At 45.0% G+C, this 576,716-nt stretch overlaps 6 protein-coding genes across 10 annotated transcripts; 5 read left to right on the top strand and 1 right to left on the bottom strand.

Annotated features, from left to right (window-relative positions):
- The first annotated feature begins 215 nt into the window (after nucleotides 1–215).
- On the top strand, nucleotides 216–41,468 carry CEP97 (centrosomal protein 97). The gene is made up of 11 exons (XM_066578528.1): nucleotides 216–326; nucleotides 4,955–5,088; nucleotides 5,611–5,769; nucleotides 7,997–8,098; nucleotides 9,513–9,626; nucleotides 18,302–18,468; nucleotides 26,573–26,737; nucleotides 27,094–27,221; nucleotides 28,669–29,341; nucleotides 35,364–35,439; nucleotides 37,234–41,468. Exons 1-11 carry the CDS (start codon nucleotides 275–277, stop codon nucleotides 37,885–37,887), a joined length of 2,424 nt encoding a protein of 807 aa, XP_066434625.1. The 5' UTR covers nucleotides 216–274; the 3' UTR covers nucleotides 37,888–41,468.
- A 24,648-nt stretch (nucleotides 41,469–66,116) lies between these two features.
- MYO19 (myosin XIX) lies at nucleotides 66,117–409,869 on the top strand. 2 transcript variants are annotated; one of them, XM_066578554.1, is made up of 24 exons: nucleotides 66,118–66,261; nucleotides 89,225–89,339; nucleotides 98,983–99,131; nucleotides 101,705–101,818; nucleotides 121,726–121,858; nucleotides 132,319–132,388; nucleotides 151,251–151,353; nucleotides 205,134–205,230; nucleotides 231,414–231,490; nucleotides 236,420–236,510; nucleotides 251,158–251,323; nucleotides 258,482–258,555; nucleotides 276,197–276,318; nucleotides 277,682–277,795; nucleotides 338,616–338,792; nucleotides 341,118–341,264; nucleotides 350,584–350,691; nucleotides 355,274–355,344; nucleotides 360,965–361,071; nucleotides 377,383–377,522; nucleotides 378,140–378,269; nucleotides 378,361–378,446; nucleotides 403,915–404,247; nucleotides 409,621–409,869. In XM_066578554.1, exons 1-24 carry the CDS (start codon nucleotides 66,214–66,216, stop codon nucleotides 409,732–409,734), a joined length of 2,886 nt encoding a protein of 961 aa, XP_066434651.1. In that variant the 5' UTR covers nucleotides 66,118–66,213; the 3' UTR covers nucleotides 409,735–409,869. The 2 variants fall into 2 exon arrangements, 1 of the variants encoding a protein (XP_066434651.1); XR_010786633.1 differs by lacking the exons at nucleotides 403,915–404,247; nucleotides 409,621–409,869 and having other exon boundaries at nucleotides 66,117–66,261; nucleotides 378,144–378,269.
- A 32,932-nt stretch (nucleotides 409,870–442,801) lies between these two features.
- Nucleotides 442,802–447,449, bottom strand: ZNHIT3 (zinc finger HIT-type containing 3). Of its 4 annotated transcripts, none has more exons than XM_066578595.1 (5): nucleotides 447,297–447,449; nucleotides 447,157–447,188; nucleotides 445,343–445,414; nucleotides 444,475–444,537; nucleotides 442,802–443,482 (listed from the first exon to the last, which is right to left on the bottom strand). In XM_066578595.1, exons 1-5 carry the CDS (start codon nucleotides 447,368–447,370, stop codon nucleotides 443,295–443,297), a joined length of 429 nt encoding a protein of 142 aa, XP_066434692.1. In that variant the 5' UTR covers nucleotides 447,371–447,449; the 3' UTR covers nucleotides 442,802–443,294. The 4 variants fall into 4 exon arrangements, with proteins under 4 accessions (XP_066434692.1, XP_066434685.1, XP_066434676.1 ...); XM_066578588.1 differs by having other exon boundaries at nucleotides 445,337–445,414; XM_066578579.1 differs by having other exon boundaries at nucleotides 445,343–445,435.
- Nucleotides 447,450–447,850: 401 nt separating this feature from the next.
- Nucleotides 447,851–457,884, top strand: RPL24 (ribosomal protein L24). The gene is made up of 6 exons (XM_066578607.1): nucleotides 447,851–447,933; nucleotides 448,078–448,153; nucleotides 449,173–449,283; nucleotides 452,421–452,557; nucleotides 453,247–453,304; nucleotides 457,756–457,884. The coding sequence occupies exons 1-6, from the start codon at nucleotides 447,929–447,931 to the stop codon at nucleotides 457,834–457,836; spliced, it is 468 nt and encodes a 155-aa protein (XP_066434704.1). The 5' UTR covers nucleotides 447,851–447,928; the 3' UTR covers nucleotides 457,837–457,884.
- A 5,593-nt stretch (nucleotides 457,885–463,477) lies between these two features.
- Nucleotides 463,478–479,994, top strand: NXPE3 (neurexophilin and PC-esterase domain family member 3). Its single transcript, XM_066578618.1, has 6 exons — nucleotides 463,478–463,610; nucleotides 466,108–466,306; nucleotides 467,224–467,978; nucleotides 469,655–469,728; nucleotides 473,992–474,189; nucleotides 478,577–479,994. The coding sequence occupies exons 2-6, from the start codon at nucleotides 466,193–466,195 to the stop codon at nucleotides 479,119–479,121; spliced, it is 1,686 nt and encodes a 561-aa protein (XP_066434715.1). The 5' UTR covers nucleotides 463,478–463,610; nucleotides 466,108–466,192; the 3' UTR covers nucleotides 479,122–479,994.
- A 49,006-nt stretch (nucleotides 479,995–529,000) lies between these two features.
- Nucleotides 529,001–538,710, top strand: NFKBIZ (NFKB inhibitor zeta). The gene is made up of 12 exons (XM_066578630.1): nucleotides 529,001–529,287; nucleotides 531,411–531,538; nucleotides 531,801–531,828; nucleotides 532,799–532,896; nucleotides 532,981–533,645; nucleotides 533,845–533,950; nucleotides 534,486–534,632; nucleotides 534,997–535,060; nucleotides 535,186–535,343; nucleotides 536,176–536,286; nucleotides 536,477–536,644; nucleotides 537,913–538,710. Exons 1-12 carry the CDS (start codon nucleotides 529,080–529,082, stop codon nucleotides 537,961–537,963), a joined length of 1,932 nt encoding a protein of 643 aa, XP_066434727.1. The 5' UTR covers nucleotides 529,001–529,079; the 3' UTR covers nucleotides 537,964–538,710.
- Nucleotides 538,711–576,716: the final 38,006 nt, after the last annotated feature.

A 576,716-nucleotide genomic window follows, 5' to 3' on the forward strand; every position in this document is an offset into this window, starting at 1 on the left:
AAGCAGCCCCTGCAGTAACAAGAGAGTGGGACACAGGAGTCCCATTCTGGAGATCTCAGCAGTGTGTCCCCCGTTGATCAGCAAGTTATCCCCTATCCTGTGGGGTAAAACCGATATGTGATTCTGCAGCACTAACAAAGTAATATGCAATTCCATGCTAGTCCACAAGATGGTAGTGTTGGCTAGTAAGAGTACAACGCGCAGGCGCAGCTTGTGGCACGGAAGTGAGGCAGTGACTTTTCGGTTGCCGGGGCGCTGAGAAGCTGCGTCTACTATGGCTGGGGAGGAGGTGACCTCGTCTCCGGCAGAGCCCACTAACGGGTTAGGTAAATACAATGCACTCAGACATGTTGCCCCACTATAGAAGATGTGTGCCGGCTGCTGCTCTGCGCTATACTGACGGTAATCACTAGTGTTTTGACGCGGGGACAATAGCGGGCTCAGTGCTGTCGCGAGGGCTCTTGGGAGTTGTAGTTCTTTCAGTCGCACAGTAGGATGTGACTGCTGTGACAGGACTACGTTTCCCGTCATTCACGCTCTGTATTAGCGTGACGGTTAAACTGTCAGAGACAATGCAGTTGTCATCAAATCACAAATCCCCCGTACATATATGTTACATACATACTGGCTGTGCACTGAACACCACACGGGCCTCTTACAATGTAGTCTTCAGGGACCTGTCACATGCCTTACAGGCTTATGCTATCACCATGGTAACTACTACATGTGCAAAACCTCCAACATGTCTGATTCAGGCCAATCCTGATGTCCTCGTATCAGTGATGGAAATAAGGCTGACATGTAAACTGACATCGGGTGCCCTGCATGGTGCGCTGGCATCACCTACGGATCTCTGCCCATTGGCACTGGATCCTTCGGGATGGATCTCATCATAGACGAATAGCGCAGCATGCAGCTCAGTGGGCTCCAGCATTCGAAGGGTCCGTCATGGCGTTGGTTACAAAGCGGAAGCAGTAGTAGTTATAACACCCAGATGTACCCTGTGGTGCCGCATTGTGTTGCGTCCTCTCTGAAGGGCCGCTGTTAACCCTATACCGTCCTGCTAACAGTATTACCCTTAATGTTGGAAGCTCGTACACCAGAAGCCATGTAATCAGTTAGATCAGGCCACGTATAGCGGACACCACAATCTCTAGCATAGTATGCACTGTGTATTTCGGGGAGGTGCAGTCGTGCACCAAAATCCACATCAGAATCTGGACCATTTGATGCACATTTTAGCAGTTTTTTTGACGCAGATCCGCAGCAGATGTTACGCTTTTAGCTGAAGGGGTGATGTCCGCTGCGGATCTGCATCTAAATCCGTGTCACAATCCGCGCCGACAGTACAGATATTGATGCGGTTTGTAGGGGATGTTGTTCACCTGGCAGATACAGATGTGGGATTTTCTGGACAGAATGTGTAAAACCGCTTCTGTAATCCGTGGCTATTTTGCCTCAGATCTGCATGCTGCTTTAGTCCTACGTTCGCACATAGCGGTACTGACAGGGCTCGGTCTGTGTGCGCACCTGCAGATTTCTGCCACGGTCTGCAGGTGGATTCTGTGTGCAGTCTGCCGGCGGATTTTACATTGTGGAGAATCTGCGCCAATTCGGCTACATGTGAACGTGCCCTACAGAGGTTTTCTGGGGTTGTGTAATCTCTTCACAAATATGGAAGTATGTATCGTTCATGGTGCGCCTCCTACCGGGACCCGTCCACACAACATTAACCTGCCGGCAGCAGTGAATTGTGGGGAATGTCTCCAATTCTATCCGTGACTGAATTCTTGCCAGTACCCCTGTCTTTGGGTGTGATCGGGGGGCTCCCAGTTTGACCATGGCCATTGGACAAGCAAAACCTACATAGAAATAAAACCCAGTAATGTTCCCCCAGTGCCGGACCTGGCATCATAAGCTGGCCATACCCTTTCATAACTGTTTGCCAACAGCTAGATGGCTGGCAGTTATCTCCTAGACTCCCTCATATATGTGTTCGCTGTCATAGGGCAAGGGAGATAAGTGGCCGCCAGGCTGGGGTCTGTCGCGCAGGACCCCAACAGATCAGCTGAGTGGGCGAATGCTGTCAGTGCCGCAAATATACAGCGGTCACAGCAGAAGCCTTTGCACCGACCTCTGTGTAGTGGCCGGCGCTTGTAACTGCAGGCTGGGTTCTCATTTAAATCAACTTGAGCCGTGCCTGCAGTTACAAGCGCCGGCCACTACACCAAGGTCGGCGGGTCCCAAACGATGGACCCCAGCCAATGACCTACTGATGACCTATCCTGGGGATAGGTCATCAGTAATATTCTCCCTGGAAAACCCCTTTAAGGTTTAGCCTACATTAAAAATCATCGGTGGCTACCTCACTGAGTGCTGAATGAAACGTGAACAATTCTCAACCATTATCTGCCTGTCTGAACAGGCTGCACAAGCGCGAACAACTGGAAAGGAAATGTCGTGATGTCACTCGTTCAAGCGAGAATCGGGTCGTGTAAATGGGGCATTACTCCCTGTGGGATCAAAGGGTGCCAACATGAATTAGGATAAAGTCGATTGAAATGGACGTTTTCAACGTAAACAGTTGTGCACCCGGTAACATTTAGCATTCATCGATGGTTTCAGCTGCGTGATGACAGGCGGTCAGCGTCCGGTTGGGGCTTGAATTTTTTTTGTCTGACAGGTAGTCGAAAGAGTGTCCTCGGAAAGATGTGTCACCCACCGCCCGGGGTCGTCGCACATGTAGGGCCAGTGTGCACAACTTTACACTGACGGGGACTAAAACATGCCTGAGTCTGAGAAACCAGTGTGCTGGGAGACCACATGTTCCATCCTACTGTACTTCACACCTACCTAGTAATCTGTGCTAAACCATTTACTTGCTGCTGTTCTCATCCCTTCATACATGCGCAGTCGCCCATGGACAGGATGCAAGTTATTAGGAATGGGGGGCCAGCATGCTGCTGGAAGGAAGCAAAGGTGCATGTGATATAGATTGCAGGAGGAAGCTTTGGATGGGGTGGAATACTCCTCTGACCTATGTAAAGTTTCCAAGGTTTTACTGTTAAAGGGGTTGTCTGCGGCTTTTACTATTGATGCCAATAGTCATTAATAGTTGATCAGCAGGGCTCTGCTGCTGGGGATCGCTGCCGATCGCCAGGTCCGCTCTCAGTGCTGGAAGCAGATAGCGCTGTCAACATTAGGTTGGTACCTCAAACAAGGCTCCCATCAATGCTATTATACAGACAGCACTATCTGCTGCCAGAGGTGTCTGCAGTGATAGTTGGTCTGGGGATCAGCAAGAATCCAGAGCGGTGGAACCCCACTGATCAACGGTTGATTATCTATCCGGAGGGATAGCTCATCAATAGAAAAAGTCCTGGAGAACTCCTTTAACCCCTTAGTGACCAAGCTTTTTTTTTTTTCTTCTATTTTGGTTCCCCCCCCCCCCCCCCCATCCCTTCTAAAAAATCGTAACTCCTTTACTTACCCATCGATCTAGCTGTATGTTTTTTGCAAGACAAGTTGACTGAAAAACCTTTTAAAAATTCTAAGTGGAGAGAAATGGGAAAAAAACTAAATTCTGCCATCTTTCGGTGCGTCTTGTTTTTACGGCGTACAAACTGCAACAAAAATGATAACTTTATTTTATGGGTCAGTACGATTACTACTAGAGATGAGCGAACGTACTCGGATAAGCACTACTCGTCCGAGTAATGTGCCTTATCCGAGTACCTCCCCGCTCGTCCTGAAAGATTCGGGACGCACTGCGGAGCGGGGAGCTGCAGGGGAGAGCGGGGAGGAACGGAGGGGAGATCTTTCTCTCCTTCTCTCCCGCCCGCTCTGCCCCGCTCCCCACTGCGACTCACCTGTCAGCAGCGGAGCGCCCCGAATCTTTCAGGACGAGCACAGCGATACTCGGATAAAGCACATTACTCGGACGAGTAGTGCTTATCCGAGTACGTTCGCTCATCTCTAATTACTACCATGCCAAACATGCATACTTTTTTTTTTTTTGCTGCACTACTTGTATTTTTTGTTAAAAATATTTAGATTTTAAAAATTATTTTTTGTCTCCATCTGCTGCGCACAATAACTTTTTTTTATTTTTCCGTTGACATAGTTGTGCAATGGCTCATTTTGTGCGGTTCGTCCTGTAGTTTCTGTTGGTACATGCGATGCTTTGATCGCTCCAGCAGTATTATGTAATGTCATAGCATTACATCATATTACAATCTGACAGGCAGTCTATCAAGCCACCCTACGGGAATGGTTTGATAGGCATACTGCCAAGACAGCCCTGGGGCCTTTCAGAAGGCCCCCCAGCTGCCATGACACCCGTGCGGCTCCCTGCGATCTCATCCATATGGATTTACATGCCGCTGTCAGAATTGACAGCGGCATTTAAAAGGTTTACAGCCCCAATTGGCCACGTGGCTTCTCAGGGCTGTTGCCCATGGCTGACACCTGCGATATATGGAAGCAGCTCGCAGCACAGGACGTAAAAACACTATAGGGGCGGTCACTAAGCGGTTAAAGAGGACCTGTTGGCTCCGCTGACATGTCTGCTATGGTAAATACTTGCATTCCCCATAATATAGGAATTGCATGTTTTCTTAGAACTGTACCTTGTGCTGCTACTCCTAGAAATGCATGAATAATTTGACATCTGGATGTTACTTTTAGGGGGCGTACCTACACGGTCTGACACTGACCAATCTGGGCTGAAAGCCTCACTGTGTAGAGGGACGCTCCTCTGACAACTTAGAATGAAATACCCAGGTATCAATGTATTCATTATTATTCAGTAGGAATATCAGATTAATGCAGAGCTCCAAGATGCTCCAGAACTGTCACTACATGGGATACACGTATGTACTAAGACTGCCATGTCCGGAGTAATGATTGGTTCTCTCTAAAGCATGTGGATTTTCTTTTCTTCCTCTCGCTGTAGTGGATCTGTCCGGACAAGGTCTGCAGAAGCTGAGCCCCTCGTTACCATGCGGTGCGGACACTCGAACACTCATTTTGGACAAGAATCAGATCATCAAACTGGAACACCTAGAGAAATGCAAAAATCTTACTCAGGTTTGTGAATACGGGCGGGCTCACACGAGCGTAATTTCACCGCGTATTACGTATGCAATGTACACTCGCGCAATACACGGTGAATGGAATCAATGAAAGTAGGTTGATTTTATTGAGCACTCACACTAGTGTTTTTTTTATTGCATATAATGCACGCGTAAAAAAGGACGCATGTTCTATTTTACCGAGCATTACGCGCGATAGTCCTATTGTCTCTATGGGTGCCTAATAAACGCTGTACATGCGCAATTACATTACATATGTGTGGTGTTTATACACAATGTGTCTGTGGGAAACTGGAAAAAAAAACAAGCAAACAAGTCAGACTGCTTTGAGAGCGTGCGTGAGATACCCGGTCATGCGCATGCAAAATCAAGCCTACCCGTACCCCGGAACGATTACCTCAAATAGCCGCCATGTCTGGTCTCTTCACCCGTGTTTTAGCGATCCTCACTCAGGATCTGGAGATAAGGCAGTCTTGCTGTTGCTCATCATCCATCTTTTGTCTCCGCCTTGTTTCAGCTCTCCGTAGCCAATAACCGTCTTGTTCGGATGATGGGGGTCTCAAAATTGGTCTATTTGCGAGTACTAAATCTACCTCACAACAGTATTGGATATGTGGAAGGACTCAAGGACTTGGTGCATTTGGAGTGGCTTAATCTTGCAGGAAACAATCTAAAGGTATATGTGTAATAACGCTCTTCTAATGTGACGTCTGACTAGGGAAGTGGCTAACATACATGTTTCTGAGCTACTATTAGACTATTTTATATCAGATTCAGTGGTTGTTGTTCAGTGACTTTACTTCAAGATCATTTTTATCGTTCTTTCGTCTTACTGCTTCTGTCTTGAATGGTCTTGTGTTATCTGGGTTGTAATTATAATATAGAATATTGCTACATTATGTAAATTAATGAAGCATCTATCGTTGCTTGGTAAGAGCTGGAAAAACATTTTTATGTTCCCATGTAGCGGAAAATGGTTTGGGTTGTCAGCAATGGGTAATCCACACCAAATTTTGCTTTAAAACCGCAAAAAATCTGTGCCACTGGTTTAGATTTTATTGCAGATCCCTGTCAAAATCCGCACCAGTGGCTGGATTTTGTCTCATTCTCAGTTGTGATTTTGATGCTGAATTTGGTGCAGATTTTCCACACCATTTTCCGCTATGTGAGAACATACCCTAAAGGGTTTTTCTAAGCAGTTTCTATTGATGACCTATCCCATGCCTGCAATAACCAACATCGGCCATTACATAGGTGTCAGAGCTATCTGTTTCCGCTCTGTATACTATGTTGTGGCACTGATAGTAGGTGATCGAACAGCTGATTGACCAATCAGCTACCCTGTCTCACCGAAAATAAGATATTTCCTGAAAATAAGTCCTACCCTCATTTTTCAGAGGCTTGAAATATAAGCCCTACCCCAAATAAGCCCTTTCTGCACTGCATAAAAAAAGGAGAAAAAAAAAAGGAATACGTTACCTAGCAGGCTCAGTCCATGTTCTCCCGCTGCTCTCCAGATCTTCGCCGCCCATCCTGCTGTCCTCGGCTGCCCACAAAAGATCACTTCCTGGTATGGGATTCATAAATCCCACCTATAGGAAGTGATGGCTCTGATTGGTTCTCGAGCGCTGCTCAGCCAATCAATGCAGCGCTTGGTGAACCAATGCGATGACTGTGTTTGGTTCATTGAGCGCTGCATTGATTGGCTGAGTAGCGGGATTTATGAATTGGCCAATCAATGCCACGGCTCAGCCAATTCATAAATCCCGCCTCCACAACATGACGGCTGTGATTGGTTGTTCGACTGCTGCTCAGCCAATCAAAACACAAGGAAGTGATCTTCTGTGGGCAGCCGAGGACTGCGAGAAGCGTGTCGCAGCTCCGAAGAGCAGCTGGAGGGACCTGGACTGAGCCTGCTAGGTTAATATAATAAGATATCCCCTGAAAATAAAAACCAGCGCTTCTTTTGGGGCAAAAAATTAATATAAGACAGGGTCTTATTTTGGGGGGAAACTCGGTATCGGGATAGGTCATCAATAGAAATTGCCCAGAAAGCCCCTTTAAGACTAAAAACACACATGGAATTTTTTGAGCCAGAAGTGGATCCAGCAAGAAGTAGAATTCCTACCGTTGTGTTTTCTATCCTCTTAGAATCCACTTCTGGTTTTGCCTAAGGCCTCCAGCATATGACGCAGTCGGAGCTGGCAAGCGGGATCCCGTATCCCCCCGGTGACCTAGCCCCCCCCCCCCTCGGGCACTGTGGAAGTGCCAACGGGTGCGCATGCGCAGTACGGATTATGGCGCAAAGACGCTAGGCGACTTTTCTACAATGATTGCGGCAGGACCGCGGGATGGTAGCCGTCCAGGTGGAAAGCCGCACAGAATGGAGCATGCTGTGATTTTTCTGCAGCAAGTGGAAATTTCTGCTCGTGGGCAGGAAGCAGAGGTTCTGCATCGGAGATTATGGGCGGTATTTGCTGCGGAATCTGGGAGTAGCTGCCGACCCTGGATTCCGCAAATATAATCTGCCCATGTGCAGGCCCCTAACAAAAACTGCACGTGTGACTCCAGCCTAATAATAAAGCCGCCCTTAGTAGCTGTTATGTCGCCGTGCTATGGTAGTAAACCCACTACCCTCTGTAACTGGAAACAGGTAATGATCCAGAACTTAAGGACTAAAACTTGCAAATAGAATAGAAGGGGAGTCGGGAGTTCTTGTAATCCTGTCTGTTCTTTCTCTGTCTCAATCCAACCTCCTGACACTTCTGAGAAATCACCGTGAAGTATACTGATAAAGTGACAGTTTGCCTTCTGTAGAATGTGAAAAATCTGCGGATCTGTGCTGCGTACTCTGTTCTCTGCAAGCTTCTATCCTAATGTGTGCTGTTGTTATCTTCCTCCAGGCTATCGATCAGATAAATAATTGCACTTCCCTGCAGCATCTGGATTTATCGGACAATAACATATCTCAGATTGGTGATCTCTCAAAGTTGTCGTGTCTCAAGGTAATGTAAGCTGCTTATTTTTTGTGTAGTAAAAAATAATTTGAACTCCTTTTTATATGTTCTATTATAGAAAAATGACATTAAAGGAACACTGTGCCTGGGGCAACCGTCTATTATGCAGTGTGGAGAGCCATGGGAAAGAATGGCTCCTGCTCTGAAGGACTTGTACTGTATGGTTGTTCATTCATTAGAATTGAACAATCCTTAGCAGCATCATTTCATTTAGTGTTGGAGGATTTTATAATCCACTAAAATAATTGCTTTCAGTTTGGTGACCGAACAATGGAAAACTGTTCTCATTTATGAGACTTGCTCTTCAGGGCTCCAGACAACAAAAAAAAATACATGGGAACTATTGATTCCTAAGCTGAAATATTTAGGAACCAAGTAGACTTTTTTTGCCAAACATCTTTTTTATTTTAAACTTTTGCAAATATTTTTCCAAGTAGACTTTTTAGTTGCCGAATTTAAAGGTCTATATAACTTTATATATTAAGAAAAAAAGTTACTGTACTATAAATTAGATATACACATCCAGAGTGCTGCTCCCCTCATCATGATCTATACAGATCATCCATAGGTCGCCTCCCAGTAATGAGCTACACATCCAGCGAGGTGCCCACTGAGTATAATATGCTGTGTCTTAGTATTCGCACCTAGAGCTCCTCCCCCTGCAGTATAGTTACGCCCAGAGATCCCCCCTCTTAGTATAGTCCCATCCAGAGCTTCTCTTCATAGTATAATTACATGGCTGCAAATAATGAAGTTCAATGTAGCTGCCAACATTCACATGGCTGCAGTGCTATATGAGTGTAGTGATCACCTCTTATGAGCAGGTCTTTGCAGGGCTCAGTGAATGGGTTCTGTGGCTTTGTCTTTAGGATGATGATCCTCGCTGTGATCACATAGTTCCTGCTTTCCTCATGCCAGCTGATCCAGGCCAGCAGCCCTTCATCTCCCTCAGGGCAGGACAGCAGCATTCCCACAATCTACCCCTCCCCCTCCATATCCCCACTATTGCACAGAAACCATCCGACAACAGTCGTCATCCCACACACACACATCCTTACTTGTTCTGGCACCCCTGAGGTACAGTATGTGTGTACACAGAAGTGCCTAGCAATAGCTTCACCACCACAGTAGGATAGTTACAAATGGCGAGTGAAAAATCTTGTTGTCATTTGCAAAATCTTGGTTGCTCTCTGGAGCTCTGATTTACACACAAAAAATAATTTCTCAGGAATGCACAGAGGTATATCATTCACTCGCCAGGTGTAATTAAACAATGTCAGCAATCGCCATGTCAATGGGTTCTACGTTAATGGTTGTGTTCACTGAGGAACATCAATGGTTTTGTGACAATTGTTTCAGACTGCAGTTTAGTAAGTCATGTGAATGCTTCCTTCTTCTACAGACCTTTCTCCTCCATGGCAACAATATCACCTCTTTGCGCACAGCGTCCACCAGCCTTCCGCAGAATTTGTCCATATTGTCACTAGCAGAGAATGAAATCAGAGACCTAAATGAGGTAAGTCTTACTATTTTAAGTAGAAAAAAATAGGGTAGAGTCCTTCTCTGTGACTCTGGAGCTTCTGTTTCCACTAAGAACAGTAGCTTGTTTCTTAAAGTTTCACTCTGGCCGTTTTCATGCTAACTATGTAAATAATGGTAAAAATGCCAATATATTTGCCACTGCACTTGAGCACAGCAGCATTAATGTTTATGGCAACTGCAGGGGTAAATCTAATGGCACCTTTTCAGTGATAGTCATTTACATGGACAGTGTGGAAATGCTTAAAGGGGTTGTCTCGCGAAAGCAAGTGGGGTTAAGCACTTCTGTATGGCCATATTAATGCACTTTGTAATATACATCGTGCATTAAATATGAGCCATACAGAAGTTATTCACTTACCTTCCCTGCGCTGGCGTCCCCGTCTCCATGGCTCCGTCTAACTTCAGCGTCTAATTGCCCGATTAGACGTGCTTGCGCAGAAGGGTCTTCTGCCTTCGGGTCTGTCCGGCAGCAGCCCCGTTTTGGCTCCGCCCCTTCTACGCATTATCGCGTAGCTCCGCCCCGTCCCGTGTGCCGATTCCAGCCAATCAGAAGGCTGGAATCGGCAGACGGGGCGGAGCTGCGCGATGATGCGTAGAAGGGGCGGAGCCAAAACGGGGCTGCTGCCGGACAGACCCGAAGGCAGAAGACCCTTCTGCGCAAGCACGTCTAATCGGGCAATTAGACGCTGAAGTTAGACGGAGCCATGGAGACGGGGACGCCAGCGCAGGGAAGGTAAGTGAATAACTTCTGTATGGCTCATATTTAATGCACGATGTATATTACAAAGTGCATTAATATGGCCATACAGAAGTGCTTAACCCCACTTGCTTTCGCGAGACAACCCCTTTAACTTATTAAGGACCTAGCACCGTAAATCTATGTCGCTTTATCTAGGCTTTAATCCTACGCCATTATAAAATTGACTAAAAAAATCCTACAATCGAGCAGGAGTAGGTCCTGTCTCTGCTGTCCATATGCCTGACAAAGATCACAGCGGATGATCGAAACGTCGCGGTTCTATGTGTGGATTATGAATAAAAGCCTTTTTATGAACATTTTCTGGTAAGAAGATCTATTCTAGTGTGCTGCCTCTCCTATACCACCTGTCTCTGCTGTCCATCAGCCGAGGACCATAAAGAGAAGGCAGCTGTTTTTAACCGCTACTGTCTTCTTTTTCCCCGGCTATATAGTGCTCATTGAACGCTATGCAGAAAGCAGCAGAGCTGTTTCCTGCATGCAACCTGGCGATCACATGATCGCCGGCCACCCCCGGCATGGAAGTGCTGCAGGGTCTTTGCAGACCCTAGCTCGGCTCTGTAATGTCACTATAGGGTGATGTTTTCCCCTGTAACTGGGGCTTCTATGAATGAATGCCCCATTTACAGGGCAAAAGTGTGAAATTAAAAAGAAAAAATGACATTGGTGAATGCCCCCAAGAAGTCTTATATGACGTCATGGAGGACATGGATGTTAAAAGTTACAAAAATAAGTGTAAAAAATTACAGAATTATGTTTAATATGCTTTTATTAGGACTTTTGTAGAAATTCTTTACATAAAAATAAACAATACAGACATAACAAGTAGCTAGTCTCGCAGGACTGCTCCATTAAACTAAGAGCTATAAAACTGTTCGATCATACCAAAGTCTATTGAAACTCACATATACTTGGTGCCTAGCTGGCGCCCCATCAGTAGTTATACATTTGACGTGGGTCTTTCCATAACCGGACCCGCCAATGTGCTTAGCCCTTGTAAACAAAAGAAAAAACAAAAAAACAAAAAAAAAAAGGAAAACAAAGACAAAACACCACAGATTGAGTAGTTAAGACCACAAAAAAAAAAAGGAAGAAAAAGCACCAAAAAGAAAAAACACAGGAGCGTACAGACCTAGAATACAAGCAGATGGGAAGGGAGATAGTATGAGGGATAAGGGGGAAAGAGGAAAGAGAAAAAAACATTAATAAATAATGATAAAAATAAAAGGGGGGTGGGGGGAGTTACCAAGGGTAGGTAACCAAACAAGCAGGGAGGTGGCCCTTACGTGGCATGCAGGATAAATGTATGACCGCTCTAATCCAATCAGCTGTCAATCCAGGAACCGTGTTTGCGGCCTGACTTCGTGGGAGCCCTGGGGAGGCTTGTCTCCTCACCACCCTGTGATATTCTGAAACTCCGCTGAGTCGCGAAATTCGTTCCATATTGACCAGGCCCGCCTGCCTGGGCTCTCGACACCAGAGCCCTCATCTCCCAATTCCTCCATGTACATTAGCTGATTCAGCTCTTGTATAAATTCCAGAATCGAGGGGGTGATGCCGCTTCGCCAATGGCGTGGAATAACGGCCCTGGCTGCAGTGAGGAAATGACGTAGGAGACCCTTCTTGATCGTAGCAAAGGGACCAGGAATAACAGAGAGCAGCGCCAGTTGTGGGGTGACCTCCACCGTGCTGTGGGACACCCCCTCAAACAGTTCAAAAACGGTCCTCCAAAAGGACTGGATGGGCGGGCACTCCCACCAGATGTGCAGCATGGTTCCACGCGCGAACCCGCATCTCCAGCAAGTGTCTGGCACTGATGGGAATATGCGATGGAGCAGATCTGGGCATCTATACCACCTGGAGAGTAGCTTGAAGTTTTTCTCTTGCGCCACACAGGCCAGGGGTAGTTTGTGAGCAAACGTGAATGCTCTCTCCCAATCAGAGCCCCGCAGCTCCAGTGACAGGTCCCTCTCCCACCCCTTGGTGTATTGGGGAAGACCCTGGGTGAGCTTCCCTAGTATAATGCCGTGGATCCTTGAGAGAGCACGGGTGGGGGGGGTGGTTTGTAGAAACAATTTTTCAATGGGTTCCATGGGATCCCGGAGGCGACACGACCCCATCCGAGTCCTCCAGAAGGAGGACAACTGGAGGTATTCCAACCATCGTAATTTTGTGTCAGGTCGGGACGCCTGTAGATCATTAAATGATGGGAGGCCCTCTGGTCCCATTATCTGACAGCACCGTGTGTCCTCTTCCTCTCTCCAGCAAAGGAAGCTCTGCTTGTCCTGCCCTGGGGGGAATGCGGGATTGTGGAACAGGGGGGTCATTGCTCCTCTACGGATCACAACATCTCCTCTTGCTGTCAGTCTATCCCATACGTCAAGGCAGTTCATGGTCAGGGGTGTATGAGGAAGAGCCATGGGCCTGTCCTCTGAGGAGATCCATGGCAGCAGGTGTATGTGTGGCCATACCATCGCTTTTTCTAGGTCCACCCATTGTTTCGCACCGGCGTGGTAATGCCAGTCCAGTAATCTAGTAAGAACTGCGGCTGAGTAGTAAATTTTAAGGTCGGGTAAGCCCACTCCCCCCCTCGCCTTTGGGCGAGACATGGTCCGATAGCTGATACGACTATTCGGGCCCCCCCACACAAATCTGCGAAACACACGTTGAACCAGTTTGAAAAACTGTGCCGGGAGTTTAATTGGCAGAGCCTGGAAGAGGTATAAAAATTTGGGGGCCACGTCCATCTTCAAGACGTTAACTCGTCCGAACCAACTCAATTGCTTGGCAGCATAGCCATCCAGCTCACGTGTCACTTTCTCCAATAAGGGAACATAGTTAAGGTGGTATAAAGAAGAGATATCTGCCGCAATATGTGCCCCTAAATATTTGATGGAGGTTGCTCGCCATTTGAATTCGAATTGGTCAGCTAGATGGGCTACCTCAGTAGCCGGGAGGGATACATTCATGGCTTCAGATTTGTGGAAATTTACTTTAAAATTACTTAAACGCCCAAATTTAGAAAACTCCTGAAGGATCGCCGGGAATGAGACGCGTGGCTGGGAGACAAACAATAAGAGGTCATCTGCGTACAGAGCCGTCTTACAAGTCTGGGTCCCAACCTGCAAGCCGTGTATGTTGGGGTTGTCTCGCAGTGCCACAGCCAAGTGCTCCATAACGATGGCGTAGAGAAGGGGGGACAGCGGGCATCCCTGTCTCGTTCCGTTCCTAATAGGAACGGGATCGGACAGGAGGCCATTCACACGAATCTTTGCCGACGGGTTCCGGTACAATGCGAACACCCTGTTCAGGAACTTAGGCCCCAACCCCGTCAGTGAGGAACGTAAGAAGTCCCAACTAACGCGGTCGAAGGCCCTCTCCGCGTCCACCGAGAGGAGGCAAAACGGCTGTGATAGTTGTTTGGCCTGACTAATCAGCAGGAGAGTCTTATTGGTGTTGTCTCTTGCTTCCCGACCTTTTATGAAACCCACTTGATCGTTATGTATATGGGCTGGCAAGATTGGAGTCAGCCTATTCGCCAGAATTTTGGAAAACAACTTAATGTCTAGATTAATGAGCGAGATAGGGCGGTAACTGGGGCATAGCCCCGGATCTTTGCCCGGTTTGGGAAGCACGGTAATATGGGCTGTGAGTGATTGTGCAGGGAATGGGGTCGACGGAGAAATTTGGTTGAATGTATCTCTCAGAATAGGAGTTAAGATTTCCCGAAACTGCTTAAAAAAACGGGAGGTAAACCCATCCGGCCCAGGGGCCTTCCCCGATGGCGAGGTCTTTATGGCTTCACTAATCTCCTCCGCGGTAAAGTCTGTCTCTAAAGCTTCCCTGTCCTCTTCTAATATGCTTGGTAGGGCCGTCTCGACGATGTATTCGTCGATCTTATTTTCCCGGTTGTTATGGGCCATATCCGCCAAGTGACCTCTTATATTGTAGAGCCCGTGATAGTAATCCCGGAATGCCTCTGTAATCTCTTTGGGGTCGTGTTTCTTGTGGCCTGTACTGTCTAGGATGTGGGGGATGTATGTGTGATTCGACCTGCCGCGAAGATATCGCGCCAGGGAACGTCCACATTTGTTGGCATGTTCGTACGAGTACCGTTTCAAACAGTCACGAAATCGCAGGTATTTCTGGTCAAGGATATGCCTCAACTCTTCTCTGGCATTTAACAGCTCGTTTTGAATGGCTGCTGTGTTCGAACGGCGGAATGTCGTCTCTAGGGACTCGATCTTGGCCAGCAGGGAGACCACCTTGGCGGCCCTCTCGCGTTTAAGGCGCGCCCCGTGTTTTATAAGGACCCCTCTCAGGACGCACTTTAGGGGCTCCCACTGGATTGGTCTGGGTGTGGAGTCCGCAGCATGGTCTTTGAGGAAATTGTCTATGGTGCTGCGCAGGTCATCACAACACACAGAGTCCTTCAGGAGATTATCGTTCAGTCTCCAGGACCCAGACCTCTCCGGGGCCCCTGGGACAGATAATGTGAGGAGGACAGGGGCGTGGTCCGACTATATTGCTGACCCAATGGAGGCAATCGGGTCCCACATTAGGGCATGGTGGCTAGTAAGGATCAGGTCAATACGGCTATGTGTGTGGTGGGCGGGGGAGAAGTAAGAATAGTCCCGGTCTGCTGGGTGAATCACCCTCCAGACGTCCACCAGTTGTAACTGTCTGAGAGCCTTGTGGAACCTACGTAGCTGTGTGGCTGAGACTGTCGCCCGCCTCGACGTACTATCCTTTTCAGGGTCCAAAGGGAAATTGAAATCGCCCCCTAGTACTACCACCCCCTCTGCGAAGTCCGCCAGCTTACCGAGCAAAACTCTACCCATCTGTGCAGGGCTCTGATTGGGGAGGTACCACGCCGCAAGGGTGAAAAGTTTGCCCCACATTCTGACCTTTACGAAGACAAAGCGTCCCTCCGGCTCGATCACTGTACCCAAGACCTCATGAGGTACTGTTCGGTGAATGGCGATCGACACTCCTCTGGATTTAGTTGTCGGGTTTGTACTGTGAAACCATGCCGCATAATGCCTATCCCTTATGGTCGGAACGTGACCCGCTCGGAAGTGTGTCTCCTGGAGAAATAAAACATGAGCTTTTAATTTGTGCATTTGGTATAGAACCTGGCTCCTCTTTTGTGCCACATTTAGACCCCGCACATTATGGGTGCAGAAGATTAGTTTAGCCTTGTTGGGTGACATCCTTAGCACAGTATGTGCCACCAGAGGTTTCGGGGAGAGTAAGAAGGGAGAGCCAAAAATGGAAGAGGGGGGCAGAAAGGGGGAGGAAAGAAAGAGAGAAAAAAAAAAAAACACGAGGAAGGGGGGTGGGGTGGTGGGTAGGCAGAACACACAAAAAGAAGGAAGAGACCAGTGGAAGAAGAGAACGACCAGAGAAAAGAGAAAACAGCAAAAAGAATGAAAAGAAAAAGAAAATAATAATAAATAAATAAATAAAAAAAAAATATATATATAAAATAAAGTAAAACACAACAGTTAATGCAATAAGCAAACGATTACTTAGTTGTATCAAAAACCAAAGCAGCAACTAACAGCCAAAACGGCGGAAGCCGCTACTTAACTTGGGCGCACCCGCCCTCCTCCGGAAATGAGGGGGACGCCTGCGCCCATATAGAAAAAAAGGGGGGTAGTAAATCTACCAAAAAAGAACAGCCCGCGGAGTGACCAAGAAGCCAAACCCGAGCCCCCCCGGTCTGGGACGCGCTTTCCAGAGGCGGAGTGTCTCCCCCCGAAGAGCGCCCCCCAGCCCGCCACATATCAATAACAGCCACTTTATGCAGTCTACTCAGAAAAACCCACCAATAGGCATGGTAAACATAGTGTTAATAACAGCAGCATTACAAGCGTTGAAGAGGAGTGAAAGGGCAGAGTTCCTCAAACCTGAGCCGATCAAGCACGTGGAGAGTCAGGTGGGGACCGTGCAGCCTCTCTGGCCTCTCGGCGGCGACGTCTTCTTCTGGGCCCCCTGCGTGGCATCTGGGGGTGGTCGTTGGCGGGTAAAGTGGGTAGGATGGGCCAATCAACGATGTCGACCATAGGGAGACCCAGCGCGTTGCAAAAGTCTGGGACCTCACCGGGGTGTCGCAGCTCCCTCGTGGCCCCTCCATGACGGACTTGTAAACGGAAGGGGAAACCCCAGCTGTAGGCCACATCCCGGCGGCGGAGTTCTTCCAGCAGCGGGCGAAGAGCTCTCCTCTTGGCCAGTGTGAGTCTGGAAAGATCAGGTAAAATCTGCAGCTGTGACCCTTTGTACTGTATTGCCCGCCGCTCGCGTGCTCCCTTCATGATGGCTTCCTTGAGCTGGAATCGATGGACCCTACAGATCACGTCGCGTGGGTGTTCCCGTTCTCTGGAGCGAGGGCCGAGGGCTCTGTGACATCTATCAAATTCCAGGGGAGCGTCTGGGGCCGCCCCCTGCAGGTCATTGAAGATGTGGCGCACAGTTTCTACTAAGCGGGGGGGTTCAATATCTTCAGCGAGGCCTCTGATACGGATATTGTTCCTGCGCCCCCGATTCTCCACGTCGTCAATGGAATCCATCATATACTGTAATTGGCGGGACATGGTGATCAGAGCGGATTCATGGTGTTCCACCTTATCAGCGAGAGACAAGACAGCACCCTCAGTCGCCGCGGTCCTCTCATCAAGGCGGTGGACGTCTTGGCGAACGGAGCAGATTTCTGATTTATATGCAGACTCTAGACGTAAGATATATGCCTCCATGTCTTCTCTAGTGGGAATTGACCGTAGCTGCTCTCGTAGTTCGCGGAACTCCGCCATTGTGCGGTCTTGATCCCTTTGCTGAGGTGTTGGAAGGGGCGAATCTGGCAGCCTGTTTGGTGGCTGTGCCTCTTGTCTTCGGTCACTCAGTGTGGAATTGCCCGGGTGAGGGGCAGCTGCGCGGGGGCTGGATCTCTCGCCCTTGTTTTGGAGTGCCTGTGTCTGCCTCTAGGGAGGGTGAGGCGAGCTCCTGGTTTCTTCGGGTAGCCTGCGTGTGGGCAGCCAGACTGTCCTCAGGCGCAGCATGAAAAAATTACAGAATTAAATAAAAATTTTATATATATAAAAAAAGAAAACCTAACGACCCATCTCCCACGCTAACATAATCCGTCGCCATATCCACCCCATAGTCCGAGACTATACAGATTTGTCAAACGAAATGGCAAACTCATTCTTGTATTTTATTTTAAAAATTAAATGTAATAATTTTAACAATAACTTATATTTTTTGTACATATTACCCCTAAAAATAGCCCCATATGTCGTGTCATGAAAAAAAACACAGTAAAAATAATTTTGACAACCCAAGAAAAAAACTAGGGCCATAAAACTAGAGCATGCATAAAATTGCTGAAAACTGTCTGGTGCTTTAGGATGGAAGGAATCTGATCTTTAAGGGGTTAAAGCTGTGCCCTTAGCGGGAGTCGGAGCCCCATAGAGACCGAGGTGCAGGCTGCTTATTACTGCTGTGTGTCCCTGCGACAGATTCTCTTCATGCTTCCATTTGTACAATTTGGTGCTAACATTAATAGTCTGGATTGGGAGCAGAACTGGTTATACAGGAATATTACCGTACTGATGCAGAACAGAGGTGGCTGCCTGTTGTAAGAACATTGGATTAGAATTGGTATTTCCTGTGTGCAGGCGGATGGATGACATTATCAATTCAATTCCTTGAATGTTGCGTAACGTATTTACCTATATGGATTCTGCATCTTTTCAAACTTGAGAACAGTAATAAAGTCCTATTTATCCATAATGTACCATGTAAAATAAATGTAAACAGATAATGCAGCACCTACAAGCTGCTTGGGATCACATGCTGAAGTTACCATTTCCGATTCTTCTGCTCTTTGCTAGGTGTCGTTCCTTGCCGGCCTTGCTGATCTGGAACAACTGTCAATCATGAACAACCCCTGTGTGATGGCCACTCCATCCATTCCTGGGTTTGACTACAGGCCATATATTGTCAGCTGGTGCTTAAACCTTAAAGTTTTAGATGGATATATAGTTTCTCAAAAAGAAAGGTAAAGTTCTACATACATTACATAACTGACCCCTGTAGAAATGAAGCACAGCGAGTAAAAAAAAATTTTTTTTTTGTTGCTGAGAATGTAAATGTATACGGCCACTCTGACACAGGCGTGTTTTTTTTTTGTTTTTTTTACAGCATTTAATGGGTGTTTGAAACACCCGCTAAAAACGCTGTACTGAGTTCCATTCACTTTAATGGGACTTCTCAGACGAGCGTTTTAGCGAAACTTTTCTAATGTGCTAAAACTAATGCTGCATGTTGTTTTTTTGTGCTTTTAGCGCGTTTTTGATGCTCCACATCATCCATTGCAATGATGGGGTGCGTTAAAAACATTGTTAAATGGAGGGGGCGTGGCTTGGCCAGCGGCGGGAAGAGAGCGCACTTTGGTAGCTCCAGATCGGCGGTACTTTTACAGCGGCTTCCCGTGGATCCACGGACCTATACCGTCCGCTAAACACCACCGCTGGCACCGCGGCACTGCGAGGAGCAGTTTGAGACCCTCCGCGGGTCTCTAGGCGGAAGGAAAGCAGCGCGGCCTACTCAGGGAGGCACATCCCCGGCCTAAAGTTGCGGGCATAGCCAGCCGCCGGAAGCGCTGGACGAGCGGCAAGACTCAAAAACACAGCACACAAGCGCGGCCGCTGTGCGGCCCCCAAGACCCCCGCAGGAACCACCGAGGCCACAAGAACGCCAGGAGAAGCAGGAGCAGGAGACAGAGCGCTCCGGCCCGACCGGAGGCTGCGGGACACCAGACCTGGTGAGTCACCCACACACACTTCACTGAAGGGGTGAGGAGGAGTAACAGAGGGACAGGGGACCCTGCAAAACGGCCAAGAGTGTCCATAATAGACACATACAGAGCAACAGCTCACACATACAGAGGGACAACCGCTGCCCCGAAAAACAGTGTGCACACAACTGCCCTCCCCCCAGAATCACCCCACTCACCATTAGGGGAAGCAGCCAAGGGAGGTGAAGCCCCGGAGACAGCACGTGCAGCAGAGAGGGGACTCCCGGGGGTCGCCCCCCCCCTCCTCCTCCAACAGAGAAGCACGAACTGAAGGCAGAGGAGAGAGCTGAAGGCTTGCTGAGAAAGCAAAGGCAGCCGTGCAATCAATAAAACCCTGCTGCCACCTAGTGGTCACCCAAAGAATAGCACTCTACAAAAGTATAAACTCTCCTCTCTGAAAAGGGAATTAACCCCTTAGAGGAACATAAAAACACGTTCCATAGACAAGAAAGCAGGACCCCGCGTCTTTTCAGTGCCTTACTACCTAAAGTAGAGAAACAAAACGCAGACCCTCTTCGCCTTAACGGCCAACTGGCCCAGCGCCAAATCCGCATTAACACCCTCTCACTGCAGTGCAAACTGAGAGACCCTGCGGAGAAGGACCCCTCCATTCCAAAGATGGCACAACACGACTGAGTGATGTAGTCCTTACCGCCAAACGCGGCTCTAAAACAGCTCAAAGCAAGGCTGCCTAGCGCCAATGAACACTCAAAATTACTCTAACTAACTTGACTACGTCTCCCGCGGCTCTACATAAAAACCACCCCTCCTGGTGAAACGGTCGGAACATTAAAAGACTCTCTCAACGCATACCTTCAGATCCTATCTACACACACAATGGTTAAACGACGCACCAAAACGATTGCCCCAAGAAGACTCTCGGAGTTCTTCCCCCCCCCGGTCCACGGAGCGGTAGAAACAAACCGGCAACCCCCCACCCGAAGAACCCCGAAACAGCAGAAACAACCATCTCTCAAAGCCCTGCTGCCCCATCACAAAACTCCTCCCCGGGCTCCTTATCTCCTTCCCCGGGCAGCCCCACATCTCCCCCGAAAAATGGAGGCAAGAGGAATGCTCAAGAATCCCCTTCAACCTCGCTCCCACCCAAGGGCCCCGCAGCGAAAAAGACCCAAAACAACAAACTGCACGAAGCTCCACAGCAACCAGATAATACGAACAACCTCCAAGCCTACCCAGACTCCGAGAGCCCTTTAACCATAAACGCCTTGAAGAACATGCTAATATCGCTTCAAAAAGACATTTCCAACGACATACAAAACCTTTCCGGACAACTCCAATCCAATATAGACCACTTAGCCACACGAACAGACCACATCGAACAAAAACTCGGAGAATTCACCAAAGCCCACAACGAGATGGTGGACGCTCACGGCAATCTAGAAGACGAAGTGGCCCAGCTACGAGAGAAGGTCATTGATTTAGAAGACCGTTCCAGAAGGAACAATCTTAAGTTCAGGGGAATCCCGGAGGCCGTGCCTCCTTCAGATATACCACAGTATCTACTCAAAATGCTACAAGCGCTCCTCCCGGATCTCCCCGAATTAGAATATGCGATAGATAGAGCCCATAGGATTCCAAAAGTGCGCTCCGTCCCTGAATCAGCGCCGAGAGATGTCCTGGCAAGGATTCATTTTTACAAAATAAAAGAAGAAATCCTATCAGTGGGAAGACGTAGGGGTACATTGCCGGCCCCATACGAGAATATCCAAATATTCCCTGATCTTTCAGCGGCCACCCTACAGTCACGCAGACTCTTTACAGCAATTACATCAGCTCTTAGAGAGGCTCACATCAAATATAGATGGGGATTCCCAACCAAGCTTCTGATTTCCAGAAATAAAAACTCTTCATGTTGCGACTACAGTAGAGGAAGGCGCCTCCCTCCTACAACAATGGGAAATTCCTACACTCCAGAAACCCCCGAGGACGGCGGGGGGCCCTACTTCCAGAGTCGAAAAAGACTGGTCGGTCGCGGATAAGCGAGGCAAACACTTGTAATTGGTGCTTGGAAAAGGCCTAGACCCATTTTAGTCCTCCACAGTCGAGCCCGAAGTGGATGGCCTGAAAATTCTATCCCCCCCTAAAGCTCATTCATCCAGTGCATACCAGCACTGGGTGAACAATGTTTTGATTATGTTTATAATTGTTGTTTATTTTTCTGTTGTATTCAGGTATAACAATGTTTCTAGGAGGTCTTCCCCCCCCCCCATTCCGCCCTCCCTGATAGACTAAGACGCCACGTCAGTTCAGCCTACAACCTTCTTAACAGTCATGCCAGTTAACTTTTCCTCCCTAAATGTAAAAGGTCTAAACAGCCCCTTTAAACGCAGTATGCTCTGGAGGCAGGCCATCAAATCCCACTCCGATGTTTTCTTTGCTCAAGAGACCCATTTCATAAGGGACAAACACCCCCCCCTGCAAACACCCTAAATTTCCACACATCTTCTTGGCTTCCAGCGAGGGAAAAAAGAAAAGAGGAGTAATGATAGCAATAAGCCAAAACGCATCATTCTCCCAAAGAAACCTAATTGCGGATCCAGCGGGCCGCTACCTAATATTGGTATGCGAGATAAACAATATCACCTATACCTTGGTAAATGTCTACTTCCCCCCCAATAAACAAGCTAAATTCTTTAAAAAAGTCATGTCAGAAATGGCCAAAATTCGGGAAGGAAACCTAATCATTGGAGGAGATCTGAACTCTGTACTGGATCCCGAGCTAGACTCCACGGCAAGCAACAGAGGCATATCTCCTATCGCTCAAATTATCCATGCAGAGGGGCTTTACGACGTATGGAGATGCCTTAACGGGTCCGAAAAAGATTACACCTTCCTCTCTGCCCCACACGCATCTTACTCCAGGATCGATGTATTCCTGCTGCCGCAGAAGGGCCTAGAAAACACCCTTCAGGCCGAAATCGGAACAATCTCATGGTCCGATCACGCCCCCATATCTTTGTCACTCAGAGAGTCATCCAACTTCACCCCATCATCTCCATGGAGATTGAATGAGTATACTTTAAATCTCCCGAACACGAATCATCTCTTAAAGAGGAGCTAGAGGGCTTTTTCGTAAACAATATAGGTTCGGTCCCGAACATGTCCACCGTGTGGAACACTCACAAAGCCTTCATGCGGGGCATGTTCATAAAAATCGGAGCCAGAGCAAAACGAAAAAGAAATGAGGAATTCAATCGCCTGATGGACCAAATTAAATCCCTAGACTCCTTAAATAAAAAAGACCCATCCACACAAAAGACAGCAGATCTGTTCAACCTAAGAGCAAAGCTCCAAAACTTATTAGTGACCAAGCACGACATATCATTTCTAAAACTTAAAATGCAATTCTACGCACACGATAACAGGACAGGGGCTCTGCTAGCGAAACAACTTAAAGACGTTAGAGCAAAAGAAAGAATCAGACACCTATTTGACCCCCAAGGCAGGAAAATTTTCCACCCCCAAGGAATTGTCAACGCGTTTGCGGCATATTATTCTTCCCTATACAACTTAAAAGACAACCCAAACATTCACCATCCCCATAGCGAAGAAATACAAAATTTCCTACAAAACATAAATCTCCCCTGCCTTTCTCCAGAGCAACTAGACTCCCTCTCTGCGCCAATCTCCACACAGGAAGTATTGGACACAATCAAATTATTAAAACCCCATAAGACCCCTGGCCCTGACGGCTTCTCAAACGGCTACTACAAAAAATTCGCCCCAACACTAGCCCCCCATCTGGCATCTGTGTTCAATGGAGCAATGAGGAGCGGTTCCTTCCCACCTGAAATGTTGGAAGCTCTGATCGTCACCATACCTAAACCCGGGAAGGACAACACATCTCCGGCTAACTTTCGCCCCATTTCCCTCCTGAACACAGATGTTAAAATATACGCAAAACTTCTCAGCATAAGACTTCTCTCGATCCTCCCCCGTCTGGTGGCAACAGACCAGGTTGGATTCGTCCCCCAAAGACAGGCCCCCGACGGTACCCGACGATTCCTAAATCTTGTCAGGGTGGCAGAAAGGAACAGAACCCCAGCCCTGCTCTTGGCGCTAGACGCTGAGAAAGCGTTCGATCGCATACATTGGGGATTCCTGGAAGCCACCCTGGGAAGGTTCGGTTTTTCGGGACCCATCAAGTCTGCCATCTTGTCTCTGTACTCGGCACCGTCCGCAAGGGTCCTCTCTTCAGGATGCCTCTCCTCACCGTTTGCTATTTCCAACGGCACTAGGCAAGGGTGTCCATTGTCGCCCCTAATATTCGCCCTGATCATGGAACCATTAGCGGAAACGGTCAGAGCTAACCAAAATATCCAGGGTATCAAAGTAGCCTCACAGGAACATAAAATTGGATTATACGCGGACGACGTTATCCTTGCCATCACAAATCCTGTAGCCTCCCTGAGACAAGCCCAAACTGCTCTAACCAAATTTGGCAAGGTGTCATACTATAAGATCAACGACACCAAATCTCAAATGTTAAACCTAGGCTTGGACGCTAAAACTACGCAGTCTATCTCAGAATCCCTTCCCTTTTCCTGGTGTAAGGGCTCCCTACCATATTTAGGTATTAATATAACATTCCCTAGCTCCTTAACCTTCTCCCAAAATTACACACCACTCCTACACCGCATCCCGAGCATTTTAAGTAAATTTCGCAAACCCTTCATTTCATGGGCTGGCAGAATAGCTGCGGCTAAAATGATGATTCTCCCGCGTATATTATACGTTTTCAGAACGGTTACTATCCCGATCCCCACTCACTTCCTATCAAAACTTCAAGCTCTCATCAACCAATTTATCTGGGGAGGAGCACACGCCAGAATTAAATTCTCGACTCTGGCAAAACCATATGAGCAAGGAGGTATGCAAGCCCCTGACATTAAGAGATACTTTGCCGCAGCTACACTGGATCAAATTAAACATTGGTGGATCCCTGCATCCCCCAAGAAATGGGTGAACATAGAAGCAGCAACTTTGGGAGCCCCCCTAATCTCCCTTCTAGGAGCTACCCCCTCCCCCCTCCCGCCCCATACCCTACCAAGCATTCAAGCGTCAGTCCACATATGGAATCAATTAGTTTCCTCAACCCCGGAAAAGGTGCCGGCCTCTCTCCTTCCACTGAGATTTCTATCTTCCACCCTCCCGGATTTTGAATACGGGACCTGGGAGAAATTCAGAGTTAAAAAGATTGGAGACCTTTATAAGGAGGGGTCCACTATGGACTTCCCCACAATAGGTAGGATACATAAACTCCCCAATAAACTAGGTTTTTCGCACCTAAGACTAAGGTACGCACTACAATCCATAGATGCCCACAAGCCCATATTCCCCAAAGTGGCCTTCACATTCTTTTCACTATCAACAGAGGTCTCGGGAGGTATATCCACCTTTTATGAATCGTCATTCTCCCTGATCGCCCAAAATAAATCAACCTACATGACTCTATGGGAGCTTGACTTCAAACAAACCTTTAGTCTGGAGGAGTGGAGCCGGGCGCTTTCATGGACCAAGAAGATCTCACATGGCATCTCTCACTGGGAATCCTCCCAGAAGATATTTCTCCGCTGGTATCTCACCCCGGCAAGAATAGCCAGAATGAACCCTTCAACCTCGGAGGCTTGCTGGAGAGAGTGCGGTGCAAAAGGTACATACTTTCACATGTGGTGGCTATGCCCCACCATTCGGTCTTTTTGGAACCTAGTATTTAATTTAATACACTCCGTTACAAACCAGCACGTCCCCCCGGACCCTACCCTGGCTCTATGCTTCTTAAAAACAGATAAATTATCCCCTTTCTATTCAGCCATCACCTCACACATTATCCTAGCAGCACGCCTAGCAATAGCTAAACATTGGAAATCAAAAGAAGCTCCCTCTATATCAGAGGTTAGAAATTCGGTGGAACTCACCTTCCACCTAGAGGAAGCCTACTCGCGTAGATTTGTCTCCCAACACCCCCGTACATCCTTTTGGGCAACTTGGATAGACTACACAACCAAGAACCCCTCATAGAGAGGATGGGAATCAAGCAATAAATGAAAAGGAGGACCTATCCTAAACACAGCTCTCAAACCCCGAACTCACCAGAACGTAATGACTGGTAAATAGAACCCTGAAACAATCACCCCCTTAAACATGGAAATGAACCTCCGTTGTTGTGTTGTTTTGTTTTTTGGTTTTGCTATGTCCTTATAACATATGTTTTTGTTTATGTTCATGTTTGAATCTCAATTCTGCTATGATTATTTCTCACCTATTAAGGTGCCTCTTTAAAACTGTAAAATGTTGTTTATTTTGAAAAAATGTCAATAAAAATTCAATTATTAAAAAAAAACAAAACATTGTTAAATGCTGTCAAAGACGCTGCGTTTAAAACCGCCTGTGTAAGTGTACTTAAGAAAGAATATGCCTGGCAGGTGGCGTCCTTCTCCCCATTATTATTGCAGTGAGGACCACATATTTGGGTACTATCCTTTGAAATTAATGGGAAGTATGGAGATTTCTGTCTTGAAGAGAACCTGTCCCTTTTATTGACTTTAAGTTAATGTTAGTGTAATGCCTACATAGTTATTCTAATGAGCGTAATTGTGTCCACTCAATGGCCACCAAAGTGGGTTGTACCAAACGTATAATACAGGGCTCAGGGGGAATAGTGGTAGCCCAGGGTCTCACTCTCTACGCCTCTGACAATCCAAAGGTTTTGCCTGGGTAAGAAGCAGCCTGCTACTTTTCGGAATCCAACCCGGCCGTGTGCATTTGGCCTTACTAAAGAGTAACTTTTCTCTTGCGCTGCTTACCACTTGACAATTCTGCCTGCATTTAACAGTCCGATTAGGTGGTTCACTTTTTTTATTATTTTATTTTGGACAGTTGATTTATTGAAGTGGTTTTCCGGGACTTTAATATTTGATAAGGATAACTTGCCCTCAGGATAGGCCATGAATATGAGATCAGTGGAGCCTGAATCCTGGCATCCCCACTTTCCTCTTATTTAAGGGGCTGCAATGCAAACACAGCAGTCTCTTCATTGATTAGGAGGCACAGTTTCATACCTTGGTACTGCAGCTTAGTTCCATTCATTTGAATACGTATGAGCTGCAGTACCAGCTGCAGCCACTTCAAACTGTACAGAGCTGTGCCTGGTAATCATTGAAAAGGTTGCAGTGCTTTGTGGCCCTGTCAATCAGTTGAAGTTGGACTCCACTGATCTGATATTAAAGGCTTATTCTAAGTCCTGCAAAAAAACCTTTAATGCCTTTTCTCACTGTCATTGTAGCTTGAAAGCAGAATGGCTTTACAGTCAAGGCAAAGGAAGATCATACCGGCCAGGTCAACATGTTCCACTGGTGCAGTATTTAGCATCTGTATGCCCCTTGACATCTGCACAGGGTCTGCAAACGGATGAGGATGCCAAGTTGGAGAAAATATTAAGTAAACAAAGGTATAAACAATGTGTCTTGTAATAATCAATAAATGTCTTATATGTATCAGTCTGAGGTATTACTGTCCCCGACCAACCCTTCCCCTCCCCAGGAAAAGTTAGAAATAGTTATTTGTTGCAATACAGTTATTCATTTTTGTTTGTGCCATTGCTTCCTATTACGTCGTCTGAAGTATATATTCATTTTGGGCCATGGTGTAATATTTAGTTCACTGGCCACCTATTCATTAATCATCATCTCATTACAGTGGCGATCTCATTTGGAGGTGTTGTCTTCAATTAATCGTTTTCATCGGCATTAAGATTTTATGTGATTGTTTACAGATGATATTCTTAAAATACATGTCTTTGGTTAGGTTACATCAGAGGCAATTAATGCACCAGATCTTTAGTGAGACCCATCTCTCCTCCACTCCCAATAAAAGATCCTACACTTCTGCAGAGCAGCAGAGCCCAACTAGACTTCTCCACCGACCTAGTAGTGGTAAGTAGGCACACAACTTTCATTTTTGTGTAAAGACTATCAAATGTAAATTCTATAGCTTTCATATTTGTCCATATAGGTATAACTTACTATTTATATCAACTGCTTCCACGATGACACTTGAGAAGAGCGCGTACATGAAATTTCCCTACATACAAATGAGAATTATTTGGACTGTGGGAAATATTATGCATTTAAATCACCCTTTTTTAACACCTTAAGGTGACCTTGCTATAAATGTATGCTATTACTACTGGGACCGAAATTAGTGACACTGCTACTACCTGGGGCAACCGATATAGGGGGTCAGTATTACTACACAGGGCGGATTTGCTGTGGAATTTACAGTAGCTATAGGAGCAAAGTGGGTGAGGTTTTGAAAATCTCATTCATACACTATGGAAAAAATCTGTACAAAACCTGTGTGGATATTGACATATTCACCGGGATTTAATTCCGCAGCATGTCCATTTTTAAATATAATGTATATTAATAGCCCATCCGGTGCTCCAGCATTTCTCCCTGTTTTTCTTTAAATAGCCCTGACCTTTATATAACGATGGAGGTAAAATCATGTCGTGATAAGCCACGCCCCTAACCCCTCCCCTGACCGCACCTTGGGGCCCCATGAGAAACTTTTCTTTTAAGAAAAAGTTTGGGAACCACTGCAATAGACAGCCAATAGTTGTGAACGATAACTGTTAGGTTTCTCACCTTTACCTGCTTTTACAGTATCTGTAATGATGTGTGGTTGATGACAGCAGTGTGCAGTTCTAATATATAAATGCTGAAGAAGAGTAAGGGGGCGCTAACATAGTGGGTTCCACACGGGGTGCAGCTCTTTCTCCCTTGTTCTTATGATAAGAACATTATATGTGAACAATCCTAATTTTGCAAAAGGGGAGTGAAAGGCTTAGGAAACAGAGACTGGTCCTACCAGTATACTAAACCGGAACGGTCACATTCTCGGCTGTGATCAGAAATAAACTTCTTTTCTTCTCTGATGTATAGTATTCTTGTTCGATATGAATGGAGAAATGGAGGATGTGTGTTCTTCCTAACTGTGGAGAGGGTTTGTTGCTACGAGGAAACATAAGCTGCAGCTTTTGTTGGTAGGCACCTTGGGCGATCAGTTCTCTACTATGCAGGAAGTATTGGCGTAGCCTCTAAAAGGCGGAGCAGAGAAGCTGCAGAATTAAAATGTCACACACCTTTCCTGCTTCCCACCCGCACCAGAAGCGGTTTAGGACAGCAGTTATATTGCTATAATCGATCAAACAAAGCAAATAAACCAGAGTTCACATTAAGCATTTTGCCAAGTATTGGTTACACTAAGAAATTGATTGCACAAAGACTAATGGAATGAACTTATAAGGTGTCCATGTTTGAGGTGATTAAATGCAATACAGACGTATTTTCTCATTAATATACAATTTACTTTTCCTAGAACCAGTCGTCAAGGTTGACACCTGGCTTGGTACAAGTAATTCGGAAGACCATTCCTACGCATCTAGAAATGCTTCCTCCAGTCCTGGCCAATCTGGACCATCACACTATAACAACCTTTATCTTGAAGATATCCAAACTGATGAAGACAAACTGAATAGTAGCCTTCTGTCCTCTGAGTCCACATTCATGCCTGTTGCTTTGGGTTTATCCCCTGATTCTCCCACTGTGGAGCTTAGGGTACCTGGGATAACAGGTGAATTAAGTGCCAATAACACTGGCACAGGAATGAGCAAAGGGATTTCTGAGAATATAGTAAAGCACGAAAAAGTGAAAGCGGCTGAAGCTGGCACAACGGTTGGCAGCTGTACCAGTCCTGTGACGTCTACTAAGCGGCTGGAACAACGGGACAATTCTCAATCCTCTTGTGACAGTGTTATGGAGTGCAGCCAGCAATACAGTTCTTCATCTTCTCACAGTGATGAAGTGCTGCCGTTGCAGAATAAAGACACGGACCGCCTAAGTTGTATGAATAAAGCGGCAACAAAACTGCAGTCTTGTTGGAGAGGCTTTTATGCAAGAAAGTATAACCCCAAAGTGAAAGAAGTTCACTATGAAATCCGACTAAGCAGAATGCAGGAGCACATTGTCTTCCTCAGTCACCAAGTTTGCAGGTATGTCTGTTTATCTACTGAATCAAGCAGCTTAGTTCACTACTCCTTAGAACTAGTTGTGTTGCTCGGATCACACTCTTTTTAGTTCTTTCCATTCTATTTTCATTGCTTTTTCACAGCCAATAAAACCAAATGGAAAGATCCTATATCTGCCAATGGGATTTATCAGGATCCCTTACAAGGCATTGTCGCATACCATCATGGTGTCTTTAAAAAGAGGAGTCATGGCTCCCGTATGAACAAAACCGTAGTCATGAGAAAAACTAAGTACACCCCCTTTGAATTCTACAGCTTTATGTATCGGGACATAATTTAAAAAAAAGAAACAAAAACCTGGACCTTCGAAGGTCTTATAATTAGGTAATACAATCTCCGATGAACACCACCACATGACAGACTACACCATGTGCTTATTAACAAAAAAACTAGGTCAAAATGCAGAAGCAGTGTGCGAAACAATAAGGCCCAATGTCAACGGGCGCATTTGATTTGCGGAATCCACACTTAAAGCCGCCCATAGGGAAGTATGGGCGTCTGCACTTCAATTTACACATGCAGATTTGTTTTCTGGATTCCACATGCAGAAGACCAATTGCAGCATGCTCCATCTTAGTGCGGTTCCCATACAGACGGCTTCCATTGAAAGTAGGAGTTTGATAGGTCATCAATAGTATTTATGCCTGGAAAACCTCTTTACATTATAGATATGGTGCTGAAAGGAAACCGGTCAGCAGAAAAATCATTTGAAAACTCTTGCCATAGTGTTATGCAGCATGACCGCAGCAGGGCCCACGTAGTTGGAGACAAAAGGAGTCTTTTAGCTTCACCAGAAATTCTTGCTTTGAAGGTTGCGCACCTAGTATGCAAATGGACCGTCTTGAATCAAAGAGAGCATTCCTCGAACGTACCGGAGATTTCAGTGCTACTGCCGCTGATGTCTGTTCTAGTTATTTGCTTGATTTGCTTTACCTTTCTGATATATTTTTTTTCTTTCAAAATATGTTTATTGGTTTTCAAAACAGCATTACAGTATTGGGTACGGTTGTGAATATGGGACGGTATAACATGTTGCTAAGCATGCTGCGGACGTAGGCGACCACAAGGGGGACCCCCTCCTCAGATTCTAGAAACATAAACTCCAAAAATCAGTTGTGATTGGACTAAGGTCATCTGGAGACTCCGTTCCCAGGGAGGTGCGGCCTGCTCGACTCCAGGCCGCCTCATCCCCGTTCTCTACTGGTTATTGACCCCCTGTCGGCCACCATTAGATTAATTATTACGGGGGGCCCCGGTAACCCCCACGCCCCAGAGGACATTAAATGGAAACTTTTCGTTTACTCCCAAGGTGTTGGAGAGATGCAATGCAGACATTTTTATATATAACAATTAAACACAAATAGTAACAATGACAACAATAGAATGAGTAGGAAGAAGTGGTATAAGAGGGAGAGCTAGGGAGAAGGGGTAAAAGGAAAGCATAAAAGAAGGGAAGGAGAAGGCAGGGGGAGAGAAGGGAGGGAGGAAAAAGGGGGGGGGGGAGGGTTTGGCCATCATCTACCTCCGTATTGCAGTTCTGCTTGTTGAGACAAAATGAGACAAGGCAGAGGGACGGTAGGTGGCACATACAGGCTCTCGTTGCCGCCCCCTGTTTCCACCTACAGTGATCCATCAGCCAGCCATGTATGGAAGGATGAAGAACCCTTAAAGGGGTTCTGTCACTAAAAAAGAAAAATGCTATACTTATTTATTCCTCCCCCATCCATCTACTTACCAGATCTTCACCTCCCCTATCTTCTCCTGTCTCCTGCAGTCCAGGGGGTCACATCACCTCCAGCTGCCCGATTCTTCTCCTTCCTGTGAGGTTACGTACATTTGGTTGGCAGTCTTCCAATGTACGTTATGTCACCGCTCACAGGCCAGCAGGAGGACTGCCGATCTTCTTCAGAGATTGCTCATGCGAGCTGTCTCTGAAATAGATTACAATTCCTTCCTAGGCAGTGAAGCTACAGCACAGGGATGTGACCTTCACTGACCCAGCCGGAAGAAATTTGTGATAAGCATCCCTCATAACAAGCTGCGCCCAGCCTGCAGTGAGCTGACCTGGGGCACTGGAGGAGCTCAGCTAGGAGAAGATGTGATAAGGAGACAGACCGGGAAGGAATAGGTAAGTTTAGATAGTTTTTCTTTTAATGACAAAACCCCTTTAAAGTCTACCCAGGCCACCCAAGTGTCGCCGACATCCGCCAGAGACCTTTTGGGTTCTGAGTCGGAGCTCCGAAGTTCCACCATGTATTTGATATATTCCACGGTCGCTCCCCTTTGTCTCCAATGCTGTGAGAGGACTAGGTGCATAGTCACAATGAGGTATCTTAGGAGCCCCTCTTTGGCCCGAGGTACCTTTCTTATATATTTATATATATATATACATATATATATATATATATATATATATATATATATATATATATATATATATATATATATATTTTTTTTTTTTTTTTTTGGGATTCTTTGCTAGTTTTCCATAGTTATGCTCTCAAGTTCCAATAGTTTTGATCGTTACGGAACCAATTAATATTGTAACTTGAAGAACCACTGTAATTTTAATATCCAAAGGTGCTGAAATGGTTAACTTGCCTTCTGAGTTTTGCTGGAAAAACATTAATGGCTATAAGATTGGTGGTCTAAGTTAAGTTACTTTGAATCTCCCCGGTGGTCTACTGTTTTGAAGGTGTTATTTGCATCATGACTGGTACCCAGTGGGTTACCCATCTGCCCCAAGTTTTAGTCATGGAGGACTTAAAGGGGTTTTCAGTTACTTTGCAGATTTTTTTTTTCCATTGACCTTCAGGATAGGTCATCAATACATAATTGGCAGGGGTCTGCTGCTCGAGTTCCTTGTCGATCAACTGTTCCAAGCACTGCTGTCACTACGGACAGTGCAGGAAGCATATTGTGCCATTCGTACAAAATTACAGCAAATTGGTGCAACTTTATCACAATTTTGTTCAATTTCACCAAAAGGAAAAAAAACCTCGCCCTCACTAATGTTATTAGTAGCTGTTATAGGTTAACTAGACTTTCTTGCATTTGCCACTGCCTGTACTCAGACATTAGAACATGCGTCCTGCTCACCTCTTTTCAGTAACAGGTTTATTAGTTGCCTTTGGCAGTCAGTCATGATAAGGCTACTCTTACACGCACGATAAATGGCTGCCACTAGCGCTTGTGTTTTCCCAACAACTGCTGGAAGAACCTGTAATTGCAGCTTCAGCACAGCAATTAGCGCTATTACATGAGTTTAATCTGTTTAGCACCCTTAGAAGAATCTAGCCTGACATGGATTATCTCAAAGTGAGTAAACAATTTCTATTTTAAGTCTGAATGCTATATATAGAACTAATGTACACACTAGGCGGCTATTTTTAGCAAATTCAACATTCTATAAGTCACTGCCTTAAGTGATTGCTAATGATTGCTATGCAGTTACTTACTGATCAATGAAGGTCTAACTGCCTGAACCTCCTCGTTAGATGGAAGGAGCTGCAGATATAAAGTGGTTATCCATGGATCACTTGCTGTCAGTGCCAGGATACACTGGAGTCAGAGCAGAAGTTGCTGCTCCAACCCCTGTGTAGTGGCCGGTGCTCGTAATTGCAGGCTGGGGTCCTACTGTTTTCAGTGAGAGCTGCACCTGCAATTATGAGTGCCTGCCTCTATGCAAATGTCAGTGCAGTGCTTCGACCCGGACCCTGGTGTATCCTGGCACCAACAGCGGGCTCTGCATGGAACGCTCCTATAAGTGTTGTGGGCCCTACACTAATTCTCTCTACACTGTAGCGCCTCCAGCTGTGCAGGGAGCTACAACACAGCCGCTATTACTTCCATGGAGCTGTGTTGCAGGTCCCCTGCATATTGGGTGGCTAGTACTTCTCTCTCAGAATCCAACTTCCACCAATCATAACGATATTACATATTCTAGCAATATGCCATAGAACACCCCTCAGATATTAGATGAGACAATACATGGTGGTTACTTAATTCTGATGGAAATGTAAAATTATATAAAGGTATATTTTTAAATAAATGTGACACGGTCTTGTGAAAAAATGCAGTCATCAAAAGTTTGGTTATACTAAATGCTTGTGGTGCGGGCTTACTTGATATGCCTGTCATGAGGACGTGAAACTACAGCTGCAGTGCCGGCATGTGCCACTAGCAGGCAGTGTTGGACTATACAAATTCTCAGAGACTCCTGGTAAAGTTTCATACAAACATATGGCCACTGGCGTAACTATAGAGGGTGCAGAGGATGCGGTTGCACCCGGGCCCACGGACATTAGGGGGCCCATAAGGCCTCTCTTATGCATATAGGGAGCCCAGTACTATGAATAAAGCATTATAGTTCGGAGGTCTGTTAAAGGCTTTGCATTGGGGTCCAGGAGCTTCAAGTTATGCCTCTGTGTTAAGGGGTTAAGAAAAGTTGGGGGGCCCCAAGATAAACTTTTGCTCTTGGGCCCATGAGCCTTTAGCTACGCCCCTGCATATGGCCACATTTTTGCATCTGTAATACGGATGTGTGTCCTGACCCAACCATAGAGGTTTACTAACTGAAAGTTGGAGCATCACTGGGATCTATGATGCCCAGAGTTGGGGTGGGTAGAATCCACGGTTGGAGCAGGACAAAAAGCCATATTACGGACATAGAAATGCGGCCATAATACATTTGTGTGAAATTATAGGGCTGGACAAAATGTTGCTGCTATCGGTGACAATTTTGTATAGATGTTGTGTTTTCATTCTTGACTCAATTTCCCATAATGTTACCATTGGAGCACATAATTTGTGTCCCTCCGGTAATAACCTTCTGCATCCTGCTAGTGGCTGTCTCAAAAGTTATGACGTTACTATCGAAGGGTTTTCATTTTCTATGTGCGTGATATCATCCAAATCAAAGATCCACAAACATGTATGCAGATCTCGGAATAAAGCTAGAGAAAGCCTGTCGTGTGTAAAAGTCCTCGCTAGAACACATGAATGCCCCATGCTTACTAAAGCAAAAGCATCTAAGTAATCTGATTAACACAGAGTATAAATGGGTTTAATTGTAGGAGTTATCAAATGAGTTTGCCACGTTCTAATTTGCATAAAATATGAAGTTGTGCAATTTACTAAGTGATCACTTTCCATCTGTCACCATTTTTACAAATGAAAAAACTGCGGCTCCCTAAGTAAAACATGAAGCCTTGACTTGTCCACAGTGAGGAGCAGCGTACCTTCATTCATAACCATAATTTAGGAAGTGAAATAATTCTGTACTTTATGTACTTTTGGCAGCAAGTGGTCAACTCCTTTAACCCCTTTAGTGGCACGCCTGGAAAATCTCTGGGGCTTGCTGCACTGACCATGCAGTTAAACCCTGGAAGACTTCCGTGGACAGCTCCAGTGCTGAAATGTGCAGAGCACTGAGCTGTCATATGAAATCTTCTGGGGTTTTAATTGCATTGTTGACTCATTTAAAAAAACCTACCCTGTGAGGCATAACATGGTGGTGATAAACCTGCCACTGAAGGGGTTCAAAGTGTTCAAGAACTGGTCAGACAAACAGCCATTCCCAGCAGGACACCACTATCTATGCACTGAAGGTATATAGGTATATTAAGAAATTGATCATTTCTAGATGGCCACATTTTTCTTTATTTCATATAGTAAGAATGAGCTTAAAATAAGCCAGAACACCAAAAACATTACTGAATTCAATGGCCAATTCTAATTAAAGGTAAGGTTCTACTTTCCATGAAAACTGTTGTAGATCTGCCTTGTTGGTTGGGGACCCCTATGTAGCTATGGGCAATGCTTGTGTTTTTACTTAATACGGGCTGTTATATCAAATAGGAATGTACATTTTTTCGCTTTTATCAAAAATTTATTAATAAGCCTGAAGCTGTTCTACGTCCGTCTTCCTGTTTATATGCCTATTGACACAACACATAATAATGATGGCCTTTTCCCTGCGCTCTAGATTGAAGAAAGATAGAGATGAGGAGCGGATGCAGAGGCTTGTACAAGAACAAGCTCTCCAATACTTATGGAACCAGGTACTTTATTCTAGAGAACCCAGTGAAACCGAAAAACTAACTTTACTAACTGTCATTGACGGAAAGGAACAAAAAATACATCATGCAGAACATAATGTTTAGCTGTCACCAACAGTAGTAAAGCGGCACGTAATCTATATGCACAATTATCGGAAGATTAAAAGAAAGGTCAATTACATACAGAATACTGCACTATTCTCATCCCGTGAAGTTAAGGCCATTTTATTATTTATTTGGATATAGACAGGTTGGGACATTTTATAGCCAATAGGTTATTACTAGAGATGAGTGAGCGTACTCGGAAAAGCACTACTCGCTCGAGTAATTTGCTTTATCCGAGTATCGCTGTGCTCGTCCCTGAAGATTCGGGTGCCGCTGCGGCTGACAGGTGAGTCGCAGGGGAGAACGGGCGGGAGAGAGGGAGAGAAAGATCTTACCTCCGTTCCTCCCCGCTCTCCCCTGCAGCTCCCCGCTCCGTGCCGGCACCCGAATCTTCAGGGACGAGCACAGCGATACTCGGATAAAGCAAATTACTCGAGCGAGTAGTGCTTATCTGAGTACGCTTGCTCATCTCTAGTTATTACATATTTTTTAAACAAATGTTATTGAAAAGTTTGGTTACAAAGGTCCTGTAGATTACATGCAAGTCACATAGTAAACTATCCAAAAACCTTCTGTGTTGTCTTACATTTTAATAATAGATGAGCATATAAAAGAATAGCGAGTCAATAGTCTCACCCGCATTTAACACTGGCCAATTAGCAATGGAAACCATGTACATTAAACAGAGTGGAAGGAGAGGAAGACCAAGAGCTCCGTATCTTCAGACATTTATCTGGACACTGTCTGCTATTATAAACCACATTATGGAATCGTTGATTAGATGCTTCCAAGGGAAAGGGATCTTGAGGCCATCCATCAGATAGCAATAGCCTTCCAACCCTACAACAAAGGTTCTCTAAGGGTGACTACCCACTACAGTTTTTTTTCACTGCGAAATTCGCAGCGTTTCTTTTCCTGCAGGGGTCTATGGGACTTGTAATGTTAAAATCGTGATCGCGGTAAATTGCGATTTTGCGCGATTGCGATTTTAACTTTACAAGTCCAATAGACCCCTGCAGGAAAAGAAACGCTGCGAATTTCGAAGTGAAAAAAAATGGTAGTGGGTAGTCACCCTAAGAAAGATTTTTTTCATAATGTGGCCATTCATCCCCCTCAAGAATCCCAAGAAGACACAGAGCTGGATCGGGAGGAGATTATTACATTTTTATTACTAATACACTAATGTGGAAACACGTTAGCGAATAATTATCATTTAGCCTATCTTCACATCTGCATCAGAGGTTCTGTTCAGATGCAGATTCGGCATGAGATTTAAGATGAAATGGCACAGCATGCTGTACTAATTCATCCTGGATGGACCCCATTATGGTTACTGACATCGTCCAGGTCCGGCATAGTCCCAATCCAGCACTTGCAGTTTTTCTGTTTTTGAGCTACTAGGACGGAGCTGACTAACAGAACAACTTTGCCCATTACAACTAAGCATTATCACACAAACCAGAATGTTATTTTGCTAATTATATTCATGACACACAATTGGCCTAATATTTGAGATATGATTATGCAGTGGTTGCAGTTTCCAAAACCTATTCCTTCTCGTCTTTTTTTTTTCTTTCTGGTCTTGATTTGTGAGTGTCTTTCCACCTTTGATTTGTAGACTTTATTTTGATTAGTAAATACACAATACAAGAGCACAACTTTATTGCGTATTTGTGAATTGTGTCTACTCAGGTCCGGTCCCTTCAAGAATGGCAAAACACAGTAAGTGGTCAAATTGATAGTGTTCCGAGGTCTGACGTCTGTCGATCTGAAGCTTTAGCAGAGCAACCATCTTCAAAGGAATCTGCTCCCGAAACTGCAAGCAGGAAAACCACCCCTGACATCCCAGACTCTGGTTTCCACTCCATTGATATAGGGCAAATGTCTCATCAGGAAATAGGCGGTTCTGAGAAGAGTTCCACCGAGGAAAGTGCATCTTCTGAGAAATCCTTGGAAACAGTAAAACAGTATCAACAGCCATTACCTGATTTCATCGAGGATCACGAGGCAACAGCCCAAGACCACAGTGAAAGTAGCAAGGATGACTCCAGCCTAGAACAAGACAGCAGTCTTCTGCAGCAATATCTACAGAAGGTAGAGCAACTTGAGGAAGCGGAGGACAACACAAGCCTTAGTGATGTGACTGAGCCAAGTAGACCTGAAATAGTCAACAGTTCAGTGAACTCTGATGTGCTCTCCAGTAGCTTTAGTCATGATTGTGAGGATGGGAAGAAGGAAGAGCTGGGAACGCCTGAAGACATTTGTCAATCCTCTGATGATGCACAAGGCTTACTAGCCTCACAGGAGACTAGTACTGAGGCGGCAGGAGAATTGCTGCAGTCATGAGAAGTTTGTCCTGCTGGATCCTTGGCTCTACCCATGTGCTGTAATGGGCATCAATCATTGCTACTAATGTAGACTACTCCGTGAAATGGACAGCAGATGGAAGCAGAAACAGAGTTTGGTGCTCCTACAGTAACAGGCCAACATCAGGGGTTATGGCGAGTGATCAGCAAGTTTTGGCCAGATAGGACTAAGAGTAGGAAAGTTCACCATTTGTCCATCAAAATAAAATTGCTTTCCAATGACACACCTTGTGAAGGTTCACCAACTGTGTACATTCGTAAGCTGTGCAACACCATGTACATGGCATATTATTATTACACAATCCATAGTCGGGCGGATAGTAAGACATCTTGTTCCTCATCTAACAGAAAAGTGTGCATCAGGTCTCTATTGTTTGACTTGTGTTTCATGAGAGGTTCAACATGTGGCATATATTGTAGCACTGAAGCAAAATTCCATCATTTGTCATTTTCTCGAAAAGATGCTGGTTTGTCAAAAATTACGATAGCAGCTGAAACATTTTTAAATAGTAGTAGTGGGTATTCTAGTCTGCACATCACCCTATTCTAAGCCAGCCATATACCTGATACTGCTTCATCAATGGTTGGTCAACTATATTCTAGTCGTTTTAAAATAGAGCTGCAGCTGGAGTTACAGGGGACCAATCCTTCCCATTTCTCTAACAGAAAAGGATCACTTAAAGAGTTTTCTCATCTGAGACAACTGCTTTCAAAGTATGGCTGCAGGGGCGATCAGCTGATTGCCCTCCTCCCAGTACTCCTGTCAAGCAGCAGATTGTACAGGGTGAAGCCATGTCTCGTCAGATGAATGACTGACCATGTAATAGAGAGCAACTCTATTTTTTGGCTGATAGGAGTGTTTAAAGCCCAATGTCCACAGGCAGATCTGATTGGCAGAATCCACGTTGGTGACCCGCAAATAAACGCCCGTAGGGATACATGGGTGTCCGCAAGTGAAATAAAGCATGCAAATTTGATTTTCGGACTTTTTGGTCCAAAAAACAAATTGCCTCATGCTCCATTTCACTGCGGATCCTGCACGGACGACTTCAATTGAAGCAATTGAATCGCAGACGAGCTGCGGATTCCGCGGGAAAGCAGGAGTTTTAAAGAAAAAAAAAAAAGAAACTCCACTGCACATGTGCAACAGCGTGCTGTCGCTTTCGCACTTGTCCGCAGTGAAGACCCAGACAGGTAAGTAAAGTCCCGCAGTGTCCTCGGCCACAGGCAGAGTCGGTTTGCTCAGCAGTCTCCCGCATACGGAATCTGACCCGCCCGTGGACATGAGGCATAAGGCCCTTGTAGAGCTTATAGTGGTTGTCTTTATGAGACAAACTCTTTAATCTCTAAGAGCTTGTGTAATGTTTTACATTGTCTTTACAGTATTGAGCTCTTTATACATTCAGCAGTTGACTTCACCACATACACTTCGCAGTTACCAAGTTCTAAATATCACTTTCTAAAGCCCCTGTAACAAGATTAGATTTTCTTTTTTATATTTTGGCTGCAGCTCCCACTAGTTGCCTTTAATTTACTTTATAGCATGAAACATCTTTGATTGAATTCTTGGTTGCCTTCACTGAACTATAATCTAAAAAAACAAAAAAAAACCTACTTTTTGATACGTCCTATTGATGTCATTAGTGGGAGTCCGAGTCCTAAGACCCCGACCGATCACTAAACCGAGCACTGTGCCCATTTTGCTCTTTTCATGCCTGCTGGGAACAGTGTATGGGCTTTCTGTGGTCCAAGATGTCTCAGCACCCTACTTGACTTTCACTAATCAAAACTTCTGATGTCCCTATGACATACCAAAAGTTTTGAAAGTCTATTTACGCTTTACGCTGGTATGGTGCAGTGTTTGCCCCCCGATCAGTGCCCTGTTACATAACTTGTTGGGAACTCTCCCAATGGTTGTGTGATTCTTTCTTTCATAGAAAATGGAAGGAGGAAACGATTTCTATGTGGACACTGTCGGCTCATTAGGAGGTTTAAGATGTCGTATAGACAAGTGTTACTATGAGACATCTGGTCGTTCACTAGATTTCTCTTGGCTATCCTGTTGAATGCAGCATTGATTTCAGGAAATTGCACCAAATTTGAAATCTTTTTGTCTTCAATGTGCCACAAATGTTTTGAACAGAGCCCTTGTTGTAAGACACAGCCCTACAACATGAAGGCACAATTTGGGTATATTAAACATAATCTCTATTAGTTTGTCCTCTTTGCTTTACATATTGTCTGCCCTTGCATGTGCTGCTGTGATCAGATTGTACTCGTATTATGTATCTTTAAAGCATCTATTTATATTCCTGTATTTGTGCAGTTCTCATTTCTGGGTAATCTTTTGGTTTGTATTTTGTATTATACTGTAAATCTGAGCACTAATGTATATCTGTGTACACTAGTGGTGAAGCTGCAGCTCCCAGCTTACTGGTTGCCAGGCCATGCTAGGAGTTAGGCTGGTTTCACATCTGCGTCATAACCTCCGGTCGGAGGTTCCATCACGGATCCTGGCTGAAAATACCGGACGAAAAAGTGCTGCAATAAGCCGGACAGTTGGGCAGAAAGCGGAGGGAGCCCATTGTCAGTTCCGTCCATAGATGGATCCGTTGCCCACAGAGATTCCTCTTTCCTGCTCACCAAACAGGAAAGTAGAATCCCCCATGCACGTGTAAAACCACCCGTACTTCTTTCTAACAGCTAGAAGTCTACCCGAGTCATACCACTGGCCCGCACTACACAATGATTCCCAATCATACCATAACTATGAGAATGTATATTACTGGTCAATATTAGGCTCGGCTCACACTTGTGCTAAAAGCCACTATTCGAGAATCAGTTGATGTTTTCCAATGTCAAAAATAGCGCAGCATGCAGTCCATTGACTATGTGGGTCGGTATTTGCATCTGTCAATCTAAGGCTGGGTTCACACAGGACAAATTTGCCACAAAAATGCTGTGTGGAATTTCTGTACAGCAAATCCGCCCGCGGCTCCCAATCCCTTAGCCAGCCATGTGGACTGATTTTGCAAAAACCTCGTCCACACGGGGCGGCAAAGCTGGGTAAAATCAATGATGTGGCGCAGAATTGCCAGCCGGATCATGTCAATTCTTTTTTTTTTTTTTTTCCCGTGGCGGCCCCAGTCCTCTCTATGAGGAGAGCAAGCCGCAATGACATGCCGCTGTTTTTGAAGCAGCACTTAGCCCGTGGAAACTTGCAGCTTTTTGGTGCGATCTAGCCGCCAGATGTCCGTCCCATGGGAACCCAGCCTAAATGAAAGCTATGTCTAATGTGAACAGAGCCTAAGTAGTTTGTGGGCTGCTCAGAGTACTATTTATTGGAGGGGAAGAAAAAGCATAATATTTTAATGCATTCAATTCTAAAAATGAATATTTTGTAAGTAATTGCTGAGACAAGTGTGCGATGAGTGCATGTATTATTTATAACCTTATTTTATCACATATAGTGTGTATTTTTTTAGTGTGCGAATCAGTTTTTCATTTTAAACTGTGAATAAAGCGTCCGACAAGCAAATGATTAAAGGTATTTTTGTAATATGCACATTTTCTCGTCTTTTTTTTAACAGACTTCTTGTTCAGTTTGAAGTTTAGATGTAACATCCAGACTCTTGTTACATGCTGTATATTTAGGCTGGGTTCACACGGGTGGAATTGCCATAGAATTTCCATGCAGACTCCTCCGCACGTAAATTCTGCATGCATTCTTAAGGCTGAGACTCAGCAGCAAAATGGATGAGATTTGCAAAAATCTCGTCGACACGCTGTGTACAAGCCGTGCGGAAACTGACATGTGGCACGAAATTCCAATTTGCAACATGCCAATTGTATCGCCTTTCTACAGAGGGTTCAGCAGCGAAATAAAGCTGCTTCAAAACCCACACCAAATGCAAAGACTCGCAGAATTTCCATGCGGTCCCGCTGCAGACATTCTGCTGGATTTCTGTCCCGTGGGAACCCATCCTTAACCCTTTGCAATCCAATTTTGGATTCAGGGTTTACTAGGGGCTTTCTCTTTCTGCCATTATACAATGTTGCTATCTGCTGGCTAGAGCCAGTACTGCGGTGTGGGAGATACTGGAGAGCACCCCCCCCCCCACCCACCCCCCGGCAACAGAGCGGCCAGTAATCTACAGTAAGAATACCTTCCGACATCGGAGCTGTACAGCCTTCAATCAGAATGTCTTTAGACGTCAGACAGTGGATTGGAAAGGGTTAACCTGCTCTGATATCTGTTATAAACAATATGAAAGGCCATAATCAAATATGGCCAATCGTGTTCTGTATAGGACGGGGCCACAATATGACGTAAGGGTATAAGCACATTACAGAAAAGTCACAGCGCAACTAGTTCTCCCCTAGGGTGGGAATTTTGTGATGGTCTGTTTTACACCTATAATATAAATGAGGGTGCCAGTTGGCCGTTCTCATACAACTCCAGCCAGAAGAGTCCCAATACATCCTTGTTTAGACTTCCACTTTATTTCAGCCATCATCTGTGACGTAAAACAATTACTATTTCCCTGTACAATTGTAAACCGAGTATGAAGCAACAGATTTACGTCACCACTTGTGTAATACCTGTGGAACACATTAGTCAGGGTTTCTCAGTCATCACAATCACGTCTTCCCTACTAAATATATTTCCATATAGCCCATATTATAATTATAAGGTATAGTTCAAAGTGAAGTGACTCGCACTACACAGCTTATATTAGCATACAAATGACACTGATTCATTATCCGGAAACCACCAAGTTGTTAATCAGGCCTCCTGCTGTAATGGGAACCCATCGTCACCCCAAGGTTGATGTATGACAAGGGGAGCCCACTCCCCCTATCGCCTGCTTACATACCACGATCACTATGGATTGCCGCATGTAAGGGGTTGTGACCACAGGTCTCTCTACTCCCGGCCAAGAGCTCAGCTGTCCGGACAGCCAAGCCCTGCCTCTTGCCGACACTGGACTCCCGTGATGGTCTAAGGCTCCTTAACCCTTTGCAATCCAGTGACATAGAGATTTTCCTGCCTAGCTCCCATTTCTAACACTACGAAGAGAGGTCTGACGTCAGAGCTCTCGTCTCCATAGTGTAATATAATTTAATTTTCAAAAACAAGCTGTGTTTTATGTATGAGGTATTAATTTTTTTTTTTTGTCTTTATTTTTAGGTTGCACCGTTTTATAGATTTTAATCATTTCACACAAGTGTTTGCGTCGGTTTTTCCATCAACACATTCATGTGTTCATCTTTTTTCCCCTCAAGCTTCATTCTATTTAGAGATGAGCGAGCGTACTCGGAAAAGCACTACTCGCTCGAGTAATTTGCTTTATCCGAGTATCGCTGTGCTCGGGTCTGAAGATTCGGGTGCCGCTGCGGCTGACAGGTGAGTCGCAGCGGGGAGCAGGGGAGAGCGGGCGGGAGAGAGGGAGAGAAAGATCTCCCCTCCGTTCCTCCCCGCTCTCCCCTGCAGCTCCCCGCTCCGTGCCGGCACCCGAATCTTCAGGGACGAGCAGGGAGATACTCGGATAAAGCAAATTACTCGAGCGAGTAGTGCTTTTCCGAATACGCTCGCTCATCTCTAATTCTATTATAATGTCACTGTAATATTTGTTCTTTTTTACATTATATAGGCAAAAGTATGTAGTCACCTGACCATTACACCCAGAGTATAGCTGCTTGTTCTATATCGCATTCCAAAAGCTTGGGCGTAAATATGGAGTTTGGAGTGTTTCTTGGGAATTTATGCCCATTCACTTAAAGGGGTTGTCCCGCGCCGAAACGGGGTTTTTTTTTTTTTTCAACCCCCCCCCCCCCCGTTCCGCGTGAGACAACCCCGTTGCAGGGGTTAAAAAAGAAAACCGGAGAGTGCTTACCTGAATCCCCGCGCTCCGGTGACTTCTTACTTACCTGCTGAAGATGGCCGCCGGGATCTTCTCTCTCGGTGGACCGCAGGGCTTCTGTGCGGTCCATTGCCGATTCCAGCCTCCTGATTGGCTGGAATCGGCACGTGACGGGGCGGAGCTACACGGAGCCGCTCTCCGGCACGAGCGACCCCATTCATAAAAGAAGAAGACCCGGACTGCACAAGCGCGTCTAATCTAGCGATTAGACGCTGAAAATTAGACGGCACCATGGAGACGAGGACGCTAGCAACGGAACAGGTAAGTGAATAATTTCTGATAACTTCTGTATGGCTCATAATTAATGCACAATGTACATTACAAAGTGCATTAATATGGCCATACAGAAGTGTATAGACCCACTTGCTTTCGCGGGACAACCCCTTTAAGAGGTTAGGCTCTGATGTTGGATAAGAAGGTCTGGCTTTCTAATTGGCAATCAAATTCATATCAAAGGCGTTTGATGGGGTTAAGGTCAGAGCATTGTGCAGACCACTCAAGTTCCTCCACGCTAAACTCCTCAAACTACATGTTTATGGTCCCTGCTTTGTACACATGGATAGAATCATGCTGGAACAGGGGAGGGCTTCCCTCCAACAATTGCCACAAAGTTGAAACATTCAATTCCCCGAAAAGGTTTTTATTAGGGCTGATAAATCGTTCGGAGACCCACATCAACGGGAATCTGAATGATTAGCGCTCAGTGTAAATGCATGCCCCAACTGAACGACTAATGATGATCACTTGTTTATGTATACAAAAAACTGAACGATGGATCAGCCTGCTTACTGTGAATTGAGGTAGGTTGGCTGGAATGATCCCCACCTGCTCCACCTCCATTCACTAGCACAAATATGAACTTCATTCTTTTGAATTAGTTCATACACATGAGCGGTTTTTTTTTCTTACCATATTGCGGCATGACCTACCTTTTAGGCGTTCCCTTGGAATGCCTCGCATCTCCCATCATTTTTAATGGTGCCGGCATAGCATCGCACAGTGTATGAGGTGCACGCGAGTGTGATGCGATGCAAGGTTTACCCATTGAAAACAATGGGAAAAACCTCTGCGATCCGCCACCGTGGCTAAAAGCATCACATCGCTACTTCCCTAATTGTGATGCGAGTTGGTTTTAACACAAAAACGCCTCACATCCACATCGTGTGGGGACATTGCATTGGCAAATGTGATATCGGGCAGAGTTTCACGGCCCGATATAAACTCACACAGGTGAAATTAGCCTTAGGGTGGATTCAGACAACCGTATATCGGCTCGGTTTTCAGGCCGAGCCAATATACGGTGTCCTTATCTGCAGGGGGAAGGATGGAAGAGCCAGGAGCAGGAACTGAGCTCCCGCCCCTCTGCGGGAAAGGTGGTGGGATGGGGGTGGGGCTAAGTGCTGAGAATTAGCCCCGCCCCCATCCTGCCTCTCCCCATTGCAAATAGTGCAGAGGGGCGGGGAGGAGGCAGAGAGACAGCAGGAGCTCAGTTCCTGCTCCTGGCTCTTCCTCCCCCCCCCCCCTCTCCTGCAGATGAGGACAACGTATATCGGCTCGGCATGAAAACCGAGCCGATATACGGTCGTCTTAATTCACCCTTAGGCCGTGTTCATGTTTTTTGTTGCATTTTTGAACCACAATTACAATCGCATCAAAAAACTGCATGCAGTTTTAAAAACCGCATGTGGATTCAAACAATACATGCGGTTTTTGTTTTCTTTTACATTGCATGCAGGTTTCTGATGTGTTTTTTTAGTTGTGTGTAAAGTGTGCAATCATATACAATATATACCCAGGTTATACCAACATGTTTCATTTGACTATATACAGGCAGAAGTATATACATTTCCTGTATGTAGTCATATCGACCATGCTGGTGTAAAGGTGGTTTCGTATCTCCGTTGAAACCTCTACACAAAGGTTCTTTCACAGATCCGGCACCAAATACTGTCAAAAGCCGGGCAGAAAGCAGACAGACCACCTAAGGCTTCATACCCATGGATGGACCGGGATACGCCTGCGGATTTCAGTGTTTAAAAATGCGTAATTCCGGTGAATTAGAATATACCGTGATTTTTTTCCTGCGGCAGAAATCCGCGTCAGAATCACGCCACCGATTTACGCCGCGAGAACTGTGGTGAAAATCCATTCATGGGCATTAGCCCTAATAGTCAATGAACTCCGTCCAGCGCTGTTCAGTTCCGTCTAGCGACGAATCAGTTCAGCCGTGGGAATTCTCCTTTTCTGCTCCCCAAATGGAACAGGAATGCGGAATCCTCCAGTGCAGGTGTGAAACCACCCAAAACGGGGTATCTTCTGTATAAAATTATGCGTGTACAGCTGATATAAGCTATACATTTTATATATATAGTGATATCAACCATGCTGATGTAAACTGGGCCACGTTACACCAGCATGGTCTATAGCAATACATACAGGATGTATAAGTTACACCAGCTGTACATATATACCCTGTTTCCCCGAAAATAAGACGCGTCTTATATGAATTTTTGCTCCTAAATATGCACTATGTCTTATTTTCAGGGGGTGTCTTATTTTTCAATGAAGAAGAATTCACATTTATTGTTTAACAAAAAAAATGAACATTTATTACCGTATATACTGCACAGTACCGTAGTTGTCACCACAAACCAATATAGCTAGACAAACTGTGAAAACAAAGCAAAAATTACTCAATGACAGTCATGTCCTCATCTTCTGGCACATCATCATAAACATCTGAACCCGGAATCTCCTGCTGAATTTCTTGGCACTCCATTTCTTGTAAAATCTTCGGGCCAAAGCAGGAAGGTTTTTGCCCCAAGAATCTTCCACGATTCCTTTCTTGTACTCAACGGAATAGCTCTTTCTTTTTGCGCTCATGTTTAGGGGTAAAAATATACGGTAGCAACATTGTTTATTTCTTGTACTTTTGACTCTTCAGCAAAAAAGCAGACACCCCCTATTGAATCAAAATGACACACTGTTTACCTGGCTCCCACACACTGTCTGGAGACTGTAATGCTCACCCCCTAAGGCTGGAAATACACTCTGTGAGAACCCAGCCTTAAGAATCACACATATGGTTGCCTGACTCACACACAGAGCCATAAAAAAAAGTAACGTACCTGCAGACAGAAGTTTCTGTACCACTTGTAAGCAGGGATGGTATTGCAGCTTCCGGCCACCAGAGGGAGCTCATCACAGCAGACGTGTGCAGCAGCAACAGGATGATCCTATGGAGTTTTCCAGCCAGCAAGGGGAGCTTACAACAACAGTACAATCGTACAGCACAGGAGGAGGTAGGAGACAACGGGGATGGCAGCAGGGGACAGGCCTCTCTACTTGCCTGCACACTTTAGTATGCCTTATTATCGGGATGTGTCTTATATTAGCGATTTCTGCAAATTTTTTTACTGTGTCTTATTTTCGGGGGTGCCTTATTTTTGGGGAAACACGGTAATTATATACAGCAGATCTCCAGGTTACACCAGCATGCTCCATATCACTATATACAGTAGATATACATCCCTCCTGTATATAATTATATATGTACAGCTGGTATAACTTCTACCAGCTATACATATTTAAGTACGGTACTCTCCCTGCTCCTCTCACCTATGGAGCTATGTCTGGAAAACCTGTAAATGAAAGTCCAGGACCTTTGGTCAGCATAGCAACGCAAATCACATGACTGGAGTTGGCTCATGTGATCCACGTTGCTATGCCAACCACTGGTCCTCCTGGACTTTCATTTACAGGCTGTCTGGATACTGCTACAGGGGTGAGTGGAGTGGGGACCTAGACGCCCCGCCAAAGGCCCTGGTAATTGCTGGCCGGCAGTGCACTGATAGCCTGCAGTTCTGACCACTCACAACTGCAGTCTCTCAGTGGGAGGGCCGTGGAAGTCTTCAGCCTGTAATTGGCTGCTGGCTCCCCAGGTAACAGTCATGCCCTCTCTTAGTGTCGGCTTGCGGCGCTGCCTCCCAGCCTTTTCTCTCCCTCTCTTCTCGTCCCACAACCACACACTGTCAGCCGCACCAATCATGCGGCCAAAAGTGTGACCAGCCACTAATGCACTCAATGTGCATTTTGTATATGGCGGGGCCTCTGGGCCCCTTCAGCATAATGGCCCGGTCGCAATTGCGACCCCTGTTGGTACGCCACTGTCTGCACCCCAGAGAAAGTTTCCATTGCTGTAAAGTCCAGTAATATTGTATCTCACATCATTCTAGTTGACATTTGGCATTGTGATCTTAGCCTTGTGTGCAGCTGGTCGACCGTCGAAATCCTATGGTTATATTCAGTATTTTCAGGTAGAGATCTTTCTAACCCCTTAATAATTAATAGAGATGAGCGAGTAGTGCCTTAGCCGAGTATCTTCCCCTCGTCTCTAAAGATTCGGCTGCCGGCGCGGGTGACAGGTGAGTTGCGGCGGGGAGAGAGATCTCCCCTCCGTTCCTCCCCGCCCTCCGAATCTATAGAGACGAGCGGGGAGATACTGGGCTAAGGCACTACTCGCTTGAGTAATGTGCCTTAGCGAGTATACTCGCTCATCTCTAATAATTAACCTATTTGGGGCTTTAATAACGAACCAGTTTTTTTTTTCTGTATCATTGTCACTTACCAATATCATAACCTTTATATTTTTCTGTTGACATAGCTATATTAGGGCTTTTTCTTAAACCCTTAGTGACAAAGCCTTAATAACTAATTTCAGTCGCATTCCAGGAGCCATAACTTTGATTTTTCTGTTGACAAAGGCATATGAGGGCTTGTTTTTTGCAAGACGGGTCGTATTTTTTAATGGCATCATTTTTGGGTACATACAATGTACTATGTAACTTTTATTAATTTTTTAGGGGGATTTGGGGAAAAAAAGAAATTGTGCTATTTGTTTTTTGGATATGATTTTTACAGCATTCAGTGTGCTAAATAATTAATGTGATAACGTCTCTGGGTCAGTACGATTCCGGTGACGACAAATTTATACAGTTTTCTAATGTTTTGCTATTTTTTGTGCACAAAAAAAATTCTTTTTTTTAAGATTTGCTTTTGTGTTACCGCATTCAATTCCCAGTGATTGTTACAAGGTTTGTATAAAGAGGCTAACATTGACTTGCAGGAATGCTGCCTTCCAATAGGTGGCGCTGCAGGAGTATTGCTCCATTTTCCTTATTTGCATATTACCCAGAGGAGCACAAATGGCCTTATAAGTTTACTCACTCATCTTCTAGGTGCTCTCCCTAAGGAGAAAAGATAGCGTTTCTGACCCACATTCCAAGAACCATAGCACATTTCATTTTTCATCGACAGAGCTCTATGAGGGCTTGTGTTTTGCGCCATGAACTCTAGTTTTCATTTATCCAACTGTTAACATATAACATTTTGATTGTTTTAATTCTTTTTTTTTTCTAGAGACAAGAATAACAAAATCTGCAATTCTGGCATGTTTTTTTTATTTTTAGCGGCATTCACCATGCAGTATAAATAATCTCACTTCACTAACTCCCCTCTCCCGCTCTCGGACCATAATCTCTTCTCCGTCAATCTCCCCAGACCCTCCTACCCACCGTACATACAGGAAGCTTCAGGCTGTTCACACCCAAAACTTTCCTGAGACCCTACAGTCTTCTCGGTCACTTCTCTCCTGCCCCAAACTGGCTGCTGTACACTGCAACACCGTTCTCAATCATGCCCTGGATGAAGCGGCCCTCTGTGACTCAAGCCATCTGATGCAGACTGCGGCAACCTTGGCTTATAACTCAAACGCGCCTTATCCGTCGGTGCTCTAGGTGGGCAGAAAGGCTGTGGGGAAAGTCACAATTGTTTTTTTTAAAGTAGTGTTCACCCTGCAGGTAAAACAATGTGATAACTTTTCTATTGGGGTCGCTACAAGCACAGCAGTATTGGTTGTGTGGGGTGTTTTATAAGAGACCTTTCACACGGGTGGGGTCTTCTGCATTCTGCACCACAAGTGGCAGGAAATTCTGCACTCAAATCTGTACATCTCCATGTGGATTTAGATGGTGTAACCCTTTCCAATCCGGATTTCCCTGCACAGATGTCTGGCGAGCTCAACATATGTACTGCGCTCTGATGTTGGAGGCTGCCCAGCCCGATGACATGATGTATGACGGAATTGCGTCTTCTCATAAATTCCCACACTTCTGTTTGAAAATTCAGGCTACTGAAAATCCACAAGGCACTTTCCCACCCAAAATAAATAAGAGCTGTGGAGTGCGCAGGTGGCAGGGAATTGGATTGGAAAGGGTTAAATCTGCCTGCAGATCCGCAGTAAGGCCGGTCTCACATGACCAGATTTGAATTGTGGATTCTGTAATTGGGGGTCGAGCTGTGGTAAACCACAGGCATTGAAAAAACTGTATTTTCTACATTTTCCATCACATTTGTGGATATGAATATTTTGGGAGTGGAAGAAAATTCACAGCAAGCCCTATTTTATGGCGGAATCCATGCGGACGCCCTACAGTGATGTCAATGGAGGCGTGTGACCCGCAGCCCATACGCCATTAACACGGTGTACAGGCTGTGGGGCCCGTGTCATCACTAAGCAGCGCTGTGGGAAATACAAACAGAAAGCCCGCAGTACAGTTCTGTGCGATAGGCAAGGTCACCGGCCGGAATCAGTTATGGGCCTCCCACTTGTATGAGCGGTCTTAGGCCTCATGTCCACGGGCAAAATATGATTTAAGATCCGCAGCGGATCTCCCGCATGCGGATCCGCACCCCATAGGGATGCATTGACCACCCGCGGGTAGATAAATACCCGCGGATGGTCAATAAAAGGGATTTTAAAAAAAATGGAGCATGAAAAAATCTGGACCATGCTCCATTTTCGTGCGGGTCTCCCGCGGGGACGGCTCCCGCGGGCTTCTATTGAAGCCTATGGAAGCCGTCCGGATCCGCGGGAGACCTAAAATAGGAATTTAAAAGTATTTACCCATCCGGAGCGGTCGGGAAGGTCTTCTGTTCCTCACGGCCGCATCTTTCTTGCTTCGGCTCGGCGGATGTGCCCGGCGCATGCGCGCGGCACGTCGGCGACGTGCCGCCGGCGTGACGAATTCATCCGCCGGCCGAAAAAGAAGATCCGGCCGTGAGGAACAGCAGACCTTCCCCGCCCGCTACGAATAGGTAAATTCTTTTAAATTCTTATTTTCAGCCTTCATGTCCGCGGGTCAGGAGGGACCCGCTGCAGATTCTACATGTAGAATCCGTAGCGGGCCTGATTTTCCCCGTGGACATGAGGCCTTAGGCCGCATGCACATGGGCGGATATTTCCTGCGGAATGTGGGGTCGGTGCCTGCACCGCGAATCCACAGCAAATACTGATGGTACTTCTTATGGAGATCCACTGCTTCCTAGGGGAAAATGCAGCATGCTCCACCTTCACGCGGGTATCACACGAACAGCTTCCATTGTAGTCAACAGAAGCTGTCTGACCTGCGGCCGCCTGCAATAAAAATTGCAGACTCTGCGCCATCGCCTAGCAACAGTGCAGGGGCAAAATTTCTACTGCACATGTGTGACGGCGAGCCGGTGTGAGAGGCCCTAGTGCTCCTTTTCTACGCACGCATGTTCTTCTGCAGGACACAGCGGAAGCCGCCATGACAGAAACCTGTGTGTCTCCATGTGGCTATAGCGGTGGAATCACTGGCAGAATTCTGCACCAAACCCCGCATGTGTCCGGCGGCAGGTGTTGCAGTGTGGGCCGCATGGACACCGCCACTAGCCACACTCGCCATAGCTGCATGCTCTCACAGATGTTGCCCCGACACTTGTTATCTAGATGCCTGCACTACCGACGGCATATTAACATCTTCCAGCGGGTCGCATATTTCTGTTTTCAGCCGCACTTAAGCAGCGCTGCTGATTAGAGCCACCTGATTGGCTCTTCGGCACCATGTGACTACAAAGCGTGCAGGCGGATTGCCTTCAGCAGCCGTGTGCACTACACACTACAGTTAAGCAGACGTGCACTACACACTACACTTAAGCAGCACGGGGTTAGGTTTAGGGTTACCTAAACCTAACCCTAAACACTGACCCTAACCCTATACCTAACCCTAAAACTAACCCTAACCCCGTGCTGCTTAAGGGTCGGATTCTGCGCGTGAAGCCTCCAATACAAGTGAATGGGTGTGTTTTTTTACACAGTACATCCGCAGTGCAGCTGCGGATGGAGTCACTGGTTGCTATGACTACAGGAAGTAGGCATGGTAGGAGGCGTCCCAACACACAGCACAGAGCTTCACAGGCAAATTTCAGCAGCAGCACTGTCCTTCCAGTCACCTCATCCACCAGACAGCAGCCACCAGCCTGCAGCCACCAGGCGTAACAAATAATGATCGACATGGGCAAACTTGTCGCAATGATGCAGGACTTCCCTAGCATATGGGACAGTAACTACCCAGAGTACTTAAACAAGAATCGTAAGGAACAATCCTGGCTTCAACTCTCCGCTCAGGTTTATGGGGATGCCTGGACGAACGCAAAACGAAGCGGAAAAGAAGAACTTGCGTGAGTATTATTCGCTATTGCGTCAAATGTCCTTTTTTTTCATTTTAACCCCTTAGTGGCCAAGCAGTTTTACTTTTGTTTTTATTGTGCTTTTTTCCATCCCCACTTTTAACCCCTTAGTGACGGAGCTTTTTTGCTGTTTTCCTTTTTTCCCCCCTACTCCCTAAAAAAATCGTAGTTCCTTTATTTATCCATCGACGTCGCTGTATAAGGGCTTGTTTTTTTGCGGGACGAGTTGTATTTTGCAATGGCACTATTTATTGTACCATATAATTTACTGAAAAACCTTTAAAAAATTGTAATCGGAGAGAAAAAAAAAAAGACATTCCACCATTAGAGATGAGCGAACGTACTCGGATAAGCACTACTCGTCCGAGTAATGTGCTTTATCCGAGTATCGCTGTGCTCGTCCTGAAAGATTCGGGGCGCTCCGCTGCTGACAGGTGAGTCGCAGCGGGGAGCAGGGGAGAGCGGGCGGGAGAGAAGGAGAGAAAGATCTCCCCTCCGTTCCTCCCCGCTCTCCCCTGCAGCTCCCCGCTCCGCAGCGCGTCCCGAATCTTTCAGGACGAGCGGGGAGGTACTCGGATAAAGCACATTACTCGGACGAGTAGTGCCTATCCGAGTACGTTCGCTCATCTCTATCCACCATCTTTCGGTGCGTCCTGTTTCTGCAGCGCGCAAAGTGCAACAAAAACGACCTGATATTTTTATTCTATGGGTCAGTACGATTACTACGATATCACACTTATATAGTATATTTTTTGCTGTAGTACTTGTATTTTTTTTTTTTAAGATATTTAATTTTTTAAAATTATTTTCTGTGTCCATTTTCTGCGTGCAATAACTTTTTTATTTCTTTGGCGACATAGTTGTGTGAGGGCTCATTTTGTGCGGTATGTCCTGACGTTTCTGTTGGTACCATTTTCGCATACAGTTGACTTTTTGATCGCCTTTTATTACATTTTTTCTCGGAAATAGGGTGACCGAAAAAGTGCATTTCGGGCGTAATTTCTTTATTTTTTTTGACCGCATTCACCGTGCAGGGTAAATCATACATTACTTTGATAGATCAGACTTTTACGGATGCAGCGATACCAAAACGGTCACACTGCAGGACGGGCGACTCTCCGCAACGCTGGCAGAAAAGAGCACATGACCGGCTCCATTGCCGGACTTGTGTTCTTTCCTCCAACTCTGTGGAAAGACGTCCATCCTGCATTGTGGCCGTCTTGTGCAGGAAGACGGGTGCATCAGCCACCAGGATGCACCCAAGTTACTAAGCCCTCCCTGTTTGTTTTTTGCGGGAACAGTTGTATTTTCCACTGGTGCCAGTGAAACGGCATTTAATGGGTTAATAGCCTTGTTCAGCAGACACCCGCAATGTGTAGAGGGAGATAGGTAGTATTTCTTGCCAATGCAGGATGTAAGAATGCAAAATCTGTAGTAATGAATTCCTCTTGTGAATTTTTTTGCAGTGACTGAAATAAAGTCACGCTGGAGAAGTGCCTGAAAAAAGTTACATGGATCAACCATGCCCACAAAGACATCTGCTCACCGGGTGAAAGCATGTTGCCAGAATAATTTAACGGTGCTCGCACAAGCAAGAGGGACAAAACGGAGTCTGGGTGTTGGTTTTTAAGCTGTTTTCCAAGGAATGGGCAGTTCTCTAGGGGTTGGGTTTACAATAAGGGGTGTCTGCTGGTTTTTCTGCACGTTTTTTTCCGCAACACATCCGCGTATATCCGTGCGTGATTTTTCACGCATCCGCACCTATCCGCAAGCACATTTAGGTACCATACGCGCGTGAAAATCTGCTAGCGGAATCCGGAACACTCGTGTGCAGGCGGCCTTAGGCCTTATGTCCACGGGGAAAATCAGGCCCGCTACGGATTCTCCATGGAGAATCCGTAGCGGGTCCCTCCTGCCCCGCGGACATGAGCGCTGAAAATAATAAATAAGAATAAACTTACCTCCCGCCCGCTCCGGATACTTCCTTCGCTGCGGCGCCATCTTCTCTGCGTCGCGGCCGGATCTTCTTTCTTCGGCCCGGCAGGTGCGCATGATGACGTCGGTGACGTGCCCCGCGCTTGCGCCTGCCCGAAGAAAAAAGATCCGGCCGCGACGGAGAGAAGATGGCGCCGCGGCGAAGAGAAGAACCGGAGCGTGTAAGTAAAATCTGATTTTTGTCTCCCGCGGATCCGGACTGCTTCCATAGGCTTCAATAGAAGCCCGAGGGAGCTGTCCCCGCGGGAGACCCGCACGAAAATGGAGCATGGTCCGGATTTTTTCATGCTCCATTTTTTTTTAAATCACTTTTATTGACGATCCGCGGGTATTTATCTACCCGCGGGTGGTCAATGCATCCCTATGGGATGCGGATCCGCGGGCAGGAGAAGAGTTAAAATCTGCTGCGGATTTTAATTCTTCTTTTGCCCGTGGACATGAGCCCTTAGTCTTCTTCATATAAATGTAAGAAAGTTATACCCCACTCACATCTGTGGGGGCTTTTAAGCATACAAGGGTTAAAAATGCAGAAAATGTTGCGCTGTTAGAAGCGCTTAGCAGGTTTTCTTTTCTATGTGTTTAACTATTCATATCCTCAGAGAAATATACCTCTTGTCATTACTAATGATTAATGCTGTTTAAAGTCTGAATGTTCTGGCTGCTTATTAATATCTTAGTTATTGTTCTGTTTCATAGAGAGGTAAAATTCAGGGTCATAGTGAGAGGGACAAATGCTGATGAAATAAGAAACTTGCAATGAATTACGTGAATTATACGGTCTTAAAAATAGAGAACATAGGGATTTTAAGGTATATTTTTTTCGCTTTTTTTTGTAAATGTCAGTTCTGTGATTGGTTGGACGTCTGTATCACTGCTAAATGCTGTTAGTACTGTACTGTCGCTGAAAGAATGTTCTGTAGGAGAAACACGCAAACGACCAGTATCGAAGGGGTGGAGCTAGATGATGTAAAAGTACGTAATGTTTCATCCTTCTCTTTTCCGAAAGGGGGGGGGGGAGGAGCTTGGGCAGTTAGGAAAAGTTTCTTTTCTTCTCAAATTTGATGAGACATTGCAGGCAGGATCAGATTAATAATGAATTTGCTTAAAGAATATAATATTCCAATGTGGTTAGATATTTGTGGATTATTCTGCCTTGTTGTAATTCATGTCTCTGTTATTTGTACTGATATCTTACAAGCCTTATCTGCATCCATCAAATTCTCACCGGATGGATCGGTACAGGTTGAGACCTCAGGTGACAGTTCAGAAGAGGTTTGTAAACTAACTGCTCTCTCGGTGGATCTGGCTCATGTATTTGTCTTGACAGCTACTGCAGAAACTCAGCTTTCCGCAGGTCCTGACAAATAGTAAGCCACCTCCAAGACAAACTCCAATTCTGCAAAACAAAGGTTGTTCTCCTGGGTCATTGCTTAGCCCAAGGAACTGGACATCTGACATAGGTGATCTAGGTATTGCAGGTCAGTAATTTTTAAATTTTTAATTTTTAAATTTTTTTTTTTTGCAACAAGGTTCTGATTAGAGATGAGCGAACGTACTCGGATAAGCACTACTCGTCCCGAGTAATGTGCTTTATCCGAGTACCTCCCCGCTCGTCCTGAAAGATTCGGGAAGCGCTGCGGAGCGGGGAGCTGCAGGGGAGAGCGGGGAGGAACGGAGGGGAGATCTTTCTCTCCTTCTCTCCCGCCCGCTCTCCCCTGCTCCCCGCTGCGACTCACCTGTCAGCAGCGGAGCGCCCCGAATCTTTCAGGACGAGCGGCGAGATACTCGGATAAAGCACATTACTCGGACGAGTAGTGCTTATCCGAGTACGTTCGCTCATCTCTAGTTCTGATCTATTTTAAATAGAATACCAGCCTGATTGTCTAGCAGTAATCGGTGCAAGGGGTTTCAGGAGTGCCGATTCAGCTGGCAGAACTGAACAGCTAGAGGTAATGTTTAAAGGGTCATGATGCCTCACGTGCTTCCTTGTGCTGGAAAGTCCTGAAAGCATATTCGGAACCGATGTGATGGGATCCTTGGGATGTTGTATCGAACTTCACCCGTCCAGTGAGGCTCGTATACACCCCTGTTCTGAAAGTCACCCGACCTTCTGTCGGATGGCAGCAGACATAACGACACCTCTCCCTGTCTTCACTCTTACGCACGCAGAGGAACAAGTTCTTGGTGTCGTTCCTTTGAGCCTTTGGGCTACTAGTCAGACGGACCTCGACAGACTGTCAGTATTTGTTTGCATTTACTTTCAGAGGAAAGCAGTACTGTTGGACAGTGCTGCCACAAGGGGCTCAGAATAGCCCAAAACCAGTTCACCAGATGCATGAAGTTGGTATTAGACGCCTGGCCAATTCCCGAGGGCACCGCTCTCTTGTAATATGTTGATGATTTACTTTTTATGTACTCCTGACACAAATAGTTGCCTCAATGCATCACTAAGCCTTTTAAGTTTCCTCCATCAGAGTAGAATGGCTGCAAAGCCAGCAAAGAGAAACTTCAGTTCTGCAAATCTCACGTAGTGTTCCTGGGCCACTGCCTAGGTTCAGGTACCAAACACCTGACGCCGGAACGCACGAAGGTGGTAAGTGACATGCAACTTCCCACCTCCCATGCCCAGTTGCGTACCTTCTTGGGACTGGTTTCATACTGTCGGCCATGGATACGCAATGACCATGCAGCCTCTGTACGACTGTTTGGGTTCACGGCCATTTGCCCTGACCCCGCAGGCCGAGTCAGCCTTCCATCAGCTGAAAGTACAGATAACCAGTGCACCCGCGCTGGGGCTGCCAGACTATGACAAACCTTTCCAAATGTACGTCACTGAGATGGCGGGACACGCAACCGCTGTACTGACACAAATGCATGGTGACAAAAAGCGACTTGTAGCATACTACAGTGCCCATCTTGATGCGGTGGCTAGAGGGTCTCCATTATGCGTCCAAGCGATTCTAGCAGTTCAGGCGCTACTGGACAAAAGTTCTGACGTTGTCTTAGATCACACCATGCTGATCTACACCCCACATGACATACATGGTATCCTGACACAGGTAAGCCGTAGACATCTGTCCCTTGCTAGACAGATCAAAATGGAACTTTCAGTACACTCTTCATCCAATGTCTCATTTCAACGTTGCACCACTTTGAATCCGGCCACCTTATTACCATTAGGTGACATTGATTCAAATGGGGGAGTAAGTACAGGGGACCAGCTTTTTGCAAATTCTCTGACTGATGAGGAGGAGGCCTTTGACGCCGAACACCAGCATGATTGTGCAGCGCTCATCGAGCAGGAGACAGCTGGGTTCGCACATGTCACTGACAAACCCCTCCTAAACCCCCACCTTGAAATGTTTGTGGATGGATCTAGATACCTGAATGAGAAGGGCAGTTTTGTCACAGGTTATGCCTTAGTCACTCTGCATGAGGTACTGATAAGTAAACCACTGCCTCCACATATGTCAGCACAGGAGGCCGAGTTGTGCGCTTTGACTGAAGCCTGTAAACTAGTTGAAGGTGTAACTGCCAACATCTACACAGATTCCAGGTATGTGTTTGGTGTGGTACACGACTATGGGCCTATTTGGCAAGCACGGAGCTTCCTCACAGCTCAAGGCAAGCCAATAAAGAATGGTAAAGCTCATTGATGAAGGCTATCATGTTGCCAGAACAGGTGGCCATAGTGAAGGTTAAAGCACACACCCAGGGTCAGTCCATGGAAAGTAAGGGCAACGAGAAGGCCGATAGAGCAGCTAAGGCTGCAGCCCTACTGGACAGGAAGGACCATGTGTGCAACAAGGTAAAGACTCGGTCGGCCCCTCACCCTGATACGGAAGTGGGAACCTCTGAGGAGGGTGCGGACACACCGACGGGGACCACTTCTCCGACCAATGTGGTACTTAAACCTACCAAGATGGAGGAGGAGGGATGGGCCCTAGCAGGAGGAAAGAAGGTAGAGAACGTTTGGATGATGTTTTCCGGCTGCTGCCTACCCCAGTCTAGTGTCACTGGCCAATGGAAAGGTACATGCCTCGCGCAATGCTATGGTTTAAATGGTAGACAAGGTTTGGTATGCCCCAGGATTTGACAGGATGGCAAAAGCATATGTCAAGGCATGTGAAGTGTGTTTGTGTTACACAATCCTGGTCAGGTGGTGAAGACCCCTCGAAAATGCTCACCCCGACCATTGTACCCCTTCCAGAGGCTACAGATCGACTACATCCAGCTTCCCAACTCAGGCAGGTATGAGTACGTCCTTGTGTGCGTGGACCTGTCCAAAGCCACCGCACAATGTACAGCGACTAAACTTGTGTCAGAACTTGTATGTAGATTTGTGGTACTAGAGACAATTGAGAGTGACAGAGGTACACATTGTACAGGTGAAGTGATGCGAGAGGTGATGTCAGCCCTTGGGGTGGAACAAGCGTTTCACACTCCATACCACCCGCAGAGTTTAGACAAAGTTGAAAGAACTAAAATGGTATGCTTAAGTTAAAAGAAGTGTTGTTTGGCTCTATGCCAAGATTAGGCCTGTACCATTCACAGGCCCTGCAGCAGGGGTGTGATAAGGTTATTGAATATGTACAAGAACTATGTCGTAAACTGAAAATAACACACGATCTAGTATTTTCCCCAATTCCAGACCCTGACAACCTAGAGGGGACTCACTCCTTGCAGCCTGGAGACTGGTTGGTTGTAAAAAGACACGTAGGAAAGGCCTTGGACCCAAGGTTTGACGGACCATACCAAGTTCTGTTGACAATGCCCACTTCGGTAAGAGTAGAAGGGAGAGCTACCTGGATACACGCCTCCCACTGCAAGAAAGTTCCCAGCCAGAGGAAAAGTGATGGGTGGGATCCCGGCGTTGTTTGGGAGGGGGGGGGTACTGGGCATTTTGACTTTGACATCTGCATTTTGTCTTATTGGACTATCCTCTTATTGGGAAACACCACTACAAACAATCCACATTGAGAAGCGATGGACTGGATGGGCAGGAGTGGAGAGGACATTTTGTGAACTTGTCTATTATCCGTCCCCACTCCTGTAGAGACTCTTCGAGACATATACTCAATAGTACACAATGATAGTGATGTAGTAGATGACAATGTTGTTCAGGAAAACACCTTCCTTAATATATATAAATATTGTCCCCATTGCGATACCGTTGAACATACACATTGGAGGAATATGACTTGGTTTTAGGTGAGAAATGTTGCGTTGGCTGAAGTATGTTACAATTTTACTTGTGACCCTAATGAAATTGGGAAATGCCAACAAATTAAGGCAACAGAAGTAACAGCTACTAAAGATTTTCATATACTCTGCAATTGTCCAACTAGTATAATCTTATGTGTATATATTGCAATTAAGGTAATAATTTCATGTGTAGCTAAATGTACTGAATGCCGATTTTCTGCACCCATTTAAATGTCTTTGATACCCTAGATGGACATAGAGTGCACCATTCCTATCTGGGGACCCGGCTAAACCGGCACCAACGTGTGACAGAACCAGGAGAAAATGGTGGCTCTGATGTCCAAATGGGGGATTATGTTAGGGGTTAGTCCTATTTTTTAAATAACCCAGCATAAGAATGATAAGGAAACAGTGTAATAAATGTAACATTAGTTATTTGGTTGTATAATGTTATGTATTATGGAAATGAAAAATATGTAAAACATTCTGGAAGTTGCTAATAGAACTTGGATATAGAATCATATGTAAGAAGGTATATTCAAGCGTCTATTTGGATGACGATTTTAAAATACTAAATGTATTATTTCATTCAGCCATCTTGAATACAAGTCTGAACCTTTGACCAGAATGTACTGAATATACTAAGTAGGTGCTTAAACCAGTTTTATGTGCAAATTGTTGAACTTAACATGATGGACTTTTAAGATTACATTCTGGTCTGGGAAGAGGTGTAATTAAGTTTGTACTCAGACAGTGTGGAGTCAATCTTTATGATCGTATACAACTGTTTGATGTCCACTTCACACAGTTTTGCTGATACCTTTTGTTTAGAAGGCTTTGATTTACAGCCATATTGCAATCTGTTGGAATGAGGACTTGGTCAGCAATATCAGAAGTAAAGTATTTTGAAACTTAGTATCAGGTTACATTTGGATACGCCTTCTTTTCATCTTGCATACAAACTAGCAATGTTCAACAATAAAGTAGAATTCATTCTGATTCACTAGACTGTGTGTGTAGTGGCTTATTATGGTTCTCCTCTGAGTACTCATTATAACTTTCCTTTGAATTTGGACTCAGGCAACATCCGCACTGGTCTCCGTTGACAGACCCCCAACAGTTGCTATTGGCACCAAAAATTACAGGGGAAGTCGGTGAGTTTTTAATTTTTAATTACGTCAGTATAACACAGACCTCCTGCTCCTCAGATAATATCTTACACAGACAACTTCCTCCTCCTCAAATACTAAGATTACACAGACGACCTCCACCTCATATACTAATATATTACACAGATGACCTCTCCCTCCTCATATACTAATATATTAAATCAGTACACATATATACACACACATTTAAATTCTTTTTGTGTTTAAAAATAAAATACATGGGCAACGCTGGGTAATCAGCTAGTATTTATTAAAAGCGCCAAAGTTGGGAAAATTTTGAAAAAATGTGTTTTTTCCCCCCACATTTTAACTGCAATATCTCAAATATGTGCAAACATAATGTAAAAATTTTGAAGAGATATATATTTCCATCTGTTTACTCTATTCTGGACGCATATAGGAAAAACATCATTTTTTTAAACCATTTAGGAGATGTAGAAATTTAACATTACTTATCAACATTTTAAGGAACGTTTTGTTTTCCTGCACTAAGCCAAGATTGCAAAGGCTCGTAGGTGTCAGAATAATAGATACCCCCACAAATTACCCCATTAAAAAAAATACACATTTGAATGTATTCACTGAGGGCGTCAGGAGTATTTTGACCGCACAGTTTCTTTTCAGGAAATAATGCAATTTAGAGGAGAAAAAATAAAATTTCATATTTTCGCAAATATGTCATTTAAAAGACAGGATTTTTTTCTGTAGTGTACGTGCAAATGAGGATTTGCACCCAAAATGGATACCCGTTTGTCCAGTGTTCAGAAACATACCCGTTGTGGCCCTAATCTTATGTCCGTATGCACAAGGGGGCCCAAACCGAAAGGAACAGCCAGTGGCTTTCAGAACAGACATTTTGCTTGAAGGTGTTTTAGGCCCCATTACATACTTGTAGAGCCCTTGAGAGGCCAAAACTATTGAAGACATCCACAAGTGACACCATTTTGAAAACTAGACCGCTTAACGAATTCTTCTGGCAGTGTATGGCATATTTTGAACCCCCATTTCTTGAATGAATCTAAGTAAAGCAGAAGGAAAAAAAATTATGATTAGTTTTTGGCAATTAAGTCATTTTAAAAACAGTTTGTTTTGTACAACACACATATGAATGAAGTCTTACACCCCAAAATGGATCCCCCTGTTTGTCCTGTGTTCAGAAACATACCAGTTGTGCCCCTAATCTTTTGTCTGCATGCACAATGGGGCTCTAACCGAAAGGAGCAATCGGTGGTTTTCAGAACAGACGTTTTGCTTAAACACGATTTAGGCCCCACTGCACACTAGTAGAGCCCTTGAGCGGCCAAAACTATGGAGAACCCCCACGATTGACCCCATTTTCAAAACTAGACTCCTTATTGCACTCATCTAGGGGTGTACTGCGTATTTTTACCCTACAGTTTTGAATGAATCTGAGCAAACCAGAATGAATAAATTATGATTTTCATTTCTTTGGCAATTGTGTCATTTTAAAAACAGTTTTTATTGTACAGCACACATATTAATGAAGACTTTCACCCGAAAATGGATACTCCTATTTGTCCCGTGTTCAGAGACTTACGCATTATTGCCCTAAAATTATGTCCGTATGCACAACAGGGCTCAAACTGAAAGGAGCATTAAACTTTAACTATATTTTAACTTTTACATAATCGCGATTATCCATTGGATAACAACAATCACGTGACCAGGGACCGCTCACTATGGCCCTCAGTCACTGCTCCAGGCTCTCGGCTACCTTTAAATTTCCAGGGCCCTCCCTAGCTACGGTACTTGCGTCCACCATTTTGCAGATGGGCGCATGCGTCATCGTTGGGGAAAGGTCCGCGGATAAATATCCTGTCGGATGCGTGATGGGAGGTCAAAACTAACTTTTTTTTACTTTTACGTGTTCGCAGTTTTCTATTGGAATATGGTGATCAGGTGTCCAGGGACCGCGTACCGTGCCCCACCATCAGGGCAGCTGAATCTTTAACTTTTATTCACTTTTAATTGACTTTCATATCATAGCCAGTATTTGGTAAATGCTGGCGATCATGTGATCTGGGATGGGGTTGGGGGTTCCGCGGCCCAGAATGACAGCTCCAGGTTGTCGGCTACCTCCGGTAACTGACAGCATGGAGCTGTCATGTTCACAGCTTGCAGGGTTTTAATCCCTGCAGGGAGCATGTTTTTACATCCCTGGGTATTAAAGCCCAGCAAGCCAGGACATAAAAACCCTATGAGGTGGTCACTAAGGTGTTAAGACAGATAATAGGCTCCTGACTAAAGGGTTAGATGGGTGTGGGGAGCTGTGCAATGCTGTTGGGGAGCACAGGAGGCATAATATGAGTTTCTGGTAATGGGGGTTGAATTGAGATGCACATTGGGGAATTGTGAAGTGGGTAGCCGGTAAAAGTGGGTCTGACATTGGTTATGGCGTTGCACTGTGTTGTATAGGGAGGGTGCAGGGAACAGTAGGTGGGTTCAGGCGCTGTCACGGAATATGTAGTGTACTGCACACTTTGTTTGAAGGGTCTGAATGATTTACAGAGCGGCAGGTTTAGGGGGCAGGGGGGATTAAGGGGGGTCCAGGGGAATCATCTTTGAGCTGGGATCTCAGCGATGTACTGTATAGCGGGTTTAGGGGTCTCAGCGATGTACTGTATGGCTGTTTTGGAGGGTTTGTATAGTAATGTTTGTGCAGCATGTTTTGAGGGAGGGGGGTCCAGGAGGCCACCCTATCTATAGTGCAGTATTTTTGTTAAAGGGGATCATGAAGTGTTGCCTATATGTGTGAGGAATAGGATGCATGGGGGTGCGGAGTGTAACAGGTGGGAGGTCAAGGCGTGCAGCCTGTATGTGAAGAGAGGGGGTGCATAGGGATGTAACCCTTGTCATTTGCACTGTGTGTGGGAGGAAGTGGTGCAGCGTGCCACCTGTGTTAAGAATGCAGTGCAGGGTGCAACTTGTGTGAGTGGGCTGTACCCTGGATATGAGAGGAAGGGCTGCATGGTGGTGCGGGGTACAAACTGTGCAAGAGTTGGGGGGGTTCCTGCAGGGACATTAAAAGAAGAAGAAAAAAAAAAAACAACCTTAACTAACTTTTCCCTTTCTTTACATGGGTGTGAAAGCAGCCTCCCCTGAATTCAACCTAATGCAGGTGTGAAAGCAGCCTCACCTGAACTGATCCTAACGCTAGTGTGAGAGCAGTCTCAGGGGAACTAACCCTAACACAAGTGTGAAAGCAGCCACATGGAAACGGAACCTAATGCAGGGGTGAAAGCAGCCTCACCTGCACTGAGCCTAACACAGTTGTGAAAGCAGCCTCACCTGAACGGACCCTAATGCAGGTGTGAAAGCAGCCTCACCTGAACGGACCCTAATGCAGTTGTGAAAGCAGCCACATGGAAACGGAACCTAATGCAGGTGTGAAAGCAGCCTCACCTGCACTGAGCCTAACACAGTTGTGAAAGCAGCCTCACCTGAACTGACCCTAATGCAGGTGTGAAAGCAGCCTCACCTGAACTGACCCTAATGCAGGTGTGAAAGCAGCCTCACCTGAACTGACCCTAATGCAGGTGTGAAAGCAGCCACATGGAAACGGAACCTAATGCAGGGGTGAAAGCAGCCTCACCTGCACTGAGCCTAACACAGTTGTAAAAGCAGCCTCACCTGCACTGAGCCTAACGCAGTTGTAAAAGCAGCCTCACCTGAACTGACCCTAATGCAGGTGTGAAAGCAGCCTCACCTGAACTGACCCTAATGCAGGTGTGAAAGCAGCCTCACCTGAACTGACCCTAATGCAGTTGTGAAAGCAGCCTCACCTGAACTGACCCTAATGCAGTTGTGAAAGCAGCCTCACCTGAACTGACCCTAACGCTGGACTTTCCTGCGATGCGAGAGTGAGTGAGTGAAAATGCATGATTATGAAACCCATAATTTTCAATGGTTTTATTCCCATTTCCGATGTCTTCACTCAAGGCTTGCAGCGCTAAGAAAAATCGGAGCTATCGCCCATTGCTTTCAATAGGGCCGGCGACAGCAGCGTCGGCCACATTGAAAACATAGGGAGTACACTGCATGAAGACAATCGCAAAAGAAACCATTGAAAATCATTGGTTTCATAATCATGCATTTTCACTCACTCTCGAGATGCAGGAAAGTCAATCCCCAGTAGGTACAGGCCCTAATCGTGATAAAAAGCACCTGTGTAAGAGAGGCCTAAGGGCTCATGTCCACGGGCAAAATATGATTTAGGATCCGCAGCGGATCTCCCGCGTGCGGATCCGCATCCCATAGGGATGCATTGACCACCCGCGGGTAGATAAATACCCGCGGATCGTCAATAAAAGGGATTTAAAAAAAAATGGAGCATGGAAAAATCCGGACCATGCTCCATTTTCGTGCGGGTCTCCCGCGGGGACGGCTCCCGCGGGCTTCTATTGAAGCCTATGGAAGCCGTCCGGATCCGCGGGAGACCTAAAATAGGAATTTAAAGTATTTACCATCCGGCGCGGGCGGGGAAGGTCAGCTGTTCCTCACGGCCGCATCTTCCTTGCTTCGGCTCGGCGGATGTGCCCGGCGCATGCGCGCGGCACGTCGGCGACGTGCCGGCGACGTGCCGCCGGCGTCAGGAATTCATCCGCCGGCCGAAAATGAAGATCCGGCCGTGAGGAACAGCTGATGTTCTCCGCCCGCGCCGGATGGTAAATACTTTTAAATTCTTATTTTCGGCGCTCATGTCCGCGGGGCAGGAGGGACCCGCTGCAGATTCTACATGGAGAATCTGCAGCGGATCTGATTTTCCCCGTGGACATGAGGCCTAAGGCTTCCTGTCCACCGGCGGGTTTTCATTGCGTTCCCCACAGCGATAATCCGGCCGCGGGGAACGCAGTGAAAGCTCTCCATAGCGTTGCTATGGAGAGTGCTTTCCCTGTCCACGAGCAGAGAATCATTGCGATTTTCGCTCGCGGCCGTCAAATCGCAGCATGCTGTGATTTGCCACAATTCTTATAGGCTGACAGGCGGAGATCCGTCTGCCGGCTCCTGCTCCCGGGCGGCAGCTCCCGTGGTGGAGATCCACCTCGGGATACCGCAACGCCCATGGACAGGCAGCAGATCTTAACCCATGAGGCGAATCGTCATCAGAAGCTCCATCCTCACCTGCTCTGCAGCTCCTGCTTCTTCCTTCCTGGCCCACTGGACGCAGAGCCTCCAGAGGAAGGGAGGGTGTCAGCAGGCAGGGTGGAGGCTCAAATTGAGCTCCGCTGTCATCCATTATGCTGGGACTTGTTTGCTTTCAATTCTTCACTTGTTCTGTTTATTACACTCTTTGCGGCAGTTTACGTGACCCAGGAGCTCCTTCTACCAACGGTGGGGCGGAGCTCCATTCCAGCACGAGGGAGGGCCTCCGACGGCATACTTCAGTCTAGCCCCAACCATGTGACCTCCCGCGTCCTTCAGGTGTGCGCCGGCATCTGGATCATGAGCACCGTGAGTTCTGCCGGCCGCGAGAGCCGGGACGAGCAGCGGGTGAGACAGGCGCACATGTGCTTCATAGCATTCCGTCAGAGTGTTCTCATGAACCTTCCTTCTTCCTTCACCAGACTTTTTCTTCTAACTTTTCCAGACCCTTCCTTCTTCCTTTTCCAGACCCCTTCTTCTTCCTTTTCTAGACCCTTCCTTCTTTCTTCTCCAGACCTTTCATTCTTTCTTCTCCAGACCTTTCATTCTTTCTTCTCCAGACCTTTCATTCTTTCTTCTCCAGACCTTTCATTCTTTCTTCTCCAGACCTTTCATTCTTTCTTCTCCAGACCTTTCATTCTTTCTTCTCCAGACCTTTCATTCTTTCTTCTCCAGACCTTTCATTCTTTCTTCTCCAGAGCGTTCATTCTTTCTTCTCCAGAGCGTTCATTCTTTCTTCTCCAGAGCGTTCATTCTTTCTTCTCCAGAGCGTTCATTCTTTCTTCTCCAGAGCGTTCATTCTTTCTTCTCCAGAGCGTTCATTCTTTCTTCTCCAGAGCGTTCATTCTTTCTTCTCCAGAGCGTTCATTCTTTCTTCTCCAGAGCGTTCATTCTTTCTTCTCCAGAGCGTTCATTCTTTCTTCAACAAACCTTTTATTCTTCCTTCTCAAGACCCTCCCATGTCCTTTCTCCAGACCCTTCCATGTCCTTTCTTCAGACTCTTCCTTCTTCCTTCTCCAGGTCTCTTCCCTCTTCCTTCTCCAGGTCTCTTCCCTCTTCCTTCTCCAGGTCTCTTCCCTCTTCCTTCTCCAGGTCTCTTCCCTCATCCTTCTCCAGCTCTCTTCCCTTCTTCCTTCTCCAGCTCTCTTCCCTTCTTCCTTCTCCAGCTCTCTTCCCTTCTTCCTTCTCCAGCTCTCTTCCCTTCTTCCTTCTCCAGCTCTCTTCCCTTCTTCCTTCTCCAGCTCTCTTCCCTTCTTCCTTCTCCAGCTCTCTTCCCTTCTTCCTTCTCCAGCTCTCTTCCCTTCTTCCTTCTCCAGCTCTCTTCCCTTCTTCCTTCTCCAGCTCTCTTCCCTTCTTCCTTCTCCAGCTCTCTTCCCTTCTTCCTTCTCCAGCTCTCTTCCCTTCTTCCTTCTCCAGCTCTCTTCCCTTCTTCCTTCTCCAGCTCTCTTCCCTTCTCCAGGCCTCTTTCCTTCTCCAGGCCTCTTTCCTTCTCCAGGCCTCTTTCCTTCTCCAGGCCTCTTTCCTTCTCCAGGCCTCTTTCCTTCTCCAGGCCTCTTTCCTTCTCCAGGCCTCTTTCCTTCTCCAGGCCTCTTTCCTTCTCCAGGCCTCTTTCCTTCTCCAGGCCTCTTTCCTTCTCCAGGCCTCTTTCCTTCTCCAGGCCTCTTTCCTTCTCCAGGCCTCTTTCCTTCTCCAGGCCTCTTCCCTTCTCCAGGCCTCTTCCCTTCTCCAGGCCTCTTCCCTTCTCCAGGCCTCTTCCCTTCTCCAGGCCTCTTCCCTTCTCCAGGCCTCTTCCCTTCTCCAGGCCTCTTCCCTTCTCCAGGCCTCTTCCCTTCTCCAGGCCTCTTCCCTTCTCCAGGCCTCTTCCCTTCTCCAGCTCTCTTCCCTTCTTCCCTTCTCCAGCTCTCTTCCCTTCTTCCTTCTCCAGGCCACTTCCCTTCTTCCTTCTCCAGGCCTCTTCCCTTCTTCCTTCTCCAGGCCTCTTCCCTTCTTCCTTCTCCAGGCCTCTTCCCTTCTTCCTTCTCCAGGCCTCTTCCCTTCTTCCTTCTCCAGGCCTCTTCCCTTCTTCCTTCTCTAGGCCTCTTCCCTTCTCTAGGCCTCTTCCCTTCTCTAGGCCTCTTCCCTTCTCTAGGCCTCTTCCCTTCTTCCTTCTCCAGGCCACTTCCCTTCTTCCTTCTCCAGGCCACTTCCCTTCTTCCTTCTCCAGGCCTCTTCCCTTCTTCCTTCTCCAGGCCTCTTCCCTTCTCCAGGCCTCTTCCCTTCTTCCTTCTCCAGGTCTCTTCCCTTCTTCCTTCTCTAGGCCTCTTCCCTTCTCTAGGCCTCTTCCCTTCTCTAGGCCTCTTCCCTTCTCTAGGCCTCTTCCCTTCTCTAGGCCTCTTCCCTTCTCCAGGCCTCTTCCCTTCTCCAGGCCTCTTCCCTTCTCCAGGCCTCTTCCCTTCTCCAGGCCTCTTCCCTTCTTCCTTCTCCAGGCCTCTTCCCTTCTTCCTTCTCCAGGCCTCTTCCCTTCTTCCTTCTCCAGGCCTCTTCCCTTCTTCCTTCTCCAGGCCTCTCCCCTTCTTCCTTCTCCAGGCCTCTCCCCTTCTTCCTTCTCCAGGCCTCTCCCCTTCTTCCTTCTCCAGGCCTCTCCCCTTCTTCCTTCTCCAGGCCTCTCCCCTTCTTCCTTCTCCAGGCCTCTCCCCTTCTTCCTTCTCCAGGCCTCTCCCCTTCTTCCTTCTCCAGGCCTCTCCCCTTCTTCCTTCTCCAGGCCTCTCCCCTTCTTCCTTCTCCAGGCCTCTCCCCTTCTTCCTTCTCCAGGCCTCTCCCCTTCTTCCTTCTCCAGGCCTCTCCCCTTCTTCCTTCTCCAGGCCTCTCCCCTTCTTCCTTCTCCAGGTCTCTCCCCTTCTTCCTTCTCCAGGTCTCTCCCCTTCTTCCTTCTCCAGGTCTCTCCCCTTCTTCCTTCTCCAGGTCTCTCCCCTTCTTCCTTCTCCAGGTCTCTCCCCTTCTTCCTTCTCCAGGTCTCTCCCCTTCTTCCTTCTCCAGGTCTCTCCCCTTCTTCCTTCTCCAGGTCTCTCCCCTTCTTCCTTCTCCAGGTCTCTCCCCTTCTTCCTTCTCCAGGTCTCTCCCCTTCTTCCTTCTCCAGGTCTCTCCCCTTCTTCCTTCTCCAGGTCTCTCCCCTTCTTCCTTCTCCAGGTCTCTCCCCTTCTTCCTTCTCCAGGTCCCTCCCCTTCTTCCTTCTCCAGGTCCCTTCCCTTCTTCCTTCTCCAGGTCCCTTCCCTTCTTCCTTCTCCAGGTCCCTTCCCTTCTTCCTTCTCCAGGTCCCTTCCCTTCTTCCGTCCCCAGGTTTTTCTTATAGCTGCGAGCCTTGAGTGAAGACATCGCAAATGGGAATGAAACCATTGAAAATCATTGGTTTCATAATCATGCATTTTCACTCACTCTCGCATTGCACGAAAGTCTATCACCAGTCCTAATCGGGATAAAAAGCACCTGTGTAAGAGAGGCCTAACGCAGATGTGAACCCATGGGGTGAATCGGACTCTTCCTTCTCCCTTCCCCAGACCCTTCATTTTCCCTCCCCCAGACAATTGATTCCCCCTTCCGCAGACCCTTCCATGTCTCTTCTCCAGGCCCTTCATTATTTCTTTTCCAGACCCTTTATTCTTTCTTCCCCAAACCCTTTATTCTCTCTTCCCCAGACCCTTCATTCTCTAGACCCTTCCTTCTCCAGACCATTTCCTGTCCCTTCCCCAGATCCTGCCTTCCTTCTTCTCCAGACCCTTCCTTCTTTCTTCTACAGACCCTTCCTTCTCCCTTCCCCAGACCCTTCATTCTCCCTTCCCCAGACCCTTCATTCTCCCTTCCCCAGATCCTCAGTCTCCAGACCCTTCCATGTCCCTTCTTCAGACTCTTGCTTCTTCAGGTCCCTTCCTTCTTTCTTCTCCTGGTTCCTCCCTTCTTTCTTCTTCTGGTTCCTCCCTTCTTTCTTCTCCAGGTCTCTTCCCTTCTTCCTTCTCCAGGTCTCTTCCCTTCTTCCTTCTCCAGGTCTCTTCCCTTCTTCCTTCTCCAGGTCTCTTCCCTCTTCCTTCTCCAGGTCCCTTTCTTTTTCCTTCTCCAGGTCCCTTTCTTTTTCCTTCTCCAGGTCCCTTTCTTTTTCCTTCTCCAGGTCCCTTTCTTTTTCCTTCTCCAGGTCCCTCCCTTCTTCTTTTTCCAGGTCCCTTTCTTTTTCCTTCTCCAGGTCCCTTCCTTTTTCCTTCTCCAGGTCTCTTCCCTCTTCCTACTCCAGGTCCCTTCCTTCTTCCGCCCCAAGGTTTTTCTTACAGCTGCGAGCCTTGAGTGAAGACATCGCAAATGGGAATGAAACCATTGAAAATCATTGGTTTCATAATCATGCATTTTCACTCACTCTCGCATTGCAGGAAAGTCTATCGCCAGTGGGTACAGGCCCTAATCGCGATAAAAAGCACCTGTGTAAGAGAGGCCTAACGCAGATGTGAACCCAGGTGGCAAATCGGACTCTTCTTTCTCCCTTCCCCAGACCCTTCATTTTCCCTTCCTCAGAAATTCATTATCCCTTCCGCAGACCCTTCCATGTCCCTTCTCCAGGCCCTTCATCCTTTCTTTTCCAGGCCCTTTATTCTTTATTCCCCAGACCCTTCATTCTCTTCTCCAGACCCTTCATTCTCCCTTCCCCAGATCCTCAGTCTCCAGACCCTGCCTTCTTTCTTCTCCAGACCCTTCCATGTCCCTTCTTCAGACTCTTGCTTCTTCAGGTCCCTTCCTTCTTTCTTCTCCTGGTTCCTCCCTTCTTTCTTCTTCTGGTTCCTCCCTTCTTTCTTCTCCAGGTCTCTTCCCTTCTTCCTTCTCCAGGTCTCTTCCCTTCTTCCTTCTCCAGGTCCCTTCCCTCTTCCTTCTCCAGGTCCCTTTCTTTTTCCTTCTCCAGGTCCCTTTCTTTTTCCTTCTCCAGGTCCCTTTCTTTTTCCTTCTCCAGGTCCCTTTCTTTTTCCTTCTCCAGGTCCCTCCCTTCTTCTTTTTCCAGGTCCCTTTCTTTTTCCTTCTCCAGGTCCCTTCCTTTTTCCTTCTCCAGGTCTCTTCCCTCTTCCTACTCCAGGTCCCTTCCTTCTTCCGCCCCAAGGTTTTTCTTACAGCTGCGAGCCTTGAGTGAAGACATCGCAAATGGGAATGAAACCATTGAAAATCATTGGTTTCATAATCATGCATTTTCACTCACTCTCGCATTGCAGGAAAGTCTATCGCCAGTGGGTACAGGCCCTAATCGCGATAAAAAGCACCTGTGTGAGAGAGGCCTAACGCAGATGTGAACCCAGGTGGCAAATCGGACTCTTCTTTCTCCCTTCCCCAGACCCTTCATTTTCCCTTCCTCAGAAATTCATTATCCCTTCCGCAGACCCTTCCATGTCCCTTCTCCAGGCCCTTCATCCTTTCTTTTCCAGGCCCTTTATTATTTATTCCCCAGACCCTTCCTTCTTCTTCAGGCCCTGCCTTCCTTCTTCTTCAGGCCCTGCCTTCCTTCTTCTTCAGGCCCTGCCTTCCTTCTTCTTCAGGCCCTGCCTTCCTTCTTCTTCAGGCCCTGCCTTCCTTCTTCTTCAGGCCCTGCCTTCCTTCTTCTTCAGGCCCTGCCTTCCTTCTTCTTCAGGCCCTGCCTTCCTTCTTCTTCAGGCCCTGCCTTCCTTCTTCTTCAGGCCCTGCCTTCCTTCTTCTTCAGACCCTGCCTTCCTTCTTCTTCAGACCCTGCCTTCCTTCTTCTTCAGGCCCTGCCTTCCTTCTTCTTCAGGCCCTGCCTTCCTTCTTCTTCAGGCCCTGCCTTCCTTCTTCTTCAGGCCCTGCCTTCCTTCTTCTTCAGGCCCTGCCTTCCTTCTTCTTCAGACCCTGCCTTCCTTCTTCTTCAGACCCTGCCTTCCTTCTTCCTCAGACCCTGCCTTCCTTCTTCCTCAGACCCTGCCTTCCCTCTTCCCCAGACCCTGCCTTCCCTCTTCCCCAGACCCTTCCTTCTCCCTTCCCCAGACCCTTCCTTCTCCCTTCCCCAGACCCTTCCTTCTCCCTTCCCCAGACCCTTCCTTCTCCCTTCCCCAGACCCTTCCTTCTCCCTTCCCCAGACCCTGAGTTCTCCCCTTCCCCAGACCCTGAGTTCTCCCCTTCCCCAGACCCTGAGTTCCCCCCTTCCCCAGACCCTGAGTTCCCCCCTTCCCCAGACCCTGAGTTCCCCCCTTCCCCAGACCCTGAGTTCCCCCCTTCCCCAGACCCTGAGTTCCCCCCCTTCCCCAGACCCTGAGTTCCCCCCCTTCCCCAGACCCTGAGTTCCCCCCCTTCCCCAGACCCTGAGTTCCCCCCCTTCCCCAGACCCTGAGTTCCCCCCCTTCCCCAGACCCTGAGTTCCCCCCCTTCCCCAGACCCTGAGTTCCCCCCCTTCCCCAGACCCTGAGTTCCCCCCCTTCCCCAGACCCTGAGTTCCCCCCCTTCCCCAGACCCTGAGTTCCCCCCCTTCCCCAGACCCTGAGTTCCCCCCCTTCCCCAGACCCTGAGTTCCCCCCCTTCCCCAGACCCTGAGTTCCCCCCCTTCCCCAGACCCTGAGTTCCCCCCCTTCCCCAGACCCTGAGTTCCCCCCCTTCCCCAGACCCTGAGTTCCCCCCCTTCCCCAGACCCTGAGTTCCCCCCCTTCCCCAGACCCTGAGTTCCCCCCCTTCCCCAGACCCTGAGTTCCCCCCCTTCCCCAGACCCTGAGTTCCCCCCCTTCCCCAGACCCTGAGTTCCCCCCCTTCCCCAGACCCTGAGTTCCCCCCCTTCCCCAGACCCTGAGTTCCCCCCCTTCCCCAGACCCTGAGTTCCCCCCCTTCCCCAGACCCTGAGTTCCCCCCCTTCCCCAGACCCTGAGTTCCCCCCCTTCCCCAGACCCTGAGTTCCCCCCCTTCCCCAGACCCTGAGTTCCCCCCCTTCCCCAGACCCTGAGTTCCCCCCCTTCCCCAGACCCTGAGTTCCCCCCCTTCCCCAGACCCTGAGTTCCCCCCCTTCCCCAGACCCTGAGTTCCCCCCCTTCCCCAGACCCTGAGTTCCCCCCCTTCCCCAGACCCTGAGTTCCCCCCCTTCCCCAGACCCTGAGTTCCCCCCCTTCCCCAGACCCTGAGTTCCCCCCCTTCCCCAGACCCTGAGTTCCCCCCCTTCCCCAGACCCTGAGTTCCCCCCCTTCCCCAGACCCTGAGTTCCCCCCCTTCCCCAGACCCTGAGTTCCCCCCCTTCCCCAGACCCTGAGTTCCCCCCCTTCCCCAGACCCTGAGTTCCCCCCCTTCCCCAGACCCTGAGTTCCCCCCCTTCCCCAGACCCTGAGTTCCCCCCCTTCCCCAGACCCTGAGTTCCCCCCCTTCCCCAGACCCTGAGTTCCCCCCCTTCCCCAGACCCTGAGTTCCCCCCCTTCCCCAGACCCTGAGTTCCCCCCCTTCCCCAGACCCTGAGTTCCCCCCCTTCCCCAGACCCTGAGTTCCCCCCCTTCCCCAGACCCTGAGTTCCCCCCCTTCCCCAGACCCTGAGTTCCCCCCCTTCCCCAGACCCTGAGTTCCCCCCCTTCCCCAGACCCTGAGTTCCCCCCCTTCCCCAGACCCTGAGTTCCCCCCCTTCCCCAGACCCTGAGTTCCCCCCCTTCCCCAGACCCTGAGTTCCCCCCCTTCCCCAGACCCTGAGTTCCCCCCCTTCCCCAGACCCTGAGTTCCCCCCCTTCCCCAGACCCTGAGTTCCCCCCCTTCCCCAGACCCTGAGTTCCCCCCCTTCCCCAGACCCTGAGTTCCCCCCCTTCCCCAGACCCTGAGTTCCCCCCCTTCCCCAGACCCTGAGTTCCCCCCCTTCCCCAGACCCTGAGTTCCCCCCCTTCCCCAGACCCTGAGTTCCCCCCCTTCCCCAGACCCTGAGTTCCCCCCCTTCCCCAGACCCTGAGTTCCCCCCCTTCCCCAGACCCTGAGTTCCCCCCCTTCCCCAGACCCTGAGTTCCCCCCCTTCCCCAGACCCTGAGTTCCCCCCCTTCCCCAGACCCTGAGTTCCCCCCCTTCCCCAGACCCTGAGTTCCCCCCCTTCCCCAGACCCTGAGTTCCCCCCCTTCCCCAGACCCTGAGTTCCCCCCCTTCCCCAGACCCTGAGTTCCCCCCCTTCCCCAGACCCTGAGTTCCCCCCCTTCCCCAGACCCTGAGTTCCCCCCCTTCCCCAGACCCTGAGTTCCCCCCCTTCCCCAGACCCTGAGTTCCCCCCCTTCCCCAGACCCTGAGTTCCCCCCCTTCCCCAGACCCTGAGTTCCCCCCCTTCCCCAGACCCTGAGTTCCCCCCCTTCCCCAGACCCTGAGTTCCCCCCCTTCCCCAGACCCTGAGTTCCCCCCCTTCCCCAGACCCTGAGTTCCCCCCCTTCCCCAGACCCTGAGTTCCCCCCCTTCCCCAGACCCTGAGTTCCCCCCCTTCCCCAGACCCTGAGTTCCCCCCCTTCCCCAGACCCTGAGTTCCCCCCCTTCCCCAGACCCTGAGTTCCCCCCCTTCCCCAGACCCTGAGTTCCCCCCTTCCCCAGACCCTGAGTTCCCCCCTTCCCCAGACCCTTTATTCTCCAGACCCTGCCTTCTTTCTTCTCCAGTCCCTTCCATGTCCTTTCTTCAGACTCTTCCTTCTCCAGGTCCCTTCCCTCTTCCTTCTCCAGATCCCTTCCCTTCTTCCTTCTCCAGATCCCTTCCCTTCTTCCTTCTCCAGATCCCTTCCCTTCTTCCTTCTCCAGATCCCTTCCCTTCTTTCTTCTCCAGATCCCTTCCCTTCTTTCTTCTCCAGATCCCTTCCCTTCTTTCTTCTCCAGATCCCTTCCCTTCTTTCTTCTCCAGATCCCTTCCCTTCTTTCTTCTCCAGATCCCTTCCCTTCTTTCTTCTCCAGATCCCTTCCCTTCTTTCTTCTCCAGATCCCTTCCCTTCTTTCTTCTCCAGATCCCTTCCCTTCTTTCTTCTCCAGATCCCTTCCCTTCTTTCTTCTCCAGATCCCTTCCCTTCTTTCTTCTCCAGATCCCTTCCCTTCTTTCTTCTCCAGATCCCTTCCCTTCTTTCTTCTCCAGATCCCTTCCCTTCTTTCTTCTCCAGATCCCTTCCCTTCTTTCTTCTCCAGATCCCTTCCCTTCTTTCTTCTCCAGATCCCTTCCCTTCTTTCTTCTCCAGATCCCTTCCCTTCTTTCTTCTCCAGATCCCTTCCCTTCTTTCTTCTCCAGATCCCTTCCCTTCTTTCTTCTCCAGATCCCTTCCCTTCTTTCTTCTCCAGATCCCTTCCCTTCTTTCTTCTCCAGATCCCTTCCCTTCTTTCTTCTCCAGATCCCTTCCCTTCTTTCTTCTCCAGATCCCTTCCCTTCTTTCTTCTCCAGGTCTCTTCCCTTCTTCCTTCTCCAGGTCTCTTCCCTTCTTTCTTCTCCAGGTCTCTTCCCTTCTTTCTTCTCCAGGTCTCTTCCCTTCTTTCTTCTCCAGGTCTCTTCCCTTCTTCCATCCCCAGGTTTTTCTTATAGCTGCGAGCCTTGAGTGAAGACATCGCAAATGGGAATGAAACCATTGAAAATCATTGGTTTCATAATCATGCATTTTCACTCACTCTCGCATTGCACGAAAGTCTATCACCAGTCCTAATCACGATAAAAATCACCTGTGTAATAGAGGCCTAACGCAGATGTGAACCCATGGGGCGAATGGGACTCTTCCTTCTCCCTTCCCCAGATCCTTCATTTTCCCTCCCCCAGGCAATTCATTCTCCCTTCTGCAGACCCTTCCATGTCACTTCTCCAGGCCCTTCATTTTTTCTTTTCCAGACCCTTTATTCTTTCTTCCCCAAACCCTTTATTCTCTCTTCCCCAGACCCTTCATTCTCTAGACCCTTCCTTCTCCAGATCATTTCCTGTCCCTTCCCCAGACCATGCCTTCCTTCATCTCCAGACCCTTCCTTCTCCCTTCCCCAGACCCTTCCGTCTCCCTTCCCCAGACCCTTCCGTCTCCCTTCCCCAGACCCTTCCGTCTCCCTTCCCCAGACCCTTCCGTCTCCCTTCCCCAGACCCTTCCGTCTCCCTTCCCCAGACCCTTCCGTCTCCCTTCCCCAGACCCTTCCTTCTCCCTTCCCCAGACCCTTCCTTCTCCCTTCCCCAGACCCTTCCTTCTCCCTTCCCCAGACCCTTCCTTCTCCCTTCCACAGACCCTTCCTTCTCCCTTCCACAGACCCTTCCTTCTCCCTTCCACAGACCCTTCCTTCTCCCTTCCCCAGACCCTTCCTTCTCCCTTCCCCAGACCCTTCCTTCTCCCTTCCCCAGACCCTTCCTTCTCCCTTCCCCAGACCCTTCCTTCTCCCTTCCCCAGACCCTTCCTTCTCCCTTCCCCAGACCCTTCCTTCTCCCTTCCCCAGACCCTTCCTTCTCCCTTCCCCAGATCCTTCAGTCTCCAGACCTTGCCTTCTTTTTTCTCCAGACCCTTCCATGTCCCTTCTTCAGACTCTTCCTTCTCCAGATTCCTTCCTTCTTCCTTCTCCAGATTCCTTCCTTCTTCCTTCTCCAGATTCCTTCCTTCTTCCTTCTCCAGATTCCTTCCTTCTTCCTTCTCCAGGTCCCTTCCTTCTTCCTTCTCCAGGTCCCTTCCTTCTTCCTTCTCCAGGTCCGTTCCTTCTTCCTTCTCCAGGTCCCTTCCTTCTTCCTTCACCAGGTCCCTTACTTCTTCCTTCTCCAGGTCCTTTCCTTCTTTCTTCTCCAGGTCCCTCCCTTCTTCCTTCTCCAGGTCCCTCCCTTTTCCCTTCTCCAGGTCCCTTCCTTTTCCCTACTCCAGGTCCCTTCCTTTTCCCTTCTCCAGGTCCCTTTCTTTTCCCTTCTCCAGGTCCCTTTCTTTTCCCTTCTCCAGGTCCCTTCCTTTTCCCTTCTCCAGGTCCCTTCCTTTTCCCTTCTCCAGGTCCCTTCCTTTTCCCTTCTCCAGGTCCCTTCCTTTTCCCTTCTCCAGGTCCCTTCCTTTTCCCTTCTCCAGGTCCCTTCCTTTTGCCTTCTCCAGGTCCCTTCCTTGTCCCTTCCTTTTGCCTTCTCCAGGTCCCTTCCTTTTGCCTTCTCCAGGTCCCTTCCTTTTGCCTTCTCCAGGTCCCTTCCTTTTGCCTTCTCCAGGTCCCTTCCTTTTGCCTTCTCCAGGTCCCTTCCTTTTGCCTTCTCCAGGTCCCTTCCTTTTGCCTTCTCCAGGTCCCTTCTTTTTGCCTTCTCCAGGTCCCTTCCTTTTGCCTTCTCCAGGTCCCTTCCTTTTGCCTTCTCCAGGTCCCTTCCTTTTCCCTTCTCCAGGTCCCTTCCTTTTCCCTTCTCCAGGTCCCTTCCTTTTCCCTTCTCCAGGTCCCTTCCTTGTCCCTTCCTTTTGCCTTCTCCAGGTCCCTTCCTTTTGCCTTCTCCAGGTCCCTTCCTTTTGCCTTCTCCAGGTCCCTTCCTTTTGCCTTCTCCAGGTCCCTTCCTTTTGCCTTCTCCAGGTCCCTTCCTTTTGCCTTCTCCAGGTCCCTTCTTTTTGCCTTCTCCAGGTCCCTTCCTTTTGCCTTCTCCAGGTCCCTTCCTTTTCCCTTCCCCAGGTCCCTTCCTTGTCCCTCTCCAGGTCCCTTTCTTTTTCCCTCTCCAGGTCCCTTTCTTTTTCTTTCTCCTGAGCCTTTCTTCCTCCTTTCTCCAGACTCTTCCTTCTTCCATCTCCAGACTCTTCCTTCTTCCATCTCCAGACTCTTCCTTCTTCCATCTCCAGACTCTTCCTCCTTTTATTTCAGTTTATTTGAAACCGTTTATATGAAACAGTGGAACATACTATTGCACACAGATTTTGACATTTAATGAAAGATTGCACAGCAGTCCTGTAGATGGGAGGCAGATCACTCAAATTCAGATTGAATGGAGCAATGGATTAGTGGAATATACCTGTTGGTGAGAGAGAGAAGTTAGATGAGTATTAATATTAGTAACTGCGCTGTATAACTGCAGAATTCGACTGCATAAGATGCTGGTTTCCAGAAGCTTAGTACTGGACACCCATGCAAGGCAGCCACATGACTGGCAATGGTGCTACTTACCTGAGATTTGCATATGCTTGTTGATGTTGAGGTGTGAAGTATTCATGCGTGTACTTACCTCCCACGCTGCATGTACTTGTATCAGTGCTGTGTTGAAGTACAGACTATCTATTTTAATCCATATTAATAAATGTTAAATTTCAATTCCAATCTTATTACCCATTTTGTATCACCCTGAGGGCTGCCACACACTTGCGTTTTTTTTAACACTGCGTTTTTTAAAATGCGATTGTCAATGGTACTTTCTAATGTTAAAAATGCATTGCAAGTTTTTGCTTTGCGATTTTTGTGCGATGTGTTTTTAACATTAGAAAGTCCCATTGCCAATCGCGTTAAAAAAAACGCAAGTGTGTGGGAGCCCTTACCACTACAAAAAGAGCTGAGAATAAGCCAGGAAGCCTATTATAAATAACACGGCCTAAGGGACCTTTTTACACATGGCGGACTATTCTACAACAGTTTTACGTAATATTCAGTCCCAAAATCATGCTAACGTGGAGATTTTGGGTCAAAATTGGAAATAGCAGAAGTTTCCCCTCAATTCTTCATCAAAATCCGCATTAGACGTGTGGAATACAGGGATGGCAGATTCCACAATGCTGTTGGGGAATATTTTGCCCATGTGAAAGTCACCATAGGCTGTTAATACCACATTATACATGGCAGCATCTCTGCCCTGCAAAATACAAGTGGAGAACTGCTGATTACAGCTGGCAGCGAGGCTCCTCATAGTGATGGAACTGCCCAGGTGCTGCCATGTTCAGCGTTTCTCCGCCTGTGTTTTGCAGCAAAGAGGTGCTGCATGTAATAGTAGCCTAAAGCCCTATTTATATGAGAGGACTGTCGGCTAAACGACTGCACGAGTGAGTGATGTTGATGCTAGTTGGCACATGTGCAGAGCATTTAGACAGGCAGAACACCGCTGGCTTCTCGCTGACTTGTTGCAGGGAGCGTTTAGACGCAGCAAGAAGTCAGTAATCCAGCAATGATTTTTATACTGATTGAAAGTGAGCAGCAAACGAATAGTAAACAATGTTTTAGCATTTAGATGTAACGATTATCGTGCACTTTCGTTAGTTTGAACGGATTTTGTGCGATCATCGTCCCATGTAAATGGGTAAAATTAGTGAGAAGAACAGTGTTGTCCTCTGGAGGTAGGCGAGCAATTGTCATGCAGAAACAGCTGCGCAAGCTATCTGCAGCGCGCTCTACGTGGATTGCACCCGCCGTTCTAGAGACATTTTAAGAATATGTTGTTGTATGTACTTGAGTGATATCTGGATTTCTGACACGTATAACCCACTGCGTGAATTAATCAGATTCTCCCATTGCTTTTGTAAGGCTTCCTACACACTGCGAGTGCGATATCTATCTGTAAAAACCGGATGGATATCGCACTTGTAAGAGCTTTGATTTTTGTGATTATTTTTTTAAAGTATTTTGAAGAAAAAGTTTTGTCTGTTCTTCTAGTGCCTGTGTACGCTTGCTGGGGGTGGGGTGGGGGTGCATGGGACCTCCACAATCAGCTATTTATTCCCCATCCTCGAACCTGGTACAGCCCCTCTAAAAGGGCGATCATTGTACAAGCCCCCAAAAAATTAGCTTTCACAGAAGTGCACCATTTCCCTGTTTGGTGCGTTTTCCAGGAAAAAGGCATTGTACTTGTATTGCAGCACTTACCATTGTCACGTGTGACAAACACGCAGGAAAATTGCCCATTATTCACTATAAGAGGAAAAAAAAATCTTGCACTCGCATGAAATGTACATGTCCATGTAAGAGCAATGTTATTTAGTTATTTGCTCCCATCAGGAATAAAAGGCGATATTACCCCCAAATAGTACATGTTGCAATTTTTCTCTCGCATTGCTTCCTCTTGCAGCACTAAACATAATTGTGCATGTAAATGCTACCATTAAAATCATCGCATTCTATCCCAGATGACTTTTGCGCATTTCGCAAAAGCACAGAAATCGTGCGGAAAAATCACCCCTGTAAATGCATCCTAACACATCTCCTTTGTGGCTCCTTACTTTCTGAATGCCCCCCCTTTGATTACCCAAATCCTGGTACAGTCAGAGCTGCGTTAGGCCAAGGGGAATCGGCTGTGGTCAGGAGTCAGCTCAGCAGTGGTAAGTGAGAAAATAAAAAGCTGCACTGTGATTTGTTGCTATTCCTTATGGTGCTGAGGTAACATGAAAGCTGTGCTGTAATTTGGTTGTATTTCTTATACTGCTATGGTATACTGAAACCTGGGCTGTGATTGGTTGCTATATATTATGTTGCTGAAGGAACATGAAAGCTGCGCTGTAATTTGGTTGTATTTCTTATACTGCTGAGGTAACATGAAAGCTGCGCTGTGATTGGTTGTTATATATTATACTGCTGAGGTAATATGAAAGCTGTGCTGTGATTGGTTGCTACTTCTTATACTAATGAGGTTACATGAAAGCTGCGCTGTGATTGGTTGCTATTTCTTATACCGCTGAGGTAACATGAAAGCTGCGCTGTAATTGGTTGCTATTCCCTATACTGCTGAGGTAACATAAAAGCTGTGCTGTGATTGGTTGTATTTCTTATACTGCTGAGGTAACATGAAAGCTGCGCTGTGATTGGTTGCTGTATATTATACTGCTGATGTAACATGAAAGCTGCACTGTGATTGGTTGTTATTTCTTATACTGCTGAGGTAAAATAAAAGCTGCACTGTGATTGGTTGCTATTTCGTATACCGCTGAGGTAAAATGAAAGCTTCTCTGTGATTGGTTGCTATTCCCTATACTGCTGAGGTAACATGAAAGCTGCGCTGTGATTGGTTGTATTTCTTATACTGCTGAGGTAACATGAAACCTGTGCTGTGATTGGTTGCTATATATTATACAGCTGAGGTAAAATGAATGCTTCGCTGTGATTGGTTGCTATTTCCTATATTGCTGAGGCAGAATAAAAGCTGCGCTGTGATTGGTTGCTATTTCTTACACTGCTGAGGTAACATGAAAGCTGTGCTGTGATTGGTATATGTTATACTGTTGAGGTAACATGAAAGCTGGGCTGTGATTGGTCTCTATATATTATACTGAGGTAACATGAAAGCTGCGCTGTGATTGGTGGTTATATATTATACTGCTGAGGTAACATGAAAGCTGCGATGTGATTGGTTGCTATTTCTTATACTGCTGAGATAACATGAAAGCTGTGCTGTGATTGGTGGTTATATTTTATACTGCTGAGATAACATGAAAGTTGCGCTGTGATTGGTTGTTATATATTATACTGCTGAGGTAACATAAAAGCTGCGCTGTGACTGGTTACTATTTCTTATACTGCTGAGATAACATGAAAGCTGCGCTGTAATTGGTTGCTATTACTTATATTGCTGAGGTAAGATGAAAGCTGCACTGTGATTGGTTGTTATATGTTATACCGCTGAGGTAACATGAAAGCTGCGCTGTGATTGGGTATTATATATTATAAAGCTGAGGTAACATGTAAGCTGCGCTGCAAATGGTTGTTCTATATAATACCGCTGAGGTAACATGAAAGCGGCGCTGTGATTGTGTTATCTAAATATATATAAACGAATGTATGTCTGTCTGTCCGTCTTCGCAGCAACGCGTGACGAGTAAGCTAGTATATACATAAAATCGTATTTTTACACATGAGCACATATTCTGGGTAGTATGTATATAGACCTGTACCTGATGCTCCACATCTTGTACACATATATGGAAAGACTTGCATAAACAGACTCAACCTTTGTGTACAATTGTATTGATCCCTCTAGGCTGAAGTTCTGCAGCAACCTTGCGGAGGCAATTAGTCAATGCAATGGAAACTCAAATCAATTCATTAAAAGTGAGCCTCTGTTGCAAGTTGTGGGCTGTGTTCACACACAGTGTTTTTGCTGTCTTTGTGAACTACAGCAAAAAAACACAATCAGAAACTGCAAGCGTGTTTTAAAAACCACATTTATTTGTGGTTCAAATAAGGAAGATGGAACAGTACCTCTGCAGCGCCACCTCTTGGATGGCAGCATTTCTGCAAATCAAAGTCTGACCCTTTATACAGGTCTTAGATTGGGAGAGACAGTAACTAGAGATGAGCGAACGTACTCGTAATGAGTACTTACGCACCCGAGTACCGCCATTTTCGAGTACTTCAGTACTCGCGCGTAAAGATTCGGGGGGCGCCGGGGGGGCGGGGAGAGGTGCGGGGGGTAGCAGCGGGGAACAGGGGGGAGCCCTCTCTCTCTCCCTCTCCCCCCCACTCCCCGCTGCAACCCCCCGCGCCGCCACGGCGCCTCCCGAATTTTTTCACCCGAGTACGGAAGTACTCGAAAATCGCGGTATTCGGGCGAAAAAGGGGGCGGGGCCGAGCACGTTCGCTCATCTCTAACAGTAACCCTTCCAACTGTTGCAGTTCACAAACACAAAAAAATGTGGCTTCCGCCTTATGGGTGAGGAGCATAGGCGTAGCGTCAGGGGGTGCTGGGGTCGCCATGGCGACCCGGCCCGTGAGCTCAGGGGGCCCTGGGGCCGCCCTCCGCCATACCCCCATGCACCTTCAGTGCATTAATGGCTGGTCGTTCTTTCCCCCGCATGATGCGGCAGTCAGAACAGCCAGCCTGAGAGGAAAAGCAGGGAGGTACTCACATGGGCCGGCAGGGAAGGAGGTCACATGGGCCCGGCAGGGGAGGAGGGAGGAGGTCACATGGGACGGCAGGGGAGGAGGTCACATGGGACGGCAGGGCACAATGATCATGTGATCATGTGCTGCCCCCCCCTGCTTCCTGCTGAACGGGGAAGCTACTGAGTTTACCTCTCCTGCTGCTGCTGTCACATGGAGGAGAAGTGGACCGAGCCCTGGGGTAAGTGTATATGTGTGTGTGTGTATCTGTCTGTCTGTCTCCCTCCTCTACCTATCTCATATCTATCTATCTCATATCTATCTATCTATCTAAGGGTGAAGTCACACGAACATATAATGGCTCGGTTTTCACGCCGAGCCGATATACGTTGTCCTCCTGTGCAGTGGGGGGAGGATGGAAGAGCCAGGAGCAGGAACTGAGCTCCCGCCCCCCTCTCTGCCTCCTCTCCGCCTCTCTGCACTATTTGCAATGGGGAGAGGCGGGGCGGGGCTAAGTTCCGCGAATTAGCCCCGCCCCGTCCCACCTCCAACCTCCCCCCCCCCCCCCCTGCACACGAGGACAACGTATGTCGGCTCGGCATGAAAACCGAGCCGTTATTGTGTTCGTGTGGCTTCACCCTAATATCTATCTATCTATCTATCTATCTATCTATCTATCTATCTATCTATCTATCTATCTATCTATCTATCTATCTATCTATCTATCTATTTATCTCATATCTATCACATCTCTCTCTGGTATAAGTTACACATCTCCATGGATTTACTGTATTTATTTGCACTCTTTACACGCGATTAAAAAACGCATCAAAACCGCATATGGTTATTAATTGTGTCTGCTGCTCCTTTAGGGTGATCGCCCACTACAGTTTTTTTTCACAGCAATATTTGCAGCGTTTATTTTTTCTGCATGGGTCTATGGGACTTGTAATGTTAAAATAGCGCAATTTACCGCGAAATCGCGTTTTGCGTGATCGTGATTTTAACATTACAAGTCCCATAGACCCCTGCAAAAAAAAAACAAAACGCTGTGAAGTTCGCCGTGAAAAAAAACTCTAGTGGGTAGTCACCCTAATACCCTACGCGGTCTTTAAATACTGCATGCAGGTTTTTTATGTGTCTTAATTGTGGTTCTAAAGTGCAACCAACACATGACCCCCCTAAGGCCGCTCTCACACACGTGTTCAGAAAACGCAGCTCAAAATCGTGGCATTTTTACCAGAATTTCGAGCAGCGTTTTTGAACACAGGTTACAGCGTCTGACAGCGCTCTTCAATGCACCCCATCATTGTGATGGGTGGTGAGATGTGTTAAAAACCACAAAAATGCAGGAACAGAACAGACAGCTCTCGAAAATCACAGTGTTAGAAACACCATGTTCGAGCACAAACTTGAGTAACCTCATTAAAATCTATGGGAGTGTTGTGCGGTGGTCAGGGCGCTGTGCTAATAGCGGTAAAAAGCGGTGTGTGTGAGAGTGGCCTGCGGGGCTACAAACAAATCTTCATGTACTGCAGGAAATGCATCATGTTTGGAAAGATTACGCCAAGGGACAGATCATGTATGCAGCATGATCTAGGTATGAGTATGGGGGAGTGTGGGGTGGAGGCCCGGGGTGGGGGGGCCCCGAGCTGAACTTTTGCACCCGGGCCCCTGAGCCTTTAGGTACACCCCTGGTGAGGAGTAATATTATCTGGTGCCCTACATTTGAGCAGCATTGGCCAGTTTGACTCTGAGTTCTGCATGAAGTGTCTCGTTGCGCATCAGTAGTCTGAGACGCACCACAGCTAATTTAGAAGACAAAATTGGCAAAGGGGAACAAATGGAAAACATCAGGTATTTTTACTCCTTTTTTTCCCCACTATTGTCCCTAAAGTGGGCGACGAGCACTGGTACACGACGTCTGCAGCCTGCTAGCAACATGTACTGACACTTAGGACGATAAGCCTCCTCTTCCAGTGGTGATATAATAATAATAATAATAATAATAATAATAATAATCATCATCTTTTTTTGTATAGCGCCAACATAGATCTGGGGGGAATACAGAAAGACAAAAATTACAGAACCACGGTTACATAGTAATCAGTTGATGGAAACAGTAGGGTTGAGGGTCCTGCTCCAACGTGCTTACATACTACAAGTAATGGGATGATACAGAAGGTAAAGGGCTAGAGATGTGCACAGTATGGTGAGTGAGGGATGCTATACACAGACAATGGTCAGACATTTAGGAGCAGTTTATGATGGTTAGCAGAGATTGCAGTCAATAGGTCAGGGAGCAATGTTATCAGGCGGCAGACAAAGGAGTTTGTTTAGGGTATGCGGTATGCTTCCCTGAAGAGGTGCGTTTTTAGAGCACGCCTGAAGTTCTGCGAGTCCTTGATTGTCCAGGTAGCCTTTGGTAGTGCATTCCAGAGGACCGGCGCTGCTCTGGAGAAGTCTTGGAGGTGGGAATGAGAAGTCCGAATTAGAGGGGTGCACAGTCTAGTTTCGTTAGCAGAGCGGAGAGCCCGGGCTGGGTGATGGATTGAATGAGGGAGGCAATATAGGGGGGCGCTGTGCTGTGGAGGGATTTGTGAATGAAGGTAGTAAGTTTAAATTGAATTCTGTATTTAACGGGCAGCCAGTGCAGTGACGGGCACTGGGCAGAGGCGTCCGAGTAGCAGCTAGACAGAAAGATGAGCCTGGCTGCCGCATTCAGGATGGATTGGAGAGGGTAGAGTCTGGTGCAGGGGAGGCCGATCAGCAACAAGTTGCAATAATAGAGCCGTGAAGCGTATTTAGCGTGTCTACAGTGAGAAAAGAGCGGATTCTTGCGATATTCTTGAGGTGTAGCTGACACGTTTGGGCAAGAAATTGGATGTAGGGGGTAAATGATGGATCAGAGTCGAATATGACCCCAAGGCAGCGGGCATGCTGTCTGGGAATTATGATGGCGCCACACACTGAGATAGAGATGTCAGGATGAGGTCCGTTAGTGGAGGGTGAAAATACCAATAAATCAGTTTTAGAGAAGCTTAGTTTTAGGTAGACAGAGGACATGGTGTTAGAGACAGCGGACAGTCGGTGATGTTTTGGAGAAAAGGTGCAGAGATGTCAAAGGAAGAGGTGTATATCTGGGTGTCATCAGCGTAGAGGTGGTATTGGAGGCCAAATCTCCTCATAGTTTATTCAATAGGGGCTGTGTAGATAGAGAAAAGGAGGGGGCCGAGGACCGAGCCCTGGGGAAGCCCAACAGCAAGGGGAAGAAGGGGGAAGGTAGAGCCAGGAAAAGAAACACTGAATGAGTGGTCAGATGGGTAGGAGAAAAAACCAAGAGAGAGCAGTGTTCTTTAGGCAAATGTAGCAAAGCATACTGAGGAGGAGTTTGTGGTCAACAGTGCCAAATGCTGTTGAGAGATCGAGGAGGATCAATAGAGAGTTGAGGTCGTTTGACAACTTTGTAAGGGCGGTTTCTGGAGACTCTGAAAGAGCGATTAGACAGGTAGGAGGAGAACCAGGAGAGAGCAGTGTCTTTTAGGCCGATGGAGCGAAGCATACTGAGGAGGAGTTTGTGGTCAACAGTGTCAAATGCTACGTAGAGGTCGAGAAGGATCAGTAGGGAGTAATCGTCACTCGATTTGGCTGTCAGTAGGTCATTGGATACCCTTGTAAGGGCAGTTTCTGTTGAGTGTTGGGGTCGGAAGCCAGACTGTAGGGGGTCGAGGCGAGAGTTCTCTGATAGATAGCTTACAAGGCGGGAGTAAACTAGGCGTTCTAGTAGCTTGGAGATGAAGCGGAGATTAGAGATGGGTCAGTCGTTGGCAGCATCAGTCGTGTCAAGAGTCGGCTTCTTTAGCAGTGGGGATATGATGGCGTATTTGAAAGGAGAGGGAAAGAAGCCAGAGGTCAGAGAGAGGTTGAATATAGTGGTGAGATGGGAGATGACCACTGGGGAGAGGGATCGGAGGAGGTGTGACGGGAGAGGGTCGCTAGTGCAGGTGGTGGGAGAGCAGAGCAATTTGGAGACTTCTTCCTCTGTCGTTGGTCAGAGTACAGACAGTGAGCAGGAGCTAGATGCAGTGCTGACAAGACTAGGGTCAGGGCTAGTCTGGGATTGGAAAGTTATTTCCTGACGGATGTAATCAATTTTCTTTTTGAAGTAGGCAGCCAGCTCTTCAGCACTGAGATCCGTCTCAGGGGACTGCGATTTAGGGCTGAGAAGGGAGTGAAAAGTATCAAAGAGTCGTTTAGGGTTGTGCGATAGTGAGGAGACGAGAGAGGTGAAGTAGACTTGTTTGGCATGGTGGTAGGCGAGGTTGTAGGTTCTGAGCATGAATTTGTAGAGGAGAAAGTCCACGGACATTTGCGACTTCCTCTACAGCTGTGTAGCACTTCTAGAGCACTGCCGGATGAAGCGCGTTTGAGGCGTGAGCCAGGGTTGCCGCGTTCTACATCAAATGGCTTGGGTCATGGGGGGGGGGGGCGCCGCTTCATCCAGGGCATGTTTGAGAGCGGTGTTGTAGTGAGAAGCAGCCAGGTTTGGGCAGGCGAGGAGAGAGATAGGGGACAGAGAGGACTGTAGGGATTCAGCAAAGTCCTGGGTGTGAATGGCCTTAAGGTTCCTGTAGGTACGGTACGTAGGTGGGTCTGGAGAGATGTTAGGGAGCGTGACAGAGAAAGAGACAGGAGGTTATGATCCGAGAGCGGGAGAGGGGGATTAGTGAAGTTGGAAGCAGAGCAGAGACGGAGGAAGACCAGATCAAGAGTGTTGCCATCCCTGTGAGTGGGAAAGGCTGTAAGAGACCAAGGGAGGAGGTGAGCGAAAGAAGCTTAGAGGCAGATGGGGAGATAGGGTCATTAGTGAGGATGTTAAAATTACCTAAGATGAGGGTTGGAATTTCAAAGGATAGGAAGTGGGGGAGCTAGGCAGCAAAGTGGTCCAAAAACAGGCAAGGAGCACCTGAGGGGCGGTAGATAACTGCTACTCGCATGGACAGCGGGCGGAAAAGCCGTAGCGAATGTACCTCAAATGAGGGAAAAGTGAGTGAGGGTACAGGGGGGATGACCTGGTAGGTGCGTTTCGGGGAGAGAAGTGCACCTACTCCTCCACCATGCCTGTCATCTGGTCTCGGGGTATGGGACATTTGCAGGCCATTGTAAGACAGTGCAGCAGACTGTCAGACTGCTGTATCCACGTTTCTGTGAGAGCGAGCAGATCTAAAGATTTAGCAGTAAAAAAAAGTCGTGGATGGTGGGGAGTTTTTTACATGCTGAGTGGCAGTTCCAGAGCGCACATTTAAAGGAGTCAGGGGAGGGTATGCATGGGCTAGCAGTTGGGCTTGGAGATTTTATTAGTGAGTCAGGTAGGGGGTGATAGGTAGGAGCAGTGGAGGGTGGGCCAGGATTGGGAGAGATATCCCCAGATGCTAGTAGGAGCAAGATAGCAAGGGTGAGCAGATGGTTAGGAGATTTATGAGGGCGACTATTATGTTTGTTAGTGGCATTAGGGGGTTTGAGGCTAAGCAAGAAGGTAAAGAGTGCATGCGAGCTCTGAATAGGTGAGGACAGGAGAGAGGGGCTAATGTGAATAGAGTCCCATTGTGGTCACAGGCCCGCGGTGGGAGGCGTGGTCACCCAGTGCCGCTGCCCTGTGGGACTCTGCAAGAAGGAAATGTTTTAACATGTTGAAGTTAAATGCCCCGTTATACTTACTTAATAGGAGGGCTTATGAAAAAGATTAAAAATCTTCATCAACCCATTGAAAACCACTTGATGCCTCTTCTTATTGCTTTGTGAAGACAATTGAGGGGTTCACAGCTTATTAAAATTTTTCAGTTATTAGAATAAAAAATTCTATACTTACCTATTCCTCCCCAGGCTGTCTACTTACTGCCTCTTCTCCTCAACGATCTTCTCCTGGCTCCTCCAGTTCCCCGGGTCACATCACCCCCAGACGACCGGCTCCTCTTCTTCCTGTTATGGAGCGTACATTCTCGGCAGTCTCCTTCCTGCAGGTCAGTGTAGTTACGTAGGGTTCATTGCCTAACAGGGAATGACGATTCCCCAACCGCCTGTTTTAGCGTGCAGGTTAAAATCTAGTAAATGAACACTTGCAGCGAGAATCCTGCTGGCTGCAGGAGAGGTGACCCGGCAGACTGGAGGTGCCAGGAGAAGATCTGGTAAGAAGATGGCCTGGGGAGGAATAGGTAAGTGTATAATTTTTTTTTTCTCATGACAGAACCCCTTTGAGGCCCCCTGCACATGGGCGGAAATTCCACGGCGAGATTTCCCACAGAATTTCTGCCCGTGCCCTCCTGCATAGGATTGCATTAGATAACGCAATTCTAGGCAGACGGCCGTGATTTGTCCGCGTGAAAACACACGTGGACGACAAATCGCGGCATGTTCTATTTCTGTGCGGGTCTCGTAGAGGCCCGCACAGAAATGTCAGTGGTGACGGGCCAGCTTCTCCCCGTGCATGCGGCGGTAGCCGGCGCATAATAAAGAATGAAGATGCCGGTAGCGGGTAAGCCGCAGGCCTCTGCAGGGGCACGGGACCGCATCCCGCTGCGAGAATTCTGCAGTCGGTCTAACTTTGAACAGTGATATTTTAATTAATTGTGCTTTTGTTTTTCAGCTGAATGGATTTAGGAAAAATTCTGTTGAAGAGGTACATGCCTTCCTGATCGATGAAGAACATCTTCATTTGTATGACGATCTCACCAAAGTGAACCCTGTGGTGCCTGAAATTGGTAATTGCATTGTGTTTATTTTATATTCTATAGTAATTCATTTTTTGTGTATTGCAACCTTTTTTTTAAAATTGCAATCTATATATTGCAATAGAAATATACTGATGTTGCATGTTAACAAGATTTTTGTACTTACAATAAAATCTCTCTCTTGTTGCCTTCATTGGGGGGACATAGCTTTGACTGTAGGTATACCTACTGCCACTAGGAAGCAGACCAGTTTGTATGCAAGCAGTAGGAGCAGCCAAGTAGGATATGCAAGAAAAAAAACACAGTTAATATAATGAAATTTAAGAGCAGTCCCCTGAGGTGGGAAGATAAATCAGGACTCATGCGGACAGCATATAACCATTTGCAAAACTCTCTGCCCAAGGGAGGTATTCTCGCAAACCTATGCACCCGGTGTGCAGTGAGGACCATGTAGTGGCCTTACACACCTGCGTAGCCAAGGCCCCATTATGAACTGCCTCTGAATGTGCCATATTGTAGAATGGAGGTGTCCTGTCCTAAACACAACAGGCCTCTACCACCGCAGATCATATCCAGCACAAAATTACTACCTTGAAAGCCGTAAGGCCAGGTCTCAGACCATCCAGGATTATGAATAGGGAATGAGGGTGTCTAAAAGGGGCCATGTGAGATAGATAAGTCTGCAAGGCTCGCACTAGATCCACTTAGTGAAGTGCATGTTCTCTTGGATGAACTGTGTTGGGACAAAAGGAAGTCAGAAGAATATCCTCATTAAGGTGGGAAGATAAGATAGATAATGCAGATACTTGACCTTTCAGAGAACTAAAGACTCATTTAGATGGGCCGAGTGTCAGGCAAATGATGCCCGACACTCATCCCCGTACATACTAACCCCCGTGCACCTGCTCGGGAGCTAGTATCGTTGGCTTGCAGCGGAGAGGCTGCAGGAGATTTCTCTCCTTGCGCTCCCCCTCCCCTCTCCATTAACATAACATAGCGGCCGTTCAGTACTGAAGGCTGCTATTTACATTGAGCGATTAGCTCATTATCCATCGTTTATGCTGCATGGGCTAGTATTTGCGGAGACAAGTGTTGGGCATCATTTGCCTGACACTCGTCCTTTCTAAATGGGCCCTTAGGCTCAAGCCCATATTCAGACCCTCTTGTAAAAATTACAGGAGGTGGAATAAGGAAAAACACATAGGGTGAAAACTGAACAGTTTACACCGAATAAAGAAACTCTTCCAAATGCAATGATAGACCTGAGAGGAGGAAGGTTTCCTAGCTTTGGGCATGGTTTAAATGGCTGGCTCTGCAAAGCCTCGGGTACTCAAGCCCGCAGCTTCAATCGCCACGCTGTTAAATGAATTGTCGACAAACTCGGGTGGAAGAGGGGTTTCTGTAAAATAACATCTTCTCAAAGAGATAGGTGCCACAGAGAGTCGATTAGCAGGTAAACGAGATTTGCATACCATGCTCAGCAGGGCCAATTTGAGGCCATGAGAATTACAGGTAGATCTTCTACCTTGTCCTTCTGGAAAAAGTGTGGAATTAGTCGGAAGGGGGAAAAGACATACGGGAACTGAAAACCCATCCACCGAATTACGAATTTGTGTACTACTGGAGCTTAAAGGGGTTGTCCCGCGGCAGCAAGTGGGTCTATACACTTCTGTATGGCCATATTAATGCACTTTGTAATGTACATTGTGCATTAATTATGAGCCATACAGAGGTTATCAAAAGTTTTATACTTACCTGCTCCGCTGCTGGCGTCCTCGTCTCCATGGAGGCCGTCTAATTTTCGCCGTCTAATGGCCAAATTAGACGCGCTTGCGCAGTCCGGGTCTTCTGCTGTCTTCAATGGGGCCGCTCGTGCAGAATGCCGACTCCGTGTAGCTCCGCCCCGTCACGTGCCGATTCCAGCCAATCAGGAGGCTGGAATCGGCAATGGACCGCACAGAAGCCCTGCAGTCCACAGGGAGAGAGGATCCCGGCGGCCATCTTCAGCAGGTGAGTATGAAGACGCCGGACCGCCGGGATTCGGGTAAGTACTACCCGGTTTGTTTTTTTAACCCCTGCATCGGGGTTGTCTCGCGCCGAACGGGGGGGGGGGGGGGGGGGGGGGGTTAAAAAAAAACAAAAAAAAAACGTTTCGGCGCGGGACAACCCCTTTAAGGGTCCCGGATGACCTCACCCTTAAGAAATTGTCTGAAAGACTTTGTGATATAGCTCCCATTCTCCCAGGTTGACTGTCTCTTGGCTGAGGAAGTTGGCTATCCAGTTTTCTACTCTCTGTATGTGCACTGTTAAGAGTAACGGATTAAGATTTTTGTCACTTCGCCATAACTCTCCTACTGTGGGTTCTGCCTTAGTGGTTCATGTACGCAACGGCCATTGCATTGTTGGTTAGCACCTAAACTGAGTGACCCGTCAGCAGGGGTGCGAAATGATGAAGCGACTGGAGAATGGCCCAACACATTTATCAGCAGAACGGATTTCTGTTCAACTGAAGTACCTTGTACTGTGAGACTGCCGTGTGCCTCCCCAGCCAGAGAGGCTGGCATTCGAGGTGAGTACCTGCCATTGAAGGGAGAAAAAGGAAAGCCCTAAGCTGGATCTGTGGAAGTCCATTCACCAACGAAGTGAGAGCTGTGTTTGCAGATGTACTTGTATATTTCGATTTAAGGAGCTCACGGACCTGTCCTATTTCGAGAGAACTGACTGCTAAAAAGGCCGAACATGAAATTGACCTACAGAACCACCTCTAAGGTAAAAACCATCAGTCACAGCACCATCATGAAATGGTGAATGGACACAGGATTCTGTGTTTGTAGAGAGCATACCTCCTTCTGGAGTTGAGGCAACTTCTTTGGTGGCGTCAGCACCCATGCCTGAAAAGTGTTAAAGGAGAGGCACAGAAAATCTAGACGTTGTGAGTGCAAAAGGAACGACTTGGGATGGTTGATGATCCATCCAAATCTGGGCAGATTGCCCAGGGTAATATGGAGACTTTCCAGGTTGACTGCCCGGGTCGCAGCCTTTATCAGAATGCCATCGAGATAAGGCTTGGCTACTATCCCCTTGGCATGGAGATGAGCCATGACTGATGCCAAAACCCTTGTAAGCACTCGGGAGGCCCTGTCCATCTTGAATGGAAGGGCCATAAATTTATAGTGATCTGAGTGTACGGCAAATCAGTGAAAATGTTGGTGCGCTTGATGAATGGGAATATAAAGTAGGCATCCCTTGAAAAAGGCCCATTGTGGGTTGAAACGTTGCTACTGGCACCTGGACCATGGGCTAAATAAAGGTTGTTTTATTCCTATATATATGTGCACTTCCTCTGGTGCTGCCTTTCATATATTACTTTCTAGGCATCCTTGATGTCGATGGATGCAAGAAACTCCTCTGGTTCCATGGATGCAATGACTGATCTCACTGACTCCATGCAGAAATGTCGGTCTTTTACGTACTGATTCAAATTCTTCAAGTCCAGGATGGGTCTGACGGACCCAATCCTTGAGTGTTACGAATAGGTTGGAATAGAAACCTGTGAAATGTTGAGAAGTGGGAACGAGAATGATGACGCCTTGTGCAGAAAGATTGTGTATTGCCTGAACCAAGGCTCTGGCCCTTGAAATTTTTGAGCTCAAGAAATGCTCAGAGGGTTGGCAAAATTCTATAGTGTAGCCAGAGGACACGAACCCTGGCGTCTGAGATGTGGGTGGGCCTCGTTCTCCTGAACAGGGAAAGATGTCCCCCCACCCACCCTGGACATATCAGGTGGGGGCTGCCCATAAAGTGGAGGATTTAGTGGAGGATGACTTGGAGTGTTGGGGCCGTAGACGCCAGGAAGCTCTCAGCCTAAAGGAGGGCCTTTGCCTGTGATCTTGCACTGCATTTTTACCCTTTGAGGTCCAGGGACTGGAGCAGCGAAAGGAACAAAATTGAGACCTTTTCCTCTGTGTGGTTCTTGTGAAACTCAGTCTGTTTTGTACAAGATGGGAACTTTTTCCACCAGTGGCATCAGCAATGATCTTGTCTAGTTTGGTGCCGAAAAGCCTAGCGCTACCAAAGGAGGTTTAATAAAGCATTTTTAGCGGATGCATCTGCATGTGCCACCGAAGCTGTTGCGCATACCAAGAGCCTGGCCGTGTCCCGGGAAGCCTCGCAGGTAAATTTTCCTTCCTGGTCTAAATGATGATCAGTATCCACTAATTCTTCTGCTGAAGACCCAGAACTGATACCCCTGTGCAACTGCTTGGCCCATGCAGTGGTATCCTTGCTGTCCCAGGTAGAGGTGAAAACTGGCCTGAGAGCCAAAGCCACTTCCTCAAAAGAGGTTTCAGCTAGGGATTCAATCTTCCTGTCACACACGTCTTGAAATGACAAAATGTCTGCCACAGGAAGTGTGGTACATTTCACCAAGCGGGACACTGGTGCCTCCACTACAGTTGAAGCCTATCATTTCTTCACTAATTCCTCCAGAAAGTGCTATATAAGGTCTAAGTGCTTAGACATAGTGAAGCGCTTGTTAGGAATATTTCATTCCCTGGTGAACACATCATAAAAATCCTCATGAGGAGGAAAGGTTTTTGGAGAGAACTTCTTGGTTGTCTGAAGAAAACTGTCACCCCAGACGTAGTTCGCATCTGATGCAATACTTACAGAGTATCCACTACGGCAGCTATTGGGCTATCCACCAGACTTTGGAGGCCTGTTCCTCATCTATTTCAGAATAAGGTGGTGATTCAGACAACTTGCTCTCTGAGCGACTATTATGTCTAGAGTAAGCTTCCGAGTGCGCTTCGGTAGGACAATATGGGGGACCTGGATGATGCTCTTGACCATAAAGGCCTAAACCTCTTTTGTGGTCTACCACGTGAGGAGCCCTGCAAAATAGAGTCATTGACGCAATATACATTCTGTCTATGTGGACTGGACATATAGTCCAACCTGACAAGAATTTCAGTGGACACCTTGGTAAGGTCTGAAACTGCCAGCGACAAGGAGCGTGCCCATTCCGGCTCAGCAATCTGGTGATGCTGAACAGGAGGGGTGCAAGTAGTGGGATCTATGGCTGCCTGCCGTGATGGTATACAGTTAGGACAAGATGGTTCCAACTGTCCACATGTAAACTTTGTTTTACAGTGAGAGCACGCATAGTATGTGACTCTGACTGACCCCTGCCTAGAGTCTTCTGCTCTGCTGTCAGACATATCGCTAAACCAAAGCCGCAAACAGTAACGGTACTGCAGGAGGGGTTACAAGGAGGAGAGCTGGACTTGAGGCAGAGCTTACCCAAAGTGGATTCACTCTGTGGAGCAAAAGCAGCTGCTGGGTTCTAAGTTGATCCTAGTTGTCCCAAATCTTCCTATGTGACGCCACAAATGCCAGCACACCAAGCTGAGGATAACACCAAAGAGCAGGAAGTGGGAGTAGGCCATTGTGAGAGTGATGCTGGGAGCAACAAGTGCACTTTAAAAACAGGTGTGCTGAACATTGGTAAAATGAGAAGTAGAGACCCTCCTTCCAGTGCACTGGAGAGCTAACCACAATCCATGGGAGTGGCCATTGGAAGACCTGAAGCTAGGGCCTAAAGGCCTATTTAGACACCGATTATCGCTCAAAATTCGCTCAAAAGCCATGTTTTGAGCGATAATTGTGTGTAAAAGTGCCCATCTTTCACTTTTCTGCTAAACGATGAATTTCAGTTCAGCATGAAATCTATCTTTTGGCAGAGCAGCTGATAAGAAGGACTGCACACTGTGTTCTACCCGGGGAGCGCAGATTACATTATCTCAGCTGTCAGCCCTGTGACAGAACAAGGGGAATTTATTCAGAGAACAGTGGGTTGTCTCTTCTCTGAATACAGTTCCTAGCGGCTCACACGCTACTAATTTGTACTAATAGGCATTAGTACCAAGTAGTAGTTTAAGCAAAAATGATCACTCAAAAGCCATCTTTTGAAGTTAGAACTGTCAGATGTTCCGTCAGCACAAACCTTTTCCAGGTGCAAGCGCATTGCGGGAACTCGGCTGCCGTCTGCCTCTGCTGCGCTCCTGGGAATATGCAGCCTCTCCAGCGCAGCAAGACTGGGTGCCCAGTTGGACATACAGAATGGGTCTCTACCACTACACAGCAAATGGGCCCTGAAAATCCAGGCGTCCAAAGACAGAGGGGAGCCATGGTAGAGGTAAGGGGAATGAACCACTCGGCAGTCAGGACACCAGAGTGCGGCACCAATACCATCCCCACCAACATTGTCTGACCTTGAGAGCACAGCTGCAGATCTCAAGTTTCAGGCCTGGGAAGCACTCACCCTGTGCCTGCCTAAGGGAATAGTGGTGGGTAGCGACCAGTAGGACAGGGGCTCACTCTCGATCTGGACAATTACTTACCCTAGTGGTATGTGGAAAGTCCCGTGAGTAAAATACTAATCTATTCTAAGGAAAGGCCCCACAAACCCAGGTGTCCATCGGCGGAATGCGCCATGGTGCCAGCAGTGCCCACCCCCCAGCTCTCGCCTGCCTTTAACTAGGAAGGGAGTGCTCCGGTGAGTAGAAGGAGGAGGCACTATGGCTGGTGGACAGTGTTTAGGCTAATGCTTGAACGTGCCTGCTTTTCTTCGGAGGCAACAGGGCAGTTAATTCCCCTCTGTTCGCCCTCTTCAGTGGAGTAACGGGAGAGTCCAGCCTCCCAATGTTTCCTGAATCTAAATGGTACATGAAGACTGACGATGAAGAGGTCTGCCTTCTTTGTGATGTAATCAAGACCACTGTATCAGTTGAAATGCATCATCTGTAAAGCCCTATGCCAGCTGTTTTAAAGAATAAAGTTTTTTAACACGTAAGAGCCGACACTTTGTATCATTGTACAGTATGTTCATAAGTACCAGTTGGACTGTCGGCTTGTTTTTTCCGCTGAAGAGGAGGTGAGTGAGAATACTATTGATGATCAATCCTCAGGATAGGACATGGTCCCTCACTCAGGACCCTGACTGATCAGCTGATTGTGTCCCCGCAGACAGTGCTGCAAATACGCATAGGTTGGAGCGGAAGCAGTGGAAGTCTCTACTCCAACCTCAGTGAAGTGGTCAGTGTTTGTAAATGCAGACACGGCACGCGTTGATCTCGAAGAGAGCCACGCTTGCAGTTACAAGCGCCGGCCACTACAGAGAGGTCGGAGCAGAGACTTCCGCTCCGATCTCTGTGTAATTGTGCGCCCACTGACATCACTGCAATCAGCTGATCAATTGGGTCCAGTGCGACGGACCCCAGTCAGTCATATTGATGACCTATCTTTTAACCCCTTAAGGACATGGCCCTTTTTTCCATTTTCGTTTTTTCCTCCCTCCCCCCCTTTAAAAAATCATAACTCTTGGATTTATTCATCGATGTTGCTGCCTGTGGGTTGTTTTTTGTGGGACAAGTTGTACTTTTCAATCGTACTATTTAATGTACCATATAATGTACCATACAATGTACTGAAAAACTTTAAAGAAATTCTATGTGGAGTAAAATGAAAGTCTTGTTTCTACTGTGCATAAACTGCAGCAAAAGGACATGACCACTTTAATCTATGGTCGGTACGATTACGATACCAAACTTATATAGGTTATTTTTTTTTTTTTATGTACTACTTTTATTTTTTTTCAAAGATATTCAATTTTTTAAGATCATTTTCTGCCGCCATCTACTTACATATATAACTTTTTTAGTTTTCCATCAACATAGTTTTGCAAAGGCTCAATTTGCGTTGGTACCGTTTTGATAGCTTTTTAATGCATTTTTTCTTGGAGACACGGTGACCAAAAAAGCGCATTTCTGGTGTTCTTTATTTTCTTTTCTTCTGACATTCACCGGGGTAAATAATGCATTACTTTGATAAATGGGATTGTTACAGATGCAGCGATAACAAATATGTATTTTTGTTTTATTATTTAGATTGTTTTATTTAAAACATGGCAAAAAGTTTTTGTTTTGTTTTTTTTAAACAATTATTACTTTTTTTTAATAATAAGTAAAACTTTATATTAATTTTATTTTTCCTTTTTTCCTTAGTCCCAAGAGGGGACAGCAGCTTGTGATGCTTTGATTGCTCCTGTAGTATGCTGTAATGCCATAGTAATTACATCATACTGCGATCGTGCAGGCATTCTATCAAGCCACCCACAGGGATGGCTTGAGAGGCATCCTGCCATGGCAGCCTTGCGGCCTTTCACAAGGCCCCCAGCTGCCATGACACCCACATGACTCCCTGCGATCTAATCGCTGTCAGAATTGATAGCGGCATTTAAAGAGTTAACCGCTCTGATGAGCGGCGCGGCTTATCAGAGCTGTTGCGGGCGAGTGCTGGCTGTAAGAAACAGCTGGCGCACGCTTGTATGGAGGGAGATCGCCACGTGATCTCTCTTCACACATACCTCGACGCTGTAGGACTTAACTGTACGTCCTATATTGGTAAGGGGTTAAGTACCAGCCATTTATGGTGCTTTTATTTTTGCATCCTTTGGCTTTCCATAGCTATAACTTTGTCTTACATCGACAGAGCAGTATGAGGACTTGTTTTTTGCATGACGAGTTGTATTTTTTCGTACTATTTAATGCATCATATAATATATTGGAAAATTTTTAAAAACTTTTAGGTGGGGTGAAAAGGAAAAAAATGCACAGTAAAATATCAATATTTGCAGACGAAAAAAAATTATACAAAGTAATTAATACAACGGAGGACAATGTGCGGCTACAAAAGGTCATCGATAAGCTGGGGGCTTGGGTAGAAAAATGGCAAATGAAGTTCAATGTTGATAAATGTAAGGTTATGCACATGGGCAGGAGAAACGGATGTCACCAATATTCACTAAATGGGGTACTGCTAGGGAAAAGTGAGTTGGAAAAAGACCTGGGGGTACTAGTTGACTGTAGACTTAACTGGAGCAATCAATGCCAGTGAGCTGCAGCAAAAGCAAATAAAGTCTTGGGGTGCATTAAAAGAGGTATAGGGGTGAGGGACAAGAACATGATTCTTCCACTATCAGGCCCCACATGGAATACTGTGTACAGTTCTGGACACCGGTGCTCAGGAAAGATGTTGCAGTGCTTGAGGGGCTTCAAAGAAAGGCAACTAAATTAATAAACGGGATGAGAATACTGGAATACCCAGGGAGACTATCAAAATTGGGATTATTCACCCTGGAAAAAAGATGGCTAAGGTGCAACCAAATAGATGTGCATAAATACATTAGGGGACAATACAAGGATCTCTCCCGTGACCTGTTTATTCCCAGGACTGCGACGGTAACAAGAGGACATCCTCTACGGTTAGAGGAAAGAATGTTTCATCGCCAACATAGAAGGGGGTTCTTTACAGTAAGAGCAGTGAGACTGTGGAACTCTCTGCCTGACGATGTGGTGATGGAAAAATTGATAGAGGAGTTTAAGAGGGGACTATTCTTATCTAGATCCAATAGTACTATTCAAGTACTATTCTTGCAAAAAGAAGCAGGTACAGGGTGTCAGGCCACATGGTACATGTAGTGCAGCATGGCCAAAATATTAATCAATACCTCGTATTTATCAGTAACATGCTGTGCGACTTTGAACGATTGATGTGTATTATATTCTTTCTCATTGTGATCTTTTCACGTTCACGGTAATCTGTTTCGTTGTAGTTTTGAAGTGTCTTCAAGCAAGATACTCAGCAGATATTTTCTACACAAATGCTGGATGCACTGTAGTTGCAGTTAATCCATTTCAGCTAGTTACTAAATTATACAGCTTTGAGGTGATGAAGGAGTATCACGCTGCAACTCATCCTCAGGTAACTGGAAATATGACTCATATTTGACATTTATACATGGAAATGTGTTAACCAGTTCAGTGCTGGAAGGAGATCTGTCACCAAATTTGTTGCCCTCTCAGAATAAACTAGCAACAGAAGCCTTCATTGCAGCACTGTTTCACTTGAATTCAAAAACGCAGCTCAAAATTGCAGTAAAAGGTCGCGCTTTCGAATGCCATGTTTTGTGAATGTATGTGTGAAAGAAGCCTAAGTGTGGTGACAGATTCCCTTTAACCCCTTAACGAACGCCCATACACCTTTTTATGGTGGTCAGTAAGGGCTTATGTGTCTCCCTTGTGCCCCTTCTGACAATGCTTGGAAACTGCTGATGCATTAACTGCAGTGTGAACACTCTCTGATGTCCGACCCTGCAGGGGACATGCTGTGCCCCCAGATATTGTATCTTACATATCCCTCATGTGATAAACAACAAATATGGTATTACAATTACTGTAAGATGTTATTTTATGTGTCTCCCCATCACTGCAGGATGAAGAAGTGTCAGTCTTTACTTCATGCCACACACTTTACACACTTTATGTCCTCACTTACAGCATCTTTTCACCAATAACCATTGTAGCAGCAGGTGATTAGTCACCTTGCAGGATTGTCACCTTTCCTCCACCTAGGTGGTCCACCACACTTCAGAAACCCATATCCAGACCAGAGTACGTGGTAAAATTCAGGAAGTCTATTTTATTTTGGCAGTAAATAATGGATACAAAGGTAACAACTCTTCGCACTGTTACTTAATCACAGCGCACACTTACATCAACAACCAAAATCCTAGCCATCTGGCGCTAACTCACGCAGGTGCATGAAGTTAATGCATCAGCAGTTTCCAAGCATTGTCAGGAGGGACACAAGGTGGACACATCAACTTGCCAAGTAATTGGTGTAGAAAGGGTGAAATCACCAGCGAGAGGTGAGGTAGAAGAAGACTTAATGAATCCAGAGGGTTGGCTTAAATCAAAGCTGTGATCCGTCCTATCAGAACAACTATTAGATTTCAGGCTGCATTCAGACGAACGTATATCGGCTGGGGAGAGGCGGGGCGGGGCTAATTCTCAGAATTTAGCCCCGCCCCGCCTCCTTTCATTGCAAATAGTGCAGAGGGGCGGACAGGAGGCAGAGAGGGGGTGGGAGCTCAGTTCCTGCTCCTGGCTCTTCCATCCCCCACTGCAGATGAAGAGGACCTTTATCAGCTCGGCGTGAAAACCGAGCCGATAAACGTTCGTGGGAATGCAGCCTCAGGGATGTGCTGTAATTAGTGTCATTCTGTTGTTGGTGGTGACTGCTGTTCCCTCATTGGCTCTTCCTTGCATTCAAGTAATGGTCATTCCTTTAGGACTACTTCCCACTTCCTTTTTTTTTTAATGCGATATTGCTGCGGTTTTTTAACGCAAATGTCAGTGGGACTTTCTTATGTTAAAAACACATCGCGAGTTTGTGCTTTGCGATTTTTGTGTGATGCGTTTTTAACATTAGAAAGTCCCATTGGCAATCGCGTTTAAAAAAAATGCTGCGATAAAGCGCAAGTGGGTAGGAGGCCTTAGGCTAGGGTCACACAGGGCGGATTTGCCGCGGTTTTGCCGCAGCAGATCCGCCCACGGCAAAACCGCCCGCGGCCGCTAATCCCGGGATTAGCCAGCCATGTGGATGAGATTTCTCAGAAATCTCGTCCACACGGGACGGCTAATCCACTGCGGTAAATCCGGTTGAAGCTGCGGCCGCTGCAGCCGCGGCCGCTGCAGCCGCGGTTTCAAAAGAAGCAGCATGTCCATTCTTCGCTGCGGCCGCGCTCTCCTCTATGGGAGCGCCGGCCGCAGCGCGGCCGGGCCGCTTCAAAGCCGCCGCGGCTTAAACCGCGGCGGTTCTCCCGGCGGAAATCTTGCGGTTTTTGCTGCGGCCAAACCCCAAGATTTCCGACGAAAATCCGCCCTGTGTGACCCTAGCCTAAATGGTGATCTGTCCATGCAGCCGGTGGGAAGTGTATCTGTGCGGTCAGATACTGTTCATGATGTACCTGCCCGTGACCCCGGGGGGAAGTGTATCTGTCTGTGTGGTCAGCTGCTGTTTATGGTCTATCTGTCTATGCAGCTGGAGGGAAGTGTATCCGTGCGGGTAGCTGCTGTTCATGGTTTGTGTCTGTGCAGCCGTCGAAGTGTATTCCTGCGATCAGCTGCTGTTCATGGAATAGTTGCCCGTGTAGGTGGCGGGAAGTGTATCCGTGGGGTCAGCTGCTGTTCATGGAGTATCTGTCCGTGCAGCTGTCGGGAAGTATTTTTGTACACCCAAGGGGAAGTATATCTGTGGGGTCAGCTGCTGTTCATGGTCTATCTATCCGTGCACCCGGCAGGAAGTGTATCCATGCAGTCAGCTGCTGTGGATGGTGCATCTGTCCGTGCAGCCGGAGGGAAGTGTAACGGTTAGCTGCTGTTCGGAGTTGCATTTAATGCTGCTGTAATACTACATTTATATTGCATTTAGCTAAAACGTTTTGCTTTAAATTTCTACTTTTGAACCATTAAATATTCCTGGTTTTTTTTCAGAACTGTAAACCGCACATCTTTACTGTTGCAGAAGAAGCTTATCGAAATGTCCAAAATCTGATTTATCCTGTGAACCAATCTATAATTGTTACTGGGGAAAGTGGAGCAGGAAAGGTAAAGTAGCAACCAACACCAGCAACATACCAAGCAAGCCCTTTACTAAATAACACTGGAGCAATTTTTTTTTCATCTTCTATTGCATGAGGTTTTAGAACTATTTCTATTTTTCTGCATCACTGATTCCAAATCTGAAATCTTTTTTTTTTTTTGAGCATGTTCTAGTTTCCATGCAATACTAATTTCTTTTTGTTACAGTTAATGGCACTTATTGGTTTTTAAATTGGAGTTAAAGGGCAACGACGCTTAGATTGAATATAACTACATCACTTTTACATAATTGTGGTTTTTAAATGTAAAAAATTATTATCTGATAAAAACACCGTTATTTTTTTGTTGTTGTTTTAGATTGAATCATGGCTTCTTTTAGTAGGTGTAAATGTAAGAATAGTTCTGACACCTTCTGTTATATATGTGGCTGCTACACATTTCAATGTCAAAGGCGCACTATTTCATCATTTGTGACGTGTGCATATATTACCTATTTTCAAGTTCCCCTTTACGATCAAGACAAGAATTGGGCTCTATATATAGTGTGTCATAATTGTGAGGAAATGCTTTGTGACTGGGCAAAAGAAAAACGTGAAGACATGCCTTTTGGTATTGACATAGTGTGGCGTGAATCTAAGGACCACAGCAATCACTGTTATTTCTGCTTGACCAATACATAGGGCATCAGCAAGAAAAAACTGCATATGATCACATATCCTAATATTCCTTCAGCCATACAACCTATCCCACACTCTGAGACACCCCTGGTTCCAGTTTTCAATAGTTTTGTCTCCTCTATGGACGAAGAAAGTGAACATGGTGATCAAGGGGATTTTGATAAGATGCTTGAGGAAATGGTTGTAGAATCTGAAGGATCTTCTGATGCCAAGTAGTCATTAACCCCTCAGCAGTTTAGCCAACTGGAATTGAATGATTTGGTAAGGGATTTGGGCTCATCAAAGAAAGCAGCTGAGTTATTAGCCTCCAGTCCTCAAGAGGATGTACTTAACCGGTCAGCTAAATTATCCCATTTCAGGAAGCGTGAACAAATTTTTTATGAACTTCTTTTCCGAAGACAAACACTTTGTTTACTGTCAAGATATCAGTCGTCTTCTCAGCCAGTTAGGTGTTACCACTTACAATCCAACAAAAATGGCGGCTATTTCTTAGCTCAAAACAGAGTCTGAGATGTGTTCTCTTACACAATGGGAATGTTTATGCAGCGGTTCCAATTTTTCAATCAGTTCATCTGTGAGAAGTTTATAATGGCTTAAAAATTGTTCTCGACTTACTGAAGTATCAGAAGCATAACTGGATCATTTGTGTGGATCTTAAAATGGGAAATTTCCTCCTTTGACAACAGAGAGGATTCACAAAGTATCCTTGCTTTCTGTGTTTGTGGGACAGCCGAGCTCAGGAGAAACACTGGACACAGAAAGAGTGGCCGAAATGTGAAGCTCTGTAAGTAGGGATGTAAAATATTGTGAATTAACCTATAGTTAGGCCTCCCTCAGTCAAGTGTTTTTCAATTCTGCATTTACTGCATTTTCAGCAGTGTTGGCATGTGTTTCGACAGCGTTTCGGCTGCGTTTTTAACACAGCTTAAAACATAGCCAAGGAAGCTGGAAACTTTTTTCAGACTTGCTTGCATAGCAACCTGCATTTACCGCTATAAAAACGCTGTACAAAATTGTGCCGCGTTTTCAGCAGTGCTGAAAACGTAGCCCATTCATTTAGATGGGAGACACACCTGAAAATGGCCAAGAATAGAAATACAGCATTGGAAACACAGCATTTGCAGCTTTGTATGAGCAGGCCCATTGAAATGAATGGGAGTGTTGTACAATATTTAGCGCAGTGCTGAAAACGCAGCGCTGAACGCTGTACAAAAACGCCTGTGTGAGGGAGGCCTTAGTCGATACAGGATCATTTTCCCCCTCTTCACATCAAACTTGGCTTAATGAAGCAGTTTGTTAAGGCTTTGAATAGAGAAAGTGAGTGCTTTCAACATATTGTTTCTGCTTTTCCTGCCTTGTCTTTCGAGAAGATAAAAGCAGGTGTGTTCGATGGACCTCAAATTTGAACCCTCATACATGATGAAGAATTTGGCAGGAAGATGAATAAGGAGGAGAAAGCAGCATGTCTGTCTTTTGTGGCACTTCCTTGGTAACAAAAAAGCAGAAAACTCTGAACTTCTGGTTCAAAGGATGCTGTTTGTTTTCCGTGACATTGAATGTAACATGAGCGTTTAGATTCACTTCCTGAACAGTCACCTTGATAAGTTTCTCGAAAACTTTGACGTTGTTAGTGATGAGCAGGGAGAACGCTTTCATCAAGATCTGAAGACGATGAAAGAGCGTTATCAGGGGCAATTGGACAGGAATAGGATGGCAAACTACTGCTGGAGCATCAAATGAGATTAGCTCTTGCATGTGTACTTGCTGAGGACACAAACCCAAATCCTTGCCTGAATAGAATTTAAATGAGTTTTGCGCAAATTTTATGCTTCAAATAAGTGTTTTTAATTTGTTTTATTTTAAAATTGTAGACAAATTCTGATGCAATCATTTGTTTTAGTGTAATTACTGTATTATATAAATTATTATATTCTTAGCAGGATGATGCCCAAGAAGACATTCTACTTCATTATGTTAAACTAAATGTTGAAAATTTTACATTAACCCTTTCCAATCCAATTTGTATCCTGGTTTTCCTAGGGGGCTTACTTTTTTTCTACCATTATACAATGGTGCTATCTGCTGGCTAAAGCCAGTACTGCATGAGGTGTCACGTTGGATAGGCTTCAACAGCATAGAGGCTGGCAATATACAGTAAGAGAACCCCGACAGATGTCTTCCAACATCGGTGCTGTACAGCCTTAAATCATAATGTCTTCAGAGGTCAACCAGTGGATTGGAAAGGGTTAAGATGAAAACCTAAATCTTGAATTGCAAAAAAACTGTAGTTTACAGAGAAAAACTAATTTCAGATTTGAGATCAGCACATTCAATAATTTGAGTAAGAACAAGTGTTTTTATGGATGAAACAACAATTTTGTTCCCCAGTGTAATCTTAGTTGAAATCTAGATGTGAAATCCAGCATGAAGAATTCAGTTTTGTGCAATAGAGCAAAAAGTTGTTGATGAAAAAATATTGCAGTCATGTACAAGTGATTTTGTAGCATCAGTGATGCTTTTTCTTGTGAAAAATCTCGCACCACGTTGTTGCTACCCTCTATTTTTTTTTTATTCCCCCCCCCCCCAAGAAGGTTAATAAAAGTTTTTATGACAAATGTGTCGCATGAAAATTGCACGTTCATGCTATGCAATGCGATAAAGAAGGAGGGTCCATACGGAACATGGGCTACAAAAAAAAGCACATCGCAGAAAGAGAGCATGCTGTGTCTTTTAAAATTTATTAGCATCATCACATCAGTGAAAATATCGCTAATGGGAAGGAAACCATTGGAAAGTATGGGTTTCACAAACGTGCATTTTGTAGCGCTGTTGCAAATTTTTTTAGCCCATGTGAAAGCTGCCTTAAAGGGGTTGTCCCGCGGCAGCAAGTGGGTCTATACACTTCTGTATGGCCATATTAATGCACTTTGTAATGTACATTGTGCATTAATTATGAGCCATACAGAAGTTATAAGAAGTTTTTCACTTACCTGCTCCGTTGCTAGCGTCCTCGTTCCCATGGAGCCGACTAATTTTCGGCGTCTAATGGCCAAATTAGCCACGCTTGCGCAGTCCGGGTCTTCTTCTTTTCTCAATGGGGCTCCGTGTAGCTCCGCCCCGTCACGTGCCGATTCCAGCCAATCAGGAGGCTGGAATCGGCAATGGACCGCACAGAAGCCCTGCGGTCCACAGAGTAGAAGATCCCCGCGGCCATCTTCATCAGGTAAGTAAGAAGTCACCGGAGCGCGGGGATTCAGGTAAGCGCTCTCCGGTGTTCTTTTTTAACCCCTGCATCGGGGTTGTCTCGCGCCGAACGGGGGGGGGGGGGGGGGGTTGAAAAAAAAAAAAAAACCCGTTTCGGCGCGGGACAACCCCTTTAACCCCTTGAGTGGCAGGTTTCCTACCACCCTGTCGTGCCCACCAGGGCAGGTTTTTTAAAATGGTCTAATCATTGAATTTCAACTAGTTTTGCAGTTGCGTCTCAAGAGCCATAACTTTTTCATTTTTCCATTGACATGGCCATATGAGGGCTTGTTTTTTGCGGGACAAGTTGTGATTTTTTAAACAGGGGGGAGGAAAAAAAGAAATGGGGAAAAAAGAAAAAAAGGGGCCATGTCATTAAGGGGTTAAATAATGTATTAACTTCCTTCTCTGGGTCATTACGACGCACACGGATACCACATGTGTGATTGTATTTTTGATTTTTTACAAAGTAAAGGGAGACAAGTGTTTTTTTAATTTTTTAAATAATTTTTTAACTTTTTTTTTTTTAAATTTTTTTTAAATTTTGTTTTTTTTTTGTCCCTTTAGGGGACTTCCACAGGGACCCATTAGGACCCCTGACCACATTCCGGGGGTCCAATGGTGACAGCCCTTTACATGCTGCAGTGACAGCCCTTTACATGCTGCAGTCACATAGACTGCAGCATGTAAAGGGTTAACACAGCAGAGATCGGAGGTTTTCTCTGATCTCTGCTGTAAGAGCTAGTACCTAGCTGTCCTCTGACAGCTAACAACCAGTTCTCCCTGCCACAGAGACCATCGGCTTGCTTCTGACAAGCCGATGGTCTCTATGGCAACCTGTAAACAAAGCAGGACATTGCCGACATGTCGGCAATATCTTCTGCTGGTTTTTCAAAGCCCTTGCACTGCTCTGTGTGGGTCTGTGCAGGCAGAGCACACTGTCACAGCTTGTGGCATTGTGCTCTGCAGCTCCCATAGTGATACATAGCCCGGAAATCTTCCGGGCTATGTTGCTATGAGCAGTGGAGCTCGTCACGGAAATTTTCCGGGCGTGCCACTCAAGGGGTTAAGTGCATTTTTAACCAATTAGTGACATAACTAATTTTAGCCTAAGGATACGTTCACACGCCACACCACTGGTCAGAGGATGCGCCAGTGACATACGGATATGCAGCTGAGTTTGAAAATTCGCAGAGATGGTGTGGATTGTGACTTTCTCTTGCGGAAATGTTGCAGATTTTGCAGTGGAATTTTCCACAATAGCAAATCTGCCTCATCTCCGCTATGTATGAACACACCCTTAAGAACTAATAAATTATTTCTCCTTTTGTGTTCCAGTGGTCAAAACTTAATTTTTTTGTCAATGTATGACACCTTTTTGTATTTTGCAAAACATGAAGACAAAAACGGAGGATCGGCATAAGTATTTATGTGGAAAGAACATGGAAGTATGGAGACAGAGGTGGCTGCTCTCCTAGTAACATTGCGGAGCCAGATTAGTGTGTGTGCGTGCGTGCACATGCATGTGTATATTGTGACGCTCCAGGGGGTTTAAACACCAGGCAAACGACTAAAGTCCGTTTGTGTTTGTTTATTCACACGAGAGGTTATAACATAAACAGCTGGTATCCCAGTAAAAGGGGAAGAAATCAAAAGTCCTTGAAGTTCAATGCAGAAAGTACTAGTCCATAGCAATAAACAATATCACAGTGGTAGTTCTTTTTCATGCAGCTTTTACCAGCTTGAAGTGGAGCCTGCTTGGTAGCAACCTCTTAGTAGACTTGTGAGTAGCTTCCTATAGTCAGTAGTAGCAGGGACAGGGATCTCATCAGCCTCCTGGGAAGTCAAACTCCTGTTTTAGTCTTTCACAGTGCACATGTCTGAAGCTCGCTCACAGACAGACAGACAGACAGAGACACACACACACACCCTACTCTGTAGACTGACTCATTTTATATCTAGCAGGTGCCTGAGCTCCACTTGGTTCCCTGGTTCAGGTGAAAACCTGTGCTGGAGAGAGGATGCGAGGCCTACATCACCGAGTTAAGCAACCTCTGCGACACATATCTTACATCCCTGACTTCTCCTCTCACCCTGCTACATACCCTCCCCTCTCTGCCCCAAGCCGGGGGGCTGGGCACCAACTGCCACTGAACAATGGACCCTTGAAAGGGCATCTGCATTGCCATGTAGTTTTCCTGGCCTATGTTCTACATCAAACTCAAACTCCTGTAAGGCCAAAAACCACCTTGTAATTCTTGCATTGTTACCTTTTCTCTTACTCAACCATTTCAAGGGGGCATGGTCAGATACTAACTTAAATTTCCTCCCTAGGAGATAATACTTCAGTGAGTCCAGCTCCCACTTTACAGCTAATCCCTCTTTCTCAATGATGGCATAACGTTTCTCAGAGGGAGACAGTTTCCGGCTTAAAAACATCACTGGATGCTCTTCTCTATTCACTTCCTGCGACATGACTGCCCCTAGTCCTACATCTGATGCATCAGTCTGCACTATAAATTCTTTTGTGAAATCTGGTGCTACCAAAACGGGCTGCTGACACAGCATACGTTTTAGGGTTTGGAAAGCCTGTTCTGCCTCTGATGACCACTGAGCCATCACTGACTGTTTTCCTTTGGTTAGCTCTGTTAAGGGGGCTGCTATTGTGGCAAAATTAGGAACAAAGCACCTGTAATATCCCACTATCCCCAAGAATGCTCTCACTTGCTTTTTTAACGGACAGGGCCAATCTTGTATGGCTTCCACTTTGTTGATTTGAGGTTTGATCAATCCCCTTCCCACTATGTAGCCGAGGTATTTGACTTCCTCCATTCCAATGGCACATTTTTGGGGGTTAATTGTAAACCCAGCCCTTCTAAGGAAATCTAGTACACCCTGTACTTTCCCTAGGTGACTCTCCCAATCTTGACTAAATATGACAATATCGTCAAGGTATGCCGCTGCATACTTCCTGTGGGGATGTAATATTCTGTCTATTGCCCTCTGAAATGCCGCTTGAGCGCCTTTTAACCCGAAAGGCATCCTTACATATTGGAAACAGCCTTCAGGAGTGGAAAAAGTTGCTTTTTCCCTTGCCTCGGCTGACAGGGGGATTTGCCAGTACCCTTTTGTTAAATCCAGGGTAGTTATGTATCTGGCTGGCCCTAGCCTCTCGATCAGCTCATCTACTCTTGGCATCGGGTAGGCATCTGATTTTGAGACTTTATTTAATTTTCTATAGTCATTACAGAACCTCCATTCTCCTGAGGGTTTTGACACTAGCACAATTGGACTTGACCACCCACTTTTTGACTCCTCGATTACCCCCAGGTCCAGCATTTTCTTAACTTCCTAGGATACTATCACTCTGCGGGCCTCTGGAATCCTATAAGGTTTTACATTGACTATTTTGTGGGGGTCTGTAATAATTTCATGTTTAATTATGTTAGTGTGTCCAGGTAAATCTGTAAACAGATCCGTATTCCGCTGTAGGAACGCTCTACACTGCTGTTTTTGGGGTTTTGACAGGGTTTCTGCTACTGTCACGTCATGGATGCTACTGCTTGTTTCCAACACCAGGCAAGGCGAGGTCAGGGAGTCTCGCTCTTTCCAGGATTTTAATAAATTCACCTGATACAACTGTATGGGCTTTCTTTTTTTCTGGCTGGTGGACTTTGTAGTTTACTTCCCCAACCTTTTCCACAATCTCATACGGACCTTACCACTTGGCGAGGAACTTGCGCTCTACTGTGGGCACCAGAACTAACACCCTGTCCCCTGGACTGAACTGTCTGATTTTTGCTGACCTGTTTATACACCCTGGCTTGTCTTTCTTGTGCCCTGAGGAGGTGTTCTCTCACCAGCAGCAATACGTTGGCTATCCTTTCCTGCATTTTTACCAGATGCTCAATGACACTTCTATGTGGCGTAACTTCATTCTCCCAGGTTTCCTTGGCGATGTCATGCAATCCACGGGGTTGCCGGGCATATAGTAACTTAAAGGGCGAGAACCCCGTGGAGGCTTGAGGTACTTCTCTAATAGAGAACATCAGGTAGGGCAAGAAACAGTCCCAATCGCGACCATCCTACTCTACTACTTTTTTAAACATGTTTTTTTAAAGTTTTGTTGAATCTTTCTACCAGCCCATTGGTCTGTGGGTGGTAGACAGAAGTACGCAATTGCTTCATCTGCTAGAGTTTACACAGTTCCTTCATAATCTTGGACATAAAAGGTGTTCCCTGATCAGTCAATATATCTTTAGGAAGACCAACCTGGGAAAACATGTGGAACAATTCTTTTTTCAATGCTTTTGGATGAGGTGTTTCATAGCAGAACCGCCTCTGGATATCTGGTTGCGTAATCTACAATTACCAGTATATACTGATGACCCCTAGCACTTTTTACTAGGGGCCCCACAATATCCATTGCAATCTGTTCAAAGGGTACTTCAACTATCGGCAAAGGTACCAATGGGCTTTTAAATTGAGGAACAGGTGCGGTCACCTGGCAAACAGGACAGGACTGGCAAAACGACGTTATCTCACGAATGCATCCTCGCCAAAAGAACCTTTTGTAGGATGCGCTCCTGTGTCTTATCTGCTTCCAGGTGACCCCCCCCCCCAATATATGTGTGTGAGCCATATCCAAAACTCTGCGTCTATAGCAACGAGGTACCAGCAGTTGTTTCACTACCTCACCTCGTACTTGTGTTACTCGGTACAATAATATATTATACATTTGAAAGCGGGGGAAGCGCCCCTCAGCCCCCACATTTTGGGGAGTACCATTTACCACCGAAACATTTTCAAATGCATTTTTCAATGTGGGATCAGTGATTTGGGCCGACCGAAAGTCACTCGGAGCCACCTCCAGATCAAGCACCTGTGGTTCTGGGACTTCGTCATTACCCACAGTCATACCTGCAAAGGAAAAGTTATTGGTACCAGCAGAATTGACCATCAGAGAGTCCAATGTACCATTATTGAGTCCTGTAGTATCCACACGATTTCCCGGGTTTTACATCTTCATCCACAGGTCCCAAAACAAGGGAAAGTCTCTCCCAATAATCACAGGGTGGAGAAATTTTCCCATCACCCCAACCTGTTGCTGACAAGTCCCAGAGTCTGTGGTTATCGATACCTGGGCCACTGGGGTACTCTCTGGTATCCTCATGGATGCACACCACCCCCAACCTCTCTTCAGGGGTGAGCACGTGCAGTAGGGAAGCACCTATCATGGGAGGAGGCAGGACTGGGCAGCGCTTAGCTTCACCCCCTCCCATTGCAAAGAGCGAGCAGGGAGAAGAGCGGAGGGAGGGGGTTTAGCAGCCAGACTGCTAACTCCCCCGCACCTCCGTCCGCTGTCATGGGCTCCCATAGGAGTCCATGTAGCGGCCGACATATTTTGGCCCAAAAGATAGTTCCAGGACTATCTTTTGGGCCTTACGTTAAAGCACCTGGTGCTATATTGGCCGGCGGGGCGCTTTTGCATCAGGAGAATATGGCCATGTGATCTGATGCATTGGAATCCAATACATCAGATCACTGCGTATATCAGCCTGCCGTGAAAACGGATGTCCGATATATGCTCGGTGGAAAGAAGCCTTAGGGCCCATTTACACTGAAAGAGCAGGATACTGCAGATAGTTCCGAGAGCAGCAGCTGCTTTGTATATGCAAACAGCTGCTTTGTTCTCTGAGTTTTCAGCTGGTATGTGATATGAGGGTGTATATATATATGTGTGTGTGTGTGTGTGTGTGTGTGTGTGTGTGTGTGTGTGTGTGTGTGTATATGGCAAACTGATATACACAGTGATCTGTTGTATTGGATTCCAATACGTGTGTGTGTGCGCGCGCGTGTATATATGTGTGTGTGATATATACACTAGCTGATATACCCGGCTTCGCCCGAGTTAATTTGGTACTGGTGTTTATGTGGTGTTCACACAGAAAATCTTATGAAGTCGTGGTTACTTTAGAGATACCGGAAAAACATATGTTCACCATTTTGCATAGTTCTCTGCGTTACCCAGGAAACAACATGTGGAGGCAACCATGCGACGCTTCCTTTATATAAAATGACATCAGGAAGTGAGAGAATTAGATTCCGTACGTAAAATTTGGACGCTAATTCTTTTGCGCGTAGAATTGAATAATCGAGTTGGGACCTATGAAGTTTTTCTATTTATGACATATTCAATTCTCGTGCCAAATTTCACGTTTCTATGACACCGGAAAGTGAGAAAATTGCATTACGTACGTAAAATTTGGACGCTAGTTCTTTTGCGCATAGAATTAAATAATTGAGTAGGGACCCATTAGCTTTTCCTACTTATGACGTAATCAATGCTCGTGCCAAATTTCACGTTTCTATGACACCAAAAAGTGAGAAAATTACATTCCGTACGTAAAATTTGGACGCTAATTCTTTTGTGCATAGAATTGAATAATCGAGTTGGGACCCATTAGCTTTTCCTATTCATGACATAATCAATGCTCGTGCCAAATTTTAAGTTTCTATGACATTGGGAAGCGAGAGAATTAGATTATGTACATAAAATTTCGACGCCAATTCTTTTGCGCTAGAATTGAATAATCGAGTTGGGACCCAATTACTTTTCCTATTTTGGACATAATCTATGCTTGTGCCAAATTTCATGTTTCTACGACATCGAGAAGTTGGAGAACTTTTGGCGAGTCAGTCAGTGAGTCAGTCAGTCAGTCAGTGAATGTGTCAGTGAGAGCTTTCGTCTTTATATATATACACACACACACACACACACACACTCATTGTCCGTAACATCCTCCCCTAGTGGGAGTGTGTGTGTGTTTAAAAAACGTCAGATATACGCTCGTTAGGGCCCATTTACACTGAAAGATGATCACTCAAACGACACTTAGTGACTGTTTTAAGTGATCATCTTTGCATAACACATAAGTAGCTAATTAGCTACTTAAAGAATTACATGCAGGCTGAGCAGGATACCACAGATAGCTCCAAGAACAGCAGTTGCTTTGTGTATGCAAACAGCTGCTTTTATCTCGGAGCTTTCAGCTGGTATTCCGCTGAGCTGATGGCTCCGACAACAGCAGGAGCCCTGACAGCTGCTTTGTTCTCAGAGCTTTCAACACGTATCCTGCTGAGAAGTCCCAGCGGGATTCCAGCTCAAAGAATGCTAACAGCGCCGCCCGCTGAGAAAATCAGTGTGCGGCGATGACAAGAGTCATCGCTGATTTTTAGCTTGCTAGAAATCAGCGATGAACGAATAGTGCGCGAACAGCGCACGATGCCCCCGCATTTAGACACAACAATTATTGCTTAAAAGATGGCTTTCAAGTGAATTTTGAGTGATAATTGTTGTGTCTAAAGCGGTCTTTACATGTTTTTTACAGCTTATATAGAGAAATGATTGTGCTTATAAAAGTATGCTGTCAGTGTGCATCAGGAAGCATCGCCGAGCAGAGGGGTTGTGCTGACTGCAAAGAGGAGGTAAGCATATGCTTTGAGGGGTCTTTAATTACTGGGGCTACTGAGGAAGTTATTATTACTGAGGGGGTTAATATTACTGTGGGGTTAATATTACTGAGGGGGTTAATATTACTGGGGCTAATATTACTGATAGGGTTAATATTACTGAGGCTAAAATTGCTACTGAGGGAGTTAATACTACTGGGGCTAATATTCGTACTGGGGGTTAATATTACTGGGGCTAATATTACTGATAGGGTTAATATTACTGAGGCTAAAATTGCTACTGAGGGAGTTAATACTACTGGGGCTAATATTCGTACTGGGGGTTAATACTACTGGGCCTAATGAGGGGGTAATACTGCTGGGGCCTAATATTGCTACTGAGTTGGTATATACTACTGGGGCTGCACTAGGGGTCACCTATTACTACTGGGGCTAGAATAGGGGTCAGCTTTTACCACTGGGGCCAATATAGGGGTAACTTATTACTACTGGTGCCAATATAGGGGTCACCTATAACTACTGGGGCCACAATAGGGGTCACTGTTACTACTGGGGCCACCAATATATGCGATCAGTATTACTACTGGGGCCAATATAGGGGTCACCTATTACTACTGGGGCCAATATAGGGGTCACCTAATACTACTGGGGCCACAATATGGGGTCGCTATTACTATTGGGCCCAATATAGGAGAAACGCTTACTACTGGGGCCACCAATATAGGGGGTCACTATTACTACTGGGGCCACTATAGGAGTAACTATTTCTACACGTGGCAGATTTGCTGCAGAATTTATAGTAGCTGTAGCAGCAAAGTGGCTGAGATTTTAAAAATCATCCACACGCTGTGGAAAAAATCCACAAAACCCGTGTGGATATTTACATGTGGTGTGGGATTTAATTCTGCAGGATATTAATTTTAAATATAATGTATATCAATAGCCTATCCAGTGCTCCGGCATTCCTCCCTGTATTTTTTTTAAGCGGCCCTTTCTTTTTTATAACGATGAAAGAAAAAATATGTTGTGATAAGCCAAGCCCCTAACCCCTCCCCTGACCACACCTTGGGGCTCCACGAGAAACTTTTGCTTCAAAAAGGGCTTCATGGCTGAACAAGTTTGGGAACCACTGCTTTAGAGGAACCGAGGAATAAAATATGTATACACATAGAGGAGCATTAGATTCTCCTCAGGCTGCATGTACCAATGTCCATCTGCAGAATGTGCCACCCCTCCCACTCTCCTCACTTAGGAGCTAAAGAGGGCTCGTGTAAAATTTCACACTTGTAAAATTCCAGGAAGTTACATTACATATGGGTGCACTTTTTTTTGCAATTAGCATTGAATAACTGAGTTGTGACCCCTTTACTTTTACTGTTTAGGACCTAAAGAATGATCGTGCCAAATTTTATGCATGTACAACATTGGGAAGTTACATTACATAGGGGTGCACTTACTTTTGCAATTAGCATTGAATTATCGAGTTAGATTAGATTATGTACATTACATAGGGGTGCCAATACTTTTGCACTTAGCATTGAATAATCATTGTGACCCCTTTACTTTTCCTTTGTAGGATCTAAAGAATGATTGTGCCGCATTTCATGTTTGTACGACACCGTGAAGTTAGAGAATTAGATTACATTATATAGGTGGGCCAATACTTTTGCAATTAGCAGTGAGTAGCGGAGTTGTGACCCATTTACTTTTTCTATATAGGATCTAAATAATAATTGTGCCAAATTTAATGTTTGTATGACATCGGTAAGTTAGAGAATTAGATTAAGTACATTACAAGTACAGGTATAGGTACCCACAATTTCTTTTTACTTCGTCCTCTCCATGAGTGCATATACATACCTATTCTAATTGAATTTCACTCCCATCATGGAGGGGGGGGGGGGCTTGTTTTCTGTTGTACATGCTGCTCTCCATCATCGGTGGATTGCAAGAGGATTTAAGAAAAACTACTAGAAATCCAATCAAGGCGCTGCTCTTATTTATTTGAAAGTAGAGAATTAGATTGGGTACGTTACATAGGGGTGCCAATACTTTTGCAATTAGCATTGAATAATTAAGTTGTGTGACCACTTTACTTTTCGTATTTAGGACCTAAAAATTGGTTATGCCAAATTAATGTTTGTACGACATCGGAAAGTTAAAGAATTGGATTAGGTACATTATATAGGTGTGCCAATACTTAACAATTATCAGAGAATAATGGAGTTGTGACCCCTTTAGTTTTACGATATAGGACCTACATAATAGTCGTGCAAAATTTCATGTTTGTACGACATCGGGAAGTTAGTGAATTACATTAAATACATTACATAGGGGTGCCAATACTTTTGCAATTAGCATTGATTAATCGACTTGTGACCCCTTTACTTTATTTAGGACCTATGTGGTAACTGGTTGAGTCAGACGTTGAGGGCTTTCACCTGTATGTGTGTGTATAATATTATATATATATATATATATATACACAGACTCATTGCCTATATATACTTCTTCTAAGGTAGGGATGTTACTGACTACTGACTATATATACTTCTATGGGGATGTTACTGATAATGACTGTATATGACGCACATATACAGTCATTGTCAGTAACATCCCTCCCCTAGAAGGAGTATATACGAGCAATGCGTGTGTAATATATATATATATATATATATATATACTAGCTGATATACCCGCCTTCGCCTGAGTTAATTTGGTACTGGTGTTTATCTGGTGTTCACACGGAAAATCTAATGAAGTCGTGGTTACTTTAGAGATACTGGAAAAACATATGTTCACCATTTTGCATGGTTCTTTGCGTTACCCAGGAAACACCACGTAGAGGTAACCATGCGACGTTTCCTTTATATAAAATGACATCAGGAAGTGAGAAAATTAGATTACGTACGTACAATTTGGGCGCAAATTCTTTTACACTTAGAATTGAATAATCAAGTTGGAACCCATTAACTTTTCCTATTTATAACATAATCAATGCTCTTGCCAAATTTCAAGTTTCTGACATCAGAAGGTGAGTAAATTATATTACGTCCGTAAAATTTGGATGCTAATTCTTTTGCGCTTAGAATTGAATAATACAGTTGGGACCCCTTTACTTTTCCTATTTTAGACATAATCAATTCTCGTGCCAAATTTCATGTTTCTATGACATCGGGAAGTGAGAGAATTCGATTCCGCACAGAAAATTTGGACGCAAATTCTTTTGCACTTAGAATTCAATAATCGAGCTGGGACCTATTAACGTTTCCTATTTATAACATAATCAATGCTCTTGCCAAATTTCAAGTTTCTATGACATCGGGAAGTGAGAAAATTAGATTACATATGTAAAATTTGGACGCTAATTCTTTTGCGCTTAGAATTGAATAATCGAGTTGGGACCCATTAACTTTTCCTATTTATGACATAATCAATGCTCGTGCCAAATTTCAAGTGAGAGAATTAGATTACGTACGTAAAATTCAGACGCTAATTTTTTTGCACTTAGAATTGAATAATCGATTTAGGACCCATTAAATTTTCCTAGTTATGACATAATCAATGCTCATGCCAAATTTCAAGTTTCTATGACATCGGGAAGTGAAAGAATTAGATTACATACGTAAAACTTGGACGCTAATTCTTTTGCGCTAGAATTGAATAATTGAGTTGGGCCCCTTTACTTTTCGTACTTTGGACATAATCAATGCTCGTGCCAAATTTCATGTTTCTATGATACAGGGAAGTGAGAGAATTTTATTCCGTCCAGAAAATTTGCACGCAAATTCTTTTGCTCTTAGAATTGAATAATCGAGTTGGGACCCATTAACTTTTCCTATTTATGACATATTCTATGCTCGTGCCAAATTTCAACTTTCTATGACATCGGGAAGCGAGAGAATTAGATTCTGTATGTAAAATTTGAACGCTATTTCTTTTGCGCTAGAATTAAATAATCGAGTTGGGACCCCTTTACCTTTCCTATTTTGGAGATAATCTATGCTTTTGCCAAATTTTATTTTTCTATGACATCGGGAAGTGAGAGAATTAGATTACGTAGTAAAATTTGGACGCTAGTTCTTTTGCGTGAGAATTGAATAATCGAGTTGGGACCTCTATACTTTTCCTGTTTTGGACATAATCTATGCTTGTGCCATATTTCATGTTTTTACGCCAAATTTCAAGTTTTTATGACATCGGGAAGTGAGAGAATTAAATTCTGTACGTAAAATTTGGACGCTAGTTCTTTTGCGCTAGAATTGAATAAACGAGGTCGGACCTCTTTACTTTTCCTATTTTGGACATAATCTATGCTTTTGCCATATTTCATGTTTCTACGACATTGGGAAGTTGGAGAATTAGTGGAGAGTCAGTCAGTGAGTGAGTCAGTGAGGGCTTTCGTCTTTAGATAGATAGATAGATAGAAAAACAACCACACACTCATTGCCAGTACCATCATCCCCCTAGAAGTCGTCAGAGGGATGAAGCGTCCTATATATGATATATATACAAGATATGATTCGGGCGGGCATGGAGGCCCTGGTGCCCTGTTGTATTGCCTCTAGTTTAGATACAAGATGTGATACAAGTGGGCATGGAGGCTCTAGTACCCTGTTGTACGCCTCTATCTTGATACAAGATGTGATATGGGTTGGCATGGAGGATCTAGTACCCTGTGGTACGCCACTATCTTGGATACAAGATGTGATACGGGTGGAAATGGAGGCTGTAGTACCCTGTTGTACGCCTCTAGCTTGGATACAAGATGTAACACTGGTGGGCATGGAGGCTCTAATACCCTGTTGTACCGCCTCTAGCTTGGATGCAGTATGTGATTCAGGTGGGCATTGAGGCTGTAGTACCCTGTTGTACACCTCTATCTTGGATACAAGATGTGATACGGGTGGGCACGGAGGCTCTAGCACCCTGTTGTACCACGACTAGCCTGGATACAAGATGTGCTACAGGTGGCCATGGAGGATCTACTACTCTGCTGTACCGCCTCTAGCTTGGGTTGGCATGGAGGCTCTAGTAGCCTGTTGCACTGCCTTTAGCTTGAATACAAGATGTGATACAGAAGGGTATGCAGTCCCTAGTACCCTGTTGTACCGCCACTAGCTTGGATACAAGATGTCCTATAGGCAGGCATGGAGGCTCTAGTACCGTGTTGTACGGCCTCTAGCTTGGATACAAGATGTGATACCGAAGGGCATACAGTCTCTACTACCCTGTTGTACCACCACTAGCTTGGATACAAGATGTGATACAAGTGGGCATGGAGGCTCTAATACAATGTTGTACCACCTCTAGCTTGGATACAAGATGTGACACCAGGTGGGCATGGAGGCTATAGTACCCTGTTGTACGCCTCTAGCTTGGATACAAGATGTGACATGGGTGGGCATGGAGACTCTAGTACCCTGTTGTACCTCCTCTAGCTTGGATATAAGATATGATACGGGCAAGCATGGAGGCTCTAGTACCCTGTTGTACCACCTTCAACTTGGATACAAGATGTGACATGGGTTGGCATATAGGCTCTAGTACCCTGTAGTACCGCCTTTAGCTTCGATAAAAGATGTGATACAGGCAGGCATTGAGGCTCTAGTAACCTGTTATATGCCTATATCTTGGATACAAGATGTGATACGGCTGGGCATGCAGGCTCTCCACATTTGCTATAACTAGGCCTCTAGATTATGCAAACTCAACTTTCAAAATTGGCAACCCAGATATTCCCATGCATGTTCTATTGGTTATAGAGGCAAAACATGTGACAGCAGGATGACTTATACCGACCATCAAATGAGATAGACCCCCAGACATCACACCAGCAGTCGGGGCAGGATTGGCACACTCATCCCGAGGTCATAGAAATCATAGAAATGTAGAGTTGGAAGGGACCTCCAGGGTCATCGGGTCCAACCCCCTGCTCAATGCAGGATTTACTAAATCATCCCAGGTCTCCAGACACAAACACGGCTGTGGTTAGTGGCAAAACTAAACCTGGAATTGTCAATACAGACAACCCAGTTCCACTCCGTAGCATTCAGTTTCATCGTTCTCGACACCACTGCAAACGGAGGCGATGATGAATGGGTGTCAGGGCAGTACCAAAGAGACTAAATGTCCTTTAGTCAAGCACCTGGAAATGGTTCTGACAAAGAGGGCCTGTAATGAAGGCACCATCTGTTTCTGGATGGCGGACCACAAAACAGTTGAAGCTGCTCGTGCTTGTCGGACAATCAAATGATTATCTCTACTAGTGGTCTGTGGAGGGCGACCTGAGCCTAATTGCCTTATGTCTGTGCCCTAACACATCTACTGGTCCCAACACCTCCTAACAGTCTGGTCAGAACAGTCCAGGGGGTGGACAATTTATCGATGCGACCATCCAGCTTCTCACATTCCAAAGAACAATAAGAAGGACAGATCAAGAGAAATGGATGAGGAGGGTTTATGTGACAGAAACATAAGGAAAAAGAGAAACACAAAATGGGGGGTTGAGAGGACATGAGAAAGCCAATAAACCAATTCCCCACTATCTTTAAAATTTATCCAACAGCCCCAGCCATCTCAGATATTCATGAAATTTAGTAGGTTGGAAGACCACATTAAGTGACTAACAGATGTAAATAATAATAATAATCATAATCTTTATTTGTATAGCGCCAACTTATTCCGCAGCGCTTAAAACTTTAGGCCTCAGTGATACATGGTCTTCATATAGCTGGGTTGAGCAAAAATGTGAAATTTAGTCTTACCCAATTGACAAAAAATAAACTGTGCTTCCTCTTATGGTAGTATTTAATCTTGGCCTGTTCTAAAGCTAATGGAGAACACTTTTCATTAAAAACTGCTTTATAATTGAATATTACATTCTTCATTTGACCTTGAATATAAAAGAGTGCACTTTCATTTTTGTGCATGGAGGTAGGTTAGTGGAATAAAACATGTAATACAGGTAAATGCAATATCCCCTTAGTGCAAGTCTCATTTTCTGATGGCTTTGGGAACAGGAGTAAGAAAAAAAGTAGTTTTCCCATCATATAGATATACTTCACAACCAACATGCCCTTCCTGGTTGATGCTTACCAATCTATGTGACTGCTGCAGCCAAGCAATGGCTGTAGAATGTCACTGCTATGGGACAACCATGGTAATTTAAACTTAAAAAAACCAAAAACTTGCATCTGGCAAGTTCAGACTTGTCTGATAGTCTCTCTCTTTTCAGTCTGCCTGAAGTTTTCTTGTTGTGACATAGTGGCACCAGGAACTAGCACCTGGCCAGATGCAAACAGTGATAATGCTATAAAGTGTGTGACAATGGGGAAAGAAGTATATTAACCCTTTCCAATCCACTGTCTGACCTGTAAAGACATTATGATTTAAGGATGTAGAGCTCCAATGTTGGAAGACATCTGTCGGGGGTTCTCTTACTGTATATTGCCAGCCTCTCTGCTGTCGGAGCCTATCCAGCGTGTCACCTCATGCAGTACTGGCTTTAGTCAGCATATAGCGCTGTTGTATAACAGCAGAAAAAGAGTAAGCCCCCTAGGAAAACCAGGATACAAATTGGATTGGAAAGGGTTAGACTCATCACTGCAACCCATTTTATTAACATTTTTATTTTTTTTTTAAATTGTGGTCCATTAACTTCAAAACGCACCTAAGATGAAAGTTTTGTCATAACTAGAAGCATAGTTATGATTTTTTTTTTACTGTGTAAACATAAGTTTTAAATTTTTTCTCAAGTTAGCAATCTTGCTGTATGAATGCCGTGTACCACTGAGGGCTGAAATGTTAGGGAATTCCGTATTCCTGCACCATTCATGAACCAGGGAGCCCCTGGCCGAACCGCGCCACATTTACTATAATGGGGGTCTGTTCAATTCCCGGTGAGCAGACCAGCATTGTGCTGGAATTTATAGGACGAAATAGCACTGAAAAGTCATCCACAAACTAAAGCCATCACTTTGGTGCATATACTTCAACTAACCATGAAGTGCATGTATTTTATCTCTACTTTTACTGTAGTAAAATATAACTTTAAAAAGATAGGGTATTAGAAGATTGTTCAATCTTGAGAAAGATGATTTATTCTATTTCTTTGTGACGTGTGAATAAGCAGTGCGTATGGGAAGACGTGTAACAAGCAGTTGACTCGTGCTACATCATGAGGTACTAGGAAGTAAGGAGAGGGAAAGAAAGAATATTATGAAGAGTTCTTTGGAGAGCCCAAATTGTGACATGTCCAGTAAACTATATGAGAAGAGTTGTCTGTGTAATATAGCAATGAACTTGATACAGAGATCTAGCAAGGCAAATAGGTGAAAAACTAAAATGATGCAACTGACAGAAATACGCAGTTATTTGTGGTTCTTTTAAGCATGCTTAATTGCACTTTTCTTTGTTTTTCCTGGAATATGCCTTTAAATGTAATAGCTACCTTTTGAAGTTTGTTTTAAGACTATTATGAAGTGAAATTTCTGCAATGTTCCTATTTTCTTTTAATAGACCTGGACAACTCGGTGCTTAATGAACTTTTATGCGGCAATTGCACCTGCTACCATGTTACAAGGATCCAACAAGACTGTGGAAAGCATAGAGCGTAGAGTCCTTGACTCAAATCCTGTTTTGGAGGCATTCGGTAAACAAAAACTTCCATTTATGTTGAATGTGTATTCAAATTTTACAGGATATCAAGTAAGAATGATTATGGATAGTAATAATATACTGGGGTGTTACTCCAGATAAGTAAAAAATAGAGGGTCTGCTCAACATATGGTGGTGAAAAATCTAGTTCCCAGACAACCTAAAAACATTGCAAATAAGAAACCAGCTTAAAAAATTCCACGTAAGAGACGTGTTTCAGCTAAAATAGCCTTTATCCAAGCTCATTGAACAGCAAACAAACAGGGTTTAAAAAGCATGTAAAACACTCGCATGATAAAAACGTCACTTCCTTCCTCCAAATTAGCAAGAGGAATGCCTTGCAGCTGATATGAGAGAGACACACAGTTTGATTTAACTTGCAGATCATACCTTCAATGCTACTGATACCTATTGGTAAATATTAGAGATGAGCGAACGTACTCGTCCGAGCTTGATGCTCGGGCGAATATTAGGGTGTTCGGGATGTTCGTTATTCGTAACGAACACCACACGATGTTCGGATGTTCGGGTTACTTTAACTTTCTTCCCTGAGAAATCATTTCTATATGCGCTCAATGGGGCCGGCGGCAGCAGCGCCAACCCCATTGAGAACATATAGAAGACAAATCCTTCTTCTCTGCCACAGCTGTAACAGCTGTGACAGAGAAGAACGATGTTTGCCCATTGAATTCAATGGAACCGGCAATACAGCCGACTCCACTGAATGCAATGGGCTGCCGGCGATCGCGGGATGAATTGTCGGAAAGGGGTTAAATATATAAGCCCTTTCCTGCAATTCATCCAGAAATGTGTAAAAATAAAAAATATATATATACTCACCTGGTGCCGACAGACGGAGTTCAGCGCGGCAGGCTGCAGTTCTCCTGAACTGCTCTGAACAGCTGTTAGTAGTATTCAAGTATTCAGCAGCCGGGGATTTAAAATCCCCGCCTGCTGAATAAGATGCCTCTGAATGGTCACAGCCTGACCAATCAGAGGCCAGCCCTCACTCACACCCATTCATGAATTCATGAATGGGTGAGTGAGGGCTGCCTCTGATTGGCTCAGGGGCAGGAGAGCTGCCCCTGAGCCAATCAGAGGCAGCCCTCACTCACCCATTCATGAATTCATGAATGGGTGTGTGAGGGCTGGCCTCTGATTGGTCAGGCTGTGACCATTCAGAGGCATCTTATTCAGCAGGCGGGGATTTTAAATCCCCGGCTGCTGAATACTACTCACAGCTGTTCAGAGCAGTTCAGGAGAACTGCAGCCTGCCGCGCTGAACTCCGTCTGTCGGCACCAGGTGAGTATATATATATTTTTTATTTTTACACATTTCTGGATGAATTGCAGGAAAGGGCTTATATATTTAACCCCTTTCCGACAATTCATCCCGCGATCGCCGGCAGCCCATTGCATTCAGTGGAGTCGGCTGTATTGACGGCTCCATTGAATTCAATGGGCTAACATCGTTCTTCTCTGCCACAGCTGTTACAGCTGTGGCAGAGGAGAACTTGCTGTGTCCTTCCCATCATTTTATTGAATTGCCAAGATTTTCACACATGAAAACCTTAGCGAGCATCGGCGAAATACAAAAATGTTCCGGTCGCCCATTGACTTCAATGGGGTTCGTTATTCGAAACGAACACCCGAACATCGCGGGAAGTTCGTTTCGAATAACGCGAACCCGAACATTTTGGTGTTCGCTCATCTTTAGTAAATATTCCTCCATCTGCCTAAGTTGATGTGTCGCTAGAGAACAATTCATTTGTGGAGTAGATATAGCCTGCATTTGTGTATTACTTTATGTATACAGTGATGGAAAGCAAATGCATCAATAAGCAGAATACTTAGCAACTACATGCATTATATATGGAAAATTAAAAAAAACAGACAAAAAACAAGCATAACATGCACCACGAGTCTGTATAGGTACCTAAATATACCCAAATTTTGACAGACTGACAAGATAGCTTGTGACTGAATGTATGTTATATTATTCAGCAATCCACTTATGTAATAAAGGGGAAAAAAAAGAATATATAATATTTACAAAAAGCATAAACTAATGAATATACATCAAATCCAATCGATAATTGAGACCTTCAGGAAACCGAGTGCCCAATTCCAGAATCCAAAATGCCTCGGTCGCATTATTTATTTTTAATCTACCATACCGCCTCTTTTTTTTAAAAAAAATCGTTTTATTTATTGGTAGACAATTTGTGAAATACAGAATGAAGAGAAGTTTTGTTCGGTACATGGTAATGTGGATATGATCAAAGTTATAATCAGGTTAATACAAATTTTTTTGTTACTGTATTTCTTGAGTTACTTGGTTATTCATTTGTAACAATAAACTTTTAAACTTTTTTAAAAACAATAAAATACTGTTCTTCCTTATTCTGAATCCTGATGAGAGAAAGTTACAAGTTTTCAAGCGCTTGTCAGTGGGAGGGGTGAGTGCAAGGGGGTGAGGAGAGAGAGGAGGGGGTTGGTGTGAATTAGGCTTAGGGTTCAATCGATAAGCAGAGTAGAGTGGGAGTCCATCCAAGCCCCCCATACCTTTTGGAATTTTTCGGGCAGCCTCTATTTTGATATGATTTTTTCATATGAGGCTACAGTATTTACAGTTTGGATCCAGTGTGGGACTGAGGGGGGTTCTGTCGCCATCCATTTTATGGCTATCTCTTTACGGACCAGAAATAGCGTCTTTTCAAGAAAGACGCGAGTGTAGTATGGCCACACCTCCTCCTCCAGTAGGCCAAACAGCGCCACTTTAGGGTCCAAGTCGATGGATAGTGGGGGCCGTAAAAGTGAGTTCATGAGGTCCGTCACTTTTGACCAAAACTCATTAACGAGAGGGCATTCCCAAATTAAGTGCCAGAAATCTGCCTCTCTGGCAGGAATCTGAGGAGGTATTATGCATTTTACGTAGACGGTTGGGAGTAAGGTAGGCTTGATGTATAATGTATAGTTGAGTTAATTTATTGTTTACGGCCGGTGACACTGACAGATGGGATTCAGAGATGTCTTGTCACTCTTCAGGTGTGAGGGATGGGATGGCAAGTTTCCATTTGTCAAATGTTGGGAGTGGATTGAGATCTATTTTAGCTGAAAGGAGGTGTGTGTATAGGGCCGATATTAGGCCTTTGGGCCCTTGGGGTTTGAGGATGCCAATTGTGGGGAATTTGGATATACGGATCGAGGTGGGTGGGAATTGAGAGTTCAGTGCGTGTCTTAGTTGGAAAAATCTAAATAGTTAGAGGTGCGGGGCCTGCAGGTTATCGCGCAGTTGCGTGAATGTGGGGAGTGTTTCGTCTATGTATATATCTTTTAGTGTGTGTGATAGAGGGTGATGGAGTCGCCAGAGATCAACCCATCCGACTCTTTCGATTAGCTGTCTCAAAGGGGAGTTTAAGGTGGGAGTGGCTTTAAGGGATACATGGAATTTGTCTTTAGTGGGGTCCATTACCATATTGAACCATACCGCCTCTTTTTATTAACAACTTTCTGCATGCCACAGAACATAAAAGAATCCAACACACCCTCATGGACGTCCACAAAATGCTTAGTTGTGCCTAAAGATCCTGAGTTACCTAAGTTTGTATTTCTTACATGTTTCCCTACTCTGACCTTCAATTTTCTGGATGTGCAGCCTACATACATTGGCTCACAGTGCATGCATACTACCACATACACCACATTTTTGGTGTTGCAATTGATGTAACTCTGAATCTCCTAGGTCTTCTTAACTATGTACCTGTAAGAAACAACCGGTACCCGACATTCAGGGGCCCTTACAGTGTCCCGCGATAAGATCGCAGAACGCTGTGCAGTTGCTAGGCAGCCGGGAGCCTTCTGAAAGGCCCCAGGGCTGCCAATGCAGAGTGCCTATCAAGCGCATGGCTTGATAGGCGCTCTGCATAGGCAGCCCTATGGCCTTTCCGAAGGCCCTCAGTTGCCTAGCAACCACACAGTGTCCCGTAATCTGACCGGACACTCTTCGGTCAGGCTTGATAAAAGCCTGCCCGGTCCCTGCACAGTATGATGTAACGCCGTAGCATTGCATCATAATGTGCAGAACAGATTGTTTGCATCTTGCGAAGTTCGTAACTCAAACTTTCACAAGTTGGGGACTATCTGTATATTCATTAGTTTATGCTTTTTGTAAATATATATATATCCCCCCCCCCCTCCCTTCATTACACAAGTAGATTGCTGAATAATATCACATACATGCAGTTACAGCTATCTTGTCAGTCTGTCTAAATTTGGTGATTCACATTTAGGTACCTATACAGACTGGAGGTGCAGGTTATGCAGTTTTTTTTGTTTTGTTTTTCCATATATAATGCGTGTAGTTGCTAAGTATTCTGCTTATTAATGCATTTGCTTTCCATCACTGTATACATAAAGTAATATACGAATGCAGGCTATATCTACTGCAAAAATTAATTGTTTTCTAGGAAAACACCAACCTAGGCAGATGAAGGAATATTCACCACTAGGTGTCAGTACTATTGAAGGTATGATCTGCAAGTTCAATCAAACTGTGTGTCTCTCTGATATCAGCTGCAAGGCATTCCTCTTGCTAATTTGGAGGAAGGAAGTGATGTTTTTATCATGCTAGTGTTTTAGATGCTTTTTAAACCCTGTTTGCTGTTCAATGAGCTTGGATAAAGGCTCTTTTTAGCTGAAACCCATTGCTTGCATGGAATTTTTAAATCTGGTTTCTTATTTGCAATGTTTTTAAGTTGTCTGTACACCTTCACGTGCTTTTGAATAAATTTGAACTAGATTTTTTTTCACCAGCATACGTTGAGCAGACCTTCTATTTTTCAATTGCCTTATTTAATGTTGGGCTGAAGGAGTGCCGGCCAGATGGGACCTCTGTTTGCTGTGGATACATTTTAATCAGAAGTCTTGCTGGAGCTAGTGAGTTGCTTTCTTGGTTTTGTTACTCCAGATAGTAGCCAATTTTCCTCAATTTGGAGGGAAAAAAATTATTTCAAACTCCTAATACAGCACTGCTTGCTATAATTCAGTTTGTTGTCCAATAATATCATTACATGAGTATTCTGGACACAGACTGACATCTTAAAATCTAATGTACATCATCACTATAAGCCATACTGTAATTGATTTCCTGTACCTGGTCTAACTACTTTCTTCATTTTCTATGTCATGTGACCCTCAATCTGAAAAATATCGCCACTTCCTCTGACATCTTGTACACATTTTACCACTTGCTCTCCTGAAATCAATCATTGAAATCAATGGGAGCTGTGCCTGCAGTTACAAGCACTGGCCACTACACGGAGGTCGGCGCGGAGGCTTTCACTCCAACCTCTGTGTTATTACTGCACTGACAGCATGCGCCTGCACAGCTGATCGCTCAGGGTCCCGAGTGACGGATCCCAGATGATCAATTATTGATGACCTATCCTGATAGGTCAACAATAGTATTTTCCTGGAAACCCCTTTAACTCATCCATGGAAGAAATGGGAGGCAGAATAACCATCTAGAAAACAAAATGGGTGAAATGACGAGCTCACATAATGACCTGATAGATGATTACTACAGGCTAGTGGAGAAGCTTGAGGCAGTAAAAAGTCAAATGGCTGATTTAGAAGACCAAAATCACTGCAACAACATTAAAATAGGAGGAATAACTGGGACGGTGCAACCAACAGCACTCAAATATTATGTGCAACATCTAATCAAAGCCCTACTTCTTGAAACCTCACAGGAGGAACGCATTGTGGATAGAGTGCATAGGCTGCTACGATCGAAGGCGATTGCAGAAAACTTCCCTAGGAACATGATGGTGTGCATTAATTTTTACCACACAAAGTACATTTTAATGTATACGTCCAAAAAGCTGAAAGCTCTCCCACACCCTTATGAGAACGTCAAGCTATTTTAGTATAACAAGTGGGGCACGTCAAGACTACCTACTGTCACCTAGTTTATTCATTCTGACATTGGAACCCTATATAAGAACCCATAGTCATATAAGAGGAATACCGGTGTCCTGTAGGCAGCATAAAATAAGATTATTTGCGGATGACCTTAAGTCATGCACTCGACTCTTTAAGAGAAGTATCCACCTTATTAGACAACTTCGGAAGGGTCTCCTATTATAAGGTAAACTCCAATAAATCTCAAATCCTAGCAATTAATACACCCAAAAGCCTTAAAGAGATTATTAAGCAGGAGTTTCCTTTATGTGGGATGACTTTGGGATCCCATATTTGGGGATAAAACTTTCTTGTTCGCTGGCAAAGTGCCAGATTGGAACCTAGACCCACTAATCATCTCCATACAAAAAGAGCTGAGAAGTTCTATGAACACAGAACCTTCCTGGTTAGGCAGAATTGTTTTGTACAAGATGATACTACCCAAAATTCTCTATATCTATTGTACAAAGATAGTTCCCATTCTCTCAAAATTAATAACTTTACTCCAGAAACAGTTACTAAATTTTATTTGGAATGGTAGACCGCTAAGGGTTGCAGCAAAAATTATATGCCCCAAGAAGGAGAGGAGGTATGGGAGTGCCAAATATTTTAGCAAATTATACCTAGAGATGAGCGAGCATACTCGCTAAGGACAATTACTTGATCAAGCATTGTCCTTAGCGAGTATCTTCCCGCTCGGAAGAAAAGGTTCGGCTGCCGGTGCGGGTGACAGGTGAGTTGCGGCCATGAGCAGGGGGGCGGGGGGGGGGGGGGGGGAGAGAGGGACAGAGAGATCTCCTCTCCGTTCCACCCCACCCGCCGCTCCCCGCCCGCCACCAGCAGCCGAATCCTTGCTCCCGAGCGGGAAGGTACTCGCTAAGGACAATGCTCGATCGAGCAATTGCCCTTAGCGAGTATGCTCGCTCATCTCTAATTATAACGCCATTCTAATTTAACAAGCCAAGTACTAGAATTCATACCTGAAAGATATCAGCTGCCCAAACTTGGAACAACAACTTGCAGGAGGTGCACCCTTTACAAGCATTGCTTCTGACGTACACTTGGTCCCCATTACTTTCTTTACTAGAAAACCTTACAATAAAGCCTTGGTTTTGGCTTGGCTCCAACTCTTGTGACTCGTTTAGGATTCTCTCCCAAAAAAAGAGGTCCACCTACCACCTACCAATTGAGAACCTGGAGGTTATCATTAGCGACTTGAAACTCTGACCCTGGAGAAGTAGAGGGATTAGATACATCAAGGATATGATTTCCGTAAATAACATTAAAAGTTTAGAAAATCTAAGAGAAGAGTGTGATATTCCAAGCTCAGACGTGTTCCAATATCTGGGAATAAAAAGCTTCATGGTTTGCCACACTTTATTTGAAGCCTCAATGCCAACCGCCTTATATACCTTTATATTTAATTCCCTTCCTATCAAAACACCCCTGAAATTTATTTATGATCTATATTTTGGAGGGAACAAGGAGGAAGAAAAGAAATACAAAAAAAGCTCATATATTAAATTGTGAAAGGGATCTTAAACGAAAATTCACCCTGATCCAATGGACAAAAGCTTTTTTAGGAGCCCAAAGAGACTAATCTTGTGCCAACTTATTGGAAGTCTACTTTAAGGTGGTCACAATATAGTATTCTCCCAATAGACTGACGAGACTCTTTCCCAGAACTAAAGAGACATGTTGGAGGGACTGTAATGCACCTGGCTCCCTAATGCATATTTTCTGGGAATGTAAGGAAATTACCCCTTTATGGCAAGGGGTCTCTCTCTCCAGCGCTTGCGTCTCTCTCTTTCTCGGCGGCGCTTGCGTCTCTCTCTTTCTCGGCGGCGCTTGCGTCTCTCTCTCTCTCGCCGGCGCTTGCGTCTCTCTCTCTCTCGCCGGCGCTTGCGTCTCTCTCTCTCTCGCCGGCGCTTGCGTCTCTCTCTTGCCGGCGCTTGCGTCTCTCTCTCTCGCCGGCGCTTGCGTCTCTCTCTCTCGCCGGCGCTTGCGTCTCTCTCTCTCGCCGGCGCTTGCGTCTCTCTCTCTCTCTCTCGCTGGCGCTTGCGTCTCTCTCTCGCCGGCGCTTGCGTCTCTCTCTCGCCGGCGCTTGCGTCTCTCTCTCGCCGGCGCTTGCGTCTCTCTCTCGCCGGCGCTTGCGTCTCTCTCTCGCCGGCGCTTGCGTCTCTCTCTCGCCGGCGCTTGTGTCTCTCTCTCTCTCTCTCGCCGGCGCTTGTGTCTCTCTCTCTCTCTCTCGCCGGCGCTTGTGTCTCTCTCTCTCTCTCGCCGGCGCTTGCGTCTCTCTCTCTCTCTCTCTCGCTGGCGCTTGCGTCTCTCTCTCTGGCACTTCAGCCACCAGGAACATTCATAGTCTCACAACATTGTCCAATGGGTCACTCAATGTACCTACCTCAAATTGTAGGATTTTATGGCAGTGGGGAGAGTCTAAGGAATCGAATGACACCAAAACCATCCTCCTAAGGTGAGAAAACGTGCTCTAAGAGTGATGCAAGAAAGAGCATGTAGGCGTATTTATATTAAATTATATGGGTACGGGGGTTTAGTATTAGTATGTTATTTTGTTATTTAGAATTTATTTGTACATGTCTAAAAAGTGTGAAAAGTGTCTTGGGTAACAAAGGGGCAAGATGTGTTAAAGTCAGCAATATCTTTGTAAGGCTGATTTCAGATGAACTTATAAAAACATGTCTAATATGGATCCAAATTATGGTCGCGTTTCAAAAGAGATTACGTTTGTATGTCCTCAATCTTTCATCCATATTTTCCGCCATGTTTTAATTATTTACTATTGGACAAATTCTGATCTGTATTTGTCCAATGGAAAAGAATACAAAATCGAAGCAAATGTGCCAAAAAATATAGCAGCATTTTAAAATAATGTCTGCTAAAAATATGGCCATGTGATCAGTATATAGATTTACATTAGCTTCGTATTATGCTCCCCTTAAGGGCTCAGTCACAGGGGCGTTTTTCTGCACGTAAAAAAGATCGCACTAAATAGAACCAATGCTTTTCAATGGCAGCGGTCATATGTGTGAATTTTACATGCGGTAACATGTCTGCGGTGAAAATTATAGGACACTGTTTTTGAAATCGCAGGTAACTACAGCATCAGTGTTTTTTGATTGTGAAACTCCTGGATGCTGTCACATCCAGGGTTTTCACCTTGTGCTCAATGGGGCAGTGGCAGCAGCGCTGACCCATAGGGAACAGCTGTCATTCAATAGCTGAGAGCTGCCTCTGATTGGTCACAGTGCTCAGCCAATCAGTGGCAGCCCTTTCAGATTCAATCAATTTTATTGAATTTTCAAAAAAAACAATCTCGATGCAGTACATCAAACAGGAAGACATATTGCTGTCCAATTTGGAAAATTAACCATCACATTGGCATAGCATCTAGAACTAGCAAATATATAATTTTCTGCATCTCGAGTAATGCAAAAGTGAATATAAACAAGAATAGCTAACTAGGTAGGAAGGGAAGGGGAGGAAAGAGTAGGGAAGCTGGGTTTAGGGATGGGGGGATCTAGGGAAATGAGGTGAGCTCGCCAAATGTCGTTGACCTCTTATGAATCAAGTTGACCTGACTCCAACCAAGATTTGAAAGGGTCCGAAGCTCTCATCAAGATCTAAGGGCTCCACAGGTCGTGGACGCCAAGTCGCTCCTGTTTGTTCTTGGCTCCCTCTTCCTCATATCTCATGAGCATATCCTATTTCTCCGTTCATAATATTCTTGAAGTAGGCGATGTAGTGAGGCGGCCCTTTCAGCAGGCGGGGATTTTAAATCCCGGCCTGCTGAAAGCTCTTCATTACAGTGCAAGAGAAGACATGGTTGGACATGTCTGTGCCCCAGCAGCTGCAGAGAGGTGAGTATATATATATTTTTTATTTTTCACACATTTTAGGGATGATTTTCAGGGAAGGGCTTCTATTTGAATGGGAAAGAATTTCTTTATCTCCGCAGGAAGTTCCATTGTTACTGGACACTGTACAAGTGTTCAAGGACAAGGAGACTCTCCGCAGAGATGAAGAAATCCGCTACTACAGCTGTGGCAAAGGATCGCAATGTTCTCTGTATGTCAATGGGGCCGCCGCTGCTGCCGCTGGTCCCATTGACCAAAGGTGAAACCCCCGGATGTGACAGCATCCAGAGGTTTCACATCCAAGGAATGTGAAAGCTGCAGCAGGGGATAGCGGGCAGCGCTCTTTTTGAGCGGAAAAACGCGTCCAGGTCTGGTTTTTCCTGTGTGCCGCCTGCTTCGGTCCCGCAAATTTTTGAACGCAATTTTTCGAACAAAAATTTGCGCGTCAAAACGCCAGTGTGACTGAGCCCTAACATGGGCCTAATACAGAGAAAAAATACGCTCATCTGAAAGCGGCCTAATAATTACATTTCATAAAATGTCCTACTGGTCATAAGATTCTGTAGCCATGAAAAGTTTATTACTCACGACTGTAAAACTTCCTTCCATCAAGGTAATGCCTGCACTTTAAGGAACAATAATAGCAGCCGATTTGGAAAATATATTCAGCTTCAGCTAAACAGGTAAATCAACCACCTATGTCACAAGTCGAACTACTGATCCACAGGACATGATGTAAAAAGGATCATTTTAGACTTTAGGATTTTTTTACATCTCATTTTCATTCCCCGTCTATTTCACGGTCTGCACAGGCATAAGCCAAATATGTTCTTTTTCTTTTTAAATGCTGTTCATCCAATTATAGAGTATACATTTATTCTTGCAGCTTCGTAGATGCATGAAAACCGGTTTTGTAAAGTTGAGGGTTATTTATGACATTTTAAAGGGTATTTAAGAGATATCTATATTGTGGGGAATATACCAAAATGTGAAAATTTATTTACTGTTGCTTATAGTGCTACTAGCTTGTTACCAACAACTTCGTCCACATGGAATTTGTATTTTTTTATCTAATCTATGTTTTGCTGTATATTGAAACATAAAAAGTTGACATAGTGAATGGAATGTAACTGCAATCAACTATGTAAGCACAGTTCTGTATGTTTTTGGTCTTGCCATCCTTTGCTAGGATATAAAGGTTTTGTGGGCTGTATACATGTGAGCGCGCCACATACAGTTCTCCTTGAGAAAAACATGTTTTTTCTAAATGTACACCTGCTACCATAAAAGCTCCTGCTCACGGCCAGATATTTGCTGCGGAATCTGCAGTTGGCGTCCGCACCACGAATTTGCAGCAAATACTACCCATTGCTTACTATGGAGATCCGCTGCTTCCTCCACATGAGCGGAAATCGGTTGCAATTTCTGTCCACGGAGGAAACATTGCAGCATCCTCCATTTTTGTGTGAATTTTGCACGGATGGCTTCCATTGAAGTCAATGGAAGCCATCCGATCCACGGCCCATCTACAATGAACATTGTGGAAAGGTCGCAGATTCCACGTCGTCACCTAGCGACGGCACTGGAGAGAAAAAAATCTGTACTGTGCATGTCCATCCGGGTCCATCCACAGTACAGATTCTCCGGCAACAGAGCAGGTATGCGTGGACCCCGCTGCTGGCATAGTTGGATTCTGCATGGGGAATCCATCTCTGCAGTGTACAGGGAGCCTAAGTGTTTGACCCTGAGCCTTATTGATCATCTTTGCAAATGCTATTTTTACAGGGAATAGCAGCCTTTTTAATTGAAAAGGCAAATCTATCGGTATTATCGGAATGTGTAGAATTAAAATATTGCTGAGGTAAAATAAAAGCAGTGTTGTGATTGGTTACTATGGGCAACACATTTTTTTACATTTTTTTTTTAATCTCAATCCATGTAATGTGTGTTTTTCATTCAAGTTTTAATCCTTGTTAGCTTAACAATCGCATATGTGCCGCAATAACGTCTGCCGGCTTGGGGAGGCCTAGCTAATGATGTGCACCCCCTTCCTCTCTGCCTCAACGGCGGAGCAGAGGTGCACCTGCACTTCACCAAATAAATCTGTCTTGTCACGCTCCCTAGAGAACGCTATACATTTTCAGGATAAAACGTAGCCTATGTCCTTCCTCAGGATGCAAGCTATCTCTCTGCCAAATTTCATCGAAAGCACTTCAGTGGTTATCCGTGAAAAGGTAATAAACAGATAGTTACTTTTGCATTTATAATTAGTATGGCTACAGCTAATGTGCTGTGTAGAGATTTTCACCATTCTCAGGACACCCTGTGCCCAATTGGGTTCTTAGGCCTGATGTTCACGGCATAAATTGTTTTTCAAAATCCCCGCCCCATAGGTAATCATTGGGCACCCGCAGGTAATTACGCACACACGGGAAAAAAACTGCAGCATGCTCCATTTTTCTGCGGTTTTCCCACAAGGACAGCGTCCGGATCCATGGCACGTTCGCAGCTGTCACTGTGTCCGTGCTGCGGACCCCGGGAAAGCAGGAGTTAAAAGAAAAAGGAAGGCATGGCGCATGCGCGCTGCATGCCACTAGTGTCCCGAGTGCATCCGCCGTGCAGAAGAAAGAAGATCCGGCCGCGATGGAGGAGAGTTCCACAGCGTCTGGACAGGTGAGTAAAATGAATTTTTTGGCCTCATGTCTGTGGGCCAGGTGGAATCCATTGCGTGAATCTGCACGGGGAAACCATACGGGCCCTGCGCACTGGGACCTGTGTTGTAGAAGGCTGTGCATGTGGGAGGAACCTGCAATACCTTTTCACAAGTAAACGTCAGTTATGTGTGTATGTTAACAATGACAAATAATGTTTTAAAAGAATTTTCAGCATTTTCTACAGCAAAAAAAAGCCACAACGAATTTGCACCAAACTCTGAGTAAAAATTTGTGCATTCACTGCGGAATTCATTCCTTTAGTTGAAGCTGAATTCCACGATGAATCCATACCAGAATCCACATCACACATCTACACCCAAAGGTGCACATTTTATCAGAGATCTATTTTCCAATGAGCAGAGGACCTCCACATAGATGCAGACACTCAGGAAGATCTTCCCAAATATCTTGGTTTTCTAGATGACTAGTCTCGATGGAGTGAAAATTTCCATAGGGGTGCAAATAGATGTCAGGCAAAGAACTACTAGGAGAAGCATGACACAAGAAGTATTGTAGAAAAGGCTTGGGACTTAGGGGTAGCCTTTCCACATCTACCAGTAGGTGACCCTCTCTTTCTACTGGAATGGAAAAAGAGTATTCCATATCCCTGGGTTCTGAGCATCATTTGCTAAAGCTACTCAATATTTTTAGAGCTTTATGCAGGTTCGCAGCACCAAAGCAACAAGGTAATGTAGGCTGATTATATTGATTTCCATGTTTTCAACCAGTTTATCAACAAGAAAAAGCTTTAGAATGCAGACAGACATAATCATTGCATTCTGGAACAAGGGGACTTTATGGCCTCCCTCGTTCTAAAAGACACCTACATTGATGCCCACATTCATCCTCTTCACAGGAAATACCTGTGAATAGCAATATACTACATAAGGGAGCATAAACATCTCCAGTTTACTGTGCACCACTTTTGGATCTCTTTAGTCTGTCACACCTTTTAAAAGCTGGTGGAAGCTGACTCTTGACACGATTGATGCTGCCAACTACGACCCATCTCTAACAGAAACCACTCGACAGAAACTGCCCTTACAAGGGTGTCAAACGACCTGCTGACAGCCTAAAGAACACTGCTCTCTCCTGGTTCTCCTCCTACCTATCTGACCTCTCCTTCAGCGTCTCTTTTGCTGGCTGTACCTCCCCCTCTCTTTCCCTTGCTGTTGGGGTCCCCCAGGGCCTGCTCCTCGGCCCCCTCCTTTTCTTTATATACGCAGCCCCTATTGGACAAACCATCAGGAGATTTGGCCTCCAATACCACCTCTATGCTGACAACACCCAGCTATACACCTCTTCCCTTAACATCTCTGCATCTTTCCTCCAAAACATCACTGACTCTGTCCGCTGTCTCTAATACTATGTCCTCTCTCTACCTAAAACTAAACCTCTCTAAAACTGACCTACTCGTTTTTCTGCCTTCTACTAACTGACCTCATCCTGACATTTCTATCTCAGTGTGTGGCGCCACCATAACTCCCAGGCAGCATGCCCTCTGCCTTGGGGTCATATTCGATGCCGATCTCTCTTTACCCCCTACATCCAATCTCAGCTGCACCTCAAGAACATCGCAAGAATTTGCTCTTTTCTCACTGTGGACACTCTAAAAACGCTCACTGTTGCCCTCATCCACTCCTGCCTAGAACTTTGCAACTCGTTGCTGATCAGCCTCCCCCCGTGCCAGACTCTACCCTCTCCAATCCATCCTGAATGCGGCAGCCAGGCTCATCTCTCTATCCAGCCGCTACTCAGATGCCTCTGCCCTAGGCCGGTCACTGCACTGGCTGCCCATTAAATACAGAATTCAATATAAACTCACTACCCTCATCCATAAAGCCCTCCATAGCTCATTGCTCCCTCATCTCAATCCATCACCCAGCCCGGGCTCTCTGGTCAGCTAACAAAACCAGGCTGAGCGCCCTTTTAATTCAAACCTCTCGTTCCTGCCTACAAGACTTCTACAGAGCAGCACCAGTCCTCTGGAATGCTTTACCAAAGGCTATCCGGGCAATCCAGGACTTACAAAACTTCAGGCGTGCTCTAAAAACGTACCTCTTCAGGGAGGCATACCACATCCCCTAAACCAAACTCCTCCGTACACCGCCTGATAATATAATCCCTGCTTGTCACCATCAACTGCCCCTGCAGTCATACCGATTCTGCCATCACGCAGCTGAACGTCTGACCATTGTTTATGTGTATAGCATCCCTCACTCTCCACCTCGTCATACCGTGCACATCTCAAGCCCCTTTACTTTCTGTATCACCCCAATACGTGTAATATGTAATCTCGTTGGAACAGGACCCTCACCCCTATTGTTTCCATCAGCTGATTACTATATGTAACCATGTTTCTGTAATTTTTGTACTTTTGTCTTTCTGTATCCCCCGTCTTTGTAAGCGGAATATGTTGGCACTATACAAATAAAGATGATTATTATTAGTGACACTGGCGGCCAGCTTGAGGAATCTCTATCATCCCATACCTTGATGACTGAGAAATAAAAGCTACCTTGATTGAATTACTGCAGCCCCATCTACATATCATTTGTGAATGTCTTCCAACATCTAGGCTGGATAATAAATTGAAAGAAATACGATATAGTCCAGAATTCAGTTTCTATGGTTTATCTTAGACTTCTAAACTATGACCTTCTCTCGCAAGGTGAGAAAATTGTAGCTATAGCGAATTTCATTTAGGTACCAAAAATGGTCACTGTTGAGGCAGTAATAAAAGTTCTGGGCCTTATGTTAGCATTTATGTATGCACTCTCTTGAACTCTGTGGCACTTGAGGCCTCTGCAGTGGGAAGTCTTATCTCTGTGGAATCGCAAACTGTTCATATTGAACAAGCAGTGCACTATGTATAAATATATCACGGGTCAGTACAGAGATCTCTCCCATCATCTATTATACCCAGGACTGTAGCAAGGTAGCACTCTAATAACTATGTACAGATACATCCCGGGTCAGTACAGAGATCTTTCTCATCATCTATTTATACCCAGGACTGTGAATGTAACAAGGGGGTGTTCTCTACATCTACAGGAAAGAAGGTTTCTACAGAACATAGAATGGGGTACTTTACTGTAAGAGTAGTTAGACTATTGAACTCTCTCCTGAGGATGTGGTGATGGCAAACTCGATAAAAAAATTATAAGAGGGGCATCAATGAGCAATACAATATTACGTGTTATATCACTGATTACTCCGAAGGGTTGGTGATCCGAGATAATTTTGATTGCCAGATTAGAGTAGGGAAGGAGTTTTTTCCCTTAAATGGAAAAATTGCCTCTACCTCATTGTTTTTTTTATCCTTCCCTCTGGATTAACATTGGGGGTTAATAGGATGAACTGGATGGACATATGTCTTTTTTCAGCCTTACATACTATGTTACTATTGCAGCATGACATGGTGTAACGTTGTGCTCCTGGGACCTGTGGTGCTCATAGAATCATAGAATGGTATAGTTGGAAAGGACTTCCAGGGTCATCTGGTCCAACCCCCTGCAGAGTGCAAGATTCACTAAATAATTCCAGACAGATATTTGTCCAGCCTTTGTTTGAACACTTCCATTGAAGGAAAACGCACCACCTCCCATGGTAACCAGTTCCACTCATTGATCACCCTCACTTTCAGAAAGGTTTTTTTTTCTGATATCTAATTTGTGTCTCCTCCCTTTCAGTTTCATCCCATTGCTTTTTTTTTTTCAAATCAAGTTTTTATTGTGGTTTTAACAAATTGTACAGGGGTATCACAATACAGACAAGTATCAAAGGCCTATTGGTCCAGAGAGTACAAACGCCCAAACATAGGCTGCCGAAGAACACACGTAACGGTCTCCGGTTGACATAGCCTGCTCCGTCTATTGCTGTACAGAAAGCGTAAAACTGTGCAACCTCGATTCAGATTCTTCTCAGCAGTCTTCTTTTCATTACACAGTCAAAAGGCCAAGTAAAATCAACTAGGATACCAACATTAGGGGGGGGAGGAGGGAACCGGGACGGGAAAGAGGGGAAAGGGTAGGAGGTAAAGTGTGATGAGCCTGCCGTCGAGAGGAAGGGAGATAGGAACCACGTCTCACTCGTCCCACACCGCCGTAAGTCTCACTTCACGCCACGGTGCCGAGGTTAAGATGAACTTATCATAGGTGTTATTTGACCAGCTGTGTAATTCTTCTAATGAGTATAGATTGTCAACTCTCTCCCTCGACTGACCCAGCGTTGGGGCGGTATTTTGTAGCCAAAGGCGGGGGATCAGGGATTTGGCTGTGTCCAGTAGTAGAGCAATCAACTTATTTCTTATGGGATGGAAGTGCTTAAGCAGCCTCCAAAGGAGGACCAGGTCTGGGGAGATGGAGATATTTGGCGCGATGTTTTGTATGATTTTTCCAACCCCCTTCCAGAAAGGGACCACAACCGGGCAAGACCACCATATGTGTAGTGTGAGGGATTAGCGTTTAGGATCGGTAGCAACCTGGGCATAAGCAGTCAGAGACAGTGACACTTGCGATAAAGTCTTTAGTCCAGGCTTGGCCTGGGTTTATTTCCAAGCAAAACAAAGGAAAATACAGGCCTTAACATCAGGCAAACATAAAGGAAATCCTGCTCGTCTGAGCACTTACTAAACATGTAGCGTTCCTGTCTACACACTGGTAATCAAAATGGCTCCTGCACACAGCCAGCCAGGACTCTCAGACCTGCAGAGGTCTCAGCTCTCCCTCTCAGGCCCTGTAGGTCCAGGCTTTATATGGCCTGGTACCAGCCCCACCTGGTACGTGGGAGTGACCATCCCACCCTTCGCTTTGGTCACTCCAGGAAAAGCCGGCCCGGATTATGCGGCTTGGAGCCACTTACTTACTACACCATGTCAGTAACTTAGTGTTACTGACACCATACTGCCGGCTTCCTCCACCGAGCCCAGGCTGCTCGGTGGCACGTATCTGCCCAAGCGCTCCCCAAGGCAGCATAGGAGAGCATCCTAGGCGATATATACCTGCCCTCCAGCACCTTGCCGGTCACCGTCTCACAGTAGGTATGAACCTACATCATTTTTACATCTCCAGCAGATTTCCTGGAGGGAGAGCTTATGTTCATGTAGCCATTGGGGGGTCCGATACTACCTGACTAACAGTTTGTAGTGTGCCTCCTGGGCCAAAACGCATGGAGTTAGGCCGAAAGAGGTATTCAAGATCGATTTAGTCTCCTCGGCTGTAAGCCAGATGTCCTGCTCCCCCTCCCAGGAAGTAAGGAATGCTGGTTTATAGGGCTGGTGGGGGGAAATGAAGTTCTTGTGTAAGAAGGAGATTTTTTTGTGGGAGGGCTTGTTTTCTGACCAAGCCTTCTCGAATGGGGTCAGTGGTCTGGTAGATTTGTATGATCTGAAAAACTCTTTAAAGATGCCCGACACTTGGGCTAACTCTAGGAAGGAGAAGTTCTCTGAAGGTAGTAGCTTTTGGAGGATCGAAGGAGGAGCAAGGTGAGCGAGAGACTGTATATTGGCTATAGAGAGCGATTTGAATTTCCTCCAGACCGAGGCCAAGTTTTGGCTTAGCTGAGGATTCAGGATCTTAGGAATGGTGGACAGAGGAAGTATGGGGGAGGGAACTGGGGCAAGTTGCACTTTAAGCTTGTCCCATATCTCGCACGGGCCTCTGAGGAGTGGGTTATAGGTCTTGGACCGGTAGTGGGAGCTCACAGGGAACCAAAGGGCCTCAATCAAGGGGGACTTACTATAGCCCTCCACCACTTTTGTAAGTAGCTTATCACTCTCAGACTGAGAGAGATCCCACCAGTATCGGAGTTGGGACGCGCAATAATAATCGTAAAGGTTGGGGAGGTCTATGCCTTCCTCAGTGCTCCTTCTAATCATTAAACTGTGTGCCAGTCTTGGTCTCCTCCGCCTCCACACGAAGGCCGAGAAGGCCGCTCGTAGCAATTTGAAGAACTTGGTAGGGAGGTGAATAGGGAGCATTCTGATCTTGTATAATATAATAGATAGGATATACGTTTTTATAATGTTTTTCCTCTCGAACCAAGACACGCAAGGGATGTCGTAGGATTAAAGAAGTTGTTTGACCGGTCGATAAGAGGAGTGAAGTTAGTGTTATATAAGTCTTCGGCCCTTTTGGTCAGTCTAATACCTAGGTACTCCAGGTAGGAGGATGACCAGGAGAAGGGTGAGTTGATTCTCAACATATCATATTGTTTTGACGGTATGGAGATGTTCAATGCTGTTGATTTCGCAAAATTAATCTTAAAATTCGAGATCACGCCAAACTCCTCGAGTAACTCTGAGAGTCTGGGTAGGCTCTTCAGGGGTTCGGTAATTAGGAATGCGATGTCATGGGCAAAAGCTGCAGCTGATAGCTGCTGGTCTCCAATACAGAGTCCCCTCACTCCCGGGTCCTGCCTAACCATCAGAAGCAGGGGTTCCAAAGACAGGATAAAAAGAGAGGGAGAGAGGGGAAATCCCTGCCGAGTGCCATTTCTTATGAGGAAGGGAGGAGAGAGGATCTCGTTTATTTTAAGTCTTGCGTGGGGGCAAGCATAAAGCGAAAAAATTGCATGAGTGATCTGCGCTGGTAGGTTAAAGTGGCGCAGAACTAGTGGTGCATGTAGAGCCAGTTAACCCTATCAAAAGCCTTTTCGGCATCCGTACCTACTAAGGCAAGGGGTATCCTGTGGTGTTGAGCGTATCTAGCCGCATGGAGAAGTCTGAGGCAATTATCTCTCCCCTCCCTTCCTCTGACAAAACCAGCCTGCTCCACATTGATCAAAGTGGGCATAAAAGGTTCTAATCTTTTCACTAACAGCTTGGCCCAAAGTTTCATATCTAGGTTGATTAGAGATATGGGGCGGTAGCTCCCGCACAGGTCCGGGTCCTTGTTATCCTTATGGATCAAAGTAATGTGGGCTTCCTGAGATTGCCTCGGCAGGGATGCCCCCCCCCCCATTAGGTCGTTAAACAGATCTGTTGATTTTGGTTTTAGTATTGGGAGAAAGACTTTATAGTACCGTACAGGGAGTCCATCTGGCCCCGGGCTTTTGTTAGGGGGGCTGGAGACTATCAGTGCCTCTACCTCATACTGTGTAACCTGCGTGACCAGGGAGGAGGCCTCTATCGGGTCCAGACTCGGCATATCAAGCCGGCAGAGGAACTCGTCAATTTGGGCGGTGGGGTTCTCCGAAGGGGGAGGATTCTGGGCATTTTGGAGGTTATATAGACTCGCGTAAAACTTCTGGAACTCCTCTGCTATGTCTTTCGAAGTGGTCAGAGTCTCACCCGTGGGGGATTTAATAGCCCTGATCTGGTTTTTGCCCGAGCTTTTTTAATTAGTGCGGACATGAGCCTACTGCCCCTGTTGCTCTGAGCGTATATCTTGTGCTTAAAGTGAAGCTGTTTTTTATTGAATTTAGAGTTGACCAAAAGCTTCAGATCTGCTCTAACTACCGTAAGTTTAGCAAGGTTTTGTTTTGCTTGTGAGAGTTTCACTGTCAGTTCTAATTTGGCAATCTGTGAAAGCTTCTTGTCAATAGCTTTTTGTGTGCGTTTTTTAATGCGTGAGCCCAGGGCTATCAGTAGGCCGCGCATATAAGCCTTATGGGCCTCCCAAACCATCGGGGACTCCGACCCCTCCGTTGAATTGAGGCAGAAGTATTCTTCTAATAGTTTTGCTAAGTGTTCTCTGTCCTCCACTTGGTCGAGGAGTGATGTATTGAGTGACCATCTCCACTCCTTAGAGAGCGGTTGAGGTGACCGTAGAGTCACATGTACAGGGGCATGATCGGAGATTGTCATTATATCGATGTCCGCTCCGATCAGGGACGTGAGGAGGGCGGAGGAGACCAAGACATAATCCAACCTCTGAAATGTGGAGTGTACTGAGAAATATGAGAAATCTTTTGTGGTAGGATGTAGAGAGCGCCATGCATCCACCAAATCAAGATCCCGCAGCCGCTTGCTCAGTTTTTTCAATTTACTTTGGGAAATTTGAGATCGGCCCGAGGAGGAGTCTAGAGTGGGATTGAAAGTGGCATTGAAATCCCCTGCCAGGATTACCTGGCCCTCTTTAAAGTGTTTCAGGATTTCCAGTTGTTTTAGCAACCAGGGTATCTGCTCTGTGTTGGGCGCATAAATATTAGCTAAGGTCAGTTTTGTGGTGTTCAGAATACCTTTTATATAAAGGACTCTACCCTCGTCGTCCCTAAACTGCGCCTCTTCAACTAAATTGATCGTTTTATGAAAGAATATGGAGACCCTTTTCGAGACCGACGAGGGGTGAGTGCTGTGGAATGCTTTGGGAAAAAGCTTCCCTGGTAGGGAAAAGAATTTGTTTCCCTTAAAGTGGGTTTCTTGGAGGAAGAGAATTTTAGAATCATACCTCTTCAGAAGCAGCTCAAGATTGTGTCCTTTTGAAGGCGAGTTAAGGCCCTTGACGTTAAAGGACGTGAGACGTAGTCCACTCATGACGGGGTTCCTGTGCTAAGGATGAGAACGGATAAGCGTAAGAATAAAGCAAAATGACAAGCAATTGAGTTAAAGGGGGTCGCCCCTGTTGGCGTCCTCCCAAAAGGCTCTTAAACTTGGATAGGGAAGGGTTGGGTATATGGAGGGGGAGGTAAGGCTGGGAAGGAAGGAAAGGATGGAGAGGGCGGTAGGGACAAACACGAATCCTATTAGCAAAGAAAAGCAAGGATTCAGTTCAGCAGAGGACTCTGCTGGTGAGAAATATACTTATTTGTGTGCACCCGAAGGGGTCCGATGATTCCCCACTTTGAGTCCACCCGGTGGGCGGTCTACTGAGATCCCCCAGAGCCACAGACTCTGTCGGGAGGTCAGAGTATTAGTTACGGCCTGGACAGTACAGGCACCCACCATGTCCTCCAAAAGAGAAAGTAAGGGCTAAACGCCCAAGATACGCATGTTCATAATGGTAAACATTCAACGAAACGTACAGTGTGATCGGCAGTGTTAATTATAGGCCGGCAATGGTCAGAATGTTGTAAATAACATGTCACCAGTCGCAGGTAGTTGTGCCGGAGGTTGGAGAGAATTCGGTTCTTCAGGCTCCCTTAAGGAGCTCTCAGGGATCTTCGGTCTAAAGTTCTCCATATTCACACTGTTCCGAACTGCAAGAAAGAAGGTTAAGATGGGAAAAGAGGCAAATGGAGATGAAAATGAAAACGGGCCCCCTAGGAGAGCCGGTAGCGTAAAAGGTGTAAAAGCTGCCCGGGGGGCCCATTCCATCAAGGAAAGTCAAAATACAGGAGATGTAAACTCCGTGATGTCCGGTCTTCACAGGTCCTGCCTGGGCTTCTTCTTTTTAATCTTCCACTCTGTGCCCCAGCTGTTTAAATTCATCTTTTATCTCTGCCAAGTCAGAGCTGATGGGACGCAGGGCTTGCGAGATTAAATTCTTCATGAATCCCCTAGAAACGGACTCCCTATCCTCCCCCTCTGAGAGCAGCTCCTCTTCCTCCACCTGGTTCCGTGCAGGGGCGAGCTCTCGTGACGACGCCATCTTAGACAGGGGCCGCGGGGAACGAGTGGAGCGTTCCCTGAAGAAACGCTGCACATCTACTTGCATTTTAGCCGGTCGGGGGGTTCCCTGCAGGTCCGTGCCCTTTTCTTTAACTGTCTTTCCCATCTTCTTAGGAGTTTACCGCTACTGTGAGGCTCCGTGGGTGCCTGTTAGTAGGAGCGCAGTTCCCAAGCAGCCATTCCGCTCGGCGTCCAGGCTCCGCCCCATCATCCCATTGCTTTTAGTCTTTCCTTGTGCAAATAAAAATAGGGCTGATCCCTCTGCACTGTGACAGCCCTTCAGATATTTGCAGACAGCTATTAAGTCTCCCCTCAGCCTTGTTTTTTTGAAAGCTAAACATTCCCAGATCCTTTAACCGTTCCTCATAGGACACGATCGGCAGACCACTCACCATCTTGGTAACTCTGGGTGCCCAGAACTGGACACAGTATTCCAGATGAGGTCTGACTACGGAAGAGTAGAGGGGGATAATTACCTCACGTGATCTAGACTTTATGCTTGTCTTAATACATCCCAGAATAGTGTTTGCCTTTTTGGCTGCTGCCTCACATTGTTGACTCATGCTCAGTCTATGATCTCTTAGTATACCGAAGCCTTTTTCACATGTGCTGCTGCTTAGCCCAATTCCTCCCATTCTGTATGTGCTTTTTTCATTTTTCTTGCCCAGATGTAGGACTTTGCATTTCTCCTTGTTAAATACCATCCTCTTAGTCGCCGCCCAGTGTTCAAGATTTTCTAGATCTCTTTGAATACTCTCTCTCTTCTCTAGTGTTAGCTATCCCTCTTAGCTTTGTGTCATTAGCAAATTTGATCAGTGTCCCCTCAATTCCCTCCTCCAGATCATTTATAAAAATGTTGAACAACACTGGGCCTAGGACAGAGCCTTGTGGTACCCCACTTGTTACATTCTTCCACTTGGATGTGCAGCCATTTATGACCACTCTTTGAGTACGATCACTCAGCTAATTGTGAATCCATCTAACAGTTGCCTTGTCAATCCCATATTTTGTCACTTTTTCAATAAGTATGGTCTGACATACTTTGTCAAATGCTTTACTAAAGTCAAGATATACAATATCTACCGCATTTCCCAGTCAGTGATTTTGTCACAACCCAGTCAGTGATTCTGTCATAGAAGGAAATTAGATTCCTCTGGCGTTACTTGTTTGTTGCAAACTCATGCTGGCTCTGGTTAATGACTTAATTTTTATTCAAGTACTTGCATACATGATATTTAATAGAAATAGCAGGAAAGACATATATCAGCACCTCATCTTGAAAGAAATAGTCCTCCACAATAGTACCAATAGAAAATTAATGGCACTCATCTGGTGCTGAGCAGACCACCCTGTGTGGATATCTGCCGGCACCTAGTGCCCATGTTAGCCTCTCATCCTCCTTATCCTTGTTCCTCAATATTGCGGATAGCAGCTCGGGAAGGAAACCTCACTGGATAACCAGGGCTTTACAGAGAAAATACCACAAAGAAATGCAAAAAATCTTCCCCGCGCTCCAAGGGTTAAAATGAATACAGACCTCCGGTCCATAATAAATATACCTGTTTTATTGCTATACGTTTCGGCGATCAAAATGCGCCTTTCTCAAGCAAAATATACATACACATTACACCTAAAAACCTTCTTATATACACATACATGTAAAGCTTTACTCACATGTGTAATGTGTATGTATATTTTGCTTGAGAAAAGCCTTTTTTTAATCGCCGAAACGCATAGCAATAAAACAGGTATATTTATTACGGACCAGAGGTCTGTATTCATTTTAACCCTTTGAGCACGGGGAAGATTTTTTGCATTTCTTTGTGGTATTATACATGATATTTAATAATATGTTCAAGGATCTTTCCCGGTATAGAAGCCAGGCTCACAGGCCTGTATTTTCCTGGATCCACCTTCTTCCCTTTTTTGAAGATGGGGACATTTGCCCTTTTCCAATCTTCTGGGTCTTCTGTTCTTCAGGAATTTTCAAAGATTATGGTGAGTGGTTCAGCAATTACCTCTGCTGCTTCCTTTAGTATCGTAGGATGTAATTTATCTGCACCAAGAGACTTGAATTAATTTAAGTTAACTGTGTGTTCCCCCACCATCTCTCTGCTTATTGATAGTCTGCATTGTTTTTGTCCCCCCAATAACACAGGGAAGATCAGTTGATGTTCCATCTACTTTCTTAGAGAAAACAGATACAAAATAGGAATTTAAAAGTTCGGCCTACTCAACATCATTCTTAACCAATTCACCATTTTCATCTTGTAAGCATCCAATAGCATCTTTTACTTTTCTTTTGCTTTTATTGTTCAATAGTTTTTATTGAATTTTTTAAGCATAACAGGTTTGATTACATAGCAATAATCATGCATGCATTACATGTATTGAGATATTAACAAGTTGTAGACTTGAGCATGAAAGTTTGCTTAAGAAAAATTATACAATTCGTTTGTGGTATCTATAGGAAAACTGGGTTGAGGGGGGGGGGGAGTTGTTAAGGGGTTGGGGAGGGAAGGATTAGCGTAACGATTCACTGGTATCTGTATCTGTTTCACGACATATTTATGACACAGTTAGCTTATAACACATGCAATTAATCTTTTATGAGATTAACCTGGTGTTCATGTGGTGCAGTTGAAAATGGATAATCCAAGGGGTCCATTGATCTTTAAAACTGGCAGTTCTGTCCTGTCTCAGGGCAAAAATGTTCTTCATTATCATGTGGTCAGTTAGTAAATGGGTTATGTCCAACAACATTGAAGCATAGCCCTTCACCACTATCTTCACGTCTTCTGATATCATGTCATCTCAAGTACTAATGCCGCCAACACCAGTCAAGCCTTCATCTAATCGTGAACCGTTGTCCAGTGTTAAAACTAACAGTCGCTGTAGTGCAAACATGTCACCACAGAGGATTCAATGCTGCCTGTGAAGCTAATGCAGGTTACATGATACAGTGACGAGCTACGATTTCGCTTCAGCCACCAGCTGAAATTTGTAAGTCTTGTGCAGAAGATATTGCAAAAGCTACAAGTGAACATGTATCCTCAGTGAGCAGCTGAAGTTCATTAATCACGTGCAGCTTATATGTGAAAGCAATGTAGCAGAGCTGTTTGTATGATGTTTATGTAACAGAGCTGTGTGTGTGTGACGCGCACATAACAGAGCTGTGTGTGTGGGACGTGCATGTAGCAAAGCTGTGTGGCACATTGCGCCACCAGAAACACTGGTACTATAATTTCCTAATATTTACTAGTGCTTAAATAGAGTGTTCTTTTGTTGATTTCCGAGCGATATATGCTGTGTAACTCCTTCCCCCTCACTTTTTTTTCTGCTTTTATAGAAGTGTATGGTAGCTTCCTGCATATCTTTTGAAACGGCGTATAAAATCAGCGACCAAAAAAGCTGCTTCAACTGGAGGAAGGCTGACAATCACAGTCACTCAGTTTCTAAGCCCATGCCATCCATAAAGTGTAAATTTATGTCCATTTATGGGAACACCTGCCCAGCCAGGTCATAAACTTACATCCTGTAGTGGGATTAAAGCAAACAACTCTCATCATTCGCTTGTTCACTCATTTGAATGATTTTTCGCTGAGCCTGTACGAACAATAGGACGTAGATATATGCCCATTCATAGAAACTGCTTCCCAGACAAGTTGTACATTTATGTTTTAGTGTGGTGAGAGGGTTAAAACCACATGAAAAAAAATCTGGTGCAAACCATGTAAGACTGTTAATGTATGGGCTTGTCCTGTTGTGTTCCTTTAAGTCCCTTCCTTGCTTATTGAGGTTCTTATATTTCCAGTGCAATTTGGTGAATTAAGTGCAGGAAGAGGGGAGAGCGCAGGTGACAGGAACAGAATGACATTGCTTCCTATAAGCCATTATTTTGATAGATTGTGTCCTCTACTTTCAGAAATGATATTTCTCCTGGGGGTTATGAAAATATGCAAAGCGTCAGGGGTGTGGGCGTCTGAGTTGCCTGCACATATTTACCCATTTACTCCAAGCCCTTGTGAAGCTGAACATTTTCATCAGCTGGTGTATGTATGTATGTATATGTGTGTGTGTATATATATGTGTGTGTATATATAGGCAGTTAAACGGTGAAGTTGTGAATAGAGTATATCTCCCTCCCAGGCTCTTAGTCTGGACAGGGTGGAGATCCAGTCCATAGCTTCACCCTGGTTCTCAACGCAGCTGTAGGCACTGACCCCGTTACTGGGGCATAAAAGGCTGCAGGTCTTTGGGCTTAGTGTCTGACAGCCTGAGGAGGAAACCCTCTGAGCACCCTGCGTGGTGCAGCACTTCATCTGTGACATTGCATGGACCTGAGCACCCTGCGTGGTGCATCTGCTCTTTTTGAAAGGACTTTTCTGTTTTGCTGTGCTTGAAAAAAAAATATATATATATATATATATATATATATATATATATATATATATATATAGGTTTTGTGCAATTACACTCACTGAGATCAGAAGTTTAGTGTCAAAGACGTTTCTGCAAATAAGATGTCAGAAATGTTAACCCCTTCACGACCAATGACGTACCGGTACGTCATGTGGCCGCGGGGTATGTATGAAAAGAGGTTGCGATGCAACCTCTCTTCATACAGTGCGGGCGTCAGCTGTTTATAACAGCTGACACCCGCGGGCAATAGCCGCGAGCGGCTATTAACCATTTAAATGCCGCTGTCAATTCTGACAGCGGCATTTAAATCGCCTGTACGGGGGAGCCGTGCAGGTGTCATGGCATCCGGGGGCCTAATGAAAGGCCCCATGGCTGTCTTAACAGACTGCCTATCAAGCCATCCACACAGGGTGGCTTGATAGACTGCCTGTCAAAAAGCAGTATGACGTAATGCTATAGCATTACGTCATACTGCAGGAGCGATCAAAGCATCGCATCTTAAAGTCCCCCAGGGGACTTCAAAGTAATGTAAAAAAAATTTAATAAAGTTTTTTTAATTGAGAAAAAAAAAAAAACAGTTGTAAAAGTTTAAATCACCCCCTTTTTGCCATATCTATTATTAAAAAATCTAAATAATAAATTAAAAATCTGTATTTGGTATCACCGCGTCCGTAAAAGTCCGAACTATTAAAGTAGCGCATTATTTTTCCTGCACGGTGAACGTCGTCCGAAAAAAAAAAGAAGAACGCCAGAAATGCACTTTTTTACTTACCCTGTCTCCCAGAAAAAACGCAATAAAAAGCGATCAAAAAGCCGTATGTATTCCAAAATGATACTATCAGAAACTACAGGACACCCTGCAAAAAATGAGACCTTGCTCAACTACGTCGACGGAAAAATAAAAAAGTTATCACGCGCACAAAATGACGGCAGAAAATAATTGAAAAACATTTGTGTTTTTTTAAAAAAAGAGGAGTATAGTAAAAAAAAAAACTTTACAAGTTTGGTATCGTAGTAATCGTACCGACCCGTAGAATAAAGTTATCATGTCGTTTTTGTTGCCGTTTGTGCGCCGTAAAAGCAAGACGCACTAAAAGATGGCAAAATGTCGTTTTTTTTTTCATTTTACTCCACTTAGAATTTTTTAAAAGTTTTTCAGTACATTATATGGTACTTTAAATAGCACCATTGAAAAATACAACTCGTCCCGCAAAAAACAAGCCCTCATACAGCGACGTCGATGGATAAATAAAGGAGTTACGATTTTTTTAAAGGGGGGAGGAAAAAACGAAAATGGAAGAAAAAAAATGGCCGCGTCATTAAGGGGTTAATGAGACACGCATCTTCAGTGTTGAGCAAAGGGCAGGATACGAGGAGGCATGTATTAAATTCTACACTTAAGGGAGCATCTTACAGTATATAATTACAGATAGACTAGAAAAAGATTGATGGAACTATTACTCAGGCCTCCCTCACACAGGCGTTAGCAGAAATGCAGCATTGTGTAATGCAGTTTACTGCAGTTTCAGCAGCGTTTTGACTGCGCTGAAAATGCAGCCAAGGAAGCTGAATAAAAAAAGCAATACTCGCCTAGCAGGTGCTGTCTGGGTCCCCGACACTACTCTCCGGAGCTCCGGGCAGGCTACCAGGCACTTATTAACACTGATAGACCATCTATTGCTGGTAATGGGAATTTAAATATCTGCCTCCAGCAAAAGATGGCTCTGATTGGCTGAGTTGGCACTCCTGAACCAATAAGAGATGATGCTCGATAAACCAATCCCAGCCATTCAATGATGTCATTCAAATTAATGGCTGTGATTGGTGCATCGAGCACCAGCTCTGATTGGTTGAGTCAGCGCTCCTGGACCAATCAGAGCAATCTCTTGCTGGAGGTGGGGATTACTAAGTAATTACGGCCACGTCATCACAGGTCCTAAGACAGCAGCCGTGTGCTTAGAACTCCAATCCCCTTCACTATATTAGTAAGCGGCGTATTGCACCACCAGAAACAGTGGTACAATAATTGCCTAATAATTACTAGTTATATCCTATAGCTGGCAGGATGTCACTGTTAGCTATCCGTCACCCATAGGATATATAATGCTAGCTATTAAAAAGCTCATCACATACATGTTAAATGGTTTCATCTGTCACTCATTTATAGAACTCCACACAATACAATAGTGTAATCTACTACACTTCAAAGGAATGCTGCCATCCTTCTTATTTGCATAAATTAGCCAGAGGAGCATGTATGGCCTTATAAGTCTACTCACTCACCTCTGAGGCATCTATACACACCTTCTGGGTGCTCTCCTTAAGGGGAAGTGATACCCCCCTTTCCCCTTCCTGACCCACTCACCCCCTAGGTGTCTCCACACACTTTCTGAATGCTTTCCTTAAGGAGAGATGACCCTCTTGACCAGTATAACTATTTAACACATTGTTTTATTGCAGCATACCAATGTATACAGGCCAGAATAAAGCCACTCTTTTGGCCTCTTTCTGACTAATGGAGTCCTACAGACACATGTAACATGTTTGCCAGGAGCTATCTAGATGTACACCTTAAACAAATAAATGAGCTATGAACAAATGATTAAATAAAGATGTGAAGTTGATGTTTAAATCACCCCCAGTGAAATAAAGGAACCATGCAGAGCACTAAACATAAAACATGCAAAACAGTAGTGCAAATGAAATTATTAATCAATTCATGAATAAAGTATTGGGTATTTTATTCTTTATGTCAAATTAATATATTTTTTTGCTTTAAACTTGCTTTTTGATGAGTTCCTATCCTCCCAACACATCCCATGCATTGGTGAATAATCAATTTGTTTTCTCTGCTCTTAGCCATCAACAAATTACTGGAGCCACAATCCAAACGTACCTCTTAGAGAGCACGCGGGTCACTCATCAGAACCACTCAGAAAGGAACTTTCATATCTTTTACCAGGTTTGTGTATTTTTTTAAACTTCTAGTCGATTGTATCTTTAAACGAGCATCCCCAATAAGTATGGAGGAGATAAAGCCTTAGCAGTGAGGATCGTTCAGGATTTTCTGCAGGTTTTATCCTAAAATCGTTCAGAATTTTATGCAGCCTAAACGTTGGACGATGATATGACTGATGATTGTTCAGTGTAAACAGCAGCCGTTTAGTACTGAATGGCCGCTATGTTAAGTGAATGGAGAGGGGCGGGGAGAGCAAAGAGTAAAATCTCCTCCAGACGCCCCACTGTGAGCCAACGATACTCGCTCCTGTGCAACAGCACGGGAGCAAGTAAATGCGGCGACAAGTCTCGGGCATCGTTTGCCTAACTGTCGTCCCATGTAAATGGGGCTTAAGTCCCCATGGCGGCCTTGAATTAGTGATTAGCTCTTATCTTTCCTCTCCAGAATGTTCTTATCAGTTAAAGGGGTTGTCCCGCGGCAGCAAGTGGGTCTATACACTTCTGTATGGCCATATTAATGCACTTTGTAATGTACATTGTGCATTAATTATGAGCCATACAGAAGTTATCAAAAGTTTTTCACTTACCTGTTCCGTTGCTGGCGTCCTCGTCTCCATGGTTGCCGTCTAATTTTCGCCGTGTAATGGCCAAATTAGACGCGCTTGCGCAGTCCGGGTCTTCTGCTTTTCTCAATGGGGCTCCGTGTAGCTCCGCCCCGTCACGTGCTGATTCCAGCCAATCAGGAGGCTGGAATCGGCAATGGACCGCACAGAAGCCCTGCGGTCCACCGAGGGAGAAGATGCCGGCGGCCATCTTCACCGGGTAAGTAAGAAGTCACCGGAGCGCGGGGATTAAGGTAAGCGCTGTCCGGTGTTCTTTTTCAACCCCTGCATCGGGGTTGTCTCGCGCCGGACGGGGGGGGGGTTGAAAAAAAAAACAACCTGTTTCGGCGCGGGACAACCCCTTTAATTTTGTGGTTAAGAAAATAGCTGATAAAAACTGCAAGTGAGGAGAAAAAATGGCTGAAAACTAAGGGCCCTTTTACACAAGATGCTTGTTGGGTGCTAATGGTCCAGGACAACTTTCGGGCTCATAACTGCCAGACAGCCACCCAGTGATTATCACTCTGGATGTCTGGAAGTAATAGTTGTTTTGTGAATGGAGGTGAAGCTAACTGAAGATCTCTTCCCACCTCCACTCATGGAAATCAGTCAGTAGCTCAAAAGATTCAGTGACTCCTGTTTAAACGGGCCGAAAATCGCTTGGTCAGCCAGCAGACACTTGTACATGTGTGAATGTTGCCTGAATTTTCTGTTTCCAATGATAATGCGGGCGATAATCGCCCTCTATCAATGACCTGATAGAGGGACTGCACAGTAAAATATCAATATTTGCAGATGATACAAAATTATACAAGACAAATAATACAATGGAGGACAATGTGCAGCTACAAAAGGGACCTAGATGAAATGGGGGTTTGGGTAGAAGAATGGCAAATGAAGTTCAATATTGATAAATGTAAGGTTATGCTCATGGGCAGGAGAAACAGATGTCACCAATATACACTAAATGGGGTACTGCTAGGGAAAAATTATATGGAAAAAGACCTGAGGGTACTAGTGGACTGTAGACTTAACTGGAGCAATCAATGCCAGTCAGCTGCTGCAAAAGCAAATAAATCTTGGAATGCATTAACCCCTTCAGTGGCACGCCCGGAAATTTTCCGTGACTAGCTCCACTGCTCAATGTGATATAGCCCGAAAGATTTCCGGGCTATGTTACACCATTGTGTTCTGCCTGCACAGTCCCACAGAACAGTGCAGGACTTTAAAAAAAGAATCAGAAAGATATAACCGAATTGCCAGCAACTTCCTGCTTCTTTTTTTAAACTCCTGCACTGCTTTGTTTACAGGTTCCCACGGAGACCATTGGCTTGTCAGAAGCCAGCCGATGGTCCCCGTGGCAGGGAGAGAGCTGGTGATTGGTCAGAGGATAGTCCGACCGCAGCATGTAAGGGGCTGACGGAGGGTGGGGGCTCCCTCTGCCAGAGGATAGCCAGGCACCAGCTCTTACACTGCAGAGATTGGAGAAAACCTCCAATCTCTACTGTTTAACCCTTTACATGCTGCGGTCTTTGCGACTGCAGCATGTAAAGGACTGACACCATCGGACCCCCACAATGTGATCAGGGGGTCCTGATGGGTCTCTGTGGAAGTCGCCTAAAGAGACAAAAATTTTATAAATGTAAAAAAAAATAAGTGATAAAAAAAAATTATAAAAAAATAAAAATAGAAACACCTTTCTCCTATTACTTTGTAAAAAATTGAAGACAAAATTATATATGTGGTATCCCTGCGTTCGTAATGACCCAGAGAAGGAAGTTAGTAGATTATTTAACCCCCGCAGCCCCTTTTTTTCCCCCTTTTTCATTTTTTCCTCACCCCTTCTAAAAAAACATAACTCCTTTATTTATTCATCGATGTCGCTGCATGAGGGCTTGTTTTTTGCGGAGTGAGTTGTATTTTTCAATGAAGCTTTTTAAAGTACCATATAATGTACTGAAAAACCTTTACAAAATTCTAAGTGGAGTAAAATGAAAAAAAAAATGACATTCCACCATCTTTCAGTGCATTTTGTTTCTACGGCACACAAACATAATGACAGAAATGACATGATCACTTTATTCTATGGGTCATTACGATTACTCTGATATCAAACTTTTTTTTTTGCTGTAGTACTCGTATTTTTTTCAAAGACACTTACTTTTGAAAAATTATTTTCTGTTGCATCTTTTGCGCGCAATAACTTTTTTAATTTTCCATCGACGTAGTTGAGCGAGGGCTCATTTTTTGCAAGATGTCCTGTTGTTTACGTTAGTACCAATTCGAAATACATACAACTTCTTGATCGCTTTTTATTGCATTTTTTGTGGGATACATTGACTGTAAAAGTGCATTTCTGGCATTCTTTTTTTTTTTTTTTTCGGACTACGTTCACCGTGTTAGGTACATAATGCACTACTTTGATAGATCAGACTTTTATGGACGCGGGGATACCAAATATGTATTTTTCTTTTATGATTTAGATTTTTTTATTATAGATATGGCAAGAGGAGGAGGATTTTAACTTTTATTACATTTTTTTTTTACAATAAAAAAAATTATAAAACTTTATTGATCTTATTTTTACTTTCTTATTTTTAAGCCCTACTGGGGGACCACAACTAGCGATGCTTTGATCGCTCCTGCAGTATGACGTACTGCTGTACGATTGCAGTTATTGCCCGCTGGTGTCAGATGTAATAAACAGCTGACGCCCGTGCTGTATGAAGAGAGGTTGCGCTGCGATCTCTCTTCATACATTCCCCGACGCTGCAAGATGTAAATATACGTTCTAGTGCGGGAAGAGGTTAATCTTCAGGGTGCACAGCATGGAAAAGAAAGAAATTTAACCCCTTACTGACGAAGCCTGTTTGCGCCTTAGTGACGGAGCCAAATTTTGGAAATCTGACATGCGTCGTTTAACGTAGCATAACTCCGTAAAGGCTTTACATAACCAAGTGATTCTGACATTGTTTTTTCGCCACATGTTGTACTTCATTTTGGTTGTAAAAGGAGACAGATATAATTTGTGCATATGTATTAAAAGTACCAATATTGGAAAAATTTTGAAAAAATTATCATGAGTATTTTGACCCCACCAGTTTTTTTCAGGAATTAATTCAATTTAGAGGAGAAAAAATAAAATTTCATACTTTTGCAAATATGTCATTTTAAAGACATATTTTTTTCCTATAGTGCCCATGAAAATGAGGATTTACACCCCAAAATGGATACCCCCGTTTCTCCCGTGTTCAGAAACATACCATTGTGGCCCTAATCTTATGTCTGGATGCACAACGGGACCCAAAATGAAAGGAGTAGTCGGTGGTTTTCAGAACATAAATTTTCCTTGAAGGCGTTTTAGGCCCCATAGCACATTTGTAGAGCTCTTGAGCAGCCAAAACCAAAGAGAACCCCCACAAGTGACCCGATTTTGAAAACTAGACCCCTTAACGAATTTATCTAGGGGTGTACTGCCCATTTTGACCCCACAGTTTTTGAATGAATTCAAGCAAAGCAAAAGGAAAAAAGTGTGATTTTCGCTTTTTTGGCAATTCTGTCATTTTAAAAACTGCTTTTTTTGTACAGCACACACATGAATGAAGACTTGCACCCCAAAATAGATACCCCTGTTTGTCTCGTGTTCAGAGACATACCCATTGTGGCCCTAATCTTATGTGTGGATGCACAACGGGGCCCAAAATGAAAGGAGTAGTCGGTGGCTTTCAGAACAGAAATTTAGCATGAAGGTGATTTAGGCCCCATTCCCCACTTGTAGAGCCCTTGAGCGGCCAAAACGACAGAGAACCCCCAAAAATGACCCCATTTTGAAAACTAGACCCCTTAACGCATTCATCTAGGGGTGTAATGTGTATTTTTACCCTACAATTTTTGAATAAATCTAAGCAAAGCAGTAGGAAAAAAATTACAATTTTCATTCTTTTGGCAGTTGTATCAATTTAAAAACTTTTTTTGTACAGAACAAATGGAAATGAAGACTTTCACCCCAAAATGGATACCCCTGTTTGTCCCGTGTTCAGAACCATACCCCTTGTGGCCCTAATCTACTTAAAGGACACATGGCTAGGCCTATAATGGAAGGAGCACCCATTGGATTTCAGGGTACAACGGAATAAATTCCAGGCCCCATTGAGCGTCCAAAATGATAAAGAACCCCCTCAAATGACCCCATTTTAAAAACTAGACCCCTTAATGAATTCATCTAGGGGTGTATTGCGTATTTTGACCCCACAGTATTTGAATAAATCTAAGCAAAGCAGAAGGGAAAAATTACGATTTTCATTTTTTTGGCAATTTTGTCAATTTAAAAACAGGTTTTTTTTTGTACAGCGTACATAGGAATGAAAACTTTCACCCCAAAACGGATACCCCCGTTTGTGCCATGTTCAAAAACATACCCATTGTGGCCCTAATCTACTTAAAGGAGACATGGCAAGGCCTATAATGGAGGGAACACCCGTTGGATTGCAGGGCACAACTGAATAAATCCCAGCCCCATTGTTCATTTGTACGGAATAAAAATTGACTCCCTAAAAATATCCCCCCTGCCCCCACACACACTTCGCGCCCTTTTCGGCATTCCCCAAATCTTAGATAAAAGTAATAATGTGAACTGTGTGGTATTTCCGAAGACAGGGGTAATTACGGAGGCTGGTTGGGATGGGTACATGGGGCAATAAAGCCGGGTATCCCCCCTCCTCTCATGCTTTTTGGGGGTATTTCGTGACCTCAGTAGCATTTATGGGGTGTAAAAAGGGGCGCTCTGTGAGTCTCCATAAGCTTGATGAGGTGAGGCGGTCTCACACAGAAGACGCTTAACAAGCTGCTCCTGGAACTGCAGGAAGGCAAACGTTCCCGGGGCTTCTTGTAAATTGCGTATTACAGGTAACGGTCTGAATAACGCCGGACTCACGCAGCCGTAGGTGGAATCTGCTTGCGGAGGCCCGCAGCGGATCCCAGCTGTGAGCCGTCCGTGACCCTGCGTACGGCCGCGTAATGTACTGCGCATAACTGCCTACTTACACAGGCGGTCATGCGCAGTACATTTTTTTTTTGTTTGTATTTTCCGCACCATCGCTTAGCGATGACGCAGGTACCTGAAGCCCGTATACAAGGTAGTTGCGTATGGGCTGCGGGTATATCCGCGACCATGGAGCACAATGGGCTCTATGTTGTGAATATCTGCGGTAAAATAGAACACGCTGCGTTCTCTTTTCTGCGAGTGGATTACACAATTCCGACCCGCTAATGTGAGCGGAATTGTGTAATCCAATGCGATTGATCTGCGTATTACCGCGGATCAGACGCATGCAGAATCCGTAATTCCTATCCGGTCATGTGAGACCGGCCAAAGGTAGATCGCTACCTTTTTTTTACGTGAACGGCGATCGCTCAACAAGGTCACTGCTCCAGGCTCTTGGCGACCGTTGGTCGCTGGGAGCAAGGTGATTTTAAATTTCCTCGGCTCCCCGACTCCTGCGCGTGTGTCCGGTGTTTTGCCGGCGGTTGCATGTGCAGAATCCGGGAAAGTTCACGGAGGAAGATCGCGTCGGGGTGCAAATACGGAGGCCTCCTGTAAAAAGTTTTATCTCCTCTCACCGATCACATCGGTGAGGGGAGATGAACCTTCACCTTTTTTTACTTTTACGTGATCGCCATTATCCATTGGATAACGGCAAACACGTGATCAGGAATCGCTCATCGCGGCCCCCCATGAAATCTCCAGGCTCTCGGCTAAGTTTTGTAGCCAGGAGCAGAGAGATTTTAAATTATCCTGGCAATCCACGGCTTTTGCGCATGCGCCTGCCAAGCTGGGGTAAGGTCCGCGTATAAATCCGTGGGCCTTAGGTACGTCATTTCATCCTCCCTCACGGATATGATCTGTGGGGGGAGATGAAACGCAAGTAGAGATGAGCGAACCTACTCGGCCACGCCCCTTTTTCACCCGAGCGCCGCGATTTTCGAGTACTTCCATACTCAGGTGAAAAGATTGGGGGGGGGGCGCCGTGGGTGAGTTGGGGGTGCAGCGGGGAGTGGGGGGGAGAGGGAGAGAGAGGGCTCCCCCCTGTTCCCCGCTGCTACCCCCCGCTCTGCCACACCGCCCCCCAGCGCCCCCCGAATCTTTTCACCCGAGTACGGAAATACTCGAAAATCGCGGTGCTCGATCGAGTAATTACTCGAAACGAATATATTCGCTCATCTCTAAACGCAAGCTTTTTGAACTTTTTTTAAACTTTTTTTTGACTTTTACCCTTTTTTTTTACTTTTTCCTTTTTTTTTTTTTTTTACTTTTTACACTTTTTTTTAACTTTACACGATCACTGTCATCCATTGGATGGCAGTGATCATGTCCCCGGTATAATCTCTCTGCTCCTGGCTACACATGGCAGCCAGGAGCAGAGGGATTTTGAATTTCCCGGGGCTCGAGCCCCTCTGTGCACGTGCCCGATGTCAATCATCCGGCGTGCATGCGCAGAGGGCGACTTCGGGTCCCGGAACACCGGGGACATCGGCGGACTTGAGGTGAGTATTTTCACCTCCCCTCATGGATCTGATCCATGAAGGGAGGTGAAACTGACCGTTTATTTTTTTACTTTTGCAACTTTTTCGCGATCGCCGCTATCCAATGGATAGCGGCGATCACGTTCCCGTGGATCGCTCACCGTGGTACCCGGTAACACCTCCTGGTTCCTGGCTACCTTCAGGAGCTGGGAGCCAGGAGATTTCAAATTTCCCGGAGGCTACCGGGCTTCTGCGCATGCTCCTGACGTCATCGTCTGGCGCGCATGCGCAGAAGGCTGGCGGCGGGTCCCGGAGGACCCGATCTTCGGGGGACGCCGCTGACAAGCCGGGTGAGTATTTTCAGCTGCCCTGATGGATCCGATCCATGAGGGCAGCTGAATAACTAACTTTTTTGCCAGTTTTTTTTACTTTTTTGCGATCGCCGCTATCCATTGGTTAGCACCGATCGCAATACCGGGGGGGACTGCCCGCATCCTGGGATGACAGCTCCATGCTGTCGGCTACCTGCAGGCACCGACAGCATGGAGCTGTCACGTCCTCAGGCAAGTGGGCATTAATCCAAAGAGGATGCATAAAACTACGTCCTCTAGGATTAAAGCCCACTTTCTGAGGACGTAGTTTCCCGATGGGGCAGTCGTTAAGGGGTTAAACGTGGCAAAGATAGCTAATTTAGCCTATCTCACCGTACAATAAACGGAATAGAAAGTGATCAAAATTCTGCACAGATCAATAAATGGTACTAATAAAAAGTACAACTCATCCCGCAAAATAAAAACCCTTACACAGCTCCGTTGATAAAAAAAAAGAATGAAACGCTAGGGGTCTTTAAATGCAGCGATTAAAAAAAAAAATCTTTTTTTTAAACTGTGAAAAAGTAGCGAAAAAGAAAAAAAACTATTACAATTTGGTATTGGCATAATCATACTGGCTTGTAGAATGATTTTAATATATTATTTATACTGCTTGGAGAATGCAGTGAAAAATAAAAATGAAAAACATACCAGAATTACAGATTTTGTTAATCTTGCCCCTAGAAGAAATGGAATAAAAAGCGAACAAAATTTTACATGTTCCTAAAAATTAGATAAATGAAGACTAGAGTTCATCCTGCAAAAAACAAGGCCTTCTAGAGCTCTGGCAATGGAAAAAAAAATTATACGACTCTTGGAATGTGCCAACACAAAAGCAAACCTTTAAGAAAAAGGAAAAGTTTTAAATGTACAAAAATAGCAAAACATAGAAAAACTGTATAAACTTGGTATTGCCAGAATCGTGTTGACTCAGAGAATAATGTTATCACAAAGAAGGCTGGACTAGCTGGACAGTGTCTTTATTCAGCCTATCATACTATGTAAAGAACCTTTAAAGGGGTTGTCCCGTGAAAGCAAGTTGGGGTATACACTTCTGTATGGCCATATTAATGCACTTTGTAATATACATCGTGCATTAAATATGAGCCATACAGAAGTTATTCACTTACCTGTTCCGTTGCTAGCGTCCTCGTCTCCATGGTGCCGTCTAATTTCAGCGTCTAATCGCCCGATTAGACGCGCTTGCGCAGTCCGGTCTTCTCCCTGGTGAATGGGGCCGCTCGTGCCGGAGAGCTGCTCCTCGTAGCTCTGCCCCGTCACGTGTGCCGATTCCAGCCAATCAGGAGGCTGGAATCGGCAATGGAACGCACAGAGCCCACGGTGCACCATGGGAGAAAACCTGCGGTCCACCGTGGGTGAAGATCCCGGAGGCCATCTTAGCAAGGTAAGGAAGAAGTCGCCGCAGCGCGGGGATTCGGGTAAGTACTATCCGTTTTGTTTTTTTTAACACATGCATCGGGTTTGTCTCGCGCCGAACGAGGGGCCTATTGAATTAAAAAAAAACACGTTTCGGCGCGGGACAACCCCTTTAAATACCCGACGCTCATCCCAATTGTAGTATCCTAGAACAGTCATTACATAGTGTAAACTCCTACTCTCTTTTGCTAGAACTGAATTATGTGTGCTAAAATGGTTTTATACACTGTAATATTTTAATTTCCTGTTATAAAGGCTGTATTACTGTATAGACAAAATTTGGTCATTGGAAGATAAAGCAGCCCCAGTGAATCAGCTTTTTCTAGCCTCCTCTCAGCCAATTAGCTTTAGGCCTCATTCACATGGGCAACAAAGTAGAACGATTTTGTTGCGTCACTACAAATTGCATGTATGTGAAATCCATGCTTTCCTATGGGTTAATTCACATGTGCAATGTTTTGTAGCATGTGACATCCCGACACAAAAACCTCGTAGGTCCCGCGATATGCACGCGACTCATGAGGTTTTGTAGCCCATTTTTCCCTATGGAGCCTTCACATCGCTTCGCACAAAAACGCGATTTTTGTGCGGTGGGATGCAACTTTGACAGTATGAAATCCTACTGGCAAAGCCATAACCTATAACCTAGCTGCAAGAAAAAAAACCCCCACATACATCACCTTAGAAGCGCGCTCTGGCTTCACTGCATCTTCTTCCTGTTAGTCAACACTATTTTTCTTCTTCTGTTCTGGCCGGGGATTGAAAAATTCTTGCCTCCTGGAAGCACTGCCTCTGATTGGTTGACGCTTAGCCAATCACAGCCAGTGCTCGATGAACAAATCACAACCATTCATCAAGCGCTGGCTGTGATTGGCTAAGTGTCAGCCAATCATAACCACTGCTTCCAGGAGGCTAGGATTTTTCAATCCCCAGGCAGACGAGATGAAAAAGAATAGTAGGAGCCTCGGACAGCGTTTCTAAGCTGATGTACATTTGTTTTTTTCTGCAGCTACAGCTTATTTTTCAAGCGCCCCCCATGCGACTTTGATTTGCTACAAAATCGTGGTATCACGGGGAGAAACTGTAGCGATATCACACTACCAGTGATGCAATATCGCTTCGATTTTATTTTTTTTTTGTGGCTATGCTGTGTCGCCTGTGTTAAGGAAGCCTTAAAGGGGTTGTCCCGCGCCGAAACGGGGTTTTTTTTTTTTTTTCAACCCCCTCCCCCCCCCCCCCCCCCCCGTTCGGCGCGAGACAACCCCGATGCAGGGGTTAAAAAAGAACACTGGACAGCGCTTACCTTAATCCCCGCGCTCCGGTGACTTCTTACTTACCTGCTGAAGATGGCCGCCGGCATCTTCTCCCTCGGTGGACCGCAGGGCTTCTGTGCGGTCCATTGCCGATTCCAGCCTCCTGATTGGCTGGAATCGGCATGTGACGGGGCGGAGCTACACCGAGCCCCATTGAGAAGAGCAGAAGACCCGGACTGCGCAAGCGCCTCTAATTTGGCCATTAGACGGCGAAAATTAGACGGCAACCATGGAGACGAGGACGCCAGCAACGGAGCAGGTAAGTGAAAAACTTTTGATAACTTCTGTATGGCTCATAATTAATGCACAATGTACATTACAAAGTGCATTAATATGGCCATACAAAAGTGTATAGACCCACTTGCTGCCGCTGGACAACCCCTTTAAGCTTTGAGAGATTTAGCTAGAATTTTCTAGAAAAGGAGGAACCTCAGTTATGCCGGGCTCACAAGAGCAGGTCGGAATCCGCATGTGGGAGGCCTGCAGCTGATTCCGACTGTAAACCCGGCCGGTGACCCTGGGTACAGCACATCACTGTATTGCGTTTGACCACGGAGACTTGCAGACGGTCATGCACAGATCAGATTTTTTTTTTGTTTGTATTTCCTGCACCATTGCTTAGAGATGACACAGATACCCGTAACCCATACGTAATGTTAATTGCATATGAGCTGTGGGTTGCTCGCCTCCATTGACATCAATAGAGGCCGTCTGCATGGATTCCATGGTAAAACAGAGCATGCTGCCATTTTTAGTTTGCTCACGGTATATGCACTTTGTACCCGCAAGTGTGAAGGAAAAATCGAAAATGCATGACTTTCAATGCCTGCTCTTTACCCTGCATCGTCCATGTGGATGTCGAATGTGGAACAGGTCGTATGAGATCTGCTTTCTATAAGTTATTGTGTAGTCCCTGACATTTCAATGCAGGAAAAGAAAGAAGATTAGATTTGACAAATGCAAATACTGCTTGTTCAAGAAACAGACCTTTTTACAGATTTCATAAAGGATAGAAGGAGAAATGTGCTTAGTATAGCTTGCATGATTGTCCCAAGAATTACAGGATTTTACAGAAGGGCAGCAGTACTTCCAGACACCACCTTCACACTGGAAAAATGACTGTGTGGACATTGTTCACCTTGTCCAAAAAAGAATAAAATAGGTCAGCAGTACCAAATAGAAATATATAGGTGCACGTTAAACCATGGCTGCAACATACAATAGAAGCAGAAACCAAAATTGGCAACAGCATGCAAAATAAACCTACTATCAGAGATGCATATATACCTATAATCAGTACTCTAACCACATTCAATAATATATAGGTGCACATTAAGCATGGTTTCTGCTTCTATTATTCACCTTGTCATCACCTGAATTGCAAAATAAATGGTATGGATTACGTTGCCTGACTCGTTGGACTCTTTTCCACTGTACTATGCCAGAACATCATACCAGGGATCAGGGGTCAGCTTGTAATATCAATTCCACAACCTTTACCACAGTGAGACTATCCTCCCACTTTGGAATACTAGACGAATATTATTATTAGCAACAATTGTTTAGTGAAAGGAAGCAGAACGGCCCAGAGATCACTTCCGGATGCCCACAGTATACAGGCAGATGTTCCTAGATGAACCATTGCCCATTTAGATGGGCCAATTGTCATTCGGTTTTTATGCCTGCATAAACTGAAAGATTAGTGAACAAATTTACATTTGTCCAGTTACTGGCAGTTCTTACACTGAAACATTATTGTTCAGTTTTTCATGATCCAGTGATAGACTAAGCAATAATGTAAAAGGGCCTTAAGCTTTCAGCCTGCACACTGATGGATCTCCTATTGAGTCTTAAGGTCCTTTTACACGGCAAGACTAATCTTCCTAATAATCATTAGAACTAGTGCTTTGCGCGATAACTGTTAGATGTAAATATGTGCAGCAACCAAACGATCAGCAGTAAATCATGTTTTATTACTGATCAAGATTATCACTGATTGACACTTTACCGCAGACCTAAAAATCATCAGTTGTCTGCTGCAAATCCTTTGGTGTAAATAGCCGTCCTAATGATTTGGGTTGACTAGAGGCATGGCTATGATCCAATAAATGATTAAAACTACCCTGATTATTGTTCAATATAAAGGCACACCAAGCAAACAATCGCATGCTCATTCCAATTTATCTTGCAGTGTAAAAGGGTCTTTAGACTGCAGTATCTAAAAAACAGTGATAAGTGGAAGCTGCAGAAGACAAATGGTGCAAAACTTTAAATTAAACCACATAGCAAAAATGATCATCAGCCCAAAATACAGACATTTAAGTGAAAAAAAGAAATCACCCCCCAAGAGTATTCTTAGTCTTTGTTGCTTGTTTCCGCTGTCCTGTTCCTTAGTACCCCCATGATGCTACAGTGTACAAAGTCAGGAAAGCGCCAAAGATAGAGTAACAAAATGTAGTTATTCTCACCTGGTGTAGACAGCTTTGTACCCTAGGGTACCAGCTGTCTTACCTGCGAAATGTGCCGGTGTTGTCCTATGCCTGATGGCATCCAGTGAACCAGGGGAGAGCTGCAGGGATTACAGGGGTCCTCACAAAGGAGGATACCCCCGTACAAAGAAAGAAATAAACTTGATTAAAAAAAGATCCTGCGCTCATAGGATCCACCCCTTGATGGTATATGAAAATAACAGAAAATTCTCTCAAGTAGTAAAGAGTTACTCTGGAGGAGGGGGGTATGATGTCCACAAAACCCCCTCCTATTCTTTGTTGTCTCAAAAGATGTTGGTATCAGCCAAACGAATTAGAATATCTTCTTCTTTATTCACAATTAAAATGTAGGGCCACGCGTTCCGGTGCTTCAAGCACCCTTTTCAAGCCATACTCTCATGTACACATTGTCTGTATATATACAGTCTTACCTCATCCCAGAGGGGGCATTGTCACATGCACGTCATCACGTGTTTGTCTGACGTAATCACATGATGTGATTGTTCTCAGTGAGAGAAACCAAGTAATCTTGTTGATATGATACCTTTTAATGGCTAACAAAAATACAGGATGTTACAGCAAGCTTTTGGGGATATATTGCCCCCTTTGTAAGGCTAATGAATGAAACTAGTTTTGATGGCACATAATTATTACATACAGATTCAGAGGGGAGGGAAACACATTCCCCTTCATCTAAATAAATGTTCACACACAGAAATTTGAGACAGTTTTGCACTCAAAACCTAAAACAACAGACAAACTGAGCTAAACCATAAATTGTAAATAAGTCCACTGAGCTCAGGACAGTTTTACGATGTGTCTTATATCTCCTTCAACCTGCACATGGAAGGAGATGCAGCACCGCCTGAAACAGCACCACCAAGTCAAGTTCAGAATTTTTATGAAGTTTTAAAGAAAAAAAGAAAGAATTCTGATTGGGAAGAGGACCTTTTCATATTTTACACTTATGCAAGAATCCCCGGCTGAGGTTAATTCCATTCTTGAGGGTATCAAACATGGCCATACATTTGTATTCCCAAATTCTTCTGTGATGCTGCAACTTGAAATTGCCCTTCAGTATAAAAACTCTCATCTGATCTATGCTGTGTCCCTGACCACAAAAATGTTTTGCAACAGGTAGTTCAGTCTTTCCCTCCCTAATTGAGTGGCGATGAGATCTCATCCTGGCTCTCAGTTTTTGTCCTTTTTCCCTGATATAAAGCCCCCCAACAGGACATTTACTGCACCAGATCAGGTACACAACATTGGACGTGGAACATGTGAATGTCCCAGGGATCTTATAGTCCTGCTGTGTGTCCACAGTCAGTATATGTGAGCAGGTCTTGCAGCTCCTTACCTTACAGGGATAATTTCCTTTTTGTGTGTCAGAGGCCTCCTGATTATACAGTTCCTCAAATTAGAAGGTTGCCTGTAACACAGAAGGGGAGGGTCCGGGAATATGATTTTTAGACGGTCATCCTTGTGTAGGGTATGATGGAGTTTCTTTGCAGTCTTCCTTAGTACCTCTAGCTGTGATTGTAGGTCACTACTAGAGGTACACAGCCTTTTTTCTCTTCTCCTTGTATTGGACTAATTGATTTCTGGATATCCTGGTGGCTCTGTTGATTTAGTTATCAATTGAGGTAGGATGGTAGCCCTGAAAAAATGTTTTTTTGAAATTGTGTAAATGTTCCTCTCTGTGGGTTGGGTTGGAGCAGATCTGGTTGTATCTGATGGCCTGGCTGTAGACTATGGACTTTTAGATGTGTTTAGGATGGGAACTGTCCCATCTGAGGTATGTGGGTCAATCAATCGGTTTCTGGTATAGGGATGTCTGTATTGAGTTGTTCAAAATGTTTATAGTGGTGTCCAAAATGTTGATTTCTGTATACGAATAGCTTAATGTCAGGTGTAAGGTGCGGGAAAATGCTTTGAATCTCTCATGGAATTTTATTTGTTCTTGTTCGATGTTAGTCCAGATGATTATGATGTCATCTATGTAGCGGAAGTAGGACAATATGCCAACCTTTTCATAGAAAAACTGGGGAGTGACTTTTTGTCCACCTGCCCCAACAAACCATTTGCCTACTTCCACCAACCATTTAGGAGACGTACAAATTTAACATTGCTTATCAACATTTTGAGGAACGCTTTGTTTCCCAGGTCATCTCCACGACAGCACCACCTGAGATCGCCTTCCTCCTGATAGGACAGGAACACACCGAGAGGTTAAAATCTCCCCCCCATCCTCACGGCCCCCCTTCCTCAGTGTTTTCCTGTCCTGCCAGGAGGCGGGATCACCGAGAGGGGCTGGTGGAGACGCCAGCCTGAAGGTCTTACCGGCGGATTGGAGGGCAGTGGTCCAGCCTGCCCTCCCTTCCTGCAGAATGACTCCCGGGATGCCACATGGGGTGGTTCCCCCGGGCCAGGTTCCTCCCACGGCGGCCCATGGGGGTTCAAAGCGGGGCTCCAGCTCTCCTCAGACGCCGGCTTAGGACCGAGCACGGCGCTTCCTGCTTCCCCTTAACGAGCACGGAGGGGAGCGGGGCGCTGCATCACGTAACTAGTGCGATGACGTCAAAAATTAAAAGGAACCTGAGAGAAGAGGGCGCCGAGCAACTAAAAGCCACTCAGCGAGTATATGGCTTACTGCCCCAAGAGTGTCTGCAGCATCAGTAATAAGACATGAGTTCTCCAGCACCAGAGGTTGCGGAATGTTCAGCCGCAGCAACCATAAGTAGCCAGTGGGGCAAAACAAGTCATGCATATTCGTGTATGTTATTTGTGAATGTTGCATCCTTACATGCAAAAATGTTTTTTTATCTGCCAGGGGGATAAAAATGATGCCCCTCCCAGATCTAAGGCGAAAAAATGTGCAGAATGCGGCGCCAGACTACCGACTTCGCATGTGAGGTCATTATGCAAAACATGCATAGCCAAACTAGTCAAGGAGGAATCGGGGGGATTCCTCGAGGACGTTAGGAAGCTTGTCCGAGAGGAAGTACGGTCAGCCCTGGCGACTCCAAAAACGCCACTAGTGGGGGCATCAGGGGCGAAACGCCGGAGAAAGGCGTATAGCCCAGAGGAGCACTCAGACTCTGAAGAGAGTTCGGGATCAGAACCAGAAGAGCTGGTGCTCGAGGAGTCCTCAGAAGAAGAGGACTATAAAAAATATCTCTTCCACAGAGAAGACCTAACGGAACTTATCAAATCTGTTAGAGCCACGCTAAAGATGGAAGAACCCAAGGAACCCCGCACCATACAAGACGAGGTCTTTGGGGGATTGGGGGAGAGGCGGAAGCATACCTTCCCGGTCCACAACAATATATCCAAACTAATACACAATGAGTGGAAGAAACCCGACACGGGATCCTTCTCCTCCAGGAGGGTTAAGAGACGGTACCCGTTTGAGGATGGGGTATGCTCGAGTTGGGAAGAAATACCCAGAGTGGACGTCCCAGTGGCTAAGGTGGCTAAAAGGACAACCTTGCCCTTTGAAGACGCCACACAACTGAGAGATCCAATGGATCGGAAGGCAGAGGGCTTATTAAGAAGATCCTGGGAGGCAGTCGCCAGTACGCTCAGACCAGGGATCGCAGCCACGTGTGTCGCTAGAACCCTGGGGGTATGGCTAGAACAGCTGGAGCTGCATATCTCAAACAAAACACAGAGGGAACAAATTATAGATTCCCTCCCTATACTGAAAATGGCCACCAATTTTTTGGCAGACGCAGCGGCGGAGTCTGTGAAACTCTCGGCGAAAACAACGGCCCTAACCAACTCTGCCAGAAGAGTTCTGTGGCTGAAGTCATGGTCAGGCGACCCGGCATCAAAAAATAAATTATGCTCGCTCCCTTTTCATGGCCAGTTTCTCTTTGGTCCGGATCTGGACAAGATCCTAAAAAAGGCATCAGACAAAAGGAGAGGATTCCCGGAAGAGAAACAGTATAAAGGGAAGACGTTCTTCCGGGCCCCAGCACAGCAGCCAGAACCATATAGAGGCAAGGGCAAGACGGGCCGCTGGAGTTACCCCAAGGGGGGCAGAGGGAGGAATTTCCTCTTTAACCCTCACCAGGGGGATCCAGCCAAGCAGAAGCCCTGACGCCATCCCAGTGGGGGCGAGGCTGCAGAGCTTCGTGGATCGATGGGCCTCAGTGTGCAGGAGCCCATGGATCCCAGAGATCCTGCAGCAGGGATACCAAATCGAACTGGTGTCCCTCCCCAGGAGAAGATATGTCACTACCAGAGGTCCAGCGCAACAACTGCACCCGCTCCAGCAGGCGGTTCGGGACTTACAATGTCTAAAAGCAGTGTCCTTTGTGCCACAGAGAGAAGAGACCTGGGGGCATTACTCTAGACTCTTCCTAATAGAAAAACCAGGGGGGGTGGGGGGGGCTCACGCATGATAATAAATCTAAAACCCCTGAACATCTTTGTCAAATACCGAAAGTTCAGGATGGAATCGATCACTTCAGCAGTGAGGTTGATCTCCAAGGGAGCCTACATGGCATCGATCGACTTGAAGGACACCTATTTTCATGTACCAATCCACAAGGACTCACGAAAATACCTAAGGTTCGCACTAGAGATGGGCAAAAGGACAAGACATCTCCAATTCAGATGCCTGCCCTTCGGAATCTCCTCGGCCCCCCGCATTTTCACGAAAATCATGGCGGAGGTCGCAGCCTACCTGAGGCAGAGGTCGATTCTCATAGTCCCCTATCTGGATGACATCTTAATTATAGCCGAGTCCAGAGAACTCCTAGCAGAAAACCTGGCAACGGTGCTCAACCTACTACAATTTTTAGGATGGATAATAAATTGGGAGAAGTCCAGCCTAGACCCCAGCAGGAAGAAGGTGTTTTTAGGCATAACACTCGATTCAGAAGCTCAATGCTCCTTCCTCCCCGAGTCAAAAGCGCAGAAGATCCGACAGATGGTAGAATCCTTCCTTCAAAGACGGTCATGCTAAATCCGGGAGGCTATGTCCCTCCTGGAAAGCCTAACATCATGCATCCCGGGGATAGCATAGGCTCAGGCGCATACCAGATCTCTGCAAGCAGCAGTTCTCTCGGCATGGGACGGCAAGCAATCCTCGTTAGAAAGGAGAATGCAGATAAGGAACTCAGTGAAGGTATCCTTACGCTGGTGGACTTCCCCAGGGAATCTGCGAAGGGGGGACCACTGGATGCAGAATCCGGCCATGCAGGTCACGACCGACGCAAGCTCCTTGGGATGGGGGGCGCACGTCGGAGACAAGCTCCTACAGGGTCCATGGCCGCAGGGGATGAAACACCAGTCCTCAAACTACAGAGAGTTGCAGGCGATCTGGAAGGCCCTCTAGCACCTGGGGGACGCGGTAAAAAACCAGCACATAAGAGTGCTATCAGACAATATCACGCCAGTCGCCCATATTCGGCATCAGGGGGGCACGAGGTCACCAGCTCTACAAAGCATCTCACAAAGAATCTTTCGCTGGGCAGAGGGCCGCATCCTCTCATTATCAGCAGTACACTTGAAGGGATCCCTGAATCAGAGAGCAGACTTCCTCAGCTGAAAGCGTATAGACCCAGGGGAATGGTCTCTATCCCAAGAGGCATTCCGGATCATGACGGACAGGTGGGCTCTCCCACAACTGGACCTGTTGGCATCCAGACAAAACGCCAAAGTAGAGAACTTCTTCTCCCTCAGACCGGAGGACCGGCCAACAGCAGTGGACGCCCTGAGCCGCCAGGATTGGGGAGGAGAACTGGTGTACGCTTTCCCCCAATTCCACTAATCCCAAGGGTACTGCAGCACTTCAGGTCACAGGCATGCACCCTGATCCTAGTGGCTCCCTTTTGGCCAAGGAGGAGCTGGTTCAGCCTTCTAAAGAACCTGAGCATCCAGGAGCCTGTCACCCTTCCTGCTCACGCGAGTCTTCTAACACAGGGGCCTCTGAACCATCCCGATATAAGCTCTTAGCGCCCTATTCGACACTAACCTAGCGGGAGATAGGTGGATCAGTAGATTTTTGACGGCGGCAGATAAGTTGCGACCTAGACCTACTAATATATGTCCAGACTGGAACCTGAATTTGGTCTTGGGGGCTATGTCGGCAGAACCCTTCGAACCAATTGAGGGGCATTCAATAAGAGCGCTCACAATTAAAACAATTTTCCTAGTGGCCATTTCCTCAGCTAGACGGGTTAGCGAGCTACAAGCCCTATCCATCCGCCACCCGCTCCTCAAAATAACAGACACCAAATTAGTCTTCAAAACGGACCCGACCTTCTTGCCTAAAGTAGTGTCTCCATTCCATAGGGCCCAGAACATAGTAATCCCCTCGTTCTTTAATAACCCAAAGAACGAGAGAGAGAGCCCTAAATTGCTTAGACGTCAGGAGAGCGGTCCTGAAGTATATCGATGCCACAGGTCCATGGAGGCAGGACGACAACCTGTTCGTCCAATTCTCAGGCCCTAACAAGGAAAAAAAGCAGCTAAAAGCTCTATAGCCCGGTGGATCAGCCTGGCCATTGGCGAATCATATAGGACCCTGGAGAAAGAGGCCCCCGCGGCTCTTAAAGCCCACTCCACGAGGGCAGTAGCAACTTCCTAGGCCGAGCATAGCTTGGCATCCATGGAACAAATATGCAAGGCAGCAGTGTGGAAGAAGCCACACACTTTTGTCAGACATTATAGGGTAAAAGTGCAACTTGATGAGGACATGACCTTCGGTCGTAAAGTCCTCTCGGCGGCAATCCCACCCTAAAAATAGCTTTAGTTGGTACGTCTCAGGTGGTGCTTTTGTGGAGACGACCTGGGAAAAGGGTGATTATACCTACCCGATAATCGGGTTTCCAGGAGTCTCCACGACAGCACCCGTACATTCCCTCCCGAAAAATAAAATAAAATAAAAAAGTTATAGGTATCCAAAAAAAAAATACATTTTTACATGTACCTTATAGGTAAAAAAATTTAAGTTAGCTCCTACCCTGGCAGTTTCGTTATAATACACTGACAAAGTGGGGACGGGAGGATGGGGGGGGGGGGGGGGGAGATTTTAACCTCTCGGTGTGTTCCTGTCCTATCGGGAGGAAGGTGATCTCAGGTGGTGCTCTCGTGGAGACTCCTGGAAAACCGATTATCGGGTAGGTATAATCACCCTTTTTCCTACACCAAGCCAAGATTGCAAAGGCTCACAGGTGTCAGAATGGTAGATGACCCCACAAATTACCCCATTTTAAAAACTACACCACTTAATGTATTCACTTAATCTTGTTTGCCTTGTGCTGAGAAACATACCGATTGTGGCCCTAATCTTATATCCATATGCACAACCGAAAGGAGCAGCAGGAGGCTTTCAGCACAGAAATTTTGCTTGAAGGTGATTTAGGACCCATTGCACACTTGTAGAGCACTTGAGAAGCCAAAACAACAGATAAGCCCCACAAATGACCCCATTTTGAAAACTCCCCGTGGCCACCAGTCACTGCTCCAGGCTCTTTGCTACCTTTAGTAGCCAGGAGCAAGGAGATTTTAAATTTTAGATTTTTTCCCCAAAGTTGGGGAAAGGTCTGCGGATAAAGATCCCATCAGGGAACATCACCGGAGGCCTTAGGAAAGTAATTTCACCTCCCCTCATAGATCTTCTCTGTAACAGGAGGTGAAATTTTACCTTCTTTTTACTTTTAGATGATAACCGTTATTCATGTGATAGCGGCGATCACGTTACCAGGGGCTGCATACCACAGCAAGCTGTTTGGTAGCCTGGAGAAGGGGGATTTTAAATTACTCCGGAAGTCTGCGGCTTTTGCGCATGAGTCTGCCATTTTGTCAAAGGACGTGTGCGCAGAAGCTGGGGTAACATCCGCGGATAAATCTAGGGGCCATACATAGGTATGTAATTTCATCCTCCCTCACGGATATGATCTGTGAGGGAAGATGAAACTTAAAGTTTTAAAAAATTTTTAACATTTTTTTAACTTTTTTTTTTTTTACTTTGCATGAACACTATTAGGCATTGGATAACAGTGATCATGTGACCAGGAACCACATATCCCCGGTGATATCTTTGTGCCCCTGGCTACACATGCTGGCCGAGAGCAGAGGGATTTTACATTTCCTGGGGCTCAAGCCCTTCGTCGGGCGCACATGCGCAGGAAATGACGTAAGGTCCTGGAAGGACCAGATCGCCGCGGGACATCACGGAGGATGGGGGTGAGTATTTTCACCGCCCCTCATGGATCCAATCCATGAGGGGAGGTGAAACTTTTAGTTTATTTTACTTTTTTTAGCTTATCCGTGATCGCCGTTACCCGTTGGATAGCAGTGATCATGGGCCTGGGGACCAGTCACCGAGGTCCCTGGTGACATCTCCTGTTTCCCGGCAACTGCCAGGATATTTCAAATGTCCCGCGACAATCCGGTCTTCTGCGCATGCATCACCATTTTTCCTTTGACGCGAACACGCAGAAGACAACCGGAGATGCTTTTCAGACTAGATCGTAGTGGAACATTGCAGAGGGCAGGGGTGAGTAGTTTCAGCGACCCTCATGGATGCAATCCGTGACGGTAGCTGAAACTAACTTTTTTTCCATTTTCTTTTTACTTTTTTGTGATCGGCATTATCCATTGTATAGCGCCGATCACATGACTGAGGAGTCTTCCTGCCGGCGGCCATGACCGCTCCAGGTTGTTGGCTACCTTAGGGAACCGACAGTATGGAGCTGTCACGTCCCCAGCCCACGTTACTTTAATCCTCAGAGGAAGCATGTTTTTGTGTCTTTAAGTATTAAAGCCCACTTAGCTAGGACGTAAATAGGCAATGGGGCCGTCACTAAGGGGTTAATGGCTAACAAAAATACATGATGTTACAGCGAGCTTTCAGACCTCTCAGGGTACTTCCTCAGGTACAATGAAATAAATCCGAAAAGGCATAAATATATCTATACTAGCTGATATACCCGGCTTCGCCCGAGTTAATTTGGTACTGGTGTTTATCTGGTGTTCACACGGAAAATCTTATGAAGTCGTGCTTACTTTAGAGATACCGGAAAAACATATGTTCACCATTTTGCATAATTCTCTGCGTTACCCAGGAAACACCACGTGGAGGTAACCATGTGATGTTTACTTTATATAAAATGACATCAGGAAGTGAGAGAATTAGATTACGTACATAAAATTTGGACACTAATTCTTTTGCGCATAGAATTGAATTATCAAGTTGAGACCCATTAACTTTTCCTATTTATGACATAATCAATGCTTGTGCCAAATTTCCCGTTTCTATGACACCGGAAAGTGAAAGAATTACATTCCGCACGTAAAATTTGGATGCTAATTCTTTTGCGCTAGAATTGAATAATCGAGTTGGGTCCTATGAACTTTTCCTAATTATGACATAATCAATGCTCGTGCCAAATTTCACGTTTCTATGACACCCGAAAATGAGAAAATTAGATTCCGTACGTAAAATTTTGGACGCTAATTCTTTTGCGCATAGAATTGAATAATCGAGTTGGGACACATTAACTTTTCCTATTTATGACATAATCAATGCCCGTGCCAAATTTCATGTTTCTATTACATTGGGAAGTGAGAGATTTAGATTATGTACGTAAAATTTGGACGCTAATTCTTTTGTGCATAGAATTGAATAATGTAGTTGGGACCCATTAGCGTTTCCTATTTGTGACATAATCAATGCTCCTGCCAAATTTCCCGTTTCTATGACAGCGGAAAGTGAAAAAATTACATTCCGCACGTAAAATTTCGACGCCAATTCTTTTGCGCTAGAATTGAATAATCGAGTTGGGACCCATTAGCTTTTCCTCATTATGACATAATCAATGCTCGTGCCAAATTTCACGTTTCTATGACACTGGAAAGTGAAAGAATTACATTCCGCACGTAAAATTTGGATGCTAATTCTTTTGCGCTAGAATTGAATAATCGAGTTGGGACCCATTAACTTTTCCTATTTATGACATAATCAATGCTCGTGCCAAATTTCCTGTTTCTATGACACCGGAAAGTGAAGAAATTACATTCCGTACGTAAAATTTGGACGCTAATTCTTTTGCGCATAGAATTGAATAATGGAGTTGGGACCCATTAGCTTTTCCTATTTATGACATAATCAATGCTCGTGCCAAATTTCACGTTTCTATGACACCGGAAAGTGAAAGAATTACATTCCGCACGTAAAATTTGGATGCTAATTCTTTTGCGCTAGAATTGAATAATCGAGTTGGGTCCTATGAACTTTTCCTAATTATGACATAATCAATGCTCGTGCCAAATTTCCTGTTTCTATGACACCGGAAAGTGAAGAAATTACATTCCGTACGTAAAATTTGGACGCTAATTCTTTTGCGCATAGAATTGAATAATGTAGTTGGGACCCATTAGCTTTTCCTATTTATGACATAATCAATGCTCGTGCCAAATTTCACGTTTCTATGACACCGGAAAGTGAGATAATTAGATTCCGTACGTAAAATTTGGACGCTAATTCTTTTGCACATAGAAGTGAATAATCGAGTTGGGACCCATTAACTTTTCCTATTTATGACATAATCAATGCTCCTGCCAAATTTTAAGTTTCTATAACACCGGGAAGTGAGAGAATTAGATTCCGTACGTAAAATTTGGACGCTAATTCTTTTGCGCATAGAATTGAATAATCGTGTTGGGACCCATTAACTTTTCCCATTTATGACATAATCAATGCTTGTGCCAAATTTCACGTTTTTATGACAACGGAAAGTGAAAAAATTACATTCCGTACGTAAAATTTGGACGCTAATTCTTTTGCGCATAGAATTGAATAATGGAGTTGGGACCCATTAGCTTTTTCTATTTGTGACATAATCAATGCTCGTGCCAAATTTCCTGTTTCTATGACACCGGAAAGTGAAGAAATTACATTCCGTACGTAAAATTTGGACGCTAATTCTTTTGCGCATAGAATTGAATAATGGAGTTGGGACCCATTAGCTTTTCCTATTTATGACATAATCAATGCTCGTGCCAAATTTCCTGTTTCTATGACACCGGAAAGTGAAGAAATTACATTCCGTACGTAAAATTTGGACGCTAATTCTTTTGCGCATAGAATTGAATAATGGAGTTGGGACCCATTAGCTTTTCCTATTTATTACATAATCAATGCTCCTGCCAAATTTTACGTTTCTATGACACCGGAAAGTGAGATAATTAGATTCCGTACGTAAAATTTCGACGCCAATTCTTTTGCGCTTAGAATTGAATAATCGAGTTGGGACCCATTAGCTTTTCCTATTTATGACATGATCAATGCTCGTGCCAAATTTCCTGTTTCTATGACACCGGAAAGTGAAGAAATTACATTCCGTAAGTAAAATTTGGACGCTAATTCTTTTGCGCATAGAATTGAATAATCAAGTTGAGACCCATTAACTTTTCCTATTTATGACATAATCAATGCTCGTGCCAAATTTCCCGTTTCTATGACACCGGAAAGTGAAAGAATTAATTTCCGCACGTAAAATTTGGATGCTAATTCTTTTGCGCTAGAATTGAATAATCGAGTTGGGTCCTATGAACTTTTCCTAATTATGACATAATCAATGCTCGTGCCAAATTTCACGTTTCTATGACACCCGAAAGAGAAAATTAGATTCCGTACGTAAAATTTTGGACGCTAATTCTTTTGCGCATAGAATTGAATAATCGAGTTGGGACCCATTAGTTTTTCCAATTTATGACATAATCAATGCTCGTGCCAAATTTCCTGTTTCTATGACACCGGAAAGTGAAGAAATTACATTCCGTACGTAAAATTTGGACGCTAATTCTTTTGCGCATAGAATTGAATAATGGAGTTGGGAACCATTAGCTTTTCCTATTTATGACATAATCAATGCTCGTGCCAAATTTCACGTTTCTATGACACCGGAAAGTGAGATAATTAGATTCCGTACGTAAAATTTGGACGCTAATTCTTTTGCACATAGAAGTCAATAATCGAGTTGGGACCCATTAACTTTTCCTATTTATGACATAATCAATGCTCCTGCCAAATTTTGAGTTTCTATAACACCGGGAAGTGAGAGAATTAGATTCCATACGTAAAATTTGGACGCTAATTCTTTTGCGCATAGAATTGAATAATCGTGTTGGGACCCATTAACTTTTCCCATTTATGACATAATCAATGCTTGTGCCAAATTTCACGTTTTTATGACAACGGAAAGTGAAAAAATTACATTCCGTACGTAAAATTTGGACGCTAATTCTTTTGCGCATAGAATTGAATAATGGAGTTGGGACCCATTAGCTTTTTCTATTTGTGACATAATCAATGCTCGTGCCAAATTTCCTGTTTCTATGACACCGGAAAGTGAAGAAATTACATTCCGTACGTAAAATTTGGACGCTAATTCTTTTGCGCATAGAATTGAATAATGGAGTTGGGAACCATTAGCTTTTCCTATTTATGACATAATCAATGCTCGTGCCAAATTTCACGTTTCTATGACACCGGAAAGTGAGATAATTAGATTCCGTACGTAAAATTTGGACGCTAATTCTTTTGCACATAGAAGTCAATAATCGAGTTGGGACCCATTAGCTTTTCCTATTTATGACATAATGCTCGTGCCAAATTTCCCGTTTCTATGACACCGGAAAGTGAAAGAATTACATTCCGCACGTAAAATTTGGATGCTAATTCTTTTGCGCTAGAATTGAATAATCGAGTTGGGTCCTATGAAGTTTTCCTAATTATGACATAATCAATGCTCGTGCCAAATTTCACGTTTCTATGACACCCGAAAGTGAGAAAATTAGATTCCGTACGTAAAATTTTCGACGCTAATTCTTTTGCGCATAGAATTGAATAATCGAGTTGGGACACATTAACTTTTCCTATTTATGACATAATCAATGCCCGTGTCAAATTTCATGCTTCTATTACATTGGGAAGTGAGAGATTTAGATTATGTACGTAAAATTTGGACGCTAATTCTTTTGCGCATAGAATTGAATAATCGAGTTGGGACCCATTAGCTTTTCCTCATTATGACATAATCAATGCTCCTGCCAAATTTCACGTTTCTATGACACCGGAAAGTGAGAAAATTAGATTCCGTACGTAAAATTTCGACGCCAATTCTTTTGCGCTTAGAATTGAATAATGGAGTTGGGACCCATTAGCTTTTCCTCATTATGACATAATCAATGCTCCTGCCAAATTTCACGTTTCTATGACACCGGAAAGTGAGAAAATTAGATTCCGTACGTAAAATTTCGACGCCAATTCTTTTGCGCTTAGAATTGAATAATGGAGTTGGGACCCATTAGCTTTTCCTATCTATGACATAATCAATGCCCGTGTCAAATTTCATGCTTCTATTACATTGGGAAGTGAGAGATTTAGATTATGTACGTAAAATTTGGACGCTAATTCTTTTGCGCATAGAATTGAATAATCGAGTTGGGACCCATTAGCTTTTCCTCATTATGACATAATCAATGCTCCTGCCAAATTTCACGTTTCTATGACACCGGAAAGTGAGAAAATTAGATTCCGTACGTAAAATTTCGACGCCAATTCTTTTGCGCTTAGAATTGAATAATGGAGTTGGGACCCATTAGCTTTTCCTATCTATGACATAATCAATGCTCCTGCCAAATTTCACGTTTCTATGACACCGGAAAGTGAGAAAATTAGATTCCGTACGTAAAATTTGGACGCTAATTCTTTTGCACATAGAAGTGAATAATCGAGTTGGGACCCATTAACTTTTCCTATTTATGACATAATCAATGCTCCTGCCAAATTTTGAGTTTCTATAACACCGGGAAGTGAGAGAATTAGATTCCGTACGTAAAATTTTGACGCTAATTCTTTTGCGCATAGAATTAATTAATCGTGTTGGGACCCATTAACTTTTCCCATTTATGACATAATCAATGCTTTGTGCCAAAGTTCACGTTTTTATGACACCGGAAAGTGCAAAAATTACATTCCGCACGTAAAATTTCGACGCCAATTCTTTTGCGCTAGAATTGAATAATCGAGTAGGGACCCATTAGCTTTTCCTATTGATGACATAATCATTGCTTGTGCCAAATTTCACGTTTCTATGACACCGGAAAGTGAAAAAATTACATTCTGCACGTAAAATTTCGACGCCAATTCTTTTGTGCTAGAATTTAATAATCGAGTTGGGACCCATTAGCTTTTCCTATTTATGACATTATCAATGCTTGTGCCAAATTTCACGTTTTTATGACACCGGAAAGTGAAAAAATTACATTCCGCACGTAAAATTTGAATGCTAATTCTTTTGCGCATAAAATTGAATAATGGAGTTAGGACCCATTAGCTTTTCATATTTATGACATAATCAATGTACGTGCCAAATTTCCTGTTTTTATGACACCGGAAAGTGAAAAAATTACCTTCCGCACGTAAAATTTTGACGCCAATTCTTTTGCGCTAGAATTGAATAATCGAGTTGGGACCCATTAGCTTTTCCTATTGATGACATAATCAATGCTCGCGCCAAATTTCACGTTTCTATGACACCAGAAAGTGAAAAAATTTCATTCCGTACGTAAAATTTCGACGCCAATTCTTTTGCGCTAGAATTGAATAATTAAGTTGGGACCCATTAGCTTTTCCTATTTATGACATAATCAATGCTCGTGCCAAATTTCACGTTTCTATGACACCGGAAAGTGAGAAAATTAGATTCCGTACGTAAAATTTCGACGCCAATTCTTTTGCGCTTAGAATTGAATAATCGAGTTGGGACCCATTAGCTTTTCCTATTTATGACATAATCAATGCTCGTGCCAAATTTCCTGTTTCTATGACACCGGAAAGTGAAGAAATTACATTCCGTACGTAAAATTTGGACGCTAATTCTTTTGCGCATAGAATTGAATAATCAAGTTGAGACCCATTAACTTTTCCTATTTATGACATAATCAATGCTCGTGCTAAATTTCCCGTTTCTATGACACCGGAAAGTGAAAGAATTACATTCCACACGTAAAATTTGGATGCTAATTCTTTTGCGCTAGAATTGAATAATCGAGTTGGGTCCTATGAAGTTTTCCTAATTATGACATAATCAATGCTCGTGCCAAATTTCACGTTTCTATGACACCCGAAAGTGAGAAAATTAGATTCCGTACGTAAAATTTCGACGCCAATTCTTTTGCGCTAGAATTGAATAATCGAGTAGGGACCCATTAGCTTTTCCTATTGATGACATAATCAATGCTTGTGCCAAATTTCACGTTTCTATGACACCGGAAAGTGAAAAAATTACATTCTGCACGTAAAATTTCGACGCCAATTCTTTTGTGCTAGAATTTAATAATCGAGTTGGGACCCATTAGCTTTTCCTATTTATGACATTATCAATGCTTGTGCCAAATTTCACGTTTTTATGACACCGGAAAGTGAAAAAATTACATTCCGCACGTAAAATTTGAATGCTAATTCTTTTGCGCATAAAATTGAATAATGGAGTTAGGACCCATTAGCTTTTCATATTTATGACATAATCAATGTACGTGCCAAATTTCCTGTTTTTATGACACCGGAAAGTGAAAACATTACCTTCCGCACGTAAAATTTTGACGCCAATTCTTTTGCGCTAGAATTGAATAATCGAGTTGGGACCCATTAGCTTTTCCTATTTATGACATAATCAATGCTCGTGCCAAATTTCCTGTTTCTATGACACCGGAAAGTGAAGAAATTACATTCCGTACGTAAAATTTGGACGCTAATTCTTTTGCGCATAGAATTGAATAATCAAGTTGAGACCCATTAACTTTTCCTATTTATGACATAATCAATGCTCGTGCCAAATTTCCCGTTTCTATGACACCGGAAAGTGAAAGAATTACATTCCGCACGTAAAATTTGGATGCTAATTCTTTTGCGCTAGAATTGAATAATCGAGTTGGGTCCTATGAACTTTTCCTAATTATGACATAATCAATGCTCGTGCCAAATTTCACGTTTCTATGACACCCGAAAGTGAGAAAATTAGATTCCGTACGTAAAATTTTGGACGCTAATTCTTTTGCGCATAGAATTGAATAATCGAGTTGGGACACATTAACTTTTCCTATTTATGACATAATCAATGCCCGTGCCAAATTTCATGTTTCTATTACATTGGGAAGTGAGAGATTTAGATTATGTACGTAAAATTTGGACGCTAATTCTTTTGCGCATAGAATTGAATAATGGAGTTGGGACCCATTAGCGTTTCCTATTTGTGACATAATCAATGCTCCTGCCAAATTTCCCGTTTCCATGACAACGGAAAGTGAAAAAATTACATTCCGCACGTAAAATTTCGACGCCAATTCTTTTGTGCTAGAATTGAATAATCGAGTTGGGACCCATTAGCTTTTCCTATTTATGACATAATCAATGCTCGTGCCAAATTTCCTGTTTCTATGACACCGGAAAGTGAAGAAATTACATTCCGTACGTAAAATTTGGACGCTAATTCTTTTGCGCATAGAATTAAATAATGTAGTTGGGACCCATTAGCTTTTCCTATTTATGACATAATCAATGCTCGTGCCAAATTTCACGTTTCTATGACACCGGAAAGTGAAAAAATTACATTCCGCACGTAAAATTTCGACGCCAATTCTTTTGCACATAGAAGTGAATAATCGAGTTGGGACCCATTAGCTTTTCCTCATTATGACATAATTAATGCTCCTGCCAAATTTCACGTTTCTATGACACCGGAAAGTGAGAAAATTAGATTCCGTACGTAAAATTTCGACGCCAATTCTTTTGCGCTTAGAATTGAATAATCGAGTTGGGACCCATTAGCTTTTCCTATTTATGACATAATCAATGCTCGTGCCAAATTTCCTGTTTCTATGACACCGGAAAGTGAAGAAATTACATTCCGTACGTAAAATTTGGATGCTAATTCTTTTGCGCATAGAATTGAATAATGGAGTTGGGACCCATTAGCTTTTCCTATTTATGACATAATCAATGCTCGTGCCAAATTTCATGTTTCTATGACACCGGAAAGTGAGATAATTAGATTCTGTACGTAAAATTTGGACGCTAATTCTTTTGTGCATAGAATTGAATAATCGTGTTGGGACCCATTAACTTTTCCCATTTATGACATAATCAATGCTTGTGCCAAATTTCACGTTTTTATGACACCGGAAAGTGAAAAAATTACATTCCGTACGTAAAATTTGGACGCTAATTCTTTTGCGCATAGAATTGAATAATGGAGTTGGGACCCATTAGCTTTTTCTATTTGTGACATAATCAATGCTCGTGCCAAATTTCCTGTTTCTATGACACCGGAAAGTGCAAAAATTACATTCCGCACGTAAAATTTCGACGCCAATTCTTTTGCGCTAGAATTGAATAATCGAGTTGGGACCCATTAGCTTTTCCTATTGATGACATAATCAATGCTTGTGCCAAATTTCACGTTTCTATGACACCGGAAAGTGAAAAAATTACATTCTGCACGTGAAATTTCGACGCCAATTCTTTTGTGCTAGAATTTAATAATCGAGTTGGGACCCATTAGCTTTTCCTATTTATGACATTATCAATGCTCGTGCCAAATTTCACGTTTTTATGACAACGGAAAGTGAAAAAATTACATTCCGTACGTAAAATTTGGACGCTAATTCTTTTGCGCATAGAATTGAATAATGGAGTTGGGACCCATTAGCTTTTCCTATTTATGACATAATCAATGCTCGTGCCAAATTTCCTGTTTCTATGACACCGGAAAGTGCAAAAATTACATTCCGCACGTAAAATTTCGACGCCAATTCTTTTGCGCTAGAATTTAATAATCGAGTTGGGACCCATTAGCTTTTCCTATTGATGACATAATCAATGCTCGTGATAAATTTCACGTTTGTATAACACCGAAAAGTGAAAAAATTACATTCCGTACGTAAACTTTCGACGCCAATTCTTTTGCGCTAGAATTAAATAATTGAGTTGGGACCCATTAGCTTTTCCTATTTATGACATAATCAATGCTCGTGCCAAATTACCCGTTTCTATGACACCGGAAAGTGAAAAAATTACATTCCGCACGTAAAATTTGAATGCTAATTCTTTTGCGCATAAAATTGAATAATGGAGTTGGGACCCATTAGCTTTTCATATTTATGACATAATCAATGTACGTGCCAAATTTCCTGTTTCTTAACACCGGAAAGTGAAAAAATTACCTTCCGCACGTAAAATTTCGACGCCCATTTTTTTTGCGCTAGAATTGAATAATCGAGTTGGGACCCATTAGCTTTTCCTATTGATGACATAATCAATGCTCGTGCCAAATTTCACGTTTCTATGACACCGGAAAGTGAAAAAATTTCATTCCGTACGTAAAATTTGGACGCCAATTCTTTTGCGCTAGAATTGAATAATTGAGTTGGGACCTATTAGCTTTTCCTATTTATGACATAATCAATGCTCGTGCCAAATTTCCCGTTTCTATGACACCGGAAAGTGAAAGAATTACATTCCGCACGTAAAATTTGGATGCTAATTCTTTTGCGCTAGAATTTAATAATCGAGTTGGGACCCATTAGCTTTTACTATTGATGACATAATCAATGCTCGTGCTAAATTTCACGTTTGTATGACACCGAAAAGTGAAAAAATTACATTCCGTACGTAAACTTTCGACGCCAATTCTTTTGCGCTAGAATTGAATAATTGAGTTGGGACCCATTAGCTTTTCCTATTTATGACATAATCAATGCTCGTGCCAAATTACCCGTTTCTATGACACCGGAAAGTGAAAAAATTACATTCCGCACGTAAAATTTGAATGCTAATTCTTTTGCGCATAAAATTGAATAATGGAGTTGGGACCCATTAGCTTTTCATATTTATGACATAATCAATGTACGTGCCAAATTTCCTGTTTCTATGACACCGGAAAGTGAAAAAATTACCTTCCGCACGTAAAATTTCGACGCCCATTTTTTTTGCGCTAGAATTGAATAATCGAGTTGGGACCCATTAGCTTTTCCTATTGATGACATAATCAATGCTCGTGCCAAATTTCACGTTTCTATGACACCGGAAAGTGAAAAAATTTCATTCCGTACGTAAAATTTGGACGCCAATTCTTTTATGCTAGAATTGAATAATTGAGTTGGGACCCATTAGCTTTTCCTATTTATGACATAATCAATGCTCGTGCCAAATTACCCGTTTCTATGACACCGGAAAGTGAAAAAATTACATTCCGCACGTAAAATTTGAATGCTAATTCTTTTGCGCATAAAATTGAATAATGGAGTTGGGACCCATTAGCTTTTTTATATTTATGACATAATCAATGTACGTGCCAAATTTCCTGTTTCTATGACACCGGAAAGTGAAAAAATTACCTTCCGCACGTAAAATTTCGACGCCCATTTTTTTTGCGCTAGAATTGAATAATTGAGTTGGGACCCATTAGCTTTTCCTATTGATGACATAATCAATGCTCGTGCCAAATTTCACGTTTCTATGACACCAGAAAGTGAAAAAATTTCATTCCGTACGTAAAATTTGGACGCCAATTATTTTGCGCTAGAATTGAATAATTGAGTTGGGACCCATTAGCTTTTCCTATTTATGACATAATCAATGCTCGTGCCAAATTTCCCGTTTCTATGACACCGGAAAGTGAAAGAATTCCATTCCGCACGTAAAATTTGGATGCTAATTCTTTTGCGCTAGAATTGAATAATCGAGTTGGGTCCTATGAACTTTTCCTAATTATGACATAATCAATGCTCGTGCCAAATTTCACGTTTCTATGACACCCGAAAGTGAGAAAATTAGATTCCGCACGTAAAATTTTGGACGCTAATTCTTTTGCGCATAGAATTGAATAATAGAGTTGGTACACATTAACTTTTCCTATTTATGACATAATCAATGCCCCTGCGAAATTTCATGTTTCTATTACATTGGGAAGTGAGAGATTTAGATTATGTACGTAAAATTTGGACGCCAATTATTTTGCGCTAGAATTGAATAATCGAGTTGGGACCCATTAGCTTTTCCTATTGATGACATAATCAATGCTCCTACCAAATTTCCCGTTTCTATGACAGCGGAAAGTGAAAAAATTACATTCCGCACGTAAAATTTCGACGCCAATTCTTTTGCGCTAGAATTGAATAATCGAGTTGGGACCCATTAGCTTTTCCTCATTATGACATAATCAATGCTCCTGCCAAATTTCCCGTTTCTATGACAGCGGAAAGTGAAAAAATTACATTCCGTACGTAAAATTTCGACGCCAATTCTTTTGCGCTTAGAATTGAATAATCGAGTTGGGACCCATTAGCTTTTCCTCATTATGACATAATCAATGCTCGTGCCAAATTTCCTGTTTCTATGACACCGGAAAGTGAAGAAATTACATTCCGTACGTAAAATTTGGACGCTAATTCTTTTGCGCATAGAATTGAATAATGGAGTTGAGACCCATTAGCTTTTCCTATTTATGACATAATCAATGCTCGTGCCAAATTTCACGTTTCTATGACACCGGAAAGTGAGATAATTAGATTCCGTACGTAAAATTTGGACGCTAATTCTTTTGCACATAGAAGTGAATAATCGAGTTGGGACCCATTAACTTTTCCTATTTATGACATAATCAATGCTCCTGCCAAATTTTGAGTTTCTATGACACCGGGAAGTGAGAGAATTAGATTCCGTACGTAAAATTTGGACGCTAATTCTTTTGCGTATAGAATTGAATAATCGTGTTGGGACCCATTAACTTTTCCCATTTATGACATAATCAATGCTTGTGCCAAATTTCACGTTTTTATGACAACGGAAAGTGAAAAAATGACATTCCGTACGTAAAATTTGGACGCTAATTCTTTTGCGCATAGAATTGAATAATGGAGTTGGGACCCATTAGCTTTTCCTCATTATGACATAATCAATGCTCCTGCCAAATTTCCCGTTTCTATGACACCGGAAAGTGCAAAAATTACATTCCGCACGTAAAATTTCGACGCCAATACTTTTGTGCTAGAATTGAATAATCGAGTTGGGACCCATTAGCTTTTCCTATTGATGACATAATCAATGCTTGTGCCAAATTTCACGTTTCTATGACACCGGAAAGTGAAAAAATTACATTCCGTACGTAAAATTTGGACGCGAATTCTTTTGCGCATAGAATTGAATAATGGAGTTGGGACCCATTAGCTTTTCCTATTTATGACATAATCAATGCTCGTGCCAAATTTCACGTTTCTATGACACCGCAAAGTGAGATAATTAGATTCCGTACGTAAAATTTGGACGCTAATTCTTTTGCACATAGAAGTGAATAATCGAGTTGGGACCCATTAACTTTTCCCATTTATGACATAATCAATGCTCGTGCCAAATTTTGAGTTTCTATAACACCGGGAAGTGAGAGAATTAGATTCCGTACGTAAAATTTGGACGCTAATTCTTTTTGCACATAGAATTGAATAATCGTGTTGGGACCCATTAACTTTTCCCATTTATGACATAATCAATGCTCGTGCCAAATTTCACGTTTTTATGACAACGGAAAGCGAAAAAATTACATTCCGTACGTAAAATTTGGACGCTAATTCTTTTGCGCATAGAATTGAATAATGGAGTTGGGACCCATTAGCTTTTCCTATTTATGACATAATCAATGCTCGTGCCAAATTTCCTGTTTCTATGACACCAGAAAGTGAAGAAATTACATTCCGTACGTAAAACTTGGACGCTAATTCTTTTGCGCATAGAATTGAATAATCAAGTTGAGACCGATTAAATTTTCCTATTTATGACATAATCAATGCTCGTGCCAAATTTCCCGTTTCTATGACACCGGAAAGTGAAAGATTACATTCCGCACGTACAATTTCGACGCCAATTCTTTTGCGCTAGAATTGAATAATCGAGTTGGGACCCATTAGCTTTTCCTATTGATGACATAATCAATGCTTGTGCCAAATTTCACGTTTCTATGACACCGGAAAGTGCAAAAATTACATTCCGCACGTAAAATTTCGACGCCAATTCTTTTGCGCTAGAATTGAATAATCGAGTTGGGACCCATTAGCTTTTCCTATTGATGACATAATCAATGCTCGTGACAAATTTCACGTTTGTATGACACCGGAAAGTGAAAAAATTACATTCCGTACGTAAAATTTGGACGCTAATTCTTTTGCGCATAGAATTGAATAATGGAGTTGGGACCCATTAGCTTTTCCTATTTATGATATAATCAATGCTCGTGCCAAATTTCACGTTTCTATGACACCGGAAAGTGAGATAATTAGATTCCGTACGTAAAATTTGGACGCTAATTCTTTTGCACATAGAAGTGAATAATCGAGTTGGGACCCATTAGCTTTTCCTATTTATGACATAATCAATGCTCCTGCCAAATTTTGAGTTTCTATAACACCGGGAAGTGAGAGAATTAGATTCCGTACGTAAAATTTGGACGCTAATTCTTTTTGCGCATAGAATTGAATAATCGTGTTGGGACCCATTAACTTTTCCCATTTATGACATAATCAATGCTCCTGCCAAATTTCCCGTTTTTATGACAACGGAAAGCGAAAAAATTACATTCCGTTCGTAAAATTTGGACGCTAATTCTTTTGCGCATAGAATTGAATAATGGAGTTGGGACCCATTAGCTTTTCCTATTTATGACATAATCAATGCTCGTGCCAAATTTCCTGTTTCTATGACACCGGAAAGTGAAGAAATTACATTCCGTATGTAAAATTTGGACGCTAATTCTTTTGCGCATAGAATTGAATAATCGTGTTGGGACCCATTAACTTTTCCCATTTATGACATAATTAATGCTTTGTGCCAAATTTCACGTTTTTATGACAACGGAAAGTGAAAAAATTACATTCCGTACGTAAAATTTGGACGCTAATTCTTTTGCGCATAGAATTGAATAATGGAGTTGGGACCCATTAGCTTTTCCTATTGATGACATAATCAATGCTTGTGCCAAATTTCACGTTTCTATGACACCGGAAAGTGAAAAAATTACATTCTGCACGTAAAATTTCGACGCCAATTCTTTTGCGCATAGAATTGAATAATGGAGTTGGGACCCATTAGCTTTTCCTATTTATGACATAATCAATGCTCGTGCCAAATCTCCTGTTTCTATGACACCAGAAAGTGAAGAAATTACATTCCGTACGTAAAACTTGGACGCTAATTCTTTTGCGCATAGAATTGAATAATCAAGTTGAGACCGATTAAATTTTCCTATTTATGACATAATCAATGCTCGTGCCAAATTTCCCGTTTCTATGACACCGGAAAGTGAAAGAATTACATTCCGCACGTACAATTTCGACGCCAATTCTTTTGCGCTAGAATTGAATAATCGAGTTGGGACCCATTAGCTTTTCCTATTGATGACATAATCAATGCTTGTGCCAAATTTCACGTTTCTATGACACCGGAAAGTGCAAAAATTACATTCCGCACGTAAAATTTCGACGCCAATTCTTTTGCGCTAGAATTGAATAATCGAGTTGGGACCCATTAGCTTTTCCTATTGATGACATAATCAATGCTCGTGACAAATTTCACGTTTGTATGACACCGGAAAGTGAAAAAATTACATTCCGTACGTAAAATTTGGACGCTAATTCTTTTGCGCATAGAATTGAATAATGGAGTTGGGACCCATTAGCTTTTCCTATTTATGATATAATCAATGCTCGTGCCAAATTTCACGTTTCTATGACACCGGAAAGTGAGATAATTAGATTCCGTACGTAAAATTTGGACGCTAATTCTTTTGCACATAGAAGTGAATAATCGAGTTGGGACCCATTAGCTTTTCCTATTTATGACATAATCAATGCTCCTGCCAAATTTTGAGTTTCTATAACACCGGGAAGTGAGAGAATTAGATTCCGTACGTAAAATTTGGACGCTAATTCTTTTTGCGCATAGAATTGAATAATCGTGTTGGGACCCATTAACTTTTCCCATTTATGACATAATCAATGCTTGTGCCAAATTTCACGTTTTTATGACAACGGAAAGCGAAAAAATTACATTCCGTACGTAAAATTTGGACGCTAATTCTTTTGCGCATAGAATTGAATAATGGAGTTGGGACCCATTCGCTTTTTCTATTTGTGACATAATCAATGCTCATGCCAAATTTCCTGTTTCTATGACACCGGAAAGTGCAAAAATTACATTCCGCACGTAAAATTTCGACGCCAATTCTTTTGCGCTAGAATTGAATAATCGAGTTGGGACCCATTAGCTTTTCCTATTGATGACATAATCAATGCTCGTGACAAATTTCACGTTTGTATGACACCGGAAAGTGAAAGAATTACATTCCGTACGTAAACTTTGGACGCTAATTCTTTTGCGCATAGAATTGAATAATCGAGTTGGGACCCATTAGCTTTTCCTATTTATGATATAATCAATGCTCGTGCCAAATTTCACGTTTCTATGACACCGGAAAGTGAGATAATTAGATTCCGTACGTAAAATTTGGACGCTAATTCTTTTGCACATAGAAGTGAATAATCGAGTTGGGACCCATTAACTTTTCCTATTTATGACATAATCAATGCTCCTGCCAAATTTCCCGTTTTTATGACAACGGAAAGCGAAAAAATTACATTCCGTTCGTAAAATTTGGACGCTAATTCTTTTGCGCATAGAATTGAATAATGGAGTTGGGACCCATTAGCTTTTCCTATTTATGACATAATCAATGCTCGTGCCAAATTTCCTGTTTCTATGACACCGGAAAGTGAAGAAATTACATTCCGTATGTAAAATTTGGACGCTAATTCTTTTGCGCATAGAATTGAATAATCAAGTTGAGACCCATTAACTTTTCCTATTTATGACATAATCAATGCTCGTGCCAAATTTCCCGTTTCTATGACACCGGAAAGTGAAAGAATTACATTCCGCACGTAAAATTTGGATGCTAATTCTTTTGCGCTAGAATTGAATAATCGAGTTGGGTCCTATGAACTTTTCCTAATTATGACATAATCAATGTTCGTGCCAAATTTCACGTTTCTATGACACCCGAAAGTGAGAAAATTAGATTCCGTACGTAAAATTTTGGACGCTAATTCTTTTGCGCATAGAATTGAATAATCGAGTTGGGACACATTAACTTTTCCTATTTATGACATAATCAATGCCCGTGCCAAATTTCATGTTCCTATTACATTGGGAAGTGAGAAAATTAGATTCCGTACGTAAAATTTCGACGCCAATTCTTTTGCGCTTAGAATTAAATAATCGATTTGGGACCCATTAGCTTTTCCTATTTATGACATAATCAATGCTCGTGCCAAATTTTGAGTTTCTATAACACCGGGAAGTGAGAGCATTAGATTCCATACGTAAAATTTGGACGCTAATTCTATTGCGCATAGAATTGAATAATCGTGTTGGGACCCATTAACTTTTCCCATTTATGACATAATCAATGCTTGTGCCAAATTTCACGTTTTTATGACAACGGAAAGCGAAAAAATTACATTCCGTACGTAAAATTTGGACGCTAATTCTTTTGCGCATAGAATTGAATAATGGAGTTGGGACCCATTAGCTTTTTCTATTTGTGACATAATCAATGCTCGTGCCAAATTTCCTGTTTCTATGACACCGGAAAGTGAAGAAATTACATTCCGTACGTAAAATTTGGACGCTAATTCTTTTGCGCATAGAATTGAATAATGGAGTTGGGACCCATTAGCTTTTCCTATTTATGACATAATCAATGCTCGTGCCAAATTTCCTGTTTCTATGACACCGGAAAGTGAAGAAATTACATTCCGTACGTAAAATTTGGACGCTAATTCTTTTGCGCATAGAATTGAATAATCAAGTTGAGACCCATTAACTTTTCCTATTTATGACATAATCAATGCTCGTGCCAAATTTCCCGTTTCTATGACACCGGAAAGTGAAAGAATTACATTCCGCACGTAAAATTTGGATGCTAATTCTTTTGCGCTAGAATTGAATAATCGAGTTGGGTCCTATGAACTTTTCCTAATAATGACATAGTCAATGCTCGTGCCAAATTTCACGTTTCTATGACACCCGAAAGTGAGAAAATTAGATTCCGTACGTAAAATTTTGGACGCTAATTCTTTTGCGCTAGAATTGAATAATCGAGTTGGGACACATTAGCTTTTCCTATTTATGACATAATCAATGCCCGTGTCAAATTTCATGCTTCTACTACATTGGGAAGTGAGAGATTTAGATTATGTACGTAAAATTTGGACGCTAATTCTTTTGCGCATAGAATTGAATAATGGAGTTGGGACCCATTAGCGTTTCCTATTTGTGACATAATCAATGCTCCTGCCAAATTTCCCGTTTCTATGACAACGGAAAGTGAAAAAATTACATTCCGCACGTAAAATTTCGACGCCAATTATTTTGCGCATAGAATTGAATAATCGAGTTGGGACCCATTAGCTTTTCCTCATTATGACATAATCAATGCTCCTGCCAAATTTCACGTTTCTATGACACCGGAAAGTGAGAAAATTAGATTCCGTACGTAAAATTTCGACGCCAATTCTTTTGCGCTTAGAATTGAATAATGGAGTTGGGACCCATTAGCTTTTCCTCATTATGACATAATCAATGCTCCTGCCAAATTTCACGTTTCTATGACACCGGAAAGTGAGAAAATTAGATTCCGTACGTAAAATTTGGACGCTAATTCTTTTGCACATAGAAGTGAATAATCGAGTTGGGACCCATTAACTTTTCCTATTTATGACATAATCAATGCTTTGTGCCAAATTTCACGTTCTTATGACAACGGAAAGTGAAAAAATTACATTCCGTACGTAAAATTTGGACGCTAATTCTTTTGCGCATAGAATTGAATAATGGAGTTGGGACCCATTAGCTTTTCCTATTGATGACATAATCAATGCTTGTGCCAAATTTCACGTTTCTATGACACCGGAAAGTGAAAAAATTACATTCTGCACGTAAAATTTCGACGCCAATTCTTTTGTGCTAGAATTTAATAATCGAGTTGGGACCCATTAGCTTTTCCTATTTATGACATTATCAATGCTTGTGCCAAATTTCACGTTTTTATGACACCGGAAAGTGAAAAAATTACATTCCGCACGTAAAATTTGAATGCTAATTCTTTTGCGCATAGAATTGAATAATGGAGTTGGGACCCATTAGCTTTTTCTATTTGTGACATAATCAATGCTCGTGCCAAATTTCCTGTTTCTATGACACCGGAAAGTGCAAAAATTACATTCCGCACGTAAAATTTCGACGCCAATTCTTTTGCGCTAGAATTGAATAATCGAGTTGGGACCCATTAGCTTTTCCTATTGATGACATTATCAATGCTCGTGCCAAATTTCACGTTTTTATGACAACGGAAAGTGAAAAAATTACATTCCGTACGTAAAATTTGGACGCTAATTCTTTTGCGCATAGAATTGAATGATGGAGTTGGGACCCATTAGCTTTTCCTGTTTATGACATAATCAATGCTCGTGCCAAATTTCCTGTTTCTATGACACCGGAAAGTGCAAAAATTACATTCCGCACGTAAAATTTCGACGCCAATTCTTTTGCGCTAGAATTGAATAATCGAGTTGGGTCCTATGAACTTTTCCTAATTATGACATAATCAATGCTCGTGCCAAATTTCACGTTTCTATGACACCCGAAAGTGAGAAAATTAGATTCCGTACGTAAAATTTCGACGCCAATTCTTTTGCGCTAGAATTGAATAATCGAGTTGGGACCCATTAGCTTTTCCTATTTATGACATTATCAATGCTCGTGCCAAATTTCACGTTTTTATGACAACGGAAAGTGAAAAAATTACATTCCGTACGTAAAATTTGGACGCTAATTCTTTTGCGCATAGAATTGAATAATCGAGTTGGGACACATTAACTTTTCCTATTTATGACATAATCAATGCCCGTGCCAAATTTCATGTTTCTATTACATTGGGAAGTGAGAGATTTAGATTATGTACGTAAAATTTGGACGCTAATTCTTTTGCGCATAGAATTGAATAATGGAGTTGGGACCCATTAGCGTTTCCTATTTGTGACATAATCAATGCTCCTTCCAAATTTCCCGTTTCTATGACAGTGGAAAGTGAAAAAATTACATTCCGCACGTAAAATTTCGACGCCAATTCTTTTGCGCTAGAATTGAATAATCGAGTTGGGACCCATTAGGTTTTCCTCATTATGACATAATCAATGCTCCTGCCAAATTTCCCGTTTCTATGACAGCGGAAAGTGAAAAAATTACATTCCGTACGTAAAATTTCGACGCCAATTCTTTTGCGCTTAGAATTGAATAATCGAGTTGGGACCCATTAGCTTTTCCTATTTATGACATAATCAATGCTCCTGCCAAATTTTGAGTTTCTATAACACCGGGAAGTGAGAGAATTAGATTCCGTACGTAAAATTTGGACGCTAATTCTTTTGCGCATAGAATTGAATAATGGAGTTGGGACCCATTAGCTTTTCCTATTTATGACATAATCAATGCTTGTGCCAAATTTCACGTTTCTATGACACCGGAAAGTGAAAAAATTACATTCCGTACGTAAAATTTGGACGCCAATTCTTTTGCGCTAGAATTGAATAATCGAGTTGGGACCCATTAGCTTTTCCTATTGATGACATAATCAATGCTTGTGCCAAATTTCACGTTTCTATGACACCGGAAAGTGCAAAAATTACATTCCGCACGTAAAATTTCGACGCCAATTCTTTTGCGCTAGAATTGAATAATCGAGTTGGGACCCATTAGCTTTTCCTATTGATGACATAATCAATGCTCGTGACAAATTTCACGTTTGTATGACACCGGAAAGTGAAAAAATTACATTCCGTACGTAAAATTTGGACGCTAATTCTTTTGCGCATAGAATTGAATAATGGAGTTGGGACCCATTAGCTTTTCCTATTTATGATATAATCAATGCTCGTGCCAAATTTCACGTTTCTATAACACCGGGAAGTGAGAGAATTAGATTCCGTACGTAAAATTTGGACGCTAATTCTTTTTGCGCATAGAATTGAATAATCGTGTTGGGACCCATTAACTTTTCCCATTTATGACATAATCAATGCTTGTGCCAAATTTCAAGTTTTTATGACAACGGAAAGCGAAAAAATTACATTCCGTACGTAAAATTTGGACGCTAATTCTTTTGCGCATAGAATTGAATAATGGAGTTGGGACCCATTAGCTTTTCCTATTTATGACATAATCAATGGTCGTGCCAAATTTCACGTTTCTATGACACCGGAAAGTGCAAAAATTACATTCCGCACGTAAAATTTCGACGCCAATTCTTTTGCGCTAGAATTGAATAATCGAGTTGGGACCCATTAGCTTTTCCTATTGATGACATAATCAATGCTCGTGACAAATTTCACGTTTGTATGACACCGGAAAGTGAAAAAATTACATTCCGTACGTAAAATTTGGACGCTAATTCTTTTGCGCATAGAATTGAATAATGGAGTTGGGACCCATTAGCTTTTCCTATTTATGATATAATCAATGCTCGTGCCAAATTTCACGTTTCTATGACACCGGAAAGTGAGATAATTCGATTCCGTACGTAAAATTTGGACGCTAATTCTTTTGCACATAGAAGTGAATAATCGAGTTGGGACCCATTAACTTTTCCTATTTATGACATAATCAATGCTCCTGCCAAATTTCCCGTTTTTATGACAACGGAAAGCGAAAAAATTACATTCCGTTCGTAAAATTTGGACGCTAATTCTTTTGCGCATAGAATTGAATAATCGAGTTGGGTCCTATGAACTTTTCCTAATTATGACATAATCAATGCTCGTGCCAAATTTCACGTTTCTATGACACCCGAAAGTGAGAAAATTAGATTCCGTACGTAAAATTTTGGACGCTAATTCTTTTGCGCATAGAATTGAATAATCGAGTTGGGACACATTAACTTTTCCTATTTATGACATAATCAATGCCCGTGCCAAATTTCATGTTTCTATTACATTGGGAAGTGAGAGATTTAGATTATGTACGTAAAATTTGGACGCTAATTCTTTTGCGCATAGAATTGAATAATGGAGTTGGGACCCATTAGCGTTTCCTATTTGTGACATAATCAATGCTCCTTCCAAATGTCCCGTTTCTATGACAGTGGAAAGTGAAAAAATTACATTCCGCACGTAAAATTTCGACGCCAATTCTTTTGCGCTAGAATTGAATAATGGAGTTGGGACCCATTAGCGTTTCCTATTTGTGACATAATCAATGCTCCTGCCAAATTTCCCGTTTCTATGACAGCGGAAAGTGAAAAAATTACATTCCGTACGTAAAATTTCGACGCCAATTCTTTTGCGCTTAGAATTGAATAATCGAGTTGGGACCCATTAGCTTTTCCTATTTATGACATAATCAATGCTCCTGCCAAATTTTGAGTTTCTATAACACCGGGAAGTGAGAGAATTAGATTCCGTACGTAAAATTTGGACGCTAATTCTTTTGCGCATAGAATTGAATAATGGAGTTGGGACCCATTAACTTTTCCCATTTATGACATAATCAATGCTTGTGCCAAATTTCACGTTTCTATGACACCGGAAAGTGAAAAAATTACATTCCGTACGTAAAATTTGGACGCCAATTCTTTTGCGCTAGAATTGAATAATCGAGTTGGGACCCATTAGCTTTTCCTATTGATGACATAATCAATGCTTGTGCCAAATTTTACGTTTCTATGACACCGGAAAGTGCAAAAATTACATTCCGCACGTAAAATTTCGACGCCAATTCTTTTGCGCTAGAATTGAATAATCGAGTTGGGACCCATTAGCTTTTCCTATTGATGACATAATCAATGCTCGTGACAAATTTCACGTTTGTATGACACCGGAAAGTGAAAAAATTACATTCCGTACGTAAAATTTGGACGCTAATTCTTTTGCGCATAGAATTGAATAATGGAGTTGGGACCCATTAGCTTTTCCTATTTATGATATAATCAATGCTCGTGCCAAATTTCACGTTTCTATGACACCGGAAAGTGAGATAATTAGATTCCGTACGTAAAATTTGGACGCTAATTCTTTTGCACATAGAAGTGAATAATCGAGTTGGGACCCATTAACTTTTCCTATTTATGACATAATCAATGCTCCTGCCAAATTTTGAGTTTCTATAACACCGGGAAGTGAGAGAATTAGATTCCGTACGTAAAATTTGGACGCTAATTCTTTTTGCGCATAGAATTGAATAATCGTGTTGGGACCCATTAACTTTTCCCATTTATGACATAATCAATGCTCGTGCCAAATTTCACGTTTTTATGACAACGGAAAGCGAAAAAATTACATTCCGTACGTAAAATTTGGACGCTAATTCTTTTGCGCATAGAATTGAATAATGGAGTTGGGACCTATTAGCTTTTCCTATTTATGACATAATCAATGCTCGTGCCAAATTTCCTGTTTCTATGACACCGGAAAGTGCAAAAATTGCATTCCGCACGTAAAATTTCGACGCCAATACTTTTGCGCTAGAATTTAATAATCGAGTTGGGACCCATTAGCTTTTCCTATTGATGACATAATCAATGCTCGTGACAAATTTCACGTTTGTATGACACCGGAAAGTGAAAAAATTACATTCCGTACGTAAACTTTCGACGCGAATTCTTTTGCGCTAGAATTGAATAATTGAGTTGGGACCCATTAGCTTTTCCTATTTATGACATAATCAATGCTCGTGCCAAATTACGAGTTTCTATGACACCGGAAAGTGAAAAAATTACATTCCGCACGTAAAATTTGAATGCTAATTCTTTTGCGCATAAAATTGAATAATCGAGTTGGGACCCATTAGCTTTTCATATTTATGACATAATCAATGTACGTGCCAAATTTCCTGTTTCTATGACACCAGAAAGTGAAAAAATTACCTTCCGCACGTAAAATTTCGACGCCAATTCTTTTGCGCTAGAATTGAATAATCGAGTTGGGACCCATTAGCTTTTCCTCATTATGACATAATCAATGCTCCTGCCAAATTTCCCGTTTCTATGACAGCGGAAAGTGAAAAAATTACATTCCGTACGTAAAATTTCGACGCCAATTCTTTTGCGCTTAGAATTGAATAATCGAGTTGGGACCCATTAGCTTTTCCTATTTATGACATAATCAATGCTCGTGCCAAATTTCCTGTTTCTATGACACCGGAAAGTGAAGAAATTACATTCCGTACGTAAAATTTGGACGCTAATTCTTTTGCGCATAGAATTGAATAATGGAGTTGGGACCATTAGCTTTTCCTATTTATGACATAATCAATGCTCGTGCCAAATTTCACGTTTCTATGACACCGGAAAGTGAGATAATTAGATTCCGTACGTAAAATTTGGACGCTAATTCTTTTGCACATAGAAGTGAATAATCGAGTTGGGACCCATTAACTTTTCCTATTTATGACATAATCAATGCTCCTGGCAAATTTTGAGTTTCTATAACACCGGGAAGTGAGAGAATTAGATTCCGTACGTAAAATTTGGACGCTAATTCTTTTGCGTATAGAATTGAATAATCGTGTTGGGACCCATTAACTTTTCCCATTTATGACATAATCAATGCTTGTGCCAAATTTCACGTTTTTATGACAACGGAAAGTGAAAAAATTACATTCCGTACGTAAAATTTGGACGCTAATTCTTTTGCGCATAGAATTGAATAATGGAGTTGGGACCCATTAGCTTTTCCTCATTATGACATAATCAATGCTCCTGCCAAATTTCCCGTTTCTATGACACCGGAAAGTGCAAAAATTACATTCCGCACGTAAAATTTCGACGCCAATTCTTTTGCGCTAGAATTGAATAATCGAGTTGGGACCCATTAGCTTTTCCTATTGATGACATAATCAATGCTTGTGCCAAATTTCACGTTTCTATGACACCGGAAAGTGAAAAAATTGCATTCCGCACGTAAAATTTCGACGCCAATTCTTTTGCGCTAGAATTTAATAATCGAGTTGGGACCCATTAGCTTTTCCTATTGATGACATAATCAATGCTCGTGACAAATTTCACGTTTGTATGACACCGGAAAGTGAAAAAATTACATTCCGTACGTAAACTTTCGACGCGAATTCTTTTGCGCTAGAATTGAATAATTGAGTTGGGACCCATTAGCTTTTCCTATTTATGACATAATCAATGCTCGTGCCAAATTACGAGTTTCTATGACACCGGAAAGTGAAAAAATTACATTCCGCACGTAAAATTTGAATGCTAATTCTTTTGCGCATAAAATTGAATAATGGAGTTGGGACCCATTAGCTTTTCATATTTATGACATAATCAATGTACGTGCCAAATTTCCTGTTTCTATGACACCAGAAAGTGAAAAAATTACCTTCCGCACGTAAAATTTCGACGCCAATTCTTTTGCGCTAGAATTGAATAATCGAGTTGGGACCCATTAGCTTTTCCTATTGATGACATAATCAATGCTCGTGCCAAATTTCACGTTTCTCTGACACCGGAAAGTGAAAAAATTACATTCCGTACGTAAAATTTCGACGCCAATTCTTTTGCGCTAGAATTGAATAATTGAGTTGGGACCCATTAGCTTTTCCTATTTATGACATAATCAATGCTCGTGCCAAATTTCACGTTTCTATGACACCGGAAAGTGAAAAAATTACATTCCGCATGTAAAATTTGGACGCTAATTCTTTTGCGCATAAAATTGAATAATGGAGTTGGGACCTATTAGCTTTTCCTATTTATGACATAATCAATGCTCACGCCAAATTTTCTGTTTCTATGACACCAGAAAGTGAAAAAATTACATTCCGTACGTAAAATTTGGACGCTAATTTTTTTGCGCATAGAATTGAATAATCGAGTTGGGACCCATTAGCGTTTCCTATTTATGTTATAATCAATGCTCGTGCCAAATTTTAAGTTTCTAAGGCATTGGGAAGTGACAGATTTAGATTATGTACGTAAAATTTTAACGCCAATTCTTTTGCGCTAGAATTGAATAATCGAGTTGGGACCCAATTACTTTTCCTATTTTGGAGATAATCTATGCTCGTGCCAAAATTAATGTTTCTACGATAACGGGAAGTTGGAGAACTTTTGGTGAGTCAGTCAGTGAGTCAGTGAGGGCTTTCAGCTTTATATATATAGACTAGCGTACCCGTCGCGCGTTGCTGCGAAGACAGACAGACATACATACATTCGTTTTTATATATCTAGATGACGGCAGCAGCGACCACTGAGGTTTTGTAGGCCGCTGCTTCCCCCTTGCAGGCTGAATAAAATAGCCGTTGTGTGGAACATCCAATTTATCCGGCTGCTGTGGCTTCTTGGGAAGATAGCCTAGTACTTGTTTGCCCACTTCCAACTCCAATGGAGACTGACTGTAAATGGCTGGCGTGCTCTAGTATTTATGGTTCCAAGCTGTACGTGTCATTGCATACAGTCTGTCTATCTATCTATCTATCTATCTATCTATCTATCTATCTATCTATCTATGACATCAGGAAATGGCGAGCCGCGAATTAGATTCCGTACGTAAAATAAATGGCTGGCGTGCTCTAGTATTTATGGTTTCAAGCTGTACGTGTCATTGCATACAGTCTATCTATCTATCTATCTATCTATCTATCTATCTATCTAGGTTATTGCATACAGTCTATCTATCTATCTATCTATCTATCTATCTATCTATCTATCTATCTATCTATCTATCTATCTATCTATCTATCTATCTATCTATCTATCTATCTATCTATCTATGACATCCGGAAATGAGAGAATTAGATTCCGTACATAAAATTTGAACGCTAATTCTTTGGCGCTTTGAATTGAATAATCGAGTTGGGACCCAATAACTTTTCCTATTTATGACATAATCAATGCTCGTGCCAAATTTCAAGTTTCTATGACATTGGGAAGTGAGAGAATTAAATTCCGTACATAAAATTTGGACGCTAATTCTTTTGCGCTTAGAATTGAATAATCGAGTTGGGATGAGACATAAGGCCTTGCCCATAAGCATTCCCCAACCTCCAAGAACTGAACCTACCTACCTGAATGAGATTTTGTAGGCCGCTGCTTCCCCCTTGCGGGCTGAATAAAATAGCCGTTGGGTGGAACATACAATTTATCCGGCTGCTGTGGCTTCTTAGGAAGATATCCTAGTACTTGTTTACCCACTTCCAACTCCAATGGTAATTGGCTGGCGTGCTCTAGTGGTTCCAAGCTGTACGTGTCATAATACAGCCTTAATGACATCACAATGCAGCTTTATAGAACATGTTGGGGCATGTTCAAGGGCGTCCGATGTTGATGACATCAGTGATGACATCACAATAGCAGGTGGCTTACTTATTCGATCTACGTGGGGGGGGGGGCGTAACTTTCGACGACGCTCGCGCGCCATTTATCGTAGGATATTTGTACTATGCCTATAATCTTCCCAGGAGTGTACTTAACAACTTCCCAAAGTTTCATGGCGATCGGATGAATGGTGTAGTAGCGCATAAAGGACAAACAGACACGCACGCACGCAGACACGCACGCACGCACGCAGACAGACATACATTCAATTTTATATATATAGATAGAGATTTAAAGGGGGTTTTCCCGCGAAACTAAGTTGGGGTATACACTTCTGTATGGCCATATTAATGCACTTTGTAATGTACATTGTGCATTAATTATGAGCCATACAGAAGTTATTCACTTACCTGTTCCGTTGCTAGCGTCCTCGTCTCCATGGTGCCGTCTAATTTTCCGCATCTAATCGCCCGATTAGACGCGCTTGCGCAGTCCGGTCTTCTCCCTTCTGAATGGGGCCGCTCGTGCCAGAGAGCTGCTCCTCGTAGCTCCGCCCCGTCACGTGTGCCGATTCCAGCCAATCAGGAGGCTGGAATCGGCAATGGACCGCACAGAAGACCTGCGGTCCACCGAGGGTGAAGATCCCGGCGGCCATCTTCGCAAGGTAAGTAAGAAGTCACCGGAGCGCGGGGATTCGGGTAAGTGCTATCCGTTTTTTTTTTTTAAACCCCTGCATCGGGTTTGTCTCGCGCCGAACGGGGGGGGCTATTGAAAAAAAAAAAAAAACGTTTCGGCGCGGGACAACTCCTTTAAAGACGAAAGCCCTCACTGACTCGCTCACTCACTGACTGACTGACTTGCCAAAAGTTCTCCAACTTCCCAATGTCGTAGAAACATGAATTTTGGCACACGCATAGATTATCTCCAAAATAGGAAAAGTAATTGGGTCTCAACTCGATTATTCAATTGTAGCGCAAAAGAATTAGCGTCGAAATTTAATGTACATAATCTAAATCTCTCACTTCCCAATGTCATAGAAACTTAAAATTTGGCACGCGCATTGAATATGTCATGAATAGGAAAAGTTAATAGGTCCCAACTTGATTATTCAATTCTATGTGCAAAAGAATTAGCGTCCAAATTTTACGTATGGAATGTAATTTTCTCACTTTCCGGTGTCATAGAAACGTGAAATTTGGCACGAGCATTGATTATATCATAAATAGGAAAAGCTAATGGGTCCCAACTCGCTTATTCAATTCTATGCGCAAAAGAATTAGCGTCCAAATTTTACATACGGAATGTAATTTTCTCACTTTCCGGTGTCATAGAAACGTGAAATTTGGCACGAGCATTGATTATATCATAAATAGGAAAAGCTAATGGGTCCCAACTCGATTATTCAATTCTATGCGCAAAAGAATTAGCGTCCAAATTTTACATACGGAATGTAATTTTCTCACTTTCCGGTATCATAGAAACGTGAAATTTGGCACGAGCATTGATTATGTCATGAATAGGAAAAGCTAATGGGTCCCAACTCGATTATTCAATTCTAAGCGCAAAAGAATTAGCGTCCAAATTTTACGTACAGAATGTATTTTTTTCACTTTCCAGTGTCATAGAAACGTGAAATTTGGCACGAGCATTGATTGTGTCATAAATAGGAAAAGCTAATGGGTCCCAACTCGATTATTCAATTCTATGCGCAAAAGAATTAGCGTCCAAATTTTACGTATGGAATGTATTTTTCTCACTTTCCGGTGTCATAGAAACGTGAAATTTGGCACGAGCATTGATTATGTCATGAATAGGAAAAGCTAATGGGTCCCAACTCGATTATTCAATTCTAAGCGCAAAAGAATTAGCGTCCAAATTTTACGTACAGAATGTATTTTTTTCACTTTCCAGTGTCATAGAAACGTGAAATTTGGCACGAGCATTGATTATGTCATAAATAGGAAAAGCTTATGGGTCCTAACTCGATTATTCAATTCTATGCGCAAAAGAATTAGCGTCCAAATTTTACGTACGGAATGTAATTTTCTCACTTTCCGATGTCATAGAAATGTGAAATTTGGCACGAGCATTGATTATGTCATAAATAGGAAAAGTTAATGGGTCCCAACTCGATTATTCAATTCTAAGTGCAAAAGAATTAGCGTCCAAATTTTACATATGGAATTTAATTCTCTCACTTCCTGATGTAATCGTATATAAAGGAAACGTCGCATGGTTGCCTCCCCGTGGTGTTTCCTGCGTAACGCAGAGAACTATGCAAAATGATGAACATATGTTTTTCCGGTATCTCTAAAGTAACCACGACTTCATAAGATTTTCCGTGTGAACACCAGATAAACACCAGTACCAAAGTAACTCGGGCAAAGCCGGGTATATCAGCTATTACTGTATACACACATAGTTATGATAAGGCACAAACATGGATGTGAATAATTTGCACTTAAAGGATACGACAACAGGATGAGTAGAGAAATAAAAACATACTTAAATAGTCCACTGATGTGAAAGTTTTATGTGTTAGGGGGTCACCAGGCCTGTGTGTTATCTTTGCTCTACATTGCTCATACTTACCACTCAGGCATAAATCCCCTTGAACAATTTATCCCTCTGTTGAAAGTGCCAGAAGCTGTTATAAATTTGTACTCCCAAATTCTAATATGGGTTTGCGATTTGAAATTTGCTTTAGGTATAAAAACTTCCATGTGTTCTATGTTGTATCCGTGACTAGAAAAGTGCTTGACCACAGGTAATTCTTTCTTTCTTTCTTTCTTTCTTTATTTGTGTGGCGATGAGATTTCATTCTCGCTTTCAGTTTCTGATGTTGCTGCATGCATGATAGTAACATAGTATGTAAAGCCGAAAAAAGACGTGTCCATCCAGTTCAGCCTATTACCCCCAAATATTGATCCAGAGGAAGGTAAAAAATGAGGTAGAAGCCAATTTTCCCCTTGATATACTTAGATTTATTTCTGTTCTCCCAAGATGATTTTAAAGAGGTGCAATTTCCTCTAATCAGCAGGGTAAGCCGCATCTATTGAAACTCGAGTCTTCTTTGTACAGATATCCCTCCTACATTGACTTCTGTTAGCTTAGTTTCTTGGCACTTTGAATCTGTCAAGTGAGCAGTCCTCTCCGCTCACTGTCAATGGGTGACATAAGTTGACAGGGGGAACTTGATGTCAGCCATTGACGGTGAGTGGAGGAGATGATAATAAATCTTTATTTGTATAGCGCCAACTTATTCCGCAGCACTTTTAAGCATGGGAGAGCACGAACAATACGGACAATTACATGTGATATACAGTTGATTGGGAACAAACTGGGTGGGGGTAATATGGGAGGTGCAGGGGCAGGTTATAAGGCATAGGAGAGCACAGGCAGCAAGGTAAATTACAAGTGGTATACAGTTATTAGGGGCATGGGGGATTGGATCAAGAGAGTTGGTATGCCTCCTTGAAGAGGTGCGTCTTTAAGGCACGTCTGAATTTCTGTGTATCAAGGGTTGTCGGGATGTTTTAGGGTAGCCCTGCTGTAGAGAAGTCCTGGAGGTGAGCATATGAGGTTCATATTGGGGATGCGGGGTGGAGTCTGAGTGTGTTAGCAGAGCGGAGCGCACAGAATGGGTGATGTATGGACAGGAGGGAAGCGATGTATGGTGGCACGGCGTTATGAAGAGCTCTGTGGGTGAGGGTGATCAGTTTGTATTGTATGGGTAGCCAGTGCAGTGACTGGCATTGCGCAGAGGCATCTGAGAAGTGGCTGGCTAGGAAAATGAGTCTAGCTGCCGCATTTAGTATGGATTGGAGTGGGGAGATTCTGGTGCGGGGAAGCTCAATGAGCAGCAAGTTGCCGTAGTTGAGCTGGGAATGAATGAGGGCGACAACGAGTGTCTTTAGCTTATCCGTGGTGAGAAATGACCAGATTTGGGCAATATTCCTGAACTGCAGGTGGCATGTTCTGTCCAGACATTAGATATGGGGGGGTCAAGGAGAGGTCAGAGTCCAGTGTGACCCCAAGGGCTTGCTGTCTGGGGGTTAAGATGGTTCCAGATACTGATATGGAGATGTTGGGTGGGGGGCGGTCAGCTGGTTGAGGGCAGGTAGGAGAGGTCAGTTTTTTGAGAGATTACATTTGCGATAAAGGGAGGCCATGGTGTTAGAGACAGCGGATAGACAGTCGGTGATGTTTTAGAGGAATGGTGCTGAAATGTCACAGGAGGAGGTGTTTAACTGGGTATCGTCAGCATAGAGGTGATGTTGGAGGCCAAATTTGTGAATGGTTAGTTTTATTGGGGCTGTGTAAATAGAGAAGAGGAGGGGACCGAGGACCGAGCCCTGTGGGACCCCAACAGCGAGAGGAAGTGGAGGGGAGATAGATCCAGCAAAGGAGATGCTAAATGAATGGTCAAAGAGATAGGAGGAGAACCAGGAAAAGCAGTGTCCTTTAGGCCAATAGAGCAAAGCATAGCAAGGAGGGGGTCATAGTTGACAGTGTCAAATGCAGCAGAGAGGTCGAGGAGAACTAGGAGGGAATAGTCGCCCCTCGACTTCGCCATCATCAGTTCATTTGATACGGTTTGTGAGGGCAATTTCAATTGAGTGTAGAGGGTGGGAGCCAGACTGGAGGAAGTTGAGGAGGGAGTTTCAGAGAGGTAGCTTGTGAGGCGACAGTAGACCAGGCTTTCTAAAAGTTTGGAGATGAAGAGGAAGTTCGAGATGGGCTGGTAGTTGGCAGCATTGGTCGGGTCAAAGGTCGTTTTTTTTTTTTTTAGCAGAGGGGATATGTTAGAGTGTTTAAATGAGGAGGGGAAAATACCAGAGGTTAGAGAGAGGTTGAAGATGGTGGTGAGGTTGGTAATGGCAGATGGAGAGAGGGATCAGAGAAGGTGCGAGGGCAAAGGGTCGCAGGCACAGGTGGTGGGGTGAGCAGTGGACAAAAGGATGGAGACTTCTTCCTCTGTTGTTGGTTCTAATATAGACAGTGATTGAGTGATGGATGCAGTGCTGAAGAGACAGGGATCGGGGCTAGCCGCACCATTTTTGGAGATGTCTTTTCGGATGTTTTCAAGTTTATCTTTGAAATGAGTGGATAACTCTCTAGCATTGAGATCCGTCACAGTGTCCTGTTCTTTTGGGCACCTTCTTGCCATATTTAAAGCGCTAAGAGCATAATCCAACGGAGGTCGGCGTATTGGTACATGGGGTGAGCTGGTACATAGGAAAGAAAAGGTCCAACAGAGTTGACAGGGCCACGGTTGCAGAGCTATGCAGCCAACCCTCTGATTAGAGGACCTGATGGGTCCACACTAAGCTACACTATTACCTGTCCCCATCTATAGTTCTTTATTCTCAGAGCCCTTTTAAATTGAACGATTATCATCAGATGCTCGCTGGATTGCGGCAATCTGTTCTGATTTGATTAAATATTTAATACTAGAGCGTGCTCTTCATTTGTATTCGCTCTGCAAAATCAAAATGGTTTTGAAACTAATGTGAATGATTACAATCACAGAACATGGCGATATAGTTGGATGATTCTATGACATTTAGATAAGTGCAACCTGTAAATTATTAATTTCTCTTCAGATTGTCAAAGGTGCATCTCATGATGAAAAAGAACAGTGGAGTCTTTCAGAGAATGCAAAGTTTTTCTGGCTTCCAAATTCTGAAAAAAATCTTGAGGGTAAGTTTGACTTGCACCCTTTCCATCATGGCCATTTTTAGTTTTTCTATATTTTTGTTTGACTCTGCCCTAGAGACAAAAGAGCTATTGCTTTATTTTTTCCGTCAGCATAGCAACATGACAAAGTGCAAATTAAATGGCCTAACAGAGGAAAGGGGCTCTCTCTATCTACCCAATGGCCCCTCGCAATGAGATTACGGGGGGGGGGGGGGGGGGGTTAAATGTAAAGGCAGCCTGGCACCTTGTGAAGGCTTCTGGGGCTGCCATATATTTTGCCATATTAGGCTGTGCCCATTACCCGCCTTAATAGAATGCCTGCAAAAATACTAGTATTGCACTGTATTGTATAAGCGATCAAATTATTGCTATTTCAAGTCCCCTATAGGTATTTAAAAAAGTGAAAATGAGTGAAATAAAGTATTTTTTACTATTACACAAAAATATTAAAGGGGTTGTCCGGCCATAGCAAGTGTATGTATGTACTTCTGTTTGGCCATTACAATGCACTTTGTAATATACAATGTGCATTGTAAATGAGTCAAACAGAAGATATATACTTACCAAGAAGATTGCCCCCCCCAGTATGCTTACCATTCCATTGTCCCTGGTTACGACAAATTTCTTTCCTCTGTCTTCTTTCTTCCGTCTGTCGGGATGTGGCCGTGCTTCAATGTCTTCACGCATGCGCAGTAGGAGCAGCAGGCTCGGGAACACATTCGGTTTTTCCACAACACTTCTGCCCTATTCAGCAATTCTAGCAGCCTGATTGGTTGTTTGGTGAATCAGCCAACCCAAACAACCAATCAGGTTGCTGGAATTGCTGATTAGGGCAAAAGTGTTGTGGGAAAGAGTTAATATGCCTCGGTATGCCACAGGGAGGGGAAGAGTGGAGTGTCTACCCGTACTCAGCGGAGGATGAGTGTTACTTCTTTGGGTGTGTTGTGACATTCCACTTGCCGGGGGGTGTGGGTTTGTGCTGTCACATTACACCAGCCGTGAGGGGGTACATTCACATTATAGTAGCGATTATAGTAGGGGGGGGGCAGGGGGTGCCGTCACATTACACCAGTGGTTGGGGGGGTGCTGTCACATTATAGTAGGGGGGTATGCTGTCACATTACACCAGCGGTGGATGGGTGCTTTCACATTATAGTAGCGGGGGGCAGGCTGTGCTGTCACATTACACTTACGCGGCGGGGGGGGGGGGGGGCTGTCACATTACACTTGCTCGGGGGAAGGGGGTGCTGTCACATTACACCAGCGGGCGGGTAGGAAGTGGGGGTTGCTATCACATTGCACTAGCGGGGGGTGCTGTAACATTACACTAGCGGAAGGGCACTATGGGGTGCAGTCACATCACACTAGGGGGGTGTTAAGCTGTCACATTACACTAGCGTGGGGGTGCTGTCACATTATACTAGGGGGGGTGCTGTCACAGTACACTAGGGGGGGCGCTGTGGGGTGCATTCACATTACACTAGGGGGGTGGGGGACGCCAGGGGAGCTATTGAGCTGTCACATTACACTAGCGTGGGGGTGCTGTCACATTACACTAGCAGGAGGTGTGCTTTAACATTACGCTACTGGGGGGATGCGCTGTAACATTACACTAGCGGGGAGGTTGCTGTCACATTATACTAGCGGGGGGGGGTGCTGTAACATTACACTAGCACGGGGGGGCTGTCACATTACACTAGCAGGGGGGCGCTGTGGGGTGCAGTCACATTACACTGGGGAGGGTGTTGAGCTGTCACATTACACTAGCATGGGGTGCTTTCACACTATACTAGGGGGTGCTGTCACATTACACTACCGGGGGGGCGCATTGCACTAGTGTGGGGTGGGGGTGGGGCGCTTTGGTGCTGCAGTCGCATTACACTAGGGGCGTGGGAGAGGCCAGGGGGGGTTGAGCTGTCACATTACACTAGCATGGGGGTGCTGTCACATTACACCAGCGGGGGTGGGGTGGTGCTGTCACATTATACTAGTGGGCGTGCTGTCACATTACACTAGCATGGGGGTTGAGCTGTCACATTACACTAGTGGGGGGGATAGAGCTATCACATTTCACTAGCTGGGGGGTGGGGGTGTTGTCACATTACACTTGCCGGCGGTGGGTGGGGGGGTTCTGTCACATAGACTTGTCAGTGGCGGTGCTGGCGGTGAATCAGCCAACCCAAACAACCAATCAGGTTGCTGGAATTGCTGATTAGGGCAAAAGTGTTGTGGAAAGAGTTAATATGCCTCGGGACGCCACAGGGAGGGGAGAAGTGAAGGAGTATCGACCGGTACTCAGCGGAGGGTGAGTGTTACTTCTTTGGTGGTGTTGTGACATTCCACTTGCCTGGGGGTGTGGGTTTGTGCTGCCACATTACACCAGCAGTGGGGTGTGCTGTCACATTATAGTTAGGGGGGCAGGGGGTGCTGTCACATTACACCAGCGGTGGGGGGGGGGTTGCCACATTATAGTAGCGGGGAGGGGGGGCAGGGTTGCCGTCACATTACACCAGCGGTTGAAGGGGCGCTGTACATCATAGTAGCGGGGGGTTGCTGTCACATTACACCAGCGGTGGGCGGTGCTGTCACATTATAGTAGCGGGGGGGGGGGTCAGATGGTGCTGTCACATTAGACTAGCGTGGAGGGGAAGGGGGTGCTGTCACCTTACACCAGCAGGGGGGGGGTTGGGGGAGAGTAGGAAGGAGGGGTTGCTGTCACATTATCTAAGAGCGGGGGTGCTGTAACATTACACTAGCGGGGGGGCTGTCACATTAAACTAGTGGGGGGCACTGTGGGGTGCAGTCACATCACACTAGGGGGGTGTTTGTTAAGCTGTCACATTACACTAGTGTGGGGGTGCTGTCACATTACACCAGCGGGGGTGGGGTGGTGCTGTCACATTATACTAGTGGGGGTGCTGTCACATTACACTAGCAGGGGGGTTGAGCTGTCACATTACATTAGTGGGGGGGATAGAGCTGTCACATTACACTAGCGGGGAGGTAGAAGGTGCTGTCACATTTCACTAGCTGGGGGTGGGGTGTTGTCACATTACACTTGTCGGCAGTGGGGAAGGGGGTTCTGTCACAGACTTGTCGCCGGGGGTGGGGGTTCTGTCACATGGACTTGTCAGTGGGGGGGCTGTCATATAGACTTGTTGCCGGGGGCTGGGGGTTCTGTCACATAGACTTGTCGATGTGGGGTACTATGACATAGACTTGTTGCCAGGGGTGTGGGTGCTGTTACATAGACTTGTCGCCTGGGGTGCTGTCACATAGACTTGATTCCGGGGGTGGGGGTGCTTTCACATAGACTTGTCACCGGGGGTGGGGTGCTGTTACATAGACTTGTCGCTGGGCGTGGGGGTGCTGTCGCATAGACTTGTCGCCAGAGGTGGGGGTGCTGTCACATAGACTTGTCACTGGGGGTGGGGCTGCTCTCACATAGACTTGTAGCTGTGGGGTGCTGTCACATAGACTTGTCGCCGAGGTGAGGGGGAAAGGTTTGTCACATGTCGCTGTGGGGTGCTGCCACAGGGTGGTTTGTCACAGACTTGGAGGCTCCTGTGTTCTTTGCATATAGTTGTCTCCTCTCAGTATAATCCTGCCTGTGCAGGGAAGAGAGGAGGTGAGCTTTGACAATTGTGAATGGTGTATCCTGTGTTCATCTCCTCCCCTCCCTATACAGGCCTGATTACACTGAGAGGAGACAACTATATAACACAGGATGCAACATTTAGTATAGTCACAGCTCACCTCCTCCCCTTCCTGCACAGGCCGGATTACACTGGGAGAAGATAACTCTATATATATAAAACAGGATCCAACATTCAGTATAGTCACAACTCACCGTCTCTAATCCCCGCACAACTGAGTTGTCTCCTCTCAGTGTAATCCGGCCAGTGCAGGGAGGGAAGGAGGTGAGCTGTGACTATACTGAATGTTGGATTCTGTGTTATATATATAGAGTCGTCTCCTCTCAGTGTAATCCAGCCTGTTCAGGGAGGGGAGGAGGTGAACTGTGATTATTGTGAATGGTGGATTGTATCTTCTCTGCATATAGGTGTCTCTTCTCAGTGTAATCCTGCCTCTGCAGGGAGGGGAGGAGGTGACCTGTGACTATTGTGAATGGTGGATCCTGTGTTTACCTCCTCCCCTCCCTGCACAGGCCAGATTACACTGAGCGGAGACAACTATATAACACAGGATCCAACATTCAGTATAGTCACAGCTCACAGTCACAGCTCACCTGCTCCCCTTCCTGCACAGGCCGGATTACACTGAGAGTAGACAACTCTCATATGAGAGATGTCTCCTCTCAGTGTAATCTGGCCTGTGCAGGGAGGGGATGAGGTGAGCTGTGAATATTCTGAATGGTGGCTGTTGTGTTATTTGTATATAGGTGTCTCCTACCAGTGTAATCCTGTCTGTGCAGGGAGGGGAGGAGCGGAGCTGTGACTATTGTGAATGGTGGATCCTGTGTTCACCTCCTCCCCTCCCTGCACAGGCCGAATTTGGCTGCCTGTCCATGGGCGTTGTGGTATCCGGCGGTGGATCTCCACCACGGGAGCCGCTGCTCGGAAGCAGGAGCCGGCAGACTGATCTCCGCCGGTCAGCCTAACTCACAGATAGGCTGACCGTGAAGGACCATGGAGAATTGCGGCAAATCACAGCATGCTGCGATTTGCCGACCACGAGCGGAGAATCCCAGTGATTCTCCGCTCGTGGACAGGAGGGGAGGCGCTCTCCATAGCAAAGCTATGGAGAGCTTTCACTGCGTTACCCGCGTCTGGATTGTCGCCGCGGGAAACGCAATGAAAACCCGCCCGTGGACAGGTAGCCTTACACTGAGAGGAGACAACTATATAACACAGGATGCAACATTCAGTATAGTCACAGCTCATCTCCTCCCCTCCCTGCACAGGCCGGATTACACTGAGAGGAGACACCCATATACAGATAACACAGCAGCCATCATTCAGAATATTAATTGAATATTGAATCCTGTGTTATATATATATAGAGTTGTCTCCTCTCAGTGTAATCTGGCCTGTGCCCATAGCAACCAATCATAGCGCTGCTTTTATTTTACCTCAGCAGTATAACAAATACCAACCAATCACAGCACAGCTTTCATTTACCTCAGCAGTATAACAAATGAAAGCTGTGCTGTACGACACAAACAGACAGATTTTGCCTTATAACTTGAATGAAAGTTGCCCATAGCAACCAGTCACATATCCTAGCAAAAGATGACAAGACCAAAATCATACAGAACTGTGCTGACAGCAAATTGAAGTTACATTCCTTTCACTATTTCAACTTTTTATGTTTCAATATACCGCAAAACACAGATTAGGTAACAAAATACATATTCCACGTGGTCAAAGTCACAGGTAACAAGCTAGTGGCTAAATAACTGTCGCAAATCCCTCAAACCAAGATTTCTACTCCACATACCTTCTCTCCAAAATATTGCACCCTCTCATTCTGGCAGGGGACCTAAACATGGCCTTCAAGCTAACCTAGATGTCAGAGCTCGCACCCACAACCTTTTGTGTCCCAGTCAGCAGCTGTCTCCGCTAGGCTAAATTACAGCAAAAAAAACAAACTGCGGGGTTGGGGCACTAACACCCCTTATTTCTTCAGCCAATCCAAATCAAGTCCTCTGCCGCGGACTGAAGCCGCACCAGATCCAATGCAGGTCGATGTCATCCGCAAACCTCTTTCCATTGCTGAAAAGGAAAGATGTCATGTTGATAATCTGTGCCTTTATTGTGGAAATTCGGGACATGATGCTTTAAACTGTCCAAACAAGTTCCAAAGGACTCTTGCCCTAGCCAACGTCAGGAACACAACGAATCTAGCCATCAGATAACAAGGGGATGTCACCAAACACACCTTTGCACCAGTAATTCAAGATGGTGTGAAGACCCTTCCCCTGCTCCACCATTTTGTTCTCCCAATAGAGATCTTCATGGGAGATCAGATGACGTAGTGTACAGCGATGTTGGATATGGGAGCAGGAGGAAACTTTATGTATTTAAAATTTGCTCTTGACAAAGACATTGCCACCAGACTTAAACCCATAGCAATTGAAATGGAAACTTTGGATAGGTCACCTTTGTCCTTGGGCTCTGTCACACAGGAGACAGTTGAACTGGAGCTCTGTATAAAACCAGACCACCAAGAAAGGATCAGCTTTCAGCTCATCTCGTCCCCTAAATTTCTGGTGATTCTCGGGATCCCTTGGTTCTCTGCCCACAATCCCTCTATCAACTGCGAACCAAGGACCATTGATTTCCCTTCAGAATGTTGTAAAGAGAATTGCCAGGTAGCATGATCCACCCTTGAACCAGTGCAACACCCCGCAGATGATCAACAGGACTTTGGGAAGTTACCGGTTCATTACCAGATGTTCAAGGATGTCTGTAGCAAGAAGAAAGCTGACCAGCTGCCACCTCATCGGCCATATGACTGTCCTATTGAGCTGCTCCCTGACTTTTCTATTCCATTTGGGCGTATCTACAACCTCGCAGAACCAGAGTCAGGGTTCCTTCGGGAACATCTTCCTCCCCAGCAGGAGCACCCATTTTCATCATTAAAAAGAAGGACTCTACTCTTCGGCCGTGCATTTTCTGATAACTTGGAGGAACATCGCAAGCATGTTTGGGTGGTCCTGGAGCGGTTCCCGAAATGGCAAGGCAGATGCATTGTCCAGGATTTGTGAAGAGTCCAAAGAGAGGGCAAATACAGATGACACAATTCTGTCCCCAAATAATTTTTTGGGCATTTTACACTCTTAGACCTTCTAACAAAGCTTAAGGGAAGATACGAAAAGGACCTGTTCTTGAGTCATCCTTCTAAAGATGTGACACTTTCCTTTACAGAAGGGCGAGAACACCAACTGTATGTTCTCGAGGCTGGTCAACTCAAAGTCCTTAAATTAGTCCATGATTCCAAACTGGCTAGTCACCTAGGGGTCACAAAGACTTCAGAACTTTTACTTTGTTCCTTCTGATGGCTTGCATGCAGGAGGGATGTGAAGACGTATGTCATCTCTTGTGAGGTACACTACCGTTCAAAAGTTTGGGGTCACATTGAAATGTCCTCATTTTTGAAGGAAAAGCACTGTACTTTTCAATGAAGATAACTTTAAACTAGTCCTAACTTTAAACAAATGCACTCTATACATTGCTAATGTGGTAAATGACTATTCTAGCTGCAAATGCCTGTTTTTTTGTGCAAAATCTACAAAGGTGAATAGAGGCCCATTTCCAGCAACTATCACTCCAGTGTTCTAATGGTACAATGTGTTTGCTCATTGGCTCAGAAGGCTAATTGATGATTAGAAAACCCTTGTGCAATCATGTTCACACATCTGAAAACAGTCTAGCTCGTTACAGAAGCTACAAAACTGACCTTCCTGTGAGCAGATTGAGTTTCTGGAGCATCACATTTGTGGGGTCAATTAAACGCTCAAAATGGCCAGAAAAAGAGAACTTTCATCTGAAACTCGACAGTCTATTCTTGTTCTTAGAAATTAAGGCTATTCCATGCGAGAAATTGCTAAGAAATTGAAGATTTCCTACAAGGGTGTGTACTACTCCCTTCAGAGGACAGCACAAACAGGCTCTAACCAGAGTAGAAAAAGAAGTGGGAGGCCGCGTTGCACAACTACGCAAGAAGATAAGCACATTAGAGTCTCTAGTTTGAGAAACAGACGCCTCACAGGTACCCAACTGGCATCTTCATTAAATAGTACCCGCAAAACACCAGTGTCAACATCTACAGTGAAGAGGCGGCTGCGGGATTTTGGGCTTCAGGGCAGAGTGGCAAAGAAAAAGCCATATCTGAGACTGGCCAATAAAAGAAAAAGATTAAGATGGGCAAAAGAACACAGACATTGGACAGAGGAAGACTGGAAAAAAGTGTTGTGGACGGATGAATCCAAGTTTGAGGTGTTTGGATCACAAAGAAGAACGTTTGTGAGACGCAGAACAAATGAAAAGATGCTGGAAGAATGCCTGACGCCATCTGTTAAGCATGGTGGAGGTAATGTGATGGTCTGGGGTTGCTTTGGTGCTGGTAAGGTGGGAGATTTGTACAGGGTAAAAGGGATTCTGAATAAGGAAGGCTATCACTCCATTTTGCAACGCCATGCCATACCCAGTGGACAGCGCTTAATTGGAACCAATTTCATCATACAACAGGACAATGACCCTAAACACACCTCCAAATTGTGCAAGAACTATTTACAGCAGAAGCAGGCAGCTGGTATTCTATCGGTAATGGAGTGGCCAGCGCAGTCACCAGATCTGAACCCCATTGAGCTGTTGTGGGAGCAGCTTGACCGTATGGTACGCCAGAAGTGCCCATCCAACCAATCCAACTTGTGGGAGATGCTTCTAGAAGCGTGGGGTGCAATTTCACAAGCTTACCTCAACAAATTAACAGCTAGAATGTCAAAGGTGTGCAATGCTGTAATTGCTGCAAAAGGAGGATTCTTTGACGAATGCAAAGTTTGATGTAAAAACAATGTTATTTCAAAAACAAATCATTATTTCTAACCTTGTCAATGTCTTGACTCTATTTTCTATTCATTTCACAAGGCATGGTGGTGAATAAGTGTGACTTTTCATGGAAAACACAAAATTGTTTGGGTGACCCCAAACTTTTGAACGGTAGTGTATGTGTTACGGTATACTACTCTTGATATGCCAGCCCGGGTGCCCTAGATCTTACTCACAACCCCTGTCCCTGCCTACTTGCCTCCACTCCTGGCTAACCACAGGCAGGCAACTGGGTGGCGATCCCTATTCTCACAAGGGACCGAAATAGATATATAGATATGAGCGAGTATACTCGCTAACGACAATTACTCGATCGAGCATTGTCCTTAGCGAGTACCTGCCTGCTCGGAAGAAAAGTTTCCGCTGCCGACACGGGTGAGAGGTGAGTTGCGGCAGTGAGCAGGGGGGAGTGGGGGGAAAGAGGGAGAGAAAGATTGCCGGCAGCCGAACCTTTTCTTCCGAGCGGGCAGGTACTCGCTAAGGGCAATGCTCGATCGAGTAATTGCCCTTAGCGGGCAGGTACTCGCTAAGGGCAATGGTCGATCGAGTAATTGCCCTTAGCAAGTATGTTCGCTCATCTCTAGTAGAATACTGACAGAAAAGGCAGATGTAAATAACCAACACGAACAATACTAAGCAGAACTGAGGCAGATGGAAAAACCTGGCAGATAATAGCAAATTATAGCAGACAAGATGACAGAAGCAGGAGACCAACCGAGGCAGACTAGCTAGCGCACTGAGGGAAACCAATAACTGGCAGTGAATGCCAGCCTCTGCCCGACCTTTAAACAAAAGCCTCTGCCCAGGGGCAAAGAGAGGGAGGCAGCTACCTCCCAACAGAACATACTAAAAGGGAGCTCGTCACCGAAGGGACAAACGGTTTCAGTAATGACTTATGAAAAACCCTATCAACCCTCCATGTAACTGGCAAATCAAGTTCATAAGCAAGCGGATTTACTACACGCGTGATGACAAAGTGACCCACGTAACGCGACACCAGTTTCAAAGACAGAACCTTCAATTTGAGATTTTTAGAAGACAAATATAACTTCTGTCCCATCCTGTAAGGTTTAGATACTGACAAACTCCTCCCACTACGCAACTGCATACGAGCCCCCGTTGCTTCCAGGTTCTTCTGTATCTCTTTCCTTACCCCCCTTCAGTACATCTGTGGCGAAATCAGCTGCAAGGCAGGCAGACGGAGTAGAAATAGCTGTAAGGAAGCGAGGATGCGGACCATATAGGCACAGAAATGGAGATAACCCAGTGGAAGAACAAGTACGTTGTTTAGAGCAAACTCTGCCAATGGCAGGAATTCTGCCCACTGAGGAGCCTTTTCGCTAGCAAACAACAGTAAATATTGAACTAAATCCTGGTTCTTCCACTCTGACTATTAGTTTGTGGGTGGAATGCTGACGAGAAGGAAAGCATTGTTCCCAGGTTTCTACAGAGGGCTCACCAAAATTGAGCAACAAACAGAACACCGCGAAGGTAGCTTCTTTAATGCCACAAAATGTGCCATCTTTGAGAAACAGTCTACAACAACTAGGATAGTTGTGAACTTCTGAGACTCAGAGGCCCCTCTGGACGCCGCCGCCAACTTTTACTGCATGCACAAACAGAGCATCCCTTAACAAAGTCGTGGATTTCCCGAGACATGCCTGGCCACCAGTAGTGTCTAGTACAAAGATTCAGAGTCCCCTGAACCCCCAGATGGCTTGCGAGAACAAATGAGTGAGACTCTTCAATGACTCTGAGACGCAAGGTCTCTGGCACAAAGCATCTGCCTTCTGGCACCCCCAAGGGAGCGTCCTGCTGACATTTTTTGTAGATGAGGAACGAGATCAGATTCTACAGCTGCCACCACCACCCCAGGTGCCAAGATATTCTCGGGAGCCACTTTCTCACTTCCCGGCAAACCCAAACTCTGTGAGAGGGCGTCTGCATTCACGTTTTTCTCCCCTGGAATATATGTAATGACGAGGTTAAACCTGGTGAAAAACAACGCCCACCTGGCCTGATGAGCTCTGAGCCTCTTAGCATTGTCGAGAAATACCAAGTTTTTATGATCAGTATACCCGGTAATGGGATGCCTTACCCCCTCAAGATGGTGACACCACTCTTCAAGAGACCACTTAATCGCCAATAACTCACAATTACCCACGTTGTAGTTACGTTCCACCGAACTGAACTTCCACGAGAAGAACGCACATGGACTATACCCAGGTCTCCTGCTGACTTCCTGAGACAATACAGCCCCCGCCCCCACCTCAGACGCATTCACCTCAATGAAGAACAGTCGTCGCGCGTCAGGCTGTACTAGCATCGAGGCAGTAGTAAACACCCTTTTGGGACGACTAAAAGCCTCTAGGGCCTCTGGCGACCATCTTACCAAGTCGGCACCCTTCTTGGTAAGATCGGTCAGGGGTTGAGCAATAACAGAATCATTCTTAATGAATAAACGATAGAAATTTGTGAAACCTAAAAACTGCTAGAGAGCTTTCAAGTTATCTGGTCTGACCCATTGGAAGTTTGCTGCCACTTTATCAGACTCTATTTGAATCTCTGTGGGTGAAATCACATAACCAAGGAAAGACACTTGTTTAGTACCAAAAATGCATTTCTCCAATTTGACAAAAAGTTGGTACTCACGCAAACAGGTCAGAACCAGCCTCAGGTGCCGCACATGTGAATCCCAGTCTGGGGAGTACACAAGAATGTCATCGAGATATATGACCAAAAATACCCCGAGGAAGTCGTGGAAGACCGCGTTCATAAATCCCTGGAACACAGCAGGGGCATTACACAGTCAAAAGGGCATGACTAGACATTCAAAATGTCCGAACAAGGTGTTGAACGTGGTCTTCCACTCATCTCCCTTTCGGATGCGAATTAAATTGTAAGCCCCCCTTAAGTCCAATTTGGAAAACCAGTGGGCCCCTACCACCTGATTCAATAAATCAGGAATCAGGGGCAAGGAGCACTGGTTCTTCACTGTGATTTTATTCCAAGCCCGATGATCCACACAAGGCCTCAGTGTCCCATCCTTCTTCTCTACAAAGAAGAGATCTGCCCTGGCAGGGGAACTGGGCGGCCTGATATGTCGTTTTGGCAGAGACTCCGAAATATAGGGCTTCGTGCTCATGCCCAGACAAATTGAAAATGGCTCCCTTAGGGATGGGACTGTCGGGATCAAATCAATACCACAGTCCCACTCCCTATGGAGAGGCAAAGTCTCAGACAGTTTCTTGGAAAATACATCATGAAAATCAGACAAATACTCAGGAATAAGTATGGTATCTGCTGAACACATGGATATAGTAGTTAAGTGACTATGACAGGACAACCCCCAATGTGTCAATTCCTGAGTGGACCAATCAAATCAGGGATTGTGCAGTGCCAATCAGGGCATACCAAGCACTACATCAACAGACATCCTTTTCATTACCAAGAAAGACAGATTCTCAGAATGGAGGACACCCACAGTGAACTATAACATGGGAGTCCTCTATTGTACAACCCCTGCAGACAGAGGGGTAGAATGAGTACTAGTAAAGTGTATGGGAATCTTTAACGCCAAGAATTCGGTCATCAGAGGTCTGACAAAACTTAAACTAATCAAATTGGCAGACCCCGAATCAATAAAAGCTCAACTGGACGGAGTGAAATTCCGAAAGCCAATCTGACAAGGCACCAACAACTTAGTGAGTAGCTGTAATCCTAGGTGATCCTCCCAAAAATCGCCTAGGATCTGAAGTTTTCTGCCAGTTCAGACTGGTGTTGTAGACGCTTTTGAGGACAGGTCGCTACACAATGTCCGGATTTCCCACAATAGAGGCAGAGGCGATGAGTCATCTGGAACACAAGCGGAAAGCAAGGTAGCAAGGAAACTGCCGAAGCAGCAGCTAAACATGGAGTTATGGACACGACTCACACAACAACACTACAGCATTATCTGAAAGGTCCAGGGCAGCTATATAAGGAGGTAATTAGAAAAGGTGCATCAGCTGAGCAGAAGGCCCAGAAGCAATTATCCCTAGGAGTGCTGGAAGAGAGTAAGTGTAAGTTCAGTGAACAGTGAGAGCAAGATGATGCCCTTGCCTGCCAGACACAGAAGCAGAAGATTGTGTCTGAACAGTGCACCTAACATCTCCTCTGCCTTTCACCCGCAGTCTAACGGCCAGACAGAGAGAACAAATCAGACTCTGGAGCAATGTCTCCACTGCTTTATCTCCTATCCACAGGATGATTGAGTAGATTTTTTTTGTCAACAGCAGAGTTCACGTACAACAATGCTCAACACAGTTCAACTGCCCAGAGCCCGTTCTATTCCAACTAATGGAGAAGGCCATTTGCCCGTACATTGGCCATCAGCTGGGTTTATAAACTGCGTGCTTAGACCAACTTGATGCAAAGAAGCTAAAAGGAAGCTCCAGTGCACCCTATCAAAAGCCTTTTTGGCATCTACCGAAAGAAGGCACATGGTTATGTTATTTCTCTGGACATAGGTAATTAAAGAAATGGTATGAAAGGTGTTGTCCCACCCCTTGCAAAACCCAATTGGTCTCCATGCATAATCTTTGGGATGATTTGACTGAGGTGGTTTGCCAGCAATTTAAAATAAATTTCCGCAATTTCTTAAAATGCTGCAAATTTATTAGCAAAATCGGTCAAAAATATTATTTGGATTGGGCAGGACCACCACATGTGCATCTAACAACTGTTTTGGAAAGGGGCTGATAGACACTGCACTATTAAAGAGCTTAGTTAGAATTGGCAGGAGTTGTGCTTTAAAGAGTTTAAAAAGTAAGCTGTGAAACTATCTGGTGCTTGGCTCTCCCCTCATTTGACGGCTGAGATAACTTTGCCTATTTTCTCTTCCATAAAAGGGGAATCAAACTCATCTCTTGTCACTGTTCAAATCGTAGGGAGAGCTGTTTTCTGAATATAATAATTTATCTTCAAATCTAGGTCAGAGTCTGAATGGTCAGCATATTGGCCCTTTATGTTATACAAAGAGTTATTATAATCCTTAACGAGATTAGCTATTTAGTTAGGTTTATGTACTTCTGCTCCTTGCGGGGTCCAAAGAAATGGGATATATGTATTAGTGTTCTGTGGATGAAGCAAGCGTGCTGTGGCATGACCATTTATTAGCTTTTTCATATAGCAAGCACAAAAAGCATTCTTGCTCTGACTGTGGTGAGACTAACACCCCTGGGTCAAAAGACCACTTATGAGCGCCCTCAAGTTTCTCCAACTCTGCAGTAAGGTTTTGAATTTTAATAGCCCTTCCCTTCTTCAATCACACCCCATGCTTTATTAACTTACCCCAAACTACACATTTCCGTGGCAACCACTGCAGAGAAAGAGGGGTCCCATTTGTCACATGATTCCCAATAAAATGAGAGATATCTTTAATAAGGTCTCCCTTACAAGCCACGTCCTTCAACAGAGACTTGTTAAGCTGCCAAGACCATTCCCTAGCTTCAGTCCTCAGCAGATCCAACTCCACCTCCTTATAGCAGCATGGTACTTCGATAAATGTTGGGCTTTTTAGCAGAAATACCAGATGTTCCCGTTCTGATGCTAGAGGTTTTTAACTCAGTAATTGAGCCCTATTGGAACAGACTGCATTCGCAAGGACCGCCTGATAGAAAGGAACTGAGCCCACTAGGACGCTTGCTAGATGAGACACTTCTAATGGATGTATGGGGTACCAGGAATCTGGGAGTTAAATATTATTCATGCCATTCCAGTACGTATCAGACTTTGTCACTTATTGATTTGGCAATCGGCAATGCTTTACTGTATTGTCTTGTTGGTCAGATACCTGCCTAGAGTACTGTCTGACCATTCCCCCATCCAGGTTGTATTATGACACTCCGGAGATGGTGCGTCTAGACATCCATTTTGGAAGTTTAATGCTTAGTGGTCAATATTATAGGACACCAGGATCTGGGAGAGACCCTGAAGGAATATTTTGAGTTAAATTTTGCAACCATGACTATTACTGTACAGTGGTTGGTGAGGAAGGTATATCTCAGAGATCTTCTTCTACAGTGAGTGGCACATACTAAAAGGAGACATAGAGAACGAGAGCAAGAACTAAGAAAATAACTAATAGATAGGGAAGCCAGGTTTGTGGAGATGGCACAGCAGAGGCCCTTGGACGATGGAGGAGGGCTCAGAAAGATTTAACTCTATATACTTTAAAAACCGCTGCACACAAATGTAAATTTAGAAAGCAGACATATTTTGAGGAGGATGAACATATGCTAGCCCTAGTCTCTCAGGCACAAAGGAGTTCCACATATATTACACTGATGAGGAACAGCCAAGGCACAATAGATACAGACTCTGCTGCAGTCAGAGAAACAGTAAGATTGCACTACAATTCCTTGTACTCCTCCAGTCTTTACAACACAAAAAGAGCAGATTATTCGGTACTTGGCAAATATAGCCTTACCGAGTCTGACCGCTGAGCAGAAGAAACTTTTGGATGCCCCTGTGGAGCTGGGGTAGTTGGAGGAAGCTTTAGAAGCAATGGAAAACAATAAGACCCCGGGGAACGATGGTCTACCAATAGAGCTGTACAAGCAATATGCGGGTATATTACTACCAAAGCTGTTGGAGGTACTTTTAGAAGCGAAAAAACAGGCAGAATTACCACTATCTATGCGGAATGCGGTGATAACGATTATTCCAAAACTGGGAAAAGACCCTCTTATACCAGAGTCGTATAGACCTATCTCATTATTAAATCTTGATGTAAAGATTCTGGCGAAAGTTTTTGCTAATAGACTGTCACAAGTGGTCGTGACCCTCATTCATCCTGATCAGAGTGGATTTATTCTGGCATGGTCCACAGCGATTAATATACTAAGATTGTACCTTAATATTCAATTGCTGGTGGACAATGGTGGACGGAGAATACTATGCTCGCAAGACGCTGCAAAAACGTTCAATAGCGTGGAATGGTCGTTTATGTGGGAAGTACTGGACAGGATGGGATTTGGGCAGACCTTTTGTGAGATTCATAAAGCTTTTATATGTAAATGTGACAGCCTGTGTTACGGTAAACAGAAGTTGCTCAGAGACCTCGCACTCAATAGAGGGACGAGACAAGGCTGTCCCCTTTCCCTCCTCCTATTTGCACTTGTAATTGAACCTCTTGCTAATGTGATCAGATCTTGTTCAGTAGTAGTGGGGTTTAAAATAGAGCAAGTGGAAGAAAAGGTCACACTTAAGCAGATGATTTACTACTATTCTTGGGTGTTGCCGGGGAATCGCTAAAGGTGGCAATGTCTTTGATCGGGCAATATAGATCGTACTCTGATCTGGCTATTAACTGGAGTAAATCCATCATACTACCTGTAGATAAACCTAACCTGGTGGTAGTGGAGAGTAGGACCTCTATGCAATGTCAGCCAATCATTACATACCTAGGAGTCAAAGTATCAAGGAATGCTCTGGAATATGAAAAATTGAACCAGACCCTTTAATGCTGAGATTTAAGATTGATGTAAAATTCATACAGCGGACCTTCTACAAATGATGTGGCGCTGCCCAAAGCTAAAAAGATATTGGACCGAGGTATTCAGTCTGATCCATAATGTGTATGAAATTACTCTAGAGTTTACCCCGTTGGTGTGCTGGGATATGTGACTGATTTACCCTTAGATGAAAATGAGAAACTTACAGTGGCTAGATTACTGTATTTAGCCAGAAAATTGATAGCACAGCGCTGGCTAGATGAAATCCCTCCCGATCTGAGCGAATTTAAAAGCAAAGTCACTCAAATTTTAATGTTGGAGAAAAGTGTTTATTGTAAAAGAAAAACTTTACTGAAATACTACAATATATGGCTCAAAAGGCAAATTTGCTCAGGAGAGAATGTCTTGTGCCCACTGAGGTGGCTGTTTTGGGTGGAGGGGGGAATGCAGGAGAGGAGGGAGAAGAGATGGAATGTACTGTATTAACCTTTAAATTTTAGGAAACACCAAATACTATAACATAAATAACCCACATATGATGAAAGAAAGAAAAAAGAACTCCAGAGAACTTATCTGTACAGTACAAGAGAGACTTATGGGGATGTGTTTGGGTATTTTTGTATTGTATTAAAACGTCTTTGGACGTATAAAAGTTTAAATTAAAAAAATATTTGAATTAAAAAAAAGAAAAGAAAGATAAGTAACCCACAGGTGGTCCCTCTGTAACTGTACAGGAACTAACCTATACAGGTTTAAATACCCCTGAGAAGGAAAAACAGTGTAGTGACCCAGAATAGGGTCCCTCCATCATTTGTAAGTCTGTTTGTCTTTAAGTAAGCTTGTTTGTCTCCATGTCCTATGAGTGTGTTGTGATTGATAGTTTGGGAGAAGGTGGAGGAGTTAAGTGAGAGAATTGAAGGAGAAGTGTTTTGTTTATGGTCAGAGAAGGAGGTGTGCACAGGAGAGACAGGCTGATGCTTCTGCCGGGGCTTGGCTGCAGTTATGTCTCTGCTGCTAGAAGGCTTGTCTTTTCCGGGGACGGAAGCACAGGAAACGCTGCTTAAGAGTTTGTATGAGAGTGCAAGTGCCACATGCGCCTTTGCTGAATTGCATCTAGAGGGGAAGCACAGCAGCCTGTTACAGCTAATAACTAAAGTGAGAGTGATTTGAAAGACAGTGTAACACAAGAAAGTGTCCTTCAGATAACAGGGACTGAAGATGTGTGTGTTTTGGGAAAAATAACTTGCTGTCAAGTGTGTTCAGAAAGGTAGAGCTCAGGAATCTGTTCAGAAGCCTGTATCTTCATGTTGAGAAGTATAAGTAATTTGCCTGTGTTGGAAAATCAAAATTGGATTGTGAGTAAAAGGAAACCATATGTCCCTAGTTTTGAAAAGGACTTTTTTGTGGACTCATTTATTCATCATGAGTTAACTTATTGCTTATCTAGAGACACTGGCGTCATAACAATAAGGACTAATCTAGGGTAATCAAGTCTGCTAAAATCTTATCTACCTTGCAAGTGACTGAGCTGGGCCATACTTCAGCCTATGGTAAAAGAGACGGAAGCACCACCATGAACCGCTAACATTTTTTACCCCCGATCTGCTCAGCTGAAGGCCTAGTTCTTGGTTGCTTCACAGCACCACCTGGTTCAACCCTAATTGGAAGCGGTCTTTCAACGGCAGTAAGACAGAGACTGCCACAAAGACAACAGTGATACAACATCATTATAAAACATACCCTGTTGGCATTAAGACACAGATTAATTCAAGACCCTGGCAGCATGGCTCTGAGAAGCTTCAGCCTGCCCTGATAGTCATGTTCTATACTTATGGCCTAGAGATTGAAAGCAAAAAGTAAACACTGAAGAGAAAGGGACAAAGAACCTCTTTATCACCTGCTCAAAGAGCCTTAAAGTCTCACCGTCACTACATTCAGGGGCCTCCAGGGCACCAAGACGTCATGCTGTAGAGAAGGAACAGAGGAACTGAGTTCCATTCAGGCAGGTTGAATACTGGCAAACCAAGGGCTTTAGTAAAATCTTCCCAGTCAGTAGGATCGCTCGGCTCATGACACCTCCCATTCTTGCGTACAACTATCTGGAAAGGAAAACCCTATGAATAGGCAATCACACTTCCCTACAGTATATCAAGCAAGGGGCATAGTGCTTTACATTGAGCCAAAGTGGATTGTGGAAGATCTTATAACAGAAGAATGCGTGCTCCATTAAAGTCTATTTCAGACATGTTGTGAGCCTTTAACACAATCTCCTCTTTTACAATGTAATAGTGGAGGCGGCAGATCACATCCCTGGGTTTATTAACATCAGGATTGAGTGGGACTAGGGCTCTGCGGGCTCTATTTCTAGCTCCTCTGTGATGGAATGGCCCAGAATCATGCTAAATGAACCTTGTAGTATAGGCACCAAATCAATAGTTTTAGTTGTATCCTATTGTTATTCCTTCTGCTCCAATTACACTGCCCAAAAATGATTTTGTTTCGGGCTCAAAAGTAGCGTATTCTTATGTATTTCCATCTGCTGAATTCAAAAATCACCATAAAAGTTTCGGATTAGCTCTTGCTTTGGAGATGCAGGGACATGTCGTTTTTTAGAGTTTACATTTATTTTGTGGGATTTTTTTGGGGGTGGGAGGTGTTGTCACACCTCTCAACTGACATAACACAACGTTCGCCATATGTTTGTACGTTATAAACATAATAAATGTTTCTATGACTGAGTTTCATATTGCTTATGTTTTTCTCTTTTCCAGAATTTCTGGTTTTGGAGTGCTTTTGAAGTGTAAAATTTGCTATATCAAAATGCCGCGAAAATGTGTAAATTTAGTGAATTTTTCATTAGGTATAATGAAAACAAATGTTTGGTACCGTGTTAGCCAGTAGAGCAAAATGTGATTGTTCCCAGCAAGAGAAGCCACGTAATCTTGTAGATATGATACCTTTTAATGGCTAACAAAAATACATGATGTTACAGCGAGCTTCCGAACCAACACAGGGTTCTTCTTCAGGCTTAAATGGATTGGATCTGAAGAGGCATAGATATTTATATACACTTATAACATACATACTTATGACAAGGCACAGATATGGATGTGATTGGTTTGCACTTAAAAGGAATTCTGCAACAGCAAACAAACTTTTTTTTGTCTAGGCACTGATAGCGGAGTGAAAGTTTTATGGTCCCTAAATCCCTAAATTACTGTTGGGGGGGGGGGGGTCGTCAGGCTAGAAATGCTACAAGAGGTACATGTTGTTCCCAGCAAGAGAAGCCACGTAATCTTGTAGATATGATACCTTTAATGGCTAACAAAAATCATGATGTTATGATCCAATCCATTTAAGCCTGAAGAAGAACCCTGTGTTGGTTCGGAAGCTCGCTGTAACATCATGTATTTTTGTTAGCCATTAAAAGGTATCATATCTACAAGGTTACGTGGCTTCTCTTGCTGGGAGCAATCACATAGTGAATTTTTGTTACATTTGTGGTTAAATAAAATTTTCGTCACAGAAACGCAATCTGACGCCTCTTGTGAAGACTGCCTATTATCATTATTTTGGCATGAAGGTAGGGGAAAATAAAAACGAACTATGGCTTTTGGTGTGCCTATGGTTTGGCAGGAGCCTACAAACCATACAGATGACTGCTATTTCTGCTTGACTTCCCCTATAAAGGCAGGATTGTCAATGAAGAAAACAGGAACAGTTCAATACCCGAATCTTCCATCTGCTATTCGACCTATTCCACATTCAGATAATTTACCAGTTCCTTTTCCACCCCAAAATTATGAGCTTGAAGTAGAAAATAGTGTGGTAAAAAGAAGAACCCAACAAGCCTTCAACATCCCATGACCCTGACTTTGAGGTAAAGATGATACACCGCACAGACTGAGTCAAGCGGAATTAAGTGATCTCATTCAAGACCTTTACCTCTCAAAGGAGAAGGCAGAACTTTTGGGTCAAGACTACAGCAATGGAATCTTCTCCAACGTGATGTTAGGGTCTCACAGTACAGAGAACATCAGAGGAATCTGCTTCCTTTTTTGAGAAGAAAAACAATCTTGTTGCTTGCTGCGACGTTTATGGCTTGATGAAATGTTTGAATTTGAACCATGATCCAACTGAATGGAGCTTATTCATAGACTCCTCCGAGCTTAGTTTGAAAGCTGTATTACTTCACAACGACAACTGTCTTCCTTCCAGTTAGTCATGCATATCACATGAAGGACACTTATGCAAACATGATAGCCCTCCTCGATTCAATCAAATATACTGAACACAAGTGGAAAATCTGTGGCGATCTAAAAGTCATCGCTGTATTCTTAGGAATGCAACTGAGGTACGCTAAATACTGTTGCTTTTTATGTATGTGGACAGTAGGTATAGGAAATCACATTACATTCAAGTGGACTGGCCTGCAAGAAATCTTGACTCTACCAAGAAAAATGTTATTGCCAAGCCTCTCGTGGACCCAAAAGATGTTCTTCTTCCACCCCTTCATATAAAGCTGGGTTTAATGAAAAATGTTGTCAAAAGGTATAAACCAGGAAGGACAGGCATTTAAGTACTTAAGAGACAAATTTCCTAGATTGAGTGCTGAAAAGGTTAAGGAAGGTATTTTTGTTGGGCCACAAATTCGACAACTTGTAAAGGATCTTGCGTTTGACCAAGTTTTGGAGGGAAAAGGAAGCTTGGCAAGCCTTAAAGAAAGTTATTAATGGATTCTTGGGCAACAAAAGAGATAACTACACTCAATTGGTGACAATACTTCTGGGAAAATACCATCAACTCAGATGCAACATGTCCTTTAAAATCCATTTTCCCCACTCCTGCCTAGACCTTTTCCCTCCTAGTTGTGGAGCTGTCAACGATGAACACGAAGAAAGATTCCACCAGGATATTTCTGTAATGGAACAAAGATATCAGGGCTGTTGGAATGAAGTAATGCTTGCGGATTACTGCTGGCCTATGTGTAGGAATGCTCTGGAAATCACTTACAAGAGGCAAGCCAAAAGAAAATGATCTCTTGAAGTCACCACATGATTCTCTTCACACCGAACCACCTGTCAGGAATACTTCCATCAATTTAGAACTCTTAGAATGTAACTGCCATTAAAAAAATTTCAAATGCACTTTCAATGTTGTAAGCATATGTAATTAAAACATATCATTTTTTCTTAATTTGATAAAATAACATACTTTCATCTATTGTATGTCACAGAAACTAGAGCTAATAAAAAGTTTTCTTTGTCATATTCATTTTCCTCACCTCAAAATTAGTAAGATTTGATCATAAAATTAATGAATCATTCCAAAATATTTTTTTTGTTCGCCAGTGTTTTCGGAGTCATAATGAAAATGGTAATGCTGCTTAATTTGTTGATCGTGAATGTATCACTGAGGTCAGAAAATGTAGTAGAGAAATTGCCCTGGTCTGTGGACATATCATTTACTTTAACCTCCAAAGAGTGAATAGTAGCCTTTATGGAGCTTCTTTCTTGCTTACAGGACAGTTCAAGTCTCTTCATAAAGCGCTCCATTTTGTGCTTATGGTAAACAGTTTCATATGTTCCTGCCAGTCCCAATCTGGATCACTAACTTGTAGAGAGGGTGCAGACAGTGTTTTAAGCTGAAGGAGCTGTATTCTGAAGATCAGCACTCATGGCCGGGAAGGGAAAGGGGGACTAAGCGCTTCTATTCTGCAAGAGAGGGCAACTTGCTTGAAACAGAGAAGGAGATGGAGGGCTCTCCGATGTCCATCCCCACTTCAAGCATGGGGCAGAGACGAGTCCCTACCAGATGCATTTACCTCCTGGTGCTGTACTCCTCATGAAACCTGGCTAGTGGATCGAATGCTGCTCCTTCCAGGTTGCATCCTGCTGGAGCTGAATCGTGTGTCAGGAAAGAAGCTGTGCAGGTTTCTCTGCACCTCTGCTAGGCTTTGGAGGTCCCCCAAAGACATACCTCCTCTTCCTCAAAACTGCCTCCGGTACTGACTTTGTAGTGCTGGATAGCCTGAACTGCTGCCTCATGGCAGTAGCTCTGCAGGTCAGTGTCTTTTCTCTGTCATTACCAGGACTCACCATTTAGTCTTTTTTTTTTTTATGCTGTCAGTGTATCAACTTTTACTGCCACTTGAGATAGTCGACTACGCTATTGTGAACCCCCCAAAAAGATGGAAATGAACAGAAAGCAAGTCAAACTGAGACATCCCAGTGTGCCTCTTTACAGTCAATGGTTCAGTTCTGGGTGATGAAGCAGCCGGCTCAGATCCAGCTGACTGCTCTTCGCCAGACCAGATGACGCAGGGACCAGTGAGTGCTCGTCCTGACTCCTCATCACAAAACCAGACAAGGGGGAAAAAACAGGGCTCCCATTCACATATTGCAGCCAAAATGGCGGCAACTAGATCATCTCAAGGGAAACAGGGCCCCTTTCCTTCGGCCAGCCCACTCAAACAGCGCCCTAGAACTGATAATTCCATCCCTGAAACACGGAGACCAGGTTTGCTTTGTGGGAGGCAGACAGGCCTTGGATGGCACCAGGAGAGTGCTGAACTTAATACATTGAGCAGGAGAGCTCGGAACGTCTTCTCTGCTTTTGGCCCTGGATACGGAGAATGAGTTTGACAGGATACACGGTATTAGAGCTAGGGACAAGAGTACCAGAGCATGATCTGACCAAGACGCAACTCCTATTTCTGCTTTTTGGGCCTTAGGAAGTAGGAAGAAGTCAGTAAGGAACATGTCTATCCTCGAGAAGGATTTGTGTCTATGGGAGTAGTAGGAATATTTTTTGAGCTAGCATTTAAACTGCAAAATGTATCATAAAGTTCCTCTTTGCACAGCCATGAGGAGAGAGAAGGAATAGAGGCCCTGCCTTTGTTGCTCGTGTCTATAGAGGGGTCTGATAGGATATTGAATTCCCCAACTATCACCAACGACCTTTTTTTTACTTTTTTGGTAATTCTAATGATCTTATTGAGGAAACTCATTTGGGAAGCATTGGGTGCATCTATATTTACTAGTTTTAGTAGTTTTCCGTTAATACTACAAACTAGAACAGTATATCTTCCTCCGTCATCCACTAAAGATTCGATCAAGGTAAAGTCCAGCATGTCCTTGATTGCTACTAAGACTCTAGCTTTTTTCTTTTGTGAGTTAGCCAGGAAGACTTTGGGTAATTTGTGATGTAAAATTTTGCCTCCAGTGTCCACCAGGTGGGTTTCATGTACAAAGAGAATATCTGTCTGGTTTTGAAGAAATGGTTTCATTGCATAGGGAGTGTCTCTTGAAAGGCAAATCGAGGCCTCTCACATTTATTGATATGAGGGTTACTGCCATTAAATTTTTTGGTGGAAATTTGAGGTGTTTTTTAAGCATCTTGACGGTAGGTTCAATCCTGCTTTCAGAGGATAGTTTAGAAGGTGTACCTGTTTTCCACTTGTAGAATGCGTAAAATCAATAGGTGGTGAGCAGTGGGGTGGGTACCAGTGGAGCTCTGGAAAGGGAACATAACAACATGAAACTCTGTATTGTGATGTCTCTATAGTTAAGGCACCCGTGGTGAACACCTTGTGGGTGAACTCGAAAGGGGGGGCGGTTCAGCCATTTTGGACGTAGAAAGCCTTTTTCAACTTTTTAATTTGAATCCAGGGACTTTTCTAAATGTTAGAACAAGAAGGATTTCAGGAGCAGAGTTAGTCGGTGTTGGGTAGGTTGCTCATACGGGGAGAGGATCTGGAAGACCACTCTTTGGGGGAGACGATCCAGTGGGACTGCTCCTTCTACCCTCAGGCCTCATTGTTGTAGGAGTTTCAGGCCACCTTCTGGTTTGTGAATTATATGATTGGAGCTGTTTTTAGCTATTATTAATTTTGTTTGGTATCCCCATTTATATACAATTTTACTTTCTCTTAGAGTTGCGGTGCTGGGAAAGAATTTTCTCCGGGTTTGTAAAGTTGTTTGAGAGAGGTCGGAATTAGGGCTTCTTTCACATGCTAAAAGTGAATTCTCACTATATGTCTCGGCAGTTTTTCAGAAATCAATTTTGAGTGTGGCAGTCTGTGCACCCTATCTTTGATTCTTTCTTCTGCGGAGGTATTTGGGAAGAGATTTGTTATTAGGTTTTCCACATACGTCGGCAGTTCTGCTTGCAGAACAGATTCTGCCACTCCTCTGATTTTGATATTATTACTGCCGTTTCTGTCCTCCAAATCCGCATGTTTGGTTTTGATGGACTATAGGTCTTCTGCAAGTGCATAGTGGGCATCTGCAATATTATTATAATGCGATCTTGTTACTTCCTCCATTTGCTTTCTAGGTGTGTAACTCTTTCTCCCAGTTCCGTAATAGAGAAGCTTATTGAGGGGTTGAGTTTTGCCAGATCATTTTGTATTGATGCTCTTAGGGCCACCAGCATTTCTTTAATAAAGTGCTCAGATGCTGCTTCATTTCTGCTAGATACACTTAGGCCTAATTCCCACGGATGAATTTCCATGGCGTTGCCCAGCAGCTATTACGTTCTATTGAACCTAATAGCTCAATGCTTACGGTGCGGAATTCCACCGTGGAATTCCGCCCAGTGAGAGCACCCGTAATCACCCGCGGCATGTTCTATTTGCCGCAGGCGTATGTGCAGAGGGCTTCCATTGCAGTCCGCTATAGCATAGTGGAAGATAACGTGAAACTGCTTCCCCTCCCACCGCCGGCCGCGTCACATGATGCGGCCGGCACGTCACATGACGCTGCCCGTGCGTCATGCTCTCTACTGCGCATGTGCGCCGAAGCGTCATGTGGGACATCGGATCCAGAGGGCAAGTATTGGGTCTCTGGGGGGGGCGACAGACTCTGCTGTGGAATTCCGCTTGCGGAGCCCGTCACAGCCGTGGGCACTAGGCCTAAGGGCAGGGGAGAGGGAGAAAGTCTCCAATCCATCCCAAGGTGATCTGTGTCCTCCTGGCCCACTGCCCCCTCCCCTCTGCAGCTCTGTCTGACTCCGCCCACTTTTCAGTCTGTGTGATCTTCTCTGCCTCCAGGGCCCACTCTGGACCTAACTGAGGCAGCTGCCATGAGAGAGAAGTGCAGGGAGATGCTCTGTTACCTAGTCTGCGCTGCAAGGGCTGCTAGCATCCTGTCACCATCTCTCCAGCAGCTTGCTCCATGCTTTGGCTTGTTCCTGCAGGAAGGTCTCCCTCTCCTCCACTGTCCTCACGTGTATGAAAGAAATCTGTCAGCCGTTTAGTTGCTGGCTTCGCTCCTATTCTCCTGGTCATCCTGAGGAATGCCGAAGGTGATTTCTTCAACTTTATTTGTTCTCTGGTTGCTTTTATTTAGTCTCTCTAAGGCCCCCTGCACACGGGCGGAAATTCTGTGGCGGGATTTCCTGCAGAATTTCCGCCCGTGGAAGCTGCCATAGGATTGCATTAGAAAACGCAATCCTAGACAGACGGCTGCGATTTGTTCGCGTGAAATCACACGCGAAAAACAAATCACGGCATGTTCTATTTCTGTGCGGGTCTCGCAGAGGCCCCCACAGAAATGTAACTCCCGGGCCACCGGCTCCACTCTGCGCATGCGCCAGCTGGACGGCAGTTGGCACATCAGAGAGCCGCAGGAGCAGGTGAGAGCTGCACTGGTCCGTGCAGGGGCACAGGTCGGGTCGCACTGCAAGAATTCTCGCAGCGTGATCTGACCCAGCCTTCTGCAGGTGGCCTTAGGCTTTTTCTAGCAGAGGTCACTGCTGTGCGACTTCTCTCTCTGCCATCCAGGCGACGGCCCCAGCAGGGCTGACTCCTTATTGATTTGAAAGAGAAATGGCTATACAAGGTTAGCGCAAATGTTTCTTGGTTCTTTTGCTCTCACCTAATTTGTGGAACTTATGCCCCATTCACATGGTGCAGTTGAGCATGGTAAAAACCACACCATGAAAACTGCATCCATTTTTGCTGTGGTTTCCAATGCAGTTGGGATAAAAACTACATCGAAAGCCGGGTGCAAAATCATACGCAGTTTACACTGCACCCTGAATACAATTTTAGGGTCTCTTGCCTATTCATTAATGTGTGAACTCTGGCTAACATTTTGTTTTTTGATTTATTCAGAGGATTGCTTTGAATCTACTAAATCTGCAATGTTGCATTTGGGAATTGAACCTTCAACACAGAATAACATATTTAAGGTTAGTGACTGAGCTTAGAGGGGTTGTCCCACCGCCCAAAGTGAATTATTTTAAGCATTAATGCCCTGTAAAGTGAAAGCATCATACAACACAGCATTACACATAAGAAGACATATTCTGCTAACCTTTTTATTCCTTATCTTGTCCTTGTACAGCTGACCTATACAAACTTTCAAGGATGGCACTACATGGGTAGTTCTCATGATGCACTGCTCTCTCTCCTCCTCAGCGTGCGTGCGTACTCCCAACGATGCCGCTCACAGGAATTGAAGACCAACAAGAGGCGCACGCTAAAAGAGAGCATCGCGATCTCCTGCTACTGCTCTGACAGCTGTAGCAGGAGATTCCTTCATCTCCACAGAACGTCCCCTCATCACTGAACACTGTGACAATGATGTCACAGTGTCCAGTGATGAGCGGACATGTTGGGGAGATGAAGGAATCTCCTGCTACTGCTGTCAGAGCAGTAGCAGGAGATCGCAATGGTATTATTGTATCTTGATGCCACCAGGAAGTACTGGTGGAGTCAAAAGTGATATGGATGGGGGAGGGTGACCCCCCCCGAATGTGATTGGCTGCTGAAATGCCTCACCTATAGGTCCTGCCAGGTCAGTATAATGCTGCACTGGCCCCCTGCTACCGTGGATGTGTTGTATGGCTCCTCCGGTGACAGCAGCGTGATAATGTGCGGTCCCTAATCACCCGTAGTGCAGCAAAAACGGTCGGAGCGGCAGTGCCGGGGGTAGGAGACAACAGAGCACTCAGGCAGCGGATGCTGGACACAATGGAGGACTGAGACAGCGGAGCCAGAGCATCAGAGCAGGAGGTCTTGCTGCAGCACGGAGGTGGTGGCTACTGCTTGCCCAGGGGCCATGGTAGGGGGGCGGCTGCTCTAGGAATAAATTCCTAGCAGCAGCGTCTGTATAGATTGTTGCCAGGGCTGCACAGTTAGGGGTTTGTGTTAATGTTAGGCTTATTCACTGCAAATACTTCAATTTAACCCCTGTAACATGGAAGTCTTAACAGCGCATAATGTTAGTTTTATATGCACACGATCCCTAACCGTCCAGCCCAGGCAACAATGTATACACACACTGCTGCTAGGATCTTTGAGAAGTCAGCCACTGGGGAGCTAGGGGTGTGATAGGGGCGTTCTTACATCCAACACCTGTCAAACCCCTAGGTTCCTGGTGGCGTCAAGATACAATTATACTGATCGCGATCTTGAATCAATACTTTCAATTTGACAGAATCATTGTCACAGTGTCCAGTGATGAGGAGACTTGCCAGGGAGATAAAGGAATCTGCTGCTACAGCTGTCAGAGTAGTAGCAGGAGATCGTGATTCTGTCCCGTTGAAAGTAATTAAAAGTGAAAATAACACACACAGTGCCCCCCCTATGGTGCACCCACACAGTGCCTCCCCCATACTTTACCTACATATTGCCCCCAAACAGTGCACCTACATAGTGCCCCCACATGGTGCACACACAGTGCCCACACATAGCATAGCACCCCTACATGGTTCTCCCACAGCGTCCCTGCATAACATAGTGGCCCACACGGTGCCCCCACATAACATGGTGCCCCCACAGTGCGCTCCCACATTACATAGTGCTCCCACATACTGCCCCTACATGGTGCACCCCCACATAACATAGTGCTCCCACAGTGCCCCCCACACATGCCCTCCCCAGTGACCCCACATAACATTGTACTCCCACACGGTGCCCCCACAATAGTAGCCACATCAGCATCCGTGCCCCCTCCATATTTGCCACAGCAGCATCAGTGCCCCCTCTATTGTAGCCACAGCACCATAGCTGCCTCAACACTTATAGCCACAGCAATAATAGTGCTCTCAAAATAGTATCCCGAGCAGCATCAGTGTGCCCCAAAATTTTAGCCACAGCAGCATCAGTGCCCCCACAATAGTAGCCCCAGCAGCATCAGTGTCCCCACAATTGTAGCCCCAGCAGCATCAGTGCCCCCTCCATATATGCCAAAGCATGAGTGCCCCCTGTACATTAGCCACACCAGCATAACTGCCCCCACACTTATAGTCAGAGCAGTAATAGTGCACCCACAATTGTAGCTGCAGCAGCATCAGTGCCCCCACAATAGTAGCCCCAGCAGTAATAGTTACCCCATAATAGTAGCCTAACAATTATAGCCACAGCAGTTTTAGTGCCCCAAGAATAGCCTCAGCAGTAATAGTGCCCCCACAATTGTAGCCACAGCAACATCAGTGCCGCCACAATTATAGCCACAGCCGTAAGTGTCCTCACACTTATAGCCAGTGCAGTAATAGTGCCCGACAATAGTAGCCCCAGCAGCATCAGTGCCCCACAATTATAGCCACAGCAGTAATAGTGCCACCACAATTATAGCTGCAGCAGCATCAGTGCCCCCACAATTGTAGCCACTGCAGTAATAGTGCCCCCACACTTATAGCCACTGTAGTAATAGTGCTCCCACAATAGTAGCCCCAGCAGCATCAGTGCCCTCACAATAATAGCCACAGCAATAATAGTGTCCCAACTATTGTAGCCATATCAGCATCAGTGCCCCCACAATTATTGCCACAGCAGTAATAGTGCCCCCACATTGGTAGCCACAGCAGCATCAGTGCCCCCACAATTATAGCCACAGCAATAATAGTGCCCCCCACAATAGTAGCCCCAGAAGTAATAGTGCCCCCACAATAGTAGCCTCAGCAGCATCAGTGCCCCCACAATAGTAGGCCCAGCAGCATCAGTGCCACCACAATTATAGCCACAGCAGTATTAGTACCCTCACAATAGTAGCCCCAGCAGCATCAGTGCCCCCGCAATAGAAGCCACAACAGCATCAGTGCCCCCGCAATAGAGGCGACAGCAGCATCAGTGCCCCAGCAATAGTAGCCACAGCGGCATAAGTGCCCCCACACTTATGGCCGCAGTAGTAATAGTGCCCCCACAAGAGTAGCCGCAGCAGCAGCATCAGTGCCCCCACAATTATAGCCGCAGCAGTAATAGTGCCCCCACAATTGTGACCCCAGCAGTAATAGTGCCCCCACAATTGTGACCCCAGCAGTAATAGTGCCCCCACAATAGTAGCCCCAGTAGTAATAGTGATCCCCAGCACTAATAGTTACCCCCAATAATTGCCACAGAACTAATGTTGACCCCCATTAATTGCCCTAGTACTAATGCTGACCCCCAATAAATGCCCCAACAGTAGTAGTGGCCCCCAATAATTGCCTCAGCGGTAGTAGTGACCCCCTGTAATTGCCCCAGCGCTAATAGTGATCGCCAATAATTGCCCTAACAGCACTCCACCACCCCGCCGGCGATGAGTGCTCCCACTGTGCCCCCGCATAATATAGTGTCCCACACGGTGCCCCCAGATAACTTCATGCTCCCACATAAGATAGTGCCCCACACGGTGCCCCCAGATAACTTAGTGCTCCCACATAAGATAGTGCCCCACACAGTGAGCCCCCATATAACATAGTACCTCCAAACACTGCTCCCACATAGGGCCCCCACATGGTACTCCCACAGTGCCCTTCCCCCAGTGTGCTCCCACAATTTTAGCCACTGCCGTAATGGTGCCCCCACACTTATAGCCACTGCATTAATAGTGCTCCCGCAATAGTAGTCCCAGCAGCAACAGTACCCAGAGCAGCATTAGTGCCCCCTCTATTGTAGCCACAGCAGCATAAGTGCCCCCACACTTAAAGCCGCATCAGTAATAATGCCCCTGAAATAGTAGCCCCAGCAGCATCAGTGCCAACACTATCGTAGCCACAGCATCGGTGCCCCCACAATTACAGCCACAGCAGTAATATTACCCTCACAAAAGTAGCATTCGCAGCATCAGTGCCCCCGCAATAGTAGCCACAGCAACATAAGTGCCCCCACACTTATAGCCGCCGTAGTAATAGTGGCCCCACTATAGTAGTCCCAGCAGCATCGGTGCCCCCACACTTATAGCCGCAGCAGTAATAGTGCCCCCACAATAGTAGCCCCAGCAGCATCAGTGCCCCCACAATTGTAGCCCTAGTAGTAATAGTGCCCTCACAATAGTAGCCCCAGTAGTAATAGTGATCCCCAGCTCCCGTGGTGAGTTGTCAGGATCCCCCCCACGGCGAGTAGTGAACCCCACCTCCCCCTTTCCCCACGGTGATTTGTCAGGATCCTTCCTGCGGTGAGTAGTGAGCACCCCCCTCCCTTCCCGCGTCAGGTTGTCAGCAATCCCCCTTAAGTGTCAAGTGGCCAGCAAACCCCCCCGCCCCGGTTGTCATTGGCAACAAGTTCTTGAGAGCGCCCCCTCAACCCCCACCATCCACCCCCCCCCCCCACACACACACACACACATTCATAGGAGGTATTAAAAGGCTCGTTCATGGACCATAGACTTCTTCTGCGCATGCCCGACAAGTGGTGGGGATGGGGAGGGGGGTGCCCCCCTGCAGGTACGTTTATAACTTCTGTATGGCTCATATACGAGGCACAAAGTTTATTACATGCATTCTGCATTGTAATGGCCATACAGAACTGCATACATTCCATTGTCACGGCGGGACAACTCTTTTAAATATATCTAATCATTGTTTCTATAATGTGAGTCAGGGTATTCACTATGATCTTCTGTTTAACATACTTAACATTTACATTATTTTCCCTCCAATTGAAATTGAAAGATGGTTAGGATATGAGATTATTTTGGAGGATTGTGCAATTGCTAGGATTCCCATGAATCATAGAATAAAGGGCCATAGGTGGGAGCCCCTATTAGTTACTAATTTATGGCTTCTCCTAGCAATATACTGTAACTTACTCTTCTAAGAAAACTCTTTTACTTGAAAAAGCAGTTTCATGCAATCAGTTCTATTATGCTAGATTTCAAGAAACATGTTTTATTTATTTTGTCTTATTTTTTAAAGATTCTATCTGGACTTATGCATATGGGAAATATACATTTTTCCGATTCACTGGATGAGAGTCAAGCTTGTGAGATATTAGATGTTGCAAAAGGTAAAAGCATCATTCTTAATTTAGTAGATTATGTCTTAAACCTCACCATTAAAATAGCCTAGTGTTAGGGGTGTGTTTATTACAGTGGATTCAAAGATTGTAACCACAATGAAAATACAATAAGTAAAATATGAATTTACTTAATACAGCAGAAAAATAAACATAAGAATAATCAATACATAAACACCAACAAAGTAAAATAAGCAAATAATAAATCAATAGATTGCTTAGCTTCGGTCAGTTCTGAAACTTGCATGCACAAATAATCCAGAAAGTCAATGAGAATAGTGTAGTGTACATTGTAGTTAATGCACTAAATGTCAAGTTAACTTTTGTTACCTCTACATTAGCCTAATTATATAATACCTTTGTACCTAAATATATTAATACCTATGAACCTAAACCTTCGGGTGACTATACAGGATAATATGTCATATATGTGTACACAGAGGCATAACTAGAGGTTCTTGGGCCCAAAAGCAAAATCTGTAACAGGGACCCCACGTACCATTTATAATAATCCTCTCCATCCATAGGTGTGTGGACGCCTGAATCCATGTCTTGTTTGTTGTGTGGCGTAAGAATGCAACATCTGTGTGGAGTACCTATGGAGTTTACCTTCCTACTTTCCATCTAGGGACAGACTAGGCCCTTAGCTACAAGATGCAATGCTGTTCTTGTCAGGATGAGCACCCTGCTTCTAGTCAGAGTCCTCTTCCCACAACTTGCTAGGAATAACTTTTCCTTTCATGTTTGTTGGTTTGCTCCTTTTTGGACCGTTATGTCTTTGTGTGAACCCTTTTCTTAGTTTGTTCTTGCAGGCAAGGTAGATAAGTCTTGCATGAACGTAACAGTATATTTCTGCTGCTATTCCAATATATAGTAGCAGAGGAGACAGACAAACAAACTTTTTTACACTTTTGCGTGTGGAATATTGCAGTTCTCTTTTTGTTGCCTCAGACATAGTTCAAAATTAAGGGTTTGGACAATACACATTACTAGCATATGTGATGCAGCTGACAGTGGTTTTCTGCAAAACTAAATTACAAATCTGGTGGAAAAGTTAAGTAAAAATGTAAATAAAAAAACAAAAACATGAAGAAAGCCAGGGGTAGGGGATGTATCGTTAGTCATTGTAGGGGACGTGTCGGTAGTCGTGGTAGAGGACAGGCCAAGTTGGGACTTCAAGCAGCTCCCACTGAAGCAAGCAGCAAGGCAAGCTGGCTGCCATTCCTTAGATGTGGTTTTGCCTGTGTGGTACATCCATAGCACGCAAGTGCAGGTCGTAAAGTGGATGACACTGCATGTCTCATCTACCACCGCTGCCTTTTTTTTCCAGTCGCAGGCACAGAGCAGTCAGTCTGCACCATATAGCCGTGAGTATCCACCTTTGCTTGATCCCATGTCAGATTATTCACCTCCCCCACACAGCGTTCCACATTGATCAGTCTAAGGAGCTGTTTGATCATTCATGTCATGGATGTCAATGGGGCTGTCTAAACAACCTGACGGAGAAAACCAAGACATCATATGTACTGATGCCCAACCCTGTTTTTTACCCTGAAGAGCAAGATGAGGGTGGGTCAGTGCCCCCAGTCAGTCTTTCACAGGCAATGTTTACTCAGGGGGATGCAGAAATGGAAATGCCAGCTCCTGGTGCTTACTGTAGCATATAATCCACCCAGGAAGAGAATGCTGATGAAAAGGAGGAGGGAGAGGGGATGACTTACTTGACCTAACATGGAGAGGAAGGGGATAGTCATCATAGCAGCCTACAGGGAGGGGAGAAAGGGGTGAACCTTGCGAGACAGCACACTGCCAAGACACTGAGAAAGGTGTCGGAGAAAATCAAAAGGCCCATACCGCCACCATTAGCTAATAATTGTAATAAATGTATAAAGATAAATATATGATTAGTAAATACATAAATAAATCAATGTATATATAAATAAATCAGCCTCTCCTGGGGAGGGAGGCAAGGGACAACACCATTAGAACCCTGGCTATAGTGTCGAGGGCATGCCAATCCGGGGACCCTCTATGTCTGTTATTAATGGATGCTGAGAAGGCATTTGGCAGCTCTGAAGAGAATTGGCCTATGCTCTTGGGTACGCTGGAAACGCACTGAGAGCAAACACTAATGTTCGGGGGGTTGAGATTGGCCAAAAAGAGCACAAGGTTGCTCTGTATGCAGACGACCTTCTGGTATACGTCACAAATCCCAGAATAGCACCCCCTTGTAGTCTGAGGGAATTTAAGACGCTCGGAAAACTGTCCAACTTTAAAGTAAATTTAAACAAGTCTGAAATACTCAATGCGACACTGTCAAAGGCAGAAGTAGATTTGTTACAGTCAGCATTCTCTTTTGTGTGGACGGAAGACGAGATCAAGTATTTGGGGACCATGATTATAGCAGATACTGATAACCTTTATGAAAAAAACTAATGCACTCGAGGCCGACCTGGATAGATGGAAGACTCTTTCGCTGTTGAGGTTTGTAAGGGTAAATACTATTAAAATAACTCTCTGACAAAATTCTTATACATATTGCAGACAGTACCTATAAAACTACTGGGAACGTTCCTACAGCGGGTTAGAAAAGGCTTGATGAGGTTCATCTAGGTGGAATTGGAGAGTGCTCACTAGCCCTACAGAAATGGGAGGTTTGGAAGTTCCAAATTTCAATGTATACTACAAGGCCTCTCTGACTAAATGCATCCTTGACCTGTTACACAGTAGGGCACGCAAGTGTTGGGTAGAGGTGGATTAGCACTGGGCCATGTTTGGGAGTCTGGGGTGCATCTGGTCGACAGGCAGGGAAAGTGACAGGAACCTGGGGATGTCCCCCTTCCTGGGCAATTTAATTGGAGTATCGGGAGGTCCTGTTACCAAATCAGGGCTTATATCTAGATCGGGCCCTTTAACTTCCCTGTTGGTAACCCAGGTGCACCAACGTTTCTCCGGGGCACTTCCTTAATGGCCAGGATAACGGACCCTGTCCGCAGGTTCAAGATTTGCTGACAGGTTCTAGTCTTATTTCCCGGAGTGTGGTATCAATATCTACAACTATGCCACTTTGGGAGGAGCCTTGGCAGTCTGCAACAGCTGGGGATGCCTTCGACTGCCTTTGAAAGCTTGTGTCTTTCAAACCAAGATGAACCTTCGAACGTCTTGACATTATACAGAACACTCTTGGGGATGAAGGGAGAGGAGTGAGAGAGGGATCTTGGTAGTAGTCCTTTGGAGGAATCGTGAAGGAAGGCATACATCCTAACTCACAAGATGAACATTTCAAGCAGGATGCAGTAGCTTAATTATAAAATTTTGACTTGGTGGTGGTACAAGAAACCAGTTGGGTTGGCTAGAATTTACCATCAGTATCCAGATGTTGGAAGTGCCTGAAGGAGCAACAGACTTTAATCCATATATGCTGGTCCTGCTCATTAATTCAACGTATTTGGCAAGAGGTGGCCGAGTTGTATAAGTTGGTTTTTAAAAGCCCAATCAACCTTACCCCTGAAATCACTTTGTTGTCTATGCTACCGGGCTCACTGATCCGCATAAAAAGCTCCCTCCTGAGATTTTTTTCTACTGGCCGTGTGGCAGATTATCCCCAGGAAATGGAGGTCTACCACCCCTCCCTTGAGGTTGATGTGGCTAGAGTCATTGAACAACTCAAAGTATATGGAAGAATTGTGAGCTAAAGAAGAATTGAGATTTACCAAATTTTACGCCATGTGGGCGGTGTGGTTACAATTTCGTTCGTCTCCAGGCTTAAATGCCTGGCTTGTAGATGATGCTATCACAACTTGATGTGGCATACTCTGCCTATCCTTCACTGAACTTGGAATGTGACTGGTCCCATGCTTAGTTCAGATCTCTGACCAAACTGGACAGGTGATTCTCGTTCCCCTCGTGCCCCTCCCTCTATGCATCTTTACTCCCTCTCTTGCTTTTGAGTCTATTTTCTTTATTTATTTTTTCCATTTCCTTCAGATCTCTGGGAAAGACCATGTCTGTGGATGTTGTTAAAAATACTGCACAAGATGTGGAGTAGCTATTAAGTGAAACAAAATGGCTGATAATGTCTTTTTATACAATCTGAAGACCACTGTTTAAGCATTGTTATGGATAATGCAGTTAAATAAAAAAATACTTTTGAACCATGACCCCTTTGCATATTATCAATGAATCTCAATGTTGCAAGCTGCTCATTAAGATCCAAGATCTGGGCTTTCAAATGTGCAACATGCTCACATCTCGTACAGCCATATGCACCCGGCTGTTCAATGACTGCATGCATGGCGCAGGATGTACATCAGATGGCATTGTCAGTTATGGGGATGGTACAGATAAAAATCAAGTACTTTTATACAAGTGAAAAATAATAGTAGATATGTGACTCATTTCTAAAGTCACCCGGATTAAAAGTCACACCCACTAAAAACAAACCACACTTTAAATCAAGCCACCCTCGCAAACTCGTACATTCATACTTTTGTTTGCTTTAAATAGCTCTCTCAGCAGCGATTCCTCCAATGAATCCATGTTTGGAAAGGACACAGCAAGTTCAGCATCCACAATTTATGACACCTTAATTGGGTAACGCTGCCCTTAAAGACCTGTGCAAGACACTGGAGATTAAAACAAACTAGCAAACTGTGTTTTTAAATGTTACAATATATGTGTTTTTAAATAGAACAATAAACCCCCTCGGCATAATGTATTAGGCCTCATGTCCATGGGCACACACGGATTCCGCATGGGGAATCCCACACGGAATCCGCCTGTACCCTCGGCCGGCGACCCTGCGTACCTATCCTTGTCTTCATTTTTCTGTACTGCAGATGTGTGCAGAAGTGCCAGATGACGCACATGCATAGTAACGTTTTTTTGTTTGTTTTTTTAAACGGCTTTCCTGTGGATCGGACGGTTTCCATTGAATTCAATGGCAGCTGCCCGTGCGGGATTCACAGTAAAATGGAGGTTTTCACTCGTGTACATGAAAAATCATTTTTCCATAGCATGCTATGGAAGACTATTGCTGCAAAATCCGGAGTAGAACACCCGCTCCGAATTCCGCAGCAAAAATCTGCCCATGGATATTGGGCCTAAATTTCTAGAAAAGACAAATACAGCTCCAGTGTATAAGTTATAAGAACACTGTGAATTAATATAAAATACAAATAAATAATTAAATACAAATAAGCAGATATTCCATCTGATTTTTAAGTCACACGGACTTAAAATAAACCACATTTTTAATTAAACAACACTTACAAGCTTGTAGTTTTGTTTGCTTTATGTGTAATCTATTTTTATCGAGGTTTTGAAACCGTTACAGTAACAAAGTAATCAACTGAGTATGGAGCACGGGTAAAATACCATACCATAGTAAATGCTTGCGAGACAACATCGAAATTTAAAATCAATGGCACACATTGTATGTAACCTCTGAGATCCCTCAGATACATAAAAATCAACCAAAACTGGAAAACTTCCCAGTATGTGCTCTTGAAGCTTCTGCAATAAAGTGGAATATCTGTACTTCATATTGAAACAGTAAAACATTAATGAAAAGAAAAAAAGAAAAGAAAATTCAGCACGAGAAAAGGGAAAAAAGGGGAGGAGAAAGTAAGGGTAAAAGGGAGGGCATCTGAAAAGTCCATAATTGACAGCATGTGTGCTGTAATCCTAGGGCTCTACTGCATCAAGCTCAAGAACTCTGGTGTCTTCTCAAAATCGTTCAACCCTGAGTAAGGGCTTTTACCCACTAGCGTTTTTTTAATGCTGCGATATCGCTGCGTTTTTTTTACTGCAAATGTCAATGGGACTTTTTAATGTTAAAATTGCAAGTTTGCGCTTCTGCGATCTTTGTGCGATGCGATTTTAACATTAGAAAGTACCATTGACATTTGCAGTAAAAAAAAACAAAAAACAGCGATATCACAGCATTAAAAAAACGCTAGTGTGTAAAAGCCCTAAGAGGAAAGCATCTGAGCACTCTGTCTTTTCTGCTCTCAACTCCTGCATTCTTATTATCTAATTCAATTCAGAGAGTCATTCAGAAAGAGAAGGCACTATACCCGACCTCCAGTATCTAGGAATAACCCCTGTCTTCCATAATCCAGCTTTTGGTCCAGAACTACGGTCGAGCACATTTCTAATTTGGCATAAGTCTTCTTGCACCAGACTCAAGAATGTGCTGCAAGATGAGAAAATGTCTTCCTCTGATGCTTTAGAGAGCCAGGTGGACAGGTCTAAGCTCTCCTGGTTTGAATATCAGCAGTTGCACTCATTTGTCTCTAGCCCACTTGCAGGCATGGCATAGGTGCCGTTGTTAACCCAGTAAGCTTCGTGCTGATACGGACCCTTTTTTCATAAATGGAAAGGGGAACTTATGGTTATGTTTGGATAACATTTGCCCTTTTCCAATCTTCTGGGACTTCTCCTGTTTTCCAGGAATTTTCAAAGATTATGGCAAGTGGTTCAGCAATTACCTCCACTGCTTCCTTTAGTATCCTAGGATGTAATTCATCTGGACCTTGGGACATGAATTCATTTACGTTAGCTATGTGTTCCCTCACCATCCCTCTGCTTATAGATAGCCTGCATTCTTTCATTCCCCCAATAGCACAGAGGAGGTCAGTTGGTGTTACATCTACTTTCTGATAGAAAACAGATACAAAATAGGAATGTAAAAGTTCAGCCTTCTCAAGATCATTCTTAACCAATTCACCATTTTCATCTTGTAAGCATCCAATAGCATCTTTAACTTTTCTTTTGCTTTTGACATACCCCCGCAATCCTTTTTTATTGCTTTTGGCATGTGTTGCAAGCCTCAATTCATTATCAGCTTTAACTTTTCTGACACTTGCTCTACAGTTTCTGCAGACCACATTATATTCTTCCTTAGATATTCCCTCTTCATTCCATTTGATAAACATATTTTTGCTTCATTTTTAAACATGTGTGCAAGTTCTGTGTTCATCCATCCAGGTATCTTTAAATGCTTCTCATTCTTCCTTCTTTTAGGGATTGTTAACAATTGTGCTTTGAGAATCTCATTTCGCAATATTTCCCAACCTTCTTGGACATTTCTGTCCTGAAGAACATCCAGCCATTGGGTTCTTCCTATCCTCTTTCTGAGTTCATTAAAATCTACCTTTCTGAAATCCAATCTTGAGGTCTGAGTTTTCTCAGGTCTTCCTCCTCTTTTTATCCAAAATTCAAGGATCGCATGATCATTGCCTCCTAAGATCCCAGCCACCCTTACTTCCTCAACAATTCCCTCCCTGTTGGTAAGAATTTGGTCCAAGATAGCAGATCCCCTTGTTTTCTCTTCTACCTTTTGGAAGATAAAGTTGTCAGCAAGAGCGGATAAGAATTTGTTAGATCCATTACTTTTACCTGAGAGAGATTCCCAACAAATGTCCGGATAGTTAAAATCTCTCATAATCTCTATGTCATGCTTTTTTGAGGGCTTAGCCATTTGATGTAGAAAGAGTTCATCCATATCTTCTGCTTGTCCGGGCGGCCTACAGTAAATGCCCCGCAATGGTGTCCTTTCTGTTGTTCTCTCTTTGTATTCTTACCCAGGCAGTTTCTACTGAACTACCATGCTCTGAAGCTTGAATCTCTTTTATTCACTGAGACAGTAGGGTTCTAGTATTGTATAGATTAATTCACTGAAAAGGACCCACTAGAAAATCTAATTTTTATTATTAAAAAATAACTTTTATTTATCCTATTAAAAATTGACAAACATATATGACAATCCGTGGGCCCTCAAAAAAGGCATCCCGAAAGGGCAGTTCTTGAGAGCAAAAAGAAACTGCTCAGAAAAATCTGAATATGAGGCAAGGGCTACAGACATGGCAGAAAGGTTTAGGAAACGAGGTTATCCGGACGAGGTCATCAGGGAGGCACAGACAGCAGCATCAGATAAAACAAGAATAGACCTCCTGACAAGAACAAATAAAAAACAAGATGAGGGCGTTATAAGACTGGTAGCTACCTACGACGACAAGTCAAGCAAAGTCAGAGGAATTATCCAAAAATACTGGAATATCCTCAGACGGGACACGGATCTCATCGATTGTCTATCTGAGAAACCCTCAATAACCTACCGTAGGGGGAGAAGCCTAAAAGATAGACTGGTGCATAGCCATTACGTGTCTCCGCCAGATACACGGAATTGGCTAAATAGTCACCCGATCTTGGGCTCGTACCGATGCTCTGGCTGTAAAGCATGCCCGTTCATGGAAAGAACTAACTCCTTTACCAGCTCGGCTACGGGAGAGACATACACCATAAGAAGCTTCATAAACTGTAGAACTACCTGTGTAGTATACCTGGCGACATGTCCTTGCCCCAGGGATTATGTTGGAAAGACGATCCAACAATTGAGAAGAAGGGTTCTGTCACACATTGGTAACATCTGCCGCGGTGAAAGTACAAGTTTGGCTAACCACATACGTGACGTGCATGGAAATGACCCCCACACGGTAACATTTAGAGGTATTGAAGCTCTAAGACCCACAGCACGTAGGGGCCATTTGGATCGCAAACTTCTACAGAAAGAATCACAATGGATTCATCGCCTTAACTCGGTAGCTCCAAATGGTCTAAACGAATGTCTGTCTTTTGTCCCCTTTATCTGAGGTAATTACTACTTACAAGTCATACAAGAATACCTATACTCCTAACAAAAAGATAAGAGCCTCGTGTGGCACGGAGTGTGGGCTCTCGCCTGCGACTTGGGGGTTGCGGGTTCGGTCCCCGCGTGCGTCGGGTGGCCGGCTCGGGGTTGACTCGGCCTTCCATCCTTCTGGGGTCGGTGGAGTGGGGGCCCAGCTTGGTGGGGGGTAATTGGGTAGTAGTTACCTGAAGGCGCTGCGTGGTGGTTTGGCGCTATACAGATACCAGGATTTATTTATTTATATTAAAAAGCACACCTGTTGAGTCCTCAGTAAGTGTTAAAATGAATTAAATAACAGAACAGAACCATTATATCGGTACCAACGAGATACTAGGATACTTACCTGCATCATCAGTCATCATGACATCCTCATATTTATCCTTTTTTTTATTATGCACTAACCAAATAATGCAAAGTGCTAAATATCATGAAAAACATCAAGGGACAATTTAAACACACTTGTCATCTATGGGGATCTCTTGATTTAGATTTGAGATTGATGCCAAGTGATTATGGAACAGGTTATCACACAGAGAGACACCATCTCCCCTGTTCAGATGCGGAGCGCTCCAGTATATCAAGCGCAGGCGCAGAACATAGTTGGATGACATTTTGTCCTCTTACAAGCGCCGCGCTCCTGCACGATGTGCGTGTGCGCGGACTCGGCAGCACGTACCGTAATCTTGCATTAGTTACATCTATTTTCAACAGGTCACATGACCGGAGTCCTTAGAAACGCCCCATGATGACTCGCTTGGCAACTATTGGTGGAGGACAGCACGAGTCCCCAGCAGAGGCGGTGCCAATTGTATTTAAACTCTGGCAGCCAGGCTCGTACCAGGTCTGCCAGAATATCATGAGACACAGATCTCAGCGGTTGCTCTGCGATTGTGTGTGTGTGTATGTGTGTACATTTGGAGTGGGCAACATCAAGCTAAACACTCCAAACGTTTGCATAGGCATGAATCAACTTAGGAGGTTAGCTGATTTCCAATGAGCAATGTTATCTAGCTCAGTCAGCTACCTCAGCTGTTTCATAGCACTTGAATAATTTCAATGTGCTATATAGTGGTGAGCTGACCCCCAATGAGCAATATCACCTAGCTCATGCAGCTACCTCAGCTGATGCATAACACTTGAACAATTGCAATGAGCTACATAGTGGTTTGCTGACCTTTAATGAGCAATAGTATCTAGCTCATTCAGCTACCTTAGCTGATTCATAGCGCCTCAATTATTTCATTTGAACTATACAGTGGTTAGCTGACTTTTCAATGAGCAATGTTATCTAGCTCATTCAGCTACCTCAGCTCATTCTCGGCGTTTGAATAACCTTACAGCACTATATGGTGGAAACATATACACTCATCTATAATTGCCTCTTTAACGGCAAACATAACACGCATGACAGCACCGCAGTGCATTACATGTTTCTATGATTGCGCCCTAAACTCATCAGACGTCATCATAGACTCAATCGCATATCTGTATCTGAGCAAACATCTCTTTTTCCAGTAAAGTAGCCTCTAACTTGATAACCAAAGTGGGCTATTATTGCTAGGAAAATTAACTGCTCTTTATTGTAATTTGAGCATCACGCCCCTCGTGCGATCTTGTAAACACCCAGTTATATATCCCTGAGTGGACAATAATACAACATGATACTCTGATCCTGATGAATCGGCTAAATAATTAGGAGCCGAGGAAACGCGTCGATCGTTTTAACAAAAGAAGGCGCATCGATTGCAAAAAAATATCAATCATTGCGCCTTAGGAGTGCAATATCTTCCTAAATATCCACGTTTTTTTGAGAATAACTACGTGTGTACCAGTTTCAACAAATTATAATAAACTGCACCAAAGTAGTGGAATAATTATACGAGACCTTCGGTTTATTCCTTAATACAGTCAAGGCCGAATCTGGGCCAACTGGTTACTCTGTGACCCTTGTATCTCTGGGTAACAGACCAATTTCAGGGTGTTCCCTATTACACTTTTATACCTCCACAAAAGAAATAACAAATATCAAAATTACTGTTATTCTTTGCTAACACAGCATTGATAACGGAGGCATTATTTTAAAAAAATAAAAAAAATTTTTGTTGTCATATATGTTTGTCAATTTTTAATAGGATAAATAAAAGTTATTTTTTAATAATAAAAATTAGATTTTCTAGTGGGTCCTTTTCAGTGAATGAAGCTTGAATCTCGGTAGAGATTAATGTTTTCCTAACATACAATGCAACACCTCCTCCCCCTTTTTTAAGTCTATTTTTTATAAATAAGTTGTATTCTTCAAGCCTTGTATTCCAATCATGTGTATCATTTCACCAAGTTTCCATGATGCCCATAACATCATATTTCTCTTCCTGTGTTAGGAGTTCCAATTCTCTTTGTTTGTTTCCCATGCTCTGGGCATTTGTGTAGAAACATTTTAGATTGTTATCTGTGTCTCTTGCTCCTCTACTTTCCTTCAGACTTTTTTGTCTTTGTTCTTTCTTTCCACTTCTTATAGCAAGGTTCTGAAATGTATTAATTAGTTGTATATTTTTACCTAGCCTTTCACTTTCCTTACCATATTGTTCTTGTTTAAAGCTCTCCTAATGAGTGAAGCAAGGCACCCACCAAATATATGCTTACCTGCTTTTGTAAGGTGCAACCCGTCTCTAGCAAGGAGTTCAGTGTATGAGTAATTCACTCCATGGTCTAGAAATGCAAATCTTTGCTGATCACACCATCGACGTAGCCAGTTGTTCACCTCTAGAATCCTGTTCCATCTTCTGATTCCATGGCCATCCACTGGGAGGATAGATGAGAAGACCACCTGTGCTCCTGGTTCCTTTACCTTCTTCCGAAGGTCTTCAAAGTCTCTGCAGATAGTTGCGAGGTCCTTTTTTGCAGTGTCTTTTGTCCCTACATGTAATAGTAGGAATGGGTGGTGGTCTGTAGGACTGAAGAGTCTTGACAGCCTATCAGACACATCTTTGATTTGTGCACCTCAAAGATGGCACACTTCTTGTGAGGTGTCAGGTCTGCAGACAGCAGCCACTGTTCCTCTCAATAGGGAATCCCCCACAACCACCAGTCTCTTTTTCTTCTTCACAACAGCACTTCTTTTTCTCCATCCAAGAGGACTTTGTGTGCTTACTACACAGTTCTTTGTGGGTAGAGTCATTTCTTGCTGTACCTCTTTCTCCCCTGCCCTGTTCTTTTTGAGTAGAGTAATTTCGTGCTGTTCCTCTTTCTCCTCTGCTCTGTTCTTCGTGGGTAGAGTTATTTCTTGCTGTGCCTCTTCCTCCTCTGCTCTGTTCTTTGTAAGTAGAGTTTTTTTCTTGCTGTACCTGTTTTTTCTTCTGCTCAGAAACCAGTACCAGGCCCCCCTGCGTAAGAACCTGGTACTGGTTCCAAAGCAGTATGGGTGCTAGCTGACTCCTGCTCCTCCTGCTCCTTTGGGTCACATGCTTCGATTCCTCTGCCTCTGCAGGTATACTGGACATTCCTTTTCCTTGAAAATTTTGAAGACTTTCTTCTGCTCTGTCAAGGAAATCCTCACCTTCTTTAATGAGCATCAATGTAACTATTCTCTCCTGAAGACTATGCATCTTTTCCTCCAGTAGAGACACAAACTTGCATTTCTGGCAGGAGAAGTTTAGCTTTTACTCTCATAGGGCTGTCAACATATAGCATATGTTGCAGCTCACCATATGGCTCCTCTCCTTTTCCATGTTTTCAAATGATGTCTACTTCCAAACTTCTAAAAGTCAAGAATTGTAGTGAAGTTACTGCTGATAGTGAAGATACTACTAAGTATACAACTTCCAGCAGCTAGACCTGGCTAATCCCGACAATCTTCCCATTTACAGTAATTTTTTGTTCTTCCCAGAATGCACAGGGAATATGTAAATGAACTTTCTGCAGCTCCAATCTGTGGTTTGGAGATGTCCTCCAAGCAGCTAGACCTGGCTGATTCCGACAATCTTCCTGCTTACAGTGATTCTTTGCTCTTCCCATAATAAGCACAGAATATGTAAACTAACTTCTTGCAGCTCCAATCTCTGGTCTGGATGCGCTGCTTCAGCTTCTGTCTCGGGCTGTGTAACAGCTAGAGAATCGAACTTGATCTTGTTTTAAAGCTGATATTCTGTAGATACAGTAGAGGATAGGACACAGTCAGGAGTGAGAGCTGAAGGAACATGAAAGAAAATCCTGTGTCAACACCCTCTATCTCAGGCTATATTACGGCTAGAAGAATATTCCCATTCTTGTTTTAAATCCGAGTTTCTTGGCTTTAAAATAAGCCAAAATTGCCTTTGCTTTTCCTGCCCTACTGTCTACAGTACAGCCATAAGTAGCAAGGATGTACAGTATCTCATAAGTTTTTGGGGGAGCTTACGGTTATTCTTTGCTCTTCCAGAATGTACAGGGGATATGCAAATTAACTTCCAGCAGCTATAATCTCTGGTCTGGATGTGCTGCTTCCGCTTCTGTCTCGGGTTGTGTAACAGCTAGAGGTGCCTCCCCACAAGGATGTCAGAGATATATGCTTGGCAGGGAAAGGGATAAGTAACTTGCAGGACCATTGTAATATCATTCTGTTGTGTGAAAAATCTACTATAAAGTGGTTGAAAGCACTATTCTAAAATCTGGTACATCCAGCTGTCCCATTGAAGTAAATGGCAACTGTACAAAAAAGTCAAATTTTGTCCTGGTCCATTACCCCTCCACTCCTTCTCATAGAATATCTCTGAGAGGTTGTTGTGATCTTTGCTTAATCCGTTCATCGTCTGTGGCTTAAATGTATGTGACAGTGGTGCGGTGTTGAGTATGAAGTGGTGGATTTTAGCAGTTTGAAGCTAGCTCTAATCATGGCCATTTGACCCCTCGAGTATCTTAAAAATTTGGTGCACTTTCAAAGGGTCGCCTTTACTTAGGCCGTGTTATAAAACATTGGTGCATGTAAATCTCCCCCCATGTGTGAGATTTACATGCACCTTACTAGATCTCAACTTAGAGTATTTTGTCATGAGACCACTTAAAGTGACTTTTCTGTAATTAGTTTTTTTCTATTTAGTTTTTTTTTCTTGCTGTATGAGGTGATCTTTGTGCATGGTTGTAAATCTCTGCAGTAGCATCAGCTAATCAAACAATCCATTTAATAGGAATTTTTAATCTGCCTATTAAAGGGGTTTTCTCACCAGTGACTTTTCATCTCTTCATAGAATCGGTGATGCAAGCCTTGGTGGGGATTTCACTGGTGAGACCCTCACAAATCCCAAGAACAGGGGTCCTGTGTCCTCCTCTTGTTACTGCGGGATCGCTGTACCAATCTGCAGTGATGTCAGAATGAATGGAGTGATGGTCACACATGTGCAGCTCTGCTCCTTACATTTGGGGCTGAAGCACAAATGCTCGTCTACTGTATTTTCAGCTGTCCCAGTAAGAATGAATGAAGCAGCATTGTGCATGCGCGTCCACTTCCTCTATTCAATCTTACATGAAAAGAGCATCCCACCAGCGCCACAAGAGAGTTCCAAACTCCATTGTATCTAATATACATCACTGACATCATTGTGGCTCGATGCAGTGACAAGACGAAGGGGACCCTCGTTCTCAGGATGGATGGTATTTTCCGTGGTGAAACCCCCACAATCAGACTTGTATTAGCTATCCTATGGAGAGGTGATAAGTCAGTCATGAAACAACCCCAGTGCGTTCTGTTTTGTAAGTTTAAACGAACACACCTTTCGGCTCATGCCGAACTATTTTCTTCACTAAATACACATACTACCATAGCAATGCAGACTTCTTCCTGAATTTCACAGATTTGTTTAGTGTCTGTGTTTGATGCTATTCTACTGCTTCACATACGTGTGATACTTGAAGCAGTGAATATGCCAGTTTAGTATTGCATGTGTGATTTGTGTATATTGTTTGCACTTGTTTTAGAGTTCATAAATTCTGCTTCGACCTTGTTAAAACTTCCTCCTGAACTTCTACTGGAAAGATTATGTTTCCGAACAATAACAGCTGGGAAACAAGTATTTAAGAAGCCGTGCAAGAAAACAGAGTGTGAAACAAGGAGGGATTGTATAGCCAAAATGATCTATGCTAGGTAAGCTAAAACATTGGTAAACTGAACTAAAACAATTTCTAACAGGTCTAACAAGTCACTATTACAGCAGGGACATTTTTAAACTTTTGATTTAATGATTTTTTTCCTTCATAATCTATGATCAGAGTGTAAGTATAAATATTTAGTATTAGGATCATTATGTCGTTATGAAATATTTTCTGTATGCAATAGGCTAGGTTATCTTGTACTTATAGAGAATAACATGGTATTTTTTTATTGCTTTCCTTGTTACACAAAGATATACAGACGTATTCTGTGGCAGAGTAAAGGTTCATTTAGACCCAACGATTCTCACTCAAAAACGCTTAAAGTCGTCTTTAGGCCTCGGTCACACGGGCGTTTTTTCCCGCGATTTGCGCATGCGCACGCGATCTGCGCATATTTAGAACCATTGCTTTGCAATGGTATCGGCCACATGGCCGCTTTTTATGCGGATGTCCGATAAATTATAGGACACGAGAAATCGCAGATTGCGGCTATCTGCGATTCCTTGTGTTCTCTATATGCGCTCAATGGGGCCGGCGGCAGCAGCAACGACCCCATTGAGAACATATACTACAATGATCATTCTCCTGTGCCACAGCTGTAACAGCTGTGGCAGAGAAGAATGATGCTCGCCCATTGAATTCAATGGAGTCGGCTGTATTGAAAGCAATGGGCTGCCAGCGAGCACGGGAGTGAGACCCCCTCCTTGCACTGCGTGCTTGTTGTCAATGGAGCCGCGGCTGCTGCCGGCGGCTCCATTGAAAACAATGCTCTGCCGGTCCCTTGCATTCTTTTCCAGGGAAGGGCTTTACATATAAAGCATGTTTTAGTGCAAAACAAAAAAAAGAATTTAAAAAAACTTACCTCTCCGCCGCTTCTGTGACCCCCGCGGGCATGAAGAACACATCTGCAGCATGCGGCAGATGTATCCATCACCCCCGCTAGTTAAAAGAATTCCCTGCTGCTACATCTGCCACATCTATGGCAGATGTAGCAAAAGGAATTCTTCAATTCTCAACCGCAGCTGTCACACATGACAGCTGCGGTAGAGAATCCTGCTGCCAGCATCCTGTCAATGGCTTTTCAGGGAAGGGCTTCATAAGCCCTTCCCTGAAAAGCCATTTAAAATAGTGCAAAAAATAAAAAAAATAATTCTCACCTCCCTTCAGCTGCTGGGGCTCAGTCGCAACTTCTAGCGCTGTCCCAGGCTCTGTAGTTCTGAGCTATCAGCAGCTGGGGATTTAAAATCCCCACCTACTGGTAGATCTGATTGTGGTTGGCTGAATTGCTCCGCAGCGCTACAGAGCCAGGGACAGCGGCAGAAGTCCCCCCTGAGCCCCGGCAGCTGTTAGTGGCTTTGTAGGGAAGGGCTTCATAAGCCCTTCCCTGAAAAGCCTTTTAAAATAGTAAAAAAAAAAAAAAAAAAATAGATACTCCCCTCCCTTCAGCTGCCGGGGCACAGCCGCGTCTTCTCCTGCTGTCCCCTGCACTATGGTGCTGAACTGCTGATCTATCAGCAGCCGGGGATTTAAAATCCCCGCCTGCTGAATGAGCTGCCTCTGATTGGTCACAGCCTCACCAATCAGAGGCAGCTCTCACTCACACCCATTCATGAATGGGTGAGTGCTGCCTCTGATTGGTGAGGCTGTGACCAATCAGAGGCAGCTCATTCAGCAGGCGGGGATTTTAAATCTTCGGCTGCTGAATACTACAGAGAGCAGTTCAGGAGAACTGCCGACCAGACGCGGCTGAACTCCAGCTTCAGCGGAAAGGTGAGTATACATTTTTTTTTTATTTTTACACATTTAAGGATGATTTTCAGGTAAGGGCTTATATTTTTAAGCCCTTCCCGAAAATTCATCCCGCGCTCGCCGGCAGCCCATTGCTTTCAATGGAGCCGGCTGTATTGCCGGCTCCATTGAATTCAATGGGCTAACATCATTCTTCTCTGCCACAGCTGTTACAGCTGTGGAAGAGGAGAACGATCTTTATGCTGACAGTGCGGGGGGGGGGGGGGGGGCACTCTTGCCGCTATTGTGGCCTAATAATGGGACCTGGGAACTTGAAATGCAGCCCAACATGTAGCCCCTCGCCTGCCCTATCCGTTTCTGTGTCGTTCCCATCACTTTCGTGAATTTCCCAGATTTTCACAAATGAAAACCTTAGTGAGCATCGGCGATATACAAAAATGCTCGAGTCGCCCATTGACTTTAATGGGGTTCGTTACTCGAAACGAACCCTCGAGCATTGCGGGAAGTTCGACTCGAGTAACGAGCACTCGAGCATTTTGGTGCTCGCTCATCTCTATCAACAATCTTTCTGGTCAAAATGGTTACACCTAGGATCCATGGTCTTTAATTTTCTGCAAGTTACACAACTGATAAATATGATACCCTCTGTAAACCCAGTTAGTAATAGGTCCTCCAGTGTTCCCTAATTATAATAACAACATTCTCAGTGGCCTTAATTAGTACTAGGGGCCTCTCTGTGTCCAAAATAGTTAGGGAGAGTGGCCATGGTAGACTACACACAACCTTCTCTCTCTGCTGCACTGGAGTTCACAGGTGTACCGTAGTACTTCATCACCCCTCTCCTTGGCACTCACTGTGCTTGGAGTAGAAGGCTGGGAAGGGGAAGAACTGATTAAGTCCTGCCGTGCACCTGTGAGATTTGAAAACAGATGGAAGGTTGTGAGAGTACTTATGAGTTTAACCACTCCCTCTGCCTGCAGCTGAAGCTTTAGCAATCTGGATTACAGTAGGGGGTATTTGGGATGGCAGAAGGCACCCCTAAAGGCTTGGGCCCAGTGTGGTCGCCCCAGTTGCCCCTATTTTATAATCCACCATTGGATGTATGTGTAGCATACATACAGTACATACAGATGTAACAGATTTGAATTTGTCTTTGATAACTTGTGGCAGAAAGTTATCTTGTTGTTCTTTTATCAGTACAAAGGGTTTGTAAAGTAATTAAAAGGGTAAACAAACTATGGCACAGTGAGGTAAAATTCACATTAAACTTTGCTGCATCTGTAGTTGGCAAATGTAGCAAAGTTTAACTTGACTCTTAATACATTAACCCCTTAGTGACCACACTTTTTTGCTTTTTTCCATTTTCGTTTTTTCCTCCCCCCTTTTAAAAAATCATAACTCCTTTATTTATCCATCGACGTAGCTGTATGAGGGCTTGTTTTTTGTGGGACAAGTTGTATTTTTCAATGGTACTATTTAATGTACCATATAATGTACTAAAAAACTTTTACAAAATTCTAAGTGGAGAAAAATGGAAAAAAAAACTTTCTGTCATCTTTTAGTGCGTCTTGTTTCTGCAGCGCAAAAACTGCAACAAAAATGACACGATAACTTTATTCTATGAGTCAGTACGATTACTACGATACCAAACTTGTATAGTTTTTTTTGCTGTACTACTTATATATTTTTTTAAATTATTTTCTGTCTCCATCTTCTGCGCACAATAACTTTTTTATTTTTCGATATAGTTGTGTGGTATGTCCTGCAGTTTCCGTTGGTATTATTTTGGAATACATAGGAGTTTTTGATCGCTTTTTATTAGATTTTATTTCTTGGCAACGGTGTGAACAAAAAAGCGCATTTCTGACATTTTTTTTTTTTTTCGGACGACGTTCACCATGTGAGGTAAATAATGCATTATTTTGATAGAACAGACTTCTACAAACGCAGTGATATCAAACATGTATTTTTGTTTTATTATTTAGATTTTTTATTGTCAATATGGTAAAAGGGTTTTATTTTAACTTCTATTACTTAAAAAAAATAAATAAATAAATAAAACTTTATTATTTTTATTTTTACTTTTTCTTTTAGTACTCCTGGGGGAGCACAACCAGCGATTGCTTAGATCGCTTATGCATTATGATGTAATGCAATAGCATTACATTATACTGTATTTTGACATGCAGCCTATCAAGCCACCCCACGGGGATGGCTTGATAGGCATTCTGCCATGACAGCCCTGGGGTCTTTAATAAGGATCCCGGCTGCCCTGACACCCGCACAGCTCTCCCGATCTCACCGCGGGGGGGCCGTAAGGGACCCCCGAACATTGTTTGGGGGATTTTAAATGCTGCTGTCAGATTTGACAGCGGCATTTAAAGGGTTAACAGCCCCGATTGTCCGGGTGGCCGAACGGGGCTGTTGCCTGCAGGTGTCAGCTGTAATTAACAGCTGACACCTGCGATGTATGGAAGGAGATAGCAGCACTTTCTCCCTTCATACACGTCCTGCAACGGCAGGACGTAAAAAGACTCTAGTGTGGTCACTAAGGGGTTAAGATAACTTTAAACGCCATAGTTTATTTGCCAGTTCAGTTGCTTAAAATGATTTTTTTGTGATAAAATAAAAACTGATTTTCTATGGCTTAAAGTAAGATGCTGCTGAAAGTTAGCAGAGTCAAGTTAAATTTTGCTCTATTCATATTGTCAGGGTAATATTAAGTTTTTTTGTCACAAAGCATTGCATAGAATTTGCACGCAGGTATAAAGATATAAAAACATATAGCAATATATACACATGCCCTCACAATATACTAATGATCCCCTTTCAATGTATCCTATGTCAGATGCCCCTTTGTTATAGTTTCTGGTATAGGTAGATCATTGAGAGAGCTTTGTATTGACCCCCTGTTATTAAACCCCCTCAGTTGTGTTTTTTTCAATAACCCTCTGCCTGCTGGGAGGACGGTGTGATTATCATTACCTTCTATAGTCTCCTAAATAAGCTAAAGTCACTAAGTATACAGTTGGGAGGCTGAACTGTCCTCTTCATTATAACTGTGTGAACTGTGATATCCGTTTCGGTTTTCCTGTAAAGGACCCGTGTGGTACAGTCCATGTAAATCTATCGTATAGGAGGCCCTGGTGACAACAAAGCTAGTTTTGAATAATATTGAATCACATATTGCTGCACCATCCACTCAAATATATATATGCACACTATGCAATGCCTTAAAGGGGTTGTCCCGCGCCAAAACCTAAAAATTTTTTTTACACAGACCCCACATTAGTAGACAGTAAAAACGCATCCATTTGTTATTTAAAAAAAGAAAGATTCACTTACCTGGATCCCCGTTCTGCAGCTTTGAAGATTCTTCTTTCAAAGATGGCGCCGCTGGTCGTCTCCCATGGTGCACCGCGAGTCTTCTCCCATGGTGCACCGTGGATGTTCTTCTGCAGTCTGCGTTCCACTGCCGATTACAGACACCTCATTGGCTGATCAGCACCACATGACGGAGGCGGAGCTACGATGACGCGGAGCAGAGGGAGGAGCCAGGACGCAGCTCGTCAGCCCGGACACATCCAGCAGCTCACTGCGCAAACCCGACTGTTCGTGCGACCAGAGAAGAGGTTTGATCGTCGCCATGGAGACGGGGACGCCAACACCGGAGGGGGTAAGTGTATAACTTCCGTATGGCCAATATTTAAAGCACGATGTATGTTACAAAGTGCATTAATATGGCCATACAGAAGTGCTGAACCCCACTTGCTTTCGCGGGACAACCCCTTTAAACATATAAAACACAAATGTATAGCAAAAAGAAATAAATCTCCTTCCAAGGTGAATTACTTAAATTTAAGTTTAAAATTCATATATTAACATTTTAAAGATATTTTTTTGTTAGTCTTAGCAAATTTTATTTCTTTAAGAACAGCTAAATGAGTGTCATGTAACGCCTCCTTCCTGAGGTTAAAAATTCCATTGGGGCTTTTTTGCTTTCCTCTAGATAAACATTGGGGGGGTAATAGGCTGAACTATGCTACATTGACATTTACTTTTCTTTTTGGCGAGTGGACAGGTTATCCTTGACTCTTTCCAATACAGGAGTCCTGTGGAAGCTTTAAGCCTCCTGCACACGGGCAGAAATTCCGTGGCAGGATTTCCCGCAGAATTTCCGCCCATGGAAGCTGCCATAGGATTGCGTTACAAAACGCAATCCTAGGCAGATGGCCACGATTTGTCCCCGTGAAATCACACGCGGAAAACAAATTGCGGCATGCTGTATTTCTGTGTGGGTCTCATCACAGAGCCTGAGCCGCGGGAGCAGGTGAGCGCCACACTGGTCACTGCAGGGGCTCAGGTCAGGTACCGCTGCCAGAAATCTGGCAGCGGGATCCGACCTGGCCGTCTGCAGGCGGCCTTAGGCTAGACTGCTGTAAAAAACATTGCTACTGATCTAAAATCCCTCAATAACCGTTGTAAGATCATGTATTGGTGGTAAAAAAATATAAATATAAGGGAGATTTCACAATTGCGTCTATCCCCTAGAATTTGTTTTCCATTTTTTTAAATAAAAAAACTGAACCCATGGACAGCAATGCATTTCTTTGCTGTACGTTTGGCTTCAATTTGACTCCGTTCCATTCCGTTCGCTTCCTGTTTTTTTTTTATGGAAAAATAAACACAACTTGCAGCATTGATCCCACCCAAAAAAGCGGAAGTCGAAAGGATAGCACCTTTCCATTTTGTTTTTAGGATTAAAGTCATTGACAGGAGGAAGCAAACTGAACGGCTTCTGTCTGCCTTCAGTGTTGAAGGCATCCTTTTTAACAGTACACTGCAAAGCAAAACAATAAGTGACCTCCGAGGGAGAGGGAAGCAAAGGAGGAGGGAAGAAAAGCTAAGCAGAGAAAGAGGAGGAGGAAAGAAGAAGCTCTTCCACCACCTACCAGCCCAGGAGTGTGTATTGCGCGCATTGTGCTGGCTTGGAGGAAGTGTTCTGTCAGACCTCCCAGAGTGAAACTTATGGAATGTGCAATGACCTGCATATCCAATAATCAGATAATATTGCAAGCATCACTTCTGCTTCAGTTTGTAATCATTCCACATTCAGTTAAAAACTGATTAGTTTCAAAAGGACTCCAAATGCGGGTGTGAAACCACCCTAACTTTCTGATTTTGATTTCCCTCTGAAGAACACCTGGTTTTGTGTGAATGTATTTTCTTTTTAATTCTGTTCATACTAATGTAACATAAGCAAAATCAACAGGTCATCCGACTGTTTGAGCTAAATAGGTTACGTGTTTGACAGTGAAACAGAACTACTGTATTATCAAGAAACTTTAAAATGTGAAATGTTGTTAAAAGCTAATATTAGTTTTGTCCCTTTTTTTACCAGATTGTTTAACTGGCTGTTGTCTGCAATAAATCAAGGTGTATGTTCTGAATCTGGAAGATGGAACAATTTCATTGGTAAAGTATTTCTCTTTTAGGATCCTACTATCCTAGTACATAATGCAGCCATAGGGCAGTAGTGCACCATGCTGCAAAACCGCACCCACCTGGACCACAAATTGCCATGGTTTTGTGATGTAATTTACAGCCGTGGCATCTGTAAAAGAGATTGTGGTTTAAGTATGTTTCAGCGTAAGCTGTACAGCCAAAAACTGCCTCACCAAACTGCGTCAATTCACTGAAAAACTGTGCGCGGTTTTACCTCATGGTTTCGGCTGCACAGCACACTACCACCCTTTATGTATGGACACCATTATGCCAAAATGTTCTGAAACTAGTTACAGATTCCCGCATGTGGGAAAATGTCTGCACTGTATAGGCTATGTTGAAGATTCTCATTAAAAGCTACTCATTTTCTGTGACAAAAAAATGCAGGATGAGTTGTATTTTTTAACTGTGTCATTTAATAATCCATGTAATGGATTGAAAACCTTTAAATATTTTCCGAGTGAACTTCTGGGTTGTTTTTGAGAGCAAATGCTCTGATGGCAAAACACTGAGGAAGAGACGCCAGTAGCAGCACGCTCGAGGCAGAAGCACGAGCGGGGGGCAGAAGGGGACACCGGAGCGGCGCAGGAGCCGATACTGGCGCCCGGAGGCCACCAGGAGACCGAGGGGGCGCCGGCAGGAGGATTGTCCGGTGGAGCAGAAACAGAAGCGGAGCAGCAGGTCCCGGAACAACAGGAGGGCAGAGTGAGAGCCGGGAGAGCAGCCGCCGGGAGAGCAGGTGATGTCACCAGAACTGCGGAGGAGCTGTAAAAGGAACCGATAAGTATCTTCTGTGTGTGTGTGTGAATCTAAGTGTGTGTCTTCTGTGTATCTAGTGTGTCTTCTGTGTACCTAGTGTAAGTGTGTGTGTCTGTGGGTCTAAGTGTTTGTGAGGGGGGGGGAAATCGTGTGAGCGGTTGCGTGCGAGCGTCAGTGTGTGAGCGGTTACGCAGAGGCGGCAGCGAGTGAGCGGTTGCGAGTGAGTGTCAGTTTGTGAGCAGTTGCTCAGAGGAGGCAGCGAGTGAGCCTCAGTGTGTGAGCGGTTGCGCAGAGGCGGCAGCAAGTGAGCCATTGCGCGTCAGTGTGTGAGCGGTTGCGTGCAAGCGTCAGTGTGAGAGCGGTTGTGCAGAGGCGGCAGCAAGGAGCGGCAGCGCGTGAGTGGTTGTGCATGAGCGATGGGCAGAGGTGCCAGCGGGTGAGCGGTTGCGCAGAGCGGTTGCGTATGAGTGATTGCGCGGAGGCGGCAGCGCGTGAGCGGAGTGTGAACAAGTCTATCTTCACTACTTCCACAAGTAAATTGTAGATCCCTATTAGGATGAGCTCCATGCCTGGCAATCTCATCGAGTGTGCTACTTGTGCAAGGGTGCATACTGTTGCGCAAGATGCGTGCACGTCGCACATTTAGAAGCCCAAATCCTGGATCTAAATGAGCAACTGGCAACACTGAGAGCCATTGACAACATGGAAAGGAGTTTGCTGCTCACTGAGCAGGCAGTTGCTGGGGTAGAGGCTGGGGCAGATGGTAGTACGGAAGAGCAGGGGGAGCAGGCAAGAAGCTGGGTGACAGAAAGAAGAAGGGGTTGAGGGAAGAGAACCAGGGAGGCTAGTCCTGAAGTGGCACAACCAAACAAGTTTGCAAAGTTGGCAGATGAGGGGGATGCCATTACAGAGCCAGCACCGCTGCAGCACGACATGCCCTCTGAACGCCAGGCAGATGACTGCTCCAGTGGGACGGGGAGCGCAGGGCAGGCTAGACAGGTCCTAGTGGTGGGGGACTCAATTATAAGGGGGACAGATAGGGCAATCTGCCATAAAGACCGGGATTGTCGAACAGTGTGTTGTCTTCCTGGCGCTCGAGTTCGTCACATCGCGGATCGGATTGACAGATTACTGGGAGGGGCTGGTGAGGATCCAGCGGTCATGGTGCACGTTGGCACTAATGAACAAATTAGAGGTCGATGGAGGGCCCTCAAAAGTGATTTCAGGGACTTAGGATCCAAGCTTAGGGCGAGGACCTCCAGGGTAGTTTTCTCTAGAATACTACCTGCACCTAAAGCCACACTAGAAAGGCAGCAGGATCTTAGGGAGGTAAACAAGTGGCTTCGAAGTTGGTGTAAGAAGGAGGGATTTGGGTTCCTGGAGAACTGGGCCTACTTTGCTGTCGGCTACAGGCTCTACCGTAGGGACGGGCTGCATCTTAAAGGGGAGGGTGCAGCTGTGCTGGGGGAAAAGATGGCTAGAAGGCTGGAGGAGTGTTTAAACTAGGGACTGGGGGAGGGCAAAAAGCAAAATAGTGGGGTAGCCAGTGTAGCTAGCGACCCGGGTCTAAGCAAGGGGAATGGGGGTCGAGCAGGGGGTGGGGTTAGTAAGTTAGAACTGTTAGATCAGCCATTAGTACGAATAGCAACAAAACGAATTTAAAGAACCAAAAAAATGATATAATTTGTATGACCACGAATGCAAGAAGTCTGATCGGTAAAGTGGGTGAGCTTGAAGTGAGAATGGCCGATGAAAATTATGATATAGTCGGAATAACGGAAACATGGCTTGATGATAAGTGCGATTGGGCGGCGAATTTACAGGGGTACAATCTCTTCAGAAGAGACCGAAGGAACCAGAAAGGGGGAGGGGTATGTCTGTACGTTAAATCGTACTTAAAGCCGAGACTATGGGAGGATATAGGAGGAGGAGAAGAACAGGTGGAATCTCTGTGGGTAGAAATAAAGGGAGAAAAAAATAACAAAATCTTGATAGGGGTTTTCTATAGACCAGCAAAAGTAGCAGAAGAAACTGAAAACTTACTATTAAGGCAGATAGAAGAGATGTCAAACCGCAATGAAGTAATTATCATAGGGGACTTTAATTATCCAGATATAACATGGGAGAACGAAACCTGCAAATCTCACAGGGGTGATAAGTTCTTGAGAGTAATTAAAGACAATTACCTGAACCAACTTGTGCAGGAACCAACGAGAGGGAGGGCCATTCTGGACCTAGTACTCACTAACAAACCGGACCGAATAAAGGGGGTACAGGTTGAGGGGCACTTGGGGAACAGTGACCACAATATAATCAACTTCCAGATGGCTTTCAATAAGAAGCCTTATCAGGGAGTGACAAACAAACTAAACTTTAGTAAAGCAAAATTTGATCAGCTTAGAACTACTATCGGTAACATTAAATGGGACAACGTCCTCAAAAATAACAGTACAGAGGACAAATGGGAAAAGTTTAAAAGGATCCTAATCACCTCATGCGAGCAGTTCATTCCCTTTAAAAATAAAAGAATCTCAACTAAAAGAAAACCAATGTAACTCGACAAGATGGTAAGAGGGGCAATAAACAAAAAAAAGAAAGCGTTCAAACTACTAAAGCATGAAGGCAGCGAAGAAGCGCTAAAATCGTACAGGGAAAAAAACAAAATATGCAAAGATAGGATTAAAATTGCCAAGGAGGAGGCAGAAAGACTGATCGCTAAAGAGAGCAAAAACAACCCGAAACTATTTTTCAACTATATCAACAGCAAAAGGATTTGCAGGGAGAGCACTGGCTCTTTAACAAATAATGCAGGGGAAATCATTGAAGATGATGGAGGGAAGGCAAATCTATTAAATAGTTTCTTTTCAAGCGTATTCACAAAAGAAAAGGAAATGCCACACGAGATGCAGGGGAATAAAATGAATCCCTCACAAAATATGTCATACTTAACGCAAGAGGAAGTGCGGAACCGATTAAAGAAGATTAAAATCGATAAACCGCCAGGCCCAGATGGAATAGACCCAAGGATACTAAGGGAACTAAGTGATAAGATAGCTAGGGCGCTATATCTAATATTTCTAGACACTATCAAGACCAGTGTTGTACCATTAGATTGGCGCATTGCCACTGTGGTTCCAATTTACAAAAAGGGGACCAAAAGTGAGCCTGGTAACTACAGGCCAGTAAGTCTCACTTCAGTAACGGGAAACATTTTCGAGGGGATTCTGAGAGACGCCATTGATGAGTACCTCAAGGAGAACAAGGGAATAACTCCTCACCAGCATGGATTCATGAAGGATCGCTCATGTCAGACAAATCTAATCAGTTTCTACGATGAAGTAAGCTCTAGGCTGGACCTGGGAGAATCTATTGATCTTGTATATCCGGACTTCTCTAAAGCATTTGACACCGTGCCTCATAATAGGCTAATATACAAAAGAGACAGCTCGGATTGAGTGAAAACGTGTGTAATTGGGTAAAGAATTGTCTCAATGATAGAAAGCAGAGGGTGGTAATAAATGGTTCGTACTCTGATTGGGCCATAGTCGCTAGTGGGGTGCCACAGGGTTCAGTATTAGGCCCCATTCTGTTCAATATATTTATCAACGACCTGATAGAGGGTCTGCACAGCAAAATATCAATATTTGCAGATGACACAAAATTATACAATTTAATTAATGCAACGGAGGACAATGTACGGCTACAAACGGACCTGGATAAGCTGGGGGCTTGGGCAGAAAAATGGCAAATGAAGTTCAATGTTGATAAAAGTGAAGTTATGCACATGGGCAGCAAAAATGGATGTTAACAATATACACTTAATGGGGTACTGCTAGGGAAAAGTGATATGGAAAAATACCTGGGTGTACTAGTGGATTGTAGACTAAACTGGAGTAACCAATGCCAGTCAGCTGCTGCAAAGGCAAATAAAGTCTTGGGGTGCATTAAAAGAGGTATAGGGGCTAAGGACGAGAACATTATCCTTCCATTATGTAAGGCACTAGTCAGGCCCCACATGGAATACTGCACACAATTCTGGTCACCGGTGCTCAGGAAAGATGTTACAGTACTGGAGGGGGTTCAAAGAAGAGCAACTAAACTAATACATGGAATGACGGGACTGGAATACACAGAGAGGCTATCCAAATTGGGATTATTTTCTCTAGAAAAAAGAAGGTTAAGGAGCGACCAAATAGCTATGTATAAATACATGAGGGGACAATACAAGGATCTCTCCAAGGATCTGTTTATACCCAGGACTACGACGGTAACAAGAGGGCATTTGTTGCGTTTAGAGGAAAGCAGGTATCATCACCAACATAGAAAAGGGTTTTTTACTGTAAGAGCAGTTAGACTGTGGAACTCTCTGCCTGAGGAAGTGGTGATGGCAAAATCCATAGAGGAGTTTAAAAGGGGACTTGATGTCTTTCTGGAGAGGAAGGATATTATAGGTTATAAATCTTAGGTTAATTGTTAATCCGGGTATACAGGCAGGTAGGAACTATTAGGGGTTGATCCAGGGAACAGTCTGATTGCCATTACGGAGTCAGGAAGGATTTTTTTCCCCAAAAGGGCTAATTGGCTTCTGCTCTTGGTTTTCTTTTTTGCCTTCCTCTGGATGAACAACACAGGAGGCTAAACAGGCTGGACTAGATGGACATTGTCTTCATTCGGCCTTACGAACTATGTTACTATGTAGATCCTATCTCCTAAAAAGAAAAGAGCCACAGCACTCACACAACACCCACAGAAAGGACTTCTTTAAGGGGGGAGACCAAATTTAAAGACCTCCAGTGGTCAAAAAAAATGCCAAGCCAACTTTGGGGCTATGGACCTGTGCCCCTTCAAAATTACAATAAAAGGTAGCAAAGAAGTGACAGCATAAGATGATGCAGAAAAAAACGTAGTTAAAAATAGGCAACGTTTCGACCTAATCAAGGTCTTTTTCAAGCCATTAACAGATGAAACAAGGTATGGTATCCATGTTCCGGAACATTAGGTCAAAACGTTGCCTATTTTTAACTACGAAACAATAAAAATGTTCCTTTATCTAAAGAGTTTTTACTGCATCATCTTATGCTGCCACTTCTTTGCTACCTTTTATTGTAATAGATCCTATTTCCTGACACCTGCGGAAAGCTCACTACTGCCTCACATGCTTTGTCTAAACTCCAGCTCTGATGCCCAGTGGCAGTAGGTCCTCGCCTGCCAGGGTGTCCTGGTAATACACTAGTGTGTGACTCAGCTACAAGGCGCTGTTGTTTCCTGTCTACCGTCTGGGACTGCATTCTACCAGCAGCATAGTCCACCAGGAGTCATTGCGGGTAGTAAGGCCATTTCCTCCACAACAACCAATCAGGATAGCGCTCCTGTATTCAGCCCTGAAAGAAGGGCAAAGCTCCCAGTTGTTCCTGATTCATGCCCCTGATACATCCTTGCCTGCAGCTGTCTGATACTGGACATACTGCCGCAGTCACTACCATCATCTTTAGTCGGACTCAGGTGGAAAACCTACATCTCCTGGATACCTCCATAACCTCCGCTGACAAGCTGGGTGAGTGCTATTATCTCCCTCTATCTCCCGCATGCTCTTACTTTGTCCTTCGAGAAGATTGAAAGACTGAAGAACCTGGTGCTATAGAAAATAACTTTATGATCACTCTATGATCACTCAACCAGTTGTGAATCCACCTAACAGTTGCCTTGTCAATCCCATATTTGGTCATTTTTTTCAATAAGTATGGCATGAGATACTTTGTCAAATGCTTAACCAAGGTCAACATAATCTATATCCACCGCATTTCCGTGATCTACCCAGTCAGTGATACTGTCTTAGAAGGAAATTAGATTAGTCTGGCATGACTTGTTTGTTACAAACCCATGCTGGCTCTGGTTAATTACTCCATTTTCATCCAAGTACTTGCATACATGCTGTTTAATAATTTGTTCAAAGATCTTTCCCACAAGGCTGTTCCAGCACAGATTACAAAGAAGTCTGCTGTCCCGTTCTTAAACACTGACTGACAAGTATTTGTGTCATAATTTTGACTATCTTCATATAGTTGATGGTATTTTTGTATGAACATTACAAATGTGTAGATTGGCAGGACAAATGCCATTGTCACTACTTAATGTTTTAAAGTATAGTGTTTTTTTTTTGCAAAAGGAAACTATAAATATGAATGCTGTAGCTTGTGTAATTGCAAATCTTGCACATGAGTGCCATTTCTCATAATATACATCAGTTGTTTTTTTTTGTTTGTTTTTTTGAATAATAATTTTTATTAGTTTTTTACATAGAGAAACATAGACACAACATTGCTTATACAGAGATTTTCTATGTGGTTCTCACACAGTGATAATTAACTTATCTCTCTTGGCATATATTTGGTATTTTTAACAGAGACGTGTGTTTTACTTTTATTTAAGTCTTGATAGTTGTGTTCTAGCGAGTCAAATATAGAGTATAGAGTACAGAGAAGGAAGTATAAACAAATTCAAAACAACTTTTTTAACTCAAATTGCTGCCAATATTTCCAATTTTGATTAAACTTAGCAAGACAGTTATTATTTTTTGCGTAAATTTTTTCATAACAGTAATGGTTTGCAGTAGCTTCTAAAAGATCTTTGATAGAAGGGGGGGAGGTCACTCTCCATCTTTTTGCTATGGTATTTTTTGCTGATAAAAGGAAGTGACATATCCACCTCCTCTTTTTCGTCGGGATTATATCGCAGTCTATAAGAAGGAGAGCAAGCTGAGGTAAACGGGGTAGGCGTATCCCTGAAATAGCATGGATGGAGTTAAAGACTTCCTCCCAGAAGTTTCCAATCAGGGGGCATTCCCAAAACAAGTGGAATAGTGAACCCTCACGGCCACAGTTTCTCCAGCATTTGTTGTCAAAATTAGGGAAGAATCTGCTTAGTTTTGTGGGAGTGAAAAGAAAAGAAGAAAGCGTTCAAACTACTAAAGCAAGAAGGCAGCGAAGAAGCGCTAAAATCATACAGGGAAAAAAACAAAATATGCAAAGATACGATCAAAACTGCCAAGGAGGAAGCAGAAAGACGGATCGCAAAAGAGAGCAGAAACAACCCGAAGCTATTTTTCAACTACATAAACAGCAAAAGGATTTGCAGGGAGAGCGCTGGCCCTTTAAAAAACAATGCAGGAGAAATCATTGATGATGACGAAGGGAAAGCAAATCTACTAAACAGCTTCTTCTCAAGTGTGTTCACCAAAGAAAAGGAAATGCCACACGAGATGCAGGGGAATAAAACGAACCCCTTACAAAATATCTCATACCTAACGCAGGAGGAGGTGCGGAAGCGTTTAAAGAAAACTAAAATTGATAAATCACCGGGCCCAGATGGATTACACCCAAGGATACTAAAGGAACTAAGTGACGAGATAGCTAGGCCGCTATACCTAATATTTCTAGACACTATCAAGACCGGAGTAGTACCATTGGACTGGCGCATTGCCAACGTGGTTCCAATTTACAAAAAAGGGAGCAAAAGTGAGCCTGGTAACTACAGGCCAGTAAGTCTCACTTCAGTAACGGGAAAAATTTTCGAGGGGATTCTGAGAGACGCCATCGATGAGTACCTCAAGGAGATTAAGGGAATAACTCCTCACCAGCATGGATTCATGAAGGGTCGCTCATGTCAGACAAATCTGATCAGTTTCTACAATGAAGTAAGCTCTAAGCTGGACCTGGGAGAGTCTATTGATCTCGTATATCTGGACTTCTCTAAAGCCTTTGACACCGTGCCACATAATAGGCTAATATACAAAATGAGGCAGCTCGGACTGGGCGAAAACGTGTGTAAGTGGGTAAAAAATTGGCTCAACGATAGAAAGCAGAGGGTGGTAATAAATGGTTCGTACTCTGATTGGACCACAGTCGCTAGCGGGGTGCCACAGGGTTCAGTATTAGGCCCCACTCTGTTCAACATATTTATTAATGACCTGATAGAGGGGCTGCACAGCAAAATATCAATATTTGCAGATGACACAAAATTATACAATATAATTAATGCAACGGAGGACAATGTGCGGCTACAAACGGACCTGGATAAGATGGGGGCTTGGGCAGAAAAATGGCAAATGAAGTTCAATGTTGAAAAATGTAAGACTATGCACATGGGCAAGAGGAACGGATGTCACAAATATTCACTTAATGGGGTACCGCTGGGGAAAAGTGATATGGAAAAGGATCTAGGGGTATTAGTGGATAATAGACTAAACTGGAGTAACCAATGCCAGTCAGCTGCTGCAAAGGCAAATAAAGTTTTGGGGTGCATTAAAAGAGGTATAGGGGCGAAGGACGAGAACATCATCCTTCCATTATATAAGGCACTTGTCAGGCCTCACATGGAATACTGCGTACAATTCTGGACACCGGTGCTCAGGAAAGATGTCACAGTGCTTGAAGGGGTTCAAAGAAGGGCAACTAAACTAATACATGGAATGACGGGACTGGAATACCCACAGAGGCTATCCAAATTGGGACTATTTACTCTAGAAAAAAGAAGGTTAAGAGGCGACCAAATAACCATGTATAAGTACATGAGGGGACAACACATGGATCTCTCCCGCGATCTGTTTACACCCAGGACCACGACGGTAACAAGAGGACATCCGCTACGATTAGAGGAAAGTAGGTTTCATCACCAACATAGAAAGGGGTTCTTTACTGTAAGAGCAGTTAGACTGTGGAACTCTCTACCGGAGGAAGTGGTGATGGCAAAATCGATAGAGGAGTTTAAAAGGGGACTTGATGTCTTTCTGGAGAAGAAGTATATTACAGGATATAAATATTAGGTTAAGGGTCAATCCTGGTATACAGGCAGGTAGGAACTATTAGGGGTTGATCCAGGGAACAGTCTGATTGCCATTAGGGAGTCGGGAAGGAATTTTTCCCCCAAAAGGGCTAATTGGCTTCTGGCCCTGGGGTTTTTTGCCTTCCTCTGGATCAACACAGTAGGATAGACAGGCTGGACTAGATGGACAATGTCTTCATTCGGCCTTACATACTATGTTACTATGTTACTATGTTACCTGGATAGCACCTTGTAGTGGGTTTGTAGAATGTTAGCAGATAGGGTGGCTTTATTAGCCCATTCGAATGCTTTCGTCCATTGTAGGGTGGTTATTTTCTTTTTTAGGTCAAATTCCCAATTTAGTAGGTGTATCCTCTTTGGGTTGTTTTTGTTACCTGAAATGAGGTTATAAAAAACTCTAGTGTGGGAATCATGTGCATTTTTGCATATAAAACGTAGTTGTTCTAATTCCCTTGGGGGAGAGAAGTTAGTTAGGTTGGAGTTATTTAATAGGGAGTAGATTTTTATGTAAGGGAAGGCTTCAGAGTCAAGCAACTTAAATTTGTTTTGTATTTCTCGAAATGAGAGAAGCCTTCCTTTGTCAGTTAAATCAGACAATTTCTTTATCCCAGAGTTGCTCCAACTTTTAAGGTTGAGATCTCGTATAAAGTAATTGAGAATCTCCAAAGGGAGATCTATTGGAGGACCTCTCGGGCCCGATTTGAGTTTGTGCGTTAGTTGACTCCAGCATCGAAGAGTAACCTGCATTAGGGGGGTTGTATCTTGAAATTGTAACAGAGAAGTGATTTCTGGGTTTAATGCTCCTATAATTGAGGCATTGACTAAGGACCCCAGAGATCTGTTTTTGTTTTGTAAAAACTATATCAGAAAGGCATTCAATCTAACCAAATAGTCTTTTTGGACAAAAGAGACACAACAGCGTCCTATTAGAAGTCTGGGACCTAAGTAAACGACTCGGACAAGGTGTCCAGCTTTTCTTGGGATTTTTCCCAATATGTCCAGAGGGGACCAGAGTTGAACGATAAGGGACTAACGTGAAACGAGATATAGCAAGCGTTCGTTCAGGTGTCTGCGTTGCTAGAGGGTTCTTTGGACTTTTTCCCCCTAAGAGACTTAAGGCTACCGGCCTGCTGCCAAGACTCCGGAGAAGATAACTTCGGGAGTTTAGGGAACTCCGGGAGAGGGAGCCAGCAGGGCAGGTCTATAGGATCAAGCTCCAAGTGCTCCCAGCACCTGTGAAGGTCGTCCGGGGAACGGATCGCAATCCTGCGGCCCTTGTGTGTGATGCCTAAACCAAAGGGAAAAAGCCACGGGTATCTTATGTCTCTTGCCCTGAGGGCTTCTAGGAGAGGGCGTAGGAGGCGACGTTTCATCAGCGTTGAGGGGGCCAAATCTTGAAAGACTTGCAGGGGGAGTCCCCGTATTTAAGGTCTTGATGTGATCTTGCAGCTTTTAGGATGGCGGAGGTGTCTTGAAAAGACAGGAGTTTGCAGATGATGTCTCGGGGAGGTTCAGCGGGGGAGGTCTGAGCGCCCTGTGTATGCGCTCAATTGTTATGGAGGCAGCTCTGTCTGAGCCCAGCAGAAGTTCGAAAATTTCGGCGGCTACTTTAAAGAGGGATTCAGGAGCCCATGTTTCTGGGAGGCCCTTCAGGCGAATATTGCAGCGCTGATTCCGATTCTCGAGATCTTCTTGCATGATGAGGGCTCTATTGATGTGCTCATGTTGTTCTTTTAACACTTGTGCCATGGCCAGTGCGTGGGAGGTGACCCCGGCTGAGGAGGATTCTAATTCCTCTATTCTGCGCCCCATCTGTTTGATGTCATCTTTAATTTCGGCTAAATCAGCCATTTTATCAGGTTGGAGGGCAGAGATTATAAGTTCTTTCATGACCCCTTTGGAGATATTTTCCCTGTCCTCTTCATCCGAAGAGAGTTCTCCCTCCCCCTCCTTACTGTGTGCTGCAGCCGGCGCCATCTTGGAGACAGGTTGCGGGGAGCGAGCGGCCCATTTTTTCAAATACTGCTGCACTCCCGACTGTTTTTTCTGAGAACGGGGGGTGCTCAGCTGGTCGGTGCTTCTGTCTTTGCTGCCTTTCTTCATGTCCGCGGGTGTGAGAGGTGATGACAGGCCTCCGTGAGCGCCGTACTGCGGGAGCTCAGGTCTCAAGCGGCCATCTCGCTCGGTAGTCAGGCTCTGCCCCCCCCAATACCTTCTTTTACCAAAATATTTAAATGTATCTAGTAATTTACTTAATGGTGAACATCTCCCTAAACCAGCTTTGATGGCCCTTATCTTGCCATTCCCAAAGGAGAGTAAAAATAATAAAGTCTGTAGTAGCTACAGCCCAATCTCTTTACTTAACACAGATATGAAGAGGTGGACTAAACTGCTGGCAAACAGAATCCAGCATATCTTACCTAAATTAGTTGGTCCTGAACAAGTAGGTTTGCTCAGGACCAATTAATCACAACACCTCGAGAACCATAAACTAAATACATCATGCAAACCATTGTAAGATACCTCTAGCCCTAATTGGCATTGATGCAGAAAAGGCTCTTGATAGTCCATTGGGCATATATGCATGCTTAATTAACCCCTTAACGCTACAGGATGTAAGTTTATGTCCTCGGGGTACTTAATGCAACAAGATGTAAACTTAAAGGGGTTGTCTCGAGGAAGCAGTGAATTTTTTTTTTGGCCCAGTCCCCCTAATTAAGCATACATTACTAAGCCCCCCTGTAAATGACTTTTCTAGCTGGTTTGTACTTACAGTTACAGCGTTTCAGCAAAATTTTCCCAAGATGGCCGCCGGCTCTTTTCCCGTCGCTTGCTGTAGCCCGACGTGCGCGCTCCCGAGACGCTACCAGCTGTGTCTCCCTGACAACCAGACGCCCCGCAGCCGCCGACCGGACCCCGGGATTGAACGAGGCCGACCACGGCACACAGTCACCCACCGCCAGGCAGCAGGTAACCGGCGCTAGACCCCCGGCCCAGCGGCAGCCCCCCCCCCCCGGCCCAGCGGCAGCCCCCCCCCCCCCCAGCCCAGCGGCAGCCCCCCCCCCCGGCCCAGCGGCAGGCCCCCCCCCGCCCAGCGGCAGGCCCCCCCCCCCCGCCCACCGGCAGGCCCCCCCCCCCCCGGCCCAGCGGCAGGCCCCCCCCCCCACCGGCAGCCCCCCCCACCCAGCGGCAGCCCCCCCGGCCCATCACTTACCTGGGCGGCAGGACGGCGGGACAGTTGGGCGGCTTCTCGGGGCGGCTGGGCGGCTTCTCGGGACAGCTGGGCGGCCCAAGTTTCTGCACCTTCCTCTAAGAGAGGATGGTACAGAATGGCTGCTCCAGCGCGCTCCCGAGAAGTGACAGCTCGTCTGCGCATGCGCAGAAGAGCTGTAGCGGCTAGCCGGCTGAAGCGGCTCGTGCTGAGAGCAGAAGACCGGACTGTGCAAGCGCGTCTAAAAAAGCAAGCCGCCAGCGAATTTAGACGGAACCATGGAGACGAGGACGCTAGCAACGGAGCAGGTAAGTGAATAACTTCTGTATGGCTCATATTTAATGCACGATGTATATTACAAAGTGCATTAATATGGCCATACAGAAGTGTATAACCCCACTTGATTTCGCGAGACAACCCCTTTAAGTAGTGTAGATGGCACGAAATCAGAAGCTGGGCTAGCGCCATCTTGCAGCGGGAGCCAGGTGTTACTGATAGCCGGCCTCCAACTGCAATAGCTGGGATAGATAAGAACGGTGATCCCTGCTGTTAACATGCTGCGATGGGTTACCATGGCAACAGGATGCCAGATACTGTGCAAAAATCTAAAACAAATTCTAATAATGTTAGTATCATCGTAATCATACTGACCCACAGAAAAAATTGTAACATGTCATTTATGCTGCACGATTAATGATGTAAAAAAAAACAAAAAACAATGACAGAATTGTTTTTTTCTCTCCCTGCTCTCAAAACAAATTATTAAAAGTTTTACAAAAATTATGTGCACCCAAAAATGGCACCTATAAAGACTACAGTTCACCATACAAAAAACAAGCACTCATACAGCCATGTTGATGGAAAAATAAAAAAGTTAGGGCTTTTGAAAAGTGTATTTATGTGGTACAATAAATAGTACCATTGAAAAATACAACTCGTCCCGCAAAAATCAAGCCCTCATACAGCGATGTCGATGGATAAGTAAAGGAGTTACGATTTTTTTAAAAGGGAGGAGGAAAAAACGAAAATGGAAAAAAGCTCTGTCACTAAGTGGTTAAAACCCACCAGACCAATTTCAGCACTGGCACCTTTAAGCTTCCTCCCTATCTACTTACCTCTCAGGCATTCTTGATTAGCGGAAAGGCTGGCTCCATGTCAGTTGTTGATTTCTTTAAAAATAGGGTAGATTCTTTCTCTTTACCACCTATACACGCAAGATTCCCATATAACTTTTTCTTCACCTTTACTTTCCAGAGTCTATGCAAACAATTTTTAACTAAATTAAGTACTATTCACAAACCTTCTTGTTTAGAAACATACTTATTACTGCCTTCCCTGCCTTCGGAACTGATCTCTAAATTATATGAAGGTCTCTTACATCTGGCCTCCCCTCTTAAACCAAATTTCATTTTGGCTTGGGAGAGAGAACTGTCTTTCTCAAAAGAGATTGGTAGGAGGAGTTGGCCTGGTAAACTGACAACATGCCAAATTCAAACAAATATGAGGCCCTTGGCTGACCTTCAAACAAACTAATTATCTTATCTCAAATGATTATACTCTGCAAAATTATATTTTACCCAGAATCCAATGTAACATGGTATATGCTCTACATCTTTTATTCTAAATAAAAATTAGTTAAAATTCTGAGTGGGGTAAAGTGGGAAAAAATGCAATTGTGCAATTTTTACTTTTCTGGGGGTCTTGTGTTTGCTGCATTCATGACGTGGTAAAAATGACATATTAACTTTATTTTGTGGGCCAATACAGTTACAGTGACACCAGTTTTTATGTAGTTTTTATTATGTTTTACTACTTTTAAAAATATAAAACTTTTAATTTAAAAAAAATTTGCTTTTTTTCACCACATTCTGACCCTGAGAACTGTTTTTTTCATGTACTGACCTTGTGGGATACCTGCTTTAAATAACAAGGGATGATTACTATGCCAACAGAGGAGGTCATTGGTGAATGTCAATTTACAGAACACAGTTTTCTCGGGTGTCTCTGATGCCGATCTAGTGTTCTGCAGGTCATAGAACAATAAACATTCTCTTTCTCAAAGGTATAATAGAGTCTGTCAGGGCTTCAGGAACAATTACTAGTTTTTCATAGAATTATGGTTTCAAGTTCAAATGTTTTTAAGTTAAAGTAGTCATTTTGGAGACTTAGGCCTCATGTCCACGGGGAAAATCGGGCCCGCTACGGATTCTACATGTAGAATCTGCAGCGGGTCCCTCCTGCCCCGCGGACATGAGCGCTGAAAATACAAATAAATGAGAATAAACTCACCTCCCATCCGCTCCGTTTCTTCTCTTCGCGGCGGCGTCATCTTCTCTCGTCGCGGCCGGATCTTCATTCTTCGGCTCGGCGGATGTGCATGATGACGTCGGTGACGTGCCGCGCGCATGCGCCGGGCCGAAGCAAAATGATCCGGCCGCGTCGGAAAGAAGATGGCGCGGCGCCGAAGAGAAGAACCGGAGCGTGTAAGTAAAATATGATTTTTGTGTCCCGCGGATCCGGACGGCTTCCATAGGCTTCAATAGAAGCCCGCGGGAGCCGTCCCCGCGGGAGACCCGCATGAAAATGGAGCATGGTCCAGATTTTTTCATGCTCCATTTTTTTTAAAATCACTTTTATTGACGATCCGCGGGTATTTATCTACCCGCGCGTGGTCAATGCATCCCTATGGGGTGCGGATCCGCGGGCGGGAGAAGAGTTAAAATCCGCTGCGGATTTTAATTCTTATTTTCCCCGTGGACATGAGCCCTAAGGCCTCGTTCACGCGAGTGTTTTGCACGCGCGTATGTGCGTGCAAATCAGCGCACCTATTAGAACCATTGTTTCCCAATGGTTTGTTCATATGTCCGTCCTTTGCAGGTGTGTAAATTTGCGCACCTGCAAAAGATAAGACATCCGTGCTGCGCATAAATATTCCCTACAGTGGTCCCCTCATCACAGAACACTGTGACGGCACTGTCACAGTGTTTAGTGATGAGGGGACTCTTTGCAGGGATGAAGGAACCCCCTGCCACAGCTGTCACAGCTATGACAGAGGATCGTGATCTCCCATAACATACTAACTTCTCCAACGCTGTCAGAGCTTGGCACGTCTAGCAGCTTGGCTTTCCTGTACTGGACTGAATCTCTTTCAGCAGCAGGGATTTAAAATCCCAGCCTCCTGAAAGGGCTTCAGAGCAGTCCCGAGGACCAAGCGGCCAGACGCGCCAGTGGCAAAGAGGTGAGCGTATGTTTTTTTTTTTACACAAGCTAGGGTTGATTTTCAGGGAAGGGCTTATATTTCAAGCCCTTCCCCGAAAATCACTGCAGATGGTGCCGGTAGCAGCGCCAGTGCCATTGAAAGCAATAGGTATGGAGCTTCATTCACGCGTTTTTTTGCACACTCGTGCAGCGCTGTTTTTATCGTTCAAAAAGTTTTTATTAGGACAATACTTATTACATACAAATAATATATCTGGCTGCATCGCAGCGGACACCAGATTATTCAAAACATGACATTCCATATCAACTATTCTCTTCTATACTTTATTATCTCTGGAGTCCTGCTGCCAATATTTTGTTGCCCTAGAGTATTCCTAAACTAAACCTATTAGTCTAACCAGAGAATTAACACTAAGACTTGGGAAAAGGAAAGAGATCTAGAAACTTAAAGAATTTAACCCCTTAAGGACCAGACACTTTTTAGGGATTTTACCCATGTGGCGGTTTTACTGCTCCATTTTTTTTTCCTTTAGCTACCAAAATTATTTTTGCTGTGGTTTTTTTTCCGTGATATATAGGACTCTTTTTTTAATATCTTTTTCACTGCCTTTTTTCCCGTTTTTTTAGTTTTATTGGGGGTAAAATGCTAAAAAAAATGATTTTTTTTAACATTTTATAGTTTTTTTAAAAATTATTTTTGTATTTACACTAAAATAAAGTATAGAAATGGGTTCCTCTATTTATTTCGGACGTTTTGATATATAGTATGTATGGTTTTGGTTTACAGGGCGCATACGGCAACGGTTTTTGTTGGCGTCTGCTTTGTGGTGTTCTCTTTCTTATGTATGTATTGTTTTATTCTGTTATTTTGTCTTACTGATGTATGTAATTATGTTTTTTACTATCTATGTCCCCCATGACGTCATATAAGACCTCTGGGGGACATTCACTTTTTTTTTTTTTTACTTTATTCGACACTTTCCCACTATAGTTGGGGCGTCCATAGGAGCCCTAATTATAGGGGAAAGCAACCCCTGCGGTGACATTAGTCACCTGCAGAGCTGCCAGGGTCTATGTCTGACCTTCCAGCTCTGCATAGCAGGGAATCCCGGGAGGTCACATGACCCCCCGAGGCTCCCGTACTGAAAGTACTTCTTACTTTCACTTTGCCCAGACAGTGCGCATTGAGCACTGTATATCGGGGAAGCAAAAGGCAAGAAGGGTTAAAAACCCCTCCTGCCTTCTGCTCCGGGGTATCAGCTGTCACTAACAGCTGATAACCCCTTCCTGCCTCTGACTGATTGCAGAGCAGGAGGCTTAGAGCACTACTGTATTTTTACTATCGGCGGTCCTCTAAGCCCAGGACCAGCCGCCGTATATATACAGTGGCTGGTCCTAAATGGGTTAACTACAGGCAGCGCTGTTTTTTGTGCATATATGCACGTGTAAAACCAACAATTGTGCAAATTAAAAACCTAAGGCCTCATTTACACAATTATGTAAAGTTGAGCGATTTGCAGATATGATCACTGAAGTGAAGTGCAGTAAAATAGCCTTTCAATATTTTTTTTTGTTCTCCAGGCTTGCTTGATGTATATGGATTTGAATCTTTTCCACAAAACAGTTTGGAACAGTTGTGCATTAACTACGCTAATGAGAAACTTCAACAGCATTTTGTATCACACTACATGAAAGCTCAACAGGTAAAAATGTGTATTACTGTAATACACTGCTAATAAAATGAAGCTACATCTTGGAGTTACAGGGGTTTTCGAGAGAAAATCACTCAGTACGTTGGCTGATCAGCAGATCGGAGGTCTGCTGTCATTGCCACAATCACCTGGGGTACGAAGATGCTGCTCCGACACATCTGTAGTGGCCAGCACTTGTAACTGCAGGCACAGCTCTATTTAAAATTCACATTAAAAGCTCATATGTAAGTTATTGAAAATTGGAATTAATCCTTTAATAGTTCTGTGGATTCACGGTTGGTCAAAAGATCGATATCAGAGTGTTATCGTTAACAAAGTGTAATCTGAACACAGATGAGTAACAAGTGGTAACCACGAGGGTCTGTCATGGGCCCATTTATATTTATTATGTTGGTAAGTGACATAGGAGAAGGTTTGAAAGCTGAGTTTTGTCTATTTCTTGATGACACAAAAGTGTGTAACAGGGTTGATATTCCTGGTGGGTATTGAACATGAAAAACTATTTTGCTTCAGCAGATAAATGGTCAAAACACTGGAAACTGTAGTTCAGTGCTTCCAAATGTAAAATAATGTACTTGGGGTAAAGGAATCCTTGGACTGAGTATCGGACTGGTTGTTCAGTGTTATTCAGAATCTCAGCAAAGAAAGATTTAGGGGTCTGATTTCTGACAGGCTCAAAATGAGTCCCCAGTGCAGATAGGCAGCAAAGAAAGCAAGTAGGTTGCTCGGTTACATAGCAAGAAGCAAAGAGAGAGATTGTGATCCAACTGTACAGAGCTCTGGTGAGACCACATCTGGAAAACCGTGTTCAGTTTTGGAGACTTCATCAACAGAAAGACATTGATAAAATAGAACAAGTCCAAAGATGTGCTGCAAAAATGGAGGAATGTCTCAAAAACACAACTTCTTAGGAAATACTTAAATACCTTAATCTCTATAGCCTGGAGGAAAGAAGGGAGCGGGGAGACATGATCGAAAACTTTAAACATGTTAGAGCTATAAATAAGATTCGGGAGGGAAGTGTTGTTACTAGGAAGCTAGAAAACTAGAACTAGGGGCACAATCCAAGATTGGTTGGGGGAAAATCAGAAGCAAAGTTAGGAATTATTTTTTCACTGAAAGAGTTGTAAATGCGTGGAACAAACGTCTAGCAGACATGGTTGCAAAATCAACAATAATTGAATTGAAGCTGCTGGGGATATGTATTAATGTATCCTACGAGAGAAATAAAAACAAAATCATTCAAGGACGACAATTTTGTATGTTTCTGCATGGTCCTTTATTTATAACATGATTTACTGAAGTAATTGTTATTTTGTGTCTGAAATTCATTGTATGTTTTGTCATGTTGAAGGAAGAATATATAACAGAAGGGCTTGAATGGTCTTTTATCAGTTACCAAGACAATAAGCACTGTGTGGAGCTAATCGAAGGAAGTCCAGTTAGTATTTTTTCATTGCTGAATGAGGTAAGTAATTGTAAAGAAAAACCCATATTTATATATGCTGCATCAAATTATTTTCTCCTTATTTACATGACTATAAGGTTTTCAGTGTTTCCCATAATAGTATAACAAAGATCTATTTTGAGACTGTGATGGACTATAATGGCCCTAGTAGTAATAGCGTCCCCTATATTAGCCCCAGTAGTAATAATGTTCACTGTTGCGACCGCAGTAGTAATAGGCTCCCCTATATTGGCCACAGTAGTACTAGTGACCCCTATATTGGCTCCAGTAGTAATAGTGTACCCTGTTGTGGCCACTGTAGTAATGGGCTCCCCTATATTGGCCACAGTAATAATAGGGACCCTTATATTGGCCCTAGTAGTAGTAATGTCCCCTGTTGCTGCCACAGTAGTAATATGCCCCCCTATATTGTCCACAGTAGTAATAGTGATCCTATATTGGCCCCAGTAGTAATAGGCTCCCCTATATTGACTCCCGTAGTAAGGTGAACAGACATCCCGATTTAAGTGGGACAGTCCTGTATCCCACCTTCCACCGTTTGTTCCGCTTTTGGGACGTCTGGTCATTATAGTGATTACCAGCTGGGGTGCTGCAGCTCCCCAGTTGGTAATCACTTTGCGGTGCCACGGCTGATTCACACACTGAGAGCAGTGTGCACATCTGGGGTCTTCCTCCCCTCCCCTGACAGTTCCGCGAGAGGAGAAGGGAGGAGGCGCTGCTGCAGCTGCACACACACTTCCTCCCACATGAGCGCCAAGAAGAGGAGAAGAATTACTGGAGACCAGGAAGATGGTAAGTATATCGGTTTCGTGGGGGAACTACCACTACTGTGGGGGTCACTTTTACTACTGGGGTCAATTATTAGCCCCAGTAGTAATAGTATTAGCACTTATCGCTACTGTGGGGGGACACTATTACTAATGAGGGCTACTGTGGGGGGGCACTATTACTACTGAGGGCCACTGTGGGGGTCACCATTACTACTGAGGGCCACTGTGGGGGTCACCATTACTACTGAGGACCACTGTGGGGGTCACCATTACTACTGAGGGCCACTGTGGGGAACGCTATTACTACTAAGGGCCACTATGGGGGTCACTGTTAGTACTGAGGGCCACTGTGGGAGTCACTATTAATACTGAGGACTACTGTGGGGGCCCCTATTACTACTGATGGCTACTGTGGGGGTCACTATTAATAGTGAAGGCTACTGTGGGGGACTATTACTACTGAGGCCACTTGTGCGGGTCACTAATACTACTGAGGGCAACTGTGGAGGACATTACTACTGAGAGCTACCGTGGGGGGGGTCACTAATACTACTTAGGGCCACTGTAGGGGCAACTATTACTACTGAGGGCCATTGTGGGGACAACTATTACTGCTGAAGTCCACTGTGGAGGTCACATTACTACTGAGGGCACTGTGGGGCTCACTATTACTACTGAGGGCCACTGTGGGGACACTATTACTATTAAGGGCCACTGTGGGGGTCACTATTACTATTGAAGGACACTGTGGGGGTCACTATTACTACTGAGAGTGACTGTTGGGGACACTTTTACTACTGAGGGCTACTGTGGGGGGGGGGGGGGGCACTATTACTACTGAGGGCCACTGTGGGGGTCACCATTACTACTGAGGGCCACTGTGGGGAACACTTTTACTACTAAGGGCCACTATGGGGGTCACTGTTAGTACTGAGGGCCACTGTGGGAGTCACTATTAATACTGAGGTCTACTGTGGGGGCCACTATTACTACTGATGGCTACTGTGGGTCTACTGTGGGGGCCACTATTACTACTGATGGCTACTGTGGGGGTCACTATTACTAGTGAAGGCTACTGTGGGGGACTATTACTACTGAGGCCACTTGTGGGGGTCACTAATACTACTAAGGGCCACTATGGGGGTCACTGTTAGCACTGAGGGCCACTGTGGGAGTCACTATTAATAATGAGCACTACTGTGGGGGCCACTATTACTACTGATGGCTACTGTGGGGGTCACTATTACTAGTGAAGGCTACTGTGGGGGACTATTACTACTGAGGCCACTTGTGCGGGTCACTAATACTACTGAGGGCAACTGTGGAGGACATTATACTGAGAGCTACCGTAGGGGGTCACTAATACTACTGAGGGCCACTGTAGGGGCAACTATTACTACTGAGGGCCATTGTGGGGACAACTATTCTGCTGAAGTCCACTGTGGAGGTCACCATTACTACTGAGGCCACTGTGGGGGTCACTATTACTACTAAGGGCCACTGTGGGGACACTATTACTATTAAGGGCCACTGTGGGGGTCACTATTACTACTGAAAGACACTGTGGGGGTCATTATTACTACTGAGGGTGACTGTTGGGGACACTTTTACTACTGAGGGCTACTGTGGGGGGGGAGCACTATTACTACTGAGGGCCACTGTGGGGGTCACCATTACTACTGAGGGCCACTGTGGGGAACGCTATTACTACTAAAGGCCACTATAGGGGTCACTGTTAGTACTGAGGGCCACTGTGGGGTTCACTATTAATACTGAGGTCTACTGTGGGGGCCACTATTGCTACTGATGGCTACTGTGGGTCTACTGTGGGGGCCACTATTACTACTGATGGCTACTGTGGGGGTCACTATTACTAGTGAAGGCTACTGTGGGGGACTATTACTACTGAGGCCACTTGTGGGGGTCACTAATACTACTGAGGGCCACTGTGGGGAACGCTATTACTACTAAGGACCACTATGGGGGTCACTGTTAGTACTGAGGGCCACTGTGGGAGTCACTATTAATAATGAGCACTACTGTGGGGGCCACTATTACTACTGATGGCTACTGTGGGGGTCACTATTACTAGTGAAGGCTACTGTGGGGGACTATTACTACTGAGGCCACTTGTGCGGGTCACTAATACTACTGAGGGCAACTGTGGAGGACATTATACTGAGAGCTACCGTGGGGGGTCACTAATACTACTGAGGGCCACTGTAGGGGCAACTATTACTACTGAGGGCCATTGTGGGGACAACTATTACTGCTGAAGTCCACTGTGGAGGTCACCATTACTACTGAGGCCACTGTGGGGGTCACTATTACTACTGAGGGCCACTGTGGGGACACTATTACTATTAAGGGCCACTGTGGGGGTCACTATTACTACTGAAGGACACTGTGGGGGTCATTATTACTACTGAGCGTGACTGTTGGGGACACTTTTACTACTGAGGGCTACTGTGGGGGGGGCACTATTACTACTGAGGGCCACTGTGGGGGTCACCATTACTGCTGAGGGCCACTGTGGGGGTCACCATTACTGCTGAGGGCCACTGTGGGGGTCACCATTACTACTGAGGGCCACTGTGGGAGTCACTATTAATACTGAGGACTACTGTGGGGGCCACTATTACTACTGATGGCTACTGTGGGGGTCACTATTACTAGTGAAGGCTACTGTGGGGGACTATTACTACTGAGGCCACTTGTGGGGGTCACTAATACTACTGAGGGCCACTGTGGGGAATGCTATTACTACTAAGGGCCACTATGGGGGTCACTGTTAGTACTGAGGGCCACTGTGGGAGTCACTATTAATACTGAGGACTACTGTGGGGGCCACTATTACTACTGATGGCTACTGTGGGGGTCACTATTACTAGTGAAGGCTACTGTGGGGGACTATTACTACTGAGGCCACTTGTGGGGGTCACTAATACTACTGAGGGCCATTGTGGGGAACGCTATTACTACTAAGGGCCACTATGGGGGTCACTAATACTACTGAGGGCAACTGTGGAGGACATTACTACTGAGAGCTACCGTGGGGGGTCACTAATACTACTGAGGGCCACTGTAGGGGCAACTGTTACTACTGAGGGCCATTGTGGGGACAGCTATTACTGCTGAAGTCCACTGTGGAGGTCACCATTACTACTGAGGGCCACTGTGGGGGTCACTATTACTACTGAGGGCCACTGTGGGGACACTATTACTATTAAGGGCCACTGTGGGGGTCACTATTACTACTGAAGGACACTGTGGGGGTCACTATTACTACTGAAGGACACTGTGGGGGTCACTATTACTACTGAGGGCGACTGTTGAGGACACTTTTACTACTGAGGGCCACTGGGGGGGACACTGTTACTACTAAGCGCCACTCTGAGGGACACTGTTACTACTAAGCGCCACTGTGAGGGACACCGTTACTAATGAGGGCCACAGTGGAGGACTATATTACTACTGAGGGCCACAGTGGAGGACACTATTACTACTGAGGGCCACAGTGGAGGACACTATTACTACTGAGGGCCACAGTGGAGGACACTATTACAACTGATGCCCACTGTGGGGGTAACTATTACTACTGTGGGCCACTGTGGGGAACACTGTTACTACTGAGGGCCACTGTGAGGGACACTGTTACTACTGAGGGCCACAGTGCAGGACACTATTACTACTGAGGGCCACAGTGGGGGTCACTATTACTACTGAGGACAACTGTTGGGGTCACTATGACTACTGAAGGCCACTGTGGGGCTCACTATTAATACTGAGGGCCACTGTCGGGGGCACTATTACTACTGAAGGACACTGTGGGGGTCACTATTACTACTGAGGGTGACTGTTGAGGACACTTTTACTACTGAGGGCCACTGGGAGGGACACTGTTACTACTAAGCGCCACTCTGAGGGACACTGTTACTACTAAGCGCCACTGTGAGGGACACCGTTACTAATGAGGTCCACAGTGGAGGACTATATTACTACTGAGGGCCACAGTGGAGGACACTATTACTACTGAGGGCCACAGTGGAGGACACTATTACTACTGAGGGCCACAGTGGAGGACACTATTACAACTGATGCCCACTGTGGGGGTAACTATTACTACTGTGGGCCACTGTGGGGAACACTGTTACTACTGAGGGCCACTGTGAGGGACACTGTTACTACTGAGGGCCACAGTGCAGGACACTATTACTACTGAGGGCCACAGTGGGGGTCACTATTACTACTGAGGACAACTGTTGGGGTCACTATGACTACTGAAGGCCACTGTGGGGCTCACTATTAATACTGAGGGCCACTGTCGGGGGCACTATAATTAATGAGGGCCACTGTGGGCGGCACTATTACTACTGAGGGCCACTGTGGGGGGCACTATTGCTACTGAGGGCCACTGTGGGGAACACTATTACTACTAAGGGTCACTATCAGGGACACTATTACTACTGAGGGCCACTGTGGGGAACACTATTACTACTGAAGGACACTGTGGGGGTCATTATTACTACTGAGGGTGACTGTTGGGGACACTTTTACTACTGAGGGCTACTGTGGGGGGGGGGGGGCACTATTACTACTGAGGGCCACTGTCAGGGAGACTATTACTACTGAGGGCCACTGTGGGGGGGGGGGGTCACATTTACTTCTGGGGCCACTGTGGGGGACACTATTACTACTGAGGCCACTCTGTATGTGGCAGCAGAAATCAAGCTGACTTATGGTATGTTTACACATGGCTTTCTCCTTTAACCCCATCTCGCTCCAGGAAGTACATTTACGTCCTGGAGTATTGGGGTATGTATGCAGAGCGGCCGCGCGGCGACCTCTCTGCATACAGCGCGGGCGTCAGCTGTTTATTACAGCTGACATCCGTTCGGCCGATCTCGGCTATTAACCCTTTAAATGCCGCTGTCAATTATCGTTCGGGGGTCCCATACGGCCCCCCGCGGTGGGATCGGGGGAGCCGTGCAGGTGTCATGGCTGCCGGGGGCCTTCTGAAAGGCCCCAGGGCTGCCTTGAGAGACTGCCTATCAAGCCATTCCCGTGGGGTGGCTTGATAGGCTGCCTGTCAGAATGCAGTATGACGTAATGCTATAGCATTACGTCATAATACAGGAGCGATCATAGTAACATAGTTCGTAAGGATGAATGAAGACAATGTCCATCTAGTCCAGCCTGTTTAGCCTCCTGTTATGTTGATCCAGAGGAAGGCAAAAAAAAACCAAGAGCAGAAGCCAATTAGCCCTTTTGGGAAAAAAATTCCTTCCCGACTCCCTAATGACAATCAGACTGTTCCCTGGATCAACCCCTAATAGTTCCTACCTGCCTGTATACCCGGATTAACAAATAACCTTAGATTAATAGCCTATAATATCTTTCCTCTCTAGAAAGACATCAAGTCCCCTTTTAAACTCCTCTATGGATTTTGCCATCATTACGTCCTCAGGCAGAGAGCTCCACAGTCTAACTGCTCTAACAGTAAAGAACCCTTTTCTATGTTTGTGATGAAACCTGCATTCTACTAATCGTAGCGGATGCCCTCTTGTTACTGTCGTAGTCCTGGGTATAAACAGATCCTTGGAGAGATCCTTGTATTGTCCCCTCATGTACTCATACATGGTTATTTGGTCGCCCCTTAACCTTCTTTTTTCTAGAGTAAATAGTCCCAATTTTGATAGCCTCTCTGGGTATTCTAGTCCCGTCATTCCATGTACTAGCTTAGTCGCTCTTCTTTGAACCCCCTCCAATACCGTAACATCTTTCCTGAGCACCGGTGACCAGAACTGTACACAGTATTCCATGTGGGGCCTGACAAGTGCCTTATATAATGGAAGGATAATGTTCTCGTCCTCCGCCCCTATACCTCTTTTAATGCATCCCAAAACTTTATTTGCCTTTGCAGCAGCTGATTGGCATTGGTTACTCCAGTTTAGTCTACAATCCACTAGTACCCCCAGGTCTTTTTCCATATCACTTTTCCCTAGCAGTACCCCATTAAGTGTATATTGGTAACATCCATTTTTGTTGCCCATGTGCATAACTTTACATTTATCAACATTAAACTTCATTTGCCATTTTTCTGCCCAAGCCCCCAGCTTATCTAGGTCCGTTTGTAGCAGCACATTGTCCTCCATTGCATTAATTATATTGTATAATTTTGTGTCATCTGCAAATATTGATATTTTGCTGTGCAGCCCCTCTATCAGGTCGTTGACAAATATATTGAACAGAATGGGGCCCAATACTGAACCCTGTGGCACTCCGCTAGCGACGGTGGCCCAATCAGAGTATGAGCCATTTATTACCACCCTTTGCTTTCTATCATTGAGCCAATTTTTTACCCAATTACACACGTTTTCACTCAATCCGAGCTGTCTCATTTTGTATATTAGCCTATTATGCGGCACAGTGTCAAATGCTATAGAGATGTCCAGATATACGAGATCAATAGATTCTCCCAGGTCCAGCCTAGAGCTTACTTCATCGTAGAAACTGATTAGATTTGTCTGACATGAGCGACCCTTCATGAATCCATGCTGGTGAGGAGTTATTCCCTTGTTCTCCTTGAGGTGCTCATCGATGGCGTCTCTCAGAATCCCCTCGAAAATGTTTCCCGTTACTGTAGTGAGACTTACCAGCCTGTAGTTACCAGGCTCACTTTTGGTCCCCTTTTTGTAAATTGGAACCACGTTGGCATTGCATATTGTAGTCCCCCAGGGGGGCTTATAAGGTAAGTAAAAAAAAAAAGTCACCCCCCCTTTTGCCATATCTGTAATTAAAAAATCTAAATCATAACATAAAAATACATATTTAGTATTGCCGCGTCCATAAAAGTCCAATCTATCAAAGTAGCACATTATTTACTCCGCACGGTGAACATCGTCCGAAAAAAAAATAAAGAACGCCAGAAATTCACTTTTTCAGTCACCCTGTCTCCCAGAAAAAACGCAATAAAAAGCGATGAAAAACTTGTATGTATTCCAAATTAGTACTAACGGAAAATACAGGACATCTCGCAAAAAATGAGCCCTCGCTGAACTACGTCGACGAAAAAAATTAAAAAGTTATTGCGCACACAAGATGACTGCAGAAAATAATTGAAAAAAATTAAGTGTCTTTGAAAAGAAAAAAAAAAAGAGTAGTACAGTAAAAAAAAAACTATACAAGTTTGGTATCGTAGCAATCGTACTGACCCATAGAATAAAGTAATCATGTCGTTTTTTTTGGAGTTTGTGCGCCATAGAAACAAGACGCACTGAAAGATGGCGGAATTTTGTTGTTTTTTTTTTCATTTTACTGCACTTGGAATTTTTTTAAAGATTTTTAGTACATTATATGGTACTTTAAATAGCACGATTAAAAACTACAACTCGCCCCGCAAAAAACAAACCTTCATACAGCGACGTCGATGAATAAATAAAGGGGTTATGATTTTTTTAAAGGGGGAAAAAACAATAATGCAAAAAAAAGGGGCCGCGTCATGAAGGCATTGTGGCTAATGGCCACTTGCCAGTCTTTCCGTGTGTGACATGTGAGTTAAATGCAGAGCCTGACAGCACCTGTGAATACCAGTTAGTCTCTTAGCTCCACCCCCTGATCACATGACAGTGACTTCATCACAGGTCCTTTAGCCTTGTGTACTGAATGAGGGATTATGGGTAGACTACATCCCCCACAAACCCCTGTGGCCTCAGTGGAAATGGATACAGCAGTAGTCAGTCTGGCAGTTTATAGTTTGTTGTGAGACAACTGGATACCTGTGTGGAGACTCCAATAAATGACACCTCACAAATGTACACATGCATAGCTTGTGTGCGGACAGGATCTGTGATGATGTCACCGTCATGTGATAAATCACATGGTCTCTGAGCTGAATGAGGGATTATAGGCGGACTACATCCCCCAGAAATCCCTGCGGCCTCAGTTGCTATGGATACAGCAGTACTCACTTTGTAGTTTGTTGTGCGACAGCTTTGTGGAAATTCCAAAAAATGACACCTCACAAATGTCCACATACATAGCTGGCGGTGCATGTTGACCAACAACATTGAAGCATAGTCTTTCACCACTATCTTCACAGTCTCTTGAACTTGACATCCTGTCATCTCAAGTGCTAATGCCGCTAACACCAGTCCAGCCTTCATCTAATCGTCCACTGTTGCCCACTGTTGAAACAAACTTGTCACCACAGAGGGTTCAACGCCGCCGTGAAGCTAATGCATCTTACATGACACAGCGATAACCAACGATTTTACCTCAGCGACCAGCTAAAGTTTGTAAATCTCATGCAGCAGATATGTAAAAGCAACGAGCGAGCATGTCTCCTCAGTGAGCTGCTAAAGTTTGTAAATCACGTGCAGCTTATATGCGAAAACAACAAGCCAACATGTCTCCTCAGCGAGCTGCTGAAGTTCGTAAATCACATTCAGCTCATATATGAAAGCAATGTAGCAAAGCTCTGCATGTGTGACGTACATGTAGCAGGGCTGTGTGGCACATTGCACCACCAGAAACACTGGTACTATAATTTGCTAAAAATTACTAGTCTGTGTATATAAAGGTGAAAGCCCTCATTGGTGGACTGATTCACCACTAATTCTCTAACTTCCCAGTGTCATAGAAACTTGAAATTTGGCACGGCCATTCTTTAGTTCCTAAATAAAAAAAGTAAAGTGGTCACAACTTGATTATTCAATTCTAAGGCCTCCTTCCCACGAACGGATTTACGCCGCGTAAATTCGCGGCAAAAATCCGCTGCGTTGCACCCTGCTATTAGGTTCTATTGAACCTAATAGCACAATGCTCACGATGCGTAATTCCACCGCGGAATTACGCACCGCGATTTCTCCCGTCCTCACCCGCAGCATGCTCTATTTTCTGCGGGTGAGGACGGGCTGTACGCGCTGACGGCTTCCATTGCAGTCAATGGAAGCCGTCCGTTCACGCTATCTCCTGCTGTAACCAGTGGGAGATAGCGTGAAAAAACGCTTTCCCGCCCACCGCCGCGCGTCATATGACGCCATATGACGCGGCCGGCCGCGTCACGTGACACGGCCGGCCGTGCACGTGACACGGCCGGTGACGCGGCGGCGGTGGGCGGTGACGGGCGGTGACGCGGCGGCGGTGGGCGGGGAAGCGATTTCACGCTATCTCCCGCAGGTAAGTATAGGGGCTCTGGGGGGGCGCCGTGACGGGCTTCACTGCGTAATATTACGCGGCGGAGCCCGTCACGCTCGTGGGAAGGAGGCCTAAGTGTAGAAGTAAGTGATCCCCCTATTTAAGGTACCTAATGTAATTCACTTCCCGGTGTCGTACAAACATGAAATGTTGGCATGACTATTCTTTACGTCCTAAATAGGAAAAGTAAAGGGATCACAACTTCCATATTCAAGTCTAAGCATGAAAAACTACAAAAATCCAAGACACATGAGATAGTTCTTTTCTCAGAAACCATAAAGCCTAGGGAAATTATTTGCATGTTTATATACTGAGGAGAATCTACCTCACCTCTATGTGTATATACTGAGGAGAATCTAACTGACCTCTGTGTGCATATCCAGTCTAGAATTTACCTCCTCGTAGAAGCTGATAAGATTAGTTTCACAGGAGCGATCTCTCATAAACCCATGCTGATACAGAGTTATACAGCCATTTTCCTTGAAGAATTCCAGGATAATATCTTTTAAAAACCCTTCAAACATTTTCCCACAATAGAAGTAAGACTTACCGGCCTGTAGTTACCAGCCAGGGTCACTTTTTGACCCCTTTTTGAACATCTACATCACATTGGCTATGCGCGAATCCAGTGAAAGAGACCCTGTCACTATAGAATCATTAAATATAAGAAACAAGAGTCTGTGTATCACACTACTTAATTCCCTTAGAAACCGGGGGTGTATGCAATCGGGACCTAGCAATTTGTCTATTTTAATCTTTTTTAGACAGCTATGCGATTCTTCCTGGATTAGACTGGTGATGTTTAGTGGAGAGTTTATATTATCACTGTGCATCTCATCACACATTCTGTGAATACACTGGAGAAAGAACTATTTATGTTTCAAAATTATTTCTTGAAAGAAAATTTAGACTGTTGGCAACATTCCTGCCACATAGACCCCATGCAGTGGGCAAAGAGTTTAGCAAAACAGGAATTCTTGGCATATGAAACATCAGTTAGCTCTAAAATGAACAGTTATAAACTTGTACAGATTCAAAACTAGCATTGTTACGGGTAGAACAAGGGGAGGGAGGGGACGAAGGTCCAGGCCCAGGCCCAACTGTAGAATGCAATGTAAGTTCTGTGCTAGCATATTACCACAAGTCAGGGTGGTGCTGTATTTAACCTCTTTTCTTCCATCTCTCAAATTATTCAATCGTCTCTTACATTGATGACATGCTTGAGGTACAAATGGTCAGTAACGCAGTTAGAGTTGTAAGTTGTAACCTACTTAGAGATATTAACAAAAGTAATGAGAAAAGAACTATTTAATAGATTTGCTTTCTCCTTATCAGCCTCTACAACATTTCCTACATTATTTATTAAAGAACCAACACTTTCAGTATTAATTAGAGATGAGCGAACGTGTTCGTCCGAACTTGATATTCGTGCGAATATTAGGGTGTTCGGGATGTTCGTTATTCGTAACGAACACCATGCGGTGTTCGGGTTACTTTCACTTCCTTCCCTGAGACGTTAGCGCGCTTTTCTGGCCAATTGAAAGACAGGGAAGGCATTAAAACTTCCCCCTGCGTCGTTCAAGCCCTATACCACCTCCCTGCAGTGAGTGGCTGGGGAGATCAGGTGTCCGCCTAATATAAAAGTCGGCCCCTCCCGCGGCTCGCCTCAGATGCCTTGTGAGTTAGTGAGGGACAGTGCTGTTTGTACCGGAGCTGCTGTAGGGAAAGAATTGGTAGTTAGTGTAGGCTTCAAGACCCCCAAAGGTCCTTATTAGGGCCACTGATAGCTGTGTGTTGGCTGCTGTTAGCAGTGGCATTTTTTTTTTTCCTCAAAATCGCCTCTGCAGAGCGTTGCACCCGGCATTAGGGACAGAAGTGTTGCATAGGCAGGGAGAGTGTTAGGAGTGAGTGTAGCCTTCAAGAACCTCAACGGTCCTTTCTAGGGCCATATTTAACCGTGTGCAGTACTGTGCTGGCTGCTGTTAGCTGTGCTGCATATGTTTTTTCTTCTCAAAATCGCCTCTGCAGAGCATTGCACCCTCCATTGATACTGCAGGGAAAGAATTGTGTAGGCAGGGCCACAACACAGTTATTATTCATTGAATATACGCAGTGCGGCCTTTTGCTTGTAAAACAAGTGAAAATAATTCTATTTGTCCTGCCTCTGTCTGTCCTAAGGGCGGTGGACACGTGTCGGCTGCGTGTGCAACATTTAAAAATCAGACGCACCCAGCTACGTTTTACTCCTGGCTTCGCCATTTGCTTTCCTTAATTTGGAAAAAAAATACCTGCTCTGCCAGAGTTATAATAACTCTGCTACCCTCAAGTTCTGTGCCACATTAGCTGGGCCACAGCACAGTTATTAAACTTCTCATGTTCATTGAATATACGCAGTGCTGCCTTTTGGTGGAAAAAAACTGAAAATAATTCTATTTGTCCTGCCTCTGTCCGTCCTAAGGGCGGTGGACACGTGTCGGCTGCATGTGCAACGTTTAAAAATCAGACGCACCCAGCTACGGTTTACTGCTGGCTTCGCCATTTGCTTTCCTTAATTGGAAAAAAAAATACCTGCTCTGCCAGAGTTAATAACTCTGCTACCCTCAAGTTCTTTGCCACATTAGCAGGGCCACAGCACAGTTATTAAACTTCTCATGTTCATTGAATATACGCAGTGCTGCCTTTTGGTGGAAAAAAACTGAAAATAATTCTATTTGTCCTGCCTCTGTCCGTCCTAAGGGCGGTGGACACGTGTCGGCTGCGTGTGCAACGTTTAAAAATCAGACGCACCCAGCTACGGTTTACTGCTGGCTTCGCCATTTGCTTTCCTTAATTGGAAAAAAAAATACCTGCTCTGCCAGAGTTAATAACTCTGCTACCCTCAAGTTCTTTGCCACATTAGCAGGGCCACAGCACAGTTATTAAACTTCTCATGTTCATTGAATATACGCAGTGCTGCCTTTTGGTGGAAAAAAACTGAAAATAATTCTATTTGTCCTGCCTCTGTCCGTCCTAAGGGCGGTGGACACGTGTCGGCTGCGTGTGCAACGTTTAAAAATCAGACGCACCCAGCTACGTTTTACTCCTGGCTTCGCCATTTGCTTTCCTTAATTTGGAAAAAAAATACCTGCTCTGCCAGAGTTATAATAACTCTGCTACCCTCAAGTTCTGTGCCACATTAGCAGGGCCACAGCACAGTTATTAAACTTCTCATGTTCATTGAATATACGCAGTGCTGCCTTTTGGTGGAAAAAAACTGAAAATAATTCTATTTGTCCTGCCTCTGTCCGTCCTAAGGGCGGTGGACACGTGTCGGCTGCGTGTGCAACGTTTAAAAATCAGACGCACCCAGCTACGGTTTACTGCTGGCTTCGCCATTTGCTTTCCTTAATTGGAAAAAAAAATACCTGCTCTGCCAGAGTTAATAACTCTGCTACCCTCAAGTTCTTTGCCACATTAGCAGGGCCACAGCACAGTTATTAAACTTCTCATGTTCATTGAATATACGCAGTGCTGCCTTTTGGTGGAAAAAAACTGAAAATAATTCTATTTGTCCTGCCTCTGTCCGTCCTAAGGGCGGTGGACACGTGTCGGCTGCGTGTGCAACGTTTAAAAATCAGACGCACCCAGCTACGTTTTACTGCTGGCTTCGCCATTTGCTTTCCTTAATTTGGAAAAAAAATACCTGCTCTGCCAGAGTTATAATAACTCTGCTACCCTCAAGTTCTGTGCCACATTAGCAGGGCCACAGCACAGTTATTAAACTTCTCATGTTCATTGAATATACGCAGTGCTGCCTTTTGGTGGAAAAAAACTGAAAATAATTCTATTTGTCCTGCCTCTGTCCGTCCTAAGGGCGGTGGACACGTGTCGGCTGCGTGTGCAACGTTTAAAAATCAGACGCACCCAGCTACGGTTTACTGCTGGCTTCGCCATTTGCTTTCCTTAATTGGAAAAAAAAATACCTGCTCTGCCAGAGTTAATAACTCTGCTACCCTCAAGTTCTTTGCCACATTAGCAGGGCCACAGCACAGTTATTAAACTTCTCATGTTCATTGAATATACGCAGTGCTGCCTTTTGGTGGAAAAAAACTGAAAATAATTCTATTTGTCCTGCCTCTGTCCGTCCTAAGGGCGGTGGACACGTGTCGGCTGCGTGTGCAACGTTTAAAAATCAGACGCACCCAGCTACGTTTTACTCCTGGCTTCGCCATTTGCTTTCCTTAATTTGGAAAAAAAATACCTGCTCTGCCAGAGTTATAATAACTCTGCTACCCTCAAGTTCTGTGCCACATTAGCAGGGCCACAGCACAGTTATTAAACTTCTCATGTTCATTGAATATACGCAGTGCTGCCTTTTGGTGGAAAAAAACTGAAAATAATTCTATTTGTCCTGCCTCTGTCCGTCCTAAGGGCGGTGGACACGTGTCGGCTGCGTGTGCAACGTTTAAAAATCAGACGCACCCAGCTACGGTTTACTGCTGGCTTCGCCATTTGCTTTCCTTAATTGGAAAAAAAAATACCTGCTCTGCCAGAGTTAATAACTCTGCTACCCTCAAGTTCTGTGCCACATTAGCAGGACCACAGCACAGTTATTAAACTTCTCATGTTCATTGAATATACGCAGTGCTGCCTTTTGGTGGAAAAAAACTGAAAATAATTCTATTTGTCCTGCCTCTGTCCGTCCTAAGGGCGGTGGACACGTGTCGGCTGCGTGTGCAACGTTTAAAAATCAGACGCACCCAGCTACGGTTTACTGCTGGCTTCGCCATTTGCTTTCCTTAATTGGGAAAAAAAATACCTGCTCTGCCAGAGTTATAATAACTCTGCTACCCTCACGTTCTGTGACACATTAGCAGGGCCACAGCACAGTTATTAAACTTAGATTATTCATTCACTAGAGGCAGTGGGGCCTTTCGTTTTCAAAAAAGGGAAAAAATTATATTTGGCCTGCAGTCTTGCGCCAATTTATTTCCTGCCTGTGAAATCAAATCACTGGTAATACAGCATGCTGAGGGGTAGGGGTAGGTCTAGAGGACGTGGACGCGGCCGAGGACGCGGAGGGCCAAGTCAGGGTGTGGGCACAGGCCGAGCTCCTGATCCAGGTGTGTCGCAGCCGACTGCTGCGCGATTAGGAGAGAGGCACGTTTCTGGCGTCCCCACATTCATCGCCCAATTAATGGGTCCACGCGGGAGACGGTTATTAGAAAATGAGCAGTGTGAGCAGGTCCTGTCCTGGATGGCAGAAAGTGCTTCGAGCAACCTATCGTCAACACGCAGTTCTGCGCCGTCCACTGCTGCAAATCCGAATCCTCTGTCTGCTGCTCCTCCTTCCTCCCAGCCTCCTCACTCCACTACAATGACACCTGCTCAGGAGCGGGAACACTCCCAGGAACTGTTCTCGGGCCCCTGCTTAGATTGGGCAGCAGCGGTTCCTCTCCCACCAGAGGAGTTTATCGTCACTGATGCCCAACCATTCGAAAGTTCCCGGGGTCCGGGGGAAGAGGCTGGGGACTTCCGCCAACTGTCTCAACAACTTTCTGTGGGTGAGGAGGACGATGACGATCAGACACAGTTGTCTTGCAGTGAGGTAGTAGTAAGGGCAGTAAGTCCGAGGGAGCAGCGCACAGAGGATTCGGAGGAAGAGCAGCAGGACGATGAGGTGACTGACCCCACCTGGTGTGCAACGCTTACTCAGGAGGACAGGTCTTCAGAGGGGGAGTCAAGGGCATCAGCAGGGCAGGTTGCAAGAGGCAGTGCGGTGGCCAGGGGTAGAGGCAGGGCCAGACCGAATAATCCACCAACTGTTTCCCAAAGCGCCCCCTCGCGCCATGCCACCCTGCAGAGGCCGAGGTGCTCTAAGGTCTGGCAGTTTTTCACAGAGACGCCTGACGACCGACGAACAGTGGTGTGCAACCTTTGTTGCACAAAGCTCAGCCGGGGAGCCAACACCAACAGCCTCACCACCACCACCATGCGCAGACATATGATGGCCAAGCACCCCACAAGGTGGGACGAAGGCCATTCAGCGCCTCCGGTTTGCACCCCTGCCTCTCCCCCTGTGCCCCAACCTGCCACTGAGATCCAACCCCCCTCTCAGGACACGGGCACTACCGCCTCATGGCCTGCACCCACACCCTCATCTCCGCTGTCCTCGGCCCCATCCAGCAGTGTAGTTCAGCGCACCGTCCAGCCGTCGCTTGCGCAACTGTTGGAGCGCAAGCGCAAGTACGCCGCCACGCACCCGCACGCTCAAACGTTAACCGTCCGCATAGCAAAATTCATCAGCCTTGAGATGCTGCCGTATAGGGTTGTGGAAACGGAGTCCTTCAAAAGTATCATGGAGGCGGCGGCCCTGCGCTACTCAGTTCCCAGTCGCCACTACTTTTCCCGATGTGCCGTCCCAGCCCTGCACGACCACGTCTCCCGCAACATTGTACGCGCCCTCACCAACGCGGTTACTGCCACGGTCCACTTAACAACGGACACGTGGACAAGCACAGGCGGGCAGGGCCACTACATCTCCCTGACGGCACATTGGGTGAATTTAGTGGAGGCTGGGACAGAGTCAGAGCCTGGGACCGCTCACGTCCTACCCACCCCCAGAATTGCGGGCCCCAGCTCGGTGGTGGTATCTGCGGAGGTGTATGCTTCCTCCACTAAAGCACCCTCCTCCTCCTCCTCCTCTGTCTCGCAATCAAGATGTGTTAGCAGCAGCATGTCGCCAGCAGTCGGTGTCGCGTGGTGTGGCAGCACAGCGGTGGGCAAGCGTCAGCAGGCCGTGCTGAAACTACTCAGCTTAGGCGATAAGAGGCACACGGCCCACGAACTGCTGCAGGGTCTGACACAGCAGACCGACTGCTGGCTTGCGCCGCTGAGCCTCCAACCGGGCATGGTCATGTGTGACAACGGCCGTAACCTGGTGGCGGCTCTGCAGCTCGGCAGCCTCACGCACGTGCCATGCCTGGCCCACGTTTTTAATTTGGTGGTTCAGCGCTTTCTGAAAAGCTACCCACGCTTGTCAGACCTGCTCGGAAAGGCGCGCCGGCTCTGCACACATTTCCGCAAGTCCCACACGGACGCTGCCACCCTGCGCACCCTGCAACATCACTTTAAGCTGCCAGTGCACCGACTGCTGTGCGACGTGCCCACACGGTGGAACTCTACGCTCCACATGTTGGCCAGGCTCTATGAACAACGTAGAGCTATAGTCGAATACCAACTCCAACATGGGCGGCGCAGTGGGAGTCAGCCTCCTCAATTCCTTTCAGAAGAGTGGGCCTGGTTGGCAGACATCTGCCATGTCCTTGGTAATTTTGAGGAGTCTACCCAGGTGGTGAGCGGCGATGCTACAATCATTAGCGTCACCATTCCTCTGCTATGCATCTTGAGAAGTTCCCTGCAAACCATAAAGGCAGCTGCTTTGCGCTCGGAAACTGGGGCGGTGGAAGACAGTATGCCGCTGGATAGTCAGGGCACCCTCCTGTCTATTTCTCAGCGCGTACAGGAGGAGGAGGAGGAGCATGAGGAGGATGAGGAGGAGGGGGAAGAGACAGCTTGGCCCGCTGCTGACGGTACACCGGCTGATTGCCTGTCATCCTTTCAGCGTGTATGGCCTGAGGAGGAGGAGGAGGAGGATCCTGAAAGTGATCTTCCTAGTGAAGACAGCCATGTGTTGCGTACTGGTACCCTGGCACACATGGCTGACTTCATGTTAGGATGCCTTTCTCGTGACCCTCGCGTTGCACGCATTCTGGCCACAACGGATTACTGGGTGTACACACTGCTCGACCCACGCTATAAGGAGAACCTGCCCACTCTCATTCCCGAAGAGGAAAGGGGTTCGAGAGTGTTGCTATACCACAGGACCCTTGCGGACAAGCTGATGGTAAAATTCCCAGCCGACAGCGCTAGTGGCAGAAGGCGCAGTACCGAGGGCAAGGTAGCAGGGGAGGTGCGGAGATCGAGCAGCATGTACATCCCAGGCAGTGCAACAGTCTTTAAGGGCCTGGCCAGCTTTATGGCTCCCCAGCAAGACTGTGTCACCGCTCCCCAGTCAAGGCTGAGTCGGCGAGAGCACTGTAAAAGGATGGTGAGGGAGTACGTAGCCGATCGCACGACCATCCTCGGTGACGCCTCTGCCCCCTACAACTACTGGGTGTCGAAGCTGGACACGTGGCCTGAACTAGCGCTGTATGCCCTGGAGGTGCTTGCTTGTCCTGCGGCTAGCGTCTTGTCGGAGAGGGTGTTTAGTGCGGCTGGGGGAATCATCACAGATAAGCGTAGCCGCTTGTCAACCGACAGTGCCGACAGGCTAACACTCATCAAGATGAACAAAGGCTGGATTTCCCCAGACTTCTGTTCTCCACCAGCGGACAGCAGCGATACGTAAGCAATACGTAGGCTGTACCCGTGGATGGAAGCTACGTTCTCTCTCACCATCCAAAACGGGGAGATTTCTGCTTCATCAATCTGTGTCTAATATTCCTCCTCCTCCTCCTGCTCCTCCTCCTGAAACCTCACGTAATCACGCTGAACGGGCAATTTTTCTTAGGGCCACAAGGCTCACTCAAATAATTTTTCTGAACAATTTTTATAAGTTTCAATGCGCTTAAAAGCGTTGAAACTTTAACTTGAACCAATTTTTCGTTAAACTGGGCTGCCTCCCACTATACTGCTGCTTCAGAATTGTTACTGGGGCCTGTCTTGAGTGCTACTATTGCTGACATGGAACGAAGACTGCGCTCCCGCTATACTGCTGCTTCGGAATTGTTACTGGGGCCTGTCTTGAGTGCTACTATTGCTGACATGGAGCGAAGACTGCGCTCCCGCTATACTGCTGCTTCGGAATTGTTACTGGGGCCTGTCTTGAGTGCTACTATTGCTGACATGGAACGAAGACTGCGCTCCCGCTATACTGCTGCTTCGGAATTGTTACTGGGGCCTGTCTTGAGTGCTACTATTGCTGACATGGAACGAAGACTGCGCTCCTGCTATAATGCTGCTACTGATATGTTAGTGGGGCCTGTCCTAATGCTACGGCTGAAATGTTACGAATTCTGGGCTCTGCCTATACCGCTGCTAATGGTATGTCTCTGGGGTGTGGAAACAGAGGCTTCCCAAAGACATGATGGCGGCGAGGCCATTTCCCACCAACGCGGTTACTGTTAAGGTGCATATAACCACGGACACGTGGAGAGGACACGTAGTGCCTCAAAAACATCCCCCTCCTCCTCCAAAAGGGAAAACATTCTTGGCAAATGCCTTTGCATTGGTTCGTCTGGTGGCAGTCCAAGAATTTCACCTTTACCGACACAACAAGAGAGCCCCCACACCATCCCCCCGCCACGGCCCACTTAATCCTGGCCGCATTCCGAAAACCAACAAAATACAACCGTGCTACTAGGTCCGCAGTCACCACCACATTACCACCAACGCGGTTACTGTTAAGGTGCATATAACCACGGACACGTGGAGAGGACACGTAGTGCCTCAAAAACATCCCCCTCCTCCTCCAACAGGGAAAACATTCTTGGCAAATGCCTTTGCATTGGTTCGTCTGGTGGCAGTCCAAGAATTTCACCTTTACCGACACAACAAGAGAGCCCCCACACCATCCCCCCGCCACGGCCCACTTAATCCTGGCCGCATTCCGAAAACCAACAAAATACAACCGTGCTACTAGGTCCGCAGTCACCACCACATTACCACCAACGCGGTTACTGTTAAGGTACATATTACCAGTCTGACTGGGGCATGCAGACACCTTGACAGAATGAATAGTGTGTGGCACATAGGTTCCCCATTGCTATGCCCACGTGTGCAGCTCCTGATGGCGGTGGCATAGGATTATATTTCTCATTGCTTCTGTACAGCATTGTGGGCTATCGCCCCGCCCCTTTTAAAGAGGGTCGCTGCCTAGCCGTGCCAACCCTCTGCAGTGTGTGCCTGCGGTTCCTCCTCATGGCAGACGCACTTCTAAATAGACATGAGGGTGGTGTGGCATGAGGGCAGCTGAAGGCTGCGCAGGGACACTTTGGTGTGCGCTGTGGGGGGGTGGGGGGGCGGTTGGTCAGCATGTAACCCAGGAGAAGTGGCAGCGGAGTGTCATCCAGGCAGTGATTGTGCTTTGTTGTAGCTAGTGTGGTGCTTAGCAAAGGTATGCCATGCTAATGAGGGCTTTTCAGAAGTAAAAGTTGTTGGGAGGGGGGGGCCCACTCTTGCCGGTATTGTGGCTTAATAGTGGGACCTGTGAACTTGAGATGCAGCCCAACATGTAGCCCCTCGCCTGCCCTATCCGTTTCTGTGTCATTCCCATCACTTTCTTGAATTGCCCAGATTTTCACACATGAAAACCTTAGCGAGCATCGGCGAAATACAAAAATGCTCTGGTCGCCCATTGACTTCAATGGGGTTCGTTATTCGAAACGAACCCTCGAACATCGCGGGAAGTTCGTTTCGAATAACGAACACCCGAACATCTTGGTGTTCGCTCATCTCTAGTATTAATCTTTTTACTATTTATATAATTGAGGAACAGTTTAGGGTTAGTTTTATGCTCTCTGTCTCCACCTTTGTGCTTTTATCTGCTTTTCAAATAATTAGTTTTTTTCCTTATAGGTTTTTAGTGCTTCTTATTTGCCTTCTTGTTTTAGTAATTTAAACGCTTTATTTTTGCTGTTTATTGCCCACTTCATATCTTTTTTTTAGCCATATTGGTTTTCTCCTATTACTAAGTCTTTTATTCCTGTAAGGTACGAATTAATCACAGTAAATAATAAGGATGTTTTTAACCCCTTAACGACCGCCCCATCGGGAAACTACGTCCTGCTGTTGCAGGGCGTGTATGGAGGGAGGTAGCGGCGCTATCTCCCTCCATACAGCGCGGGCATCAGCTGTTTATTACAGCTGACCCCCCCGGGCAATAGCTGCGTTCGGCCGTTCGGCCGATCGCGGCTATTAACCCTTTAAATGCCGCTGTCAATTCTGACAGCGGCATTTAAATCCCCCGAACGCTGTTCGGGGGTCCCGCACAGCCCCCCCGCGGTGAGATCGGGGGAGCCGTGCAGGTGTCATGGCAGTCGGGGGCTTAATGAATGGCCCCAGGGCTGCCTTAGCAGACTGCCTATCAAGCCATCCACACAGGGTGGCTTGAAAGACTGCCTGTAAAAAAGCAGTATGACGTAATGCTATAGCATTACGTCATACTGCAGGAGCGATCAAAGCATCGCATATTAAAGTCCCCCAGGGGGACTTCAAAGTAATGTAAAAAAAATAATCTATAAAGTTTTTTTAATTGTTAAAAAAAAAAAAGTTATAAAAGTTTAAATCACCCCCCTTTTGCCATATCCATTATTAAAAAATCAAAATCATAAAATAAAAATATGTATTTGATATCGCCGCGTCCGTAAAAGTCCGGACTATCAAAGTAGTGCATTATTTTTCCCGAACGGTGAAATACACTTTTTTAGTTACCCTGTCTCCCAGAAAAAACTCAATAAAAAGTGATCAAAAAGTCGTATGTATTCCAAATTTATACTATCGGAAACTTCAGGACATCCCGCAAAAAGTGAGCCCTTGCTCAACTACATCGATGAAAAAATAAAAAAGGTATTGCGTGCACAAAATGACCGCCGAAAATAATTGAAAAAAATTAAATATCTTAAAAAAAAATATAAAAGTACTACAGCAAAAAAAATACTATACAAGTTTGGCATCTTAGCAATCGTACTGACCCATAGAATAAAAATATCAGGTCGTTTTTGTTGCAATTTGTGTGCTGTAGAAACAGGACGCACCGAAAGATGGTGGAATGTCGTTTTTTTTTTCCATTTCTCTCCGCTAAGAATTTTTTAAAAGTTTTTCAGTAAATTATACGGTACAATAAATAGTGCCATTGAAAAATACAACTCGTCCCGCAAAAAACAAGCCCTCATACAGCGACGTCTATGGATAAATAAAGGAGCTACGATTTTTTTAAAGGGAGTAGGAAAAAACAAAAATGGAAAAAAGCAAAAAAGCTCCGTCACTAAGGGGTTAAACGTTTCCCATTTATAAGTATGTGTCTATAGGCCTGCGATACAGAAGTATTTAGCAAGTAGCTGCAACCGTAAGTAGGCCACTACCCCAGCCTACCAGAATAAATGAAATGCAAAAGCAATAATGCACAAATGGTGCATTAACTTGATGAATGCCTATATTAGTACAACCAAGAGGCATATAGAATGCAGCAGGATGGAGTACAAAAAGGCAATATAGCAATGTTAAAAAATACAAGAAAAAAGTGACCGTGAAAGTAAAAAGCAACAATATGTCAGTGTAAAGAACACATCCACATCAGGAGGAGATCAGTGTTTAGGTTTCGATACGCGTTGGAGTTTTTTGGGCTTTTTCAGCTAGGCTAGGTGACAACAACCCCAGCCCGTAGTATCTATGTATGCAGCTGCTACGGACATGTGAGAGCTACATCTCACATGTGTGCTCTCTGCTTTAGTGCACCGTTTGTACATTAATGCTTTTGCATTTCCCGTTTGTTTTTTTAACTCTTATTTTTTAGGACATTGTCCCAGTCAATAAGATTAAGGGCATCACTAAGCTGATTGAACTTTGCCTTCCTAAAGTTTAGTATTTTCATAACTTTCCTATAAAACTTTCACTTAAAAGACAAATTGAAAGTTATTATATTATGGTGACGATTCCCCAGGTGCCCCCCAACCTGCCCCCCTGTTATTTTGTCAGATCTGTTGGTTAGTATTAAGTCCAAAATGGCCGTCCCTCTAGTTAGGTCCTGTACAAGTTAGGTAAGGTAATTATCTTTAGTAATTGACAGGAAGTTGTTACCTTTATGAAAACCACAGGTTTCGGCTTACCAGTGTATATCCAGAAAGTTAAAGCTTCCCATAATAATTACCTCATTGTGATTTTGTGATTCATCTATTTGCTTCAGTAGTAGATTTTCAGTGGCTTCTGTTATATTTGGGGATCTTTAGAAAACAATGAAGGAGAAAAGCCAGCTCCTTAAAACCCCCTTTTTTTCCCCCAAAATATCCATAGAATTACAAATGGTAGGTCCCGTGTGACATGATGTCTATACTCAGACACGTTTTAAGACAGACTTCTTTCTTGATCACAGCTCACAAACTCGCATGGTAATCCCTTTTAAAATAACTTACGGACCAATCATTATACATTTAAATCATATGTGCACATTTCCACAAGCTTGATTGCCACACCTAAAAAAAAAGATTTTTTTTTCTCCTTCCCAATGTATTTCTCTTGTGTATATAAATGAAGTGTCCACACGCCGGTGTACATGGGAGAATGAAAATCCATTGACTTTCCTTGCCTCCATTCACCACGTATCACGTGTGCGTGCAGCCCGCACATAATACATGGTGAAAAAATGCTCGTGGACATACGTGCAGAATCTAAATGACTCCAAAGAGCTGCCTGATGCTCCAAAAATGTCTTACAACTCCTGAGGCGTTTTTGCTTTTTTTTCCTATGTCATTAATATGCTCCATGATCTGTGTTTTTAGCTTGTGAATAGTGCAGCCTGTTTAAATATTTATGCAATTAGTGCAAGATATGTTGTAAATATCATGTTTACTGTCACAATTGATCCCATTTTTAACCACGTAGTGACCACCCATACGTGTTTTCACATCCTGGGTGTCTGGGCTTTAATCCACACGGCCATAAAAACACACCAGCCCTGTACGTGTGACAGCTCTCTGCTATCATAGGTGCAGAGATAGGCGTGACAGCATCCAAGGAGCAATTTAAAAAGATAGCCTTTATTCCTCCAAACGTCAAAAAGTACAGATGCTTCGACTCCTCTGAGTCTTTTTCAAGTATAAATGCATTACAGACATATAGACACTTGTGTACACATACAGCAAAGTCAAAGCTCTCTGCTATCGACCGCCGGTGCGGGACCCCAAGTCATGCGATCGCCGTTAGGAGATCGCATAAAAGTTAAAAAGTTTTTAAAAAGTTAAAGTTTCATCTCCCCTCATGGATTGGATCTGTGACGGGAGCTGAAAGAACTCTCCTCCATCCTATGTGATGTCCCGTGGCGATTTGGTCCTTCATGTGCACTAAAGGTAAAATATTGGGCCCATGCATAGAAGGCTGGAGGGCTCGAGAAATTTTAAATCTCCTGGCTAGAAAATTACTTACCTAAGTCCCCCGGTTTCTTCCCCGATGGGATCTTTATCAACGGATATTTTCCCAACTTGTGCACATGTGACCACCGGCAAAATGGCGGACACATGCGCGGCGAGCCGGAGAGGGCCTGGGAAATTTAAAATGTAATTGATCCAGCCTTCCCGAAGGTTGCTTAGAGCCTGGAGCAGTGACCAGAGGCCTTGTTGATCGGTCCTTAGTCACGCGATCCACATTATCCAATAGTATAAAGACGTAGTTATTTACCTCCAGCCGGATAGAAATTGTGGATTCTGCATGTGTATGATCCGCAGTAATACGTGGATCAATCAAATGCATTGGAATACAGGGGTGTGACCTGACTGCAGACCTAGACGGACATCTCACACTGAGCTCCACTTGGAATTCAGTCTAAAGCGACTTTAACAAAGACTTCAGCAGAAAAATTTACAAAGAAGATAGCATTACTTCATCTCCTGCTTACCCTGTAACCACGTTGAAGAGAAGATCTGTGAAGGAGTCGTCACAGAAAGTGTTGGACTTCTTCACAGCACAAGACGTTGGACTCGCAGGCCCACGCACCACGCGATGTTCGAGTTACTTTAATTTTCTTCCCTGAGAAATTTGCGCGCTTTTCTGGCCAATAGAAAGACAGGGAAAGCATTACAACTTCCTCCTGTGACATTCCAGCCCTATACCACCCCCTTGCAGTGAGTGGCTGGGGAGATCAGGTGACACCCGAGTATTAAAATCTGCCCCTCCCGCGGCTCGCCACAGATGCATGCTGACATAGATCAGGGACAGTGCTGCTGCTGCTGCTATAGGGAGAGTGTTAGGTGTTATATTCGTCTTCAAGAACCCCAACGGTCCTTCTTAGGGCCACATCTGACCGTGTGCAGTACTGTTGAGGCTGCTTTTAGCATTGTTGCACATTTTTTTTTTTTGTATATCGGGCGTGCAGACCATAGCGTCCTCAGTCTGCAGTCATTTTACAGAGTATAGGGGCAGTACTGGTGAGGCAGGGACAGTGAGAAAGGTGAAAGAGATATACTGTCTATATAGGCAGTGGGCTTTTTCAAAAAAATTGGGGAAAAATACTATATTTGGGCTGCCTGTGACCGTCTTCCGTGTACTGCGTGTCTGCTGGGGGTAGTAGTCGCTAATTAATACCCAGCTAAGCGTTAGCGCAGGCTTGCGCATAATTGTTTCCTGGCTCTGCTGTGCCCGTTACATGACCGCCGTCATCCCGGCAGAGGGAAACCGTATACATAATATACGCTGCATACAGTGTCTGTCTGGTGTTTCACCACACCATTTAAAAAAATAGAAGCAAAATACTTAAAGGAGATGTCCCGCGCCGAAACGGGTTTTTTTTTTTTTAAACCCCCCCCCCGTTCGGCGCGAGACAACCCCGATGCAGGGGTTAAAAAAACCACCCGCACAGCGCTTACCTGAATCCCGGCGGTCCGGTGACTTCAATACTTACCGCTGAAGATGGCCGCCGGGATCCTCTATCTTCGTGGACCGCAGCTCTTCTGTGCGGTCCACTGCCGATTCCAGCCTCCTGATTGGCTGGAATCGGCACGTGACGGGGCGGAGCTACACGGAGCTACACGGAGCCCCATAGAGAACAGCAGAAGACCCGGACTGCGCAAGCGCGGCTAATTTGGCCATCGGAGGCCAAAAATTAGTCGGCACCATGGAGACCAGGACGCTAGCAACGGAGCAGGTAAGTAAAAAACTTTTTATAACTTCTGTATGGCTCATAATTAATGCACAATGTATATTACAAAGTGCATTATTATGGCCATACAGAAGTGTATAACCCCACTTGCTGCCTCGGGACATCTCCTTTAAGGCCTACCACTGGCCTTTGGCCACTTGACTGCTTCCTGCACTGTGAATTCCACTAGCTCAGTCATACGCACCTACGTCTCACTACAGGCTTGCGCATAATTCTTTCCTGGCTCTGCTGTGCCCGTTACATGACCGCCGTCATCCCGCTAGAGGGAAACAGTATACATAATATACGCTGCATACAGTGTCTGTCTGGTGTTTCACCTCATCATTTAAAAAAATAGAAGCAAAAATACTTAAGGCCTACCACTGGCCTTTGGTCACTTGACTGCTTCTGCGCTCTGAATTCCACTAGCTCAGCCATACGCACCTATGTCTCACTACAGGCTTCCGCATAATTCTTTCCTGGCTCTGCTGTGCGTTTCGTAAGCGAAGTCAGCCTCCAACCACAGGCCAATAAGCGGCACATTTAATTACAGCGTTCTGTTTCTGCTCTACTCGTAATACACCATGCTGAGGGGTAGGGGTAGGCCTAGAGGACGTGGACGGGGGCGAGGACGCGGAGGCCCAAGTCAGGGTGTGGGCACAGGCCAAGCTCCTGGTCCAGGTGTATCGCAGCCGACTGCTGCGGGATTAGGAGAGAGGCACGTTTCTGGGGTCCCCAGATTCATCTCACAATTAATGGGTCCACGCGGTAGACCTTTATTAGAAACTAAGCAGTGTGAGCAGGTCCTGTCGTGGATGGCAGAAAGTGCATCCAGCAATCTATCGACCACCCAGTCTTCTACGCCGTCCACAGCTGCAACTCTGAATCCACTGGCTGCTGCTCCTCCTTCCTCCCAGCCTCCTCACTCCATTAAAATGACACATTCTGAGGAGCAGGCAGACTCCCAGGAACTGTTCTCGGGCCCCTGCCCAGAATGGGCAGCAATGGTTCCTCTCCCACCGGAGGAGTTTGTCGTGACCGATGCCCAACCTTTGGAAAGTTCCCAGGGTCCGGGGGATGAGGGTGGGGACTTCCGGCAACTGTCTCAAGAGCTTTCAGTGGGTGAGGAGGACGATGACGATGAGACACAGTTGTCTATAAGTCAGGTAGTAGTAATTTCAGTAAGTCCGAGGGAGGAGCGCACAGAGGATTTGGAGGAAGAGCAGCTGGACGATGAGGTGACTGCCCCCACCTGGTTAGCTAAGCCTACTGAGGACAGGTCTTCAGAGGGGGAGGCAAGTGCAACAGCAGGGCAGGTTGGAAGAGGCAGTGCGGTGGCCAGGGGTAGAGGCAGGGCCAGACCGAATAATCCAGCAACTGTTTCCCAAAGCGCCCCGTCGCGCCATGCCACCCTGCAGAGGCCGAGGTGCTCAAAGGTGTGGCAGTTTTTCACTGAGAGTGCAGACGACCGACGAACTGTGGTGTGGAAGGTTTGTCACGCCAAGATCAGCCGGGGAGCCGCCACCACCACCAGCCTCACCACCACCAGCATGCGCAGGCATATGATGGCCAAGCACCCCACAAGGTGGGACGAAGGCCGTTCACCGACTCCGATTTGCACCACTGCCTCTCCCCCTGTGCCCCAACCTGCCACTGAGATCCAACCCCCCTCTCAGGACACAGGCACGACCGTCTCCCGGCCTGCACCCACACCCTCACCTCCGCTGTCCTCGGCCCCATCCAGCAATGTCTCTCAGCGCACCGTCCAGCCGTCGCTAGCGCAACTGTTTGAGCGCAAGTACGCAGCCACGCACCCGCACGCTCAAGCGTTAAACGTGCACATAGCCAAATTGATCAGCCTTGAGATGCTGCCGTATAGGCTTGTGGAAACGGAGGCTTTCAAAAACATGATGGTGGTGGCCCCGCGCTACTCGGTTCCCAGTCGCCACTACTTTTCCCGGTGTGCCGTCCCAGCCCTGCACGACCACGTCTCCCACAACATTGTATGCGCCCTCACCAACGCAGTTACTGCCAATGTCCACTTAACAACTTGACACGTGGACAAGCACAGGTGGGCAGGGCTACTATATCTCCCTGACGGCACATTGGGTGAATTTAGTGGAGGCTGGGACCGAGTCAGAGCCTGGGACCGCTCACGTCCTACCCACCCCCAGAATTGCGGACCCCAGCTCGGTGGTGGTATCTGCAGCGGTGTATGTTTCCTCCACTAAACCACCCTCCTCCTCCTCCTCAACCTCTGTCTCGCAATCAAGATGTGTTAGCAGCAACACGTCACCAGCAGTCAGTGTCGCGCGGCGTGGCAGCACAGCGGTGGGCAAGCGTCAGCAGGCCGTGCTGAAACTACTCAGCTTAGGAGAGAAGAGGCACACGGCCCACGAACTGCTGCAGGGTCTGACAGAGGAGACCGACCGCTGGCTTTCGCCGCTGAGCCTCCAACCGGGCATGGTCGTGTGTGACAACGGCCGTAACCTCGTGGCGGCAGCCTCACGCACGTGCCATGCCTGGCCCACGTCTTTAATTTGGTGGTTTAGCGCTTTCTGAAAAGCTACCCACGCTTGTCAGACCTGCTCGGAAAGGTGCGCCGACTCAGCGCACATTTCCGCAAGGCGAAGACTGACGCTGCCACCCTGCGGACCCTGCAACATCGGTTTAATCTGCCAGTGCACCGACTGCTGTGCGACGTGCCCACACGGTGGAACTCTACGCTCCACATGTTGGCCAGGCTCTATGAGCAGCGTAGAGCTATAGTGGAATACCAACTCCAACATGGGCGGCGTAGTGGGAGTCAGCCTCCTCAATTCTTTACAGAAGAGTGGGCCTGGTTGGCAGACATCTGCCAGGTCCTTGGAAACTTTGAGGAGTCTACCCAGATTGTGAGTGGCGATGCTGCAATCATTAGCGTCACCATTCCTCTGCTATGCCTCTTGAGAAGTTCCCTGCAAAGCATAAAGGCAGACGCTTTGGAATCAGAAACGGAGGCGGGGGAAGACAGTATGTCGCTGGATAGTCAGGGCACCCTCCTGTCTATATCTCAGCGCGTTGAGGAGGAGGAGGAGCATGAGGAGGAGGGGGAAGAGACAGCTTGGCCCACTGCTGAGGGTACCCATGCTGCTTGCCTGTCATCCTTTCAGCGTGTATGGCCGGAGGAGGAGGAGGAGGATCCTGAAAGTGATCTTCCTAGTGAGGACAGCCATGTGTTGCGTACAGGTACCCTGGCACACATGGCTGACTTCATGTTAGGATGCCTTTCTCGTGACCCTCGCATTCAACGCATTCTGGCCACTACGGATTACTGGGTGTACACACTGCTCGACCCACTGTATAAGGAGAATCTTTCCACTCTCATACCCGAAGAGGAAAGGGGTTCGAGAGTGATACTATACCACAGGACCCTGGTGGACAAACTGATGGTAAAATTCCCATCCGACAGCGCTAGTGGCAGAAGGCGCAGTTCCGAGGGCCAGGTAGCAGGGAAGCGCAGAGATCAGGCAGCATGTACAGCGCAGGAAGGGGAACACTCTCCAAGGCCTTTGCCAGCTTTATGGCTCCCCAGCAAGACTGTGTTACCACTCCCCAGTCAAGGCTTAGTCGGCGGGAGCACTGTAAAAGGATGGTGAGGGAGTACGTAGCCGATCGCACGACCGTCCTCCGTGACGCCTCTGCTCCCTACAACTACTGGGTGTCGAAGCTGGACACGTGGCCTGAACTCGCGCTGTATGCCCTGGAGGTGCTTGCTTGTCCTGCGGCTAGCGTCTTGTCGGAGAGGGTGTTTAGTGTGGCTGGGGGAATCATCACGGATAAGCGTACCCGCCTGTCAACTGACAGTTCCGACAGGCTTACACTCATAAAGATGAACAAAGCCTGGATTTCCCCAGACTTCTGTTCTCCACCAGCAGACAGCAGCGATACCTAAACAATACGTAGGCTGCACCCGCGGATGGAAGCATCGTTCTCTATCACCATAAAAAACAAGGACCTTTTAGCTTCATCAATCTGTGTATTATATGCATCCTCCTCCTCCTGCTCCTCCTCCTGAAACCTCACGTAATCACACCGAACGGGCAATTTTTCTTAGGCCCACAAGGCTCAGTCATATAACTTTTGTAAACAATGTTTATACGTTTCAATTCTCATTAAAGCGTTGAAACTTGCACCTGAAGCAATTTTTATTTTAACTGGGCTGCCTACAGGCCTAGTTACAAATTAAGCCACATTAACCAAAGCGATTAATGGGTTTCACCTGCCCTCTTGGTTGGGCATGGGCAATTTTTCTGAGGTACATTAGTACTGTTGGTACACCAATTTTTTTGGGCCCTCGCCTACAGTGTAATCCTAGTAATTTTTATGGGCTTCTCCTGCACTCATGCTACAGCAAGGTGTGTGGGATTGGCCTACACTTTTGCTACATAAATGTAACTGGGGCCTTGTCTATACTGCAACTACTGAAATGTGAAAGAGACTGTTATCTCCCTAAACTGCTGCAACGGGAATGTTACTGTGGCCTGTCTTGACTGCTACTACTACTGAAATGGAACTAAGACTGTGCTCCCCCTATACATTTATGTACCGTCGATGGGTTCTAGGGAGCCACCCATTCTGTGGGTCCACAGGGACTTCACATTAGGGATTTGTACCTGCCAGTGTCTATGTATTAAAAACCCCGGTCTGACTGGGGCATGCAGTGTGGGCCGAAGCCCACCTGCATTTAATCTGACGTTAGCTCTGCTGAGCAGGGCACTGCAATGGGATTGGTTTATGTACCGCCGGTGGGTTCCAGGGAGCCACCCATGCTTTGAGTCCACACGGACTTCACATTAGGGAGTTGTACCTGCTGTGTCAACTCATAAAAAACCCCAGTCTGACTGGGGCATGCAGTGTGGGCCGAAGCCCACCTGGTTTTAATCTGACGTTACCTCAGCTGTGCTGGGCAATGCAATGGGATTTATTTATGTACCGCCGGTGGCTTTCTGGGACCCACCTATGCTGTCGGTCCACACGGAGTTGTAACTGCATGTGTCTACTTATAAAGAACCCCAGTCTGACTGGGGCATGCAGTGTGGGCCGAAGCCCACCTGTATTTAATCTGACGTTTGCTCTACTATCCGGGGCTCTGCATTGGGACAAACTACAGGATCAATACAGCGCTAATGAGACGTGCACAGCTACGCTAGCATTGGAGTCAGCTGTAGGCCCGCGATTGCTGAGGGTTTGTGCAGAGGCCCATGTCCTGAGTGCAGTGAAAGTCCGCTTCCTGCCTAGGATTGCTGAAGCTGTGGGCCGAGCCTATGTCGTGGGCGCGGTGCAAGTTTGCCATGTTTGGCCGGTCAGATCAATTTTTGGTTCATGTCTTGGGTTTCCTAGGACCCACCTATGCTGTTGGTGCAAACTTAGCTCCCATCGCGGTGTTTGACCTGTCTGGCATAAAGACACTGACTGACTTGGGTAGGGGGCAGAGCGCAGACAGCTTTCCCCTTGCAGTGTGGATTGAGCTTTGCGACACCTTGACAGAATGAATAGTGTGTGGCACATGGGTTCCCCATTGCTATGCCCACGTTTGCAGCTCCTGATGGAGGTGGCACAGGATTGGATTTCTCATTGCTTCTGTACAGCATTGTGGGCTATCGCCCTGCCCCTTTTAAAGAGGGTCGCTGCCTGGCCCTGCCAACCCTCTGCAGTGTGTGCCTGCGGTTCTTCCTCATGGCAGACGCACTTATAAATAGACATGAGGGTGGTGTGGCTATGAGGCCAGCGTGTGGCATGAGGGCAGCTGAAGGCTTCGCAGGGACACTTTGGTGTGCGCTGTGGACACTGGGTCGTCCGGGGGAGGGGGGGTTGGGCAGCATGTTACCCAGAAGAAGTGGCAGCGGAGTGTCATGCAGGCAGTGATTGTGCTTTGTTGGAGGTAGTGTGATGCTTAGCTAAGGTATGCCTTGCTAATGAGGGTTTTTCAGAAGTGAAAATTGTTGGGGGGGGGGGGGGCCCACTCTTGCCGCTATTGTGGCTTAATAGTGGGACCTGGGAACTTGAGATACAGCCCAACATGTAGCCCCTCGCCTGCCCTATCCGTTTCTGTCGTTCCCATCACTTTCTTGAATTTCCCATATTTTCACAAATGAAAACCTTAGCGAGCATCAGCGATATACAAAAATACTCGAGTTGCCCATTGACTTCAATGGGGTTCGTTACTCGAAACGAACCCTCGAGCATCGCGGAAAGTTCGTCTCGAATAACGAGCACCCAAGCATTTCGGTGCTCGCTCATCTCTAGTCATGTGCTCAAAAAAAACAGGCAAGAGCTCTAATAGCATTTAGGGAGAATCTTAATTTTGTGATGTCAGAACAAGTATTAGACCTTAAGGGGAGATATGTTATTTTGGTGGGAACCCAATAACATTAGTAAATGTATACGCTGCGAATAACGCAAATCTCTTTCCTAAATAAAGTCATAAAAAATATCAGAAAAATCCAAAAAAGGGAAATTAGTAATTTATGGAGCTTTCAGTGTCCTACCTGAAAAAATGGTTGACTCTACTACCAATAACAGAATCTCCCCTAAACTCCTTCCTTGGCTCCACAAAGAGGCTTTGTATGATGCTTTTAGGTGTCCAACTCCTCATCTAAAGAAAATAACTTTTATTCCCTGCGTCACAAAACATTCTCCCGAATTGAGCTCTTTCTAGTTGATAGATGGACCCAATAACCCTAGCATTCTAGATGTTGAGATGGCCAAACTTTTAAATTCCTATTTTGTATCTGTTTTCTCTCAGAAAGTCGATGGAAGATCAACTGATCCTCCCTGTGCTATTGGGGGAATAAAAGAATTCATTCTATCTTTAATCCAAGAGATGGCGAGGGGAGAAAAAATGACCAAATATGGGATTGACAAGGCAACTGTTAGATGGATTCACAGCTAGCTGAGTGATCATACACAGAGGGGTCATAAATGGCTGCACATCCAAATAGAAGAATGTATTAAGTGGGGTACCACAAGGCTCTGTCCTAGGCCCAGTGTTGTTCAACATTTTTAGAAATGATCTGGAGGAGGGAATTGCTGGAAAACTGATCAAATTTGCTGATGACAGAAATCTAGGAGGGATAGCCAACACTAGGGAAGAGAGAGATAGAATATTCAAAAAGATCTAGAAAAACTTGCACAGTGGGCAGTGACTAACAAAGTGGTATTTAACAAGGAGAAATACAAAGTCCTACATCTGCACAAGAAAAAAAAATCGCATACATATTGGGAGGAATTGGGCTAAACAGCAGCACATGTGAAAAAGCCTTCCGTATACTAATAGATCATAGACTGAAAAGGAGTCAACAATGTGATGCAGCATCCAAAAAGGCAAACACAATTCTGGGATGTATTAAGAGAAGCATAGAGTCTAGATCACGTTAAATAATTATCCCCCTCCTACTCTTCCTTAGTCAGACCTCATCTGGAATACTGTGTCCAGTTCTGGGCAACCCACTTTAAAAAAGACATAGACAAACTGGAGCAAGTTCAAAGAAGAGTTACCAAGATGGTAAGTGGTGTACAAATCATGTCCTATGAGAAACGGTTAAAGGATCTGGGAAAGTTTAGGTTGCAAAAAGGAAGGCTGAGAGGAGACTTAATAGCAGTCTACAAATATTTGAAGGGCTGTCACAGTGCAGATGGATCAGCTCTATTCTCATTTGCACAAGGAAGGACCAGAAGCAATGCGATGAAACTGAAAGGGAGGAGACACAAATTAGATATTAGAAAAAACTTTCTGACAGTGAGGGTGATCAATGGGTGGAACAGGTTACCACGGGAGATGGTGAGTTGGAAGTGTTCAAACAAAGGCTGGGCAAATGTCTGTCTGTGATGATTTAGTGAATCCTGCACTGAGCAGGGGGTTGGACCCGATGACCCTGGAGGTCCCTTCGAACTCTACCATTCTATGATTCTATGAATTCTCCTTTCAATGTCAACCTGAAATCTCATATCTAACTATAAAGGTATACTACCTGCTGGCTAATATTATAAATATTATCTTGGGTGGAAAGAACAGAACTGCCCTAGTTTGGCAGGGTATTTTTCACTGTACTGATTAGAGGATTATATATAAAACTTAACTTTTAATATTTAAAAAATTAAAATACCTGGACACACACACTGACATACAACATACACTAGTGTCACCCAATGTGATACCAAATCCACCACTAAATTTCCAGAAAGATATTAGATCTGGATCTGAATTGTGACTTCAGGAATAGTGATTATAGATGCACATTACTACAATGTTAGAGAAAGCTTAGGGGGATGAATTTTTCATTTTAGACTGACATGATTTGATTCAGTCTTTGGTTCTTTTCATAGTACGGTTCAATGCTACTCCTCAAGAATCGATTATTTCTCAAATGGAAAAACACCCCAATAGATGTAGCACTGTTTTTCAACTGGAATGGCACCCTCAAAAAGCTGCTAAGAACATAGCAGAAGTGCGCTCCATGTAGTCTGTGTTCGTTTATCGCCTACTATAGAAGGTGTAAGAACCAGTAGCACCCCATTATTCTGGATGCATATCTCTGTGGACATACACCTAAGTAGCACTAGCTGAAATAAGTAGATGCAAGCATTAGCTTTCATTAACTACTGGAGTCCCAGGACAGCACATGGGACCCAGGAGACAAACCCTGGTTCCAATGATAAACCGGGTGTATGTAGTATGATCCCCTTTTGTCCTATACTTAGAACTCTCTCTTTTTCTATCTTTAGTCTATTACTCATTAGCTGTAGTAACCGATAACTTGCTAACCTAAATAAGTGATTCATATCATAGCAGGGATAGAATGAAACAAAAAAAAGGAAAGAGATTTCAGAGCCTCCTGCCCAGATGGTAGGCTTAGGACCCTCCTTTCTCCAACATTGTAGTAATGTACGTCTATAAACTCTATTCCTGAATGCTACAATGTGGGTGGAAGTCACCATTCAGATCCGGATCTAATATCTTTCCGGAAATTTAGTGGTGGATTAAGTATCACATTGAGTGGCACTAGTGTATTTTGTATGTCAGTGTGTGTCCAGGTATTTAAATTTTTTAAATATTAAAAGTTAAGTTTTATATACAATCCTCTAATCAGTTTGATGAAAATTTTAGGTTGGTACACTGATTCTTCCTTTCTCAGTGAGTGGTTTGACAGAGTAGTACTATACAAGTTAATAATATTACCCCAATTTTTTTCACCTTAGTATACCCAATCCAATAATCTACTTTAGTAGGTTTTCAGAAGCAATTTATGGGTTTTATCTGGAATAACAAAAGGCTTAGAGTAGCAGCCACCATCTTATATTTACACAAGAAACAAGGAAGACTGGGAGTCCCAAATCTGCACTCATATTACCAAGCAACTGTTATAAATCAGTCTACTTCGTGGTTAATTGAGTCTCCAAATATGTCCTGGAATGCTATGGAGAAATTTGTAAACAAGAATAGACCACTAGACTCCCTTTTCAAAGCCTCAAGGCCCATTTAGACACAATGAGAATTGGTCAGAAAATCGCTCTAAGCCGTCTTTTGAGCGATTCTCGTTCTGTCTAAATGCACTGACGTGCAGTTTTCGTGCACGAGTCACTGATTGCTGAATTCTAGCTTTCTAGAATTAAGCAATCAGCTTTTATCAGCGGAGCAGGCTGTTATCAGCCAGCTGCACTGATAAGATTTCCTGTGCCTGTGTCCTGCTGAAGAATACATCTGTTTGCTTATGCAAAACAGCTGTTTTTTTTCTATTAGTGGCCACAGCTGTGTCCCGCTCTGCCTGCATAGCTCTATAGTAGCTATTTAGCTACTATAAAGTATGCAAAGATGATCGCTCAAAACTGTCACTCAAACTATCATTTCAGTGAGTTTTGAGTAGAGATGAGCGAACGTGTCCGTAACGGACACATCCGCACCCGGACACCGGCTTTAGCGAACACTGGAGTGTTCGCGCGTAAGTGTCCGGGTGCCGCCGGGGGGCGGGGAGATGCGCGGCGGCGCGGGCGGCAGTAGCGGGGAACAGGGGGGAGCCCTCTCTCTCTCCCTCTCCCCCCCGCTCCCCGCCGCACCCCCCCGCGCTGCCACGGCGGCCCCCGAACTTTTTCGCCCGAACACCGAGGTGTTCGCAAAGTTCGGTGTTCGGGCGAAAAAGGGGCGGGGCCGAACGTGTTCGCTCATCTCTAGTTTTGAGTGATTATCTTTAAGTGTAAATTGGGTCTTAGTGATTGGTTTCCACCACCCAAAGTTATCCCCATCTTTAAACATACAGAATTTGTCTCTCTCCCCCTATGCTCTGGACATTCCAAGCCTGGAACCTGTATGGTGTCAAATTTTAAACATCTTCCCGGGAAGAAACATCTTGAACTGCCCATTGAGATTCTCACATATTTTGTCCCAAACTTAAATTTTGGAGGATGGGGCAAGTGGGATATTAAACTTGTCTCAGATCTCTTGGAAGGAAAAAATATAAGTCCGTTCAGTGGGTTAATAAGAAAGTTCAATTTGGAAGTGAATTACTTCTATCCTTATTTCCCAGATCAAATCCTTCCTACTTAGTTCTCACCTGGAGGAATGCACTGCTTTAACCCCTTAGTGATGGAGCTTTTTTGCTTTTTTCCATTTTCGTTTTTTCCTCCTCCTTTTTAAAAAATCGTAACTCCTTTATTTATCCATCAACGTCGCTGTATGAGGGCTTGTTTTTTGCGGGACCTAGTTCGCAACTCACACTTAGCCCTCCTTCTTCTGGAATACGATATGGTACCTCGACCATACCGTAAGTGGACCTGTCATTTTCTATTAGCTGCGAAACTCACCATAGCTAGGAGGTGGAGGATGTGTGTCTCACCCGTTATTGAGGTGATTGTTGACATGATAGCTGAGCATTATAGATATGAAGAAAAAAATTAGGCTAAATCTAACAACAACCTTAATAAATTCAACTCTGTTTAGAAACCCTAGAGTCGCTTTATGTTAAAGGGGTTGTCCCGCGGCAACATTTTTTTTTTTAAACATACCCCCACATTGTGCAGAGTTAAAAAGCATCCCTTTGTTTTTTTTTAAATTCGCTTACCTGGATCCCCGTTCTGCAGCTTCTTCTTTCAAAGATGGCGCCGCTGGTCTTCTCCCATGGTGCACCGCGGATCTTCTCCCATGGTGCACCGTGGATTTTCTTCTCCAGTCTTGCGTTCCACTGCCGATTACAGCCACTTCATTGGCTGATCGGCACCACGTGACGGAGGCGGAGCTATGATGATGCTGAGAAGAGGGAGGAGCCAGGACGCAGCTCGTGAGCCCGGAGGGAGACAGAAGAGGAATCCTTCAGTGCGCAAGCCCGACTGTTCGTGCGACCAGAGAAGAGGCTTCATCGTCGCCATGGAGACGGGGACGCCAGCGCCGGAGGGGGTAAGTGTATAACTTCTGTATGGCCAATATTTAATGCACGATGTACATTACAAAGTGCATTAATATGGCCATACAGAAGTGGATAACCCCACTTGCTGTCGCGGGACAACCCCTTTAAAGAGTTAATATTTTATTATTCAACAGTACATTTCCAAACGTAATGTTAATATATTAATGCATAATATTTTGAAACAATTAATTCTATATTAGTACGACTGAGAATTAAGTATTAAATTAATCCATTTACATTACTTTCAAGTGAAAATGTCTCAATGCTTTTTCCTTGACATAGATGTATATTGAAGTTTATGCATGAGAATGTGATGTAAAAATTAATTTGTGGAAAACTCAAAAATTATCTTGAAAAAAAAAAGCCTTCAATTACACAATTTCGCTCACATTAGCGGGTCGGAATTACGTAATCCACTTGCAGAAGGCAGCATGTTCTATTTTAGCGTGGATATCCACAACATACAGCCCATTGTGCTCTATGGTTGTGGATACACCCGCAGCCCATATGCAACTACATTGTGTAGGGCTGCGGGTATCCGCGTCATCGCTAAGCGATGGCGTGGAAAATATAAACAAACAAAAAAAGGTGTGCTGCACATTATCACCTGTATGAGTGCGCAGGGCCACGGCCGTGCTGACATCTGGGAACTTCTGCAGGCTTTTGCAAGCGGATTCAACATACGCCCGTGTAAGCCCAACATTATTCAGATCGCTACCTGAAATGCCTAATTTACAAGAAGTCCCTGGGAATGCTCGCCTTCCTGCAGTTCCAGGAGCAGCTTGTTGAGTGCCTTCTGTTTGAGACCACCACAACTGAGAAAGCTTACAAAGACTCAGAGTGCCATCCCTGCCACTGAGGTTAAGAAATATCTCCCAAAAAGTGTTGTGTTTTCAGTAAGCATGGTAGGAGGAGGGAAACCTGGTTTTTATTGCCCCATGTGCCCATCCCAATCAGTCCTCCGTAATTACCCATCTTTTGAGACATACCACATAGTTTTACATTATTACTTTTATCTAAGATTTAGGGAATGCCAAAAATGGGGGGAAGGGGAGTGGGTTCTTTTTAGGGAGTCAATTTTTTTTCTGCACAGGTGTGCAATGGAGTCTGGAATTTATTCAGATGTGCCCTGAAATTGGATGGGTATTCCCTCCATTATAGGCCTAGCCATGTGTCCTATAGGTAGATCAGGGCTACAATGGGAGTATTGCTTAAAACTGAAGAACTAGTGCTATAAAATTTGGGGTGCGTCTCTCCACTTTTTCCTGCTTGAAACAAAGGAAACTGTCATGAAAGGGACATATTTGTGAAAAAAATAAATGTTACTTATTTTTCACATGCATTATAATTAGAGATGAGCGAGCATACTTGTCTGAGCTTGATACTCGTTCGAGTATTAGGGTGTTCGAGATGCTCGTTACTCGTAACGAGTACCACGTGATGTTCGAATTACTTTCACTTTCTTCCCTGAGAAATTTGCGCGCTTTTCTGGCCAATAGAAAGACAGGGAAGGCATTACAACTTCCCCCTGCGACGTTCAAGCCCTATACCACCCCCCTGCAGTGAGTGGCTAGCGAGATTAGGTGTCACCCGAGTATTAAAATCTGCCCCTCCCGCGGCTCGCCACAGATGCATTCTGACATTAGTTCAAGGAAAGTGCTATCGTGTTGGAGCTGCTATAGGGAGAGTGTTAGGAGTATTTTAGGTTTCAAGAACCCCAATGCTCCTTCTTAAGGCCATAGAAATCGCAGATCGCACCTATGTGCGATCTGCAATTTCTGTTCTCTTCTCTATATGCGCTCAATGGGGCCGGCGGCAGCAGCGCCGACCCCATTGAGAACATATAGAAGACAAATCATTCTTCTCTGCCACAGCTGTAACAGCTGTGGCAGAGAAGAACGATGTTTGCCCATTGAATTCAATGGAGCCAGCAATACAGCCGACTCCATTGAAAGCGATGGGCTGCCGGCGTGCGCGGTGATGAATTGTCGGGAAGGGCTTAAATATATAAGCCCTTCCCTGCAATTCATCCAGAAATGTGTTACAATAAAAATATATACCGGCGTATAAGGCGACGGGGCGTATAAGACGACCCCCCAACTGTCACCTTATACACCGGCAATACAGTGGAGCAAAGAATAAAAATCATTACTCACTTCTTCTGACGTTCTGCGGTGCTGCTGCAGGCTGTCGCTCCCTCCTGGTTACCGGTTGCTAATTACTGAGAGGTGGGGGCTGTCTATTACTGAGAGGTGGGGGCTGTCTATTATTGGGGGGGGAGATAAATTATATGCTGCCCTATGTGTGAGCTGGCTGGGGGGGATAGATTATATACTGCCCTATGTGTGTACTGCCAGGACATTCTAAATGTCATAATTAAATAATAATGCACTAAACTCCAACTCCCTTCATAACCCCGCCCCATATAACCAAAGCCCCGCCCATGTCCCGCCCCACCCTGCCGGGCCTTGTAAAAATGGTCTTGCTTGAAGCTGGTCCCTGGTGCCAAAAAGGTTGGGGACCACTGTTCTAAATGGTTAAAAAAAATTAAAGTTTTTCAAATGTGCTTCCAGAAAAAAGTTAGCATATGGAAATATATAGCTTATCAAAAATTTGTACAGTATATTTGCACATATTTGACATTGCAGCGAAAATTTGAAATTTTTTTTCAAAATTTTCCCAATTTTGATGCTTTTAGTCAAAATGTGTTTTATTAAGTTTTCAATAGTACAATCATTGTAAAAAGCATTTCGAAGTTTAGCATTGCTACTGTTGAATCCTCTTCTAAACCAAGGGGTCACAAAGTTTGCCCTCATTTGTTGTAAGTATTCCCTTCGTGACGATGCTCTTGCTTAATATATTCTTGCTTAGTAAATTTTCCCATAGAATTTATCATCCCCCCACCCCAGCCTACTGCTATTTATAATTGCTTCAAACGAACGCTTATATTTAACTGTAAATTATATAACTTTGTAGGATTTATGTAGAGAGGAAGGAGAAAGAAAGAATAAGGGGGGGGGGGGTCTCCTAAGGGCGCCGATAGGTACCCTCTGGGCCTCACAGGAGGGGGAGGGGGGTGTGGGGGAAAGAATCGTAGAGGAAATACAAAGAACAGTGTACAGAACAGAGAGGATAGATATCAAGGACAGATATGAGGAAGAGAATATTAAGAGTGATCTTGGTCCCAGGTCCGTCTCACATTGCTACAGATTTATTGTTAGTTAGGCAAAGCTCCACTCACCAACCATTGGTCAACCCTGGGGATTTGCGAAACTTTAACCAGGTTTCCCAAGCAGCGTGGTACGTGGAGTATTTCGCTTCATCTCTTGCTTTCAGTTCTTCCATACGACCTATTTCCTCCAGTGCGGTCACCCAATTCACTCTTGTGGGAGGGTCCTGGGATCTCCATAGCCTAGGTACCACCATTCGCATCGCTAAGATATAGAACCTGAGAGCTACTCCTGTTAGTTTTTATAGATCTCGAGGGCCATCTCGGGGGTCAATGTAAGAGATCCCTTATTCAGAGCATTATACAGGGACTCTATTTCCTTCCAGAGTGTCCTAACCTGAGGGCATGACCACAATATGTGTGCAAGTGTACCGACCTCTTTTAAGCATCGCCAACACAGGTCAGAAGCCTCCCTACCGTACTTAGCCAGGTGCACCGGTGTTCGGTACCACCTTGTTAATAGCTTGTAGTTTAGCTCCTGATGACTGCTCGAGATTGTCATTTTATGAGTCAGACATATGGCTTTGTCCCAATCTTCCCCTGTCAGCTCCTTTCCAATCTCCCTCTCCCATGACCTCTTGAAACCTCCTCCGGGATCCAGTCCCCCGCGGCCACCAAGAAGCTGTAGATCGCGGAGATCTCTCCTCTTGTCCGCTGAGGTCTCCCGCACAATGCTTCAAAAGGCGTGTTTGGGGACGTCAGGCCTAAAATTGGTCCTAGGGCTCGTATGCAGTGGCCTATCTGGAAGTGTTGGAACCACGCACCTGTCGTCTACCTCTCATTCCCCAAAAGAGCACTTAATGGCCTAAGACCTTCTCCGTCCACCACATCCCTGACCCTGGGAAACTCAACGCCCAACTTGCCTAGTAAGGGTAATCCCGAATCTCCCTGAGGGAAGTCCGGGTTTCCTCTCAATGGCGTCCAAGGTCCTGGGACTTTTACCAGACCATGTCGTGGCGCAAAGCCATCCCACGTTCTCAGTAGGGAGTTTATAAGAGGAGAGACTCTAGACCCTCCTTCCTATCCCATCCCGTAGCCATGTAAGACCCCTGGTCCGACCCGCCGTTGTCTCCTGTTCCAATTCGACCCAACGTTTAGGTGTCCCCTCGTGGACCAGATCCAGTACCGTCCTGCAGATGGCAGTTCTATAGTAGAAAAGCAAGTTTGGTAGACTTGTCCCTCCCTTCTCTTTTCGTTGGGTTAATAATCTAAAGTTTAAACGTGGTTTGCTTCCAGCCCACACAAAGCACGTCACAGCCTTTTGTAATTTAATGAAGAAGTTCCGCAGAGCCTTTATGGGTAAAGTTTGGTATAAATATCGGAGTTTAGGGAGGGAGTTTATTTTAACAGTGTTTATCCTGCCAAACCACGAGAGGGTCGTCGATCTCCATCTCTCAAAGTCTTTCGTTATGGCGGAATACATAGGTTCGTAGTTTAGGTGATATGTCTTCCCGGGATCTAAAAGGAGGACTACCCCTAGATACTTGAAATTATCTTCTCGCCAGTTCAGGGGAAACAGGTGTTTAAGCCGTGTGATTTCCGATGTCAGGAGTGTGATGTTTAAAATATCTGATTTGCTCAGATTAATATTGAAGTTGCTGACCTGGTTATATCTATTAAACTCTTGTAGGATAGCTGGCAACGCCAGGCTAGGGTTAGTGATGTATATTAGTAGATCGTCAGCAAACAGGGCGACCTTATGTTCTTGCTTAACTGTTTTAGAGCCTTGTATTTCTTTATTTTCCCTCAGGGCATTGGCCAGCGACTCCATGACCAGAGCGTACAGTGTCCATGACAATGGGCAGCCCTGCCGTGTTCCGTTTCTTATGTTAATTAAATTGGAGAGCTTCCAGTTGACCCGTATCTGCGCTGTGGGGTTGTTATAAAGAGCCATTACCCAACTAAGCGTCCTATTACCGAGCCCTATCTTCCTTAATGTGGCCTCCAGAAACACCCAGCTTACGCTGTCGAAGGCTTTTTCAGCGTCGACCGAGAGGAGGCATAATGGGCTATTTTCTTCTTGGGAACTCTCTATCAGTGATAGGGTCCGAATCGTATTGTCCCTAGCTTTGCGTCCCGCCACGCATCCCACCTGGTCCCTATAGACAAGCCCAGGGACAAGAGGGCGCAGAGAGGAGGCTATCGTTTTGGCAAATATTTTAGTGTCCACGTTTAGCAAGGATATTGGACGATAGTTCCCGCATGACATGGGATCTCTGCCTGGCTTTGGTATCACTGTGATTATTGCTTGCAGGGCTTGATATGGGAATGGGCAGTTTTCAGATACCGTGTTAAAAGCTCTTAGTATAGGGACCAATAAGTCTCCACATGTCTTGTAAAACCGAGGCGTGAAGCCGTCTGGCCTTGGGCTTTTACCGATCTTCAGATTTTTATTTCATCTAATATCTCTTGATCTAATTATTGAGATTATTGCTGGAGCATGTTTTTGTTAGTATTGTTCTGTCGCTGGTATTTCAGCTGTCCCCTCTATGTTATATAGTTCCCCATAAAATTTCCTGAAGCATTCTAGGATGTCATTTGTTGCATGAACTTTGCTCTTGTCTGCTGAGTTCATAGCGAAAATATATCACTGGTTCTCCCGTGGGTTTAACGCTTTCGCCAACCAGGAACTACATTTATTGCCAAATTCATAATACCCCCCTTTTATTCTGTTTCTCAGGTGTAGGTATGCCTGGTCCATGTTCCCCAAAATTTGCTGACGTAACGCTGAAATCTCCGCTTTTAAGGTCAGAGAAGCGCTGGTCTTGTTAGCTTGCTCTACTCTTTCTAGCCTAGATATCAGGTCCGCCAACTTTGCAACCCTGTCTTTCTTTAGTCTTGTCCCGTGGGAGATAAAGACTCCCCTTAAGACACATTTCAGAGCCTCCCATTAAATGCTCGGGGAAGTAGTGTCCATCTTGTGGGTTTCTACAAAAGATTCTATTGTCCGCCTGACCACCTGGAGGCAACAGGCATCACCTAAGAGATTGTCATTAAGTCTCCAACTGTTTAGCCCTCTCGTTGTCTCCCGCCCAGCAGGGCTCTGTAGACAGGTGCGTGATCCGACCAGATAAAGTTGCCGATTGAACACCTAGGGTTCCAGTCCAGAAGACCGTGGGAAACAAATAGGTAGTCTAATCGTCCATAGCTATTATGGGCGATGGAGTGATGGCTGTAGTCCTTGATCTCTGGGTGGAGTGTCCTCCAGAGATCAACGAGTTTCAGCTCGGACAATCATCTCCGCAATCTGCGCAGGGCCCCCAGGGATAGACTGGACTTACCCGTCGAAGCATCCAGAGCGGGATCCAGGGTCAGGTTGAAATCACCGCCTAGCACGATATGCGAACCCGCGGCGAACTGAGTCAGCTCCCCCAGCATCCGGCAGACGTAAGCAATTTGACCTGTGTTGGGAAGATATACATTAGCAACTGTGATTATGCGGCATCCTAGATCAATTTTAAGAAAAAGGTATCTGCCCCCAGTGTCCCCTCTGGAAGTAAGAACCCTGTGGGGGAGGGTCTTGTGTATTGGATAGACGCACCACAGACTTTCTTGTCTGGATGTGTGCTATGATACCAGTTTGTGTAATATTTGTTGTTGCCCTTGGGGACGTGATCTTTTCTATAGTGTGTCTCCTGGAGCATGGCTATCGCGATCCTTTTGTTATGCATATGTGCTAGGATCTGACCCCTTTTGGCCGGGGCGTTCAAACCCCTGGTATTATAGGTACAAAAAGATAGGTTAGTCATGGTTATGTGTTAATGGGTGAGAGTGGCGCCATTACGATCCACAGTTCCCGGGACCAAGATTGAAAAGAGAGCGAGGAGAGGACATTAAGAGGAGGAAAAGAGAGGAAAAAAGGGATAAGGTGACAGAAAACAAACATTCTGTCGACTAGGAAATGTGTTCCCAGTCCAACTAGCGGGGAACCAACCTACGGTCAGTTGTAGACGACACTATGGTGACGTCAACCCAGTTAGGTGGGGAAGTCACAGATACCCGAGCAACCCGGGTCTTCCACCGCCCCCCGGGCATACCACTCAGTCGATCACAAAAGTCGTAATACCAGGCACAGTAATAACATTTGTAACATTAATAACGTATGGAACCAACAATCAATCAGCTCAAGTACGCTTCAGTCATCTGGTCAAGGACCAGGTGTGCTTGGAGCTATAGACACAGCTATTCAGCAACATAAAGCAGAACAGAACAAAACCCAACGGCTTGTAGTAGGGCACCAAAGCCTAGGAAGGACGGAACCATACACCTCAACCACTCCAGGGGGCTTTATCGGCTCTACTGGATAGATTGCAGTCAACGTGTCGGTCTGTTGGTGCGGCTGCTGGCCCTGGGCCCCGTAGATCCCACTTCATGCCAAGCTTCCCTGGGGCCGGGTGTTGGTAGAGATGGCAGGTGCTGCCAGTCCGGCAACACCACCATTGGGAGTTCTAAGGCGTCCAGAAATCTGGGGAGATCAGCAGGGGATCTGAAAGTCCCTGTCCTGCCATTTCTCTAGGCTATGAGCTGAAAGGGGTATACCAGCGCTATAGAATTTTGTTGGTTTTCTGAACATCTAGCAGGGGCCTAACAGCTCTGCGTAATTGTAGGGTGCGCCGTGCCAGGTCTGAGAATATTGCAATAGGGGTGCCATTGTGAGTTAAAGTGTCCTTTCTGTCTCTGGCACACTTCATGATGGCTTCTTTTTCTTTGAAGTAATGTATGCGGCACACAACATCTCGCGGCCTTTTAGGGTCATCTGGTTTAGGGCCGAGAGTCCTATGTATGCGATCGATTAGGACCGGATGGTCGGGATTACGGTTCAGCAGTGAGCCAAAGAAGTTGCGGGCCCACTCTTCTAATTGGGGGGGAGCCATTTCCTCGGATAGACCCCATAGCCACAGATTATTGCGCCTGTAGCTGTTCTCGAGGTTATCGATGTGCGCTAGTATATCTGCAATTTGTAGGGCTTGAGCATTTATTACTTGACTGTAATCGTCAAGTGTGGAAAGGACTTTTTCCTGGGTCTCCTCCACCGTGTTTAGGCGGTGCCCCACGTGTTTGAGCTCTTGATGTAAAAGGGACAGCGCCTCTTTATGCAATGTCTCCAGCCTCTGGAAATCCCTTTTTGTCGGGAGAGACCTTAAATGCTCCTTCCAGTCCCATTCGTCGTCCGTGGAGGAGCCGTATGGAGAGGTCGGCTGGCTGGTGGGTTTTTGGCTGTTGCGGGATTGTTCCTGCGTGACTTTTGTGGGAGACTACTACCCCTATCTGGACAGGCTGAGGTGCTTTCTGGAGGGTTCATACATTGTGGTGTCCGGTTTCCACCAGAGACCACCCCCCCACCCCGAGGTCGTGGCGGGGGAGAGCCCCTGGTGTACTCAGGACTCCCACTACCTGGTTTGCGGGCAGCCTGCTCTCTCATGCTTTGTGGGCATGTCGGGTCATATGTGGGGCAGCCATCTTCCTCATGTGGGGCTTGGTTTGGCTGAGGGGATTGCTCCATGTCTCCCTTGTCAATGGTGTCTGGCCAGGGAGTAAGGCTGTCACCGCTTCCGGTATTGCTGGGGTCCCCCCTGGGGGCATTGTTGCACTTATCTGTCCCTGGTGGTGTTAGTGGTATCAGCACTCCCATCTCCTCTGTGCCACTTGCCTCCCCGCTGGCTCTGCTCAGCTCCTTCTGCCTCGGGCGCACGTGGTCCGACGCCATCTTGGATGCGGAAGTCGGAGGTCCGCGGCTGCCGAAGAACCTTTCTATCTTCTGCGGCACGTCCTCCGCCGCCTTCTGCGTCCTCCCTGTGGTCCTCCTCTTCCTCGTGGAGCCGTCGGTATGCTCTGCCCGCCGTCTGAAGCCCGATAAGCGCTGTTTGCCGGCAGGTGCAGCGGGAGCCTGGCTGGAGTGCGTCTTACTCCTGCATCAGCTTCCAATTTTGATGCTTTTAATAAATATACACAACAAAGTTGGCAGCTGAGGGGGAAGCCACTACAGAGCCAGCACCGCTGCAGCACAACATGCCCTCTGAACGCCAAGGGGATGAGTGCTCCAGTGAGACGGGGACTGGGAGCGCAGGGCAGGCTAGACAGGTCCTAGTGGTGGGGGACTCAATTATAAGGGGGACAGATAGGGCAATCTGCTATAAAGACCGGGATCGTCGAACGGTGTGTTGTCTTCCTGGCGCTCGAGTTCGACACATCGCGGATCGGATTGACATTACTGGGAGGAGCTGGTGAGGATCCAGCGGTCATGGTGCATGTTGGCACCAATGAACAAATTAGAGGTCGATGGAGGGCCCTTAAAAATGATTTCAGGGACCTAGGGTCCAAGCTTAGGGCGAGGACCTCCAGGGTAGTTTTCTCAGAAATACTACCTGCACCTAAAGCCACACTAGAAAGGCAGCAGGACCTTAGGGAGGTAAACAAGTGGCTTCGAAGTTGGTGTAAGAAAGAGGGATTTGGGTTCCTGGAGAACTGGGCTGACTTTGCTGTCGGCTACAGGCTTTACCGTAGGGATGGGCAGCATCTTAATGGGGAGGGTGCAGCTGTGCTGGGGGAAAAGATGGCTAGAAGGCTGGAGGAGTGTTTAAACTAGGGACTGGGGGGGAGGGTAAAATGAGAAATAGTGGGGTAGCTAGTGTAACTAGCGACCCGGGTCCAAGAAAGGGGAATGGGGGTCGAGCAGGGGGTGGGGTAAGTACAGTTAGAACTGTTAGATCAGCCATTAGTACGGATAACAACAAAATGATTTTAAAAAACAAAAAAGACTATATAAATTGTATGAACACGAATGCAAGAAGTCTGATCGGTAAAGTGGGTGAGCTTGAAGCGAGAATGGCCGATGAAAATTATGATATAGTCGGAATAACGGAAACATGGCTTGATGATAAGTGCGATTGGGCGGTGAATTTGCAGGGGTACAATCTCTTCAGAAGAGACCGAAGGAACCAGAAAGGGGGAGGGGTATGTCTGTACATTAAATCGAACTTAAAACCGAGGCTACAGGAGGATATAGGAGTAAGAGAAGAACAGGTGGAATCTCTGTGGGTAGAAATAAAGGGAGGAAAAAATAACAAAATCCTGATAGGGGTCTTCAATAGACCACCAAAAGCAACAGAAGAAACTGAAAACTTACTATTAAGGCAGATAGAAGAGGTGTCAAAAGGCAACGAAGTAATTATCATGGGGGACTTTAATTATCCAGGTAAAGCATGGAAGAACGAAACCAGCAAATCTCATAGGGGTGATAAGTTCTTGACAGTAATTAAAGATAATTACCTAAACCAACTAGTGCAGGAACCAACAAGAGGGAGAGCCATTCTGGACCTAGTACTAACTAACAAACCGGAACGGATAAAGGGGGTACAGGTTGAGGGGCACTTGGGGAACAGTGACCACAATATAATCAACCTCCAGATGGCATTCAATAAGAAGCCTTATCAGGGAGTGACAAACAAACTAAACTTTAGTAAAGCAAAATTTGATCAGCTTACAACTGCTATCGGTAACATGAAATAGGACAACATCCTCAAAAATAACAGTACAGAGGACAAATGGGAAAAGTTTAAAAGGATCCTAATCACCTCATGTGAGCAGTTCATTCCCTTTAAAAATAAAAGAATCTCAACTAAAAGAAAACCAATGTGGCTCAACAAGACTGTAAGAGGGGCAATAAACGAAAAAAAGAAAGCGTTCAAACTACTAAAGCAAGAAGGCAGCGAAGAAGCGCTAAAATCGTACAGGGAAAAAAACAAAATATGCAAAGATAGGATCAAAATTGCCAAGGAGGAGGCAGAAAGACTGATCGCCAAAGAGAGCAAAAACAACCCGAAACTATTTTTCAGCTATATTAACAGCAAAAGGATTTGTAGGGAGAGCACTGGCCCTTTAACAAATAATGCAGGAGAAATTATTGAAGATAATGGAGGGAAGGCAAATCTATTAAATAGTTTCTTTTCAAGTGTATTCACAAACGAAAAGGAAATGCCACACGAGATGCAGGGGAATAAAATGAACCCCTCACAAAATATGTCATACGTAACACAAGAGGAAGTGCGGAAGCGATTAAAGAAGACTAAAATCGATAAATCGCCAGGCCCAGATGGAATAGACCCAAGGATACTAAGGGAACTAAGTGACGAGATAGCTAGGCCGCTATATCTAATATTTCTAGACACTATCAAGACCATTGTTGTACCACTGGATTGGTGCATTGCCAACGGGGTTCCAATTTACAAAAAGGGGAGCAAAAGTGAGCCTGGTAACTACAGACCAGTAAGTCTCACTTCAATAGCGGCCGCTGTGGGATGTCATAGAATTGTAGAATGGTAGAGTGAGAAGGGACCTCCAGGGTCATCGGGTCCAACCCCCTGCTCAGTGCAGGATTTACTAAATTATCCCAGACAGATATCAGACCAGCCTTTGTTTGAAAGAGAACTCACCACCTCCCGTGGTAACCTGTTCCACTCATTGATCACCTGCACTGTCAGAAAGTTTTTTTCTAATATCTAATTTGTCTCCTGCCTTTCAGTTTTATGTCATTGCTTCTAGTCTTTTCCTCTGCAAATGAGAATAGGGCTGATCCCTCTGCACCGTGATAATCCTTCAAGTATTTGTATTAAGTCTCCTCTCAGCCTTCCTTTTTGCAAGCTAAACATTCCCAGATCCTTTACCGTTCTTCATAGAACATGATTTGCAGACCTCTCACCATCTTGGTAACTGTTCTCTAAAAAAGACAGACAAACTGGAGCAAGTTTAAAGTGGGGTGCCCAGAACTGAACCCAGTATTCCAGATGAGGTCTCACTGGGGAATAGTAGAGGGGGATAATTACCTCACGTGATTTAGACTCTATGCTTCTCTTAATACATCCCAGAATTGTGTTTGCCTTTTTGGCTGCTGCATCTCATTGTTGACTCATGTTCAGTCTATGATCTATTAGTATACCCAAGTCTTTTTTACATGTGCTGCTGCTTAGCTCAGTTCCTCGCATTCTGTATGTGATTTCTTCATTTTTCTTGCCTAGATGTAGGACTTTGCATTTAAATACTATTCTGTTGGTAGATCGTTTTGAATACTCTCTCTCTTCCCTAGTTAGCTATTAGAGATGAGCAAGTATACTCGCTAAGGCTAACTACTCGAGCGAGTAGTGCCTTAGTCGAGTATCTGCCCGCTCGTCACTAAAGGTTCGGCTGCCGGGGCGGGTGACAGGTGAGTTGCGGCAGTGAGCAGGGGGCAGATACTCGACTAAGGCACTACTCACTCGAGTAGTTAGCCTTAGCGAGTATGCTCGTTCATCTCTATTAGCTATCCCTCCTAGCTTTGTGCCATCAGCAAATTTGATCAGTTTCCCATCAATTCCCTCCTCCAGATCATTTAGGAAAATGTTGTCAAATGCTCCACCAAATATGCAATTACAATGTAAGTGGAGATATGTAATTCAGATTAACGCTATTCTACAAGTTAATGCATACATGTCATCTATATAAGTTTTATCTTGATGCTTGTTTTTATGTTTCCATATCTGTATAACTGGAAAATGTTATGAGTGAAACATGATGTTATTGCAATGATAATGAAGATCACCTATTTTGCATTATACTTGTATGATTTTTTTTGAAAATCAAATAAAAACTATTTTGGGGAAAAAAAAATGCTCCACCAAAAGCAAGATACCGTATATACTCGAGTATTAGCTGACCTGAGTATAAGCCGAGTCAATAGGTTTTACCACAAAAAACTGGTAAAACTTATTGACTTAAATATATACTAGGTACACAAAGAACGCAATACTCACTCGAATATAAACAGAGAGGGCCTTTTTCAGCAAAAAAAATATGCTGAAAAACTAGGCTTATACTCGAGTATATATGGTAAACTATATCCACTGCATTTCCCTGACCAGCCCAGTCAGTGATACTGTCATAGAAGGAAATTAGATTAGTCTGGCATGGCTTGTTTGTTACAAACCCATGCTGGCTCTGGTTAATTACTCCACTTTTGTCTAAGTACTTGCATACATGCTGTTTAATAGTTTGTTCAAAGATCTTTCCCGGTATAGAAGTCAGGCTCACAGGACTGTAGTTTCCTGGATCCACTGTCTTCCCTTTTTTTATTAAGATAGGGACAACATTTGCCCTTTTCCAATCTTCTGGGACTTCTCCTGTTCTTCAGTAATTTTTAAACATTATTTCGAGTGGTTCAGCAATTACCTCCACTGCTTCCTTTAGTATCCTAGAGGATGTAATTCATCTGGACCTTGAGAATTGAATTAATTTAAGTTGGCTAAGTGTTTCCTCACCATTTCTCTGCTTACAGATAGCCTGCATTCTTTTATTGCACAGGGAAGATCCGCTTTTCCTGTGGTAAGTCTGTCAACATATAGCATACATCGCAGCTCACCAAATGGATCCTCTCCTTTTTCATGTTGTCAGTTGATGTCCACTTCCAAACTTCTAAAAGTCAAGAATTGTAGTGAAGATATATAACTTGTAAAATACCACCAAGTGTACAATTTCGCACACCGTTAGGCGATGTCCTCCGAGCAGCTAGACTCGGCTAATCCCAGTCTTATGGTTTACAGTGATTCTTTGCTCTTCTCAGAATGCACAGGGAATATGCAAATGATCTTCCTGTAGCTCCAATCTCTGGTATAATGTCTCTATTATACTGGGGGCCGCTGTGCAATGTCACTATTACCGGGGGCCGCTGGATGGGGGTCACTATTATCGCTGGGTCTGCTGGGGGGGTCACTTTTATTGCTGGGGCTGCTGAGGTGGTGTCACTTATCGCTGGAGGGGGTGTCACTATTACCGCTGGGGTATGTTTACACGTGGCGAAAATGGGCAAGGCTGTTTCAAAATGGACAGTGTGCAGATTTTGACTGCTTTTTGGAAGCAGAAATGCTGCAGAATTTTCCACAGAAATTTCCGCTAAGGACATTATGCTGCAATATTTCCACATCCAAAAGCAGTCAAAATCTGTACGCTGTCTATTTTGAAGTGGCCCTGTCCTTTTTAGAACGACAGGGGTAAAATCATATGTCGTGATAAGCCCCGCCTCCTGTCATCTTGGCACTTTGCGGTAAATAAGTGGTTTTTGGGTTGCAGTTTGGGTACTCGGCTTTAAAGGGGTTGTCCCGAGGCAGCAAGTGGGTCTATACACATCTGTATGGCCATAATAATGCACTTTGTAATATACATTGTGCATTAATTATGAGCCATACAGAAGTTATAAAAAGTTTTTTACTTACCTGCTCCGTTGCTAGCGTCCTCGTCTCCATGGTGCCGACTAATTTTTGGCCTCCGATGGCCAAATTAGCCGCGCTTGCGCAGTCCGGGTCTTCAGCAGTCTTCTATGGAGCCGCTCGTGCCAGAGAGCGGCTCCGTGTAGCTCCGCCCCGTCACGTGCCGATTCCAGCCAATCAGGAGGCTGGAATCGGCAGTGGACCGCACAGAAGAGCTGCGGTCCACGAAGACAGAGGATCCCGGCGGCCATCTTCAGCAGGTGAGTATGAAGACGCCGGACCGCCGGGATTCAGGTAAGCGCTGTGCGGGTGGTTTTTTTAACCCCTGCATCGGGGTTGTCTCGCGCCGAATGGGGGGGGGGTTTAAAAAAAAAAAAACCCCGTTTCGGCGCGGGACATCTCCTTTAAGGCTATCACTGCCTTAGATGCTTTGAACGCTATTGACTGCAACTGTGGCGATTAAAGGATTACCTGACGAGGATTAGAGGTGTTTTTGATTCCAACTCTTATAACCGGAGCCGGGTTGTCAAGTCACCAACTGGCTCCCATGGTGAATACTTGGGCGCAGTTTCTGAGCTTGTGTAATAATTGTCACATACTTCTTAATGCTGGTTTCTGCAAATATACATTTTCTATCTAAATGACTGCTGACTGGCCACATAGACTATGATATACTATGAGAAGACCTTATAGCAGGAGCAGTAGATCTATGTTAGGCCACCGGACTGTTCTCCTGCTGAGAACCTTCTACCCTTTTTTCGGTAAAATCACATACGAATTTATGATTTTTTTTTTTTTTAAACTCGTTTTATTGAACAATCTGTATTTTGTACAGTAGATGAATAAATAACTTTAAGTACATCACAGGCTCCTTGTGATCATGTAAACAAAACTTACATACATTACATTGGTATATGCAGTTATTAAATACAGTGCATCAGTGTATTTTCTCCCTTGGTTTCAGTGGGAGGCGGTAGCATTCGTTTGTTTTACTGGTTATTCCTGGGCATAGTTGCCCTTATCAGGTTTTGTAATCTGTCTTGTGTGAATACTGTGGTTGTTGATCCACACCATCCTTCCCACACCTTGTTAAATTTTTCGGGGCATTTTCTATTTTTGTAGACTATTTTTTCATATGGTAGGATGGCATTAATGATATTTTGCCATTTTGTGAGTGTCGGAGGGCGTCTGTCCATCCAGCGTAGGGCTATTGTTTTCCGGGCGTAGAATAATACTTTGGTAAGGAATACTCTGTCATGATATTGCCATTGCTCCTCGTCCAGTATACCCAGTAGGCACACCGCTCAGTCATATGGTACTGGCACACCCAGTAATTGAGTTAGGAATTCCGTGATCTCTCCCCAATACGTATAAATGTCTGGGCAGCTCCATATTAAGTGATTGAAATTTGCGTTTGGTACTCTACACCGATGGCATTGGTTAGTGGGTATTCTGTTCATTTTATGGAGTCTGGTCAGTGTTAAATAGCACTGGTGGAGGATGTATAATTGTGTTAGTTTGTTATTTGCGGCTGGTGATACTGCTCTGTATGTGGACATTGCTGTCTCCCAGTCTTCATTAGTGAGAGTGGGGATAAGCTCTCTCCATCTCTCTATTACTGCCATTGGTGTATCGGGTATCTTGGATTGTAGTAGGTGGGTGTACAGCACCGATATCAGGCCTTTGGGTCCTTGAGTACGCAGTATACCTATTAATGGGTACTGGGAGAAGGGTTGTCTGGGCTCCGGGAATTGCGCCGTTAAGGCGTGTCTAAGTTGTGGATATCTAAAGAAGCCCGTTCTTGGGACTTGGTATAGTTGCTGTAATTGTTCAAAGGAGGCCAGTACTTGGTCGATGTATATGTGTTCTAGTGTGTTAATTCCCAGGTTTATCCAGAACTGTTTGTCCGGTAGATTCATCAGGTGTGGCAATGCTCTATTATCCCATAAGGGGGTCTCCGGAGGGGTGTCGTGAGAAAAAACATCAAGTGGTGCTCGGAGTTTGGGAGGGGGGAACCCGATAGCCAATGACGGATATATCTGACCTGTCCCGCCAAATAATAAAGTTTGAGGTCTGGTAGCGCTGTTCCTGCAATCTCCTTAGGTCGCTGCAGAGTGTCCATGTGGAGTTTAGCTCTAGAGTTTCCCCATATAAATGATGTTATTAGGGAGTTAGTTTTTTTGAAAACCTTTTGTGATATGGTTATTTCTGCATGCTCCAAGCAATATAAATTCTTGGGGAGTATTATCATTTTTATAAGGTTTATTCTGCCTGCTACTGATAGTGGTAAGGAGCTCCAGATTTTTAATTTTTGTTGTAGGATTGTCAATAGGGGAGTGATGTTTAGATCAAGGCTCTGGGTATGATCTCTAGTAATGTGTACCCCGAGGTATTTGAACTTGGAGGTCACTCGTAATTTACAAAATACATCCCCTGTCCGCCATCCCTCTGGTCTTATAGGCATGAAGGCGGATTTCTGCCAATTTATACATAAGCCCGAGAAGTTCCCAAATTCATCTATTAGTGAAATAGCTAGCGGTAGGGTACCCCTGGGGTCCAACATATACAGTATTATGTCGTCCGCGTACAGTCCTATTCTGTCTTCTCTGGGTCCTATCTGGATACCCTTGTATGAGGTGTGCTGTCGAATCTTCAGGGCCAGAGGCTCTATTGCAATTGCAAATAGGAGGGGGGAAAGTGGGCAGCCCTGTCGGGTTCCCCTTTGAAGTGAGAAGGAGGCGGAGGTCAGGCCATTTACCATTACTCTGGCCATTGGCGATTTATATAGAATGGAGATCCACTTGACAAATGAGTCTCCGAATCCAAACTTCCGTAAGACCTCCATCAAATATGGCCATTCAACTGAGTCGAATGCCTTGGCTGCATCTAGTGAGGCCAAGGCCCAGTCCGATCTCCACCTCCATCCCACCTGTGTGATTACCTGCGTCCTTCTAATGTTATCTGATGTGGACATTCCCGGGATAAAGCCAGATTGGTTGGGGTCTATAATTTCTTTTATGACTTGGTTTAAGCGAGAGGCTAGTATTTTAGTGAGGATTTTATAATCCGTGTTTAATAAGGAAATAGGTCTATACGAATCGCAGTCTTCTGGGTTTTTATCCGGTCTTAAAATAAGGATTATGTTGGCTTCTAGCATTGAGTTTGGGAGATGGTTTTTGTCAAATATATATATTCATATAGGTAGAGTAAGTGTGGTGTCACTTCCTTTTTATACTGCAGGTAGACTTCCACCGGCAGACCATCTGGGCCCGGAGTCTTATTTTTTGCAATGTCATTTATTGCTTCCTCAATCTCTTCCTTTGTGATGGGAGAGTCTAGTAAGGACTTATGGGCGTCCTGTAGTTCTGGAAATATTATGTTGGCTAGATAAGACTCCAGTTCCGCAGGTGGGTAGTTAGTCCGCGACTGGTAGAGATCGTCCTAAAATTGCTGGAACCTATCTAGGATCTCTTTCAGGTCTATAAGCGTTATTCCTTCAGTTGATTTAATTCTTAGTATAGACGGGGGGCGGTCTCCTGTCTCGCCATATAGGTCAGTAGTTTACTTGACTGGTTTCCTAGTTCAAAAAAGGATTGTCTAGTAAAGAAGAGGTTTCTCTGAGCCTTTTCTTTTAGATATAGTAAGTAGTCTCTACCAGTCTGCAACCATCTATCTCTTTTGGTATCTGTAGGGTCCGCGACAAATTCCTTTTCTAGTTGCTGGCATTGCTCTGCTAGGAGTTCTCCTTCCCGTGCAGTGGCTTTTTTGATAAAGGAGATAGAGGATTTAATGCAACCTCTAAGATAGGGTTTAAATGCCTCCCATACTAGCATTGCGTCTGTGTGTATCTCATGCGCCTCGTAATATATTTGAATCTGATCTGGTATACGATCATTGGGACCAAACAGCGAGAGCCAGAACGGGTGCACTCTTAGTCTCTTAGTTGTGACCGGGCCTGGATTTTTAAGGGTCATATGGATTGGTGAGTGGTCTGAGATCCCTCGGGCAAGAAACTCTATGGAGTCGATTTTGGGAAATAGTGAGGGAGTCCCAAATATATAGTCTATGCGACTAAGTGTATGGTTATGGGCTGCGTGGCAAGTGAACTCTTTTTGTTGTGGATGGAATATGCGCCACAAGTCTAGCCATCCCGTCACTGAGATAATTGACGCTAGGTGGGTCATATTTGTGTCTCCCTCCCTCCGAGCACCACCCCCGAATCTGTCCATAAGGGGATCCATTACCATATTCATGTCTCCCATACAGATGACCGTTGCATCTGGCGAGAATGATGCAAATTGGATGCCATCTGCTAAGATGGTTGTTGTTGCCGGTGGTGGGTTGTAGCAGCACAGAAGGACGTATGGGTCATTGTTAATTTTGGCTCTCACGAAGATGTATCTGCCCTCTGGGTCTCTTTTTAGCTGCTCCACCTCCCATCTCAGCGGCCTTCCTATTAATAGTGACACCCCTCTGGAGTAGGATGTATGACACGAATGAGCAGACCACTGAGTCCATGGTTTTGACAATGTTCTTGTAGTTTCGGGCGTGAGGTGGGTCTCCTGCAGACATAGTACATGTGGTCGCCAGGTGCGTACTAGGGAATTTATTGCTGATCGCTTTCTGGCTGATCCCATGCCCCTGATGTTCCAGGACACAAAGACTACCCCTGTCATAGGTTAGAGGAGGTCAACCGGGTCCGGATAAATTTCTCTCTATTGTTTTGACTGTCAGGAGTTCCACCCCGATGCTTTATCACATTTTTATCATACATTATACAATAGTATTCCATTTTGCCTTTCAAATCTTCATGGAGCCCTTGATGCACACAATTTGTTAACATTGCGGTAGTATACTGCCAACTAAAAACTTAAACAACTTATATTTGAACTAACTTCGATTAGTATTCGTGGCTAAGAGTAATTAGGGGGAATCTACAAGTATAGCTTCAATTTTGGCTACACTTGAGGTATTGTTGGATCGATAGAATAACTGTAGTAACCGACATTAACATCAGGTAATAACTGTGAGGGTCCTGTTAGGTGGGAAGAGGGATTTCCTCTCTCCAGGTATTCCAAAGTCCACCCTTCAAGTGGGCAATGAGTCTTAGTATCTTCAGATTAAAGAGAGGGTGGAGGGGGGGGGGGAGGGGGGAGGGAAGGAGGACAGGGTGGGGGGGGGGGGATGCCCAAGAACTCCGTTGGAGGAGGGTCTCATCTCCACTTCAAAGGAGAAGTAATCAAACAACAGTGACCAAGAGTGGGAGTCTCAGTCTTGCCTCTCAGGTTTGGGTTTGTTCAAGGCACATCAGTATTACAGTTCCTGGACAATGGTTAGTATATCTAGCCATGTATTCATATGTCTATACGGATGTCCCGGTACCTAGAGGGGGAGAAATGGGTGATTATGTATACGTTACGGTCCTTCTGGTCGTCATCTGGTGGCCAGCCATTCTTCAGCTTCTGATGGTGTAGAGAAGAAACAGGTACGATCTCCCTCTATCACTCGCAGCCGTGCCGGATATACCATGGAGTACGGGAGTTGTAGATCACGAAGCTTTCTTTTAACTCCAAAGAATGAGGCTCTTTGTTTTTGGAGATCCGCTGAGAAATCCGGAAAGATAGATACTGCGGCGTTGTCATAGCGCAGTGGGCCTCCTTTTCTGGCAGCTTGTAGGATTATGTCTCTGTCACGTGAGTTGAGTAGTTTTGCTAGCAAGGGTCTGGGTGGAGCTCCCGGTATAGGCGGTTTCATGGGCACTCGGTGGGCTCGTTCAATGACGAAGACCTGTGATAGTCCAGCATTGGGCAAGAGTTCGCGGAGCCACCGTTCCATGAATTCTTCTGGTCTCTGTCCTTCAGCTCGTTCTGGTAGGCCCACTATACGCAGATTATTTCGTCGCGAGCGATTTTCAAGATCTGCTTTTTGCCTCCAGTAAAGCTTTCTGTGTGAGTTCTCGTATTGCGGCTGTCATTGGGGTGACTGTGTCATCTAGTGTGAATATTCTGTCTTCGGTGCTTGTTACTCGCTCTTAGGTTTTGAAGATCTTGTCTTAGTAAGCTTACATCCATCTTAACTTCGTCAATTTTTCCCGTAAGGGTGGTTGTAGATGTTTGAATTGCGGATAGGAGCTGTTCAGATAGCTGTTGCAGAGTTTGAACTGTGCCGTCAGGTGGGACTGGGCTGTTGTCTTTTGCCGCTAGTGTTCCAGTTGGAGCCGCTGGGGTGGATTCAGGGCTGGGGTCTTTGCGAGCTTCTCCCCTTGCGAATGCTTTGAGTTTATCGACGGATGAGTTTTGCCTAGTGGGGCCCATGGTTAGGTCACTCCGTGTTTCTTGTTTTGAACTGAGTTAGGCAATATGTTAGATTCCCTGCGGGGGGTCTATAAGTGTCAGTGGTTTGTATTGCGCACTTTACGGAGGGGTTCTCAGGTGTTCTATGGCCCAGGGTTTATGGTGCACTAACTTTGGCAGTATTTGTGCTGCTGGTGAGATTTGTTTGCATTCACTGTAGCCGTGCTGCTGTGTACAGTGCTTCGTGTTCTCTCTCGGGTGGCTGTGGGTCTCACTGCACTTTCTTAAATTCACTGGGGATTAGTGATCTCTCTTATTTGGTAGTAGCTGCTGTATATTTGCGTTAGGGAGTGTCTCTCACTGGTGTGCTCTGTCTTTCTCCTTTGTGATTAATTCCCTATGGCCTCTTCCTTCACCCCCCCCCCCCTGCGATTTATGGCGGGAAGGGGAGCAGGTCTTGTTCTCAGGGCTATATGGGGACTTTGGATCAGCCACTCTCTCCCCTGTCCCCGTATCCGTCCGGTGTTGCTCCGGTTGTCCCTTCTCTCTCTTGAGGGGGTCTCTCTGTGCCGTTCCGGACTGCTCCCTCTCCTTATGGTCTGCCTGCACTGTTATTAAAATGGCAGCGGCAGCTTTACCTCCGTTACTGCTGTTGCCGCGGGCAGTTCTGCCTCCGCTTCTCCGCCGCCTCTCTCCTCCGCGGTTGTCTGGTGTTATCACTCACCGTGGTGGTTGCTGTGCCGTGGGTTCGCCGCTAATGTCACCTCCATCGCTGGCGGTATCAGTGTGTTGCAGGTGGCGTGGTTTCTCCCCTCTCCGAGCTGCCTGCCCCGTCCACGGACGTCCGGCGCCTCTTTCAATCCGGCTGCTGTGGTCGCGGGGCCGCCGCCGGTGTCGCCTCTGACGCTGGCGGTATCAGGGCACTGTGGGTGTCGCGGTCTCTCTCCTCTCCGGCTATTCCTCCCGTCCGTGGCCGTCCGATTCACCGCCAAGATGGCCGCTGCGGTCGCGGGTCCGCCACCGGCATCATCTCCACCGCTGCTGCTCCCGGAGTGCTTCAGACGGCTCGGCTCCCTCTTCCCTCGCCCCCCATCGGTGTTCAGCTGGATCTGGGGACCCTCAGGATAATTGCAGGATGGTTGGTGGGTCAGCTAAATCGGGAGCTCTCCTTAAATGCGGCCGGTCTCCTCGGAATTTATGATTTTTAACCACTGCCTTTAACTGAAGTGGATATTGTATACAGCCTAGTGGCTTCTATACTCTCTAGCGTAGGACAGAGGGGAGGATGAAGTAAAGTAAATAATTGCACCATTTTACTTAAACTCTGAGGGCTCGTCACACAAGTGTTTGTATGCGTTTCTGACAGCTGCGTTTGCGATCCACATCTATATAGACCCAATGCTTTGCAATGGGAGCTGTCACATGTGCGAATTTTTCATGCACACAAACGCATGCGGCGAAAATTATAGAACACAACTTTTCACAGAACGCATGTAACTGCGTTCTGCCACAAATCGGTGTTCTGTGTATGTGGAACCCCTGGATGATGTTGCATCCAAGGGTTTCGCCTTGCGCTCAACGGGGTCAGCGGCAGCAGTGCCGACCCCATTGAGAACATATACTGAAGATCGTGATCCTCTGCCACAGTTGTCCCAGTTGTGGCAGAGGAGAACGATATTCTCCCATTGAAAGCAATGGGCTGCTGGCCAGCGCTGTAGGAGTTTTTGGAGAAGGGCTTAAAATATAAACCCTTCCCTGAAAAGCATCGTAAAAAAGTGTTAAGAAATAAATGGCTCAGCCGCATCCAGCCAGCTCTTCTCCCTGCACTGCTCGGAGTAGTATTCAGCAAGCTGAATGGGCTGCCTCTAATTGGTCACAGTGCTCGGCCAATCAGACGCTTCTCTCAGCTATTGAATGACATCTGATGAATTCATGAATGGGTGAGTGCTGCCTCTGATTGGTCACAGTGCTCAGCCAATCAGAGGCAGCCCTCTGATTTAAATCCCCGCCTGCTGAATACTACTGAGAGCAGTGCAGGGAGAAGAGCCGGCTGGATGCCGCTGAGCTCCGGCAGCTGCAGAGAGGCGAGTAGATATTTTTTAAAATTATTTTTACACTTTTTTTAGGATGGTTTTCAGGGAAGGGCTTATATTTGAAGCCCTTCCCTGAAAATTACTACAGCGCTGGCCGGTAGCCCATTTCTTTCAATGGAGCCGGGTGTATTGCCGGCTCCTTTGAATTCAATGGGAGAACATCGTGGCAGAGGATAGCGGGCAGCACTCTTTTTGAGTGTCAAAACGCCCATATGACCGAGCCCTCTTGTGCAGATAAACTCTGCTAGCAGTGTTTTTTCCGCCATGATGCCAGCTTCGATCACACTATTTTTTTGAGCGCACCAATTATGCGCACAAAAAATCGTGCGACAAAACGCCCATGTGACTGAGCCCTGAGACATTAATATGTAATGTAACAAATTTTAATATTTTCCATTCAGTATTTTCTTTACAAGAAAACATATAATTTGTTGAGCTTTATTAAGTGCTTGTTATCTGATATCTCACTATTTATCCTCCATTGTCATACCGCACCTAGACTTCTAACCACGGCCTGACAAATATTGGTTAATCAAAAGCGCACTCCTGTAATAACAACCTCATGCTAAGAGTTAGTGATGCGGTTATGTCACAAAGGTGTAGTCACCTCTAAGAGGAGCTGTAGACTACAAGCGGCTGAACCACCACTTACAAAGATATTTTGTTTTTACCATCATAGGAGTGCCGTTTAAACAGATCTTCAGATGCGGTTCAGCTCCAGTCTCGTTTTGAAGAAAATTTGTCTCGCAATGTGTGCTTTGGACGAGATAAATTCAGTAAGAAGCCTAACTTTGTGATATCACACTTTGCTGGAAAAGTGACCTATCAAATTGAAGACATGACAGAAAAGAATAAGGTAAGTAGAGAAGCCCTTCTTCTTGTTTCTACACTTCAGAAGTCTCCACTCATAATCTTGTATTCAAAGCATCAAATATGTGCAACCTTCCTCACCAACTATCTGAACACCAAGTGAGAAGTAAAGTCCAAGGCAGCATACCGGGATGCAATAAAAAAAATAATGCTTTTATTCCTCCATATAAATAGCCACAACGTTTCGATCTAGACACAGGTCTTTTTCAAGCAGACTATATCACTGACATTGCACAGAGTATAAATAATATACATGGAACACACACCCCACCAATCACATTACAATAAAACAGCTGAAATCCATGAAGCATGTTAACACACTAAGACATGTTGATTAACCCCTTCCAATCCACTAAACTGGACTGCAAAGGGATGCCATATATGTACAGTTATATAATGCGGAACAAATATAGCTCTCCAGCAGTATCCATACATGCGCATCAGCACTGTTATGTAGTGCGGATCAAACATAACTCTCCAGTAATATCAAAGGGCATTAGAAACCATCTGGTAGGTACTGTAGTAGTGCAGTACACAGAAGGGCCTGTAGAGGGCTGCAGACAGGACTTCTAGTGCTAGGGTTAGCACAAAGGGGTGGAGCAGGAACTAGAAAAGGACCAATTCCTGACAGAATCAGGTTAGAGGGGGAGAGGACCAGCACAGCAGAGCTGAGGTGCTGCAGGCTGGTGGCCTAGCAAAGGCCAGAATCCGACAGGGACGACAACACTGGACTCATACCTGAGAGACAGCTCAGGGGAGCTGAAGAGGACAACAACCCTAACCTCAAGCACCCAGACTTTGTTTTTCATTGTATGCTGTTTGCTTTGAAATAAAGTCTGTCAGGAGCCAGAGATAAAGAAATCCACATCTCCTGAGCAGTTTTTGTGCATGTGGTTGCCACTCTGGGTAGAAAGGTGGGCGATCCTGAGGCGAGTGACCCCCAACTTGCCACAGTACACACAAAGAATAATAATAGATAATAATGAGTGCTTATATGCATACCATATTTATATAAAAAGGGGATCGTATAGATATAAGGATACATATTTTGGTAGGTACTCCTATTGTATACGAAATTACAGCAATAAGGTGTTATATATTAATCATAATAAATGTAGATTACACATATACACTAAAACAGTATCAACATGTCTGATATATAAATAAAGGAACCAAATCACTACTGTAATCCCAAGCGATGACATCACACCACAGCATACTGCCACAATATATCTTTTATTGATAAATCACATCACATAATCAAGTACACAAACTAAATGTCATAGCAATTAAGGGGGAATCCAATATAGCCGGTGAAAACGACATGAAGACTTCCGGTATATCTAAAAAATAAAAGCATATACACATTAGGTATCATATATAATAGCATTGAATAGAGATGAGCGAGCGTGCTCGTTTAAGCCTGCAACTCGAGCGAGTAACGGTCTTTTAGAGTAACTGTACTCGCCGGAGTAGCAGGCGGGGGGAGAGTGAGAGAGATCGCTCTCTCTCTCTCCCTCCCGCTGCCCCCCCCCTTCCCGCATGCTGCTGTGGCGAGTACACAGTTACCCAAAAAGACTACTACTCACTCGAATAGCAGGCTTAACGAGCACACTCGCTCATCTCTAGCATTGAACTATACTGAGTGTATATGTACCTATACTGAAGATGACGCTAAGACTCAAGTGTTTATAAAAACACTATCAAACTAGCTGAACACCGATGATCCGTGTGACGGGTGCTGCTTTACCTGCTAGCATATAACACACATGAATGCCTTTTTTGAAGCATTCTAAAGGGTTCGTGTACAGACAGTACCTAAATAAATTGTTGCACTCTACTAAACCTACACATGGGACATAATCACAGCATAAACCTCTTGGCAGAGATTTTGGCTTGCATTTGCAATCTTTTGGACTTGAAGCAATTTCCCGAGTACAGCGACATAAAATACGTATCACGTCTCATTTATATTAATAGTGTTGAGATTGATCTGCAAGCATAGTACTTATAAGTGTATTATTTGGAACTCTAATAACACATGATGGAATGCTGATTGTCATATGTGGAGCCCGGGAGGAATATTTGCCATAAAATGAGGCTTCTGTCTTTAGGGGTTTTTGCTTTTTTCTGGATTAACATTGCAGGGGAATAGGCTGATCTGCATGAATTTATGTCTTTACTTTCAGCTTCACAAACTGTTATTATTGAATTGTTGATTATGTACAGCCCTGGTAGACAAACCTTTACTTTGAAGTCCATTACTTTACTTGATGCCTGTTAATGTATGTGTTTTTTGTTTCTTATATAGGACCCTATTCCCCCAGAACTTATACAACTTTTGCAAGAGAGCAAGGACACCCTACTTGAGAGGCTGTTTCCAGTAGAGGTCACTAAACTTGTGGATGTTAGTGTTCACAGCAGAATATCAGCTGTGACAGTAGTTTCCAAATTTAAGGTTAGTTATAATAGTTACAGTACGTTTAGTTCAGCTTAGTGAAAGCTGTAATATAGACTGATTAAGATAATTGAAAAGTTTTTTCTCTAACCCCTTAAGGACACATCCTTTTTTCTCTATTATAGGTCCCCCCCTCCCCTTCCTTTAAAAAAAAAATCATAATTCTTTTATTTATCCATTGCCGCCACTGTCTGAGGGCTTGTTTTCAATTGTACTTTGTATTGTACCATATAATGTACTGAAAAACTTTCAAAAAATTGTAAGTAGAGTGAAATAGGAAAAAAACTATTTCTACAGCGTACATACACACTGCAACCGACATGATAATTATATTCTATGGGTCAGTATGATTACTACGATACCAAACTTTTATAGCTTTTTTTCGCTGTACTATTATTTTTTCCCAAAAATATTGAAATTGTAAAAAGTTTCTGCTGTAATCTTCTGACAACTGTAACTCCTTTATTTTTCCGTCAACATAGTGGTGCAATGTCTCATTTTGTATGGGACGTCCTCTAGTTTCCAATGGTACCATATTGGCGTGGCTTATTGGAGCTGTTGAGGGCAGGTGTTGGCTGTGAAAAAGAAACAGCACCCACATTGTATGGTCCGAACCTGTAGGGCGTAACTAGCTTTAAGGGTTAAAGGAATTATGCCAAGATAGAAAGTTATTTCGTATTTACAAGTAAGAGTAAAACTCTCTGATTTGCGGGGTCTGACCTTTGCGACTGGCATAGATCCTGAGAACTGGGCTTCTAAAAATTCTCCACATAAATGGAGCAGAGGTTGTAATAAAAAGTAATAAAAGTTTAAATCACCCCCCTTTTGCCATATCTATAATTAAAAGGTATAAATAATAAAATAAAAATACATATTTGGTATCGCCACATCCGTAAAAGTCCAATCTATCAAAGTAGCACATTATTTACCCCGCACAGTGAGCGTCGTCCGAAAAAAAAATAGACCACCAGAAATGCACTTTTTCAGTCACCCTGTCTCCCAGAAAAAAACGCAATAAAAAGCGATCAAAAAGTCGTATGTATTCCGAAATAGTACTAACGGAAACTACAGGACATCCCGCAAAAAATGAGCCATTGCTGAACTACATCCACGGAAAAATAAGAAAGTTATTGCGCGCACAAGATGACCGCAGAAAATAATTGAAAAAAATTAAATGTCTTTGAAAAGAAAAAAAAGAGTAGTATAGTAAAAATAAAAAAACTAAACAAGTTTGTATCGTAGCAATCGTACTGACCCATAGAATAAAGTTATAATGTCGTTTTTGTTGCAGTTTGTGCACCGTAGAAACAAGACGCACTGAAAGATAACAGAATGTCGGGTTTTTTAAATTTTACTCCACTTACAATTTTTTAAAAGTTTTTCAGTACATCATATGGTACTTTACATAGCACCATTAAAAAATACAACTCATCCCACACAAAACAAACCCTCATACAGCGACATCGATGGATAAATAAAGGAGTTATGATTTTTTTAAGGGAGGGAGAAAAAAACGAAAATGGAAAGAAAAAGAAGGGCCGCGTCATGAAGGGGTTAATTGGGGTTTCAAGTTATCACCTTTCCACAGAAGATAACACTGGTCTGTTCACTTGAAGGTGTTATAGAATCATAGAACGGTAGAGTTGGAGGTGACCGCCAGGATCATCGGGTCCAATCCCCTGCTCAGTGCAGGATTTACTAAATCATCCCAGACAGATATTTGTCTAGCCTTTGTTTGAACACTTCCATTAACCCCTTGAGTGGCGGGTTTCCTACCACCCTGTCGTGCCCACCAGGGCAGGTTTTTTAAAATGGTCTAATCATTGAATTTCAACTAATTTTGCAGTTGCGTCTCAAGAGCCATAACTTTTTCATTTTTCCATTGACACAGCCATATAAGGGCTTGTTTTTTGTGGGACAAGTTGTGATTTTTTAAACAGGGGGGAGGAAAAAAAGAAATTGGGAAAAAAGAAAAAAAGGGGCCATGTCATTAAGGGGTTAAATAATGTATTAACTTCCTTCTCTGGGTCATTACGACGCATGGATACCACATGTGTGATTATATTTTTGATTTTTTACAAAGTAAAGGGAGACAAGTGTTTTTATTATTTTTTTTATAATTTTTTTACTTTTTTTTTTTTTTTACTTTTTTTTTCTTTTGTCCCTTTAGGGGACTTCCACAGGGACCCATCAGGACCCCTGATCACATTCCGGGGGTCTGATGGTGACAGCCCTTTACATGCTGCAGTGACAGCCCTTTACATGCTGCAGTCACATAGACTGCAGCATGTAAAGGGTTAACACAGCAGAGATCGGAGGTTTTCTCTGATCTCTGCTGTAAGAGCTAGTACCTAGCTGTCCTCTGACAGCTAACAACCAGCTCTCCCTGCCACAGAGACCATCGGCTTGCTTCTGACAAGCCGATGGTCTCTATGGCAACCTGTAAACAAACCAGTGCAGGAGATTGCCGGCATGTCGGCAATATCTTCTGCTGGTTTTTCAAAGCCCTTGCTTTGTTCTCTGTGGGTCTGTGCAGGCAGAGCACACTGTCACAGCTTGTGGCATTGTGCTCTGCAGCTCCCATAGTGATACATAGCCCGGAAATCTTCCGGGCTATGTCACTATGAGCAGTGGAGCTCGTCCCGGAAAATTTCCGGGCGTGCCACTCAAGGGGTTAAAGGAGAACTCACATCTCCCGTGGTAACCTGTTCCACTCATTGATCACCCCCACTGTCAGAAAGTGTTTTTCTAATATCTAATTTGTGTCTCCTCCCTTTTAGTTTTATCCCATTGCTTCTAGTCTTTACTTGTGCAAATGAGAATAGGGCCGATCCCTCTGCATCGTGACAATCCTTCAAGTATTTGTATTAAGTCTCCTCTCAGCCTTTTTGAAAACTAAACATTCCCAGATCCTTTACCGTTCTTCATAGGACATGATTTGCAGACCACTCACCATCTTGGTAACTTTTCTCTAAATTTGCTCCAGTTTGTGCATGTATTTTTTTAAGTGGGGTGCCCAGAAATGGACACAGTATTCCAGATGAGGTCTGACTAAGGAAGAGTAGAGGGGGATAATGACCTCTCACGTGATCTAGACTTTATGTTTCTCTTAATACATCCCAGAATTGTGTTTGCTTTTTTGGCTGCTGCATCACATTGTTGACTCCTGTTCAGTCTATGATCTATTAGTATACACAAGTCTTTTTCACATGTGCTGCTGATTAACTCAATTCCTCTCATTCTGTATGTGCTTTTTTCATTTTTCTTGCCCAGATGTAGGACTTTGCATTTCTCTTTGTTAAATACCATTCTGTTAGTCGCTGCCCACTGTTCAAGCTTTTCTGGATCTTTTTGAATACTCGCTCTCTCTTCCCTAGCTTTGTGTCATCAGCAAATTTGATCAATTTCCCATCAATTCCCTTCTGCAAATCATTTATGAAAATGTTGAACGACACTGGGCCTAGGACAGAGCCTTCTGGTACCCCACTTGACACATTCTTCCACTTGGATGTGCAGCCATTTATGACCACTCTTTGAGTACGATCACTCAGCCAGAGGACACCAATCACAAACTAAAATGTTTCTACAGAAATGCACAGACCATGGGAAACAAACGAGGGGAATGTCATAGACATTACGGAAAACTTGGTGGGATGATACACGAGTGGCATACAAGGCTTGAAGGATACAACTTATTTATAAGAAACAGGCCTAATAAAAGGGGAGGAGGTGTTGTATTGTATGTTAGGAAAGCATCATCTCCACAGAGATTCAAGCTTCAGAGAATAGTAGAAACTGTGTGGGTAAGAATAAAAGGAGAGAACAACACAAAGGACACCATTGTGGCATTTACTATAGGCCGCATGGACAAGCAGAAGGTATGGATGAACTGTTTCTACATCAGATGGCTAAGTTCTTGAAAATTTACAACATAGTGTTCATGGGAGATTTTAACTATCTAGACATTTGTTGGGAATCTCTCTCAGGCAAAAGTAATGGGTCCAACAACTTGTTATCCACTCTTGCTGACAACGTCATCTTTCAAAAGGTAGAAGAGAAAACAAGGGGATCTGCTATCTTTGTCCTAATTCTTACCAACAGGGGGGAAATGGTTGAGGAATTAAGGGTGGCTGGGACCTTAGGAGACAGCAATCATACTATAAGTGAATTATAGATAACAAGGGGAGGAAGACCTGAGAAGACTCAGACCTCAAAGATGGATTTTAGAAAGGCAGATGTTAATGAACTCAGAAAGAGGATAGGAAGGATCCAATGGCTGGATGTTCTTAAGAATGTAAATGTCCAAGAAGGTTGGGAAATATTGTGAAAATAGATTCTCAAAGCAAAATCATTAACAATTCCTAAAAGAAGAAAGAATGTGAAGCATTTAAAGAGACAATGCTGGATGAGCACAGAACTCAAATATATGCTAAAAAAGAAGAAAAAATATGTTTATCAAATGGAAAGAGAAGGAATATTTAAAGAAGAATAAAATGCAATCTGCAGAAACTGTGGGACAAGTGTCAGAAAAGCTAAAGCTAATAATGTATTAATGCTTGCAACAGAGGCCAACAGCAATAAAAAAGGATTTTGGGGGCATGTCAAAAGCAAAAAAAAGTCAAAGATGCTATAGGAATTTGTTAAAATGAAGTTGAGAAGGCCAACCTTTTAAATTCCTATATTAATTCTGTTTTCTCTCAAAGTAAATGTTAAATCAGCTTCCCTGTGCTATTGGGGGAATATAAGAATCCAGAAAGGTGGTGAGCGAACATTGAGCTAACTTACATGAATCCAGAACTCCAGGTCCTAGAAGTCACAGAGACAGATTAGAGTGCCCGTACTTCTATTAAGGAGCATAAAACCATAAAACGAGATCCACTAGTTGGTCCTGTTGCTTTAATAATTATCTAGATTTACGTGTCTTTATGTTTAGGTAGGAGTCCCCTGATTTTTATATAAAAATTTCAATAAAAGTTATATTTTAGTGGTTACCACCAGTGAAATAGGTCTCCAGGTCCAGATTAATTATATCCTCGGATACTGAAGTAGGCAGCAGAGTTAAGTCACTGGAATCTTAAAAAATTCCTGGAGAACAAGAAAAGTCCCAGAAGATTGAACAATGGAAAATGGTGTCCCTTTCTTCAAAAAAGGGAAGTCTGTAGAGCCAGAAAACTACAGGCCTGTGAGTCTGACTTCTATACAGGGAAAGCTATGAGAAAAAAATTTAAGCAGCATGTATGCGAGTAGTAAGATGAGAATGTAGTAATTAACCAGATCAAGCATGGATTTGTAAAAAACAAGTCATGCCAGACAAATCTAATTTCATTCTGTTACTGAATCGCTAACTGAATTGATCAGGGAAATGCAGTAGATATAGTAGCATTTGACAAAGTATCTCATACCATCCTTATTGAAAAAAATGACGAAATAGGGAATCAACAAGGGAACTGTTAGGTGGATCCAGAACTGGCTGAGTGATCCTACTCAAAGAGTGGTCATAAATGGCTGCACATCCAAGTAGAACAATGTTTCAAGTTGAGTACAAAAAGGCTCTGTCCGGGCTCAGTGTTGTTCAACATTTTTATAAATGATCTGGAAGAGGGAATTGAGGGGAAACTGATCAAGTTTGCCGACAACACAAAGGTAAGAGAGATGGCTAACATTAGAGAAGAGAAAGAGGATTCAAAATGATGTGGACAAGCTTGAACAGTAGACGGCGACTAGCAGAATGGTATTAATAGAATTATAGAATGGTAGAGTTGGAAGGGACCTCCAGGGTGATCAGGTCCAACCCCGTGCTCAGTGCAGGATTTACTAAATCATCTCAGACAGATATTTGTCCAGCCTTTGTTTGAACACTTCCATTGAAGGAAAACTCACTACCTCCCATGGTAACCTGTTAGACTCATTGATCACCCTCAATGTCAGAAAGTTTTTTCCAATATCTAATTTGTGTCTGCTCCCTTTCTGTTTCATTCCATTACTTCTAGTCTGTGCTTGTATAGATGAGAATAGGGCTGATCCATCTGCACTGTGACAGCCCTTCAAATATTTGTAGACCGCTCTTAAGTCTCCTCTTAGCCTTCTTTTTTGCAAGCTAAACATTTCCAGATCCTTTAACCGTTCCTCATAGGACATGATTTGCAGACCGCTCACCATCTTGGTAACTCTTCTCTGAACTTGCTCCAGTTTTTCTATTAGTATACCCAAGTCTTTTTTACATGTGCTGCTGCTTAGCCAAATTCCTCCCATTCTGTATGTGCTTCTTTCATTTTTTGCCCAGATGTAGGACTTTGCATTTCCCCTTGTTAAATACCATTCTGTTAGTCGCCACCCACTGTTCAAGCTTTTCTTGATCTTGTTGAATAGTCTCCCTCTCTCTTCCCTCGTGTTAGCTATCCCTCCTAGTTTTCTGTCATCAGCAAATTTGATCAGTTTTCCATCAATTCCCTCCTCCAGATCATCTCTAAAAATGTTGAACAACACTGGGCCTAGGACAGAGCCTTGTGGTACCACGCTTCATACATTCTTCCACTTGGATGTGCACCCATTTATGAACACTCTTCGAGTATGATCACTCAGCCAGTTGTGAATCCACCTAACAGTTGCCTTGTTAATCCCATATTTTTTTTTCAATAAGTATAGTATGAGATACTTTGTCAAATGCTTTACTAAGGTCAAGAAAAACTATATCCACCGCATTTCCCTGATCAACCCAGTCAGTGATTCTGTCATAGAAGGAAATTAGATTTGTCTGGCATGACTTGTTTGTTACAAACCCATGCTTGCTCTGGTTAATTACTTCATTTTCATCCAAGTACTTGCATACGTGCTGTTTAATAATTTCTTCAAGGATCTTTCACTGTATAGAAGCCAGGCCTGTATTTTCCTGGATCCACCTTCCCTTTTTTGAAGACAGAGACATTTGCCCTTTTCCAATCTCCTGGGACTTCTCCTGTTCTTCAGGAATTTTCAAAATAAGTGGTTCAGCAATTACCTCTGCTGCTTCCTTTAGTATCCTAGGATGTAATTCATCTGGACCTAGAGACTTGAAATCATTTAAGTTAGCAATGTGTTCCCTCACCATCTCTCTGCTTATAGATAGTCTGCATTCTTTTATCCCCCCTAATAACACAGGGAAGATCAGTTGATGTTCCATCTACTTTCTTAGAGAAAACAGATACAAAATAGGAATTTAAAAGTTCGGCCTACTCAACATCATTCTTAACCAATTCACCATTTTCATCTTATAAGCATCCAACAGCATCTTTGACTTTTCCTTTGCTTTTGACATACCCCCTAAATCCTTTTTTATTGCTTTTGGCCTCTGTTGTAAGCCTCAATTCATTATTAGCTGTAGCTTTTCTGACTCTTGCCCTACAGTGTCTGCAGACCGCATTATATTTCTTTCCATTTGCTAAACATATTTTTCTTCATTTTTAACATATGTGCAAGTTCTGTGTTCATCCATCCTAGTATCTTTAAATGCTTCCCATTCTTCCTTCTTTTAGGGTTTGTTAACGATTGTGCGTTGAGAATCTCATTTCGCAATATTTCCAAACCTTCTTTGACATTTCTGTCCTTAAGAACATCCAGTCATTGGAAATAAAAAAGCGCATACAGAATGGAAGAAAGTCTGCTAAGCAGCAGCACCTGTGAAAAAGACTTGGGTATACTATTAGATCAGACTGAACATGAATCAACAATGTAATGCAGCAGCAAAAAAGGCAAACGCAATTCTGTGATGTATTAAGAGAAGCATAGAGTCTAAATCACTTGGGGTACTGAGCAAGTACTCTTTCTTGCTCAGTCCTCATCTAGAATACTGTGTCCAGTTCTGGGCACCCCAATTTAAAAAAAGTCACACAAACTGGAGCAATTTCGGAGAAAAGTTACCAGGATGGTGAGCGGTCGGCAAATCATGTCCTATAAGGAATGGTTAAAAGATCTAGGAATGTTTAGCTTGCAGAAGAGAAGGCTGAAAGGAGAATTTATAGCGGTCTACAAATATCTGAAGGGCTGTGACAGTGCATAGGAATCAGCCCTATTCTCATCTGCACAAGGAAAGACTAGAAGCAATGGGATTAAAATAGATATTAGACAGTGAGGGGGATCAATGAGTGGAACAGGTTGCCACGGGAGGTGGTGAGTTCTCCTTCAATGGAAGTCTTCAAACAGAGGCTGGACAGACATCTGTTTGGCATTATTTAGTGATCCTGCATTGTGCAGGTGGTTGGACCTGATCACCCCGGTGGTCCCTTCCAACACTATCATTCTTGGATTCTATCACTGGGATGTCTGCTATTCCCATGTAAAAAAGGGCCTTATACATTTTTTTCAAAACAATACATGTAATTATGAATAAGATGTCCAAAAAAAACAGATTTTCACCTTTTTAAAGGAAATCTGTCAGCTTAAATATACTGCTCAATCTGCAGGCATCATGTTATAGAGCCGGAGGAGCCAAGCAGACTGATATTTAGTACTAGCTGATATACCCGACCTCGCCTGAGTTAATTTGATACAGGTGTTTACGTGTTGTTTGCACAGAAAATTTTTGGAAGTCAAGGTTACTTTGACTTCAGTGGTATAATATAAATCAACCAATCACAGCACAGCTTTCATTTAACCTCAGCGGTATGATATATAACAACCAATCACAACGCAGCTTTTATTTTACCTCAGCAGTATAATATATAACCACCAATCACAGCACAGCTTTCATGTTACCTCAGCAGTATAATATATAACAACCAATCACATCACAGCATTCATGTCTGTTTGACAAATTTCATGTTTGTACGACAGCGGGAAGTTAGTGATTCAGATTTCATACATTACACATGGCGCCAATACTTTTGCGCTTAGCATTGAATTTTCGAGTTGTGACTCCTTTGCTTTTTCTATTTCGGACCTAAAGAATGATCATCCAAAATTTCATGTTTGTACGGCATCGTTAAGTTAAAGAATTAAGTTATATATATATAGATATGGGGAAAAATTCAGTATAATTTGACAGTTCTATTTCTCCATGAGATGGATTTCAAAATCTACTGTGAAAAAATCCACATTGTATCAACTACGCCATGGAATCCTATTGTCTTCAATGGGATGATAAATTGATGCAGATTTTGCCACAGTATTTGTGTCAATAAGACTTCATGTGAACTTTTCGGTTTTTATTGTTATTAGACAGTTGCATACAAAGTGAAATATAAAATAAACATTTACAAAAGGTATGTTGAACATTAAAAAATTTGTCATTTCTGACATTACATTCCCTTTAAATAAAATAATTACTTACTGCTGTTTCTTTTAGGGCTCTTTAGAGAGTTTGATGAATATTTTGCATGGAACTACACCGCACTATATCCGTTGCATTAAGCCAAATACGAACTGCAAAGCAAGGGTTTTCAGCAAGGAAGAGGTAAATCCTAGTCTACAACTTTCAGCGTTCCAGCTTTATTTTTTATATATATATATATATATATATATATATATATATATATATATACACAGTATGTGTGTGTGTATTGTGAGACAGTGACCGGCAAAGTGCTGGAGGGCCGTTACATTTCGCCTAGGATGCTCTCCTATGCGGCTTTAGGGAGCACTTGGGCCGATACGTGCCACCGAGCAGCCTGGGCTCGGTGGAGGAAGCCGGCAGTATGGTGTCAGTAACATTAAGTTACTGACACGTTGTAGTGTGTAAGTGGCTCCAAGCCACATAATCCGGGCCGGCTTTTCCTGGAGTGGTCAAAGCGAAGGGTGGGATGGCCACTCCCACGTACCATGTGAGGCTGGTACCAGGCCTTATAAAGCCTGGGCCTACAGGTCCAGGAGAGAGAGAGCTGAGACCTTTGCAGGTCTAAGAGCCTGGCTGGCTGTGCGCAGATACTATTTTGTTACCAGTGTGTAGACAGGGATGCTCCATGTTTAGTAAGTGCTCAGACGAGCAGGATTTACTTTCTGTTGGCCTGAAGTAAAGGCCTGTATTTTGCTTTGTTTGCTTGGAAATAAACTGAGGCGAAGCCTGGACTAAAGACTTGATCCCGTGTGTCACTGTCTCTGACTGCTTATGCCCAGGTTGCTACCGATCCTAAACGCTAATCCCTCACAGTATATATATATATATATGTGTATATATACATATATATATATGTGTATATATATATATATATATATATATATATATATATATATATATACACATATATATACATATATATATATACTAGCTGATATACCTGGCTTTGCCCGAGTTAATTTGGTACTGGTATTTATCTGGTGTTCACACAGAAAATCTTATGAAGTCGTGGTTACTTTAGAGATACCGAGGAAAAAAATTTGTTCACCATTTTGCATGGTTCTTTGCTTTACCCAGGATACACCACATGGAGGTAGCCATACGACGTTTCCTTTATATAAAATGACATCGGGAAGTGAGAGAATTAGATTATGTTCGTAAAGTTTGGACGCTAATTCTTTTGCGCTTAGAATTGAATAATCGATTTGTTACCCATTAATTTTTTCCTACTTATGACATAATCAGTGCTCCTGCCAAATTTCAAGTTTTTATGACATCGGGAAGTGAGAGAATTAGATTACGTACGTAAAATTTGGACGCTAGTTCTTTTGTGCTAGAATTGAATAATCAAGTTGGGACCCCTTTACTTTTCCTATTTTGGACATAATCTATGCTTGTACAAAATTTCATGTTTCTACAGCATCGAGAAGTTGGAGAATTACTGGCGAGTGAGTGAGTGAGGGCTTTCGTCTATATATATATATATATATATATATATATATATATATATATATATATATATATATATATATATACATATAACGCTTTCAGCGTTCCGGCTTTATATATGTATATGTACATCTTTGTGTGTATGTGTGTGTGTGTATATATATATATATATATATAAAATATACATATATAATTACTTATTTATGGCACAGTTTCTTTGGACAGATTATTTTTATGACAATATTTTAGCAAAATACTTTTATTCTGTGTTAGCACCAACCACTTTTTCATGGTGTGACGGTAATTTTCTTCATGTCAATTACAATGTGATCCTCTAAAACATAATCGGAATGGCTACTCCACTGCAAAGTTCTGCCGGCTCGTAATTAATCTGCCTCCATTTTACAGTAAAAAAACGTTGTGTGTATCGACACACTAAGGCCTCATGTCCACTGGTAAATTGTTATTTAAAATCCGCAGCGTTTTTCCCGCAGCGTGATCCGTGCCCCATATGGATGCATTGGACACCCACAGGTAGTTAAATACCTGTTGGTGTCATTTTCCCTTCAGGCGCAGATTGCGTCTGCGGGAAAACACCCGCGGCATGCTCCATTTTTAGTGCGGGTCTCCCACGGGGACGGCTCCTGCAGGCTTCTATTGAAGCCTATGGAAGCCGTCCGGATCCGCGGAACACCCGTACCTGAATTTCTGCTCCGCGGCTTGGTAGCACGGGAGAGCAGGAGTTTAAAAAAAATGGAGTGCCCGGCGCATACGCGCGGCACGCTGCCGGCGTTCTAAGCACATCCGCCGGGCCGAAGAAAGAAGATCTGGCCGCGACAGAGGGAAGATCCGCAGCGTCCGGACACATAAGTTTAATCTTTTTTTTAGCCTCATGTCCCTGGGAAAGGAGGGACCCGCTGAGGGATTTTGCATGGAGAATTGGCGGCGGGCCTGATTTTCCCCGTGGACATGATGCCTTAGAGTATAGAATTTAGCAGATTATAGAAAAAGGCCATGTCACTTCAAATATCACTGCAAGTGACCAAACTAATTGATAAACTGATACAAAATACAAGGGGAGGTATAGACACCATATCATTCAGCATGCAAACAACCAAATTGCTATATGGAGGAGCATTGCACACGTGCAAAATACTGATGAACAACCACTCACACAACTACCACATATGGAGTGAAGTAGCTGCTTAGTATTATACTCTCACATAAATAAGGCATGCAAAGGGTGCCAATCCAACTTATATGTATTGTGCACCATGCAGGCTTACAATCTATTAATGATACCACATACAATTCAGACCAGCAGGTTGCCCTATAACTCAGTGGTCCCCAACCCTTTTGGCACCAGGGACCGGCTTCAAGCAAGACCATTTTTACAAGGCCTGGCAGGGTTGGGCGGGACATGGGCGGGGCTTTGGTTATATGGGGCGGGGTTATGAAGGGGGTTGGAGTTTGGTGCATACTAATTTAATTATGACATTTAGAATGTCCTGGCAGCACACACATAGGGCAGCATATAATTTATCTCCCCCCCAGCACACACATAGGGCAGCATATAATTTATCCCCCCCCAGCACACACATAGGGCAGCATATAATTTATCCCCCCCAGCACACACATAGGGCAGCATATAATTTATTCCCCCCCCAGCACACACATAGTGCAGCATATAATTTATCTCCCCCCCAGCACACACACAGGGCAGCATATAATTTATCTCCCCCCCCCCCCAGCACATACATAGGGCAGCATATAATTTATCTCCTCCCCAGCACACACATAGGGCAGCATATAATTTATCTCCCCCAGCACACACATAATACCCCAGTAGTAAGCAACCCCCCAGTAGTAAGCAGCCCCCCCCCCAGTAACAGGCAGCCCCCACCCCTCAGTAATGCAGCCCCCCCCCCAACCCATATACTTACCTCCTCCCTTCTGTCAGCGTCGCTCTCTCTCTGCTTGCCCTGACGTCAGTGTGCAGCCCGGAACGCTTCCTCCCCGAGTCCTCTCCTGCGGAACTAATGAGCAGGGGACTCGGGGAGGAGGATCCTGGTTGCACACTGACGTCAGTGTGCGCCGGGATCAGCACGATTACCAGTGGGGAGCTGCGGCGCCCCCGCTGGTAATCGCTTCAGTGGTGAGCGGCGTCGGCACGCCGCGGGGCACATAACACGAGGCATCAGGCCAGATTCGGATTGCGGGCCTTGTGTTTAGAAGAAAAGTTCCCGGCGGTGCCGCGGACCGGCGCTAAACACCTAACGGCCCGGCCCCGGTCCGCGGACCGGTGTTTGGGGACCCCTGCTATAACTCATAAGTGAATCACACTGACACTAACACCGCAGGCTTTCCCAGCATTTAACCCTTTCCAATCCACTGTCTGACGTGTAAAGACATTCTGATTGAAGGATGTACAGCTCCGATGTTGGAAGACATTCGGCAGGGTATTTTTTACTGTATATTACTGGACACTCTGATGTTGGGGACCTCTCCAGCATGTCCCATACCGCAGTACTGGCTCTAGCCAGCAGAAGACGCCATTGTAGAATGGCAGAAAGAGAAAGCCCCCTAGGAAACCCTGAATCTAAAATTGGATTGCAAAGGGTTAAAGCCGGACTGCTTGTTGCAAAAATAATGATAAATACAAGGTATTGGTAATATTTTGCAAAAATACGAATGCTCACTACCCGGTCCAGGTTTTCTTGCAAGTCTATACTTTAACATTACAAGCAAATCACAGAAAAAGGACATGATTCAAAAATCACTGCAAGTGGCCAAACATGCTGATATACTGATACAAAATAACAAGGGCAGATATACACACCACATCCTTGAGCAGGCAGACAGCCAAACTGCTATATAGAGGAGTATAACTGCAATATACTGATGACAAACCACGCACACACCTACCACATATTGGAGGGGAGGGGCTGTTTAGTATTATACCAGCACATTGCTAAATGGTGCCAGTTCCACTGATACATGTGGTCCGCCTTACAGCCTATTCATGACGCCACATAAGATTCAACCTGGCGGATTGTCCTCCTTCTCAGAAGTGAACCACAATGGCACTGTCACCCGCAGCCATACTACTTCCCGCAAATATAATGATAAAAACTGTCAGTACCATTATATTGTAGTTATCTAACATAGATTGTAAAATCTGGTAACATATTGGTCTTCAAATTAAGTGCGTAGTGGCATTCTTCCTAACACATTATATATTTGTTTGTTTTAGGTGCTCAATCAACTAGAAGCATGTGGCATTGTGGAAACCATTCATATTAGTGCAGCTGGGTTTCCAATCAGGTAAACCTGTGTTTGTATTAGACTTAAAGTGGTAGTACAGTTTCAGCAAATAATTAACCTCTTAATGGAAAGGAAGTTTGTATCTTGGCTGGCAGTACTTAACACAACACTAAAGCCCATTTAAACACAACGATTATCGCTCAAAATTCGCTCAAAAGCCGTCTTTTGAGCGATAATCGTTGTGTGAAACTACACTGATATCATGCAGTTTTCATTAAGCAGTCGCTGATAGTTGTCTTTTAGCATGTAAAGAAACATGTAAAACTGAAAAAGTTACGGGATTTTGAATACAACGACGTAGAAAAAATAATAAATTCCAGAAAAGTGTTTTTATTCTGCAAAGATGGAAAAACCTAAAAAAATATATTAATTTTGGTATTACCGACCCACTGAACAAATGTATCATGTCATTTATGCTTCATGAATAAGGCCTCGGTCAGACGACCGTTTTTTGCCACGTTTTGCGGATGCGCATTCGATCTGCGCATATATAGAACCATTGCTTCGCAATGGGATCGGTCACATGTCCGCTTTTTATGCGTATATGCGATAAATTATAGGACACGACGAATCGCAGATCGTGCTGTGGCAGAGAAAAACGATGTTCGCCCGTTGAATTCAATGGAGCCGGCAATACAGCCGGCTCCATTGAAAGCAATGGGCTGCCGTCGAGCGCGGCATGAATTTTCGGGAAGGGCTTAAAAATATAAGCCCTTGCCTGAAAACTATCCAAAAATGTGTAAAAAAAATAAAATAAAATAGTTATACTCACCTTGGCCCTGCAGTCGGAGTTCAGCCGCGGCCGGCCGGGAGTTCTCCTGAACTGCTCTGTGTAGTATTCAGCAGGCGGGGATTTAAAATCCCTGCCTGCTGAATGGGCTGCCTCTGATTGGTCACAGCCCTCACCAATCAGAGGCAGCTCTCAGCTATTGAATGACAGCTGAGAGCTGAAAACTACATAGTAATTAGCTAAAAAAAAACTGTAAAAATGTCCACAATAAATAGATAATAAATAATAAATATTAATAATAATAATTAAGAATAAAGAATAAATAATACAGCTGCAAGCTTGGTCAGCATAAGAATGTTATTAAGATTAGCATAATACAATATTCTGTGTCCAGACAATTAACCCAAGTTTGTAAATGAAATAAGATGTGACTATAAAAACGTTAATAATACTAGAAAGAATATAGAAAAATGTAATGAACAGAATAATAAATAATATTGGTAAAATAATAATTAGAGGGAAGGGGATGGGGCCATCTATTTTATTTCTCTTGTTTCCACATTTCCCTTTTTTCACCCCCTTCTCTGCCTGTGTGTTGCAGTCATCACAGTCCCCTCCCAACTAAACTCTCTGAAAAAATGCAATGAAGTTGGTGGACATGTTGGCCATATGCTGGTCTAAGGATAATTTGGGAAAAAATCATTTAATGCTTTTTAGAGATTAAAGCAGGTCCAGGATGGAAGATTCCGGGTAGTGTTTGTGAGTTCCTCCATCAGATACCTGTGAGTTTATATGGAAATGTTTTTTTTTCTCGCTAAATGTCGCACCACTAATTAAAATTTATAAAGTACGAAACAAGGGAAGACGATCATCTCTTCTTTGGTGAAAAGATCCCTAGACTGATCAAAAATAAAAAAGAAATTAGAATATGAATATATATATAATGTTAGGGCATTATCAAATGCTTGAAGAAGGCATATAGATATGTTGAAAGTAGCGCGTTGCATTTAATATAATGAAGTACGGTTATTGTAACCTATAGACCATCGGTCTGCCATTTTCTCGAGTCCCAGAGCACTGAGAAACATTTTTCTTTTCCTTTTGTACTTTGCTCAGCACTGGACATTTGGGAGCAAAAGTCTTCCAGGCCATTGTCTTGCCCTAACTTATTATTTTGTCATTTTTCTCTGTCTGTGGTGGTGAAAGAGGGTGAAGGGATGACTTTATGCTGAGTGGCCGAGCTGCTTTTCAGTAGCTATGACAACTGTGCTAAGCCCACCTTCTGCAAGTTACAAGGCAGAGGGAGGAGATAGGGCAATCCAATTGTCGGGAAAAAAACTCTGCACCCGTGAGTGAAGCAGTGATCCAGCCAGCGTGTCACCAATGTGTAAAACAGCCCCCATGTAAGGACAGTGTGAGAGGCTAAGCCCCACCCCCAAACAATTGGGAAAGTCCATGTGAAAAGTGGCTGCAGCGACTTTCTCCCTATCCTAGGGAGTGGCTAGAGAGGCCCATAAGCAGATGGGGTCTTTAGTAATATAGTATGTTATGCCAAAAAAACATATGTACATCTAGTTCAGCCTATTACCCCCAAATGTTGATCCAAAGGAATACAAAAAACCCCAACAAGGTAGAAGCCAATTTTCCTCATTTAATGAGAAAGGATTCCTTCCCAACTCCAATCTGGCAATCGGAATAATCCCTGGATAACTGACCCTTCTGAAGTAATCAGTGATATAACATGTAATATCATAACACTCAAGGAAAGCGTACAGGACCCTCTTGTACTCTTATCAAATTTGCCAACACCATGTCCTCAAGCGGGGAGTTCCATAGTTAGGGAGAGTTTGAAGATGGTAGTAAGGTGGGTAATAACAGCCAGGGAAAGGGACTGGAGGAGGTGTGAGGGAAGAGTTGCTTGCAAAGGTGGTGGGACGAGCAGCGGAGAGTCTGGAGATTTGGTCCTCTGTTGTTGGTTCTAGTATAGATAGTGAATGATTGATGCTTGCAGTGCTGAAGAGACAGGGATCAGGGCTAGCCGTGCAATGTTAGGAGATTTCTCTGTGGAGGTTTTTGATTTTTTTTTCTTTTAAGTGGTTGGCTAGCTCTCCAGAGCTGAGATCCATCACGAGGGGCCTGTTCTTTGGGGCTGAGGAGGGAGTGGAAGGCGTCAAAAAGTGGTTTGGTGTTGTGGGATAGTGAGGAGATGAGGGAGGTGAAATAAACTTGTTTGGCAGTAACATAACATAGTAACAATAGTATGTTAGGCTGAATGAAGACAATGTCCATCTAGTTCAACTTGTTTTAAGCCCCCCTCGTTGGTCCAGAGGCAAAAAAAAAAGAAAACAGCAAGCCAATTAGCTCCTAATGTAGGAAAAAAAATCCGTCCTGGCTCCATAATGGCAGCCAGAGTAATCACTGGATCAATGTTTGAGATCAACAACCTTGCTAGTCACCTAATGTCTATATCCTGTAATATCATAGCGCTCTAGAAAGACATCTAGTTCCCTCTTAAACTCCTCTATAGATTTTGAGATCACCACAACTTCAAACAGAGCGCTCCACAGTCTCACTGCTCTTGCAGTAAAGCAGCCCCTTCTATGTTGGTGATGAAACCTGTTTTTCTCTAGACATGAGGAATGCCCTCTTACCGTTGCAGTCCTGAGTATAAACAGATCATGAGAGAGATCCTTTTATTGTCCCCTAATGTATTTATACATAGTTATTTGATCGCCCCTTAGCCGTCTTTTTTCCAGGGTAAATAATCCCAATTTTGATAGCCTCTCTGGGTATTCCAGTCCTACCATTCTGTTTATTAATTTAGTTGCCCTTCTTTTGACCCCCTTGAGCAGTGCAACATCTTTCCTGAGCACCTGTGTCAAGAACTGTACACAGTATTCCATGTGAGGCCTGACAAGTGCCTTATATAGTGCAAGAATAATGTTCTCATCCCTCACCCGTTTCTCCTGCCCATGTAGAAAACTTTACATTTATCACTATTGAACTTTCTTTGCCATTTTTCTACCCAAGCCCCAGTTTATCTAGGTTCGTTTGTAGCCGCACATTGTTCTCCTTTGCATTAATTATCTTGCATAATTTTGTATCGTCTGCAAATATTGATATTTTACTGTGCAGTCCCTCTATCAATATAAATATATTGAACAGAATGGGGCCTGTGGCACCCCACTAGCAACGGTGGCCTAATCAGAGTAGGAAACATTTATTACCACCCTCTGCTTTCTGTCTCTGAAGCAGTTGCTTACCCAGATACACACATTTTTGACCAGACCAAGCTGTCTCATCAGCCTATTATACGGCACGGTGTCAAATGCTTTAAAGAAATCTAGATGTACGAGATCAATTGACTCTCCCAGATCCAGTTCTTACTTCATCTTAGAAGCTGATCAAATTGGTCTGACATGATCAAACTCAATGAAATAGATCCGAAGAGGCATGTGTGTGTGTGTGTGTGTATATGCACTTAAAAGAATACCACAACAGGATGAGGAGAGAAAAAAATAAATACTTAAATAGTCCACTGATAAAGATTTGACAGTTTTATGGTCTCTGAATTAGTGTTAGGGGGTCACTACGCCAGAGTGTTATCTGTGCTACAGATCTTCCATACTTCCCAGTTATGCAAGAATCCTCTTGAAGAAATCAAGAGTCCATTGTCTACAGCCAGATACAGCTGGATCTGCTCCAACCAAACAGACAGAGAGGAACATCTATACCATCTTAAAAGGACATTTTTAAATCAGGGCTACTATTCTACCTCAATTGATGACCAAATCACCCAAGCCACCAGGCGTACATTTACGTCCTGCAGCATTAGGGTATGTATGAAGGGAGAGAGCCATCATAGACCACGGGCACCTGCTGTTTCTTACAGCCAACACTCGGCGGCAACAGCTCTAATCAGCAACTCGGCTGATCAGAGCTGTTAACCCTTTAAATCCCCCATGACAGGGAATCGCGTGGGTGTCATCGCAGCCGGGGGCCATCATACTGCAGGAGCGATCAAAGCATCGCAAGTTATTGACTCCTAGCGGGACTAAAAAAAAGTGAAAGCAAAATTAATAAAGTTTTACTAATTGTAAAATAAAAAATAAAAAAATAATAAAAATTTAAATCAACCCCCCCTTTTGCGATATATATATAAGAAAGTAATCTAAATCATAAAACAAAAATACATATTGGGTATCGTCACGTCTGTAAAAGTCCGATCTATCAAAATAACACATTTACTCAGTGAATGTCGTCAGAAAAAAAAAAGAACGCCAGAAATGCACTTTTTTGTTCACCCTATCTCAGCAATTCAATGAATGGCTGATCGCTGCCTCCGATTGGTCACAGCACTCAGCCAATCAGAGGCAGCGCTTTCTGGAAGCTGAGATTTTTCAATCCCCAGCTACCAGAATACAGAAGTAGACTGCCAGGGACATGGAGAAGAGCTGGACAACGCTTCTAGGTGAGTTAACTTTTTTTTTTCCTACAGCTAGGGATGATTTTTGGGGTAGGGATTATATTTCAAAATTCAAATCCGCAACTTGTTAATTCATGTTCTATTTGTTGTAGATTTTCACATTTGACTCTTAATTCGCGATGTCCTAGTTGTCGATCAGCAATTGAAGATTTCAGACCCATTGACTTTTGACTGCTTTTCTTCTTTGCAGAATGTACAGGAAAGTCCACAAAAACAAGTTTTCACAATTTTGTGCAACTTTCCCTATGGATTTTTCGCAATTTTGGTGCAGCAAATTTCTACAATAAATGCAGGCTGTGTGCATTTACCCTGAATGTCAATCTTTCCTGGAGATTCTGTTAACATTTATTGGACTCTCAATACTAAGAAAAATACTAATTTTTTCAATCTTGCTTCATCTACAGGATTTCTTTTGAGAGCTTTGTGAAGCGCTATGAGTTGATTATACCCTTTAAGCATAATATAAGAAAAGAAGAAAAACTGAAAGAAAACTTTGCAAACACATCGCAAGGTAATTTCCAAACTGACAAATCATTTAGAGCATGTAATCCCAGCTAACCTTTTAAAATCCTTTTACATGCCAAAGAAATCACAGTATGTATTCCTCTTTATGGTATTTATAACAATAGATTGCATGTTTAGGCCTAATTTAGCCACAAGTTAAAAGGACACTAATTTTTCAGATCATTTATGCCCATCCTACAGCCTGTTTCTATCTCATCAACCTTGTAATGTACTATAATTAAAACTGTTTTAAGTTCCAGCATTAGGCGTACAAATTCTCTAGCAACTTGAACTTTTGTACCTTGTCGAAGCTGTAGAGAAGGCGCTTTCCTGCACTCTCACTGCTCTGCATGCTGTCAGATCTGCAGTCAGTGTGTACACAATATCTGCCTTTCCTGATGTTGTATTGACCTGTTTCTACCCTCCATGCAGAAAATATGCATGGTGATTGAAACCAGGATAGAACCGGGATGGCACTATATGGGTAAATATATTAGGCAAAGACCTCTATAGTCTCCATCTCATATAGTTTATGCCAGTGTTAGTCTTTTTATACCGGATAGAAAAGTGCAGAGCGATTTGGGATTTCTACAATAGGCAGCATTAAACTAACGTTGCCTGCTAATTCTTCCAAGTCATTTTCCTTTATTTGCCTTGTGCTAATTAAACATGCACAGTAACTATAAATATAGTCTCTTGATCACTACTGAATTTTATTTAGTATAACAATTATGTGAATTATGTGGGATAATACATCATAGGTTTTATGGAAATAATCTCTATTAGCTGCTTTACCAGGTCTTGTGTGTTTACATGGTCACAGTGTATATAGAGCATATATAAAGATCTATACACCTCTATAAATATCTCTGCATATACTATGACCATGCAAACACACAAGACCTAGTAAAGCAGCAAGTAAAGATCAACCCAATAAAAATGATGCTGCTTTGCCTCAGCAAACTGATAAGCATATATAATACCTACAACATACACGTAAGTGCACATACAAAATTTAGGTAAATCCAACATCAGGCAGAGATTGTTTACACATTGACTGCAAATCTGACAGCATGCAGAGCAGTGTAAGTGCAGGGGAGCGGAGCTTGTGAAGGTAGCTCTGCTCCCATAGCTAAAAAGATGTTGTTATAGGGGGACTAATTAACCCTTAACCCTCTTGTGTCTCTTTCCAAATTAGTTGTATATTAGGTTGTTACGAGCTTGCCAAGAGAAGCAGACAGACACTAATCTCTTGCGGTATCACATGATTTTCTAATTTATTCTTAGTAACAAAGTGATTATATACCCAAAATGAAACAGATACAAAATGGTAGCTAGTCTAAGGAATGCAAAGGAGGCGGTCAGAAAAGCTCCTTATCAGAGTTGAGCCCTCTTTCCCATGAGAAAGGCGCTTAGGAGGTAAATACAATAATCTTGCACATACGAGATCCCAGGAGGTCAGGGTCTGTCAAGCTGAGGAGGAAGCAGAAGCTTAATGCATGGACCTGAGCACCCTGCGTGGTGCACTTGCTGTTTTTCGTTGTGTGGAGTTGATCCTAAAAATAAAACTGAGAGTAAGTTTTATTTATCTTTGAGTCCAGTGTGTCTTTGCCGCCCCCACCCCTGAAAGAACTGCTTACAATTGGTGCTTGGATGTGGGCAGCAATCCAGACTGCTTAGGGCAACGGCAAAGCACCTGGTGAATGTCCTGGGTGAAACCAGCGTTCGCGATGCAAGCGCCCACCCCAGCCATGGAGGAGCTATTGGTGAGGATGGACCAGCTAACGGATGTCCTCCTAAAACATCCTGTTTTGAGGAGGGACAGAACTCTGACGGCGGCCAGGCCTAGAGAAACGGTACAAAAATTCCTGTAAAAGATGACGCCAAATGATGACATTGAGGCCTATCTGACGGTGTTTGAGAGGACCAGCAAACGTGAGAAACTCCCCAAGGATGAGTGGGTCGAGGTTCTAGCACCGTTCCTCACGTCGGAACCGCAGAAGGCATACCATGACATCAGTGTCCACGAGGTAAGCTACTACGCCCAATTAAAGGCAGAGATCCTGGCTTGGCTGGGGGTTACAGCAGCGGTCCGGGCCTTAAGAGTGCATAATTGGAGCTACACGTCCGACCAATCAGCCAGGTCGCAGATGTTTGACCTGTATCATCTGGTTAAAAAATGGCTGGAGCCTGACATTTGCACACCTGCCCAGATGGTTGACAAGGTCGTGGTGGACCATTATACCCATGCCCTGCCGGCAGACCTGCAGCTCTGGGTCAGCCATGGGGGACCTAAGGATGCTAACCAGCTGGTAGAACTGGTTGACCGCTACACCGCGACGGAAAACTTCGGGACGTGCATTCCGTCCAGACCCCCATTACGAGTTTGAGACCTGCAAGAGGTAAGAGACCACCGGATGCCGGAGGGAAGCTGTGGCCTGGCGGGAAGGAGGTTGGGCCCCCAGACAGGGCACCACTGGAGTTGAAAGGCTCGGATAGCCCCAACCAGTCTCCTAAGCCGGGGAAACCAGGGCCTTTGAGGTGCTGGAGGTGTCAGGGGTTTGGACATGTGTTGGCTCAGTGCCCCGTAAACAATGAGCCTATGGAGTGTAATGGTGCTCAGCGCCGGTCCCTTTTCGCAAGGCCTAGTTGCGGTACCTCCCAGAGACTAGAGACTGAGCCGCAACTGTGTTGGTTAAGTGTAAACCGCCATTCTGTGTAGGCGCTATAGGACTCGGGGAGCCTGGTCACCTTAGTGCATGCTAGTCTGGTAGCAGAGGGCTTCCTACCAGGTAAGCACATCAGTGTGGTGTGTATACATGGTGACACAAGGGTATATCCTATGGCACATGTCGGAACTGTGACCTACGATGTAGGTGTGGTCAAAGGGTTAATGCACAGTGTAATTTTGGGAGGTGATTTTCCTGTGTTCTGGGACTTGTGGGGGAAGATGATAACCCCTTCTAAAGAGACTGGCGCAAACCCAGCTGACCTTACCCCTCCGCAGGATAGCGGAGTAAATGTGGACTTTGAACCAGGAGATGTAAGCTTTCCTTTACAGGTCTTGGAGATGATGTGGAAGAGGAGGTTCACCCCTTGGTTCAGGATGTGTCCGATCTGGAGGATGCGCCTGAGAACTTTGGGACCGCCCAGTTAAGGGACCCCACTCTAGTTAATGCAAAAGAAAATGTCGTGATAATAAATGGTGTGTTACAAGAACCGGATTTTGACCAACGGTTCCCCCATTTTGCCATGAATAACAACTTGTTGTTTAAAGTAACAAAAATCATCGAGAAAGTGGTGGAACAATTGGTCATGCCAATGTCGTACAGGCGCAAGGTCCTAGACTTGGCACATAATCATGTATTAGGGGGACATTTAGGAACTGATAAAATGAAGGGTAGAATTCTTCAAAGGTTCTTCTGGCCAGGGGTGTACAAGGACATAAAAGAGTACTGTGAGTTGTACCCCACCTGTCAGAGCACCGCACCTGTGTCGCACTTCCGCAGTCCTTTGGTGCCTCTCCTGATTATAGAGGTCCCCTTTGAGAGAATTAGAATGGATTTAGTGGGTCCCCTAGTCAAGTCGGCTAGAGGACATCAATACATTTTGGTCGTGTTAGATTATGTCACTTGGTACCCTGAGGCCATTCCTTTGAGAAGCCGTACTGCCAAAAACATTGCACGGGAATTGTCCCTTATGTTCTCCAGAATAGGTCTTCCCAAGGAAGTCCTCACGGACCAAGGGACCCCGTTCATGTCCAAAGTAACGAAAGAATTGTGTCAGCTCTTTAAAATTGATCACATACGAACCTCAGTATACCACCCGCAGACAGATGGGTTGGTAGAGAGGTTCAATAAGACCCTGAAGCAAATGCTAAAGCGGGTAGCAGAGAAAGATGGTCGAGACTGGGACCGCCTGCTACCTTATCTCATGTTTTCCATACGGGAAGTACCACAGGTTTCTAGCCATTTGAGTTGCTATATGGTCGACACCCCAGAGAGTTGCTGGACATAGCTAGAGAAACCTGGCAGGCCGAGCAGACTTCCTATAGGAGCGTCATAGAGCACGGGGCTCAGATGCAGGATCTCATTAGCACGGTAATGCCCACTTGCAGAGGGCACAGGAGGCCCAAAGCAGAGTGTACAGTCATTCTGCCAGGGTGAGAATTTTTAGTCCCGGTGACCGGGTTCTCATCTTGGTACCTACTCTAGAGAGTAAATTTCTCGCTAGGTGGGTCCCTACAAAATCGTTGAGAAGGTAGGTGACGTAAACTATAGAGTGCACCAGCCGGGAAAAAGGAAGCCGTATCAAGTGTAACATGTAAATTTCATAAAACTCTGGAAGGATAGAGAAGCTTTGGCTACCTCAAGCATCAGGAGGGGGGGGGGGCAGCAGCCCACCCTGCCCAATGTTAGAGTAGGTGAGGCCCTCTCGGTGTGCCAACGGCAGGAGGCAAAAGAGTTCCTGCAAACAAACAGACAAGTTCTCTGACCTGCCAGGTTGTACACACATCATAAAACATGATATCATAACTGAACCCGGGATGAAGGTAAACCATAGGATTCCAGAAGCCCGTAGGGAAGCGGTTTCTGACGAAGTTAAGCGCATGCTGGAACTGGGGGTGATAGAGGAATCAAAAAGTGAGTGGTCAAGCCCCATTGTGTTAGTTCCCAAACCGGACGGTATTTGGAGGTTTTGTAATGACTTCAAGAAATAAAACGAAATCTCCAAGTTTAATGCGTATCCCATGCCCAGGGTTGATGAGTTAATTGAGAGATTGGGTATTGTCAGATATATGATCACCCTTGACCTTACTGGCAAATACCTCTGACTGACCAGGACAAAGAGAAAACGGCCTTCTCGATTCCAGTACAAAGACATGCCATTTGGGTTACATGGCGCACCTACTACTTTCCAAAGGTTAATGGATCGGATTTTGACATCTCACCGTAACTATTCTGCCGCATACGTAGACGATGTCGTAATCTTTAGTACCGACTGGGAGAATCACCTTGGGGAAGGTACAGTCGGTCATGGATACCATAAAAGGGGCTGGTTTAATCTTAAACCCTGGAAAATGTGCAGTAGCCCTGGAGGAAGCCAAGTACCTTGGCTGTGTTATTGGCCATGGCCTTGTTAAACCTCAGGTCAACAAAGTAGAAGCCATAGAGGCATGGCCTAGACCTTTGACAAAAAAACAGGTCAGAGCTTTTTTAGGAATGACCGGGTACTACCGTAGGTTTGTGCCTAACTTTGCCTCCATTGCAGCACCACTTACGGAGTTGACGAAAGGGGACAAGTTGGTAATGGTGGCATTGACAGCCGAGGCCGAGCAGGCCTTTCAAAACTTAGTCAGCCCTTTGCCAACAGCCAGTGTTGATAATGGCCGACTTCTCAAAAGAGTTTATTGTGCAAACAGATGCTTCTAGTGTAGGGTTGGGTGCAGTGTTGTTCCAGTCCATAAATGGAGAAGAACATCCAGTATTGTATTTAAGCTGGAAGCTATCTCCTGCGGAGGAGAATTACGCCATAGTGGAACGTGAATGTCTAGCAGTAAAATGGGCACTGGAAACATTGAGATACTATCTCTTGGGAAGAGAGTTCAAGTTAGTGTCAGACCATGCCCCCTTCACCTGGATGAAGCAAAATAAGGAAAAGAATGCGAGGGTGGCGAGATGGTTTCTCTAGCTCCAGAATTTCAAGTTTACCCTTGAATATAGGCCAGGCAAATCACAAGGTAATGCTGATGCCTTGTCTAGGGTTCATTGTCTGGCCAACAAAAAGGCCCAGCCCTCCGGTCTGGAGAAGAGGAGGGGGGGATATGTAGGCAGTTAAAGGGTAAAGTTGTGGATGGGGTATATCTCCCTCCCAGGCTCTTAGTCTGCACGGGGTGGAGATCCAGTCCACAACTTCACCCTGGTTCTCAGGAACCTCAGCTGCAGGCACTGACCTCGTCACTGAGGCATAAAAGGCTGCAGCTCCCAGGAGGTCAGGGTCTGTCAAGCCGAGGAGGAAGCAGCAGCTTAATGCATGGACCTGAGCACCCTGCGTGGTGCACTTGCTGTGTTTCATGGAGTTGATCCTAAAAATAAAACTGAGAGTTTTATTTATTTTTGAGTCCAGTGTGTCTTTGCTGCCCCACCTCTGAAAGAACTGCTTACTATATATATATATAGTTGGGGAGATAGCTCAGGTAGAGCGCGGGGTTGTAATGCGAGCGGCAGTCACAGACCACAACCGCATATAAAGTCCATACAGGCTTGGCTTGTGTTTATTAGAAAGCATAAAAATAAACAAAATACAGCCTTAACTTCAGGCATAAAACAAAATCCTGCTTATCCAGCACTTTCTATTCAGAGTCCGTTCCTGACTATACGGACGGCTCGCTGCAGCCGCACGAAAGCCACACGCTTATACAAGAGTCTAGTTTGTTTCTTGGTAAGGGATAAGGCGTTCCATGAGACCAGCAGCTTCCAGCATCTAGCTGCACCCGGCCTCTTCCCTGTCTGCATAGCTGCAGACTTTATGGGCTAGGAAATTACACAGCCTCTGCACATGGGGAGCTTGACTCCCCCTAATAAGACCTGGAGTGGAGGCAGTGAAATGGACAGCCCCACTACCAAGCCTGCCATCCATTCCCCAAAAAAAATCTGCCCTGAGGTGGAACATACCAACCATCTATTATTATCGCCTTCAGTGTCTCACTATATATATATCCCAGTCTAAAGGACTTAGCCCCTTAGTGTCCGCCCTATAGTGTTTTTACATCCTGCCATCACAGGATGTGTATAGAGGCAAATAGCGCTGTTATCTCCCTCCATACATCACGCATGTCAGCTGTTTATTACAGCTGACACCTGTGGGCAACAGCCTCGTTCGGACGAATGGCCAATCTGGACTGTTAACCCTTTAAATGCCCCTGTCTAATCTGACAGTGGTATTTGAATACCCCGAACGATGTTTGGGGGTCCTGTATGCCCACCCCCACCCCACCCCGCGATGAGATCATGGGAGCCTTTCGGGTGTAATGGCAGCCAGCAGTCTTCTGAAAGGCCCCGGGGCTGTCATGGCAGAATCCCTATCAAGCCATCCCCGTGCGGTGGCTTGATAGACTGCCTGTCAGAATGCAGTATGATGTAATGCTATAGCAGGGATACGATACCCAGGGATATAGGAAGTGAACAGAGATTTATTCAGTGTCAACATAAATAAGTTTAGGAGACATAAAGGTTCTCAAATCCAGACTTCCTTGTGACATCACAGCAGAGCCTTAAATACTAGGTAGGGAGTCTTATTAGAGGCTAATATGTATTGGTTCATCTTTAGAGATGAGCGAGCACCAAAATGCTCGGGTGCTCGTTACTCGAGTCGAACTTTACGCGATGCTCGAGGGTTTGTTTCGAGTAACGAACCCCATTGAAGTCAATGGGCGACTCAAGCATTTTTGTATATCGCCGATGCTTGCTAAAGTTTTCATTTGTGAAAAACTGGGAAATTCAAGAAAGTGATGGGAACGACACAGATAGGGCAGGCGAGGGGCTACATGTTGGGCTGCATCTCAAGTTCCCAGGTCCCACTATTAAGCCACAATAGCTGCAAGAGTGCCCCCCCTTCCTCCCAACAATTTTTACTTCTGAAAAACCCTCATTTGCAAGGCATACCTTAGCTAAGCACCACACTACCTCCAACAAAGCACAATCACTGCCTGCATGACACTCCGCTGCCACTTCTCCTTGGTTACATGCTGCCCAACCCCCCCCCCCCCCCGCACGACCCAGTGTCCACAGCGCACACTAAAGTGTCCCTGCGCAGCCTTCAGCTGCCCTCATGCCACACGCTGGCCTCATAGCCACACCACCCTCATGTCTATTTATAAGTGCGTCTGCCATGAGGAGGAACCGGAGGCACACACTGCAGAGGATTGGCAGGGCCAGGCAGCGACCCTCTTTAAAAGGGGCGGGGCGATAGCCCACAATGCTGTACAGAAGCAATGAGAACTCCAATCCTGTGCCACCTCCGTCAGGAGCTGCAAACGTGGGCATAGCAATGGGGAATCCATGTGCCCCACAGTATTCATTCTATTAAGGTGTCGCATAGCTCAATCCACACTGCAAGTGGAAAGCCATCAGCGCTCTGCCCCCTACCCAGGTCAGTCAGTGCCTTTGTGCCAGACAGGTCAAACACCGCAATGGGAACTAAGTTTGCACCAACAGCATAGGTGGGTCCTAGGAAACCCAAGACATGAACAAAAAATTGATCTGAGCGACCAAACATGGCAGACTTGCACCGCGCCCACGGCATAGGCCTTGGCCCACAGATTCAGCAATCCTAGGCTGGAAGCGGACTTTCACTGCACCCAGGACATAGGCCTCTGCACAAACCCTCAGCAATCGCGGGCCTACAGCGGACGCCAATGCTAGCGTAGCTGTGCACGTCTCATTAGCGCTGTATTGCTCCTGTAGTTTGTCCCAATGCAGTGCCCCGGATAGTAGAGCTAACGTCAGACTAAATATATGTGGGCTTCGGCCCACACTGCATGCCCCAGTCAGACTGGGGTTCTTTATAAGTAGACACAGGCAGGTACAACTCCGTGTGGACCGACAGCATGGGTGGGTCCCAGGAAGCCACAGGCGTTACATAAATAAATCCCATTGCATTGCCCAGCACTGCTGAGGTAATGTCAGATTAAACGCAGGTGGGCTTCGGCCCACACTGCATGCCCCATTCAGACTGGGTTTTTTTTTATAAGTAGACACAGGCAGGTACAACTCCCTAATGTGAAGTCCGTGTGAACCCAAAGCATGGGTGGCTCCCTGGAACCCACCGGCGGTACATAAACAAATCCCATTGCAGTGCCCAGCACAGCTGAGGTAACATCAGATTAAATGCAGGTGGGCTTCGGCCCACACTGCATGCCCCAGTCTGACCGGGGTTTTTAATACATAGACACTGGCAGGTACAAATCCGTAATGTGAAGTCCCTGTAGACCCACAGCATGGGTGGCTCCCTGGAACCCATCGGCGGTACATAAATGTATCCCATTGCAGTGCCCTGCTCAGCAGAGCTAACGTCAGATACAATACAGGTGGGCTTCGGCCCACAGTGCATGCCCCAGTCAGACTGGTAATATGTACCTTAATAGTAACCGCGTTGGTGGGAATGTGGTCGCGACTGCGGACCTAGTAGCGCGGTTTTATTTAGTTGGTTTTCAGAATGTGGCCATGATTAAGTGGGCCGTGGCGGGGGAATGGTGGGGGGGCTCTCTTGTTGTGTCGTTAAAGGTGAAATTCTTGGACTGCCACCAGACGGACCAATGCAAAGGTATTTGCCAAGAATGTTTTCATTGTTGGAGGAGGAGGGGGATGTTTTTGAGGCACTACGTGTCCTCTCCACGTGTCCGTGGTTATATGCACCTTAACAGTAACCGCGTTGGTGGGAAATGGTCTCGCCGCCATCATGTCTTTGGGAAGCCTCCGTTTCCACACCCCAGTGACATAGCATTAGCAGCGGTATAGGCAGAGCCCAGAATTAGTAACATTTTAGCGGAAGCATTAGGGACAGGCCCCAGTAACATATCACTAGCAGCAGTATAGGGGGAGCACAGTATTAGTTCCATTTCAGTAATAGTAGCAGTCAAGACAGGCCCCAGTAACATATCACTAGCAGCAGTATAGGGGGAGCACAGTCTTAGTTCCATTTCAGTAGTAGTAGCAGTCAAGACAGGCCACAGTAACATTCCCGTTGCAGCAGTTTAAGGAGATAACAGTCTCTTTCACATTTCATTAGTTGCAGTATAGACAAGGCCCCAGTTACATTTATGTAGCAAAAGTGTAGGCCAACCCCACACACCCTTGCTGTAGCATGAGTGCAGGCGAAGCCCATAAAAATTAGTAGGATTACACTGTAGGCGAGGGCCCAAAGAAATTGGTGTACCAACAGTACTAATCTACCTCAGAAAAATTGCCCATGCCCAACCAAGAGGGCAGGTGAAACCCATTAATCGCTTTGGTTAATGTGGCTTAATTTGTAACTAGGCCTGTAGGCAGCCCAGTTAAAATAAAAATTGGTTCAGGTGCAAGTTTCAACGCTTTAATGAGAATTGAAACGTATAAACATTGTTTACAAAAGTAATATGACTGAGCCTTGTGGGCCTAAGAAAAATTGCCCATTCCGCGTGATTACGGGAGGTTTCAGGAGGAGGAGGAGGAATATTATACACAGATTGATGAAGCTAAAAGGTCCCCGTTTTTGATGGTGATAGAGAACAATGCTTCCATCCGCGGGTGCAGCCTACGTATTGTTTAGGTACCGCTGCTATCCGCTGGTGGAGAAGAGAAGTCTGGGGAAATCCAGGCTTTGTTCATCTTTATGAGTGTAAGCCTGTCGGCACTGTCAGTTGACAGGCGGGTACGCTTATCCGTGATGATTCCCCCAGCTGCACTAAACATTCTCTCTGACAAGACACTAGCCGCAGGACAAGCAAGCACCTCCAGGGCATACAGCGCGAGTTCAGGCCACGTGTCCAGCTTCGACACCCAGTAGTTGTAGGGGGCAGAGGCGTCACGGAGGACGGTCGTGCGATCGGCTACGTACTCCCTCACCATCCTTTTACAGTGCTCCCGCCGACTCAGCCTTGACTGGGGAGCGGTGACACAGTCTTGCTGGGGGGCCATAAAGCTGTCAAAGGCCTTGGAGAGTGTTCCCCTGCCTGTGCTGTACATGCTGCCTGACCTCCGCGCCTCCCCTGCTACCTGGCCCTCGGAACTGCGCCTTCTGCCACTAGTGCTGTCGGATGGGAATTTTACCATCAGTTTGTCCGCCAGGGTCCTGTGGTATAGCATCACTCTTGAACCCCTTTCCTCTTCGGGTATGGAAAGGTTCTCCTTATACCGTGGGTCGAGCAGTGTGTACACCCAGTAATCCGTAGTGGCCAGAATGCGAGGGTCACGAGAAAGGCATCCTAACATGAAGTCAGCCATGTGTGCCAGGGTACCTGAACGCAACACATGGCTGTCCTCACTAGGAAGATCACTTTCAGGATCCTCCTCCTCCTCCTCAGGCCATACATGCTGAAAGGATGACAGGCAAGCAGCATGGGTACCCTCAGCAGTGGGCCAAGCTGTCTCTTCCCCCTCCTCCTCATGCTCCTCCCCCTCATCCTTCTCCTCTAAAACGCGCTGAGATATAGACATGAGGGTGCTCTGACTATCCAGCGACATACTGTCTTCCCCCGCTTCCGTTTCCGAGCGCAAAGCGTCTGCCTTTATGCTTTGCAGGGAACTTCTCAAGAGGCATAGCAGAGGAATGGTGACGCTAATGATTGCAGCATCGCCGCTCACCATCTGGGTAGACTCCTCAAAGTTTCCAAGGACCTGGCAGATGTCTGCCAACCAGGCCCACTCTTCTGTAAAGAATTGAGGAGGCTGACTCCCACTACGCCGCCCATGTTGGAGTTAGTATTCCACTATAGCTCTACGCTGCTCATAGAGCCTGGCCACGTCGCACAGCAGTCGGTGCACTGGCAGATTAAACCGATGTTGCAGGGTCCGCAGGGTGGCAGCGTCCGTGTTGGACTTGCGGAAATGTGCGCTGACCCGGCGCACCTTTCCGAGCAGGTCTGACAAGCGTGGGTAGCTTTTCAGAAAGCGCTAAACCACCAAATTAAAGACGTGGGCCAGGCATGGCACGTGCGTGAGGCTGCCGAGCTGCAGAGCCGCCACCAGGTTACGGCCGTTGTCACACACGACCATGCCCGGTTGGAGGCTCAGCGGCGCAAGCCAGCGGTCGGTCTGCTCTGTCAGACCCTGCAGCAGTTCGTGGGCCGTGTGCCTCTTGTCTCCTAAGCTGAGTAGTTTCAGCACGGCCTGCTGACGCTTGCCCACCGCTGTGCTGCCGTGCCGCGTGACACCGACTGCTGGCAACGTGCTGCTGCTGACACATCTTGATTGCGAGACAGAGGTTGCGTAGGAGGAGGAGGAGGGTGGTTTAGTGGAGGAAGCATACACCGCCGCAGATACCACCACCGAGCTGGGGCCTGCAATTCTGGGGGTGGGTAGGACGTGAGCGGTCCCAGGCTCTGACTCTGTCCCAGCCTCCACTAAATTCACCCAATGTGCCGTCATGGAGATATAGTGGCCCTGCCCACCTGTGCTTGTCCACGTGTCCGTTGTTAAGTGGACCTTGGCAGTAACCACGTTGGTGAGGGCGCGTACAATGTTGCGGGAGACGTGGTCGTGCAGGGCTGGGACGGCACATCGGGAAAAGTAGTGGCGACTGGGAACTGAGTAGCGCGGGGCCGCCGCCGCCATCGTACCTTTGAAAGCCTCCGTTTCCACAACCCTATACGGCAGCATCTCCAGGCTGATAAATTTGGCTATGTGCACGTTTAACGCTTGAGCGTGCGGGTGCGTGGCGGCGTACTTGCGCTTGCGTTCCAACACTTGCGCTAGCGACGGCTGGACGGTGCGCTGAGAGACATTGGTGGATGGGGCCGAGGACAGCGGAGGTGAGGGTGTGGGTGCAGGCCAGGAGACCGTAGTGCCTGTGTCCTGAGAGGAGGGTTGGATCTCAGTGGCAGGTTGGGGCACAGGGGTAGAGGCAGCGGTGCAAACCGGAGGCGGTGAACGGCCTTCGTCCCACCTTGTGGGGTGCTTGCCCATCATATGTCTGCGCATGCTGGTGGTGGTGAGGCTGGTGGTGGTGGCTCCCCGGCTGATCTTGGCACGACAAAGGTTGTACACCACTGTTCGTCGGTCGTCTGCACTCTCAGTGAAAAACTGCCAGACCTTTGAGCACCTCGGCCTCTGCAGGGTGGCATGGCGCGAGGGGGCGCTTTGGGAAACAGTTGGTGGATTATTCGGTCTGGCCCTGCCTCTACCCCTGGCCACCGCACTGCCTCTTCCAACCTGCCCTGCTGCTGCACTTGCCTCCCCCTCTGAAGACCTCTCCTCAGTAGGCGTAGCAAACCAGGTGGGGTCAGTCACCTCATCGTCCTGCTGCTCTTCCTACTCCTCTGTGCACTCCTCCCTCGGACTTACTCCAATTACTACTACCTGAGTGATAGACAACTGTGTCTCATCGTCATCGTCCTCACTGAAAGCTCTTGAGACAGTTGCCGGAAGTCCCCAGCCTCATCCCCCGGCCCCCGGGAACTTTCCAAAGGTTGGGCATCGGTCACGACAAACTCCTCCACTGGGAGAGTATTCGGAACCATTGCTGCCCATTCTGGGCAGGGGCCCGAGAACAGTTCCTGGGAGTGTGCCTGCTCCTCAGAATGTGTCATTGTAATGGAGTGAGGAGGCTGGGAGGAAGGAGGAGCAGCAGCCAGAGGATTCAGAGTTGCAGCAGTGGACGGCGCAGAATTCTGGGTGGTCGATAGATTGCTGGATGCACTTTCTGCCATCCACGACAGGACCTGCTCACACTGCTCATTTTCTAATAAAGGTCTACCACGTGGACCCATTAATTGTGAGATGAATGTGGGGACGCCAGAAACGTGCCTCTCTCCTAATCCCGCAGCAGTCGGCTGCGATACACCTGGATCAGGAGCTCGGCCTGTGCCCACACCCTGACTTGGGCCTCCGCGTCCTCGTCCACGTCCTCTAGGCCTACCCCTACCCCTGAGCATGCTGTATTACCAGTAGTGCAGAAACAGAACGCTGTAATTAAATGTGCCGCTTATTGGCCTGTGGTTGGAGGCTGACTTCGCTTACGGAACGCACAGCAGAGGCAGGAAAGAATTTTGCGCAAGCCTGTTGTAACACTTAGCTGGCTGCGTATGAATTAGGACAACTACCCCCAGCAGAGACGCAGTACAATCAGGACGGTCACAGGCAGCCCAAATAGATTTTTTTTCCCAAATTTTTTTGGAAAAGCCCACTGCCTCTATAGACTGGATATGTCTTTCACTGTCCCTGCCTCACCACCACTACTGGCCGTGGACTATGTAAAATTACTGCAGACTGTTTCACTCTGGACAGGATGACAGTGGTGATGTAAGAGGCAACGCAGAGGCAGGAAAGAATTTTGCGCAAGCCTGCTGTAACGCTTATCTGGCTGCGTATAAATTAGGACAACTACCCCCAGCAGAGACGCAGTATAGTTAGGACGGTCACAGGCAGCCCAAATAGATTTTTTTTCCCAAATTATTTTGGAAAAGCCCACTGCCTATATAGACTGGATATGTCTTTTACTGTCCCTGCCTCACCACCACTACTGGCCGTGGACTATGTAAAATTACTGCAGGACGCAATGCTCTGGACGCAATGCTCTGCATGGCCGATAAACAAAAAAAAAAGTGCAACACTGCAAAAAGCAGCCTCAACAGTACTGCACACGGTCAGATGTGGCCCTAAGAAGGACTGTTGGGGTTCTTGAAGCCTAAAATCAATCCTAACACTCTCCCTATAGCAGCTCCGGCATCAGCAGCACTTTCCCTGATCTCAGTCAGAATGCATCTGTGGCGAGCCGCAGGAGGGGCCGATTTATATACTTGGGTGACACCTGATCTCGCCAGCCAGTCACTGCAGGGGGGTGGTATAGGGCTTGAACGTCGCAGGGGGAAGTTGTAATGCCTTCCCTGTCTTTCTATTGGCCAGAAAAGCGCGCTAACGTCTCAGAGATGAAAGTGAAAGTAACTCGAACATCGCGTGGTGCTCGCCTCTAGTAACGAGCATCTCGAACACGCTAATACTCGAACGAGTATCAAGCTTGGACGAGTACGTTCGCTCATCTCTAATCCTTACCAATCCACCTTTCCATTGAAGTATACGGAGGTGGCTGTGCCTGGGAATTTGTGAAAGGAGGTCAGATATTTGCATGTGCATATGTAGCAGAGTTTAACATGAGACTTGGGGTTCTTTCAAAAAGGGTGATTGTTGGCCACTTGGGTGCCCGCAGTCATTTAGCGTTTGTGCGGTAATCGTTCAGGCCGTCGTCCATAGATAACATTGATACTTTATGCAGACAGATTGTCATTCGATTTTTATGTCGGCCTAAACTGACGAATAATAAGTGAAGATATTCTCGTTCATCATTCAGTCACCAGCAGTGTTTACACTGAATGACCATCTTTAGTTTTGCACAATTCAGGGATAATCTGAGCGATAATCATAATGCACTGTCAAAACTTTTTGAGTCGCAGTTTTTTCACCTTTTCAGTTGCTTTACAATGTGTTTTGCTGTGTAAAGACAAGAGAACAATAGCTTGTTACAGAAAGTTATCACACACATAGGTAGCTGTACAGTGGACCCCGAGAATGAATTTTATTGATCCCAGTGTGACACGGTCTGCACCCATTAGTCGGGTCTCCAGGCGTATCCTCTTTTGAACTGGTAGATTGGTAGATCACATTGTCTGGAATAGTTGTTGCAGTCCGACCCGCCTTCTGCTCAGCATTTTTCTGTGTGGATGAAGCCTAAAGTTAGCAATTGTTTGATTACATTATTGCTTATTTTCTCTTGCTGGATTATGACAATTTGTAAATGAAAAACCTTTTAATGAAAGTCTTTCACAGGTAGTCTTGTAAAACATTCATATTATCATCATCAAGTTCTAGAAGTTCTAGCTTCCCGGGAGCTTCCCTAGGGTAGGCTCAGGTACAGTTCCGATCTAAAACTGCCCAGGTGGAAAAATAGAAAGATGCTGAAGCAGCACTCAGCTTATCCAGGTACAGGAGAAGAAAAAGAAAAAAAACATGAAAGAAAATTGCAAAAGTGGTGCTAACTTCACTTTAGGGCGAGTCCAGGAGGTCCAAGGGAAATTTGCCCTCAGGCCTCCCGTAGTCACTAAAAAAACCTAATTGGGGGAATTGGAAGAACAGAGACCAGTATCCTTTCCTCAGGCACCACATTGTTAGGAGTATTAGCTGCAATACAAGAGATATTGGTTAAAACATTGACCCTTGTGGGACTTTCTAATGTTAAAAACGCATCACACAAAGCACAAACTAGCAATTTTTGTGAGGTGCACTTTTAACATTAGAAAGTCCTATTGACATTTGCGTTAAAAAACCTTAGCGATATTGCAATCGCCAGTGTGCAGGAGCCCTGATTTTTTTATGACTGGCAATAAATAAATGTATTTTCACTTTATTTGTGATTATGCACTTAGCATATTATTGTTAGTGTTTTTGTGGTGATTTTAACTCATTCACAGGGGTGATGTGCCTAAACACTAGCCAAATCATGGAATGGAAAGATTTTTGACTTTTGCATTGAACAGCATACTAGTATTTGTCAACTTATCCTAAAATATAATTGCAGTTTCTGGTTTGATAGTGCATCAATTGATCAGAGCACTCCTTCCTGCTTGCAGGTCCTTCTCTAGTTGTGGAGAACTATGAGTTACACGTTAGGTCACAAAGCATTCTACAGGTTGGTTTGGCCAAAGTGAATACATCAAGTAATATATTGGCACACTGCGGTGCAACAAAAGTATTTCTGACGCACTTTATGGTAAGATACCAAATATCTTCTGTTATATTAAAGGGGTTGTCCCGAGGCAGCAAGTGGGTCTATACACTTCTGTATGGCCATAATAATGCACTTTGTAATATACATTGTGCATTAATTATGAGCCATACAGAAGTTATAAAAAGTTTTTTACTTACCTGCTCCGTTGCTAGCGTCCTCGTCTCCATGGAGCCGACTAATTTTTGGCCTCCGATGGCCAAATTAGCCGCGCTTGCGCAGTCCGGGTCTTCTGTGTTCTTCTATGGAGCCGCTCGTGACAGAGAGCGGCTCCGTGTAGCTCCGCCCCGTCACGTGCCGATTCCAGCCAATCAGGAGGCTGGAATCGGCAGTGGACCGCACAGAAGAGCTGCGGTCCACGAAGCAAGAGGTTCCCGGCGGCCATCTTCACAGGTAAGTATAGAAGTCACCGGAGCGCGGGGATCAAGGTAAGCGCTCCGGTAAGCTGTCTGTACGTCCCTGCATCGGGGTTGTCTCGCGCCGAACGGGGGGGGGGGTTGAAAAAAAAAAAAACCCGTTTCGGCGCGGGACAACCCCTTTAAGGCATTTTGTTATTGTGTTTGAAAAGACTTGTTTATTACAAAAATGTTAATATTTTTAAGGTAGCAATACTTGAAAAACAAAGGGCATTGGTGCTTTCTGAGAGAGCATTAATTATTCAACGTTGTTGGAGGCGATACAGAGATAACAAACTGGCTAGACAAATGAGGGCAGCCACGACTATGCAAGCAGGTAAAGTGATGGAGTAATAGGCTATTACTTCAGTCATTTAGGTGATGATATTTTTCATACGCTTCTTTATTACTTTTCCACATTCTTCTAGCTATCAGAAGCTGGCTTACAAGGAAACACATTGCAAAGATGCACATGGCAGCTTCTGTCATCAAGAGAACATGGATAAAGTGGAAGGTAAATATACTTAATTTCTCTTTCTCAGACAGACTACCGTATATACCGGCGTATAAGACGACTTTTGAACCCCCAAAAATCTGCTCTGAAGTCGGGGGTCGTCTTATACGCCGGTAATAGAAAAAAAAAGAAAGTGTCAAAAAAAAAAAAAGCATTACTCACCTCCCCCCGCGTTCTGCGGCGCTGCTGCAGGCTGTCGCTCCCTCCTGGTCCCCGGCAGAGCATTGCTTTCTGAATGCGGGGCTTGAAATCCCCGCCTCCAGAAAGCTAATACTGTGATTGGCTAACACACGCCGTCAGCCAATCACAGCCATTCAATGACATCATTGAATGCCTGTGATTGGCTAAAAAACACGTGCCTTCAGCGTCCAGAAAGCAATGCTCTGCCGGGGACCAGGAGGGAGCGACATCCTGCAGCAGCGCCGCAGAACGCCGGGGAAGGTGAGTAATGATTTTTTTTTGCTCCGCTGTATTCCTGGCGTATAAGGTGAAAGTTGGGGGGTCGCCTTATACGCTGGTATATACGGTACTTAGAACATTATGAAATTAATATGTTCAACTGATTTTACTTATTTAGATTTTTATGTAAGAAAATAGAATTTATCATCTGTATGCACAGCATTATAAAACTGTATTTTGACACATCCAGTACATAAGCTAGGAATAGAGCCAATACAGCTGCAGGCATGATTACAAAAGCAAGGACATTTGTGAACTTGTGATGACAGTGAAGGAATGATGTGGTTTACACCATAGGGCTTTGCCCTTTTTTTCATTTTCAGTTTTCCTCCTCATTTTCAAAAAATTATAACTCTTTTTTTTTATCCATCAACGTAGATGTCTGAGGGCTTGTTTTTTTGCATTTTTTTCTGTGTATTTTTCAATTCTACTATATAATGTACATAATGTACTGAAAAAGTAAAAAAAATTCAAAGTAGAGTGGAATTGAGAAAAAAAAACTGAAATTTTGCCATCTTTGGGCTGGTCTTGTTTTTCTAGCATACACACAGCATCATTCTATGGGTCAGTACGATTACTATGATACTACATTTATTAAGGTCTTTCTTTGCTGTAATACATTTAAAAAATAAACTATCTTAAAAAATTAAATTATTTTCTTCCGCCATCTTCAGGCAGCCACAACTTTTTTTATTTTTCCATCGACTTAGTTGAGTGAGGGCTCTTTTTTGTGAGGCATAGTTTCTATTGGTACCATTTTGGAGTACATATGACTTGTTGATCGCTTTTTATTATATTTTTTCTTAGAGACACTGTGACCAAAAAAAGTACAATTCTACATAGTAAGGGCCCGTTCAGACGAGCGTATGCGCTAATGCGCGCGTTTGAACGTGCGTGCAAAAATGCGCGTGAACGAAGGTCCGTGCTTTACATATGCGTATTAGCAAATGTGATGTTGGCTGCATGGAGCGCATGTGGATGCGCTTCATACCTTGAGCTGTATCAGCATCCCAGCCAATATACACGGCGGCAGTATTTTAAGTATTGGTAGTTGTTAGACACACGATTTTTCGCACCCCAGCGAACTTTGGATTACTAAATTTCTTCCTTTATATAACAGGCTGCACATCGTTTATTGGTGTTTACAACCAAACACATCCGGAACACAACATGGAGTGCTTTAATCCAAGGGAAAGACACAAAAGCATTTAGCTTTAGCATAAAAAAAAAAAATTTTACATTGCTGTCTATTGGGTCGTTCACACGACCGGACGCGCGTGCAGCGTGTCCCATAGGAGCCAATGTTAAGAGCAGCACAGTACGGAGCAAACTGGTACGCATGTCCTTTAGTTGTTGCTGCGCGCATTCGCACGCACTAAAAACATGCCCATGTGAACACTTCATAGGAACTCCATAGTTTTATATAGGAGCGCAGTTTTGTGCGCGTGTATATGCGCGCGAAAACATGCTCGTCTGAACGGGCCCTAACAGAGTATGTAAGGCAGAAAAAAGACATATGTCCATCTAGTTCAGCCAATGATCCAGAGGGAAAAAAAACAAAAACGACAAAAAAACACAGAGCAGAGAGGGAACACAAAAACATATTTCACTCGAAAAGAGCAAAAAATGCATTACCTTATAAAGTGCAGAACAGGCACGATCGCCGCTAAGCAGGTACACAATGGCCGTAGAACCTAACAATATGCAGCGAGGAGCTAAATTGTCCACTGCAAACTTATATGCAGCCACCCATTCACTGAGTCTGTATATAAGTCTGCAGTGGACAATTTAGCTCCTCTGGTTTATAGTCTGGCTTGCTGCATATTATGAGGTTCTACGGCCACTGTGCCTACCCTACGGCTATTGTGCCGGTCTTATGGCGATTCTGCCTCCTCTGTACCTTATCAGGTATTTCATTTTTGGCTCTTTTCCAGTGAAAAATGATCCAGAGGAACACAAAAAATCCTCATGAGGTAGAAGCCAATTTCCCTCAATTAAGGGTAAGAAAAAAATAATTCCTGACTTCAATCTGGCAATCAGAATAATCCCTGGATCACCAACCCTCCTGAAGTTGTTAAGTGATTATAACATATAAAATTGTATCGCTTAAGAAAGACGTCCAGGCCCCTCTTGAACTATCTTATCGAATTTGCTATCATCGTTATGTCCTCAGGCAGAGAGTTCCTTAAGCTCACTGCTCTTACAGTAAAGAACCCCTTTCTATATTGTGTAGAAATTTTCTTTCCTCTAGACGTAGATCTCTGTATTGTCCTGATATAGCTATACTTAGTTATTAGAGTGCCCCCTTGTTACAGTCCTGGGTATAGTAGATGATGGGAGATATCTCTGTACTGACTCCTGATATATCTATACATAGTTATTAGAGCACCCTCCTATTACAATCCTGGGTATAATAGATGATGCGATAGATCTCTGTATTGTCCCCTGATATATCTTTACATAGTTATTAGGTCGCCCCTCAGCTGTCTTTTTACTAAACTAAATAACTCCAATTTGATCACCTTTCTGGGTATTGTAGCCCATTTCATTTATTACTTTAGTTGCCCACCTTTGTCCCCACTGAAGCTCTAATATGTCCTTCTTCAGTCCCAGTGCCCAAAACTGTCCACAATATTCCATATGTGGTATGAGGAAGCACCATGTTCTCACCATGTGCCCCTAGACCTCTTTTAGTTCCAAGACATTGTTTATGAGAGTATCAAAACTGGAAGAAGTATCAATTATGCAACGTTGATCCCCACGCTGGGTGCTACAAACTCAAATTTGCATTTTTTTTAAAAGCTATTACAATTATACACACAATTCTAAAATACGTTCCCATAAGTTATTTTGCCTCAAATTTAAGATAGAAATTGCACTTTATATTATATATGTCAACAATAAACGTATCCAAACAAACTAAAGTCATCTTTTTATTAAGTAGCTTAATACGTTCAGCAGGTTTATGACAAAATTTCAATCTGGAAGCAGTCAATCAGGTCGTTCTAGGTAGGGTATGCCGGAGTCCTGGAATATCAACTAGCTCTATCCATGGTCCCCACACTGACCATATCTTTCTAGCATATTTGACCCAGTAGCATGTAGCCTTTCATACAATGCAATCCGCGAGATTCTACTCAACACGTCTTGAAAAGAAAGACATGGCTGTTTCCACCTGGCCGCTATATGCACCCTTGCCGCCATACAGATCATCTGAATATCTGCACCTGATATTTTACCGTTGGTTGATGATCTCCTAGGAGAAATACTGATGGATACTTGTGATAAGGGCCTATAAAAAGTCTATGAAGTTACCTATGCACCTGAGTTCAGACCCAAGCCACCCCAGGTCAAGTCCACAAAATATGTAGCTGGGTTCCCACCTCTGTACATCCTATGAAACAAAGGGGCGATTATGTTTGGTAAAATTTGTTTAATCTGGCATGTACCAAATATTTTTAAAGAAGTTTCCATCAAGGTAACCTGATGACTGCCTTTAGAGATTGTTTCACAACAATGGCCCTATCTTTCCAGTAACATATTGATTTCTAGATCTGTCTCCCATTTGAACATAAATGCCAATTTGTCTTCTCACGTTGGGTGATTGAGAATACTATAAATTATTGATAAGGAGCCTTTTGTCAAGGGATCTCGCAAATAAAGACTCTCAAACGTTGTCACGTCCGGAAGTACAGTAGGTAGCTTCAATGTGGGTAGAAAGTGAAAGACTTGATTGACACATTAGTTCTCAGATAGAGGAGGATTAAATTTGGCTTGAAATTGAGCCATTGTTAGTAGGTAGGAACCCTCTACCAAATGATGGAGACTTGTTACTTCATTAATTTTTCACCACTGGAAATGAACTAGGTCCAAGCTAGGAGGGAATCTTACATTTGGTACCGGGGTAGCAGCCTAGAGAGTTTAGTAGAGAGCACCATAAGAGGCCCTATGTTGCTAGTAGAAAATCTGGACTACTGCAATTCCCTGATTTGACAGTAGGTGTCATCAGAACTCCAGGGAAGAACAATCTAGACCTGCAGAAACTGGAGCAGCCAACAGGCTTCTAAATGTCTTGAAAGAGATCTATTGCATTAGCAGTGAAACTGAAAACCTGCCATACCTAGAATGGACAGTAGGTGGCAGCAGAACGTCATAGAGAAATACAGGAGGCTTGCAAAAAAAAAAATCTATAAACAAAATTTCTCACAGTCCAGCACGTTTCTAATGGAAACCTTTCCTATATTAAAAAGAACAGATATAAAATTTGTTTGCTGCAGCAATAATGCTCATCCAAAGGATCCTATATTTCACTGCAGCCTGTGCCCAACTTTACTTTTCTGCCAATCCCCTACCTAGCTGCCAGAAGCAGGGGGAGATGGTATAATTGTATCTTGACGCCACCGGAAGCTAGGAAGCATAAAGGAACACCCCTGTCACACCCCTAGCTCCCGATTGGTGGAATAGTGGAAGATCCTTGGATGCATTTTCCCTAGGTGTTTGACTCTCCTCCCTGGCCCGAGTGTAAGTTGGCTGTCACTCACTCTCCCTCTGCCGCTGTTGGCTCCTTGCTGTGCTCCTCCTGCACTAGTCTGCAGCCGCCGCCAGTGAGTTACTGTCCAGCCGCGCTGTATGGACTCCCTGCTGTCCTCTTACTGCGGTACTCTGCGTCCAGTGGCTGCGGCTCTCCCCACCAGTGCTGAGCTGCGCTCACATGGACCGCCTTATCTCGGCGCTCAGCAGCGCTCACATGGACCCCCGGGTCTTGGCGCTCAGCAGCACTCACATTGACCGCCGGCTCTGTCCGGTGGCTTCTCCTCCACTGCATCAGCCGCCCCACTGCCGCTCACCAGCGCTCACATGTGCCGCACGGTGGCTCTGTCCGGTCATCAGGCCAGCGGCTGGGTCCGGTCAACAGCATCAGGAGCAGGAACGGGTGACAGCGGCCCAGGAGCTAGGAGACTACAGGCTGCACCAAGAGCCACAGCGCGCCAGTTTCAGGGGACCGCAGATGCAATACTACAGGCCTCGGGAACACTGACAGTGGGGCCGCTAAGGGGAGATGGGCGACCACACTCACAGCAGCGCTGCTGTGAGGGGAAGAAACTGCAGGAGCGGGGAGCACTATTAACAGCCGGGGAGCCAGGATGAGATAATTATACTTGCCTGCCAGGACCTGCAGCTAAGCCTTCTCTCCAGCCAATCAGATTCAGGGGGCATCACTGCCTTGTCACTCTTGTCTCCACCAGTACTTCCTGGTGGTGTCAAGATATAATAATATCGGGGAAGACTCCTCCATGTTCACCCAGAGCCTCCACACCAACCCCATGACCTCTTTTGATGCACTTCATGATCCTATTTGCCTTGGGAGCAGCTGCCTGAGACTGGTTGTTCCAGTTAAACTTACAGTTAACTAAAATCCCCAAATCCTTTTCCATGTCAGTGTTACCCAGTGGTTGCCCATTTAGTGTGTAATGGTGACATGTATTTCCCTGCCCATGTGCAGAACCTTACATTTATCAGTGATAAACTTCATTTGCCACTAGAGATAAGCGAGTATACTCACTAAAGGCAATTGCTCGAGCGAGCATTGCCTTTAGCAAGTATCTCCCCGCTCGAGACGAAAGGTTCGGGTGCCGGCGCGGGGGAGCGGTGAGTAGCGGCAGTCAGCAGGAGGGAGCAGGGGGGAAGAGAGGGAGAGAGAGATCTCCCCTCCGCTCCTCTCCGCTCTTCCCCGCAGCTCCCTGCCCGCCGCCGACACCCGAACCTTCCGTCTCGAGCGGGCAGGTACTCGCTAAAGGCAATGCTCGCTCAAGCAATTGCCTTTAGCGAGTATACTCGCTCATCTCTATTTGCCACTTTTCTGCCGCCAACTTATCCAGATCCATTTGTATCCACATTCTGTTCGACCTTGTACCCTGTTTCCCCGAAAATAAGAGCGTCTTATATTAATTTTTGCTCCCAAATATGCGCTACGTCTTATTTTCAGGGGGTGTCTTATTTCGCCGCGGCAAATTCGTCTGTGGCCGCTAATCCCTCAATTGGCCAGCTTTGTGGACGAAATTTCTCAGAAATCTCGTCCACATGAGACAGCAAATCTGTCACGGCAAAGCTGGGAGAAGCTGGAGTTGTAGTGCGGATTCACCGGCCACAGAAACGGAAAAGCGTGCAGCCAGGTCGCTTCAAAGCAAGCGGCTGAGTGCAATGGGTTTTGAAGCAGCGCTTTCCCTGCGGAAATCTCGCTGTTTATCGCTGTGGCCAAACTGCAAGATTTCCGCTGGAAATACGCTCTGTGAGAACCCAGCCTTAAGAATCACACACAGGTTATCTGACTCACACAGAGCCATAAAAAATAAGGGCTGTAAAGTAACGTACCTGTGTGCGGACAGAAGTTCCTGTACCACTTGTAAGCAGGGATGGTATTGCAGCTTCCGGCCACCAGGGAGAGCTCATCACAGCAGACATGTACAGCAGGAACAGAACGTACAGTATGGACTTTTCCAGCCAGCAAGGGGAGCTCACAACAGCACACTCGTACAGCACAGCAGGGACAGCATAACAGCAGACTGTCTGCAGATCTACCTATATATCTGGAGGTAGGAGACAACGGGGATGGCAGCAGGGGACAGGCCTCTTGACTTGCCTGTACACTTTACTATGCCTTACTATCGGGGGGGGGGGGCTTATATTTGGGACCTCTGCAAATTTCATGGGGTGCCTTATTTTCGTGGGGTGCCTTATTTTCAGGGAAACACGGTATTACTCTACATAGTTTTGTGTCATCTGCAAATATTGATATTTTACTGTAGAATTATTCTACCAGGTCATCTATATATAAAATTGAATGTATGTCTGCGTGTCTGTCTGTCTGTTTGTCCTTTATGCGCTACTACACCATTCATCCGATCGCCATGAAACTTTGGGGAGTTGTTGAGTACACTCCTGGGAAGATTATAGGCATAGTACATTTATGCTATGATAAATGGTGCGCGTGCGAGTGTCGTCGACAGTTACGCCCCCCCCCCACGTAGATCGTTCGATTTCCATCATTGCCACTAATTCTCTCACTTCCCGATGTCGTAGAAAATTGAAATTTGGCAGAAGCATTGATTATGTCATAAATAGGAAAAGCTAATGGGTCCCAACTCGATTATTCAATTCTAAGCGCCAAGGAATTAGCGTCCAAATTTTACGTACGGATTCTAATTCTCTCACTTTCCAATGTCATAGAAACTTAAAATTTGGCACGAGCATTGATTATGTCATAAATAGGAAAAGTTAATGGGTTCCAACTCGATTATTCAATTCTTTTTTTTTTTTAATTCTTTATTTTTAAACTTTTCAGGGTAAACAAAACATTTCCACATAGTCTGAACACAGCACAACGATCACATTTTCGTAATTTCCATCACATCTGGTAACTAGCGTGTGTGTGCTTAACCCGGTTAATTGCTTAATCAACGTAAAGATTAATCCGAACTGCAACTGTGTTATTTATCTGAACACCCTGTCTCAGTTAATTGAGAGTTGTCCGCTAGTTCCTTGGAAACCAGAGGTGGTTAGAGCGAGGGCTAGGAAAGAGGGGGGTAAGGGGGAGGCACCTGTGGGGCGGAAGTAGATAGATGGGAAGAAGGAGAGTGAAAGTGAGGAGAGAGAAATGAGAAGGAAAATTAAAAAAAAAAAAAAACAAACAAAAAACATAGGAACACAACAGGAGCACAACAGGATTAAGGCCTATTGAGCTATTCAGGCGTTTAGGTTCTTATATTCCTCCAAGTTCTGATACTCAATCCAATGATACCATGTCTTTGTAAACTTATCCTGTGTGTGTTTGATGGAGGCTGTAAGGTCCTCCATCTCCATAATCTCCCGGACCTTGCGCAACCACATTGAGATAGTGGGGGGTGATGATTGTCGCCACAGTTTTGGAACGCATGCTCGTGCTGCGTCAACCAGATGTCTCACCACTGAACGCTTATAGGAGTACTGAGGGATCTCGCTGAGGTGTAATAGAAAAAATGCAGGTGAGTTTGGGAGTATGTGCTCCGTGAATTTGGAGGAGATCCGCCATACCTCAGACCAGAAGCCTGCTAGTGCTGGGCACTCCCAGAATATGTGCAATATAGTCCCTTGACAGGTGCCGCATCTCCAGCAAAGAGGGGACACTGCGGTTATCATTTTGTGAAGTCGGGAGGGCACCCTGTACCAACGCGAGAGAATCTTGAAACCCGTTTCCTGTGTCTTGCTTGACATAGATGATTTATGTGTGAAGGTGTAGATTCTGCTTAGTTGCTCTTGTGTAAACGATATTACCAGATCCCTCTCCCAAGCTAGCGCATATGATGGTGGTGGTGTCTCTGTATCTAGGGTTAGTATCTGATAAACCTGTGAGAGGGTGTGGCGTGAGGGACCCGACCCACAGCAGAGTTGCTCAAAAGGAGTTTTTGCTCTAGAGAATCCCAGGGCAGGGGGTAGGGATATGAGAAAGTGTCTGATTTGAAAGATTTGCCAATATGTCAGTGGCGTAGGTTCTGTAACATTTGCTAATGCGTCTGCTGACAACCATTGCCCCTCTGATATAAAGTTGATCGCTCTAGATCTCCCGTTTCGTATCCATTGGTAGAACCCCCCTCCCTCTGTACTAGACGGGAAATCTGGATTCCCCAGTATGGGAAACATTGGGGAGGGCCTGGGTGATATGCCCTGGTTAGTGTAGATTCGGGAGAGGACCCTAAGAGTAGGGCCCACTGTGGGGTGTGAACTGGCTTCTACGGGGATATTCCCCTGTATCCAGGGTAAAACGGTCAGGGGCACCGGGGAGAACGTCTGTTCCAGTGATACCCACTGCTTGAGCTCTATGTGCCTGTGCCAGTCAACCACCCGTAGTAAATGAGAGGCTTGGTGATAGGCCATCATATCTGGTAGGCCTAGTCCCCCTCTCTCTTTGGGTCTCGTCAAGGCGTGACGGGCTATGCGGGGGGGTTTGTCTGCCCAAACAAATCTTGAGAGTAATGAGTTTAAGAGTCGGAAAAATGATCTTGGGATGTGAATGGGCAATGCTTGGAGAATGTAGAGTATTCTGGGCAAGATATTCATCTTAACTATTGAACATCTACCGAACCAAGAGAACAGGCCTTTGTTCCATAATGTCAGATCCCTTTTGATGTTATTTAATAGACTTGGGTAGTTGGCTGCGTAGAGGTTGGAGGTATCTGTGGTTAGATAGACACCCAAATATTTGATATTGTCACTAGCCCAGCGAAAGGAGAAAGAGTCTTTTAGTTCTGAGAATAAAGAGCTTGATAAAGATATGTTGAGTGCGGCGGATTTTTGGTAGTTAATCTTAAAGTTTGATAACCCGCCATATATGCGGAGTTCGTTTAGGAGATTTGGGAGGGAGATAAGGGGGGTTGAGAGGAAGAACAATAGGTCGTCTGCGTATGCGGCTACCTTGTGCGTGGAGCCCCCTAACTGAACTCCCCCAATGTTGGTATTGGCCCTAATATGAGCGAGGAGTGGCTCCAAGCACAAGACAAAAAGGAGAGGAGAAAGAGGGCAACCTTGTCACGTGCCGTTTGAGATTAGGAATGGTGTGGAGAATTGACCGTTTGCTCTGATCACTGCTGAGGGGAAGGAGTATAGACTGGATATCCAGCGCATCATATTCTGGCCTAACCCTAAGTACCCTAGGGTTGCTTGCAGGAAATCCCAATTGATTCTATCAAAGGCTTTGTCCGCGTCTGTGGACAGGAGGCATATGGGTGTGGATGTTTTTTTTGCCTGGTGAATGATGTTGATGGCCTTGATAGTGTTATCCCTTGCTTCTCTCAATGGCACAAAGCCCGCCTGATCTCCGTGTATAACGTCACGAAGGAGGGGTGATAGGCGAGTGACGAGAATTTTCGAAAAGATTTTTAAATCTACGTTTAAGAGGGATATGGGGCGGTAACTCTGGCATTGGGAGGGATCTTTCCCCTCCTTTGGGATTACTGTGATGAAAGCTTTCAAGGTGTCCCTTGGTAAGCTGGCTCCTGCAGGGAGGGAATTGAAGGCCCGGAGGAAATGAGGGGATAGGGCATTATAAAAGGTCTTATAGTATGCGAGGGTGAAACCATCTGGGCCGGGGGCTTTCCCTGTCTGTGATTCTTTTAATGCCTGGGCTAGTTCTTCTGGTGAGATGGGTGATTCCAGCGCCTGGAGTACGTCCTGTGGGAGATGTGGCAGGCCTGAGTTTAGGATATAGGAATGAATTGTTTCTCTCCGTGCAATGTGTTCGTGCTCTGAAATGGGTGGGGATAGGTTGTATAGGGAGTGATAGTAGTCCCGGAACGCTTCTGCTATCTGTTGTGGCAGGTGGAGGTTATCTCCTGATGGGGAGGAGATTTTTGGAATGTAGGAACGTGTCCTCTCCTTCCTCAGGGCTCGGGCCAGGGTCCGGCTAGGCTTGTTGCCGAATTCATAAAAATGTCTCCTGCATTTAGTTAGACAACCCTTAGCACGTGACATGTACAGAGAACGTACTTTTTCTCTTAATTGTGTTAACTCCCGTCCCACTCCTGCGTCTAGGGTTTGCTTGTGAGCTGTCTCCAAGGTCTGGATACGACTCATGAGGTTCCCGAGTTGGATCCCGCGTTCTTTTTTAATTCTGGAGCCAATGCTAATGAGAACGCCACGGGTAACACATTTGTGGGCTTCCCATATTGTAAGCGGGGCGGTCTCTGGGGTCGCATTGTTCCTAAAGTATTCTTCTAAAGTGTCTTGTATCTCCTTGTTGATCAGTGGGTCTTGTATGAGGGATTCATTAAGGCGCCACTGCCATGTCCTACGGTGTAGTGAGGGGAGAGAGAGTGAGATAGAAATTAATGCGTGGTCTGAAAAAGAGATGTTGTCAATGTGCGCTGATGTGATGAGGGGGAGGCTAGCATGCTGAACCAGGAAATAGTCAATTCTGGAGTAGGAGTTGTGCGGGCGAGAGAAGAAGGTATAATCTTTGGTGGAGGGGTGGGCAATTCTCCAAGCATCCACTAACTGGTGTTCATAAAGTGTCTTGCGAAACCTGCGGTGTGTGGACCCTGGTAGACTACTGACCCCTTTTGAGTTGTCTATGGCTGGGTTAAGGGACATGTTGAAGTCGCCCCCAAGTATCAGGGTGCCCTCCCGAAATTCCTCCAAATCCTCCAAGGCCCTCTCTAGGAAAGAGACCTGGGCGGAGTTGGGGAGGTAGAGTGAGGCCAAAGTGACTGTGGTGTCGCCCAACCTACCCTTGACGAAGAGGTATCTACCCACTCCATCCATCCGCGTGTCCGAGTGCTCCCAGGGGATGGAACCTGCAATGAGAATGGAGACTCCTTTACTTTTGGAGGCCGGGCAAGCGCTGTGGTAGACATCTGGGTAACGAGCATCCTTTAGCCTGGGAATAGAATCCGCTCTGAAATGGGTTTCTTGTGTGAAGGCAACGTGAGCTCTTTTATGCCAGAGAAGCCGGAGCAACGAGGACCTCTTCTCCGGAATGTTCAGACCCTGTACGTTGATGGAGACAATATTAAGGTTAGGTTTGACAGAAGGCATTGTTCGATTGAGCTAAGGCCGCACCTGGAGGGCCGACCCGGAGGAGGGAAGAAGGCAGGTGTCTACTCTCTTAGGGAGAGGGAGACCGAGACCAGTAAGTGGTGGGAAATTAAGATAAGCAGGGAGGAGCCCGAGAGAGAGTGAGAAGGAGGAGGATTATTCAATTCTAAGCGCAAAAGAATTGGCATCCAAATTTTACGTACGGAATCTAATTTTCTCACTTCCCAATGTCATAGAAACCTGAAATTTGGCACGAGCATTGATTATGTCATAAGTAGGAAACGTTAATGGGTCCCAACTCGATTATTCAATTCTAAGTGCAAATTAATTAGTTTCCAAATTTTACGTACGGAATCTAATTTTCTCACTTCCCAATGTCATAGAAACTTGAAATTTGGCACGAGCATTGATTATGTCATAAATAGGAAAAGTTAAAGGGTCCCAACTCGATTATTCAATTCTAAGCGCCAAACAATTAGCATCCAAATTTTACGTATGCAATCTAATTTTCTCACTTCCCAATGTCATAGAAACTTGAAATTTGGCACGAGCATTGATTATGTCATAAATAGGAAACGTTAACGGGTCCCAACTCGATTATTCAATTCTAAGCGCAAAAGAAATAGCGTCCAAATTTTACATATGAAATCTAATTCTCTCACTTCCCGATGTAATTTGGCACGACCATTGATTATGTCATAAATAGGAAAAGTTAAAGGGTCCCAACTTGATTATTCAATTCTAAGCGCAAAAAAATTAGCGTCCAAATTTTACTTACAAAATCTAATTCTCTCACTTCCCAATGTCATAGAAACCTGAATGTTGGCACAAACATTGATTATGTCATGAATAGGAAAAGCAAATAGGTCCCAACTCGATTATTCAATTTTAAGCGCAAAAGAATTAGCGTCCAAATTTTACGTACGGAATCTAATTCTCTCACTTCCCAATGTCATAGAAACCTGAAATTTGGCACAAGCATTGATTATGTCATAAAAAGGAAAAGTTAATAGGTCCCAACTCGATTATTCAATTCTAAGCGCAAAAGAATTAGCGTCCAAACTTTACATACGGAATCTAATTCTCTCACTTCCTGATGTCATCTATATATATAAAAGTGAATGAAGGTCTGTCTGTCCTTTTTGCGCTACTACACCATTCATCTAATTGCCATGAAACTTTGAGAAGTTGTTGAGTACACTGCTGGGAAGATTACTGGCATAGTACATCTATCCTACGACAGGTGGCGCGCGTGCGAGCATCGTCGACAGTTATGCCCCAGACAAAGATCGTTTGATTTCCATCTCAAGCACAAAAGCAAAAGGCATTACGAGCAAGCGTGATCAACTACAAAATGATGCATCTGCCAAACGTTTCGCAAGACAATTGCTGGATATTGAGAATGCTGAGGTAAAATGAAAGCTGTGCTGTGATTGTTTGCTATTTCTTATACTGCTGAGGTAACATGAAAGCTGCTCTGTGATTGGTTGCTATATATTATACTGCTGAGGCAACATGAAAGCTGTGCTGTGATTGGTTCTTACTTATACTACTGAGGCTACATGAAAGCTGTGCTGTGATTGGTTGCTATATATTATACCACTGAGGTAAAATGAATGCTGCGCTGTGATTGGTTGCTATTTTTCATATTGCTGAGGCAGAATAAAAGTTGCACTGTGATTGGTTGTTATTTCTCTTACTGCTGAGGTAACATGAACGCTGCGCTGTGATTGGTTGTTATATATTATACTGCTGAGGTAACATGAAAGCTGCGCTGTGATTGGGTGTTATATATTATAAAGCTGAGGTAACATGTAAGCTGCGCTACGATTGGTTGTTATATATTATACCACTGAGGTAACATGAAAGCTATGTTGTGATTGGTTGTTATCTAGATATATAAAAACGAATGTATGTATGTCTGTCTGTCTTCGCAGCAACGTGCAATGGGTAAGCTAGTTAATAAATATATTGAAAAGAATAAGGCCCAATACTACCCCTCCAGGCACCACACTAATAATGGTAACCCCTCCTATACTGTCCCCTGTGGTACCTCACTATTAAGGGTGACCCAATCAGAATATGTACCATTAACCCCTTAGTGACGGCGCTATCGTAAAACTATGTCCTGCTGTTGCAGGACGTGTATGGAGGGAGGTAGCGCCGCTATCTCCCTCCATACAGCGCGGGCGACAGCTGTTTATTACAGCTGACACCCGCGGGCAATAGCCACGTTCGGCCGATTGCGGCTATTAACCCTCTAAATGCCGCTGTCAATCCTGACAGCGGCATTTAAATCCCCCGAACGCTGTTTGGGGGTCCTGTACGCCCCCCCCACGGTGAGATCGGGGGAGCCGTGCAGGTGTCATGGCAGCCGGGGGCCTAATGAATGGCCCCAGGGCTGCCTTAACAAACTGCCTATCAAGCCATCCAATCAGGGTGGCCGGATAGACTGCCTGTAAAAAAGCAGTATGACGTAATGCTATAGCATTACGTCATACTGCAGGAGCGATCAAAGCATCGCATGTTAAAGTCCCCCAGGGGGACTTCAAAGTAAAGTAAAAAAAAGATCAATAAAGTTTTTTAAATTGTAAAAAAAAAAAAAGTTCTAAAAGTTTAAATCACCCCCCTTTTGCCATATCAATTATTAAAAAATCTAAATCATAAAATAAAAATATGTATTTGGTATTGCCACGTCCGTAAAAGTCCGATCTATCAAAGTAGTGCATTATTTTTCCTGCACGGTGAACGTTTTCCGAAAAAAAAACAAAAAAACCCGCCAGAAATACACTTTTTTAGTTACCCTGTCTTCCAGAAAAAATGCAATAAAAAGCGATCAAAAAGTTGTATGTATTCCAAATTGATACTATCGGAAACTACAGGACATCCCGCAAAAATTGAGCCCCTGCACAACTACATCGACAGAAAAATTAAAAAGTTATTGCGCGCACAAAATGACCGCAGAGAATAATTGAAAAAAATTAAATATCTTAAAAGAAAAATACAAGTACTACAGCAAAAAAAAAAAAAAACTATATAAGTTTGGTATCGGAGCAATCATACTGACCCATAGAATAAAAATATTAGGTCGTTTTTGTTGCAGTTTGTGCGCCGTACAAACAGGACGCACCGAAAGATGGTGGAATGTCGTTTTTTTTTCCATTTCTCTCCGCTAAGAATTTTTTTAAAGTTTTTCAGTAAATTATATGGTACAATAAATAGTGCCATTGAAAAATACAACTCGTCCCGCAAAAAACAAGCCCTCATACAGCGACGGCGATGGATAAATAAAGGAGCTATGATTTTTTAAAAGGGAGTAGGAAAAAACAAAAATGGAAAAAAGCAAAAAAGCTCCGTCACTAAGCGGTTAATAACGCCCCTCTATTTGCTATCATTGAGTCAGTTACTTACCCACTTACACACATTCCCACACTAGAACAAGCATTCTCATTTTATATACCAACCATTTATGCAGCACAGTTTTAAACGCTTTGGCAATATTCAAGATATATGACATCCAAGAACTCTCCTCGGTCCAGTCTGGAACTTACATCCTCTTAGAAGCTGATCAGGTTGGTTTGACTTGTGTGATCGCTCATAAACCCATGCTGATACGGAGTTATACAGTTATTTTCTTTCAGGTCCTCCAGGATAGCAGCTCTTAGAAATCCAGCAAACATTTTATCCACAATAGAAGTAAAACTTACTGGCCTATAGTTTCCGGGTTCATTTTTTGACCCCTTTTTCAATAATGGCACTACATTTGCTATGTGCTAATCCAATGAAACCGATCCTGTCACTATAGAGTCCTTGAATGGATACTATCTTTTCAAACAACTTGTTCTTATATGAAAGTCAGAGTGATGATTAGCAAAACTACTATCCCCTTCATGACATGGCGTATTTTGGGCTTAAGGACGCAACAATTTTTGGCGGATTTTCTTCTCTCTTTATCAAAAGTCATAACTTTTTTATTTTTCCGTCGACGCGGCCGTATGAGGGCTTGTTTTTTGCGTGGCGAACTGTAGTTTTTATCAGTGCCACTTTTGGGTACATAGACTATATTGTAAAACTTTTTTTTTTTTTTTAATGATAGCAGGGAGAGAAAACGCATCAATTCTGCCATAGATTTTTTTTTTCTTTTACAGCGCTACTCATGCAGCATAAATGAGACATTCCATTTTTTCTGCGGACTGGTACGGTTACAACGATACCAAAATTCTTACATTTTTTTTAGGTTTTCCCACTTTTCTGCAATAAAAACCCTTTTTCTGGGTAATCTTTTTTTTTTTTCTAAATCGCTGCATTCAAAGTCCTGTAACTTTTTTATTTTTTGATGTACAGAGCTCTATGAGGGCTTATTTTTTGCGAGACGAGCTGTAGATTTTATTGGTACCATTTTGGGGTACATACGGCTTTTTTGGTCACTTTTATTGCGTTTTTAGTGAGGCAAAATGCTAAAAATTAGCATTTTGCCTCAGTTTTTTAGCGTTTTTTTCCGTGCACAGTCAAAAGCATGTGCAACTCATTGTACGCATCGCTACGGATGCGACAATACCAAATATGTGGGATTTAATTTTTTTTTCACCTTTTTTTATGCTAATCTGACAAAAAGCATAAAAAATGTTTTTTTTACTCTTTTTTTACATTTTTTTTAAATTCTTTTTTGAATCTTTGTTTTTTTTACACTGTTTGTGTCCCTCTGAGGGACTTTAACCACTTCCCTGATGATCGCTGGTATAAGGCATGGCAGAGCTACTGCTCTGCCATGCCTTATCGCTTATACAGCGATCATAGGCACAGGCAATACAAGACGCCAGTGTCTGGCGTCCTGTTGCCATGGTGACAGGCCGGGCTCTCGCGATGACATCGCGAGTTCCGGCCGGAGACACAGAGGGAGCCGCGCTCCCTCTATGAACTCTCCCTGCCGCGATCTACTTAGATCGCGGCAGGGAAGGGGTTAACAGCGGGAAGCGCATCTCCGATGCTCCCCCGCTGCTGCAGCGGGATGCCGGCTGTGACTGACAGCCGGCTCCCGCTGCGGGATAGCGCGGGATCATATGTGATCCCGCGCTATCTCCAGGACGTAAGTTTACGCCCTGTTGCGGGAAGTACCAGGCTGCCAGGACGTAAACTTACGCCCTGCAGCGGGGAGGGGTTAATAACCTACATTTCATTTTCCTCTGTGAATACATTGCAGAGAAAAAAAAATAAATAGATTTCTTTACTCCTTCTCACTTTCTGCAATTCTTCCCTCATTACTTTTTAAAGAGCCAACAGTATGAACATTTTTAACATTTGTATAATTGATTAACAGTTTAGGGTTAGTTTTATTCTCTTTGGCAATGAGTCTGGGCTTTTACATTTGCTGTTTTTTTTTTACTTTTACATAATTTATTTTTTTTATAGCTTTTTAGTGCTTCTTTGTTGCCCCCCTTGTTTTAGTAGTTAATTTATAGAGATATCTTTGTTGTTTATTTACATATTTACATCTTTATTGAGCCACATTAGCATTCTTCTAATCGTAACCCTTTTATTCTTGTAAGACCTGTTGACAGTGAATATTTGGGTCCTATTCATTGCCTGTACTCTTATTTTTGAAGACATTGTTAGAGTCAATAAGGTTAAGAACATCTCTGAGCTGATCAAACTTTGCCTTCCTGAAATCTAGATTTTTTTTCCTCTCCCCAACAATACACCCTACTGAAAGGCAAGTCGAAATTCATTATATAATGGTCATGATTTCCTAAGAGTCCCCGACCTGTACACTTGTTCCGCCAGGTCTGTGGGTTGATACCAAGTCCAAAATGGCTGTCCCTCCAGTTGGGTTTGGTACAAGTACAGTTATTAGTGCCAGTTATTAACAGAAACGTATTACCTTTATGAGATTCGCAGGTTTCGGCTTCCCAGTTTATATCCGGAAAGTTAAAGTCCCCCATATTAATTAACTCATTGCGATTTGCTGCTTCATCTGTTTGTCTCAATAATAGATTTTCAGTGGCTTCTGTTATATTTGATGGCCCATAGAGAACCCTCTATGAAGATTTTATTATTGTTTTTCCATGTATCTCTACCCAGAGAGAATCCACATGTTGATTTCCCTCCCATATATCTTCCTGCAGTGTTGGCTTTAAACATGACTTTACATAAAGGCAGACTCCTCCCTTTCCAGTATTTCCTCTGAACAGACTGTTCAGGGATCAACACTGATTAATAGTGATGAGCAAACTTTCAAAAGTTTGGTTGAGTCATTTAGGCGAGTTTGGACTAAATGTTTGGTTCAGTCCATATTATTTTGAAGCAAACCAAAACTTCACCAACACTCCTAAGGGCTCTTACCCACTGGCAATAGACTTCCCTGTGATGCGAGAGTGAGTGAAAACACATGATCATGAAACGAGTTGTTTCATTCTCATTTGCAATGTCTTCACCAGCCCCATTGAAATCAATAGGAGGAGATCGTGAAGCAGCCTAGGAATCCCCGAGAGAGAGGAGAGAGAGGGGGGCGGAGCAACAGGGGATCTCTTACAGATCTCCCCATATTTGGAGAGGTAGGGGGTGGGGCTAGGGGGCCTTCCCAGTGCTTTCCCGAGAGTAGGAGCAGGGCTTAAGAGGTGTTATCAAAGTGATCCCTCTCTAGCCAAGTGTGGGGACGGGGCTAGCAGGCATATCCCTAAAAGTGGTGTTGAAGACCCATAATAGCCCTACATAACAATTTTAGGTCAACTAGAAGTGTCTCTAAGTATTTGTGAGCTATTTTATGGCAAAGTTAAAGGGGTTGTCCCGCGGCAGCAAGTGGGTCTATACACTTCTGTATGGCCATAATAATGCACTTTGTAATATACATTGTGCATTAATTATGAGCCATACAGAAGTTATAAAAAGTTTTTTACTTACCTGCTCCGTTGCTGGCGTCCTCGTCTCCATGGTGCCGACTAATTTTCGCCCTCCGATGGCCAAATTAGCCGCGCTTGCGCAGTCCGGGTCTTCTGCAATCTTCTATGGAGCCGCTCGTGCAGAATGCAGGCTCCGTGTAGCTCCGCCCCGTCACGTGCCGATTCCAGCCAATCAGGAGGCTGGAATCGGCAATGGACTGCACAGAAGAGCTGCGGTCCACGAAGACAGAGGATCCCGGCGGCCATCTTCAGCGGTAAGTATTGAAGTCACCGGAGCGCGGGGATTAAGGTAAGCGCTCCGGTAAGCTTCCTTTACCTCCCTGCATCGGGGTTGTCTCGCGCCGACCGGGGGGGGGGTTGAAAAAAAAAAAACCCGTTTCGGCGCGGGACAACCCCTTTAATGAAAACAAAGAAGGAAGAGAGTTTTTTTTTTTTCTTTTTCCTTCTTTCCTTTCCTTTTTCTTTTTCTCCTTAGAATTTTAGCAGGTTTGGCTGCGACAAACCACCCGAGGTTCAGGTTTTCAATGAACAAAACTTGTAGGAAAGTGAGAGTTTGACTGTTCCAGCTCACTCAACTCTAGTGTTGAAAACTGCAGGCACAGGAAAGCAGCCATCTGTACTGAGTGACTGCATGTTCAGCTATGCAGCTGAAGGTAGATTTTCCTAGAAATGTTCCTCAGTTACATAGCTGAATAGGGTAGGGGGGCTCTTTCAAAGCATTTTTCTCTTAAAAAAAAAACACCCTGAAATTGTAAAACATATTGAAAAAGGCCGCCTGCTCTTTAAAAAAAAAAGTTAAAGTTGTGAAAATCCTATTTGCGTATATAGGAAAATATTTAATAGAGATGATTGCTACTAAGGGTGACTACCCACTAGCTTTTTTTTTCCTCTGCAAATTCGCTGTGTTTTTTTTTCCAATTGTCAATGGGGCTTTCTAATGTTAAAAATGAAACACACCAAAAACGCAAGTTGCGTTGTGCTGCATTGCGTTTGTAACATCAGAAAGTCCCATTGACAATTGGAAAAAAAACGCAGCGAATTCGCAGTGGAAAAAAAACGCTAGTGGGTAGTCACCCTAAATGGGAATCTACAGGTTATAAAACTTGAGGGTTGACTTTTTCTCCTTGCATTATTGTTGTTTACTCAATATTCTTAAAGGGAACCTGTTATGTTCTTTAAGGTGCCCTCACTAACCTCAGTATAAAGAAGTGTGGACAATTGAGCTATTGGCACAGCTCTATAGATGAGAGGCAATTAGACCAGAGAAATAACCTGACTCCACTTTATTTAGATATACATCTAAGCTATCTACGTTTCGAAGACGCAGCCCCTTCTTCAGAAAGGCTAGGTAGAACACTTCTTCTCATCAAACTCTCGATCCACGTAGTCTGCCATCTTGGCTCCAGGATTGAGTGTCTGGGGTCTTATTTTTTTCCTCAATAGCTTGATTGTTCACTTTTTCAACATGCCATAACTACGCCTATCTTGGGCTGTTAGCACCTGAGAGCTGGATTGTTATCACTCATCGATTTATATTATTACACCCCTTTGGATGACTACTTTGGAGTAGCCTCACCTCACCCTTTCTGGAGCATAAAGAAGTGGGGTAAAGTGCAGTGGTTTTTAAGAACTTAAAGCATGTTTCTGCAGCTTCCTGCAGGGTATTAGTCCCACTTATTCCTGAGATGCTGTTAATTCCACCCACCCAATGTGATTGATAGTCTTCTAGACCTTGCACTGTATACTGAGAAAACTGGCAATTAGAAAGAGTGGGCGGACTGGCAGCACCTCATGAATGAGTAACCTCTCTCTTGCCAGGAGCTGCAGGAACCAGATGCAATTCCTTTAACCCCTTAGTGACCAAGCCTGTTTGCGCCTTAATGACCAGGCCAAATTTTGCAAATCTGACATGTGTCACTTTAACATGGAAAAACACCAGAAAGGTTTTGCATATCCAAGCGATTCTGACATTGTTTTTTTGCCACATGTTGTGCTTCATTTAGGCGGAAAAAATAGACCGATAGAAATTGTGTTTATTTATTAAAAGCGCCAAAATTGGGAAAATTTTGAAAAAATCGTCATTTTTTCACATTTCCAACTGCAATATCTTAAATATGTGCAAACATAATATAGAAATTTTTGCTAAGATTTATATTTCCACCCGTTTACTTTATTTTGGGCGCACATTGGAAAAACTTTCGTTTTTTTTTTACTATTTAGGAGACGTACAAATTTAACATAACTTTTTAGCATTTTGAGGAACACTTTGTTTTCCTATACCAAGCCGAGATTGGAAAGGCTCATGAGTGTCAGAATAATAGATACCCCCCCAAATGACCTCATTTTAAAAACTACACCCCTTAATGTATTCACTGAGGGGTGTCATGAGTATTTTGACCCCACAGTTTTTTTTCAGGAATTAATTCAATTTAGAGGAGAAAAAGTAAAATTTCATATTTTTGCAAATCTGTCATTTTAAAGACATATTTTTTTCCTATAGTTTACATGAAAATCAGGATTTACACCCCAAAATGGATACCCCTATTTCTGCCGTGTTCAGAAATATACCCATTGTGGCCCTATTGTTATATCTGAGTCCACAACGGGGCCCAAAATGAAAGGAGTAGTCAGTATCTTTCAAAACAGAAATTTTGCTTGAAGTCCTTTTAGGCCCCATAGCACACATGTAGAGTTCTTGAGCGCCCAAAACCATAGAAAACCCCCACAAATGACCCCATTTTGAAAACTAGACCCCTTAAGGAATTTATCTAGGGGTGTACTGCATATTTTGACTCCACAGTTTTTGAATGAATTCAAACCAAGCAAAAGGAAAAAATTGTGATTTTCGTTTTTTCGGCAATTCTGTCATTTTAAAAACAGCTTTTTTTGTACAGCACACATATGAAGGAAGACTTGCACCCAAAAATGGATACCCCTGTTTGTCCCGTGTTCAGAGACATACCCATTGTGGCCCTAATCTTATGTCTGGATACACAACGGAGCCCAAAATGAAAGGAGCGACCGGTGGCTTTCGGAACACAAATTTTGCTTGAAGTCCTTTTAGGCCCCATTGCCCACTTGTAGAGTTCTTGAGCGCCCAAAACCATAGAGAACCCCCACAAATGACCCCATTTTGAAAACTAGACTCCTTAACGAATTTATCTAGGGGTGTACTGCGCATTTTGACCCCACAGTTTTTGAATAAATTCAAGCAAAGCAAAAGGAAAAAATTTGGATTTTTGTTTTTTTGGCAATTCTGTCATTTTAAAAACAGCTTTTTTTGTACAGCACACATATGAAGGAAGACTTACACCCCAAAATGGATACCCCTGTTTGTGCTGTTTTCAGAAATATACCCATTGTGGCCCTAATCTTATGTCCGCATGCACAACGGGGCCCAAAATAAAAGGAGTAATCGGTGGCTTTCAGAACATAGATTTTGCTTGAAGTCCTTTTAGGCCCCATTGCCCACTTGTAGAGTTCTTGAGCGCCCAAAACCATATAGAACCCCCACAAATGACCCCATTTTGAAAACTAGACCCCTTAACGAATTTATCTAGGGATGTACTGCATATTTTGACCCCACAGTTTTTGAATAAATTTAAGCAAAGCAAAAGGAAAAAAATAGGATTTTCATTTTTTGGGCTATTGTGTCAATTTAAAAACAGTTTTTTTTGTACAGCACACATATAAATGAAGGCTTTCACCCCAAAATGGATACCCCCGTTTGTCCCGAGTTCAGAAACATACCCATTGTGGCCCTAATCTACTTACAGGACGCATGGCAAGGCCTATAAAGGACGGAACACCTGTTGGATTATAGGGCACAACTGAATAAATTCCAGGCCCCATTGCTTATTTGTACAGAATAAAGATTGACTCCCTAAAAATTCCCCCCCTCCCCCTCCGCGCCCTTTTTGGCGTTCGCAAATCTTAGATAAAAGTAAAAATGTGAACTGTGTAGTATTTCCGAAGACAGGGGTAATTACGGAGGCTGGTTGAATGGGCCCATGGGGCAATAAAACCGGGTATCCCCCCCCCCCTCCTCTCATGCTTTTTGGGGGTATTTCATGACCTCAGTGGCGGGTATGGGGTGTAAAAAGTGGCGTTCCGTGAGTCTCCGTAAGCTTGATGAGGTGCGGCGGTCTCACACAGAAGGCGCTCAACAAGGTGCTCCTGGAACTGCAGGAAAGCGAGCGTTCCCGGGGCTTCTTGTAAAATACGTATCACAGGTAGCGGTCTGAATAACGCCGGGCTCACGCGGGTGCAGGCGGAATCCGCTTGCGGAGGCCCACAGCGGATCCCATCTGTGAGCCCGGCTGTGACCCTGCGTACGGCTGCGTAATGTACTGCGCATAACTGCGTACTCACACAGGCGGTCATGCACAGTACACCTTTGTTTGTATTTCCCGCACCATCGCTTAGCGATGACGCGGGTACCCGCAGCCCGTATACAATGTAGTTGCGTATGGACTGCGGGTATATCCGCGACCATGGAGCACAATGGGCTCTATGTTGCCGATATCCGCAGTAAAATAGAACCTGCTCCATTCTCTTTTCTGCGAGTGGATTACACAATTCCAACCCGCTAATGTGAGCGGAATTGTGTAATCCAATGCGATTGATCTGCGTATTACCGCGGATCAGACGCATGTGGAATCCGTCATTCCTATCCGGTCATGTGAGACCGGCCAAAGGTAGATCGCTACCTTTTTATCACGTGACCGGGGACCGCTCAACAAGGGCACTGCTCCAGGCTCTCTGTGACCGTTGGTCGCTGGGAGCAAGGAGATTTTAAATTTCCTGGGCTCCCTGACTCCTGCGCATGTGTCCGGCTTTTTGCCGGCAATCGCATGTGCAGAATCCTGGAAGGTCCACGGAGGAAGATCGCGTCGGGATTCAAATACGGAGGCCTCCGGTAAAAAGATTCATCTCCTCTCACCGATCGCATCAGTGAGGGGAGATGAAACTTCAAATTTTTTTTTAAACTTTTACATGATCGCCATTATTGGATAATGGCGAACACGTGACCAGGAACCGCTCACCGCGGACCCCCATTAAATCTCCATGCTCTTGGCTACGTTTTGTAGCCAGGAGCAAGGAGAATTTAAATTATCCTGGCAATCCACAGCTTTTGCGCATGCGCCCGCCATTTTGGCGACGGGCGCGTGTGCAGAAGCTGTGGTAAGGTCCGCGGATAAATCTGGGGGCCTTAGGTACGTACTTTCATCCTCCCTCACGGATATGATCCATGAGGGGAGATGAAACATACGCTTTTTAAACTTTTAAAAACTTTTTTTTACTTTTTTTTTTTTTAACTTTTTTACACTTTTTTCTCACTTTACATGATCACTGTCATCCATTGGATGACAGTGATCATGTCCCCGGTATAATCTCTCTGCTCCTAGCTACACATGCCAGCCAGGAGCAGAGGGATTTTAAATTTCCCGGGGCTCGAGCCCGTCTGTTCACGCGCCCGATGTCAATCATCGGGCGCGCATGCGCAGACGGGGATTCGGGTCCCGGGACATCGGGACACCGCTGAGGACTGGGGGTGAGTATTTTCACCTCCCCTCATGGATCCGATCCATGAGGGGAGGTGAAACTGACTTTTTTAAAACTTTTTTTTAACTTTTTCGCGATCGCCGCTAACCATTGGATAACGGCGATCGCGGTACCGGGGACCGCTCACCGCAGTCCCCGCTGACATCTCCTGCCTCCCGGCTACCTACAGGAGCCGGGAGCCAGGAGATTTTAAATCTCCCGCGCCGCCGGGCCTTCTGCGCATGCGGCTGACGTAATGCCGCCTGGCGCGCATGCGCAGAAGACCGGCTTCGGGCCCCGGAGCGGCAGGAGAGCGGGGAGCAGCGTGCCAGACCTGGGTGAGTAATTTCAGCTGCTCCGATGGATCCGATCCATCAGAGCAGCTGAATCTTTAACTTTTATGTACTTTTATTTACTTTTTTTGCGATCGGCGCTATCCATTGCATAGCGCCGATCGCAATGCCGGGGGGGGCTCCGAACAGCCCGGGATGACAGCTCCATGCTGTCAGCTACCTGCGGACACCGACAGCATGGAGCTGTCACGTCCACAGCCCGAGGGGCACTATTCTCTGCAGGAAGCATGTTTTTACGTCCTCAGAGAATAGAGCCCACTTCGGGAGGACGTAAAAACACTATGGGCTGGTCGTTAAGGGGTTAAAAACCACTGCACATTACTCCATAGGTGATCGTCCGCTGATCTCAGCATCTGTCACTACTGGTATTAGTAAGGGCAGAATAAAGTTAATGGCATGTTCTCTTTAATAAAAGACATAAATGTTTTAACTGTTTGCTTGTTCTTAGTTGAGTTAGATAACAATCTGAACAGGTTTTATTTATGATCAATACAATAAAGGGTTCACTTTCTTTTTCTTGCAACTGTAGAGAGCAGCCCAGGTGACACAGCTGGAGTGCTGCTTCACTTCTATCTTGTGCTAGTATCCAATTCTGGTTTGGGCAAAAAATCAAGAAAAACTGCAAAATAACATTTTTTTTTTATTTCCTAGCAACAAATGGAATCACTATCTGCACAAGAGCTGGATGACGTCTTAGATTCAGTGGAAAGCAGTACATTGCCAATGGAACAAAAAACTATTGACCCTACATATATAAATTCTACGCAAAGCAAACCATCAGAATATTGTTTTTTTGGAAGATCTTGGATTTTTGATTTTGCATTGTCTAGAGCACCTCCTGTAAGGCACATAGGGGTGACTGATGGCTTTACCAGACATCTTCAATTAATGGCATGTCTATATATACTAAGCAGAAGGAATGAATACAGTGTGGAAGCAAATCAATCAGAGCGTGGTATCACATCAATCCGGGCACTGCCTCAAGTATGTAGATTAAAATGAACAAAATATTTACCATCCAATTGTCATACTCTAAAAGAAATTAAGATGCAAGACTACCACAGGGAATGCTTTGTTAGTGCAAACAAAACTGTTTGCTATACAATATGCTTCTGGGGTCCAAATTCAGTTAGAGGATCAGTTGAGCTTGGGAAATAGATCTCACCACAACATCACTTAGTGTGATCAAAGTTATCTGTTTATTGATTGACAGGCATCAGTTGTTATAGAGGCACATGCTTCGATTACAATAATTCAAATCTATTATAATTCATTTATTGCCATTGGCGGATAAAACACAGTATGAATATGCAAGATAAGGAATTCAGCATCCAAAATGCCAAGCAAATGCAACACAGGTGCAGTAGAATCATACATGATAAGTTTCTTTCAACACAAAAGTATAGTAATGATAAACAATAAGGGTTTAGAGTGTCCCTCTTAAAACTTAGCTTTTATTAATAAAAATGTATATAAAAAGGATTTTTTGTGAATCCTAAAACAGACACAGATACAGACAACAAAAATTAGTATAACGTGACCGGCGTTATCTCCCGAAAAAATGTAAGCCAAAGTCAGGTATCTGGGGAGACGTTTTTAGGTAAAAAAAAAAAAAAAAACTCCCTTAGCGGATAAGTGAATCCTGTTACCCAGTACCTAAAAGGTAGTTATTGGCTGGGGATATTTCAAGGGTCAATTTTGAAAAATCAAGTTCCTGACTTGTAAATAGTTATATCAGCTAGCGTACTGTTCAAGAAGACGGTTTGTGCTTAAAGGAGATGTCTCGAGGAAGCAGTGAATTTTTTTTTTTGCCCAGTCCCCCCCATTAAGTACACATTACTAAGCCCCCCTGTAAATGACTTTTCTAGCTGGTTCGTACTTACCGTTCCAGCGTTTCAGCAACTTATAAAAGTTTCCCCAAGATGGCCGCCGGCTCTTTTCCCGTCGCTCGCTGCAGCCCGACGTGCGCGCTCCCGAGACGCTGCCAGCTGTGTCTCCATGGCAACCAGACGCCCCGCAGCCGCCGACCGGACCCACCGCAGCCGCCGACCAGTCACCCACCGCCAGGCAGCAGGTAACCGGCGCAGCCCCCCCCCATCACAGCGGCAGCCCCCCCCGGCACAGCGACAGCCCCCCCCCGGCCCAGCGCTAGTTCCCCCGGCCTAGCGACAGCCCCCCCCGGCCCAGCGACAGCCCCCCCCGGCCCAGCGCTAGTTCCCCCGGCCTAGAGACAGCCCCCCCCCGGCCCAGCGACAGCCCCCCCCGGCCCAGCGCTAGTTCCCCCGGCGCAGCGACAGCCCCCCCCGGCCCAGCACTAGTTCCCCCGGCGCAGCGACAGCCCCCCCCCCGGCCCAGCGACAGCCCCCCCCCGGCCCAGAGCTAGTTCCCCCGGCGCAGCGACAGCCCCCCCCATCGCAGCGACAGCCCCCCCCCCATCGCAGCGGCAGCCCCCCCCCGGCGCAGCCCGGCGCAGCGGCAGCCCCCCCGTCCCATCACTTACCAGGACAGCTGGACGGCGGGACAGCTGGGCGGCTTCTCCGGACAGCTCGGCAGCTCTGCACCTTCCTCTAACAGAGGAAGGTACAGAATGGCCGCTCCAGCGCGCTCCCGAGCAGTGACAGCTCGTCTGCGCATGCGCAGAAGAGCTGTAGCGGGGAGCACACTGAAGCGGCTCGTGCTGAATGGAGAAGACCGGACTGCGCAAGCGCGTCTAAAAAAGCAAGCTGCCGGCGAATTTAGACGGAACCATGGAGACGAGGACGCTAGCAACGGAGCAGGTAAGTGGAATAACTTCTGTATGGCTCATATTTAATGCACGATGTATATTACAAAGTGCATTAATATGGCCATACGGAAGTGTATAACCCCACTTTGTTTCGCGAGACCACCCCTTTAAATGAACAGTGCACGGTTATATCTTATAGAGGTCGCTGTCTGATAAAACACCTATCTTGGACACACATCAACACATAGAGTACATGAATGTCCCAAATCAGGATGTATGTACCAAGAGAAAAAGGATGGTGGATATAACCTGGTCAATGCCACGTAAGTCCCGATGTTTCTAGGCAACAAGAAGGGAAATTGAAAAAGACCCAACCAAATTTGATTAGGTACTAAATTTCCAAAGTACAGAGGTTCTACGCGTTTCCACTACATATCACGTAGTTTCATCAGGAACCAAAACAAACAGGTACAAATAATCAAATTGAAAAATTGGTGTGGCAGACTCCCAAAATGTAGAGAGTACCACCTAGATGAGGAGGTGCTGCTGCTGTTTTTTATTTTCGTTCCTGCATTGTCTTGGGGGGGATTACTGGGCTATTTGAATTTGCTAGACCTGGTTATAGGATTGACTACCTCCTCATCTAGGTGGTACTCTCTACATTTTGGGAGTCTACCACACCAATTTTTCAATTTGATTATTTGTACCTGTTTGTTTTGGTTCCTGATGAAACTACTTGATATGTAGTGGAAACACGTAGAACCTCTGTACTTTGGAAATTTAGTACCTAATCAAATTTGGTTGGGTCTTTTTCAATTTCCCTTCTTGTTGCCTAGAAACATCGGGACTTACGTGGCATTGACCAGGTTATATCCACCATCCTTTTTCTCTTGGTACATACATCCTGATTTGGGATATTCATGTACTCTATGCGTTGATGTGTGTCCAAGATAGGTGTTTTATCAGACAGCGACCTCTATAAGATATAACCGTGCACTGTTCATTTAAGCACAAACCGTCTTCTTGAACAGTACGCTAGCTAATATAACTATTTACAAGTCAGAAACTTGATTTTTCAAAATTGACCCTTGAAATATCCCCAGCCAATAACTACCTTTTAGGTACTGGGTAACAGGATTCCCTTATCCGCTAAGGGAGTTTTTTTTTTTTTTTTTTTTACCTAAAAACGTCTCCCCAGATACCTGACTTTGGCTTACATTTTTTCGGGAGATAACGCTGGTCACGTTATACTAATTTTTGTTGTCTGTATCTGTGTCTGTTTTAGGATTCACAAAAAATCCTTTTTATATACATTTTTATTAATAAAAGCTAAGTTTTAGGAGGGACACTCTAAACCCTTTCTGTGACAAGTATTATCGACATCCAGGTGTTTATCCTGCTACTGTGAAACCCCCTAATGATAAACAATAAGTTGCTTAGACAGAATATTTTGGAACATATCTTAACAGCTAGGAACATGTCATCTTGACCTGCCGGCCAGTCTAAATCTTACATGGTTATCTCCTGCAGCTCTGGCCTCTGTTGTTTGAGTAACTATTTATTATCTATCAGTCCTCAAGAAAGAGGACAAATGAATATAATGAAAAGAGGCATACAAGATGGCTACCTGACACAAAATAGCTACAAATAGGTTGGAACATTGAGTCATATTCATTTCACTAACAGCTGCTTCATTTTACAAAACTACCTGCTGGGGGAACATGCTGCTCCTCTTCTGGGAAACTCTGATGTTCAGGCAGCACACACACCACACATTTGTGGCTAAAATGGTATCAAGCATGGATTATGTCCTCTATTAGTTCTAGAATAATTATACTGGGCAGTAGTCTTCAAACTTTGGCACTCAAGGTGTTCCAATCATGCCACAGCAGCTACAGTATGGGTATGTGCGCATATAGCACAAATGCTGTGGATCGTCTATATGAATTTGCACTCGAAAAATCTGCAACAGATTCAAGTACTTTCCATACAGATGAGATTTCATCTACTTCCTGCTGAATTTTTATACACTGTAGTTTTCCTGTCCTACGGATTTTAAAATCAAGTTGTGAATTTCATCCATTTCAATGTAAAATTGGGAAATCTGCAACAACACCCACATGCTGCACTCGGGAATTTTTCTGCAGATTCACAATTGGATATGCAGCAAATTTTTCCTCTATACGTGAACCTATCCAAAATAAACAATACAAGCATACTATGCATTGTACATATATATTGTGTTTTACCCCATTCTACAATCTAGGTGCAGGTATTAGATATTACATACAGGCTTTGCTTTTGGTCAGTTCAACCCCTTAACAACAAATGATGTAAATGCTTTCAGGGTTCATATAGAGTAGGGGGGGGGGGGGGCGATCCTACTTTATACAAGTCGGGTATACAAGTTTCTTACAGCTGCCACCTGCCAGCAAGAGTGTTGATCGCAGCTATTGATCCTGTACATGCTGCTGTCAGTTTTGACAGCGGCATTTAAGTACCTCTATTGTTTTTAGAGGGTCCTGAATGACCCATTTGTGATGTGATCACGTTGTGCCATTTAGTTTACCATGGCAGCCTAGGGCCTCCTGAAGACCTCAGTACTGCCATGGCTGATTGCCAGTGCCGTGGCTTGATAGACTGTCTGGCAGATCGCAGGACTAATCAAACAAGTTTTGGGAAAAATTTAGTATAAAGCAATCAAAAAGTTGTATGTAATGCAAAATAGTACCAATAGAAGCTACTGGACATTCCACAAAAAAAAACTAGCCGTCAAACAACTATTTTCACAAAGAAAAGAAAAAGTAATGTCTGTCAGAGGCCTCTTTCACACGGGTGACAGCGATTTCACCGCAATGAAATCACTGCAATATCGTAGCTGTGTTCTGAGCAATATCGCTGCATTTTCTCATGGCAATATCGCCACGAAATATAAGCCCTACCCAGAAAATAAGCCCTAGCTGCATTAAAAAAAACTAACAAAACAACAATGCATCACCTAACAAACTTGTTTGTCTGATTGGTTCTCATGTGCCGCAGCTGAGCCAATTACTCGATAAACCAATCACAGCCATCGCATTGAATGGCTATGATTGGTTCATTGAGCGCTGCAGTGATTGGCTGAGCCGCAGCGCTCTAAAACCAATCAGCACTTCCTAGAGGCAGAGTTTTTGAACTCTCTTACCAGGAAGCACTGGCTGAAGACTATAGACAATTGTGCCGGAGCTTCCGGAGGAGAATTGCCACAGAGTGGACAGCGCCTGTTAGGTGATGTATGGTTTTTCTTCTTTTTATGCAGCTAGAGTTTATTTTAGGGACAAGCAGTAGGATTTCCTACTATAAAAGTTGCATCGTACCGCATATACATGTAATCGATGCAACACGAATGAAGGCTCCATAGTGAAACATGGGCTGCAAAACATTGCAAATCACGGCTGCAGAGAGCATGCTGCAATTTTTTTCTCGCAATGTAGCATCCTACAAAACATCAGTAATGTGAAGGAACCCATAGGAAAGCATGGGCTTCACATACATGCAATAAGTAGCACACACACACTTTTTATTGAAAATACATTTCATGTTCCATACAGATTTTGATTTGATGCATAGTTGACTGTTTTTTGTCCTTTCAGGGATCTGTAAAATTTCACTACAAGCGGTCTCCACTCCAGTTTGCAGGGATATGTCCTGACGCGCTAATCTGTGGGTTTAATGACATTTTGTTGAAAAAGGTAAAACGACCCTGACTGGAAGAAGCAGAATTATGTAAACCTCTGCCATAATGGATTTTATCTGTTTCTTTTTTACTTTATCATTGCTTGTGCTGCCATTTGATGTATTTTCTGAAATTGATTATTTCATAAAATGTATTTATGACATTATATTGTCTTTTACATATTGCAGAAGGGGGTGCACTATATTTATACATTTTGGCGTGTACTGCATTAGTATTCAATTTACAATTCAAAATCTATAGGTCTTCAACACTATTGGACTGTATTGCCAAAAATACTTTCAATACTAACCTGAGTTTTAAATATATTGGCATTTTATTCTATTTGTATATTACACACATTTACTGCTAGTAAGACTTTATGGATCTTTCCTGCATGTTTCCTGCAAGACCAGTCACCTGCCACATCCGATCTGTGGGCAGCATGTGATGTAGCGAGATGCCGAGTAGGTTACATAGTATGTTAGGCTGAATGAAGACAATGTCCATCTAGTTCAGCCTGTTTTAACCTCTCCTTGGTTGGTCCAGAGGAAAGCAAAAAAAAGTGAGCCAATTAGCTCCTATGGAGGAAAACAATTCCTTCCTGACTCCATAATGGCAGTTAGAGTAATCCCTGGATCAACATTTGAGATAAACAACTCCACTGGTCACCTAATGTCTATATCCTGTAATATTGTAGCGCTCTAGAAAGACATCTAGGCCCCTCTTAAACTCATCTATGGATTTTGTCATCACCACATCCTCGGGCAAAGAGTTCTACAGTCTCTACAGTAAAGAACCCCCTTCTGTGTTGGTGATTAAACTTTCGTTCCTCTAGACGTAGTGGATGCCCTCTTTGTCACAGTTCTGGGTATAAACAGATCATGGGAGAGATCCTTGCATTGTTCCCTAATGTATTTATACATAGTTATTTGATCGGCCCTTACCCGTCTTTTTTCCAGGGTAAATAATGCTAATTTTGATAGCCTCCCTGGGTATTCCAGTCCTCCCATTCTGTTTATTTATTTAGTTGCCCTTCTTTGAAGCCCCTCAAGCACTGCAACATCTTTCCTGAGCAGGGGTGTCCAGAACTGTACACAGAATTCCATGTGAGGCCTGACAAGTGCCTTATATAGTGGAAGAATAATGTTCTTGTCCATCACCCCTATGCTTCTTTTAATGCACCCCAAGACTTTATTTACTTTTGCAGCAGCTTTTAAAATTCCTGGTGAACAGGAGACATCCCAGAAGATTGGAAAAGGGGAAAATGTTGTCCCTATCTTCAAAAAAGGGAAGAAGGTGGATGAGATGCAGAGATCTCTCCCATTATCTATTTATACCCAGGATTGTAACAAGGGGGTGCTCTAATAACTATTTATAGATGTATCAGGAGTCAGTAGAGCGGTCTATTTATATGCAGGACTGTAACAAGGGCCTGTGAGCCTGACTTCTATACCGGGAAAGATCTTTGAACAAATTATGAAACAGCATGTATGCAAGTACTTGGATAAAAATGGAGTAATTAACCAGAGCCAGCATGGGTTTGTAACAAACAAGTGATGCCAGACTAATCTAATTTCCTTCTATGACAATATTATCGACTGGCTTGATCAGAGAAATGCGGTGGATATAGTTTATCTTGACCTTGGTAAAGCATTTGACAAAGTATCTCATACTATACTTATTGAAAAAATGACCAAATATGGGATTGACAAGGCAACTGTATGGTGGATTCATAGCTGGCTGAGTGATCATACTCAAAGAGTAATAAATGGTTGCAAAATCAAGTGGAAGAATGTATCAAGTGGGGGTACCACAAGGCTCTATCCTAGGCATAGTGTTGTTCAACATTATTATAAATGATCTGGAGGAGGGAATTGATGGGAAAGTGATCAAATTTGCCGATGACACAAAGCCAGGAGGGAGAGTATTCAAAAAGATCTAGAAAAGCTTGGACAGTGGGTGGTGACTAACAGGATGGTATTTAACAAGGAGAAATGCAAAGTCCTACATCTGGGCAAGAAAAATGAAGAAAGCACTTACAAAATGGGAGGAATTAAGCTAATAGATCAGACTGAACATGAATCAACAATGTGATGCAGCAGCAAAAAAGGCAAACACAATTCTGGAATGTATTAAGAGAAGCATAGAGTCTTGATCACGTGAGGTCCTTATACCCCTCTACTCTTCCTTGGTCAGACCCAGGGGCGTACCTACAGGCTTGTGGGCCCGGGTGCAAGAGTTCAGTTTGCGCCCCTCCATAGCTCCGCCCCCTCCATAGCTCCGCCCCCTACACAGTAATAATAGGGGAAAAGCTTACAAATATAAACTTATTTTATTTTCATTAAGAGTGAAATAATGCTGGAGAAGTCCATTTACTTGTAGTGCACACCTAGGAACAGGAAAAAATGTTTGTAGTTAGGAGCACTATTAGTAGTATGGTGATGATATCTCTTTTTTTGTCAGATAATATATATACTACCGTATATGACATGGTGTGTTAGTCATGTGTGATAATGTAAACTGAATTATTCGTATATAAAAAGTGTAATCATATACAAACTAGTGATTCTTTTTTTGCATTGAAACTAGTCTGAGACCATAAATTACTTAACACATTAGAGGTTACATGCACAGAACAAAGAAAACTTACGTTTAGTCGATCTCTAAATTCTATAGAGACAGCAGACCATGATCGTCTGAATTCTTAATCTTGAACAATTAACGTAACTGGAAAGTTGGAAACCAAACCCACCTACAAAATAAAGGATATTTATTCACGTTTGTGTCAACAATTACACCATATTACATTATATACACAATGCAATTTCTACAAGACAGGAGATACTTACAACTTGGTGAACAGTGTTGTTGCCATATTAAATGCTAATAACGAGTACTACAACAGTCAATAAAACAAGGGAACCAAACAAGTAAGACTGCCTGTAAAACAAAAAAAATAGAATTGTAACCTATACTACATATATATCGTCCTGGCAGCAGGGTACTTTCCGCAACAGGGTGTAAACTTACGTCCTGGGGATAGCGCGAGATCATAAGTGATCTTGCTCTATCCCGCACCAGAAGCCGGCCTCCTGCTGCAACAACGAGGGGGGCATCGGACAGAAAAGTAAAAAAGTTATGACTTTTGAAAAATGGAGATGAAAATCCACCCAAAATCATTGCGTCCTTAAGCCCAAAATAGGCCATGTCCTTAAGGGGTTAAGGGACCTTATTTTGATGCATGCACCATTTTACAGCACTACATCAGAAGCGTATGTACCCCAAAATTATACCATTAACCCCTTCCCTCCCCATGACGTAAGGGTATGTCATGGGAGCGGGGTACTTCCCGCAAAATGACGTACCCTTACGTCACAGGAATAGCGCGAGATCATGACTGCGCTATCCCGCAGCGGGAACCGGCTGTCAATCATAGCCGGCCCCCGCTGTTAACCACTTCCCGGCCACGATCTATATAGATCGTAGAAAGCCCAGCCTGTTGCCATGGCAACTGGCGTTCTGTGTTGCCAGTGCCTGGGATCGCTGTATTAGCGATAAGGCTGAAGTCCTGCCATGCCTTATCACATCAATCATCAGTGCAGTGCTTTAAGTCCCTCAGAGGGACACAGATGGTGTAAAAAAAAGCTAATAAAAATGTGCAAAAAAGAAAAAGTGAAAAAAACTCTTTTTTGTGCTTTTTCTCATATTGGCATAAAAAAGGTAAAAAATTAAAATGGCACATATGTGGTATTGACGCGTCCGTAACGACATGTACAAAACGTTGAACATGCTTTTTATTTTGTATGGCAAAAAGCGTAAAAAAAAAGCTAAAAAATAGAGGCAAAATGTTAATTTTTAGCATTTTGCCTTCCAAAAAATGCAATAAAAGTGATTAAAAAAGCCATAAATACCCCAAAATGGTACCAATAAAAGCTACAGCTCGTCTCACAAAAAATAAGCCCTCATAGAGCTCCATACATAGAAAAATAAAAAAGTTACAGGACTTTGAATGCAGCACTATAGAAAAAAAAAAGATTTCCAAAAAAAGAGTTTTTTATTGCAGAAAAGTAGAAAAACCTAAAAAAAAATATTAGAATTTTGGTAGCGTTGTAACCGTACCAACACGCAGAAAAAATGTATTGTCATTTATGCTGCATGATCAACGCTGTAAAAAAAAAAAAGCCTATGGCAGAATTGATGCGTTTTCTCTCCCCGTTATCATAAAAAAATAATAAAAGTTTTACAATATAGTCTATGAACCCAAAAATAGCACCATCAAAAACTACAGTTTGCCATGCAAAAAACAAGCCCTTATACGGCCGCGTCGACACAAAAGTAAAAAAGTTATGGCTTTTGAAAAATGGAGATGAAAATCTGCTAAAAATCGTTGCATCCTTAAGCCCAAAATAGGCTATGTCCTTAACGGGTTAAAAAATACAACTTGTCCTGCAAAAGCAAGCCCTCATATGGCTATGTTGACGGAAAAATGTAAAAGTCATGGTTTTTGGATTACGACGATGAAAAGAACTGAAAAAGTTAGTCAATAACACGCAAAGAGGCTTTGGTACTAAGGCCTCCTGCAGACGGGCGGAAATTCCACAGCGAGATTTCCCGCAGATTTCCGCCCCTGGAAGCTGCCATAGGATTGCGCTAACAAACGCAATCCTATGCAGACGGCCGTGATTTGGCAGCTCGAAATGTTGCGCGGCAAACAAATTGCAGCATACTCTATTTTTGTGCGGGGCTCCATGGAGAATCCGGAGCGGGCCTGATTTTCCCCGTGGACATGAGGCCTTAGGTGCTCTCCTTGGGAAGAGACTGCTCCTCCCAACCCACTCACCTTCTAGGTGTTTCCACACATCTTCTGGGTGCTCTCCTTACGGAGACATGACACCACTCCTGACCCACATGGGAATGTGAAACACTGAATGATAAGTGAACGAAAACTGCATGATCCTCAACAGGCTGCCAAGTGTGAACATCACCAGCTCACTCGCTTGGGCAAACGAGAATCGTGAAAGGGCAAATACTGACTAATTACAAGAGTCCTAGGAACAACTATTCCTCTTACCCCTGCAATATAGCTTCTGGGAGTGAGGCCTCAGGGTCTTAAAAATATGCAACATAAATTACTGCAATCAATTTTAACAGCCACCTATATTCGCATTGTCCATAAAAGAATATCACCTACTTTGTCCTACAAGGCAGTTATACACCATAGAAATCGGATTGTTCTGTGAAAAAAATGTAAAATGTTATCCACTCCATAGAGACAAATATATTGTATGTGACCTTTAAGGCCCCATTTACATCTGCGTTTAAGCTCTATTAAGATTTTCCGTTTCTCTGTGCCATTTTTGGAACAGGAAAACTGAAGTAAAACAGAAATAAATGGGTTTTTTTCCCCATTAAAAAAAAAAATATATATATATATATATATATCGTATATATTACTTTCAGCTTGCTTGTGTTCCATTTGGATTCCATTTTTTAAACTGAACAAATAATGCAGTTTGCTTGACTATTTGTTAATTTTTTCAAAAAATGAAACCGAATAGAAGAGAAGCAAATAAAGCTTTCCGTTTCTTTTACATCAGTGGGGGAAAACAGATCTGTTTATTTCTGTTTTACTTCAGTTTCTCTGTTCGAAAAATGGAAAGAGAAACAGGGAGCCCTAACACAGATATGAATTGGGCCTAATATACTGTACATGTACATATTTAAAGGGGTATTTCAATCCAAAATAATATTAATGACCTATCTTCAGGATAGGTCATCAATAGTCGATCGGGTGGGGTCTGCCGCTCGGGATCCTGGCCAATCAGCTGATGAGCGCCCACTATCAGCATTGCTACTCACTGGGTTGGAGCGGAAGCTGCTTGTAATTGCAGGCGCACCTCTCATTGACTTTAGTGAGAACTGAGGCTGCAGTTGCAAGCACTTGCCAGTACATAGGAGTCAGAACGATACTTCCCCTCCGACCCCTGTTTGTAGTGGCATTGACAGCTGATCGGCCGGGATGAACTATTGATGACCTATCCTGAGGATATAATAGTATTTTGCCTGGAAATGCCCTTTAACCCCTTAGTGACCAAGCCGGTTTGCACCTTAATGACCAGACCAAAATTTGCAAATCTGTGTCATCATGTGTCACTTTAACATAAAATATCTCCGTAAAGGTTTTGCATATCCAAGTGATTCTGACATTGTTTTTTCGCCACATATTGTACTTCATTTAGATGGTAAAAATAGACCGATAGAATTTGTGTATAATTATTAAAAGCGCCAAAATTGGGAACATTTTTAAAAAATTGTCATTTTTTTCACATTTTCAATTGTAATATATCAAATATGTGCAAACATACTGTACAAATTTTTGATAAGCTATATATTTCCATCTGTTTACTTCATTTTGGACACACATTTGAAAAACTTTCGTTTTTTTTTAAACCATTTAGGAGACGTACAAATTTAACATTGATTATCAACATTTGGAGGAACACTTTGTTTTCCTACACCAAGCCAACATTGCAAAGGCTCATAGGTGTCAGAATGATAGCCCCACAAATGACCCCATTTTAAAAAACTTCACCCCTTAATGTGTTCACAGAGGGGTGTCAGGAGTATTTTGACACCACAGTCTTTTTTCAGGAGTTAATGCAATTTACAGGAGAAAAATATAATTTCAGATTTCTGTATATATGTCATTTTAACCCTTTCTAATCCACTGTCTTACCTCTGAAGACATTATGATTTAAGGCTGTACAACTCTGATGTTGCAAGAGATCCGTCAGGGTTCTCTTACTGTATATTGCCAGCCTCTGTGCTGTCAGAGCCTATCCAATGAGTCACCTCATGCAGTACTGGCTTTAGCCAGCATATAGCAACATTGTATAATGGCAGAAAAAGTAGTAAGCCCCCTAGGAAAACCAGGATGCAAATTGGATTGGAAAGGGTTAAAGGCAGTTTTTTTTTTCTAGAGTGCCCATGCAAATGAGGATTTACACCCCAAAATGGATACCCGTTTGTCCCGTGTTCAGAAACATACCCATTGTGGCCCTAATATTATGTCCATATGCACAACGGGGCCCAAACCAAAAGGAGCAGCCAGTGCCTTTCAAAACAGAGATTTTGCTTGAAGCTGGTTTAGGCCTCATTGCCCACTTGTATAGCCCTTGAGCGGCCAAAACGATGGAGAACCCCCACAAATAACCCCAGTTTGAAAACTAGACCCTTTAATGAATTCATCTAGGGGTGTACTGCATATTTTGACCGCACAGTTTTTTAATAAAACTAAGGAAAGCAGAAGGAAAAAAAATTACAATTTTCTGGCAAATTGTGTCATTTTAAAAACATTTGTTTTTGTACAGCACACATATCAATGAAGACTTTCACCCCAAAATGGATACCTCTGTTTGTCCTGTGTTCAGAAACATACATATTGTGGCCCTAAACGTCTGTTTGTATGCACAACGTGGCCCAAACTGAAAGGAGCAGCTGGTGGCTTTCAGAACACACATTTTGCTTGTAGCCGATTTAGGCCCCATTGCCCACTTGTAGAGCCCTTGAACGGCCAAAATGATATAACCCCATTTTAAAAACTAGACCGCTTAACGAATTTATCTAGGGGTGTACTGCTTATTTAGACCCCACAGTTTTTGAATAAATCTAAGCAAAGCAGAAGGAAAAAAAAATTATAATTGTGTCATTTTAAAAACACTTTTTTTTAACAGCACACATATAAACGAAGATTTGAACCCCAAAATGGATACCCCTATTTGTCGTGTGTTCATAAACATACCTATTGTGGCCCTAAGTTTATGTTTGTATGCACAACGGGGCCCAACATGAAAAGGAACAGCCGATGGCTTTCAGAACAGACATTTTGGTTGAGGGCTTAGTCACACGGGCACATTGGTGCCCGTGTTACTGCAGGAAGAAGACGGCTGCACTTCAGGACGGACGTCTCTCTTCAGCGCCGGAAGAAAGAACATGTGATCGGCTTCATTGCCGCTCATGTGTTCTTTCTTCAGCGCTGCGGGGAGTCGTCAGTCCTGAAGAACGGCCGTCTTCTTCCTGCAGTAGGGGCTCAGTCACACGGGCGCATCGGCGCCCGTGTGACTAAGCCCTGAAGTTGTTTTAGGCCCCATTGCCCACTTGTAGAGCCAGTGAGCAGCCAAAACAATGGAGAACTCCCACAAATGACCCCATTTTGAAAACTAGACCCTTTATTAATATATAGGGGTGTACTGCATATTTTGATCCCTCAATTTTTGAATAAATCTAAGCAAAGCTGAAGGAAATAATTACAATTTTCATTTTTGTGGGCAATTGTGTCAATTTGTGTCAACTTTTTTTGTACAGCATACATATAAATGAAGACTTGCACCCCAAAATGGATACCCCTGTTTGTCTCGTGTTCAGAAATATACTCGTTGTCGCCCTAATCTGCTTACAGGACACATGGTTCGGCCTGTAATTGAGGGAACACCCATTGGATTTCAGGCCCCAACTGAATAAATTCCAGGCCCCATTGCCCACTTGTAGAGTCATTGACTGGTAAAACGATGGAGAACCCCCACAAATGACCCATTTTGAAAACTAGACCCCTTAGTAAATTCCTCTAGGGGTGTATTGTGCATTTTGATCCCACAGTTTTTGAATAAATCTATGCAAAGCAGAAGGAAATAATTACGATTTTCATTTTTTTGGCAATTGTGTCAATTTAAAAACAGGCTCTCAACTATCTCCATCTAGAAGTATCTGGGCGGAACTATTGTTCTTATGTTTTGCTGATGTTGTCCATGAATATTATACCTCTATTAAGTTTATTTTCTGAAATGTCATTGCTTTATTTGTTCTGATTTAATGTGTGCGTTAAGTTTGTTTTATTCTGACCTGTGTCATTGTCTAACATTTGTATGTTTTTTAAATCTGTCAAAGCTAAAAGTGCATTTAATTTTGCAAAAGAGTAAAATCTTTCTAAAAAGCTGTATAAATCTGGTATCTCTGCCATCATACTGACCCACAGAATACAGTTACACTGCATGGGGAGCAGCACAAGAAAAAAGTCAGCATTTCAGGTTTTTTGTATTCCTCGCCAAAAACATGCTAAAAAGCTATCAAAAAGTCAACTGTACTTCAGAATGGTATCAATGAATATGTGAAATTCTATTGCAAAAAAAAAAAAGCCTCGCCATGCAAATCTGTAGATGCAAAAATAAAGTTACGATTCTCTGAATATGGGGATACATAAAAAAAAGTATCTCCATGAAACACACTTGTATTGCGCAAAAGTAGTAAAACATAAACCGTATGTAGATTTTGTATTGCCACAACAGTACACATAAGCTATGGCTGCAACAATTACATTAACAGAAACACATGCCTCAGCACTCACACACATTTAATATATGACTAAAATTGCACAACTGTTTATACTAACCAAATAAAAATGCAGGGTTTTTAAAACATATTTTGATCAAAACTTGTGGGTCCAACAGCCATGTCTAGGCGAATCCTATTTGTCAGCACAATACCTACACTCCAGGTATATTTTCAGGTGGCCAAATTCAATGACTTAAAGTTAGAGCTTGACGAAACTTACAAATCACACACCGTATCGAATGCAATTAGAAGTTGTCTCCCCTTTATGAGTGCTGCGTCTCAATTTATAGTGTTAAATAAAACAGAAAATATTCTTGAGTAACTGGTGCTGATAACGTCAAGGTCGCCAGTCTGGATTTCTTGTACCACTTCGGCAAAGCTAAGTTATTATGTCTGGAATGCTTTAGTTATGGAAAATCACAAGGTTTATGATATATCTGGGTTGGATTTCCCATAACTTGAATTGCAATCCAGTGTGTGTTTGTGGACCCATAGATCAACCCATATACAACTTAAAACTATACTACAAAATATACTGAAGCGTCGACAAACCCAAGATGCACTGAACCAGGAACCGGAAAGTCAATCAAACCATCCCTGGTCCTTATGTTGCCTGAGTGTCTGTACTAACTTTTTGATATCTTGAATATTTTTATGAATAGATACCGAATTATCAGTTAGGTTGAAACAATACGTACCTTCAAGTTCCTCACATTCAAAATTGAATATGATCAATTGGAGCTTTGTACTGTAGAGCAACTTTCTAAATACCTTGTACATCTAAGGCCCTTTTCACATGGCTGATAAAATTGCGCACGATTTGTTCGTTGTGAGACATACAAATCTCGCACACATATGAACCCCATTCTTTTGATTGGGTTCATACACATGAGCGATTTTTTGTTTCTGCATAGCACAGCAATGCGATGCTATGCAAAAAAAAAATCATGGCATATTCTATCTAGCTGTGGGATCGCAACTAGCAGCCCCATTGTTTTCAAAACAATGAGGGAACTCCGTGTACCTCTGCCGTGGCTGTAACAGCCGTGACGGGGGATTCCCTGCATCCCTGTGGATGCATAGCTGTTTTCACATGAAACTGCCTTGCATCTGCGGGGCTTTCATATGAATAGCAAGGATGATATTGGCCTGTAATTTACTAGCCTAACAGTAATAAGTCAAGAACCTGTAAGTTGGTGTTGACTGCTTTTGCCATATCACATGCTATACCATTTATTACCTGGCCATTACTTGTTGCTAGTACCCAGCCACCCATTATTGATTTTTCACTATTACTCAACACTGTGGGAGGTCCCTCACAGGTTTCATCTAGCTAAAAGGATTCCCTTTTTGCTCTAAATTTTAGTCAGGTTAAACGGTTTAATGCATGAAAATAGCTAAGGCTACCTACACACGGGCAAGCACGATATTGGGCTGTGAAACTTGGCCCGATATCATGCTCATGAAAATGCAATTTACCCGTGCATGCAATGCGTTTTTTGAGGCAAAAACGCATCACGTCTGTGAAATTCCAATCCTTTTGGGCCACTTTCACATGTGATAGAGGATCGTAAGTGTTTCCCATTGATTTAATAATAATCTTTATTTGCATAGTGCCAGCTTATTCCACAGCGCTTGATAGGAATTTTTGCATGCACATCACACGGCATGTGAGAGTCATGCGATGCATTAAAGGTCCGATTTGAAATCAATGTTTGATGCGTTCCAGGGAATGCGCGGAGATAAGACATGTCACTCGTGTATATGACTTCATTCAAAAGAATGATTCTTATTTGCATGAGATTTGTGCATTTCACAACTCTTGTGCGAGTTTCACGGCCCTGTGAAAGTGGCCTAAGTGTGACAAAGTACAAAACATACTAGAATATGCCACTCTTGGGAAGCCTTAAGGTCATCTAGCACTACTGTGTATTGGTTAGAAACAACAATCAATTAAACTTGAATTGTATTAGTTTGATTAACCAGCCCTAATACTTTGAAATGGGCAAATAAACCATCCTGTTAGCTATGCCCATATACACTACCTGAAACATACTATTTGGCATGAGTATGTGTTCAGGGCTTAAAATTTATGACAGACCATCATGCAGCAACATAAAGATGGCATAGCTACTAACGTGTGATCTAGGACGCCAGACAACTGTTGTCCAAAGCGCAGGACATCTTATGTTCTGGCCCGATTTTTCACTGCATTATGCTGTTTGACCTCAAAACCTGTTTTCTTTGTGTAATTTAAACAGTGTAGCAACTCACCTAGTGTCTGCTTAACCTCCACACATTGTACTTGTTTATTATTGCAATCCTCATAGGGCAGTGATAATGAACCTTTTAGAGACCGAGTTCCCAAACTGCAACCCAAAACCCACTTATTTATTGCAAAGTGCAAACATGTCAGGGGGGCGGGGCGGTGCTTATCACCATGTATGATTTTGCCCCCGTCGTTCTTAAAAGGACAGGGCTGCTTCAAAATAGACAGCGTGCAGATTTTGACTGCTTTTTGGATGTGGAAATACTGCAGAATGTCCTCAGTGGAAATTTCTGTAGAAAATTCTGCAGCATTTCTGCATCCACAAAGCAGTCAAAATCTGCACGCTATCTATTTAGAAACAGCCCTGCCCATTTCTGCCACATGTAGACATACCCCAACTGTAATAGTGACCCCCCTAGCGTCCCCAGTGCTAATAGTGACGACCCCCCAGTGGCGCCAACGATAATAGTGACCCCCGCCCTCCCTCGGCCCCAGCGATAATAGTGACATCCCACAGTGGCTCCCAGTAGTAATGGTGACATCCCACAGTGGCCCCCAGTATAATAGTGACACCCCACAGCGACAGCAGTATAATAGTGACACGCCACAGCAGCCCCCAGGATCATAGTGACACACCACACCGACCAACAATATCATAGTGTCACCCCACAGCGGCCCCCAGTATCAAAGTGGCGTCCCACAGCGGCCCCCGGTATAATAGTGACATCCCACAGCGGCCCCCAATATAATAGTGACATCCCACAGTGGCCCCCAGTATCAAAGTGGCATCCCACAGTGGCCCCAGTATCATAGTGACATCTCACAGCGGCTCCCGGTATAATAGTGACATCCCACAGCGGTCCCCAGGATCATAGTGACACTCCACAGCGGCCCCTAGTATCATAGTGGCACTCCACAGCAGCCCACAGTATCATAGTGTCATCCCACAGTGGCCCCCAGTATCCTAGTGACACCCCACAGTGGCCCCCAGTATCATAGTGACACCCCACAGCAGCCCCCAGTATCCTAGTGTCATCCCACAGCGGCCCCCAGCATCGTAGTGACAACCGGCAGCGGCCCCCAGTATCATAGTGACACCCCACAGCGGCCCCCAGTATAATAGTGACATCCCACAGCAGCTCCCAGGATCATAGTGACATTCCACAGCGGCCCCTAGTATCATAGTGGCTCCCCACAGTGGTCCTCCAGTGTAATAATGACATCCCACAGTGGCCCACAGTATCATAGTGACACTTCACAGCGACCTCCCCCCTCCCGAGATCTACATACTTACACCCTCCTCCTCGTGGAAGTTCTGCTCCTCCTCCACCAGTATTCGCTAACATGGTGAGTGAGCAACACGTGCCAGCAGGTAGGACTGTGTGTGATGCCTCACTGCCATAGGGGGTATGATTTAAAAACAGAGTTGCTTTATTTGTAATTTTCACACTTGCACATTTTGTCCTGGAGAGGTAAAAATCTATAATGACACTTCTCCAGGGCAAATGAGATGGTATGATGATCCCCATTCCATGAGCAATTAAGAATCAACCAGGGGTCACCAAACCATTCTCCAATCATTATTGGGGCAAGTGTGCTCTGGTGTGTTTTTGACAACACAGAGGTACAAAGAATTTCATTAAACCAGTGGTTCCCAACCTTTTCAGCCTTGGGGCACCCCTGGTAAAAAAAATTACGGCGTGGCGCCCCTACCAAAAGGGGGTGTGGTTAGGGTATGGCTTATTACGACATATTATATATTCCGCATTGAATGTCAATTTTCACGTGGGATTTTTTTCACAGGGGCACCTCTACCCAAAATGTTTACACGATATACAAAATCTAGTCATTTACAACCCTTTAATGATCATTGCTAACTATTCCCTCTCTCCACCATTTTACATGCAGCCATTCCCTCCCTCCACCATTTTACATGCGGCCATTCTCTCCCCTCCCCTTCTCTCTCCACCATTTTACATGCGGCCATTCTCTCCCCTCCCTCCCACCACCATTTTACATGCGGCCATTCTCTCCCTCCCTCCACCATTTCACATGCGGCCATTCTCTCCCCTCTCTCCCTCCACCATTTTACATGCGGCCATTCTCTCCCGTCCTCTCTCCACCATTTTACATGCGGCCATTCTCTCTCCTCTCTCCCGCCACCATTTTACATGTGGCCATTCTCTCCCCTCTCTCCATCCACCATTTTACATGCGGCCATTCCCTCCCTCCCTTCACCATTTTCCATGCGGTCATTCTCTCCTCTCCCTTCCTCCACCAGTTTCCATGCGCCCATTATCCCCCCCCCCCACGCACCCACCACCACCTTACATGCGTCCATTACCCCCCCACGCACCTACCACCACCTTACATGCGCCCATTACACCCCTCAACGCAGCTACCACCACCTTACATGAGACCATTACGCCCCCACGCAACTACCACCACGTTACAGGCGCCCATTACCGCCCCACACACCCATCACCAGCACCTTACATGCGCCCATTACCCCCCCCCCCACGCACACATCACTACCACCTTTCATGCGCCCACTACCCCCCCACACACCTATCACTACCTTACATGCGCCCATTACCCCCCTCCCCGCACCCACCACCACCTTACATGCGCCCATTACCCCCCCACACACCAACCACCACCTTACATGCGCCCACTACACCCCCCAACGCAGCTACCACCACCTTACATGCGCCCATTACGCCCCACACATCCACCACCACCTTACATGCTCCCATTACCCTCCCCCCACGCACCCATCACCACCACCTTACATGCGCCCATTACCCCCCTCCCCGCACCCACCACCACCACGTTACATGCGCCCATTACCCCCCTCCCCGCACCCACCACCACCTTACATGCGCCCATTACCCCCCACACACCAACCACCACCTTACATGCGCCCATTACACCCCCCAACGCAGCTACCACCACCTTACATGCGCCCATTACGCCCCACACATCCACCACCACCTTACATGCGCCCATTACCCCCCTCCCCGCACCCACCACCACCACCTTACATGCGCCCATTACCCCCCTCCCCGCACCCACCACCACCTTACATGCGCCCATTACCCCCCACACACCAACCACCACCTTACATGCGCCCATTACACCCCCCAACGCAGCTACCACCACCTTACATGCGCCCATTACGCCCCACACATCCACCACCACCTTACATGCTCCCAATACCCCGCCCCACGCACCCATCACCACCACCTTACATGCGCTCATTACCCCCCCCCCCCCGCACCCACCACCACCACCTTACATGCACCCATTACCCCCCCCCCCCACGCATCTACCACCACCTTACATGCACCCATTACACCCCCCAACACAGCTACCACCACCCTACATGCGCCCATTATGCCCCAGACATCCACCACCACCTTACATGCTCCCATTACCCCCCCACACACCCATCAGCACCATCTTACATGTGCCCATTCCCCCCCCCACGCACCCACCACCTTAAATGCGCCCATTACCCCCCCCCCATGCACCCATCACCACCACCTTTCATGCGCCCGTTAACCCCCCACACACCCATCACCACCACCTGTCATTTGCCCGTTACCCCCCCACGCACCCATCACCACCACCTCACATGCGCTCATTACCCCCCGCACCCATCACCACCACCTCACATGCGCTCATTACCCCCCCGCACCCATCACCACCACCTTACATGCACCTATTAACCCCCCACGTACCTACCACCACCTTACAAGCGCCCATTACCCCCCCCAACGCAGCTACCACCACCTTACATGCGCCCATAACGCCCAACGCATCCACCACCACCTTACATGCTCCCATTATCCCCCACGCACCCATCACCACCACCTTACATGTGCTCATTACCCCCCACGCACCCATCACCACCACCTTACATGTGCTCATTACCCCCCACGCACCCATCACCACCACCTTACATGTGCTCATTACCCCCCACGCACCCATCACCACCACCTTACATGCGCTCATTACCCCCCCATCCCCGCACCCACCATCACCACCTTACATGCGCCCATTACCCCCCGCATATTAACTTTTTACACAAGACTTCTGCTCTATTCAGCAATTCCAGCAACCTGATTGGTTGTTTGGGTTGGCTGATTCACCAAACAACCCATCAGGTTGCTGGAATTGCTGAATAGGGCACCACCATCACTTTACATGCGGCCCTGGAGGCCAGGGCATGCAAAAAGCCACTTACCTTGGTGCTCCAGCACTGTCGCTGGTGCCCTGCAGCTGTGTGCGCTGCCGTTCTCGTGTGCTGGCTCTGTTGCCGCTGGCTCTCTGGCTGAAACACGCCTCCAGCTTCTGATTGGCTGGGGGCGTATTTCATTCAGAGAGCCGGCGGCAACAGAACCAGCTTTTACAAACTATGTTGCATGCAGAGAGGCTGCCAGGGGTGCCGCGGCTCCGCTTCTAGTATTCTTGGATTCTTTGTATTATGTCGCCATCGGAATATGCGGGTGGCGACATAATACAATGAATACAAGAATACTAGCAGCAGAGCCGCGGCACCCCGCTTGGGAAACACTACATTAAACCATGACCTGATGTCCTCCACAGTGAGGGGTATAGCCACAAAGGGTGTAAAGATAGACGCTGTAGGGGCATAAGTACACATTTAGCCATTTTATTTTTCACTTTTCTGCATCATCAAATGCTACAACAAGTACTTCATGATTTTCAACAAACTTATTGTCCTAATCATTTTTCAATGCATTATTCAAGCCTATGCATGGTCTAGTGGGTATTTGATTCTTCTTCCTTTTTAACACTTTGCAATCCCATTTTAGATTCAGGGTTTCCTAGGGGCTTTCTCTTTCTGCCATTATACAATGGCGCCATCTGCTGGCTAGAGCCAGTACCACGGTATGGGACATGCTGGAGAGGGCCCCGACAACAGAGCAGCCAGTAATATACAGAAAGAATACCCTGCCGGACCTCTTCAATCAGAATGTCTTCAGACGTCAGACAGTGGATTGGAAAGGGTTAATGGAGACTCGTTTACAATGGTACAATGGTTGGGGTGGACCCAATTGTCTTTTGCTTCCAATTTGACTGAAGTGTTAGTCATCATACGGATATGGCATTGTCCATCAAATTTTGGTTCCAAACTTGTTTTTCCGATATGTCCTTTTGAGGACAACCCAGTCACATGAAAACAAGACTATGTGACTCCTCTTTTGAGTCTGAATCTGGAATCGAAGAAAATACATGTGACAGTTAACTCCTGATATAAAGCACTGGCATGGGAAGTGAGGGCCTAATGCTGAGACTGAAGAAAGTATAAGCCTGTTATGGGGACCTACCAAACAAAACTTCATAGGAGCTCAACTTAGTCTTACGATTTTACACAGTTCTGACTGAGTAGAGGACTACTAAAAATGTGCACCTCTTTTATTTTCCATGACTTCTGGTATACCTTATATAAAAATTACTTAATTCAACAATTTCTTTGCTACCCTGTTTCCCCGAAAATAAGACGCGTCTTATATTAATTTTTGCTCCCAAATATGCGCTACGTCTTATTTTCAGGGGGTGTCTTATTTCGCCGCGGCAAATCCGTCTGTGGCCGCTAATCCCTCAATTGGCCAGCTTTGTGGACGAAATTTCTCAGAAATCTCGTCCACATGGGACAGCAAATCTGTCACGGCAAAGCTGGGAGAAGCCGGTGTTGTAGTGCGGATTCACCGGCCACAGAAACGGAAAAGCGTGCAGCCAGGTTGCTTCAAAACAATCGGCTGAGTGCCGTGGGTTTTGAAGCAGTGCTTTCCCTGCGGAAATCTCGCTGTTTATTGCTGTGGCCAAACTGCAAGATTTCCGCTGGAAATACGCTCTGTGAGAACCCAGCCTTAAGAATCACACACAGAGCCATAAAAAATAAGGGCTGTAAAGTAACGTACCTGTGTGCAGACAGAAGTTCCTGTACCACTTGTAAGCAGGGATGGTATTGCAGCTTCCGGCCACCAGGGAGAGCTCATCACAGCAGACATGTACAACAGGAACAGAACGTACAGTATGGACTTTTCCAGCCAGCAAGGGAGCTCACAACAGCACACTCGTACAGCACAGCAGGGACAGCATAACAGCAGACTGTCTGCAGATCTACCTATACATCTGGAGGTAGGAGACAACGGGGATGGCAGCAGGGGACAGGCCTCTTGACTTGCCTGCACACTTTACTATGCCTTACTATCGGGGGGTGCCTTATATTTGGGACCTCTGCAAATTTCATGGGGTGCCTTATTTTCGGGGGATGCCTTATTTTCAGGGAAACATGGTATAGTTTTGGTGTTGGCATTTTTATTTATTTTGCAAGCCACACATAGCCAACGTTAGAAGAGGTCTATGCAAACCAACATAAACTCCAAAACAGCTACCTTTGGTAACTGTATGCAGTCAATTTGCATTCGCTTAAAAAGAAAGTCTGGCCTTGGCTCACAGTGAGGAGGTACCTTGACCAACTGGCCTGGGTTGTGACAGGCGCGTAGCATGCAGACTTGGATAAAATGGGGCGCAGCAGTGTTGGGGTAAGCCAAGCAGAAGACAGTATACTACACATTACCTCCTTGGATTGATGGGTTGGCCATGGTTCAGGTGTGAGATTATGGAGTAGAGTGTGCGGGTAAGGCACAAAAGCTTACCTTTCAAACAGACCCCGTCAGTGACACTCGTCCTTTTTTCCCTTTGAGACCTGCTCCTGCAATTTACGCAAGAGAGAAATCCACACCCATTTCGGGTGCAACCAGGTTAACAGCCATTATGTTAGGGGAGTTGGGCTGTTGCTTTGCCTGCTGCGTCTACTCTCTGCTTCCCTAGAGCCTCAGGGGTCATTTCCTTTGTGTGAGCTTGAACCTTGATAACAACTACCAGTTTGTTGTACAAAGCTTTAGCTCTTTCCATAGACACTGCTTCTGCATTCTGGATTGGTTCACCTAATGATCCAACAGTTTCCACTGCACCACAAGGGTACAAAATCAAATGTGATTCCAAAAGCAGACCTCAAGTCTGTGCAGACACTAACAGTCTTAAACAAAAATTATAAAGTTGTTCACTACCTTAGCTTCATCACATGCAGTCGCAGCTCCAGCAGATCCTTTCACAGGCAATCCATGAGACACAGCTTCACCACCCAGACCCAAGTGGTTATATAAGCACACAAAAAAGCTTTTCTTTCTCCAAGGATAGCCTGTGAAAGGATTGAAACTAACAGTCTTATCTTCAGCCAGTCACACACTGCAGTGAGCGCCATCAACTCCAACCTCCTGAGAAGATGTCCTAGGAAGGGAGTGTATTTTTTCCTACCTGTTCTACTTGTCCATCCACATGATATCTGGAAAAATCTACAAAAAACTTAAAATCTGCATTAGGAATTGGTTCATCTTTAACATGCTTAAATCTAAGTTCCCTGCATCATAAAGGAAATGCAGTCATGTTGACAGGACATCTTGTTCTGTGGGCTCTAGTGATTTAAAATATGGAGTACTTTCAGGCTGCTCAGTGGTTACTGTGTCCATTTCCATCCATGAAAAGTAATGTAGTGGGATTCAAAAAGCTTTCTTTTATGGCTCCGACCTGTAGTAAGACATGTGTCAGGAATCGATCCCAGGACCTCTTTCACTTCAGCCTGTGGACAGTTCCCTTGCATGCCTCTCAGCCGTGTTTCCTGATCCCAGTTACCTAGTTCCTGCCTCCTGCTCCTGACCCCGTCTTTGTCTTGATTGTACTTCCTATGAAAGCCTGGCCCTGACACTCCTGCATTGCGGATTATTCTACTCCACAGCATTGATCAGCTCCTCTTCTGCCTAATCCTCTGCTATTGATACCGCTGCCTGATACCGACTTCTGGTTTTCCATCTGACATTACCCACCTCGTCCCTCTGTACTGGAAACCAAGACCTCCTGTTGCTGACTCCTAGCTTTCCATCTGACTATGTTTCTCACCTCATCCCTCTGTACTGCAAACCGAGACTTCCCACTAATGACTCCTGGCTATCCAGGAGTGACTGCCCTGTGAAAGCAAGTTATGAAGCTTCAGGAATTTTCAAGAGAAGTTCAATGGATTACAGGCATTGGTGCTAGATCAACAAAAGGTAATCATCAGTTTACAGAGGCCACTTTGGATTTGCATCACTCAGGCGCTGATGTCTACATGTCACTGTCTGCAAAATTCAGTGGGGATCGGCGTCAGTATATAGGCTTCCTTAATCAATGCCAGATTTACTTCCAGATATAGCCCACCTTTTTTACTAGCTACGGGAAGGTATTTTTCATCATTAACCTGCTCACTGATGAGGCGCTCACATGGGCCTCGCCGTACATAGAAGCCAATAGTAATCTCCTTGACAGCCTTGATGCCTTCAGAACTGCTATGAGTCAAATCTTTGATGATCCAAACTGTTGTACCATGGCTGAAGGGAGGTTAACTCATGACAAGGACGATGTTCCATTGCAGAGTATATGGTAGAATTTTGTCGCTGGGCGAATGATACCACGTGGACCCCAGCCTCACAGCAGAGCCAATTTCATCAGAGTTGAGACCCCTGTTAACCTATAAGATTTTAGCCAGCTGTGCATTTGAATTGACCAAATATTTTCTGAGCGGCAAAAAGAGAGACTGTGGGTTTTGGGCAACAACACCCCTTACTCCTTCAGTCAATCCACGTTGAGTCCCCAGCCGAGGAATGAAGCCGTACCAGGACCGATTGAGGCTGACATAATGTGCAAAACTCTCTCCACCACTGAAAAAGAAAGGTGCCATGCTGAAAATGCCTCTACTGTGGAAGCTCAGGACATTATGCCTTAAACCAGGGGTGTCAAACTCCTTTTCACCGAGGGCCACATCAGCCATATGGTTGCCTTCAAAGGGACGATTCTAATTGTTAATTGTAAGACAGTATAGTAAAAGTGAACCCCACAGTGGCCCGATTGGTAATACGGTCCCCCATAGTGGCCAGTGGCACACACTAATATATATATCACACTCAGGCACACACTATTATTTATATATATATATATATATATATATATATATATGCACAAACGCACACTATTATACACATACATGCACAGAAGCACACTATTATACACATATGCGCACAGACGCACACTATTATTACACATATGCGCACAGACGCACACTATTATTAGACATACGTGCACAGACGTACACTATTATACACACATATGCGCACAGACACACACACATATATATATATATATATATATATATATACATACACTAGCTGATATACCCGGCTTCGCCCGAGTTAATTTGGTACTGGTGTTTATCTGGTGTTCACACGGAAAATCTTCTGAAGTCGTGGTTACTTTAGAGATACTGATGAAAAACATATGTTCACCATTTTGCATAGTTCTCTGAATTAGATTACGTACATACAATTTGGACACTAATTCTTTTGCGCTTAGAATTGAATAATCGAGTTGGGACCCATTAACTTTTCAAATTTATGACACAATCAATGCTTGTGCCAAATTTCATGTTTCTATGACATTGGGAAGTGAGAGATTTAGATTATGTACGTAAAATTTGGACGCTAAGTCTTTTGCGCATAGAATTGAATAATGGAGTTGGGACCCATTAGCTTTTCCTATTTATGACATAATCAATGCTCGTGCCAAATTTCCCGTTTCTATGACACCGGAAAGTGAGAAAATTACATTCCGCACGTAAAATTTGGACGCTAATTCTTTTGCGCATAGAATTTAATAATGGAGTTGGGACCCATTAGCTTTTCTTATTTATGACATAATCAATGCTCGTGCCAAATTTTCCGTGTCTATGACACCGGAAAGTGAAAAAATTACATTCCGCACGTAAAATTTCGACGCTAATTCTTTTGCGCATAGAATTTAATAATGGAGTTGGGACCCATTAGCTTTTCCTATTTATGACATAATCAATGCTCATGCCAAATTTCACGTTTCTATGACACCGGAAAGTGAGAAAATTAGATTCCGTACGTAAAATTTGGACGCTAATTCTTTTGCGCATAGAATTGAATAATCGAGTTGGGACCCATTAACTTTTCATATTTATGACATAATCAATGCTCGTGCCAAATTTCCCGTTTCTATGACACCGGAAAGTGAAAAAATTACATTCCGCACGTAAAATTTTGACGCCAATTCTTTTGCGCTAGAATTGAATAATCGAGTTGGGACCTATGAACTTTTCCTATTTATGACAGAATCAATGCTCGTGCCAAATTTCACGTTTCTATGACACCGGAAAGTGAGAAAATTAGATTCCGTACGTTAAATTTTGACGCTAATTCTTTTGCGCTAGAATTGAATAATCAAGTTGGGACCCAATTACTTTTCCTATTTTGGAGATAATCTATGCTTGTGCCAAAATTCCTGTTTATACGACATCGGGAATTTGGAGAACTTTTGGCGAGTCAGTCAGTCAGTGAATGAGTGAGTGAGGGCTTTCGTCTTTATACACACACACACGCGCGCGCGCACACATGCACACACACACCTTTGCATTTTTATACACATTTTTATACTTACCTGCATCCAATATGGTCCCACTGGCAGGTATACCGGCTGCTCTGTTCTTGGGGCCCTCCTGCATACTTGGGCCCCTGATGTCTCCCCAGGCCTGCAGCCATGAACAGAGGTAGGGCCAGTGGGAGGAGGTCAGCGCTGACCAAGCTCTCACCCTGCACCTGCTCTTCCTCAGCGTCGCTCTCCTTGCTGCAGAGATCTTGTTCTCTGCAGTCTTCTTCCCTCCTCCGCGGCCGTTGTCAGTCTGCTATCGGCACTTCTCTATTACTGTCTGCACTAGTAACATTTTTATACACATTTTTATACTTACCTGCATCCAATATGGTCCCACTGGCAGGTATACCGGCTGCTCTGTTCTTGGGGCCCTCCTGCATACTTGGGCCCCTGATGTCTCCCCAGGCCTGCAGCCATGAACAGAGGTAGGGCCAGTGGGAGGAGGTCAGCGCTGACCAAGCTCTCACCCTGCACCTGCTCTTCCTCAGCGTCGCTCTCCTTGCTGCAGAGATCTTGTTCTCTGCAGTCTTCTTCCCTCCTCCGCGGCCGTTGTCAGTCTGCTATCGGCACTTCTCTATTACTGTCTGCACTAGACAAAACTGGCCGAGAGAAGATCGCCTACTGACAGTAGCCAATGTCGTCACTAAACTGGACCTCAGAGGAGCATATTATCTGGCACGGATCCGCCTAAGAGATGAATGGAAAACAGCTTTCAGAACAAGATATGTACACTTCGAATCTCTAGTAATGCCGTTCGGCCCTTGCAACGCTCCCGCTACCTTCCAACACTTTATCAATGACTTGTTGTACCAATTAGTAGTGGCATATCTCAAGGACATCCTCATCTTCTATGATTGGAGGAACATCGTAGGCATGTTCGGGTAGTCTTGGAACGACTTCAAAAGAGTAATCGCTACATCAACCTAGAGAGGTGTGAGTTTGAACAGACCCAAATACAATTCCTGGGATACATTATTTCCCCAGACAGTCTAAGTATGGACCCCAGCAAGATCAAAGCCATCCTGGAGGGGGCGTGGCTTGCGAATGAGTGGGTAGGACGTGTCCCTGCACCGCTCCTGAAACCGACGCCGCAAAGAGACTCCAGAAGGGACCTGGACCCCATCACCAAGTGCCATGGTGAGGAGAAGAACGCTGGAGACACCCAGGAAAGCGACTGGCACCCTAGAAGGAAGACTGTCCACCTACCTGAGCCCGCCAACAGACACAGGAGTGAGCAGTGAGAGACCCAAGATGGAGCTAACAGGAGAGAGAGAAAGCGCCCACGTGACCGTCCAGGAACAGAGCGCGGAGGACAGTAAGAGCTCCGGACGGAGTGGAGAGAAACAAGGGGAGAGCGGGCACATCGCCAAGGCAAGGAGAGCAGAGCCAGGTCCCCCAGCTAGCGATACCCCAGCAAACGAGCAGGAGGAGGGGGACAACATCAGAGGGGGCACCCATAGAGACTGCAGCCCAAGCGGCAGAGCGGCACAGCAGCCCCCACCAAGAGAAATGAGCGGGGGGGCAGAACAGAAGAAGCCACCACATATTCCCAGGTCCTTGCTAGAACAGGGGGGGCAAACATAAACAGCACAGAAGTCCCACATGAGGACAACTTAAAAGGTACCTCCCCAAACTGATATGGTTACAGTACTCAGCACAGAAAACTGATCACCATGATGGGAAAACAGCATCCCACACCAGAACAACCCTCCCACACAAATGCACAGGAGGCAGTGGTAGAGGAGAGAACCCCCATATGTGCTACTGGCCCCACAAGGGAGAAACAGTCAAAAGAAATATGGAGAGATCCCCCACCCCTGGCGTCAGAATCCCCAGTGCCAGACCGCAGGGGAGACGGAAGGGACCCCATGAGGTGCTCTGCCAGACGCCCGGACCATGCAACCCCACAAGAAGAGTGGGACTGGAAAGCCCACCTCCGAGCTCTTCCCATCAGAGGAGAAATAGGCGAAATGCTTAACAAAATGGAAACTTCGCATAAAAAAGACATAGTAGCACTACAACAAGACATCCGCCACATAGGGCAAAGAGTGAAGGTAGTCGAGGAGAGTCAAGAGCAAATTTTTAATACCATAGAAACACACACTCAGGAATTGCATCAACAAGCGCAACAGATAACAGAACTATATGCCATGGTGGACGATTTGGAGAATCGCCACTGCAGAAACAATGTGAGGATCAGGGGCCTCTCAGAAGACATCACCCCTTCCCACCTAGAGACCTGGGCACGCGAATACTTTAATGATCTACTCCAGAAACCAAAGGACGCTGATATTGAAATAGACCGAATCCATCACTCTCTGGGCCCAAAATCAACCGACTCGAACAGGCCCAGAGATGTCATATGTAGAATCCACTTTTACTCAGTTAAAGAGCAGATTCTGCAACGAGCCAGAAGAGCAGGAGACTTAACATACCAAGGCACTCCTCTACTGATCCTTACAGACCTATCCCGCCGCACTCTGCAGCTGCGCAGAGCCTTGAGACCATTGCTGTCACTACTCAGAGAGAGAGAGAGAAATCAATTATAGATGGGGGTTACCATTTCAACTCCATGCTAACAAAGATGGCAAATCAGCATCGTTTAGAGGTCTGGGCGACCTACCGAAATTTCTATCCGCATTTGAACTACCCTCCATATCGCTGCCAGAGTGGCCAATCATGTGTTCCCTGCCAATCCCTCCACCAAGAAATGAATGGCAGAAAGTAGAACAGAGACCACGACGTAGAACGCAGCGCCGAAAGACACAGGAGACTCATTCGTCCCCGATCAACAACCACACCTGAAGATACCAATGTCGAACGTGTTTCTACACGTTTTATACAAAACATGAACATGTCCGAGAGGGGTCCCGGACCTGTTTGGTGTTCACAAAAGTTTTCAAATTTCATTATTAGTTCCATGGCGTGGGTGGAGGGAGCGGAGGTTAACAAGTTCTAGAGGTTGTTTGCTTCCACAAACCCATAGGGAAGTGAAGGTTTGAGTAATCTTCGCTGTTAGTCGTCTAGCGATATTTCCCAGACGTTGTATATGTTTAACAAGTTGTTTCCCCATGTCTTGTCTGTAAACCACATGTTCCTGCCCCCCCCCCATCCCTCACCCCAGCCCCCCCCCCCCTCCAACCCTCCTCAAGGGGCCGCCTGGGCCCTTACCAGACAAACCAGTATCGTATCCACAGCAATGGATGATCTAACATGTTGCACATTGCACCTCCACAAAAAAAAGAGTGATGGTGGCCATGTTCCAGGAAACGCACTTCAAAGCAGAAGGTGTCCCCGCTTTCGGCACCAAATACTACCCTACCTGGTTCCATGGCCCACATCCCTCTAAAAAAGCAGGAGGGGTATCAATAGCACTCCATAAGGAATTTAGACATCAAATCCTGGACTCTAAAATTGATCCGGAAGGCCGATATGTTTTTCTAAAAGTGGAAACTGCTGGTAACATTATAACGATAGCTAATATTTATCTCCCAAACCAGGATCAAGTTAAATATGCGACAAGATTTCTACAGGCGCTGGCGGAATTCATGGAGGCTCCAAGATTCTGCCAGGCAGAGACCTAAACCTGGCTCTCGATCCCGAATTGGACACGTTGTCAGGTAGGACTTCTACCCCCCGAGCGGCACTAAGGTCACTTAAACGCACATTAGATGCAATGCACCAGTGGATTTATGGAGGATATTGCACCCGGGGACCAGGGACTACACATTCCACTCCCTAGCGCATAACTCATACAGCAGGATCGACCTCCTATTGGTCTCCCAGAGCTGCTTAGATTGTGCCCCAAGATGCTCCCAGGGCGACTTCATATGGTCCGACCACGCACCAGTAATAGGTGGATTTTCGGGCTTGGGAGATCGGCAGAGGGGTTTCTCCTGGAGACTCAACGATAATTTGCTTAAGGACACGCTTTGCGTTTTAGATGTTAAAAAAGCAATAGCGGAGTTCACAGAACTCCACCAAAACGAAACGACAGGAGTCCCTATTAAATGGGAGGCCCTGAAATGCATAATTAGGGGAATCTTAATATCTCACGGCACAAGACTTAAAAAAGAAAAATCTGCAAAATTAAGTAAATTAATGAGCCAGCTAAAAATCAAAGAAGTGGCCAACAAAAGCTCACAAAGAGATACTCTTAAAGCAGAAATCTCCACATTGAGACAGGAGATATTGATCATTCTAGATCAACGGTCTATGGCAGTGAGAGAGAGATTCCGAAAGGGCGCCTTCGAATATGGCGACAAATGTGGAAGCTGGTTAGCCAAAACCCTACACCCAAAAACACAGGTAACCCACACCACTAAGATACAATCAGGCAATGGGGGAATAGCTCATGCTACCTCAGATATTTTAAGAGAGTTCAAAAACTACTATGAGAAGCTGTACAACATCAAAAAGGACTCCCCAAATAATAACCCTAGAGAGAAGGCTGAAATTGAGACATACTTCAAACTCAATGGCCCAAAAAGAATGACCCCTGGAGACTCAGAGGACCTAGAATCGGACTTCACCACTCCTGAGCTTATGGAGGCCATTAGAAACCTAAAAGCAAACAAAACTCCAGGCCCTGACGGGTACTCAGGGAGATTCTACAAAATATTCAAAGAAGAAAAGGAAGGGAAAATCCGTTCCCAACCCAAGCACTTATGGCGCATATTTCGGTTATCCCCAAACCTGGTAAAGATGCCTCGGTCTGTGGTAATTACAGACCTATATCGCTTCTTAATATTGACATAAAATTATTTGCAAAGTTGATAGCGACACGTCTACAGGGTATTATCCCACAACTGATACATAAAGAGCAAGTCGGATTTGTCACAGGCAGAGAAGCTAGGGACAAACTATTAAGTCCCTGGCTATAATAGCCAGAGCCAAACAGACCAGCCGCCCTCTATGCCTCTTGGCAGTAGACGCTGAGAAGGCGTTCGACAGGGTCAATTGGAATTTCTTACAAGCCACTCTGACTAGGATAGGAATAGGATGGAGGATGCTGGAAAGGATAATGTCCCTATACAGAAATCCATCCGCTAGAGTCAGAGTTAATGGATCCCTGTCGGACGCCTTCCATATTAGGAACGGAACCAGACAGGGCTGCCCCCTGTCTCCGTTCCTCTATGTCCTCACAATGGAGGCTCTAGCGAATGCGATACGCCTGAATGAGTCCATAGCGGGATACGGCATAGGAGGCACGGAACACAAGATGGCACTCTTTGCGGACGATCTTCTACTGTACTTGTCAAATCCACGTATTGGACTCCCAGCCCTACACCAAGAATTTAAACAGTTCGGTAGACTGAGTAATTATAAAGTCAATTCACAAAAATCAGAAATACTCAACGTCTCGTTACCACAGGCCGAGGCGCCACAATTAGAAAACCAGTTCCCCTACCGTTGGAAACAAACAGCAATAAAGTACTTAGGTATACAGTTACCCGCAGACACCACACGAGCGTTCGAATTAAACTACCTACCATTCGCCACCAGCTTAGAGGGGGAACTAAACAAATGGAGAGGCCTACTCCTCTCCTGGGGAGGGAGAATCAACACATTAAAAATGGACTCCCTCCCTAAATTTTTATATATCTGCCAGACGGTACCAGTAAAACTCCCGAGTACTTACCTTAAAAAACTAAGAGCGATACTCACAACATTTGCAGGGAGAGGAAGGAAACCCAGGATGCGCTACTCCCTACTCACGAGGCCAAGGGGAAAGGGAGGAATGGGCCTACCTGATCTGGCCCTATATCACAAAGCGAGTATAGCTAACTGCATACTTGACATACTCAAAAATGAAAGTCGCTACAGGAAATCTTAGGGGGGAGAGGATCGCAACCGAGCTCATGGCTCCAGGGGGTTCGTGGGGTCCCTGGTCCCCCAGATAAATCTAACTAAACTGCTCACAGCCTTCGAGCAAAGATGTGTGTCAACAGGCTCCCAAAGACACATGATATCTATAATCTACGAAATGTTGCTGACTCGGGGGCTGGAGTCTCAAACACCTGCATATGTGACCGGTTGGGAAAGGGAGCTGAAACGGAGCATCCCACAAGAGGATTGGGAGAGGGCATGGACCATGTGCCATAAATTATCGTCCGCATGCAAGATCTCAACTTCAAGATAATGTCCCGGTGGTATAGAACCCCGGAGACCTTACATAGAATCTTTCCTCTCACTCCACCTACAAGTTGGAGATACAACGCGGATAGGGGTGATATGTCACAGATTTGGTGGAGCTGCCCGACGGTGGCCACATTGTGGAGGGAGGTGATGGAGATTCATAACACAATATGCTTCCCACAGACAATATTAACCATGGAAATGGCCCTTCTCTCAATCCTCCGAGGCTCAATTAAAGCGATCAAAAGAGGAATCTTACAATTCTTTATATTGACAGTTAGAAGGATAATTCCAAGGCTGTGGCGATCCACTTCTCCCCCGTCGCGTGTTATTTGGGCTGAGGAGCTCAATGAACTGATGCGATTTGATGAAATGGGGGCAGACGACAGCGGAGCACTAGAAAAATTCTATGGAGTTTGGCAGGTATGGATCTCCTTCCGAGCATCGACAAGATTCATAAACTGGATAGATACAGGCCAGATCTGAGGCTTTGAAGTCAGAACAACAGTCTCGATAAGACAAAGATCGGGAGCTCCGCCCTCGACGTCACTCTAACACTGTCCAGGTTCGAGCCCTGCTCCCCCCCCCCCCCCTCTTCCCCTAACCCTCCCTCCCCTCATAGTGTGTATATATGTCTAGTTGTTTGGTTCCCAGTTAGTGTGTTTCAGTTAAAGTTCTATATTGGAAGGTCGACAAGGAAACGTGCCTTCTAGGCGCTTGGAGTATAATTGGCTTGACTAGTCTCTATAAGATCTAAAGACACCAACATATCCGTGTATTTGATGACAATGTTTATTCGACCGCAATGTTTGTAATACAAAGAAAATGCAAATAAAAAATGTTTGAACGTAAAGCCATCCTGGATTGACCCATTCCAAGAAATTTGAAGGAAGTACAGCGCTTGATCAGTTTTGCAAACTTCTATAAAAGATTTATTAAGAACTTCACGAAGGCCATCTATTTCGCTTGCCTCACAAATAAAGAACACGTTTTCCTGGTCCCCGGAGGCACAAGCCACCTTGGAGAAACTAAAGACACTTTTTACTTCATTACCAGTACTGATCCACCCAAGACTAGAATTGCCTTTTGTTCTGGAGGTGGACGCCTCCAACTCTGCTGTGAGAGCTATCCTGTCATGAGTCAGAGATAAGATACAACTACATCCTTGTGCATTTGTGTCCTACACCGCATTACCTGCAGAGAAAACCTATGACGCCAGCAACAAGGAACTTCTGACCATCATGATGGCTTTTAGTGACTGGAGGCAGCTAAAGGTTACCCGATTAAGAAATAAGTTGATCCCCCAGAGTGATGTCCACTTGATTAAAAAGCATAGCTATAGGATAATTAATAAGCCCCACATGAGAGCCATCAGCGATAGCCATGTTATGCTATACGGCAGTTTACATACAAGAGCGTGTTATTCAAATCGTAATAACATTTGTCACTCCCTGACATGTAGAATTCCAATGAGGCATTGTACGCCAGAGCCACAATAGGCTGGACTAATATATATATATTTTTTTTTTTTTTTTTTTTTTTTCAATACTTGTTTGTTTGGGCGGTATGTCAAAAATATCCAATTGAGGATTAGTGCAATCTATAGAGCCATCATCTATGAATACCATGCTAGCTAATTAGAACATGTCAGCAGCTCATCTAACTGGTTTCTGCTGGCAACATCTTTTATGCAGTACACTCTTCTCCATGAACAGTAATGGAAATGACGCAGTGAGACACTATTTTGTTTTGCGTGTATTTCTTGTGACGTGAACAAGCCCCGAGCCTTCCTGCTCTTGCGGTGATCGATTGATCCTGTCCATAACAGCCGTTGACATAATTGTGACTGCATCTTTAGCAATGTTTTTGATTGCATTTTTTATATGCAGTTATACTAGTTCTATACCTTTTTTGAAAAGACGAATGGCTCTTCCAAATAGGCCCCTTAATTATCCAGCCAGTCCTGCACCAGATATGCATTCATCACCACAGAACCGCCCCAGCCTGTGCTGTGCTTGAGTAACATAGTAGTGGGCATAAACAGAGGGGTTCCCATACAATCTTTGGGACATTTCAATGCATCAGTGCCTTGTGGGGTCTAAAATGTAATTGCACAATTCTTTTCCGGTATTTGAATTTAAGAAGTTCACCCTGGTCTGATAAAATGGAGATTGTTATGGAGTCAAAATGTTGCTTTCAAAAAAGCATGTAATCCAGCCGTGTGTACTGCTAAGTGACAATGTCACTGTTTTTTTTTCAACTAATTTCAACAGTTGATGTTGAATCATATTTGTGTACCCAAATAATATGTAAAAATCTGCTTTTCTATCCACATTATGCCTTTTCCTCTCCGTTATATTACCAGTAGCTGCTTTGTCGTGGGCAAATAAAATAAAACGTCTTTATATACTGTAAAATAGCCGGTTCCCTGGGCACAATACAAATATGGACACACAACAAAAATCTGAGGCGAGAGGTTACTTCATCTAAGTGGAGAAAACAGGCTCTGTAGCGTGACTTTAGGCACGGAAAGGCCCATAGGCATTCACACTGTAAATGTACCCTGAGAATGGATCTAACGAGTTTCAACTGCATCGAGTCTCATCAGGGAGCTATGATCAGAAAAAAAAGAGGATTGGGTATTTGGTGTGTATAGAATACTCCATAACAGCAGCCAGAGTAATCGCTGGATCAACAACCCCGCTGGTCACAATGTCTATATCCTGTAATATCATAGTGCTCTAGAAAGAGATTTAGTCCCTACTATGGATTTTGCCATCATCACAGCCTCAGGCAGGGAGTTCCACAGTCTCACCGCTCTTACAGTAAAGGACTCCCTTCCATGTTGGCGATGAAACCTGCTTTCTTCTAAACGTAGAGGATGCCCTCTTGTTACTGTCGTAGTCCTGGGTATAAACAGATCATGGGAGAGATCCTTGTATTGTCCCCTCATGTATTTATACATATTTGTTTTTTTTCAAGGGCAAATAATCCCAATTTTGATAGCCTCCCTGGGTATTCCAGGCCTCCCATTCCGTTGCCCTTCTTTGAAGCCCCTCAAGCACTGCAACATCTTTCCTGAGCACTGGTGTCCAGAACTGTACATAGTATTCCATGTGAGGTCTGACAAGTGTCTTATATAGTGGGAGAATAACGTTGTCATAATTTGCCCCTATGCCTTTTAATGCACCCCAAGACTTTATTTGCTTTTGCAGCAGCTGATTGCCATTGAGTTTTCTCTACAGTTAAATCTACAGTCCACTAGTACCCCAGGTCTTTTTCCATATTACTTTTCCCTAGTAGTACCATATTTAATGTGAATTGGTGACATCTGTTGACAACAGAATGCGGCCTAATACTGAACCCTGTGGCACCCCCCTAGCAATGGTGGCCTAATCAGAGTACGAACCATTTATTACCATCCTCTGTTTTCTATCTCTGAGCCAGTTCTTTACCCAGATACAGACGTTTTCGCCAAGACCAAGCTGTCTTATTTTATATATCAGCCTATTATGCGGCACAGTGTCAAATGCTTTAGAGAAATCCAGATATACAAGATCAATAGACTCTCCCAGGTCCAGCCTAGAACTTACTTCATTGTAGAAGCTGATCAAATTGGTCTAACATGATCGACCCCTCATGAACCCATGCTGATGAGGAGTTATGCTGTTGTTTTCCTTGAGTTATTCTAGGATGGCGTCTCTCAGAAACCCCTCAAATATTTTTACAGTTTTTTAAGGTAGACTTACCAGCCTGTAGTGACCAGGCTCTCTTTTAGACCCTTTTTTGTATATTGGAACCACATTCGCAATGTGCCAATCCAGTGGTACAACCCCAGTCTTAGTAGTGTCCATAAATATAAGAACTAGCTAACTATCATGTCACTCAGCGGGCGCCCTCCTCAGTGATTCATAGCCTGCACATGTGAATCATTTTGTTTCTTGTGAACATTTTGTGAAGACCAATTTTCGTTTCTAAAGAGTTTTGTTTTTAGAGATGGGCGCGTATGCCAGAGATGGGCACGCGGCAGAGCCTCTGTGTGTGAGCGATACGTGTACGGGGCAGAGCCGTGTGTTTGTATGTGAGACGCGTACATGGCAGACTCGTGTGTGAAACGTGTACGTGGCATAGCTGTGTGTGTAAAAGACGGAGGAGCAGAGCCGCGCGCGCGAGACACGCAAGAGCAGAGCCGCGCGTGTGTTTGTCTTTTTTTTTTTTTTTAAGTCTAGTGGACCTCCTAATTTTTGGGGAACTCTAACAATCTGGAAACCCTGGTCCTGAGGTAATAACTTTCTGTATTTCATAGCAAGACCAACTGGTTCCTCAATTTTACTGTGTAAAATTACAAGGTTAAATCACACTGCTTTAAACCGCATGCTTAACATCCAAATCCCCAAATGAGTCCCCAAACTGTGAGTTAGCCTCCCTTATCTAAAGGTCCATTTAGGCGTGACGACTGTCGGGCAAACACCCGACATTCGTCCCTGCACATACTAGCTCCCTGGCTCACAGCGGGGAGGCTGCAGGAGATTTCTCTCCTCACGCTCTCCCACCCGTACTGAACGGCTGCTATTTACACTGAGCAATCAGCAATATGCTCATCGTCCACCGTTTATGCAGCATAAGCAATGGAAAGGTAAGCTGAAAGAGCCTGCCAGAGCTGGCTGGCACCCCGCCGACCTGAGGGGGTTAAACCAAGCTGTGTTTACAGCAAAGAATGAGGAACAGATCACATTTAAACTTTGTTTTCTTTTTATTTTGTTATTCAACATTAAAATGTTTTTTTTTGTTTTGCTGTAGTTCAGTTTAATAAAATAAGATACGGTAAGTTTTAGGCCAAATGCCCAGACAGATTATTGCTGTGAAATTCGCAGTCAGACACCAGCCGCGAATTCCGCAGCCATGCCTGTCCATAGACATGCTGTGTTAAATGATTCTCCCCTGCCCATGAATGGAAATCAACTGTGATTTTCTGCTCACAGAGGAGAATCACAGCATGTTCTATTCTGTGCGGAAAATGGCGCAAACGGCTTCCAGTCAATGGAAGCCGTCCGCCCTGCGATATTTACCCACACTGCGGAAGTATCGCAGGCATCCATGTCACAGCCCAGTGCTGGCACGTCATGCGCTGCACTACACATGTGTGGCGGCTCGCCGGGCGGACACTCGCGCCAGATCCGGAGAGGTGAGTATAGGGTTGTACAAATACATTGATTAATTTATCACTTTGGGAAAAGGTTCTCTTTCTCTACATCTACAAGCACCAGACACTTGTCAGCAAACTCTACAAACAATGGTTCCTGCATGTACTTCTTTAGTGCCTCATCTTTATTCTCCGTCTGGTCAAGTGTCACAAGGAGTCCTCGCAGATGTGTATTCAGTAATAAAGCTTTCAGCTCTTGAGATGAGCCTGTAAAATACAAACACATTACATAGTGTGAAATGCTGAAAGTATTGCAGTGCACAGTAATTCATGATCTACAGCTAAAGACCTGAAGTGAATTGTCTAGAGACCTGTTAAAGCCTCGTTACTAGCTGAGGGCAACAAAGTAGTAGGGACTCGCCGAGCCCCGAGAACCATTCACAGCCAAACATTGTCCACGGGTGTGTAGATAAGACTGGGTGCCCTACTAACCCCTGGCAATAGTGCATTTATCCTTAACCTCTCCCGGAATATGGAACTATGACAACACTTGAGGCCGAAACTTCTACCGTGTATATTTAAGCCGCTGCAAAGTCTACTCATATGCTGATTTTATAGTTTTCACACTTTGCACTGCAATAGTTTTTGCAAAATCAAGGCAAAAACTTGGAAAAAAAGTGAACTAAGGATAGGCTGCAGAGCTAGGCTGGGTTCATACGGGGCAGAATTTCTGTGCAGATTTTCCACGCAGAAATTCCGCTGGCATTTTTAAACCCGAGACTAAGAAGCAAAGTTGATCAGATTTGCAAAAATCTCATCCCCATGCTGCTGACAAGCCGCACAGAAACTGCCATGCGTCGCAGAATTTAAATCCATGCCATGTCAATTTTGGCCCTGTTTCCACTCTGGACTCACATCTCTTTATGGTGAGAGATTCCCGCAGCGGAATACAGGCTGAAAAGCGGCTTCAAAACCCACACCAAATGGCGCGGGTTTTGAAGCAACCTTTTCACTGCGGAAATCTTGTGGAATTCTGCGCGGGCCCGCGGCGGACATTCCGTGATATAACCGTCTCGTGGGAACTCCGCTTTAGTCTTCCCTTGCATGCACTTGTAACACATTTTTTATCCACAATGTGTTGAGAGGGTTTGGTAAAAAAAAATTTGAGTTTCTATGTAAGGCAAAAAAAAAAAAAGCTTTGCTGGTGCATATTCAACAAAAAAATGGCATCAAGGAAAATGGAAGATGATTAACCTTACCCAGCAGCATCAGCTTCTGTGAGGGAACAGTGTCAGAGTCATCATCTTGTCCGAGTAGATCATCTAAGACAGATAAAATACGTAAGCTATATACATAACACTTAAAAGGGGCTCTTCAGCTCCGATGAGCCACATCAGCTAACCTTACAGGCCTGAAGGATGTGAAGCACTGAATCTGGCAATGTATTATACTTACCTTCCCTGCTGTGAGCTGTTAAAGCCACCACTGAATGACCTCAATGGACTACATAGGCATATGCACATAAATGAGAAAACTAGTTTTCTCATTCTAGCCAACACCAAGTAGTCCTCCAGATACATTCAGCGTCAGAGCAGCAGGAAAGTACAAGACTCAAGTTGCTGGATTCAGAATCTCCATTCCCATGAAACTGTAAACTTAATTTATGAGGTTCATAAAAGCTGAAAGACCCCCTTTAAAAAGGAGAAACTGACAATCTGCAGATAGATTGTCAAGATATAACTTTAATGGGTTAGGAAAAAAAGTTGAAATGTTGCAATTAAGCAGAAGTGAATACATTAAGAATTATCAGCTTTTTGAAGTTGAATACGGGTAAAGGGGGAGGTTGAAGTCCACGAGACTTACAGCGGTACACGTAAATAAGATCATCCACTCATAGCAGAAAGTCAATGTCTGCAGATTTCATTGCGACAAGGCTTCAAGAATTTGGACCCCCAACGTCTAAACCCAATCAAAAGATGGAAGCCAGTTTGAAGTGACATTATTCCCGCTGTGTTCAGCAGGGGTGAGGGAGTACTTATCTCACACACAGACACTAGTGTAATACTCCACAATTGCGGCTGATTAGATCTGCAGTTGGTGAAACTACAAACAAGTGATTACCGGTACCTCTTGTGGGCCACACATCTGGTAAACGGGTCAGACCGGATGGACTGGGAGCTTCTTGTGGAACACATTCTTCTAGAATACAAAAAGGTAATACTACAACATTATGTAAACACAAGTGCCCCCCTCCCTTACCACCCATGTACACTGTCCGTGGAGCTCAGATGGCACCAGGATGGGGTGCCTATTTCTAGTCTTATGTGAACTGCACCCAAGTTCCTTAGGTACAACCTGAAACATGGCCGCCTTTATTAAGACCTCACTTTCAAAAGGGATTTCCCGGTCTTCCAGGATCACAGTTGCCAACATAATTTGGAAAATTTGCCTTGCACCAGAAATACCCCCAGATGAGCTACTTTTGGGAAAATTTGGAAAACCCTTGCCTCCTTATTTCCCAGTACTGCTGCAACTATGCAATGTAATTATGTCCTTGGCCATAAATATATATTTCAGATCATGTGAGAAGCCACAGAAATGATATTAGCCTGAATGGAGGCCAGGCACTGTAAATCCTCAACACTTATGGCTGAAGAAAGAACAGAATCAGACTTTATTAGAAAAGTTTTTAGGAGTCTTTGCAGCAGTGCTGCAGAGCAGGATACAGGCTCTTAATGTTTTTTGATACTTTGGAGGCTCCTTTAACCCCCCCTCCGCCAGACACTGCAGCAGCCGCCCCCTCCTCCTTCAGACACCGTCCCCCTCCTCCGCCAGACACTGCCTCCCCCCCCCCGACTTTTCCTCCTCCTCCAGACACTGCCTCCCCCCCCCCCCCCCCGGCTTCTCCTCCTCCTCCAGACACTGCCTCCCCCCCCCCCCCGGCTTCTCCTCCTCCGCCAGACACTGCCTCCCCCCCCCCCCCCGGCTTCTCCTCCTCCGCCAGACACTGCCTCCCCCCCCCCCCCCCGGCTTCTCCTCCTCCGCCAGACACTGCCTCCCCCCCCCCCCCGGCTTCTCCTCCTCCGCCAGACACTGCCTCCCCCCCCCCCCCGGCTTCTCCTCCTCCGCCAGACACTGCCTCCCCCCCCCCCCCCGGCTTCTCCTCCTCCGCCAGACACTGCCTCCCCCCCCCCCCGGCTTCTCCTCCTCCGCCAGACACTGCCTCCCCCCCCCCCCCGGCTTCTCCTCCTCCGCCAGACACTGCCTCCCCCCCCCCCGGCTTCTCCTCCGCCAGACACTGCCTACCCCCCCCCCCCGGCTTCTCCTCCGCCAGACACTGCCCCCCCCGGCTTCTCCTCCGCCAGACACTGCCTACCCCCCCCCCCCCCGGCTTCTCCTCCGCCAGACACTGCCCCCCCCTCCGCCAGACACTGCCCACCCCCTCCCCCTCTCCTCCGCCAGGCACTGTCCACCCCCCCGGCTCTTCCCCTCCGCCAGACAATGCCCCCCCCCCTCCTCCACCGCCAGACAATGCCCCCCCCCTCCTCCACAACAGGACAATGCCCCCCCCTCCTCCACTGCCAGACACTGCCCCCCCCCTCCTCCACCGCCAGTCACTGCCCCCCCCTCCTCCACCGCCAGTCACTGCCCCCCCCCTCCTCCACCGCCAGTCACTGACCTCCCCCCCTCCACCACCAGACACTGACCTCCCCCCCCACCAGACACTGACCTCCCCCCCCCCCCCAGACACTGACCTCCCCCCCTCCACCACCAGACACTGACCTCCCCCCCTCCACCACCAGACACTGACCTCCCCCCCTGACCTCTACCCGGCCCGACCTCGTCGTTACTGGATTTGAGGGTTCACCGACAGGTTCCATCCTCCGCATACGACACCCACCAATCCCCCGTTGTGATCCCGCACCCCCGACAACTCTTACCTTTATGTCTCTTACAGCAGCCGAGTGAACAGCTGAGAAGGAAAGGAAGACAGTGAGACCTTATTTCATTCACAGAAACACAAACCCTGCAGGCCGCAGACGGAGGAACACCGAGCGGCTCACTGCGATCTGTCACTTACTAGCGGAGCCTGCAGCGTGGACAACGGTACTTAGCGGCCTCCGAAGCGCACACAAGGCACGAACCCGCCATCATCAAACGGCACTAGAAGACAGTGACTACTAGCGGCTCTCACGTGCGCGGGGCATATTTTTGTTTTCAGCCGTACTTAAGCAGCGCTGCTGATTAGAGCCATCTGATTGGCTCTTCGGCACCACGTGACTACAAAGCGTGCACGCGCATTGCCTTCAGCAGCTGTGTGCACTACACACTACAGTTAAGCAGACGTGCACTACACACTACACTTAGGCAGCACGGGGTTAGGTTTAGGGTTACCTAAACCTAACCCCAACCCCGTGCTGCTTAAGTGTAGTGTGTAGTGCACACGGCTGCTGAAGGCAATGCACGTGCACGCTTTGTAGTCACGTGGTGCCGAAGAGCCAATCAGGTGGCTCTAATCAGCAGCGCTGCTTAAGTGCGGCTGAAAACAGAAATATGCCAGCGGGTCACGTTACTTCCGTATTTTCCTCCGTCCAGCACCGATGACGTCAACACATCACGTGAGGCGGCAGTGAGCCCCGCCCCTTCGCGTCATCCTATATATAGCCAGTTACCCAGCATGCTCTCTTTCTCTTCGCCATCTTTGCCGGCGCCATGAAGTAAGTGTGACAGAGTCCTGCGGGCTGTGTCCTGTGTATCCGCCGCCATCCTGTCCCCCACGCCCGGGCTTGCCTCCGCCGCCATGGGGAGGTGGCGGGCCCGCGGTCTCCGGTTACTCACCGCTCTTTATTTTGTGTCTGCAGGGTCGAGCTGTGCAGCTTCAGCGGGTACAAGATCTACCCGGGCCACGGGCGGCGCTACGCCAGGACTGACGGCAAGGTGAGGCGTTGGGGAGTAGGAGAACTGGCCGCCGCTGGTGGGGCTTTGCTGTAGCTGGTGGTAGTGGTGGCGCCCCCTGCTTGTGTCCCCCTCCTCTGCAGTGTGCAGGCTGTGCCCCTCCTGCGGGCCCGTGTTATATGAGCAGCAGTGTAAGGCCTCCTGGCCGGTGACCCCCGTGTACCTGTCCATCAATGTGCCGGCTGGTGTACATGCGCAGCACAGGTAATCCCGCAGCCCTTCCACACTGATGATGGCGAGAGGCTGCGGGTCGGAGTCAGTGGAAGCCGTCCGTACCGAATCCGCACAGGAAGGCCGCAAGCTGCGACTTCTCCACCAGCGGGAAGTCATCGTGATTTCCACTTGTGGACAGGAGACTGTGGTTTGCCGTAGCATGCTATGGGCGGTATTTGCTGAAACATCTGCCATGTTTAGCGGTCTTCAGCCGGCTCCCACCACCGTATGCGTAAAACCGAGTCATGCCGTGTTACCGCTGTGGCCTATCACCACGTATGGCTGCCTGCAGAGGGGCGGGCCGGATCCCGCTGCGGGAATTCTTGCGACCCGAGCCCCTGCAGAGACCAGCGCGGCATTCACCTGCTCAGTGATGTCGGCTGCCGCCCACCGGCGTTTGTGCGGAGCCGGCGGCCGGGGAGTGACATTTTTGTGCGGGGGCCTGCGAGCCCTGCACAGAAATAAAGCATGCCGCGATTTGTTTTCCGCGGGAGATTTCTCGCAGACAAATCGCGGCCGTCTGCATAGGACAGCTTCCACGGGTGGAAATACTATGGGAAATCCCGCTGCAGTATCTCATGGGCACTCCTGCGCAGGACTCCTGTGTTTTTGGGTTTGTTTAAACTTCCACCTTTTTGCTTGATGGTGGTAGTACACAATGTAGGCGTGCAAGTGGGAGTGAAACAGTGTAAAATGTGAACTTACCTATGTGTGCAGCCTCTTCCAGCGATGGCTGTGCACCGGGACGGCTCTGCTACATCTGTGTATAACACTCTCTATCTCATCAGGTGTTCCAGTTCCTCAATGCAAAATGCGAGTCTGCGTTCCTGTCCAAGAGGAACCCCCGTCAGATCAACTGGACGGTCCTGTACCGGAGGAAGCACAAGAAGGGGCAGTCGGTATGTACTGTGCGTGGGGGGGCACCGCACTGATCTGCACCGGCTTCTGGTGTGAATGGTGGAGAATCTCTAGGTCACACGGCTTCCATTTTTGCACAAAACTTTTTTTCCCCTTTTGCTGAAAGTGTTGAACATGGCGCGAAAATGGAAGAAGCAAATGCTGTATGTGCGAAAACTGCCAACCTTTTTTACATCTGAAAACGGGCCTGTGTGTGCAGTATGAGAAGGGGTGCGTGCCAGTTGCCGCTTAAGGGGCGGTGCAGGGAGTTATGGCGCTCATAAACGGAACAAGACTCTCCCGATTCGGGTTTGCACAGGAGAACCAGCCTATGATGTCATTACCAGCCTGTTTGTGCTCAGGCGGCCCGTTTAGATGCGTGATTCTCGTTGAGAACCGTATAGCCCTCATTCTGTGGTTAAACTGCCCAACGATTGTAAGAGTCGGCGCTAGTTTTTATGCCGGCTGAAACCATAAGTGATAACCGCACGATTCTCCTTCGTTGAGTCACTGACTGCGTGTAAACTGAACAACTCATTAGTTTCACTGTGAACACATTTCTGGGCGATCAGAGCAAAGCAACGACTAGTCAGATGACGTGAGCCCATGGCTGCTCCTCTGTGGACATGGTGCTGGCCTCTGTGGTTGGCTTTAAGGTTATTGGGGTCTTCTGGTCCCCCCTCCACCCCTGTTACATGTGCTGTTAAGGGGTGTGGTGCTGAGAGGATGTTCTACACCAGTCCCTGTAGGGTCATGAGGGTGCTTGGGATCTACTGCAGTGCCAACAAGGATATAAAGTGGTACTATGGTAACTAATGCCAGCCTGCTGGTAGTGCAGACCGCTCTGCCCACATCTTGTAGCAGCCTGGGTTGGTACTACCGGTACAGCTTTCATTGAATTCAATGTGTTGCTAACCCACAGCACTGTGGCATGGATAGGACTGTCTGCTTATGACTGTCCACACTGGTGGTGGGCCCACCAACGGCTGCAATCCCAAGTGGTAGAGCCCGCTGATCGAACATTGATTACCTATTCTGAGGTCAATGGTCAAGTTCTGGAAAACCCCTTTAAGTAATATTGCAGTGTTTCCAGATTGTACTTGTTAAAGGGGTTTTCCAGGCAGCGCTGGCTGTTTGTGTACCGGTCTCTGAGCGGAAGCCGCTGCTCCGACCCAGGTGCATTGGCCGGTGTGCCGCTCTCCTTGACTTAATTGAGAGCTGCATCGGCCACTGCGCAGGGGGCACAGCAGTGAGTGACCTGCTGCAAAATACCCCCCCACATGAAGCTACATGTTGAGCATCCTGGGAGTTGTGCTGACACGGCTGGATGCCCATGGATTGACATCTAGATTCAGCATTGCTGTAATAAATTAAATATTTTTTTATATTTTGCAACACTTTGAACATATTACAAACAGCCTCTTACTGAGTGCTCCAGGTACACGGCATGACACGGATGTGTTCTGCCAGTAGTATGTTTATTGTCAGACATAGAAGAATCTTGTCTGAAAACATGCTGCTACTAGCAGTCGGGGGCTTCACACCTGCGCTGGGGATTCTGCTTTTCCGCTACAAATTTGGAAGCAGAAAAGGGAAATCCCTGTGGCTGACCGGTTGTTTCTGGACCCTATTGACCATAATGGGGTCTACCTAGTAGGCAAACTTTGGACAGACACAAAGCTCTATATGCAGGGCTTTTTCTTCTGTCATTTTGAGCCACATTGGTGACAGAACCTCCAATCGTAGGTCCAACGCAGATGTGAAAGTCTTGTCGGGTTTTGCTGTATGTGTATTTTTCTCTGACGTGTTTTATTGGGAACTTGGTGTGTAGACAGATGTGTAACTATAGAGGCTAGTGGTGTTTGTAACTGTAAGGGATGAAGGACCCACTGCAGAATAAGATTCTAACTTGATATTTACTGTAAAAAAATCCTCAATTAGTTTAATGGGGTGGTTTTCTGATCTGCAGTATACTGATATCTTAGAATGCTGGCAATCTTGTTAAAACTGATTGTATGTATTTTATTTATTTTAATTACACAATTGCTTATAAATGCACATTTGACAGTAATAGGCTGATTTGTGTTCTGTAGATTTGCTGTATAGGTTGGGACAGAAAAACAAGTATTGCTGGAGGTTTAAAGTGGCATAGGAACGCCATATAGCTAAAGATGGTCCTAGTTGGTCTGTGAAGGCTATCTACTTGGACAACAGTACTGCAAGTTTAAGCTCAGAGCAGACCTGATCAGTGGAGTGGCCTGGCCTTCCTGCGGAGGATGCAGGTCTTTAGTCAATGTCAACAATGTTTCAACTCCAGCACCTGACAAGGACCAAAATCATGCATGGTTGGCAGAGATTTCCGACTTGCCCTTAGTTATCTAAAATCTGTAATGTACTCCTTAAATCTGCTTAAGGGCTCCTGTCCACGGGCGGGTTGGACCCTGCATGCCGGATTTTCACGGCCGGTGACCCCAGCTTACCTGTCCGGTGTCTCTTTGTGCTGCGGATGTGCTGGCCTGCGCTCCGAATGCAGTACAGAGGATGTTGTAATGGCGATAATGCGGCTCCTGCAGCTATTTTTGCAATGACTACAGAATGACCGTGGGGCGGATGGCTTTCATTGACTCCAATGGAAGCCATCAGTGCGTAGTCTGCGCAAAATCGTGGCATGCTGCGATTTCTTCTACGCGAGGGGAAAATCAATCTATTTCCGCTTGTGGACAGGAAATAGAATTTTTAATTTGCATGCTATGTGGCTGGATTAGCTGCGGAATCCCACTTCGCAATTCAAATCCACACATGTGCAGGAGCCCTATGTAGCTGCTTGTGGCACTGGAGGGGGGTCTGATGTATTGACAGACACAAGGAAGGGTCTCTAGTGTTGGCCGCACAAAATCCGATTTTAAAAATGAATGGGGGGGGGGGGGGGGGGGGGGATTAATGGCCTACAACACAAATACGTTAGTTCTCCAGACAGTAGTTCCTGTTTCTTGTGAGTTCAGGGTCATGCTGGGCTCCATGCTGGACATGTGCGGAATAGTGACAGAACATTAAACCCATGAGGACTTTGTTTTGTGATGGTGATAAAATCAGTGACATGGCTTCAGTATTTCATATTTGACATTTTTGTTCCTTCTAGGAAGAAGTCCAGAAAAAACGTAGCCGTCGGGCTGTAAAGTTCCAGAGAGCCATCACTGGTGCATCTCTGGCTGAAATTATGGCCAAGAGAAACCAGAAGCCTGAAGTGCGAAAGGCTCAGCGGGAACAGGCCATCAGGTTAGTCTGACTCGTGCTCTCTGCTGGCAGACTAGCGCAAGGCTCTTCACTTTACCCATACAAGAAGGAATAGCGCAGCTCTGCTAATTGCTGTACCAAAGTGTGTTGCTTTGTTAGACCACAGGGGACCAATTACATGATTATCATGGAGCAAGTGTTTTTATATGGCTGCTTTCTTCCTATAAGAAGGGTGTTTTCCCTGTGCAAGCTCTGTATTTTTTTTTATTTTTTTTTTGTGCAACTGAAATGCCCACACTATCACGTGAACGAACTTATTAAAATCAATGGCCTCTGTCTTCACACACACGCCCATGTGACACAGGCCTTATGCCCCTTATACACGGGACAATTCTCGTTAAGGGAGCGCATGAGCAGGTGACATCACCACTAGGTCTCGCTCCTGCAGAATGTTTAGATGGGCAGATCACTGCTGAATCAGTCACTCCTCGGTCAGAGCTCACATTCCTATGTGAAACGCTGAGCGGGGAGCGAACAAGTGAGCCAGCCAGCAATCAATTTTTTTATGTAGGCTGATGAGTGAAAAGTGCACAATGGCTTCACGTTTACACGTAACAATCGCGCACCTTCATTCGAGTAAATTTACGAGTGACAATCATTACCTGTTAATGGGCCTTTACCTTATGGCCATTGTACTGTTGGACTAACTTAAATTTTTTATTTCTTTTTAGGGCTGCTAAAGAGGCAAAAAAAGCTAAGCAGGCTACCAAAAAGGTGGTTCCTACCAAGGTAAGAACTGAAATATTTCGCTTTTTCAGTGCCATCTGATTGAAAAATGTAACTGGTTGTAGATAACAGTCTACCAAATGTCTACACAATTTTGGCTGGTGTTTGGGTATTCCAAGAGCAAATCTACTGGTAGCCTATCCTTATAGGTCACCAATAACCGTACTGGTAGGGGTCTGCTGCTGTGGACCCCGCTGATTACATGTGTGTGGCACAGTGGTCCTAGAGATGGGTCGCCAATAGTTTTGCTCCTGGGAAAATCCCTTCACCTTTCTAATACTGTGGGTACCAGAAATGTACATACTCCGTTTCTTTGTAGATAAGCCATTGTGTGTGCCCCGTTGTCGTGTGAACTAGTATAGGCAATACAGAAACTTGGCCTACAGTATTCATCCAGCTCTAATGTTGTGGAATAGAACTCAGGAGTCTAATGTTTCACAATCCAGTTAACTTTTTTTATTTTTGACTGTACACTTTTATTTATGACTATGGAGATGGCCATCTTGCTTAACCCATTTAGGACCAGCCACTGTATATATACACGGCGGCTGGTCCTGGGCTTAGAGGACCGCCGATAGTAAAAATACGGCGGTGCTCTAAGCCTCCTGCCTCTGCAATCAGTCAGAGGAAGGAACAGGTTATCAGCTGTTAGTGACAGCTGATACCCCGGAGCAGAAGGCAGGAGGGGTTTTTAACCCTTCCTGCCTTCTGCTTCCCCGATATACAGTGCTCAATGAGCAATGTATGGGCAAAGTGAAAGTAACATTTACTTTCAGTATGGGAGCCTTGGGGGGGGGGGGGGGGTCATGTGACCTCCTGGGATTCCCTGCTATGCAGAGCTTGAGGGTCAGTCTTAGACCCTGGCAGCTCTGCAGGTGACTAATGTCACTACAGGGGTTGCTTTCCCCTATTATTAGGGCTCCTATGGATGCCCTAGCTATAGTGGAAAGTGTCAAAGTTAAAAAAAAAAAAAGAATGTCCCCCAGAGGACTTATATAACGTCATGAGTGACATAGATAGTAAAAAAAAAACCACAATTACATACATCAGTAAAGCAAAACAGAATAAAACAATACATACATAAGAAAGAGAATAACACAAAGCAGATGCCAGCAAAAACCGTCGCCGTATGCGCCCTGTAAACCAAAACCATTCATACTATACTAGCTGATATACCCGGCTTCGCCCGAGTTAATTTGGTACTGGTATTTATCTGGTGTTCACACGGAAAATCTTATGAAGTCGTGGTTACTTTAGAGATACCGAGGAAAAACATATGTTCACCAATTTGCATAGTTCTCTGCGTTACCCAGGAAATACCACGGGGAGGTAACCATGCAACGTTTCCTTTATATAAAATGACATCAGGAAGTGAGAGAATTAAATTACGTACATAAAATTTGGACACTAATTCTTTTGCGCTTAGAAATGAATAATCGAGTTGGGACCCATTAGCTTTTCCTATTTATGACATAATCAATGCTCGTGCCAAATTTCCCGTTTCTATGACACCAGAAAGTGAAAAAATTACACTCCGTACATAAAATTTGGACGCTAATTCTTTTGCGCATAGAATTGAATAATCGTGTTGGGACCCATTAAAGGGGTGGTCTCGCGAAACCAAGTGGGGTTATACACTTCCGTATGGCCATATTAATGCACTTTGTAATGTACATCGTGCATTAAATATGAGCCATACAGAAGTTATTCCACTTACCTGCTCCGTTGCTAGCGTCCTCGTCTCCATGGTTCCGTCTAAATTCGCCGGCAGCTTGCTTTTTTAGACGCGCTTGCGCAGTCCGGTCTTCTCCATTCAGCACGAGCCGCTTCAGTGTGCTCCCCGCTACAGCTCTTCTGCGCATGCGCAGACGAGCTGTCACTGCTCGGGAGCGCGCTGCAGCGGCCATTCTGTACCATCCTCTGTTAGAGGAAGGTGCAGAAAGTGGAGCTGCCCAGCGGAGAAGCCCAGCCCAGCAGCCCCGAGAAGCGTCTCAGGTAAGTGATGGGTCGGGGGGGGCTGTCGCTGGGTCGGGGGGGGCTGTCGCTGGGTCGGGGGGGGCTGTCGCTGGGTCGGGGGGGGCTGTCGCTGGGTCGGGGGGGGCTGTCGCTGGGTCGGGGGGGGCTGTCGCTGGGTCGGGGGGGGCTGTCGCTGCGATGGGGGAACTAGCGCTAGGCCGGGGGGGGGGGGGGGGCTGTCGCTAGGCCGGGGGGGGGGGCGGCTGTCGCTAGGCCGGGGGGGGGGGCTGTCGCTAGGCCGGGGGGGGGGGGGGGGGGCCTGTCGCTAGGCCGGGGGGGGGGGGGGGGGCCTGTCGCTAGGCCGGGGGGGGGGGGGGGGCTGTCGCTAGGCCGGGGGGGGGCTGTCGCTAGGCCGGGGGGGGGCTGTCGCTAGGCCGGGGGGGGGGGCTGTCGCTAGGCCGGGGGGGGGGGGGCCTTCACCTGGGCTGAGGGTCTAGCGCTGGGGAGCCGGGGGCTAGCGCCGGTTACCTGCTGCCTGGCGGTGGGCGTCTGGTCGGTGGCTGCGATGCGTCCGGTTGCCATGGAGACACAGCTGGCGGCGTCTCGGGAGCGCGCACGTCGGGCTGCAGCGAGCGACGGGGAAAGAGCCGGCGGCCATCTTGAGGAAACTTTTATAAGTTGCTGAAACGCTGGAACGGTAAGTACGAACCAGCTAGAAATGTCATTTACAGGGGGGCTTAGTTATGTATGCTTAATGGGGGGGACTGGGCAAAAAAAAAATTTAACTGCTTCCTCGAGACATCTCCTTTAACTTTTCCCATTTATGACATAATCAATGCTGTGGCCAAATTTTAAGTTTCTATGACATTGGAAAGTGACAGATTTAGATTACGTACGTAAAATTTCGATGCCAATTCTTTTGCGCTAGAATTAAATAATCGAGTTGGGACCCAATTACTTTTCCTATTTTGGAGATAATCTATGCGTGTGCCAAATTTCATGTTTCTACGACATCGGGAATTTGGAGAACTTTTGGCGAGCCAGTCAGAGCTTTCAGCGATAGATAGATAGAGATAGAGAGATATCAAAACGTCCGAAATAGAGGAACCCATTTCCATACTTTATTTTAGTGTAAATATAAATTTAAAAAAAAACTATAAATGTTAATCACTTTTTTTTTTTTTTTAAGCATATTACCCCCAATAAAACTAAAAAACGGGGGGAAAAAGTCAGTGAAAAAGATATTAAAAAAAATTGTTCTATATGTCACGGAAAAAAAGCAGGAAAAATAATTTTGGTAGCTAAAGGGAAAAAAAATGGAGCAGTAAAACCGCCACATGGGTAAAATCCCTAAAGTGTCTGGTTCTTAAAGGGGTTGTCCCGCGCCGAAACGCGCCCCCCCCCCCCCCCCCCCGGTCGGCGCGAGACAACCCCGATGCAGGGAGGTAAAAAAAGCTTGCCGGAGCGCTTACCTTAATCCCCGCGCTCCGGTGACTTCAATACTTACCGCTGAAGATGGCCGCCAGGATCCTCTGTCTCCGTGGACCGCAGCTCTTCTGTGCGGTCCATTGCCGATTCCAGCCTCCTGATTGGCTGGAATCGGCACGTGACGGGGCGGAGCTACACGGAGCCTGCATTCTGCACGAGCGGCTCCATAGAAGACTGCAGAAGACCCGGACTGCGCAAGCGTGGCTAATTTGGCCATCGGAGGGCGAAAATTAGTCGGCTCCATGGGAACGAGGACGCCAGCAACGGAGCAGGTAAGTAAAAAACTTTTTATAACTTCTGTATGGCTCATAATTAATGCACAATGTACATTACAAAGTGCATTAATATGGCCATACAGAAGTGTATAGACCCACTTGCTGCTGCGGGACAACCCCTTTAAGGGGTTAAGTTGCAGTTAACAGTATTTAGTCTGGTTTCACACGGGCGAAAAAATCGTGTGAGATTTGTGCATTGCAAGACTCGCAAATGAACCCCATTCATTTAAATGGGGTCATACACATGAGCAATGTTTTCCAACGTGGCACCGCAATGTAATGCGAGAGGACATGCTGCAATGTGTTTATCTTCCTGCAAAATCTAATTGTAACGTGAGGTGTGATTGGGGCATTTAGATAATATGAACACTGCCTGTGTGACCGCTTACACTAGCGGACTCCATACAAACCTGTGCACCCAGGCTGCACATATGTTCTGCGGTGTTAAGGGTCAGCATAATGTCTTCTGACACTTTCCTTTTAGCACACCATAATTCCTTAATCTGTTGCTTGTTCACACAGACAGGAATAATGGAAATGACACTTAATGTACAGTTACAGGATTTTAGGATGCTTAGGCCGTTCCACTATAAGAAATGTGTATTTATATTGCGCTGGTAAATCATGACACTAGTTGTAGGCCCTGCTGTCCAGGCTGCAGACTATCAGGCCTGACTACAATGAAGTAAATGTCGGAGTCCTCTTTTGGTTTATTAAACTATTTATTTCTTTTAGGCACCCTCAAAGGCAGCACCCAAGCAAAAGATTGCCAAGCCCGTGAAGATGCAGGCCCCCCGTGTTGGTGGAAAACGCTAAGCAATGCTTTACACTTGGACATGCTAATAAAGATAGTTTTGAAAAATGTGACTTGATATGTATTTGCCATCTTGACACTTTGAAATGTAGCAACACCTGATGCACCTGGGTCCCCTGAGCCTCTATAGCAGACGTGGTCTATGGGGTGCTGTGTACTCCCTATAATGTAGGACTCCGACAGGACAACCGTAATAAATAAAATGCATATTTCTGCTGTTGCACTAGAATTCTGACTTGGTGACCCTCTGGCCCTGGAGAAACAATATCCCCACCAGCGTCTGCATTAGTATGTGTCATTGGTGTAAGGACACTTTTTGGGCCAGTGCGAGCCAATCAGATTAGCATGTAGGGTCTTCAGGGCGCTCTTAGATGAAGCGGTTTATCTTTCACATGAGCGATATCACTTCGGGTGGTACACACAGATTAAGCATTCAGTCACTGGTATAGCGAATGTCAACGACTGAATTATTTGAACCGAAGGAATAACAGACGAGCCAACAACTATTGCTTGCATGAATTAGCTCGTTAGTGGTGATTTTCTCTTCAGGCCCAGAGAGGCACCTTACGTTGCTTCGCCTTTAGTATAAATCGGCTTAGGCAAACTTTAGCATTATTTGTGCCTTAAAAAGGTGGTGGGCCTCACTAGACTCTCAACTGGGTCTAGAAAAGGTTTTGTAAACTGATACATTTTAAAGTCTCTGTAATGTTCAGTAGCTATAAATAAGTGTAGGAACAGCTCTAGACATGCAGTATTTAAAGATGCTCCAAAAATGTTGTTAGTCTTGTGAGAAACTATGATAAACTTTGTACTTTGTCGGGAGCAGGGAGAAAAATGTCAAATTCTGCTGAATTCCCCTATTGTGCGTTCTCACACCACTTTTTTTCCTTAGTGATTTTATTTGGCCTTTTAATTCATACCAGCAGAGGCCACCACTGAAACCAGCCTGTCACTTATAGGGCACACATGGGCTTCCAACTGGGGTACTGGCAGCCTTTGGGGCTTCTGATCCATACACTTCCATGGTTAGGCGACTTATTGCAGTGATGGTGTGTCAGTATTTGTGGTCACTGATGCTGTGTTTTATCCCACCTGCACTCTGGGCTGAAATATCAAATTGTGAGATACTTCATCAAACTGGATCTAGTCTTGGTATTGTGTATCCAGGTAACAATACAGTATTGGTGTGGCTTAAGCTATGGATAGGTGTGTGGAGGGTAAGCTGCATCCTGCTCTTAAAACAGCTTCTGCGGACAATGCTGCCCATCGAACACCCAGTTCTTACCTGGTGGTCTGCATGAAGACTGATGTGGGCACCTTTGTGCTGTGGGACACCTGCAACCTACTACAGACTGGGCCCTCTGCTATTTCTGGGGGTGGGCAGCCTGTCTGTGAGGCAGTCAGCTGGGAGTGCCATCACTCGGGGTGTGTTCACGTCACTTTGGTCTATCTGTTCAGCCCTGTATCCCACCACTGTTCCTTCCAAAGAGACTGTGACTGGCCTCTCCAAGGCTCCAGTTGGACTTCCTGGCTTGCTGCCAGCTACCTGGGGCGATGGCATACCTAGTTCAACTTTTCCACTCGGTGGCCTGGTAAGTGGCCCAACAGAGCTTGTAAGTTGGACACCGGCCATCCAGAGGGAGAGCCGCCTCATGGGATTATTCCCAGTTGCAGCACTTCTTCCTGCATGCTCGCAAAACCCATATGCGATTTCAGCAGGTGGAGGGAAAAAAAAATCGCAGCATGCACAGACTCTTTATTGAAGTCAATGGAAGCCGTGCGGCCTGTCCACAACTGACATTGCAGGTAGGTCGCCCATACCCGTGTCATTGCTAGCAGTGATGTTGAAAAATGAAATGGTAAAATACTGCGCATGTGCGGCAGCTCGCCACAGCCATCCACAGTACAGATAAAAGATAAATGACAGGTACGCATGGTCTCTGGCTGGGCACAGGGTTGGGTTTTGCCCACTTATCTACAGGCAGCCTTAAGCAGTCCTCTTATGCTTGGCTGACTGTTGCAGTGTGGCTGCCTTAATTTTTCTGTGCTTGCTTTTGCAGACCTGTGCTCACATTGGCCTCAAGCATTCTGGCTATTGCTGTATTGTTTTTTTATAAGGCCACCTTCGCAAACAGCGTCTAAAACACAGCATTTCAAGAACTATTTTGATCAGTGGGTTCAAATGCTGGCCACTGTGTTTAACAGCCCTTTTTTAATGCACCCCATTATTGTGACGAGGTGTGCTAAATGCGGAAAAATAGAACAGACATTGCTCGAAAATTGCCATGTCGAGCTCAGGTCTGCAAGGCCCAATTGAAATCAATAGGGGCGTTGTACCTCGATCGTCCCGTGTGAGCGGCCTTGGGTGTGTATGTAGCTAATCGGCTACATACACATTTGTGCTACATCAAGCTGCAACTCTGCTGGATCGAGTGACCATCCTCCTCAAGACAATCTCCTTCAACATCTGTCTGGTCACCAGCTGTACCCTCCAGAAGAGTCCAGATACACCACTTATTCTTATAACCTGCTTGTCTTTGTATACAACACCACAGGCATCCTGGGCTTTTGAGGGGAACTATTTTATTTTGGGGATTCAACCAATGCTGGTGTATCTTGTCCTCACAAGAAGAATGGGTGGAGACAAGCTGCATGCCCACAACTTGAATGGCTAGGCTGGAGAATGCCTCTGCCCTCCTATGTCCTGTCACGCCGGGGTCCCATCCATGCTCCTAGCTCCGCTGTGATACTTTCCCCGCCAAGCTTCTTCCCTACCACCCTCATGTGGGCGGCAACCCATCAAGCCAGCACCACTTTGGGTTCCTAGCGCTGCTGTGATACTCTCCCCAGCCTCAGAGCTGTAATTTCCTCCCCTTTCCACCACCACTGTGCTCTATTCCCCTGCTATCACTGGTGCTCTAACTTCTCCTGTCCCTACTCTGGTGTAGTTGGTCAGCCGCTGTCAGTCTCCTCGCATAATGGAGATAATTGGCACCCAATTCTTTGGCCCAACCAATCAAGTTATTGGTGTGCAGCTTGTCTCCACCCATTCTTCTGGTGGAGACAAGATACACCAGTACCGGTTCAACCTCCCCCTTTTTTGTTTTTTTCCCTCTTACAGCACCAGCTTTCTATGCAGATGATTCTCTGCTGCCACCTAGTCGCCATTTTCTTCTGATTTCTATGTGTAAGAGGCCATGGAGGTGTTTCATTGAGACTCTCGGTGATGTGTTAATTATCAAACTTTTGATTTTGCTGTGATCCAATAGCGCAAGAACGCATGTATGTGAAGCTCTTGCTTTCCAATGGGTTCCTTTACATTAGCTATGGTTTCTCTGATGCTATCTTGCGAGAATAAAAATCCCAGCATGCTCTATAGATGGCCACTGATGTGTATTGGTATAGCATATTATGTATGCAAAACCCACATGCGTAATACGTTATTACCATACACTTGTGTGAGACAGCCCTTAGGCTAACGTCATATGGGTGAGTCATGGCCCGATATCACGCTTGCCAACATGTGAATTCCCTGCAGATGTAAGACGGTTTTTAAAACTGCCTCCCATCACTTCGGGGAAGTCGCGATTAGCCACGGCGGCAGAGGATTGCAGAGTTAATATCATTGCTTTCAATGGAAGACCTCACATTGCGTGCACCTAGCATGTGGTGTCAAACTGCCGCCAACCCCATTAAATAATAATCTTTATTTGTATAGCGCCAACATACTCCGCAGCGCTTTCATAGACGGGGCATACAGAAAGAGAAAAGTACAAAAATTACAGAACCACGGTTACATAGTAAACAGTTGATGAAGACAGTAGGGGAGCGGGTCCTGCTCCAACAATCTTACATACTACAAGTAATGGGGTGATACAGAAGGTATAGGGCTGGAGATGTGCACAGTATGGCGAGGTGGAGAGTGAGGGATGCTATACACATAGACAATGGTCAGACATTTGGCTGTGTTATGGCAGAATCTGTATGACTGCAGGGGCAGTTGATGGTGGCTGGCAAGGATTGCAGTCAGTAGGTCAGGGAGCATGTTATCAGGCAGCATACAGAGGGGTTTGTTTAGTGAATTCGGTATGCCTCCCTGAAGAGGTGCGCTTTTAGAGCACGCCTGAAGTTCTGTGAGTTTTGGATTGCTCGGGTAGCCTTTGGTAGTGCGTTCCAGAGGACTGGTGCTGCTCTGGAGAAGTCTTGGAGGCGGAAATGAGAAGTTCGAATTAAAGGAGCGCTCAGTCTGGTTTTGTTAGGAGAGAGGTGAGCTCAGGCTGGTTGATGGATTGAGATGAGGGAGGCGATATAGGGTGGCGCTGCACTGTGGAGGGCTTTGTGGATGAAGGTAGCGAGTTTAAATTGAATTCTGTATTTAATGGGCAGCCAGTGCAGTGATCGGCACAGGACAGAGGCATCCGAGTAGCGGTTGGACATGAAGATGAGCCTGGCTGCCGCATTCAGGATGGATTGGAGAGGGTAGAGTCTGGTGCAGGGGAGGCCGATCAGCAACGAGTTGCAATAATCGAGCCGGGAGTGGATGAGGGCGACAGTAAGCCTTTTTAACATGTCCACAGTAAGAAAAGAGCAGATTCTTGCGATGTTCTTGAGGTGCAGCTGACATGTTCGGGCAATAGATTGGATGTAGGGGGTAAATGATAGATCAGAGTCCAATATGACCCCAAGGCAGCGGGCATGTTGTCTAGGAGTTATGGTGGCGCCACACACTGAGATGGAGATGTCAGGAGGAGGTCGGTTAGTGGAGGGTGGAAATACCAGCAGGTCAGTTTTAGAGAGGTTTAGTTTTAGGTAGAGAGAGGACATAGTGTTAGAGACAGCGGACAAATACAATGGGCGCTGCGATGTGAGAGCATGCAGAAAGATAGAACATGCCATGATTTGTTTTCTGCATTGCGGTGTGATGCGTGTAAACATCACTCATATGTAAGACCCCATTCAAAAGTATGGGGTTTGTATTCATGCGTCTCGCAATGCATAAATCCCGTGTGATTTTCATGCCCGTGTGAAGGCAGGCCTAAGACACTGGAGAGAGCGATATTGGGCTGTGAATCACAGATTGATATCGCCCTCACAATCCATGTGAAACCCCTGGATCACTTGAAAACAGCCTTGCCTCCCTGCGGGGCTGAAGGAATCCCCTGTCGCAGCCGCTGCAGGGGAACGCGATCCTCTCCTATTGTTTTAAATGGGGCCAGTGCTGTTGCCACCGGCCCCAGTGAAACGGGGCAGCTGGGCAGAATGCGGGCAAACCCCATTATAGTCAATAAGATCCATCTGGTGCGGTTCAGATCCGTCCAGATGAAGCAGTTCGGCTGTGGGGATTCCTCTTTCTGCTCTGTGAACGAAGCTGGAAGGCGAATCCCCAGCGCAGGTGTGAAAGTAGCGGAATAGCTGGAGGTGAGGAGTTTAAAGCAAACGACTACTAAAACAAGCTGGGCATGTCGCCTCAATGCCTGTCAGCTGCTGGCTTTCTGCAGGTCCCCCCACACATGGCCGCAGCTCATTAACCCGTGCCGCCCGCTCCCCCAGTAACATGTATACAGCCGCTATGGCTCCGCTCGTACACAAGCCGGCAGCAGCGCCCGTGTGACGCGGTCTCCTCCCGCCTCCCAGAGGAGGAGTCACTAGGCCTCAGTGCGGCTCATCCATTGTATGCCAGCACTGCGCCGCCAGGAGTACATGGGGCACCCGGCATAGGCGGCTCCCCAGGCCGGCACGACGAGCGGCAGCTGCCATGACACCTCCGGCTGCAGCGGTGAGCAGAGGGCGGGCAGCAGTTACTGGCTGGTAACAGTGGGCAGGCTGATTGGCAGATGTGTGCCGTGCCAGAGAGTGTCAGGTTATTGTCTATATATCGCCATCATAGTCTGCAGCGCAGTACAGCCTGCTTGTGCCTGGCACCTCTACAGAAGTGCTGGAAAACTTTCACCTCTGGGTGTAGTTGCGTAAGACCGCTGTGCCAGAAGTAACTGGGTAGGGTGGCTGTTGTGGGCGGAGTTGGGTAAGACGGGCGCAGTTGGGTAGGGTGGCTGTGCCCCTTTCCCCAACACAACCCTTGTCACTGGTGTTGATGAAGGCGGAGATGGAATAGAGTACTGCGTTCATTGTGTGGCGAGCCAAGATGTGCAGCCCCGATCCCCGCCGTGGGCCGCTCGTCTTCTCGTTATCCTCAGTACATGCCGCACAAATCAATCTCTGGCCACAAGCTTTCTTCTATCTTTTTATCTATTGAAAATATAAGACATTTAGAAAGAAAAGCGTGCCAACCCCAGCGCCATATGCCAATTAGCTGCCAGCGATCTGGTGGGTGTACCCAGACCACATGAGCCGCCTGGAGCCTTCTCTGTAGCCCAGCATCTCTGCCCTTGATTGATGTGGTTAACGTCCCCTACGTTATCCACAGGCCAGCAAAGGTTTTGATGTCCTGGAAGTCGGTGTGGGATAGGCGCAGCTCACAGAAGACCAAAACTTGGCATGTGCCGGACCCGCTCTGACCTCCAGACATCACATCAATGAGAGGGAGAGGGGCTGCTTACAGAGAAGACTCCGACCGACCGGCTGAACCAATTGGCATACAGTGTCAAATTTCTAAAGATTTAATTTCAAATGGTATGCCAGTCTAACGGGCATGAATGCTAATGTATTGGCAATGTTGGCAGTTGTTTACAGGTTCTCTTTAAGCGTATGCTTACAAGTAGCGGAAATGTTTTGAGTGTTCAAAAATCGGGGGCACAAGCCCTAAGACATGACCAGTACTGGTGTATTTTGTTTCCACTTGAAGAATGGGTGGAGACATGGGTTGTGCAGGATGAGTTATAGGAGAGGGTCAGGTGATGCCCACAGCAGCGGATTGGCTGATGCTGCCCTGCCATCCCCACTGTTAGTGATTCTCCCACTCTGCCAGCACTGGCCTTTAGTCATTGATTTTGGCCCCAATGGCTGTGTCCCCGCGGCGACCTGCAATGTGCACTATCGAGGATGCTGTCATTTTTACCTCCCATCTGCGCTTGTGGACCTGCTGCCAGTTTCCCTCAGGTGGCCTGCAAGGTCCACTCTGGACCCCCCTTGTAACTTTCTTGGGTGGTCTTCCATCATGTCCCGTCTCGGGTCCTGTCAGTGATCCCAGCGTACTTGGATAATTTCCCCTCCTGTCAGTCACCCCGCCGCTCACCAGTCTCCCCTCCTGCGCTGTGAGTGTCCCTGCTGGCCCCACTACAATCTGTCCTCCAGTCTCTTCCTCAGAAGGCGGCACCGCTCTTACCATGACTGCAGCACCGCAGGCACTGTCGCTCTCTGCCCCTGCCTCCGTTCGAATATGGTGTCAGATGTACTCTTCTGCCAGCGTGCAGCTAGGCAATCGGCAGCTGTGGGCGGTACCTATAACTCCACCTGCACATACCCTTGTCTCCACCCATAGTTCCGGTGGAGACAAGATACACCAGTATCGACATGACCTTTCCTCAAAGGTAGAAAAAAAAATATTGGCTTATAGATATGCAGTTTGCAATTTACTGTATATTTAAAACACTGGTGGAGGGGGGCTTAGATACAGCAACTCAGCTCTGTGATAATATAATGCGGTCACCAAATAGTGCTCAGATACCAGCTCTATAGCGTGCTAGTGATTACAGTGCAGTTACCTTCAGGGATCACAGGTCTTCTTTGATTGGGGTTGTTCCTTTTTTGTTTTTCTTCTTTATTTGGGCACAGACTGCCATGAAGACTTCTTTAAGCCACGACTTGTTCCTGTACTCCCCATCCTGCTTCTACCTTCAGTGCCCCTCTCAGTGCCCCCTACACATTATTGGTGCCCCCAGAAGGTTGTAATGCTCTGTGAGTATCCCACAGTTACTGTCTCCTCTTTTGTGATCACCACAAAGTAATAGTGCCCTCTTTGTGATGCCTACAAACTAATAAAGCCCCCTTGGTGCTCCCCACAAGGTAATAGTGCCTACTTAATGTCCCACATTATAATTACCTATTCTGTTTATAAAAAAATGAAATGACGTTTGCATATTAAAGATTAGAATAGTGTCCACTTGTGATGGTTGGTACCAATGCACCCCTAAACTAATTAAGGCTGCAGAACTTGATGTGACTTTGCCCTATCTTTCCAGGGGGTAGCAATATGGGCAACCCATAAAATGCTGGCCCGTGGCTTTAATGCTAAATTTCCATATTTTCTTAAATTTGTGAGCATTTTAAAATACATCATATTTAAGTCCTCTTTGTATTTCTTGTTTTCTCCTTAGAGAAAATGGCATTAGAAGAACATGTCCAGGTGATGTAAGCTATCACAAGTGAGCCGGGCCATCCTCGCCCAAGAATATAATATGGATGTTGGAGTATCTTCAAAAAATGTGGTGCACCTTCTACAGGATCCAGTTATGTTTTGTGCTTGTCTTCTTGGTGGTGGTGCTGGTGTTGGTTAGTAATATCCATCTGGTAGAGGTAAGAGAGTTTATCGAAAGTTACTTTTTGTGCTTTGGTTCCATCATGAAGTGATGGGGTTGTTACTTTCTTAGATCTTCTGATATCTCCAAATAAAACATTTGATTGCTGCCCTCCTTGAAAACACCACTCAACCTTTATCCTTTACCACCTATGAACCTAGGTACCGGACTGACCCCAGTCTTATTACTCTGATTTCAGGACCTCCACTTTTTACTCAGTGGTCAAGCAACCAGCTGCGGGTTTCTCATCTCAGCCAGGAAGTGCTGAGTGGGACAACCAACCCCTTTAAGGTCAACAGTTTTGTATTCCATTATATGTATTTACTAATTGTAGTTGGGCCCCGTTCACATCTGCGTTGCAGGTTTTATTAGGATCTTTTGTTTCAGATTCCACTAAGTTTCCAACAAAAAATAGCGTAGCATGTAACACTAGTTTTTCTGGTAAAATGCTGGACACCATGATGAGATCCTGATGGACCCCTTGTTAATCAGTGGGTGTCTGTCAGGCTTCGTTGGTGTCCAGCATATCCCGCTCCACAACTACTTGCCCTGTTCTGCTCATATAATGCGGTGGGGTTAACAGCCAGGTGAATGAAGCCGGAGTAGGTAATCACTCTGAGGAGTCCTTCAGCTTGACAGTTGTAGGGACAATGTCTGGAAGCACAGCCATCTCCAGAAAGACAGATTACTACATTTATCATCACGTTGACATTCTTATCCCACTCTGATGAAACGGATGAAGAGAATGTATCAAACGTATTTTTCTTTGTCCGCTTATTATAGCCAACATGCTATCCTACTAGAATCTGTATAAAGGAAACAATGTCACAATATATGTTAGTTGCTATCATTTGCAATTTGCTGTAAACATGGAAAAAATGTATCATTGCTTTATTCCTGTGTATCTGTTTGCAGCATCTGAATCATAGGATGGGTCTGGAGCCAGAATGGACAGAAGTGCGCAGTGATGCCGCTCATTCTCTATCGCCAGTCAACAGGAAACGTTACTGTGATTATCGGATGCAAATTCTGTCCAAGTCTGAGTATGAAGAACAGAAAGCCCTACTGAAAGTCTTGGAATGGCCCGGGCCACCGCATCCTAAGATTGAGTTTATGAAGAGTACAGATGCTGCTCATAGTCATTTTGTCATCTTACAGTCCCAGTCGTCATTTAAAGTGGGGGATCTACTGGAAGTGCTAGTGAGAATGTATGATTTTGAAGGAAATCCAAAACACTATGGAGGAGATTATTTGCAAGCAAAAATCCATTCTCCTTTGCTGAGAGCTGGTGCAGTGGGCAAGGTCTCGGACCATCAGAATGGGTTCTATAGCGTGCACTTTGCATTACTTTGGCCTGGTAGGGTGACTGTTTCAGTGATTCTTGTTCACCCAAGTGAAGGAATTCAAGTTCTTCAACAATTACGCGAAGACAAACCAGATCGAGTTTACTTTAAAAGTCTCTTCCGTTCGGGTGACTTTTCTGAAACCACAATATGTAATGTTTGTCTGCCTAAGAAGCAACCAGTATGCAATTACACAGACCTTAAGACCGGAGAGCCGTGGTTCTGCTACAAGCCAGACAAGTTATCTTGCTCAAGTCGAGTCAATCATGCTAAAGGAGGCTATGTGAAAAATCTCCTGACCTTCCATGATAACATGTTTTTTCAAAGGTATTTTTTTTTATTAAGGAGTCAATTGCTCTGTTAACTGTTATGTAAAATGTTTTTTTTGTTTTTTTTTTGTTTTTTTAAACTCCTGCGACTGCTAAAAATGTCACCAATTGCAACACTAATAAGGGCAAATGCCTGTAGTCTAGAGCAGGGTTTCCCAAAGTGTGCTCCGTGGAGCCCATGGGGCTCCATGAGAGCTTTTCAGGAGCTCCGATGGAGGGTCTAGGTCCCTGCTCTACTCCCCACTGTGGTGGTGTCTGGATAGTCTGTACTGTGGAAGTCAACATGCAGGACCTGCGGTCGGTATAGCAACACAGATCACATGAGCCAGCGACCGCCCTGGGCCTGAGACTCCAATAGGAGCTCACAGCCGTCCTAATTGCCCCTATTGTAATTCGCACTGCTAAACCTCTCCCTGCATCTAAAGAGCATAGCCGCCATGGGGGGCCCCCTTTCACCACTGGGGCTGCCGTATGGGGCCCCCTTTCACCACTGGGGCTGCCGTATGGGGCCCCCTTTCACCACTGGGGCTGCCGTATGGGGCCCCCTTTCACCACTGGGGCTGCCGTATGGGGCCCCCTTTCACCACTGGGGCTGCCGTATGGGGCCCCCTTTCACCACTGGGGCTGCCGTATGGGACCCCCTTTCACCACTGGGGCTGCCGTATGGGACCCCCTTTCACCACTGGGGCTGCCGTATGGGACCCCCTTTCACCACTGGGGCTGCCGTATGGGACCCCCTTTCACCACTGGGGCTGCCGTATGGGACCCCCTTTCACCACTGGGGCTGCCGTATGGGACCCCCTTTCACCACTGGGGCTGCCGTATGGGACCCCCTTTCACCACTGGGGCTGCCGTATGGGACCCCCTTTCACCACTGGGGCTGCCGTATGGGACCCCCTTTCACCACTGGGGCTGCCGTATGGGACCCCCTTTCACCACTGGGGCTGCCGTATGGGACTCCCTTTCACCACTGGGGCTGCCGTATGGGACCCCCTTTCACCACTGGGGCTGCCGTATGGGACCCCCTTTCACCACTGGGGCTGCCGTATGGGACCCCCTTTCACCACTGGGGCTGCCGTATGGGACCCCCTTTCACCACTGGGGCTGCCGTATGGGACCCCCTTTCACCACTGGGGCTGCCGTATGGGACCCCCTATCACCACTGGGGCTGCCGTATGGGACCCCCTTTCACCACTGGGGCCGCAGTGGGGGAAAAAATCCGCACACAACCCGTGTGGATATTGACGTGGTACAGGATTTAATTCCGCAGCATGTTAATTTTATAAATATAAGGCATATCAATAGCCCATCCAGTGCTCCAGCGTTTCTCCCTGTTTTTTTAATTTTTTTTAACGGCCTTGTCCTTTTTATAATGACGGAGGTAAAAGTCATATGTTGTGATAAGCCCCGCCCTTAACCCCTCCCCTGATCGCACCTTAGGGCTCCACTATAAATTTTTGCTTCAAAAGTTTGGGAACCACTGTTCTAGAGACATGTTCATGCGGGGTTGGGAAGTCACGGTACTGAAATGAAGTTTCTTCAAGTCTAGGCCATGAGTGAACCAATCGGACTATTCTGTTGTTACTTTCTATCTGTAGATACTGAAAAATGAAGCAGTGCTGATCTGTGTTACAAAGTGCTTTAATTGTGTCCTTTTCTTCCATTCCCTTTAAGTGGTGTGAACATTAAAGCACCCATCCTGGCAAGTGGCCCTGACACGGTGACCGTACATCCTTGGAAAGTGAAAGGTAGTACTTTTTATAGTATTCTTCAGTTTTCATCCCCAGACAGATTGGAGAATAAAAGTGTGCTGGATTGCTATGGACAACTCATCCATTTCATCTCTGCACAAGATTTATATATCTTCCTCTGTGCGTAAAATTGAGCGCAAATAAAAAGCCGAGCCGATGTCCGTAGCAACTGATGGGGTGTTTTATCTTCTCCGATGCTTCAGGACAACTTGATTCTGTCTTACTAAAACGTAATCTGTTTTAGACCAGGACTTTTCAAACTTTCCTAGTGGGTGCATCAGTAGGTGGACATGGCAATATGCCCGTCTCATCAGAGTTTGAAGCCAACGCCCAAATGTAAAATATTAATTCCTTCCATCCTCTCGTTTTTACATCGTTACGTTCCAAGAGCCATAACATTTTTATATTTTTGTCCACATAGCCGTAATAGGTTTGTTTGGTTTCTTTTTGTTTGTTTTTTAATCTTCTAATAGTTCCGCTTTGTGGAATATATCATGTATTGCTTAATTTATTATGGTATGTATGGTATAAATGAAATGTTACTTTTATTCTGATGGTCAATACGGTTATAGCAATAACAAATTTATATTTTTTTGTGTTACTATTTTTCTACAATAAAAACCCTTACAAATTTTTTTTATTTATTTATTTTTTTATTTGCATGGCCGTATTCCAAAATCCATAACATTTTTAACTTTCTGCCAATGGAGCTATGTGAGTTATTGTGTGTGTTTTTTTTTTTTTTTTTGGATAAAACAGCAATTTTGGCATCGCATTTACATATGTATTTTTTTCAATTACACTTGTGGTGTGGTATAAATAATGTTACCATTCTTTGTGTCAATGCAATTATGGAAACACCAAATTTATATACTTTTTTAAAAAATTACTTTGGTACAATAAAAGTCCTTTCTATACAAAAAATGTATTTGCATCGCCACCTTGCATGACCCATAACATTTTTATTTTTTCGCTAAAGGAGCTATGGGAGGGCTTGTTTTTTGCGAGACGAGCTGCAGTTTCCTTTCATACCATTTTGGGGTACATGCAACTTTTTGATCACTTTTTAATGTGGTTTTTTTGGGGAGAAGGATGAATGAAAAATATCAATTTTTGCTTTTTTTACGCCCTTTATCGTGTGGGAAAATGGATATAATTTTATAGTAGAGGTCATTACGAACAGCAATATATAATAGTTATTTATTTCTATTATAAGGGGGGTTATATGGGAAAAGTGTGTTTTTATTTATTTTTTCTTTTATAAACGTGTATGATAAGCAGGCATGCCTAGCAGATACGAAGACATAATGAGGCCTCAAGCTACCATGGCAATCCGTAAGCACCCCGCGATTGCTGTCATCGGACATCTGGGAGCCAGCTCTTCCCTGCCTACACAGGATTCTCATGCCAACTTCAGAATGAGCCACTATAAAAACTTAGCCTAAGGCCCCTTAATGGCTGCTGTAAAACCCTGATAGGGGTAGATCTGTCAGCTGTGTAAGAGCAGCACTTGACAGCTTTGGGTCTCTATTCCTGGTAGCCGCTAAAAAAATGTGCTGTTCATGTACGCTAAATGAATTCTCTAGATACATTGGGGCTAATTTAAAGGCTGTCTAATATACACTAATTGTCAAAAAAAATGAAGCACCTAGACGGAGTTTCATAATCTAATGTAACTTTCTATGTGTGATTATCAATATTTATACAAAAGGATAATTTATTGACCCCTTGAAGGGAGGCTCTAGTACTCTGTTGGGCCGTCTTTGGCTGGGATGCAAGATGTGATACAGGCTTGCATAGAGACATACAGGTGCCATATGGTATCCTGCAGCATCTGTTCACTAGATCGTGCAAACTGGTCTCCCAAATGGGTCCCATACATGTTCTATTAGTGATAGATCTGCTGACTTGGCAGACCGCGGAAGTGTGACAATGTTGTAGGGACATTGCTGTGACCCCCCCCCCCCCACTTCCCCTTCCCCTTTGTGTGCGGCTGAGCATTATTCTGCTGCCTCCTGGAAGCTGCCATGAGGAACACATGTGGCTGCAGGATGTCTTGAACATATTACTGAGCTGTCATTGTCCCGCGTACCACTACTAGGGGTGACCGACTGGTGTATGTGATGACCCCTCAGACCATCACACTAGCATGGGGCAGTGTGCTGCTCCACAGCATAGGCAGGATGGAGGCGATCACACCAAGTCTTCAGACACAAACATGGCCCTTGTCCGTGCCAAAACTAAATCTGGATTTGTCACTGAAGACAGCCCAAGTCCACAAAGTAGCAGTCCAGTTTCTTTGTTCACAACATCGCTGCAAACAGAGGTGACGGTGGGTGTCAAAGGCAGTACATGTAATGGGTGCCGTGAGACCTAATGTCCTTCAGCCAAGCACCTGCTGACATCAGGTGGCAAGACCGTCCATCTAATCACGCCACAACCCTAATCATTTACATATCTGTCTGAGATGTAACTGCATGCCGAGTTTATCAGCAAAACAACAACTTCTAGGGGTGTGAGTTGTTTTTTTTTGACAATTAGTGTATATAGTAAGTCAGGCAGTTAGTGAGGAAGTCCAAAGATGCACTAAAGCTATCAGTATCACATGCTGTTTGATTGATTTGGCACATCTCATGATGCTTGTGAGACTGGATTTCCTTCTTTACATCACTTCTTGAGTGGCATTTGTAGATGCCTTCCATTTTTGCTTTCCACGTTTAAGTCTGCGAATCATGTCGCCTGCTTGGTTCTTATTGCTTTAATACCATGGGAACCGCTCAGCTGTGTGCCAAGGGGCCAAAGAGAGTTAAATATACTTTTTTACAGCGCGTCGTAATGCTGGAAACTATTTTTGGATAATGGCAATACCCCTTTAACACTACAGGACATACAGTTGCATACACTGAAGCTGCAGGATGTATGAAGGGAGATCGTGGGGTGGTCTTGCTTCATACAACCCGGGTGCCAGCTGTTTGATACAGCTGACGCCCGCCCACATAAGCTCCGATAAGCCATGCCGCTCATCGGAGCTGTTAACCCTTTAAATGCCGCCTTCAATTCTGACGGAGGCATTTAAATGCCCCGACCGATGTTCGAGGGCCCTGCACTGCCACCCACGATGAGATCACGGGTTGCTGTGTGGTTGCTATGGCAACCAGGGGCCTTCTGAAATAGAATGCCTGTCAGATCGCAGTATGATGTAATGCTATGACAGTACATCATACTGCAGGAGTGATCAAAGCATAAAATAATTATGGCTGTCAGAAGATGGTGATGGAAAATAATTTAAAAAAAATTAAATATCTTTACAAAAGAATCGTACTGAACCATTGAATAAAATTGTCATTTTTATTGCCATTTTGTGTGCTGTAGAAACAAGAAGCATTCAAATATGGCGAAATTTCGTTGTTTTTTTTCCCATCTCACTCCACTTTTTTTCAGTACATTATATGGTACATTAAATAGTATCACTGAAAAATACAACTCGTCCTGCTAAAAAACAGGTCCTCATACAGCGACGTTGATGGATAAATAAAGGAGCCCCAGTTATAGGGGAAAATATCCTGTGGAGTAGTCCTTGGCAGAGCTGAGCAGGGTCTGCGAGGAACCTGCAGCTCTGCTGTGATAAAGGGTAACCGGCGGTCACGTGATCACTGGGTTGCATAGCGGAACTAACACTTCTGCTTTCTCATTGAGTGCTATGTAGCCTGGAGGGGAAAAGGCAGAAGCGGTTAAAAACCGCTTTTCCCTTCTCCTTCTGGTCCTTGGCTGTGTCTGTACTTCTGTTATCGGCCAGGATTAAAGCCCAGGACCAATTGCTGTATATTTACTGCGCTTTGTCCTAAAGGGGTTAACCAAATTCTTTAACTCTTTCCAATCCAATTTGTATCCTGGTTTTCCTAGGAGGCTTAGTCTTTTTCTGCCGTTACACAACAGCGCTATCTGCTGGCTAAAGCCAGTACTGCATGAGGTGACACGTTGGATAGGCTTTGACAGCAGAGAGGCTGGCAATATACAGTAAGAGAACCCCGACGGACGTCTTCCAACATCAGAGCTGTACAGCCTTAAATCATAATGTCTTCAGACGTCAGACAGTGGATTGGAAAGGGTTAAACCTGACAGGTTCTCCCTAATAATTACTTCCCAGCACTGAATAGATATTTGAGTCATTTTAGCGACAAAACGTGCAGCTGAAGATTGTATGTGGGTATGGTAATAAATTGCATGTATGATATTAATTGTTCTATTCTTGTTTTGCAGAGAAATCTTTTCTTGACAGCTCTAAGTTTCTCCCCTCGGGGTATTACTATAGAGACCAGTGGATGTCTGAGAGATCTATACTGTGGCAGTATGACAAGCCCTCTGACATCACTGACTGTCTACAAGGGAAGGTGCTGCATTTGTTTGGAGACTCGACAATAAGACAGTGGTTTGAATATCTCACAGATGTTGTGCCAGGTGATCACATTGCGTCATTTGATGCCATTTACATCAGCATGTTCTCATACCTTCCTTCATTAGAGGAAGACCTTGCTTTATAACGTATTGCCTTTAGAAATATGTTCTAACAGAAAAGCTCTTCCTACTGTTAGGTTGAGGTTTACTGCAAGGCATTTTATTTAGGTTTAGCAGTCCCTAGGAAGATCTCTGCTTGCAGTCACTGAATATGAAAATCTATCCTGGTCATATAAGGGGCTCAGCTCATTAGAGTTACAGTACATAATAATAATAATCATCTTTATTTGTATAGCGCCAACTTATTCCGCAGCGCTTTCAGGCATGGATAAATGCAAAACAATACAACAATTACAATGTGAGATACATTGGGTTAGACACAAATGGGTTGAGGGTGGTACAGGAGGTGCAGGGGTTGGGGAAACAGGCAGTAGGAAATTTTATGTACAGATCATTTATCAGAAGGCAAACAGGGTGGAGCACCATAGGGAGGGGCGAGGGACTAGGTCAGGAGATTTGGTATGCTTCCCTGAAGAGGTGCGTTTTTAAGGCACGTCTGAAATTTCGTGCATCGGGAATTGTCCGGGTGCCTTGGGGTAGAGCATTCCAGAGGATGGGTGCAGCTCTGGTGAAGTCCTGTAGGCGAGCATGTGAGGTTCGTATTACAGGGGTGTTTAGTCTGAGTGTGTTAGCCAATCGGAGTGAGCGGGCTGGGTGGTGTACTGACAGGAGGGAGGCGATGTATGGTGGCGCAGTGCCATGCAGAGCTTTGTGAGTGAGGTAGAGGAGTTTAAATTTAGTTCTGCAGTGGATGGGCAGCCAATGCAGCGACTGGCATAATGCAGAGGCGTCTGAATAACGACTGGATAGAAAGATGAGTCTAGCTGCTGCATTTAGTATGGATTGGAGCGAGTCTAGTGCGGGGGAGGCCAATGAGTAGCGAGTTGCAGTAGTCAAGCCGGGAGTGGATGAGCGCAACCACGAGCATCTTTAGCGTGTCCGTGGTTAGGAACGGACGTATTTTAGCAATATTTCTGAGGTTCATGTGGCATGTTTGGGCCAGAGATTGGATATGGGGGGCAAAGGAGAGGTCAGAGTCCAGTGTGACCCCAAGGCATCGGGCATGCTGTCTGGGGGTTATAATGGTGCCAGACACTGGAATGGAGATGTTGAGGGGAGGTCGGTTAGAAGGTGGAAAGACAAGGAGGTCTGTTTTAGAGAGGTTTAGTTTGAGAAAAAGGGAGGACATAGTGTTAGAGACAGCGGACAGTGGACATGTACCTGTACGCTCATCACATGACCCGGATGGGTTTTAATCCACTGGAAGTAAATCGTGAAAGTTTCTGGAAGCGGAGATCATGAGAACTGTGAATACGAGATACAGTAGAATATATTGGAAAATGGTAAAATTTTTCATTATGCAATAGATAACTTTTAATAATTTTCAGATACCATAATACTCCTTTAAAGGGGTTCTGTCATTAAAAACAAAAAATTATATACTTACCTATTGCTCCCCAGGCAACCTTACCTCTCCTCTTCTCCTCCCAAATCTTCTCCTGGATCGTCTTGCAGCTTGTGTCACGTGACCTGCAGCTACCCGATTTAGCTGGATCCGGTGATGTAACGTACATTGCGCTACATTCTGCTTCCTGCAGGTCAATGTACGCATACGTCACTAGTGACGTAGCGTTCATTGCCCAGGCAGGGAAGTAGTGGGTGTACACCACTGTTGGGCTGCTTGACAGCCAGGTGACGCCCCCACTTCCTCATTGATAGGGAAGGCACAGGGGAGAAGGCACAGCAGCGACAGCGCAGAGGAGCATCAAGGGACAAGGCAGAACAGCGGGCCAGCAGCAAAGGCTCCTGCGACACAGGAGCTTCAGAGTGGGGGTCCTTCAGCGCCAGAGCATCAGGGGAGAAGGCAGAGCATCGGTACAACAGCGGAGGCTCACAGCGGGGGAACGACACAGCCGGAGCAGTGGACCAATAGCGGAGGCTACAGCACCGCAGGGGAGCATGACAACAGGGGACGGAGAGCAGAGCATCAGCAGGGCAGATCCTTGTCTGCAGGGGGGGGGGGGGTGTGTGGAAGAGCCAGGAGCAGGAACTGAGCTCCCGCCCCCTCTCTGCCTCCTCTCCGCCCCTCTGCACTATTTGCAATAGGAGGGGGCGAGATGGGGGCGGAGCTATATATGTGTGTGTTTTATAAATATCTAGTGTGTGTGTGTGTATCTCTATCTGCGTCTCTGCGGCCACCCATCTCTCTGCTTGTGTATATACAAGCATATACATACATATATCTGTGTGTGTGAGTATATGTATGTATGTATGTGTGTTTGTATATATGTATATATGCACTTGGATATTTGCCTTGCGAAAAGTTGGTCTGAGTTACTTGGACTGAAATAGTGCTCACTTATGTAAAATCAGCCAAAGATTGTAAGGAAGATCTGGAGGCCCTTGGGAAGTGTTGGGTGTTCAGGGACAGAGGCAGGGAGAAACACTAGCAGATTTTGGTGGACTGCAGGCAGGACTGCACAGCTCCAATCACTGCACTGGATGGGCGGAAGTAGCTTTGTGAGGGCGGAAGTGGTCAGCACAGCAAGGGGTGCTGGGAGATGACCTAGCAGGAGGGGCTGAAGATGTAAACAGACCATGGAGTTGAAAAATGGAGCCTAGGTAAGTACAACTACTGAAAAAAACGTTTTGTATGTGTTATTTACCACAGGTTGTGCCAGCGGGGCAGATTTACTGGAGAAAAAAAATACAGATTGTATTGACAGAACCCCTTTAATGAAGAGTGCTCAAAATAATAATGTCCCATTTAGAAATTGCACAGACTGTACATGTTCAGTACACAGTCACGTGAAGTAGGGACACAGCGTAGATTTTAACATATGATTGTATTTCAAATATGAAAATGTTCACAAAGTACATATAAGGGCTCTTTCAGATGAACGTAGTTGTCGTGCTGCTAGCAGCGCAAAAATATGGCGGCTATAGAAGCTGTAAAGATCGCGTGAACGTACTGCTTCCAGCACCGTGAACTAGCCTGTTCATACGATCCTAGGTGTGCACTGCGTGTTTTTAAGGCTCCCATAGGAATCAATGGAAATCCTCCGCAGCCCGCACCAAAGATAGGACGTCCTATCTTTGCCCGCACCTCGGAGCCGACATGCCAGTTTCCACTCGCATGTCCTAATTTTGTTAGGAGCGTGAAACTGTGCGCACCTAACAGTCATCCATGTAAACGCTTCTATAGGAACCTATTGGTTCCTTATAGAAGCAAGTTCTGTGTCCTGCTAGCAGCGTGAAAACTACGTTCATCTGAACGAGCCCCAAAGATAGAAAAGTGGAATGAAATCATTGACAGATAGCTATAGTTTATTACTCCAAAGATTCAGAGGTATGCTGTATTCGTTTATGGAAATATTACTACGATAGACATTTATCACCACTCCGAAGGATAGATAAGTGCCTCATCACTGAGGGTTGAGGCACTTATTACCTTAAAGGGGTTGTGCCAAGATATAAAGTTATCTCCTATCCACAGCACAAGGATAACTTTATCAACAGCAAAGTGTGACTGCTGGGTCTCCAGCAATCCCGAGAAGGTGTATCTAGTAGGACCCTACATGAATGAAGTGGAGGATGAGAATTAATTGCAACTGCTCCATTCATTTCAATGACAGCCCTGGAAATTTCAGAGTACAGGCGCTTTGCAATATCCAGCGCTGTTATTCAAATCAAAGGAGCCACTGCACACACGTATGTTCTTTGCTCCATTCAGGTAGGGACCTTCAGGACTCCTTTTCAGCAATCGGACCTCCACCAATCATAGCTCTGTTGATAAGGATGACTTTATATATCAGCACAACCCTTTTTTAGAAGGCTATAATGAATGTATAAAGAAAAAGTATCTGTTGCTCCAAGCACACTCGCCAACAACATTATATTACCTATTCACAGCACAGGCGATAACTGTATGATCACTGGGGGTCTAACTGCTAGAACAAGAATGGTTGAGAGTCCCCTATGTGAATGGAGCAGTGGTCATGCATGTGTACTACCCCTCACATTAGATCTCTAAGAATGGGGAAAAAAACTCTTCTTGCTGCTCTGATTTGTCCCAAATCCTTAATCCCAGTCTCGTTGTGGGCTGTATGGTTTACCCCTTTGTGGATGGGCAGTAGCTGTTCATAGTTATCCCCCATTCACAGCAACGCACCTACAGTTGCCAAGACAGCCCTAATAGGGCAGTAAAACATGGCACCCTATGGCAGGGCCGCTAGAAGTCACTGAGCTCTCTTCCATTCCATAAAACTGTTGAGATTGACCATATGTATTCTTGAATGCACAAATATTTTTCATTCTTCTTCCATTTTAGACCTGCAGTTATTTGACTTGGGGAGCCCTAAGAATGTTGGTCCATTCTTGTCTGTTGATGTCAACCATAATATAATGCTGAAATTCCGCTGTCATGGGCCACCTATTCGCTTCTCAACGGTGTCAAGCAATGAGCTGCGTTATATTGCTAATGAATTGGATGGTATAGTGGGAGGAAAGAACACGGTTGTGGCCATAACCATCTGGTCTCACTTCAGCACCTTTCCAGTGGAGGTGTACATAAGGCGCCTTAGGAACATTCGAGCTGCTCTTCTGCGCCTACTAGAGCGCAGTCCAGACACAGCTGTTATCATTCGCTCTGCCAATGTCCAGGAGCTTGGGCCTGAAGTTAGCCTCTTCAATAGTGACTGGTATTCCCTGCAGCTAGACACTGTAATGAGGGCTATGTTTTCTGGACTTCGTATTAAAATTGTGGATGCTTGGGAGATGTCACTCGCACACCATCTGCCACATGCATTACACCCCGACCGCGTCATTGTTAAGAACCAGATAGATGAGTTTTTGTCATTTATTTGTCCTAATTGAATGTTCGTTCCTTTTAGGCGAATACATTCGTGTTGTTAGTGGAAATATATGAACTTACACGTAGGAACAGGAATCCTCAGAGTTCTGGCTGCTATCCACTCTTTTGCACTGGTCTGTTTCTTGGAGCAGGCTCACTTTGTGGCTCCTGAAGAAAATAAAAAAAAGACCTGCCATATTTTTTATTATGAGATGAATGGATTTTATGCATACAATGTAGAACGAGTCATTGATAGAGAACAAACTTCAGTCTACTTGATTTTTTTTTTTGTCTTTATCTGTAAAATCAGTCACTATCTTATATCATGTAAGGTAATGGGGCAATATGAAATGTGGTGCCCTCCCTTATAGAGCCAGGGGCGAGAGGCGAGACCCTCACACTAGCTCTGAAGTCATGTTGTTTACATTTATTTTTGGAAACCTTTTTGAAGTTACCTTGGTTTAGCCTAGTTGCACTATTAGTAGAATGGTTTACATATCTGAAAATCTGGTCTAAACCTGGAAATAATGCTAATAGTAATCAGCCTTTGGTAGTCACAAGAGTTTCTGCATGTTCCTGAAAGAAACAGGCTTGGATATCTTGCGCTAGGGTACGTTTACACGTTGCGGAAACACTGCGGTTTTTCCATAGCAGTCGTTTACTAATAAAGTGATTGCGATTAAAGCAAATCTTGTTCACCTGTAGAGGAAAGAAAGCTGCTTTCACTGAGCTGCTATGTCAGTGTACAGAACCAGAAGTACACCCTGTTTGAAGCCTGTGGTTTTACGTATCAAGACTAGAGATGAGCGAGCGTACTCGGCCACACCCCTTTTTCGCCCGAGTACCGTGATTTTCCGTATTCGGGGGGCGCCGTGGGTGAGTGGGGGGTTGCAGCGGGGAGTGGGGGGGAAAGGGGGAGAGAGAGAGGGCTCCCCCCTGTTCCCCACTGCTACCCCCCCGTGCCGCCACGCCTCCCCCCGAATCTTTTCACCCGAGTACTGAAGTACTCGAAAATCGCGGTGCTCGATCGAGTAATTACTCGAAACGAGTACGTTCGCTCATCTCTAATCAAGACCTCAAAAAATAAATCGGGTTCTTAGAAAGTTTTAAGATTAGCTAAATACAAGCTCAAATGAACAACCCATGACTGATTACACAGTGTTACTTGTTTAGCAAAAACCAGTCCAAAATGCAGAAGCAGTGTGTGAAAAATTAATGAATCAGTAGCTTATCGAACCATCTAAAGTAGCAATAACTTGGAAGTAATTGTTTACTTTATGACTTTATCAGTCTTTCAAATCGTTCTGGAGAAATTTTGGCCCAGTCTATTTTACAGCATTGCTTCCGTTCATTGAGGTTTCAGGGCATTTGTTTATGCACAGCCTTCTTAAGGTTCCGCCACAACATTTCAATTGGGTTGAGATCTGTACTTTGACTGGGCCAATAACATAGATTATTTTATTTTTCATCCATCCTGGTGTAGATTTACTGATGTGTGATGATTGTCTTGTTGCGAGACCCAGTTTCGGTCAATTTTAGCTTTTGGATAGATGGCCTCACATTGGTCGATTCAATGACTGCAAGGTACCCATGTCCTGTGGCTGCAAAACAAGCCCAAATCATTACCCCGTCCCCACCATGCTTGTCAGCTGCTATGAGGTGTTTGTTCTGATGTGTTTGGGTTTCGACAAACGTGGCGCTGGGCATTGTGGTAATTTTGCAAAGTTGCATCTGAATAAGCCACAAAGTTTACAAACTGAAGCCAAACTTGTTCAATCTTTTTCTAAATGTACGGTTATGAACTTAAAGATTTAACATACTACCTGAGGCCTTTAGAGGCAGAGATGTAGCTTTTTTTTTTCTCCCAGTTTCTCTGAACATTGCATAGTCTGACCTTAGGGTGAATTTGTTGTGACATCCACTCCTAGGAAGAGAGTCCACTGTCTTGAATGTTTTCACTGTAGAATGATGGACTCCCAAGTGTTTGGCCTTGTAACCCTTCCCAGATTGATAGGCCACAACTCTTGCTTCTCTAAGATCGTTGCTGATGTTTTTGCCTCCTTGGCTTTGGGTTAACAAACACCTGAATGCTCCAGGACCAGCAAACTGCACAAACTTCTAATGAGCAGTTAATCAATGGCATTTCATTAGCGTCACCTAGATGCTTCTTAGCCTCTTAATGCCTATGGAAGTAGTAAGAGTGCACTTAATTTTTCACACACTGCTTCTGCAATTTGGCCAAGTCTTGTTAAATAATGATACTATATAATTTGTCATGTGGTGGTGTTCGTCTGAGGTTTTATTTCCCAAGTCTTAAGACCTTCTAAGGATCAGGTGTTTTTTTTTTTTTTTCTTTATTGTCCTGATGTCTAAAACCCCAAAATTGAAAGAGTATACTTAGTTTTTTCATGACTGTATATGGCGTCTGTGTGTGCGTCTGTCTCTGTACACTGACACAGCGGAGATTGCAGGCAGTGGGCCCCTGCTGATCAGCTGGTCATCAATCTTCAGAGCTGGACAGCTCCAGGATGGCCCTGGATGGTCTTCTATGAAATATCATGGGGGTTGACTTGTAAAGATATAACTGAGTAAACTCTAGTTATGAGGAGGAATGGCACAGAAGAAAGGGGCTTATATATGTTCTATTTTTTTTTATTCTTTATATCATTTGGAAATTATTTTCCCCCTGTCACATTTGGCCAATAGCTTTCTATTAGTGGGTATGGCTGGAAATAGCATGAACGGGCACCTCGTGCCTAAAGAGCATACTTCATTTTTACACCAATAAACTGTCACCAATTGATGTCTGAGCAGTAGTACACTGTAGAAAGGTGCTTTAACCCCTTGAGTGGCACGCCCGGAAATTTTCCGGGACGAGCTCCACTGCCCATAGCGATATAGCCCGGAAGATTTCCGGGCTATGTATCACTATGGGAGCTGCAGAGCACAATGCCACAAGCTGTGACATTGTGCTCTGCCTGCACAGTCCCACAGAGAACAAAGCAAGGGCTTTGAAAAACCAGCAGAAGATATTGCCGATCTGCCGGCAATCTCCTGCTTTGTTTATAGGTTGCCATAGAGACCATCGGCTTGTCAGAAGCAAGCCGATGGTCTCTGTGGCAGGGAGAACTAGTGCTTGGCTGTCAGAGGATAGCTAGGTACCAGCTCTTATAGCAGAAATCAGAGAAAACCTCCGATCTCTGCTGTGTTAACCCTTTACATGCTGCAGTCTGTGACTGCAGCATGTAAAGGGCTGTCACTGCAGCATGTAAAGGGCTGTCACCATCGGACCCCCGGAATGTGATCAGGGGGTCCTGATGGGTCCCTGTGGAAGTCCCCTAAGGGACAAAAAAAACAAAGTAAAAAAAATAATAAAAAAAAATAATAAAAACACTTGTCTCCCTTTACTTTGTAAAAAATCAAAAATACAATCACACATGTGGTATCCATGCGTCGTAATGACCCAGAGAAGGAAGTTAATACATTATTTAACCCCTTAATGACATGGCCCCTTTTTTTCTTTTTTCCCCCATTTCTTTTTTTCCTCCCCCGTTGTTTAAAAAATCACAACTTGTCCCGCAAAAAACAAGCCCTTATATGGCCATGTCAATGGAAAAATGAAAAAGTTATGGCTCTTGAGACGCAACTGCAAAATTAGTTGAAATTCAATGATTAGACCATTTTAAAAAACCTGCCCTGGTGGGTCTGACAGGGTGGTAGGAAACCCGCCACTCAAGGGGTTAAAGGGTGACATGTTAATCATTTTTGGTAGGTTTGTACCAAATGTAAAATACATGTCAGTCCATGCACCGTTCATGTAAATTTGGCTTATGACCCAATAATCTCTATTTTTGCTGGAAACACTTTTTTATAAATGTTCTCTTACATGTATTCTATAGGTGATGATGGGACATAGTATAACAGGTCTATAACATAATTGTTATGTCATGTGATTAGGTAATAACATACCTTTTTGTACACAGCAAGCTTCATTAAATGAAACTATAGTATTAGCAAACAAGCCATTGAAAAGATATATTTTCCATGAAATTGTAATAATTTACTTTTGTATATTTTGGTTTATTTATTAAAACGTTTTGTGAAAAGTTTTTAGTAACAGTTTCTAGCGCTGTCTCAAGTGATAAAACTTAATAAAGTGCTTTGTATTTTTTTTGTACTCTTATCATTATTACTTTTTAGCGATATTAGACTTCAAGTCTCCATACATATGAAATACAAAGGGTAAGGCTGCATCCACATCTGTACTATGACTCTGATCGGATTTCCATTGTATTCCTGCGTTCTCTGAGCTAAACACTAAAAATACCAGAACTGCCATTGACTAGAATGGGGTTCGTCTGGCTTTTGGCATGCCAACTGAAATTTTACTGGAGGAAATAGCATAGCGTGCTGTTCTACTTGAGATTTCATGCGGAATCTGCCAGATGATTTGATTGGAGCCTTCAGTGCAGATGTGAATGGGGCCTAACATGGGCAAATCTAATGCACCATGAGTTTACTGAGTAATAGACTACACAAGGAGAGCAGGCCCTGCCTGTGAGGACTTACACAGATAAATGCATCTGACTACTCAGGATCTTAAGATTGTCAAGTTTCCTTTTGGCATACATCTGGGTTGTATTATATTGTATACATTGTAACGTACTGATTGAAATCCCCGACTGTTCTAGGATTAGGAGTCCAGTGGGCGGTCCTATTCAGTAACAGCTATCTCAACATAGTCAATGAGTGGCACCTCCCACTGGACTCGTGCTCAAAATCAGCAGGAATTTAAGTTAGACTTCATATTCACTCTTCTTACATATAACTATATATCAATTTGCTCAGCTCCTCCTGCTCTATAACAGGCTTGTAGATCAAACTGTGTTTTCAGTGTGACAAGTTACCATTAATGACTTCTCCAAAAACTAATTGGCAAAAGGTGTTTTAATTAAAAGGGAATAAGTCATCACAAAATGACCTATTTTATACATCACGGTTTTATGTTAATCATATTTTTTAAGAATTTTTGGCGATTTTGTTATTGTATCTTATATTTTATTGACTATCTTGAGTAAATATCCTCAGTGCATGGAGAAAATGTAAGTGAACGTGTGAATTTAAAGAGGCATTGCCATTTGGTAATTTTATGGCATATCCACAGGATATGCCATAAAAGTCCAATAGGTTTGGGTCCCGCCTCTCATTTCAGCTTCAGGCTTCCACCACCCTAGCCCAGCTGAATACAGAAAAACCCAAGCAGGCAGTGCTACACTGTGTCCACAGATGTCAATAGGAGTTCTAGAAACAGCGTAGTAAAGCGAGCCGCAGCTGTGGAAACATTGTAATTTGCTTTTCTACTATGTTTCTTTAACTACTAATAAAAAAGTTACAGAAAAAGCATAGTACTATAGGTTTAGCTGTTTCTGTAAATGCCAACCATCCTCAGATGTTGCATTCAGCCAGGCCGTAGGTGGTGTGGGCCTGAATACGAGACAGGTGATAGCCACATCTATCAGAGTTTTCTATAATATACCCTGGATATGCCATAAAAGTCTTAGGAATACACCTTTTAAAACCTTTTGAGCCTCTTTTGTAAGAATCACCTCCATCAAATGTTTACTATAGGTGCAAATCTTATTTGCAACTACAACACTGAGAAGTAATTTTGAACCATTCCTTCCTGCTTGTGTGTTGCAGTTCATAAATATTTCTGGGATGCCTTACATGCACAGTTCTCTTCAGGTTATGCGGGTGGACACTGCTGCCAGTCACATATGCGCAGCGCTCCTGTGTATGTGCTTGTTCCCAGACGTCTGCCAGTAGGGCTCACGCATGCTCCCATCCCTCCTATTAAAAGATCCGTGCACGACCTCCCCCAATCCCCAGCTGAAACCTGTTATATTAGGCATATTAAGCCCCAGTTCCATGTATTCCTGGTTTTGATCTGTGCCTGTTTTGTTTATTCCGACTGTTGTGCTCCCACTCCCGGCTTTGTTTTTGGACTCTGCTATTGTCCACTGCCTGCCTGCCTGCCTGGAGGCAATAATTGTGCAACTAGGGTTCCCCAGGTGCTGACACCTCAACCCACAGCCAAACCAATGTGCCAGGGTGAATTTAAACAACAAACGTCCATGCAAACACAGCGAATGCTAAAAGGTAATTAGCAAGCTTGCAAATCATCCTTGACTGGTTCGCTGATCGTTTAGTATAAATACTGATCATTCAGTTATTTTCACTTACTGGTACACTGGCATCATTTTTGGGTACATATAATGTATAGTATAGCTTTTTTATAATTTTTTTTAAGGCTGATTGCGGGACAAAATCTGCAGTTTTTTTGGATTTCATTTTTACAGCATACACTGTGCAAAATAAATAATGTGAAAACATTCTTTGCACGATTCGAGCGATACAAAGTTTTTGCAGATTTTTTCATCTTTTGCTATTTTTGTACACAAAACCTTTTTGCTTTTGGGTTGCCGCATTCCATGAGTCATACATTTTCATTTTTCCATTGGCAGAGCTCTAGAAGGCTAACTACTCACAGGCAAGCTCGTGATCAGGCCAAGGAACTCTGTCCTATTCCACGCTCACCAACGTGCATTTTAATGGCAAACCCCTCCCACCACTTCAGTAAAGTAGCAAGCAGCAATCGGCAAGTGTTTTCCATTGTTTTCAATGGAAAACGTCACATCGCACGCTGTGCAGTGCGTTTCACTAACAAAATCTATTTTTATTTTTAATGGCGTTTACCATGCAGTATTAATAATATTGTTAATTAATTCTGCAGACCAATATGAATAGATCATTCAATACCAAATTTACATTTTTTTTTCTTGCAACTTTTTAACACTTTTTTTAAAAGTATTTTTATTGCAGCATTCAAAGACTCATAACATTTTTTTTTTGTTTTCTTTGCATGATGAATTGTACTTTGTAATGGTACCATCTGTTGATCCATGCGACATTTTGATTACTTTCTATTCTGTATTTTTTTGTAAGGTAAGAGGCAAAATGAACAATTTTCACCATGGTTTTTTTTTTTTTTTGTAAAAAAAACAAAAAACAAAAAAAAACTTCCATGGAGTGCATTGTTTGGGTTAGATAATGTACTAACTTTTTTTTTTTCTGTGTCACTACGAATGTGATGCTACATGTGTAATTTTTTTTAAAAACTTATTTTTTATGTAGTAAAGGGAGAAAGCTGGGATTTTTTTTTTACAATTTTTAAAATGCTTTTTAAATAGAGATGAGCGAGTATACTCGGTAAGGCGATATACTCGAAAGAGCATCGCCTTTTTCGCGTACCTGCTGGCTCGTCCCTAAAGATTGGGGCGGGGGTTGCGGAGGGGATCAGGGTGAGGAAGAGAGAGATATCTCCCTCTCACTCTCCTCCCCGCTCCTCCTCGCTGCCCCGCGGCGCCCCCGAATCTTCAGGGACGAGCCAGCAGGTACTCGAAAAAGGGGATGCTCTCTTGTATATCGCCTTACCGAGTATGCTCGCTCATCTCTATTTTTAAACTTTTATTTTATTTTTGTTCTAATACGGGACTTGATTATCAGCATCTATGAGCATTTTTCTAATACACTACTACACTTCACCTCATAGGCCAGCAAGCCTCTGGGTGCCATCGTGGAAGTAAATGAATGACAGAGCCTCACCGCAGCATACAAAGGGTTAAACACTGGGGATCCCAAATCTTTCCGGTGCACGGATGTTATCAGACAGCCAAGCACCCACTTTCCCCCGCACGAGAGGCCCACGCCGGGCTTCTAACACAGTGCCATCAAAAGACAAAGCTGCACCTTAAAGCCCATTAACAGCTGTCGTCAAAAGAAATATGAGTGGTCATTAATAGGTTAAAGACAATGTATCTTTTTTTTTTGGACTAATTGACACCATATAGTAAAACCTATTGTTTGTAATGTGGTGGAGGCTCCACCCTCTAACCCTTTCTCCTAGGTCTCATACAAAGCCGGGTGTACACGACTGTACCTCTCTTCTTTTATTCTTATCTGTGCTGCGAATGGTCTGGATGGCTCGCCAATAAATATGCGCAGTGCAGATTTCCCCGCGCCGTCGCTAGGTGATGTGAAATCCACGACTCGTCCACAATGTTAATTGCGGATGGGCCACGGGGCGGATGGCTTCCATTGACTTCAATAGAAGCTGTCAGTGCAGATACCGCACTAAAATAGAATATGGTGCGATTTATTTATTTTTCTCCTCCGTGAGCGGAAAATTGCAATGGATTTCTGCTCGGGTGCAGGAAAAAGTGCTTTTCCATAGCACGCTATGAGCAGGATTTGCTGCAGAACCCGGAGGCGGACGCCCGCTCCGGATTCCGCAATGTAAATATGCCCGTGTGCAGGGGGCTTTAGTTATATTTTAGGACAGATTTCTCATAGGCTGCACAGGCTGTGAACATTTTGTTCACTTTCTAGAGAACTTTTAAGCACCGGCCTATTTTGGGCCTTTAGGACCAAGTACATTTTTCATTATTTAGCCCCTTAACAACCGCACATACGCCTTTTGACTGCTTGTATCGGCGGTCTATGTATGAAGAGAGATCGACCTGTTTTTATACAGCGCGGGTGTCAGCTGTTTGTTACAGCTGACACCCGCGGCCAATAGCTGCAATCGGCTGATCGCTTAAATGCCCCGAACTATGTTCGGGGGTCAAATACGGCTCCCCCGCGTGGGATTGCAGGGAACCGTATGGGTTCATGGCAGCGGGGGGCCTTCTGAAAAGCCCCAGGGCTGTCTTAGCAGACTGCCCATCAAGCCGTCCCCAAGACGTGGCTTGATAGATTGCCTGTCAGATTGCAGTATGATGTAATGCTATGGCATTACATCATTCTGCAGGAGTGATCAAAGCATCGCTAGTTGTGGCCCCCCCAGGGGAGCTAAAAAAAAAAAAAGTAAAAGTAAGATCAATAAAGTTTTACTAATTGTAAAAAAAACATGTCATAAAAGTTTAAATCGCCCTCCTTTTGCCATATCTATAATTAAAAAAAAAAATCTAAACCATAAAACAAAAATACATAATTGGAATCACCGCGTCCGTAAAAGTCCGATTTATTAAAGTAGCGCATTCTTTACCCCGCATGGTGAACATCGTCCAAAAAAAATAAAATAAAGAACGCCAAAAATGCACTTTTTCAGTCCCCGTGTCTCCCAAAAAATGCATCAAAAAGTCGTATGTATTCCGAAAGTACCAACGTAAACTACAGTACATCTTGCAAAAAATGAGCCCTCACACAACTGCGTCGATGGAGGAATAAAAAAAGTTATGGCGGCAGAAAATAATAATAAAAAAAATTAATGTCTGAAGAAAAAAAAAAGTGCAGCAAAAAAAAAACTATAGTAGTTTGTATCGTAGTATCGCATTGACCCATAGAATAAAGTTATCATGTCATTTTTGTTGCAATTGATGTGCCGTAGAAACAAGACGCACTGAAAGATGGCGGAATGTCATTTTTTTGTTCTTTTACTTCACTAAAGTTTCTCAGTACATTATATGGTACATCAAATAGCACCATTGAAACATACAACTCGTCCCGCAAAAAAAACAAGCCCTCATACAACTATGGCGATGGATAAATAAAGGAGTTTTAAAGGGGGGGGGGGGGGGAGGAAAAAACGAAACTGGAAAAAAAACATTAAAGGGGTTGTCCCGCGCCGAAACGGGTTTTTTTTTTTTTTCAACCCCCCCCCCCCCCCGTTCGGCGCGAGACAACCCCGATGCAGGGAGGTAAAGAAAGCTCACCGGAGCGCTTACCTGAATCCCCGCGCTCCGGTGACTTCTCTACTCACCGCTGAAGATGGCCTCTTCCTCCGTGGACCGCAGCTCTTCTGTGCGGTCCACTGCCGATTCCAGCCTCCTGATTGGCTGGAATCGGCACGTGACGGAGCGGAGCTACACGGAGCTACACGGAGCCCCATAGAAGACTGCAGAAGACCCGGACTGCGCAAGCGCGGCTAATTTGGCCATCGGAGGGCGAAAATTAGTCGGCACCATGGAGACGAGGACGCTAGCAACGGAGCAGGTAAGTAAAAAACTTTTTATAACTTCTGCATGGCTCATAATTAATGCACAATGTACATTACAAAGTGCATTATTATGGCCATGCAGAAGTGTACAGACCCACTTGCTGCCTCGGGACAACCCCTTTAAGGGATTAATAAACACAAGAGCTATAACATTTTTTTATTCCTTTGTCAACAAAGCTATAAGGGCTGTTCTTTGCAGGATGAGTTCACTTTGTATTCGCACCATTTGGAGTGCATGTCATTTATTAATCAAGGTTGAGTGTCCACGGGCGGAATGAAATATCGCAAGCGATATTCCATTGCGGGAAGCACTAATGTTACTGCGTTTTTCTGCGATTTACCTATCTTAATGGTAGGTTCATCACTGAGAATCGCGGTATGCAGCAATTTCTAGACTGGAACGATTTTCAGCTCGTGTACATTGGGCTGTGCTTTCCATAGTTATCCTATGGAAATCGTGTCATGCCTGCTCTGTGTGCAATCTATCGCCACGGATCATGCTATGACAAATCGCCCATGAACAGCTAGCCTAACTGTTATTTTTTGGAAGGAGGAACAGCAATTCCACCATTACTTGTGTTTTTCATGCCACACATAAGCACAAAGTTGTTTGAAAAGTTCGTGCCATAAAATAATCTGTTATCCTCTGGCCGCCTGCAGACGGGCGGGTCGGATCCGGCGGCGAGAATACTCGCCGCGGGACCAGACCCGAGTGCCTGCAGGGAGGAGCACGTACTCACCCGCGCCCGGCGGCCCCGGCTCTTTCATGTTCCGGCTGACGGGCAGCCGGCGCATGCGCAGACCGGAGCCGCCGGCCGGGTGAGTGATGTTTCTGTGCGAGGCTCTGCGAGCCCCGCACAAAAATAGGACATGCCGCGGTTTGTTTGCCGCATGAGATTTTGCGCGGCCAAACCGCGGCCGTCTGCATAGGAGTGCGTATTGTAATGCACTCCTATGCAGGCTTTTAGTGGCAGAAATCCCGCGGGAAATTCCGCCGCGGGATTTCCGCTCGTCTGCAGGCGGCCTCTGTTGGTATAAAATATTTTTTTTTTTTTTTTTTTTTTTACTATCTTTACATAAAGTTTTGTTAATTTTTTTTTCTTGAGGTGGGTGTATTTTATTAGATTTTCTTGAACGAAACTTTTTTTTGTCTCCAGAGCCTGTGATCTCTAGTTTAAAGCATTAGTCGGTCAGTGTAAAACTGAAGTCTCTGGCATGACAGAATAGGTAGATGCATCTAGGGCCCATGAATTCCTTAATAAAGTAAGGAGTGTAAAGGTATTAAGGGGAAGTGGTAAATGTGTGCCTGGTGAAAAAGGTGTACCGGTACCAATAAATCTTATGGGGAAATTTTATACCAAGCTAAAAGTTGATGGGAATTAAGGAAGTTTTGAGTATAGAGAATATGTAGTTAAAGGGGTTTTCCAGGCACAAAATGGAAGTACGGAAAATGCTGAAATCTAGTACATACAGATAAGGAGCGATAACCTGTACCTTTTATGTACCACTCTGCACCCTCTTCTTCGTCCCGTGCAGCCGCTAATCAGCCGCTACGTTTACATGCATCACTTCCGCAGTAAACACAGCAACATACTGTTGCCTACAACGTCCAGCATGTATAAAGCTTATCTCCCACCAGTGCTGTAGCTCCACCCACAGCTCACAGGTCCTACAACTTACCAACCCCAACCTCCCTCTAACTGAGTGCCAGAGAAACCCAGCTGAAGCCGGCAGAGAGAACTGTCCAGCACTCTGAACTGCACATGAGCAGTACAGTACAGTGCTTCCACTCCTGTCCTTCCATCATGCACTGCTCACACGATGTTGGAGGCTATGGACAGGGGAGGAAGTAGCAAATGTGGACAAGATATCAGAGGAAGTTGAGCTATTCAACAAGCCATGTTACATTACAAAATGCCTTATTGTGATGAGGTACATTAGATTTTTAAAAGTTAGTCTGCGCCCGGAGTACCCCTTTCATTTTCAACTGCATACAACCTGAGATAATCCTTGGTACCTTTCCAAATACTAATTTTGAAAGTATGTACGTATAGTAATATATACAGTTTTCAGTGTATAATAACTATAGATATGACAGTAAGGGTGTGAATGATAAGAAGAAATATGTAGATATGGATCTTTACATTTTTTGCATCAAATGTTACATTTCATACAATTGCAGTAAAGTGAATCTGTCAGCTGGAACTTGCTGTCCAAACAGCAGGCATCATGTTATAGAGCTAGAGGAGCTGAGCAGATTGATATATATTTTATGGGGATAGATTCAGTATAAAAGGCTACACTCACTTGCTCAAGTGCGATATTCGGCCAAAAAAGCGTGGCTCGATATTGTGCTTTCCAACTTGCAGTTTGCACAGCGATGCGTTTTCGATTAAAAATCGCATCACTCCTGTGATTGTGATCCTCACGTGTGATATGATCACAAGTGTTTCCCATTTACTCCAGTGGGGAAAATGGCTTTTCAGTCGCATGGACATCACACAGCATGCAAGTGCCATGCGATGTCTGAATCCTGAGCGGTCTGAAAGCTCGCTATAACATCATGTATTTTTGTTAGCCATTAAAAGGTATCATATCTACAAGATTTCCTGGTTTCTCTTGCTGGGAACAATCATGTCTTTTAAGGTTCCATTGAACGCCCATAGATAGAGAGCGTGCTGTGATTTTGTTTCCTTGCAGTATCGCTTGTGTAAATGAATCCATTAAAAAAATTTGATTTCATATCTGTGCAAGTTTTGTGCACATCTGTGATCGACACTTACTTCTGTATACACTGTCATACACCGCAGTTCACAGTTCGGACTTTTACGAACACAGGGGTGGCAATTATGTTTATTTTTTTATTCTTTGTTTTTTTTTAAAAGAAGATTTATACAAACTTCTGTGTATATGACACTTCTAGTGAGATATCTGCCAGTCACTGCACCCTCAACCTACCACCTTGTATTACTTTATTGATCGCATTAGGTTAGAAATAATCCATCATAGAATGGTAGAGTTGGAAGGGATTTCCAGGGTCATCAGGCCCAACCCCTTGCTCAGTGCAGGATTCACTACATCATGCTAGACAGGTCCCTAAACTCCCTTTTCCCTCACCTTTGAGTGAAATAATGTAGTTAATGGGGTGAAGGTTGATAAGAGGTTCCCTTTAAATTCACAGTAAATTGAATTTATGCCGTGAATGTTCGTGAAGAATTTCTCCTTTTCAAATAAGGCGAAATCTGTGTGTTAAATGCAGATTTTGACATGGTTTTTGCATGGACCTTCAGCTGCAGAAAATCCATTTACATGTGAATGTAGTCTTAAGACTACCCATGCACATTAGATAGCTGTCTGCTAAATGAGCCAAACACCCCCATACCCACGCATGGTTGGCTCGAGCATGCATGTGTTCTGAATGTGGGCAGTGGCTTATTTTTTGATAGCAAAAGAATCGGGCAGTTAAAATCCAACTGCCTGATCAATGTCTCCCCAGCATCTGCCATTGGGGGAGAGTCAGGAAACTACCATACACATTATCCGTCATATCCTCCTGAAAACTGTGGGTTCGGTCAATATACATATAATGTGTATGGCCACCATTAATGGGATACTCTAGGATTATAACATAAGCATTATTGTTTAATTGCTGGGGTATAATCAACAAGCAATCCCCGCTTCAGCACAAAGATGGGGCAGTGGAGTTTTGGAGAACTTCAAAATTAAAGGCTTGGGCATGATGGTTGAGGTAGAGATGTTCTCAGTTGCTCCAGAACTGAAGACTTTTCACATCTGTTACATAGATTGTCCTCCACCACTTAGGGTGCTTTTAGATGAGACAATTCTCATTTGCACAAGAACGAATGAGCCAGTGACGTCATCCCCAGCTCTTTCGCTCTCGTGCAGCGTGCTTAGACAGGCAATTTGTTGACTCGTTCAACAAGAATCTTGACTGTTTCATGTTCGCTATGTGAAACACTGAACGATCAGTTTTCAAACTTAATGAGAAGCCAACAGTGATTTTTATGTAAAGGGGGCATCTTATTGCAGTCTGCACTGGTATTAGTGTATCTTGTCGTCACCAGAATTGTGGGTGGTGACAAGATACAGCCAGGTTGACAGCTCAGCCACTCTCCCCTCTCAGGTCCTGCAATTCAGTAAAGTTTGCTTGCCAGGCGAGGGAATGTCGGCGGCACAGCACCTTCCACGCCAGGCTGCCTGCACAGTAACGGAGTGGTGGTGCAAGATAGTTTTCACTGGTGTCCTGCCTCTACTGGTCTGTGGCTGTGCACTGTAAGCGGTGCGGGAAAGGACAGTGATGGAGCAGCGGCGGCACACACCTTTCCCCGCCGACCTGCCTGTACTGGGCTGTGGCGGCGGACATTGAGGGAGCGGCGACGGCTGCAGAGCGCCTTCCCCGCCGCCCTCCCTGTACTCTGCATTGCCAACTGACACAGAGGAAGCGTTGGCGGCACAGCGCGTTCCATGGCCGCCGCAAAGTAGCTACCGGGGGAGCGGCAGCTGAAGACTACTGTGGCCGTGCTGTGTGAGCGAGAGCAGGGCACAGTAGCGGGGACACCAATCACGGCGCTCCCGGCTGCTTCGGCTGCAGGGGGAGCTGGGGGAGGGGCGGTGGTATCTTGACGCCACCAGTTCTTCCTGGTGGCGTCAAGATACACTAATACCGTCTGCACTTAGAGAATGGTGTCTGACAACATACTAGTGTAAAATGAGCTTGGCATGTAGTCCAAGGCAGAAGGGCAGCATAGGAGATTTGAAAACCAGCTTCTGCTTAGTGCCGCCCCTGAGCCACACTGATCAGCTGTGCACCCGACCTGCTACTACAGGGCTGGAAGTAGATAGCTCTGACTATACTGCAGCAGTCTGAGTTGGTAACGCATTGAATTCAGTGGGAACTGTTCCTGCATTACCAGCCCAGGCTGCTTCAATGTTGACAGCGCTATCTGCTTCCTTCTCTGTTTGCACTGACAGTGGGCTGGTTGAATGGCTGACCGGTGTGGATTCTGAGTGGCAGACCTTAAATGATCAACTTTTGATGACTTAATCTGGGCGATAGGTCATCAATAGTAAGGTTCTGGGAAACCTATTTAGGTACATTCACACATTTTGGAATTGGCTTATTACTGTGCATAGAGAAGCAGCCTCTCAATCATTGACGGGAGTGCGAGGTGAGTGTGACTATTGAGGACTAGTTCTCTGTGTGGCTGCTACTAATAAAATACATGTTTCTCCCAAACTACTGCACAGATCTACATATGGGCATAGCACTGTAATCAGTGTGACTGGCACTACCTTATGCTGCTCTCAGAGGAGACTGCAAAAAGATAGTGACAGATTTCCTTTACCCAATCAATCTGCCCATATTATACCTTAACCAACAGATCAGTCAGCTTAATAGATGGGATGTTTCTGTTTTGTCATACTATGAAACTACATATTTACAAACTTGAAAACTATTACTTAAATTGTTGCCAAATGAGAAACTGTAAACTCCTATTGTACTACGTTTTTGATGAGGAAGTGGGAAAGAAATTGCACGTTTCACTCATATAGAACATACAAGAGAATTACGTTCAATTTCCTTTTAGAGAAGTTAATATCTCGAAGAAAACTGAAATGTCACACTGCTTTCTGCTGCTTTCTGATTTCAGATTACATATGCAGTGTATTTGCTCTGCCTAACAGGCACTCCACTCACCCTGCCTACATCTCCGATCCGGCGGTGGCAGTGCAGCGCCTGTGCTCGCTAACCACTCCCCTCTGGGGTCTGCATGCACCATCCTGTATGAATCACAGATGTGCGAGGGGAGAGATCAGCAGTCACAGACTCAGCAGCGGCTGCCACGGCCACTTGATCTGCAGGCTGGGTGAGTGGAATGCCTGCAGGGATGCTGGCTGGCCAGTGACCAATAGTGGAGATCGCTATTACTACTGGGGCCAATATAGGGAACACTTATTACTAGACCCACAATGGAGGGCACTATTACTGCTGTACTGAAACTAATATGAGGGTCATGTATTACTACTGCTACTGGGGCCAATATAGTGGATACTATTACTACTGAAGCCAATATGAGGGGTAGTATTACTACTAGAGCAACTAGTATAGGGCATACTTACTACTCGAGCCACAATGCGGGGCCCTAGTACTATTGGGGACACTTTGGGAGTCACTATTACTTACTGGGTCCACTATGAAGAATCCTATTAATACTGGGGCCACTATTACTATTATGGCCACTATGGGGGATTTTATTACTACTGGAATCACTATTGGGCTCACTATTACTACAGGGTTCATTATGGAGGACCCTATTACTACTGGGCCACTACTGCTACTGCAGACACTATGTGGGGCATTATTACTACTGGGGCCACTATGGGGGGGGGGGGGGGCTATTACTATTAGGGCCATTATGGGGGACACCATTACTACTGAGACCACTATAGAGGTCGCTATTACTATTCAGTCTTAGCTATGGTCTTCTTTTCCTTTCCTTTACATGAAAAGTCTGTTTGAAGTAAACAAACATGTTATATGCATATATAACTATTGTTGCAGTTTTTATTACTATCCTACAGCACAACGCATTCATAAGTATTACACTGTGAAGCATATAATCTACATTATATACACTAAAGGATAAAACCCTAAATAAATATCTTGAATACCGTTATGTGCCTGCAGCTCTTGTGCAGACCTATGTGTTTCCACAGCTATGGACTACTCTGTTTAATTTGAAAAGCTAATAAACAATTTGAATGAACATTTCCAATTACTCCCCGATTTCCTACATCTGCTGCTGGTGGAATTTAACAAGAAGCTCTTTGGTTATCCTTGGCGCGCTCTGCATTCTCCAGTCCATCCTCTCTATCTTCCTTGATGTTTACATCATCTTCATCTCCTGCTTTAAGGCCTATTTAGACGGGACAAATGTTGGGCAAACGATGCCCAACACTCGTCCCCGCAAGTACCCGTTCACATGCTATTGCACAGAAGAGAGCATCATTGCTTCACAGCGGTGCGGCTGTAGGAGATTTCTCCCCTTGCGCTCCCCCGCCCCTCTCCCTTCACTTAACATAGCGGCCGTTCAGTACTGAATGGCTGCTATTTACACTCATCGTTCAGAATTTAAAGCTGCTTAAAATCCAACCAATCAGATGAGCGGGTGCATGCTGTCAGCACCGCAATAACACAGAGGTTGGAGTGGAAGCCTCCACGCCAACCTCCATGTAGTGGCCGATGCTTGTCACTGCAGGCATAGCTCTCATTGAAATCAATGGGAGTCGTGCCTGCAGTTACAAGCGCCGGTCACTACAAGGGAGATAGGAGGCATGGAGACCTCTGCTTCAAATACAGAGGTCGGAGCGGAAGCCTCCACGCCAACCTCCTTATAGTCTCGTCTCTGTTTGTCTCCTCTGTGCTGATCTCGTGCCTTATTGGAGTTTGTGTGTTTATAGCTCTCTAGTCTCTGTACGTTCCTTGTTTTGTATCCCACTTCTTGTTTCTCAGTCTTGTTCATGTACTCTTGTTCTTTTCCTTCCTGTACCTGTACGACTCCTAGTTCTGTGTTATTGGTGTATACCGTAATGTGTTCAGTGTTTCTTCAGGGTAAGTCAGTTATCTCCCTGACTAGCATTGGGCAAGGTTTTCCATCTCTGTTAAGGAAAGACTAGAAGCAATGCGATGAAACTGAAAGGGAGGAGACAGATTAGATATTAGAAAAAACTTTCTGACAGTGAGGGTGATCAATGAGTGGAACAGGTTACCTCGGGAGGTGGTGAGTTCTCCTTTAATGGAAGTGTTCAAGTAGAGGTTGTACAGACATCTGTCTGGGATAATTTAGGCCTCATGTCCACTAGCTAAATGGAATTGCGGAATCCGCAACGGATTTTGCCCACAGGGAATCATTGGCCATCCGCGGTCCATTAAATTGATTTTTGCACCCGCGGATGGCATTTTAAAAGAATTGCAGTTTTCACACGTGGAAAAAAAAAACGTCATGCTCTATTCTGCCGCGGATTCCGCGGCAGATTCTGTGCGGATTGTATTTTTCTAGTGGACATGAGGCCTTAGTGAATCCTGCACTGAAGACCAGATGGCCCTGGAGGTTCCTTTCAACTCTACCATTATATGAAAGAAATCCTTTCTACTGAATGAACAGATTTTCAGCAACACATCTGCCATGTATGGATACATACAAATGGCACAAATAGGGCAAAAGGTGTTCAGCCACATCCATTGGAAACAGGTAATAAAATCAAGCACACAGTCATATGGCCTCCACATACAAACATTGATAGTAGTCTCATCATACTAAAAAGATCTATGACTTTAAATTTAGAACTGTCATAGGATGCTACGTCTGCCACAAGTCAGTTCGTTAAACCTCTGGGCTGTTTTTATTGCAGACAATTTTATTTTCGGGAGCTACTTTAGATTATGCTTCTAGAACGGTTCCTAATCAAAGTTGTCTCTGTGGTACTGCATAAAAGTTTTTTTTTTTGCACAAAAGCCTTTTCTCCAGTTTCAGGATAAACTTCTGTTCCTGGCCTGAAGGGAGGACAGAATGTTACCTGTGGTTGTTCTCTGCCGATGGCCTTCAATTCTGTCAGTTTACAATCCTGCTTTCAGTCATCCAAGATGGCAACTGTAAATTTCTAGCTATCAAACGCACACTGTGCCCTCTGATTGTCCAGTATTAATCACGTGATCAGTGCTGGCCAATCAGAGAACAGGTACAGTACATTAGTAGTCTAACACTACCAATGTACTGTGGGAATTAGGTAGTCTGAAAATTATGTTGGCCATCTTGGACAGTTGAAAATGGGACCTGGACTGGCAGATCAGAGTAGCATCAGCACAGAAAACCATCAGCAGGTAATATAACTGCTGCCTCTGGCCCCGGGACAAAAATTTTCCCCGAAACTGGAGGATCGCTTTAAGCATGCCACAGTTTTAGAAAAAAAAGCCATTACTGAACCCAGTAAGATGACCATTGCTTGAAAGTGCTGGTTATGTTCACTTTCCACATCACCTGACCAGCTGCTCAGTGCTCACTAGAGGCTGCCAGGGTGTGTTGACAGCACCATGTATTTCGAGGTAAGGGGCAGTGATGCAGCTACCAAAATCAGCTGCGGAATTTTCTGCTGAATTTTCCACTCTATGTGAACACCCTTAAAGGGGGTTTCAGCATAAAACAACTAGTGCAAAATTCCCTGTTACATCAAAAACAAGCCACCTTACAATACACTTTTTGAAGTCGCTACTGATATTCTGATCGTCCCACAGTTCACATGATTGCCGCCTCCTAGATTTTCATAGTGTCCGCTGACATCATGCCCATTTGAGATCCTGGTTCCTTCCAGCTGCTTTGATGGTCAGTGCCAGAAATGTTGATACATATACTGAGCATACGCATGCATTGACAAAGTTCTGCTGTGCATACCTGAGGATGCCTACAAAACCAATGAGAGCACTTCATTGGAATGTGTTTATATACAACCGCAGACGTGTAGAAGATTCCAAGATGACCCCAAGAGATGCATCGTGTGAACTGGATAAGTATGAGTGAAGTGTAATGGGTGGTTTCACAATCTCGTTGAGATCCCAGCGCTATGTTTTGAGCAAAATGAAGCCATAGCAGACCGGAAGTCAAATATGTAAACAGACTGGAGCGGGATGACCTGCTATCACCATGAAACAGACTCAAATTTGTAAAAAACTTATTTGGAGCTATTTACAGCTTAATATGAAATATGAGATGGACAATTATAATGTATTTCAGGGTCAGAAAACCCCTTAAACACTTTAAATATCTGAATAGATAGCATGTAGTGTTCAGGGAGATACTATTGTATCACTGCTTCCTCATTACCAAAATAGTTCTATCTTTCCTCATTAATCATAGACTCTTACAAACGGTGCCGCCCTGAACCCATCCACTGGCTTTGTCATGGAGTAATTATATTTCACCATTCACAAATGTTTTATCTCATGTGCTCCTATTAATCACCACATTTCATGGCATGTAATCCAATAAGTGTGTGGTTTCTGTTCACATAAGGAAACTGCCATCATCCTACTAGAAGATGAAAAGAAAGAACAACACAAAGTGATACAGTGACTTATTGTCCTGTTTTAGGTCTTTAACTTTCATTTCTATTTCTGAACTTGTGATCCCATTCATACCCACTGGATGAGGACATGAGGTTGGCAGAGCAGAAGTATAACTGCAGCTGAACATGAAGGGATTCTGTCACCTATGTTTAGCCCTATAAACCAGGTTTATGAGCTTTAGGCCCCCTGTCCACAACCGAGGCGGAATATCGCTAGAGATATTCCGCTGCGGGGGAGGAGGGGGAGCGCTGACAGGTCTCCGAAGTAAGCCTATCTGACAGATATGCTCACAAGGGAGAATCGCGGCATCCCACGAGCGGAGAATTGCTATGATTCCCTGCTCATGGATGCCGCGGCTGCGCTTTCCATAGCAACCCTAAGGAAAGCTGCACAGAGCGTGATATGTGAGCGATTTATTGCCTGCGGATCATTGCCCGTGGACAGGCAGCCTAAATTAGGTGACCCGCTGAGTCTGGGGATGTAAGTGTCATACTTACCTTCCCCATAGTCCCCCACCACCACCCTAGTATCAGTGCTGGAAGCCGCTGGGTTTTGTCATAAAAAAAAAAATTCAATACTTATCTTTTCCTTCCCAAGCAGCCTTCTTACCACATCTTCTCCCCGCCGATCTTCTCCTGGCTCCTTCAGATCCCCGGGTGACTTCACCTCCTCTTCTTCTTCCTGTGAGGTTACGTACATTCTTGGCAGTCTCCTTCCTGCAGATCAATGTACACTACATCACTAGTGACGTAGCGTTCACTGCCTAGCAGGGAATGCGAATCCTATGCCGGGCTATTGCCAAGACTGCGCATGCGTGCTGACTTATGGCAATAGTATATGAACACTCGCGGCGAACACAGTTAGGCTATAGCTCAGCATTATCTGCTAGGCAGTGAATGCTACATCACTAGTGATGTAGCGTACACTGACCTGCAGGAAGGAAAATGCTGAGTATGTACCCTACATAACAGAAGAATGGATGCTACATAACAGGAAGAAGAGGATCCGGCCGGCTGGAGGTGAGGTGACCCGGGGGACTGGAGGAGCCAGGAGAAGATCAGCAGGGAGAAGATGTAGTAGAACTGACGGGGGAGGAATAGGTAAGTATTGATTTTTTTTCTTTCCAATGACAGAACCCCCTTAATGCATTGAGTGGCGCTGCAGTCCTTTCATTAGTTCTAACTAATGGGAGGACTACTAAGCAGCAGCTTCCAGTGCCGACACCACGGGTACGATGGGGAAGCTAAGTGTTACACATCCCGGGACTCAGCGGGTCACCTACTTTTAGCCAACAAGCTTAGCTTATAGGGCTAAAATTAGGTGACTGAACCTCTTTAAAGGGGACTTGTCAGCACTCCTGACATGTCTGTTTTAGGCCGCTTTCACACGGTCAAGAAAATCGCACGATGTTCCGGTGATGCGACAACGCTACAAAATGCATATTTGTGAAAGCCATGCTTTTCAATGGCTTTCTTCACATTAGCGATGTTTTCACTGATGTTATGTTGCGAGAAAAAAAATTGCACCATGCCTTATCCTTCTGCGATGTGCTATTTTTTATCTCCCATGTTTCCCTATGGAGCCTACTTGTTTATCACAACTTGCAATTTTCGTGTGATTACATTGCGTTTTTAAGATTAGAAAGTCCTATTGACTTTTGTGATATAAAATCGCGCTGTTTTATCGCAGGCGGCAGCGATGGGAGATTATCCTCAAGAAAATCGCTGCGATTTTATAGGGGCAATATAGCTGTCGCCCATGAGAAAGAGGCCTTAGTAACTACTTGTATCTTGCAAGAAATACTACTTCTGGAGCACCCTTTAATAGAACTCAGTGTTGTGCGGCTCCTCTGTTGTCCCTCCTGGAAATGTATTAATACACTAATACCTCAGCATTACCATTCACCTCGCCAAAATGGTGTGTCTCTACATAAACCAATGACATCTATAGACAGTGTCAGACTTAGGTTTTTTTCACACGAGTGTATATCGGCCACGCTTTCATGCCCAGGCCGATATGCGCTGCCCATCTGATGCATTGGTTTACAATGGGAGCTTCCATGAGAGTATTACCGCGGCGTAAAAGCACCTGGCCAGCCAAAATAGCGCATATAAGCGCATTTTGGCCCGGGCGCTTTTATGCCAGCCAGGAAAGATAATTCCTGAACTATCTTCCCTGCAAGAATACAGCAGACGTTGCCATAGACTCTTATGGGAGCCAATGGTAGCTGCCGGAGAAGGAAAGTGGCAGGGAGTTTACCAGCGTGTCTGCTAAACTCCACCCGCTTCCCCTTTTCTCTCCGCCCCTTGCTGACTGTTTGCAATGGAAGGGGGTGGGACAGTGCGAGAGCTAGTTGCTAAGCTTATCACACTAGCTCCCACCCCATCACACCCCCTTCCCTTGCTGAGAGCCGACGGGGGGGGGGGCAGTTTTGCAGAGCTGACGGCAATCCAGGGCTCACCGTATATGCGCCTGAATCGGGCCGTCTAAACTGCGTTCACACAGTTTTATGGCGCTGGCAGGCGCATGTAAAAATGTCTACGCTCGTGTGAATAAGCCCTTAGTATGTTATGGCAGCAAGAAGAGCTCAGAAGAAGCATCACCCATAGGTCTGCTTAAAAGTTTATAATTTATTAAAAATGATGTTTTGCTGCTTAGATGCATACCTTGCTTTCCATCAACTCTTCCTCCACATTCTTGTATCTCCTATTTCAAATGCAACTCAAGATACAGCTCAGTATTGTCTGCACTTATTTAAAGGGCCACTCCGGTGATTTTTTTTTGTTATTCATTCATTATACAGATATCCCCCAGTATATATTAGTGAGCTAGTGTTACCTTAGGTACTTCTTTCTTCCTGAATCTCCCAGCCTCTTTTTCCTCAGATGGACATGTGATCTCAATTCTGACCAGCTTAAATTTACTTGGGGGTTATATATGCAATTTCTAGTTAAATTCTCAGTCTGTGTAATGCTGTTACATGGATCTACCACTAAAACAGCTTAAAGGAGGATACAGCTGATGATCATACAGCTCCTGTCACAAAGCTATAATAGAGGAGATCACAGCTCACCCCCCTGCCTGTATACCTATGGTCTATAGCCTATTTAGATGACTCTACAAGCTAATGATAGCTAAACTGTCCCTCTCAACAGGGAGAATGATATAACCTTAGCTAAGGATGTGAGGATACATAACTGGATAGATGTGAAACTGAAAGTAAAAAATTTAGCCTGATGGTGCCTGATAAGCATCAGGGTCTGCACTGCATGAGAGTAGCTTGAATACACTGATTAGGCCTCCAGAGTGTCACAGGCAATCAGGTGAGGGTGGCAGGCATGGAAAAATGTGTTTTTGCAGTAATGCACCTTTAAAACCACATTTTTCTATGCACCTGGTATTTTAACCCTTTGCCTGCCAAGCACATATCTTCTATGTCCTTGCAGAGAGGCACTTCAGTAGCCAAGAAAAGATGAGATACAGCCGTTAATAGCAAGGAAATATCTCATAGCATCAATTTTGAATCAAGAATATTGGATTTAAAACAAGGCTGGGATCGCAAGTCTAGTCACAATACTGCCTGAGGTTGCATTCACACAAACATATATCGGCTCGGTTTTCACGCCGAGCCGATATACGTCATCCTCATCTGCAGGGGGGGGGGGGGGGGGAGGAGCAGGAACTGAGCTCCCGCCCCCTCTCTGCCTCCTCTCCGCCCCTCTGCACTATTTGCAACCGAACCGATATACGTTCGTGGGAATCCCTGAGATAGAGGAGGCTGAACTGGGAGAAGAAGGGAGAGTTGCATACACATGCAGCTCTCACTACCAACTCTATTATTGACATATAGATTGGTTCTTGGCTTTTAAACAAGATAAAGCTCAATTCTCTACTTGCTACACAGCCTGGGATGAAACAAGTTGAAGTGGTGCTCCCTTTTAGCTGGAGGAGGGGTCTGTGGGGGAACTACCATCTGCAGAGGGGGAAAGAGATTTAGATCAGATCCTTGTGTAAAACCATAGATCGCCCCAGGGAATGGGGTAAAACAGATTTTTGTTCACGTTATCCCCTACCCCCTCTCCTTTATCAATCACAGAGCATACTTGAGCATTTTTCTGCCTTCAAAAAAGGAGTAAGATGAACATTGGCTCATCTAATCACTCCTCTGTACCTAATTAGTTTGTTTATTGACTCCACGACCCAGACATTTCCCAGTGTTGGAATCATAGCCTAAGGCTGGATTCACACGAACGTCTATCAACTCGGTTTTCACGCTGAGCTGATATACGTTGTCCTCATCTGCAGGGGGAGGGGGGAGGATGGAAGAGCCAGGAGCAGAAACTGAGCTTCCGCCCCCTCTCTGCTTCCTCTCCACCCCCTCCACCCCTTTGCACTATTTGCAATGAAAGGAGGCGGGGCGGGGGTGGGGCTAAGTTCCGAGAATTAGCCCCGCCCCATCCCTCCCCATTGCAAACAGTGCAGAGGGGTGGAGAGGAGGTAGAGAGGGGGCGGGAGCTCAGTTCCTGCTCCTGGCTCTTCCATTCCACCCCCTGCAGATGAGGACACCGTATATCGGCTCGGTGTGAAAACCCAGCCGATATACGTTCGTCTGAATCCAGCCTAAAGCAAGTTGCACAGAACACACCACACACGCAAATCTCGAAAAAGTTTATATGTTTACACTGTCCCTGTGTCTGTATCAATTTAATTGGCATGCAAAATTTGGTTAGTGCTCATTTTACAGACCTCGAAAGGATGGAAGGCTGAGTCAACCTTGAGCCAACTACCTGAACCATGCAGGGATTGAACTTACAGCCTTCAGGTTGTGAGCGAGAGTTTAGTGAATATCGTCTGGAGAAAAAAAAGTATATAACATCAAAATTAGGGGGGAGGGTCACACAGTATAAAAAAAAGAGGCAATATAAAGCGATCAAGAAGTCATATGTACTCCAAAATGGCACCAATAGAAACTACAGGATGCCCTACAAAAAACAAGCCCTCACACAGCTATGTCAACAGAAAGATAAAAAAAAGTTATGGCTGTCAGATTGGGGCAGGAAATTTTGTTTTCCAAAGATATTTTATTATTTAAAAGCAGTATAGCAAAAAAAATCTACATAAATTTGGTATAGTCGTAATCATACTGACCCATAGAATAAAGTCAAAACTGACCCATGGAATAAAAGCAGCAGCGCCGGCCCCATTGAAAGCAATGGGAGAACTCCTCGAGTGAGGGCGGGCTCACACAAGCGCAATTCATTACGTATAACACATACATTATACGCAGTGAGTAGTCAATGAATGTACATTGATTTTCATTGATCCATTCACACTTGTGTATATACATTGCGTATAATATGCATGTTCTATTTTACCATGTATTACACTCGATAGAGCCCTATTGTTCTCTGTGGGTGTGTATGAAAACGCTGTACATATGCTACTACATTATGTATGTGCGGCGTTTTATACGCATGTTGCTAGGAAACAAAAGAAGGAAAGTAAAAGAAAAAAAAGCAGAAACCCAGAAGCCAGAGCAGCCCAGCATGCGTGATCTACCCTGTCATATGCAGGCCTCAGCGATCACAATCCTGGTGATCGCAGCTCCATGTGCCGGTAAAACATGGTGTTTTATCTGCAGCGCTTTACTATACACTTGTGTGTGCCTGCACTAAGCCTGCTCTCACATTTACGTTAGGCTACATTCACATGAGTGTGAATCTCATGTGAATTTTGTATGTTGCGAGACGCATAAAACTCTCGCGAATATGGAGTCATACACATGAGTGATTTTTTCCCTCATAGTGATGCATGTCCTGTTTTTTTTGCGCACCTTGGGTGGCATTGTCCATTATTGTCAATGAGACAGTGAAACACATCGCATGCTGTGTGATGTGCGCCCGAGTGCGATGTGATATTTCCCATTGAAATCAATAAGAAACACTTACCCATCCTCTGACATGCATGAAAAAAGCGCAAGAGAATCTGAATTTCAGAGAAGTGATGTGAGATGTTTTTGCATTAAAAACACCCCACATTCACTGGTAAAATGAACATTGACAAGCGCAATATTGGGCTGAGAAACCTAGTTACACACGGTCAATTGCGATTTTGCCGCGGCAAAATTGCGTCTTTTTTCTGGCGATTTTTGAGTGGCAGTGCTGCTATTACTTGCAAAATCTTTGCTGCTGCTCGTGATTTTCTCACAGGATTTTGCCGTGATTTATTTAAAGGGGTTGTCCCGCGGCAGCAAGTGGGGTTATACACTTCTGTATGGCCATATTAATGCACTTTGTAATGTACATCGTGCATTAAATATGAGCCATACAGAAGTTATTCACTTACCTGCTCCGTTGCTAGTGTCCCCGTCGCCATGGATCCGTCTAATTCTGATGTCTTCTTGCTTTTTTAGACGCGCTTGCGCTGTGCGGTCTTCTGCCTGGTGAATGGGGCCGCTCCGCCCTGTCACGTGTGCCGATTCCAGCCAATCAGGAGGCTGGAATTGGCAATGGAACGCACAGAGCCCATGGTGCACCATGGGAGAAGACCCGCGGTGCACCATGGGAGAAAACCGCAGTGCATCCCTGGGAAAGGACCGGCGGCCATCTTTGGGAGAAGATTTTTTAAAGCCCTTATTTCATTGGATCGGTGAGTAGCAAGCGGTTTAAAAACCGCTTTAATTTGCTATTTTATGCCAGGGGGGTGACAGGGGGAATGGGGTAAGGTAAAATTTTGAGGTTTGCCGCGAGACAACCCCTTTAAGTGAAAGTCAAGAGGCCTTTCTAATGTTAAAAATCGCATCGCAAGGAGGCTTTATAGGGAAACATGGGAGATAAAAAAAACAAAAACGCATATCGCAGAAAGATAGAGCATGCAACGATTTTTGTTCTGTCAACATCACATGTGTGACAGCATCACTAATGAGAAGGAAACCATTGTAAATTATTGGTTTCCTGATCTGCTTTTTTACTGACTCTCGCATCATGTGAAAATCGTGCGATTTTCTCGCCTGCGTGAAACCACCTGTTGTCGGACCACACCGGTACCGATCTAATGACCTCGTTGCCATGTGCCAAATTGGTAGATATGGAAGCCCGTGATGAGAAGATTTGCTAGCAATTATCTATCAATATCATGAAATCACTCCATGTTATGTCAAGACACTTCTCCATGAGAACTCAATGAATTCTACTTTATTATCAACATTACCAACTCTTATACAGAAAGAAGATGGCATATTCAAAAGTTACTTGGTACAAAGATTAGTGTTACATAAGTGACAAAGCTGATTGATCATAAGGCTTATTGACAACCACCAAATAGTCTCAAAGCTCTTAAGGCTCGTCTTAGACATGAAAATCAGTGCAGTCAGGATATTGTTGCATCACAGAAGGGGAAATATAAAAAAAATTAAAAACAAATCACAGAAAACGGCCATTACTTACTGAGTAAGGAGTGCATATAGATGCATCCTCTCACTATGCAGGTAGCTGACTACCAAATGAGGGAGCGAATTACACCTGTGCAGGACACCGATGAGACAGCCACTCACACTGCCTCTTGATATAGAGGGCGGTGACTGCTTGGCGTACACTCCCACACATAGTGGATACAAGTCAGGATATTGTTGTTGTATTAGACACTATTTCTGCTATAGCTGTGTGTCTTCTCTGTTAACATAGCTTAGCCTTATTTAATTTGTCTGTTGACTTCTTATCTTAAAATCCTAGTTAATAGCACTACAAAGCATAGGTTTTAGTCTTCTATTTAAGGGTTAAAAGTCCAATACAAGGTTAGGGCTTATTTAGACGACCGTATATCGGCTCGGTTTTCACGTCGAGCCGATATACGGTGTCCTTGTCTGCAGGGGGGGGGATGGAAGAGCCAGGAGCAGGAACTGAGCTCCCGCCCCTCGCCACTATTTGCAATGGGAGGGGCACGACGGGGGCGGAGCTAAGCACCGGGACATGGCTCCGCTCCCGTCTCGCCCCCTCCTATTGCAAATAGTGGCAAGGGGCGGAGAGGGGGCGGGAGCTCAGTTCCTGCTCCTGGCTCTTCCATCCTCCCCCCCCTGCAGACAAGGACACCGTATATCGGCTTGGCATCAAAACTGAGCCGATATACGGTCGTCGAAATAAGCCCTAAGAAACTTAACATTTTCATTCCATGACACACCCTTAGGACTCCGTTCAAGGTTTCCATCTCTCTGCTTCTGGAGGAGAGAAGCTGATATAAAACGAATTGGTTTATGAAAAAAGGAAAGCCTTTTCGTTTGCTTGCATTTCAAATGTCAGGTTTCCATTTTTTTGCTGAAAAGTTGTGTAAGTTGCAGCGTTATTTTCAGTTTAAAAAACCTGAAACCTGATGAAATGGAAGCAAACAGAAGCCTTTCAGTTTTTCTGAAACCCCATTAAAATCAAATTGTTTTATTTCAGTTTCTCTCCACCAAAACTGACCCTAACGCAGGAGTGACAGCAGCCTGATGAAAGACTTGGTAAGGCCGGGGTCACATGCGTGTGCGGTAGACCGCTGCGTGTATACAGCTAACTTCAGGTGAATACCACCCCCATATCACGCTCGCCATCCATGTGAATTTCCTATGGATGACAGGCGGTTTCATGTCAAAACAGCCTCGCGTCCCTTCAGGGATACAGTGAAGCTCCGCCGTGGCGGGTGTTCGCGGAGTTTCTCCCATTGTTTTCAATGGCCGATCTCACATGGCATGGCTGCACCTAGCAGGTGGTGCGATGCTACGCCAGCCCCATTGAGAACAAGACAGAACATGCTGCAATTTGTTTCTTGCATCACATTGCGGTGGCAGGAAAACATCGCTCATGTATATGACCCCATTTAAAAAAATAGGGTTCATATGTGTGCATCTTGCAATGCACAAATCTTGTACGATTTTGACACTCATGTGAAGGCAGCCTTAGGGCTCCTGCATACTGGTGAGGGTGATATTGAGTTATGAGGTATGTGTATCTTGACGCCACCAGGAACTCCTGGTGGAGTCAAGATTGACAGGGAGGTGACACCCCCTGATGCTGATTGGCTGCTCAGCAGGCTGGAAAACCATGTCCTGGAAGGGCCCTTAAAAGCAGTGGTAACATTAAATGTAGGTGGCCGTGGTGCAAACGGACAAACACTAATATGTTAATCTCTGACGGCGGCCCTGTCAGCTCAGTGGCCTCAGCTCCCCCACTGACATTTTGGCCGCCGCTGCGAGTGTCAGCTCAGTGTCCAGCGCTTATCCACTGAAATTAGCCGCCCTCACCGCTGCAGGGACTGTGAGATGTCGGGCTCGTGCTCCCCCACTGACAGCTGCTGGCCTGATCGCTTCAGGTTGGTTGCAGGGAAAGCATCTTTTCTGCGATTTCTCCCATCCCCCTACCATCCTGACAGCTCCGTCCTTCCTGCCGGCGACGTCTGTATTGGGCTGCGGCGTTGCGCCTGGTGCCTCGCCTCCGTGCTGCCCATGTGCCGGAAATCATGTGCACTGACAGGGGGCTCTGGGGGAAATTACTTGCAGCTGTGGCTGGACCCCCGGCGGCCGGTGTATCCCTTTTCTATCCTTTCTTTAGTGGCCTTCCAACACCTAGTGCCCAAGACGCTGTGCAGCCAATCAGCTCCAGGGGGCGTGACCCCCCTGTCAATCTGGACTCCACCAGCAATTGCTGGTGGTGTCAAGATACACTAATACCGAGTTGTGATTCATGTCCTGATATTGCCCTCACAGTTCTTCTGAAAACCCCTGGATGCGGCCATTGAAAATATGTGGCCCCTGGATGCGGCAGCCCCTGCGGGGCTGAAGGAATCCCCCGCCGCAGCTGTAACAGCCACAGGCAGGAGAGAATGATGTTCTCCCATTGATTTCAATGTGGCTGAAACTACTGCCGCCGGCCCCATTGGAAACCAGGGTGATATCACAAAAAGCATGGGCATACTGCACTTATTTTTTCACACATCGCAGAAGTGAGAACATCGCAAATGAGAATGAAACCATTGAAAATCATTGGTTTCACAACCATGCGTTCTCACTCACTCTCGCATCAATCATGTGATTTTCTCGCAGTGTGAAGGAACCCTTATGCAGGGTTTTACCGCTGCGTGAGCCGGCGTATCGCCACGTATAGCAGCGATTGTAACTGTGCATGACAGCGTATCTCCCGCACACGCTCATGCGCAGTCTGGCTTGTTTTATTTGCCGCTGTCCCTTAGTGACGTTGCGTATAAAGGCTGCACGTATGCAATGTAATTCTGCATCTACAGCCGTTATTACGCGCCCATAGAGAATAGCGCTCTATCCTGCGTGATACACAGTAAAATACAACGCGCCGCGTTCTGTTTTACACGCTGTGAATAAACAAACACTAGTGAATGGTGCACTGCACATCAATGTACTTCGGGCACGGCGCACACCAGCGTGATTTATGGCGTGTAATAGGCGGTGAGTGGAGTCCCTGGTTACACTAGCTGCTGTGAGTGAGGTAATAGCAGTAATGGTGAAAGTGAAAGCCCTCCCGCCGGGTGAGCAGCGCTGCTGAGAGCCGCCGCACTGCAGTCACGCCCGGGAATGTCCCGCTGCTGCACGTGTTGCACTGCGGAAACTCCAGCCGCCACGCTCCGAATTTCCACAGGACATTCTAAGCCGTCAGTGCGGCGCTGCAGTCAGCGGGCAGTACCGGCCACAGCACGTGAGGGGGGCGCGGGCTGCCAGACACCCCTGCCCGTGACTCAGCAGAGCTGCTAGTGCTATATGCTGAGGAGAAGCCGACGGGGCTGCGCTGACAGGAAGCAGTAACGGCTGCCACCCGTCCTCCATCACGCCTGGGATGCCGGTGAGTGTAGTTCCAATGTGTGCCCTCTGAGCAGCACCTGCCTCCAGGGACTCCGGCCACACATTCCGTGAGGCCGGGGATAATGTGTGATAGCTGCTGATAATTAGTGGCTGCTTTATTACTGTATGACCGGCAGCCGAGACGCCGTTTATACGCAAAACTGTGCACCATTAAAGCCGAATGCACACGGCACGCACGGATTCCGCCGGCGACCCTGCGTACCTGTCTGTGTCTTCTGTACTGTGGATGTGCCGGCCGACGCACATGCGCAGTACAGATTTCCTTGCGCCGTCGCTAGGTGATGGCGCAGAATCCGCAACGTTACTGGAATTGTCATTCCAGATAGGCTGTGGTTCGGACGGCTTCCATTACCCTCAATGGAAGCCGTCCGTGCAGAAAACGCTCCGAAATGGAGCATGCTGGGATGTATTTATTTTTTCCCTCCACAAGCAGAAATCGCAGTTGATATCCGCTCGTGTGCGTGGAACGGTCACTTCGGCATTGCATCCTATGGACGGACATTGTTGCGCACCCCCTGGGCAGTCGCCCGCCGCAGATTCCGCAGCAAAACTTCACCCGTGTGCATTAGGCCTAAGAGTTTAAAAATATTGGCGATTTGTCACATTTGCGCAATTCCCAACCGCACCACGGCTTAAAGGTGCTTTTATCATCCAAGTGATCATCCAATAATGATAATCGTTTACTTTTCGCTCACCGCTCATTTTACGCGGCATAGAAGCCATCGCTGGCTCGTTCACTTGGTTCATTCGGTCGTTCTCACTCGCTCATACAGCGAATGTGATGACTGAACGAGCCAACCATGTATCTGCTGTACAACCGGGCTGCGCAAACGAGAATCGGCTAGTCTAAAAGCACAGCCGTGAAAATCACACGACATTTGTGTGATGCAAGACGAACTAGTATGAAATGACATAAAGCGCCTTGTATCTGCAGGGACATCGCACGAGCGTGATATCTGCCCGAGTTTCACTACTCTGTATCGCGCTCACCTGTGTAAAATTAGCCCGAGCCTCTTCAGATTGCCTTGAAGCTCCACTAAGTTTGCCGGGAAGGGAATTCCTTTTGAGTACGTGGAAACGGTATACAAACCGAATCCACGGTGGAACCGTTCACTTTAAAGGGTAACTGAACTTTTTAGTTTGTCATCGTGACACATGAGAGCTTTTGATCAGTTGGGGTGCTGAGACTGATTGCTAGCGCCCGTTGGCTGTTTCCGTCACTACTTGATGTAGTGTATGGGCTCCGTAGAAAGTCTTTGGGCTCAGCACCCCATTCACCATGACAGATGAACAGGCACAGTGATGAGCTGGACGCTTCTGCCTGTTCGTTTTAGCAACCTCAGCACCCAACCCCCCCACCGATCAAAACGTGTCACTATGACATGTCAGAGGTTGTAAAAGGTTTAATTGCCCATTAACCCCTTAAGGCTGTCTCTCCACGGGCGATGATCCGCTTGCGATAAATCACCCACAGATCACGCTATGAAAAGCTTTCCAGAGGATAACTAAGGAAAGCGCAGCACGACACCCACAAGTGGAGAATCATAGCAATTCTCCGCTCAGGGGATTGAGATTGTGGCATGCTGCGATTTGCCGAAATTCACCCCGGTGAGTCTATCTATTAGATTGGCTCATCTTGGAGTCAGTCCCCCCCCTCTTCCCCCACAGCAGAATATCGCTAGCGATATTCAGTCACGGCCGTAGACAAGCAGCCTAAGGCCTCATGTCCACGGGGAAAATCAGGCCCACTACGGATTGTCCATGGAGAATCCGCAGCGGGTCCCTCCTGCCCCGCAGACATTAGGGCTGAAAATAACAATTACTCACCTCTCCGCACGCTCCGGATCTTCCCTTCTTCGCAGCTTGATCTTCTCTCCGTCGTGGCCGGATCTTCTTTCTTCAGCCTGGCGGATGTGCACGGCACGCTGGTTGCGTGCCGCGCGCATGCGCCGGCCTGAAGAAAAAAGATCCGACCGCAACGGAGAGAAGATCAAGCTGCGAAGAAGGGAAGATCCGGAGCAGGTGAGTATATTCTGATTTTAGGTCTCCCGCTGATCCGGACAGCTCCCATAGGCTTCAATAGAAGCCTGCAGGAGCCGTCCCCGCGGGAGACCCGCACCTAAATGGAGCTTGGCCATTTTTTTTCATGCTCTATATTTTTTTTAATTCACTTTTATTGACCATCCGCGGGTATTTATCTACCCGCGGGTGGTCAATGCATCCCTATGGGGTGCGGATCCGCATGCGGGTGATCCGCTGCGGATTTAAAATCATCTTTTGCCCGTGGACATGAGGCCTAAGGGTGCCTTCACACTGGCGTTTGCGTTTTTGGGCAGATGAAAAACGCAGTGATAGGGCAAATGTGTGTCTGCTTTGTAAAGTGCATCGTCGTGCCTTTTTTTCACCCAAATCGAACAAATGATGGCTTCATATGGAAACATAGGTGCATAAAAAGGCAAAAAAAGCAGAAAGATAGAACATGTCGCGATTTTTTTTCTTCTGCTATCGCAAAAGAGAACACATCGCAGATGTAAATAAAACCATTGGAAGACATTGGTTTCATAGATCTGCTTTTTTACTCACTGTCGCATAGAACAAAAAAGGCTGTTTTTTAGCGCCGATGTGAAGGACATGGCCTATTTTGGGCTTAAGGACGCAAAGATTTTTGGCAGATTTTCAGCTCCATTTTTCAAAAGCCATAACTTTTTTTTAATTTTTCCGGCTGTATAACGGCTTATTTTTTGCATGGTGAATGGTAGTTTTTATTGCTGCTGTTTTTGGGTACATAAGACTAAAATGTAGAACTTTTCTTTTTTTTTTTTTTTTATGATACCAGGGTGGAAAAACACATAAATTCTGCCATTTTTTTTTCAGCGTTAATCATGCAGCATAAATGATCGCTATAATAAAGCATTCTGTCCTGCAATGTCTTATCGCTTATTATAGCGATCATAGGCAATGGCAACGCCTGTATCTGGTGTCCTGTTGCCATGGCAACCCGTTGGGCTCTGTGCGATTTGAGAGTCCAATGATGTCACAAAAGGAGAGCGCTTCCTCTGTGAATCCTTTACATGTCACGATCTACATAGATCGTGGCAGGGAAGGGGTTAACAGCGGAGTGCATCGGGACAGTGACCCCCGGCTCAGTGACAGCCGACTCCTGCTGCTGGATAGCACTGGATCTCTCCAGTTCTAGCGCTATCCACAGGACGTAATTGTATGTCCTGTTGCGTTAAGTACCCCTCTGCCAGGACGTACATTTACGTCCTGTGGCGTTAAGGGGTTAATGAGGCACGCTAAATCCAAAGGCAACGTTGGACTCTGATCTGGTGTCCATTGCTAACAGAACAGCTGCACAATCTTGGCAGCCATGGCTGGGCAAAGTCTCAGCTGCAAGCGTTTTTTGCTACGTAGGAATGCACCATTGGGCTACTCCCACACGTGCCATAGGCATAACGCAGGGTTTTTACCGCTGTTTTCAAACACAAGTTACTGGTAATCGCTGTAAAAAATGGATGTGTGACAGTGGCCTTATGCCGGCTGCACACAACAGCATTTGAATGACAGAATCCACGGCATTCCACACACATTCAAAGAATAGAACATCTGCATATCCGCTAACATAGGTGGACAGCGATCTGCTATTTCCGCAAGCAGATTTAAAATTGCAGCATGTTCTATTTTTCTGCGGAAACCGGATAGGCCGCAGGTAATCGCGTCATCACCGAGCAACGGCGCAGGAAAAACCAAGATTAAAAAAGAAAAAACTGTACTGCGCATAACTGATGGTGATCGTCTGCAGTCATCCGCAGTACAGAAAAGAGAAGGTACATGGGGCCGCCGGCCGGAGTCAGAGGCGTATTCTACTGCGGGCGCCCGACCTTTGGAAAACACATTGCTGCATGTACCATTTCAGTGCGGCTCCCACACGACGAGCTTCCATTGTGGTTGATGGAAGCCATCTGATCTGCGGCGCATCCGGATTCCACTAGAAAGCAGGAGTTTAAAAAAAACAAAAAACTGTACTGCGTATGTGCGGCGGCTGGCGCTTCCGCACACATCCGCAGTGGAGAAAATAGAAGACCCTGTCGGGTAAGCAAAAGACCCAGACAGGTATGCAGTGTTCTCGGTTGCGGGCAGGGTCAGATTCCACTGTGAGGTCCCACGGGCAGAATCCAATCCGCCCGTCGTCATGAGGCCTTAGGCTGTGTTTGCACGCTGCAGCCATGATGCAGCCATAACCGCTTCAACTTGCTGTTTTCAAACTGACTACAACTAAAAGCCGTTTGTTTGGTGATACAGGTTGTTTGAAGTCTTTCCCTTTGCCTGCGGAGTTAGAACCTCCACCTTCAGCCTGGTTCCAACCCATGGTCACATAATATGTCCCCTCTCTGCACCCGTTAGGGCTCCTCTTAATAATTAAGCCAGCCCTCTTCTCTGTCATGGCCAGTGCAGAAATAGAGAAGGGGGCTGGCTTAGTTCTTAAAGGGGTTGTTCAGAAATGCCGTAAAAACCCTGCCATCTGTGCAGCTTATGAAAACTCAACCTGGGACGAGAGAATGAATGTGAAGACAGTAGGGGGACATGGCAGGGGCAGAGTCTAATGACATAATGTTCAGAAAAGTGTAATTTTAGGCTCCAACCCTTTCCCCCTCTAGTATGCACATGCATTCTCTCATCCTAGGACAGGTCTCCGCAGTCTGCACGGATGGTAGCCACTTGGTGGCGCTCCTGGACAAACGAACAGCCAGCCCCCCCGATGATGCGGCTTGATAAAGACTTCAGTTAGAATACGAAACGTTGCCACTGATGACCGGGGTGAATAAAGTCGGTTTTATTTAATATAGCAGTGTGGCTGCTGCCTTCTCTACATATTGAAGCTACCTACTGGATTTGGGTCCGATCCTACCAGGCTGGTGTCCTTAGAGATCTCACCTGCTCCCCCAAACTACTGGTGTTTTATGTGAGTGCTGCTGGTCTTATTCTACTCTTGACTTCACCTTCGTACATGCGTGTCAATAAAAAGGAAATAGACCAAATAAAACTAAAAGGAGGAAACCTAAAATAACTTTTGTTCTCTTTAGTTCACTATATATAGAACTGATCGCATACACATTTGTAACTTTCAGTTCCTCAGAATATTACAAATATTGTCAGCCGCTGACCTCATTACTGGACAAGGAAGACCACAGAGAAAAGGGGGACTGGGAAGGACTGGTTTGTAGTATAAAATAGATGAAAATGTATTCTAAATTATTTACATACTTGGAGGACCTGCCAAGTTCAGAAGGTCAGTGGAAGAAGGTTCTTTTTAAATTGAGGTGTTTGGGTCAAAGGCAGACGTTTGTTCAACGTGCGACATGTGAGTGCGTGCTTTTTGCTTGCATTCAGCCCACGGTCAAGCATGGAGACGGTTCAGTTATGGTCTGGGGATGTTTCAGAGGTTGTATGGTGAGTAAATTACTAAAAATTGAAGGAATCATTGGCTTCAAATGGTATCACAGCATCCTGGTTTGCCATGCCATGCCTCCTGGCACCTGTCTTATCCATTGTGGTTTCACACTACAGCAAGATAACGATACAAGACATTCCTCCTGTGTTTGCAGCACAGGCAGAGAGAAGTTGTCATGGCAGTCTTAGCCAGATGGAGAAGAAAAGGGAAAGTGAATGACTTCAGTCACAGACAAGGTCACCTGTTAACACTGAATATAATGGTACTCTAAGCACTTATATGGTTTGCACAGTGCCTTTGTAGAACTGGTATATAGTGCTTAAATGGTCATTAGATGGAGGTAATATCGGTTTTGCTATAGTGTTTTTCAGCAACAGTATGGTGGTATAATGTGGTCATGGTCTGAGGAGGGGGTGAATAGTGTGATAAGAGAACTTCAGCTATTAAAATGACGATTCTATGTAAACTGGTTTACCCATTTGAAAACCTGTTACTTCAAGTACCACTTGGTGTGCCCAGAGGGGTCCAGACCGCTCTTCTGCTTTTTATTTGGGCATATAAATGACACAGAATAGCCAAAAACATCTTATTGGCTAGTAAAATTAAAGATGGTCTGGCAGTCCCAGATTTTATTAAATATTGCTGGGGAACGCACCTTATTAGGATCCTGGCCTGGTCCACCCTTAAGGCTGCTTTCACATGGGCAACGCAATACTGCCACGAGAAAATCACATCTTCATTATGTGTGATATCGCTGCATTTCTCGCGGTGATATCTCAGTTTTGTGTCTCTACAAGTTGAAAGACTTTGTAGCGCTCTCATGCCGGGATTTATTTTGGGTGGGTGGGGGGGGGGGGGGGGGCTCCTTCACGCTAGCGAGTGCAATATTGCTGAGGGGAAATCGCAGCAAAATTACAATTTTGTTCAGGGGATTTCCTGAGAAAAATTGCACATCGCTGCCGCCTGTGATTTTGTTGCGCAAGAGACAATAGTTTGTTTGTTTTTTTAACGGACTGCATGAAAATCGCAACTTTATGCGTTGTGATGCGATAAAACGTAGGCTCCATAGGGAAACATAGGCGATTTTAAAAAGAAGCAAAATGCAGAAAGATGTGAAAAATCCTTTCTCGCAACATCGCAGATATGAATGAAACCATATAATTGCAGATGTGATTGGAAAGCATAGGTTTCATAATTCTGCATTTTCACTCGCTCCCGCATTGTGCAATTTTATTGCCAATGTGAAGGCAGCATGAGGGTGATCAATGAGTGGAACAGGCTGCCACAGGAGGTGGTGAGTTCTCCTTCAATGAAAGTCCCCAGACTGGACAGACATCTGTCTGGGATGATTTAGTGAATTCTGCACTGAGCAGGAGGTTGGACCCGATGACCTTGGAGGTCCCTTCCAACTCTACCATTCTATGGCTCCCTCGGTGGAGCACATAACATTATTTCCAGAGCATCATCCCGACGTCCCCATTACATATGGAGGTTGCCCTCTGACCCAGGTAGGGACAGGAAGAGTTTAAAAGCACCTCCCTTTCCACCATGCTTTAGTGTCTTCCTGTCCCTACGGTGGGACAGAGGAGCAGCTCCAGACAAGCTGCGGAGAAGAAGGAAGAAAACTTACCGCACGCTGTGCGATCCCCCTGGAGGGGTAGAGGTCGGGGCCGCACACTCACGAGTCCCTGCATCCCCGACCTGCCACGCCGATGGAGCCGTAAGTCGCCTCAGCAGCGCTGGTCTCCCTCGCGCGGTCCGAATGTTCAGGTCGCCGCTGCCGCGATGGGATAGGTCCTCCTGGCAGGGGAACGGCAGCGGCGGCCTCCCTGGTCCTCGGCGCGCATATCGGTGACGTCATCCGGCGTGGTGATGTCACGCGCTCAACGTAGGGGGCGTGGCTACCGGCGAGAACCCGGAAATGGCGCCAAATTCGAAAACCCTCCCCATATAAGCAGGCTAAACTCCATGGAGGATCCTGCTGACTGCCAGACAGTGTATGTGAGTATGTCTACCTGCGACAGCTCAGCACGTGAGGGAGAGACTGATACTCTACCAACTGTAAGTAGGCTATATGCCAAAAGGAATGCGCAAAATTGTCACTTGTACAAGTCGGATGCATATATGTTCCCTTTTTTCTCTCCCCTCTCCCCCACTTTGCATGGGTAGATGGATAAGGAAGGTCCAAAGAAAACGGACCCGAGAAAAAAATCAGAAAAATGCGTCCTCTGCAGCAAAAGGCTCGAGGAGAGCTATAAAAAGCCCCTATGCGAGGAATGCACGGGGAAAATACTTGCAGAAGAGAAAGCAGCGTTTAAATCTGATATCCGCTGCATGATCAGGGAAGAACTGCAGGCTTCCATGGCGTCCCTTCCCCAGGCCCAGCCCGGTCCGTCACGAGTCCCTAAAAGACCAAGGCAGACCGAATCGGCGAGTTCAATCTCCGGTGAATCACTGGAGCTCCCGTCCGAAGGAGAATTAGAGGACCCACCAGTTCCTATAGAAGATGAGAGAAAGTATTACTTCTCATCAAGCGACATTGCGCACCTCATTATGGCGGTGAGGGAAACAATGCAAATAGAAGAGGATAACCCGCCTAGGACAATCCAAGATGGGATGTTTGGCGGCCTCCGGTCCAGGAGAAAGACCATGTTCCCGATCAATCAGACCCTGCAACAAGTAATTGCAGACGAATGGCAGGAGCCGGAAAAAAGGATAGCGGTTTCAAGAGAAATCCGAAACTGGCTCGCGTTCGCTACCGAGGACGTCCGCCTGTACAGGGAGACCCCTAAGGTGGACATCCAAATTGCAAAAGTGGCAAAGAAGACCCTCCTGCCCTTTGAGGACACTTCCCAGCTATCCGATCCGATGGATAAAAAAATCGACGGATTAATGAAGAAAGCCTGGGAGGCAACATCCCTCACCATTGAGGCTAACATAGCCTCAACTTCTGTGGCTAGATCCATGGTGCTCTGGCTAAACAGGCTAGAAGCCTCCATCAAGGATCGGGCCCCCAGAGAGGAGTTAGCCAGCTGTCTCCCCCTCCTAAAAATGGCTACCGCCTTCCTGGCCGACGCATCAGCGGAGACGGTGAGATATGGTGCAAAAACCGGAGTCCTCAGCAATTCAGCGAGAAGGGCATTATGGCTGAAGACATGGGCCGCAGATATAACATCAAAAACCAAACTCTGCGCCATCCCCTATCAAGGAGTAGGTTTTAAGTAAAAAGGTTATGCGCTCGTGGAAAAAGCAGTTAGGTCGAGCAGAATGTAGAAAGAATCCGTCCTGTGGGGGACGGAAGAGATATAAAGTAGAATGGCACTTACTCGGAAGGAGGGGGGTGTATAAAACAAGAAGCCCCCTCCTTTGTGTGCTGACTCCTCTAAGCCCTCTCAGTCCCCGATGGTAATCGCGGAAAGCAAGTTGATTTGTCCAATTTGTCCAGTTTTATTTATATAAAATCAAGTTTACAGATATGTACGCATAGGCTTGAGAAAGGTGCATGTCGCACTGAAACGCGTTGCCTTCCTGTAAACTTGATTTTATATAAATAAAACTGGACAAATCAACTTGCTTTCCGCGATTACCATCGGCGACTGAGAGGACTTAGAGGAGTCAGCACACAAAGGAGGGGGCTTCTTGTTTTATACACCCCCCTCCTTCCGAGTAAGTGCCATTCTACTTTATATCTCTTCCGTCCCCCACAGGACGGATTCTTTCTACATTCTGCTCGACCTAACTGCTTTTTCCACGAGCGCATAACCTTTTTACTTAAAACCTACTGTTTGTTTTCTTATTGGGGTCCACTCTCCTGGTGAGAGTCCCCCCTTACTGTCATTGCAGCTCTCCTCCTTCACGGAGGATAGGAAAAAAGCACATTGGGGAGCCTGCTCAATATCCGTTGGCGCTGTCTGAACTATTGTGTTTATCCCCTTTCAAGGGGAATACATGTTTGGGCCCGTCCTGGACAAAATCCTGGAGAAAGTCGGCGACAAGAGTAAGACCCTGCCCGACAGACAACCTTTCAGGAAACCATCCTTTCCAAGGAGGACACGCCAGCCACCTCCCGAAGTTAAAGGGAAAGGTAAGACTGGAAGATGGTCGTACCCCAAGGGAGGTCGGGGTAAGGAAGCTCAACCTTCCCCTGAACAAATGGGGTAGATTAGCGGGCTATCTAAGCCAGTGGCAGGGGATAACATCTAACCCGTGGGTACTCCAAATAATCGAAGTAGGGTACCAAATTGAGTTCCACTCTCTACCACCTAGGAGATTCCTCATAACCTCCCCTGGGTCCCTATAGGAACAAGGGAACCTCATAAAAGGTGTACAGGAACTCAAGGACCTAGGGGTCATTACACAAGTCCCTGATCACGAAAGGGGTGAGGGATTCTATTCCCCCCCCCCCCCCTATTTTTAATTAAAAAACCAAAGCGGTTCCATTAGGACTATCTTTAACCTTAAAGCCCTAAATAAATTTATTTCGTACAAAAAATTCAAGATGGAAACAGTAAGATCTATTGTCTCCCTAATAGACCGGGATAGTGTAATGTGCACTATAGATCTCAAAGATGCATATTACCACGTCCCAATAGCTGCAGCCCATCACAAGTACCTGAGATTCGCTCTGCGGGAGAGTGACAAGATCCAACATTATCAATTCACGGCCCTTCCATTCGGAATCTCCACCGCCCCTCGGGTGTTCACAAAAATCATAATCGAGATGGTAGCCTATTTCAGGCGGAACCAGATCCGTATATTTCTATATCTGGATGACTTCTTGTTAGTGTCAAGGACAGAGAAGACTATACGTATAGACCTATCCATGGTCTTGTCTACCCTAAACAGTTTAGGGTGGATAGTCAACAAACAGGAGTCCGACCTGAACCCTGGTACACAGAAGGTATAACTGGGTGTATTACTAGACTCCCACATCCAGGAATCCCGGCTTCCATCATCTAGGAAGGAAGACCTCATCCAAAGAGTAAACTCCCTCTGTCAGGCTACGACGGTTTCTATTAGAGAAACAATGAAGGTGCTGGGCATTCTAACAGCCTGCATTCAGATAGTCCCATGGGCACAAGCCCATACCCGGCAACTACAAGGATTTATCCTTGCCAACTGGGACAAACAGCAGACATCCCTGGATAAGAAGGTGAGCCTGTCCGTCCGAGTCAAAGAGTCCCTACGCTGGTGGACCTCGCAGAGGAACCTAAGCAAAGGTACCTCCTGGTCACAAGAACCTACTGTACCCATCACAACAGATGCCAGCAAAACGGGATGGGGAGCGCAAGTAGCCGACCTAAATCTACAGGGAATCTGGGACCCCCAAGTAGCTAAGCGCTCATCCAATTTCAGAGAATTAAGGGCAATCTGGAGGCCCTTCAGGCAGCAGAACCCCTTATAAGAGGAAGGCATATCAAAATTCTAACCGATAATATGACAGCTCTGTCATTTGTTCGTCACCAGGGGGGAACGCGACACCCACACCTGCAACAACTGGCGACAAAGATACTCCGCTGGGCGGAATCCAACGTGCTGTCTCTCTCAGCGATCCACCTAAAAGGGTCCACAAATGTCGCTGCCGACTTCCTGAGCAGACAGAGCATTCTTCCAGGAGAATGGGGACTGAACCAGCGAGTCTTCGACCAACTAATCTGCCAGTGGGGAGAACCGCAGATAGACCTGTTCGCCACGAAAAAAAATTCAAAGTGCCGGGACTTCTACTCGCTGAATCCCAGAGACAATCCGTGCGGGGTAGATGCCCTCTCCCAAAGCTGGGACATGGACCTAGCCTACGCCTCCCCCCCCCCTTTCCCACTGATCCCCCGCACCCTCAGGAAAATCCAAACCAGCCTGGTGTCAGTCATACTAGTTGCCCCTATGTGGGACAAAAGGCCCTGGTATCCCCTGCTAAAAACCTTGACTATTCGGGGTCCACTCCTACTACCAGCCGTGGAAGATCTCCTGCTCCAGGGCCCGCTAACATACCCGGGGGTCGAAAAATTGAGTCTAGCAGCATGGATGCTGAAAGCATGATACTGCGTGGGAAGGGACTCTCCCATAATGTAATTACTACCCTGACAAAAAGCCGTAAACCTATCACGACCGCCATCTACGATAGGATATGGAGGAAATTCACAGATTTCTATAAAATAGCCAGGGAAAATCCCAGGGATTGACATACCTGTAATCCTGGAATTTTTACAGGCAGGCCTAGAGAAAGGCCTTAGCCCTAGAACCCTTAAAGTTCATACAGCAGCACTAGGGTCCTACCTAGATTTCCCTTTGGCAGAACACTGTTGGGTGCGTAGGTTTCTCAAAGGGGCAGAACGACTTCGACCCTTTGTTTAGAGAAACTTTTCCTACCTGGGACCTAAATATAGTCCTAACTATTTTTTTGCCAACCCCCCCTTTGAACCCCTCTCACAACTCTCTCTGAGACTACTCACGCAAAGTTACCCTTTTAGTTGCTATAACGTCGGCTCGGAGAATAGGGGAATTACAAGCGTTATACTGTATCGAACCATACATGGTAATACAAGATGACAGGATTACCTTCAAATTGGACCCAGCCTTCCTACCGAAGGTAGTGTCAAATTTTCATAAGGATCACTCTGCCCTCCTTCTGCCAAAATCCTCGCAATGAAAAAGAAAGAGAATTTCATAGCCTAGACGTTAGGAGAGCTGTTCTAGCGTACCTAGAGGCCACCCGCTCTTTCCGTAAAAATAACCACCTCTGTATCCAATTTCAGGGGCCGGCAAAAGGAAAGACGGCATCTAAGAGCACCATCGCGAGGTGGATCAAGACCGCCATCCAAGAGGCATATAAAGCCAGGGGTCTCGATCCTCCGGGGAAAATTAGAGCCCACTCCACACGCTCTCTCTCCTCCTCTTGGGCAGAAAAAGGCCAGGCGTCTGCCGAGCAGATTTGCAAAGCAGCCACCTGGTCTAGCATACATACATTTACCTGACACTACAGGGTTAACGTCCAGTCGGACAAAGACCTGGGCTATGGACGAAAAGTCCTTTAGGCAGTAGTCCCACCCTAGAGCCACGTATAATTTGGTATACTCCATACGTAATGGGGCCGTCGGGATGACGCTCTGGAAAGATACGGATTACTTACCGGTAGTCCCATTTCCAGGAGTCATCACGACGGCCCATAGTTCCCTCCCTTTTAGTTTAATTCATGTTTTTCAAATGTAAATATGACCGAAATAAAGGTAAAATTTGGTTTAGTAAACATTGTCTACCGTAATAATTTGTAAGTCACTAAAGCATGGTGGAAAGGGAGGTGCTTTTAAACTCTTCCTGTCCCTACCTGGGTCAGAGGGCAACCTCCATATGTAATGGGGCCGTCGTGATGACTCCTGGAAATGGGACTACCGGTAAGTAATCCGTATCTTTCTTTGGCTCTGCCCTTTAATTCAGGAGGTTAAATCTCTTATTGACGAAGTTCTGGGGTATAATATCCTCTTAGCCCTTTGTCCTATCTGCTTAATGTGCTGCCTCTTAAAATAGACAGAACTTCCTCTAAATGACTTATACATGTACCAAGAGCAGCCAGATGTTTGATATTGAGGAAATGGAAATGATCTTACTGCAGCTTTATTCTCGTATACAAGCCACACGGTATATGGAGTATTTTACGGCTTTAGTCAAGAAGAGGGAATTATTTGAGGCTGTTTGGGCAGGCTGGGTCATATATTGGATTCAGTCAGAGCAGTGATTCCCAGTCGCCCTCATCGGGAGAATAAGGCCCCATGGACACAGCACGCATGGAATCTGGCCGTGACCACGGCGGGTGACTCTGTGTGTGCAGGCAGCGGTGTCCACAGAGATCTGTGTGCTTCTCTGTACTGCAGATGGTCCGCCTTGTGGGAATCGGTGGAAAATGAAGCATGCTGCAATTTTTTTCCATCTGTAAGCGGAAACCGCAATTGTTTTCCGCTCGTGTGCATGAAGAATCATTTTTGCATTGCATGCTATGGAGGGTTATTGCTGCAGAATCCGAAGGCGGACTCCCACTCCGGATTCCGCAGCAAAAATCAGCCTGTGTGCCTTTTTTTTTTCTCCATTGCGCTGCGAGCGTAAGTGAAAAGTCTTGCAGCGCAGTGCGAGAAAAACGCTGGTAAACCGCTGGAACATCGCCAGTCTTTTCAATGGGGCTAGCGGCAGCGCTAGCCCCATAGAAAGATATGGAGAATGCCGCGGACTTCCCCGTGGGGATGAAGGAATCCTCTGCCACAGCTGTGAGAGCTGTGGCAGAAGTGCAGAATGATATCCCATTGCTTTCAATGGGATCGGCACTGCTGCCAATCCCATTGAAAGCAGTGCTTTCTGGCAAGCCCCGCTGTATGATTATCGGGGAAAGGCTTGAAATATAAGCCCTTACCTGAAAATCATCAGTAAGTGGTAAAAAAAATCTTTACTCACCTCTCCGCCGCTCAGACGCGTCCTTCGGCTGGCTCCCCGGCACTGCTGTCCAGCACTTTTAGCAGCAGGGATTTAAAAATCCCTGCCTCCTGATAGGTCTGTGCTGATTGGCTGAGGGCTTAGCCAATAGCAGCTAGTGCTTAGCTATTGGCTGAGTGCTCAGCCAATTACAGATAGTGTTTAGCTATTCATGAATGAATAGCACTATCTTAGCTATCTTGGCTGCCACTTGCCCCATTGAAAAGACTGGCGATATTCCAGCAATTTACCAGCGTTTTTCTCGCACTGCGCTGCGAGACTTTTCACTTACTCTCACAGCGCAGTGGAGAAAAAAACGCCAGTGGGTGTCCACCCTTACTGAGACGACGCCTGACTGTGAAGCGCTGCTTCCCGAGTTAATGTGCCTTGATACTATTGTTTCACTTATCTTGTGTATCAATCTTTTGTGATCTTGGTTAGAATGGTTTTGGTTTGAATTTTTGTATCTTTTTATTTTAACTTCTCTAAATGGTATTAAGACAGGTGATAATTTTCGTCCCCCACCCCCGACACACAACTTATGTAAACTTGTTGTTGACTTAGATCGCCAGAGCTGGGTAGCCCATACTTTACAATAGAGATTACATCCAGTGGTGTTAATTTGCTTACACTTTAGGCCCTTTTACACGCATCAATTACCACTCAAATTTCGTTCCAACTACCGAAAATGAGCAATAATCGTTACGTGTAAAAGTGAGCATTGTGCATTTTTCGTTTGAACAATGATTTTAAGATTAACTTAAAATCTATCGTCCAGCTTCTGAAAGATAAGCTAATGTATTTATTTCTAAGCAGACCACAAGCTGTTCTCTCCTGGCATGTTTACACTATCCGGGAGAGAACAATGGAATGTGTCGGCAGCCACTAGCAAAACAATGTAGCTGTTTGCACAGCTGGGCGTGCCTTTAAACACACACTGGGCTCTGCAAACCATTTTTGGAGGTTCTTTTACATGCAGATGAACTTGATAAAGTGTTAATGGCAAATTCTGCTTTCCTGCTTCGTTCAGGGAGCAGGAAAACTGCACCATCCCTGGCCAAACGGATTGATTATAATGGGATACGATTTCCGTCCAGCATTTTGCTGGAATAGACAGGATGCAATAGCGTGGTGGTTCTTCAAAGAATGTGACTCAGTATCCTAGGTTCAAATCTCATCAAGGGCAACATCAACCTTGAAAAACTCCATGTAGTACATAGTATTTACATGATCTGCAAACATTAGTGCAATACCAAAGCTAGCCACTAGCTGGCGTTATTTGATAGCTTCTGACATTGATATGCTGATAAACAAGTTCTGTTTTGTTGACTGGAGAGGGGCGGGATAAAGTTATAGGTCTTGGAATGCGTTGAGGAACTAATGTAAATATAACTCCTAACTAACTTAAGTACACTTAGAGAAAGCCAAAGTTTCTGAGGTTATATCCTAATGTGCTCCGTATGGTGGTCACCAAGGGGCAACCCAAAATAGTGCTGGATTTCTCCAGTTACATGTCATAATCATGTACTCTTATAAACTTCCTGAAAGACATTTAAGTGGATGCTGACAACCAAAAAGCCTCCAAGTAGCTCTGGCCTTAAGGCCCCTTTCAAACAGGTGACAGCAATATTGCTGCGAGAAAATTGCAGCAATATCGCATCTGTGGGTATTAGTGTATCTTGATGCCACCAGTATTTCCTGGTGGCGTCAAGATTGACGGGCGTGTGTGTGTGTATGTGATTGGCTGGACAGTGTTGTCGGCTGCCAGGTCCTGGCTACTGCAGCTGTGAGCCGGCACTGTTGCCTCCCTGCACGCCCCCTGTACCCGATTGGCTGCAGAAGTGGATGGGCTGCAGGTCCTGGAAGCCCACTAACGATGAATGGCAAAAGCATACAGCGTCCGCCCATGCCCCTGTTCGTTCCTGGAACTGCACAGCGTGCTCAGCAGCAGGGACAGAACTGTGGCGTAAAGCTCCTTCCCCGGTGGCGCAACGCATTCTGCTGACAGGGCCGGCGTCGGCAGGGACAACACAGCGGCATGAAGCCCCTTCCCTGGCGGCACTGCAGGACGGAGCCCACAGGGCCGTGGGACAGAGACGGACTGCCGGTAGACACTGTCTTCCGCAGTAAAAAGAGGAGGAGAGCTAGGAGGTGAGACAGCGCGGGGGAACAGTGACTGTAGTCGGCCACTACATTGCGGTAGAGATGAACAGCTGCTTCTTATCCGGCGCGGACAGCGGCTTCCGTGCCGGTCTCCCTGCAGTGACAGCACACGTGGCACCACAGAGCGGCTGCAGCCAGTAAGGGAGCGGCGGCGCGGCATGGGCCACTAATAATGCAGTGTGAAGCCGTGTCACAGCCGCCGGATACAATGAAGAAGGCAATCTTACTGCCAGGACCTGAGACCCCGAGCAGGGGGAGGCAGGCCTGTAGCCAATGAGACAGGGGGGCAGCGTGCCCAGCCTGTCAAGCAGGCTGTATCTTGACACCACCAACAGTTCTGGTGGCGTCAAGATACACTAATACCGCATCTGTGTTCTGTGCGATATAGCTGCATTTTCTTGCGGCGATTTTGTGGTGCGACTTTGTAGCGCTCCTTTGCGAAAAATTTTGGGGGGGTTTGAAATATATGCCCTACCCTGAAAATGAGCCCTAGCTACCTTTAAAAAAACAAACAAACCCCTATCCATCACCTATAAGGCACTGTCCGCTCCGTCGCACGTCTTCTCCGCAGGTCCTTGGCACTTGCCTGTAGTCTTCTGCCAGCGCTTCCTGGTGACGGGGTTCAAAAACTCTGCCTCCAGGAAGCACTGGCTCTGATTAGCTGAGCTGCGGCGCTCAAAAACCAATCGGAGGCAGGGCTTCCTGGAGGCAGTGTATTTGAACCCCTGTCACCAGACAGCGCTGGCAGAAGACTACAGGCAAGTGCTAGGGACCTGCGAAAAGGCATGCACCGGAGTGGACAGCGCCTGATAGGTGATGTGGTGTTTGTGTGTTTTTTTTTTTTTTTGTTTTTTTATGCAGCTAGGGGTAATTTTTTATTTTTTAAGCACTTTTTTATTTGTTTTAAATTCTAGCCAAATGAGTTAAAACAATAAAACAGTACTTGCGTATCCGCAGCCCCAGTGGTTTGGTGCGGTGACGCTGCAGCCTCTGATTGGCAGGCAGTGGTCACCTGACTTGTTCTGTGAATACACACCTGGAGGATTGCAGCGCTGGGTCACCAGGCTGAGGACAGGTAAGTACAGTTTGTTTTATTGTTTTTACTAATTTGGATGTAGCTTTAAAAAGTATGTTTTGTAACCGAACTACCCCTTTAAATATAATTGGTGTCCATAATCCTATAGCGCACACTAGTCAGAGCCTTACTGGGCCATGTGTCTATGTCCTAGCAGCAATGTGCCAGGTCTGAGAATGTCCTAGGACCTGCCGTCCCACCGCAGAGTTGGGTGGTTGGTGCATCTGACAATGATTTAACAGCATTTTACACCGTAGCTTCAGTGTTCTTGCTCAGGATAAGGGGTTGGTATAGTAGGTAGCCAGCTGGGGCGCCATTTAGTCACAATTCAGTGATTAAAAAATGGGATGATTGACAGCATGTGTTGGGTGGCAGTGCCCATACACAGGAGGAGCTGCAGCAGCTGTGACCCTATAATCATATATCGCGCCATGTTATGTGGTATGCTAGCTGACAATTATTGCACATCAAACAGTTCAGCAAAACTTTATAAAGTGAAGGTGATTGTCCCCTCTACTTCTAGTGCCCATAGACCAGTGGTCCCCAAGCAGTGGCTCTGGAACAACCATGTGGCTTGCCTCCCCCTGCTGCATGGCTTGGCATTGGAGCCCTGAGTAATGGCCATACGCACTGGCTACAATGTGGCATTCACATCAACAACATCACCCACATACCCCGCACCCAGATGGGCCCAGTGTGATGGTAGAAGGGATTCAAACTAAAGTGTTTGTCTATAAATTGACATTTCCTGATTTTGTGTTTCGCACCTTTATATTCACATGGGCGATTGTGAATTCGACACGTAAAAATGGAGCTGCGATTTCCAGCTTTTCAGATGTATATTAAGAAAAAACAGCAAACGCTACCTAATTCTTTCTTTTTTATTTAATTTATAGTCCCCATAGTTATATGCATTTTGAAGCTGCTCCCCCTCGCATCATACCAGTGCAAACCGTTTTTTAAACACACCCATAGAGGACAATTTGTGTACAAAAATGACACCAAGTTAGGGTATGGTATGTTTTTTTTTTTTTACATTTTTTTTTCCCAACTGAAAACGGCCCACGTGAATATTCATATTGAAATGAATGTGTTCCAATTCTGTGTGATTTCAGCCCGATTTACATCAGATGGAAGAATCATTTGTGTGGGTGGGTTATATTCATATGGGCGCTTCTTCTTCAGTCCTGAAAAGTTTTTGCACACGGCCGAGAAACTCGTGTGATTTGTGCGTTGCGCGATATATGAATCCCAAATCGCACACAAATCGCAGGTGCTGCGGTTTTATACTCTGATGGCTTGCAGTGTTCCCCCCACGCAGATCAATGGGTTCTATTTTTCCCCCGTGATTTTGTCCCAATTTGGTCTGAAAACCGCAGGGAAAGCTCGCACGCTGTGTGCGGTGTCCCCCGGCTGGGAGCTCCGCCGCGGACGTCAGGCTACAACTGGCTATCACAGCTCTCCATACTGCCAGGGCGGCACAGATGACAGCTACTCATCCTTGGAATGCACCCCGTGTGTTCCATCGTGCGGACGTGCCGCCTCCGGACACCAGCGGGCGGGGAGAGCGGGGGAACATTGCGCAATGCTTCGCTTCCCGTAAGTACCGCCCCCATCCCCGCCCTCGCCGCCCTGTGATTGGTCCGCACCCGGAAAGCGGGGCTGAGGCGTAGTCAGCTGTCATACATAGCGCCGACTCGGAAATTCCCGTTGCAGAGAAGAGGTAGTGCGCCGCGGTGCGAGCAGTGTAGTAAGCAGCAGAGCCAGGCCACACGGCGGTCATGATCTTGGAGCGGCTGATCGAGGACTCCACGGAGGTGCTGGACCAGGACTGGATCAACAGCCCCTTGAATCTGGGATCCTTCTATGGAGGCTCCCCGCGGTCCGAGCCGGCGTCCTCCCCGTCTCACTCCTTGTCCTCCGGCCCCTACTCCCCGACGTCTGACGGCGAGAGCTGCCTGAGCGCCTCCTGGCCCCCCAGCAAGAAGGGTAAGGGGCTGCTGCAGGGGTCCGTTATATAGTCGGCTGGTCTAGTCCTGCTTATGTGTGGAGCTGCTGCAGAACCAGTGTATAGCTAGTGGGCTATAAGCATGGCAAGAGCCAAATCGTGTGTGTGTGTGTATGTGTGTATATATAATATATATATATATATATATATATATATATATATATATATACACACATCTCCAACTCTGTTACCAATACCTTAGAGGTCCGTCTACAGTCGTCTAGATCTGTGGTTATTTTGGTTGTTGGAAACAGACGGCACTTCTACAGTTAAACTTGTGAAACTTTCCCGTTGCTAGGTTTTGGATCTCCTGACGTCAGCAGAGTTAGGTGCGCCCGCAGTACGCCGACGAACCGGTTTGCTTCTGGCGTTGTTCCCAGCTCCGCTTTCTCTCTGTCACTACAAGACAGTTTCCTTCCATCGTCTTCTGACAGCCGTCACAACTTGTAGTCTCTACAAAATATCCCTTTTTAGATTGATATTCTGACATCCTGCTGCAGGGGAAAGACAAGATAGGTGGAAAACAGGTTTTCTGATGTATTTAGTTGTGTTTGCGCCTATTTTTTTCGCATTCTTACTTGCAGAACGCTGCCATATTGCCAGTTAACTCCTTACTTTTCCATTATTCTTTGCCCCAATGGAACTCATACTCACCCTGTAGAAATATACGTTTTCATTGGACGTTATCTATCTACTCTAAATCATTAATTTCAGTGCATCACAAGTAAGCATGTTTTATACTCCTTTACCACTGAGTCTTGGTTTCCTTGCAGTTTTCTCCTTGAGTAGCCTCCTCTAGCAGTGATCACATGTTTATGTATTTCTTTAAGGTTTGGGTGGTGTACTGAGCTGTAGTGGGTCTGTCTATATGTGTACCTGTAATGTGGTGGGTTCGGGGAGCAGTAAAGGGAATCTTCACAGCCGAACGGCTCTATCTCTGGATGGACCCCACTAACTATAATGGGGTCTGCGACAGAGCCTCTGACTGGAGGTCCCAACGCAGATGTGAGACTGTCCAAGTGTGTGTGTGTGTGTGTGTGTGTGTGTGTGTGTGTGTATATATGTGTGTGTGTGTGTGTGTGTATATATATATATGTGTGTGTGTGTGTGTGTGTGTGTGTGTGTGTGTATGTATATATAGATATAACATGACGTGGACTTGCTCCTGCATCTTCGGGCTCTCTGACGTGCAGTGTCTGCCATAACTTGGCTCACCTTTGGATGACTACGCACACACTACTGCACAGTGCCAAATTTACCTGATCTTGTTTGCTTTTCTGAAGTAAAAAGGAATAGAAGTCTTGATGGTGAGAGCACAGTAGTCACGACTGGCACTGATATAGCTTCACTTTGGGCCGTATTCAGTCATCTGTATGCAATTTGTTCCACAGAAAAACATGGGTGCAGCTGGTATTGGGCAGCACTCCTGCACGTCTGTATGGTGTTTGATGCTCCTGGACCTTACGTAGTGCTTGTGCTGTTTTCTGCATTAAAACCAGACAAGAGCAGTACATGCAGCATTTGGCCATGTTAAAGAACATTTGTGTGAGCAGCTTCATATGCTACTATGCGGCCGTGGGCTGTAGGAGGAGGACAGCACACGGGCCAAAGCTATGGATAGGCTCAAAATGAGACTTTAAAGCCTCAAACTGTCTAATGTAAGAATGATCAGCAGCCTTCTCTGGATGGAATACATAAAAACTTCTTCAAGTGCTGGTTGTTAACTTTTTTTTAACTTATTTTTTTTAAATTTTGACAACTCCTTCAAACAGCTGCTCATGGTATAAAATAACAAACGGGGGAAAAGAAACATCTCTCTTCTCCACGGCAATTATTATCTCTGCTGAGAATGGAAGTCTGACGCTGCATCAGTCACCTCTGTTCCAATCTCCTGGCATCGTGGTACCCAGGATGTGAGCGCTGATGACAGAGGAGCTGGCGGTGTGACTGCGGCCTCTGGCTCCTATTATTCATTTTATACAATGGGCAGCTGTTTAAACTCGTTAAAAAAAAAAAAAAAAAAAGTTTACGGTTGTTGTTGTATGTCTATAAGCAAGTTGTGTAGTGTTTTTTTTTTAAAGCATATATGTTTTTGTATTTTTAGCTGAACAAGCCAGTGGGATAGTACGTTATCCAAAGGGAAACTTTCAGGGGGTTCGAGTGAAGAACTCTGTGCGGGAACTTCTTAACCGGATGAGAAATAAGGCCGGCCCTGGAGCAGATGATTTGCAGGTACAGTTACCTTAATTGGTTACATTTACTCCTCTGTTCACGGTATTCTAGGTGATTAGCGGGTACAATATTTTGCCAGTTCCAGTAATATTCTATCACTTTCTATAGAATTGCCAGCCAGGTAAACGCTAGTTGTGTTTAATAAAGAAGACTTTGATATTTATCTTGGATATTGACTGTTGACTTTAGGGAAAAAAACAGTTGGTGCTGTTAGATGTTTCTACTAAATACTATTTACTTTTTTTTTTTTTTCTCCTTGTAGAATTCAAAAAGTCAGGAATCGTACACGGGTATGTATATACTCAATATTAAGTAGTATTTTTTTAAAAAATTTTTTACTCTGTAAACATAGTATTTGAAGAATTAGAACAGTATGTGTATAACAATGTGGGCCTAGGATCAGCGACTCAGCCGTAGTATACCTCTAAGTGATGCAGTCACTAAATAAGGGGGTCTCATGTAAACTGATTCTAATTACGGAATCTGCGATCGCTGTCTGCGCAGACTTTCTGCAGCAAAACACAGGCATTGAAAGATATGTACTTTCGATTTTTTTTTTTTTTTTTTTTTTTTTTTTTCTTCACACTCACGGATGCAAATTGCGTATTCGCAGCATGCTCTATTTTGCTGCGTACTGCCTTCTTTAAAGTGAATGGAGGCGTCGACCCTCAGACAATACACAACATTGTGTATGTCCTACAAGTACCTGCATCATCTCTAAGCAACGGCATGGGAAATACAAAGAAAAAAACAAACTGTACTGCGCATAACCGCTGATTGCAGTCATCTGTTTTTTTTTGTTCTCCTCTGTCTTGGCCCAGATCACCCTAAAGACTTCTTCTTTCATCCACAAATCATCTCTGCACTGTCTCCCATCCTACTGCTACATTCAGTGCAATGCACCTCTCAGTAACTCCCAAAAATACTAGTCCATCTGCCCACCCCTAAAATACCAGCAGCAGAGCTCTTTTTAACTCTTAGTCCTGTCTGACATTGTGGCTCCATGTAGTGCAGAGATGACTCTTCCCCCTAAAGTCATGCTCTCCTTACAGGAAAGCATCCGGGACAAGACAGCGGTGGAGTCATTTCACTGTCAAACAGGACCCTTAGAGAAAGCTAAGCAGCCTTGTTAGTCAGTGAGGGGGTTGTTCATTGTTACACAATTCTCATAGCAGCCATATAGTTTCCCACTATTGGTGACAGACCACTATAAATGTGCAAATTAAGTGAATAGCTAATTAATGTATTCTTTCCTTTCAGAATTAAAGAGCATATTGAGCCAGAAACGGACCAATGATTTCATATTGGATGCACCAGTGGCAAAGAAAGTCTGCACCCTCCAGTCCAGTTCTTTCCTGGTAAATGCCTTTCCTCCTGATACAGTAGCACATGCATATTTTTCTTAGTACGTGGTTCTATAATTTTGTATCTCTTCTGCCTAGACCCCACCAAGTACACCAAATCCTGGTGAAATCATGGATGATATTACAAAAAATGAGAGGAGTGTAGACTCCAGTTCAGACCTGCTGAATTTAATTAACATAAAAAACGAATCCCAGCCAGTGTCCCTGAACACCGTGCGAGTGGACTGGAATATGCATACGCAAGGGTCGCTCTATCAACATGTCGCTCAGAGCTTCTCGCCTCCTGAAAACATCCAGGCCTTCAGGGGGTGTTCTCCACAACACAAAAACAACCAGTACCAAGTTGGAGTCCCTCAAGTTGAGAATGTTTCTCCACAGTATGCTGAAGACTACAACAGTTATACTCCAAATGAAAATTATGACTTCTGTACCAGTGACGTCTTTGCCAGCTACCTGGATCTCATTGAATCCACCTCTGAAATGACAGCTGAAAAGATGCCTGCCGAGTCAGCCATTTCAGCTTTCAGCCTGCCTGTAAAACCTCCTTGCGGTCAGCTTTTAAATACAAATGTAGGCCACTCTTCTCCAAATGTTTCCCCACCGTCGTGCCATGTAGAGGTCCGTCAGACAAGTCCGATCCAGATTGGAAAGACCTTCTTTCACTGGCAGATAGAGCAAGAAGAAAAGAAACTGGTCAATGTGGCCCCCGAGCAACTTCTCTCTAAGGATGCAGATGGAGACACGTAAGTGAAATTAGCATTTGTTCTCATGTCAGAGCTGGCAATGGCTATTGTTAATTACAAGATATAATTATTTCATGATTTTTTAAAAATATTTATTTATTTTTTTATATGTTAAACGGACAAGTTTTAATTGTTTCAAGTAAATAGGATTGCAGTGGGAGAAGGTTGTATTAAGTTTGCTTCTACTGGACTTTTGCAGATGCCTCCACATTGCAGTTGCACAAGGAAGAAGAGCTATGTGTTATGTAATTGCTCAAAAGATGGCTTCCATCAATATGTTGGATATAAAAGAGCATAACAATCAGGTAATATAACTTTGACATTGTTGTAATAAGTAGGTCTCTTACACATCTTTGACTTTTTTTTATTTTTCTTGTTTTTATTTTAGGTTTGTGTGTAGTTAGTCCAATAGCTCATGTCATATTTTGAGATTATATTAATATTATAATATGTGTGTGTATTATAAAAATTACACCCCCCCCCCCCATTACAAGTCAGTGTGGTCTGTTGCATGATGGATCTGGCACAGTGTTGGGGTTTCATTTATATCATGCAGCTTGCAGTTCCTCTTTCCAGTACCTTGTTGACAGTCTACAAAGTTAATCATTAATTAGTAACCTTAATTCAGCACCCATAATTATGTTGGCGGGGCACTTCAGCTTTCTTATCATTCAGATAATGGAATTCAAAGTCCATTCCCAGTGGCTTGGTATTAGTGTACCCTGTCACCTTCCCTCCTTGCTCTTATCGATTTGTTCTTTCTTGTCATAAAGTTTGATATTTTTCTAGCCTCTGTTTCCGTGTTGCTATGTTTAACACTTACCCTTTTAAATGTTTTAGAGCGCCTTGCAAGTAGCTGTAGCTGCAAACCAACATCTAATTGTTCAAGACTTGGTCAGCCTTGGAGCACAAGTCAGCACAACCGATCACTGGGGACGTACACCTCTTCATGTATGTGCTGAAAAGGGATACTCGCAAGTGCTACAGGTGGGTTGAAGTCGCTATATCTAAACCAGGTCTGTTGCATAACTGTGCTGGGTGTCGTTTTTAGAATATTAAAATATTTATTAGGCCCCATTCACACCTGCACCCACTGGAACTGCCTGAACTATAATGGGGTGTATCCAGCTTTTGTTGTTCTGACTGGCGGTTTTCCAGATGGAATGGCTACACATACTGCGCTATTTCATCTGGGATGGATCTGTGCCGGAGGCTCTGAATGGAGCCTTTGATGCACATTTGTAAATGGGGCCTTACAACAGCACATCTTTATTCAATGTACAGTGTTTAGACAATTTTACATATTTATTGTAGGGCCAACTTTGTAATGTCTTCATTTTTGTACTTTTAGGCAATCCAGAAAAGCGTATCAGCTGGCAATCAGTACATCGATGTGGATGCAACAAATTACGATGGTACAGTTATGTTTTTATGTCAAATTTAGTTGACCCAAACTGTAGTTTTCAGTAAGTTTTTTTTTTTTTTTGTTTTTTTTTTTTGCTTTTGCTTGTTTTACTAATTCAATTTTTTTGCTCCATAGGTCTGACTCCATTGCATTGTGCTGTAATTGCTCATAATGCTGTAGTTCAGAGGCTGCAGTTTGGTATACCAGCATCAGATGACCTGCTGATGAAGAATAAGGCTATGGTTGACACCGTGAAGACATTAATTCACATGGGAGCTACCGTAGAATCAAGAGTAAGATTTACTGTTCATCATTATGCATTAATTTTCTCTGCTCTGTGTAATAGCTGTGTGTGTTTTTTTTTATTTTGTCTTTGGAGGATGTCTGTGTTTCATCCCTTTCCAATTGCAGGGCTCTATGAAATTCCAAATTACTCTATTAAATTTGTCTGAGTGTTACCATTAGCCATCTTGATAATTTAACATGTTAAAGAAGAACTTTCTGTCACATATTGAAAAGTGCAATTACTAGATCTTCACAGCAACACGAGGCTCTGGTGAACCACTCACTGTTAATGCTTCAGACTGAGATCCATTGGAAGCAGGAAGCTTTTCTTTAAAGGGGTTGTATCAAAATGTTAAGTTATACCCTATGCACAGGATAGGAGGTGAATTGCTAATTGGTGGGGGGCTCGCCTGCCTGTCACTGCAGGGTTGCTCCCTCTCCCACCCCACTCAGTGGCATTGGGATGAATGGAGCTTTGGCTGAGCATGTGCTGTTGGCACTTTTGATTTCAATGGGGCTGAAATACTAGAACTTGCACTCTCATTGAATCTGGAGAGTCGGTGCTCCACTCAGTCTCCTCCTGACCATGGAGTTGCAGTGAGGGGAACACAGAATCGCCATTCTCTAGTTAGCATCTTAGCTGTGAGACCCTTTCCTCACCAACATGTAAATGATCCCCTTTCCTGTGGATAGGGGCTAACTTAATAAAGCATGAATTACAAATGTGTAACATCATATGGATGTAGCATTGAAGTCTAGGTGAATTAATTTTTAGGGTGAGCATTAATCTATAAACACGATTTTTCTTGTAGTCTCACTTTTTACATTCATCACTTACAGGATCGTAAAAGTGGAAGAACCGCTTTACATTTGGCGTGCGAAGAAGCAAATCTTGAACTGATGAGTCTTTTCTTGGAGTTGCCAAATAGTCTGCTTTTTATTAATGCTAAGGTAATTGTAAGCTGTATTTTATTTGTGGTTACTTTGCCAACACTTGCTTTCAAAGTTCACATTCACTTTTAATTTCGAGGCTTAACTTGAAAGCACAATATCTGTCAAAAGAAATGTTTCTATACGGTTTGCAGACATTGCAAAAAAAAGTTATATAATTTTTTTTTTTATTTTAATATTGTTTTCTTAGGCCTACAACGGAAACACAGCATTACATGTCGCAGCAAGCTTGCAGAGTAAAAGAGCTCATGCCGGGGCTGTGCGGCTGCTAATGAGGAAGGGGGCTGACCCTAGTGCTAGGAACCTAGAGAATGAGCAACCTGTGCACCTTGTTTCAGATGGAGCTGTAGGTGAAGAGGTAATATATATTCTTGTGACATGACTAAATACAATCCAAACTTGGTTTTGAACTGCCTGTACTTGTTACTGAACAACTACCAGGTTTTTGTGTGTATGTTTATAATTGAATTTACTAATTTCATGGCCAGTTTGTAGTTTTGTATAGATAAGACACTAACTTTTCAGACATCATGCGCTCCTCTATTAGCCATAGTGTGTCTTATCAATCTTGTAATATACTTTTTATTAATGTTCTGTTTTTTACCATTGTAAATCAAGTTTGAAGTACCATCCACTCTGCAATCGGGTCTTTAGGACATCATCTAGGCTATGGAGGAGACCGAGGATCTCTTCATAGGCTTATTTCTCCTGCACTTGCACAGCTCTCAGACCTGCAGTCTGTATGTTTCCCAAATTCCAGTGCCTCAGACATTGCCGCAGGTGTTATCTGTGTAGGATATCCTGGAAACACAACCTGTTGAGGAGTGTGGGAAACACTGGTGTACACACTGACTGCAGATCTGAGAGCTGTATAAGTGCAGGGCAGCTGAGCCTGTGAAGATGGCTCCTCCCACAGAAGATGTGTTAGGCCGCCTGCAGACGGCCAGGTCGGATCCGGCTGCGAGAACTCTCGCAGCGGGACCCGACCCGAACCCCTGTAGAGATCAGCGCGGCACTCGCCTGCTCCCGCGGCTCTGGCTCTTTGATGTGCCAGCTGCCGGGCAGCCAGCGCATGCACAGATCGGAGCCGGCGGCCGCATGCCGCAATTTGTTTCCTGCGCTACATTTCGCGCGGACAAATCGCGGCCGTCTGCCTAGGATTGCGTTTTCTAACAATGCTATGGCAGCTTCCACGGGTGGAAATTCTGCGGGAAATCCCGCCGCGGAATTTCCGCCCGTGTGCAGGGGGCCTTAAAGTCCTAGTTGCTAGAAAAGTTCGGTGCCTAACTGGCAGTGGATTGCAGAGGGGCTGGGACTTTGAATATTTATTGAAATCAAAAGTATATTACAAGATTGAGTCACGCACGCAATTAGATGAACATAAGTTGTCTGAAAAGTTAGTGTCCCTTTTTAAAGTGCTGAAAACATACAATTTAGGAACATTGTAAAGTTAGATAAAACTGTCTTATTTACAGCATTGATATCGCCGTCCTATTTAAGTGCTTGTATTGTAGAATATTCTACTAAATCTAAAGGCCCGCACTTAAACAGGTTGATTTTAAAGTATGTTAATACAGGTGCATTATCAGCTTTCTCTAAAACTTACATCTGTTATTTCTTTTTCAGATTAGACGAGTTCTCAAAGGAAAAGCGATGCAGCACTTACCATCTTACTAGGCTGCCTCAGAATCCACTTTTTAGACTCACGCCAGTTAGGCTGTCTTTATTATGTAAATAGGTTTGCCCAAGTAATGGGCAAATGAAAGTTTGTTTCTATGAAACATATGTTATTGTTCACTATTATATAGTGACCCTAATATATCTCAGCAGTAAAGTCCTGGTTCTGCTAAATCCTCTTCTTCATTTAGTGAATTGGGAGCGATATTTCTTTCATTAAATGACCAACAACTAATATAAAGGGTATTGGGGGTCACACACAGCTCCACCCCCTTGGCAACGTTTGTACATTGATTTGTATGTTCAGAATTTATTGGAAAAACGTCCAGATGGATGTTGCCTACAATGAAGGAATGTAGTTGTGCCGTATACAGCAACATGTAAAAGTTTGACTATTATAAGCATATTAGTTGAATTTTGTGTTTTTTCTTTTAGTGGTTTTGTATAACCATCTGTTTTTTGATTGATCATGTATGTATTGAATGTATTAAAGTAGGTTTATCTATAAATGTAGATTATTGACGAAATATGTTTAAATATTCATAGTTTTAGTTTTCACCTTTTATTCTCTCTCTATGTATTAATAAGCATTGGTTGAATGTATTTTTATAGATTTATCATCAAATGTTTAAGTTCAGTATGTCTTGTAGACAAATATTGTAAAATGTTGTAACATGTCGATCTTTAAATGTTTATCTTAAAATGTGAAAAAAAAAAAGCTCCAATAAAATTGTATATTTTAAATTATTTAATGTTTTTCATTTGTTTAGTATGTTTTTCGGGCTACCTTGATTTTTATACCACTTTCACTGATTAGCAAGGCTAAGGGCTTCACTAACATGGCCTTGGCATGTTTCTTATTTAGTGGACACATCCATCCTTGAGCACAATTTCTTTAGTCTAAATGGATTCAAAACCCTTGGATTGAATTAATTAGCAATCTTTAGAATAGTCCGAGCTCCATACTGAAGTAATAGTATTCCTTTCCACAATGTCACCTGGATATCCTGCATTTTCCCATCACTCATGACAGCATTAACGAGAGAGAGGGCTCTGCCCTACAACTGGACAGGAAACCTAGAGAAAATTAAAAGGGAACTCCCACTTCCTCCTTCCGTAGGACAGGAAAACCACTGACAAGAGAAACTTGAGACCTGTGACTCATGCAGCCATAAAGACTGGATTACTTCTATGAATTGTGGGCATCAAATAGGGTATGGTCTGCCTGCTGCCTCCCGCGCTGCGCTCTAGGCCAAGGCCCCGCAGCCTCCCGTCTTTTCTTTCCATGGAGCCAGCAGGGTTATTGCTGCCAGTTAGGAGTCACTATAGGGGTAAGTCTGGTAAAACCAGTGAGGGCACAGAATCTCGTTAAACTAGTGAGAGTCCAGTTAATGGGAATCAAAATCCACTTGGGTTCTTTTTTTTTTTTTTTTTTTTTTTTCATGATTATGTCTTCACTGGCTGGAATAAAGCCTTTGTTTTCTCAAACACATTCAGTGAAAGCTATCCCAGCTAAAGATGGATACCTTTTGGAAGTCTGAGGTAAGTGATGTTGATTACACAAGAACAAGAGGTGGAAAACGAGCTCCACTTTCTGGAGTATAGATGTTACCAGGAGCCGATTGTCCAACCCACTGGAAAAATTCCCGAAGGGGCCGGTGGAGAGGAGGAAATTCTTTAAAAATCTATTGGGTGAAATATCCACAAATAAAGTCTCCCCTGCAGTCTACTCGTATTATTCACCTGCTGAGTTTCAGATGGCGTGATGACATGACAAGCATATGTGATTGCTGCAGCCGGGAACTGGCTACAGTGGTCACATGATCTCTCCAACCGAAAGTAAGCCGATTAAACAGTGCAGACACAGACTGCACTGGTGAGGAGAGCGGTAAGTATAAGGCTGGGTTCACACAGGGCGGATTTGTCGCGCGGAATTCAGCCGTGGCAAATCTGCCCGCGGCCGCTAATCTCGGGATTAGCCAGCCATGTGGACGAGATTTCTCAATCCGCTGCGGTAAGTCCGGCTGGAACCGCGGCGGCCGCAGCCGCGGTTTCAAAATATGCAGCATGTCCATTCTTTTTTTCATTCCGCTGCGGCCGCGCTCTCCTTTATGGGAGCGCCGGCCGCAGCGGAAGAGCGAGCGGCTGGGCCGCTTCAAAGCCGCCGCGGCTTTTTCCGTGGCGGTTCTCCCGACGGAAATCTTTCAGTTTTTGCTGCGGCCAAACCGCGAGATTTCCGGCGGGAATACGCCCCGTGTGAACCCAGGCTAACAGTTTTTTGTTTTAACTATATTAAAGGGCATTGTTAAGTGGCAGCTTGGGCCTAATGAGGGGCATTATCACTGAGTAGAGACAGACCTATATGGAACTTTTAGTACGGAGTGGGGGGCCCGTGAGGGGCTTTATTACAGAGTGTGGGCCTATTTGGGGCATTATCACTGTTGGTAATATTGGTCTTTGTAGTGGTCTTTAGAGCAGGCTCCCATTACTTGCGCATATTTTTGTGGTGAATGGAGTCAATGAAAGTATATTGATTTTCATCGATCCTTTCACACTTGGGTATATTTATTCATTTTCATATGGAAAACATTTCAAAGTGTCGTTTTAATTCTATTTATTTATTCTAGTGCTTGTGGATCCATGATATTTTTAGTTTTTCCGTCTGGTGCGTGCAGGAATAAATCAGAAGGTTTTCCCACATGTGAGCTGGCCACATATAGCTGTCCATGTGAGAAGCACGGATTCGCCAAATGTAGCCCACACACTTGCAGCGATTGTCCTTGTGCTATGGTGAGAGCTAGGAAACAAGCAGAAGTCACATGTGTAGACGTGACCACGCAGGTGACCCCTACGTAGTAACTTGTTCAGGGCGGCGTTATCACGTGATCGCATGGTGACGCTTCAAGGGGGGGGGGGGAGGCGGTCTGGACCCGTCACATGGAGTAGACGTAATGTATTCACCTCTATACCTACAGGGATTGGAGGGGTGCCATAGGACCAGGGCACCCCCTAGCAAGTAAGACCCTATATAGGGAAATTGCGTATGATAAGACGGAGCGCTGAAAATTTTTTCTGTTGATTGCTTGTATTTCCGTTTTAATGTGGTTTCTCTGCTATAGAACAGAGAGACCGAAAAAGCCCTAACACTGGTGCGAATGAGCCCTAAGATATCTCATTGTGAATAGAGTGTTACGTCATGTAATACATATTGACTACCATCGACCGCTAAACTGATTGGCTGAGAAGTGGTCGCAGAACCAATCACAGCCATCGCTTCCTGGAGGCAGAATTTTTGAATCCCGTAACCAGGAAGTGATGTGTGAGCGGCTGAGGACTGCGGGTCTCCAGAGAGCAGTGTGAGGGACCATGGCTGCTAGGTAATGTATTACTTTTTAAAATATAATTAGCTAGGGCTTATTTTTGTGATAGGGCTTATATTTCAAGCCCCTACCTCCCCCACCCTGAAGATCTTGAAAAATCAAGGTAAGGCTTATTTTCGGGGTACGTCTTATTTTGGTGAAACATGGTGCTACTGCGCACGAACTCTAAAGTGAGTATGCTCCAGCGTAAGCTTCCGCCCTCCCAATCTCCCTTCAAAAAAGATTAGAAGATGGTATCAGGGATGTTGCAGTACCCAAAGATGAGTGCTACTACTCCCTAATATTTCTATTTAGTAAACCCAACGTGTCATTCAGAACCATCATCAATCTGAAATCACTCAATAAATATATCACCTACCATAGATTTAATGGCTCATTTACACGTAACGATTGTCGCGCAAAATTCATTCAAACAAAAATGTGCGATAATCGTTACGTCTACACGTGAAACCATCATACACTGTTCGTTTGCTTTTCAGTTATCGCTCAATATTAGCCTGTATAAAAATCATTGCTGGGTCGCTCACACACTCGCTACGTCTAAACACTCCCCGCTCAGTGTTTCACATAGAACTGAGCTAGAAGTTAGCGAAGATCTGCATATCTAAACAGGCCGTTGAGCCGAAAGTGAAAGGACCCCATTATAGTCAATAGGGTCTGCTTGGCGCTGTTCAGTTTCGTCCTAAGATGGAGCCATTTGACCACAGAGATTCCCCTTTCCTGCTCCCAGAACGAAGCAGGAAAGTGAATCTCCCGAGGCAGATATTGAACCAGCCTTAGTCCTTTCTCAGACATCTATCATTATTTGACTCATTGGAAGCCTGACCAGCTTTAACAATTGTACTGTGTGTAACAGTTTTGACTGTTAATTACCTGCTGCATGAATTCCGTTTAATCTTAGCACATACACTACTTCTAGCAATTATCAGGAGCTTAGCTAAAGGCTCATGGGCCCAGGTGCAAAAGTTTATCTTGAGGGCCCCGCAATTTCTCTTAAACCCTTAAAGGAGATGTCCCGAGGCAGCAAGTGGGTCTATACACTTCTGTATGGCCATAATAATGCACTTTGTAATGTACATTGTGCATTAATTATGAGCCATACAGAAGTTATAAAAAGTTTTATACTTACCTGCTCCGTTGCTGGCGTCCTCGTCTCCATGGTGCCGACTAATTTTCGCCCTCCGATGGCCAAATTAGCCGCGCTTGCGCAGTCCAGGTCTTCTCCTGTTCTCTATGGGGCTCCGTGTAGCTCCGCCCCGTCACGTGCCGATTCCAGCCAATCAGGAGGCTGGAATCGGCAGTGGACCGCACAGAAGCCCTGCGGTCCACGGAGGCAGAGGATCCCGGCGGCCATCTTCACAGGTAAGTATGAAGACGCCGGACCGCCGGGATTCAGGTAAGCGCTGTGCGGGTGGTTTTTTTAACCCCTGCATCGGGGTTGTCTCGCGCCGAACGGGGGGGGGGTTTAAAAAAAAAAAAACCCGTTTCGGCGCGGGACATCTCCTTTAACACAGAGGCGTAACTTGAAGCTCCTGGACCCTAATGCAAAACCTATAACAGGGCCCCCAACTATAATGCTTTATTCATAGTACTGGGCTCCCTATATGGAGAAAAGAGGCTATATGGGCCCCACAATGCTCCTGGGCCCAGGTGCAACCGCATTCTCTATAGTTACGCCAGTGGCAATTATAGTATCTCATACCAGTGACTGAACTGTGTTTTCAGTATAAAGTGATATTTATACTGTCCTAAACATTCTGCTGCTGTATTTGTGAGAGGGGGTGGAGAAAGGAAGAAACTTTCAGACAGACTACAAGCTCTCATGAGGAGCAGATGATTGAGGATGGAGGCAAGTTCTCCCAGGAGACTGTTCTGAGCCCTCTGCTAGCTCATTATAAGCTGGAATCGAATTGTAGGCTGGGAGACAGGGTGCAGTACAGCTAGAACCTACTCTAGAGCTCATGAAAAACATACATTTGCCAGACAGGGAGGGGAAAAACTGCTGAAAAACGATGATTTTACTTACTAGTGTTCTGATTTTCCTGAACCCAAAATAGCACCAATGAAAGAGAGGGCTACACCTTACAGCTAGACAGGAAAGTTACAGCAATTTAAAAGAGAACACCCACTTCAGGCCCCATGTCCACGGGCAGATCAGATTCTGCATGCGGGAGCCCGCAGTGGAAGCCAACCTTGTCTGCGGTCGAAGACACTGCATACTTGTCCGGGTCTTCTATTTTCTGGTCTGCAGATACGTGCGGAAGCGCCGCCCAGTGTTACCTGCACAGTAGTTTTTTTTTATTTCGCGGCCCCTTCGCAATTCAATTGTGGACAGGCCGCGGATCGGACGGCTTCCATTGACTTCAACGGAAGCTGTCCGTGCGGGATCCACACTGAAATGGAGCATGCTGCAATTTGATTTCCACATCCAAAGATTTGCAAATCAAATCCACATGCTCTAACTCATTTGCGGACTCCCATGTTTCCATATGGGCGGCTTGATTAGCGGATCTTCCATATGGGTGACCTGTGCGGATTCCTCAAATCACACCTGCCTGTGGACATTTGACCTCAATGTATTCCAGGGAACAGTGGTATCTCCCAAAATTTGTATTAATTTCAATGTATTTCACGAATAAATACAGAATTCCCATAACAACCTACGAGCCAGAGGCTGAGAATACACAGGTGCTGTCATGGGTTCTGGAAAATCAAATAAAGGTAAGTGTAATTACGGATTTTTCCCATGATAGTATCAATGTGAGAGATACCAAAGGAATGAACTTTAGGGAGGACTAAAGACTGTAATCCATTTCCCTGAACGGAAAGGTCAGAGGAAAAAACCTGAGACCAACTCCTAGTGCTTTTTAAACAAAAGTAGAGTGTGATGATAAAGTAGCAGCTACAACTGCCTGGAAAGCAGCCAGAGCTCAGTGCAAGGCACTATCAACCTTGCTGTGAGAACTTACCTGCTGAAATATAAGCTATTGCAAAGGCCATCCCAATATGGCTAGCAAATAACCCCTGATAGTTATCCTACCCTATTAGGGCATCAAAATGGAACACACAAGAAATCCATCTTCCTTCATGAGGTGAGGACACTATATTCTAAACAAAACATTGCCTGAACCCTAGAATAAAGGTCCACTTCCATGATTTTGTACCAACAACGCAGGAGGGAAAGGCAAACTCCTGAACACAGTGATCGTAGCCAGGACTTGGACCAAAAACAAACCTGACACATTAAAATGTAAGAAATGCTACATACATTTGTGTCAAACATTATAGGAGTGATACCTAAAAAAATGGATTATACCTACCTGATAATCAGGTTTCCAGGAGTCTGCACGACAGCACCAATTGAGATTGCCTCCTCTTGATAGGACAGGAACACACTGAGAGGTTAAAAGCTCCCCCCCCTTCCCCACTTTCCTCAGTGGATTCTAACGAATTGCCAGGGTAGGAGCTCAACTTAAATTTTTTCCCTTAAAGGGGTTGTCCCGCGCCGAAACGGTTTTTTTTTTTTTTTTAACCCCCCTCCCCCGTTCGGCGCGAGACAACCCCGATGCAGGGGTTAAAAAAACAACCCGCACAGCGCTTACCTGAATCCCGGCGGTCCGGCGTCTTCATACTTACCTGCTGAAGATGGCCGCCGGGATCCTCTGTCTCCGTGGACCGCAGGGCTTCTGTGCGGTCCATTGCCGATTCCAGCCTCCTGATTGGCTGGAATCGGCACGTGACGGGGCGGAGCTACACGGAGTCGGCATTCTACACGAGCGGCCCCATAGAAGACTGCAGAAGACCCGGACTGCGCAAGCGCGGCTAATTTGGCCATCGGAGGGCGAAAATTAGTCGGCTCCATGGGAACGAGGACGCCAGCAACGGAGCAGGTAAGTATAAAACTTTTTATAACTTCTGTATGGCTCATAATTAATGCACAATGTACATTACAAAGTGCATTATTATGGCCATACAGAAGTGTATAGACCCACTTGCTGCCGCGGGACAACCCCTTTAACCGGGGTTTTTTAAAAAAAATAAAATTATATTATATATATGTTTTTTTATATTATATTATATAGTTTCTTTTCTATCAATTTAGGGGGGGAAGGTACGGGTGCTGTCGTGGAGACTCCTGGAAACCTGATTATCAGGCAGGTATAATCCATTTTTTCCCCCAGTCGTCTCCACGACAGCACCAATTGAGACGTACCAACTAAAGTTTTCCTAGGGTGGGATTGCTGCCGAGAGGACTTTGCGGCCAAAGGCCATGTCCTCGTCCTGCTGCACTTTTACCCTATAGTGTTTAACAAACGTGTGGGGTTTCTTCCAGACTGCGGCTTTGCATATCTGCTCGACCGAAGCTGAGCTATGTTCGGCGCATGAGGATGCTACTGCCCTTGTAGAATGGGCTTTAAGAGCTAAAGGGATTTCCTTCCCAAGGGCCTTATAGGACTCTATGATGGCCAGGCGGATCCACCTGGCTATGGAGTTTTTTGCCGCTTTGTTCCCTTTATTTGGGCCACTGAACTGGATGAACAGGTTGTCGTCCCGCCTCCAGTGGCTTGTCACATCTATGTAGCCTAGGACTGCTCTCCTAACGTCCAGGCAGCTTAGGGTTTTTTCTTCCTCGTTTTTAGGTTTACTAAAAAATGAAGGGATTATTATGTCTTGGGACCTATGAAAATGTGATACTACTTTTGGCATGAAGGCAGGGTCTATTTTAAATACTAATTTGGTGTCCGAGGTTTTCAGGAACGGGTGGCGAATGGACAAGGCCTGCAGCTCGCTAACCCGTCTTGCGGAGGTGATGGCTACTAAGAAAATGGTCTTGATAGTAAGCATTTTTTTGGGTAGTGCTTCGATCGGCTCGAATGGTACCGTTGTCATGGCCCTTAGGGCCCAATTAAGGTTCCAGTCTGGAAAAAGATTTATGGGCCTAGGCCGTAATCTAGTTGCTGCTGCTAGGAACCTGTTGACCCATCTGTTGTCTGCGAACTTTGTGTCACATATGGCGCTAAGGGCTGCGACCTGGACCTTCAGGGTGCTTGGAGAGAGGCCCATCTCTAGGCCCTCCTGCAAGAACTCTAAGATTAGAGGGATGTCTGGGATAGAATCCCCACGATCCCTTCCCTGTCTCCATGAGGAAAACCTTCCTCCAAACTTTCTGGTAGATAAGGTGGGTAGTCTTTTTTCTGCTGGACATTAACGTTTCTACTACTCTCTCTGAGAATCCCTTCTCTTTTAGTGAGGATTCCTCAAGAGCCATGCTGTTAAGTGGAGCTTGTCTAGGCTCGGATGGCTCAGTGGCCCCTGCTATAGAAGATCTGTCCAGGTAGGGAAGATGACTGGGTCCTGGCTGCTCAATGTTGCTAGAAGACCGAACCAGCTTCTTTTGGGCCAGAAGGGGGTCACCAGGATTAGTGTGCATACCGGGGTTCTGAAATGTTGTAAGACTCTGGGGATCAACGGTATAGGAGGAAAGGCGTACACCAGCCCCTCTCCCTAGTCTTGGCCTAGGGCGTCTACTGCTGTCGGGCGATCTCCTGGCCGGAGGGAGAAGAAATTGCTTACTTTGGCATTTTACCTGGTTGCGAACAGGTCCAATTGTGGGGTCCCCCACTGGTTGATCAGGATTCTGAATGCTTTCAGGGAGAGAGACCATTCTCCTGGGTCTATTTGCCTCCTGCTGAGAAAGCCCGCTTTTTGGTTTAGCGTCCCCTTCAAATGGGTTGCCGTGATCGAGAGGATCCGGCCCTCTGCCCAGTGGAAAATTTTCTGTGCAATGTTTTGCAGAGCGGGAGATCTTGTGCCCCCTTGGTGTCGTATATGGGCGACCGCGGTGATATTGTCTGACAGTATCTTTATATGCTGGTCCCGTAGCGAGTTCCCTAACTGCTGTAGGACCTGCCATACGGCCTGTAGTTCCCTGTAATTTGAGGACTGTTCTTTTGTCCTTTGAGGCCACGGGCCCTGAAAGAACTGGTTCCCCACATGCGCTCCCCATCCCCAGGCGCTTGCATCCGTTGTGATGTGAGTGGCTGGGTTTTGTAGCCAATGAACCCCTCTCCGCAGGTTCTCTGGGGATGTCCACCAACGCAGGGATGTTTTCACCATGCTTGGGATGTACATTCTTGTCCCTAGAGAGGACTGCCTTTTGTCCCACGTGGATAGGACTGAGGCTTGCAGGGCTCTGGTGTGAGCCTGGGCCCATGCCACTCCTGGAATGCATGACGTCAAGCTTCCCAGGAGAGACATGGCTTCCCAAATTGTGCATAATCGTCTCTGTAAAAAGGTTTTGACTAGCCGTCGGATTTTTTGTATTTTCTCCTCGGGTAGGCAGGAGCATTGCGATTCTGAGTCGAGCGTTATACCCAGAAACGTTTTCTGTTTGTCGGGATCTAGGCTGGATTTTTCCCAGTTTATGATCCATCCTAAGGATTGGAGAAGTTCTAGCACTTTCCCCAGGTGTTCCGTTAGGAGTTCTCTGGACTCTGCTATTATTAAAATATCATCCAGGTAGGGTATTATTAGGACCGACTTCTTCCTCAGGTAGGCGGCTACCTCTGCCATAATTTTGGTGAAGATTCTGGGTGCTGAGGAGATCCCGAAGGGCAGGCATCTGAATTGGTGGTGCTCTATTCCTTTGCCCATATCCACTGCGAACCTTAGGTATTTCCGGGACCCCTCGTGGATTGGTACGTGGAAATAAGCATCCTTTAAATCGATGGATGCCATGTAGGCTCCTTTGGGAATCAACTTTATCGTTGAGGTGATGGACTCCATCTTGAATTTTCTGTATCTGATGCAGGTGTTCAGAGGTTTCAGGTTCACTATCATCCGCTGTTTCCCGCAAGGTTTCCTTACTAGGAAGAGCCTGGAATAATGGCCCTGGGTTTCCTCGTTTTGCGGTACGGGGGATATTGCATTTAGTTGTTGCAGGTCCCCAACGCTTTGCCTTAGTAGGTGTAACTGTTGTTTGGAGCCTCCCGTGATAATGAATTTTCTTCTGGGGAGGGATACCAGCTCTATCTGGTATCCCTGCTGTAAGATCTTTGGGATCCATGGGCCTTCGGAAATCGCGGCCCCTTGATCCACAAAGCCCCCCAGCCTTGCCCCTATGGGGATGGCGTCAGGGTCTCTGCTTTGGCTCCCCCTGGTGGGGGTTAAAGAGGATGTTCCTTCCTCTGCCCCCCTTGGGGTAACTCCAGCGGCCTGTCTTGCCCTTTCCTCGGTAGGCCTCTGGCTGTTGCCTTGGGGCCCGGAAGAAGGTCTTCCCTCTCTGTGGCTTTTCTTCCGGGAATCCCTTCTTTTTGTCGGCCGCCTTCTCTAGAATCTTGTCAAGGTCCGGTCCAAACAAAAACTGGCCGTAGAACGGGAGAGCGCATAGCTTATTTTTTGAGGCTAGGTTGCCTGGCCACGATTTCAGCCATAACACTCTTCTGGCTGAGTTAGACCGGGCTGTAGCTGTCGCTGAGAGTTTGACAGTTTCGGCCGCGGCGTCCGCTAGGAAATTTGTTGCCATACGCAGGATCGGAAGGGAATTTAGGATCTGTTCCCTCGGCGTCTTATTGGATAGGTGTAGCTGTAGCTGTTCTAGCCATGCCCCCAGAGTTCGCGCCACACAAGTGGCTGCGATCCCTGGCCTAAGTATGTTTGCCGCTGCCTCCCATGATTTCTTTAGAAGGCCCTCAGCTTTGCGATCCATGGGATCTTTTAACTGTGCGGCATCCTCAAAGGGCAGGGTCGTTTTCCTGGCTACTTTGGCCACTGGGACGTCTACCTTAGGTACCTCCTCCCAGCTTGCGCAAACTTCCTCCTCGAATGGGTACCTTCTTTTTACCCCTCTAGTGGAGAAGGAGCTTGTGTGTGATTTCCTCCACTCTTTCTGGATTATTTTGGTGATATTCTTGTGGACAGGGAAGGTATGCTTGCGCCTCTCCCCTAGTCCCCCGAATATTTCATTTTGTAAGGTACGTGGTTCTCTGGGCTCTTCCATTTTTAGTGTAGCCCTGACTGACTTAATCAATTCCATTAAGTCGTCCTGATGGAATAAGTATTTTTTGTAGTCCTCCTAATCTGAGGACTCCTCGGCCGCCTGTTCCTCTTGCTCCGACCCGATAGAACTCTCGGAGTCGGAAGGCTCGTCGGGAACATACGCCCTTTTCTGGCGTTTCGCTGGCGGCGCCAGCTGTGACGTTAGGGCTGATCGAACCTCTTCTTTCACCAGCTTCCTAACGTCCTCCCGATTCCTCTTTAACTAGCCTAACCTATGCCTTGCATAGAGGTCTCTGGTACGTAGCTGGCAGTTTTATCCCGCATTCCACGCATTTTCTGAGTTTTGTTCTGGGGGGGATGTCTTTTTTAACCCCCTGACAAATAAAGCATTTTTGCGGGTAAATATGCAATTTTTCCATACACAATACACTGGATATTTGTATTGTATTTTTTGCGGGTAAATATGCAATTTTTCCATATACAATACATTGGATTTTTGCATTTTGTATTTTTTGCCGCACTGGCTACTTACGGCCGCTGAGGCTGAGGTTTCTGCTGTCTCTGGGGCTGGAGCACTCATTACTATACCGGTGCTGCAGACACCCTGCGACCTGTAGTGGTTTGTTCTGGCTTCTCTCAGGTTCCTATTTTTTTAAAATTTTCGCGCTCCTGCGCTAAGCCCCGCCCCCTCCGCTCCTGATGCAGACGCAATGACGTCATCGCGCTGGACACGTGACGCGGCGCCCTGCCCCCCGCCGTCGAAGGGCTTCCTGGAGCACCGCACTCTAACTTCTGCAGGGAGGACGAGGGGGACTGAGGCTCCCGCTTTGTACCCCCCATGGGCCGCCGCCCATGTGGCGTCCCGGGAGTCGTCTGGCTGGGAAGGGAGGACAGGCTGAACCACTGTCCTCCGATCCGCCCGTGAGTAGGCTTCCGGCTGGCTTCTCCACCAGCCCCTTTCAGAGATCCTGCCTCCTGGCAGGACAGGAAGACACTGAGGAAAGTGGGGAAGGGGGGGGGTGCTTTTAACCTCTCAGTGTGTTCCTGTCTTATTAGGAGGAGGCAATCTCAATTGGTGCTGTTGTGGAGACGACTGGGGGAAATAACACTTGCAAATGCGAATGCACCAGAATAGACCAGTATTGCAGTACTCTCCCGCATCAAGAAGATGGTAGACTGCGCATGCGCCATAACCATACAGGCATGAGGACAGATCCCAAGGCAGTCATATGGCAAGGTCATGCGATTCAAATGATAACATGGCTCAAATCACGGACAGAACATCAAAGTGGGGCAGATACAGTCTAATACAAATAGGGAACTGCACTTAAACACAGAAACTAACAAAAATAATCAAAACAAGTAGTGATAAGGTATATTAGATAAGAAAATGTAAAGCGATTTTTAAAGACAAAATTCTTTATTTAAATAGCAATATCTTAATTAAGTGCATAGTTATTTTCCATCTTTATTTAAAGAAAACACACTGTTGCTGACACATAGAAAAGAGTGACTGCTAGACGATTAAATGGATAGAAGTGGAATGACCATCACTTCTTTCTGATCGCACTGGGTGCAGACATTCTAGCAAAGCCCCCCAATCAAGATGACTAATATGGTAATGAGGATGTGCCTCTGAGACAATAGAACTGTTCACTAGACACAAGCAGGCACTAATGTTCTAATTCACTTAAGTAGGCTTTAGCTTGAGGGCACCTCCTGACCAGAGGACACTCAGACAAACATCTAGTCTAAACATTCAGAACACGTGAGACGTGACCCCCCCCCACCCCGGTAAAACTTAAACTCACCAACACAATCAATCCTGCACAGACATTGGTATATTTATTATCAACAGTAGGACTAGCAAATAACTGGTGACTCTATCATTTTCCTGTAGAATAACAATTATTAGCACACAAACCAAAAGTTCTTGTTCTTCTTTTTTTTTTTTTAGAAACAGCAAGAAAATAACTTTAAGAGTCCCAAACAATAAACACAAAAACGTCTTATGGAGTTTCTCAGAACCACGCAACCCTGGTGGGTCATGTAGGCTCCTCTGCCTCTGACTCCGTGCTAAACTCAGTGGGAGTAGGATTAGTGTTCCAGGAATGGATGCCATAGAGAAGGGCTAGAATAGGTCCATCTCCTCACCTCTGCATCCTCTTCTCTACACTCCTTTTCAGCTGTGTTCTGAGGCGGTGGGGAAATCACGGATTGCTGCCACGGTTTCATTATGGACTCTGGCATAGGAAATACACTCCGTTCAGTCCATCTAGGAGCGGCAAAATAGGGTGAATCCTTAGGGCGGTCATCTTGGGACACAAAAGAAAAATTGTCCTCTTCGTACTCCATCACCAAGGGCAATAAATGTTCTGGAATGGGCCTCCAAGTTGTCTCTAATGCGACCAGACAAATCCTATAGGTGTGGTGAACAGTCTCTTTTTCTGGTAGATTAGTACCATGTCACTTCATTCTCCCTGGTGTGCAGTAACAAACAGGTGGAGGCCATCAGTGCCTGTACTTCCCTCTTGTCCCTGAAGTACCACTGAGGTACTATTTGTATAGCGCCAACTTATTCCACAGCGCTTTTAGGTAATTTTAATTTATTAATTACCCCCCACACGAGGCCCTCTCCACTCCTCTGAGCACATTTCTGGTGGACTCCCGCTACCACCACTAGCTCCTCAGGGTGGCTCCAAACTCCCTCCCCTTCTAACTCTGCAGTGGGGAGCCCCACTTTTTTCTCACTAAAGGCGGGAACTTCTTGGCGGGCTCCTCCTCAGGGAAGTAAGATGTAGTCTGGGTGCCATGTTGTATGTCCATGTTGTACGTCTCACTACTGCATTCTTCTCTCTCTTACAAACTCCTCACTATTCTCCCCAAACCACCAATCACAAAACATTGATGGGACAGAGAGACGAACAAACTTACTTAACCCATTAAGGACCAAGCACGGCACTTGGTCCTGGGCTTTAATACGGCGCGGGATTAATGCCCCTGCTTCTGTAATCAATCAGAAGCAGGGCGAGTTGTCAGCTGTTAGTCACAGCTGATAACCTGGAGGAGGAGAGAGAAGGGGTTTTTAACCTCTTCTGCCTCCTTTTTTTAGTACCTGGCGCTCAATTAGTGCTATGTACTAAAGAGTAAAAATGGAAGTGTTTCTTCCACTTTGTGAGTCATGTGGATCCGCTGCAACAGCAGAGCTTCAGGGTCCTAGAAGACCTTGATCAGCTCTGTGACTATTGTTCCTACAGGGGGATATTTTCCCCTTAAACTGAGGCTCCTATGGATGCCCAAGCTACAGTGAAAAAATGTCAAAAATAAAAAAAAGAGACCATGTGAATGTCTCCCAGAGGCCTTTTATGATGTCATAGTAATAGAAATAATAGCATTAATAAGTAAAACAAAATACAGAATAAAATTAAAATATATACATATACAAGATAAAAATAACCCAAAGCCGACACCAACCAAAACCATCGCCGTATGCGCCCTGTAATCCAAAACCATACATATTATATATCAAAACGTCTGAAACAAAATGATGAACCCTTTCCCATACTTTATTTTGGCGTAAATATAGTAATTTTAAAAAATAACTATAAATGTTTAAAAAAAATCATTTATTTAGCGTTTTACCCGGAATAAAACTAAAAAACAGAAAAAAAGTTAGAAAAAGTTATTAAAAAATTAGCCCTATATGCAGCAAAAGTAATTTTGGTAGCTGAATAAAAAAAAAATAGGGCAGTTAAACCACTACATGGGTAAAATCCCTAAAAAATGTCTGGTCCTTAAGTTACAAAACAGTCTGGTTCTTAAGGGGTTAAAGACAAACAGACTTACAAATGATGTATAGACCCTACTCTGGGTCACTACATATATCTAATTAGTGGGTGTGCTGATAGTTGGACCCCCACTAATCATCTATTGATGAGCTATCATAAGGATAATTCAACAATATTAAAGTCACAAAAAAACCTTGAAGAATGGTAAGATAAAGAATGAAATATTTGACCATGATTGACAATGTTTCACAAAAATGTTTCTCTTTAGAGGATAGTAATGAGACATTCAAACAGTTAAGATTTAAGGAAACCTCTCTGTTGCTCTTGGGATCATTCCATCTTTTCTTAGCACGTTAGCTGTATTTCCTTATGGATTCTATTTCACCAGGAAGCTAGAAAATGTTACTATGATGTGCTTAAGAAAATGTTTGTATGTTAATCATTTGAATTTTTTTTACTTTTAATTGGGACAGGTTGTTTTGCTACTTACATACTTAAAGGGAACCTGTCATCAGCTGTAAGCACCATAAACTCAGTCATGGCGCTTACAGCTTAGGTAGCAGAGTCCAGGGAACCCTTATTTCATACTTACCTGGTCCTTCATTCCTATGGTGTCCCCAGGCAAAGTTAACATATCTACAGCAAGCATGACTCTCTTCAGAAGGGAGTGTGCGTGCATTCCCATTCATCTCAATGGAAGTGTGTGCACACAGCCTAGTGAAGAGAGTCACACAAAAATCAGGGTTAGTCCTGATTTACAGTCTGTATTATAGCCATTGTAAATCCATTACACATTGGGCATGCTAGTCCAGAGGGAGGCAAAAGAAAACAAAACATTGAGCCAATTGAGTTCATTTGGAGGAAAATATGGCACTCAGAATAATCCCTGGATCAAAGTTTGAGTTCCTACCTAACTCCAAGTCCCGGATCAACAACCCCGCTGGTCACCTAAGGTCTATATCCTGTAATATCATAGCGCTCTAAAAAGACATCTAGTCCCCTCTTAAACTCTTCTATCGATTTTGCCAACACCACGTCCTCAGGCAGAGAGTTCCACAGTCTCAATGCTCTTACAGTAAAGAACCCCCTTCTGTGTTGGTGATGAAACCTCCTTTCTTCTAGATGTAGAGGATACCCTCTTGTTACCGTCGCAGTCCTGGGTATATACAGGTCATGGGAAAGATCCTTGTATTTTCCCCTTATGTATTTATACATAGTTATATGGTCGCCATAGTTATAGGGTCACTTTTAGACCCCTTTTTGTATATTGGAACCACATTGGCAATGCGCTAATCCAGTGGTACAACCCTGGTCTCGATTTTATTCCCCTGCATCTCATGTGACATTTCCTTTTCATTTGTGAATACACTTGAGAAAAAACTATTTAATAGATTTGCATTCCCCCCCCATCGTCTTCTATGGTTTCTCCTGCATTGTTTGTTAAAGGGCCAGTACTTTTAGTGCAAATCCTGTTATGTTTATATAATTGAAGAGTAGTTTAGAGTTATTTTTGCTTTCCTTGACAATCAGTCCCTCTGCCTCCTTATCAATTTTGATATTTTCTTTACATGATTTTTTTTCCCTGCATGATTTTAGCGCTTCTTCACTGCCTTCTTGTTTTAGTAATTTGAACGTTTTTTTTTTTCATTTATTGCCCCTCTTACAGTCTTGTCGAACCACATTGGTTTCCTTCTACCTATAGTTTTTTTTATTTTTAAAGGGTATGTAATGCTCATATGAGGCTATTAGGATGTTTTTAAACTTCTCCCATTTATAGTACAGTACTTAGCTGTAGACTAATCCTATATGTCTGTATGTGGACTTAAACTACAAAGTTGAAATCTCTCAGCATTCTTTGCTTGCTTGATGTTGGTTCTGAGCTTTCTCTGATGATTTACATTTTAAAAACTTTTGAGCAAGGATTCGATAGAACACTGGTCCCCAATATAAACCCCTTACATGCTGCGATTAATATTGATCACGGCATATAGAAGGTTAACAGAGTAAGCAAGCTCCCTCTATTGCATTAGCAGCTCTGCGATGTAATCTTAGAGGGCTCATTGGTTGACATGGCAACTTGACACCAGTCAATAGTGTCTGGATCAGTCATGGATTGCAATAGGAAAAACTAAAAATAATACACTGCAGTACTTTTGCACTGCAGTGTATTTGAGCCATCATAAGATCATAGGTTCCAGTCCACTACAGGGACCTAAAAAGGTAAAAAATAAATAAAAATGGTAGAAGAAAATGTTTAAAAAAAACCTCTGTGCACTTTTCCTTTTGTTTAAGAAAAAACATTCAAGTTTATGCTGCAGCCTTTCTTAAGTCCCTGGAATGATTTCACCTCTCCTCCTCCTTTTCTTGCAGCACTGCAGGTACTCAGGACACACTAATGAGACTCCTTGAACGCAGTTCACATTAGATAGTGAAACTCCAACCACCATTTGTTTAGAGACTTTCTTCTGCCTTTCCTGATTAGGCAGCAGTACAGCAAACATTACACAAACATCGCCCTTTCACAACTGCCAGAAATCGGGAAAGTCTTTACCCAATATACACTACTAATCAAAAGATTTAGAACACCTTAATTTTTCCAGTTATATTTTACATTAATGCAGTTCAAGTCCAGCAAATAACGTGAAATGGTTCAGATGTTCAAAAATAAGTTTAAAAACATTAGAAACACAACAATAGTCTGAATTAGTGATTTTAACCAAATGGCTTTTTAGAGAACACATTAAGGACAGCTGTTCTGCAGCACAGAAAGCAACTTATGCTTTGAAATTGGATGCAAACTATTCCTCCATAGTAACATAGTAACATAGTATGTAAGGCCGAATGAAGACATTGTCCATCTAGTCCAGCCTGTCTATCCTACTGTGTTGATCCAGAGGAAGGCAAAAAACCCCAAGGCCAGAAGCCAATTAGCCCTTTTGGGGGAAAAATTCCTTCCCGACTCCCTAATGGCAATCAGACTGTTCCCTGGATCAACCCCTAATAGTTCCTACCTGCCTATATACCAGGATTGACACTTAACCTAATATTTATATCCTGTAATATCCTTCTTCTCCAGAAAGACATCAAGTCCCCTTTTAAACTCCTCTATGGATTTTGCCATCACCACTTCCTCCGGTAGAGAGTTCCACAGTCTAACTGCTCTTACAGTAAAGAACCCCTTTCTGTGTTGGTGATGAAACCTACTTTCCTCTAATCGTAGCGGATGTCCTCTTGTTACCGTCGTGGTCCTGGGTGTAAACAGATCGCGGGAGAGATCCATGTGTTGTCCCCTCATGTACTTATACATGGTTATTTGGTCGCCTCTTAACCTTCTTTTTTCTAGAGTAAATAGTCCCAATTTGGATAGCCTCTCTGGGTATTCCCGTCATTCCATGTATTAGTTTAGTTGCCCTTCTTTGAACCCCCTCAAGCACTGTGACATCTTTCCTGAGCACCGGTGTCCAGAATTGTACGCAGTATTCCATGTGAGGCCTGACAAGTGCCTTATATAATGGAAGGATAATGTTCTCGTCCTTCGCCCCTATACCTCTTTTAATGCACCCCAAGACTTTATTTGCCTTTGCAGCAGCTGACTGGCATTGGTTACTCCAGTTTAGTCTATTATCCACTAATACCCCTAGATCCTTTTCCATATCACTTTTCCCTAGTGGTACCCCATTAAGTGAATATTTGTGACATCCGTTTCTCCTGCCCATGTGCATAGTCTTACATTTTTCAACATTGAACTTCATTTGCCATTTTTCTGCCCAAGCCCCCAGCTTATCCAGGTCCGTTTGTAGCCGCACATTGTCCTCCGTTGCATTAATTATATTGTATAATTTTGTGTCATCTGCAAATATTGATATTTTGCTGTGCAGCCTCTCTATCAGGTCATTGATAAATATGTTGAACAGAGTGGGGCCTAGTACTGAACCCTGTGGCACCCCGCTAGCGACTGTGGTCCAATCAGAGTATGAGCCATTTATTACCACCCTCTGCTTTCTATCATTGAGCCAATTTTTTACCCACTTACACACGTTTTCGCCCAGTCCGAGCTGCCTCATTTTGTATATTAGCCTATTATGTGGCACGGTGTCAAAGGCTTTAGAGAAGTCCAGATATACAAGATCAATAGATTCTCCCTGGTCCAGCTTAGAGCTTACTTCATCGTAGAAACTGATCAGATTTGTCTGACATGAGCGACCCTTCATGAATCCATGCTGGTGAGGAGTTATTCCCTTAATCTCCTTGAGGTACTCATCGATGGCGTCTCTCAGAATCCCCTCGAAAATTTTTCCCGTTACTGAAGTGAGACTTACTGGCCTGTAGTTACCAGGCTCACTTTTGCTCCCTTTTTTGTAAATTGGAACCACGTTGGCAATGCGCCAGTCCAATGGTACTACTCCGGTCTTGATAGTGTCTAGAAATATTAGGTATAGCGGCCTAGCTATCTCATCACTTAGTTCCTTTAGTATCCTTGGGTGTAATCCATCTGGGCCCGGCGATTTATCAATTTTAGTTTTCTTTAGACGCTTCCACACCTCCTCCTGCGTTAGGTATGAGATGTTTTGTGAGGGGTTCGTTTTATTCCCCTGTATCTCGTGTGGCATTTCCTTTTCTTTGGTGAATACACTTGAGAAGAAACTGTTTAGTAGATTTGCTTTCCCTTCGTCATCATCAATGATTTGTCCTGCATTGTTTTTTAAAGGGCCAGCGCTCTCCCTGCAAATCCTTTTGCTGTTAATGTAGTTGAAAAATAGCTTCGGGTTGTTCTTGCTCTCTTTTGCGATCCGTCTTTCTGCTTCCTCCTTGGCAGTTTTGATCGTATCTTTGCATATTTTGTTTTTTTCCCTGTATGATTTTAGCGCTTCTTCGCTGCCTTGTTGCTTTAGTAGTTTGAACGCTTTCTTCTTTTCGTTTATTGCCCCTCGTACCGTCTTGTCGAGCCACATTGGTTTCCTTTTAGCTGAGTTTCTTTTATTTTTAAAGGGAATGAACTGCTCACATGAGGCGATTAGGATCCTTTTGAACTTTTCCCATTTTTCCTCCTTTCTGATATTTTTGAGGATGTTGTCCCAATTAATGTTACCGATAGTAGTTCTAAGCTCATCAAATTTTGCTTTACTAAAGTTTAGTTTCTTTGCCACTCCCTGATAAGGCTTCCTATTGATTGACAGCTGGAAGTTGATTATATTGTGGTCACTGTTCCCCAAGTGCCCCTCAACCTGCACCCCCTTTATACGTTCCGGTTTGTTGGTTAGTACTAGGTCCAGAATGGCCCTCCCTCTTGTTGGTTCAGGTAATTGTCTTTAATTACTCTCAAGAACTTATCACCCCTGTGAGATTTGCAGGTTTCGTTCTCCCATGTTATATCTGGGTAATTAAAGTCCCCCATGATAATTACTTCGTTTCGCTTAGACACCTCTTCTATCTGCCTTAGTAGTAAGTTTTCAGTTTCTTCTGTTGCTTTTGGTGGTCGATAGAAGACCCCTATCAGGATTTTGTTATTTTTTCCTCCCTGTATTTCTACCCACAGAGATTCCACCTGTTCGTCTCCTACCCCTATATCCTCCCGTAACCTCGGCTTCAAGTTCGGTTTGACGTACAGACATACCCCTCCCCCTTTCTGGTTCCTTCGGTCTCTTCTGAAGAGATTGTACCCCTGCAAATTCACCGCCCAATCGCACTTATCATCAAGCCATGTTTCAGTAATTCCGACTATATCATAGTTTTCATCAGTCATTCTCGCTTCAAGCTCACCCACTTTACCGATCAGACTTCGTGCATTCGTGGTCATACAATTTATATCATTTTTTTTGTTTTTTAAATTTGTTTTGTTGCTATTCGTACTTATGGCTGATCTATCAGTTCTAACTGTACTAACCCCACCCCCTGCTCGACCCCCATTCCCTTTGCTTGGACCCGGATCGCTAGTTACACTGGCTACCCCACTATTTCTCATTTTACCCTCCCCCCCCAGTCCCTAGTTTAAACACTCCTCCAGCATTCTAGCCATCTTTTCCCCCAGCACAGCTGCACCCTCCCCATTAAGATGCAGCCCGTCCCTACGGTAGAGCCTGTAGCCGACAGCAAAGTCAGCCCAGTTCTCCAGGAACCCAAATCCCTCCTTCTTACACCAACTCCGGAGCCACTTGTTTACCTCCCTAAGATCCTGCTGCCTTTCTAGTGTGGCTTAGGTACAGGTAGTATTTCCGAGAAAAATACCCTGGAGGTCCTTGCCCTGAGCTTGGACCCTAAGTCCCTGAAATCATTTTTGAGGGCCCTCCATTGACCTCTAACTTGTTCATTGGTGCCAACGTGCACCATGACTGCTGGATCCTCACCAGCCCCTCCCAGTAATCTGTCAATCCAATCCACGATGTGTCGAACTCGAGCGCCAGGAAGACAACACACCGTTCGACGATCCCGGTCTTTATGGCAGATTGCCCTCTCTGTCCCCCTAATAATTGAGTCCCCCCACCACTAGAACCTGTCTAGCCTGCCCTGCGCTCCCCGTCCCCGTCTCACTGGAGCAGTCATCCCCCTGGCGTTCAGAGGGCGTGTCGTGCTGCAGTGGTGCTGGCTCTGTAATGGCATTGCCCTCATCTGCCAACGTTGCAGACATGTTGGGTTGTGCCAGTTCAGGACCAGCCTTCCTGAATCTATTCCCTCTACGCCTCCTTCTATCTGACACCCAGCTGACTGCCTGCTCCCCCTGGTGTTTCAAATTTGTAGATTAGTAAACTGTATAACCAGTGTTGGAGCAGACTGCATTACACCCTGTAGGGCAGCATTTGGACAGCTTTGTTCTTCAGAATAGAGCACATTGCTTTCATAGTGGCAAGAAAAAGGGAATTATCCACACAACAGACAGACATTATAACCCTTAAGGCTTATTCACACGAGTGTAGGCGTTTTTATGTGTGCAGGCACCTTAAGAAACGCGTGAATGGGCGCACAAATCTGCTGTTTTTGCGCTTGTTCAGACGGCCCGAGTCTGGCGCACATACGCCGAGCCCAGATTACTGTCAGGCGGGGGAAGACAGTTTAGCTCTGCTAAACTGCCTTCCCCCTTTCCGCCCCCTCGCCGGCTCTCGACAAGGTAAAGGGGCGGGGCGGAAGCTAGTGTGCTAAGCTCCCACCCCATCTCTGCCTACCAACAATGGGGGGCGGGGCGGGAGCTTAGCAACTAGCTCCTATCCTGTCCTGCCCCCTCCAATTGCAAACATCAGGCAAGGGGCGGAAATAAGGAGGGAAGGGGGTAAGAGTTTAGCAGACACGCTGCTAAACTCCCTCCCACCTCCCTTCTTCAGCAGCTACCATAGGCTCCCATAGCAGTCTATGGAGCCGCTGCCGTATTCCGGCCAGAAGATAGTTCCTGAACTATCTTTCCTGGCAGACGTAAAAGTGCCCGGCTGAAATGCACTCCTATGCGCTATCTTGGCCGGCTGGGTGCTTTTATTCGTCGGAAAATCGCCCATCTGATCTGATGCATTGGAATGTAATGTATCAGATGGTAGCGTATATCAGCCGACCGTGAAAACGGCGACCGATATACACTCGTGTGAATAAAGCCTTAGGTCGGTTTTACAAAGGCAAGAAAATTGCTCGATTTTCGCGCGATGCGAAAGTGAGTGATGTTTTCACTCAGTATGTTGCGTGAAAAAACAAATCGCAGAATGTTCTATCTTTTTGCGATATTTCCTATTGTTTCCAATGGGGCCGGTGGCAGCAGCGCCCGCCCCATTGAAAGCAATAGGAGAACTCCACAATCTTCTGCCTAGGTGCAATCCCATCAGCCGCGACTTGGGTAATCCCATCAGCTGCGACTGGGGGAATTCCTTCAGCTGTGGATATCCCTTCATCACCGGCTGGGGAGCATATTATCAATTTCTGTAACAGCTCAGCCGTATTCAGCAATTCCAGCAACCTGATTGGTTCTGATTCACAATTCCAGCAACCTGATTGGTTGTTTGTGTTGGCTGATTCAACCTGATTGGTTGTTTGGATTGGCTGATTCAACCTGATTGGTTGTTAGGGCTGAGCTGTTACAGAAATTGTTAATATGCGGCTGGGGAATACCTTTATCTCCCTGCCATCGCATGTTGGCAAGCACGATATCTGGCTGTGATTCATGGCCTGATATCTTGTTCGCCCGTGAGAAATTAGCCTGACCCTCCAGTCAGGAGCGCAAAATTGATATGTAAGTCAATATCTACAAGAGCTTATTACCTGCTTTTTATTTTTCCTTAGATATTGCTCCTTGACTGCTTTTTAGCTCAGCTCTTTTAGGACTGAGCCGTGATCACTAGTTCTAGCTGAGGAGGCAGCCTGAACCAGTGAGAAGACTGGGGGTCCGACCCAGATTATTTTGGATTAGGCACTGTAGCTAAACTATAGTCCTACATCAGAGTTTTGCCCTAATAAAGCTGAGCTAAAAATTAGTCAAGGGGCAAGATCTGAGGAAAAATAAATGGCAGGCAGTCATCCCCTGTAAATACTAACTTAGGGCATATGTTCAAAACCGCACACTTCAGCATGCATTTTTGCGCGTTTCACTGTACTTTTTGCCCTGATGGGGACAATTTACATGCAGGGGACTTGAACCATAACAGGTTTTATCGCTATGATAATGAATAGTAAGACTGCTGTAGGCCTATCATAGGCCATGGCAGGCTGGGACACCCTCTGCCTTCTGCGATTACAACATAGATCGCAGTATGTAGGGCGTTAACAAAAGGGATCACTGTTTGTATCTGTCCTCGCTGTTGCTGCAGGAGGCCAGCTATCTGGAACAGCCAACTCCCAGTGCACGACCGCACCGGCTCAGATTCTGATCCCGTGCTATCCACAGGACTTAAGTTTACATCCAGTTGCGTTAAGTACCCTGCAGCCAGGACGTAAACTTACATTGAAACAAATAAGCATTTTTTTAGCACTGTCAATAATAAAGGATAATACAATAAATCATATCATGAGAAATAAGGGCCTATGGTTTGTCCTTCATTGTTCTTTGGAACTAGATAACAAAGGAAACTTGTGTTTAGTATTATCCAGATATAAGCTAATATGCAGAGAAAGTATATATATATATATACCCTGTTTCCCCGAAAATAAGAGGCGTCTTTTTTTGCTCCCAAATATGCGCTACGTCTTATTTTCAGGGGGTGTCTTATTTCACCGCGGCAAATCCGTCTGTGGCCGCTAATCCCTCAATTGGCCAGCTTTGTGGACGAAATTTCTCAGAAATCTCGTCCACATGGGACAGCAAATCTGTCACGGCAAAGCTGGGAGAAGCTGGTGTTGTAGTGCGGATTCACCGGCCACAGAAACGGAAAAGCGTGCAGCCAGGTCGCTTCAAAACAAGCGGCTGAGTGCCGTGGGTTTTGAAGCAGTGCCTTCCCGGCAGAAATCTCGCTGTTTATCGCTGTGGCCAAACTGCGAGATTTCCGCTGGAAATACGCTCTGTGAGAACCCAGCCTTAAGAATCACACACAGGTTGCCTGACTCATACACAGAGCCATAAAATAGGGGCTGTAGAGTAACGTACCTGTCTGCAGACAGAAGGTCCTGTACCACTTGTAAGCAGGGATGGTATTGCAGCTTCCTGCCACTAGGGGGAGCTCATCACAGCAGACATCTACAGCAGGAACAGAACGTACAGTATGGACTTTTCCAGCCAGCAAGGGGAGCTCACAACAGCACGCTCGTACAGCACAGCAGGGACAGGATAACAGCAGACTGTCTGCAGATCTACCTATACATCTGGAGGTAGGAGACAACGGGGATGGCAGCAGGGGACAGGCCTCTTGACTTGCCTGCACACTTTACTATGCCTTACTATCGGGGGGTGCCTTATATTTGGGACTTCTGCAAATTTCAGGGGGTGCCTTATTTTCAGGGGTGCCCTTATTTTCTGGGAAACACGGTATATATACTACTATTATATTAATTTTAATACAGTGAAAAAAAATGCTGTTCAAATGAACTTCTAGTCAGCAGCTCATCTGTATATATAAAAATGAATGTATGTCTGTCCGTCCGTCCGTCCTTTATGCATTACTACACCATTCATCCAATCGCCATGAAACTTTGGGAAGTTGTTGAGTACACTCCTGGGAAGATTATAGGCATAGTACAACTATCCTACGATAGGTGGCGCGCGTGCGAGCATCGTCGACAGTTATGCCCCCCAGACATAGATCGTTTGATTTCCATCTCAAGCACGAAAGAAAAAGGCATTACGAGCAACGGGATGAGTGTTCAACCACAAAATGATGCATCCGCCGAACGTTTCGCAAGACAATTGCTGGATATTGAGAATGCTGAGGTAAAATGAAAGCTGTGCTGTGATTGGTTGCTATTTCTTATACTGCTGAGGTAACATGAAAGCTGTGCTGTGATTGGTTGCTATTTTTTTATACTGCTCAGGTAAATGAAAGCTGCGCTGTGATTCATTGCTATTTCCTATAGTGCTGAGGTAACATAAAAGCTGCGCTTTGATTGGTTGCTACTTATACTAATGAGGTTACATGAAAGCTGTGCTTTGACTGGTTGCTATTTCTTATACTGCTAAGTTTACATGAAATCTGTGCTGTGATTGGTTGTTACTTTCTAAACTGCTAAGGTAGCATGAATGCTGCGCTCTGATCGGTTGTTATATATTATACTGCTGAGGTAACATAAAAGCTGTGCTGTGATTGGTTGCTATTTCTTATACCACTGAGGTAAAATGAAAGCTGTGCTGTGTTTGGTTGCTATTTCTTATACCGCTGAGGTAACATAAAAATTGTGCTGTGATTGGTTGCTATTTCTTATACCGTTGAGGTAACATGAAAGCTGCACTGTGATTGGTTGCTATATCTTATACCGTTGAGGTAACATGAAAGCTGCCCTGTGATTGGTTGCTATTGCTTAAACTGCTGAGGGAACATAAAAGCTGTGTTGTGATTAGTTGCTCTTTCTTATAGTGCTGAGGTAACATGAAAGCTGCACTGTGATTGGTTGCCATTTCTTATACTGCTGAGATAACATGAATGCTGTGCTGTGATTGGTTGTTATTTCTTATACCACTGAGGTAAAATAAAAGCTGCACTGTGATTGGTTGCTATTTCTTATACCGCTGAGGTAACATGAAAGGTGCGCTGTGATTGGTTGTTATATATTATACTGCCGAGGGAACATAAAAGCTGTGCTGTGATTGGTTGTTATATATTATACTGCTGAGGGAACATAAAAGCTGTGCTGTGATTGGTTGCTATTTCTTATACTGCTGAGGTAACATGAAAGCTGCGCTGTGATTTTTTGCTATTTCTTATACTGCTCAGGTCACATGAAAGCTGCGCTGTGATTGGTTGCTATTTCTTATACCACTGAGGTAAAATGAAAGGTGCGCTGTGATTGGTTGCTATTTCTTATACCGCTGAGGTAACATAAAAGTTGTGCTGTGATTGGTTGCTATTTCTTATACTGCTGAGGTAAAATGAAAGCTGCACTGTGATTGGTTGCTATATCTTATACCGTTGAGGTAACATGAAAGCTGCCCTGTGATTGGTTGCGATTTCTTATACTGCTGAAGTAAAATGAAAGCTGCGCTGTGATTGCTTGCTATTTCTTATACTGCGGAGATAAAATAAAAGCTGCGTTGTGTTTGGTTGCTAATCCCTAAACTGCTGAGGGAACATAAAAGCTGTGTTGTGATTGGTTGCTCTTTCTTATAGTGCTGAGGTAACATGAAAGTTGCACTGTGATTGGTTGCCATTTCTTATACTGCTGAGGTAACATGAAAGCTGTGCTGTGATTGGTTGTTATTTCTTATACCACTGAGGTAAAATAAAAGCTGCACTGTGATTGGTTGCTATTTCTTATACCGCTGAGGTAACATGAAAGGTGCGCTGTGATTGGTTGCTATTTCTTATACTGCTGAGGTAACATGAAAGCTGCTCTGTGATTGGTTGCTATTTCTTATACTGCTGAGGTAACATGAAAGCTGCGCTGTGATTGGTTGCTATTTCTTATACTGCTGAGGTAAAATCACAGCGCAGCTGTGATTGGGTGTTATGTATTATACTGCTGAAGTAACATGAAAGCTGCGCTGTGATTGGGTGTTTTATATTATAAAGCTAAGGTAACATGTAATGCGATTGGTTGTTATTGGTTGTTATTAGGGATGAGCGAGTATACTCGCTAAGGCACTACTCGCTCGAGTAATGTGCCTTAGCCGAGTTTCTCCCCGCTCGTCCCGAAAGATTCGGGTGCCGCCGCGGGGCGGGGAGCTGCGGGGGAGAGCAGGGAGGAACGGAGGGGAGATCTCTCTCTCCCTCTCTCCGGCCCGCTCTCCCCTGCTCCCCGCCGCAACTCACCTGTCAGCTGCGGCGGCCCCCGAATCTTTCGGGACGAGCAGGGAGATACTCGGCTAAGGCACATTACTCTAGCGAGTAGTGCCTTAGCGAGTATACTCGCTCATCCCTAGTTGTTATCTATATATATAAAAACGAATGTATGTATGTCTGTCTTCGCAGCAACGTGCAACGGGTAAGCTAGTATGCAGTATCTCATTATGCAGAGAATAGAACCTGTTGATTTCAATGGGTTCATTTTTACTTTCATTTCTGCATTTGAATACTAAGGGCCCCATAGTTTGCAATTTAGTGGGAAAAAGAGCACATTTGAAACTAATTAGGCTGCATAGCCTTTTAAATCACAGACCAGTTGCCACATAAAAAAATGTAAAACAAAAACAATACCACTTATTTGTGAACTTTGTATAAAAAAATAAAATCTCAACATATTTAGTATCATCTTATCCGTAGTGACTAGAGATGAGCGAGCGTACTCGGAAAAGCACTACTCGCTCGAGTAATTTGCTTTATCCGAGTATCGCTGTGCTCGTCCCTGAAGATTCGGGTGCCGGCACGGAGCGGGGAGCTGCAGGGGAGAGCGGGGAGGAACGGAGGTAAGATCTTTCTCTCCCTCTCTCCCGCCCGCTCTCCCCTGCTCCCCGCTGCGACTCACCTGTCAGCCGCAGCGGCACCCGAATCTTCAGGGACGAGCACAGCGATACTCGGATAAAGCAAATTACTCGAGCGAGTAGTGCTTTTCCGAGTACGCTCGCTCATCTCTAGTAGTGACCTGTACAACAAATTGAACACACTACTGCATGGCAAAAACTGTAAAAAAAGTTTACTTTGTTTGTTTTGCCTCCCAAAAAATGCAATAAAGGTGAGCAAAAAAGCTACCCAAAAATAGTACCAATGAAAACTACAGCTTGTCATGCAAAAAACAAGCTCTCATAGAGCTCTGTACAAGGAAAAATTAGAAAGTTATAGGACCTTAAATGCAATAATGTAGGAAAAAAATTCCAAAAAAGGGTTTTTATTGTGCAAAAGTGGGAAAACCTAAAAAACAATAATAATTTTGATATTGTCGTAATTGTGGTGACCTGCCCAAAAAATATCATTTAGGGCTATTTCAGACGACCGTATATCGGCTCGGTTTTCACGCCGAGCCGATATACGGTGTCCTTGTCTGCAGGGGGGGAGGATGGAAGAGCCAGGAGCAGGAACTGAGCTCCCGCCCCCTCTCCGCCCCTCTCCACTATGCTCAGTTCCTGCTCCTGGCTCTTCCAGCCTCCTCCCCCTGCAGAGAAGGACACCGTATATCGGCTCGGCGTGAAAACCGAGCTGATATACAGTCGTCTAAATAAACCCTCAGTGCTGTAAAAAGAAATGGCAAAATTGTTCTGTTTTCTTTCTGTGCTCTAAATAAAAATTAATAAAAGTTTAACAATACATTATATGCACCCAAAAATCATACCAATAAAAACTGGAGTTCACCACGCAAAAAACAAACCCTACTACGGCCATGTTGAGAGCGAAATAAAAAAGTTACGTCTTTTGAAAAGTGGAGATAAAAATCCTACAAAATTTGGTGCGTACTTTGGGCCAAAATAGGCCATGTCCTTAAGGGGTTAAAATCAACAGGCTGGAAAATACACTAGCCAGCTGAAATTGTCAATTTTATTCAAAACCTCAATAATAGAGTATTGGATTTCACTGAGTACTTGAGTTCTACAAATAGTTTTACCTGCTTGCGTAACACTTCTATTGACCAGACTGCCGGGGTGTAAACACCGAGGATTAGCTGCAAAGCACGCAACATCGATTCTAGATTGTCTACGTCAAAATGTTATGTACACATGCGTTGATATTTGATTTTAATGGACAATCTATTCCTCTTTATAGCACGATGTACCACACCCGATAGAAAGAATGTAAATTACTAGGGAGGTAGAGCAAAGTGTTCAGTGATTCATTTATTTTGGACACACCCTTGATGATCTGCACGTAGACAGGTTTGCACATAACACGCTTATCACAGGTAAAAAACATAATATTATGACTGTATTATTTCGCTTCATGTCTTTCAGTCATTTGTTTTGCTTTAGATTGATTTAGTAAGGGCTCACATGAGCGGGTCGGATTCACCGTGCGGATATCCGCTGTGGAAGACCTGTGTATCATCATGCAAACTAATTGCATATGGTCACATATGCATGCGCTTTTCTGTGTGGATATCCGCATATGGACAGCGTATTGTCTGTGCGGAAAACTGAATCCAAGCTGGGAATGATATCAGAAAGTAGCCCAAACCACTGAAACCACCCTTTAATCGCTCAGGCAACATTCTCTTGTGCTGTAGTGGTGAGAGCTGTTCTGAGAGCCTTCATGATGGGATACTGCTCTCTAGGCTTGGCTGGTTTATACAACTTTTTTTGGAAGTAGTATAAACCACTTTAAAAAAAACAAGCACTTCTTGTGGAGGTCGAGCTCAGAAGAATAAGCAGAGGTTGCAGGCAGCAGTCTGGATGGTTGTTGTTGCTCCCCAGACTCTGTCCTGCATCGCTTGCCCACAAATTCCTGCTTTATTTATTCCATTTGTACCTGGTCTCCTAGCAATGTGCGTATAAATCCAAGTCTATACGCAATGTTAATTGCATATGCACTGCAGATCAAATGTATCCATAGGGATTAGTGATGAGCGAGCATACTCGCTAAGGGCAATTGCTTGAGCGAGCATTGCCCTTAGTGAGTACCTGCCCCCTCGAGAGAAAAGGTTCGGCTGCCGGCAGCGGGCAGGGAGTTGCGGGGGAGAGCGGGGAGGTACGGAGGGGAGATCTCTCTCTCCCCCCCACTTCCCCCTGCTGACTGCCGCTACTCACCGCTCCCCCGCGCCGGCACCTGAACCTTTTCTCTCGAGCGGGCAGGTATTTGCTAAGGGTAATGCTCGCTCGAGCAATTGCCCTTAGCGAGTATGCTTGCTCATCTCTAATAGGGATCAATGGAGCTCGTGGGCGTGGAATCCGCGTTAAAATAGGGCATGCTGCGATTTTTCTTCCGCTCGCGGAATCCGCAATTCCTACCGGCAAGTGAACGGAATTTCGAAATTCAATGCCTTTTTAAATGCCCGTGTATTACTGCGTATCATACGCAATTCAAATCTACTTGTGTGAGACCGGCCTAAGGCTACATTCACATATGAAGCGTGACTTACTGAGATTCTGCTGGAGAATTTCTGTTGCTTTTTTGCAGATGGGCAGAGTTAACGGGTTTTGCAGAATTTGCTGCATTTTTTGTTGTGGAGTTTGTATATGTACTTACGTTTTTAGGTGCGGCTTTTCTGCTGTGGAATGTGTTGCGTTTTGTGATATGTTAGTGGTAGTTCACGCTGCCAAACTTTATTTTTAAACATCAACTAACACAGATTTCCAAGTAGATTCAGTGCATTTAAGCAGTGCAAATGCTTCAAAATCTGCAACTAACGCTTAGCAGATTTTGGTGCTGTTTTTATGTTCTCCATTGATCTTTATGAAAAAAATCCGCTGCGTAGCCATGCAGTTTCCGCAAAATGAATAGATTTGTAATCTGCTGCATTTTTCAGCCTTCTGGCATTTCCACAGCAGAAAAATTCTGCTACGTCTGATGGAGTTCTGTAAAGTCTTATTCACTTGCCTTGCACTATAAGGGCAGCCTCACATGGGTGTGTTTGAGCTCGTAAAATCTGTGTGGAGAGGATAGAGCCCATTGTTCTCAATGGATTAATTCTCGCTTTTGCGGTTGCAAAGAAAAAAGAAAAAAAGCGACGTGCGTATTTGCTAACTGCAGATTATGATGCAAAATTGAATCCATAGGAGCCTCAGTTACAGGAGAAAACATCCCCCTAGTGTTACAGTAGACACTGTCAGCACTGGTCAGGTGTCTGCAGGAGAACACGACCTGCTCCTGCTACAGTGCAGGAACGGGAGTTGTAATCCCACACAGATTAGTTCTGCACAATATGCCAGTAATTTGTTAAATTCTCATCTACATGGCTTGTACTGTAAACCCTGTAGATTGCCTGCAGGCAATTCTGCTGTAGAAAGTCTGCAATGCTTACACTGCATAAAAACATACCCATATAATAGCTAATCACTGAAGGTTTCACCCACCAGCGGGTTCTCAGTGAGGCTATCTACACATAAGCGAGAACGATATCAGGCCAAGAAACTCATTCCAATATCACGCTCATGAACGTCTAATTTATCTGTGCATGCGAGGTGTTTTTCAGGCAAAAATGTCACACATTGCATTTGTGCATTTTGGCCAAAATATTAACCAATAGCTCATGTTTATCAGTATTTATCAGTAACATGTAGTGTGGCTTTCAACGCTAAGGGAGTCTGGGGTGCCCGTGTAGTTTACCTGTGGGTTGCAGGGCAACACTCTGGATTCAAATACAGTGTCACTAATAGGTTGTAAGCTTGCATGGTGCACTACACGTATCATGTGGCCTTACACTCTTTTGTACAGGAATAAGTCTAACAGCAGCAAGCTGAAGTTGACAGAAAGGTAGCCCGAGTGGTTGCGCAAATTGTAACGGTTTCGCGGTGGTGGCTACTCTGCCGGTAATGGTGGCTCAAACAGGTGGATTGCAAAATGACCCTTGCTGGGGCAATAAGTAGTTAGTGTAGGTTCAATGTGATGCCAGTGCCTTTTAGTGTTATGCGACAAAGAAATAAAGAGTCCAGTCCCAAGCGCTTTTGGTGAAACCGAGGGCACACTGTTTACTTGTAATTTGCAAAACAGAATATTGTCCAACAAATGGTAACTTTAGGTATTTACTGCTTACTTCTCTACTGGAGACAGAAATGAGAAGGCCAGGCTAAGTTATCTGGCGGTTGGACTGGGGATTATTGGTGGAGAAACGGAGGGAGCGGCACAAACTCTCTTGTAAACACTCTGTCTCTTTACTGAATGGTGACAGGTTAAGCTCATAATTACAATGGCTAAGTTCCTTCCTGCTAACAAGCTGACCTTCCCTAGAAACAGTCCCTCAGGGCAAGGTTGCAGAAAACTCTAGAAGACTTCCTCCAAAGCTTCCCTCCAGGCCTAGGCCAAGTCCAGCACCAGGCCTGGGGCTAGGCTACCCCACCTCCCTCCAAGGCTCCAGCTCAGCTCAGATCCGAACTCCCTCTACACCCACGCGCTGCCCCTAATACCATCCACACTGACCAATCCTGGGCTAAGAGAAGATCTGTCTATCCAATCCCAGGGCTGGATAGGGTTGATGGAAAAGCAAAAGAATGAATTCTGCCAAGTCATGCAGAAACAGACAAAACAGACACCAGACATTAACTGTTTAGTGACCAGAAATGGCCAATACACAGAGACAAGACATGGGTATACATACACACATATACATAACAGGAAGTAGCTGACCAAGTGCTGTGGGGCCCCTAACTCTGAGCCATTACAGTTCTATCCTACTTAAAGAACGTCGACCTCGGTGCTCTCCGTAAAACAAGAGTCTAAGTCTGAGATGGGAATTTCTGAATGTTCAAACCCATAAAACGTCTCCTAACCTCCTCAGTAAAGAGTGAATTTAACAGCTACGATAAAGAGGTATTGGAGAGAAGACAAGATCACTACACAAGACCGGCGAGGGCACAGCATTATCATACCACTCTCCTCTCCTGGTTGCCGTAGACTAAACAACCCACTTCATCATGACTTCCGAAGTCTCAGTACATCATGACTTCCGAAGTCTTCCGAAGTTGTCAGTATTAGAAAATGACAGTGTGCGGAATAAAAAGGACTGGCCTAGTACCTTTTTAAGAAATACTGCTGAGCCTAGCGGAACTCATGATGCATCAGCATACACTATGGGGCCATTATATGACACTTCTCTCCAAAGCCTGAAAGAGAGATACACACTGCAACTGACACCGATAGAAGGAGATGTCTTGATAGGCGCACACAGAATGGGAAGACACCATTAAAGGATACACAATCCCCTCGCCTAGTAATGCGGAACTTTTCTACACTCTCCTAGACTAGATAGTCACTAAAAATGGGAGTGATAGCAAAGAGGAGTACTCAACCTGCCCTCTCCCTAGAAGAGCAAAATATTCTACATCCTTACTAGGATACTACAGCTGGACACCCCAACACTCCAGACAGAACGGGGATGTGCACCCGAGAAAGATGTCATCAGGATAGAACAAGCTGACACTATAATTTGCATTGATGACAATTAACATAGGTTTTTATAGGAAACCTCTCTCACAGTTTTAACTTCCTCTTTCTCCACCACCTGTAAGGCACATTTTGACCAGGTTACACACATGTAGTAAACATTTCAGCGCTCCAATACTCCACCTGTACATTTTCTTTAAATGTCACAAATAAAACAATTACTTTAGGCAAGAATAACAGTATTATTTTTTCCCTAAACATAATAATTACTTTAAAGATTAAAGATTGCAAGTACCATAATTGTCCATGGCGTCCACATCGCTGTTCCCCTGAGCTGGTGGAAGTACTTAGATTCAAATAAAAATAATTATGTGTGAGGATACATTCTTATCCCCTCAGGAGAGGCATCCCAAAGGGGTAATTTTTTAGGGTGAGACGAAATTGTATGAATACTGCAAAATACAATAAGGAATGTATGAAACTAACTAACCGCTTCTTAAATAGCAAATATCCAGCTGTTATTGTGGAACAAGCACAATCCTTTGCAATCTTCTTACACCCCGGACTAGAGAGACTTTACCTAAATTACGCATCATCGGCACCTATGACATCGGTGCTTATCAAGTTAAAGGGGTGCTATCCAGATACTGGGACATCTTGATGCCGATTTGGAAAGCCTGGTGCCAGATACCCCGGCTATCACATATAGACGGGGTAGGAATATCCGTAATAGGCTAGTCAAAAGCCACTTGGAACCTTCCCCGACATCAGGTACATGGCTAAAAATGACACGTCCAGTTGGCACTTTCCCATGTACAAAATGCGAGGCTTGCAAATATATTAATAAAAGCAGTATGTTTGTGGGAGAGCTACTGGCACTCAATACAAAAACAGGGATTTTAGTAATTGCTTGACGCGGAATGTGATTTACCTAGCAACTTGTCCTTGCCCACTAAATTATGTGGGCAAGACGACACAACAATTTCGATGTCGCATATTGGCCCACATTGGAAACATTCGGAGGAAGGAAGATACCCCTCTTGCAAATCACACGTGGGCCAAGCATGATGGCCAAGCGGAGTTAGTGACACTTCAAGGGATTGAACTGATAAGAAAAAACATGAGAGGCGGAGATATCGAGAAAAAAATTCTGCAAAAGGAAACAGGATGGATCTTTAGGCTGAACTCAACAAAACCAGATGGACTTAATGAGAAACTTTCGTTCACATCTTTCCTTTGAACATAAATATATGTGTAACCTCCCAGAAATGGCTCTTTTAGGTGTCCTTGAATCGTCAGTATGAAACCATGTTATATACACTGAGCCACCCTCTAGATGGATAACCAACTCTCCCCTCAATGATATATCTTGGATTGTTACGCATCATATGTGGGGTTACTGGCTTTGGCATTTGGTATCAAACTAGACCCTTATGTAAATTTGAATGTCATCCATAGAGATGATAAATAAATTTATATCTCCCAGTCCTAAGACATCCAAAAAACAAAAACTTCTCAGTGAAGGATAAGGGCTCCTTTATTTGGTAGGCAGAATGGCATTTTTTATTTAATCATAAGTTTCACTGGGATGAGGCAGTCCTTGGAATCTTGACACTTTCTGCCACATATAAGCCGGGCTGAGACTGCACACTTATTTATGCCTCTGATCTACCATCTGGGTTACGGGCCATTTTTTCATCTTTGATTTATCATTTATCTTTTATTTCTTTGGGCAACTACTAGGCAGGCAGGAGAATTTATCTAGCTGGGGGATCCTATAGAGAACAGACATCATCAGTAGCTTTTTGACAAGCTGGTTAGTTACTTGTCGCCTTAGTTGAGCATTATCAGTAGCTCAGCGGCAAGCTAGTCAGATACCTATTGTTTTGCTAACTGAGCATTAACCCTTTCCAATCCAATTTGTATCCTGGTTTTCCTAGGGGGCTTACCCTTTTTGTGCCATTATACAACGGTGCTATATGCTGGCTATAGCCAGTACTGCATGAGGTGACACGTTGGATAGGCTCCGACAGCAGAGAGGCTGGCAATATACAGTAAGAGAACCCCGACAGACGTCTTCCAACATCAGAGCTGTACAGCCTTAAATCATAATGTCTTCACAAGTCAGACAGTGGATTGGAAAGGGTTAATAGCAGCTCTGTAGCAAGCCAGTCAGTCACTGAATGCTTGGCTAGTGACTATCGGTCTAGCAAGCATCTAACTTTGGTTCCATATGGACACCTGCAGCTTATGATACCAGCAGGAATATCTCCCTGTCCCAGTTGTCTGTATTGGCATATGGGAAATGTCTGAAATCCAATTGGAAGGCTGCTCAATTGTCATATATTGCCAGCACTGGAAGAGAACATTCTGACACTAGTGTTAGTGCAAGGGACAACGGTTCCTGAGGAACTACCGTATCGGTAGAGAAATGCGTTGAAACGACCCGAAAGGAATAATTATTTTGTTTGAACAGCAATTTCATCTAAAACTGAATCCATTACATAATTTTACTACTTTAGCGCTTCCATATGGGAAGTTGAGATGGTAGCTTATCTACGCAAAACCATCTAAAGATGCTCACAGAATTGTGATCTATTGACAGTAGGGAATCCTCGTTTTACCCGACTGTCATTTAGTCACGCAAACCTTTTCCACAAGAGTCCGCACGTTGTTTTTGTACCCCACTAATTTTAAATATTAAACAATAAAGTATATGTTTTAGTCATATGTCTCTTCTGTGAAGGACCGTTGAGGAAGGGCCTATAGGGAATCCCATGTGACAGGACATAGACCCGCTGGTTTGTTTTATCAGTGCCAGCGGCAACTTGCAGCCCCTACCTTTTTCTTCATTTCTCTTTCTTAGGGTCCCGATAGACAATGGAAAAATTTGGGTCAGGGTACCCTACAACATAGCTCCTCAAATGTTCCAGCAGTACTTCAGAGCCTTGACATTGTTCTGGTATATTAGAATCCACTGAAGATATTGGGACAGCACGGGTCCAGTGGGAGTAAAGTACGGGGAGAGTTTTTTACATGGAGGGACCTTTGAGTGAGTAATTGAGGCCTCCTGCAGCATTGGCTGTAGTGACAGCAGCGGCCGACTGTGGGGGTATCAGGGAGGACTGCACCAGGGAAGCAGCTCCTTACCCCCTTTTTTCAACAGTCTGGTGACATACAGTCAGTTGACCCAAAGCCGAGGCATTGGCGTAGTCTGGTCCCGGCCTGCAGCATCAGGGGCAGCCGTGGAAGCAGTATCTCGATCTCCCTCCACAGAGGGGACTCCACAACGAGGCCAGCAGGTAGCGGTGACAGTATTGACAGCAGCTCCCGGACTTCTTTTTATGTCACTGAAATACCATTGGGCATCTTAGCACATATTTTCCCATTAAAGTTTCCAATTTTTAGTCCATCATTTGTAATCCAATTTGGGAGTAGAAAGATCATATTTTTCCACACTTTGGCGTAGAAGGCACGGAGGTATCATCTGTTTGTGACACCAAAAATCCCAGCAGCAAGCTGAAGTTGACAGAAAGGTAGCCCAAGTGGTTGTGCAAATTCTAACGGTCACGGTGGTGGCTACTCTGCAATAATGGTGGCTCGAGCAACAGGTGGCTTGCAAAAGGGCCCTTGCTGGGGCCGTAGGTAGTTAGTGTAGGTTCAATGTGACGCCAGTTCCTTTTAGTGTTATGCGACAATAAAATAAAAAGTCCAGTCCCAAGCGCTTTTGGTGAAACCGAAGGCACACTGTTTACTTGCAACTTGGAAAACAGAATAACGTCCAACAAACGGTAACTTTAGGTATTTTCTGCTTACTTCTCTACTGGAGACAGAAATGAGGTGGCCAGGCTAAGTTATCTGGTGGCTGGATGGGGGGGTATTGGTGGAGAAATGAAGGGAGCGGCACAAACTCTCTTTTAAACACTTTGGCTCTTGACTGAATGGGGACAGGTTAAGCTCATGGTTACAGTGGCTGAATTCCTTCCTGCTGACAAGCTGACCTTCTCTAGAAACAGTCCCTCAGGGCAAGGTTGCAGACGCCTCTAGAAGACTTCCTCCAAAGCTTCCCTGCAAGCCCAGGCCTGGGGCTAGATTACCCCACTTCCCTCCAAGGTTCTAGTTCAGCTCAGATCTGAACTTCCTCTACACCCACGCGCTGCCCCTTTATATCATCCCCACTGACTAATCCTGGACTAAGAGGAGATCTCTCTATCCAATCCCAGGGCTGGACAGGGGTGATGGACAGGCAACAGGACAAATTCTGCCAAGTCATGCAGAAACATACAAAACAGACACCTAACTTTTTAATGACCAGATATGGCAAATACACAAACACACGACATGGGTACACATACATACACATATACACATAGATAAACATATACACCACACGAAATAGCTGACAAAGTGCTGCGAGTGCTTCTAACTTTGGCCCACTACATAAGCAGCCACGCCCCTCTATATAAGCAAGGTGTGTGAGTGGCTGTTTCATCAGTGTCCTCCACTGTCTGGCTGTCTGCATGTTGTGGGTTAAGTGGTATATATACCTGCCCTCTTGTATCAGTATATCAATGAGTATATAGCCACTTTCTGTGTTTTTTTTGTTTTTTTTTGCCTGTTTTATATTTCCCTTTAGTGATTTTTAGAAAGGAATACGATAATTATGCCAATGGCAGACACCAATAAAACGAAAGCTGTATGGGTAAGCCCAGTACCTGGGAATCTAATAACTCCAATGACTGTGTATGGTTTACAAACGGAGGCTCTCTTGTTCCTCGAGTGACAGAAATTCTATAACCTGTGCACTGATCGCAGTATGAAGACATTTGGGCTTTGCTATTCACCTATGGACAGAATAAGCCCTACTGTTGAACTGCTATATTAATGCCTCAACGTCACAGGACGTAAGTTTACATTCTGGCTGCCTAGTACTTAAAGGGGTTGTCCCGCGAAAGCTAGTGGGGTTAAACACTTCTGTATGGCCATATAAATGCACTTTGTAATATACATCGTGCATTAAATATTGGCCATACAGAAGTTATGTACTTACCCCCCCGGTGTTGGTGTCCCCGTCT

The sequence above is a fragment of the Eleutherodactylus coqui genome, chromosome 1 (assembly GCF_035609145.1).
Source record: "Eleutherodactylus coqui strain aEleCoq1 chromosome 1, aEleCoq1.hap1, whole genome shotgun sequence".
Classification (NCBI taxonomy): Eukaryota; Metazoa; Chordata; class Amphibia; order Anura; family Eleutherodactylidae; genus Eleutherodactylus; species Eleutherodactylus coqui.

Excerpts from the sequence above, each read along its gene's own strand:
- CEP97 (XM_066578528.1), top strand. The coding sequence starts at position 275 with ATGGCTGGGGAGGAGGTGACCTCGTCTCCGGCAGAGCCCACTAACGGG. Across the intron at positions 327-4,954 it reads AGAGCCCACTAACGGGTTAG|TGGATCTGTCCGGACAAGGT; the intron begins GTAAATACAATG and ends CTCTCGCTGTAG. Across the intron at positions 8,099-9,512 it reads CAAAGTTGTCGTGTCTCAAG|ACCTTTCTCCTCCATGGCAA; the intron begins GTAATGTAAGCT and ends CTTCTTCTACAG.
- RPL24 (XM_066578607.1), top strand. Across the intron at positions 448,154-449,172 it reads ACGCCAGGACTGACGGCAAG|GTGTTCCAGTTCCTCAATGC; the intron begins GTGAGGCGTTGG and ends CTATCTCATCAG. Across the intron at positions 452,558-453,246 it reads CAGCGGGAACAGGCCATCAG|GGCTGCTAAAGAGGCAAAAA; the intron begins GTTAGTCTGACT and ends ATTTCTTTTTAG.
- NFKBIZ (XM_066578630.1), top strand. The coding sequence starts at position 529,080 with ATGATCTTGGAGCGGCTGATCGAGGACTCCACGGAGGTGCTGGACCAG. Across the intron at positions 534,633-534,996 it reads GATACTCGCAAGTGCTACAG|GCAATCCAGAAAAGCGTATC; the intron begins GTGGGTTGAAGT and ends TTGTACTTTTAG. Across the intron at positions 535,061-535,185 it reads GGATGCAACAAATTACGATG|GTCTGACTCCATTGCATTGT; the intron begins GTACAGTTATGT and ends TTTGCTCCATAG.
- MYO19 (XM_066578554.1), top strand. The coding sequence starts at position 66,214 with ATGAGCACCGTGAGTTCTGCCGGCCGCGAGAGCCGGGACGAGCAGCGG. Across the intron at positions 101,819-121,725 it reads GGGAAAGTGGAGCAGGAAAG|ACCTGGACAACTCGGTGCTT; the intron begins GTAAAGTAGCAA and ends TTCTTTTAATAG. Across the intron at positions 205,231-231,413 it reads TTCTGAAAAAAATCTTGAGG|AGGATTGCTTTGAATCTACT; the intron begins GTAAGTTTGACT and ends TGATTTATTCAG.
- ZNHIT3 (XM_066578572.1), bottom strand. The coding sequence starts at position 447,370 with ATGATGGCGGGTTCGTGCCTTGTGTGCGCTTCGGAGGCCGCTAAGTAC. Across the intron at positions 445,436-447,156 it reads CTGCTGTAAGAGACATAAAG|TATTACCTTTTTGTATTCTA; the intron begins GTAAGAGTTGTC and ends ATAATGTTGTAG. Across the intron at positions 443,483-444,474 it reads ACAGAAGCTGATGCTGCTGG|GCTCATCTCAAGAGCTGAAA; the intron begins GTAAGGTTAATC and ends TGTATTTTACAG.
- NXPE3 (XM_066578618.1), top strand. The coding sequence starts at position 466,193 with ATGTTGGAGTATCTTCAAAAAATGTGGTGCACCTTCTACAGGATCCAG. Across the intron at positions 467,979-469,654 it reads GATAACATGTTTTTTCAAAG|TGGTGTGAACATTAAAGCAC; the intron begins GTATTTTTTTTT and ends ATTCCCTTTAAG. Across the intron at positions 469,729-473,991 it reads ACATCCTTGGAAAGTGAAAG|AGAAATCTTTTCTTGACAGC; the intron begins GTAGTACTTTTT and ends CTTGTTTTGCAG.